We start from the raw sequence: 576,716 nt of genomic DNA on the forward strand, positions 1-576,716 counted from the left end.
CAATGCCCTGGCCAGTTTGGCTCAGCGGTTAGAGCGTCGGCCTGCGGTCCGGAGAGACCCGGGTTCGGTTCCCGCTAAGGGCACGTACCTCGGTTGCAGTTTGTCCCAGGCCCAGGTTGGATTGTGCGGGTGGCAGCCACTTGATGTGTCCCTTTCGCTTCGATGTTTCTCTCTCTCTCTCTCTCTCTCTCCCTCTCTCTCCCTCCCACTCTATGTGTACAAAAAATGGAAAAATATCCTCGGGTGAGGATAAAATAAATAAATAAATAAAAATAAATAAATAAATAAATAAAAAATAAAAAAATAAAAGATCTGGCAATGTTTGGGCTCCGGCAGAGGGAGGGCAGACAGGATTGGAACTGTGTGGGGACACTTGGGATTTGGAGGGTGCTCAGAGCTTTTGCTGAGTTGCGGCCACCCAGGATGGTGCTCATCTTACTCCTTCCCAGGGCTCTGGGGAGAGGCGGCAGCCCCTCCCTTTCTTACCTGTTCATTTTAAGATTAAGAGGAGTAGAGGTAATTTTGTTTTCTATAAAGCAAGAGTTGAGTAGGAGTTTAAATGAAACTGAGATAGACTCTTTGGTAATAGATTTATTTTTTTAAAGAGAAATTGATCACATATGAATGAATAGGATTAGCAGGCTAGTAAAGTCGGTGCTTAACTGCCTGGCAGTAGTAATTTAACTTGTAATCTCTCACTCCCAGTCAGGGTTGCTTAAGAATATCTATATATATTTAAAATATGGAACAATTCACAAATTTGCGTGTCATCATTGTGCAGGGGCCATGCTAATCTTCTCTGTATTGTTCCAATTTTAGTAAATGTGCTGCTGAAATGAGCCCCCGAACATATTTTATGTGAGACTATTACACAAATATTCAGTAAAACATCAGGAAAATTGTACATGAGTAGCAGTTTTCTGGACAGTCTGAAAAGATTTAAAAGAATCAAGGCATGTAAAACTGTAGAAACAGAATTTTTATAGCAAGAGATGCATATCAAAACAAAACAAGCGGAAACCCTGTCAGTGTTGGTTATTTATTGACTAAGAAGTGGTGCACACACACAAAAAAAGAAGAAAGTGTTTTTGTTTATTTATTTATTTATTTATTTATTTTATTTAATGAATTTATTTTTGTTATAGACATTTCTTCTTTTCCTCCCATTGACACCCTCCTTCTATTCTCTCCCCACCCTACAGCATTGTTGTCTATGTCCATTGGTTATGCTTATATGCATAAGTTCTTCAGTGTATCTCTTCCCTCTGCCCCGCCCCTCCTCTGAAGTTTGTCTGTCTGAACCCTACTTTTATATCTCTGGGTTTATTTTGTTAATTTGGGAATGAACTGACCTAACCTGAGGGAGGGATGAGGTGAGTGGAAGGAACCAAGTTCTGAAGAACTGCAAGAGATAGGAAGCTGTAGGAGTAGACATAAAAGGAAATACAAACATCCAGATAGATCTGCAAATCTGCTGTTTACGAGTCAGGCTATAAAATGAGAATTGGCACTTCGAATGAAGAACTGGAAGAACTACAAAATCTTAAATTGATGAAAATTCTGTTTTCAGCATTCTGGGTTTAACAAAAGAAAAAGCAGAACTGGGAGATTTTTTAAAAAGTGTTGGGAAGTTGTGGTAGCTGACCTCAAAATTCTCTGATAGTTCTAAAACTGATTCTACAGTATTAGTGCTTATAGAGCTACTTCTGTTGCATCAGTGAGAAAATATATCATGGAGACCAAGTAGTTCTATGGGATTTAACAATTTGTAAATAGTGGAGTGTAACAGTGGCTCTCAAAATATGTATCCACGCCTCAGCATAATGTTTTTGAGATGAATCAATATGTGTATTAGTAGTTTGGTCAACACCTTGAATTATTAAGTATTTGAATTGTAGAGATTCTAGTGGGGATGTAGTAGTATCTTGCTGTAGTTTTAATTTGCATTTCTCTGATGACTTATGGTTCTGAGCATCTTTCATTTCATTCTTGCTTTTTAAAAATTCGTAAAATACTAAACTCAAAGACCCTAGCCTGTACCTGTGGAGTTGTCCAATTGCCAGTCTTAGAACAACAGTAGCCCAGCCATTTCATATTGGTATAAATCTCTACAATTTCTGACACCTTAGGGTGGGTGTTGTACACACAGTACCAAATATGGTATTTTCAACAAACCTTGGCTGAATTACAGTCTAACTGCTTAAAGAAAACAGTTTTTTCAGAAGGTGTTATATCTGATTTAACTTGACTATTTCAATATGTTTAATTTTATTATGCAGTGAAGCTCCTTGGGGGAAAACAGTGTTTAAGATTATTTTTAAATACAATATTCAGAATAATGACATAGTCTTTGAAATTAGAAGACTAGAAAAAGACTCCTGTGTAAAGCAGTTTATTAAAAATACAGAACATGCTCTCTCCTGGACTTAGTTTCTTCATTTACAAAATAAGATAGTGAATCTGAGTCCTTTTTCAGGTCTAGTTAATGCTCACCATTTACTTATAATTTTTAAAATTTTATTTTAAATATTACCTGACATACAATATTATATTCATTTTCATGTATACAACATAGTTATTCAACATTTATGTACCTTACAAAGTTATCACCACAATGAAGTCTAGTTTCTGTCTGATCTGACACCATACATAATTATTACATATTATTGACTCTATTCTCTACGCTGTACCTTACATCCCCATGACTTATTCTATAACCGGCAGTGTGCACTTCCTTAGCTCCTTCACCTTCTTTACTCACAATTTTGAAGTGCCCCACGCCTATTAGGTACGTTTTTAAAATGTGATTAGATTACTTAGATTTAACAACACAGTTTTGGAGGGAAAATAATATTCTCGTTAGTACTGGTAGTGAGATATTTTCCTTTTTTTCTCAAATATAATTAAGTAAAATGAAGCTATTGATTTTCTAGCTGTGATAGTCAAATATGCATGAATTTCCCCCTTTATATTTTATTATGAAAAATTTTCAAACATATAGAAAATATAAAATATTACAATGTACACTCATATACCTACCACTTATATTCTACAATTAACATTTTAGAATACTTATTTTATATCATATCTCTCCATCTAGCTATTACTGGATCCATAATTTTTTTTACATATTTCAAAATAAATGATAGACACCAGTACACTTCCCATTAAAAGCTTATAAATTCTTTTTTAAGGGTGGAATCTGTGGGTATACATATGCACTGCTGCATAACCATGCCTGTTTTCTGGAAATAAGAGATACTAGTGTATTTCCTAGAATAAATGTCTCTAGATATCAGCCTTTAAGACACTGGTTCTCAACCAGGGGTGATTTTCCCTTCAGGGATCATTTGGCAATGACTGGAGACATTTTTGATTGTCATGACTGGGTTGTGTTATTGGATTTAGTGGGTGGAGGCTAGGGATGCTGCTAAACATCCTAGGATGCACAGAGTTGCCCCCCACGACTAGTCCCGCCAAAACTGTCAGTAGTGCTGAGGTTGAGGAACATGTTTTAGGAGATGGCAAACTTATCTCTAGAGTTATATAAGAACAAATTGGAGTATAAAGTTCTTTGCACTGTAATGGAGCCCAGTAAAACTAAGGGGAAACAAAGGTTTGAGGTAAGGTGGTGTTTTTCCATTTGCCCCTTGGATTTTACTTTTCATTTTATTTTTTAAAATAATATTTTATTTTTCAATTACAGTTAATGTACAGTATTATATTAGTTTGAGGTGTACAGCCTAGTGATCAGACATTTATATAATTTAGGAAATTATCACCCCAAAAAATCTAGTACCCACCTGGCACCTACATAGTTATTATAATATTATTGACTATATTCCCTATGCTGTACTTTACATTCCTGTGACTATTTTGTATCTACCAATCAGTACTTCTTCATCCCTTCATCTATTTCACCTGGTGCCCAAACATGCTCCCATCCTGTAACCATCAGAATATGTATATGTATCTCTGTATCTATGAATCTGTTTCTATTCTGCTTGTTCATTTATTTTGTTCCTTCTCTCTATACAAGATGGGTCAAGAAAAAGTGGGTTTAAGTAGCAGCAAGATATTGGGGTTAGAAAAAAAGGCCTCGAATAGCCACAGCAATCTTGAAAAGGAAGAACAAAGTTGGAGGGATCACATTACCAGATTTCAGGTTATACTACAAAGCCACTGTAATCAAAACAGCCTGGTACTGGCACAAGAACAGGCATATAGACCAGTGGAACAGAACAGAGAACCCAGAAATGGACCCAAGGCAATATGCTCAATTAATATTTGACAAAGGTGGCAAGAGCATACAGTAGAGTAAGGACAGCCTCTGTAATAAACGGTGCTGGGAAAATTGGACACCTACTTGCAGAAAAATGAAACTAGACCATCAACTTATACCCTACATGAGAATAAACTCAAAATGGATAAAAGACTTAAATGTAAATCATGAATCCGTAAAAATCCTAGAAGAAATTTTAGGCAACAAAATTTCAGACATCATACGCAGCAGAATTTTCACTGATACATCACCTAAGGCAAGAGATACAAAGGAGAAAATGAACACATGGGACTACATCAAACTCAAAAGCTTCTGCACAGCGAAAGATACAATCATCAAAATGGAAAGCCTACCCACTGTAAGGGAGAGCATAACTGCCAATGATATATCAGATAACGGGTTAATTTCCAATACATATAGAGTGCTCATACAACTCCACAAAAGGAAGACAAAGAATCCAATTAAAAAATGGGCAGAGAAACTAAATAGACACCTCTCCAAACAAGACATACAAATGGCTAAGAAACATATGAAGAAATGCTCATCATCACTAATCATCAGAGAGATGCATATTAAAACAACAATGAGGTATCACCTCACACCTGTCAGAATGGTAGCCATCAATAAATCATCAAACAGCATGTATTGGAGAGGGTGTGGGGAAAAGGGGACTCTAGTGCACTGCTGGTGGGAATGCAGACTGGTGCAGCCACTGTGGAAAACAATATGGTGTTACCTCAAAAAATTAAAAATTGAACTGCCATTTGACCCAGTGATCCCACTTCTAGGAATATACCCTACGAAGCCTAAAACACCAATCAGAAAGAATATATGTACCCCCATGTTTGTAGCAGCACTATTTACAATAGCTAAGATCTGGAAAAGCCCAAGTGTCCATCAGTAGACGAATGGATAAAAAAGCAGTGGTACATATACACAATGGAGTACTACGCAGCTGTAAGAAAGAAAGATCTCTTATTCTTTGAGACTACATGGAGGGACCTTGAAAGAATCATCCTAAGTGAAAGAAGCCAAACAGAGAAAGACAAGTTTTATATGATCTCACTTATTTGTGGAATATAATGAACATAACAGTCTGAGGAATGGGGTAGTCCCAGAGACGTGGAAGTGGGGTACAGACTGACAAGCCCCTAAAGAGGGGGGTGGTGGGGGATAGATAAACCATAGAACTTATATGCATATATGCATGAACAGTGGACATGGACAACAAACTGGGGAAAGGGCAGGGAGGGGGGGTGGGGGGGAATCATGGGGGAAAAAGGAGAAACATCTGTAACAAAAATTAATTAATAAAAAAAAGATATTGGGATTAGATATAAGGGAAAACAATTTTATTTTGAGGAGAGCATGGACTATTAAGGCAATTATGAATCTATCTTTCTTGTAGCTCTTGTGGATCACCAAATTCTCATCTTTCTTAGGCAATTTAGACAGGTTTATCTCACGTTAGGAAACTAAGGAAAGTCTCTGCTCAAGATTCCTTCCAGTTGAGAGGATATTCTGCATGGATTTACCTTGTTTAAAGCAAATCCAATATCCTAAATTTAATTGATCAAAAAACATTGATCAATTGGGGGACAGGGGAAAGAAACATCAAATACATATTTTCTCACAGTTCTGGAGGCTAGAAGTCTGAGATCAAGTGTCAGCAGATTTGGTTCCCTCTGAGATATTTCTTCTAGGCTTGAAGATGGCTGTCTGCTACCTGCTTGCCTTCTGTCCTGCTAACTGGTTTTATAAATAAAGCTTTATTGGAATACAGCCACACTACTCATTTGTTTACATATTATCTATGGCTGCCCTTGTGCAACAGTAGCAGAACTCAAGAGTTGCCACAGAGACCATATGGCCTGCACAGCATAGGACATTTGCTATTCTCGCTCTTTATAAATAAAGCTTTCTGACTCTTGGTTTATATTGTGATTACATTTATAAAAATTCAATTACACATATAGTGTTTGATATGAGATACAGTTTGGTTTTACTCAATTGCACAGTCCATGAAAAATTTAATTGGGGTACATTTATATGATGAAGATTAAATTTTCACCTTCACAAAAAGTCTAAATAAATAGTCCTCCTCTCACAACATCTGCCCTTTTCTAGTTACAGCAGCTAAATACAGTGCTGATTAAATAATCTACACAAAATATTTTATGTTGAATCAGATTATGTGGACATATAACAATGTTAGGATTCTGTGATTGGTTTCAGGAAGTGCTCAAGTGCCATTATTACAAAAATCAAGTAAATAATTTAGATTATGGCATTGCTGACATGGTAAACTGCTTTAAACCAGATGATTTGACAGTAGGCTGTACCTCCTATTGCTTCATTTTCTATTTTACTAATATACTGCCTTTAATTTTTGAAGTCACTTTGTCAGCTTTTTAATCTGCATTTCAATATGCTTCCTGCCATCCACCTGAGTGGAATATTCAAATTGCCTTTTCATTTTGTTTATTGCTGTATCCTCAGAGTTTAGAACAGTGCCTGGAACCTAGTAGGTGTTCCATAACTATCTGTTGAATAAATGAATTAGTAAAAGAGTAAGTAGTGCCTTCCTTTCCATTTCTTCAACCACAGAACCTGTGTGAATAATTGCATGTATGTGTTTGTGGTGGAAAGCCCCAAGAGAAAGGTCACATTTAATCCCACATTAATGGGACATGAGAAAACAGAGCCTACAGAAATTCACAAATTACCTGAGGCTGTTTATATTAATGGAAGGAATAATAGGATAGTGGTTTAAAGACCAGGTTTAAAGTCAATCTTTACCACTAACCATTTGGGCAAGTATTTAACCTCTCCTGGCTTCAGTTGTATCATCTATAAAATAAGAGGAGGTGTTAAAATAAATAATCACTGGGAAATTGTAGTACCACTCTATGGTTAGAAAATTATTTTTACATGTATTACCTCTGAATCCAGGCAGGCAGCCAGGGCAGGTAAATAGTTGTGAGAGAACACAAAACCTGTATTTGTGGTTGTTTTGTCCATTGTAATCCCTCACTGGACTCTAAAGAGGGTGGGTCCCAGAAATGGAGAGCCCTTAGATTGTTTAGCAGGGGATGGGAGAGAAGTTTGGACTTTTGAGAGGGTTAGTCTGCTTTATTTTTATTTATTTATTTATTTATTTTTTTAATCCTCACCCGAGGACATTTTTCCATTTTTTGTTCAGGTAGAGTGTGGGGGGAGAGAGAGGAACAGAGAGAGAGAGAGAAACATCGACGTGAAAGGGACACATCAAGTGGCTGCCACCCGCACAACCGACCAGGGCCGGGGACAAACTGCAACCGAGGTACATGCCCCTAGCGGGAACCGAACCCGGGTCTCTCAGGACCGCAGGCCAATGCTCTAATCGCTGAGCCAAACCAGCCAGGGCGGGTTAGTCTGCTTTATAAGAATCAGCCAAGAAACTAAATACAGGGCAAAAACCTAGAGCCGAATGTGGGAGAAGCAGAAGAAGGGAGGTGGCAGAGTCCTGTTGGGGGAGGTCAGGAAGAGGTGTTTTTGTGGTAATATGAGCAAGTGGGGCATGGAAGAGAGAACCAGAAAGAGGGATTGAACTTTCTCTGCTAGTCGTGATGTATTCCCTTCCTACATCTACCTCAGAAAATTCTAGTTGCTTCATAAAGTTTTGGTTCAACAAAATTATCTCAGGAGAACAGAAATCAATGTGGACCCCATGTGGAGGCTACCAGAAGGGAGAGGACAGTCAACATCTTGGCCACATGATGGGGAAAGAATAACTCATGCTCATTTGAGCAGGGCTCTGGACCAGAAAGGGTGCCCACCTTGGGCAGTCCCACCTATTCTTGTACTGACTTCTTAGGATATGGGGTTGTCCATTTCCCCCTGAACATCATGGAAAAGGTTGCTCTAGACTGAATGTTTGTGTCCTCCTAAAATTTATATGTTGAAATTTAATCCTCATGGTGATGATAATAGGACATGGGGCCTTTGGGAGGTGATTAGGTCATCAGAGCAGAGTCCATATAAATAGGATTAGTGCTTTTATAAAAGACTCCAGAGAGCTCCCTAGCCCCTTCCACCATGGGCATCTATGAATCAAGAACTGGGCTCTCATAAGACATAGAATCTGCCAGTGTCTTGATCTTGGACTTCCCAGTCTTCAGAACTGTAAAAAATAAATGTTTTGTCATTTATAAGCCACCCAGTTTATGGTATTCTGTGATAGCAGCCCAAACAGATGAAAACAGGGTCTTATTTATTTATTATTTCAACCTCTCAACACTTTATTATATGAGACACTCTACTGCCTTGATCTCAGTAATTGCTTTAAGCAGTAGAGCCTTCTTTGGCCTGATAAAATAGCCATAATATTAGGAGTCATTAGGGTTGGAATTGAAGAAATCTAGAGCCTTTGCCTAGCACTTTGACTTAGCAATTAAGTTTTTGATTTTTTACACTTAGGTAAATGGAAAAGCACTTTCAACTCACTTTTGGATAATTAGCACAAATAGTAAATGACTTTGAAAGTCACATTGTGGCATGGTTCAAATTGAACAAATAAGAATAAGTCAACATTTTCATATTCACACAAACCTTCTGCCACAAAGAATTTTCATTTAATTTAAAGTGATAAATCTGGGTAATTATATGATATGATTATTCATAAAACTGTTAATCAAACTCATATACTTTGTAGCATTTCACACATAACTCTGCAATTGAAATATTTTAGGAAAATATATTATTTGAATTTTAAAATAATCACTCCATTGTAATTATCAGCAAAAATGAAAAAAAAAAGTATCTTGGCTAGCTCTGTTTCATCAGTTGCTACAATGGAAGGTGTTAGATAATATCTAAGAAATGCAATTATAAATAATACAATGTGTACCTGCTTCTCATATGTGCTCCTTAATAAACATCTAAAGTAATTAAATAAATAGAAATTGGGGCTAGAATGAATACAAAATGCTTTAAAAGTAAATATTTGTCATGGACAAATAAAAGAGAAGAAAAATCCTTTCTTCATTTTTTTTTCTTTTGTTAAATTCACACATAAGTACTTCTTGAGGGTATCTAATGCTTTTATTAGCCAGTATCTTATTCAGACATTTGTCATCTGAAATAAGAAGGTATAAATGAAACCAAAATGAAGATAGAAAGTTCACAGGTAATCTAAAAAGCTAGATGTGCTCTAAATAGCAAAACACAATTTCTTATATGTTTGGAGGAATCCACAGATTGACTTTTAGGCACTAAATGTTGCTTATGCTCAGCCTCATTAAATGAGATTAATTCTCACGTGGACTAGGGGAAGGCACCTTTCAGAAGCTTATTCCTTTTTCAGTAGCTTAGAAACTTTCATTTGCCTCACTTGGATTATTCATATTCTCTTTCAACTCAGCAATTTTCAGCTCACTTTAGAAAGTCATTTCATCCTTGGGTGGAAGTGCATATCCAGATATATTGGGCTCAGAGGCCTTCTTTGAAGATCACAGTCAGTGAAAACATTTTTCTGTAGATGACAACAATTGAGAAAATTTGGTAACTCTTAGAGCTGCTGAAATAAGTAGTTCATTTTCAATTGGGGTGGTTTTTTTTCCTTTCAGATTAGCAGATGGGTTGGCTGTCAAGATTAAAGGAGTATATTGAATATTGAAAAAAAATGAATTTAATTAACTTCACTCTCCTGTTGATAGACATTTAGGTAGTCTGCAGTATAAAAAAATATGTTTTTTTTTCTAATTGATTTTAGAGTGAAAGGGAGAGGGAGAAAGAGACAGAACCATTGATAAACTGCCTCCTGCACGTCCCCTAATGGGGATTGAGTCCACAATCTATACAAGTGCCCAGACTGGGAATGGAACCTGGAATCTCTTGGTGCAGGGGTCGATGCTCAACCACTTAGCCACACTAGCCAGACAATGTGCAGTTTTTTAATGTTATAAACAATATTTTAATGATATTTGTGGGTGTTTCTCTGAAACTATGTATGAAATTTTCTGTAGAATATATTCCCATACATAGAATTGCTGGGACAAAGGGTATATACATCTTCAACTTTACTACATGTCATCATGTCAGGCATTTGTTCTCTAAAATGCCTGTACCAATATATACTCCCGTCAGCAGGACATGAGAATTTCTATTGTTTTGTATCTTCACCAAAACTTAATAGTATCTGAATTTTTATTTCATTTTTAATTTTTTCCCCAAATTTTTATTTCTTTATATTTTTTTACTTTTTTATTTATTTAATTAATTTATTTTTGTTACAGAAGTTTCTCCTTTTTCCCCCACTGATACCGACCTGCCCCACCCATCCTGCCCTGTCCCCAGCTTTGTTGTCCATGTCCATTTTTCATGCATACATGCATATAAGTTCTGTGGTTTATCTCTCTCCCACCACCCCCTCTTCTGGTGATTGTCAGTCTGTATACCACTTCCACGTCTCTGGAACTACCCCGTTCCTCAGACTGTTATGTTCATTATATTCCACAAATAAGTGAGATCATGTGATATTTATCTTTCTCTGCTTGGCTTGTTTTTCTAAGGATAATACTCTTCAGGTCCATCCATGTCCTCTCAAAGGATATGAGATCTTTCCTTCTTACCGCTGTAATATCTGTTCTGGTCTGTCCTTGGTCCATCCTCCAAGCTTAACTGTATGCCACCCTTATATTAATGTATACTCAGTGCTTGGAAAGCTCCAGGACTTCAAGGCCTATCTTTATATGACAGGCACTTCATAGAAACCTGTTACTATAGCCTTGCCTAAGGGCACTTATAAAAATAAAGCAAATTGGCCTGTTTATCTGTGACTTGGAACCCCTCATGACCTCTGCCCATAAAGAGATGAAGATTTGACCAACAAGGGTGTTTTGGGGGGTACACTTGTATAACCTATGGAAAAACAAAACTGGAATTCTGGCTATATTGAACATTAGATGTTCTGGGCCCAGATGACCTTCAAACCAGGATGGCACAGATTTACAGAATTCAACCATAAAAAGCTTAACTAAATAAAACAGGATCTGTGTCAAAAACAGACATGTCTTTCAAAAAAATCTTTGAGAAGTGCTCAGAGGACTAAAATGAATGTGATTTATCTAATTCTGCTTCACCATAAAAGCACTGAAATTATTTTTTATATGTATGGCATGCCATGAATAGTCTTATTCTATCCAATGCATTTTATGGTAATGGTGAAAACTGAGCCCAAAATAAGTGCCTTTAAAAATCCTATCATAATTGTCTCAAAATTGATGCATCTACATGTCTTTTCTCTAAAAATGATTCATTGTTATGTTCAGAGAAGAAATTGGCCTCCACAATGAGTACACATTTACTGCTCAATATATTTTCAGAGAGACAAAACTCAGTCTCCCAGTTTTGGCTTTAGTCCAGGTTTTTCTCCTGTTGACCAGGCTGTCTAAGAATTGGATGGACATCATGATCATCCCATGAATTTTTTTGTGGCCATAAGGAGCCCTTGGCCTATGAGACTGCATGAGGCACTATTACCAAATGCTAAGAGGTTTGGCAGATTTAAAATGTAGGTGTACAAACTTATCTGCCACAGTGCTGGAACTCAGAAACACGTATGTTCCCATATTCCAAACCCAGAACTCTCTCAGTCCCAATATCTGTCTCCTCATGAACTGTCTCATAACACAGCTGTGAAGCCAAGAACACCTGAACAGTTCCTTTCTAGGAGCACAGGCTATTCACCATGGTGGTCTCTGGGGATGAGGTCAGTACTTTTGGTCCTCCTTGGCTCCTATCACTAAAATCTCCTTTTGATCACCAAGGCCAGCTTCGGGGGAATAGAAGGTTTGTTTGCTGTGAGCTTAGGACTGTCCTGTGGAGGGAGGCTGTACACCTGGGAATAAGTTGTCATGAAGAAGTGAAACTCTGGATTGCTGTTCTTCTAGAGGAGAGCTGCTAGAAGCAATTCCACTTTGGGAGCTAGAGCCAGCAAGGGGGGACTTATAAGATAGCCCTGAAGTGTTGGAGGAAGGTTGTTTGCCATGTAGTTGAGGAAGTAGAGAATGAGTCTGGGCTCTTATGAGGACTGTGTTGGAGGCTAGAGTGCCTCCTAAAGAGGCTGGCATGGAAGAATGGATGCTGAGACTCAGAGGAAGAAGATTTTGGGTCTGGGAAGTTGTTGCCAAATATAAGTAAGTTGGGTGTGGGAGTTAAGTTTTGTGCTGTTCAATGCCTACACAAAAGACTGACTTGGGTCTGGGCTCTGATGTGCCACCATTAGACTGTTGTTCTGGAAAGCTTTGCTGAAGGAAGCCTGGCAGGAGAGCTCTTTTTTTTTTTCTTTCAGTATTTTTTTTATTTTATGAATTTTTATTTATTTTTTTGTTACAGATATTTTACCTTTTTACCCCATTGGCACCCCCCACCCCCCCCTCCACCCTGTCCCCGGCTTAGTTGTCCATGTCCATTGGTCATGCATACATGCATATAAGTTCTGTGGTTTACCTCTTCCCACCCCCCCACCCCGTATCCCCTCTTCTGAGGGATGTCAGTCTGTGCCCTACTTCCATGTGTCTGGGTCTACTGTATTCCTCAGACTGTTATGTTCATTATATTCCGTATATAAGTGAGATCATGTGCTATTTGTCTTTTTCTGCTTGGCTTCTTTCACTTAGGATAATACTTTCCAGGTCCCTCCATATCATCTTAAAGGATAAGAGATCTTTCTTTCTTACCGCTGCATAGTACTCCATTGTGTATATGTACCACAGCTTTTTGATCCATTCGTCTACTGGTGGACACTTGGGCTGTTTCCAGATATTAGCTATTGTAAATAGTGCTGCTACGAACATGGGGGTACATATATTCTTCCTGATTGGTGTTTCAGGCTTCTTAGGGTATATTCCCAGCAGTGGGATCACTGGGTCAAATGGAAGTTCAATTTTTAATTTTTTGAGGTAGCACCATATTGTTTTCCATAGCGGCTGCACCAGTCTGCATTCCCACCAGCAGTGTATTAGAGTCCCCTTTTCTCCACACCCTCGCCAACACTTGTTGTTTGATGATTTGTTGATGGCGGCCATTCTGACAGGTGTGAGGTGATACCTAATTGTTGTTTTAATTTGCATCTCTCTGATGATTAGTGATGTTGAGCATTTCTTCATATGTCTCTTGGCCATTTGTATGTCCTGTTTGGAGAGGTGTCTATTCAGCTCCTCTGCCCATTTTTTAATTGGGTTCTTTGTCTTCCTTTTGTGGAGTTGTATGAGCACTCTATATATATTGGAAATTAACCCCTTATCTGATACATCATTGGCAATGATGTTCTCCCATACAGTGGGTTCCCTTTCCATTTTGAAGATTGTTTCCTTTGCTGTGCAGAAGCTTTTTAGTTTGATGTAGTCCCATGTGTTCATTTTCTCCTTTATTTCTGTTGCCTTAGGTGATGTATCAGTGAAAATTCTGCTCCGTATGATGTCCGAAATTTTGTTGCCTACATTTTCTTCTAGAATTTTTATGGATTCACGGGTCACATTTAAGTCTTTTATCCATTTTGAGTTTATTTTTGTGTATGGTGTAAGTTGATGGTCTAGTTTCATTTTTTTGCATGTAGCTGTCCAATTTTCCCAACAGCATTTATTAAAGAGGCTGTCTTTACTCCACTGTATGCTCTTGCCACCTTTGTCAAATATTAATTGAGCGTATTGCCTTGGGTCCATTTCTGGGTTTTCAGTTCCGTTCCACTGGTCTATATGCCTGTTCTTGTGCCAGTACCAGGCTGTTTTGGTTACAGTCGCTTTGTAGTATAACCTCATATCTGGTATTGTGATCCCACCTACTTTATTCTTCTTTTTCAAGATTGCTGTGGCTATTCGGGGTCTTTTTTGGTTCCATATGAACTTTTGAAGTATTTGTTCTAGTTCTATGAAATATGTCGTTCGTATTTTGATGGGGATTGCATTGAATCTATAGATTGCTTTGGGTAGTATGGACATTTTAATTATGTTAATTCTTCCAATCCATGAACAGGGTATGTGCTTCCACTTTTTTATATCTTCCTCTATTTCTTTTTTCCATGACCTGTAGTTTTCTGCAAATAGGTCCTTTACTTCTTTGGTTAAGTTTATACCTAGGTATCTTAATTTTTTTGGCGCGATGGTAAATGGGATTGTTTTTTCAGTTTCTCTTTCTGTGAGTTCATCATTGATGTACAAGAATGCCATCGATTTCTTGATGTTAATTTTGTATCCTGCTACTTTGCCAAATTCATTTATTAAGTCTAATAGATTTTTGATGGAGTCTTTAGTGTTTTCTATGTACAATATCATGTCATCTGCAAATAATGACAGTTTCACTTCCTCCTTTCCAATTTGGGTCCCTTTTATTTTTTCTTCATGTCTGATTGCTGTGGCTAAGACTTCCAGTACAATATTAAATAAGAGTGGCGAAAGTGGACATCCCTGTCTTGTTCCTGTTCTTAATGGAAATGTTTTTAGTTTCTGTCCATTGAGTATGGTGTTGGCTGTAGGTCTTTCATATATGGCCTTTATTATGTCGAGATATGATCCCTCTATTCCTACATTGCTGAGCGTTTTTATCAGAAATGGATGCTTGATTTTGTTGAATGCTTTTTCAGCATCTATTGATATGATCATGTGGTTTTTATTCTTCATTTTGTTTATGTGGTGTATCACGTTTATTGATTTGAGAATATTGTACCAGCCTTGCATCCCTGGAATGAATCCCACTTGGTCATGATGAATAATTTTTTTGATGTATTTCTGGATCCGATTTGCTAATATGTTGTTCAGGATTTTGGCGTCTATGTTCATCAGGGATATTGGCCTGTAGTTTTCTTTCTTCGTAGTGTCTTTTTCTGGTTTTGGAATTAGAATTATGCTGGCCTCATAGAACGTGTTAGGAAGTCTTCCTTCTTCTTGAATTTTTTGAAATAGTTTGAGGAGAATGGGTGTTAGTTCTTTTTTGAATGTTCGGTAAAACTCCCCCGTGAAACCATCTGGGCCTGGGCTTTTGTTTGCTCGGAGAGTCTTGATTACCTCTTCAATTTCCTTAGTTGTTATTGGTCTGTTCAAGTTTTCTATCTCTTCAGGGAATAGTTTTGGGAGACTGTGTGTTTCTAGAAATTTGTCCATTTCGCTTAGATTGTCGAATTTGTTGCCATATAGTTGTTCATAGTAGTTGTTAACGATCTTTTGTATTTCCGTGGTGTTGGTTGTTACTTCTCCTCTTTCATTTCTGATTTTGTGTATTTGGGTTCTCTCTCTTTGTTTCTTGGTGAATCTAGCTAAGGGTCCATCAATCTTGTTTATCTTTTCGAAAAAACCAGCTCTTTGTTTCATTGACCTTTGAATTGTTTTTTTGGTCTCTATGTCATTTATTTCTGCTCTGATCTTTACTATTTCCTTCCTTCTACTTGCTCTGGGGTTTTCTTTTTGTTTGCTTTCTAATTCTTTAAATTGTGAGGTTAGACAGTCAATTAGAAATTTTTCTTGTTTTTTGAGGTAGGCCTGTAGTGCTATGCACTTCCCTCTCAGAACTGCTTTCGCTGCATCCCATAGATTTTGTGTTGTTGTGTGTTCATTTTCATTGGTTTCCAGGAAGTTTTTAATTTCTTCCTTGATCTCCTCGGTGACCCATTCATTGTTTAATAACATGCTGTTTAGCCTCCACGTGTTGAAATGTCTTTGCATGTTCTTTTTGCAATTGATTTCTAGTTTCATGCCATTGTGATCTGAGAAGATGCTTGATATGATTTCAATCTTCTTGAACTTGTAGAGATTTCGTTTGTGTCCTATCACGTGGTCTATCTTTGAGAATGTCCCATGTGCACTTGAGAAGAATGTGTATTCTGTAGTTTTGGGGTGTAATTCTCTGTAGATATCTATTAAATCCATTTGGTCTAGTGCTTCATTTAGAGTCTCTGTTTCCTTGCTAATTTTTTGCCTAGAGGATCTATCCAGTGCTGTCAATGGGGTGTTGAAGTCCCCTGCTATGATTGTATTGTTGTCGATTTCTCCTTGGAAGTCCTCCAGAAGATTTTTAATATATTTTGGTGCTCCTATATTGGGTGCATATATGTTTATCAAGGTTATATCTTCCAGTTGGATAGATCCTTTCAATATTATGTAGTGGCCATCTTTGTCTCTAGTTATGGTCTTCATTTTGAAATCTATTTTATCAGATATGAGAATTGCTACCCCAGGTTTTTTTTGCTTTCCATTTGCCTGGAAAATTTTTTTCCATCCCTTCACTTTCAACCTATGTGAGTCTTTTGTTGAGAGGTGGGTCTCTTGTAAACAACATATAGATGAGTCATGCTTTCTTATCCAATCAGCTACTCTGTGTCTCTTTATGGGAGCATTCAATCCATTTACGTTTAAGGTGATTATTGATATGTACTTATTTATTGCCATTTTTGTTTAGTGTGGTTCTATTTTTCTTCCAATTTCTACTGCTAATTACAGCAGTCCTTTTAACATTTCTTGCAGAGCTGGTTTGGTGCTAATGTATTCCCTTAGCCTTTTTTGTCTGGGAAGCTCTTTATTTGATCTTCTATTTTGAATGATAGCCTTGCTGGGTAGAGTAGTCTTGGATTCAGATTCTTGTTTTTCATGACTTTGATTACTTCATGCCACTCTCTTCTGGCCTGTATTGTTTCTTGTGAGAAGTCAGCTGAGAGCCTTATGGGGTTCCCTTTGTAGGTAACCTGTTGCTTATCTCTTGCTGCTTTTAGGATTCTCTCTTTGTTTTTAATTTGTGGGATTTTAATTACTATGTGTCTTGGTGTGGGCCTGTTTGGGTTCTTCTTACTTGGGACTCTCTGTGCTTCTTGAACTTGAATGCCTTCTTCCTTCACCAAATTAGGGAAGTTTTCTCTCACATTTTTTTGAATATATTCTCTATCCCTTGCTCCTTTTCTTCTTCTTCGGGGACTCCTATGATGCGAATATTATTACGTTTCCAGTTGTCCCATAGTTCTCTTAAGCTGTCTTCCTGTTTTTTTAATAGTTTTTTCCTTTTGTTTTTCTGATTGGTTGATTTTATCTACCCTGTTTTCTAATTCACTGATTCGGTCCTCAGCTTCCTCTACTCTGCTTTTTAAACCTTCCAATGTGTTTTTCATTTCTGATATGTCATTTTTTATCTCTTCTTGTTGGTTTTTAATTTCCATTTGGCTTATTTTCAGTGTCTCTATGTCCTTACTCATGCTGTTCAGCTTCCTCAAGATCATGGCTTTGAATTCTAGCTCTGTTAACATGCCTAATTGCTCCACATTGATCTCATCTTCGGTGGAGGTGTCTTGCTCTTTCATTTGGCTTCTGTTTCTGTGTTTCACCATTTTGGCTATCACTGTGGGCTTTGGAGCCTGTCAAGTTCTCCCTGTGGGTGTTGGCGTTCTGCTGTTTGTGGCTCCCTCTCCTGTGTTTAGATGAGCGAGAGAGGACCCACGTCGAACACCACTGTCACGTCTTACTTTCCTGGTTAAAGTTGCCAGCCCAGGAAACGTACTGTTATCCTCTAGCTTTTTGCCTGGAGGCTAGCAGTCTAGGTTAATTGATGAGTTTTGGGTTGTCAGTTGATTGAAAAACTCCCTCTGGTGCTCAGCCAAGGGGCTTTCAGGAGGGTGGGGCAGATGCTGTTTGTTAGTGAGCCTCAATTAGCACTTCAATGGCCCACAGGGTGGGGTTGGATCTCAGAGGGAGGGGCTGCTGCCTCTCCTCAGAGCCCTGGGAAGGAGCAATGTGGCCACTTTCCTGAGTGGCTGCACTCAGCCAAAGCTCTGAGCGCCCTCCAAATCCCGAGTGTCCCCACACAGTTCCAGTCCAGTCCGCCCTCCCTCCTCCGGAGCCCAAGGTGAGTGGCTGTGGCTGTTTCAGCCTCTGTCCCGGCTGTGCTGTGGAGCTGCCTGGGAGTGTAACCCGAGGGCGCTGCTCCCAGCTAAGGCCGCTGCGGAGCTGCCAACCGTGGGCTCCCAGCCCTGTCTCGTACCTTCGCAAGCCTACTGGGATCGAGTCAGTGTCCCTCGTTATATGGTCCTTGCAAGCTGCTTTTCTGCTGGTTTTTCCTGTCGATTTGTCTGTGTTATAGTTGTAATTCCAGTTTGGTTCTGGGAGACGGTCTGTGTAGCTCCGTTCACTCCGCTGCCATTTTTCGGTTCCAGGAGAGCTCCTTATAGCAAGAACTCTTAGGGATTTTTTTTTTCTCAGACTACTTCAGTGTCACTCTCCATTTGACCAGAAAATTTAGGGGATTATTACAGACAGCTACAGAGTGATGGTCCAGAGAGTTGGGTTTTGGAAAATTCCGTTTTTACTTTCATACATAAAAACCTGTGACTTTTGGGGATGTAAAGTACAGCATAGGGCATGTAGTCAATAATATTGTGCTAACTATGTATGATGTCAGGAAGGTACTGGAAATACTGGGGAGAACTCTATGTAAAATATAAGATTGTCTAACCACTATCCTGTACAGCTAAACCAATACAAAATAATATTGAAAGAAAACTGTAATTGAGAAAAAACAACCCTGTGACTTTTATGCAAAACAATTGGACTGCCAGTTTGGACTGATAGGATGAGAACCTTTGTACGAGACTCAGTCTGTGATTCCTTCACCTTGACTTTGAAGGAGCCATAACTTTCTTCTTGGTCACTATCCATGTCAGGGATCTATGGTGTGGTCTGCTCTGCTTACATAGACACCTAGTCTGCACTCAGCCTTTGGACCAGAGAGTTTGGACTTTAGTATCCAGAAAAGCTGTCATGCAGTCCTCTCCACACTGGCTCTTGTTTCTTTTCAGATCATAGCCGTCTGGTTTGGTCTTCACCATCTGACAGCACCTCTCTGATTTCAGCAGTCCATCGAAATTTCTTCTGGGCTTTGCTCCCCTATTCTTCTTCCTTAGCAGAACACATCTATTCTCTTGGCAACTTGTCTTTTCTCTCTTCCAGTAGCTCTGCAATCCTTGCTTGTATGTGAGTGGCATTCCTCCTGGTACATGGCCATCTGCTCTGGGAGTGCCTGGCGAATAGCTTATTTAAGTTTTTATAGAGGCTCCTTCAGGTATATCCCCACAACCAGCTCACAGAAATAAAGTTTTTGAGGAAATATGATGACCAGGGTATCCTTGCTGCAGTTCCATGATCCATGTCCACAGATCATAAAGTCCCCATCAGTGTCAGGAAAGAGGGGAAATCCCAACTCAAGATCTGTGAGACATCTTAGGTGACAGCAGAGAGGCTTGTAGTAAATGACATGAAAGAATGTGGAGACCTGGATTTTCCAAAAACTGTCATAAAAAGGAAGCACTCTCTGAACACTCAACAATGAGAAAACAAACAACCCAATTAAAAAGTGAGAAAAGTGTGACACACCACATAAATAAAATAAAAGATAAAAACCATATGATCATAACAGTTGACACTGAAAAAGCATTAGACAAAATCCAGCACCCATTTCTGATAAAAACAGTCAGCAATGTGAAAATAGAGGAATAATATCTCAAGATAATAAAGGCCATATATCAAATACCTACAACAAACATCATACTCAATTGGCAAATCTAAAGGCATTTCTCTTAAGAACAGGAACAAGACAAGGATGCCCAATTTTGCCACTCTTATTTAACATAGTACTGGAAGTCTTAGCCACAACAATTAGACAAGAAGAAAAAATAAAAGGGATCCAAATTGGAAAGGAGGAAGTGAAACTGTCATTACTTGCAGATGACATGATACTGTACATAGAAAACCCTTAACACTCCATCAAAAATCTACTAGATTTAATAAATGAATTAGGGAAAGTAGAAGGATACAAAATTAACACCAAGAAATCAACAGCATTCTTATACACCAATAATAAACTCACGGAAAGAGAAACTAAAAAAAATAAATCCCTTTTACCATTGCAGCAATAAACGAAGATACCTAGGAATAAACTTAACCAAAGAAGTACAGGACCTGTTCTCAGAAAACTATAGGACATTGGAAAAAGAAATAGAGGAAGATATAAAAAGTAGAAGCATATACCTTGTTCATGGATAAAAAGAATTAACATCATTAAAATGTTCATACTACCCAAAGCAATATCGAGATTCAGTGCAATCCCCATTAAAATGCCAACAGCATATTTCATAGAACTAGAACAAATACTCCAAAAGCTTATATAGAACAAAAAAAAGAGACCTCAAATAGGCACAATAATCTTGAAAAAGAAGAACAAAGTAGGAGGGATCATAATACCAGATATCAGGTTATACTACAATGCCATTGTAATCAAAACAGCTTGGTACTGGCACAAGAACAGGCATATAGATCAATGGAACAGAACAGAGAACCCAGAAATAGACCCAAGACACTATGCTCAATTAATATTTGACAAAGGTGGCAAGAGCATACAATGGAGTAAAGACAGGCTCTTTAATAAATGGTGTTGGGAAAATTGGACAGCTACATGAAAAAAAAAAAGCTAGACCACAAACTTATACCAAACACAAGAATAAACTCAAAGTGGATAATAGATTTAAATGTGAGTTGTGAATCCATAAAAATCCCAGAAGAATATGTAGGCAACAAATGTTCAGACATCATATGCAGCAGAATTTTCACCGATACAATGCCTAAGGCAAGAGAAACAAAGAAAAGAATAAACAAATGGGACTACATCAAACTAAAAAGCTTCTGCAGAGCAAAAGAAACAAGCATCAAAATGGAAAGGGAACCCACATATGGGAGAGAATAATTGCCAACAATACATCAGATAAGGGGTTAATTTCCAAACTATATAGAGTATTCATACAACTGAACAAAAGGCAGACAAATAATCTAATTACAAAATGGGCAAAGGACCTAAAGAGACACCTCTTGAAACAGGACATACAAATGGCCAAGAGTCATATGAAAAAATGCTCAACGTCACTAATCATCAGAGAGATGCAAATTAAGACAACAATGAGATATCACCTCACCCGTCAGAATGGCTGCCATCAACAAATCATCAAACAACAAGTGTTGGCGAGGGTGTGGAGAAAAGGGGACAGGGGACTCTAGTACACTGCTGGTGGGAATGTAGACTGGTGCAGCCTCTATGGAAAACACTACGGTGTTACCTCAAAAAGTTAAAAATTGAACTGTCATTTGATCCAATGATCCCACTTCTAGGAATATATCCTAAGAAGCCTGAAATACCAATCAGAAAGAATATATGTGCCCCTATGTTCATAGCAGCACTATTTACAATAGCTAAGATCTGGGAACAGCCCAAGTGTCCATCAATAGATGAGTGGATGAAAAAGCTGTGGTACATATACACAATGGAGTACTATGCAGCTGTAAGAAAGAAAGATCTCTTATCCTTTTAGATGACATGGAGGGACCTAGAGAGTATTATTCTAATGCGAAACAAGCCAATCAGTGAAAAAGAGGTATCACATAATCTCACTTATTTGTGGAATATAATGAACAAAATGTACTGATGAACAAAACAGGCCCAGAGACATAGAAGTAGGGTAGACTGACAAACCTTAGAAGAGGGGCTTGTGGGGAGATGGAGGAGATAAACCACAGAACTTATATGCATGTATACCTAACCATGGACATAGACCACAATGCTAAGGATGGGGTGGGGTGGGGAAGAATCAGAAGGAGAGTGTCAATGGGGGAACAAGAAGAAATATCTATAACAAAAATGAATTAATAAAAAAAAAGAGAAAAAAACATGGATGAGAAAGGACATTGATTGGTCACCTCATACATGCCAGTCAACTGGGGACTGGGCCCACAACCTGGGCATGTGCCCTGATTGCGAATCAAATCCATGATCTCGTGGTGCACGGGTCCATCCTCACACAATGAGCCACACTAGTGGGGCTCTTTGTAGTGTCTTTATCTGGTTTTATACTATTACTCATAAAATGAGTTGGGAAGTCTTCTTTCTTCTAGAATTTTTTTGGAATAGTGTGAGGAGAATGGGTGTTAGTTCTTTGAATGTTTAGTAAAACTCCCCCATGAAGCTGTCTGGACCTCGGCTTTTGTTTGTTGGGAGAGTCTTGATTACATCTTCAATTTCCTCAGTTGTTATTGATCTATTATAGTTTTTCTATATTTTCCTGGTTCAGTTTTGCAAGCCTGCGTGATTCTAGAAATTTGTCCCTTTCGCCTAGGTTGTACAATTTGTTGGCATATTATTGTTCATGGTGATTTTTAATGATCCTTTATATTTCTGTGGTGTCAGTTGTTACTTTTCCTCTTTTGTTTCTGATTTTGTTTATTTGGGTGCTCTCTTTTTGTTTCTTGGTGAGTCTGGCTAAGGATCCATCAAACTTGTTTATCTATTCAAAGAACAAGCTCTTTGTTTCATTGATATTTCGTATAGTTTTTTTTTTTTTTTCTATATCATTAATTTCTGCTCTGACCATTACTATTTCTTTTGTTTTACTTGCTCTGGGTTTTTTTCATTTGTTTGTTTACTTTCCAGTTCTTTAAGTTGTAGGGTTAGGAAGCCAATTACGAATTTTTCTTGTTTCTTGAGGTACACCTGTAATGTTATGAACTTCCATCTCAGGATTGCTCTTGCTGGTCGCATAGATTTTTGTGTCATTGTGTGTTTGTTTTCATTTATTTCCAGGAGGTTTTTAATTTCTTCTTTGAACTCCTTGGTAATGCAATTGTTGTTTAATAACATGCTATTTAGCTTCCATGTGTTTGAATGCTTTTACGTGTTTTTGTTGCAATTGATTTCTAGTTTCATGCCTTTTTTAAAATTAATCAATTACTTATTTTTGTTACAGATGTCTCTCCTTTTCCTCCCACTGATTCCCCCCTCCCTCTTGCTCCCAACTCTGTCCCCAGCTTTGTTGTCCATGTCCATTATTCATGTATACATGCATATAAGTCTGTGGTTTATCTTTCCCCCACCACCCCCTCTTCTGGGGACTACCAGTCTGTACCCACTTCCACGTCACTGAGACTACCCCATTCCTCAGACTGTTATGTTCATTATATGCCACAAATAAGTGAGATCATATGATACTTGTCTTTCTCTGTTTTGCTTGTTTTGCTTAGGATAATACTCTCCAGGTCCCTCCATGTCATCTCAAAACATAAGAGATCTTTCTTACAGCTGCATAGTATTCCATTGTGTATATGTACCACAACTTTTTTATCCATTCATCTACTGATGGATACTTGGGCTGTTTCCATATCTTAGCTATTGTAAATAGTACTGCTACGAACACGAGGGTATATATATTCTTTCTGATTGGTGTTTAAGGCTTCTTGGGGTATATTCCTAGAAGTGGGATTGCTGGCTCAAATGGAAGTTCAATTTTTAATTTTTAAGGTAACACCATGTGTGACTCATTCCAGGGATGCAAGTCTGGTACAATATTTGCAAATCAATAAATGTGATACACCACATAAACAAAATGAAAGATAAAAATCATATGATGATATCAATAGATGCCGAAAAAGCATTTGACAAAATCCAGCACCCATTTCTGATGAAAATGCTCAGTAATCTTGGAATAGAGGGATCATATCTCAACATAATAAAGGCCATATATGAAATATCTACAGCCAACATCATGCTCAATGGGCAAAAATTAAAAGCATTTCTCTTAAGAACAGGAACAAGACAAGGATGCCCACTTTTGCCACTCTTATTTAACATAATACTGGAAGTCTCAGGCACAGCAATCAGACAGGAAGAAAAAATAGAAGAGATCCAAATTGGAAAAAAGTGAATGAAACTGTCATTATTCGCAGATGACATGATACTATATGTAGAAAACCCCAAAGACTCCCTCAAAAATTTATTGAACTTAATAAATGAATTTGGCAAATTAGCCAGATACAAAATTAATATCAAGAAATCGATGGCATTCTTATACACCAATGATGAACTCACAGAAAGAGAAACTAAAAAAACAATCCCATTTACCATCACAGCAAAAAAATGAAGATACCTACGAATAATCTTAACCAAGGAAATAAAGGACCTATTCACAGAAAACTACAGGTCATTGAAAAAAAAAAAAAATAGAGGAAGATGTAAAAAAGTGGAAACACATACCTTGTTCACGGATTGGAACAATTAACATCATTAAAAGGTCCATATTACCCAAAGCAATTTATAGATTCAATGTAATCCCCATCAAAATACCAACGACATACTTCACATAACTAGAACAGATACTTCAAAAGTTTATGTGGAATCAAAAAAGACCTCGAATAGCCACAGCAATCTTGAAAATGAAGAACAAAGTTGGAGGGATTACATTACCAGATTTCAGGTTATACTACAAAGCCACTGTAATTTAAACAGCCTGGTACTTGCAGAACAGGTGTATAGACCAGTGGAACAGAACAAAAGAACCCAGAAATGGACCCAAGGCAATATGCTCAGTTAATATTTGACAAAGGGGCAAGAGCATAATGTGGAGTAAGGATAGCCTCTATAATAAATGGTGTTGGGAAAATTGGACAGCTACATGTCAAAAAATGAAACTAGACCATCAACTTACACCATATACAAGAATAAATCAGATAAGGTGTTTATTTCCAATATATAGAGAGTGCTCATAGAACTCAACAAAAAGAAGACAAAGAACCCAATTAAAAAATGGGCAGAGGAACTAAATAGACACCTCTCCAAACCGGACATATAAATGGCTAAGTGACATATGAAGAAATGCTCAACATCACTAACCATCAGAGAGATGCAAATTAAAAAACAATGAGCTGTCACCTCACACCTGTCAGAATGGCCTCCATCAACAAATCATCAAACAACAAGTGTTGGCGAGGGTGTGGAGAAAAGGGGACTCTATTACACTGCTGGTGGAAATGCAGACTGCTGCAGCCAGTATAGAAAACAACATGGTGTTACCTCTAGTTTCATGCCTTTGTGATGTGAGGAGATGCTTGATATGATTTCAATCTTCTTGAACCTGTAGACTTAGTTTATTTCCTAACATGTGCTCTATCCTTGAGAATGTCCCATGTGCACTTGAGAGGAATGTAAATTCTGTCACTTTGGGGTGTAATTCTCTGTAGATACTTACTAAATTCATTTAATCTAGTGTATTAGTTAGAGTCTCTGTCTTGTTAATTTTTTGTCTAGAAGATCGATCCAGTGATGTCAGCGGGGCATTGTCTCTAGTTATGACCTTCATTTTAAAATCTATTTTGTCAGATATGAATTTGCTCCCCCAGCTCTTTTTTCCTTTCCATTGGATTGGAAAAAAATATTTTATTACTTTATTTTTGTTACAGTTGTTTCTTTTTTTCCCTGCAGGCGCCCTCCTCCCTACCTCACCCCCCACCAAGCATTGTTGTCTATGTTCATTGGTTATTCATACATGCATATAAGTTCTATGGTTTATCTCATCCCTTCCCCCCACCCCTCTCTTCTGAGGTTTGCCAGTCTGAACCATACTCTTTTTATGTCTCTGGGTCTGTTTTGTTTATCAGCTTTTTCTTTCATTATATTCCACAAATAAGTGAGATCATGTGGTGTTTTTCTTTCTCTGATCGGCTTATTTTGCTTAGCCTAATATTTTCCAGGTCCCTCTATGTTGTCTCAAAGGATATGAGATCTTTTTTTCTTACAGCTGCATAATGTTCCATTGTGTATATGTACCAAATCTGGCAGATGTGAGGTGATACCTTATAGTCATTTTTATGTGCATCTCTCCAATGATTAGTGATGTTGAGAATTTTTTCATATGTCTCTTGGCCATTTGTATGTCTTGTTTGGAGAGGTGTCTATATACGTCCTCTGCCCATTTTTTAACGGGGTTCTTTGTCTTCTTTTTGTTGAGTTATGTGAGTACTCTATATATTTTGAAAAGTAACCCCTTATCTGATGTATTGTTGGCAATCATGCTTTCCCATATAGTTGGTTCCCTTTCCATTTTGATGGTTGTTTCTCTTGCCTTAGGTGTTGTATCAGTGAAAATTCTGCTGCGTGTGATTTCTAAAATTTTGTTGCCTACATTTTCCTAGGATTTTTATGGATTCATGGGTCACATATAAGTCTTTTACCCACTGTGAGTTTATTCTCATGTATGGTGTAAGTTGGTGGTCTAGGTTCATTTTTTTTTTGCATGTACGTTTCCAATTTTACTAACACCTTTTATTGAGGTCTATTTCATCAGATATGAGTATTGCTAACCCAACTTTTTTTTCTTTCTGTTTGCTTAGAAAATTTGTGTCCATCCCTTCATTTTCAACCTATGTGAGCCTATTGTTATGAGGTGAGTCTCTTGTAAATAACATATATATAAGTTATGCTTCTTATCCATTTAGCTACTCTGTGTCTTTTGATCAGAGTGTTTAATTTTTATATGTTTAAGGTTATTATTTATATGTACTTATTTATCACCATTTTTGTTTATTCTGGTTATGTTTTTCTTTCTATTTCTTCTGCTTATTACAGCAATCCTTTTAACATTTCTTTGAGTGCTGTGTTGGTGCTAATATATTCACTTAGACTTTTTTTTTTTTGTCTTGGAAGCTCTTTATTTCACCTTCTATTTTATTATTATTATTTTTAATCCTCACCCGAGGATATTTTTTTCATTTTTTGTTCAGATAGAGTGGGAGGGAGAGAGAAGAGACAGAGAGAGAAACATCAACATGAAAGGGACACATCGAGTGGTTGCCACCCACACAACCCAAACAGGGCTGGGGACAAATTGCAACCGAGGTACCTGCCCTTAGCAGGAACCGAACCCGGGTCTCTCTAGACTGCAGTCCAACGCTCTAACCGCTGAGCCAAACCGGCCAGGGTTCACCTTCTATTTTAAATGATAGTCTTGCTGGATAGAGCAGTCTTGGATTCAGATCCTTGTTTTTCATTACCTTGATTACTTCATGCCATTCCCTTTTGGCCTGTTGTGTTTCTGTTGAGAAATCAGCTGATAGCTTTATGGGTGTTCCTTTGTAAGTAATTTGTTGCTTTTCTTTTGCTGCCTTTAGGATTCTCTCTTTGTCTGTAATTTTTGATATTTTAACTATTATGTGTCTTGGTGTGGGTCTTTTTGGATTGTTCTTACTTGGGGTTCTCTGTGCTTCTTGAACTTGAATGCCTCTTTCCTTCACAAAATTAGGGATGTTTTCTGTCCCTGTTTCTTCAAATATATTCTCTAACCCTTGCTCATTTTTTCTTTTTCTTGCACTCCTATGATGCTGATGTTGTTACATTTTATATTGTCCTACATTTCTCTTAGGCTGTCTTCCTGTTTTTAAATTATTTTCCTTTTGGTTCTCTGATTGGGTGATTTTTTCTACTCTGTCTTCTAATTCACTGATCTCATCCTTGGCTTTCTCTACTCTGCTGGTTATTCCTTCCAATGTGTTCTTTATTTCTGCTATGTGATTCTTCTTTTCTAATTTCTTGATTTTCAATATTTCTATACCTTTACTCATGTTGTTGAGCCTCCTCATAATTATTTCCCTGAACTCTACCTCTAATATTTTGCTTAATTCTATCTCATTTATTTCTTCTCCTGTAGAATTCTCTCGTTCTTTCCTTTGGCATTTGTTTCTTTGTTTCACCATTTTGCCTGTCTCAGTGGGTTTTGGAGCCTACCAAGTTTTCCCTTTGGGTGTTGGTTTTCCACTGGTTTTGCCTCCTTCTACTTGGTTTGGATGAGTGTGAGAGTACCCACATTAAACATCATGTCAAGTCTTACTTTCATGGGTAGATTTGCAGGCCAATCAAAGGTTCAGTTATCTTCTAGTTTTTGCTTGAAGGCTATTAGTCTCAGTTACTTTATGTGCCTGAATTTTTAGGCCTCAGCTGAATAAAAAATCCCTCAGATGTAAGTGGATTTTCAGCTGGTGGGGGACTTCCTTAATGAGCCTTAATTTGCATTTCTCTGATCTGGCCTGGTGGCATGGAATTCCTCAGGGAGGGTTTGTTGCTTCCCCCAGAGCCCTGGGAGGGAGTACTTTGATTAATATGACTACTGTCCTATGAGGGAGTGATTCAGCACAAAACTCCAGGTGTCCTCCCCTCCAGCTCTCTCCTGAGCCAGGAGCCCTGGATTCTCGCCACACAGTTACAGTCCAGTCTGCCCTCCCTCTGCTGGAGCCCAAGGTGGGTGATCTGGGGCTTTTTAAAATCTCTGCTTTCTCAGTAGGAACCACTCACAGCTAATGCAGCCCTCAGCTGCTGTTTGTGGGCTCACAGCCTGCCTTCTTGTGCCTCTGCAGTTCCTACCAGACTTGATTTGGCATCCTCTTTCTGTCCTGGTTATACGAGTTCTCTCCACTCTCCAGCTGCTTTTCTGTTGTTTTCTCCAGATGATTTGTCTTTATTTTAGTTGTAATTCCATTTTGGGACTGGGAGACAGTCTGGGTAGCTTCCATTTAGTCTGCCACCATTTTTTCTCTCCAGCATGAGGTTTCTTCATGTGTACTAGAATTCTTGTTCATTTAGAGTGTCTTTTCCTTTTTTTTTTTGGTTTTCCTTTTCTTTGCTTTTATTTTCACTTCCAGTCTGACTTTGTTGAGCTGTTTGGCAGGTGCCTCCACTCAGCATCCCTTTAGCAGCGGGAAATTAAGAACAAGGAGCATGCATTACTTCTATTTCCTGGGGTTCTTACTCTACATACTATTAAAGAACCATTTTTCTTCAGTATGAAAAATGAAACCACCACATACACACTGAATTTGTGGTATCTCTTGGAATGTAATTCTGTACCCGCTCAGACTTCTCTCTTACTGGATTCCCAGCCAGGCCCTCTTAATAGACTGAGGGTCCAACCTCTGTGCACACAGATTGCAGTCAAATTTTTGTAAACTTCACCCCGGTAGTGGTTTGGTTCAGGAAAATAGCCCCTTATCTACTCTATATACTTCTTCTGTACAAACTGACTTATAATCTTTGCTTCCATTTACTTGAGAGACAGAGAACAACTCTCTGCAGTGAAAGAGACAAATAAAGCAGAAATTCAAAGAGAAGCAAAACCTAAAGATAAAGAGAGAGGAATTCATAATTCCCTATTTTCCTCAAGTCCTGTTCTCTGCCCTTCCTGAAGTTTGATTTTCTAACTCTTCCTCCAATTCCAGGACACACCTCACTACCTTTATAATCCTTCTTCTATATTGTTTTTACTGAAGCAAAAACATACTTGGTCCAGTGTGTTTATGATTCCTGTACCAAGCACCTCTGTACTCCCATTATGGAAATTCCCACTTCCAGAACTCCTGCTTTGGAGTAGCAATCTTGGCTCTCACTGTGCAGTGGGAAAGTTTGGCCATCTCTCAATATAAGGATATTTTGACTGGAAAACAAGGTTCATTCTTGAAAACAGAGCCACTCTATCTATTGCAAAAAACCAAGGGCTGGAGGGCTTACATGATGTGGGGAAACTGGGGGAGTGAGTGTCTGAAAGCTGTCACTAGAAAGTTGAAGAACCAGTCACTGATGCTTTCTCCTAGTATGAAGCACTGGATGGAGCAGGTGGTTTTCAGAATTTCTCCAGGAAATTACTACAATTCTCAAATGTTTAGAAATGACCCAACTGACTTTCTCTCTAGCAGCAAAATGGGAACTTGAAAAGTTTGTGAATCTATGGTATTTGGCCACAGGGACTACCAAGTTGGAAATTCTAGACAATTATGAGAGTATGGAGTTCACAGAGAGCTCTGAGAAAATAGAGTTTTCAGAGGAGACCTTAGAAGTGGGCAGTAACCATGCAAAACTGACAACTAACAGTTGAGTCCAAGGACCTTTGAAGATGAAAAAAAATTGTCATATATTGAGAACCAGGGAACTTTTCCCCAGGCAAAAATGACTGAACCAAATGATCTCTAATTTCCTTCCCAGTTTTAAGATATGTTAACTTTTTAACATGGTCAAGATAATGTCCCCTGTAGACTCATCAATAGCAAGGAAAACACTAAAGGTTGTGGAGCTGGACCACTCTTAGTAAAATGACATGAGCCTCTTTCACAGTGGCCTGTGATTAGGAAGGCCCTGCCCAGTGTTTCAGCACAGTAAATTTTTCTTATACCTTCGGCTCTCCTCAACAAATCAGCTCTCCCTCCATTCCTGAGCCATCCTCCATTGGTTTTGCCCCAAAATTTGTGTGCTGTTCCCTGTCATTGAGAATGTGCTCTCCTGTCCCAGCTTACCTGCTTAGTGCTGGTATAGTTAATCCTAGCTTGCCTGGAAGGGTGGAAGAATCACTTTTGCCTTCTCTGTCTTATATTTCTTTTTTAGGGAGGGGAGAGAGAGAGAGAGAGAGAGAGAGAGAGAGAAAGAGAGAGAGAGAGAACATTTATTTGTTGTTCTACTTATTTATGAATTCATTGGTTGACTCTTGTATGTGCTCTGACCATTGATCAAACCTGCAACTTTGGCATATCGGGATGATGCTCTAACTAACTGAGCTACCCAGCCAGGGCTACCTCTGTCTTCTTGAGCAACTTGCTTAACCAAATGAACAAGGACCTGGGATAAAGACCCATGTCTCCCTCCCACATAAAAAAATTATTCCACCATTTTCAAACTTTTTCAGTCAGCCTGTTTTATTCTCTTCCCTTCACTGAATATGTAAAAGCTTTTTTTGTACATTAATAGCTTGTGAAAGATTTACTTGCCTTAGCCACATGATTTTCAAATTGTGTTAATTATGTATTACTCACATACTCTGAGCTTTTGCTGCTGATATTGTTTTACCGAAGTGGGAAGAAGGTACTTGTAATGGTTACATAATCCTCAGACTTGCTGACAGGGAATTTCATAATATGCTTAAGTGTGTTGTGGGGAGGTCCTCATTGTTGATTCACTGTCCCAGTAAAATAAATCCTTCTGGTATTTTCTTTTTTTAGTTGGATGATAAAGATAGTGAGCATTTTTAAAATCTAGATGTTCAATTTTACTTCCATATACAAATATATTGTCTACTGAAGTAATATTGATGGTCTAAAATAGAGAAGTCAAAATTTCTATACTGAAATTAATGAGTTTTTGGTTCTTTTTGTCAAAGTAAACCACAGAGTATTATTTCAAACCCCTCAAATTTTAGTTTCAAAAAGGATGCACAGTTTAATACTCATAGACATGGTGAAATGAATTGCTCAGAAATGCTAGTTTTTTTTCAGTTTCCATAAATGGTATGATTATCAAGTAGACTGATACAGAATACCTGACAACTCTTCATTCTCATACACTGTAATTAATGTTGAAATTAGCTTTATATTTCAATTAAAAAAGAAATCAGTGAAACATGCTGTTAACACATGGCATGATTCTATGACAAACAGGAGTGATTCAAGGTCCAGAGCAGGTTCATGCAGAAACTAGCTTTGCATTTGATTAAATGGCAATATATGTTTATAAAACATTCTCCAAGTACTTGAGTAAACATTGTATTTGAGGCTGAAATGCATATACTATAACTTTGTCTTTTCAGCAGCATGGATTCAATTGTTTTTGTCAAATATATTTTTTGAGTCCCATCTGTACAATCAAAGCAATAATAAATTGAGACAGTTTAAAAATACATTCTTAAATTTGTTGACACTCTTCCTTGGTGGGTTCCATGGCCTCTCCACTTGAATCTGAGCAGACCATAGTGACTCATTTGTAATCAGTAGAATCAGTAAAGCAATATGCAACATTTTTTTTTATTAATTAATCAATTTATTTTTGTTACAGATGTTTCTCCATTTTCCTCCCACTGATTCCCCCCTCTCCCTCCCACTGATTCCCCCCTCTCCCTTTCTCCCTGCCCTGTCCCCAGCTTTGTTGTCCATGTCCATTGTTCATGCATTCATGCATATAAGTTCTGTGGTTTATCTCTCCCCCACTATCCCCTCTTCTGGCGATTGTCAGTCTGTACCACACTTCCATGTCTCTGGGACTACCCCATTCCTCAGACAGTTATGTTCATTATATTCCATAAATAAGTGAGATCATATGATACTTGTCTTTCTCTGGCTTGTTTCTCTTAGGATAATACTCTCCAGGTCTCTCCATGTCATCTCAAAGGATAAGAGATTTTTCTTTCTTACAGCTGCATAGTACTCCATTGTGTATATGTACCACAGCTTATTTATCCATTTGTCTGCTGATGGACACTGGGGCTGTTTCCAGATCTTAGCTATTGTAAATAGTGCTGCTATAAACATGGGTGTACATATATTCTTTCTGATTGGTGTTTCAGTCTTCTTAGGGTATATTCCTAGAAGTGGGATCACTGGGTCAAATGGAAGTTCAATTTTTAATTTTTTGAGGTAACGCTATAATGTTTTCCATAGTGGCTGCACCAGTCTGCATTCCTATCAGCAGTGTACTAGAGTCCCCTTTTCTCCACACCCTCGTCAACACTTGTTGTTTGATGATTTGTTGATGGCGGCCATTCTGACAGGTGTAAGGTGATACCTCATTGTTGTTTTAATTTGCATCTCTCTGATGATTAGTGATGTTGAGCATTTCTTCATATGTCACTTAGCCATTTGTATGTCCTGTTTGGAGAGGTGTCTATTTAGTTCCTCTGCCCATTTTTTAATTGGGTTCTTTGTCTTCCTTTTGTGGAGTTGTATGAGCACTCTATATATATTGGAAATTAACCCCTTATCTGATATATCATTGGCAATTATGCTCTCCCATACAGTGGGTAGCCTTTATGTTTTGATGATTGTATCTTTCACTGTGCAGAAGCTTTTGAGCTTGATGTAGTCCCATGTGTTCATTTTCTCCTTTGTTTCTGTTGCCTTAGGTGATGTATCAGTGAAAATTCTGCTGCATATGATGTCTGAGATTGTTTTGCCTACAGTTTCTTCTAGGATTTTTATGGATTCATGAGTCACATTTAAGTCTTTTATCCATTTTGAGTTTATCTTGTGTATGGTGTAAGTTTATGGTCTAGTTTCATTTTTTTGCATGTAGCTGTCCAATTTTCCCAACAGCATTTATTAAAGAGGCTGTCTTTAGTCTACTGTATGCTCTTGCCACCTTTGTCAAATATTAATTGAGCATATTGCCTTGGGTCCATTTCTGGGTTTTCTATTCTGTTCCCTTGATATATCTGACTGTTCTTGTGCCAGTACCAGGCTGTTTTGATTACAGTGGCTTTGTAGTATAACCTGAAATCTGGTAATGTGATCCCTCCAACTTTGTTCTTCTTTTTCAAGATTGCCGTGGCTATTCGAGGTCTTTTGTGGTTCCATATTAACTTTTGAAGTATTTGTTCTAGTTCCGTGAAGTATGCTGTTGGTATTTTGATGGGGATTGCATTGAATCTATAGATTTCTTTGGGTAATATGGACCTTTTAATGATGTTAATTCTTCCAATCCATGAACAAGGTATGTGCTTCCACTTTTTTATATCTTCCCCTATTTCTTTTTTCAATGACCTGTAGTTTTCTGTGAATAGGTCCTTTATTTCTTTGGTTAAGTTTATTCGTAGGTATCTTAATTTTCTTGCCGCGATGGTAAATTTGATAGTTTTTTTTTTTTAGTTTCTCTTTCTGTGAGTTCATCATTGGTGTATAAGAATGCCATCGATTTTTTGACATTAATTTTGTATCCTGCTACATTAATCTGCAACATTTTTGAGGCAAGTTCATAGAAGGCCATGTAACTTCTGCTTGGTTCTCTTGGGACACTTGCTGTGGGGGAAGCCAGGTGCCATGTAAGAAATCCAACCAGCTTGAGACCCTCATGCTGAACTCTCAGCCAATAGCCAATAGCTAAGCTGCCAGTCACTGAGGGAGCCATTTTAGATATCCAGCTCATCTGAGCCTTCAGATGATTCCAGTCATTGAGAAGGCCCAAATGAGAACTGCCCAGCTGAGCTCTTCTCCAAAATTTTGCAGTTAAGCAGTTTTAGAGCAAGTTCTGCATCATAGGAGATTCAAAATGCACATTGTAACATCAAAGGCTCTGGTAAGTCCTGTAGTATAAAAATCTATTTAGCCTAAATTTATTAGCCATAGAGCGATTTTATTTTGAAACATCTATTAGCAGCTCATTGATAAAGTTAGTACCCCAATTAATACATTTTTCAATTATAAAAATTTTCAATTATAGTTTGGGACTACAGCTTCATTCAGATTGAAAAAAAAGAATCTGTTGCAGTTGCAATAATTCATTGACTTCATCTTGATAAAGAAATCAAACTTCTATGGAAATGTATCAGTAATAGAGATAGTTGGAGGATCTAAAATATAATTTCAGAAAATAAGAAGCTATTGGTTACTTACACACAAACGCAGTAAATACATTAGCAATCAGCAGGAAGACAGTTACTCATGAACAGGAAAATAATTGGTTTTAAAATGTTCTTTTGGTTGTTAAAAGAGTGGCAGAAAGTCCTGGTTGAATCTAAGGACAAATCAACATATGTATCTGTCTGTCAGTCTATGTATCTACTTATCCATCTATCTTTATTAATTTCATTTGAATAGCTAATATATTCACAAGGCACATGTGATATACATTGAAAACTCAACCTATCACTCTGTTTTCCAACCACAGTGTTTCCAGTTTCTTATCAATCCTTCCAGGGTTAACTTAAGCATATTTAAACAAGTACAATCTATGTTCTTAAAGAGAATATATATAGTAGCGTACTATACATATTGTATTCTGCACTTGCTTTTTTCAGATAAAAATACATATTTACAGTTATTCCATATTCATACATGGAAGGTTTCTTTAATCTTATTTTTCCCACATCCACCTAATATTCCATTGCATAGATGTACCATTATGTAATTAACAATTAACCAGTAGCTTTTGGATGGACCTTTACTTATTATAAACAATGTTGTAATCAATAAACTTGGACATGCATTACTTTACATGTATGCAAATGTATCTGAGGACAAATTACTAAATATGGAATTACTGGGTCAACTGATGGCAGGCATTGTTGATGTCTGGCCTAGATCTCTTTTATAGGACTGACATACCCATTCCCTAGCTGCTGCAGATGTTGGCTACTAAAAGCTCACACCAGCTTTCTTTTCTGGGTAACTTCTGTTGACTGATAGTTGTTGCCTTGGCCACAGATGTCCTGGAAGTTACACATCCCTCTGAGGACAGCCCTTGGCCAATGATCGACAGATGTGTGAATAATAACAGCCCACTCTCCTTGTCTCTGGCAGGACAAACTCTGTGGTGCAATTTTCACTCAAAATTTTCTTCTGGGATCAAGGTGAGGCTAGACTGATTTGAAACCACATCTTGTTCTAGCTCCTTCTCCTGCCACCCTCCTTCCTTTACTCTCTTGCTGGTTTCTCCTGAGAACATTACCTTTATAAGTCATCTGCACAAGATTCCCTGTCTCAACCTCTGTTTCTAGGGAAGTTCATCTGAGACAAATGGTATGTGTACATGTAATTTTTATAGATTTCATAAATATTGCTCTATTGTTCTCCACAGAGTTTGTATCATTTTAGACTTGCTGTAGCAATGTAAGAAAGTATTAGAGAAAATTTTATCATCCTAATCGCTCACTAAATATAAATACAATAATAAATATATGCTGTATCTTATTCTGGTAATGATGTATTTGTTGCAGTGTACCCATAATTTTTTTTTATTTGTTTGTTTCCAGAGGAACAAGGACACCTGTCTGCTTAAAAAGTTATGTTTCCATCTCAACAGCCATGTGCTCACTGACTTCATGGCTCTTCCACTTGCTTTGGGTGCCAGGGAGTGCTAAAAAGTAGATGGTGAGAAGGCTATGGACAAAAGGAAGGGTTAGGAGTGGTTGGTCTATTTTAGGATATAAAAAGATATAAAGACTGGTGCCTCATTAAAAAAAATCTTGACAAAGTATGGAGTACGCAGATGGGAGGAAAATATTTTGCACCCATAGGAAAATCCTGCTTCTTAGTCCAAACTTGAACAAGTCCACTTTAGGTGGAATATGGTTTAAGTTATAGGATGATTTGCATGATCCATATGCAGCCTGCTTTCTGTGCTTTCAGGTCAGTCAACTTGAGATCCAATCCCAGCTTTGCTATTTTCTAACTCTGTGCCCTTATCTCTCTGAATCTTAGTATTATTTTCAATAAAATGGTAATAATAACACCTGTTTTGCAAAGTCATTATGAAGATTCAATGTGTTCGGTCCCTGGTAGAAGTTATATAAAGAATATTGAAGAGTTAGTAGGAATTATGATTATGATTATTATTATTATTGAGTGCTTTCATTAATCAGGATGAAAGATCTCAACACTGGGGAAATATGCTTAGTACAGAAGAAGATAACCTGGGAGAAGGGCTTTTGGTCCTTAAGTGCTAATAACTTCACTTTTCACCACTTCTTCATTATCCTATTCCAATTTTTTTACACTAAAAAGGCCCATACTTCTCTCCTACTGTTTTGATCTCTCAGTTTATTTAGGAGCTGGCATAGACAGCAATAAAAGAAAACCAGAGCACGTGGGTTGCAGGGTCTCTTCTGGTAAGTGTTTGGGAATCCAATGATTTGTAACCAAGACAAAGAACTGACTCTATATAGCAAGGGGTTTTAATGGTGAGAGGTTTTTCAATTCCCATAGAAGACAACATAAAAGGAAATGGAAAAGCGAGAACAGAAGGGATTATAATGGATTAAGCAAGGTCTTCCAAGACCCTTAGTGCTAAAAGATTCCATACTGTAAACACATTGCTTCTGGGTTTATTTGGGTGTAGTCCAGGTTTATGATTTAGCATTGTTTTATATTGTCTAAACCACCTAAAGGAATCTTCATCCATAATGCAAAATGCACACATTAAGAACAAAGCCAAGGATTTTTAACCCTTTTTTATGTTTAAAGTCATTTGGTGGTGGGGAAGAGGAGTTTCAAATTATTTTCTTTCATTATATTCCCCACTGTTGTTATGTTCATAAATGTTGATGTTGCATAATTAGTAGGGTTGTGAACAGGTTTATTTGCTCATTTGTTTTGGTGGAGGAAGGGGGACTTTTTTGAGAAAAAAGATTTGGAACATTTTTTAAAGAAAAGTTTATGCAAAATAATTTTCTCTGTTTTGGGAAAAAAAGGAAAAGCCAGATCTGTTTTGAGCCTTTCATGTTAAATAATAGTTTGAGAGTATGTCTTTACATCTTGTAAAATAATCACTGCACACATTATTTAACCCTTTTTCAGCATAAAGTACACTTGAGAGAACTCAGAGATGCAGATTGGGGTGCAGTGTGCTATTAGCCTTTTTTCTTCTGCAGTGGGAAATGCACACACAGAACATTCACCGGGATCCAGGCTGCCGTGTTTCACAACCCCAGGGGACACCCCTACATTATATCCTATGTGAATGATACCCACTAGAATAAAATAGTGTAAATGGTGAGCTCTAGAATTGTGCATCATATAGTAATGTTCACATTTTGCTTCTAAATGCCAGTTTTGGGCTGTTACCTCATCTAGCATCTCTAGGAAGCATTATCCACAGTCCAAACCACCATGACAACAACTTGAGGTCTATACTTTGAGAGCAGTAGCTAGCAACCAAATTCAGTTTAAGATGCTTTTTTTCCTCTGAGTACCTGATGGGCTGTGAAAGAATCACTAAGGCTGGTCCCTGTACTCATGATACAGCACAGGGAGTGAACCATCAAAGGCAGGAGATTTTGGTCCTGTGGTCTATGAGTTTGGTGACCATATTTTTTTAAACAAAAACCAGGACAAATGGTTTGGTAGAAGATTATGATTGATCTGTGAATATATTTAAATGGAATTTTACAATAGCTTTTAATGATTTACGTGATAAATCATTGTGTAGAAAAGAATGAAACGAAAATTGATGTTGTCCCAGGAATTTTAATGTATCTCACTACCTATCATATGAATAGCTACCATTTTTTGAATGCTTGTTATTGAAGCTTCAAATTAAGTGCTTTATAGCGATTCTCATTTTCTCCTCAGGACAACTCTAGGAGGTGAGCACTATTGATTCATTTTATAGAAGGGAGTAACTGAAGTTCTGAGATCAGAAGTAGCTTATCAAGATCATGTAGCTAGTAAGTGGTAGAGCTGATATTCCTATCCAGGATAGCAGAACCCATTTTCTTCAATGATATACACTATACTGTCTTTTCTATTTAATGAAACTTTTTACTCTTTTATTGGCAAGTTTTACCCTTTTGTTTGGGTCTGGAGTGTAGCAAAACACTGTAGTTCCAATAGGTCTTCTGTTGGTGGAGAATAAGATATTCTTTATCTCTTCAATTTAGTTCATGGCAACAAAAATTTATTATCTACTTAGTACTAGGCACTGGGTTAGTGGTTATGGAATATAAAGATTAATAAATATTAATATTCCATTATTCCTTCTCTCAAGATGTATTGATTATAGACAACAGGCAAGCACACAAACAACTATCAGCAAAGGCCAACTGAGAAGCTAATAATTATGGGAGTTTTGGGAAGATAGAAATTAAATTCCACTAAGGAGGCCTCCTATGAAATCGTCATTTAATGAAGGCACTGGATGATTGTAGGACTATCATGGTTACTATGGTTGTATAACAATTTACCTCCAAATTTAGTGGCATTAAACAATCATTTTAGTTTGCTAAAAATATTATGTTCAGGAATTTAAGAAGGTCTCAGCTGAGCTGTTTTTTTCTTGAGGTCTTTTTTTGTCATTTTGATCAGATGTTACTGGGGCTGCAATTACCTGAAAACGCAAATGCCTGGATATCCAAGATGGTGCACTCACAGAGATGGCAGTGATGCTGGCCTTCAGTGAGAACTCAGCTGGGAGCTCAACTGGATTGCTGACTAGAGTACTAACAACGGCCTCTATAGAATTTTGGTCTAAGGTAGAAGTTGTGTGTACTTTTCTGACCTAGCCTTGGAAGTCATGCAGCATCATTTTCGCCACATTCTACTGGTAAAGAGAGAATCACTATGAGCAGCCAGGGAAGGGGTACAAGCCCCACCTCTCAATGGGAGGAAGATCAAAGTTACACTATGGAAGAGAATGTATAGTCTGCCACAAGTGTATGACAGGTAGATGTGTGGGCAAAGGGCCTTCTAGCCACATAGAACAGCAGAAGCAGAAAAGAAGAGTGTTGAAAGCATGCTAAAGGAATGGCAAATTGTCTGCTTTGGCCGGGGTGAGGAGTATGATAAATTGGGGGAGATAAATTTTTTTTATCCTTGTCCAAGAATATATTTTAATTGATTTTAGAGAGAGACAAAAGGGTGGGGGGAGAGAGAGAGAGAGAGAGAGAGAGAGAATCATCGATATGTGAAACATCATAGACTGCTTCCCATACTTGCCCTTACTGGGGATCGAATCCGCAACATTTTTGGTGTATGGGATGATGCAACCAACTGAGCAACCGGGCCAGGGTGGCAAAGAAAATTTTTTAAAAAAATTATCTTTGTATTTATTTATTTATTTGTGTATTAATTTATTTAGTTTTGTTACAGATATTTCTCCTTTTCCCCCCATTGACACCCTCCTACCCTGTCCCCAGCTTTGTTGTCCATGTCCATTGATTATGTGTACATGCATATAAGTTCTGTGGTTTATCTCTCCCAACCCCACCCCCTCTTCTGGGGATGGTCAGTCTGTACCCTACTACCACGTCTCTGAGACTACCCTGTTCTTCAGACTATTATGTTCATTATATTCCACAAATAAGTGAGATCATGTGATATTTGTCTCTCTCTGCTTGGCTTGTTTCCCTTAGGATAATACTTTCCAAGCCCCTCCATGTTGTCTCAAAGGATAAAAGATCTTTTTCTCTATGTACCCCTATGTTCATAGCAGCACTATTTACAATAGCTAAGATCTGGAAACACCCAAGTGTCCATCAGCAGATGAGTGGATTAAAAAGCTGTGGTTCATGTACACAATGGAATACTATGCAGCTATAAGAAAGAAAGATCTCTTATCCTTTGAGATGGCATGGAAGGACCTGGAGAATATTATGCTAAGCGAAACAGGCCAAGCAGAGACAGACAAATACCACATGATCTCACTTATTTATGGAATATAATGAACTAAACAAACTGCTGAACAAAATTAACCCAGAGACATGGAGGTGGGGTTCAGACTGACAAGCCTCAGAGGAGGGGGGGGTGATTTGTGGGGGAAGAGATAACCACAGAACTTACATCCATGTATGCATGAAAAAATGAACATAGACAACAAAGCTGGAGATGAGGCGGGGGGTAGAGGGGAGGAGGGTGACAATGGGGGAAAAATGATAAATATCTGTGAAAAAAACAAATTGATAAATAAAAAATTTTTAAAAAGAGATCTTTTTTTAATACTCGGTTGTGTATATGTACCAAAGATTTTTTATCCATTCCTCTACTGATCGACATTTGGGCTGTTTCCAGATCTTAGCTATTGTAAATAGTGCTGCTATAAACATGGGGGTACATATATTCTTTCTGATCGGTTTGAGGCTTCTTAGGGTATATTCCTAGAAGTGGGATCACTGGGTCAAATGGCAGTTCAATGTTTAATTTTTTGAGGTAACACCATATTGTTTTTCATAGTGGCTGCACTAGTCTGCATTCCCAACAGCAGTGTACTAGAGTCCCCTTTTCTCCACACCCTCACCAACACTTGCTGTTTGATGATTTGTTGATGGTGGCCATTCTGACAGGTGTGAGGTGATAAATCATTGTTGTTTTAATTTGCATCTCTCTGATGATTAGTGATGTAGAGCATTTCTTCTTATGTCCCTTGGCCATTTGTATGTCCTGTTTAGAGAGGTGTCTATTTAGTTCCTCTGCCCATTTTTTGTTTTTGTTTTTCCATTTTATTTGTTGTTTTTTTTTCAGATTTTTTTTTATTAATTAATTTTTGTTACAAATGTTTCTCCTTTTCCCCCCACTGATTCCCCCCTCCACCTCCCTCCCTGCCCTTTCCCCAGATTTTTGTCCATGTCCACTGTTCATGCATACATGCATATAAGTTCTGTGGTTTATATCTCCCCCAACACCCTCCTCTTTAGGGGAGTGTCAGTCTGTACCCCGCATCAGTGTCTCTGGGACTACCCCATTCCTCAGACTGTTATGTTCATTATATTCCACAAATAAGTGAGATCATATGAAACTTGTCTTTCTCTGTTTAGCTTGTTTCACTTAGAATGATACTTTCCAGGTCCCTCCATGTAGTCTCAAAGGATAAGAGATATTTCTTTGTTACAGCTGCATAGTATTCCATTGTGTATGTGTACCACAGCTTTTTGATCCATTCGTCTACTGATGGACACTTGGGCTGTTTCCAGATCTTAGCGATTGTAAATAGTGCTGCTACGAACATGGGGTACATATATTCTTTCTGATTGGTGTTTTAGGCTTCTTAGGGTATATTCCTAGAAGTGGGATCACTGGGTCAAATGGAAGTTCAATTTTAAATTTTTTGAGGTAACACCATATTGTTTTCCATAGTGGCAGCACCAGTCTGCATTCCCACCAGCAGTGCACTAGAGTCCCCTTTTCTCCACATCCTTGACAACACTTGTTATTTGATGATTTGTTGATGGTGGCCATTATGACAGGTGTGAGGTGACACCTCATTGTTGTTTTAATTTGCATCTCTCTGATGATTAGTGTAGATGAGCATTTCTTCATATGTTTCTTAGCCATTCGTATGTTCTGTTTGGAGAGGTGTCTATTTAGTTCCTCTGCCCATTTTTTAATTGGATTCTTTGTATTCCTTTTGTGGAGTTGTATGAGCACTCTATATGTATTGGAAATTAACCCCGTATCTGATATATCATTGGCAATTATGCTCTCCCATACAGTGGGTAGCCTTTCCGTTTTGATGATTGTATCTTTTGCTGTGCAGAAGCTTTTGAGTTTGATGTAGTCCCATGTGTTCATTTTCTCCTTTGTTTCGGTTGCCTTAGGTGATGTGTCAGTAAAAATTCTGCTGCGTATGATGTCTTAAATTTTGTTGCCTACAGTTTCTTCTAAGATTTTTATGGATTCATGAGTTACATTAAAGTCTTTTATCCATTCTGAGTTTATTCTTGTGTAGGGTGTAAGTTGATGGTCTAGTTTCATTTTTCTGCAAGTAGCTGTCCAATTTTCCCAGCACCATTTATTAAAGAGGCTGTCTTCACTCCACTGTATGCTCTTGCCACCTTTGTCAAATATTAATTGAGCATATTGCCTTGAGTCCATTTCTGGGTTCTCTGTTCTGTTCCACTGGTCTATATACCTGTTCTTGTGCCAATACCAGGCTTTTTTGATTATAGTGGCTTTGTAGTATAACCTGAAATCTGGGATTGTGATCCCTCCAACTTTGTTCTTCCTTTTCAAGATTGCCTTGGCTATTCGAGACCTTTTTTGGTTCCATATGAACTTTTGAAGTACTTGTTCTAATTCTGTGACGTATGCTGTTGGTATTTTCATGGGGATTGCGTTGAATCTATAGATTGCTTTGGGTCATATGGACATTTTAATGATGTTAATTCTCCCAATCCATGAACAGGATATGTGCTTCCACTTTTTTACATCTTCCTCTATTTCGTTTTTCAATGACCTGTAGTTTTCTGCGAATAGGTCCTTTATTTCTTTGGTTAATTTTATTCCTAGGTATCTTAATTTTTTTTGCCGCAATGGTAAATGGGATTGTTTTCTTAATTTCTCTGTCTGTGAGTTCATAATTGGTGTATAAGAATGCCATCGATTTCTTGACGTTAATTTTGTATCCTGCTACTTTGCCAAATTCATTTATTAAGTGTAGTAAACTTTTGATGGAGTATTTGGGGTTTTCTATGTACAGTATCATGTCATCTGCAAATAATGATAATTTCACTTTCTCCTTTCCAATTTGGATCCCTTTTATTTTTTCTTTCTGTCTGATTGCTGTGGCTAAGACTTCCAGTACTATGTTAAATAGGAGTGGTGAAAGTGGGCATCCTTGCCTTGTTCCTGTTTTTAAGGGAAATGCTTTTAGTTTTTGCCCATTGAGTATGATGTTGGCTGTAGGTCTTTCATATATGGGCTTTATTATGTCTAGATATGATCCCTCTATTCCCACACTGCTGAGCGTTTTTATTAGAAATCGATGCTGGATTTTGTCGAAGGCTTTTTCAGCATCTATTGATATTATCATGTGGTTTTTATTCTTCATTTTATTTGTGTGGTGTATCACATTTATTGATTTGCGAATATTGTACCAGCCTTGCATCCCTGGGATGAATCCCACTTGGTCATGGTGGATAATTTTTTTGGTGTATTGCTGGATCCGATTTGCTAGTATGTTGTTCAGGATTTTGGCATCTATGTTCATCAGGGAAATTGGCCTGTAGTTTTTTTTTTCTTTGTTGTGTCTTTTTCTGGTTTTGGAATTAGAATTATGCTGGCTTCATAAAACGAGTTTGGAAGTCTTCCTTCTTCTTGAATTCTTTGAAATAGTTTGAGGAGAATGGGTATTAGTTCTTCTTTGAAAGTTCGGTAAAACCCCCCTGTGAAGCCATCCGGGCCTGGGCTTTTGTTTGCTGGAAGTGTCTTGATTACATCTTCAATTTCTTCTGTTGTTATTGGTCTGTTCAAGTTTTCTATCTCTTCCTGATCCAGTTTTGGGAGACTATGTGTTTCTATAAATTTGTCCATTTTGCTTAGATTGTCGAATTTGTTGCCATATAATTATTCATAGTAGTTGTTAACGATCTTTTGTATTTCTGTGGAGTCAGTTGTTATCTCTCCTCTTTCATTTCTGATTTTGTGTATTTGGGTTCTCTCTCTTTGTTTCTTGGTGAGGCTAGCTAAGGGTCCATCAATCTTGTTTATCTTTTCAAAAAACCAGCTATTTGTTTCATTGATCCTTTAAATTGTTCTTTTGGTCTCCTTGTCATTTATTTCTGCTCTGATCTTTATATTTCCTTCATTCTCCTTGTTCCGGGGTTTTCTTTTTGTTTGCTTTCTAGTTCTTTAAGTTGTGTATTTCGGTAGTCAATTAGAAATGTTTCTTGTTTCTTGAGGTGAGCCTGTAATGCTATAAACTTTCCTGTCAGAACTGCTTTCACTGTATCCCATAGATTTTGTGTTGTTGTGTGTTCATTTTCATTGGTTTCCAGGAATTTTTAACTTCTCCCTTGATCTGCATGGTAATCCATTCATTGTTCAATAACATGCTATGTAGCTTCCATGTGTTCCAATGTCTTTGCATGTCCTTTTTGCAATTGACTTCTACTTTCATGCCCTGGTAGTCTGAGCAGATGCTTGACATGATTTCAATCTTCTTGAACTTGTTTAGACTTAGTTGGTGCCCTAGCATGTGCTCTATCTTTGAGAATGTCTCATGTGCACTTGAGAAAAATGTGAATTCTGCAGTTTTAGGGTATAATTCTTTGTAGATATATATTAAATCAATTTGATATACTACTTCATATAGAGTCTCTGTTTTCTTGTTAATTTTTTGTCTAGATAATCTATGCAGTAATGTCAGTGGGGCGTTGAAGTCCCCTGATATGATTGTATTGCCGTCATTTTCTATTTTGAAGTCCTTCAGAAGATTATTAATATATTTTGTTGCTTCTATATTGGGTGCGTGTATATTTACCAAGGTTATATCTTCTTGTTCGATGGATCCTTTTAATATGATATACAGGCATTCGTTGTCTGCAGTTATGACCTTCATTTTGAAATCTACTTTATCAGATATGAGTATTGCTACCCCAGCTTTTTTCTCCTTTCTCTTTCCTTGGAAGATTTTTTTCCATCCCTTCACTTTCAACCTATGTGAGTCTTTTGTTGTGAGGTAATCTCTTGTAAACAACAAATAGATGAGTTATGCTTTCTTACCCAATCAGCTACTCTGTGTCTTTTTATGGGAGCATTGAATCCATTTACATTTAAGTTGATTATTGATATGTACTTTTTAATTGCCATTTTTATTTAGTGTGGTTATATTTTTCGTCCTATTTCTCGTGCTAATTATAGCAGTCCTTTTAACATTTCTTGCAGTGTTGGTTTGGTGCTAATATATTCCCTCAGTTTTTTTTTTAGTCTGAGAATCTCTTTATTTGACCTTCTATTTTGAATGATAGTCTTGCTGGGTAGAGTAGTCTTGGATTCAGATCCTTGTTTTTTATGACCTTGATTACCTCATGCCATTCCCTTCTGGGCTGTAGTGTTTCTGTTGAGCAGTCAGCTGAGAGCCTTATGGAGTTTACTTTGTAGGTAACCTGTTGCTTCTCTCTTGCTGCTTTTAGGATTCTCTCTTTGTCTTTAATTTTTGGCAGTTTGATTACTATGTGTCTTGGTGTGGGCCTGTTTGGGTTCTTCTTACTTGGGGCTCATTTGAACTTTAATACCTTCTTCCTTCACCAAATTAGGGAAGTTTTCGGTCACTATTTCTTCAAATATATTCTCTAACCCTTGCTCATTTTCTTCTTCATAGGGGACGCCTATGATGTAAATGTTATTACTTTTCCAGGTGTCCCACAGTTCTCTATAGCTGTTTTCCTGTTTTTAATCATTTTTTCCTTTTGGTTTTCTGATTGATTGATTTTTTCTATCCTATCTTTTAATTCACTGATCCGGTCCTCAGCTTCCTCTACTCTGCTATTTAGACTTTCCAATGTGTTTTTTATTTCTTATATGTCATTCTTCATTTCTTCTTGGTGGTTTTTAATTTCCATCTGGTTGATTTTCAACATTTTTATGTCTTTACTCATGATGCTCATGTCCTTACACATGCTGTTGAGCTTCCTAAAGATAATGGCTCTGAATTCTAGTTCTGTTAACTTGCTTAACTGCACCTCATTTATCTCATATTCGGTAGAGGTCTCTTGTTCTTTCATTTGGCTTTTGTTTCTGTGTTTCCCCAATTTGGCTATCTTTGTGGCTTTGGAGCCTACCAAATTTTCCCTGTGGGTGTTGGTGTTTTGCTGTTTGTGGCTCCCTCTCCTGGGTTTGGATGAGGCAGGACGGACCCACTTTAAACAGCACTGTCAAGTCTTAACTTTCTTGGTTAAAGTTGCTAGCCCAGGGAATAATAGTTATCCTCTAGCTTTTTTTGCCTGGAGGCTATCTTTAGTAGTTACCTGAAGAACCTTGTTTTCTGAGATTACTTAAAAACTCCCTCAGGTGCTCAGTGTAAGAAGATTTCCAGAGAGTGGGTCAGATGCTGGTTGTTAATGGGCCTCAATTAGCATTTCAATGGGCACGGGTGGGGTTTAATCTTGAGGGAGGGGCCGCTGCTTCTCCCCAGGATCCTGGAAGGAGTAAGATGACCACAGTCCTGCGTGGCTGCACTCAGCAAAAGCTCTGAGCACCCTCTAAATCTTGAGTGTCCCCACACGGTTCCAGTCCAGTCTGCACTCCCTCTGCCAGAGCCCAAGGTCAGTGGCTGCTGCCATTTTAGCCTCTGTTCGAGCTGTGCTCCATGGAGTCGCCTGGGACTTTAACCCCAGGGCCTTGCTTCCAGCTAAGGGCAGTCGAGGTTGTGGTAGCTCCCAGCCAAGGGCGTAGCACCCACTCTAGGTTCCAGGACTCAGCCAAGGGCGCAGCTTCCAGCTGAGGCCGCTGGTCCCAGCCAAAGGCCTAGCATCCAGCTGAGGTGGCCGCAGGTCCCAGGCAAGGCAGCTGCTGGTCCCATCCGAGGCCACAGCACCCAGCCGAGTGTGCAGCTTCCAACCAAGGCCACTGGTCCCAGCCGAGGGTGTAGCACCCAGTCGAGGTCGCAGGACTCAGCCAAGGTGGCCACTGGTCCCAGCCGAGGCCACTAGACCCAGTCAAGGTCGTAGCTTCCAGCCACGTCTGCTGGTCCCAGCCGAGAGCATAGCACCCAGCCAAGGTCGCAGGACCCAGCCAAGGCGGCTGCTGGTCCCAGCCGAGGCCACAGGACCCAGTCGAGGGCGCAGCTTTTAGCCGAGGCTGCTGACCCCAGCCATGGCCGCAGCAGGTCCCAGCCCAGGCCGCTGCAGACCGTGGGCTCCTGGGCCCCTCTCGCATCCTTGCAAGCCTACCAGGACTGAGTCAGTGTCCCTGGTTATGTGGTCCTCCAAGCTGCCTTTTGTTTGCCCCTTCCTTATGATTTGTCTTTATTTTTGCTGTAATTCTAGTTTGGTCCTGGGAGATGGTCTGTGTAGCTTCCATTCACTCCGCCGCCATTTTTTCTTTTCTTTTTTGGTTTTCTGATTTGTTGATTTATGTTTTTCTACCCTGTCTTCTAATTCCCTGATCTGGTCCTCAGCTTCCTCTACTCTGCTGGTTCGTCTTTCCAATGTGTTCTTAATTTCTGCTATGTCATTCCTTATTTCCAGTTTGTTGGTTTTCATTGTTTCTATATCTTTATTCATGGTGCTGATGTCCTTACTCATGCAGTTGAACTTCCTCAAGATCATGGCTCTGTATTCTAGTTCTGTTAACTTGCTTAACTGCACCTCATTTATCTCATCTTTGGTAGAGGTCTCTTGTTCTTTCATTTGGCTTTTGTTTCTGTGTTTCACCATTTTGGCTATTACAGTGGGCTTTGGAACCTGCCAAATTGTCCCTGTGGGTGTTGGTGTTCTGCTGTTTGTGGCTCCCTCTCCTGGGTTTCGATGAGTCTGGGTGGGCCCACATTAAACACCACTGTCAAATCTTACTTTCCTGGGTAGATTTGCAAGCCCAGGAAAGGTTCAGCTATCCTTTAGCTTTTTCCTGGTGGCTAGTAGTCTCAGTTACTCGGCGCCTTGGCATGTATCCCTGGTGTTCTGCATAAGAGGATTTCCAGAGGGTGGGGTAGATGCTGGTTGTTAATGAGCCTCAATTTGCATTTCTTTGCCTCACCTGGGAAAGGTTGAATCTCTGAGGGGAGGGCTGCTGTTTTTCTCCACAACTCTGGGAAGGAGCACACTGGCCGTCATCTTTTGTGACCACAACTCAGCAAAAACTCTGAGTGCCTTCCAAATCCCAAATCCCAGTTGTCCCCACAGAGTTCTAGCCCAGTCTGCCTTCCTTCTGTCGTCGCCCCCAAGTGAGTGGCTGTGGCTATTTTAGTGCTCTGTCTGGCTCTCTGTGCTGTGGAGTGGGCTTTGTCTTTATTCCCCAAAGGCACTGCCCACAGCTAAGACTGCTGCTGTCCATGGGCTCCCAGCCTGCCATCCTCTTGTGCCTCCACAGATCCTACCAGTTTCCCTGGATATATGGTCCTGTCCTGCTGCTTTTCTTCCCAAGGATTTGTCTTTATTTTAGTTGTAATTTCTGTTTGGTCCTGGCAGATCATCTGTGTAGCTTCTATTCACTCTGCCTCCATTTTCACATTCACTATGCCTATCTTGTGTGCAACTGGGTCGCACAGGCCTCTTTGTTGCCCCCATACTCTGCTGGTCCCACGGGTAACTGGATTGCACAGTCCCTCTGGGGACCTAGCTCTATGCCTATGTTATGGGCTGCTGGGTCACACAGGCCTTTCTGGTGCTTCAGCACCCCGCAGGTCCCATGGGCAACTAGATGGCACATTCCCAGTTTGGGTTGCACAGGTTTCTCTCATGCTTCAGCACCCCACGGTCCCCACAAGTAACTAGATTATGCATTCCCTGCTGGATTGCAGAATCTCTGGTGCTTCAGCACCCTGCAGGTCCCACATGTAACTGGATTGCACAGTCCCTGCTGGGTCTCACAGACCTCTCTGGTGCCCCTGCACACTTCAGTTTCCGGGGGTGTGCAGCTGAATTGCACCAGTTTCTCTGGGGTCTGGCTTCCCACTGCTCTTGTGAACTGCTGGACTGCACAGGCCTCATTGGAGCCCCAGGTCCAGCTGCTGGCAGCTGGGGAGTGCTGCTGCCCCATGGGGCTCAACTCCTGCTCAGCTCTTGTTGTAGTTTTTGGGGATGGGTCTCAACTCCTGGTCTGTGCTTCTGTTGCCTGGGGATGAATGTCTGCTCCCCAACCTCTGTTGCTGGGAGTATATCTCAGTTCTGATGGGGCTGCTACTATGGGGGATGGTGCTGGGCCCCCGGCTGTCCATGGCTATCATTACCGACACCTTGGGAGCTTCACTACTGTGCACTGGTCTGTGTTGACAGTGTCCACTGATCCGATGGTGCCAGGTGTACTGGTGGGTTCTGGTTGCTGGGCCTTAGACACTCTTACTGCCTCCTTCCAGGGAAGACCCAGGATCTTCTGAAATGGTGAGACCTCCCCACAGTGCAGGGAGAAGTTCCCTGAAGATTAGCTTACCATGGTAGTTGGCTGCTCCCATCCACAGCATAGGAACCTTCTGCTCCTTGTCTCTGCACTGCTCAAGTTTTGTCGTTCACCTTCACATTCACTCATACTCTCTCATACACTAGCTCACTCTGTCACACACTCTCCCTCCCTATGGTCCTGCCCACTGCCATCCAATACCTAGGAGGTTATTCTTAAAGGTCCATAGGATATGGCATCATGCATGGGTAACCTGCTGAAATGAAGCACAGCAATGTGTCTGTAGGGCCTCTTGGCTTACAGATGGACGGAGAGAGAGAGGGAAGCAAGAGAGGCCCATAGAATACATAACACATGGAGATGTACATTATATCATACTTATTGAAGAATGCTCCCCCTTATAAATTATGTACCTTTCAAAGGACTCATAAGATGCTGTTTATTTCATATTCAGCTCTGTGATCTTCTGTTCATACATATTGGATTAGATTGAGGTTAGACAAATCACTGTTTTCTTTGAAATGGGAGACTTCTGAAGCAATCTCTGAATGTAGTGCATGATAAATTTTACATTTTATATAGGTACTGTTTGCTTCTTTAAAGTCAACATAAATGATTAAATGGGAGTAACATATAATTCAAAGTAAACACATACTAAATCTTTAGATGAATGGTTTGACTGCTTGCCACCAGAAAACTCCCACTTCTCTTTTATTATTAGAAGCAGAGGCAAAACAGAATCAACACCATCAAGGGTATGTCCACTTGGAAAGGATGTTGTATTTCAGAGCAGTGTAAAGGTTACACTATTCATGACAATTGTATATTGTTTTCTCTAAAGTTCATGGAAAGATAATAGCCATTACTTTCTGCCTGTGTACCAGCTTTCCATCACTCACAGTCCTTCTAAAAGGGAAAAACACATCTTTTGTGCATGTTGCAAAGTGGCCCTTAGTGGGCTCTTGTTGGGAAGTTCTACTAGACTGAGTGTATTTAGTTGCATGATCCTACCATATTTTTTATAACAGCCTGAAAGAATTAAGACATCCTCAGTTTCATAAAGTGAAAAAATATTAATGAAAACCACTCACAGACTATCATTATTAGAGGTCAAATGTTATGTTTTGACCAGATGAAAACAAATAAATAGTTTCCAAATATGTTAGAGGCCATTGCATTGAATGAGTTAATTAAATCTTAAAATTAAATGCTGGTGGGATTTCTCACTTCTACGAAGATTAATACTCAAGCCCTGGCTGGTTTGGCTCAGTAGTTTGAGTGTTGACCCGCATATTGAAGGGTCATGGGTTTAATTCCTGGCTACAATCAGGTGGGGGAGGCAACCATTGATGTGTCTTTCTCACATCGATGTTTCTCTTTCTCTCTCTGGCAAACATCTCCTTGGGTGAGGATTAACAACAACAAAAAAGATTAATACTTAAGATTATCATGTTCCGTATGTATTGAAAATGAAACTAAAATCACCTTTTGTTATCCAATGTGTAATAAAAAGGTGAAGATTCAGGAAGCCCCAACTTGTAGTGACAAGAGATTCTGGAAAAGTCTTTGAGACTCATATTCTGTATCTCTAAAGTGATAATATTTATCCGCCCTGTTGCATAGTGTCAGTGGGAGCATCTAAGGACATATAAATGGAAAGAAACTTTGCAAAGTCCTAAGTGATGTTCAAATATCACAAACTAAGGGATTCCTTTATTCCATTATATAGGAAATGTATACTAAAAAAATACAGAGAAGTAAAAAAGAAAGCGGGGGACCAATAAGATTTAAGGAGTTATTAGATTAAAAGTGATTCCTCTTTGAGTTGTATGATTTAGTGGGTTGAATAGTGGCTCCCCCAAAATGTGTCTCAGTCCTAGCCCCCAGTACCTGTGACTATGATTTATTTGGAAAAAGGATCTTTCTAGATATAATTATGACTCTTGAAATGAGATCATCCTGGATTAACTGGGTGGGCCCTAAATCCAAAGATAAACACCCTTATTAGAAGAAGAGAAACACAAAGAAAAAAATGTAGGAAAAATCCATGCAATAATGAAGACAGAGATTGGAGGGATGCATCTACAAGCCAAGAATTGCTGGCAGCCCCCAGAAGCTGGAAGAAGCAAGGCAGAAGTCTTCCCTAGAACCTTCAGATGGAACATAGCCTTCCTGACACCTTGATTTCAGACTTCTGGCCTCCAGAACTGTGAAAGAATACATTTCTATTGTTGCAAGTCACCCAGTTTGTGATCATTTGTTATGGTAGCCCTAGGAAACTAATACAGACACTCACCATAAGAAAGCCCTAGAGAGGAAAAAGGAGAAACATCTGTAACAAAAATTAATTAATTAATTAATTAATTAAAGCCCTAGGAATTTCATCATACCAGAGAATAAGCAGAGTATTGAAAGACAAGAGTGGTATGTGGTTGGTAATCTGCAATGCACAGCTTTTCTAATGGAAATAAATATTTACTCTCTGCCTTTGATTTTAAAAGCAGAACAGACACTTTAAAGGGACCAAAAGAAAATGGCATTAAAAATAATAATAAAAGCGCCCTGGCTGGTTTGGCTCAGCGGTTAGAGCCTCGGCCTGCGGTCCTGAGAGACCCGGGTTCAGTTCCCGCTAAGGGCACGTACCTCGGTTGCAGTTCGTCCCCGGCCCTGGTCGGTCGTGCGGGTGGCAGCCACTCGATGTGTTCCTTTCACATCGATGTTTCTCTCTCTCTCTGTTCCTCTCTCTCCCTCCCACTCTACCTGAACAAAAAATGGAAAAATGTCCTCGGGTGAGGAAAAAATAAAAAATAAAATAATAATAATAATAATAAAAGCAAGTTAGGAGAAGGTTGGGAAGAAAAGTAATCAAAACAAATAATAAGATCGAGTCGAGTGGCCTTATCTTGTATTAAGGGGAGACTTTTGACATAGAATTTAGCAGGTGAGCATTTCTTCTTTAAAGTGGAGCATGAAAATAAAACAAGAAAGGAATTAGGAATGAAAGCAGTAAAGGAATAGAGAAATAGCACATAATTTATTCAAAATATACACCACCTTTGGTTCAGACTTTGTCTTTCTTGTTTGATGCTACATTTAGCTATATCTAAACATTTTAATAAAGATATAGATCCTTTTCAAGTAACAGAAAAAAATCATTGTTGTATTTGTGTGAGTCTGGGCAAGGGAAGTCCTGGGCTATTTGAGAAACCTTAATATGGTACCTAACACCTACAGCTCAACCAGTGGAAACTCAAATTATAATATCAATGTTTTATGTCATGGGACTGACCTCTACCCCAGAAGGATATTTAATAGAAGCCCTGCCCACCATATGCTGCCTTAATTTAGAGTCTGCCTGGTTCTTATTTAGTCAATCCCCACCCTCTTAGTTTCTTCTTTACTACTTGATATATATTTATGGTTATTTTGTTGTTAGTTGCTATCATAAATACCATTTGATTCTCATGATGATCTTGGGAGGTACCTATTGCCACCCATCCCCATTTTATACACAAGGAAAGCAAGGAACTGTGGTAGTGGAAGTATGGCATAGTGAGTGGAAATCAAACAGACTTGGATAAGGTTTCTGGCTCCATGTTCAGAAATAAGTTGTGTGAGTTTGGACAAATAAGTGACATAATCTTGCTAATCCTCAGTATTCTCACAAGTAAAATGGGATACCACTCCACATTTCTGTGTTCTAAGGGGCCCTTTATCTTTACTTCTTACTTTGTTTTTTAAAATTGAGATGTGTCTTATGATTGCTGTGTTTTGTAAAGTATTAGTTCACCCTAAAAAGCTGATGTTAAATTGATGATGTCTTACCTTTGATAACACTTGATAATTGAGGGGTATAGTAATGCATTCCCTCCAAGGTTCTTTTCTCTCTCTCCAAGGTTCTTATAAAGTTTAAGGGTTATGTATGTGAGTGCTTGGTATGAATTCAGAGCTCAAGAAATATTAATTTTTATTACTTTTCTGTAACTTGGTCATAGGTTATATTAGTAAGCGGCAAAGCCTAGATTGGTACCAAGTTTATAATTACAGTTACAAAACTTCTTGTTTACTAGGCAAAAATTTTAGCTCTAAATTTTGAGGGAACTAGCTCATTATATTAGCTGTGAATTGGTCCCCTATGTCATTTCCCAGACTCCTTGATTCTTTTTGTTTGTTTGTTTGTTTATACAACTTTATTGAAGAAAAATAAATCAATTTCTAGCAGAGCTATTAGTTGATCACTCACCCATTGACAACTTGCATCATTTATTCAGTGCTATATTAAACAGTGTATTGGAAGATAGATTAACTAATACCTCCAAGGCTCCTAAAAATTTAAATGAAAATTACAACATGTTTGAGACCCTAGTTTGGAATGCAAAGTGTGTTTAACTTCCAATTTACATTCTCTGTAGAACAAGAACAGGTCATTGCTTTATTGACATGCATAAAATGCATCACATTTTCTGTTCTGATGATGTTATAAATTCAATACTGATTCTCCAGCCACATCAGTTATGAGCATAAAATATATCATGTAACCTCAGATCTGTAATGGTGGGAGGCTTAAATAAGAATGGATGCTGCTTGAATAATGCTGTTTGCTTTGATGTGAAAACTGAGCATACATTTCCCCCTTCCCCACCACCAGATGATTTCTTCAGCATGTTAGAGCAGTGATGAATGGTTTTAGTCTCATAACCAAGTTAGAGTGAAGAAATAGGTCACATAATACACATGCTTTTTTTTTTTTTTTTTTTTTAATTCTAAATCTTGGGCAACTGTTCCCTTGTAACTACTTTACAGTTTCTAAAAGCAGTTATTGTCTAAAGCTAGAAGAACTTAAGTCTTCTCAGATGAGCATGTGAATAAATGGAGAGGAGTAAACAAACAAAAAAACAAACAATACAAGATAATTTCTGATAGAGGAGCAGCTGGATAAGAAAAATTTTTTAAAAAAGGAACAGTAACTTAAAGTTTATTCCAGCTATAATGTAGGTTATTCTGACTTTAAGGTAGCACCACATGGCATACTTCTGAGTCCATTCCTAAGATATTCTGTTGTACTTATCTCTGTTTGTTTTATAGATCTGTGCAATATCTGGCATTAAGGAGTCATCTGGGTTTGTATCACAGTGAACAAATGGATAAAATAACTTTATAAGTAGTTAAAGCAGGAGACCACTGTGATTTTATAATACTGAGACAAATGCTGCCACTACTTTTAATATTTGGATAATAAATTCTTATTGTAAATGTAACCGAAGGTGGTTTGAAGGGTAAGTCTGTAAGCAAATGAATTTCCACAAAGAATACACTGCCTTGATATAGGCTGTCATTAGATCCCATAATTGTGGCTTACCAGTGAAACACTGAAAAAAGAAAAACTGAATTCCAAAATGACGGTGGAGTGAATGGAAGCTACGCAGACTGTCTCCCAGGACCAAACTGGAATTACAACTAAAATACAGACAAATCGTCAGGAAAAAGCAACAGAAAAGCAGCTTGCAAGGATCATATAACCAGGGACACTGACTCAATCCTGGTAGGATTGAGGAGGCGCGAGAGGGGGGGCAGGAGCCCACAGACAGCAGTGGCCTTAGCTGTGAGCAGCACCCTCGGGTTAAACTCCCAAGCGGCTCCACAGCCAAGAAGCTGGGACAGACACTAAAATAGCCACAACCACTCACCTTGGGCTCCAGGAGAGGGTGGGTGGACTGGACTGGAACTGTGTGGGGACACTCGGGACTTGGCGGGCACTCAGAGCTTTTGTTGAGTCGCAGTCACACAAGACAGTGGCCATCTTACTCCTTCCCAGGACTCTGGGGAGAGGCAGAGGCCCCTTCCTTGGAGATTCAGCCCCACCCAGGTGTGCCATTGAAATGCAAATTGAGGCCCATTAACAACCAGCATCTGCCCCACCCTCAGGAAATCTCCTTATGCTGAGCACCTGAGGGAGTTTTCCATTAGACTGAGAATCCAAGGCTCTTCAAATAACCACTACTGATAGCCTCCAGGCAAAAAGCTAGAGGATCACTGAACCATTCCTGGGCTAGCAACTCTAACCAGGAAAGTAAGACTTGACAGTGGTGTTTAAAATGAATTAAAAAATAAAAGATGTCAATTGAGCCTGTGCTAGTGTGGCTCAGTTGGTTGAGCCATCATCCTATTAACCAAATGGCCTTCTATTTGATTCCCAGTGGGGCACATACCTAGGTTTTGGGTTCAATCCCCAGTCAGGGTGTGGGCAGGAGGCAACCAATCAATGTTTGTCTCTTACATTAAGGTTTCTCTCTCTCTCCCTCTCCCTTCTTTTTTTCTAAAATCAATTAAAAATTATAAAAAAATGATTACAATCGATCATCATTGGTATTGAAAGTTCTACCACATATTGTTTAGTAAATATAGAGTGGGGCAAAAGTAGGTTTACAGTTGTGAGTACACAAAAGTTTATTATTGTATTATTATTTATTAATTATTATATTTTTTCCATGTAAACAAATGTAAACCTACTTTTGCCTCATCCTGTATAATAAGTTATAGGACAATACAGAAGATATGATCCATTTTATATAAAATTGTACACGTAGATGTGAACACAGTGTAAATAGAAACATAATTTTCATGGAGGGGTGGAGAGCCTTTTTTCTACCAAGGGCCATTTGGAAATTTATAATATCATTTGCAGGCCATACAAAACTATCAACTTGAAAATTACCCTGCTATGTTGGTCAGGCTAATTAGGTGAGGCATGTGCTGTTAGCTGGTATCAATGGTCCTTGGGCAGGATGTTCCTCACCCCTGATTCCTCAACTATTTTCTGGTTATGTGAATCTTGTGTCATTTTCAGACCAAAAAATTGACTTTTTTTCCCTGAGGAAATTACTAAAAACTTTTTCTAAATGTCCTGGAGGAACTTAAGGAATCATCAAGATGCCTCATTTATAATTGTGTAACTTAGTCCTAGAGAGTGTTTTACTTGATGAGTATGCCCTACATTATTAACAACTTGAATTTTGTAAAATATTAGTTCTTACCTGGGTGGTGTGGCTCAGTAGACTGAACATAGTCCCATGAACTGAGATGTCCTGGTTCAATTCCAGTCAGTGCACATGCCCATGTTGCGGGCTTGATCCCCAGTAGGGGGTGTGCAGGAAGCAGCCAATCAATGTTTCTCTCTCACATCAATGTTTCTATCTCTCTCTAAAAAAAGCCAATAAAAATATATTAAAAAATATAAAAAAATACCTGGACAGGCTTTGAAAGATGGCAGCTGGCAGGACTGGAGGGAGGGTGAATGTGTGAGAGCATGTGGGTGGACGTGAAGGTAGATGACTGAACCCGAGCAGTGCAGAGCCATGGAGCAGAAAGTTCCTGTGCTGTAGACAGGAGCAGCCAGCTACTGTGGTAAGCCGGTAAGCAGCCCTTCAGGGCACTTCTCCCTGCCCAACAGTGAGGTCCCACCATTTTGGAATATCTCAAGTCTTCCCTGGGAGGAGGCAGTGGGAGTGGCTAGGGCCCAGCAACATGAGCCCACCAGCACACCTGGCACCATCATACCAGTGAACACTTTGTGTCAACACATACGGTGCACAGTAGTGAAGCTCCCAAGGTGCCAGTCACAGAAGCCACATACAAGCTGGAGCCCAGCACCATCCCCCATAGTAGCAACCCCATCAGAGTCCAGATATACCCCCAGCAACAGAGGCTGGGGAGCAGACATCCATCCCCAGGCAACAAAAGCACAGAGCAGTAGCTGAGACCCATCCCCAAAAACTACAACAAAAACTGAGCAGGAGTTGAGCCCCATGGGGCAGCAGCACTCCCCAGGTGCCAGCTGCAGGACCTGGGGGCTACACAGAGGCCTGTGCCATCCAGTAGCCCACATGATCAGTAGGAAGACAGAGCCATAGAGAGACTGGTGTGATCCAGCTGCCCGCCCAGGGGACCTACAGGGTGCAGGGGCACCAGAGAAGCTGGTGCAATCCAATAGAGACTGTGCCATTCAATTACCCACAGGACCTGCAGGATGCTGAAGCACAAGAAAGGCCTATGCAATCCACCTGCACACAAGATAGGCCTAGATGATGTGAAAAAGGAAGCGGAGTGAATAGAAGCTATGCAGATGATCTCCAAGGACCAAACAGGAATTACAACTAAAATAAAGACAAATCCTCAGAGAAAAAGCAACAGAAAAGCAGCAGGACAGGACCATATAACCAGGGACACTGGTAGGACCTACAGAGGCATGAAAGGGTGTTGGGCTGGGAGCCCATGGAAAGCAGCAGTCTTAGGGGTGAGTAGTGCCCTTGGGGAATAAAGACAAAGCTTTCTCCACAGTGCAGACAGCCAGGACAGAGCGCTAAAACAGCCACAGCCACAGCCACTCACCTGAAGGCTACTGCAGAGGGAATGCAGACTGGGCTTGAACTCTGTGGGGACACCCGGGATTTGGAGAGGACTCAGAGTTTTTGCTGAGTTGTAGCCACAAAGGACAGTGGCCAGTGTGCTCCTTCCCTGAGCTGTGGGGAGAAGCAGCAGCCCTCTCCGGGGAGAGTCAGCCTTTCCAAGGTGAAGCAAAGAAATGCAAATTGAGGCGCATTGAAAACCAGCATTTATCCCACCCTCTGGAAATCCTCTGATGCAGAACGCCAGGGCTGTATTCCAAGGGTAGTAACTGAGACTACTAGGCACCAGGAAAAAGCTAGAGGATAACTGAACCTTTCCTGGGCTTATGAATCTACCCAGGAAAGTAAGACTTGACAGTGGTGTTTAACGTGGGCCCACCCAGGCTCATCCAAACGCAGTAGAGGGAGCCACAAACAGCAGAACACCAACACCTACAGGGAATTTTTGGCAGGCTCCAAAACCGACTGAGATAGCCAAAATGGTGACACAAAGAAACAAATCCCAAATGAAAGAACAAGAGAACTTTTATCAAAGATGAGATAAATGCAATGCAGCTAAGCAAATTATGAGAGGTAGAGTTTAGAACCATGATTTTGAGGAAGCTCAACAGCAAGAGTAAGGACATCTGCACCATGAGTAAAGATATAGAAACATTAAAAACCAACCAAGGGGGAATGAAGAATGACATAGCAGAAATTAAAAATACATTGGAAGGACTAACCAGCAGAGTAGAGGAAGCTGAAAACCGGATCAGTAAATCAGAAGACAGGGTAGAAAAAAATCAACCAATCAGAAAAACAAAAGGAAAAAAACAATTAAAAAACAGGAAGACAGCTTAAGAGAACTGTGGGACAGCTGGAACCATACAGCATTCACATCATATGACTCCCTAAAGAGGAAGAAAATGGGCAAGGGTTAGAGAATATACTTGAAGAAATAGTGACAGAAAACTTTTCTAACTTGGTGAAGGAAGAAGGCATTCAAGTTCAGAAACCCAGAGAGCCCCAAGTAAGAGGAACCCAAACAGGCCCACACCAAGACACATAGTAATTAAAATGCCAAAAATTAAAGACAAAGAGAGAATCCTAAAGGCAGCGAGAGACAAGCAACAGGTTACCTACAAAGGAAATCCCATAAGGCTCTCAGCTGACTTACCAACAGAAACACCAGAGGCTAGAAAGGAGTGGCATGAAATAATCAAGGTCATGAAAAACAATAATCTCAATTCAAGACTACCATATCCAGCAAGGCTATCATTCCAAATAGAAGGTCAAATAAAGAGATTTTCAGACAAAAAAAAAAAAAAAAAAAGGCTAAGGGAATATAGAACACCAAATCAGCACTGCAAAATATGCTAAAAGGACTGATATAATTAGTAGAAAAAAAATAGGAGGAAAAGTATGACCACACTAAACAAAAATGACAATAAATAAGTACATATCAATTATCATCTAAAAAGGTGAATGGTTTGAATGCTCCCATAAAAAGACACAGAGTAGCTGACTAGATAAGAAAGCATGACTCACATATATGTTGTTTACAAAAAACCCACCTCACAACGAAAGAGTCACATAGGTTGAAAGTGAAGGGATGGAAAAAAATCTTTCAAGCAAATGGAAAGCATAAAAAAGCTGGGGTAGCAATATTCATATCTGATAAAGTAGATTTCAAAATTAAGGCCATAGCCCTGGCCGGTTTGGCTCAGCGGTTGGAGCATCGGCCTGCGGTTCAGAGAGACCCAGGTTCGGTTCCCGCTAAGGGCATGTACCTCAGTTGCGGTTTGTCCCCGGCCCTGATTGGGTCGTGCGGGTGGCAGCCACTCGATGTGTCCCTTTCACGTCGATGTTTCTCTCTTCCTTCCACTCTATCTGAACAACAACAAAAAATGTCCTCGGGTGAGGATAAAAAAAAAAATTAAGGCCATAAACAGAGACAATGATGGCCACTACATAATATTGAAAGGATCTATCAAACAGGAAGATATAACCTTGGTAAACATATATGCACACAATATAGGAGCACCAACATGTATTAAAAATCTTTTGGAGAACTTCAGAGCAGAAATCAAAAACAATACAATCATAGCATGGGACTTCAATACCCTGCTGACATCACTGGATAGATCTTCTAGACAAAAAACTTAACAAGGAAAAACAGACTCTAAATGAAGCGCTTGATCAAATGGATTTAATAGATATCTACAGAGAATTACACCTCATAACTACAGAATTCACATTCTTCTCAAGTGAACATGGGACATTCTCAAAGATAGACCACATATTAGGGCACAAACTAAGTCTCTACAAGTTCAAGAAGACTGAAATCATATCAAGCATCTTCTCAGATCACAATGGCATGCAACTAGAAATCAATTGTAACAAGAACAAGCAAGGACATTTGAAATGATGGAGGCTAAATAGCATGTTATTGAACAATGAATGGGTTACTATGGAGATCGAGGAAGAAATTAAAAACTTCCTGGAAACCAATGAAGATGAACACATAACACAAAATCTATGGTATGCAGCGTAAGCAATTCTGAGAGGGAAATTCATAGCGCTACAGGCCTACCTCAAGAAGCCAGTAAAATTTCTAATAGATTATCTAACATCACAACTTAAAGAACTAGAAAGCAAACAAAAAGAAAACCCCAGAGCAAGTAGAAGAAAAGAAATAGTAAAGATCAGAGCAGAAATAAATGACATAGAGACAAAAAAGAAAAAAAAAGCAATTTAAAAGATCAGTGAAACAAAAAGCAATCAATAAATGTGATACACCACATAAACAAAATGAAAGATAAAAATTATACGATCATATCAATAAACACTGAAAAAGCATTTGCCAAAATCAGGCACCCATTTCTGATAAAAACACTCAGCAATCTGGGAATAGAGGGATCATATCTCAACATAACAAAGTCCATATATGAAAGACCTACAGCCAACATCATACTCAATGGGCAAAAATCGAAAGCATTTCCCTTAAGAACAGGAAACAGACAAGGATGCCCACTTTCACTACTCTTATTTAACATACTGCTGGAAGTCTTAGCCATAGCAATCAGACACAAAAAAATAAATAAAAAAGATCCAAATGGGAAAAGAGGAAGTGAAACTTTCATTATTTGCAGATGACATGATATTATACATAGAAAACCCCAAAGACTCCATCAAAAATATACTACACTTAATAAATAAATTTTGCAAAGTAGTAGGATACAAAGTTAATGTCAAGAAATCGATGGCATTCTTATACACCAAGGATGAACTCACAGAAAGAGAAACAAAAAAAATAATCCCATTTATCATCACGGCAAAAAAATTAAGATACTGCCCTGGCCGGTTTGGCTCAGCGGATGGAGCGTCGGCCTGGGGTACAGAGAGACCTGGATTCAGTTCCTGCTAAGGGCATGTACCTCGGTTACAGTTTGTCCCCGGCCCTGGTTGGTCGTGCGTGTGGCAGCCACTCGATGTGTCCCTTCACGTTGATGTTTCTCTCTCTCTCTCTCTTCCTCTCTCTCCCTTCCACTCTATCTGAACGAAAAAATGGAAAAATGTCCTCAGGTGAGGATAAAGAAAAAAAAAAAATTAAGATACCTAGGAATTAACCAAAAAAATAAAGGACCTATTCACAGAAAACTACAGGTCATTGAATAAAGAAATAGTGGAAGATATAAAAAAGTGGAAGCACATACCTTGTTCATGGATTGGAAGGATTAACATCATTGAAATGTCCATACTACCCAAAGCAATCCATAGATTCAATGCAATCACCATCATAATACCAATGACATACTTCACAGACCTAAAACAAATACTTCAAACGTTCACGTGGAACCAAAAAAGACCTTGAATAGCAACTGCAATCTTGAAAAAGAAGAACAAAGTTGTAGGGATCACATTACCGGATTTCAGGTTATACTACAAAGCCACTATACTCAAAACAGCCTGGTACAGCCACAAGAACAGGCATATAGACCAGTGGAACAGAACAGAGAACCCAGAAATGGACCCAAGGCAATATGCTCAATTAATATTTGACAAAGGTGGCAAGAGCATAAAGTGGAGTAAAGATAGCCTTTTTAATAAATGGTGTTGGGAAATTGGAAAGCTACATGCAAAAAAATGAAACTAGATCATCAACTTACACCATACACAAGAATAAACTCAAAATTACTAAAAGACTTAAATGTGACTCATGAATCAATAAAAGTTCTGGAAGAAAATATAGGCCACAAAATTTGAGACATCATATGCAGCAAAATTTTACTGATGCATCGCCTAAGGCTACAGAAACAAAGGAGAAAATGAACACATGGGACTACATCAAATTCAAAACCTTCTGCACAGAAAAAGATACATTAAAATGGAAAGGCAACCCACTGCATGGGAGAGCATAACTGTCAATGATACATCAGATAAGGGGTATATTTTCAATATATATAGAGTGCTCATAGAACTCAACAAAAGGAAAACAAAGAACCCAATTAAAAAATGGGCATAGAAAATAGACACCTCTTCAAACACGACATACAAATGGCTAAGAAACATATGAAGAAATGTTCAACATCACTAATCATCAGAGAGATGCAAATTAAAACAACAATTAGGTATCACCTCACACCCGTTAGAATGTCCGTCATCTACAAATCATCAAACAAGAAATGTTGGCGAGGGTGTGGAGAAAAGTGGACTTTAGTACACTGCTGATGGGAATGCAGACTAGTGCAACCACTATGGAAAACTATATGGTGTTACCTCTTTATATTAAAAATTGAACTTCCATTTGACCCAGTGATCCCACTTCTAGGAATATACCCTAAAAAGCCTAAAACAGCAATCACAAAGAATATATGTACCCCCTGTTCATAGCAGCACTATTTACAATAGCTAAGATCTGGAAACAGCCCCAATGGCCATAAGTAGACAAATGGATAAAAAAGTTGTGGTACATATACACAATGGAGCTCTATGCAGCTGTAAGAAGAAAGAAATCTTTTCCCTCGAGACGACATGAAGGGACCTGGAAAGTTTATCCTAAGTTAAACAAGCCAAACAATGAAAGACAGGTATCAGATAATCTCACTTATTTGTGAAATATAATGATCATAACAATCTCAGGAATGGGGTAGTCCCAGAATTGTGGATGTGGGGTACAGACTTAACAATCCTTAGAAGAGAGGGTGGTGGAGAGAGATAAACCACAGAACTTATATGCATGTATGCATGAGCAATGGACATAGACAACAAAGCTGGGGACAGGACAAGGAGGGAGGGGGAGTGGGGTATCAGTGGAGGAAAATGGAGAAATATCTGTAAGCAAAATAAAAAGTTTAATAATAAAATAAATAGGAAAAAAATAAAATCAGTTTTTTAAGTGGCACAGTTAAACTATTGATTTTCAAGTTATACAGCATTATCCATAAAGAATGCTACTTTGGATTTGTATATTCAAACACTATCATTCTCAGATTCAATAAAAGAAAAACAGTCCAAGAAATGTAGGGACTGCTTGTTTTCTCTGAAAGTATCCCATGTCTGTGTCAAAGGCTTCAGGCAGACCTTCTCATCCTGTCATTGAGCCCTATTATTTCTTTGTCTCTTTTCAGGGCAAATTTTCTGTTACTACAATAAAGTGTTGATCAAACTATTTAACAGTAACAGCATATCAACCTCTAAGCTTGAGCTTCAAAGTAATGTAGCATTACCTTTCAGGAATTCATCTTATAGTTTCACACTTTCAGTAAAATAAGTATTCAGTGTAATTTAGAGCATCAAATCTTTTACAGGGTTCATCTATTTCATGGGCTTCTGAACTATTCATATGTTCAGGGAAGAAAAGATCAGGCAAATTCAAACCTAGAATTTAGATTGGAGAGTATAATTGTAGATAAGATTTTAATGACACATGCTAATTGCTAAGAGACCTGAGAGAACTTTGTAAAGATGCAACATCCAGAATAAATGGCTGGAACACAGCATCAAAAAGAATCAGCGTATCCTCTATCATATCCCCCCATCCTCTCCAGTAACTTTCACATGTTTTCCTTTTGTATCTCCCTAAAGATAGTGAACACATCACTGGTTTCTGGGTAATCATGAGTCTAAAGAAGACACCCATAGTAAAAAAAAAAATCAACACAATTGTTCCCACTATATACAACAAAGTGGCCTTCTCTCTTGGCCAGATGGTATCTGGATTCCCTGCCACTTTCATATCAGGGTATAGAGGAGGGTACTTGTGCCCTGTGGAGCCAGGAGATCAGCATCAAGTGAGGCTCAGTACTGAACACAAAGTTAGCTGGTACCTTGGGCACAGAAGAAGCCCATGGTCCCCAAGCATCTACACCTCACTTGCCCTCACCCTTTGCACTTCATGTCCTAGGTTGAGGACACTCCCTAGTCACTAGAGCCAGTTTTGCCTGCCTGGAATTAATGCCTCATCCTTAGTCCAGCAATTTAAAACCAATGACAGATAAGAGTCAATGATATATGAATGCATCAGCTTTAAGAGAGTAGATCTTGCCTTGGCTGGTGTGGCTCCATTGGTTAGAGCATTGTCCAAAGGGTCATTGCACCAAAGGGTCGTGGGTTTCATTTCCAGTCAGGAAATATACCCAGGTTGTGGGTTCATTCCCCAGTCAGGGCACATATGGGAGGCAATTATTGATGATGTCTCTCTCTCTCTCCTTTCTCTCTCTCTCTCTCTCCTCCCTTTTCTCTCTCTAGAATCAATGAAAAACATACCCTCAGGAGAGGATTAAAAAAAAGAGAGAGAGAGAGTAGATCTTAAAAGTTCTCATCACAATAAAATTTTTTAACTGTGAGGTGATGGATGTTAACTAGACTTATTGTGGTGATCATTTCACAATGTATACAAACATCAAATTACTATGTTGTACACCTAAAACCAATATAATGTTATGTGTTAATTACACCTAATTTTTTTTAATGTATCAGCTTCCTTGCCCCCAGGCAAGATAATTTATTTTTTCAAGTTCCCCTGCAGGACTGAACTCTAGTTGCCCACAGTGGTAACTTGCTCACTAATGGACCATTTATGGGTTGCCTTCCCTTCCTTGTCCCCTACCACTGGGATTACCTCATGAATGAACCACCTGCTTCCCAATCTTTGTCTCAGAATTGCTTCTTGGGAAACTCAAATGAAAACACAGATATTGAAGCCAAGTTCAAAGAGAAAAGCAACCAATATCCCCTGAAGCTCTGGAGTTAGGTAGGGATGGCTTCTAATTCTGAAGTCTGTACCTTAATTCTATAAGCCTGGCCAAGTTTTATACTATCTCAGGGTCTCAGTTTACTCACTTGTGATGTCCTTTCTCATAGGATTGTTGTAAGTATTAAACAAGAAAATAAGTGTAAAAAGTCCAGAATATAGATAAACTTGAAAGTGGATGAAATGTTATTGCTGCAAGCCTCCCAACTCTCTCCCCCAGGCCATGCAATAAAAAATAAAACTCTACTTTCTCTATTAAAGCAGCTTCCCAAAGAGAACTCTTCACACTCACATGCACAGTTCCAATTTCTCCAAAACAGAGTACATGGAAATGCCCCCTACTCCAGCCTGATTACTGTAAGGAATATGTTTTGACATTTATAAAATGAAATTTTACCAAGTTCTTCAAAGGTTAATGTATGCCCTAACACATCACCTGAAACCAAGCACACACATCTCTTGAGATTTTTCAACAGAAGCAGTCATTTACACCAGGGAAGCAGTAAAGCTCATGAAATAGAAGTGGTAACCTTGCGGGAATTAGGAGAGCACACATAATATTTCACCTCCCCCAAGGGACCCCAGCATACACTGTGATCTCATCTGGTCCCCAGCTTGTTTTTTTGGATCTGCAGCCACTGTGGAATCAGTTATCTATATTACTGTTCTAGTGTGTTTTAATAATGGAGTTACCACCATCTCCCTTAAAGGCTAAATAATAATGATTCTTTGAATTTGCACAGCACTTTTACTCCTCCAAGTGTGCCAATACATAGTATCTTATTTTATTTTGCATTCTAATAGTTCTCACATAAAACAATTGTTTCCCTTTTTCGATCAGAATGTTTGTAAACCATGCCATATTTCTCATGGTTATGTTCCTCAGGGATTTATAGACCAAATGAATCCTTTCTTTTTGTTGACACCTTTCAGTAACTGTAGACCAGACCACAGCTATGGCTCATTCACTTCCCTCCTTTAATACTTCTATCCATAAAATTCACTTCAAACCCATTTGTCAGTTAGGGGGTGGAGATGGAAGGGTAAAAGTGGCATACAGTATCATCAAATTCCATCAGCAATGTCTTCATATATACCTTACATATTTCTTCATCCTTCTTTTCTCCCATTTCTTCTAATAATTTTTGTGCCCTTTCTGTTTCACAAGAAAAATATTCTAGGTCAAATTGTTAGCAACATCATAGTAAAAAAGAAAGTTTCAACTCTCAGGCCTTCAGAGTCTCTTTAAGACAAAAACAATTTAGCCATCTGGGACCTTCTTTCTTTCTTTGCTTTCCTCCATCTCTGGTTAAAGAGATTTAAATCCTTCTGCAACATGTCCACAATATCAAATAACACAGCTAATATGGATGCAATTATTTCTCTCCCATATAGCTCATTCTGACATCTTAATCTGAAAAGTTTGACAGTTGAGGATATTTCCCTGTAACAGCACAAACACGCCTTTCTGATGCTCACCATCTCTGTTCTCGCTCAGAATTCAGACTCCACATTACTGTGACACAACAAATCTCCCTCTAGGCTGTGTCCTATATTCAGCTTCTGCCTCAATTAACAAAACATGGGGGACAAAGCAGCACTTATTTTTAAATTAAAAAGCCTCCTGACTTCCTCACTTATAGACTATCCTGAGTATACTGCCCTGATCAAAGTTCCTTTGAACACTCTTCTGCTCTGGCAGGCAAGGGAAATAGTGTTGCTTACAGAAAACGTTTGTGTAAAACAGAGCATCAGGAACATGTGAGGAGCAAAAATCTGCATTGAGAAGGCTCAAAAGTTTGTCTTCATTCCAGAGTCCACAGAAATACATTATTAGGAACAGAAGTTTGATAGTTCTAATTCCTTTTATCTTTCCTACTTTAATAGACTTTTTAAAAACTCATTTCTATGTTATTTATTCAATATTTTTTCTAATTCTTGACCATTTATTCTTCTCTTTTTTGTCTTTTTAAATTAGTTTCCCCTTGGAGAGTGGCATGAAGTGATCAAGGTAATAAAAAACAAGGATCTGAATCCAAGACTACTCTATCCAGCAAGGCTATCATTCAAAATAAAAGGTCAAATAAAGAGCTTTCCAGACAAAAACAGGCTAAGGGTATATATTAATACCAAACAAGCACTACAAGATATGCTAAAAGGACTGCTGTAATTAGAAGAAATAGGAGGAAACATATAACCACACTCAAAACCTGGCAATAAATAAGTACATATCAATTATCACTTTAAATGTGAATAGTTTGAATGCTCCCATAAGAAGATACAGAGTAGGGAGATAAAGATGGTGGCAAGTAGTACTGGAGGGAGGGTCAGTGAGTGAGAGAGTGAGTGAGTGTGTGCGAGAGTGTGAGTGGACATGAAGGTGGATGACCAAACCCAAGAACTGCAGAACCACAGAGCAGAAAGTTCCTGTGCTGTGGACAGGGGCAGCCAGCTACCACAGTAAGCTGCTCTTCAGGGTGCTCCTCACTGCACCATGGGGAGGTCCCACCATTTTGTAAGATCCCACATCTTCCCTGGGAGCAGGCAGTGGGAGCAGCTAGGGCCCAGCAACCTGAGCCCACCCGCACACCTGGCACCATCGGACCAGTGGACACTCTGTGTCAACACAGACTGGTGCACAGTAGTGGAGCTCCCAAGGTGCCAGTCATGGAAGCCGCAGACAGCCCAGAGCCCCGCACCTTCACCCATAGTAGTATCCCAATCAGAGTCGAGATATACACCCAGCAACAGAGGCTGGGGAGCAGACATCCATCCACAGGCAACAGAAGCACAGACCAGCAGGTGAGACCTATCCCCAAAAACTATAACAAAAGCTGAGAAGTAGTTGAGTGCCATGGGGTAGGAGCACTCCCCAGCCACCAGCTGCAGGACCTGGGGCTCCACTGAGGCCTGTGCCATCCAGTAACCCACAAGAGCAGGGGGAAAGCAGAGCCGCAGAGAGACTGGCGCAACACACCTGCTTGCCTACAGGAACTGCAAAGAGTCGGGGCACAAAAGAGGCCTGTGCTACCCAGCAGGGACTGTGTGATTTAGTTACCTGCGGGACCTGCAGGTTGTGGGGAAACCAGAAAAGCCGGTGCAACCCAGCTGTGCACAGTATAAGCATAGAGGATGTAAAAATGGATGCGAAGTGAATAGAAGCTATGCAGAGGATCTCCAAGGACCAAATAGAAATTACAACTAAAATAAAGACAAATCCTCGGAAAAAAGCAACAGAAAAGGAGCAGGACAGGACCATATAACCAGGGACACTGGTAGGATCTGCGGAGGCATGAGAGTGTGGTGGGCTGGGAGCCCATGTAAGCAGTGGCTTTGGGGAATAAAGACCAAGCCCTCTCCATAGCACAGAGAGCCAGGACAGAAAGTTAAATATCCACAGCCACTTACATGAGGGCTATGGAAGAGGCAGGGCAGACTGGGCTGGATCTCTGTGGAGACACTCAGGATTAGGAGGGCACTCAGAGTTTTTGCTCAGTTGCAGCCACAAAACACAGGGTCAAGTGGGATCCTTCTTCAAGCTGTGGAAAAAAGAAGCAGTACCCCTTTGGATATGCAGCCTTTCCCAGGTGGGGCAAAGAAATGCAAATTGAGGCTCATTAATAACCATCATCTATCCCACCCTATGGAAATCCTCTTCTGCAGAACAACAGGGCTACATTCCAAGGCACTGAGTAACTGAGACTACTAGCCACCAGGAAAAAGCTAGAAAATAAATGAACCTTTGCTGGGCTTACAAATCTACCTAGGAGACTAAGACTTGACAATGGTGTTTTACATGGGTGCACCCAGGCTCATCCAACCCAGTAGAGGGAGCCACAAACAGCAGAACACCAAGACCAACAATGAAAATTTGGCAGGCTCCAAAACCCACTGAGATAGACAAAATGGTGAAACAAAGAAACAAATCCCAAAGGAAAGAACAAGAGAACTCTATCAAAGATGAGATAAATAAAATGAAGTTAAGCAAATTATAAGAGGTAGAGTTCAGAGCCATGATCTGGAGGAAGCTCAATAGCATGAGTAAGGACATCAGGATGATGAGTAAAGATATAGAAACATTGAAAACCAACCAAGCAGAAATGAAGAATGACATAGCAGAAATAAAGAACACATTGGAAGGACTAACCAGCAGAGGAAGCTGAAGACAGGATCAGTTAATTAGACGACAGGGTAGAAAAAAATCAACCAAGTAGAAAACAAAAGGCAAACAAATAAAAAAAATTAAAAAACAGGAAGACAGCTTAAGAGAACTGTGGGACAACTGGAAACGTAGTAACATTCGCAACATAAAAGACCCCAAAGAGGAAGAAAATGGGCAAGGGTTAGAGAATATATTTGAAGAAATAGTGACAGAAAACTTTCCTAACTTGGTGAAGGAAGAAGGCAGTCAAGTTTAACAAGCAAAGAGAGCCCCAAGTAAGAAGAACCCAAACAGGCCCACACCAAGACACATAGTAATTAAAATGCCAAAAATTAAACATAAAAGAAGAATCCTAAAGGCAGCAAGAGATAAGCAACAGGTTACCTACAAAGAAACCCTTATAAGGCTCTCAGCAGACTTCTCAACAGTAACACTAAAGGCCAGAAGGGCATGGCATGAAGTAATCAAGGTCATGAAAAACAAGGATCTGAATCTAAGACTACTCTATTCAGCAAGGCTATCATTCAAAATACAAGGTCAAATAAAGAGCTTCCCAGACAAAAAAAGGCTAAGGGAATATATTAACATCAAACCAGCACTACAAGATATGCTAAAAGGACTGTTGTAATTAGTAGAAGAAATGGGAAGAAAAATAGAACCACACTAAACCAAAATGGCAATAAATAAGTACATATCAATTATCACCTTGAATATGAAAGGTTTGAATTCTCCAATAAAACGACACAAAGTAGGTGACTTGATATGAAAGCATGACTCACATATATCATATATGTTTTTTACAAGAAAACCACCTCACAACAAAAGACTCACATAGGTTGAAAGTGAAGGGATAAAAAAAAAAACTTTCAAGCAAGCAGAAAGCAAAATAAAGCTGGGGTAGCAACACTCATATTTGATAAAGTAGATTTCAAAATGAAGACCACAAGTAGAATCAAAGAAGGCCACTACATAATATAGAAATGATCTATCAAACAGGAAGATATATCATTGGTAAATATATATGCACCCAATATAGGAGCACCAACATGTATTAAAAATCATTGGGATGACTTCAAAGAATAAATAAACACTAATACAATCATAGCCAGGGACTTCAATAACCCGCTGACATCACTGGATAGATCATCTAGACAAAAATTAACAAGGAAACACAGATTAAATGAAGTGCTAGATTAAATGGTTTTAATAGATATCTACAGAGAATTACACCCCAAAACTGCAGAATTCACATTCTTTTGAAGTGCACATGAGATATTCTGAAAGATAGACCACATATTAGTACACAAACTAAGTCTCTACAAGATGAAGAAGATAGAAATCATATCAAGCATCTTCTAAGATCACAATGGCATGCAAATAGAAATCAATTGCAACTAGAATATACAAAGACATTTGAAAACATGGAGGCTAAACAGCATGTTAGTGAACAATGAATGGGTTACCATGGAGATCAAGTAAGAATTAAAAACCTCCTGGAAACCAATGAAAATGAACACACAACGACATAAAATCTATGGGATGCAGAAAAAGCAGCTCTGAGAGGGAAGTTCACAGCACTACAGATCTACGTCAAGAAGCAAGAAAAAATGTTAATTGACTATCTAACCTCACAACTTAAAAAACTAGAAAGCAAAGAAAAAAAAAAAAAACAGAACAAGTAGAAGAAAGGAAATAGTAAAGATCAGAGCAGAAATAAATGACATGGAGAACAAAAAAAAATATTCAAAGGATCAAGGAAACAAACAGCTGGTTCATTGAAAAGTTAAACAAGATTGATGAACCCTTAGCTAGACTCACCAAAAAACAAAGAGAGAGAAACCAAATACACAAAATTAGAAATGAAAGAGAAGAAATTATAACTGACTCCACAGAAATACAAAGGATCATTAACAAATATTATAAACAATTATACGGCAACAAATTCGACACTCTAAGCGAAATGGAGAAATTTAGAGAAAAATATAGTCTTCCAATCTGAACCAGGAAGGTATAGACTACTTGAACAAACCAATAACAACAAAAGAAATTGAAGATGTAATCAAGACTCTCCCAGCAAACAAAAGCCCAGGCCCTGATGGCTTCATAGGGAAATTTTACTGAACATTCAAATAAGAACTAATACCCATTATCCTCAAACTATTTCAAAAAGTTCAAGAAGAAAGACTTCCAAACTTGTTATATGAGGCCAGCATAATTCTAATTACAAAACCAGAAAACGACACTACATAGAATGAAAAGTACAGACCAATATCCCTGATGAACCTAGATGCCTAAATTCTGAACAAAACACTAGCAAATCAAATCCAGCAATACATCAAAAAATTATTCATTATGACCAAGTGGGATTCATCCCAAGGATGCAAGGCTGGCACAATATTCGCAAATCAGTAAATGTGATACACCACATAAAAAAATGAAAGATAAAAATCATATGATCATATCAACAGACACTGAAAAAGCATTCAATAAAATTCAGCACCCATTTGTGATAAAAACGCTCAGCAATCTGGGAATAGAGGGATTATATCTAGACATAATAAAGGCCATATATGAAAGACCTACAGCCAGCCAACATCATACTCAATGGGCAGAAACTAAAAGCATTTCCCTTAAGAAGAGGAACAAGACAAGGATGACCACTTTCACCACTTTTCTTTAACATAATACTGGAAGTCTTAGCCACAGCAGACAGAAAGAGAAAATAAAAGGGATCCAAATTGGAAAGGAGGAAGTAAAACTTTCATTATTTGCAGATGACATGACACTCTATATAGAAAACCTCAAAGACTCCATCAAAAACTTAATAGACTTAATAAATAAATTTTGCAAAGTAGCAGAATACAAAATTAACATCAAGAAATTAATGGCATTCTTATACACCAATGATGAATTCAGAGAAAGAGAAACTAAGAAAACAATCCCATTTACCATTCGCGGCCAAAAAAATTAAGATACTAGGCATAACTTAACCAAAGAAATGAAAAACCTATTTGCAGAAAACCACATGTCATTAAAAAATAGGAATACAGGAAGATATAAAAATGTGGAAGCACATACCTTGTTTATGGATTGCAAGACTTAACATCATTAAAATGTATCTACTACACAAAGCAATCAATAGATTCAATGCAATCCCCATCAAAATACCAACGACATACTTCAAAGAACTAGAACAAGTACTTCAAAATTTCACATGGAAACTAAAAAGACCTCGGATAGCCACAGTAATCTTGAAAAAGAAGAACAAAGTTAAAGGGATCACATTACCAGATTTCAGGTTGTACTACAAAGGCACTGTAATCAAAACAGCCTGGTACTGGTACACGAACACACAGATAGATCAATGGAATAGAATAGAGAACTCAGAAATGGACCTAAGAATATATGCTCAATTAATATTTGACAAAGGGGGCAAAAGCATACAGTAGAGTAAAGAGAGCTTCCTTAAAAAATGGTGTTGGGAAAATTGGACAGCTACATGCAAAAAAATGAAACTAGATCATTAACTTACACCATATACAAGAATAAACTCAGAATGGATAAAAGACTTAAATGGGACTCATGAATCCATAGGAATTCTAGAAGAAAATGTAGGCAACAAAATTTCAGACATCATATGCAGCAGAATTTTCACTGATACATCACCTAAGGCAACAGAAACAAAGAAAAAAATGAACACATGGGACTACATCAAACTCAAAAGCTTCTGCAAAGCAATAGAAACAACCACCAAAATGGAAAGGCAACCCACTCTATGGTAGAACATAATTAACAACGATACATCAGATAAGGGGTTAATTTCCAATATATATAGAGTGCTCATGCAACTCAACAAAAGAAAGACAAAGAACCCAATTAAAAAATGGGCAGAGAAACTAAATAGACACCACTCCAAACAGGACACACAAATGCCTAGGAAGAAATGCTCACCATCACTAATCATCACAGAGATGCAAATTAAAACAACAATTAGGTATCACCTCACACTTGCAGAATGACCGCCATCAACAAATCATCAGAGAACAAGTGTTGGCGAATGTGTGGATAAAATGGGCCTCTAATACACTGCTGGTGGGAATGCAGACTGGTGCAGCCATTATGGAAAATAATATGGTGTTACCTCAAAAAATTAATAATTGATCTTCCATTTGACCCAGTGTTCCCACTTCTAAGAATCTACCCTTAGGAGCCTGAAATACCAATCAGAAAGAATATATGTACCCAAATGTTTGTAGCAGCACTATTTACAATAACTAAGATGTGGACACAGCCCCAATGTCCATCAGTAGATTAATAAATAAAAAAGCTTTGGTAAATATACACAATAGAGTACTATGCACCTGTAAGAAAGAAAGATCTCTTATCCTTTGAGACGACATGGAGGGACCTTGAAGGCATTATCTTAAGCAAAACCAGCCAAACAGAGAAAAACAAGTACCATATAATCTTACTTATTTGTGTAATATAATGAGCATAACAGTCTGAGGTACATACTGACAATCCCCAGAAGAGGGGGTGGGGGAGAGAGATAAATCAGAGAACTTATATGTATGTATGCATGAACAAAGGACATGGACAACTAAGCTGTGGACAGGGCAGGGAGCGGGGAGGGGGAATCATTGGGGGTAAATAGTAACATCTGTAACAAAAATAAATTAATTAATTTAAATAAATAAATTAATTAATTATTTTCCCCTTGGATTACCTTTTGTAAAAGTCTCTTTAGTTTAAATTTTATCACTCCCCCATCTCCAGTCTTTTAACTATATACCCTGCTTTTTTGTATCTTTTCTTGAAAAAGAAAATAATCAATGACCCATCTGTAATTTATTGCCATTCCTCACCATGCGACTTTAAAATTACTTTAAAAACCATTTAGATTAGCATATTTTATTACAGAGCCAAATTGGGGAAAACCTAAATATTTATCAAGTGGTAAATAGATAAGCAAACTATTATATATCTATCCAATAAAATATTATGGGCAATTTTAAACAATAGCCTACTTATAAACACAACATCATGTGTCAATCTGAAATAATTGTTGAGCAAAATAAGAAGCCAGACATAAAGAATTATCCTGTAGTTAAAGTTAAAGAATGGACCATACAAATCTGTGGTGATAGAAATCAAAATACAGGGAAATAGTTTATAGAATGGAAGGAGGCTCAAGGGTACTATTAAAGGTGATGGAAGGATACTTTATCTTGATTAGTGTGTGTGTGTGTATTTGTCAAAATTTATCAAAATAAGCCTTCGATCTGTGAATTTTAGTCTATAAATTATATCTCCGTTTTAAATAAAAAGGAGATAATTATTAATTATGCTACTTACATAACATGATTCATGATATGACCATTTTAAATCATTTTTATAAATATTAATAATATGAAAAAATGGAATTCAAAAAATGGAGGCAGAGTGAATGGAAGCTACACAGATATTCTCCCAGGACCAAACTAAAATTACAATTAAAATAAAGACAAATCATCAGAAAAAAATAAAATAAATAAAAGCAGTTTGAGAGGATCATATAAGCAGGGACATTGAATCAAGCCTGGATGGTCAGCAGAGGCACAAGAAGGGGGATGGGAGCCCACAGGCAGCAGTGGTTTTAGCTGTGAGCAGCATCCTTGGGGTTAAAACCCCAAGCTGGCTCCACAGTGCAGAGGGCCGAGCACTAAATTAGCTACAGCCATTCATCTTGGGCTCTGGCAGAGGAATGGTGGACAGGACTGGAACTCTGAAGGAACATTCGGGATGTGGAGGGTGCTGAGATTTTGCTGAGTTGTGGCTACACAGGATGGTGGTTATCTTGTTCCTTCCCAGGGCTCTGGGGAGAAGCAGCAGCCCCTCCCTCAGAGATTCAAATCCATGCAGTAGGGCCAAAAAATGCAAATTTAGGCTCAATAACAACCAGCATCTGCCCCACCCTCAAAAAATCCTCTTATGCTGAACACCTGAGGGAGTTTTTTATTCTACTGAGAACCCAAGGCTCTTAAAATAAATGAGACTAATAACCTCCAGGCAAGAAACTAGAGGATAACTGAACCATTCCTGTGCTTGCAAATCTACTCAGGAAAGTAATACTTAACATTGGTATTGAACATGGGTCCTCCCATGCTAATCCATACCCACTGGCAGGAGCCACAAACAGAAGAACATGAACAACCACAGGCAGGCTCCAAAATCCACTGAGATAACCAAAATGGTGAAACAAAGAGACAAATCCCAAATGAAAGAACAAGAGAACTCTACCAAAGATGAAATACATGAAATACAGTTAAGCAAGTTATCAGAGGTAGAGTTAAGAGCCATGATGTTGAAGAAGCTCAACAGCATGAGTAAAAACATCAACACCATGAGTAACAATACAAAAACAGCCCTGGCTGGTTTGGCTCAGTGGTTAGAGCGTCGGTCTGCGGTCCAGAGGGGCCCAGGTTCGGTTCCTGCTAAGGGCATGTACCTCAGTTGCGGTTTGTCCCCAGCCCTGTTTGGGTCATGTGGGTGGCAGCCACTCGATGTGTCCCTTTCACGTCGATGTTTCTTTCTCTCTGTCTTCTTCTCTCTCCCTCCCACTCCATTTAAATAAAAAATGGAAAAATGTCCTTGAGTGAGGATAAAAACAAAACAAAACAATACAAAAACATTAAAAATCAACCAACTGTAAATGAAAAACCACCAAGAAGAAATGAAAAATGACATAGCAGAAATAAAGAACACATTGGAAGGACTATACAGCAGAGTAGAGGAAGCTGAGGACCAAATCAGTGAACTAGAAAATAGGGTAGAAAAAATCAACTAATCAGAAAACCAAAAGGAAAAAACAATTAAAAAACAGAAAGACAGCTTAAGAGAACTGTGGAACAACCGGAAATGTAATAATATTCGCATCATAGGAGTCTCCAAAGAAGAAGAAAATGAGCAAGGGTTAGAGAATATTTTTGAAGAAATAGTGACAGAAAACTTTCCTAATTTGGTGAAGTAAGAAGGCATTAAAGTGTAAAAAGCACAGAGAGCCACAAGTAAGAAAAACTAAAACCGGCCCACAACAAAACACATAGTAATTAAAATGCTAAAAATTAAAGACAAATAGAATCCTAAAGGCAACAAAAGATAACAGGTTACCTACAAAGGAACCCCCATAAGGCTCTCAGCTGACTTCTCATCAGAAACAATACAGGCCAGAAGGGAATGGCAAGATGTAATCAAGGTCACGAAAAACAAAGATTTGAATCCAAGACTACTCTATCCAGTAAAGCTATCACTCAAAATAGAAGATGAAATAGAAAGCTTCCCAGACCAAAAAAGAAAAAAAAAAAGGCTAAGGGAATATATTAGCACCAAACCAGCACTGTAAGTATTGTTAAAAAGACACAGAGTGTCTGATTGGATAAGAAAGCATGACTCACATATATGTTGTTTACAAGAGACCCACCTCACAACAAAAGACAAATAGGTTGAAAGTGAAGGGATGAAAAAAATCTTCCAAGCAAACAGAAAAACAAAGGAAGCTGGGGTAGCAATACTCATATCTGATAAATTAGATTTCATAATGAAGACCATAACTATAGACAAAGAAGGCTACTACATATTATTGAAAGACTCTATTTAACAGGAAGATATAACTTTGGTAAATATATATTCATCCAATATAGAAGCACCAAAATATATTTAAAATTTCCTGGAGTTACTTCAAAGGAGAAATCAACAGCAATACAATCATAGCAGGGGACTTCAACACCCTCCTCACATCACTGGATGGATCATCTAGACAAAAAATTAACAAAATAAAACAGACTCTAAACGAAGCAGTGGATCAAATGAACTCAATAGATATCTACAGAGAATTACACACCGATACTGAAAAATTGACATTCTTCTAAAGTGCACATGGGGCATTCTCACAGATAGACCACATGTTAAGACACAAATTAAGTCTCTACAAGTTCAAGAAGATTGAGATCATATCAAGCATCTTCTCAGATTACAATGGCATGAAACTAGAAATCAACTGCAACAAGAATATGCAAAGACATTTGAACACATTGAGGCTAAACAGCATGTTATTAAACAATGAATGGGTTACAATGGAGATCTAGGAAGAAGTTAAAAACTTCTGGGAAACCAATGAAAATGAACACAAAATAACACAAAATTAATGGGATGCAACAAAAGCAGTTCTGAGAGGGAAGTTCATAGCACTACAGGTCTATTTAAAAAAAAAAAACAAGAAAATTTTCTAATTGACTATCTAACCTCACAACATAAAAAACTAGAAAGCAAACAAAAAGAAAACCACAGAGCAAATAGAAGGAAAGAAATAGTAAAGATCAGATCAGAAATAAATGGCATAGAGACCAAAAACACAATTCAAAAGATCAATAAAACAAAGAGCTGGTTATTTGAAAAAATAAACAAGAATGATGGACCCTTAGCTAAACTCACCAAGAAACAAAGAGAGAGAACCCAAATACACAAAATCAGAAATGAAAGAGGACAAGTAACAACTGACACCACAGAAATACAAAGGATCATTAACAACTACTAAGAACAATGACACGGCAACAAATAAAACAATCTAAGCAAAATTAAAAAGATTTCTAGATACACATGGTCTCCCAAAACTAAACTGGGAAGAGATAGAAAACTAGAACAGACCAATAACAACTAAGGAAATTGAAGATGTAATCAAGACTCTCCCAGCAAACAAAAGCCCAGGCCCGGATGGCTTCATGGGGGAGTTTTACCGAACATTCAAAGAAGAACTGATACCCATTCTCCTCAAACTATTTCAAAAAATTCAAGAGGAAGGAAGACTTCCAAACTCGTTTTATGAAGCCAACATAATTCTAATTCCAAAACCAGTAAAAGACAACAAAAAGAAGGAAAACTACGGCCCAATATCCCTGATGAACATAGATGTCAAAATCCTGACCAAAATACTAGCAAATCAGATCCAGCAGTACATCAAAAAATTATTCACCATGACCAAGTGGGATTCTAACCAGGGATGCAAGGCTGGTACAATATTTGCAAATCAATAAATGGGATACACCACATAAACAAAATGAAAAATAAAAACCACATGATCATATCAATAAATGCTGAAAAAGCATTTGACAAAATCCAGCACCTATTTCTGATAAAAACACTCAGCAATGTGGGAATAGTGGAATCATAACTCGACATAATAAGGGCCATATATAAAAGACCTAAAGACCTGGCCAGTTTGGCTCAGCTGTTAGAGCATCAGGCTATGGTATAGAGAGACCTGGGTTCAGTTCTCTCCAGGGGCGTGTGCCTCAGTTGCAGTTTGTCCCTGGCCCTGGTTGGGTTGTGTGGGTGGCAGCCACTTGATGTGTCCCTTTCACATCGATGTTTTTCCCTCTCTCTCTTCTTCTCTCTCCCTCCCACTCTATCTGCAAAAATAAAAATTAAAAAAAATGTATTATAAAAAGACCTACAGCCAACATGATACTCAATGAGCAAAAACTAGAAGCATTTCCCTTAAGAACAGGAACAAGACAGAAATGCCCACTTACTGAAAGTCTTAACCACGACAATCATATATGAAGAAATAATAAAAGGATCCAAATTGAAAAGAAGGAACTGAAACTGTCATTATTCACAGATGACATGATATTATACATAGACAATCCTAAAGACTCCATCAAAAAACTCCTAGTCTTAATAAAAGAATTTGGCAAAGTAGCAAGATACAAAATTAACGTTAAGAAATCAATAGTATTCTTATACACCAATGATGAACTCACAGAAAGGAAACTAAAAAAAAAAAAAAAATCCCATTTATCATCGTGGCAAAAAAATTAGATACCTAGGAATACACTTAACCAAAAAAGTACAGGACCTCTTTGCAGAAAACTATAGGACATTGAAAAAAGAAATAGAGGAAGATATAAATAGGTGGAAGCATGTACCTTGTTGATGGATTGAAAGAATTAACATCATTAAAATGTCCATACTACTCAAAGCAATCTATAGATTCAATGCACTCCCAACCAAAATATCAATGACATACTTCACAGAACTAGAAAAAATACTTCAAAAGTTAATGTGAAACCAAAAAAGACCCGAAATAGCCACAGCAATCTTGATGAGAAGGACCAAGTAGGTGGAATCACAATACTGAATATCAGGTTATACTACAAATCTACTGTAATCAAAACAGCCTGGTACTTGCACAAGAACAGGCATATAGATCAGTGCAACAGAACAAAGAACCTGGAAATTGACTGAAGACAGTATGCTCAATTAATATTTGACAAAGATGGCAAGAGCATACAATGGATTAAAGATAGTCTCTTTAATAAATGGTGCTGGGCACATTGGAAAGCTACATGCAAAAAAACCAAAACAAAAAACAAACAAACAAAAAACACAACAACAAAAAAACTAGACCTTCAACTTACACCATACACAAGAATAAACTTAAAACAGAGAAAAGACTTATATCTGAGTTGTGAATACATAAAAATCCTAAAAAAAATGTTGCCAACAAAATTTTAGACATCATACGCAATAGAATTTTCACTGATACATCACCTAAGGCAACAGAAATAAAAGAGAAAATGAACACATGGTACTACATCAAACTAAAATGCTTCTGCACAGCAAAAGAAACAATCATCAAAATGGAAAGTCAACACACTACATGGAAGAGCATGATTGCCAGTGATCATCAGATAAGGGGTTAATTTCCAAAATATATAGAGTGCTCATACAACTCAACAAAAGGAAGACAAAGAACCCAATTAAAAAATGGGCAGAAGTGCTAAATAGACACCTCTCCAAAAAGGAAGTACATATAGCTAAGAGACATATGACAAAATGCTCAACATCACTAATCATCAGAGAGATGCAAATTAAAACAACAATGAGGTATCACCTCACACCTGTCAGGATGGCCGCCATCAACAAATCATCAAACAACAAGTATTGGCGAGGGTGTGGAGAAAAGGGGACTCTAGTGCACTGCTGGTGGGAATGCAGACTGGTGCAGCCACTATGGAAAACAATATGATGTTACCTCAAAAAATTAAAAATGGAACTTCCATTTTTCCCAGTGATCCCACTTCTAGGAATATACTCTAAGAAGCCTAAAACACCAATCAGAAAGAATATATGTACCCCCATGTTCGTATCAGCACTATTTACAATAGCTAAAATCTGGAAACAGCCCTAGTGTCCTTCAGCAGATGAATGGATAAAATGCTGTGGTACATATACACAATGGAGTACTATGCAGCTGTAAGAAAAAAAGATTTCTTATCCTTTGAGACGACATGGAGGGACCTGAAGAGTATTATCCTAAGCGAAACAAGCTGAGCAGAGAAAGACAAATATCACATGATCTCACTTATTCGTGGAATATAATGAACATAACAGTCTCAGGAACAGGGTAGACCCAGGGATGTGGAAATAGGTACAGACTGGCAATCCTCAGAAGGGGTTTGTGGGGGAGGGAAGAGATAAACCACAGAACTTAAGTGCATATATGCATAACCGATGGACAGGGACAAGAGAGCTGGGGATGGGATGGGGGGGATAGGGAGGAGGGTGTCAATGGGAAAAAAAGGAGAAACATCTGTAATAAAAATAAACTATTAAATAAAAATAGTACAAGAAACAGTAAATAATATGGGGAAATGCATAAATGTGAAAAAGGCAGGACACAAACCTATACATAAAAATGACCACATTTTTCATAGAAAGTGTTTCCCATATGAATGGAAGAAAATAGATAAGTTTTTTAAAAATAAAAAGGCAATCGCACTGTTCTTTCCATGTAAGAGATGTTCTCTTTCCTAATATTTGGTCCTGATAGTTACATAAAACGGGATTTTAAAGAAAAGATTAACATTTTTTCAGAAAACCATTAGCTGTACCTATTTGTCTGGTATAGTCATCCAAAAGCTTGTTCTGGTTGCACAGAAAGTGAATGAATCCTGGAAGCCTGTTTTGTTTTCCTCTAAAAGTCCCTCTGTTTGATTCAGCAGATCTCTCATTTGGTTTCTGTTTCTTTGTCCAAGTTATCAGAACCCTGTAATCCTGTTCTTTAATGGGCCAATGATCCACCATTTCTTTGCCTCTTAAACCAGATGGGTCAATCATGATACCCAAGCTATAGGCACAGGGTTTTCTATCCAAGTCATTAATCTAATTAATTTTAGAAAAAGTTACATAACTGTGGGAGTGCTGAGAGTCTATAGAATGCAACTGATAAGCTCACATTATTTTTATTTTTTTATTTATTATTAATTATTTATTTATTTTTGTTACAGATGTTTCTCCTTTTTTACCCCAATGGCACCCCCCTCCCCACCCCACACCTGCTCCGTCCCCGGCTTTGTTGTCCATGTCTATTGGTTATGTATATTTGCATATAAGTTCTGTGGTTTATCTCCCCCCCCCCACCCCATCTTCTGACAGATGTCAGTCTGTGCCCTACTTCCATGTTTGTGGGTCTACCATATTCCTCAGACTGTTATGTTTATTATATTCCGTATATAAGTGAGATCATGTGGTATTTGTCTTTTTCTGCTTGGCTTCTTTCACTTAGGATAATACTTTCCAGGTCCCTCCATGTCGTCTCAAAGGATAAGAGATCTTTCTTTCTTACAGCTGCATAGTACTCCATTGTGTACATGTGCCACTGTTTTTTTAACCATTCTTCTACTGCTGGACACTTGGGCTGTTTCCAAATCTTAGCTATTGTAAACAGTGCTGCTATGAACATGGGGGTACATATCTTCTCTCTGATTGGTGTTTCAGGCTTCTTAGGGTATATTCCTAGAAGTAGAAACACTGGGTAAAATGAAAATTCAATTTTTAATTTTTGAGATAACATCATATTGCTTTCCATAGTGGCTGCACCAGTCTGCATTCCCACCAGCAGTGCATTAGAGTCCCCTTTTCTCCACACCCTCGCCAACACTTGTTTGATGATTTGTTGATGGCGGCCATTCTGACAGGTGATACCTCATTGTTGTTGTAATTTGCATCTCTCTGATGATTAGTGATGTTCAGCATTTCTTCATATGTCTCTTGGCCATTTGTATGGCCTGTTTGGACAGGTGTCTATTCAGCTCCTCTGCCCATTTTTTAAATTGGTTCTTTGTCTTCCTTTTGTTGAGTTGTATGAGCACTCTATATATATATTGGAAATTAACCCCTGATCTGATATATCATTGGCAATGATGTTCTCCCATACAGTGGGTTGCCTTTCCATTTTGATGATTGTTTCGTTTGCTGTGCAGAAGGTTTTTAGTTTGATGTAGTCCCATGTGTTCATTTTTTTCTTTGTTTCTGTTGCCTTAGGTGATGTATCAGTGAAAATTCTGCTCCTTATGATGTCCAAAATTTTGTTGCCTACATTTTCTTCTAAAATTTTTATGGATTCACGGGTCACATTTAAGTCTTTTATCCATTTTGAGTTTATTTTTGTGTATGGTGTAAGTTTATGGTCTAATTTCATTTTTTTGCATGTAGCTGTCCAATTTTCCCAATACCGTTTATTAAAGAGGCTGTCTTTACTCCATTGTATGCTCTTGCCACCTTTGTCAAATATTAATTGAGCATATTGCCTTGGTCCATTTCTGGGTTTTCAGTTCTGTTCCACTGGTCTATACGCCTGTTCTTATGCCAGTATCAGGCTGTTTTGATTACAGTCACTTTGTAGTATAACCTGATATCTGGTATTGTGATCCCACCTACTTTGTCCTTCTTTTTCAAAATTGCTGTGGCTATTCGAGGACTTTATTGGTTCCATATAAACTTTTGAAGTATTTGTTCTAGTTATGTGAAATATGTCATTGGTATTTTGATGAGGATTGCATTGAATCTATAGATTGCTTCGGGTAGTATGGACATTTTATTGTTGTTAATTCTTTCAATCCATGAACAAGGTATGTACTTGCACTTTTTTATATCTTTCTCTATTTACTTTTTCAATGTCCTATAGTATTCTGCAAATAGGTCCTTTACTTCTTTGGTTAAGTTTATTCCTAGGTATCTTAATTTTTTTGCCACAGTGGTAAATGGAATTGTTTTTTTGGTTTCTCTTTCTGTGAGTTCATCATTGGTGTATAAGAATGCCGTTGATTTCTTGACGTTAATTTTGTATCCTGCTACTTTTGAAAATTCATTTATTAAATCTAGTCGATATTTGATGGAGTCTTTAGGGTTTTCTATGTATAATATCATGTCATCTGCAAATAATGATAGTTTCGCTTCCTCCTTTCCAATTTGGATCCCTTTTATTTTTTTCTCATGTCTGATTACTGTGGCTAAGACTTCCAGTACAATGTTAAATAAGAGTGGTGAAAGTGGACATCCCTGTCTTGTTCCTGTTCTTAATGGAAATGTTTTTAGTTTCTCTCCATTGAGTATGATGTTGGCTGTAGGTCTTTCATATATGGCCTTTATTATGTCGAGGTATGATCCCTCTATTCCCACATTGCTGAGCGTTTTTATCAGAAGTGGATGCTGGATTTTGTGGAATGCTTTTTCAGCATCTATTGATATGATCATGTGGTTTTTATTCTTCATTTTGTTTATGTGGTGTATCACATTTATTGATTTGCGCATATTGTACCAGTCTTGCATCCCTGGAATGAATCCCACTTGGTCATGCTGAATAATTTTTTTGATGTATTGCTAGATCGGATTTGCTATTTTTTTTTTTTCAGGATTTTGGCATCTATGTTCATCAGGGATATTGGCCTGTAGTTTTCTTTCATTGTAGTGTCTTTTTCTGGTTTTGGAATTAGAATTATGCTGGCCTCATAGAACGTGTTTGGAAGTCTTCCTTTTTCTTGAAATTTTGAAATAGTTTGTGGAGAATGGGTGTTTTTTCTTTTTTGAATGTTCGGTAAAACTCACTGTGAAGCCATCTGGGCCTGGGCTTTTGTTTGCTGGGAGAGTCTTGATTACCTCTTCAATTTCCTTAGTTGTTATTGGTCTGTTCACGTTTTCTATTTCTTCCTGGTCCAGTTTTGGGAGACTGTGTGTTTCTAGAAATTTGTCCCTTTTGCTTAGATTGTCCAATTTGTTGCCATATAGTTGTTCATAGTAGCTGTTAAAAATGTTTTTTTATTTCTGTGGTGTCCGTTGTTACTTCTCTTTCATTTCTGATATTGTGTATTTTGGTTCTCTTTCTTTGTTTCTTGGGGAGTCTAACTAAGGGTCCATCAATCTTGTTTATCTTTTCGAAAAACCAGCTCTTTATTTCATTGATCCTCTGAATTGTTTTTTTTTTTTTAATCTCTATGTCATTTATTTCTGCTCTGAACTTTACTATTTCTTTTCTTCTACTTCCTCTGGGGTTTCTTTTTGTTTGCCTTCGAATTCTTTACATTGTGAGGTTAGACAGTCAATTAGAAATTTTTCTTATTTCTTGAGGTAGGCCTGTAGTGCTATGAACTTCCCTCTCAGAAGTGCTTTTGCTGCATCCCACAGATTTTGTGTTGTTGTGTGTTCATTTTCATTGGTTTCCAAGAAAATTTTAATGGCTTCCTTGATCTCCTTGGTAACACATTCATTGTTTAATAACATACTATTTAGCTTCCATGTGTTGAAATGTCTTTGCATGTTCTTGTTGCAATTGATTTCTAGTTTCATGCCATTGTGATCTGAGAAGATGCTTGATATGATTTCACTCTTCTTGAACTTGTAGAGATTTAGTTTGTGTCCTATCATGTGGTCTATCTTTGAGAATGTCCCATGTTCACTTGAGAAGAATGTGTATTCTGTAGTTTTGGGGTGTAATTCTCTGTAGATATCTATTAAATCCATTTGTTCTAGTGCTTCATTTAGAGTCTCTGTTTCCTTGCTAATTTTTTGTCTAGAGGATCTATCCAGTGATGTCATCGGGGTGTTGAAGTCCCCTGCTCTGATTGTATTGCTCTCGATTTGTCCTTGGAAGTCCTCCAGAAGATTTTTAATATATTTTGGTGCTCCTATATTGGGTGCATATATGTTTATCAAGGTTATATCTTCCTGTTGGATAGATTCTTTCAATATTATGTAGTGGCCTTCTTTGTCTCTAGTTATGGCCTTCATTTTGAAATCTATTTTATCAGATATGAGTATTGCTACCCCAGCTTTTTTTTTGCTTTCCATTTGCTTGGAAATATTTTTTCCATCCCTTCACTTTCAACCTATGTGAGTCTTTTGTTGTGAGATAGGTCTCTCGTAAACAACATATAGATGAGTCATGATTTCTTATCCAATCAGCTACTCTGTGTCTTTATATGGGAGCATTCAATCCATTTACATTTAAGGTGATTATTGATATGTATTGATATTTATTGATATTTGATATTTATTTGATTATTGATATTGCCATTTTTGTTTAGTGTGGTTTTATTTTTCTTCACATTTCTCCTGCTAATTACAGCAGTCCTTTAACATTTCTTGCAGCACTGGTTTAGTGCTAATGTATTCCCTTAGCCTTTTTTTGTCTGGGAAGCTCTTTATTTGACCTTCTATTTTGAAGGATAGCCTTGCTGGGTAGAGTAGTCTTGGATTCATATCTTTGTTTTTCATGACCTTGATTACTTCATGTCATTCTCTTCTGGCCTGTAGTGTTTCTTGTGAGAAGTCAACTGAGAGCCTTATGGGGTTTCCTTTGTAGGTAACCTGTTGCTTACCTCTTTCTGCTTTTAGGATTCTCTCTTTTTCTTTAATTTTTGTCATTTTAATTACTGTGTGTCTTGGTGTGGGCCTGTTTGGGTTGTTCTTACTTGGGACTCTCTGTGCTTCTCGAACTTGAATGCCTTCTTCCTTCACCAAATTAGGGAAATTTTCTGTAACTATTTTTTTTAATATATCCTCTATCCCTTGCTTGTTTTCTTCTTCTTTGGGGACTCCTATGATGCGAATATTATTATGTTTCCAGTTGTCCCACAGTTCTCTTAATCTGTCTTCCTGTTTTTTAATTGTTTTTTTCTTTTGGTTTTCTGATTGGTTGATTTTTTTCTACCCTGTCTTCTAATTCACTCACCCGGTCCTCAGCTTCCTCTACTCTGCTTTTTAAACCTTCCTATGTGTTTTTCATGTCTGATATGTCATTTTTTATAATATCTTTATGGTTTTTAATTTCCAATTGGCTTATTTTCAGCATCTCTATGTCCTTACTCATGCTATTGAGCTTTCTCAAGATCATGGCTCTGAATTCTATCTCTGTTAACATGCCTAACTGCTCCACATTGATCTCCTCTTCGGTGGAGGTTTCTTGCTCTTTCCTTTGGCTTCTGTTTCTGTGTTTCACCATTTTGGTTATCACAGTGACCTTTGGAGCCTGTCAAGTTTTCCCTGTGGGTGTTGGTGTTCTGCTGTTTGTGGTTCCCTCTCCTGGGTTTAGATGAGCGAGGGAGGACCCATGTTAAACACCACTGTCAAGTCTTACTTTCCTGGTTAAATTTGCTAGCCCAGGAACGGTACTGTTATCCTCTAGCTTTTTGCCTGGAGGCTAGCAGCTGAAGTTACTTGATGGGTTTTGGATTGTCAGTTGATTGAAAAACTCCCTCAGGTGCTCAGCAGAAGGTGATTTCATGAGGGTGGGGTAGAAGCTGGTTTTTAATGAGCCTCAATTAGCACTTCAATTGCCCACAGTATGGTGTTGGATCTCTGAGGGAGGGGCTGCTGCCTCTCCCCAGGGCCCTGGGAAGGAGCAATATGGCCACAGTCCTGTTTGGCAGCAACTCAGCAAAAGCTCTGAATGCCCTCCAAATCCTGAGTGTCCCCACCCAGCTCCAGTCCAGTCTGCCCTCCCTCTGCCGGAGCCCAAGGTGAGTGGCTGTGGCTTTTTTAGCCTCTGTCCTGGCTCTGCCCTGTTGAGCCGCTTGGGAGTGTTACCCAAGGGTGTGGCTCCTAGCTAAGGCCGCTGCTGCTGTCTGTGTGCTCCCAGCCCCCATCTCGCGCCTTCGCAAGCCTACCAGGATCGAGTCAGCGTCCCTGGTTACATGGTTCTCGCAAGCTGCTTTTCTGTTGGTTTTTCCCGCCAATTTGTCTGTGTTATAATTGTAATTCCAGTTTGGTTCTGGGAGACAGTCTTTGTAGCTTTCGTTCACTCCGCCGCCATTTTGGAATCCAAGCTCACATTACTTTTAATAAGCATTGGGAATGAAAAGGCATTTAAAAAAATTTTTTTTTGCAAGATCAACTTGAGCTGAAGGTGCAAAACCTGTAGGAAATGCTAAAGGATTTATTTAGGTGATTCTTAGACTATTTCCCCCCCTAGAGATGACATTAAAAAGATGATCACTCTTGCCCGGCAAGTTTTGCTTAGTGGTTAAGCATCAACCCATGCACCAAGAGGCCACTGGTTCAATTCCTGGTCAGGTCACATGCCCAGGTTGTGGGTCCAATCCCTTGTGGGGGGCATGCAAGAGACAGCCAATTGATGTTCTCTCTCATTGATGTTTTCATCTCTCTCTCCCTCTCCCTTCCTCTCTCTCTCTAAAATCAATACAGAAAATTTTTTAAAGATGATTACTCTTGAAAAAGAGAGTAAGAGAATAGGAAGCTTATGGGATCTTCATAGATACCAATCAAAGGGAAAGTGAATTTAAAAAATAAAATCTTGGGCCCTGGCCAGTTTTGCTCAGCAGTTAGAGCATTGGCCTGCAAACCAAAGAGTCAAAGGTTCGATTCCATTCAAGGACGCATACCCTGTTTGTAGTTCAGTCCCTGGCCCTGGTCGGAGTCATGCACGAGGAAACTAATCAATATGTCTCTCTCATATCGAGGTCTCTCTCTCTCTCTCTCTCTCCCCCCCTCCCTTCTTCCCACTTTATCTGAAGATAAATGGAAAAATATCCTCAGGTGAGGATTAAGAAAATAAATTAAAAATAAATAAATAAAAACGGGACTGGCAACATTCTCCCATTCTGTCCTCATTTCCTTCATTCACTATTAATGGAACTTTAGGAGAGAATCGATCCTAATTTTTGTGAAGATCTAGGAAATTTTCTGCTTGATAGACTCTTTCAATTCTTTTTTTTTTTTTTTTGCAAAAGGCTGGTGTTGTCCCAGGGGTTAGGGTTGGGGGAGAGATGAATAGGCAGAGCACAGAGCATATTTGGGGTAGTGATACTATCCTGTATAATATTATAATGGTGGATACATATTACATGACTGTCCAAATCCATAGATTGTACAACACAAAGATGAACTTTAATGTAAACTATGGACTTTGGGTGGTAATGTTGTGTCAACAGAAGCCCATCAGTTACAAGAAATGTACCACTCTGGTGGGAGATGTCGCTAATGCAGAAGGCTATGTATGCGTGGAGGCATTGGGTATATGAGAAATCTATCTTTCTCTCAGTGTGGCTGTGAACCTAAAACTGCAGTATAAAAATAAAGTCTTGCCCTGGCCGGTTTGGCTCAGCGGTTAGAGTGTCGGCCTGCGGTACAGAAAGACCCGGGTTTGGTTCCCGCTAAGGGCATGTACCTCGGTTGCAGTTTGTCCCTGGCCCTGGTCGGTTGTGCGGGTGGCAGCCACTTGATGTGTTCCTTTCACATTGATGTTTCTCTCTCTCTCTCTGTTCCTCTCTCTCCCTCCCACTCTACCTGAACAAAAAATGGAAAAATGTCCTCGGGTGAGGATAAAAAAAAATAAATAAATAAAAAATAAAGTCTTTAATAAAAAGTAATTTAAGAAAGAAAAATAAGAATAAAAAGCTTCTTTTTGTGTGTGTGTGTGTGTGCATATTTTGCAGATAGAGCAGTAGGGAGAGAGGGAGGAAGAGAGAGGGAGAAACATCGATGTGAGAGACACATCGAGTGGCTGCCACCCATACAACCCCAACCAGGACTGGGGACAAACTGTAACTGAGGTACGTGCCCTTAGCGGGAACCGCACCTGGGACTCTTTGGTCCGTGGGCCAAGGCTCTAACCGCTGAGCCAAACCTGCCAGAGCTAAAAAGCTTCTTAAGTGTGATGTTGGAATGGACACTATTACTTGCCTCCAGAGTATCCATTTCCCTCTTTCCCCTTCCCAACAGAAACCAGTTTTATTCAAACGTTCTTTTTACTTCCACACAGTTCAAATAACTTGGAAGAAGCTGATTCCTTCCTCAGCTCCAGGAAGAGGTCTTAATTAGCCTCAGCTAATCAGGTAATCCTATCATTCTTGCCAACAATTGGTTCAGAATCCAGGCTTAAGGGCAATCACTGCATGGCATTCCCTAAGAAAGTAAAGCTTTGTGACCTTATTCCAGCCAGTCACACTGTAGGAAAGGACTTTTAGTCTATGATTGGGGGAGATGCTTCCTTGCTCTCCCACTGAACATGAGCAAGGAAGTTTATTGTCCTAGCTGCTATTGGTTTTGGCAGCCACCTTGCAACCAGGAAGGAAGTCAGACTGAGGACAAAGGAAACACATAAAGGAAGGCAAAGCCAAGAAAATTAAGAGAAAGAATGCAGAGCTCTGTATAAATGGTGCCTGGAGTTTGTATTACCTTTGGCCATGGTAATGGATTTCCTTACTTTTAAGCTATTTTAAGCCTTATTTCTGTCACCTGCCACTAGTAAAATCTTATTGATACAAGAGTTCTCTAACTGATAAATATAAATTGGTTTTTATGTCATCTTTTGCTCACCATATAGCCATAATTACTTTTGTCATACTCTTTGGTAAGCAAGTATTTTCAAAATAGCACAATTAATTATGTTAATGATATAATACTAAGATTCTAGTAAGACTAACCAAAACCTAAACTCAGGATTTGATAACATCTGCCAAACTGGTCACTCATTTATTTATTCATCCAACAAGGAGTTATTGAGATCCTAACATGCATCAAGCAGTAAATAATATGAAGTCCACTGCACCTTTATTCTGCCCCTTTAAATTACATTGGAGTGCAAAGAAAATAGAACAATCTGTGATTATGCATATATTCATTATAAACTACTACACAAATATTTGGCTCATAGCTATGAGTTAAATGGTATGACATTTTCATGAGAAAATTAATTACTTGAACATGTGTTGTATAAATTACATCAAATCATTTATTTGAATGTTGTAGATTGCATGTCAGTTTTTAAGCAAATAAAATGTATGAGAAATAAACATGAAATGCACACCCCATACATAATAAATGTCATGTTATGCCTAAGGGCCTCTTGTAAGTGAACAATTTTTTTCTGCATGAGTAGAGTGGTGTTGGAAAGATCACAAGACCACAGACCCAAAGAAAGGATTCATGTTGCAATATGTTCCATGCATTTAGGGGTTACACCTATTAAAAACTTGTCTATTCAAAGATTGTTTCATACAAATAGCTATGTGTAAAGAATGAATAGATTAATCATTTCAGATACCAAATTGACATCTAAAATAGTTTGGAATTCTATCTGCCTAGCAGTAAAAAATAAAGATTTATGGTGTGGTATGAGTACCTATATTCTAATGCTTTTTATAGTTTCAACAATTTTGAGGAAGAAAGATCTATATAAAGATTTATAAGTTAGAGACTATAATAAATGTGACTCGAGATAGACATATGATACTGCAATAAATGATGGTACAAAATAACTAAATAAAAAAAAAAGAAAGAAACTAATAAATTCAAATACATACCCAAACAACATGAATCCCATATTATTTGTTGAGAGCCAAGAATCAGTTCACAAATGAAAAGAAAATTTCCCAGAGAAACATATGGGTTTAATGCTGTATCCTCCAGAGGAAATATGCTTATTCAGTCAGGCACACAGCAGGACCTTCTCCACATTAATATAAGGTAAGAGTGACACCCATCCCATAAACTAACCATGTTATAGCAGGTTTTTATGATATACCCTTTGGTTTTAGGCCAAAAGGTTTGTCTTATAAAATATCTAAGCTAACATAATTAGAATGTCTTTTGTCAAATTTCCAATGCATAATATGGTATTCGTCCTTCAAGCCACAGAATTTTTATTTTTATTTTGTTTGTTTGTTTTAAAATTATTTTTATTAATTTGTTTTGTTACAGATGTTTCTTTATTCTCCATTGACACCCTCCTCCCCACCCTCCCTGCCCGCCCCATCCCCAGCTTTGTTGTTTATGTCCATTGGTTATGCATACATGCATATAAGTTCTGTGGTTTATCTCTTCCTCCCCAACACCCTCTCTTCTGGAGTTTGTCAGTCTGTACCCTACCTCTATGACTCTGGGTCAATTTTGTTCATAAGTTTGTTTAGTTCGTTATATTCCACAAATAAGTGAGATCATGTGATATTTGTCTTTCTCTGCTTAAGCCACAAAATTTTTAAATGGCTTAATTTATTTTTCATTTTTCTAGCTTCAGTACAAACATTTTCTATGCTAGAATTATTTACCTGAACACATTTTGTGTTGAGACTGTACATTTTTTGTAGGGCACTGAAGTGCATTCCTTTGTTCTGATTAAATCTTCTCTTTGTTTATGAATGAGTGTTATCACAATTGAAGGGAACAGAGTGAGTTCACCAAAAGCAGCATTCTTAAAGGCTGTGGGCATTTTACTTTAGGGGGCAATAACAAGAAATTTTCCATTCTAACTTGGGCACTGCCTATGATTTGGACTATTTTAAAGTATGTGGGTGGAGGTCACAGTATTGTGATTTGTGTGGGATGGAGAGGAAGTATGTATAAAGAAATGTTATCTGGTCAAACCAGTAACCTACACTTGTGATGGTTAATTTTATGTGTCAATTTGACTGAGCCACTGGGTGCCAAGATATTTGGTTAAACATTATTCTGGGTGTGTTTATGGATGAGATTTAATTTTAAATTGGTAGACTGGGTAAAGGAGAGTGCCCTCCCTGCCCTGGCCAGTTTGGTTCAGCAGTTAGAGTGTCGGCTTACAGTCCAGAGAGACCCAAGTTCAGTTCCTGCTAAGGGCACTTACCTCAGTTGCAGTTTGTCCCCGGCCCTGGTTGGTGCGGGAGACAGCCACTCAATGTGTCCCTTTCACATTGATGTTTCTCTCTCTCTCTCTCCCCCCCTCCCACTCTATCTGAACAAAAAATGGAAAAAATGTCCTCAGGTGAGGATAAAAAAAAAAAAAATTGCCCACCCCAATGTGGGTGAGCCTCACCCAATCCATTGAAAATATGAATAGAACAAAAAGATGAGTAAGACAGAATTTTATCTCTCTGCGTGACTGTCTTCAAGCTGGGATATCAGTCTTCTCTTGTCTTCAAATTCAGGCTCATACTGGAACTATACCATCAGATCTCCTTGTGCTCAGGCCTTGGGACTGAAGTAAAACTACACCACTGGTCTTCTGAGTCTCTATCTGGCCAAATATAGATCTTGGGACTTCTCAGCCTCTATAATCATTATATGGAATTGTGTCCCAATTCCATAAAATAGTTTATATAATGTATATTCTATTGGTTCTGTTTCTCTGGAGAATCCAGACTAACAAAAAATATACCTGCTTATTGAATCTTACACTTCGAGTGGAATATATTTTAGCACATTCATCTCTATATGAGAAAATATATTATTTTCTTGACTTTTTCTTCTTTAAAAGTTTTTTTCTTTATTGATTTTTCAGAGAGGAAGGGAGAGGAAGAGAGAGATAAAAACATCAATGAGAGAGAACATCAATTGTCCACCTCCTGCATGCCCCCAACTGGGAATCTGTCCCACAACCTGGGCATGTGCTTCAACCAAGAATTGAACTGGTGACCTCTTGGTGCATTGGTCGATACTTAACCACTGAGCACACCAGCCAGGCTTGATTCTTTCTTAGTTTTAAAATGAATAACTAGAAAAAGAGAAGATGGCTGCGGGCAGGACTGTTGGGAGGGTGAGTGTGTGAGAGAGTGTGAGTGGACGTGAAGGTGGAAGACCAAAACTGAGTAGGACAGAGACATGGAGGAGAAAGTTCCTGTGCTGTGGACAGAAGCATCTGGCTACTACAGTAAGCTGCTCTTCAGGGCATTTCTCCCTGTGCCATGGGGAGGTCCCACCATTTTGAAAGATCCCGGGTCTTCCCTGGGAGAAGGCAGTGGGAGCGGCTAGGGCCCAGCAAGACACATAGTAATTAAAATGTCAAAAATTAAAGAGAAAGAGAGAATCCTAAAGGCAGCAGAAAATAAGCAACAGGTTACCTGCAAATTAAACCCCATAATGCTCTCAGCTGACTTCCCCACAGAAACAGTATAGGCCAGAAGGGAGTGGCATGAAGTAATCAAGATCATGAAAAACAAGGATCTGAATCCAAGACTCTCTATCCAGCAAGGCAATCAATCAAAACAGAAGGTCAAATACAGACCTTTCCTACACACACACACACACACACACACACACACACACACACACAAAGGCTAAGGGAATATATTAACACCAAACCAGCACTGAAAGATATGCTAAAAGGACTGCTATAATTAGTAGAAGAAATAGGAAGAAATATGTAACCAGACTAAACAAAAATGGCAAAGAATGAGTACATATCAATTATCACCTTAAATATGAATGGTTTGAATGCTCTGATAAAAAGACACAGAGTTGCTGACTGGATAAGAAAGCATGACTCACAAATATGTTGTTTACAAGAGACCTTCCTCACAACAAAAGACTCACATAGATTGAAAGTTAAGGAATGGAAAAAAATCTTTCAAGAAAACAGAAAGCAAAAAAAAAAGCTGAAGTACCAATACTCATATCTGATAAAGTAGATTTCAAAAAAGGCCACTACATAATACTGAAAAGATCTATTCAACAGGAAGGTGTAACCTTGGTAAACATATATGCACCCAATATAGGAGCACCAACATATATTAAAAATCTCCTGGAGGACCTCAAAGGAGAAATCAACAGCAATACAATGATAGCATGGGACTTCAACACCCCGCTGACATCACTGGATAGATCATCTAGAAAATAATTGACAAGGAAACATAGACTCTAAATGAAGTACTAGATCAAATGGATTTCATAGATATCTACAGAGAATTACACCCCAAAAATGCAGAATTCACATTCTTCTCAAGTGCACATGGGACATTCTCAAAGACAAACCAAATGTTAGGGCACAAACTAAGTCTCTACAAGTTCAAGAAGATAGAAATCATATCAAGCATCTTCTCAGATCACACTGTCATGAAACTAGAAATCAATTACAACAAGAACATGCCAAGACATTTGAAAACATGGAGGCTAAATAGCACGTTATTGAACAATGAATGGGCTACCATGGAGATCAAAGAAGAAATTAATAACTTCCTGGAAACCAATGAAAATGAACATATGACACAAAATCTATGGGATGCAGTGAAAGCAGTTCTGAGAGGGAAGTTCATAGCACTACAGGCCTACCTCAAGAAGCAAGAAACGTTTCTAATAGACTATCTAGCCTCACAACTTAATGAACTAGAAAAGAAACAAAAGGAAAACCCCAGAGTAAGTAGAAGAAAGGAAATAGTAAAGATCAGAGCAGAAATAAATGACATAGAGACCAAACAAACAAACAAAACCAACCAAACAAAAAAACAATTCAAAGGACCAATGAAACAAAGAGCTGGTTCTTTGAAAAGATAAACAAGATTGATGGACCCTTAGCTAGACTCACCAAGAAAAAAAGAGAGAGAACCCAAATACACAAAATCAGAAATTAAAGGGGAGAAATAATAGCTGACACAACAGAAATACAAAGGGTTGTTAACAAATATTATGAACAATTATACAGCAACAAAGTTGAAAATCTAAGCAAAATGGCCAAATTTCTGGAAACACATAGTCTCCCAAAACTGGATTGGGAAGAGATAAAAACTTGAACACACCAAGAACAAAAGAAATTGAAGATGTACTCAAGACTCTCCCAGCAAACAAAAGCCCGGGCCTGGACAGCTTCACAGGGTAATTTTACCAAACAATCAAAGCACTAATACTCACTCTCCTCAAACTATTTCAAAAAATTCAAGAAGGAAGACTTCCAAACTTGTTTTATGAGGCCAGCATAATTCTAATTGCAAAACTAGAAAAAGACACTACAAAGAAAGAACACTACAGGCCAATATCCCTGATGAACATAAATGCCAAAATCCTTAACACAATACTAGCAAATCCAATCCACCAATACATCAAAATAATTATTCACCATGACCAAGTGAAATTCATCACAGGGATGCAAAGCTTGTACAATATTTGAAAATTAATAAATTTGATACGCGACATAAAAAAATGAAAGATAAAAATCATATGATTATATCAATAGACGCTGAGAAAGCATTTGACAAAATCCAGTGGGCACTTCTGATAAAAATGCTCAGCAATTTGGGAATAGAGGGATCATATCTCGACATAATACAGGCCTTATATGAAAGACCTACAGCCATCATCATATTTAATGGGCAAACACTAAAAGCATTTCCCTTAAGAACAGGAACAAGACAAGGATGCCCAATTTTGCCACTTTTTGTTAACATAGTACTGGAAGTCTTAGCAACAGCAATCAGACAGGAAGAAAAAAATGAAAGGGATCAAAATTCCAAAGGAAGAAGCAAAACTGTCATTATTTGCAGATGACATGATATTACACGTAGAAAACCCTAAAGACTGCATCAAAAATTATTAGACTTAATACATGAATTTGGCAAAGTAGCAGGATACAAAATTAACATCAAGAAATCGATGGAATTCTTATAAACCAATGATAAACTCACAGAAAGAGAAACTAAGAAAATAATCCCATTTACCATTGCGGCAAAATAATTAAGATACCTAGGAATAAACTTAACCAAAGAAATAAAGGACCTATTCCCAGAAAACTAAAGTTCATTAAAAAAAAGAAATAGAGGAAGATATAACAAAGTGGAAGCACATACCTTGTTCATGGATTGGAAGAAATAACATCATTAAAAAATCCATAAAAATCCTAGAGGAGACTGTGGGCCACAAAATCTCAGACATCATACGCAGCAGAATTTTTACTGACACATCACCTAAGGCAATAGAAACAAAGGAGAAAATGGACACATGGGACTACATCAAACTCAAAAGCTTCTGCACAGCGAAAGATACAATCATCAAAACAGAAAGGCTACCCACTGTATGGGAGAGCATAATTTCCAATGATATATCAGATAAGGGGTTAATTTCCAATACATATAGAGTGCTCATACAACTCCACAAAAGGAAGACAAAGAATCCAATTAAAAAATGGGCAGAGGAACTAAATAGACACCTCTCCAAACAGGACATACAAATGGCTAACAGACATATGAAGAAATGTTCATCATCACTAATCATCAGAGAGATGCAAATCAAAACAACAATGAGGTATCACCTCACACCTGTCAGAATGGCCGCCATCAACAAATCATCAAACAACAAGTGTTGGCGAGGGTGTGGAGAAAAGGGGACTCTAGTGCACTGTTGGTGGGAATGCAGACTGGTGCAGCCACTATGGAAAACAATATGGTGTCACCTCAAAAAATTAAAAATTGATCTCCCATTTGACCCAGTGATCCCACTTCTAGGAATATACCCTACGAAGCATAAAACACCAATCAGAAAGAATATATGTACCCCCATCTTTGTAGCAGCACTATTTACAATCGCTAAGATCTGGAAACAGCCCAAGTGCCCATCAGTAGACGAATGGATTAAAAAGCTGTGGTACATATACACAATGGAGTACTACGCAGCGGTAAGAAAGAAAGACCTCTTATCCTTTGAGACTACATGGAGGGACCTGGAAAGTATCATCCTAAGTGAAACAAGCCAAACAGAGAAAGACAAATTTCATATGATCTCACTGATTTGTGGAATATAATGAACATAACAGTTTGAGGACAATCCCCTAAGGAGTGGGGAGGTGAGAGAGGGATGAACCACAGAACTTATATGCATGTATGCATGAACAGTGGACATGGACAACAATCTGGGGAAGGGGCAGGGAGGTAAAGGGGAGGGGGGAAACAGTGGGGGAAAAAAGAATCATTTGTAACAAAAATCAATCAATAAAAAAAATAAAAAAAAAAATGGGCAGAGGAACTAAATAGACACCTCTCCAAACAGGACATACAAATGTCTAAGAGACATATGAAGAAATGCTCATCATCACTAATCATCAGAGAGATGCAAATTAAAACAACAATGAGGTATCACCTCACACCTGTCAGAATGGCCACCATCAACAAATCATCAAACAAGTGTTGGCGAGAGTGTGGAGAACAGGGGACTCTAGTACACTGTTGGTGGGAATGCAACTGGTACAGCCACTATCAAAAGCAATATGGTGTTACCTCAAAAAATTAAAAATTAAACTTCCATTTGACCCACTGATCCCACTTCTAGGAATATACCCTTGGAAGCCTGAAACCCCAATGAGAAAGAATATATGTACTCTCATGTTTGTAGCAGCACTATTTACAATAGCTAAAATCTGGAAACAGCACAAATGTCTATCAGTAGACAAATGGATAAAAAAGTTGTGGTACATATACACAATGGAGTACTATGCAGCTATAAGAAAAAAAGATTTCTTATCCTTTGAGACGACATCGAGGGACCTGGAAAGCATTTTTCTAAGTGAAACAAGCCAAACAGAGAAAGACAAGTATGATATGATCTCACTTATTTGTGGAACATAATGAACATAACCATCTGAGTAATGAGTAGTCCCAGAGATGTGGAAGTGGCATACAGTGTGACAATTTCCAGAAGAGGGGATGGTGGGGGAGAGATAAACCACAGAACTTATATGCATGTATGCATGAACAATGGACATGGACAACAAAGCTGAGGACAGGGCAGTTAAGGAGTGGGAGAGGCAGGGTGGAATTAGTAGGGGGAAAAGGAGAAACATCTGTAACAAAAATAAATAAATTAATTAAAAAATGAAATTAAAATTAAAAAAAAAGAAAAATGTCAAATGAGCAATTTGGAGGAAGTTAATGTCATGAAGTGACAAATTAATAATAAAATATGCCCTAACTCTTACTATTGTTCAATTACTGTGCTGACATTTTAAAAAATATTACAGCCTTTACGTAAGTGCCTTTATCTGGCTTATGAAATTACTTTGATAGTATCTTTCACTTTCTTTGTGTAAAATAGAACATTTATTTAACCCATGCCACATATATAGGTGATATTCAGCATTTGTTGCACTTAATAAGCAAAAGTCCTAGCAAGTCTATTATTAGCTTAAGATTCACAATTTACATAGGAATATAAAGTCTTCTTAATGAAGAGAAATAGCCTCTAAATGACATTCTTTATCTTGAAGATGTTGTAGTAAACCATACTATAAATTAAATTGGACATTCAACTTTTTAACCCTGTCCCTAGTCATGTCTTACCAAAGTAGTCATGGATATAAATATTCTAAAAGACTGAATCACTTTATCAAATAACATCTTAGAACATCTTACCAGGGCCTGGATGGCTACTTATCATAGCTAACATTTCAGCAACCACACAAAGGATCCAAAGTTTGGTGACTGAGGTCTTGAAAAAAAATAGGCAAGTCAATCAGCCCCCAAGCCCTCACTGATTGCCCACACAATGCACCCAAGATCTTACATAAGTGGGTACATTTTAAAGAGCAAAGACCAAATCCACCTCTACCTCTAGAATAAATAACAAATAAGTAAATTTAAAATTTGGTGTTTTGAGGTAATCCTTAAAGTGGTTCTTTATGTGCCACTAATCATTTCTGTTTTGAATGTGATTTTCAAATTTGCAGGTTCAGAAATTTAAATGTGTGAAATTATTCAAGGTTGAGCTCACTTGTTGGACTAACTCATAATAATCAAATTCACAGGAGGTACACTTACAAACCACACCATGAATTTATGTACTTACCGTACCCTACCAAATACCTCCCAGAGCACAGTGCACAGGGTAGTGTAAATGGATAAATTCATGGTTTGGTTTGTATGTGTATCCTCTTCCCAGAAAAGAAAGGCTAAATTAAGTCCAAATGATTGGCTGACAAACACTGAATTCAGAAAGAGGAAAGTCTATGGTTTAAATAATGGTTATTGATCTGTGGTACCATGATAACATCACTGCTAATGAAAATATCTGTCTGTCTGATTTTACACCTGGGTTGGTTCATCAGAAAAAACTTCTTCCTTGATAGTGCCAAGGGACCCTGAAAAACTATCCTCATCAACTCCTCTTTAAGGGTTTAGTTCCAATGTTGGCCTATGGGTATTAAGAATGTCCCCAATTACCAATTGGTCTTGATTTCTAATTATATTAGTGAAGATGAACTATTTTATCAAAAGTATTAGGACGTTAAAACTGAAACTAGATTAAGCAAAAAAGGTAAGTTATTTGTTCATCGAACCAAATACTGTGGCCAAAGGGACAAAATGTGGTGATTGTCCAGGCTTGGATTTGTCAACCACCCCCAGGATAAAACCTACCCCTAAAAAAATCACAAGGACTGAAGGAGGACAGAGTTTCTCCAGTGGAAAAGAATAAAGATTGGATGTTGGCAGGCAAATAATAATAATAATAATAATAATAATAATAATAATATCCACTACACTAACTTGGTGATTGCAATTTTTGGCCACACTTCCTTCCCCAAGCTCAGACTCACTTTTGATGGATAAGGAAGCATCAACAATTACTTCTGGAAGGAAAAGAAAAAAATCGCAAAGCAAAAGATGTTGGAATACACTAAAAGCTTCATTTCATTTTAATAATTTTAAGATTTACTTTTTTATTTGACGTTTAGCCTATTTTATACTTCAGTGATCCCAGAAGTCCAATCTGAAAAAGATAACATGACAACTTAATATAACAAACAGTAATTATAAAAGTCCTATGTGTATTGATTTAAGAATTACAATTTCAAATTTAAAATGTTTATAATTTCAACATGATTTGTGCCTGGTGAAGTTATTAGAAATTAGGAAGAACAAGCAGAGTCACAAGAATTAAGGAGTCGAGTAGTTCCATCAGAGCAGACTTCTTGAGGCTGTGTCACACGCATGATCCAGGTAGGGGCCAGGAGAAGGCTGGGCAGCAGCTTGAGGGAGTCCCGGGCCCCTCAGCACCTGTGTCTAGCAGAGCTGGTTTGAGAAGAAGAGACAATTCTTCCCTGCCACCAGGATAATGAAGAGTTTCAGCCAGAAGTTTTAGCACACACAGAGATAGTAAGGAACCAGGCACAAAACACAGAATATGGTGCTGAAATGGACAAATAAGGGATTTAGTGATTTGGCCTGTGACCCTATAGCACAATGTTCTACAGGTCCAGTTGGGATAAGTTTTTCTTTTTTCTTTACTTTTCATTTTTTATTTATTTATTTTATTTATTTATTTTTAAATTTTATTTTTGTTACAGATGTTTCTTTTTCATTAAACCCATTGACACCCTCCTCCCCATCCCCGCCCTCCCTGTCCACAGCTTTGTTGTCCATGTCCATTGGTTATGCGTACATGCACATAAGTTCTGTAGTTTGTCTCTTCCTTTCCCCCACCACCCCCACTTTTGAGGATTGTCAGTATGTACCCTACTTCTACGACTCTGGTTCTATCCTATTCCTCAGACTGTTAAGTTCATTATATTCCACTAATAAGTCAGACCATGAGGTATTTGTCTTTTTCTGCTTGGCTTTTTTCACTTAGAATAATACTTTCCAGGTCCCTCCATGATGTCTCAAAGGATAAGAGATCTTTCTTACTTACAGCTGCATAGTACTCCATTGTGTATATGTACCACAGCTTTTTTATCCATTCGTCTACTCGTGGACACTTGGGCTGTTTCCAAATCTTAGTTATTGTAAATAGTGCTGCTACAAACATGGGGTACATATATTCTTCCTGATTGGTGTTTCAGGCTTCTTAGGGTATATTCCTAGAAGTGGGACCACTACGTCAAATGAAAGTTCAATTTTTAATTTTTTGAGATAACACCATATTGTTTTCCATAGTGGCTGTACCAGTCTGCATTCCCATCAGCAGTGTACTAGAGTCCCCTTTTTTCCACACCCTCGCCAACACTTGTTGTTTGATGATTTGTTGATGGCGGCCATTCTGACAGGTGTGAGGTGATACCTCATTGTTGTTTTAATTTGCATCTCTCTGATGATTAGTGATATAGAGCATTACTTCCTATGTCTCTTGGACATTTGTATGTCCGTTTGGAGAGGTGTCTATTCAGCTCCTCTGCCCATTTTTTAAATTGGTTCTTTGTCTTCCTTTTGTTGAGTTGTATGAGTACTCTATATATTTTGGAAATTACGCCTTATCTGATGTATCATTGGCAATGATGTTCTCCCATACAGTGGGTTGCCTTTCCATTTTGATGGTTGTTTCTTTTGCTGTGCAGAAGCTTTTCAGTTTGATGTAGTCCCATGTGTTCATGTTTTCCTTTGTTTCTGTTGCCTTAGGTGATATATCAGTGAAAATTCTGCTGTGTATGTCTGAAATTTTGTTACCTACACTTTCTCCTAGAATTTTTATAGATTCATGGGTCACATTTAAGTCTTTTATTCATTTTGAGTTTATTTTTGTGTATGGTGTAAGTTGATGGTCTAGTTTCATTTTTTTTTTTTTTTTTTTGCATGTAGCTGTCCAATTTTCTCAACGCCATTTATTAAAGAGGTTGTCTTTACTGTATTGTATGCTCTTGCATTTTTTGTAAAATATAAATTGAGCGTAATGTCTTGGGTCCATTTCTGGGTTCTTTGTTCTGTTCCACTGGTTTATATGCCTGATCGTGTGCCAGTATCAGGCTGTTTTGATTACAGTCACTTTGTAGTATAACCTTATATCTGATATTGTGATCCCACCTACTTTGTCTTTCATTTTCAATATTGGTGTGGCTATTCAGGGTCTTTTTTGGTTCCATATAAACTTTTGAAGTATTTCTTCTAGTTCTGTGAAGTATGTCATTGGTATTTTGATGGGGCTTGCATTGAATCTATAGATAGCTTTTGGTAATATGGACATTTTAATGATATTAATTCTCCCAATCCATGAACAAGGTATGTGCTTCCACTTTTTTATTTTTCTTTATTTCTTTTTTTCAGTGTCTTATAGTTTTCTGCAAATAGGTCCTTTACGTCTTTGGTTAAATTTATTACTAGGTATCTTAATTTTTTGCCACAATGGTAAATAGGATTGTTTTTTCAGTTTCTCTTTCTGTGAGTTCATCATTGGTGTATAAGAATGCCATTGATTGCTTAACGTAAATTTTGTATTCTGCTTCTTTGCCAAATTCATTTATTAAGTCTAGCAGATATTTGATGGAGTCTTTAGGGTTTTCTATGTATAATATCATTTCATCGGCAAATAATGAAAGTTTCACTTTCTCTTTTCCAATATGGATTCCTTTTATTCTTTCTTCATGTCTGATTGCTGTGGCTTAGACTTTCAGTACTATGTTAAATAAGTGTGGCAAAAGTGGGCATCCCTGTCTTGTTCCTGTTCTTAAGGGAGATACTTTTAGTTTCTGCCCATTGAGTATGATGTTGGCTGTAGGCCTTTCATATATGGCCTTTATTATGTCGAGGTATGATCCCTCTATTCCCACATTGCTGAGCGTTTTTTATCAGAAATGGATGCTGGATTTTGTTGAATGCTATTTCAGCCTCTATTGATATGAGAATGTGATTTTTATTCTTCATTTTATTTATGTGGTGTATCACATTTATTGATTTGTGAATATTGTACCAAATTTGCATCCCTGGGATGAATCCCACTTGCTCATGGTGGATAATTTTTTTGATGTATTGCTGGATTCGCTTTGCTAGTATTTTTTTCAGGATTTTGGCATCTATGTTTATCAGGGATATTGACCTGTACTTTTCTTTCTTTGTAATGTCTTTTTCTGGTTTTGGAATTAAAATTATGCTGGCTTTATAAAACGAGTTTGGAAGTCTTCCTTCTTCTTAAATTTTTTGAAATAGTTTGAGGAGAATGGGTGTTAGTTCTTTTTTGAATGTTTGGTAAAACTCCCCCATGAAGCCATTCAGTCCTAGGCTTTTGTTTGCTGGGAGAGTCTTGGTTACCTCTTCAATTTCCTCAGTTGTTATTAATCTGTTCAAGTTTTCTATCTCTTCCCAGTCCAGTTTTGGGAGAGTATGTGTTTCTAGATATTTTTCCGTTTCGCTTAGATTGTCAAATTTGTTGCCATATAATTGTTCATAGTAATTGATAACAATCTTTTGTGTTTCTGTGGTGTCAGTTGTTACTTCTCCTCTTTCATTTCTGATTTTGTGTATTTGGGTTCTCTCTTTGTTTCTTGGTGAGTCTAGATAACGTCCATCAATCTTATTTATCTTTTCAAAAAACCAACTCTTTGTTTCATTGATCCTTTGAATTGTTTTTTTGGTCTCTATGTCATTTATTTCTGCTCTGATCTTTACTATTTCCTTTCTCTATTTGCTCTGGGGTTTTCTTTTTGTTTGGTTTGTAATTATTTAAGTTGTGAGGGTAGATAGTTTGTTAGAAATTTTTCTTGTTTTTTGAGGTCGGCCTGTAGTGCTATGAACTTCCTTCTCAGAGCTTCTTTCCCTGTATCCCATAGATTTTGTGTTGGTGTGTGTTCATTTTTTTTTTTTTTTTTGATTTCCAGAAAGTTTTTAATTTCTTCTTTGATCTAAGTAACCCATTCTTTATTCAATAACATACTATCTAGCCTCCATTTGTTCAAATATCTTTGCATATTTTTGTTTTAATTGATTTCTAGTTTCATGACAGTGTGATCTGAGAAGATGCTTGATATAATTTCAATCTTCTTGAACTTGTAGAGATTTAGTTTGTGTAGTATCATGTGGTCTATTTTTCAGAATGTCTCATGTGTACTTGAGAAGAATGTGAGTTCTGTAGTTTTGAGGTGTAATTCTCTGTAGATATCTGTTAAATCCATTTGATCTAGTGCTGCATTAAGAGTCTCTGTTTCCTTTCTAATTTTTTGTCTAGAGGATCTATCCAGTGCTGTCAGCAGGGTGTTGAAGTCCCCTGTTATGATTGTATTTCTATCAATTTCTCCTTTGAAGTCCTTCAGAAGATTTTGAATATATTTTGGTACTCCTATATTGGGCGCATATATGTTTATCAAGGTTATATCTTCCTGTTGGATAGATCCTTTCAATATTATGTAGTGGCCTTCTTTGTCTCTAGTTATGGCCTTCATTTTAAAATCTATTTTATCAGATATGAGTATTGCTACCCCAGCTTTTTTATCCTTTCCTTTGCTTGGAAGATTTTTTTCCATCCCTTCACTTTCAATCTATGTGAGTCTTTTGTTGTGAGGTGAGTCTCTTGTAAACCACATATAGATGACTCATACTTTCTTATCCAATCAGCTACTCTGTGTCTTTTTATGGGAGCATTCAATCCATTTACATTTAAGGTGATAATTTATATGTGCTTATTTATTGCCATTTTTGTTTAGTGGTGCTCTATTTTTCTTCTCATTTCTCCTGCTAACTACAGCAGTCCTTTTAATATTTCTTGCAGTGCTGATTTGGTGCTAATATATTCCCTTAGCCTATTTTTCTGTCTGGGAAGCTCTTTATTTGACCTTCTATTTTGAATGATAGCCTTGCTGATTAGAGTAGTCTTGTATTCAGATCCTTCATTTTCATGACCTTGAGTACTTCATGCCATTTTCTTCTGGCCTGTAGTGTTTCTTGTGAGAAATCAGCTGAGATCCTGCTGGGGTTTTCTTTGTAGGTAACCTTTTGCTTATCTCTTGCTGCTTTTAGGATTCTCTTTTGTCTTTAATTTTTGACATTTCGATTACTATGTGTCTTGGTGTGGGCCTTTTTGGGTTCTTTTTACTTGGGGCTCTCTGTGCTTCTTGAACTTGAATGCCTTCTTCCTTCACCAAATTAGGGAAGTTCTCTCTGTATTGTTTTTAATATATTCTCTAAACCTTGCTCATTTTCGTCTTCTTTGGGGACTCCTATGATGCGAATATTATTACATTTCCATTTGTCCCACATTTCTCTTAAGCTGTCTTCCTGGTTTTTAATCGTTTTTTTCTTTCGATTTTCTGATTGGTTGATTTTTTCTACCCTGTCTTCTAATACACTGATCTGGTCCTCAGCTTCTTCTGCTCTGCTTTTTAGACCTTCCGATGTGTTTTTCATTTTTGATATGCCATTCTTCATTTCTTCTTGGTGGTTTTTAATTTCCAAGTGGTTGATTTTCAACATTTTTATGTCTTTACTCATGGTGCTCATGTCCTTACACATGCTGTTGAGCTTCCTAAAGATCATGGCTCTGGATTCTAGTTCTGTTAACTTGCTTAACTGCACCTCATTTATCTCCTCTTCGGTGGAGGTCTATTTTTGTTTCATTTGGCTTTTGTTTCTGTGTTTACCATTTTGGCTATCACAGTGGGGTTTGGAGTCTGCCAAATTTTTGCTGTCGGTGTTGGTGTTTTGCTGTTTGTGGCTCTCTCTCCTCCATTTGGATGAGGCAGAGAGGACTCGCTTTAAACTTCACTGTCAAGTCTTAACTTTCCTGGTTAGAGTTGCTAGCCCAGGAAATGGTAGTTATCCTCTAGCTTTTTTTGCCCTGAGGCTATTAGTAGAGGTTCTTCACCTGAAGAACCTTGGTTTCTGAGTTGCCTGAAAAACTCCCTCATGTGCTCATTGTAAGAGGATTTCCAGAGGGTGGGGCAGATGCTTGTTGTTAATGGGCCTCAATTAGCATTTCAATGGCCACCGTGTTTGGTTGAATCTCTGAGGGAGGGGCCACTGCCTCTCCCCAGGGCCCTGGGAAGGAGTTAGATGACCACAGTCCTGCGTGGCTGCACTCAGCACAAGCTCTGAGCACCCTCCAAATCTTGAGTGTCTCCACACAGTTCCAGTCCAGTCTGCCTTCCTTCCGCAGAGCCCAAGCTGAGTGGCTGCTGCCAATGTAGCCTTGTTCAGGCTGTGCATTGTGAAGCCTCCTGGAACTTTAACCCAAGGTCGCTACTCCCAGGTAAGGGTGGCTGAGGCTGCGGCACCAGCCGAGGGCGTAGCACCCAGCAGAGGTGGTCGCAGGACTCAGCCAAGGCAGCTGCTGGTTCCAGGGGAGGCCACAGGACCCAGCCAAGGGCACAGCTTCAAATTGAGGCTGCTGGCCCCAGCCGAGTTGGCAGCAGCTTCCAGCCACAGCTGCTGGATCCAGCCAAGGGTGTAGCACTCAGCAGAGGTCACAGGACCCAGCCGAGGCGGCCGCTGGTCTCACTCAAAGCCACAGGACCCAGCCAAGTGTGCAGCTTCCAGCTGAGTCCTCTGGTCCCAGCCGAGTCTGCTGGTTCCAGCCCAGGCCACTGCAGACCGTGGGCTCCCGGCTCCCTCTTGCTTCCCCGCAATCCTACCACGATTGAGTCTGTGTCCCTAGTTATGTGGTCCTCCAAGCTGCCTTTCGGTTGCCCCTTCCTGACGATTTTCTATAGCAGTTCTTTGAACATTGCTGGCAGTGCTGGTTTGGTGCTAATATATTCCCTTAGCCATTTTTTTTTTTTCTGGTCTGGGAAGCTCTTTATTTCACCTTTTATTTTGAATGATAGCTTTCTTGGATAGAGTAGTCTTGGATTCAGATCCTTGTTTTTCATTACTTTGATTACTTCATGTAATTCCCTTTTGATCTGTAGTGTTTCTCTTGAGAAGTCAGCTGATAGCCTTATGGTGGTTTCTTTGTATGTAACCTGTTGCTTATCTCCTGGTACCTTTAGGATTCTCTCTTTGTCTTTAATTTTTGGCATTTTTATTATTATGTGTTTTGGTGTGGACCTGTTTGGGTTCTTCTTACTTGGGGCTCTCTGTGCTTCCTGAATTTGTATGCCTTTTTCCTTCACCAAGTTATGAAAGTTTTCTGCCACTATTTCTTCAAATATATTCTCTAACTCTTGCTTATATTCTTTTTCTTTTGAAACGCCTATGATGTGGATATTGTTACATTTCATGTTGTCCTACAGTTCTCTTAAGCTGTATTCCTGTTTTTTAATTGTTTTTTCTTTTTGGTTCCCTGATTGGTTGATTTTTTTCTACCCTGTCTTCTAATTCACAGATCGGATTCTCAGTTTCCTCTACTCTGCTGGTTATTCCTTCCAATGTATTCTTTATTTCTGCCAAGTCATTTTTTATTTCTTCTTGGTGGTTTTTCATTTCCAATTGGTTAATTTTTAATGTTTCAATATCTGTACTCATGTTGTTAAGCTTTCTCATTATCATTGCTTTGTACTCTATCTCTGATATCATACTTAATTGCATTTTATTTATTTTTTCTTTTGTAGTCTGCTATTGGTCTTTAATTTGGGATTTGTTTTGCCATTTTGGCTGTCTCAGTGGTATCTGGAACTTACGATATTTTCCCTGTGGATGTTTGTGTTCTGCGGATTGTGGTTCCCTCTACTGTGTTTGGATGAGTGTGCGAGGACCCATGTTAAACACTACTGTCAAGTCATACTTCTTGGGTAGATTTTCAGGCCAAACTTTCAGTTTTTCTCTATATTTTGCCTGCTAGCTATTAGTCTCAGTTATTTGATGAGCCTTGCATTGTAGCCCTCAACTGAATGAAAAAATCCCTCAGATGTTCAAGGTAAAAGGATTTCCATGTGGTGGAGCAGATTCTTGCTGGCTGTCTGTAGCTGTTAATGAGCCTCAACTGGCATTTCTCTGGCTTGGCTTGGTGGTATTATATTCCTGAGGAAGGGGCTGTTGCTTCTCCCTGAGACTTTGGGAAGGGGCTGAAAGAGAGAATCTTTAGGTCAGCAAGACAAAAACAACAGGATACCTACATAGAAGCTCTGATGAGGCTTTCAGCTGATTTCACAACAGAAATACTACAATCCAGAAGGGAATGACACGAAGTACTCAATGTAATGAAAAGCAAAGATTTGAAACCAAGACTACCTAGCAAGACTATCATTAAAAATAGAAAGTGAGATAAAGAGCTTTGAAGACAAAAAAAAGATAAAAGGAATTTATTACCACCAAACCAGCATTACAAAAAAATGTTAAAGGGGCTGATGTAATAATAATAAGAAATATATATAGAAAGAGACATTGGCATAAAGAATAAAAATGGAAATAAGTAAGTACCTATCAAGAATAACCTTAAATGTCCATGAATTAACTGTGCCAATCAAAAAACATAGGGAACCTAAAAGGATAAGAATGCATGACTCATATATATGCTGTCTACAAGAAACCCACCTCAGAATGAAAGAGTCACCCAGGATGAAAGTCAAGAGATGGAAAAAAATGTTCCATAAAAACTGAAAAAAAAAAAAAATCTGTAATGGCTATACTCATGTCTGACAATATAGGCTCTAAAATGAAGGCCATAACAAGAGACAAAGGAGGTCATTACATAATACTAAGAGGATCAATCCAACAAGAGGATATAACCCTGGTAAACATATATGCATCTAATAAGCTAGAGAAAAGACAAGGTTATTATGAAAATCACAAGAAAGAGAAAATGTTTACTGTATTTACAAAATTTATTGAAAAAAAATCTGCATGTAAGTGGGCCATGCACTTCAAACTCATGCTGTTCAAGGATCAACTGTATTTTGTTTTATAAAACTATGTATGTAACCATGAGGTTGGTTATTTATAATTGAATTTATTGGGGCGACAATGGTTAATAAACTTATATAGGTTTCAGGTAAACAATTCTATAACACATCATCTGTATATTGTATTGTATGTTCTTCTCCCTAAGTCAAGTCTTCTTCCATCAACATCTATCTCTCCTTTTTATTCCATTCTACCTCCCTCCACACCCCTTTCCCTTTGGCAATCACAATACTGTTGTCTTAGTCTATGAGTTTTTTATTTTGTTTTGTTTTGCTTAATCCATTCAACTTTTTGACTGGATATTTGCAGCACATCAAAGAGGAGGGTATGCTGGGAGAAAATCTGAGAATATTAAATAAAATAATTTCAACTAAGGTCATAAAGTCATCCAAATTTGTCATTTTAAGGTGTGATAGGGGTCCCAAAGACCACCCCCAGTTTTAATGATTTACTGGGATGTCTCACAGGGCTCAGCATTTTATTATACTCTATGGCTAAGATTTATCACAGTGAAAGAGCACAAAGCACAATCAACTAAGGTAAAAGGCATACAGGGTGAAGTTCAGGGGACACCGGGGGCAATGTTCCAAGAGTTGTCTCCAAGTGGAATCATAAAAGAGTGACAACACATGTGAAATGTTGCCAACTATGGAAGCTTGTTAGAGATTCAGCACCTGGAGTTTTTATTTGGGGCTGGTCACATAGGCATGTACTCAAATTCCAGAATTTCCAAGAAGGAAAGCAGATGTTCAGCATAAACCTAATGTTTGTACAAACTGTTTATGCTTAATGAATCACACTTATCAATTGTGGAAATGGTGGGAATACTGAAATTTAAGTTCCCAGACTCCAGCCAAGGGCCAAACTTGTAAGCAGGCCTTTCTATGGATAAGCAGATTATGTTAATTATTTTCTGAACTAAGAAAAATATTTTTCTCTTGAGTGTTTTTTTTTTCCTTCATGAGTTGTGTCATTATTCCGTGTGTGTGTGTGTGTGTGTTTAAAATAGTAATTGTACCTAAAACAGCCTGAATGTTTTAAGTTGCAAATGTTTGTCTCGAGTCTTTCCTTTATGGCTAATACATTTTGAAGTACTTATATAGATGAGTAATTACAAGAAAAGTGTTGTAGCCTACTGTAAATGTTTTATTTTTAAATCATTTTTTGGCCATTAAAAATTGCTTCATCTGCTCATAACATGAGTTTTCTATTGCAGGTACGCAGGGAGAGAACAAAAACAATACACCTTTGAGAAATATTTATTCTTCACTTCAATCACACTGTTTCTTTTAAGGTCCACAACTTATCTGTTGTATAAGAAACAGTCACTACATTTTCAGCACTGAGTTTGTTTATGGGTCTGAATTTTACTTCTTTTTCTTTGTTTACTGTAAGGTTGACATGTATATAACACATAATCCTATATAAAGCAAAGTCAAATCTTCCTAAGCAGAGAAATATTTGAAATCAGCGATAATCACATTTTATTTCAATAAGACTCTCACTTCCTGAGATTATTCTATATCCTCTATTGCCTAAATCTTACAGACCTCAATTACACTCAATTTTTACTCCTAGGAGATTATTTCAAATAATGATTTTCCTGCTCAGTTTCTTCTTCAAGTCCTTATCTCCCCAAAACTGATTTCAATGGATTCTGTATTTATTTTTTTTATTTATTGATGGAATAAATATTTATGTAATGCATATCACCTGCCATCTAGGTGTTAGGATACAAATAATAAAGAAAACAAGGTCACTGTCCTCAAGGAATTAAAAGTCTGATAGGAAAGTCAAGTTAAAAAATGCAAATATCTATAAAATATGAGATATATAGGGTATGGAGTAAGTAGCAGTGATACAGCTCAAGGAGGGTCAGAAAAGGTTTCAGATACATGAATTAAGTCTTTTTTGGGGGGTTTATGAAAGTTGTGGTATATTTTATTTATTTTTATTTTTAACTTACCTTTATTGTTGAATGTATTACAGATGTCTCCCATTTCCCCTACTGACCATTTCCTCCACAATCCTGCCACACTTCTGCCTTGCCCACATCATTGTCTATGTACATTGATTATGCATATATGCATGTAAGATCTCTTCCCTCCCCCCTCCCCCCTTCTCTTTGAAGTTCGTCAGTCTAACAACCAATTTGTACTACTTAATTCCTTCACTTTTTTCAATCATTTCCCCTCCCCCCTCCCATCTGGCAACCAACACATTGTTCTATCTATGAGTCTGTTTCTGTTCTGCTTGTTCATTTGGTTTGTGGATTTAATTGTTGATACATATGTATTTATGGCCATATTATTGTCCATAAATTTTTATTAGGTATTCTTTTTATTTTTTTTAATTTTTATTAATTTATTTTTGTTACAGATGTTTCTACATTTTTCCCCAAACACCCTCCTCCCCAACCCACCACTTCATACCAAGCTTTGTTGTCCATGTTCATGGGTCATACGTACATGCACATAAGTTCTGTGGTTTATCTCTTCCCTCCCCCCAACACATCCTCTTGAGGGTTGTCAGTCTGTACTTTACTTCCACATCTCCAGGTCTACACAATTCCTCACACTGTTAATTTAATTATATTCCACAAATAAGTGAGATCATGTGATATTTGTTTTTCTCTGCTTCCATTGTTTCAATGACGATAATACTTTACAGGTCCCTCCAAGTCATCTCAAAGGGTAAGAGATCTTACTTTCTTACTGCTGCATAGTACTCCATTGTGTATATGTACCACAGCTTTTTTATCCATTCATCTACTGATGGACACTTGGGCTGTTTTCAGATCTTACCTATTGTAAACACTGCTGCTATAAAAATGGGGGTATATATATTCTTTCTGATTGGTGTCTCAGGCTTCTTAAGGCATATTTCTAGAAGTGGGACCACTCGGTCAAAAGACAGTTCAATTTTTAATATATTGTAACACCATGTTGTAATCCATAGTGGATGCACGAGTTTGCATTCCCACCAGCAGTGTACTTGAGTCCCCATTTTCACCATACCCTCAACAACACTTGTTTGATAATTTTTTAAAATTTCATTTTATTATTATTTTTTATTTAATTAATTAATCTATTTTTGTTACAGATATTTCTAGTTTCCCCCTCACTGATTCCCCATGCCCCTCCCTCCCCAACCTGTCCCAAGCTTTGTTCTCCATGTCCATTGTTCAGGTATACATGCATATAAGTTCTGTGGTTTATTTCTACCTCCTATCACCTCTTCTGGGGATTGTCAGTCTGGACCCCACTTTTACATCTCTGGACTACTCCATTCCTCATACTGTATTGTTCATTATATTTCATAAATAAGTGAGACCATATGATACTTGTATTTCTCTGTTTGGCTTATTTCGCTTAGGATAATACTTTCCAGGACCCTCCATGTTGTCTCAAAGGATAAGATATCTTTATTTCTTACAGTTGCATAGTACTCCATTGTGTATATGTACCACAGCTTTTTTATCCATTTGTCTACTGATGGACACTTGGGCTGTTTCAAGATCTTAGCTATTGTAAATAGTGCTGCTATGAACATGGGAGTACATATATTCTTTCTGATTGGTGTTTCAGGCTTCTTAGGGTATATTCCTAGAAGTAGAAACACTGGGTAAAATGGAAATTCAATTTTTAATTTTATGAGGTAACATCATATTGTTTTCCATAGTGGCTGCACCAGTCTGCATTCCCAGCACCAGTGTCCTAGAGTCCCCGTTTCTCCACACCCTCGTCAACATGTGTTGTTTGATGATTTGTTGATGGCAGCCATTCTGACAGGTGTGAGGTGATACCTCATTGTTGTTTTAATTTGCATCTCTCTGATGATTAGTGATGTTGAGCATTTCTTCATATGTCTCTTAGACATTTGTATGTCCTGTTTGGAGAGGTGTCTATTTAGGTCCTCTGCCCATTTTTTAATTGGATTCTTTGTCTTCTTTTTGTGGAGTTGTATGAGCACTCTATATGTATTGGAAATTAACCCCATATCTGATATATCATTGGCAATTATGCTCTCCCATATAGAGGGTAGCCTTTCCATTTTGATGATTGTATCTTTTGCTGTGCAGAAGCTTTTGAGTTTGATGTAGTCCCATGTGTTCATTTTCTCCTTTGTTTTGATTGCCTTAGGTGATGTGTCAGTAAAAATTCTGCTGTGTATGATGTCTTAAATTTTGTTGCCTACTGTCTCTTCTAAGATTTTTATGGATTCATGAGTTACATTTATGTCTTTTATCCATTTTGAGTTTATTCTTGTGTAGGGTTTAAGTTTATGGTCTAGTTTCATTTTTCTGCAAGTAGCTGTCCAATTTTCCCAACACCGTTTATTAAAGAGGCTGTCCTTACTCCACTGTATGCTCTTGCCACCTTTGTCAAATATTAATTGAGCATATTGCCTTGGGTCCATTTCTGGGTTTTCAGTTTTGTTCCACTGGTCTATATGCCTGTTCTTGTGCCAGTACCAGGCTGTTTTGATTACAGTGGCTTTGTAGTATAACCTGAAATCTGGTATTGTGATTTCTCCAACTTTGTTCTTTCTTTTCAAGATTGCTGTGGCTATTTGAGGCCTTTTTTGGTTTCATATGAACTTTTGAAATAATTGTTCTAATTCAGTGAAGTATGCCGTTGGAATTTTGATGGGGATTTCGTTGAATCTATAAGTTTCTTTGGGTAATATGGACATTTTAATGATGTTAATTCTCCCAATCCATGGACAGGGTATCTGCTTCCACTTTTTTATATCTTCCTCTATTTCTTTTTTCAATGACCTGTAGTTTTCTGGGATTAGGTCTTTATTTCTTTGGTTAAGTTTATTCCTAGGTATCGTAATTTTTTTTGCCACAATGGTAAATGGGATTGTTTTCTTAGTTTCCCTTTCTGTGAGTTCATCATTGGTGTATAAGAATGCCATCGATTTCTTGACATTAATTTTGTATCCTGCTACTTAGCCAAATTCATTTATTAAGTCTAGTAAACTTTTGATGGAGTCTTTGGGTTTTTCTAGGTGTAGTATTATGTCATTGGCAAATAATGACAATTTCCCTACCTGCTTTCCAATTTGGATGCCTTTTATTTTTTATTCCTGTCTGATTGTTGTGGCTAAGACTTCCAGTACTATGTTAAATAGGAGTGGCGAAAGTGGGCATCCATGCCTTGTTCCCGTTCTTAAGGGAAATGCTTTTAGTTTTTGCCCATTGAGTATGATGTTGGCTGTAGGACTTTCATATATGGCCTTTATTATGTCTAGATATGATCCCTCTATTCCCACACTGCTGAGCGTTTTTATCAGAAATGGATGCTGTATTTTGTCGAAGGCTTTTTCAGCATCTATTGATATGATCATGTGGTTTTTATTCTTCATTTTATTTATGTCGTGTATCACATTTATTGACTTGCAAATATTGTACCAGCCTGGCATCCCTGGGATGAATCCCACTTGGTCATAGTGGATTATTTTTTTGGTGTATTATTGTATCTGATTTGCTAGTATTTTGTTCAGGATTTTGGCATCTATGTTCATCAGGGATATTGGCTTGTAGTTTTTTTTCTTTGTTGTGTCTTTTTCTGGTTTTGGAATTAGAATTATGCTGGCTTCATAAAACGAGTTTGGAAGTCTACCTTCTTCTTGAATTTTTTGAAATAGTTTGAGGAGAATGGGTATTAGTTCTTCTTTGAATGTTCGGTAAAACTCCCCTGTGATGACATCCGGGCCTGGGCTTTTGTTTGCTGGGAGAGTCTTGATTACATCTTCAATTTCTTCTGTTGTTTGTGGTCTGGTCAAGTTTTCTATCTCTTCCTGATCCAGTTTTGGGAAACTATGTGTTTCTAGAAATTTGTCCATTTTCCTTAGATTGTCAAATTTGTTGCTATACAATTGTTCATAGTAGTTATTAACGATATTTTGTATTTCTGTGGTGTCCATTGTTACTTCTCCTCTTTCATTTCTGATTTTTTGTATTTGGGTTCTCTCTGTTTGTTTCTTAATGATTCTATCTAAGGGTACATCAATCTTGTTTATCTTTTTGAAAATCCAGCTCTTTGTTTCCTTGATCCTTTAAATTGATTTTTTTGGACTCTGTGTCTTTTTTTTTTCTGCTCTGATCTTTACTATTTTCTTCCTTCTACTTGCTCTGGGGTTTTTCTTTTTTTGCTCTCTAGTTATTTAAGTTGTGAGGTTAGATAATTTTAAAATCATTTTTCTTGTTTCTTGACGTAGCCAGTAGTGCTATAAACTTCCCTCTCAGAACTTCTTTCGCTGCATCCCATAGATTTTGTGTTTTTGTGTCTTCATTTTCATTTGTTTCCAGGAAGTTTTCAATTTCTTTCTCTCTCTTTTTTATTTTATTTTTGTTCAGATAGAATGGGAGGAAGAGAGAGAAACATCGATGTGAGAGAGACACATCGAGTCGTTGCCTCCCACACAACCCAAAGAGGGCCAGGGGCAAACTGCAACTGAGGTACGTGCCCTTTGTGGGAACCGAACCTGGGTCACTCTGAACTGCAGGCCTACACTCTTACTGCTGCGCCAACCCCACCAAGGCTTTAATTTCTTTCGTGATCTCCTTGGTAACCCATTTATTTTTTAATAACATTCTATTTAGCTTCAATTTGTTCAAATGTCTTTGCATGTTCTTGTTCCAATTGATTTGTAGTTTTATGGCATTGTGATCTGAGAAGATGTTTGATATGATTTAAACATTCTTGAACTTGTAGAGACTTAGTTTGTTTCCTAACATGTGGTCTATCTTTGAGAATGTCCCATGTGCACTTGAGAAGAATGTGAATTCTGCAGTATTGGAGTGTAATTCCCTGTAGATATCTATTAAATCCATTTAGTCTAGGGCTTCATTTATTGTCTGTTTCCTTGCTAATTTTTTGTCTAGAGGATCTATCCAGTGATGTCGGCGGGGTTTGAGGTCCCCTGTTACGGCTGTATTGCTCTCGATTTATCTTTGGAAGTCCTCCAGAAGATTTTTAATATATTTTGTTGCTCCTATATTGGGTGCATATAGGTTTATCAAGATTGTATCTTCCTGTTGGATAGATCCTTTCAATATTATGTTGTGGCCTTCTTTGTCTCTATTTATGGCCTTCATTTTGAAATCCATTTTATGCAATTATGAGTATTGCTACCCTAGCTTTTCTTTTCTTTTCTTTTTCTTGGAAGATTTTTTTCCATCCCCTCACTTTCAACCTATGTGAGTCTTTTATTTTGAGGTGGGTCTATTGTAAACAACATATAGATGAGACATGCTTTGTTATCCAATCAGCCACTCTGTGTCTTTTCATTAGAGCATTCAATTCATTTACATTTAAGTTGATTCCTGATATGTACTAAATTATTACCATTCTCTTTAGTGTTGTTATATTTTACTTCCTATTTCTACTGCTAATTACAGCAGTCCTTCTAACATTTCTTGCAGTGCTGGTTTGGTGGTAATGTATTCCCTTTGCCTTTTTATGTCTGGGAAGATCTTCATTTGACCTTATATTTTGAATGATAGCCTTGCTGGGTAGAGTAGTCTTGGAGTCAGATCTTTGTTTTTCATGACCTTGATTACCTCATGCCATTTCCTTCTGGCCTGTAGTGTTTTTGTTGAGAAGTCAGCTGAGAGCCTTCAGCTGAGAGCTCTTGCTGCTTTTAGGATTCTCTCTGTCTTGAATTTTTGACTTTTTGATTACTATGTGTCTTCGTGTGGGCCTGTTTGCGTTCTTCTTACTTGGGGCTCTCTATGCTTCTTGAACTTCCATGCCTTCTTCCTTCACCAAATTAAGGAACTTTTCTGTCACTCTTTTTTCAAAAATATTCTCTAACCCTTGCTCATTTTCTTCCTCTTTGGGGATCCCTATGATGTGAATGTTGTTATGTTTCCAGTTATCCCAAAGTTCTCTTAAGCTGTTTTCCTGTTTTTTAATTATTTTTTTTTCTTTTGGTTTTCTGATTGGTTCATTTTTTATACCCTATATTTGAATTCACTGATCCGGTCCTCAGCTTCCTCTACTCTGCTATTTAGACTTTCCAATGTGTTCTTCATTTTTGGTATGTCATTCCTCATTTCTTCTTGGTGGTTTTTAATTTCCAACTGGTTGATATTCAACATTTCTATGTCTTTACTCATGGTGCTCATGTCCTTACACATTCTGTTCAGCTTCCTCAAAATCATGCCTCTAAATTCTAGTTCTGTTAACTTGGTTAACTGCACCTCATTTATCTCATCTTCAGTAGAGTTCTCATGTTCTTTCATTTGGCTTTTGTTTCTGTGTTTCACCATTTCAGCTATCACAGTGGGCTTTTGAGTCTGCCAAACTTTCCCTGTGGATGTTGGTATTCTGCTGTTTGTGGCTCCCTCTCCTGGGGTGTATGAGCGAGGGAGAACCCACGTTAAACACCACTGTCAAGTCTCACTTCCCTGTTTAGAGTTGCTAGCCCAAGAGTGGTACAGTTATTCTCTAGGTTTTTGCCTGGTGGCTATCAGTAGCAGTTACCTGAGTAGCCTTGGCTTCTGAGTTGAATGAAAAAGTCCCTCAGGTGCTCAAAGTAAGGTGATTTCCCAAGGGTGGGGCAGATGCTAATTGTTAATGGGCCTCAATTTGCATTTCAATATCCACCTGGTGGGGTTGAATCTTGGAGGGAGAAGCCACTGCCTCTCCCTAGGGCTCTGGGATAGAGTAAGAGGACCACTGTTCTATGTAGCAGCAACTCAGCAAAAGCTGTTAATGCCCTCCAAATCCCTGAGTGTCCCCACACAGTTCCAGTCCAGTCTACCCTCCCTCTGCTGGATCCCAAGGTGAGTGGCTGTGGCTATTTCAGCCTCTGTCCTGGCTCTGCTTTGTGGAGCCACTTGAGAATTTAACCCGAGGGCGCCACTCCAAGCTAAGTCCACTTCTCACAGCTCAGGCCACTGATGTCTGTGGGCTCCCAGTTAAGGCCATTGCCAGGGCCATTGCTCCCAGCTAAGTCTGCCGCCAGGGCCATGGCTCACAGCTAAAGCCGATGCTGACAGTGGGCTCCACGTCCCCCTGTCGCATCTACGCAAGCTTACCAAGATTGAGTCAGTGTCCCTGTTTATGTGGTTTTCCAGGCTGCTTTTCTGTTGCTTTTTCCTGACGATTTGTCATTATTTTCATTGTAATTCTAGTTTGGTCCCGGGAGATGGTCAGTGTAGCTTCCATTTGCTCCGCTGCCATTTTTTTTCCTCCCCTGAGAAAGTTTTTCAGTCAACTGACAACCCAAATCTCTTCAAGTAACCTCGATTGAGATCCTCCAGGCAAAAAGCAAGAGGATGCCAGTACCATTCCTGGGCTAGCAACTCTAACTATGTAAGTAAGACTTGACAGTGATGTTTCACATGGGTTCTCCCTCACTCATCCAAACCCAGGAGAGGGAGCCACAAGCAGCAGAACACCAACACCCACAGGGAAAACTTGGAAAGCTCCAAAATTCACTGTGATAGCCAAAATAGTGAAACAGAAAAACAAAACACAAATGAAAGAACAAGAGGCCTCTATCGAAGATGAGATAAATATGGTGCAGTTAAGCAAGTTAACAGAACTAGAATTCAGAGCCATGATCTTTAGGAAGCTCAACAACTTGTGTATGGACATGAGCACCATAAGTAAAAACATAGAAATGTTGAAAATGAACCAGTTGTATATTAAAAACCACCAAGAAGAAATGAAGAATGACATATCAAAATAAAGAACACATTGGAAGGTCTAAACAGCAGAGTAGAGGAAGCGGAGGACCAGATCAGTGTATTAGAAGACAGGGCAGAAAAAATAAACCAATGAGAAAATCAAAAGGAAAAAAAAACAAACAATTGAAAAACAGAAAGACAGCTTAAGAAAACTGTAGGACAACTGGAAACGTAATAACATTTGCATCATAGGAGTCCCCAAATAAGAAGAAAATGAGCAAGGGTTAGAGAATATTTTTGAAGAAATAGTGACAGAAAAGTTCCCTAATTTGGTGAAAGAAGAAGGCATTGAAGTTCAAGAAGCACAGAGAGCCCCAAGTAAGAAAAACCCAAACAGGCCCACACCAAGACACATAGTAATCAAAATGCCAAAAATTCAAGACAAAGAGAGAATCCTAAAAGCAGCAAGAGATAAGCAACAGGTTACCTACAAAGGAAACCCCAGAAGGCTCTCAGCTGACTTCTCAACAGAAACAATAAGGGCAGAAAAAATGGCATGAGGTAATCAAGGTCATGAGAAACAAGGATCTGACTCCAAGACTACTCTACCCAACAAGGCTGTCATTCAAAATAGAAGGTCAAATAAAGAGCTTCCCAGACAAAAGAAGGCTAAGGGAATATATTAGCAGAAAGCCAGCACTGCAAAAAATGTTAAAAGGACTGCTGTAATTAGCAGGAGAAATGTGACAAAAAATATAACCACACTAAACAAGAATGAGAATAAATAAATACATTCAATAATCACCTTAAATATAAATGGATTGAATGCTTCAGTCAAAAGACACAGGGTAGCTGATAGGATAATAAAGCATCACTCATATATATGTTGTTTATAAGAGAATCCTTACAACAAAAGTCTCACGTATGTTGAAAGTGAAGAAATGGAAAAAAAAAATCTTGCAAGCAAATGGAAAGCAAAAGAAATAAAATTCTGGGGTAGCAATATTCATATCTGATAAAATAGATTTCAAAATGAAGGCCATAACTAGAGACAAAGAACACCACTACATAATATTGAAAGGATCTATCCAACAGGAAGATATAACCTTGATAACCATATATGCACCCAATAGAGGAGTACCAAAATATAATAAAAATATTTTGGAAGACTTCAAAGGAGAGATTGATAGCAATACAATCATAGCAGGGGACTTCAACACCCCCACTGAAATCACTGGATACATCCTCTAGACAAAAAATTAGCTAGGAAACAGAGACTCTAAATGAAGCTCTAGACCAAGTAGATTTAATAGATATCTACAAAAAAATACACCCCAAAACTACAGAATTTGCATTCTTCTCAAGTACACATGGGACATTCTCAAAGTCAGACCGCATGTTAAGACACGAACTCAGTCTTTACAAGTTCAAGAAGATTAAAATTATATCAAGCATCTTTCAGATCACAATGCCATAAAACTAATAATCAATTGAAACAAGAACATGCAAAGGCATTTGAAGATGGAGTCTAAATAGCATGTTATTAAACAACAAATGGGTGACAGAGAAAATCAAGAAAGAAATTAAAACTTCCTAGAATCCAGTGAGAATGAACACACAACAATATAAACCCTATGAGATACTGGGAAAGCAGTTCTGCGAGCGAAGTTTATAGCACTACAGGCCTACCTCAAGAAGCAAGAAAATCTCTCACAGAATACCTAATCTCACAACTTAAAGAACTAGAAAGCAAACAAAAAGGAAACCCCAGAGGAAGTAGAAGGAAGGAATTAGAAAACATTAGAACATATATAAATGACATAAAGACCAAAAGAAACAAACAAACAAACAAAAAAACAATTGAAAGAATCAATGAATCAAAGCTAATTGTTCGAAAAGGTAAGCAAGATTGATGGACCCTAAGCTAGACTCACCAAAAAACAAACAGAGAGAACCCAAATACACAAAATCAGAAATGAAAAAGAAGTAACCACTGACTCCACAGAAATACAGAAGATCGTTAACAACTACTATGAACAAATTCGACAATCTAAGCGAAATGGACAAATTTCTAAATACACATAGTCTTTCAAAACTGGATAGAGAAGAGAGAGAAAACATAAACACACCAATTGCAACAAAAGATATTGAAGATGTAATCAAGACACTCACAGCAAACAAAATCCCAGGCCCAGATGGCTTCACAGGGGAGTTTTATTGAACATTCAAATAAGTACTAACACCCATTCTTCTCAAACTATTTCACAAAATTCAAGAAGAAGGAAAACTTCCAAACTCATTTTGTGAGGCCAGCATAATTCTAATTCCAAAACCAGAAAAAGACACTACAAAGGAAGAAAACTACAGACCACTATCCCTGATGAACATAGACGCCAAAATCCTGAACAAAATACTAGCAAATCGAATCCAGCAATACATCAAAAAAATTATTCACCATGACCAAGTGGGATTCATCCCAGGGATGCAAGGCTGGTACAATATTCGCAAATCAATCAATGTGATACACCACATAAACAAAATGAAGAATAAAAACCACATAATCATATCAATCGATGCGGAAAAAGCATTCGACAAAATCCAACATCCATTTCTGATAAAAAACAGTCAGCAATGTCGTTATAGAGGGATCATATTGCGACATAATAAAGGTCATATATGAAAGACCTACAGCCAATATCATACTCAATGGGCTAAAACTAAAATCATTTCCCTTAAGAACAAGAATAAGGCGAGGATGCCTACTTTCGCCACTCTTACTTAACATAGTACTGGAAGTCTTAGCCACAGCAAGCAGACAGGAAGAAAAAATAAAAGGGATACAAATTGGAAAGGAGGAAGTGAAACTGTCATTATTTGCAGATGACATGATACTATAAATAAAAAAACCCTCCATCAATAATCCACTAGACTTAATAAATGAATTTTGCAAAGTAGCAGGATAGAAAATTAACATCAAGAAATCGATGGCATTCTCATACACCAATGATAAACTCACAGAAATAGAAACTGAAAAAAACAATCACACTTACCATTGTAGCAAAAAAATTAACATACCTAAGAATAAACTTAAACAAAGAAGTAAAGTCCTATTTGCAGAAAACTACAGGACACTGGAAAAAGAAATAGAGGAACATATTAAAAAGTGGAAGCACATACCTTGTTCATGGATTGCAATAATTAACATCATTAAAATGTTCATACTACCCAAAGCAATTTACAGATTCAATGCAATCCCCATCAAATACCAACAACATACTTTGAAGAACTATAACAAATGCTTTAGAAGTTCATGTAGAACCAAAAAAGACCTAGACTAGCCACAGCTATCCTGAAAAAGAAGAACAAAGTTGGAAGGATCACATTACCAGATTTCAGGTTATACTACAAAGCCAATGTAATCAAAACAGCCTGGAACTGTCACAAGAACAGGCATATAGACCAGTGCAACAGAACAGAGAACCAAGAAATGGACCCAAGGCAATATGCTTAATTACTATTTGACAGAGGTGGCAAGAGCATACAGTGGAGTAAAGACAGCCTCTTTAATAAATAGTGTTTGGAAAATTGGACAGCTACATGCAAAAAAATAAAACTAGACAATGAACTTACACTATACACAAGAATAAACTCAAAATGAATAAAAGACTTAAATGTGACTCATGAATCCATAAAAAGTCTAGAAGACACTGTAGGCAACAAAATTTCAGACATCATACACAGCAGAATGTTTACTGATACATCACCTATGGCAACAGCAATAATGGAGAAAATGAACACATGGGACTATATCAAACTCAAAATCTTCTGCACAGCAAACGATACAATCATCAAATGGAAAGGCAACCCACTGTATTGGAGAGCATAATGGCCAATGATATATTAGATAAGGGATTACTTTTCAATATAGATAGAATGTGCATACAACTCAACAAAAGAAGACAAAGAACTGAATTTAAAAAATGGGCAGAGGTCTCATAAAACGAGTTTGGAAGTTTTCCTTCTACTTGAATTTTTTGAAATAGTTTGAGGAGAATGGGTGTTAGTTCTTTTTTGAATGTTCTGTAAAACTTCCCCAAGAAGCCATTCGGGCCTGGGCTTTTGTTTGCTGGGAGAGTGTTGATTACTTCTTCAATTTTCTTAGTTATTATTGGTGTGTTCAAGTTTTCTATCTCTTCCCAGTCCAGTTTTGGGAAACTATGTGTTTCTAAAAATTGTCCATTTTGCTTAGGTTGTTGAAATTGTTGCCATATAGTTGTTCATAGTAGCTATTATCAACCTTTTGTATTTCTGTGGTGTCATTTGTTACTTCTCTTTCATTTCTAACTTTGTGTATTTGGGCTCTCTCTCTTGGTAAGTCTAGCTAAGGGTCCATCAATCTTGTTTATCTTTTCAAAAAATCAACTGATTCATTGATCCTTTTTTTAAAAAAATTTTTATTTATATTTTTGTTACAGATATTTTACCTTTCTTACCCCATTGGCACCCCCTTCCCACCCCACCCCCGCCCCATCCCCAGCTAAGTTGTCCATGTCCATTGATCATGCATACATGCATATAAGTTCTGTGGTTTATCTCTTCCCACCCCCCCCACCCCCTCTTCTGAGGGATGTCAGTCTGTGCCCTACTTCCATGTTTCCGGGTCTACTGTATTCCTCAGACTGTTATGTTCATTATATTCTGTTTATAAGTGAGATCATGTGGTATTTGTCTTTTTCTGCTTGGCTTCTTTCACTTAGGATAATACTTTCCAGGTCCCTCCAGGTCATCTCAAAGTATAAGAGATCTTTCTTTCTTACCACTGCATAGTACTCCATTGTGTATATGTACCACAACTTTTTTATCCATTCATCTACTGATGGACACTTGGGCTGTTTCCAGATCTTAGCTATTGTAAATAGTGCTGCTATGAACATGGGGGTACATATATTCTTCCTGATTGGTGTTTCAGGCTTCTTAGGGTATATTCCTAGAAGTGGGATCACTGGGTCAAATGGAAGTTCAATTTTTAATTCTTTGAGGTAACACCATATTGTTTTCCACAGTGGCTGCACCAGTCTGCATTCTCACCAGCAGTGTACTAGAGTCCCCTTTTCTCCACACCCTCGCCAACACTTGTTGTTTGATGATTTGTTGATGGCGGCCATTCTGACAGGTGTGAGGTGATATCTCATTGTTGTTTTGATTTGCATCTCTCTGATGATTAGTGATGTTGAGCATTTCTTCATATGTCTCTTGGCCATTTGTATGTCCTGTTTGGAGAGGTGTCTATTCAGCTCCTCTGCCCATTTTTTAATTGGGTTCTTTGTCTTCCTTTTGTGGAGTTGTATGAGTACTCTATATATATTGGAAATTAACCCCTTATCTGATACATCATTGGCAATGATGTTCTCCCATACAGTGGATTGCCTTTCCATTTTGATGATTGTTTCTGTTGCTGTGAAAAAGATTTTTAGTTTGATGTAGTCCCATGTGTTCGTTTTCTCCTTTGTTTCTGTTGCCTTAGGTGATGTATCAGTGAAAATTCTGCTCCGTATGCTATCCGAAATTTTGTTGCCTACGTTTTCTTCTAGAATTTTTATGGATTCACGAGCCACATTTAAGTCTTTTATCCATTTCGAGTTTATTTTTTTATGGTGTAAGTTGATGGTCTAGTTTCATTTTTTTGCATGTAGCTGTGTAATTTTCCCAACACCATTTATTAAAGAGGCTGTCTTTACTCCACTGTATGCTCTTGCCACCTTTGTCAAATATTAATTGAGCGTATTGCTTTGGGTCCATTTCTGGGTTTTCAGTTCTGTTCCACTGGTCTATATGCCTGTTCTTGTGCCAGTACCAGGCTGTTTTGGTTACAGTCGCTTTGTAGTATTACTTGATATCTGGTATTGTGATCCCACCTACTTTGTTCTTCTGTTTCAAGATTGCTGTGGCTATTCGGGGTCTTTTTTGGTTCCATATGAACTTTTGAAGTATTTGTTCTAGTTCTATGAAATATGTCATTTGTGTTTTGATGGGGATTGCATTGAATCTATTGATTGCTTTGGGTAGTATGGACATTTTAATGATGTTAATTCTTCCAATCCATGAACAGGGTATGTGCTTCCACTTTTTTATATCTTCTTCTATTTCTTTTTTCAATGACCTGTACTTTTCTGCAAACAGGTCCTTTACTTCTTTGGTTAAGTTTATTCCTAGGTATCTTATTTTTTTTTGGCGTGATGGTAAATGAGATTGTTTTTTCAGTTTCTCTTTCTGTGAATTCATCATTGGTGTACAAGAATGCGTTGATTTCTTGACGTTAATTTTGTATCCTACTACTTTGCCAAATTCGTTTATTAAGTCTAGTAGAATTTTGATGGAGTCTTCAGGGTTTTCTATGTATAATATCATGTAATCTGCAAATAATGACAGTTTCACTTCCTCCTTTCCAATTTGGATCCCTTTTATTTTTTCTTCATGTCTGATTGCTGTGGATAAGACTTCCAGTACAATGTTAAATAAGAGTGGCGAAAGTGGACATCCCTGTCTTGTTCCTGTTCTTAATGAAAATGTTTATAGTTTCTGTCCATTGAGTATGATGTTGGCTGTAGGTCTTTCATATATGGCCTTTATTATGTCGAGATATGATCCCTCTATTCCAACATTGCTGAGCGTTTTTATCAGAAATGGATGCTGGATTTTGTCGAATGCTTTTTCAGCATCTATTGATATGATCATGTGGTTTTTATTCTTCATTTCATTTATGTGGTGTATCACATTTATTGATTTGCAAATATTGTACCAGCCTTGCATCCCTGGAATGAATCCCACTTGGTCATGGTGAATAATTTTTTAAATGTATTTCTGGATCCGATTTGCTAATATTTTGTTCAGGATTTTGGCATCTATGTTCATCAGGGATATTGGCCTGTAGTTTTCTTTCATTGTAGTGTCTTTTTCTGGTTTTGGAATTAGAATTATGCTGGCCTCATAGAACGTGTTTGGAAGTCTTCCTTCTTCTGAATTTTTTGAAATAGTTTGAGGAGAATGGGTGTTAGTTCTTTTTTGAATGTTCGGTAAAACTGCCCCGTGAAGCCATCTGGGCCTGGGCTTTTGTTTGCTGGGAGAGTCTTGATTACCTCTTCAATTTTCTTAGTTGTTATTGGTCTGTTCAAGTTTTCTATCTCTTCCTCGTCCAGTTTTGGGAGTCTGTGTGTTTCTAGATATTTGTCCATTTCGCTTAGATTGTCAAATTTGTTGCCATATAGTTGTTCATAGTAGTTGCTAACCATCTTTTGTATTTCCGTGGTGTCCATTGTTACTTCTCCTCTTTTATTTCTGATTTTGTGTATTTGGGTTCTCTCTCTTTGTTTCTTGGTGAGTCTAGCTAAGGGTCCATCAATCTTGTTTATCTTTTCGAAAAACCAGCTCTTTGTTTCATTGATCCTTTGAATTTTTTTTTTCGTCTCTATGTCATTTATTTGTGCTCTGATCTTTACTATTTCCTTCCTTCTACTTGCTCTGGGGTTTTCTTTTTGTTTGCTTTCTCGTTCTATAAGTAGTGAGGTTAAATTGTCTGTTAAAATTTTTTCTTGTTTTTTGAGGTAGGCCTGTAGTGCTATGAACTTCCCTCTCATAACTGCTTTTGCTGCATCACATAGATTTTGTGTTGTTGTGTGTTCATTTTCATTGGTTTCCAGGAAGTTTTAAATTTCTTCCTTGATCTCCTTGGTACCCAATTCATTGTTTAATAACATGCTATTTAGCCTCCATGTGTTTAAATGACTTTGCTTGTTTTGTTGCAATTGATTTTTAGTTTCATGCCATTGTGATGTGAGAAGATGCTTGATATGATTTCAGTCTTCTTGAACTTGTAGAGATTTAATTTGTGTACTATCATGTGGTCTATATTTGAGAATGTTCCATGTGCACTTGAGAAGAATGTGAATTCTGTTGTTTTGGGTTTTAATTCTCTGTAGATATCTATTATATCCATTTGATCTAGTGCTTCATTTAGAGTCTCTGTTTCCTTGCTAATTTTTTGTCTAGATTATCAATCCAGTGGTGTCAACGGGATGTTGAAGTCCTCTGCTATGATTGTATTGCTGTCGATGTCTGAGGAGCTGAATAGACACCTTTCCAAACAGGACATACAAATGGCCAAGAGACATATGAAGAAATGGTCAACATCACTAATCATCAGAGAGATGCAAATTAAAACAATGTTGAGGTATCACCTCACACCTGTCAGAATGGCTGCCATCAACAAATCATCAAACAACAAGTGTTGGCGAGGGTGTGGAGAAAAGGGGACTCTAGTGCACTGCTGGTGGGAATGCAGACTGGCACAGCCCCTATGGAAAACAATGTGGTGTTACCTCAAAAAATTAAAAATTGAACGTCCATTTGACCCAGTGATCCCCCTTCTAGGAATATACCCTAAGAAGCCTGGAACACCAATCAGAAAGAATATATGTACCCCTATGTTTGTAGCAGCACTATTTACAATAGCTAAGATCTGGAATCAGTCCAAATGTCCATCAGTAGATGAATGAATAAAAAAGCTGTGGTACATATACACCGTGGAGTACTATACAGCTGTAAAATAAAGTTTTCTTATCCTTTGAGACTACATGCAGGGACCTGGAAAGTATTATAGTAAGTGAAACAAGCCAAGCAGAGAAACACAAGTATCATATGGTCTCACTTATTTGTGGAATATAATGAACATAACAGTCTGAGGAATCAGGTAGTCCCAGAGACATGGAAGTTGGGTATAGACTGACAATCCCCAGAACATGGGGTGTTTGGGTAGAGATAAACCACAGAACCTATATGCATGTGAGCATAAAGAATGGACATGGACAACAAAGCTGGGGACGGTGGGGAGGGAGGGAAAGGGGCGAATCAGTGGGGGGAAAAGCAGAATCATCTTTAAGAAAAATACATAAATTAATTTTAAAAAAGGAAAGAAAATTGAAATTAAGAAATTATGTAGAAATATGTTTTCAAGTCTCTTTATTATAAACCTATGGATAAAATTTTGGGGTCATATTGTAACAATGTGTTCAACTTTTAGAGAAACTGCCAAAGCCTTTTCCAAAGCAGATGCAACGTTTTACAATTTCATCAGCAATGTGTATATATTCCAACAGTGTGTTCGCATGCTCAACAACATTTGTTATTGTTCATCTTATGTAGTATTAGCTATCAAGTGGGTAGGAAGTGGTATGACATTGTGGCTGTGTCGTACATTTCTCTAATGACTAATTTTTGGATAGAGTGTAATGACCATGCATTGGTGTGTAGAAGGGTATAAATTCATTCTTTTGTATATGGATATTCAGTTCTGTATGCACCATTTGTTGAAACGATTATTATTCTCCCCATTTTTAAATTATCTTGGCAGCCTTTTCAAAAATCCATTGACCATAAATTAAAGAGTTTATTTCTGAACTCAATTTTATTCCTTTGATCTGTATGTATATTCTTTTTTTTTTTTTTAATCCTCACCCGAGGATATTTTTCCATTTTTTGTACAGATAGAGTGTGAGGGAGAGAGAGGAAGGGAGAGAGAGGGAAACATCGATGTGAAGGGACACATCGAGTGGCTGCCACCCGCACGACCAACCAGGGCCGGGGACAAACTGCAACCGAAGTATGTGCCCTTAGCGGGAAGCGAACCCGGGTCTCTCCGGACCGCAGGCCGACGCTGTAACCGCTGAGCCAAACTGGCCAGGGCTGTATGTATATTCTTATACTAGTACCACACTGCTTTGGTTATTGTAGCTTTGTGGTAAATTTTTAATTGAGAACTCTGTGTCCTCCAATTTTGTTCTTCATTTTTATGATGGTTTAGCCTATTTTGAGTCCCTAACATTTCTATATGAGTTTTCAGATCAGCTTTACCATTTCTGCAAAAGATGCATTTAGAATTATAATAGTGATTGCATTGAATTTTAGATAAATTTGAAGAGTACTGCAATATTAACTATATTAAGTCTTCCAATCTATGAAATAAATATATTTACATTTATTTAGGTCTTTAGTTTCTTTCACTGATGTTATGTAGTTTTTAGTGTACAAGTCTTCCACTTCTTTTGTTAAATCTATTCCTAAGTATTTCATTCTTTTTGATGCTATTGTAAGTAAAATTGTTTTCTTAATTTCATTTTAAAATTGCTCATTGTTAATGTATAGAAATAAAATTGACTTCAGTCCTTTGATCATATGTCTTGTAACCTTACTAAACTTGTTTGTAATTTCTAATAGCTGTGTGTGTATGTATTCTTTAGAATTTTCTATACACAAAGTTACATCTTCTGTGAATAAAGATAATTTTACATTATATTTTTAGTCTGGATGTTATTTATTTATTTATTATCTTATTACCTTGGCTAAAACCTCCATAACAATGTTGAACATAAGTGGCTTTCTCTGATCTTAGGGGGAAAGCATTCAATATTTCACTGTCAGGTGTGATGTTCGCTGTGGTTTTTCAGGTATAGCTTTTATTAGTTTAAATAAGTTCCCTTCTACTCCTAGTAGGTTGGATGTTTTTTAAAAATCAATACAAGGTGCTAGATTTTGTCAAATGCTTTATCTGTGTCTATTGAGAATTTTGTATTTTATTTTATTAATATGGTATATTACATTGATTGATTTTTAGGTGTTAGGCCAACTTTGTATTCTTGAAATAAAGTCCACTTGATCATGGTGTATAATATTTTAAATATATTGCTATATTTTGTTTGCTAGCATTTTGTTGAGGATTTCTACATTTCTTTCATAACAAATATTGATAACTTTTTTTGTGTGTGTGATGCTTGTGTCTGGTTTTGTTGTCAGGGTGATACTGGCCTAATAGAATTAATTTGGAAGTGTTCCCTTCTCTTCTATTTTTTTGAAAGCATTTGTGAAGGATTGGTGCTAATTCTTTTAAATGCTTAGAATGAGAAATATGGATGAACCCATGTAAGCGCAAAATAATAGAGTGTCAACTTTCAGGCGCTTAGAGGAATGAGGCAGTGATATTTATGAAGACATTGGGACAAGTGAGACTTGAGAGGCAAGGCTTCAATGGAGGAGAATAGGAAGTTCCCACATAATTACTGTCAAGGGCACTCCCTCCTGCCACTGAAGGCTCTTGCATCCTGTAGAAAGGCTCTAGATTGCTGGATGACCTTATTGCTCAAAAGAAAATCTCTAACTGGGCAAATATTTCCTTGCTTATAGGCCAGTTTGAGCTTGTTCAGAAGTGTTAAGTCTGCTGACCTCCCCTGTGCTTTCTTCATCCATGGATGTGTGTAACACAGATTCTTTGAACTAAATAACAGTGCTTCCTAGTGCTGGTCCTGACATGCTCCAAAGTGTCTTCAGTTATTTCAGGGGCATCTAGTTTACTTTCGATTTATCTCAAAAAAAGCTACATGCCATTTTAGATGTTCCTTTGTGGTAGATGTGTCAGAGGAGGTGAAATGGGAAGACAGGTGTCATTGAAAGTAAAGCAAGCAGATAAATTGCAAGTTACAAAAGACTGAGAATCTCAGATCTGAATTGTTTAGAAGTGTTCATTGTCCTAGTCACTGATTTATACCTGTTTGGAAGGGGTCCTGCTACATCAGAGTAGATGCTCAATAAATATTTGTTAAATGAAAAACTATTGAATTAGCCTGGATGGTGTGGCTCAGTTGGTGGGAGCATTGTCCCATGCACCAAAGGGTGGAAGGTTTGATTCCAGGTCAGGGCACATGCCCAGGTTGCAGGTTTGATCATCAGTCTGGGTGTGTGTGTGTTTCTCTCTCTCTCCCTTTTTCTCCCTAAAATCAATAGAAAACATATTCTAGGATGAGTATTTAAGTAAAAAAAGAAAAACAATTGAATCAAAAATATAAAACTCTATGTGTGTATGGGAAAATAGACAGTGTGTGGGGAGTACCTACAGAAATACAAAGGTGGAGGTATCAGTGTACCCAAAGGAGGCAGCATGTGTGAACAGGCAGGGAAATTGATGGATATGTTGTGGCTGCTTTGGATCCTAGAATTTTTAGACAGCTCTAATTTAAAATATTCTGTTCTGGAAAGTATTACCCTAAGCAAAACAAGCAAAACAGAGAAAGACAAGTATCATATGATCTCACTTATTTGTGTAATTTAATGAACATAACAGTCTGAGGATTGGGGTAGTCCCAGAGACGTGAAAGTGGGGTACAGACTGACAATCCCCAGAGGAGGGGGTGGTGGGGGAGAGATAAACCACAGAACTTATATGCATGTATGCATAAAAAAAGGTCATGGACAACAGAGCTGGGGACAGGGTGGGGAGGGAGGGAGAGGGGAGAATCAATGGGGGAAAAAGGGGAAACATCTGTAACAAAAATGAATAAATTAAATAAATAAATAAAATATTCTTTTTCTTTTTTTTTAAGAAAGTCATTCTTATTAGAATTGCTTTTCTGTTTGGAAATTATCCTCACTGTGGTAGACAAAGCCTTGTGTGTGTGGAGTGTAGTTGTGACTGGGCAATAGTCAGTGTGTGAGCTATAGCATCTTAGAGAGGACACAGGAATAGAAATCAGAGGGTGGGAGGCCCAACTTCTATAACTTGACACATAGGTGGGATCACCAGAAACATTCATAAACACACAAGGGAACAATCTGCCATGAAGGGGAGTCAGCCCACAAAAGAAAGAGAAATGGCATGCTGTGAACATAAGAGTAGAATTGTTGGTTAAGGATTCAAACTAAGTATGTTTAAAATGATTAAAGAACTAAAATAAGAAAGAGAGATTACAAGAGCACAATCCTATTTAAAAGAAAGAACATACAGATTAAAAAAAAAAGACTTGTAGAAATGAAAAGTTTTCTTTTAGAAAATAAAATTTCAAGGTACTGTCTATAATGTTTAATTCTTTTTTTCATATTTTTTATTAATTTATTTTTGTTACAGATATTTTCCTTTTTTCCCTATTGACACCCTCCTCCCCATAACCCCAACCCCATACCCAGCTTAGTAGTCCATGTCCATCAGTTATGGGCAAATTCATATAAGTTCTGTGGTTTATCTCTTGCCTCCCCTCACTCCCTCCTCTGAGGATTATCAGACTGTACCCTACTTCCATGTCTCTGGATCTATCCTGTTTCTCAGACTGTTATGTTCATTGTAATCCACAAATAAGTGATATCATGTGATATTTGTGTTTCTCTGCTTGGCTTGTTTTGCTTAGGATAATACTCTCCAGGTCCATCCATGCCATCTCAAAGGATAAGAGATCTTTCCTTCTTACAGCTGCATAGTACTTCATTGTGTACATGTACCACTGGTTTTTTATCCATTCGTGTACGGATGGACACATGGGCTGTTTGCAGATCTTAGCTATTGTAAATAGTTCTGCTATGAACATGGGGGTACATATATTCTTTCTGATTGGTGTTTCAGGCTTCTTAGGGTATATTCCTAGAAGTGGGAATACTGGGTAAAATGGAAGTTCAATTTTTAATTTTTTGAGGTAACACCATAGTGTTTTCCATAGTGGCTGCACCAGTCTGCATTCCCACCAGGAGTGTACTAGAGTCCCCTTTTCTCCACACTTTGACTAACACTTGTTTGATGATTTGTTGATGGCGGCCATTCTGACAGGTGTGAGGTGATACCTCATAGTTGTTTTGATTTGCATCTCTCTGATGATTAGTGATGTTGAGTATTTCTTCATATATCTCTTGGTCATTTGTATGTCCTGTTTGAAGAGGTGTCTATTTAGCTCCTCTACCCATTTTTTAATTGGGTTCTTTGTCTTCCTTTTGTTGAGTTGTACAAGCACTCTATATATTTTAAAAATTAACCCCTTATCTGATATATTATTGGCAATTATGTTCTCCCATAGACTAAGTTCCATTTCCATTTTGATGGTTGTTTACTTTTTTTTTTTTTTTTTGCTGGTAAGAAGCTTTTTAGTTTGATGCAGTCCCATGTGTTCATTTTCTCCTTTGTTTCTGTTGCCTAATGTGATGTATCAGTGAAAATTCTGCTGCGTACAGTGTCTGAAATTTTGTTGCCTACATTTTTTTCTAGGATTTTTATGGATTTATGAGTCACATTTAAGTCTTTTATCCATTGTGAGTTTATTCTTGTGTGTGGTGTAAGTTGATGGTCTAGTTTCATTTTTTTTTTTTTTGCATGTAGCTGTCCAATTTTCCCAACACCATGTATTAAAGAAGCTGTCTTTACTATATTGTATGGTCTTGCCTCCTTTGTCAAATATTAATTGAGCATAATGTCTTAGGTCAATTTCTGGGTTTTCTGTTCTGTTCCACTGGTCTATATGCCTGTTCCTGTGCCAGTACCAGGCTGTTTTGATTATAGTAGCTTTGTGGTATAACCTGATATTCAATATGTTGATTCCACCCACTTTATCTTTCTTTTTCAAGATTGCTGAAGCTATTCGGGGTCTCTTTTGGTTCCATATGAACTTTTGAAATATTTGTTTTAGTTTTGTGAAATATGTTGTTGGAATTTTGATGGAGATTTCATTGAATCTATAGATTGTTTTGGCTAGTATGGACATTTGAATGATATTTATTCTTTCAATCCATGAACAAGGCATGTGCTTCCACTTTTTTATATCTTCCTCTCTTTATTTAATGTCCTGCAGTTTTCTGCAAATAGGTCCTTTACTTCTTTGTTTAAGTTTATTCCTAGGTATCTAAATTTTTTTTTACCACAATTGTAAATGGGATTGTTTTTTAGTTTCTTTTTCTGGAGTTCATCATTGATGTATAAGAATGCTGTCAATTTTTTATGTTAATTTTGTATCCTGCTACTTTGCCAAATTCATTTATTAAGTCTAATAGATTTTTCATGGAGTCTTTAGGGTTTACTTTGTATAATATCATGTCATCTGCAAATAATGACAGTTTCACTTACTTTTTAAAAAATTTGGATCCCTTTTATTTTTTGTTCATGTGATTGCTGTCGCTAAGACTTCCAGTACTATGTTAAAAAAGAGTGGTGAAAGTGGGCATCCCTGTCTTGTTCCTGTTCTTAAGGGAAATGCTTTTACTTTTTGCCCATTGAGTATGATGTTGGCTATAAGTCTTTCATGTATTGCCTTTATTATGTTGAGATATGATCCCTTTATTCCCACATTGCTGAGCATTTTTGTCAGAAATGGGTGCTGGATATTGTTGAATGCTTTTTTAGCATCTATTGACATGATCATATGGTTTTTATATTTTATTTAGTTTATGTGGCGTATCACATTTATTGATTTGCACATATTGTACCAGCGTTGCATCTCTGGGATGAATCCCCCTTAGTCATGGTCAATAATTTTTTTTATGTGTTGCTGACTCTGATTTACTAGTATTTTGTACAGGATTTAGTCATGTGTGTTTATCAGGAATATTTGCCTATAGTTTTCTTTCTGTGTAGTGTTTTTTTTTTGTTTTTTTTTTTTTTTTTTTTTGGTCTTTGAATTAGAATTATGCTGGCCTGATATAATAAGTTTGGAAGTCTTCTTTCTTCTTGCATTTTTTTCTAATAATTTGAGGAGAATGGGTGTTAGTTCTTCTTTGAACATTTGCTAAAACTCCACTGTGAAGCTATATGGGCCTGGACTTTTGTTTGGTGGGAGAGTCTTGATTACATCTTTAATTTTATTAGTTGTTATTGGTATGTACAAGTTTTGTATGTCTTCCCAGTTCAGTTTTGGGAGACTATGTGTTTCTAGAAATTTGTCCATTTTGCTTAGATTGTTGAATTTGTTGCCGTATAATTTTTCATAGTAGCTGTTAATGATCTTTTGTATTTCTGTTATGTCAGTTGTTACTTCCCTTTTTTCATTTCTGATTTTGTGTACTTGGGTTCTCTCTCTTTGTTTCTTGATAAGTCTAGCTAAGGGTCTATCAATCTTGTTTATCTTTTCGAAAAATCAGATATTTGTTTCACTGATACTTTGAATTTTATTTTTGTCTCTTTGTCATTTATTTATGCTGTGATCTTTACTATTGTTTTTCCTGTCAGGGTTTCTTTTTGTTTGCTTTCTAGTTTTTTAAGTTGTGGGTTAGATAGTCAATTATAAATTTTTCTTGTTTCTTGGGGTAGGCCTGTAGTGCTAAGCACTTTCCTTTCAGAACTGCTTTCACTGCATCCCATAAATTTTGTGTTATTGTTTGTTCATTTTCATTGGTTTCCAGAAAGTTTTTAATTTCTTCCTTGATCTCTTCAGTAACCCATTCATTGTTTAATAAGATGCTATTTAGCCTCCATGTGTTCAAATGTCTTGGCATGTTCTTGTTTGAATTAATTTTTCGTTTAATTCCATTGTGTTCTGAGAAGATGCTTGATATGATTTCAGTCAAGTTTCAATCTACAAGTTCACTTGAACTTGCAGAGACTTAGTTTGTGTCCTGACATGTAGTATATCTTTGAGAATGTACCATGTGCACTTGAGAAGAATGTGAATTCTATAGTTTTGAGTTGTAATTCTTTGTAGATATCTATTAAATCACTTAATCTAGTGCTTCATTTAGAGTCTCTGTTTTCTTGTTAATTTTTTGTCTAGAGTATCTCTCCAGTGATGTCAGCGGGGTGTTGAAGTCCCCTGCTATGACTGTATTGCTGTCAATTTCTTTTTTGAAGTCCTCCAGAAGATTTTTAATATACTTTGGTGCTGCTATATTGGGTGCATATATGTTTACCAAGGTTATATCTTCCTGTTGGATAGATCCTTTCAATATTATCTAGTTATGGCCATCATTTTGAAATCTAATTTATCAGATATGAGTATTACTACCCTAGCTGTTTTTTGTTATTGTTGCTTTTCCGTTTGCTTGGAATTTTTTTTTTTCATCCCTTCACTTTCAACCTATGTGAGTCTTTTGTTGTGAGGTGGATCTCTTGTCAACAACATATATGTGAGTCATGCTTTCTTATCCGATCAGTTCCTCTGTCTTTTTATTGAGGCATTGAATCCATTTACATTTAAGGTTATTATTGATATGTACTAATTTATTGCTATTTTTGTTTTATGTGGCTGTATTTCTTATTTCTTCTACTAAAAACAGGAGTACTTTTAACATTTCTTGCAGTGTTGGTTTGGTGCTAATATATTCCGGTAGCCTTTTTCTTTTTTTTTTTTTTTTTGGTCTGGAAAGCTCTTTATTTGATCTTCTATTTTGAATGATAGCCTTGCTGGGTAGAGTGGTCTTGGATTCAGATCCTTGTTTTTCATGGCATTGATCATCATGTCATTCCCTTCTGGCTTGTAATGTTTCTGTTGAGAAGTCAGCTGATAGCTTTATGAGGCTTTCTTTGTAGGTAACCTTTTCTGCTGCCTTTAGGATTCTCTCTTTGTCTTTAATTTTTGGCATTTTAATTACTATGTGTCTTGGTGTGGGCCTGTTTTAGTTTTTCTTACTTGGGGCTCTCTGTGCTTCTTGAACTTGAATGCCTTCTTCTTTCACCAAATTAGGGAAGTTTTCTGTCAGTATTTCTTCAAGTATATTCTCTAACCCTTGCTCATTTTCTTTTTTTTCGGGGACTCCTATGATGTAAATATTATTACATTTCCAGTTGCCTCACAGTTATCTTAAGCTGTCTTTCTAATTTATTTTTGGTTTGGTTTTCTGGTTAGTTGATTTATTCTACCCTGTCTTCTATTTCACTGATCCAGGTTACAGCTTCCTTTACTCTGCTGTTTAGTCTTTCTAATCTGTTTTTTGTTTTTGTTTTTTTATTTCTGCTATATCTTTTTTTATTTCTTCTTGGTAATATTTTTATTTCCAATTGTTTAATGTTCAATGTTTTTTGTATCTTTAGTCATGGTGTTGATGTCCTTACTCATACTGTTGAGCTTCCTCAAGATCATGGCTCTGAATTCTAGCTCTGTTAACTTGCTTAACTGCATTTCATTTATCTCATCTTTGGTAGAAGTCTCCTGTTCTTTCATTTGGGATTTGTTTCTTTGTTTCACCATTTTGGCTATCGCAGTGGGTTTTGTAGCCTGCCAAATTTTTCCTGTGGGTGTTGGTGTTCTGCTGTTTCTAGCTCCTTTTACTGGGTTTGAATGATCATGGGAGAACCCACGTTAAACTCTACTGTCAAGTCTTACTTTCTTATGTGGATTTGCAAGCTTAGGAAAGGTTCGGTTGTGCTCTAGCTTTTTGACTGGAGGCTATTATTCTCAGTTACTTGAGGAGCCTTGGGTTCTCAGTTGAATGAAAACTTCCTCAGGTATTCAGTGTAAGAGGATTTTCTGAGGGTGAGGCAGATGCTAGTTGTTATTGTGTCTTAATTTGCATTTCTTTGGCTCACCTGGGTGGAGTCGAATCTTTCAGGGAGGGGCTGCTGCTTCATCCCAGAGCTCTGGGAATGAACAAGTTGGCCACTGTTCTGTGTGTCCACAACTCATCAAAAACTCTGAGCACCCTCTTAATTCCAAGTGTCTCCACACAGTTCCATTCCAGTCTGCCCTTCCTATGCCAGAACCCAAGGTGAGTGGCTGTAGCTAAATAAGTGCACTGTCCCGGCTCTTAGTGCTGTGCAGCCAGCTTGGAATGGTAACATTGATGGTGCTGCTCACAGGTAAAACTGCTTCTGTCCTTGGGCTCTTAGCCCACTTCTTGTGCCTCTGTGGACCTACCAGGCTTGATTCAATGTCCCTGGTTATATGGTCCCTTCAAGCTGCTTTTCTCTCTTTTTTTCCTGACTATTTGTTTTTATTTTAGTTGTAATTCCAGTTGGGTTCTGGTAGATTGTCTGTGTAGCTTCCATTTACTTTGCAGCCATTTTGAAATCCTTGCCTACATTTTCTTCAAGGATTTTTGTGGATTCACAAGTCACACTTAAGTCTTCTTGTGTATGGTGTAAGTTGATGGTCTAGTTTCATTTTTTTGTATGTAGCTGTTTAGTTTTTCAAACACCATTTATTAAAGAGTCTGGCTTTACTCCATTGTATGTTCTTGCCACCACTGTCAAATATTAATTGAGCATAATGTCTTTGGTCAATTTCTGGGTTCTCTGTTCTGTTCCACTAATCTATATGCCAGTGCTTGTGCCAGTACCAGGCTGTTTTGATTACAGTAGCTTTGTAGTATAACCTGATATCCGGTATTGTGATCCCACCTACTTTGTTCTTGTTTTTCAAGATTGGTGTGGCTATTCAGGGAATGTTCAACTCTTTTAATATGTTACAGTTACATAAATAAACACTAGAACTTTCTAAATATAAAAAGAAATGTGTAGATTATAATTACAAAGAACACACATTCTGAAGAAAAATATCTGTCTTATAAATAAATGTGAAGAGGCTTAATTCATCTACTAAAAATAAATATTTTCAATACGGCTCCCAAAGCAAGACCCTACTATATGTGGTATACAGAAAATACATCTAAATCAAAATGACTCAGACATGCCAAAATTAGAGGCATGTGTAAATAAAAATGATCAGTGGGGACTGTGATTCTTCATATCATACAAATTTCAGGCCAAAAATAATTAAACGTGACAAAAAACTATGCTTTATTATGCTAAAGGTCAATTTCACAATGTAGGTATAACAGTTATGAAAAATCCATGAATCTAATAACTTATCTTTAAAACACAGAGTATACAGGTATAAGGAGATACAGATAGAAACACACTGTTTCCCTGGCCAGTTTGGCTCAGTGGTCAGAGCATCAGCCCTTGGACTTAAGGGTCTTGGATTTGATTCTGGTCAAGGGCATGTAACTGGGTTGCAGGCTTGATCCCTGGCCCTGGTTGGGGTCATGCAGGAGGCAAACAATTGATGTGTCACTCTCACATTGGCTTTTCTTTCTTTCTCCCTTTCTCCCTTTCTCCCTCCCCCCTCCCTCCCTCCCTCCCACTCTATCTAAAAAAAAAATCAATGAAAAAAAATCTTCAGGTGAGGATTAACAACAACAAAAGAAACACACTGCTAATAGGAGGTTTTAACATTCCATTTCCAGTGCAGAACAGATCAAGTGGCAGAAATATAAGTAAGGAAATGGAAGAAGTAAAAACATAATCAGTAAAGTAGATCTCATTAATCTATACTAAACTTAAAACCTAATAATAGATAATACACCTTCTTTTTCAACTGCACATGGAATACTCACAAAAATTTATCAAACACTAGGTCACAAAGAAAGTATAAATAATTTCTATTGGAACAATTGCATTATTGCAAATAATACTTTTTTTTTTTTTTTTATCAGAGTGCAATAAAACCAGAGTTTAAAAAATACCCCAAAAGCTCTTCCAATTAAAAATTTTAAAATCTTCTGTTTAACTCTTGAGTGAAAGGGGAAAATATGAGTCAAAATTATACAATATCTACTAAAACACAACCAAGTAATGAAAACACTACATATTAGAAACTATTGGATACATTTAAAGTAGAGAACAGTGGAAAACTCATAGGTTTAAACACTTTCATAATGACTGACTAACTTCACCTAGCATAATATTCTCAAAGTCCGTCCACGTTGTCATAAATGGCAATATTTTGTCTTTTGTTATGGCTGAGTAGTATTCCATTGTGTGTATGTACTACATCTTTTTCATCTAATCCTCTATCACAGGACACATTGGTTGTCTCCGTGTCTTGGGCACCATGAATAATGCTGCAATAAACACAGGGATGCATCTGTCTTTGCAAATACATGTTTTCGAGTTTTTCAGGTATATACCCAGGAAAGAAATCGCTGGGTCATATGGTAACTCTATTCTTAATTTTTTGAGGAATAGCCAGACCATTTTTCATAGTGGCTGTACCAGTCTTGTAATGGTTGCCAGAGAGAAGTGGGTGAAGGAGTGAGGGGTGAATGGGGCCTAATGTATGGTGATGGAAGAAGATTTGACTTTGGGTGGTGGGCACACAGTGCAATATACGGATCTTGTATCATAGAATCCTATACCTGAAACTTGTATGATCCTATTAACCAATGTCATCCAATAAATTCAATAAAAAGTAAGCACATCAGAATTTGAAAAGGTGGCAGTGGGCAGGACCTGAGTGAGGGTGAGTATGTGAGAGTGTGTGAAAGACAGTGTGAGTGAGTGTGAGTGTGGATGACTAACCTTGAGCAGTGCAGAAACACAAGGTAGAAGTGTCCTGCACTGTGGACGGAAAGCAGCCAGCCACCATGGTAAGTGGCAAATATTCCCCTGCATGGCTGGGAGGTCCCACCATTTTTGAAGATCCCAGGTCATCTCTGGGAGGAGGAAACAGGGAGCAGCAAGGGCTGAGCAACCTGAGTCCACCAGAATGCCTTCCACCATTGGTACAGTGGACTCAGCTGTGTCAACATGGTCAGCGCACAGTAGCCATGCTACTGAGGTGCCTGTTCCAGTAACTGAAACCAGCAAGGAACCAGAGCCCCAACCCAAACAACAGCAGCGCTCTCCCAGGCTTGAGGGACCGTGGTTCACCCAGGCTTGTGGCGGCTTGTGCACAGCACTGACAAAAGCTTGGGAGCCTGGCACCTCACCCCACAACTACATTGACTAGCGGGAGTAGAGCCCCACCCCTAACAAGCATTAACAGCCCAGATTGGCAGCTGAAACCCATCCCCAATGGCATCAGCAAAGGCTAATCAGGACTGGTGCCCCAGCCAAAGAGCAGGGCTAGGGCAGCTGAGACCTGCCTGTGACAACTGCAGCAGCAGAATTAGAGTAGAGTTCCTCCCCCCAGCAGCAACAAAGTCTCAAGTGCAGACATCCTTAGCCCCCAAAAGAAGTAAAAGATTGGGACCTGATAGCACTCCATGGCAACAGCAGCAGCAGTAACGGTGTGAACCAAGAGCTGACACTCTCCCCCAGCAGTGACTGATCAAGAGCTGAGCCCCACCAGGTGGCAGGATACCTCAACAGGACACCAGCGGGACTCATACACCACAGAAGCATACCAGAGGGACCCACAAACCCCAGAAGCACACCTGTAGAACCTATAAACATCAGTAGCATATCAGAAAGACCCATGAACACCAGTAGCATGCTAGTGGAACCCACACACCTCAATAGAATACTAGTGGAAACCCACGCACCCGAGCAATATCCAGCAGGACACACACACCCCAGCAGTGCACCAGATGGACCCAAGCACCCCAGGAAGCTGCAGCATATATTGGCAACTGAAACCCATCCCCAGCAGCATCAGCGGAAGCTGATCAAGAGCAATGCCCCAGCCCAAGCAGCAGCAAGTTTGGGGAGCTAAGACCTGCACGATAGACCAATACCAGCCACCAGGTGTCAGCCCTTCAGGACCCACAGCAGGTGAGAGTTTCCTTACACCAAAACAGGCTGGGAGGCACAGCAGCCTTAGCTGATACACACCCAACTGCCTACACACTTCAACGTTTGTCACCATGCTTAGAACTACCAGATTGTTAAAATGGTGAGACAAAGAAACAATACCCAAATGAAAAAAAAGAGGAATCACAGGAACTACAGGAACTAGAAGAAAGCAACTTGTCAGATAAAGAATTCAAAGCAATGATTATAAGGGTACTCAAACAATTTGGTGAGAACTACAAGCAACTTAATAAAAATTATGAAGAGCTCACAGGGAACTACTTCAGCTTAAAAAAAGAGGTAGAAGCTATGCATAAAAATCAATAGGAAATAAAGAATGACATAGCTGTTATGAAAAATAACTTAGAAGTGTTCAATAGTAGATTAGAAGAAGCTGAAGACCGAATCAATGACTTAGAAGACAAGGTAGAAAAAAAAAATACCCAAATAAAGCAGCAAATGGGAAAAAAAAATTAAAAAACAGGAGGAGAGTTTAAGGGAGCTATGGTACAATGCAAAATGTAAAAACATTCACATTATAGGTGTACCAGAAGGAGAAGAATCAGAAAAAGGAACAAAAAACCCGTTTGAAGAAATAATGACAGAAAACTTTCCTAAACTGGTAAAGGAAAAAGTCACACAAGTCCAGGAAACACAGAGAGTCCCAAGCAAGATGAACCCCAAAAGACCCTCAGCTAGACACATCATAATAAAAATGGCAAACATTTAAGACAAAGAATAAATCTTCAATAAAGCAAAATAGTGATAGAAAGTTACATACAAGGTAGGTCCCATTAGACTAACAACTGACTTCTCAATAGAAATACTGTAGGCCAGAAGGGAGTGGCATGAGTGTACAAAGTAATGCAAGGCAAGGGCCTGAATTCAAGACTACTCTATCCAGCAAGGCTATCATTCAAAATTGAAGAAGAAATAAAGAGCTTCACAGATAAAAAAACAAAAACAAAAACAAACAAACAAACAAAACAAAACAAAACAAAAGAAATTTGCCACCATTAAACCAGTACCGCAAGAAATGCTGACGGGACTGCTATAAGAAGAAGAAACTGAGAGCTAGAAAGAGGAACACAGGCATAAAACAAAAATGGTAAGCAATAACTATCTATTAATAATATCCTTAAATGCAAATGGCTTAAATGCTCCAATCAAAAGACATACATAAGGTAGCTGATTGGATAAGAAAACACGACTAATATATATGCTGTCTACCAGAGGATCCAAGCACACCAGACTCCCAAAGGATAAGAGACTCCCACAGGATAAAAGTGATGAAATGGAATAAAAATTTCCAAGGAAAATGGCAATGAAAAACAAGCTGGTGTAGCAGTATTCATACATGAGAAGATAGACTTCAAAACAAGGGACATAATAAGAGACAAAGAAGGTCAGTACATAATATTAAAAGGATCAATCTAACAAGAGGATATAAACCCTGATAAACATATAGGCACCAAATATGGGAGCACCAAAATATATTTAAAACTTCTGGAAGATTTCAAAGGAGAGATCAATAGGAATCCGAATATAGTGGGTGACTTTAACACCCCACTGACACCACTGGATAGATCTACACAAAAACTTAACAAAGACATAGAGTCCTTAAATGACAACCTAGATAAGTTGTATTTAATTGATATATACAGAATATTTACCCCAAAGATGCAGAATATAAATTCTTCTCAAGTGCACATGGGACATTCTCAAAGATAGACCATATGTTAGGACACAAAGTAAATCTCTACAAATTCAAAGAGATTGAAATCATATCAAGCATCTTCTCGGATCACAATGCCACAAAAGTAGAACTTAATTATAAAAAAAATTCAAACACTTGGAGGCTAAATAGCATATTATTAAACAATAAATGGGTTACCAACGAGATTAAGGAAGAAATTAAAAACTTCCTGGAAACCAAGGAAACAAACCCACAACAACACAAAATCTATGGGATGCAGCAAAAGCAGTTCTGAGAAGGACATTCATAACAGTACAGGCCTACCTCAAGAAAAAAGAAAAATCCTAATTGACTCTTTAACCCTACAACTTGAAGAACTAGAAAAAAAAAATAATAAAGAAAAATCCTGAGAAAGTAGAAGGAAATAAATAGTAAAGGTCAGAGAAGAATTACTGACATAGAGACTAAAAAATAAAATAAAATAAATAAATAAATAAATAAATAAATAAATAAATAAATAAATAAAACCGTTCAAAATATCAATGAAACAAAAAGCTGGTTCTTTGAAAAGATAAACGAGATCAATGGACCTTTAGCCAAGCTCACCAAGAAAGAAAAAGAGAGGACCCAAATAAACAAAATCAAAAATGAAAGAGAAGAAGTAACAACTGACATCACAGAAATACAAAGTATAATCAAAACAGACTATGAACAATTGTAAGCCAATAAATTGGACAATCTAGGTGAAATGGACAAATTTCTAGAAACACACAGTCTCCCAAAACTGAACCTTGAAGAGATGGAAAACTTGAACAGACCAATAACAACCAAGGAAATTGAAGATTTAATTAAGAAACTTCCAACAAACAAAAGCCCAGGCCCAGATGGCTTCACAGGGGAGTTTTACTGGACATTCAAAGAAGATCTAACACTCATTGTCTTCAAACTATTCCAAAAAATCCAAGAAGAGGAGAGACTTTCAAACTCATTTTATGAGGCCAGCATAATTCTAATTCCAAAGCTGGACAAAGACAATACAAAGAAAGAAAACTACAGGGCAATATCCCTGATGAACTGAGATGCCAAAATCCTTAACAAAATATTAGCAAATCGCATCTAGCAAGACATCAAAAAAATTATTCACCATGATGAAGTGTATCCAGGGATGCAAGACTGCTACCATATTTGCAAATCAATAAATGTGATACACCACATAAACAAAATGAAAGATAAAAATCATATGATCATATCATTAGATGCTGAAAATCATTTGACAAAATCCAGCACTTATTTATGATAAAAACACTCAGCAATGTGGGAATCAGGGATCATACCTCAACATAATAAAGGCCATATATGAAAAATCTACAGCCAACATCATACTTAATGGGCAAATATTAAAAACATTTTCCTTAAGAACGGGAACAAGACAGGGATGTCCACTTTCACCACTCTTATTTAACATACTACTGGAAGTCTTAGCCACAGAAATTAGACATGAAAAAAAATAAAGGGGATCCAAATTGGAAAGGAGGAAGTGAACCTGTCATTATTTGCAGATGACCTGATATTGTACATAGAAAAGCCTAAATACTCCATCAAAAATCTATTAGGCTTAATAAATAAATTTGGCAAAGTAGCAGGATACAAAATTAACATCAAGAAATTGACCTCATTCTTATACACCAATGATGAACTCACAGAAAGAGAAACTAAAAAAGCAATCCCATTACTATCGTGACAAAAAAATTAAGATACCTAGGAGTAAACTTAGCCAAAGAAGTAAAGGATCTCTTCACAAAAAACCACAGGTCATTTAAAAAAAAATTGAAGAAGATATAAAAAAAGAAAGTGTATACCATGTTCATGGGTTGAAAGAATTAACATCATTAAAATGACCATACTACCCAAAGCAATCTATATATTCAATGCAATTCCCATCAATCCACCAACAATATATTTCACAGAACTATAACAAATACTCCAAAAGTTTATATGGAACTACAAAAAGCTCCAAATAACCATAACTATCTTGGGAAAGAAGAACAATGTAGGAGGGATCACAATACCAGATATCAGGTTATATTACAAAACCACTGTAATCAAAACAGCCTGGTACTGGCACAAGTACAGGCACATAGATCAATGGAAAAGAACAGAGAACCCAGAAATGGGACCAAGGCAATATGCTCAATTAATACTTGACAAAGTTGGCCAGAGCATACTGTGGAGTCAAGACAGCCTCTTCAATAACTACTATTGAAAAAATTGGACAGCTACATGCAAAAATAATGAAACTAAACCACCAACTTACACCATACACAAGAATAAACTCAAAATGGATAAAAGACTTAAATGTGACTTGTGAATCCATTAAAATCCTCGAAGAAAATGAAGGAACAAATTTTCAGACATCATACGCAGCAGAATTTTCACTGCTACAACACCTTAGGCAAGAGAAACAAATAAACAAAAAAATGGACACATGGGACTACATCAAACAAAAAGGCTTCTGCACAACAAAAGAAATAACCATCAAAATGGAAAGGGAACCCACTATATGGGAGAACATAATTGCCAACGATACATCAGATAAAGGATTATTTTCCAAAATATGTAGAGTAATCACACAACTCAACAAAAGGAAGACAAAGAACCCAGTTAAAAATGAATAGAGGAACTAAAGAGACACCTCTCCAAGCAGCACATATAAATGGCCAAAAGACATAGAAAAAATGCTCAACATCACTAATCATCAGAGAGATGCAAATTAAAACAACTATGAGGTATCACCTCACACCTGTCAGAATGGCTGCCAAACAAGTACTGGCGAGGGTTTGGAGAAAAGGGGACCTAAGTACACTCCTGGTGGAATTGTAGACTGGTGCAGCCACTATAAAAAATAATATGGTGTTACTTCAAAAAATTAAAAATTGAACTGCTATTTGACCCAGTGATCCTACTTATAGGAATATACCCTAAGAAACCTGAAACACCAATCAGAAAGAATATATGTATCCCTATGTTCATAGCAGCACTATTTACAATAGGTAAAATCTGGAAACAGCCCAAATGTACTTCAGCAGATGAGTGGATAAAAAAGCAGTGGTATATATACCCAATAGATTATTATGCAGCTGTAAGAAAGAAAGATCTCTTATTCTTTGAGACAACATTGAGGGACCTGGAAAGTATTATTCTAAGTGAAGCAAGCCAAGCAGAGAGAGGCATATATCACATGATCTCGTGTATTTATGCAATATAATGTACTAAACAAACTGATATACAAAATTGACCCAGAATCATAGAAGTAGGGTACAGACTGACAATCCTCAGAAGAGATGGGAGAGGGAGAGATAAATCACAGAACTTACATGTATGCATGCATAAACGATGGACATAAAAAACAAATCTGGGGACAGGGTAGGGGGTGGGTTGAGGAGTAGGGTGTCAATGGGGGAAAATCTGAAACATCTGTAACCAAAATAAATCAATAAAAATCAATCAATCAATCAATCAATAATAAACATATCAGTAAAAATAAAAAATAAAAATGAATGAATTGTATCAACTTAAAAAGTGAGAGAAAGAACAAAGAATGAGCAAAAAACAAACAAAAAAAAAAAACACTGAAAGAAAAGCAGACAATAATTGGAGATTAGGAATAGAAAACAGTAGGCCCAAATAACAAATAAAATTTTTAGTTCTTTGAAAAAAGTAACAAAACATATAAGTCACTAGCAAAATTAATCAAACAAAAAGGAAGAGCCCTGGCCAGTGTGGCTCAGTTGGTTAATCATCTTCCCATGCACTAAAAAGTTGCAAATTTGATTCCAGGTCAGGGAACATGCCTGGGTTGTGGGCTCAATTCCTAGTAGGAGGTGTGAAGAGGCAGCCAGTTGATGTTTCTCTATCATATAGGTGTTTCTCCCTTTCCCTCTCCTTTCATCTCTTTCTAAAATAAATTAAAAATGTTTTTAAAAGGGAGAAACACAGCTACAAAATAAGAAAGACAAAAAGGAATAGACTAAGATGGAACAAAAAAGTTAAGGTGAAATACAAATTGGAACAGAATGAACCAGATTGTTTTTCAAATGAGTAACATAAGAAGCATAAGCACTCTAACCAAGGAGAGAGGATACAGACACAGTATTTTATTTAAATACATTAAGACTAAAGAAAAAAACAACAACAACGAAAACAAACACTGAACTCTCGTTAGTAGGTTTGTTTGTCACAAAGACATGTGTTAGATACTCTCATACTGCTTTTGGGTCTTTTAGTGTGAGCAAATAAGTAAATCTTTTGACAATAATTGGAATCAGGTTTCTCACTGTTTGAAAAGAGTGACATACAGATGTGGAAAGGGAAAGTGGAGCATGTACTCTATTGTGTTTATTGAAATTGGAGGTATAAGTATAAACTCATGGGTTTTAATATATCTATTTCTACATATATTTCTATAGACAAAAATAGAAAGATATCTATATATGCGTATTTATATCTTCCTATATCTCTATAGATATTTTGAATATGTCGTAGTGACAGAACACATAGAAATGATTGAAAAAATGACAAAAGGAGTCTGGCTGGTGTGGCTCAGTGATTGAGCCTCAACCCATGCACCAAGAGATCACTGGTTCTATTCCCAGTCCAGACACATACCCAGGCTGTGGGCCCAATCCCCAGTGGGGGGCATTCTGGAGGCGGCCATTTGATATTCTCTCTCACTGATGTTTCTATCACTCTCTCCCTCTCACTTCCTCTCTCTCTAAAATCAATAAAGAAAAAAGAATTTTTTAAAATTACAAAAGGAAAGAGGAGTCAACTTAGAGAGACCCCAACTTACCAATTGTGGGGTAATTTTAGCACCAAAACAAATAATAGTATTAACAGATTACAAATCACTGAATAAAACAAGAATCTGTAGACTATTCTGAATAAATAAATGAATAAATAAACAAAAGAAAGAGTTCTTTCTTGTAGCAGAATGACAACTAATATATGTTGAAGGAATGGAGTTAAGAAATCACTGTTTGGCAACAATCATGGTAATAAATGATTTGGGCAAAATCCTCAATTGACGCTAGTAGTTCAATGAGAAATTTGGTATTTACATAGTTTCAAAATATCTCTCCACAAAACTCTTAGTAATTGGAAAGAAAAAAAATAGTAACTTTATAGTGGGCAAACTTGACATACACCACTAACTTACCCAAGTGATTAAAATTAATCTCACCATTGATGGTTAAAATATACATTATGTAGTTGCTCCTTTGATAAATGAAAAGAACACAGCATTCCTATTGTGGCGTTCCTGCTGAAAGCCATAAATAAAGAGCCATTTGGATCAGATTCAGGGAGGAAGAGAGAGAGAGAGAAACATCTATGTGAGACAGACACATTGACTGGTTGCCAGCCACACAACCCCAACCAGGGATGGGGACAAACTGCAACCAAGGTATGTGCCCTTAGCAGGAACTGAACCTAGGTCTCTCTGGTCCATGGGCTGACACTCTAGCCACCGAGCCAAACTGGCCAGGACCAGATTCAGGTTTTTAAAATTAATATTTGTTTTTCACTAAAAAGAACATTTTGGGGATAATTGACAACATTTGAGTATTTTATTTATTTATTTATTTATTTATTTATTCCTCACCCGAGGACATTTTTCCATTTTTTGTTCAGATAGAGTGGGAGGGGGAGAGAAAGAGAGAAACATCGACGTGAAAGGGACACCTCGAGTGGCCGCCACCTGCATGACCCAATCAGGGCCAGGGACAAATTGCAACCAAGGTATGTGCCCTTAGTGGGAACCGAACCTGGGTCTCTCCAGACCGCAGGCCGATGCTCTAACTGCTGAGCCAAACTGGCCAGTATAGGATTTTTAATTTGCAAATTAAAAATTACAAAGTACAAATCATAATGGGAAAGAATTATCTGAGTAGAGTAAAATGATACATTCGTGTGCAATAAAGAACTCTATAAATGGAATTAAAATACAAACCACAAATGAATAGAAAATAATTGCTATGGCTAGCATTTTTGTCCATAACATATTACAAAAATTACAAGTGATCAAATAGAAAAAAATCAGCAAAGAATATCAATAATGAGTCACAGAAGAAGGTAACAAGCATATGAAAAGATGACCAACTGCCCTGGTTGGTTTGGCTCAGAGGTTAGAACGTGGGCCTGTGGACCAAAAAGTTGTGAGTTTGATTCTGACCAACGGCACGTACCTCAGTTGCGGTTCGTCTCCGGCACTGGTCGTGTTGGAGGCAACAGATTGATGTGTCTCTCTCACATCAATGTTTCTCTCTTTTTCTCTCTCTTCCTCCCTTTCTCCCTTCCTTCCTCCTACTCTATCTGAGAAGAAATGGAAAAATATCTTTAGGTGAGGATTTAAAAAGATGAAAATATGACTAACTGCACTAGGCATTAGAAACAAATTAAAAATAACAATGGTACCCCATTTCATATTTTTTAGATGATTGTTCAAAATTATACATTTTGATAATACCCATAGAAAAGGAGAAGGGGAAAGAGAACTTTCTTAATTGGTCAACCATTCTGAAGATTGTTTAGCAAGATCTAGTGAAGTTGAAGGGGTGGACAAATCGCCTTTAGGTATGCAGCCTGGATAATCTCCAAAGGAACAGGAGAGGGTTGCTCATTGCAGCATTGTTGGTAACTAGTAAAAAATTGGAAACAACCAGTGTTATTAAGAGATAACATCAGCATATGACAACAGGTGGATTGATAATTTGTGATATAGTCATGCAATGCATTTAAAATGAATGAAATATGCCCTGGCCGGTTTGGCTCAGCGGTTGGAGCGTGGTCCTGCAGACCAGAGGAGTCCTGGGTTTGGTTCACGCTAGGGGCATGTACAAAAAAAAAAAAAAAGAATTAAATATATCTTACATGTGTTAACATATAGAAATCTCAGAAATAAAATCTTAGGTGAAAAAAAAAACAGGTAGCAGAAAATTATAGTGTAAAGTTTTTAAACACAGAAAACAATAATATATGTTGTTTATGAATACAAAAGGACACAGTCCCTATCCTGGAGAAATTTGGGGGTATACAAAGAGAGGCAAGTAAACGCATGATTACAGTGTAGTACTATGAAAGCCACAATTTGAATGGGCACATAATACAGATGGAGGAGCGGAGAAGGTGAAGGAACACTTCCCAGAAATGACAAAGTCTTCCATGCCTCTCTCCCACAGTGAACCAAGTCCTGAAAGACAAGAAGGGGTTACCCAGGTGAAAGATAGGAAGGAAGGGTGTTGATAGCAGATAGTGACATTTGCAAAATCCTAAAGGGGAGAAATCTGCAGAGCCTGTTATAGAAACTACCAGTGATTTTCTCTGAACTGGAGTGGAGGAGGGGGGGCATTAAAACAGTTGGAGGGCATTGGAAGGCACCTTCTGCCAGAGGTTCTGATGGCGCTAAGGAATTTGCCTGCCTCCTGACAGTGGTGGGAAGGCTAGAAGAATATTGAAGCGGAAGAGTAACAGGTGCATCACCAATTATAGGAGATGGCTCTGGAGGCAAGATCAGTTTAAAAAACATCCTTTTAAGGAAAACCATGGAAGAAATAATGGAGCCTCAACTGGAACAGAGGAGGCAGTGAGTGAGAGATACCAGCCTGTCCAACCAGTAGGATTCAGGGAAGGATTAATTGTAGGTATAGAAGCTCCTGGCCTGTGCATCTTGGGTTTATGATGGAGAGACAGGGGCAACGTTTTGTGCCACCCGCCCCCGCCCAACCTGATTGGATCAGGAACAGACTGCCTTACCAATGTTTAGTTCAAATATAAAATGGACAGAGGAAGGACAGAGGAGGGTAGTTACTGCTAGATGGGTTTTCATAGGGAGGGAGGGATGAAGTATGTGTGGCTTTGAATTCTCTTGGAAAGTTTTAATTACAAAATAAGAGCTGATGGAAATGTAACATATACTGGGGTTACAGTTCTGTGAGCACACAGGTGTCATATTATTTTCTGCACTTCTTTGTTTATTCGAACTAAATTTAATAACCAAATGGCTAAAAATGTCCTGGCAAGATTCTGAGGAGCTGAAGTCCATGAAACGCTTGGAGGTCTATAAAGGGGTTAAACCAGAAAGGGTGGGGACGGGAACAGGAAGGTTGGAAGTCTTCGTGCCCAAAGCACAAGGAAAGAAAAGCCTCAGGAGACTGGCATCCGGCAGAGTGGGTAGGAGCGCGCGCGCGGGGAGGAGGTGCGTGCAAGCAAAGAGGTGCTCGCGGGAGCTTTCCGCATAGCCCCGCCCAAGAACCCCGGCTGCTGCAGCCCCACCCTTTTCCGTGACGCCAACTCCTGTCTCTAGGTAACATAGTAGCGGTGGTGGTGGCGGGTGTCAAACAAAGTGGTCGCAGGGCGGCCGGCCGCTACCTGCTGGCCTCTTTCCTCTTGGACCTTTGACCCTCAGACACTTAGAGCCATGGCCCTGCCGCTGCTGCCTGGCTACAGCTTCAACCGCAACGTGAGTAGTGAGGGCGCCCTAGGTCATACGTCCTGGCTCGGGTCTGGGGGCCTAGACTTGGCCACCTCCCCAAACCCTACTGCCCACTTCCTGACTTCCTGGTGCTACTTCATCTTCTGTGAATTGGGCTCAACTTGGACCAAACTTTGTAGGCTGGTGGAATCCTTACTCACTGCTTCCCCGTACCCCTGTCACTCCAACTGCATCTGGTGCTTTTGCTAAATTAGATACATAAGTAGAATCCTTAGAGGTGGGAGGATCCTTGAGGGTAGTAGATGGTAGTGATAATAACGGTCATGGTCATTTATGAGTGGTTAAGATATGCGAGGCTCTGTGCTTTAATCACCTTACATACATTTGATGTTCCCAACATCTCTTTATCTTAAGTACTATTTTTATTCCTATTTTACAGTTGAAGAAACTGAGGCACTGGCCTGAGTTACACAGTTTTAGTGGTGAAGCTGGGTTTCTTCCAGGCAACCTGTTCCCACAGCCCCGTGTGAAAGAAATAAATACAGTTTCTGTTATTAAATTGAAGAAACCTGACACTCTCAAAGCTGGTAGGGGGCAGATAGGTAAGGGTTCCTTTATAGAGAGATGCACCCAAACTTGGAATAGTTTTTTTCTTTCTTTAGAACTGAGAGGGGTTCATTTTTAAACCAGAGGAACGTATAAAACAACACAACACAACAACATAAAAATCTCTAAGCATGAAAGGACTTTTGCCAATAAATAGCATCTTATTTAAACAATAGCAGAAAAATGATTCAGGTTTTTGTTCACATTGTTTAACTACTCTTTACTTGGGATTTCCAGTTGTGTCTGTAGGAAGAAGGTAAGTAACATAAGCAGCAGGATGGGAGGAAACTAGATGGAGCCATTCAAGGTATTTGTCCAAACCCCTGGTAAATTTGGAAAGCAGGTGGTGGATTGAAGCATTGGATTTTATGGATTCTGAACAATGTCTGTATCTAAGTTGTGGGCCCTAATGTACAAGTTTCTCTGTAGCTTCAGCCCACTGCATTCCGACTCCTACAGGCAGGCTGACAAGTCTGGTTTGCTTCTTGAACACTGGTTTGTGCATTTCTTGGCTGATAGGTAAGAAGCTGGCCTTTCAACCTAGCATTGCCCTTTGGTAAGATTAAGCCCACAAAACAAATAAGAAAGACCCCTGAGAGGGAGCACATAAAAAAAGATTCCAGAAGTAAAGAAGCATGCTGTGTAAAGTAATTGTAATAAAAATTGAAAGTAGAGCCCACAGCTTTGGGCCCAGCAACAGTTTAGATTACCAATGCCTACCTCCTGTTCAAGTACCACAGCTCTCACATGCAGTGATTAAGAGTGGGAAGGAAAAACAGTGGTTGGATGAGATGTTTTAAAATCTCAAGGCTGTACCGAGTCTACTTTTTCTTTTTTCTTTGTAACTATTTTTTATTGTGAAGTACAATAGATAGAAAAATGCCCAATGAATGATCATAGAATGAGTATCATGAAATAAAAATATTACCAGCACTCCAGAAGCATCCTCTTTGACTAGAATTGCAAGATTCATCAAATAAAAACACATTTCCCAAATATTGCATGGGACTTACTTATACTAAAAGATTATCTGTTGTTTATCTGAAATTCAAATCTAACTGAGCATCTTGTATTTTATGTGGCAACTCTAGCATTTCCCGACCTTCCTTGCTCTCTATAAGTAACCACTATTTTGGATGCTATCACTATAGTTAGGTTTTGCTTGTTTTTGAACTTTGTGTCAATGGAAATGTCCAGTGTTTATTCTTTTAAGACTGATTTTTTTAGCTCAACATTATGTTTGTGAGATTTGTTCATGTGGTTGTCTGTAGATGTACTTTGTACATTTTTATTGCTCATAGTATTCCGTTGCATTAGTATGACATCATTTATATACACATTTAATCTTGACGGAGATTTGGTTTCTTTGGGGTTATTAACAATAATTTTCTGTGACTATTTTTTTTATGTCTCATGGTACAATTGCTAAATCATGTAGTATTCCTGTTTTTGGCTTTAGTAGACACTGTCAAAAAATTATACCAATTTAAATTCCCAACACCATTTTATTTTTCTATTGCTCTATATTCTTTCTAACACTTGATATTGTTAGTCTTTTAAATTTTAGGAATTTTGATCAGTGGGTGTAGTGCAACTTTGCATTTTTTATCTGGATCTACACACTTATTGGTCATTTATATATTCTATTTTGTGTAGTATTTGCTTGTCTTCTGTCTAATTTTCTACTGTGTTGCCTATCTTTTTCTTAGTGATTTGTAGGAGTTCTGTATAGATTTTGGATATGACTCATTTGTCAGCTATATTGTGTTGCAAATATCTTCTGATCTGTGCTTGGCCTTTTCACTTTCTTGATGGTAGTTTTTTGTTGTTGTTATTGTTTATAAGAGTGCTTGTTTATTTTATTTTAATTTTATGTTTTAATTAGTTTACACTCAATATTATTTTGTATTAGTTTCAGGTGTACAGCATAGTGGTCCAGTGGTTCTCAACCCGCCTAATGCTGCGACCCTTTAATACAGTTCTTCATGTTGTGGTGACCCCCAACCATAAAATGATTTTCATTGCTACTTCATGCTACTGTTATGTCTTATGCGACCCTTGTGAAAGGGTCAGTTAACCCCCCAAAGGGGTCGCGACCCACAGGTTGAGAACCGCTGGGTTAGACAATCATGTACTTTGAAAATTGTTCCCCCTGATATTTCCTGTACTCACCTGGCACCACACAAAGTTATAATATTATTGACTGTATTCCTATGCTGCAATTTATGTCCCCATGATTATTTTGTAACTACCAATCTGTACTTCTCAATCTCTTCACCTTTTTCACCCAGTTCCCTAACCCCTCTCCTCTCTGGCAACCATCAGTCTGTTCTCTGTGTCTATGAATGTGTTTCTATTTTGTTTGTTCATTTATTTTGTTTTTTAGATTCCACATATAAGTAAAATCATATGGTATTTATCTTTCTCTAATGACTTATTTCACTTAGCATATTATTCTCTAGGTCTATATTGATGGTGTTTTTAATGAATAATTTTCCTTTAGTGCTTTTTGTTTACTATAGAAATAGTTTCTTACACTAAGGTCATTATGATATTTTTCTGTTTTATTTCTGGAAATCTTGTTGTTTTTACCTTTCACATTTAGATCTATAATTTAAGTGGAATAAATGTGTATGCATGTGTATGAAAAGAGGTAGGAGTCACGTTTTATTTTTTTCTCATATGGCTATTTGCTTGACACAGGACCATTTGTTAAAGAACAAAATTCAACTGAGTAAATTTTAAAGATCTCATTGATTTTATTCAAGAATAAACCCAAGAATGGGGCAGCATCCAATATAGCACCTAGAAAGGAGCTCTGAAGAGCTGTACAAGGCAAGATATTTTTGTAGGAAGGAACCAGGAAGTTATACTAGGCAAAATGTGGATTGGTTATTGCAAGGTTACTTTCCTTATAGGGGACAGCATGGATTTATCAGTTAGATTACTGTAATGCTGATCAGGAAACTCATGATAGGCTGGTTCAAGATTCTATTTTGGGGAGAGCCAAAGCTGTAATTAAATTTCAGTTTGGCGACATGAGGTTTAGAATGAGTGACTCCATTTTGAGTCTGTTGTCTTGTTTTTAACACATTTTTGAAAGGCCACTCTTTCTCTACTTCTCTTCAGAGCTTCATTTATCATAAATTAAGTATCTAAATATATTTGGGTCTGCTTCTAGACTCCTGAGTGTATTTAAAAACTATTTTTTTTTTTTTTTACTTTATGCCTCAGATCATTAGGCGTGTGCATAGGAGACAGAGAGAGAGGGAGAAGAGAGGTAGAGGGAGAAGGAGGGAGAGGATGAACTAGGGAATGATAGTATACTTATTAGATAACTTGGATAGTCATTCAACAAATCAGCATTTATCTATTGAGTATCCTAGTATGTGCCCAAGTCAGGTGGCTGCACTTAAAAAATTGTTGCACTTGTCTTGGGACTAAATGTGATATGTGTTGCTACTAAATTAATATTATTTTAAAAAACTAGTACTTGGTTAAACGATTGAATGTTCTCTGGCATAGACATGTCAGAAAGTCAGTAAAGCCAAATCTGACCTTTTTATCATTCCTTTCCCTCCCCTGCCTCAATTATAGAGCCTTGCTTGCTGAATTAAATTATAAAGTGAAAAACCTTGGCCTCCTGGAGGTAGTATAATTACTGGCTGTTTGGGATTCAAATTATAATACAAGCTAACTTTTACTACTTTTTCTCAGAAATTAAAAAGGACTTTTTCCCTCCCTTATTAGCTACTGGTTTCTATCCACAGCTACCTGATGTGCAGCCTACACTCTATCTCTGAAGTACAAGAAGTATTATGCTTTTTAAAAGTATTGTGCATTTGTAACCCTGATGACATTAAATTTGATGTGAAGTAATTGAAAACCTTTGGGAACGATCACAACTATATTCCAGACACACAGTATCTTTTCCCAACAATTTACACGCTGGATTTGTATTGAGCTAAAATAATCTCAGGCATATTGTCAAAAACAATAGGATACTTAAGTTAAAGTCATTTCTAGTCGATGCTGACAATTTTTTCTCCAGTATTTTGGACAAATGGTTGCATAGCTGATCCTGAAATACTCTAATGAATAACAAGGAGAACACTTTCTGCTTTTTATGAAGTTACTTGACACCATCTTCAGAGGATTTGTGGTAACTAGTCCATTGTCGAATTTATAGTGAAGCAACTGTTTTCTTAAGAAGAAAAAAAATATTTGAATTTATAACAGTAAAATAAAGCAAATTTAGTATCTCTATTTCTCTTACAGAAAGGTGCAGGAAACACCTTGAAATTTATTATTTTATTTTTATATAAAATTATTTTTTATTATTATTACGTTATTTTTGTTATAGATGTTTCTCCTTTTTTACCCCATTGGCACCCTCCGCCCCATCACACCCGCCCCATCCCTGGCTTTGTTGTCCATGTCCATTGGTTATGCTTACATGCATATAAGTTCTGTGGTTTAGTTCTTCCCACTCCCAACACCCTCTCTTCTGAGGGTTGTTAGTCTGTACCCTACTTCCATGTTTCTGGGTCTACCGTATTCCTCAGACTGTTATATTTCATATATAAGTGAGATCATGTGGTATTTGTCTTTTTCTGCTTGGATTATTTCATTTAGGATAATACTTTCCAGGTCCCTCCATGTCATCTCAAAGGATAAGAAATCTTTCTTTCTTACAGCTGCATAGTACACCATTGTGTATATGTACCACTGCTTTTTTATCCATTCGTCTACTGATGGACACTTGGGCTGTTTCCAGATCTTAGCTATTGTAAATAGTGCTGCTATGAACATGGGGGTCCATATATTATTTCTGATTGGTGTTTCAGACTTCTTAGGGTATATTCCTAGAAGTGGGATCACTGGGTCAAATGGCAGTTCCATTTTTAATTTTTTGAGGTAACACCACATTGTATTCAATACTGGCTGCACCTGTCTGCATTCCCACCAGCAGTGTACTAGAGTCCCCTTTTCTTCACACCCTCGCCAACACTTGTTTGATGATTTGTTGATGGCAGCCATTCTGACAGGTGTGAGGTGATACCTCAACATTGTTTTAATTTGCATCTCTCTGATGATTAGTGATGTTGAGCATTTCTTCGTACGTCTCTTTGCCATTTGTATGTCCTGTTTGGAGAGGTGTCTATTCAGCTCCTCTGCCCATTTTTTGGGTTCTTTGTCTTCCTTTTGTTGAGTTGTAAGAGTACTCTATATATTTTGGAAATTAACCCTTTATCTGATGTATCATTGGCAATGATGTTCTCCCATACAGTGGGGTGCCTTTACATTTTGATGGTTGTTTCTTTTGCTGTGAAGAAGCTTTTTAATTTCATGTAGTCCCATGTGTTCATTTTCTCCTTTGTTTCTGTTGCCTTAGGGGATGTATCAGTGAAAATTCTGCTGCGTATGATGTCTGAAATTTTGATGCCTACATTTTCTTCTAGAATTTTTATGGATTCACAGGTCACATTTAAGTCTTTTATCCATTTTGAGTTTATTTTTGTGTATGGTGTTAGTTGATGGTCTAGTTTCATTTTTTTTTTTTTTTTTGCATGTAGCTGTCCAATTTTCCCAACACCATTTACTAAAGAGGCTGTCTTTACTCTACTGTATGCTCTTGCCACCTTTGTCAAATATTAATTGAGCATATTGCCTTGGGTCCATTTCTGGGTTCTCTGTTTTGTTCCACTGGTCTATATGCTTGTTCTTGTTCCAGTACGAGGCTGTTTTGATTACAGTTGCTTTGTAGTATAACCTGATATCTGGTATTGTGATCCCACCTACTTTGTCTTTCTTTTTCAAAATTGCTGTGGCTATTCGGGAACTTTTTTGATTCCATATGAACTTTTGAAGCATTTTTTCTAGTTCTGTGAAATATGTCGTTGGTATTTTCACGGGGATTGCATTGAATCTATAGATTGCTTTGGGTAGTATGGACATTTTAGTGATGTTAATTCTTCTCTTCCATGAACAAGGTATGTGCTTCTACTTTTTTATATATCTTCCTCTATTTCTTTTTTCAATTTCCTGTAGTTTTCTGCAAATAGGTCCTTTACTTCTTTGGTTAAGTTTATTCCTAGGTATCTTAATTTTTTGCCACAATGGTAAATGGGATTGTTTTTTCAGTTTCTCTCTCTGTGAGTTCATCATTGGTGTATAAGAATGCCGTCGATTTCTTGACATTAATTTTGTATCTTGCTACTTTGCCAAATGCATTTAAGTGTAGTAGATTTTTGATGGAGTCTTTAGGGTTTTCTATGTATAATATCATGTCTCTGCAAATAATGACAGTTTCACTTCCTCCTTTCCAATTTGGATCCCTTTTTTTTTTTTGCTTCATGTCTGATGACTGTGGCTAAGACTTCCAGTACTATGTTAAATAAGAGTGGTGAAAGTGGACATCCCTGTCTTGTTTCTGTTCTTAAGGGAAATGTTTTTAGTTTCTGCCCATTGGGTATGATGTTAGCTGTAAGTCTTTCATATATGGCTTTTATTATGTCGAGATATGATCCCTCTATTCCCAGATTGCTGAGCATTTTTATCACAAATTGATGCTGGATTTTGTCGAGTGCTTTTTCAGCATCTATTGATATGATCACGTGGTTTTCATTTTGTTTATGTGGTGTATCACATTTATTGATATGCAAATATTGTACCAGTCTTGCATCCCTGGAATGAATTCCACTTGGTCATAGTGAATAACTTTTTTGATGTATTTCTGGATCCGATTTGCTATTATTTTGTTCAGTATTTTGGGATCTATGTTCATCAAGGATATTGGCCTGTAGTTTTCTTTCTTTGTAGTGTCTTTTTTTCTGGTTTGGGAATTAGAATTTTGAATTAATTAGAATAAATTAGAATTAATTTATTTTTATTACAGGTATTTTACCTTTTCCCCTCCCTCCAGACACCCTTCTCCCTATTTCCCCACACCCCAGCTAAGCATTGTTGTCTATGTCCATTGGTTATGCTTACATGAATATAAGTTCTTTGGTTTATTTCATCCCTCCCTGCCAACCACTCTACTCTGAGGTCCGTCAGTCTGAACCATACACCTTCTATGTCTCTGAGTCTCTTTTCTCATCAGTTTTTTCTGTTCATTATATTCCACAAATAAGTGAGATCATGTGGTATTTATCTTTCTCTGATTGGCTTATTTCACTTAGCATAATACTCACCAGGTCCCTCCATGTTGTCTCAAAGGATGCCAGATCTTTCTTTCTTACAGCTGCATAATGTTCCATTGTGTATATGTACCACAGCGTTTTTATCCACTCATCTATTGATGGACACTTGGGCTGCTTCCAGATTTTAGCAAATGTACATAGTGCTCCTATGAACATCGGGGTACATATATTCTTTCCGATTGGTGTTTCAGGCTCCTATATTTCTAGGAGTGGGATCACTGGGTCAAGTGGCAGTTTAATTTTTAATTTTTTGAGGTAACACCATATTGTTTTCCATAGTGGCTGCATCAGTCTATATCCCTACCAGCAGTGTACTAGAGTCCCCTTTTCTCCAAACCCTCGCCAGCACTTGTTTAATGATTTGTTGATGGCAGCCTTTCTAGCATGTGTGAGATGATACTTCATAGTCATTTGTATTTGCATCTCTGATGATTAGTGACCTTGAGCATTTTTCATATGTCTCTTGTCCATTTGTATGTCCTCTTTGGAGAAGTGTCTATTTACGTCCTCTACCCATTTCGTAATTGGATTTTTTGTCTTCCTTTTGTTGAGTTGTAAGAGTACTCTATATATTTTGGAAATTAACCCCTTATCTGATGTCTCATTGGCAATTATGCTCTCCCATATATTGGGTTCCCTTTCCATTTTGATGCTTGTTTCTTCTGCTGTGTGGAAGCTTTTACATTTGATGTAGTCCTATGTATTAATTTTTTTCTTTGTTTCTCTTGCCTTAGGTGTTGTATCAGTGAAAATTCTGCTGCATGTGATGTCTCAAATTTTGTTGCATTCACTTTCTTCTAGGATTTTTATAGATTCATGAGTCATATTTAAGTCTTTTATCCCTTTTGAGTTTATTCTTGTGGATAGTGTAAGTTGGTGGTCTAGTTTCATTTTTTTGCATGTAGCTCTCCAATTTTTCGAACACCATTTATTAAAGAGCTGTAAGAAAGAAAGAGCTCTTATCCTTTGAGACAACATGGAGGGACCTGGAGAGTATTATCCTAAGCAAAACAAGCCAAGCAGAGAATGACAAATATCACATGATCTCACATATTTGTGGAATACAATGAACTAAACAAACTGACAAACAAAATGGACCCAGAGACATAGAAATAGGTATAGACTGACAAATCTCAGAAGGGGGGGGGTGAGATGGAAGAGATAAACCACAAAAATTATATGTGGGTATGCATAATGAATGGACATAGACAACAAAGCTGGGACTGTGTAGGGGGAGATGGGGAAGAGGGTGTCAATGGGGGAAAAAGTAGAAACATCTGTAACAAAAATAAATTAATAAAAATGATTTTTTAAAAAAGAGGTTATTTTTACTCCACTGTATTTTCTTGCCAACTTTGTCAAATATTAATTGAGCATAATGACTTGGGTCAATTTCTTTGTTCTCTGTTTTGTCCCATTGACCCATATGCCTGTTTTTGTGCCAGTTCCAAGCTGTTTTGATTACAATAGCATTGTAGTATAACCTGATATCTGGTATTGTGATCCATCCTACTTTGTTGTTTTTTTTTTTTTCAAGATTGCTGTGGCTATTCAGGGTCTTTCTTTGGTTCCATATGAACTTTTGAAGTATTTGTTTGTTTGTTTTTTTTCTCTGTGAAATATGTAGTTGGTATTCAGTAAAAAAAAAAAGAAGAAAAAGAAAGAAAATATGTAATTGGTATTTTTATGGGGATTGCATTGAATCTATAGATTGCTTGGGGTGGTATGGACATTTTAATGATGTTAATTCTTTCAATCCAGAAACAAGATATATGCTTTCAATTTTTAATATCTTCCTCTATTTCTCTTTTCAATGCCCTGTAGTTTTCTGTGAATAGCTCCTTTACTTCTTTGGTTAAGTTTATTCCTAGGCATCTTCTTTTTTTTTTTTTTTTTTACGACAATGGTAAATGGGATTGCTTTTTAAGTTTCTCTTTTTGTGAATTCATTATTGGTGTGTAAGAATGCCGTTGATTTCTTGATGTTAATTTTTTTCCCGCTACTTTGCCAAATTCATTTATTAAATCTAGTAAAGTTTTGAGGGAGTCTTTAGGGTTTTCTGTGTACAATATAATGTCATCTGCAAATAATGACAATTTCACTTTCTCCTTTCCAATTTGGATCCCTTTAATTTTTTCTTCTTGTCTAATTGCTGTGGCTGAAACTTTCAGTACTATGTTAAATAAGAATGCTGAGAGTGGGCATTTCTGTCTTGTTCCTGTTCTTAAAGAAAATGCTTTTAGTTTTTGCCCATTGAGTATGATATTGGCTGTAGGTTTTTCATATATGCCCTTTATTATGTCGAGATATGATCCCTCTAGTTTCACATTGCTGAACGTTTTTATCAGAAAGGGGTGCTGGATATTGTCGAATGCTTTTTCAGTGACTATTGGTATTATCATATGGTTTTTATGTTTCATTTTGTTTATGTGGTGTATCACATTTATTGATATGTGAATATTGTACCATCCTTGCATCCCTGGGATGAATCCCACTTGGTCACGGGGAGTAATTTTTTAATATATTGCTGGATACGATTTGCTAATATTTGTTCAGAATTTTGGCATCTATGTTCATCAGGGATATTGGCCTATAGTTTTCTATATTTGTAGTATCTTTATCTGGTTTTGGAATTAGAATTATGCTGGCCTCATAAAAGGAGTTTGGAAGTGTTCCTTGTTCTTGAATTTTTTGGAGTAGTTTGAGGAGAACGGATGTTTGTTCTTCTTTGAATGTTCAGTAGAACTCCCACATGAAGCTATCTAGGCCTGGGGTTTTGTTTGCTGGGAGATTCTTTTCTTTTTTCTTGTTTTAACTCATCTATATTATTGAATGTATTACAGATGTTCCTCCTTTCCCCCCCATTGCCCCCCACCTCCCGCTCCCATCTCCCTTCTGCCTTTCCCCACATTGTTATTTGTGCCCATTGTTTATGCATACATGCATATAAAGTCTTTGGTTTATTTCTTCCCACACCTCACCCACCTTCCCTTTGAGGTTTGTCAGTCTAACAACCAATTTGTACTTCTTAAACCCTTCACATTTTCCTCCAATTTCCCCAAACCCCCTCCCTTCTGGCAACCAAAAAATGTTCTCTGTATTTATAAGAATGTTTCTGTTCTGCTAGTTCATTTTGTTTATAGATTCAATTGTCGATAGATCTGTGTTTATTTCCATTTTGTATGTTCATATTTTTTGTCTTTTTCTTCAAAAAGACCCTTCAACATTTCATATAATAATGGTTTGGTGGTGATGAACTCCTTTAGCTTTTTCTTGTCTGGGAAACTCTTTATTTCTCCATCAATTATAAATTAAAGCTTTGAAGAATAGAGTAATCTTGGTTGTAGAGTAATTCTTGCTTTTTATCACTCTGAATATTTCTTGCCATTCCCTTCTGGCCTGCAAAGTTTCTTTTGATAAATCAGCTGACAGTTTTATGAGAACTCCCTTGTAGGCAACTAACTGCTTTTCTCTTGCTGCTTTTAAGATTCTCTCTTTGTGTTGAATCTTTTGCATTTTGATGATGATGTATCTTGGTGTGGGCCTCTTTGGGTACATCTTGTTTGGGACTAACTATGCTTCCTGCACTTGTATGTCTTTCCTTCACCAAGTTAGGGAAGTTTTCTGTCATTATTGTTTCAGATAGGTTTTTGATTTCTTGTTCTCTATCTTTTCCTTCTGGCACCCCCAAGATGCGAATGTTGGTATGCTTGAAGTTGTCTCAGAGGCTCCTTATACTATCCTCATTTTTTTGGATTCTTTTTCATTTTTTCTGTTCTGATTGGGTGTTTTTTGCTTCCTTATATTCCAAATCAATGGTTTGCTTCTTGGCTTTACCTACTCTACTATTGAATCTGTGTAAATTATTCTTTATTTCACTTAGTGCCTCTTTCATTTCTGACTGGTCCTTTCTTATGCTCTCGAGGCCCTCACTAAGTTCATTGAAGTTCTCACTAAGTTCATTGATCATCCTTATAAACAGTGTTTTGAACTCTGCATCTGTTAGATTGCTTATCTCCATTTCACTTAGTTCTTTCCCTGGGGTGTTCTTCTGTTCTTTCATTTGGGACCTGTTTCTTTGTCTCCTCATTTTGGCTGCCTCCCTCTGTTTGTTTCTATGTATTAGGTAGAGTTGCTATGTCTTCTGCACTTCCTAGCGTGGCCTGTTGTAGTAGGTGTCCTATAGTGTCCAGTAGCACAGCCTCCCTGATATCCCATCTGGGCCTTTGAGGTGCACCCTTCGTATGGAGTTTACACCCTTCTCTTGTAATTGAGTCTTGATTGCTTGCATGATCAACTGTGCAGGGGCCCACTACACAAAGCAAGACTTACTTCAGCAAGGCTCTGGTACCCACTGTGTCCATTCCTTGAGTGTGTCACTTGTGGAGGTGGTTGGATTCTGGTACTTCACAGTGTTCAGAAGCTGTCCACTGGGTGTGCTGGCTCTGGGGCAAGGTCAGCCACTGCCTGTGTTCTACCTGTGGCCACCAGGCATAAGCTACAAAGCAGTCTGCAGATGGTTGCTTCTTGTGCTGGGCTTGGAAAAGCCCAGGCAAAGCCAAGTTGTGAACAAATGTTGGCTGCTTCTAGTGCCAGGCCTGGGGCCACTTAATGAGAGGTGTGGGGCTCGCTGAGACCAGATGCTGCTTGTTTGATAGAATTTAGAATATATGTACCCCCATGTTTGTAGCAGCACTATTTACAATAGCTAAGATTTGGAAACAGCGCAAGTGTCCATCAGTAGATGAATGGATAAAAAAGCTGTGGTACATATACACAATGGAGTACTATGCACCTGTAAGAAAGAAAGATCTCTTATCCTTTGAGACTACATGGAGGGACCTGGAAAGTATCATCCTAAGTGAAACAAGCCAAACAGAGAAAGACAAGTTTCATATGATCTCACTTATTTATGGAATATAATGAACATAACAGTCTGAGGAAGGGGGTAGTCCCAGAGACGCAGAAGTGGGATACAGACTGACAATCCCCTAAATAGGGGTGGTGGTGGGGGAGAGATAAACCACAGAACTTATATGCATGTATGCATGAACAGTGGACATGGACAACAAACTGGGGAAAGGGCAGGGAGGAAGGGGTAGGGGGGAATCAGTGGGGGAAAAAGGAGAAACATCTGTAACAAAAATTAATTAATAAAAAAAAAAAGAAAAGTTACCTCAAGAAAAAAAAAAAAAAGAATTTAGAAAAATCTGAAACAGGATACAAGACAGACCAATCCTATGGTGAAGCAACTGGCAAAAGCTTGAGTGTGCCTCAAAACTGAATTGGGTACTGCCTCAATGAATCACCAATGCAGGGCAAGCAATGTGAGCCAGGTTGCTGGAGTCCCGGATATGGTGGACATCTGGCGCCCCAGGGAAGGGCTCACCAAAGGAATAAAGGCCACTGAGAGCATGTTCGTCCAGGAGAAAGTTGCCTCTCCAGCCTTCGCCCCAATGCCAAACAACTGAGTTCTTCCCCATATGTCTGTTGTGCCTTTCAAGCTGCCTCCCCCATGCTGGAGACTGGGGGGTGCAAGTCTGAGTAAGTTTGTGTGTGGGCCCCTTAATAGGAGCTGCCTGGGGCTCCAGAGGCCTCCGCCTCCCTTAGCCTCAGTTCCCCTGGTTTTACAGCCAGAAGTGATGGGGACTTTTTTCCTGGCACTGGAACCCTGAGCGGGGCACCTGGTGTAGGATGGGGACTCCTCACTCCTCAGTGAGGACCTTCACAGCAGAGGTGTCCTCCTGATTTTTATCTGCCACACATGGCTGTGGGACCAGCCCGTCCAACTTCACCCCTCCTACCAGTCTCAGTGTGGCTACTTCTTTAATTTTGTAGTTGTAGGACTTTCATTCAGCTTGATTTCAGGCGGTTGTGAATGATGATTGTTCTGTAGTTTAGTTGTACCTTTGATGTTGTTGTGGGAGGACGCCATACCGTGTTTACCTACATGCCGTCTTGACTGGAAGTCGAGATTCTTGATTACATCTTCAATTTCCTTAGTTGTTATTGGTCTGTTCAAGTTTTTTTATCTCTTCACGGTTCCACTTTGGGAGACTATGTGTTTCTATAAATTTGTCCATTCCGCCTAGATTGTCAGATATGTTCCCTATAATTGTCATAGTATTTGTTAACGACCCTTTGTATTCCTTTGGTGTCAGTTATTACTTCACCTCTTTCTTTTCTGATTTTGTGTATTTGAGTCTTCTCTTTGTTTCTTGGTGAGTCTAGCTAAGGGCACATCAGTCTTTATTATCTTTTAAAAGAACCTGCTCTTTGTTTCATTGAAGTTTTGAATTGTTCTTTTAGCGTCTGTGTCATTTATTTCTGCTCTGATCTTTAGTATTTATTCCTTTCTGTATACTCAGTCTGTTTTTTTTGTTTGTTTGTTTGTTTGTTTGCTTTCTACTTCTTTAAGTTGTGAGTTTAGATAGTCAATTAGAATTTTTTCTAATATTTCTTGTTTCTTTTTTCTTGTTGTTTATTTTTTATCATTTTGTTATTGTTATGGTTGTTTCTCATTTTTTCCCCATTGACACCCTCCCCATCCCCCCACCCTATTCAGGGCTTTGTTGTCCATGTCCATTGGTTATGCATACATGCACATGAAAGATGTACTGTGAGGCTTACATTCACTCCACTGCCATTTGGGAATCTTCTTGTTTCTTTTTTATTTATTTATTATTCATTAAATTTTATTTATTTATTTATTTTTGTTACAGATATTTCTCCTTTTTCCCCACTGACTTCCTCCTCCTCCTCCCTACCCGCCATGTCCCCAGCTTTGTTGTCCATGTCTATTCTTCATGCATACATGCATATAAGTTTTGTGGTTTATCTCTCACCCACCACACCCTCTTCTGGGGATTGTCTGTCTGTACCCCACTTCCACATCTCTGGGACTACCCCTTTCCTCAGACTGTTATGTTCATTATATTCCACAAATAAGTGAGATCATATGATACTAGTCTTTCTCTGTTTGGCTTGTTTCACTTAAGATGACACTTTCCAGGTCCCTCCATGTCATCTCAAAGGATAAGAGACCTTTCTTTCTTACAGCTGCATAGTACTCCATTGTGTATATGTAACACAGCATTTTTCTCCATTCGTCTACTGATGGACATTTGGGCTGTTTCCAGATCTTAGCTATTGTAAATAGCGCTGCTATGAACATGGGGGTACATATATTCTTTCTGATTGGTGTTTCAGGCTTCTTAAGGTATATTCCTAGAAGCAGGATCACTGGGTCAAATTAAAGTTTAATTTTTAATTTTTTGAGTAACACCATATTGTTTTCAATAGTGGCTGCACCAGTCTGAATTCCCACCAGCAGTGTACTAGAGTCCCCTTTTCTTCACACCCTCACCAACACTTGTTGTTTGATGATCTGTTGATGGCGGCCATTCTGACAGGTGTGAGGTGATACCTCATTGTTGTTTTAATTTGCATCTCTCTGATGATTACTGATCTTGAGCATTTCTTCATATGTCTCTTGGCCATTTGTATGTCCTGTTTGAAGAGGTGTCTATTTAGTTCCTCTGCCCATTTTTTAATTGGGTTCTTTGTCGTCCTTTTCTTGAGTTGTATGACTTTTCTATATATTTTGGAAATTAACCCCTTATCTGATGTATCATTGGCAGTTATGCTCTCCCATAGAGTGGGTTGCCTTTCCATTTTGGTGGTTATTTCTTTTGCTGTGCAGAAGCTTTTGAATTTGATATAGTCTGATGTGTTCATTTTCTCCTTTGTTTCTGTTGCCTTAGGGGCTGTATCAGTGAAAATTTTGCTGTGTATGATGTCCAAAATTCTGTTGCCTACATTTTCTTCTAGGATTTTTATGGATTCATGAGTCACATTTAAGTCTTTTATCCATTTTGAGTTTATTCTTGTGTAGGGTGTAAGTTGATGGTCTAGTTTCATTTTTTGCATGTAGCTGTCCAATTTTCCCAACACTATTTATTAAAGAGGCTGTTTTTACTCCACTGTATGCTCCTGCCACCTTTGTCAAATTTTCATTGAGCATATTGCCTTGGGTCCATTTCTTGGATCTCTGTTCTGTTCCACTGGTCTATATGCCTGTTCTGGTGCCAGTATCAGGCTGTTTTGATTACAGTGGCTTTGCAGTATGACCTGAAATGTGGTAATGTGATCCCTCCTACTTTGTTCTTCTTTTTCAAGATTGCTGTGGCTATTCAAGGTTGTTTTTGGTTCCATATAAACTTTTGAAGTATTTTTTCTAGTTCTGTGAAGTATGTCATTGATATTTTGATGGGGACTGCATTGGATATATAGATTGCTTTGCGTAGTATGGACATTTTAATGATGTTAATTCTTCCGATCCATAAACAAGGTATGTGCTTCCACTATTTTATATCTTCCTCTATTTCTTTTTTCAATGGCCTGAGTTTTCTGTGAATAGGTACTTTATTTCCTTGGTTAAGTTTATTTCTAGGTATCGTAATTTTATTTGCCACAATGGTAAATGGGATTTTTTTCTTAGTTTCTTTTTCTGTGAGTTAATAATTGGTGTATAATAATGCCATCGATTTCTTGACATTAATTTTCTATACTACTACTTAGCCAAATTCATTTATTAATTCTAGTAAACTTTTGATGGAGTCTTTAGGGTTTTCTACGTATAGTATCATTTCATGACAATTTTACTTCCTCCTTTCCAATTTGGATCCCTTATATTTTTTCCTCCTATCTGATTGCTGTGGCTAAGATTTCAAGTACTATGTTGAATAAGAGTGGATAAAGTGGGCATCCTTGTCTTGTTCCTGTTCTTAAGGGAAATGCTTTTAGTTTTTGCCCATTGAGTATGATTTTGGCTGTAGGTCTTTCATATATGGCCTTTGTTATGTCTAGATATGTTCCCTCTATTCCTGCATTGCTGAGCATTTATATCAGAAATGAAGGCTGGAATTTGTCGAAGGCTTTTTCAGCATCTATTGATATGATCATGTGGTTTTTATTCTTCATTTTCTTTATGTGGTGTATCACATTTATTGATTAGCGAATATTGTACTAGCCTTGCATCCCTGGGATTAATCCCACTTGGTCATGGTGAATAATTTTTTTTGATGTTTTGTTGGATCTAATTTGCTAGTATTTCTTTCAGTATTTTGGCATCTATGTTCATCACGGATATTGGCCTGTAGTTTTCTTTCTTTGTAATGTCTTTTTCTGGTTTTGGAATTAGAATTATTCTGGCCTCATATAATGAGTTTGGAAGTCTTCCTTCTTCTTGAATTTTTTGAAATGGTTTGAGGAGAATGGGTGTTAATTCTTTTTTGAATGTTCAGTAAAACTCCCCGATGAAGCCATCCGGGCCTGGGCTTTTGTTCATTGGGGGAGTCTTGATTACATCTTCAATTTCCTTAGTTGTTATTGGTCTGTTCAAGTTTTCTCTCTCTTCTGGTCCAGTTTTTGGAAACAATGTGTTTCTAGAAATTTTTCTATTTCACTTAGATTGTCGAATTTGTTGCCATATAATTGTTCATAGTAGTTGTCAAGGATCTTTTATATTTCTGTGGTGTCAGTTGTTACTTCTCCTCTTTCATTTCTGATTTTGTGTATTTGGGATCTCTCTGTTTGTTTGTTGGTGAGTCTAGCTAAGGGTCCATCAATCTTGTTTATTTTTTTGAAAAACCAGTTCTTCGTTTCATTGATCCTTTGAATTGTTTTTTTTGGACTCTATGTCATTTATTTCTGCTCTGATCTTTACTATTTCCTTTCTTCTACTTGATCTGGTGTTTTCTTTTTGTTTGCTTTCTAGTTCTTTAAGTTTTGAGGTTAGATAATCTATTAGAGATTTTTCTTGTTTCTTGAAGTAGGCCTGTAGTGCTATGAACTTCCCTCTCAGAACTGCTTTCACTGCCTCCCATAAATTTTGTGTTGTTGTGTGTTCATTTTCATTGGTTTCCGGGAACTTTTTAATTTCTTCCTTGATCTCCTTGTTAACCCATTTGTTCTTTAGTAACAGGCTATTTAACCTGTATGTATTTTAATAGTTTTGCATGTTTTAGTTGTAATTGATTTCTAGTTACAGGCTACTGTGATCTTAGAAGATGCTTAATATGATTTCAATCTTCTTGAACTTGTAGAGGCTTAGTTTGTGTCCCAACATGTGGTCTTTCTTTTAAAATATCACTTGTGCACTAGAGAAGAATATGAATTCTTCAGTTTTGGGGTGTTATTCTCTGTGTATATCTATTAACTCCATTCGATCTAGTGCATCATTTAGAGTCTCTGTTTCCTCGTTAATTTTTTGTCTAGAGGATCTATCCAGTGATCTCAGCAGCATGTCGGAGTCCCCTGTTATGATTGTACTGTTGATAATTTCTCCTTTGGAGTCCTCCATATATTTTTTCATGTATGTTGTTTCTTCTACATTGGGTGCATATTTCTTTACCAAAGTTATATCTTTCTGTTGGATAGATCCTTTCAATATTATGTAGTTGCCTTCTTTGTCTCCAGTTATGGCCTTCATTTTGAAGTCTATTTCATCAGATATGAGTATTGCTACCACAGCTTCTTTTTACTTTTTATTTGGTTGGAAGATGTTTTTCCATCCCTTGACTTTCAACCTATGTGAGTCTTTTGTTTTGAGACGGTTCTTGTAACCAACATCTATATGAGTCATGCTTTTTTATCCATTTGGCTACTGTGTCTGTAGATCAGAACATTTAATGCATTTAGATTTAGTTTATTATTGATGCATACTCATTTGTTGCCATTTTTGTTCATTATGGTTATGTTTCTCTTACTATTTCTTCTGCTTATTACAGTAGTCCTTTTAACATTTCTTGTAGTGCTGGTTTGATGTTAATATATTCCCTAGCTTGTTTTTGTCTGAAAAGCTCTTTATTTCACCTTGTATTTTGAATGATAACCTTGCTGAATAAAGTTGACTTGGATTCAGATTCTTGTTTTTCATAATCTTGATTACTTCATGCCATTCCCTTCTGTCCTGTAGTGTTTCCGTTGAGAATTCAGCTGTTAGCCTTTTGGGGTACCTTTGTAGGTAACCTGTTGCTTATCTTTTGTGCCTTTAGGATTCTCTCTTTGTCTTTAATTTTTTGCATTTTAATTATTGTGTTTGGTGTGGGCCTCTTCGGGTTCTTCTTACTTCTTGCTCTCTGTACTTCTTGAAGTGTTATGCCTTTTTCCCTCACCAAGCTAGGGAAGTTTTTTGTCATATGTTTTCAAATATATTCTCTAACCCTTGCTCATTTTTTTCTTTTTCTGGCTCTTGTATGATGGAGATGTTGTTATGTTTCATTTTGTCTCAGAGTTCTAAGCTGTCTTCCTGTTTTTTAATTGTTTTATTTTTGTTCTTTGATTGGGTGATATTTTTCTACCGTGTCTTCCAATTCACTGATCAGATTCTTGGCTTCCTATGCTCTCCTGGTTATTCCGTCCAATGTGTTCTGTATTTCTGCTATGTCATTCTTCATTTCTATTTGGTTGGTTTTCAGTGCTTCTACATCTTTACTTATGCTATAAAAGCATTATTCTTAAGAGTCAAAATATGGAAAAAAATCCAAAATGCCCATCAATAAAATGTGGTTTTCATACAATGGAATATTATTTAGCTTTAAAAGCTGATGAAATACTAATACATCCTACAACATAGATGAACCTCAAAATTATTATACTACATACCATACAAAAAAGACTACAGATTGCAGTCAAATATATAGAGACAGAATGTAGATTAATGTTTGCTTAGATAGATGCTGGGTAAGGGTAAAAATGGGAAGTGGTTGCTAATTTGTATGGCGTACCTTTTTGAAATGATGGAAGTGTTCTAAAATTAGATTTTGGTGATGACTACATAAGTTGGTAATTATAGTAAACTTTATTGAACTGTATATTTTAAATTGGTATACATTATAATATATAAATTATACCTCAATAATACTGCTAAAAATAAATAGCTGAAGATTGGAGTTGGTAGTGGGAAGTTTCTGAGTGGACAAACAAGAGGTATCTATGGTGTCAGTTTACAAGATGGTTTTGATTTAAATATTCTGTTACTTCTTCCCAGATGCTATTGAAATGTCCTTGAAATAACATCATTTCAGAGCAGACCACTTCTTGAAGCTGCCATTCATACCTTGGAAATGATCTTATATTCCATTGCTGTTCCTAAGTGTTAATTTGGGGTTCAGAAATTAGTCACTTTGCCTATTCAGGGAATCAAACACCTAACTTTGCTCACTTTTGTATTCTGTACTGAAATTTTTGCTGTGACACTTAGGATACTTTTGGCTATAAGTAATAAAATACATAACTAACAGTGGCTTTAGCCAAATTAGTTATCTCATGTTATATGAACTCTAGAGATGTAGCAATGTCAGGTTTAGGCAGTTGCTTATGAATGTCATTAGGGACTCAGACTCTTTTTATCTCTCCATTCTACTGTCTTCAGAACAGCCTTTTCTCTTTCTTAGACTAGTGTCCTTATGGTTACCTCCGTTCCAGATATCACAACTTCTCATAACCGTGTTCAAAATACGCAGGAAGGAAAGGGAGGGAAAGGGCTTTCATATCAGAAAACAAAGTATTTTCTAGTTCCCCAGTAAGTTTTCCTCTTCCACCTTATTGTATAACATTGAGTCACATGGCTATCATTTGCTACAAGGAATGTTGGTAACTTGATTTTTTTCCTATCTATTTTTGGAGCTGGGAAAGAGAAAAAGTAGTAAATAATGGATCTTGGGAGTCAGCAAACTGCCACATCAACCACAGACTCAATACCTGTGAGTCTAGATATTCTTAGCCTTAGCATCCCTTTCTTTAAGAACTTTTTGTGTCTTTTTAAAAAATTTATTTATTTATTTATTTTATTTTTTTGTTTGTGTCTTTTAATTATACAAGTGACACATGAGTACATCATAATGGAAAACAAGTCTACTACTTTAGTTAAACCAGCATGCTCACTATCTTTTAAATATATTTTGGACTTTTCCACTCAATTATTTGTTTACTTACCCCCCTTTCCTGATAGCATTATCTCCCTCTTTCCATACAGATCTTAGCCTTCCCTGGAAAAGGCTGTAATTCCCTCTCTGCATTAAAGCTTTCCCTGATCATTTCAGTAGGAGCCTTCTCTTGTTCTGCATTACCCCAAACACTCATATTGTCCAGACCACTCATGTTTTGCCTTATTGCCTGTGTTGTGTTTTGTGTTTTTTTTTTGTGTGTGATTGAGACATTCTTCAGCTGGGTGAGAAACTGTGATTGCTCTTTGGGTTGCCTTTTCTTACTCAGGGCAGGCCCTTAATAGGTGCCTGTCAGTTGTGCCTGTTTACCTGTAGCAGCCATGCCTAAAAACTAGAGGGTATAAGCATAGCTTAGGAGAATCATCTCTAGAATTAACTTCTTGTTTGTGCCTTCCACAGCTGCTGTGGTACAAAATACATATATATATATATATATATATATATATATATATATATATATATATATTTATTTATTTATTTTAGCAAGAGTGAATATAAAAGAGGAATAAAGTCATTTGCTTTTGTAGCTTAAACAGGTTATATGCCTCTCAGGATGGGTGGCTTATAATGAAATGGCCAGGACAGCACAAAGATGTACTATGCAAGTTGTAACTCAAAGCCTCTCTGGGGCCTATTGTGCCATGCAAAGGGACATTGCTCTTTTCCTTGTTGGCATACAGTTTGACTTTTTCTGGAGACATCCTGTTTTTTTGTGTGCTTTCATTAGACAGGAACCCTTAGGAGACCAGTCTCCCAACAACAGAATTCCAGATATGCACTAGGGCAAATGCAAAGGGATTTCTTGGACCATTTCCTGAGTTTGTCATGTTCCTACAGTTGTAGAAAGGGCAGAACAAACTGTGTGTGTGTGTGTGTGTGTGTGTGTCTGTGTGTGCGTCTGTGTGTAACTCTCCAAAGCAAAGGGAAGGGAGAAATGGGCATTTGTACTTCCTCATTAACCAGGCCTCTGGATACCCAAACTCAACCTGGCAACTCTGCTGTGACAAAGTAATCAGATTGGCCAGTTAAAGGCTAAACAAATTGTTTGCTTCTTAAGTGTGTTTGCCATCCTAAAGGAGGGAATGGTCACAACTGCCATAGTTTTGGGGATGGCAGGGTCAATCCACATGGCTTAATGGTTGGTTTAGATTGTGTTTTCCTCTTTACATGAGCTTGGTAATTGAAATGGAGATGTCTGTTTTATCATTTATAGGACTATTTCAACCTCATTTTTGTTGCAACTAGTTATTTATTGCTTATGTTTTCATGTTCATACTTAATACTTTATGAAAGGCACCTGAATGAAATCTCTCCTAGTTACCAAGGAAAGTGGACCCTGCCTTTCATTTTACTGGCAATTAAAATTTTTATTGAGATTATTGTAAATTCACATGTAGTAAGAGATAATACAGAGAGATCCTGTGTACCCTCTGCCCAGTTTCCAATTGATAACATTTTGCAAAACTGTAGTATAGCACAACCTATCTTATTCAGATTTCCCCAGTTTTACTTGTACTTGTGTGTGTATATTTAGTCTATACATTACATCACATGTTTTGGTTACTGCAACCATCATGACTAAAAATATAGAATGGTTCCAGTATCACAAGGATCCTTCCTGTTGCCCTTGTATAACCACATCCACCTTCTTCCCATCAACCCCTCTTACCTTGCCACAACATCCCTCACTTCTAGCAACCACTAATCTATTTTCCATGTTCAAAATTTTATTCCTTTGAAATGTTATATAAATAGAATCATAAAGTACGTACCTCTTGGGATTATTTTTCCCCCATTTGACATAATTCCCTGGAGATTTATTCAGGTAGTTGCATGTATCAATTTTTCATTTATTTTTATTGCTGAGTAATATTCCATGTATGTACACAGTTTCTTTACTGGAAGTAATGGTATACCTGACCAATAGAAGCTTAAACAAGCAAAGGTTTATTTATTTATTTTTTTACCCAGCGGGAAGTCTGAAGATAGGTGGCTGCTGGTATACATTTAAAGTCTCAACTTTGTCTGAGCTAGCATCATGCCCATGATTTCAAGGTAGCTGCTGTAGCTCCAGGCATCATGTATACATCTCAAGGCAAGAAGAGGACAACTAGGGGCAGCATCACCTGCATTTATCCCTTGGCTCAAGAGGACAAAAGCTTTTTTCAGAATCCCAGAACAGACTTCTGAAAAGAAGGCTGAGAAAACAAGTGGAGTTTTTAACATTTTCTGACTTAAAAATGGTGGCTGGCAATGGAGAAAGAATTTGGTGATGGATGTACTAATCAGTTACAATGAGCCAGTGACTTTAATTGACTCTTGAGGAAGTCTTTTTAGCATTCTTTTTATTGATTGGTTCTTTGAGTTGAATTATTTAGAGAAAAAATTCAGAGTCTTGTGAGGAAGGGGTTACATATCTCTCCAGATCTTGTTGATTTAAATTTTATTTTCCACTCTCCTGACTTAATAACATTATTAAATATAGAAAAATAATATTGTTGTTATAATGAGTTGGTGGCTAAGAATCAAGAGCACAACACTTTTCTAAGTTAGGTGTTCTAAGTTAAAATGTTCAAAGTTTTATTTGACATGACTTTATTTTTACATTTGGGGTTTCTTTTTGAGTGATTTAACTTTATTAATAAGTAATGATAACTTACATGTTCTTATGGTCCTGAACTCTAAGATTTCACTATACCTGAAGCAATTTTGTTGTTATTTTCTTTGGGAGGTTCTCAGTATTTGCTGAGTGACTTCTTTTCCTCTATAAAAGTACAGAGAAGAAGAAAAGAAAAAAGAAATTTCTAAAATAAATATGATATAAAAGGAGAAAAAACATAAACTATCTATGGAATATAAGTAAGCTAGTCCCAAACTTGATCAGGTTTAAGAATGATAGTTTTGAGTCCTGAAAGATGGAGGTGTAGGTAAACGCAGTATCGCATCCTCCCACAACCACGTCAAAATTACAACAAAACTACAACACAACCATCATTCAGAACTTCCTGAAATAAAGCTGAATGGAAGTCCTACTACTACAAAATTAAAGAAGCCGCCGCGTCGAGACTGGTAGAAGGGGCGGAGGCACAGAGACATGGATGGACTGGTCCCACACCACTTGTGTCTGATAAAAATCAGGAGGGACACCTCAGCTGGAAAGGTCCTCCCTGAGGAGTGAGGGGTCCCCGTCCCAAACCAGGTGCCCAGCTCAGGGTCCCAGTGCCAGGGAGAAAAGTTTCCATAACTTCTGGCTGTAAAACCAGCGGGAACTGAGGCAGAGGGAGGCTGTGGCTACAGAAGCCCCAGCAGTTCCTCTTAAAGAGCCTGTGCATAGACTTACTCAGACCCACTCCCTCTGAGTTTCGAAGGGAGGCAGCTTGAGGGACACCAGAGAACAGTGAAGAACTGAGCTGTTCGGCCTCCAGACGAAGGCTGGGGGGGCAGCTTTCTCCTGGACAGACGTGCTCGTGGAGGCCGTTTTTCCTTTGGTAAGCCCTTCCCTCACAGGGCAGGCAGACAGCTGCCATATCTGTACTCCAGCAACCTGGCTCACACTGTTGGCCTCACCCTGGTGATTCTGTTAGGCCCCACCCCACCCACCATTCGGGCCCACCCAAGCTGTTTCCAAAGGCTTTACCATAGGATTGGCCTGTCTTGGATCCTGCTTCAGAGTTTCCTAAAATCTCTCAAACAAGCAGCATCTGGTACTTGAGCCCACCAGTGCACATAGCACCATCGGGCCAGTGGACACCCTATGTCAACACAGACCAGTGCACAGTAGTAGAGCTGTCAAGGTGCCAGTTGCAGAAACTGAAATGGCCTGGAGTCAAGCACCATCCCCCGCAATAGCAGCCCGATAAGAGTCGAGATATACCCTCAGCAACAGAGGCTGGGGAGCAGACATCCATCCCCAGGTAACAGAAGCACAGAGCAGCAGCAGAGAACTACCCCCCCCCCCCCCATAAAACTACAGCAAAGGCTGAGGAGGAGCTGAGCCCTACTGGGCAGCAGCACTCCCCAGCCACCAGCGGTAGGATTGGGGGCTCCATAGGGCCCTGTGTGACCTAGCAGCCCACAAGAGCAGTACGGAGCCAGGGCTTGAGAGTAACCAGTCTCAACGAGCCCATACATCTCATTAAGTGGCCCAAGGCCTGGCACTAGAAGCGGCCAGCCTTGGTTCACAACTTGGATTTCCTGGACACCTCCAAACCCAGCACAAGGAACAGCCATTGGCATATCACTTTGTAGCTTGTGCCTGGTGGCCCTGGGTAGAACACCAGGCAGTGGCTGACCTTGCCCCAGAGCCAGCACACCTAGAGGACAGCTTTAGACCACATCGAAACACTACTACCCAACCACCTTCACAAGTGATACACTCAATGAGTGGACTCAGTGGGTACCAGAGTCCTGCTGAAGTTTTGCTCTGTGTGCTGGGCCCCTACACAGCTGATCCTCCAAGGTAGTCAGAGGCCAGTGGTCAGTGGATACAGCCAGTCCTTGCAGCTGATAAGCCTGAATAAACCCCTCCCACTGATGTGCCAACAACAATCAAGACTCAATTACAAGGGAAGGGTATACAGTCCACACTAGGGGTGCACCGCCAGGGCCCAGCTGGGGTGATCAGGGAGACTGTGCCACTGGATCCTACAGGACACCTACAACAGTAGGCTATGCTACAAAGCCTAGGAGGCATAGCAGCTCTGCCTAATACATAGAAACAATCACAGGGAAACAGCCAAAATAATAAGACAAAGAAACATGTTCCAAATGAAAGAAAAGAACAGAACTCCAGGAAAAGAACTAAACAAAATGGAGATAAGCAATCTAACAGATGCAGGGTTCAGAACACAGGTTATAAGGTTGCTCAGGGAACTTGGTGAGACCTTCAAGGAACTTAAGGAGACCTCTGAGGAACTTAGTGAGAACATAAACAACATAAAAAAGGGCCAGTCAGAAATTAAGGATACACTAACTGAAATAAAGAGTAATTTACAGGGAATCAATAGTAGAGTAGGTAAAGCCAAGAAGCAATCCATCAATTTGGAATATAAGGAAGCAGAAAACACCCAACTAGAACAGCAAAAAGAAAAAAAGCATCCAAAAAGATGAGGATAGTGTAAGGAGCCTCTGGGACAACTTCAAGCGTGCCAACATTCGCATCATAGGGGTGCCTGAAAGAGAAGAGAGAGAGCAGGAAATTGAAAAACTATTTGAAACAATAATGACAAAAAACTTCCCTAACTTGGTGAAGGAAACAGACATACAAGTTCAGGAAGCACAGAGAGTCCCAAGCAAGTTGAACCCAAAGAGGTCCACACCAAGACACATCATCATCAAAATGCCAAAGGTTAAAATCAAAGAGATAATCTTAAAAACAGCAAGAGAAAAGCAGTCTGTTACCTACAAAGGAGCTGCCATAAGACTGTCAGCTGATTTCTCAAAAGAAACTTTGCAGGCCAGAAAGGAGTGGCAAGAGGTATTCAAGGTGATGAAAAGCAATGACCTACAACCAAGATTACTCTATCCTGCAAAGCTATCATTTAGAATGGATGGACATATCAAGAGTTTCCCAGACAAGAAAGAGCTAAAGGAATTCATCACCACCAAACCAGTATTATATGAAATGTTGGAAAGGCACGGTGAGGGGACCGAAAAATGGCGGCGGAGTGAACGGAGCTACACAGACCGTCTCCCAGAACCAAACTGGAATTACAAATATAACACAGACAAATCGACAGGAAAAAGCAACAGAAAAGCAGCTTGCGAGGACCATACAACGAGGGACACCGACTCGATCCCGGTAGGCTTGCGAAGGCGCGAGACGGGGGCTGGGAGCCCACAGTCGGCAGCTCGGCAGCGGCCTCAGCTGGGAGCAGCGCCCTCGGGTTACACTCCCAGGCGGCCCCACAGCGCAGCCGGGACAGAGGCTGAAACAGCCACAGCCACTCACCTTGGGCTCCGGCGGAGGGAGGGCGGACTGGACTGGAACTGTGTCGGGACACTCGGGGTTTGGAGGGCGCTCAGAGCTTTGGCTGAGTGCAGCCACTCAGGACGGTGGCCACATTGCTCATTCCCAGGGCTCTGGGGAGAGGCAGCAGCCAATCCCTCGGAGATCCAACCCCACCCTGTGGGCCATTGAAGTGCTAATTGAGGCTCACTAACAACCAGCATCTGCCCCACCCTCCTGAAAGCCCCTTGGCTGAGCACCAGAGGGAGTTTTTCAATCAACTGACAACCCAAAACTCATCAATTAACCTAGACTGCTAGCCTCCAGGCAAAAAGCTAGAGGATAACAGTACCTTTCCTGGGCTGGCAACTTTAACCAGGAAAGTAAGACTTGACAGTGGTGTTCAACGCGGGTCCTCCCTCGCTCATCTAAACACAGGAGAGGGAGCCACAAACAGCAGAACACCAACATCCACAGGGAGAACTTGACAGGCTCCAAAGCCCACAGTGATAGCTAAAATGGTGAAACACAGAAACAGAAGCCAAATGAAAGAGCAAGACACCTCCACCGAAGATGAGATCAATGTGGAGCAATTAGGCATGTTAACAGAGCTAGAATTCAGAGCCATGATCTTGAGGAAGCTGAACAGCATGAGTAAGGACATAGAGACACTGAAAATAAGCCAAATGGAAATTAAAAACCAACAAGAAGAGATAAAAAATGACATATCCGAAATGAAAAACACATTGGAAGGTTTAAAAAGCAGAGTAGGGGAAGCTGAGGACCGGATCAGTGAATTAGAAGACAGGGTAGAAAAAATCAACCAATCAGAAAAACAAAAGGAAAAAACTATTAAAAAACAGGAAGACAGCTTAAGAGAACTATGGGACAACTGGAAACGTAATAATATTCGCTTCATAGGAGTCCCCGAAGAAGAAGAAAAGGAGCAAGGGATAGAGAATATATTCAAAAAAATAGTGAGAGAAAACTTCCCTAATTTGGTAAAGGAAGAAGGCATTCAAGTTCAAGAAGCACAGAGAGTCCCAAGTAAGAAGAACCCAAACAGGCCCACACCAAGACACATAGTAATTAAAATGCCACAAATTAAAGACAAAGAGAGAATCCTAAAAGCAGCAAGAGATAAGCAACAGGTTACCTACAAAGGGAACCCCATAAGGCTCTCAGCTGACTTCTCACAAGAAACACTACAGGCCAGAAGAGAATGGCATGAAGTAATCAAAGTCATGAAAAACAAGAATCTGAATCCAAGACTACTCTACCCAGCAAGGCTATCATTCAAAATAGAAGATCAAATAAAGAGCTTCCCAGACAAAAAAAAGCTAAGGGAATACATTACCACCAAACCAGCACTGCAAGAAATGTTAAAAGGACTGCTGTAATTAGCAGTAGAAATGGGAAGAAAAATAGAACCACACTAAACAAAAATGGCAATAAATAAGTACATATCAATAATCACCTTAAACGTAAATGGATTGAATGCTCCCATAAAGAGACACAGAGTAGCTGATTGGATAAGAAAGCATGACTCATCTATATGTTGTTTACAAGAGACCCACCTCTCAACAAAAGACTCACATCGGTTGAAAGTGAAGGGATGGAAAAAATTTTCCAAGCAAATGGAAAGCAAAAAAAAGCTGGGGTAGCAATTCTCATATCTGATAAAATAGATTTCAAAATGAAGACCATAACTAGAGACAAAGACAGCCACTACATAATATTGAAAGGATCTATCCAACAGGAAGATGTAACCTTGATAAACATATATGCACCCAATATAGGAGCACCAAAATATATTAAAAATCTTCTGGAGGACTTCCAAGGAGAAATCGACAACAATACAATCATAGCAGGGGACTTCAACACCCCGTTGACAGCACTGGATAGATCCTCTAGGCAAAAAATTAGCAAGGAAACAGAGACTCTAAATGAAGCACTAGACCAAATGGATTTAATAGATATCTACAGAGAATTACACCCCAAAACTACAGAATACACATTTTTCTCAAGTGCACATGGAACATTCTCAAAGATAGACCACATGATAGGACACAAACTAAATCTCTACAAGTTCAAGAAGATTGAAATCATATCAAGCATCTTCTCAGATCACAATGGCATGAAACTAGAAATCAATTGCAACAAGAACATGCAAAGACATTTCAACACATGGAGGCTAAATAGCATGTTATTAAACAATGAATGGGTCACTGAGGAGATCAAGGAAGAAATGAAAAACTTCCTGGAAACCAATGAAAATGAACACACAACAACACAAAATCTATGGGATGCAGCGAAAGCAGTTCTGAGAGGGAAGTTCATAGCACTACAGGCCTACCTCAAAAAACAAGAAAAATTTCTAATTGACTGTCTAACCTCACAGCTTAAAGAATTAGAAAGCAAACAAAAAGAAAACCCCAGAGCAAGTAGAAGGAAGGAAATAGTAAAGATCAGAGCAGAAATAAATGACATAGAGACCAAAAAAACAATTCAAAGGATCAATGAAACAAAGAGCTGGTTTTTCGAAAAGATAAACAAGATAGATGGACCCTTAGCTAGACTCACCAAGAAACAAAGAGAGAGAACGGAAATACACAAAATCAGAAATGAAAGAGGAGAAGTAATAACCAACACCACGGAAATACAAAAGATCGTTAACAACTACTATGAACAACTATATGGCAATAAATTCGACAATCTCAGCGAAATGGACAAATTTCTAGAAACACACAGTCTCCCAAAACTATTCCCGGAAGAGATAGAAAACTTGAACAGACCAATAACAACTAAAGAAATTGAAGAGGTAATCAAGACTCTCCCAGCAAACAAAAGCCCAGGCCCAGATGGTTTCACAGGGGAGTTTTACCGAACATTCAAAAAAGAACTAACACCCATTCTTCTCAAACTATTTCAAAAAATTCAAGAAGAAGGAAGACTTCCAACCACATTCTATGAGGCCAGCAGAATTCTAATTCCAAAACCAGAAAAAGACACTACGAAGAAAGAAAACTACAGGCCAATATCCCTGATGAACATAGACGCCAAAATCCTGAACAAAATACTAGCAAATCGGATCCAGAAATACATCAAAAAAATTATTCACCACGACCAAGTGGGATTCATTCCAGGGATGCAAGGCTGGTGCAATATTCGCAAATCAATAAACGTGATACACCACATAAACAAAATGAAGAATAAAAACCACATGATCATATCAATAGATGCTGAAAAAGCATTCGACAAAATCCAGCATCCATTTCTGATAAAAACGCTCAGCAATGTAGGAATAGAGGGATCATATCTCAACATAATAAAGGCCATATATGAAAGACCTACAGCCAACATCATACTCAATGGACAGAAACTAAAAACATTTCCATTAAGAACAGGAACAAGACAGGGATGTCCACTTTCGCCACTCTTATTTAACATTGTACTGGAAGTCTTAGCCACAGCAATCAGACATGAAGAAAAAATAAAAGGGATCCAAATTGGAAAGGAGGAAGTGAAACTGTCATTATTTGCAGATGACATGATATTGTACATAGAAAACCCTAAAGACTCCATCAAAAATCTATTAGACTTAATAAATGAATTTGGCAAAGTAGCAGGATACAAAATTAACGTCAAGAAATCGACGGCATTCTTGTACATCAATGATGAACTCACAGAAAGAGAAACTGAAAAAACAATCCCATTTACCATCGCTCCAAAAAAATTACGATACCTAGGAATAAACTTAACCAAAGAAGTAAAGGACCTATTTGCAGAAAACTACAGGTCATTGAAAAAAGAAATAGAGGAAGATATAAAGAAGTGGAAGCACATACCCTGTTCATAGATTGGAAGAATTAACATAATTAAAATGTCCATACTACCCAAAGCAATCTATAGATTCAATGCAATCCCCATCAAAATACCAACGACATATTTCATAGAACTAGAACAAATACTTCAAAAGTTCATATGGAACCAAAAAAGACCCCGAATAGCCACAGCAATCTTGAAAAAGAAGAACAAAGTTGGAGGGATCACAATACCAGATATCAGGTTATACTACAAAGCGACTGTAACCAAAACAGCCTGGTACTGGCACAAGAACAGGCATCTAGACCAGTGGAACAGAACTGAAAACCCAGAAATGGACTCAAGGCAATACGCTCAATTAATATTTGACAAAGGTGGCAAGAGCATACAGTGGAGTAAAGACAGCCTCTTTAATAAATGGTGTTGGGAAAATCGGACAGCTACATGCAAAACAATGAAACTAGACCATCAACTTACACCATACACAAAAATAAACTCAAAATGGATAAAAGACTTAAATGTGACCCGTGAATCCATAAAAATTCTAGAAGAAAATGTAGGCAACAAAATTTCGGACATCATACGGAGCAGAATTTTCACTGATACATCACCTAAGGCAACAGAAATAAAGGAGAAAATGAACACATGGGACTACATCAAACTCAAAAGCTTCTGCACAGCAAAAGAGACAATCATCAAAATGGAAAGGCAACCCACTGTATGGGAGAACATCATTGCCAATGATGTATCAGATAAGGGGTTAATTTCCAATATATACAGAGTGCTCATACAACTCCACAAAAGGAAGACAAAGAACCCAATTAAAAAATGGGCAGAGGAGCTGAATAGACACCTCTCCAAACAGGACATACAAATGGCCAAGAGACATATGAAGAAATGCTCAACATCACTAATCATCAGAGAGATGCAAATCAAAACAACAATGAGATATCACCTCACACCTGTCAGAATGGCCGCCATCAACAAATCATCAAATAACAACTGTTGGCGAGGGTGTGGAGAAAAGGGGACTCTGATACACTGCTGGTGGGAATGCAGACCGGTGCAGCCGCTATGGAAAACAATATGGTGCTACCTCAAAAAATTAAAAATTGAACTTCCATTTGACCCAGTGATCCCACTGCTGGGAATATACCCTAGGAAGCCTGAAACACCAATCAGGAAGAATATATGTACCCCCATGTTCATAGCAGCACTATTTACAATAGCTAAGATCTGGAAACAGCCCAAGTGTCCACCAGTAGACGAATGGATCAAAAAGCTGTGGTACATATACACAATGGAATACTATGCAGCGGTAAGAAAGAAAGATCTCTTATCCTTTGAGACAACATGGAGGGACCTGGAAAGTATTATCCTAAGTGAAAGAAGCCAAGCAGAGAAGGACAAATACCACATGATCTCACTTATATACGGAATATAATGAACATAACAGTCGGAGGAATACAGTAGACCCAGACACATGGAAGGTGGGCACAGACTGACATCCCTTAGAAGAGGGGATGGGGGGTGGGGGGTGTGGGAAGAGATAAACCACACAAGTTATATGCATGTATGCATGACCAATGGACATGGACAACTAAGCCGGGGACACGGTGGAGGGGGGGGATGGGGTGGGGGGTGCCAATGGGGTAAAAAGGTAAAATATCTGTAACAAAAAAATAAATAAATAAAAAAAATTTCAAAAAAAAAAAAAAAAAGAAATGTTGAAGGGTCTTCTTGAATGCAAAGAAGAACAAAATTATGAACAATAAAAAGGCAATTAATACATATCTATCAACAATTGAATTCACAAACAAAAGGAGAAAGCAGAACAGAAACAGATTCATACATACAGAGAACTTTTTGCTTGCCAGATGGGTGGAGGCTGGGAGGATGGGTGAAAAAGATGAATGAATTAAGAAGTACAAATTGGTTGTTACACTGATGAACTTCAATGGGAATGGGGGAGGGAGGGTGAGATGAGATAAATCAAAGAACTATGCATATATTCATAACCAATGGACACCAACAATAGTGTGGGGAAGGCAAGAGGGGGTGGGAATGGGGAGGAGGAGGTCAATGGGGAAAAAAGGAGAAACATTTGTAATATATTCAACAATAAAGATGAGTTTTAAAAAATTAATGATAGTTTTAGGCAATTCTATATCATTACCCTCAAAACGTACTTAGAAATGTATTATTAATATACATTGAAATATTAATTTATTATTATCTATTTTATTCTATTTTTATTTATTAATTTGTTTTTGTTACAGATGTTCCCCACTTTTACCCCACTGACACCCTCCTCCCCTTCACCTCCCCCATCCTCAACTTTGTTGTCTATGTTCATTGGTCATGCATACATGCATGCAAGTTCTGTGGTTTATCTCTTCCCCCCCAAATCCCCACTTTTCTGAGGCTTGTCAGTCTGTACCCCACCTCTATGTCTCTGGGATAATTTTGTTCAACAATCTGTTTAGTTCATTATATTTCATAAATAAGTGAGATCATGTGATATTTGTCTTTCTCTTCTTGGCTTGTTTCACTTAGCATAATACTCTACAGGTCCTTCCATGCCATCTCAATGGATAAGAGATCTTTCTTTCTTACAGCTTCATAGTATTCCATTGTGTACATGTACCACAGCTTTTTCTTCCACTCATCTGCTGATGGACACTTGGGTTATTTCCAAAAAGACATACAAATGGTTATTTCCAAAAGGACATACAAATGGCCAGGAGACATACGGAAGAAATACTCAACATCACTAATCATTAGAGAGATGCAAATTAAAACAACTATGAGGTATCACCTCACACCTGTCAGAATGACTGCCATTAACAAATCGTCAAGCAACAAGTGTTGGTGAGGTTATAAAGAAAAGGGAACTCTAGTACACTGCTGGGGTAATGCAGACTGGTGCAGCCACTGTGGAAAACACTATGGTGTTACCTCAAACAGTTAAAAATTGAACTTCAATTTGACCCAGTGATCCCACTTCTAAGAATATACCCTAAGAAGCCTGAAACACCAATCAGAAAGAATATATATACCCCTATGTTCATAGCATCACTATTGAAATATTAATTATTAACTGGCTCTCTTCTGTCCCCAAATTTCCAATTAACTTGCTTGTGGCTGTAAAAGGGTTTCTATAGCAGTTTCTAATATTTGCCCTGCTTTTAAGGCATTGAGTTTAGGTGCAATGATCTGATCTAATCCCTCCCTTCCAGGTCATGGTGGTGGTCATTGTTATTATTATGTTTGTCAAAAGTAAAAGTATTAATTCAATCCTGGTGACTTAAACAAGGGAAGATCTATTACTTTTCTCTAAGAGGGGACAATCAACGTGAGGCCTAATGCTTAAGGGCTCAGGCATTGAGTTTATACCCTGGATTTATCCCTTATACTAGTTGAGTGAGCTTGGGAAAATTACTTAAACTCTCTGTGCCTGAGTTTCTCCATGTATAAAATAGAGATAATGATAAAACACACTCAGATATTTGCTCTGAGAATTTAAAAAAATAATGCATCTGAAGTACTTAGAACTGTGCTACACATTTTAGCTATTATGGCTACAGGAATGATATTCACATATGAAAAGATAAATCTCTGGCTCATCGTGGCCCTAACGAGCTGTCATGTTTTTAGGAAGCACCTCACTCTTCCTGCTTTTGTCATATGGTTGTTAAGCATTTGAGTTTTGGAGTGCAGCCTAGAAAGAAACAAAGAGACTCTGTTGTGTTGGAGCTCTGAAAGAAAGGTAATAAATGGATAGACAACTCATGTTGATGACTATAGCCTGCTTCTCAGTTTGCGTTAGCTTTGTGGTTTTCTGTAGTGGCCCTGACAATTTATTGATTATACATTAATCAATCTAAGTGTGTGATAAAATTACCCAGTCTTGAGCAACACAGAAGGGGTGGTGGTATCAGCTATTAATTTGAAATGAAACGTCAAGGGAAGTCTGGATTTGGCTGCAGTTTTTCCAGTAGTGGTGTCATAAGTAGGATGGGACCCAAGTGCTTGAGATACTAAGGGACACTGTAGCTGAGGATAGTATGTTCCTGAGGTTATCATTTGCTAAGATATTTGCCTATTGTCTTTGGACTGAGACTGAGCACCACTTTATAGTCACTAGGGCAAAGGGAAAGTTGACATGTGATTCTAAAGAGATTATAATAGCAGATCTCAAGCTTGTGTGTGTGTCAGGAGGGACAAACATTTGAAACAGATGCCATATGGAATTTTACATTATTCTAAACAAATCCTCAAGCAATACAATTTTAAGGTATAGAATTTTGAATTGAAATTTCAAGTTAATGGAATTTTGCTTGGTATATTGATTAGAATGACAATAGAGATCGGCATTATTGAACTTTAAAGAATGTGTGTGTGTGTGTGTTTTGGTTTGAATGTATGAATTCATAACTCACAAGCCAAGAGTTTTGAAAATATTTTAGTAATAGTTCCTTTTGTGATAAATATATTATTTGAAAGAATTAGGCCTGGCTAAATTTTTTTAAGCAAAAGAATTGGAAATATTTAGCAAATATACAGCCTAATACTCATTGGATAGAAAAATTGCTCACCAGTTTAGCTGGAACTCAATTGAAATACCTTCTGAATTTTGTAAACTGTGATTTCTCTTCAGTTTCACAACACTGGTGAAGCATATGTTTCAAGCAAAAAGGCCCTGTGGTATGGTAATTTTAGTCATTGTCACTAAACAAAAATGTGCTGACAAGAGTTATACCTCATTTGCCCTTTGCTCCTTCCAGTCCCTTTTCTTTCTCATGCAGCTGTGGTGGTGACCAGGAATAAAAGGGATAGCCTTGCTGAGGGCACTTCAGGCTCAATCCACTGATTTAGTCTCCATAAGAAATTTTAGAAATGAGAAACTCAGCCTGTGTTGGTAGAACCATGCTTGGGAGCTGCAGCAATATGTAGGCTAAGGAACCAGGTGATGGAAGTACTTCATCCTCCTTATTGTTTCTCTTCTGCCTCCCCCCACCAACTTTCAAAGTGGAAGTGAGGCTAAAACAAAACTTTCAAGTCACCTTCCATCACTCTTTCTTTCTTAACACACCCAATACAGATGCTGGTTTCTTTGCCTGTGGTCCACTACAGAAGTGCTACTCAAAGTGTGATGTGCATTTGTAACATTGGGAGTCTTTAGAAACTTATAAAGCAATTTAACATTGCCATGACATATAAGAATATGACCAGTGAGCTTGTAAGTTTTTATGTCTGTTTTTATTTCAATTTATTATAATTAATTTTATTACATATTACAAAAGTTTCAGTCTGAAATGATTTGGGGAAACAATAGAATTTATCCTTCCTCAAAGATAGTTTGAGGGTCCCTGTTTTTTTTTATTAATTTATTTTTGTTACAGATGTTTCTCCTTTTTTTCCTCATTGACACCCTCCTCCCCATCCCCCCCACCCTGTCCCCAGCTTTGTTGTCCATGTCCATCAGTTATGTGTACATGCATATGAGTTCTGTGGTTTATCTCTTCCCTCCCTCCAACCCCCTCTTCTGAGCATTGTCAGTCTGTGCCCTACTTCCATGTCTCTGGGTCTATCCTGTTCCTCAGACTGTTATGTTCATTATATTCCACAAATAAGTGAGATCATGTGGTATTTGTCTTTCTCTGCTTGGCTTGTTTCGCTTAGGATAATACTCTCCAGGTCCCTTCATGTCATCTCGACAGATAAGAGAACTTTCTTTCTTGCAGCTGCATAGTACTCCATTGTGTATACCACTGCTTTTTTATCCATTCGTCTACTGATGGACACCTGGGCTGTTTCCAGATCTTAGCTATTGTAAATAGTGCTGCTATGAACATGGGGGTACATATATTCTTTCTGATTGGTGTTTGAGGCTTCTTAGGGCATATTCCTAGAAGTGGGATCACTCTTTTATAGGATGTTTCTTCCTTTCCATTTCCATTGTCTTTACCCTGGTGCAAACCTTTCCCACCTTGTGCTTGCTCAGCTGCACAAGCAGCTTGCCTGGTCTGCCTACCATTCACCTATCATTCTAATCTGTTATTTTTATTTATTTTATTGAATTCGTTGGAGTAACACTGGTTCACAAAACCATACATGTTTCAAGTGTATAACTCAACAAAACATTATCTGCACACTGCTTCATATGCCCATTGCCCCAAGCAAAGTCTCTTTCCATCCCCTTTTATCCCCCCTTTCCCATCTCCACCTTCCCCCACCCACTTTCCCTCTGGCCATCACCATACTGTTGTCTATGTCTATGTGTTTATATGCATAAATTTATATATGCTTTTTGCTTAATCACTTCACCTGTTTCATACAGCCTCCCAACCTCCCTCTCCTCTGACAGCTGTCAGTCTTAAACAAATGAACAATGTCAGGTGCAAAGAGGTGAATTAATTCTATTCCTCCATTTCTGGCACAATATCATCATTAATCTGTGCAAGATTTCTCTCATTTGATATATTTTTATTCCTCATCATTCCTGATCCCTAATCTCATTCCCCCTCCACTTTATGTAGGGTTGCATACAAAGTTTTTGATGTACATTATTGAATCTGTATGTGTCCTTGTAAAGTATGTAGCATTATATATATATATATATATATATATATATATATATATATATATACACACACACACACACATATATATAATATTGTGTGCAATAGATATCATTTTTTTTTCTTTTACCCAACAGTATTGTTATAAGGATCTGTCTGTGTTGCTATATGCTATGAAATAAATTGTGCCCCCTCACATTTATGTTGAAGCCCCAACTCCCAATGTGATGATATTTGGACATGGGGCCTTGTGAAGTAATTAGGTTTTAGATGAGGTCATGAGGGTGGGGCTCCCATGATGAGATTAGTGCTCTTATAAGAAGAGACACCAGAGAGCTCTCTCTCTCTCTCTGTGTCTCCCTATGTTTCTCTCTCTCTGCCATGTGGGGACACAGTGAGAAGTTGACAGTTTGTAAGCCAAGAAGAGAGCCCTCAGTGGGCAACCAAATTGATCATGCCTTGATTTTGGACATTCAAATATCCAGAACTGTGAGAAATAAAATTCTGTTGTTTGAGCCACTCAGTCTATGAAATTTTGTTATGGCAGCCAGAGTTAATACATATGGTTTATTGCTTTCTAAGCAGTGAGGTGAAGTTAACACTGACCATAAGGTACTCACCCATTAATCCATATTTTCGTATCCATTCAGTCAACATGGATGTCTAGATTGCCTCTAACTTCCCTAAAATACATTCTCATATATATCCATTTATTGGCTATCATGAGAATTTTTATGAAGTATATATTCAGGAATGAGATTCTTGAATCATAAGGAATACCATCTGTAATTTTGCCAAGTAGTACCACATTGCTACCTAGAATGACCATTAACTCACCTTTCAACAAAGTACTAGGTTCCTGTTTCCCCATATTCTCTCCAACCTTTGATATTATCCAGCTTTCTAATTCTTGAATATAGTCTGATGACTATAAAATGGTTTTCAGTCCATCTGTAACATTACCACCTCAGAAAGTCTTTTATTATATTTCATCCTTGCTCAAGGAGAGTTTTAGATGTATATGGTATTTAAATGTGAGGTCTTCCATAATATAGATCTTCTTACATATTCTCCTCTCTCTTATTCTCCTTCTCTACTTGAACTTGTCCTTTTTATTAGCCTTGCTCCTCTTGCCCCTCACACTAGGTGCTGTCAGCTCAGCTGCAGTGAATCACTCATAACCCTTTCTGGAACACCTTGCCTCTCCTCTCTGTCTAATTCATCCCATTCCTCCAGACCCAAGACAGTATCCAATTATCCAGAGCACTCCAACACTACTACTCCAGCCTGGCAGTATATAGCTCTGGGTGAATAAACTTACCAGAGTTTAGAGTCACATGAAGTTAGGTTCAGATGCAGGTTCCACTAGACCGTATAATTGTGAGTATGCCAGTCTACCTCTCTTTGCCTTGGTTTCCTCACTGGTAACATGTCAGTAGTAACACCTGTCAACTAGTTGTGTGATGGTGAAGTTAGATAATGTATATAAAGCCCTTAGTAAAGAGTCTAGGTCATAGTAAGTGGAGAAAATGGTAGTTATCCTGTTTTGTAGTTTTCCAGTTGTTTTATATATCTAAATCTGGCCTCATCAACAAGATTCTGGGTTTCTTCTTTAGAGCAAGGGCTGAGTATTATGCTTATTTTAACTAGTATATCTGGAACAAATCTAGGGATATAGTAAATGCTTAAGAAACATTTACTGGTTTGACCTGAGGTAAGTTTGTGATTACCCCAAATTACTTGCTTTAAAAGAGGGAACAAATATTGTTATACAATTCTGTTATTCCAACATTCATTTTAACCAACCCAACTTTTGCTTTGCTGTGGTGATTTGGGACTGAATTATGGTAACCTGAGTGTGTGTGTGTGTGTGTGTATGTCTGTATCTGTGTCTCTGTGTGTGGTTATGAATGTGATGGTGTATGGGGGACTGGTTGAAGTGGTGGCAATAAATCCTCTAAGGGACAGAGCCAGGCTTCAGCTCACCATACTAACTATTGCCTGTAGCTTTCCTCCCACAGCCTTGGAGCTAGGCTGTTTATCTGTTCAGGGCAGCCCTTGTGGCCTGGCTCCCCTGGGCAGGGCTGCTTAGGCTCTTCCCTATCCTTCTAGGCTGCCTTCACTACAAAAGTAAATGAGGTCTTTTCTTTTCAATATTGAGTAGTTTATTTTTTTTTTTATTTTTATTGAGGTGTAATTTATATATAATATTATGTTAGTTGCAGGTGTACAATGTAATGATTTGATATTTGTATATATTGAAAAATGATCACCACAGTAAGTCTAGTTAACATCTGTCACCATAGTTTCAATTTTTTTCATGTGATGAGAACTTTTAAGATGTACTCTCTTAGCAACTTTCAAATCTACAATACAGTATTGTTAACTATAGTCACCATGCTTATTTATATTATAACAGGAAGTTTGTACCTTTGACCTCCCTTTATTCATTTTGCCCACCACCTGCAACCCTTCACCTCTTGTAATCACCAATGTTTTCTGTGTATCTATGAGTTTTTTATTTTTCAGATTCCACATACAAATGAGATCATGTGATATTTGTCTTTGTCTGATATTTGTTATGGCTGAATAATATTCTATTATATATATTACGTTTTCTTTATTTAGTCATCTATTGGTAGACACTTAGGTTGTTTCCATGTCTTGACTATTGTAAATACCACTGCGATGTGACCATATGGGTGCATGTATTTTTCAAATTAGTGTTTTCATTTTAAGATAAATACCAGGAGTGGAATTACTGGATCATATGGTAATTTTGTGTTTATTTATTTATTTTTTTGAGGAATCTCCATACTATTTTCCATAGTGGATACACCAATTTACATTCCCATCAAAAGTGCATTTGGGTTCCTTTTCTCCACATCCTTGCCAATGCTTGTTATTTTTTTATAATAACTGGTGTGAGGTGATATCTCACTGTGGTTTTAATTTGCATTTCCCTGACAATTAGTGATACTGAGGATCTTTTCATATATCTGTTGGCCATTTGTATGTCTTCTTTGGAAAAAATTATACTCAGATCCTCTGCCCAATTTTAAATTGGATTTCTTTTTGCTATTAAGTTGTATGAATTCTTTATATATTTTACAGATTAGCCCCTTATCAGATGTATGATTTGCAAATACTTTCTCTCATTCAGTAGTTTGCCTTGAAACAAGAAAACACAAACAAAGAAACAACATCTTTTTGATTTTTTCTCTAAGACTTCCATGCCAGTGCATCATGCTTTGCAAGAGGCATTTGCACTGGCTGTATAAAATGCTGACAAAGTGTTCAAGTTTCAGCAGCAAATTCAGGATAATGGTTACCTCTGGAGATGGAGGCAAGGGCATGAACTCTGAGAGAGGGCTTAAACTGTACCTAAAATGTTATATTTTAATGCAGGGCTATGGGGTACATGGGTATTCATTTTGATATGCTACACTGTATTTATTGTATCATATGTTATATTGTAATAGATACTACATTATCTTGAATTTGCTATTTATCATTTCTATGCCTATATTATTCATAAACAGTACAGTATTTTTGAATATTTTCAGGCTTTATATATGTAGAATTATCAATTTTGTTTCTTTTTTTATTAATTTATTTATTTCTGTTACAGATGTTTCTACTTTTTCCCCCACTGATTGCCACTCTCCCGCCCTCCCTGTCCTGTCCCCAGTTTTGTTGTCCATGTCCATTGTTCATACACACATGCATATAAGTTCTGTGGTTTATCTCTCCCCCACCATCCACTCTTCTGGGGATTGTCAGTCTGTACCCCAATTCCATGTCTCTGGGACTACCCCATTCCTCAGACTGTTATGTTCATTATATTCCACAAATAAGTGAGATCATGTGATACTTGTCTTTCTCTGTTTGGCTTGTTTCACTTAGGATGATACTCTCCAGGTCCCTCCATGTAGTCTCAAAGGATAAGAGAACTTTCTTTCTTACAGCTGAATAGTACTCCATTGTGTATATGTACTACTGTTTTTTTATCCATTCGTCTACTGATAGACACTTGGGCTGTTTCCAGATCTTAGCTATTGTAAATAGTGCTGCTACAAACATGGGGGTACATATAGTCTTTCTGATTGGTGTTTCAGGCCCCTTAGGGTATATTTCTAGACGTGAGATCACTGGGTCAAATGGCAGTTCAATTTTTAATTTTTTGGGGAAACACCATATTGTTTTCCATAGTGGCTGCACCTCTGCATTACCCCAGCAGTGTACTAGAGTCCCCTTTTCTCCACACCCTCACCAACACTTGTTGTTTGATGATTTGTTGATGGCGACAATTCTGACAGGTGTGGGGTGATAGCTCATTGTGGTTTTATTTAGCATCTCCCTGAGGATTAGTAATGTTGAGCATTTCTTCATATTTCTCTTAGCCATTTGTATGTCCTGTTTGGAGGGGTGTCTGTTTAGTTCCTCTGCCCAGTTTTTAATTGGGTTCTTTGTCTTCCTTTTGTTGAATCGTATGACTACTCTATATATATTGGAAATTAATCCCTTATCTGATATATCATTGGCAATTATGCTATCCCATACAGTGGGTTGCCTTTCCATTTTGAGGATTGTATATTTTGCTGTGTAAAAGCTTTTGAGTTTGATGTAGCCCCATGTGTTCATTTTCTCTTTTGTTTCTGTTGCTTTAGGGGATATATCAGTGAAAATTCTGCTGCGTATGATATCTGGAATTTTGTTGCCTACAGTTTCTTCTAGGATTTTTATGGATTCATGAGTCACATTTAAGTCTTGTATCCATTTTCAGTTTATTCTTGTGTAGGGTCTAAGTTGATGGTCTAGTTTCAGTTTTTTGCATGTAGCTGTCCAATTTTCCCAGCACCATTTATTATAGAGGCTGTCTTACACCACTGTAAACTCCTGCCCCCTTTGTCAAATATTAATTGAGCATATTGCCTTGGGTTCATGTCTGGGTTCTCTGTTCTGTTCCACTGGTCCATATGCCTGTTCTAGTGCCACTACCAGGCTGTTTTGATTACAGTGGCTTTGTAGTATACCCTGAAATCTGGTAATGTGATCCCTCCAACATTGTTCTTCTTTTTCAAGATTGCTGTGGCAATTCGAGGTCTTTTTTGGCTCCATATGAACTTTTGAAGTATTTGTTCTAGTTCTGTGAAGTATGTCGTTGGTATTTTGATGGGAATTGCATTGAATCTATAGATTGCTTTGGGTAGTATGGACATTTTAATGATGTTAATTGTTCCATTTCTTGAACAAGGTATGTGCTTCCACTATTTTATATCTTCCTCTATTTCTTTTTTCAATGACCTGTAGTTTTCTGCGAATAGATCCTTTATTTCTTTTGTTAAGCTTATTCCTACGTATCTTAATTTTTTTTTGCCACAATGGTACATGGGATTGTTTTCTTAGTTTCTCTTTCTGTTAGTTCATCATTGGTGTATAAGAATGCTGTCAATTTCTTGACGTTAAGATTGTATCCCGCTACTTTGCCAAATTCATTTATTAAGTCTAGTAATCTTTTGATGGAGTATTTGGAGTTTTCTATTAATGTATCATGTTATCTGTAAATAATGACACTTTCACTTCCTCCTTTCCAATTTGGATCCCTTTTATTTTTTCTTCCTGTCTGATTGCTGTGACTAAGACTTCCAGTACTATGTTAAATAAGAGTTGGTGAAAGTAGGCATCTTTGTCTTGTTCCTGTTCTTAAGGGAAATGCTTTTAGTTTTTGCCCATTGAGTATGATTTTGGCTGTAGGTCTTTCATATATGGCCTTTATTATGTCAAGATATGATCCCTCTATTCCCACATTGCTGGGCATTTTTATCAGGAATGGATGCCGTATTTTGCCAAAGTCTTTTTCAGCATCTATTGATATGATCATGTGGTTTTTATTTTTCATTTTATGTGGTGTATCACATTTATTGATTTGCGAATATTGTACCAGCCTTGCATCCCTGGGATGAATCCCACTTGGTCATGGTGAATGATTTTTTTGATGTGTTGCTGGATCCGTTTTGCTAGTATTTTGTTCAGGATTTTGGCATCTATGTTCATCAGGAATATTGGCCTGTAGTTTTCTTTTTTGTAATGTTGTTTTCTGGCTTTGTAATTAGAATTATGCTGGCCTCATAAAACGAGTTTGGAAGTCTTCCATCTTCTTGAGTTTTTTGAAGGAATTTGAGGAGAATGGATGTTAATTCTTTATATGTTCAGTAAAACTCCCCTGTGAAGCCATCGGACCTGGGCTTTTGTTTGCTGGGAGAGTCTTGATTACATCTTCAATTTCTTCTGTTGTTATTGGTCTGTTCAAGTTTTCTATCTCTTCCTGGTCCAGTTTTGGGAGACAATGTGTTTCTGGAATTTTGTCCATTTTGCTTAGATTTTCAAATTGGTTGCCATATAATTTTTCATAGTAGATGTAAACAATCTTCTGTATTTCTGTGGTATCAGTTGTTACTTCTCCTCTTTCATTTCTGAGTTTGTGTATTTGGGTTTTCTCTCTTTGTTTCTTGGTGAGTCTAGCTAAGGGTCCATCAATCTTGTTTATCTTTTCAAAAAACCAACTCTGTTTCATTGATCCTTTTCAATTGTTTTTTTTTTTTTTTTTTTGGTTTCTATGTCATTTATTTCTGCTCTCATCTTTATTATTTCCTTCCTTCTACTTGCTCTGGGGTTTTCTTTTTGCTTGCTTTCTAGTTCCTTAAGTTGCGAGGTTAGATAGTCTATTAGAGATTTCTTTTTGCTTCTTAAGGTAGGCCTGTAGTGCTATGAACTTCCCTCACAGAACTGCTTTTGCTGTATCCCATAAGTTTTGTGTTGTTGTGTCTTCATTTTCACTGGATTCCAGGAAGTTTTTAATTTCTTCCTTGATCTCCTCGGTGACCCATTTGTTGTTTAATAACATGCAATTTAGCCTCCATGTGTTCAAATATCTTTGCATGTTCTTGTTGGAATTGAATTCTAGTTTCATGCCATTGTGATCTGAGATGCTGGATATGATTTCTATCTTCTTGAACTTGTAGAAACTTAATTTGTGTTCTAACACGTGGTCTATCTTTGAGAATGTCCCATGTGCACTTGAGAAGAATGTGAATTCTGTAGTTTTGGGGTATAATTCTCTGTAGATATCTATTAAATCCATTTGGTCTAGTCCTTTATTTAGAGTCTTTGTTTCCTTGTTAATTTTTGTCAAGAGGATCTCTCCAGTGATGTCAGCAGGGTGTTGAATTCCTCTGCTATGATTGTATTGCTATTGATTTCTCCATTGAAATCTTCCAGAAGATTTTTAATATATTTTGGTGCTCCTGTATTGAGTGCATATATGTTTATCAAAGTTATATCATCCTGTTGGATAGATCCTTTCAATATTATGTAGTGGCCTTCTTTGTCTCTAGTTATGGTCTTCATTTCGAAATCTATTTTATCAGATATGACTATTGCTACCCCTGCTTTTTTTCCTTTCCATTTGCTTGGAAGATTTTTTTCCATTTGTTCACTTTCAACCTATGTGTGTCTTTTGTTGTGAGGTGCGTCTCTTGGAAACAACATATAGATGAGTCATGCTTTCTTATCCAATCAGCTACTCTGGGTCTTTTTATGGGAGCATTCAATCCATTTACATTTAAGGTGATTATTGATATGTACTTATTTATTGCCATTTTTGTTTAGTGTGGTTATATTTTTCTTCCTATTTCTCCTGTTAATTACAGCCCTCCTTTTAACATTCTTGCAGTGCTGGTTTGGTGCTAATGTATTCCCTTAGCGTTTTTTTTGTTGTTGTTTCTGTTTTTGTTTTGGTCTGGGAAGCTCTTCATTTGACTTTCTATTTTGAATGAAAGCCTTGCTGGATAGAGTAGTCTTGGATTCAGATCCTTGTTTTGCATAACCTTGATTACCTCATGCCATTCCCTTCTGGACTGTAGTGTTTCTGTTGAGAAGTCAGCAGAGAGCCTTATGGTGTGTCCTTTGTAGGTAACCTGTTGCTTATCTCTTGCTGCTTTTAGGAATCTCTCTTTGTTTTTAATTTTTGGCATTTTGATTACTATTTGTCTTGGTGTGGGCCTGTTTGGGTTCTTCTTACTTGGGACTCTCTGTGCTTCTTGAACTTGAATGCCTTCTTCCATCACCAAATTAAGGAAGTTTTCTCTCACTATTTCTTCAAATATATTCTCTAACCCTTGCTAATTTTCTTCTTTTTCGAGGACTCCTATGATGTGAATGTTATTACGTTTCCTGTTGTCCCAGTTCTCTTAAGCTGTCTTCCTGTTTTGTAATTGTTTTTTTCTTTTGGTTTTCTGATTGGTTGATTTTTTTTTACCCTGTCTTCTAATTCACTGATCCGGTTCTCGTCTTCCTCGAGTCTGCTGTTTAGACCTTTCAATGTGTTCTTTCTTTCTGATGTCATTCTTTATTTCTTTTTTTTTTTTTTTTTTTTTTTTACCAGTTTTTTCCATTATGTATATTTTGTAGTAATTAATTTTTGTTACAGATGTTTGTCCTTTCCCCCCACTGACTCTCCCACCCCCTCCCTCCTTGCCCTGTCCCCAAAGAATTAAAAATTCAACTTCCATTGTTTATTTCTTGTTGGTGGTTTTTAATTTCCAACTGGTTGATTTTCAACATTTCTATGTCTTTACTCAGGATTCTCATGTCCTTACACATGCTGTTGAGCTTGCTCAAGATCATGGCTCTGAATTCTAGTTCTGATAACATGCTTAACTGCACCTCATTTATCTAATTTTTAGTAGATGTCTCTTGTTCTTTCATTTGGCTTTTGTTTCTGTGTTTTACCACTTTGGCTATCACAGTGGGCTTTGGAGTCTACCAAATTTTCCCTGTGTGTGTTGGTGTTCTGCTTTTTGTGGCTCCATCTCGTGTTTTTGTATGAGGCAGTGAGGACCCAAGTTAAACACCACTGTCAAGTCTTACCTTCCTGGTTAGAGTTGCTAGCCCTGGAATGGTACAGGAATACTCTGGCTTTTTGCCTGGAGGCTATCGGTAGCTGTTACTTGAAGAGCCTTGGCCTCTCAGTTGAGTGAAAATCTTCCTCAGGTGTTCAGCATAAGGGGATTTCCCGAGGGTGGAGCAGATGCTGGTTGTTTATGGGCTTCAATTTGCATTTCAATGGCCACCTTGTGGTGTTGAATCTCCAAGGGTGGGGCGGCAGCCTCTCTCCTGAGCCCTGGGAAGCTGTCAGATAACTACCTTTCTGGGTGGCTGCAAGTCAGCAAAAGCTCTGAGTGCCCTCCAAGTCCTGAGTGTCCCCACACAGTTCCAGTCCAATCTGCCCTCTGCTGGAGCCTAAGTTAAGTGGCTGAAACTATTTTAACCTCTGTTCCGGCTCTGGGCTGTGGAGCAGCTTGGGAGTTTAACCTGAGGGCACTGCTCACAGGTAAGGCTGCTGTAGTCGCTGGGTTCCCAGTCCCCATCTCGCACCTCTGCAAACCTACCAGGATCGAGTCAGGGTCTCTGGTTATATGGTCCTCGCAAACTGCTATTCTGTTGCTTTTTCCTGAGGATTTGTCTTTATTTTTGTTGTAATTCCATTTTGATCCTGGGAGATGGTCTGTGTAGCTTCCATTCACTCAGCCTCTATTTTGGAATCTCAGCATTATCAAATTTTATGTTCTCTTTTACTACCTGTTTTTTGTTTGTTTGTTTGTTTTTGCTGTAATTTAGACCTCTGTATTACTATTCCATGTCATAAAGAGAACACAATGGAGGCAACTTTTCTGCTATTGATGGACATTTTGATTCTTTCCTATTTTTCACTCATAAAAACACGGCTATAACAAGTCATCTGACATATAGCTCATTATGAACACTGCAAAATATATTTAGGGGTGGACTTGCTAGCTAGTGGGGCATATACATCTTTTACTTTGCTAAGTATTGTCATAACTCAGAGGGATTCTTCTTTACTTTTCTAGCAGCAGTGCATGTGAGTTGATGTTGGCTCACATCTTTTGGGTTTTTACATCTTTGCCCAGATCCCCAGAAAAGATGGGAGAGGAATGAGGAAGAGGGAGAGCAAGGTTCTACAATTAGGATGAGAATGTCAGCTCTGAGGAATTTCCTGTTACATTTATTTTAATATGCAAAAGTTTTCACTTTCTGTTTTAGTGAAAATAATATTAGACTTCTGTGGGAAAACTTACATTCTTACTCTGAAGTAGAGGAGGTAGCCCCCCCCACCCCATTTTCATTCTTTGCAAATAAGTAGAATATGCCAATTAGCAAGCTAATGTTCTAAATGTTCTCTTGTGGTAATACTTATTTTTAAATATTTTATTTATTCATTTATTTTTTAATTTATCTTTATTGTTGAATGTATTACAAATGTTCCTCACTTTTACCCTATTGACCCCCTCCTCCCCACTCCTTCCCCCCTCCTACCTTTCCCCACACTGTTGTCTGTGTCCATTTATTATGCATATATACATATAAGTTCTTTGGTTTATCTCTTCCCATCCCCAATCCCCTTCCCTTTGAGTTTTGTCAGTCTAACAATCAATTTGTACTTTTTTTTTTTTAATTCCTTCACCCATTGCCCCAACCCTCTGGCAACCAACAAAATGTTCTCTGTATCTATGAGAATGTTTCTGTTCTGCCTGTTCATTTTGTTTGTAGATTCAATTGTCGATAGATATGTATTCATTGTCATTTTGTTTGTTCATATTTTTTAACTTTTTCTTCAAGAAGACCCTTCAACATTTCATATAGTAATGGTTCGGTGGTGATGAACTCCTTTAGCTTTTCCTTGTCTGGGAAACTCTTTATCTGTCCATCGATTCTAAATGCCAGCTTTGCAAGACAGAGTAATCTTGGTTGTAGGTACTTGCTTTTCATCACTCTGAATATTTCTTACCACTCCCTTCTGGCCTGCAAAGTTTCTTTTGAGAAATCAGCTGTCAGTCTTATGGGAACTCCCCTGTAGGTAACTAACTGCTTTTCTCTTGCTGCTTTTAAGATTCTCTTTTTGTCTTGAACCTTTTGCATTTTGATGATTATGTGTCTTGGTGTGGGTCTCTTGGAGTTCATCTTGTTTGGGACTCTCTGTGCTTCCTGGACTTGTAAGTCTGTTTCCTTCACCAAGTTATGGAAGTTTTCTGTTGTTATTGTTTCAAATAGGTTTTTGATTTTTTGTTCTCTCTCTTCTCCTTATGGCAACCCCAAGATATGAATATTGGTACACTTGAAGTTGTCCCAGAGGCTCCTTACACTATCCTCATTTTGTTTGGATTCTTTTTTCTATTTGCTGTTCTGATTGGGTGTTTTTTACTTTCTTATATTCCAAATTGATGGTTTGCTTCTACTATTGAATCTGTGTAAATTATTCTTTATTTCAGCTAGTGCCTCCTTCATTTTTTACTGTGCATCCTTCATTTCTGACTGCTCCTTTTGTATGCTCTTGAGGTCCTCACTATGTTCATTGAGGTTCTCACTAAATTCATTGAGCATCCTTATAAGCAGTGTTTTGAACTCTGCATCTGTTAGGTTGCTAATTTTCATTTCAATTAGTTATTTTCCTGGAATTTTGTTTTGTTCCTTCATTTGGAACCTGTTTATATGTCTCCTTTTTTGGCTTCCTCCCTGTGTTTGTTTCTATGTATTACTTAACGAGAAGTATGGGACTAGCTGAAACCAGATGCTGCTTGATTGAAGGAATTTAGAAAACCTGAAGCAGGATCCAAGACAGGCCAATCCTATGGTAAAGCAAGTGGCAACAGCTTGGGTGGGCCTGAAAGTTGGTTGGGGAATGGCCTCAGGGAATCACCAGGTCAGGGCAAACAGTGTGAGCCAAGTTGCTGGAGTGCCAGATATGGTGGCTATCTGCTACCCCAGGGAAGGGCTCACCAAAGAAACAAAGGCCTCTGACAGCATGTCTGTCCAGGAGAAAGCCGCCTTTGTAGCCATGGCTCCCATGCCAAACAACTCAGTTCTTCCTCATATGTCTCTGGTGCCTTTCAAGCTGCCTTCCCCATGCTGGAGCCTGGGGGGTGTGAGTCCGAGTAAGTTAGTGTGTGGACCCTTTAATAGGAGCTGCCTGGGGCTCCAGAACACTCTGCCTCCCTCAGCCTCAGTTCCCCTGGTTTTATAGCCAGAAATGATGGGGACTTCTTTCCTGGAACTGGAACCCTGAGCTGGGTACCTGGTGTAGGATGGGAACCCCTCACTCCTCAGTGAGGACCTTCACAGCAGAGGTGTCCTCCTGATTTTTTTCTGCCACACATAGGTGTGGGACCAGCCCATCATGCCTCTGCCCCTCCTGTCAGTCTCAATGTAGCTGCTTCTTTAATTTCTTAGTTGTAGGACTTCCATTCAGCTTGATTTCAGTTGGTTTTGAATAATGGTTGTTCTGTAGTTTAGTTGTAACTTTGATGTGGTTGTGGGAGAATGTGAGACCGCGTTTACCTACCCACCATCTTGACCTGAAGTCACATCTATTTTTAAATATTTTAAATAGCATGGAGCAGTGGGTTTATTCTTATTGCTTTTTGATGTTTTTAATTTGGTAAAATAAATTGAATTTAAAATGTGATACAACTTTATGGAGAAAGATTGTACATAATTATTTGCCACTCTAATATGCATATTGTAATGAGAAAAAAATAAATGATAAGAAATGTGTTTACCTTCTAAAACAAATAAGAAAAATCTTAAAGAGTAAGTTTGACCATTTTATGTTGTCTCTTGTGTTCACAGGTAGGAAAGGATAAGTCCCACAGAATGCTGGTGGCTGAAGGCAAACCTGGAATAGGTGAACTGCCGCTTGCACAATCGACAAAGCCTAAATACAGTGCATTTCCTAAAGCAATGGGAAGTGCAGTACCATCTTGGGTAGCTTTTGATAAACAGGTAAGTTACATGACATTGAAAGAAATACAGTCTTAAAATGTTACATGTACTAAATATTAAGTAGATTTGAGAAAATAAGAGTCCTCAATGTAAATGCTAAGGCTAGTTTTTCTCAAAAGACACAGTCAAGACAAAAGTACCCTAAACAAAGAAAAGTTATCCCTGCTCTTGTTTCTGACCAGGCTCATTGGTTACAGAATGCCAAATGTTCACCTTTCTTGGCTAATGTTTATCAAACTTTCTATCTTTCTTTTTAAAAATACTTTTAATAGATTTTTTAGAGAGAAAGGAAGGGAGAAATAGAAACATAGATCTGAGAGAGATATATCAATCGACTACCTCTTGCATGCCTTCTACTGGGGACTAAGCCTGACACCCACGCATGTGCCCTGACAGGGAATTGAACTGGGACCTTTCAGCCCATGGGATGATGCTCAACCACTGAGCCACACTGGCCGGGCATACCTTTCTTTATTTTAATTAATTGTTTTCAAATTACAGTTTACATTCAATATTATTTTGTATTAGTTTTAGATATACAGCGTAGTGGTTAGACGATCATGTAATTTAATAAGTTTCCCCCCAATATGTCCAGTATCCACCTGGCACCATACATAGTTACTACAATATTATTGACTATATTCCCTATGCTGTACTTTATATCCCCACGACTATTTTCTAACTGCCAATCCGTACTTCTCAATCCCTTTACCTTTTTCTTTCAGTCCTCCAAACCCCTCCCCTCTGGCAAACATCAGTCTGTTCTCTGTATCTATGATTCTGTTTCTGTTTTGTTTGTTCATTTATATTGTTCTTTATTTTCCACATATAAATGAAATCACGCGATATTTTATCAAGCATTCTCTCATCTCCTCCTTAAGCTGTTCTTTTATAGATATGAAGAGTCTGATCAGGCTGTCACTTTTTCCTAGTGAGTTGACATTAACTTTGATTCTAGAATGTCCTCTAGATAGCAAGAGAACGATGACTTCTCTTCTGTTCTTACTAATTATGGTTCCCCACCCCAGAAAACCAAAGAGTCCCATGGCAAGAATTGTAGAAGTGAAGGAAAGAGGTGCCATTATTAGAGAAGTGTTTGAAGTTCTTGTGTATGTTTATACATATAACACACACATATATACTGGCATATTGACAGTTGACAAAGGCAGTCCATCTGAATATCTTAAAAAGGGACTAAGATCAAAAGGAAAAAAGAAAAACAAAGATGACCAGTTCTCATTGCTTTGTTTATCGACAACCCTGTACCACTGCCCCATGTTCTGTTCTCTAAAACAGAGTCTGTATTTGATTATTTAGGTCCTGTAATTAAAATATAATTCAGGATTAGATAAATAATTCAAACTTTAGTATGCTGTTTACCAGGTGGTTTTTAGCAGCTTTACCATAGATTGGTTGGCAATACTCTGATTCCACTTAAAATGTATTCAAATTTGGTAGAAATGACATACCCCATGTTAGCAGCATTAGGGTCCTTCACTTAAAGCACATATCTTTTTGAAGCTTAGTTCTGACTCTTATGGAGATCTAACAGACTGTAGGGAAGCTTCTTTCCTCGGAAACCATCTCAACTTTGAACATGGAATATTTCTCTCTCTCTTAAAAAAAAAAAAAAAAGATATTTTCAGTACCTGGCTCAGTGTTGGACCCAGAATTCAGAAACAATTTCTGCGATTATGTACTTTAGTGGATCATTCATGGTTTCCTGTTAATATCAACCTTACAGGTATTTGAGTATCATCATTCTAGAATATTTAATTTGTAAAGACCAAAGAAAAGATTTTACTTCATATGTCAAAAACAGTTGAAACTCATTCTCTACTGAATAAGTAATGTTGTAGACCACAAAATATTAAACCATTCTCTTGAATTTAAAATTCCTTTTATTTTATGTTTTTCTCAATATGTAATATGTATCTTTAAAGCCTATTTTGCAGTCCTTTAATTACTTATAAAATTATGTAGACTATTTTGTGAAGTTGGAATAATTTTAGCTTCCAAGTACTTGAGAAAATGAAGAGCTTGCTCATTTCAGGCCTAACTAAATGCAACATAGTTCTTTCAGTTATTTTGTTGGTCAACTTCAATCAAATATTCATCACGCTTTAAACAAGACACTAAAACTATAAAATATTTACATGCTCTCATGAGATTCTGAACTACAGAGTGGATCCTGGTTAATACACATAGCATATTATAAAACTCTTTCCAGATTCATGGTTCAGCAAAACAAGTCAACATCTGTTAATCATTTTTCTTAAAAATGAGACATTTTAAACTCATTGCCAGTTTTACCAATAGTTTTTAATCATAGCAATACATCTAGGGTTACATTTACAAATAGTACAAAGTAAAAATAAAGGCAGTTCCCTGGAAAGTGTGTCAAACTTAATATCTATAGTAGTAGATGCTCTTGGTGTCCATCCATATCCACATTAAGTATGGGGCATCCTCACAGAAAACTACAGGTCATTGAAAAAAGAAATAGAGGAAGATATAAAAAAGTGGAAGCATACACATTGTTCATGGATTGGAGGAATTAACATCATTAAAATGCCCATAGTACCCAAAGCAATCTATAGATTCAATGCAATCCCCATCAAAATAGCAACAATATACTTCACAAAAATAAAACAAATATTCCAAAAGTTTATATGGAAACAAAAAAGACCCCAAATAGCCACAGCAATCTTGAAAAAGAAGAACAAAGTTGGAGGACCACATTACCAGACATCAGATTATACTACAAAGCCACTGTAATCAAAACAGCCTGGTACTGGCACAAGAACAGGCAGATAGATCAATGGAACAAAATAGAGAACCCAGAAATTGACCCTAGACAATGTGCTCAATTAATATTTGACAAATGTGGCAAGAGCATGCATTGGAGTCAAGACAGCCTCTATAATAAATGGTTTTGGGAAAATTGGACAGCTACATGCAAAAAAATGAAGATAGACCGCCAACTTACACCATACACAAGAATAAGTTCAAAATGGATAAAAGACTTAAATGTAACTCACCATTCCATAAAAATCCTAGAAGAAAATACAGGCAACAAAATTTCAGAAATCATACGCAACAGAATTTCAGAAATCATAAGGCAACAGAAACAAAGGAGAAAATGAACACATAGGACTACATCAAACTAAAAAGCTTCTGCACAGTAAAAGAAACAACCATCAAAATGGAAAGGGTACCTACTGTAGGGGAGAGTATAATTGCCAATGATACAACAGATAAGGGGTTAATTTCCAAAATATATAGAGTATTCACATAACTCAATAAAAGGAAGACAAAGAACCCAATTAAAAAATGGGCAGAGAACCTAAAGAGACACCTCTCCAAACAGGACATACAAATGGCCAAGAGACATATGAAAAAATTCTCAACATCACTAATCATCAGAGAGTTGCAAATTAAAACAACAATGAGGTATCACTTCACACCTGTCAGAATGGCTGCAATCAACAAATCATCAAACAAGTGCTGGCCAGGGTGTGGAGAAAAGGGGACCCTAGTACACTGCTGGTGGGAATGCAGACTGGTGCAGCCACTATGGAAAACACTATGGTGTTACCTCAAAAAATTAAAAGTTGAACTGTCATTTGACCCAGTGATCCAACTTCTAGGAATATACCCTAAGAAGCCTGAAACACCAATCAGAAAGAATATACGTACCCCTATGTTCATAGCAGCACTATTTATAATAGCTAAGATCTGGAAACAGCCCAAGTGCCTATCAGCAGACGTGTGGATAAAAAAACAGTGGTATATATACACAATGGAGTACTATGCAGCTGTAAGATATAAAGATCTCTAATCCTTTGAGATGACATGGAGGGACCTGAAAAGTATTATCCTAAGCGAAACAAGCCAAGCAGAGAAAGACAAATATCACATGATCTCACTTATTTATGGAATATAATGAACTAAACAACTGATGAACAAAATAGACCCAGAGACATAGAAGTAGGGTAGAGAGTGACATTCCTCAGAAGGAGGGGGGGGGAGGGATAAACCACAGAACTTATATGTATGTATACATAACCAATGGGCACAGGTAATAAAACTGGGGATGGGGTAGGAGGGGATAGGGAGGAGGGAGTCAATGGGGGGAAAATGAGAAACATCTGTAACAAAAATAAATTAATAAAAAGAAATCTACAAGAAAAAAAATATAATGGGGCATCCATCCTCCCCAACTGAAACAAATGCTTTGGCAAACAGTTCACATTTGTAACCCCCACATGGAGTGTTGCTCTTTGCCAATGGGCATTGTTGCATCACCCAGCAAAGCCTGGGAGGTTATACTGGCCCCTTTACCACAGAGGGGGTAGCAAATGGTTGACTGATTTGTCATGGCTAAAGAACTGAGCTTCTTTAAGGTGGACACCTCTTTATTCTGATATAGGCTCCTAGTTCCCATGCATCCAGCCAAAGCAAAATTACACATCCTTCCTTGGCTAATTTCCTTTCCCTTGCCTGCTCCCCTCCTCACTCCCTTTCAGGTTTCTCCTATGAGTATGTCCATAACAAATCACATGTACCTAAATCCCTGTTTCATGTTGTTTCTGTGGAGTCTAGCCTAAGGAAACATTCTGGTTTTTATTCATAATTCTAAAAGTGACCATCAAAATGCTGTGTTCTGGTTGACCATCAAATTACAAGCAGAGAAGAATCCATTTGTAGTTACCAAAAGGAGCCAGTGTTTATTGTCCTATATGGACCCCATGGCAGACATTTCTATCTGTTTATCTTTTATTCTCTCCCTCCACCTTCATTCTCAAGGAGAGAACATCAGTTTTATTTAGGCTGGAGATGTGAGCACTTAAAAATGTTCACTGACCAAGACTCCTTGCAGCTAGGGCAGGCCATATGACTCACTTCTGGCCAGTGATACATGAGTTAAGTTTTATTGGATGTGGTTTTGGGAAAGTTAATTTTTAATTAGAAGAGTCAGGCTCATCTAGTAATTCTTCCTGCCCTTCGCACTACCTTTTGTTTTCCTGTCTGGAACTAGGACATAATTCCTCAGGGCATAGCAGCCATCTTGTGAGTGCTTCAGATATAAAGGGGACCTAGGGCCCTGCTGCTTTCATGGAGTCACCATTTTCAGGCCCAGGTTGTCTCTCTCTAGACTTCTTCTTATATGAGAAAAATCAGCCTCTATTTCAGATGTTCTCAATCCAAGAAGGCCTTTGGAAATGTGAGGAGGTGTTTTGGATTGTTACAATGACTGGGAGCAGCACTGGACTAGGTGAGGTGAGTGAGGCGCTTGCCCTGGATGCAAAATTTAAGGGACACCCAAAAACTTAGTAATCAAGCCAGATTATATTTTAATGAAATATATTAAAAATCAAAATTAATGCAAAAAAATTCATGATGAACAAAATGCCAACATTTTAGGATTAGTAACTGCCGTGCTTAGCTATATTAGAACCTGAGGCAAAAGAAAAAATCAGTAATACTGATTCTATATTTCTTTAACATTTGGCATCATTAATTTTTTTGCATTAATTTTGATGTTTTAAATCACCTTGCCCTAGGGCCAGCCCTGATTGGGAGATGCTGTTGCTATTGAGTAACTGGGGGTCAACCATGATTATCTTGCTACATGGGAAGGGCAACCACACACTGGAGAGAATGTTCTACCTAAAATGCCAACAGTGCTCCCATTGAGAAACACAGTCTACTTGCTTAAAACTCTTGGCATTGGGATGATTTATGTGAACAGCCAAACATAATTTGCCTGATAATACACCCACCTTTCAAAGACTAGTTATTTTATTGAATTCATTAAAATAAAAACACCTATTCATTCACACCAATTAGTTGCCATCATCCCTGCATCTCCATGAGGAATACGCAAACCTGGATTTGTTCTCATTCTACAAATGAGGAATCATTTACAAGAAGTGGGGCAGGGGCCAGGGATCCGAGGCTGCATGTTGAAGGCACTAGAACTGTCATGTAATGTTAACCTTAAAAATAAAATAGCCAGACTTTACCAGTAAAAAATAGCTTATTCAGAAATGGTAGAGCAATTGCAATTTGGGACATGCAAACTATGGCAAACCATAGGCAAGTCCAGAGAACAAAAGAGAGAAGTGTTACTTTATAGAGAAAAAGAAGGAAGTTGGGAGGGGAGGTTATGAGCAAAAGTCCACTGGAGGAGAGTTAGAGTTCAGGAGGGTGATGGCTTCTTATTGGTTGAGTTGTGGCATTTCTCATTGTCTGGGTTGTTGCTGGGCGAGGAGAAAATAGTTCTTTTTCCTGCTGGAGTAGTAAAGTAAGCCTCTTCCTGTTAGGGAGTACAAAGTATGCTTCTTTGGGCTGGAGTCTGCAGAGGGCAGTGGGTGGAAGTATGTGAGAGCTCTCCCTTCAGGGCATTCCAACTCTTATTATTTTAAATGAGGTTTTCTTTATTTTCACATAACCAACTAACTGATTGTGGCTTACTTAGTCTCTTAACCTCTCTGAGCCTCATTTTTCTTGACTACAATGTGAAGTGTGGCTAGCTGATCTCTAATGACATTTTACCACTAACAGTCTATGCCTAAGACTTTAGTCTTACTCTATGGCATTTAGTCTATGACTAAAAGCAAATTCAGCTTGTTCATCCTAGAACTGAGCCCAGACCCTGGATCTCCTGGCCTGGGGCTTTTTCTAATTACACCAGGCACCTATTGCTTCATTATTAATTTAAATTTGGCATTTAGTAGTTTATTATATGCTGTTGTTGCTGTATGTAATCTATCATTAGTTGCTGTTATAAAAAATCAGACTAGTTAGAAATTTCCAAATGACAATGTTTTTATGTGACTTTTATCTGGATGTTAAATACCATTTACATAGACTCTACAATTATGCTCTCATTTCTTTTCATTTGTCAGTGGCTCCTACTTAGCCTAATTTGTTTGCTATTTTGCAAATGACTCTATTAAAGTAAGTGGCAGGATAAAGGTTGATCCTATGGGGTATGCATGCATTTAAAAATGTTATTTTATTTTTTCCATCTATTGTGAACATAATAATTATAATAAAACTTACTGACCACAGAATTAGAATTTTAATGACTTTGCATTCATTGCCATCAGATTTGTGGTGAGCTGATTATTTATGTAGTATTGTTTGGCTCTCTTATGCTTTGAACAATATAAAAATAAAAATTTAAAATATAATTTCATCTCTTAGGTCACCTTAATTTTTAAAAATTGAACAAGTTGGTTTATTATTTATTGCAATGAGGGAAAACACACACCCTTAATAAACATGGGCTATCTAAGCAAGCAAGTATTAGAAAAGACTTACTATAGGATTTGGGCTTGTGTTAGGTAATTTGGGGGGCTTAAGGAAGTGGGATCTTGCTCTGCATTGGTTACTCTTAAGAAGCAGGGGTGCTTTTCTGATTTTGTATCAATAATCTTACTTATAATGGGAGTAAACTAGAGCGAGGCTACAGCTATTAGAAGAGAAACAGCTGTCACTCCTGTGGGCTAGGAGAGGGGGATGTTTGACATTTTGTGGCTTGGACAATGTTCATGTTCAGTCTGTGTTCAGACACAGTTATGGAATGGTCTTGTTTTTGTCTTAATCCATTGTGGTCACAGACTGGCCTTATCTGAGGTTGGTGGCCTCTGAAAATGTTCATATTCAAAAGGAGAATACCAAGGCTTTGTTGTGGTTTCCAGCCCAGCTTGTAACACCAAGGCCAGCTGATAGTGCCAGACTGGTTCCTGAATGTCAGGGGCTACTTTTCTCTTTCTCACATAATACCAGCCAAAATTTTAAATTTTCCTACAGGGGGATCAAGGAGCAATCAAGTACATTATAATTATATATGATTAGCAAAGAAAAATACATAAATACAGATTCCTGAAGTTTTGCCTAAAACCAATTAAGAATGTTATAAAATATAATCAGAGTATATAAAAATAAAATACAATAAAAAATTTAAAATAATTGGAAGGTATGTCAGATATACCTTTAAACCATACCCAAAATTTTAAATGAAAATTTTTTTATAGGTTTATGTACTTTTCAGATTATCTGAATCCTATTAGAATTATTTCATAAAAGACAATGAGATGTATAATTATAATACAATGTAATTACAATATATTAGTTTAAATCCCATGCTTTATATTACGACTACATAAATCTTTATTTGGTTCTGAAGAAGAAATCAAAGGACTTGTCTGAAATCAAACATGTCATGCCCCAAATTTCAAACTATGCATTCTACATTTATCACTAGGAGTAAAACACAAAATTACATTACTTAAATGTATATTGAAGTGTTAAAGTTTCCAATTTTATCATGCAGTATGTTTTTTTAATCTTTTGAAATTTAAAAGGCATTTAATAAAAAATCCCCAAATTTTAATAAATGTTTTTGAGATGAAAATAATGAGATTCACAAATGAGTCTCTTATTAAAGAAAATAGAGTTCTTCCTTCCCTCTTTTCTAAAACCTAGAGTTTAGTTATTAGACAAAATTTTAAGATGCTGCTCTCTGGCCTAAAAGTAGTCCAAAGTTACAATTGCCTTTTTGAGCTTAAACTTGAGTCGATACCACTACATATCTGTTAGAATGGACATAATTTTAAGAGACTAACAACTATTAAGTGTTGGCAAAGGATGTGAAGAAACTGGAACTTTCATACATTCCTGGTAGGAATGTAAAATAATACTGCTATTTTGGAAGACAGCTTGGTAGTTTCTTAAATAGTTAAACAAATAATATTTACCACAGGACTTAGTAATTTGTCTCCTACATATCATTCTAAGAGAAATTAAAATATATATTCACATAAAAACTTCATAACATCATTATTCTTAATAGCACAAAACAAGGAACAACCCAAGTGTCCATCAACTGATGAATAGATAAACGAAAAGTGGTATAGCCATGTAGTGGAAACTATTCAGCAATGAAAAGGAGCTATGATATATATTGCAACAAGAACAAACCTCAAAAACATGCTAAGTGAAAGAAAGCAGACAAAGAAGACTTCAGAATGTATTATTCAATCTATCTGAAATCCTAGAAAAGGAAAATACATCAGAGAAAGCAGATCAGTAGTTGCCTGGCGCTGGTGATGGGAGAGAGAACTTTTAGGGAGTGATGGAAATGTGCTAAACTGGATTGTGGTAATGGCTACACAACTGTATACATTTATGAAAAGTTGTTGAACTATATGTTATGTAAATTACAATTTAATCTATTAGTTTTCTAGGACTGCCACCATAAACTGGGTGCCTTAAGCCATAGAAATTTATTTGCTCACAGTTCTGGTGGTTGGAAGTCCAAAATCAAGGTGCTGGCAGGCTTGGTTTCTCATAAGGCCTCTCTCCTTGTTTTGCAGATGGCTGCCCTCTTGCTGCCTCTTCACATGGTTGTCCTCTGTGCACACTGATTATCTTTTGGACATAAAATCTTTGTTATGTGTAACATTTTAGTTCACAAATTAGAAACTAATAGTTGCTATTTGATTTGTGTTGACTTATAGTTTAGACTAATTAATATTTTGTTCCGAAATTTTAATCTGTAATGTTTATTTATTTACTTTCCCCTTCTAAATTCAGACCAGCTGCAAATTTATTGGCTTTCCTCAATTTTTTTATTTTCAGGATTCTGCCCTATAGTAATCCCATTCCTTTGATGGTGGGTGATAGTACAAATACTGATTATATAATCTGTGTTCTTTTAAAAAATGTATTTTTAAATAATTTCGATTTATAAGAAATCATAAAAATGGTATAAAACCATTCTTATGTACTCTTTTCCCAATGATAACATAGTATATAACCACAGTAAATTACCAAAGCCAGGAAATCTACATTGGTATAATACTAAACTTGCAGACCTTATTTGAATTTCACCAGTTTTTAGATCCACTCATTTCCTCCTTAATTCATAGCTGTATGAATTTTTTTTTTATCCTCACCAGAGGACATTTTCCCACTTTTGCTCAGATAGAGTGGGAGGGAGAGAGAGGAGGAGAGAGAGAGAAACATTGTTATGAGAGAGATACATTGGTCACTTGACTTTCGTATGCACCTTGACCGAGGATAGAACTCGCAACCTAGGTGTGTGCCCTGATTGGGAAACCCTCAACCTTCTGGTGTAACAGATGATGCTCCAATCAACTCAGCCACCCAGCCAGGGCTATAGTTCTATAAAATTTTATCACATGTATAGATTTGTGTGACAACCACCACAATCAGGATACAGAATAACTGTATTCCTTTAGAATTTTTATTGTTTGAATCTATTTTAATCAACTTTATTGATTTTAATATTTTTATTAAATTTTAATTTTTCAAATCAACTTTGAGGTGTAATTTATACATGATGAAATGTGCCCATTTTAAGCATACAGTTCCATGGGTTCTGATACATGTATACACCACCACCCCATATAGAATATAGAATCACACCATGTAGAATACCTCAACTACCCACCCCAGAAAGTTCCCTCATGCCCTCTTCCATTCAGCCCTCTGCATTGCTTTGACTTGGATCACCATAGATTAGCTTTGCCTGTTTCGAACTTCATATAAATTTAATCTTATAGTGTATCTTTTCTGGCGTCTAGCTCACTATTTGGGATTTAAGATTTGAGGCGCAGCTTTTATAACATGTATGTATATAAGCTAAGTGCAGTTAATTCATGTAATACTACACCACGACGTATTTCTGGGTATTTGTATAACTGTTTTTTACCCTCTGGATTCAAATCCCTTTATTTTTAAACATACAGGTTTTACTTTTTCAAATACATTGCTCTCCCAAACCTCTTCAGAGGTTTTTAAAATTTAGTACATTCTTTTACTTATTTTAATTATGCTCTTTCATTTAAATATCTATTTTGACTATAAAATTCATTGTGCTGTTTAGTGTGGTAAGAGTTCTTTTAATAAAGAAGATTCTCCAGGGACACGTCATTATCATAAAACCTTTTATCAGAAGTATAAATAATTGAGGGAGCATGGTTGTTTATTCTAAGAATCAGAAATGGGAGGGAGGTGACAGGGAGGGCATGAATACCATATTACTCAAAGGGAGGCAGAAATGCTTATCTGCATTCTTTTTCAAAGTTGTCCACCTCTTCCTCCCTGGTCTCTCACTCTCCTTGTTCCATTCCCCTTCCATTCTTTTGTTCTTTTCTATATTTCTTTTTCTGTTCTACTGGACTTTGTCTCTTCATTCTCATTTTCTTTACTTTCCCTACTTTGTCTTCCTCTGCTTCAGGCCTCTTAGGCCTCATACTCTCTTAGGAGAGTATAACCATCATCATCATCATTATCATTGTAATCAGGGTCTTTTCCCTTCCCTTTGCCCATAGTGTTGAACCCATAGTAAATGTCTCTCCAGATGGAGTGTTTAAATGAACTATGTGTACAGTGGTCAGGGTATCTCTTAGGAACATGGTCCTCTTGCAGCAACCCCCTAACAGAACAACAAGGGCTTTCAGTCAGACAGATGGGCCCAGAGTCTGGATTTACCAGGGATTACGTATTTCATCTTGGCTATATTTTCAACCTCTTTGGTTTCAATTACCTTATCTGTCAAGTAAGAATAACAAGCCCAACTTAGAGTTCTTTTGAGCATCAGATGGACAATGCATGTTAAGTGCCCAGCTCATAGTCAGTAGCCATGAAGAATGAACTCTCCTCCTTTTCCTAAGACTTGGCTTATTTTTTTTTTTTAACATGGGGTAGGAAGAGTAGTGTTCTTAGGGGAACTGAAGCATAAACTGGGACTATTCCAGTCATCACCTGTGCTGCATGATTACTGCATGTTTCTTTGGCACCAATTCTGGCTTATTCCAGAATAAGTTTGGAGATGCAGCCATTGAGAGCAGTGAGTTCTAAAAAGTAGCCATTAAATAATTGATTCATTGCTATTCCTGGTTGTTCCCATATTTCATTTATGCTGTGGGTATTAGGGTAGTTTAAAAAGTCTTCCATTATTTAAATCAGAGATTTTGTCATGTTTCTTTGGTTTTAGCAAATCGACTTGATGGTCTTTTAGGGGGAAAGGTGATAATTACCTTTATTGTTTTATTTTTTCTTTATTCGGAACTATAGCAGTCAGTAATAGACTACTACAGTTGTGTTTACATTCTAATGTAAAAGTACATTCTGCACTTTTTCTCAAAGACTCTACATCATCATCATCTAGGTTCTAGAAACTCCATGTAGGGCCCCCATTTTTGTTTTGTTTTATATTTTTTATTAAGTGTATTGGGGTGACTTTGGTTAATAAGATTATTCAGGTTTCAAATGTGTATTTCTATGATACATGATCTGTATATTGCTTTGTGTGCTTACCACCCAAAGTCAAATCATTGACTCTGTAAACACTGGATTTTTTTGCCTTAATTTCTTCTTTTTCCTTCAATTTTATTTTGTATTGGTTTCAGGCATACAGCTTAGTGGCCCTTTTTTGTTTAACTAAAATTTTATTTCTTTTGCAGTCTACTTTGTTATTTCTCTCCTTTTAAGCTTAAAATAGGAAGTCTGTTTTGATTTTTTTTAAATTCTACTTCTCTACCTCATTATTCTACTTCTTAATTTTTTTTTTTTAATCTAGTATTTCAGGGCATTTATTTTTGCATTTGCATTTGTGTTTCAAAAACTAAAACAATTTTAGATTCTGGTCCAGTTGGCTTTTATAGTTAGCTTTATTAATTGAAGCTTTGGTTCTCACTGATATGTAATGGGAATAATATTATTAATGTGTGTTCACAGCTTTTTCTTTTTCCCCACGTTCTACTTGCTGAATAAAATAACTTTCTTTGTTTATTCTACTTTTACCCCTCCTCCATCCTCTAAAGATTCTTCTGAAATTTTCAGTCAGATTCTCAGGCTTTGGAGGATTTAGGAAAGGGAGAAGGGCTAGAGAAAGATGGAGGGACAAGGATGAGGAGAGAGAAAGAGGGAGAGATACCATAGACTGAGCTGATGGTGAGGAAATGTGGGACTTGAGAGAATCAAAAGAGAGGGGAAGGCGTTTTTTGAAGAAGTGTACATGTGGAGCATAAATTGGATCACCTTTAGAGTTTCTTCAGAGGTCTAAATTGAGATGAACTTTTCAAATGGTATTGAATTGCTCGGCCTTTTCTTTGAATATACTACCATGCTGAGAATTCCCTCTACAGAGAATGCTATTACCACATTGGCTTATTATTTCAGTTACATCTAAATGTCAACTCACTAAATTATGTATTTTTTGTTTATGTTTAAACAAATAAGAGAACCACCATTAATATCTCTGTTACCAGTTGACCTAAGTTCTCTCTCATCTCCCTCTGAAATCTCCCTTTCATCAGTCTCCTTTCCAAGGTTATTGCTGCTATTCTAGTTCATATCTTTCACCTAGAGAGTAGCCTCTTCATCCCTTGCCCTCAATCTGATTCTCTTTTTTGACTACCCATTTATTACAGAGTTAACTTTTTAAAGTGTTTAGACTCTTTTGACATAATTTTGCATGGCCCAGGGACCACCTCTCTTTTGGCTCTTGAACCTTCTTAATCTTATCTCCTCTGCTCTCCCTTCCCCACTCAGCCATCAGCCACACAGAATGACTTGTAGGACCCTACGTACCATACACTACCATACTGTTGTAACTTTGCACATGCTGTTCCCTCTACAGAGAATGCTATTACCCACTGTGTGCATTTCTTCCTCCATCTCTCAGTCATGACGACCCATTTCAGAACCTCACCTCCCTTTTAATGCTCCAAGTGATTTGACACACCTTCCTCCTAATGAGCATTTTTAAACTTCTGTTAGAATAGCCCTTTTACTCTTCTCTGTGTCCTCCACTGAGCTGGAATATGGTGGGGATTTTGTGGCAGTTTAGGAAATAATGGTTAACTTACGGCCTCTGAAACTAGGCAGCTTGAGTTCTAATCCCAGCTGTCCCATTCTCTCACCTTGAGACCTTGTGGTAAGTTACCTAACCTCTGAAACCTTGACTTCTGTAAAACAAGGATCACAATATTACCTACTTTATAGATGTGTTATGAGGAGGTAAAAGCACTTAACACGTTGATTTTCCCACTATAGCTACTTAATTAGTGTTAGCCATTTTCATTAATCTTTGTATTCTCAGAGCCTTGCACAGAGCCTGACACATAGCAGGGTGCTCAGCAATGTACTGAGTGGATTTTTAAAAATATTACTGAGTCTTTCCAAATGGCTTTTAGCTTTATCTCCAATGCATTATAATTATTTGGAGGTACCATACCCTGTTTTACAATTATTTGTATGTAGACTAATCTCCCTTACTTGACGGTACAATCCTTGTAGACATAGAGATTGACTTATTGAGTGTTGTCCTCTCCACATAGAGCTTTGAACTTAACAGGTACTCTGTAACTGGGTTGGTCTGTATTACTTTGGTTTTGATAAAGGAGCCTTTTCATATCAAATATCCATTTTGTGATGTCAGCTGTTGATGCACTTGTGGAAAGTAAATAACATACTTTGAAACAAGTAGGATAATCTAACGTATTAGGTAGGCTAGTTTATTAGTAATTACTAGAATTATAGAATAGATTGTTTCTATTGGCGGCCATAAAAAACATCTTATATAAGCATCTTTTTTTTCTGACACTTTTAGGTGGAATCCAGCCTTTTAACATATATATCAAAACGATGGCATGAAGGAATGTTTTTGCCTTAGTTTTCACATTATTCTCTCTGAATATATGTATAATAATTGGTAAATTACACATATATATTTTTTACCAAATATTTTTCCTTTATATTTTAGGTTCTGTTTTTCTTTTGTATCATTAATGTTGAATATTTGAATATCCAGGGTTCTCTATTCAGTTTATGAAGGGCCATGATTAGCAATGTGATTTCTGTTGGATAGGGTAGCGCCCTTCTTCTAGTCCTAATTAATTTTCCAGGAAGTCTGATTTTAAGCAGTGGGTTTGAACCTCTCAGTAACAGCAAGTGTTTTTTTAATTGCATTGCTCAATAGATTCCATAAGGATGTAAAAAGACTATTTTAAGATGTGATTTTGACAGTATTTTTAAGCTTCCAGCTTTGCATCCTACACTGATTTATATATTATTCAGTATTTTTATACATTCATTTTCCCCCCAAAGCTCTGTTATATATACATCATTTTCTTAATCCTTTAAATAGTACTACACTGTCCTGTGGTTAGCAAGTGTTGATTTTCTAATTTTGGCTGAAAGGTTAATCAGCAAAGAGTTTAAGTGGTTTGTACCATTTATATGGTTAATTAGTGATAAAGCTACAAGAGGACTATTCTAGCATCCTAGCTATATCTTTTCCCCTTTTATGCATTATAAAATCAGGTCTTAAGCAGACAAGTAAAAATAAATTCACTGAATGCTTATGTTCTCCATATAGGTTCATTTCATCATAAATCATAGATTTAATCATGAAAATTTAAGCATAAATTATAAATAGATGTATAATGATATATATATTTTTGTAATACAAAAAATATTTGGAAGTCATCTTTCTATAATTTGTATTTTTGTCATTAATTTATCCAACTTACCTTATTGACCATCTCTTATGTTCAACAAGCTAAATGAGATTCAGATTTGTATAAATTGAATTTTCTTAAAATAAGATATGACTAAAGACAGTATTCACAAGAGCATAAATTTGTCAAAAAAGAGAAGTGAGCCCTGGCCAGTTTGGCTCAGCAGTTAGAGCATCGGCCCATGGACCAAAGAGTCACAGGTTTGATTTTGGTCAAGGGCATGTACTTCGGTTGCAGTTCGGTCCCTGGCCCTGGTAGGCGTCATGCAGGAGGCAACCAATCGATGTGCCTCTCTCACGTCGGTGTCTCTCTCCCCCCACCCCACTCTGTCTAAAAATAAAATGGAAAAATATCCTCGGGTGAGGATTAAAATAAAAAGAAAAAAGAGAAGTGAGAGAAAAAATGAGAATTTAGAGTGAGATTATAACTTGAGTATTGATATTTATATTAACTTCCCCACCTTCACAATCCCAATTAAAATGACTGCAACATTTTAAAATATGGAAAAACCATATTAGTTAGTGTTAGAGGCCAGAAGTTCCATTTTCATGCTTCAAAGTTTGAAGAATTCCCCTTATACAGTGTAGATGGAATCATATTGAAGAAACACACCAAAAACAATTTTCAATTTCACTTCTTAAGAAAGAGACAAGAATTGAGTTGGGGGTTAGGATAACCTGTAGAGGCTTCCAATTAGATTATTTTCATAGCTATTGATGGATTAAGAGTGTCACTAGGAAGCCCAGGATAAGTCATACTGAGGGAAAAACAGGCCCTGTGTTAAGGCATTTCTCTGATGTGACAGGCATGTGTATGAAAGACTGTCTATACACGTCCTGTTCTTGGAGTGGTGGTCAGGTCAATTTATAAAATGTTTATATGGAAAAAATTTGAAGTTTTTCCTCCATGGGATTAACTATGGCCCCAGCTTCCTCCATACTTCTCTTAACATGCTTGTATGTGAATTTCTATCAACCAGAATAGGCGGTGAAGGAAGGGAAAACTTACCTGTTCTGTTTTTGGGGAAACACCAGTTTAGACAGACTGCTTTTTTTTTTTTTTCAAGAATGAACAAAGAAATCCAACATAGTATTTAAGAATCAGGGGGAAAATATTTATTTCAAAAGTATGTTTTCTTCAGGAAAATGAATATTTTTTATAGGCTTGCTCTGTGATTTCTATTGACTGCAAAGAAGTAACAAAATGAAATAAGTAGTTAAAGCAGACTGTAAAGTGAAGGCTGGAAGGAGAAAATAGAATAAGAGAATATATTCAAAATATTGCTGAGGTTGCTTCTGCAGGAAGCAAGTGGAAGAAGGTGGCGCTAACCAGCTTTTTCCTACACCTACTCAGCTATCACAAGACCAGCTTGAGACTGAAGAAAATGCAAGATTCCAGAGATCATTACAGATCTCACTGGTTTCCACCTGAAGAGAACCTCCCCGACACAGGTACCAGAAAGGCTGGATACCTTGGTTATTAGAGGATTTTGGAGATGAAGATGCTTTCCCAGAGATCATGTGGCCTGTATCCACTGGATATGGGATGAAAAAAAAAAATGTCAAATGCACTGGCTATTCAGGTGGATGCTGAAGGAAAAATTAAATACTATGCAATTGCTCGACAAGGACATTAAAAAGACAAAGTCATTTACAGCAAGTACACTGACCTAGTTCCTAATGAAGTCATGCATGCAGATGATCCATACCTGCAAAGACATGATGAAGAAGCTATTAAAGAGATAACAGAAAAGGCAAGGATGGCCTTAGAAGGTGGCTGCAGCCATGCCTATTCGAACAGCTGATAAACTGGCTCCTGCTCAGTTTATCTGATACACACCATCTCAACAAGGAGTGCCTTTCAACTCTGGAGAAGAAAAGAGAGTTATTTGGATGGTGGAAATGCAGAAAGATACAATGGAACCTCCAAGGTTCAAGATTAATAAGAAAATTCCCCAGGAACCGCCTTCTCTTCCTGTACCTGTCATGCATTCTCCTATCTGAAAGACGACTGTGAAGGAACAAGGGTGGAAGATTCCTCCTTATATTTCAAACTGGAAAAATGTGAAGAGTTATATAATTCCATTAGATCAACATCTGGCTATTGATGGAAGAGGACTGCAGAGTTCACATAAATGAAAATTTTGCCAAACTACCTGAAGCTCTCTACATTGCTGATCAGAAGGCTTATGACTCTGTGGAAATGAATGCTCAAGTAGAGAGAAAGATGGTTCAAAAAGAAAAGGAGAAACATAAAGAGAAAGAGAAATGGCCCAGAAAGCCATGGAGAGAAGAGCTAAGATCAAAACCCATGTGGAAAAAGAGAATGGGGAGGCCAGTGAGAGGGATGAAATTTGGCATGATAGGCAAAAAGAGAGCATGACCAGAATCTTTCCAGGGAAACTCCTGATAAGAGGTCGAAACTGCAGAGAAATAAAAATCGAGATATCAGTGAGGTCATTGCCCTTGGTGTGCCCAATCCTCGAACTTCCAATGAAGTTCAATATGACCAAAGGCTGTTCAACCAATTCAAGAGTATGGACAGTGGTTTTGCAGATGGAGAAGATAAAATTTACAATGTTTATTATCAAGCCTGGAGATGTGGTAAAGATATGGCCCAGAATATTTGCAGGCCCAGTAAAAATCTGGACAAGGACATGTATGGTGATGACCTAGAAGCCAGAATAAAGACTGACAGATTTGTTCCCAGCAAGGAGTTTTCTGGTTCAGATTGTAGGCAAGGAGGTTGAAAAGGAATAGTTCAGTTTGAGGAAGGTCCTTTTGGTTAGAATAAGTTTTTAGAAGAAGCCAAACAGCATGGTGGCTCTAAATCACCCTCAGGTAGCAGCCATCCCAAGAAATATGAGCATGAAGGCAAGAAGAGGAGGAAGTAGATACACCTCTCCTCAAAGAGAATGGACTATTATCCATAACCCTAATGATGCAAGTCATATGGGGGAACACTTTATAAATGGGCCAGATAAAAACCAAATCTGGGTGTCAGACCTCAACACTACTTTTTACTATGGGAGAAATCGGGGAGTAGTGGTGGAAAATTCTGTTTAGTTCTTTTAAAGAGTGGGTTGTGTTTATGCTTCTCCCACCTTTTGGAATTTGTAAAATATACTTCCCCATACATGAAATTAAGACCACTTCCTTTTGTTTGATGTTAGTACTTTGAAATTAATATTTTGTTTAAGAATGACTGATTTTGTGTAAAGTTTCTACAACCACAATGAGTAGAGGATGTTCACATATTGGAACTGTCCTATCAAATGACGTTAACCCCTATTGTGTTCTGTTTTAATTTGGAGTGCAGAGAATAAATGCTTGCTTGGTTTGAAATGTTATTGGTTTCAAATAAAAACATTTAGGCAAATAAAACAAAAACAAAACAATATAAAATATTGCTGAATGAGACTTTAGGTCAAAAGGCAAAGGGAGCTCGGCAAGAAGGAAGAAATGTGAAAAAACTGGAAAAATGCATTATATGTAGTAAAGAAAAATATTGAAACTGGAGAAAATAAAATGAGTAATGGAAAAGGCAAACTTGAGATATTCTCCCAAAATGCAGAGGAAAAGGTCAGATATAAGAACAATGAGAGAGACTGGAGGGAAAACGGTGGCGTAATAAGTGAAACAACATACACCGCTTCCTGGTGTTAAGCCTGTTACAGCTAAAATTTAGAACAATTAACCTGAATTAACAACAGAAGGTTACCTGAACTGGAGTATTATATACAAGGATTGAAAAAAAAAAAAAACTACACAGAGACTGGTAAGAAGGGTGGACACACATAAAGGGCTGGTCGTGGCACCCAGGGGCAGCAGCTGTGAAGCCAGAGAAATAGTGCAGCTACAAAAGCCCACCCGGAGGAAAGTGGGGTCTCAGTCCCACACTGGGACCCTCCAACCCGGAACACCAGGGCCTGGAAGAAGAGCCTGCATAACATTTGGCAGCAAAAATAAGCTGGGACTTTGTCCAATGGGAAGAGGAGGGAGTCTGCTTGAATCCCAGACTAACACAGAGGGACTTCCTCTCCGGCACTCTCCCAGGGCTCTGGTAGGGGGAAGGAGAGTCTGGGCATATGGAAGCCATAGGGAGAACATCTGGGGGCCATAGTGCTAGAGATTGGGAAGGTAGGTTTCTGAGGTTCCAGTCCTGAGCCAATTTCCCACACCACCCTTAGACACCATCTCCTAGGGTCTAGCACTTCTATTTTTACAGCACCAGCTGGAGAAAGTGCACTAACACTGTCCTCCAAATACTGGCCACTCCACTCTGCCAAGCTCAAATCAAGCATAAAGGACTTTTGGGTGTACCCAAAAGGAACCTGAGGTGTATGTACTTTCTTTTTTTTTTTTTTTCTGGAGAAACTATAGACAGTCTCAGATGAACATTGAACTGAGTGGCTTGGGAACAGGAAACAATCCCCCCCCCCCACGATTTAGGCAGGCACCATCCCCAACAAAAGGCACCCTGGTCAGTGCCTCAGGCAGCAGGCAGCTATAGAGCTAGGGGGAGGCATGCACTTGCAAGCTTCCATTCAGGATCCCTGGTGGATGCCACTGATAAGCCAGAAAGCAAGTGGCTAACTACCAGGCAGAGGCTGGCTGAGGACCTACATCACCCCCAACAAGAGGCTGCCTGGATTTGCAGTCCCCAAATCTGAGAGCACCACCTTCAAAGCAAAGTCCCACAGGGGTAAGGAAGTGTAATTCAGAACAGAGACATTTGGAGCCACCCCCTTTAGAAGACTCCATCAGGGCCTCTGGCAGTGACTTGCAGAGACAGAAGGGGGTGACAAGCTCTCTCCCCTCCCAAGAGCCAGCAACACCCCAAGTGGACAGGGCAGCCTTGATCTATTCCTCCAAGCCCCACCTGCACTGTCTAGCAGGTGCAGCCTTACAGGGTAAAAGGGCCACAATTCAGAACTGGGAAATCTCGTGTGACACCCTTGGAGCAGTCTGTCAGGAGCTCTGGTAGGGCACTGCTGAGCTAGAAGGCTAGCACCTACAACACTTCTTGAGGGCCTACGGCCTGCACCACCCTCAACAAAGGTCTGCCTGGGTTAGCATTTCCCAAATCTACTGGTACTGACTCCAAAGCACAGTTCCACAGGGGAAGGAAGTGCAATTAAGAACAGAGGCATTGGCCTGGTTGGTCGTGTGGGTGGCAGCCACTCGATGTGTCCCTTTCACATCGATGTTTCCCTCTCTCTCTCTTCCTCTCTCTCCCTCCCACTCTGTCTGTACAAAAAATGGAAAAATGTCCTCGGATGAAGATTAAAAAAAAAAAAAAAAGAACAGAGGCATTGGGAGCCACCCAACTCAGAGGCCTTCATCAAGGCCTTTGGTAGTGAGTTGTAGAGATAGAAGATGGAGATAAGCTCTCACAGCTCCAAAGACCACATCATCCCAAGCAGACTGGGCAGCCTTAATATATTTCTTCAAATCTCACCTGCACCACCCAGCAGGTGCAGCCTTACAGGGTAAAGGGGTCACAATTCAGAACTGGGAAATCTGGTATGTCCCTAGATTTTAGGAGATCTGGCAGGACACCTCTGAACTAGAAGGCAAGCACAAACCAGAACTGGGAAATTTGGCATAACTCCTTCAGAAGCTTCCATCAGGGCTTCCAGCAGTGACCTGCAGAGATAGAAGTGGGTGAGAAACTCTCACACCTCCCAAGACCTGGTGCCACCCCAAGTGGATGGAGCAGCCTTGATCTATTCCTCCAAGCCCCACTTGCACCTGCTGGCAGGTGCAGCCTCACAGGGAAAAGGAGTCACAACTCAGAACTGGGGTATCAGGAGCATCCCCCTTGGAGCATCCCTTCAGGAGCTGTGGCATGAAGCTAGGAGAACAGCTACTTCCCTTCTCTAGGGCTAGGGACCCATGCCGCCACAATCAAAAGGTAGATTGGATTTGCCTTCCCAGATGCTGCTGGTCCCACCTTGCTAAACTCATAACCACTGGGGAAAGAGAGTGCAAATCAGAGCTTGGAACACTGGATATACTTTCCTGGGAGCACTCCACCAGGGCCTCTGGTAGAGCACTGCAGAGATAGAAGGAGGTGAACAGCTTTCTTTCCTCCTGAAAGGATCAGTGCCACCCAAAGTGGAGGGGGCAACCTTGTTCTCTTCCTCCAAGCCCCGCTGGCACATCCTTGCTGGTGCAGCCTCACCGGTAAAAGGGGGGCACAACTCAGAACTGGAGTATCTGGTGCAAACTCCCTGAAGCCTCCACTCAGGTCCCTGGTGGGGCACCACTGAGATAGAAGTAAAGTAGCTAGCTCCCCTCTCAAGGGCTGAGGGCCTGTGTCACCCCAATCAAAGGGCCGATTGGTTTTCAGTACTAATTCTTCCTGGCCCCATCCTGCTAAAGTCATTTCCACAGGGTGAAAGCCAATCCCACCCATGAACAGGCCAACAACAATAAGCTCCCAATTACAACAGGAGGGTCCATATAACCCACACAAAGGACATTCCTAAAGCATTCAGCTCAGGAGAAAAACTACAGGACATTGACAAAAGAAATAAAGGAAGATATAAAAAAAAACTAGAAGCATATACTATATTCCTGCATTGGAAGAATCAACAACATTAAAATGTTCCATACTACCCAAAGAAATCTATAAATTCAATGCAATCCCTATTAAAATACCAATGGCATATTTCACAGATCTAGGACAAACACTCCAAAAGTTTATGTGGAACCAAAAAAGCCCTGAATAGTCACAGCAATCTTGAAAAAAAAAAAGAAAAGAGTTGGAGGGATCACAATTCCAGATATCAGGTAATCAAAACAGCCTGAAACTGGCACATGAACAAGCATATAGATCAATGGAGAACCCTGAAATCAACCCAAGACATTATGCTCAATTAATACTTGACAAAGGTGGCAAGAGCATACAATGGAGTAAAGATAGCCTCTTCAATAAATGGTGTTGGGAAAACTGGACAGATACTTCCCTCCAAAAAATGTAACTAGACCACCAACTTACAGCATTCACAAAAATAAACTAAAAATGGATAAAAGACTTTAATGTCAGTTGTGAAACCATAAAAATCCTAGTAAAATATGTAGGCAGCAAAATCTAGACATCACACGCAGCAGAATATTCACTGATACATTGCCTAGGACCACAGAAATAAAGGAGAAAAATAATACATGGGACTATATAAAACTAAACAGTTTCTGCCCAGCAAAAGAAACCAGTATCAAAATGAAAAAGAAACCCACTGTATGGGAGAACATCTTTGCCAATGATACAATGGATAAAGGGTTAATTTCCAAAATATATAAAGTACTCATATGACTCAACAAAATGAAGGCAAACAATCCAATTAAAAATGGGCAGAGACACCCTGGACAGTTTTGCTCAGTGGTTAGAGTGTTGACCTGTGGACCAAAGAGTCATGGGTTCTATTCTGGTCAATAGCCCTACCTTGGTTGAAGTTTGCCCCTGACCCTGATCAGGGTCATGTGGGAGGCAACCAATTGATGTATCTCTCTCACATTGCTGTTTCTCTCTCGCCCTCTCTCTCCTCCCCACCCCCTACTCTATCTGAAGATAAAATGGAAAAATATCCTTGCGTGAGGATTACAAATTTTTTTTTAAATGGGCAGAGGACCTGAATAGACATTTCTCCAAAGAGTACATACAAATGGCTAGGAGATACATGAAAAAATGCTCGATGTCACTAATCATCAGAAAGATGCAAATTAAAATGGTTATGAGGTATCATTTCACACCTGCCAGAATGGCTACCATCAACAAATTAACAAATGTCAAGTGCTGACAAGGATTTGGAAGCAAGGGCACCTTAGTACCCTGCTAGTGGGAATGCAAACTGGTACAGCCACTATGGAAAATAGTATGGACTTTTCTCAAAACTTAAAAATGGAACTGCCATTTGATTCAATGTTCCTGCTTCTAGGAATATATATAAGAAGCCTGAAACACCAATCAGAAAGAATATATGCACCCCTATGTTCATAGCAGTGCTAGTTACAATAGCTAAGATTTGGAAATAGCCCAAGTGCCCATCGGTAATTGAGCAGATAAAACAGCCATGATACATTTACACAATGGAATACTATGCAGCTATAAGAAAGAAAGATCTCTTATCCTTTGAGATGACATGGAGGGACCTGGAAAGTATTATGCTAAGTGAAATAAGCCGGTCAGAGAAAGACAAGTATCACATGATCTCACTTATATATGGAATCTAATGAACAAAATTAACTGACGAACAAAATAGATCCAGAGACATGGAAGTAGGGAACAGATTGACAAACCTCAGAGGGAATGGGGGGCGGGGAGGCAGGAAGAGATGAACTAAAGAATTTATATGCATATATGCATAATCAATGGACACTGATGGTGAAGGCAAGGGAAACTGACGAACAAAATAGATTCATTGACATGGAAGTAGGGAACAGACTGACAAACCTCAGAGGGAATGGGGGATAGGGGGAGGCAGGAAGAGATAAACTAAATAATTTATATACATATATGTATAATCAATGGACATAGACAGTGAAGGCAAGGGAAAGGGAGTGGAGATGAGGGTGTCGATGGGGGAAAAAAAGAGGGACATATATAATATTTTCAACAATCATGATAAATGAAAAACAAAAGAGCAATGAGATACTGAAAGGTTGGACAGAGGATAGAGTTCTAACATACTGACAATTGTTCCTAAAGAATTAGAAACTAGATTAAAAGCAACTGAGTCAACTAACCATACTATAATAATGAAAAAAAAAACTAACTTTCTCAACTATAAAAATGTGGGTCTGCAGATGGAGTGTTTACTATGTACCAGAGGAAATAACAAAGGAAAGACCAATAATTAGACTTATACTGGCAATGTTATGTTAATTTCAAGGGTAAAACAAAGAAATTACCAAGCATCCTGTCAGAAAAAATTAGTTTAACCCCATACAAGGAGAAGATTCTTTGCAATATTAAATGCCAGAAGACAATGAAGCAGTATCTGTTACCTTTAGGGGAAAATATTTGTGACCCAGAAATTCTAAACGTAGCCAAGATGTCATTCATTAGTGAAAGCAACAGGAAGATGTTCTCAGATATATAACTTCTCACAAATATGCAATCCACATATTTTTCCTGAGAAAGTTGCTTGAAGATGTACTCCAGCCAATTTTAAAATAAATTAAACAGTTTAACCATGGAGAAGTTATGAAATAAAAGAAGCGCTGGCCAGTTTGGCTCAGCGGTTAGAGCGTCAGCCTGCGGTCCAGAGAGGCCCGGGTTCGGTTCCCACTAGGGGCATGTACCTCGGTTGTGGTTTGTCCCTGGCCCTGGTTGGGGTTGTGTGGTTGGCAACTACTCAGTGTTTCTCTCTCACATCAATGTTTCTCTCTGTCTCCCCCCTCCTCCCTCCCACTCTATCTGAAGATAAAATGCAAAAATGTCCTCGGGTAAGGATAAAAAAAAAGGATTAGTAGTGAACAATGGAACTAAACTTGTAGGTAACTGTAAAATAAACTTTATTTAAAGTTCAAAACGGAATATAGACACTATAAATGTTTATTGGAATATAAAAGAATAATAATAATAAAATGAATCCCAAATGCAAAATAGGGGTATACAAAGAAGTATATTACTTTTCTCTATTTAGGTATGTTTTAATATGTATTACCTTTTAGAATTAATACTTGAACTGACAATTTTTTAAAAAATTAAAAACAACAAATAAGAAAAAAAAGTTTATCTTTATACCATCTTTTTCTAGGACCTATAAATGTTCTTTCTTTAACTCTGCTTAATAAACATATACACTTTGTATTTTTAAATATATATATATATATATATTTTAAATGACTGTAAGTAAAACTATACCAGAACACGAACATTTGATATAGATTGGTGGTGGGGTTTTGTGGTATGTTAATCTTCAGTAAGTATGGGTGTGAAAGCATATGCATATTTAAAAAGTACATATATTTTGGTATAGTTATATAATGTCAATTACATTAGGAAAGATATTAACAAAATAATGGGTTCTAGATAGTAGAAATACTCTGCTCTTCTTTCTGTTTCTATTTCTGTATCTTTGTAATGCATATGCATTATTTTTACAGTGGGAAAATAAACGTCCTTAAAATAAAAATTCCTATAGATACAGCAGAATTATAATTACAGGCAAATTTATGACATTAAATGGTTTGTTCTTCTCCCCTCCCAATGAAAAATAAACTAAGCATTTAATTTAAGCCATTAGAAAAAGACAAAAAAATCAGACATCTGAAAACTGAAGGAAAGATTCATAAACTTAAAGGGAAAATTTTATAAACCAGTAAACAAAGTAGATTTGAACGAAAAGTCTAAGGGTTGATTCTTTATAACAAACAGAATTAAATTTCTAGCTTGTTTGCTCAGGAAAGCAAACAAAAATACACAAAATGATGTATTTAAATCACAAATTTAAAGACAGTAAAATGTACAGCTTATGCTAATTATGAAGTGAAGTAAACATTATAGTATATATTGATTACCAAAATGACTCAAAAACAGTGCTGGAATTGGCCAACAATATTAGAGAAACTGCCAAAGAGCTACTCCTATTGTTAAAGTGATTGTCTCTAAGTAGTAAGATTATGGATTATTTTTTCCCATTTTGTGCTCTTTAGTAGTCTCAAAAAAACCTATAATAAAGTAGGTACTAATTTTGAAGTCAGATATGAATAAAGACCAACTTAAAAAAATAGAATCCTCCATCTCCCATCTCCCAAGACAAATTGGATAGTTTTTTCCTCTTTAGCTTTAAAGGTAGAAATAGCTGCCTTTCTAAAATTTAAGTGAAACAAAATATTGACCTGCAGTGAAAGGACTGCCAAGGTTCAGAGAGCCCATTAGTGGGCCTGAGAGGCCCTGTGACTCCAGGCTGACTGATGGCCCAAGGACCACTAAAGGCAAATTGAATTTCTAGATCACCGGCTGCCTTCATAGTTCTCTGACACCTCCATAACAGGAGAGTAGACACACCAGGTACCATACAAAGTACTTTCTCCATGTAAAATGGAGATTTTATTTTTGGAAATGAAAATCATTTTAATTATGTATATATCTTCTTTCTCTTGTTGAATGTGTTCTTATAAATGCAACCATTTATTCACATCCATTTTTTAAATGCCCACTTGGTAATGTCAGTTTGCTAGTACTAGATAAATGACATTTTATTCTCCATGTAGTGAGAAACGTAAATTAAAGAGGATGTTAGAATATGATAAGTAGAAATACATACAAAATGTGATAAGGATACTGCAACAGCAAGAATATGACTGAGCCCTGGCCGGTTTGACTTAGTGGTTGGAGCATCGGCCTGCGGACCAGAGAGTCCCAGGTTCGGTTCCTGCTAGGGGCACATACTAAAAAAAAAAAAAAAAAAAAAAAAAAAGTATGACTGAGGTAGCATTTCCTAAGTTTAGGTTCCCAAAGAACTCGAGCTTATTGAATTGTACCTCAAATTAAACAAAGTAATCTACAAGTAACTTTGAGAAATAACCTCTTGGGTGTTTGTGGCTCACATTAACATATCAAAGGACATGCAAGATATTGAGATACAAAATCCGTGGAACTTTGTACAACTATTTCCCCAAAATGTGTATCTACAGAACCCTCTTTTCTGCAATCCTTTATAAAAAGTTCAGGGCTCCTATAGGTTGAGGGACACATTTTGAGCAATGTCTATTGAAAGTGTACATTAAGTGGAAAAAAACCTTCTTAATTCAGAACATTGGCTTAGTTTTTTAAGGTGTTTTTTTTTTTTTTTGTCCTGAAAAATAGAATCAAATTACACCTTTAATATTGCATCAACTTCTTTCGTTCTGTTAAAGGGAAGAAGCATTCTATCTAGAAATTCTTCTTCTCAAAAGACCAGATTCTAATCCAAGAGGAGAATCTATGATATACTCAGTGTTATTTACAGGGAATATGAACTGTCAAGCTCCTGGTAGGGCTTGACCTTATTTGTTTATTTTATTATGGATGACATCTAACAGCAGAATATAGGTAGCCTTTAATCATTGCCTTGTCTTTTGAATTAAAGAAGAGGGCTAGAAATATGATGGTTTATTTCTGTATTCTCTTCCTAATATCTGCCCCCTTCGTCCAAATATTGTCATTAACTCCCGGGGGTTAATGAAGTCTGATATTCATTAATGTGTTGATTCAAGAAGTCTTGCCCTGGCCAGTTTGGCTCAGTGGTTGGAGTGTCAGCCTGCGGTCCAGAGAGACCCAGGTTCGGTTCCTGCTCAGGGCACCTGCCTCGGTTGCAGTTTTCCCCCGGCCCTGGTTGGGTCATGCAGGTGGCAGCCACTCGATGTGTCCCTTTCATGTTGATATTTCTCTCTCTCTCTTTCCCTCCCACTCTATCTGAACAAAAAATGGAAAAATGTCCTCGGGTGAGGATAAAAAAAAAAAAAGAAGTCTTTACTGCCTGCCTGCTCTGTTCCCAGCACTATTCTTGCGTCAGGTATATATGTACAGTGTAAATGAGACTGACAAGCTTGTAAACTTACAAACTAGTGGAGAAAATAACCAATGAACACATAAATAAACATCACAATCTTAAACAGTATTAAGTGCTATGGTTAAATTAAAACAGTAAATCAAGGATTCTTTTCCTCCTAGGTGAAAGGAACACTATAGACTGGTGGCCAGGGAGGGATTCTCTGTGGAGACTTTTGAGCCTAGAACCAAATGGTGAGGAGTCAGTTGATTTTTCTGGATGCAAAGGAAACTAGAGCAGTCTGGAGTACTCTGGGCCTATTTTAGTGATTTAGTTTTCAAGCGTAAAAGAGATTTTCCATTTTAAAAATGGCATTTCTCATCCAATAATTGGACTTTTATATTTAGGTGTGTGCTTTGGCTGGCAAAGTTAACTTTCATAGCTCAAATATTTTCCTTAAAATGTTGGGTTTATTTTAATTTCTCACAAAGGACAACTGTTTGATAAGTGGACAGCTAAAGCCCTTCCCTGTTTTAGTCTTGTCAATGCTTTTGAAGTCCTTCTTGAGAACAGTATTTCTAAATGCTATATATTTGGGCCTTGTTAAGAATCAGAGCAATTTGAATGAATAGTTGCTATTATATACTGGTTACCAACAGAGATTTGGAATTATACAACTTTTGGGAGTTCAGTTCAGATTCAAAACTCATCTTAGTGGTGTTCTAAGATTCAACCGGTTTGGCCCCATCATTCTAAGCTCCTCCATAGCCCCCATAGTGCCTTATGACTATTAACTGACCAATTTTTATCTAAATCAATTTCCTTTTAGATGAAATGCTAGTGCTAGTTTATATTTAGAAATAAGAAATTGAAAGTTGAACAGTCACTGAATTTATGAATTTAACAACAAACCATATGGATTATAGAATTCCTATAAAAATAAATTTATGGAATAAACAGAACAAATCACCTAGTTCAATTTCAAAATTCAACATTCCTTGCTTGCTTTTTTTTCTTAAAGACAAGTAGGAGGGTGATTTTATTCACCAACTGCTCAAAAACCCAGGCTGCAGAAAATAGGAATTTGCATTAGCAAACTCGTGCCCAATGAAACTCTTTCTTTACTGATTATGCTGGCACAATCTGGCTGGGAGGAAAAATCCTGATAAAATCAAGGGAAGATCCCCTTACGCCTCCTCCCATCCCATTGCACCACACCCTACCAGCCAGAAGCAGAAGTCTTCTGAAGTTTTCAGGAAAACAACCTGTCCTGGGTTTTTTGTGTGTGTACCAATAGGCTCGCTGAACACATCATTGATCTTGGACACAGGCAAAGTTCAAACCAAGTCTATGTTGTCAATTTGTTAGTGTCCTTTTTTGGGTGAAGACTCCTGACTGTATCCTCTCTGCTTAAAGACTGTACAGGCGACTCGTGTTCTCACGCAAGGTGGCTAAGGTATGGTCGAGTAGTTGATCTTTGATTATGGCAATCTCTTGAATTGTATTCAGGGCCAGGCCTGGGTGAGAATACTGGCAAAGGCTTTTGGGAACCCCACGAGGAAGGAAGTAGGGAGCATCAGTTTCCACGACAATTCTCTCCAGTGGGATCCTTTTCAGAGCATCCCGGGCCTGCCAGGCGGAAGTGTAAGTCAGGACTGCTGTGAAGCCCACAGACATGTTGGGAAAGTACTCCAAAAGGGGCTCAATTACTGGATAACTACTAGTGAAGCAATGTCTATGGATCTTATAGTCAGAGGGCACAAATTTTTTCATGATGGCCAGCAGATCTTTGTCAGCTTCTCGGCAGTGGATCACCAAGGGCTTCTTTAGAGACACAGCCAGCTGCAGCTGTCTCTCAAATATCTTGTGCTGCTGTGGGATAGGTGTCTTGCACTTGTAAGAGTAATCCAAGCCTATTTCTCCAAAAGCTACAGCTTTGGGGTGCCTTAAGCCTTGCAAAATATTTCTTTCTTGACTCTCATTGTAGTAACATGCAAAATGGGGGTGACAGCCAAAAGCTCCCCAAACCAAATCCTCATTCAACAGCTTCTCCCATAGGCCATCCCTCATTGTACGAGGATCACAGAAATTAGAGATGCAGCCCTGAAATTCCTTAGGGAAGGAACGGCTATATATTTTTCTGAACTTGGTAAAGGTCCCATTGAACGACAACTTGGAATAGAGCATGTCCAAGTGACAATGGGTGTCAATGAAGCCCTCCTTTAGGCTTTGCTCCCAGTAGCTGCTTGGCAGAGAACTAGATGCATATCCTCCCCAAGGATGTAATGGTGTCTCCTCTTGAAATGTTCTTTTCTCCCTCACCATGGCTTTTGAACTTCTGGGGAAATGTAATGAACGAGAATTCTGGGAATGACCTTCCTCTGCTGCCTTCAGGTCTCTGGACCAGTTTTGAGAGTGCACTGTAGAGTTGGAGGAATAATTACTTAAGCTCCAGCTGCCCTTCCCTGCCTGGGATGTATTGTTGCTGCTGCTGCCCATGGAAGGATATTGAGAAGGCTTGGGACTGCTGGTCTGGTAGCTGGCATAGTCATGTGAAGGACCACTGTACATAGGAGGCTGGTACATGACATGGTCAGTGGTGAAGGTTGAAGACTTTGAAATTCTTAAGAGACTCAGTGAGTTTGGCTCCTCTTGAGAGAATCTGACTGCAGAAATCTCATCCACATTAGAGCAGTCCCTTACTGAAAGGGGTTGCTTAATCACCACACCCCTTTCTTTATGCTTTTGGATTTCTGAATGAGAGTCACCTTTGTCTAGAAATTTTAGGGCTGGTGAGCCTTTTTCAAAAATGACTGCTCTCGTGTCACCAAGTGGCTTCTCACTGGGTTTCTCCTGAGGATATATAAATACTTTTCTGTCACAGGAGTTGCTGACATTTATCACAATCTTTTCCTTTTCTAATCTGACCTCTGGGGCTGACATTTTCTTTTTCTGAAGAACAGAGATGGTGACAGCACTAGCCAGTCTTTCTCCAGGATTGGGATGCTCTCTAGTGCTCAGTTTTGTACTAACTGCAGCCTCTCCCTTTCCTTTTGGTATTGATTTTACCAAGGTATTCTGGATAGCTAACCCATAGGTCATTGAAGAGCCTTGGCCTTGCCGTCTACCCTTTCTTCTCTGGGTCTTGTTTGGTTTCTCACTGTTATCATTTTGACTCTCAGCTTTGGCTGTAAATTCAGAGTTCATAGAATTATGGGAACTGTTTTTGGAATTAACTTGAAAACTTAAGGCGTCCTCTAGAGAAGCCATTTCTTTCAGAAAGGGGATAGTGTATAGGAGATGGCCCAGCGGGGATTCCACAGACAAAAGGAACCTGAGGTGCTACAAATCAGGCAGTCTTTGGCAGCCACTCCACCCACACCTGGGCCTGAGAAATGGGGGGAGGAGGAGGAGGAAGTTCCCTGGCGGGAAAAGCCCCTGGAAAACCTCCGCTTGAAGGTCACAACGTCCTCCCCTAGGGTTTCAGACACTCCAGGCTGCTGGCCTCTCCCGAATGTGAAGCAGAGCTATGAGGTAGTCATTTGGAGAAGACCACATTAGTGGGCTCCCAGAGTCATTTGCGTTTGCTTGCGGACCCTACCTCTGTGCCGCTCCTGTGGTACTTGACTTTGCAATGTTCCGAAGGCTCACGAACAGGTCCCCTTTCTTTCACCTGCCCATAACAGTTCTCAGTGTTCCAGAGACGTCAAAGGCCTTGCACTGAGTTTATGACTCGAGGATGCAAGATTTACAGAAGGCTCGGTTTCGTGTCCAAGCCTACGGTGTGCTTCCGAGATGAGTAAGCACTTTCTCTTTTGTACAAAGCTCCTTCCGGTAATGTCAAAGCACTTCCGGGACATTAAGGCACTTGCACTTTCGGATGGGGATGGGGGTTGGGGTGGGGTTATAAAGCTCTTATATGTAGTTTAGAATAGAAGGCTCTTTTGAGATGTCAAAGCTCTTGAAAAGACTACAAGGTGCCTTAGAGACCACACACAGGGCACTCTTGAACTGGGCTTCCGGCTTGGAGGTTCAGGCCACCAATGTTGTGTAGGAGGGCAGGGCCAAATCCAGTTTAGGAACAGAGGGTTGAGGGCGCGGGGCACAGCTGGGGGGAGGGGGCCGCCCACCAGTCCGCTCCCCCGGAAACATTCCCCTCAACCAAGGGGGAGTGGTGGTGGTGGGGCAGTGGCTATGCGGGAGAGTAAGCAGTGTGAGGGGGGAGGGGAAAGAACATGGCGGAGATCGATGCCGCAGGGAACTCTTTCAACTTCACCTCAGGTCAGTCTACCCCTGAGGCTGCCGCCATTGCTTGTGTTTTGTTCCTTTCCCCACTGGGTTTTTTTTTTTTTCCCCCAAGAACATAGTTACACATTTTAAAACATAGTTTTACTATACATGCTTTCAAAACTGTAGTTTTTGTAGTATGCTACCATTTTCAGTCCTGTTTTTTTCCCACTCAACATTTCTACATATCCTATTTCTCTTATTGCTGCATAGTTTTCAAAAAACAATATTCTAGTGCTTTCATCATAGTCCAGTAGTACATAGATGTGCCATTATTCACCAAACATTTCCCTTTTTGTTAACTCTCAAGTGCCCTCACTCTAGTTTTTTCTCTAATAAAAGTAATAGAGATTTTAAAATGTCTCCTCATAGCACCACATTGTCCCAGAAGAATTATAATAATGTAACATCCCATCCATGATGAATAATCCTTCCATGTCTGTTTAATAGGAGAAACAAAAAAAAACAGTGACTCGGTTATTTTAATTTGCACTTACCTAATAATTTCTTAGGGTGAATACTTTATTTATTGGCACACTCCTGAATTTTAAATTTATTTTCATTTCTTTTTTAGGGTGTTTTGAAACATAATTAAAACATTATAAAAAATTAAACTTGTCATATTTTCTAAAATTTATTAGTATTTTTAATGAACAAAAAATCAACTGAGTAAATGTAAAGATTTAATTTGCTTTATTGCACAAGTCATGAATTGGACAGAGTCCCACATGCTAAATAGAGCAGTGCTCCGAGAAGTACAAAATAGAAGGTTTTTAACGGCAAAAACTGAGCAGGACAAGAAAGTTATCAAAAGGAAAGAAAGGATTGTTTCAGGCAACATGACCTTTTAGAGAGGGGTGGCAGGAGTCTAATTAGGTATATTACCTCACTTGTATTAGTCAGAAAATTCCAGACTGGTTTGAGGTCACTCCTGAGAGGAGTTGAAACTGCAGTTAAGTCTTGGTTTACTGTCTTAGGGGCAAGAGACTCTACCTTGGGCCTGTTTTTGTTGTTCTTGTTCTTCTTTTTCTTAACAGTATGTTGTTTGTTTTTTATTTATATGTTGGTTTATTGATGTTATAACTTGTTTTGTAGTCAAATCTTTTTTTTTTTTTTCTTTCACAATTTTCTTTTTCTCCCAAGACTAGAATAGTAATCTCTTTCAAGGTTTTGACATATTTGTAGTTGTTTTTTGGAGGGTAAAAGGGGCTGTTTTTTTTATATTTACTTTAATAAACCATTTGGTATTTATTTGGGTTATAATTTATTTTAGGTGAGGATATACATTGATGCTTTTCCAAGTTAGTGCTTTTTTCACTTATTGATATGTGACTTCTCTTTCATCAGGTATTAAATTCCTATATGTAATAGAATCTATTTCCAGACCTTCTATTCCACATACTAGTATTTCTTTTGTTACTCTGGTGTAGCACTATTTTATTAATTGAACCATTATAGTAAGTTATAAAATCTGGGAGAGTTGTCTTCTGTGTTATCCTTAATTTTCATAATTATCTTTAATAGGCTGACATGTTTATTTTATCACATGGACTTAGAATTGTTATTTTTTTTATTCCCTTCAACATAGCAATGAAATATCCATTTAAAATATGGTATTTTAGTCTCCTTATTCGAGATATACTTCACTTATTCTATCAGTCAAGCAAGTTCTCTGTCTTCTAGTACATATTTTTAGAGTTTTATCAGGGCCACAGAGTTTTCATTAAAACTAATTTTAAGTGTTTTATAATTTTTCATTCTATTGTGAATATACTTTTTCTTCCCACTGTATTTTTACCTTGTTATTGATAGTACATAAGAATATTTTTTATTCAGTTGTGGTTATGCTGAAATCTTTTATTTTTCTCTTAGTTTTTTGACCTTTGCCTATGCCATTATTTTATTTGCTTATAATGATACTTTTGTGTCTTTACTCCTAATATTTTTCCTTCATACCTTCTTACGTTGTGTATAACTACTAAAAACAATATTAAATAATGATGTTGGTTGAGGCATTTATTATTCTGTTTCTGATTTTAGTGAACACATAGTTTGATTAATTATAATGCTGGATATTTTGCCTATTGTTTTTAAGCAGATACTTTTTAATTTTGTAAAGGAATTACTCTTATGTTTTAAAATATATGTGGTAGGAAATGGTATGAGATTATATATTTACTCTTATTTTATTAATTTGTAAACATCTTTACATCTGTGAGGAAAATGCTGCTTTTTGTGTGTGTAGGTGGCTTAGAGCTGTTATGGACTGTTGAATTCTGTTTGCTTGTATTTTAGTTAGAATCTTTGCTTTATAAATTATAAGCAGTGGAAATGCTCTGGAGCAGTAGTTCTGAACCTTTGCTTGCACATTGTAATCAGATGGGAAACTTTAAAAATCAATGATGCCTGGGCCCACTCTGAGAAATTCTGATTTCATTCTGTTTGTCTGTGTGTGTGTGTGTGTGTGTATCTGTCCCAAGCATCAGTTTAAAAAGCTCTACAGGTGATTCTAGTGTGTAGCCAGAGTGAGAACTATTGCTTCACAGTTTACTTTTTTTTTAATGGCACTATCAGGCATGACAATACACCTTCATGGCTTTTTATCGTTTTTGGTATCCTGGGGGAGCGATATAATGTGGAAATTTTGTTTTTCTTGAAAGTTTGAAAGAATCCATTAGTGAATCATCTTGGGTGGAGCCTTTGTTGGGACAATTTTTTTTGGTAATCTTTTTACTTCTTATTTAGTTATTAGTTCATTCATGTGTTTTGATAGTTCACAATTCTTATAGAAATATCATCTCTTTAATTGTGGCTTTAATTTTTTTTCATAAAAGCTTGTATAATTTATCATAATAAGATAATTATATCTTATTATGTATTACATTTCTATCATGTAGTTTTATTTTTATTTATTTATTTATATTTCTTCTTGATCATCTTTGCTAGAATCTTACCTATTTTATGTATTTAAAAACTTGGATTTATTTATTGCAATTGTTTTTCTCCTTTCAAATTTATCTATTTGTACTTTTATCCTTTTTTCTTTCTACTTGTTTTCCTTATGACAAATTTTTGTACTTTCACAAATTTTTGTTCAATTCATTGCTGACTAGTTCAAAACTCTGACTGCATTTCAGAATTACTTGGAGGAGCTTTAAAAATTCTAATGCCACTCTAAACCACCCCAAGATTCTGATATAATTTATTTAGGCTTGACTCTGTTTTTTAAATTTTTTAAGTTCCTAATTCTAAGTCAAAACTGAGAATTGCTGAATTAGCACATTTAACTAAGTTTGTTCTCTTTAGGTTCTCTTATGTTATAATCTAAATCCAATAATTTTTGTTACAGATGTTTCTCCTTTTTTCCCCACTGATTCTCCCCTCCCCCTCCCTCCCCGCTCTGTCCCCAGCTTTGTTGTCCATGTCCATTGTTCATGCACACATGCATATAAGTTCTGTGGTTTATCTCTCCCCCACCACCCAAATAAATTAATTAAATTTAAAAAAATTTGTCAACTGTATCTATCTGAGGAAAAAAATGATAATAAATCCAATAATTTACCCAAGATTTACAGATTTGCCTGTATCTTATAGGTTAGTACATCTTCAAATTTTATTATTTAATACTTTTTGTATTTTTCAGTATATTCTCAGCGCAATAATTATGTAAACCAAAATGTAATTTTAGACTGTAATAAATAAAAGAAAGCATTTATTTTAAGAAAAAGAACTGTAGCCTGGGAGACACAGATTTAAGTAGCAAACTAGTTTGTGTTCTAATGAGACAAAGGGAGGTTCCCTTTTATAAAGAAAGTTGCTGTTTTTTATGGAGAAAGTTTCCCCCAGGTTCCCAATCTGGTCTGTTTTATGCAGGTTGGGACAAGTCTCATAGGTCGAAAGATAAAACCAGGAACTTCCTTGCAGTGGTTGACTCAGATGTCAGAAGGCGTAGGGGAATAGTACAGGAGGCTGAAATCTCATTCTGTGTCTTTTTCTGAAATGCAGAGTGCATCAGAGGTCTCTGTTAGCAGTGGCTACTGCCTGTATACATGGGAGAGACCCAGGAAAACTGAGTAACTCCAAGAAATAGTGCAAACCAACACCTTAAATATCATCTGTAGTTAAAGACATAAGATGTGGTGTGAAGAGGAAGGCCAGTTATAGGAGGTTATCAGGAAACACACAGTAAACAAGGGTATGGTTGTTATACAGATTTAAGTCTTTGTCTCTGCATTGGTAAGAGTTTCTAAAGATTTAGTGTCATCCTTTCTTCCTGGTACAAGTGGAGATTTCCCTTATAAATGTAAATGTCTCTTACAAAAGGATAACTTTTACTCCAGTGTCTGCAATTTCATAAAAATAACTAACCTAAAATAATCCTTATGCCAAATAGGCATATTTTAAGGTAACAGATTCTGTTCCCCTTCACTTTCATGGTGGAGTTCTGCAGCCCTGTATTCTCAAGGGATCAGAACATGAACTATCAGTATATCCCACTTATAGAAATTTGAAGTCCAGCCTAAAATATATTTTTTCTCTCTATTTTCATTTAGCATCCTTTATTTTCTCTTAATGCATCATTAGGTTGATACATATTTAATGATTATATACATGGCTGTATTGTAAACTGATCTATACAAGTTTGGTCATTCACAAATATATATCAGTAGCATTCAATACATAGAGGTAGGTGAGAGCTATGAATATTTTCTTTATACTTTCGTACCCAATTACAAAGAAAAAAAATGTTTTAGATTGAATATTACTGTAAGGGTGGAAAACTTTTTCCTTCTAGGTTCTTTGGCTGGTCTAGTAATTAAATTGACTTAAGACCGATTAGCAAGAGGAAAACAAAGTTTGTATATATAGGAATCCCATAAAAATATGAGATTTCCTGGCAGTCAGGTAATTGAGGCTTATATCCATCTTTAAAAATTTTTTTTTCTTTATTGATTTTAGAGAGAGAGGAAGGGAGGGGAGAGAGAGAGAAACACCGATGAGAGAGAACATCGATTGGCCACCTCCTGCATGTCCCCCAACTTGGGATTTAGCCCACAATCTTGGCATGTGCCCTGACTGGGAATCAAACTGGTGACCTCTTGTTGCATGGGTTGATGCTCAACCACTGAGCCACACCAGCTAGGCAAGGATTACATCCATCTTGAGCTAAGGTTAAGTAGGCAGGGCTCTGGGGCTTGCAAGGGGAGTAGGGACAGTTTACAGGAAGTTGGGAAGAGCAAATGTTAGGTAAACAAATGTTTGCCATGCCATGCATATAAGTCCTTCTGATATAAAAAAAGTTTTCTCTGATAATAATTCTTCCTGGTACAGGGCCCCTGTCCAAATTCTTTTAGGTAGTTAAGTGGGAGGTAAAAAGTTCTTTCTGAGTCTGTTGGGCCCCTATTGTCTTCAGCTTGAAATATCCCACCTGCCAAAGTGGCACGTTCTGGGGTGGGGGGGGCATATTCTGTTCTCCCTTACTACCTTTACTGAACACTCGATAAAACCCCAGTTCTGTTGTCCTTTTAGGTGTTCCAGCAACATCTTTTTACCTCCTACTTTTTCTTACTGAGATACAATTCATATAACATAAAATTCACTATTGTAACATGTTTAACCCAGTTTGGTGTCAAATATCTCATTTTTTAATTGAGATAAAATTTATATAACATAAATAAACCATTAGTCATTTTAAAGTGTGCAGTTTAGTGGTATCTAGTATATCCACAGTGTTGTACAACTATCACCTCTTTCTAGTTCCAAGACATTTTCATCACCCCAGAAGGAATCCCCGTATTTATTCAATAGCATCTTACCGGAATTGTTTGCTCAACATAAGTATGACAATATTCTAATTGTGAGTTTAGCTAACTTCTAAATGGAATCAGACCAGAAGAATTCCCCAAGGAAGCAGCTGAAATGGGATGATTTGGGAATGAAGCCAGAGGTGTCATTTTGAAAGGTGTAGATCTCTGGGCTTACTAGATTTGTAGAACCTGATCCAGTAAAGACAGTGCCTGGTCGATATTTGTAACTGATTGTTTCATTTTGAATACAATTATTTCACTAACTAAAACTCACTTCTCTAATCCTTTATGATAATTAACAAAGCGTCCTGTGTTGATCAGAGATAAACTACTGACACATTTGGTCAGCCCCTTCTGAAGTGTGAGCTTCTGGTAGAAATTTGCTAAACACTTCTAGAACATATTTCTATGTAGGATAACTGACCACCCCAAACAGAGTCACTCATATCTATCATATTGTCATGTTGAATTACCATGATGTTACATCATATGCACAATTAACAATTCACAACTTTCATTATAAAAATTGATAAAAACGGGAGCAAAAGGAATATTAAAATGGAGCTTTCAAGGAGCCTGTGCCCCAGGTCAAGCCTGAAATGGTAGCCTAAATCTACAATTCCCTTAGTTAAGGGAATTAACATGTCTTTCCTCAATTAACATGTCTTTCTCAGTACATGAGCATCTCACCATGTTGATAGTTACTCCAGTGGTTAAAGATACATTTTTCCCCCATACAGCATGGCACTAAGGAAACTATTTCAACTGATCTTAAACAAAAAGGCAGTCAGTCCTTTGCTTCAACATGGGAGAAAATTGGACTGTATTGTATTACTGAATGAGGCACAGTTTTCCAAAGTGGTTAAAGAATTTTCAAGGGTATTTTTTACTATCTCTGATTTTTACTAACTACTTTAGAATTTACCTCTCCTACCTGAGTGCCCTACCCACCCAAACACACACACAATGTGAGATGAGACTGGATCTGGCATTGAGCTGGGTGGGCTCTTTGAGGTTCCTGAAGAAGTGTAAGGTGCAGTCTCTGGTACACTGGAAGAATTTCAGATCTTCCTGTTTGAATTGCTGTCAAGGCAAGCAATCAGCAAGTCCAGAAGTCAGGATAATTTTATCTTAGAATCAAGGTAGTTTTGTGTTATTCTTAATGTGAAAAATGTCAAAACTTATATTTATCTTGTGATAAAGAATATTGTTTTGTCTATAACACATGCATATAGAAACCCACTGTGAAATTCCAAAGCAGATGCTAATTCAATTTATGGTAGAGCTGAATGATGGATTTATTGCTTGAATATTATTTCTTCAGTCTAACCAGATGGTGATGAAAATATAAAATAATCTTTATATACTTAAACCTGGATTGTATATTCATTCTCATAGCTGATGTGTAGAATGTCTTCTTGCAAAATCGTCTCAACTTTTTACTTTACAGTAACAAGATTATACATACAAGTAAGTAGCTTTATTGATTTTAAGTTTGCTGAATATTTTTTTCATTTCTTAGTTTCTAATTATGACTCCAACAGGTATTATCTTTTGATGCCTATGAAGAAGATGAAGTACATGATAAAAGGCAAGAAAAATATAGAATAAGACGCTATAAAATCTTCTTCTACCCTGAAGATGACACAATTCAAGTAAATGAACCAGAGGTGAAAAATAGCGGACTGCCTCAAGGTATCTATTTAAAGCAGAGTCACAGTTCTTTCATTTCTAAGTTCTGTCTTTATATACTGTCTTTCCCTAACTTTTTAAAAAGATACCATGGTACTGCTTAGGTGTCTAACTTGTTGGCAATAGTGAATATACACATGCCGTTAGCATATAGTTATTGATAGTGACTTACCGGATTTCTACCACCTACCTGAACATTGGCCATTTCTCTCACCCTTCAGTGACATGCGTGTATCCTTTCAGGTGCTGCTCTAGTGTGAGCAAACTCTCCCATGTATTGACCTGTTTTTTTTTTTGCTATGATCCCATTACTTCCTTCACAACACTCTCAAGGGAAGGGAGAAGACTGTTCTCTACTGCCACTTCCAGATTGGTATTCACTCTTTTCTTGAATTTACTGCCCACTTGCTTCAACCACCTACTCCTCAATCTCATACCTGTTAACTACAGACTTTGATGGTACTTCAACATAAGGTATTGTTCCTTCACCCTATGGATGTATGCTAGTCATCTTTATCCATACTCCACTTCAACAAGACAAGAGTTAACTCTGTGATGTGGTCACCAGAGAAGTTAATCTTTATTGGCATTATTAGAAGCATTGCAGAGATAAAGGGAGGTGACTGGTTTCTTCTGTTTGTGCTATAGTCCATCACATGGGATGATACTGAATTCTTTATGCCTTCAGGGGATAGCAAAGAATTGAAAATTGTCATGTGTAAGGGAAAATATTGAAATGGGAAATCTGTAAAGGGAAGACTCAGGTGTGCCTGATAAATGTCTTCAGAAATCTAAAGGGATATCATGTGGAAGAGGGGTGACCAAATTTTTTGTATCCTCAAGGACAAGTCCAAATAGATCAGAATTCAGGTCAGTTTTGAAGGGTGTATATCTCTGGGCTTACTAGATTTGTAAAACCTGATCCAATAAAGACAGTGCCTGGTCAGTATTTGTAACTGATTGTTTCATTTTGAATACAATTATTTCAATAACTAAAACTCACTTCTCTAATCCTTTGTGGTAATTAACAAAGCGTCCTGTGTTGATCAGAGATAAACTACTGACACATTTGGTCAGCCCCTTCTGAAGTGTGAGGAATAATGTTCTGGAAGAAAGCTTCCAGAAGTTGTAGTGGATGACTCTGGATGAGCATGGTCAGGGTTGGGTAGAGGAGAAGGGAGTCACATATTTGTTTGGTTACTGGTACAGATGGATGGCCCTGGGGACAGGTCAGGGGTTATTTTTTACTGACAGTTTAGTAGAGGTGTAAGAAGGGAGTCATATGTTTGGTGTTTGGTGTAGATTACCTTCCAAGGCCCCTTTGATCTCTGACAAGCCATGATTCTTGTGTAGATTATTGTCTCTTTCAGAGTATTGCCATCTTCAATATCTTAGGCTCTGAAATTGCCTTCTCTGACTATAGTCTCTACTTCATTTACTTTCCCTATTGTTTACTCCCACCATCTTTGTTCTTCATCCTCCTAGCAAAACATATGTTGAATGTGTTTATGTTTCTATATCCCCTGTGCTACTATCCTAACCCTGGCTACCCTTACTTCTTGGCTAGAGTAATGGGATAGCTGCCTAATAGATCTCTCTGATTCCATTTCTGCTCCTCCTACAGTCTGTTGTCTATGCAGCAGCCAGAGTGTAGTGTGGGATATTACCTTGATGCAGTGGTGGCCTACAAGAAGCATGCATGCAGGTTTTTTCAGAGACAACAGAACAGAAGTCTCATGGGCCAAATTAAAATGCATCAATCACATGATGCAATAAAATAATTTCAAATACATACCCAGAAGCAAGGGAAAAGAGATGAGGTAGGTTCACACACCTAGGACAGGGTAAAAGTGGGTGGAATGACTATGCTGCTTGAACATGGGTTAAGCAATAGTCTTGTCTGTGTTTTTCTGCCTCATCAGTCCTTCCTGCTAACAGTGTGGTTTGGAGACCAGAGTAGAAGTTCAATAAAGACGACACACAGAAAGGGCCTGGGGTAAGGGCATGCCCTCTATCAGAGAGATGCGGGGTCACGGGGCCTGGCCACAGCAGCAGCTCACCAAAAAGCCTGCTAAAGAGTAGAGGCTTTGTTTGTGTTTCTTGGGCAAAGGACACATGAGGCCAGAATGGATGTCACCAATAGATGAGTGGACGAATTACGACCTTATGAATATTGAGTACTCATGAATATTTACTACATCTTATAGATTAGTGTATCATGAGTATTTATTTATATATTTATTGTATGTGCGAATTACTTTATGTGTAATATCTATTACATATATTATTATTTTTAAATTAATTTCATTATTTTTCTTACAGATGTTTCTCCTTTTTCCCTCCACTGATTTTTCCCCCCGCTCCGTCCCCGCCCTGCCCCCAGCTTTGTTGTCCATGTCCATTGTTCATGCATACATGCATATATGTTCTGTGGTTTATCTCCCGCCCACCTCCCCTCTTCTGGGGATTGTCAGTTTGTACCCCACTTCCATGTCTCTGGGACTATCCCATTCCTCAGACTGTTATGTTCATAATATTCTACAAATAAGTGAGATCATATGATACTTGTCTTTCTCTGTTTGGCTTATTTGGCTTAGGATAAAACTTTCCAGGCCCTTCCATGTCATCATGAGGATAAGAGGTCTCTCTTTTTTATAGCTGCGTAGTACTTCATTGTGTATATGTACCACAGCTTTTTTATCCATTTGGCTACTGAGGGACATTTGGGCTATTTCCAGATCTTAACTATTATAAATAGTGCTACTATGAACATGGGGGTACATATATTCTTTCTGATTGGTGTTTCAGGTTTCTTAGGGTATATTCCTAAAAGTGGGATCATTGGGTCAAATGGAAGTTCAATTTTTAATTTTTTGAGGAAACACCATATTGTTTTCCAAAGTGGCTGCACCACTCTGCATTCCCACCAGCAGTGTATTAGAGTCCCCTTTTCTTGACCCTGGCCAACACTTGTTGTTTAAGGATATGTTGATGGCAGCCATTCTGACTGCCATTAGATACCTCATTGTTGTGAGGTGATACCTCATTGTTGTTTTAATTTTCATCTCTCTGATGATTAGTGATGTTGAGCATTTCCTCATATGTCTCTTAGCCATTTGTATGTCCTGTTTGGAGAGGTGTCTATTTAGTTCCTCTGCCCATTTTTTAATTGGGTTCTTTGTCTTCCTTTTATTGAGCTGTATGAACAATCTATATATTTTGGAAATTAACCCCTTATCTGATGTATCATTGGCAATTATGCTCTCCTATAGAGTGGGTTGCCTTTCTGTTTTGGTGGTTGTTTCTTTTGTTGTGCACAAGCTTTTGAGTTTGATGTAATCCCATGTATTCATTTTCTCCTTTGTTTCTGTTGCCTTAGGTGATGTATCAGTGAAAATTCTGCTGCGTATGATGTCTAAAATTTCTTGCCTACAGTTTTTTCTAGTTTCTTTATGGATTCATTGGTCACAATTATTTCATTTTTTTATGTTGAGTTTATTCTTGTATGTGGTGTAAGTTGATGGTCTAGTTTCATTTTTTTGCATGTAGCTGTCCGATTTTCCCAACACCATTTATTACAGTGCCTGTCTTTTCTCCACTGTATGCACTTGCCACCATTGTCAAATATTAATTGAGCATATTGTCTTGGGTCCATTTCTGGGTTCTGTATTCTGTTCCATTGATCTATCTGCTTGTTCTTGTGCCAGTACTAAGCTGTTTTCATTACAGGGGCTTTGTAGTATAACCTGAAATCTGGTAATGTGATTCCTCCAACTTTGTTCTTCTTTTTCAAGATTGTTGTGGCTATTTGGGGTCTTTTATGGTTTCATATGAACTTCTGAATTATTTGTTCTAGTACTTTGAAGTATGTCGTTGGTATTTTGATGGGTAATGCATTGAATCTATAGATTGCTTTGGGTACTATGGACATTTTAATGATGTTCATTCTTCCAGTCCATGAACAAGGTATGTGCTTCCACTTTTTTATATCTTCCTCTATTTCTTCTTTGAATGACCTGTAGTTTTCTGGAAATAGGTCCTTTCTTTCTTTGGTTAAGTTTATTACCAGGTATCTTAATTTTTTTTTGCTGTGATGGTAAATGGGATTGTTTTTTAGTTTCCCTTTCTGTGAGTTCATCATTGGTGTATATGAATGCCATCGATTTTTTGACGTTAATTTTGTATCCTGCTACTTTGCCAAATTCATTTATCAAGTCTAGTAAATTTTTTATGGAATCTTTGGGGTTTTCTACATATAATATCATGTCATCTTGGAATAATGACAGTTTCACTTTCTCCTTTCCAATTTGGATCCCTTTTATTTCTTCTTCCTGTCTGATTGCTGTGGCTAAGACTTCCAGTACTATGTTAACAAAGAGTGGCGAAATTGGGCATCCTTGTCTTGTTCTTGTTCTTAAGGGAAATGCATTTAATTTTTGCCCATTGAGTATGATGTTGGCTGTAGGTTTTTTATATATGGCCTTTATTATGTCAAAATATGATCCTTGTATTCTCAGATTTGTGAGCATGTGTATCAGAAATAGTTGCTGGATTTTGTCAAATACTTTTTCAGCATTTATTGATATGATCATATGAAATTTATCTTTCATTTTGTTTACGTGGTATATCACATGTATTGATTTGAGAAAAGTATACCAGCCTTGCATCCCCGGGATGAATCCCAGTTGGTCATGGTGAATAATTTTTTTGATGTATTGCTGGATTCGATTTGCTAGTATTTTGTTCAGGATTTTGGCATCTGTGTTCATCAGGGATATTGATCTGTAGTTTTCTTTCTTTGTAGTGTCTCTTTCTGGTTTTGGAATTAGAATTAGGCTAGCCTCATAAAATGAGTTTGGAAGTCTTCCTTCTTCTTGCATTTTTTGAAATAGTTTGAAGAGAATGGGTATTAATTCTTCTTCGAATGTTCAATAAAATTCCCCTGTGAAGCCGTCCAGGCCTGGGCTTTTGTTTGCTTGGAGAGTCTTGATTACATCTTCAATTTATTTTGTTGTTATTGGTCTGTTCAAGCATTCTATCTCTTTGTGGTTCAGTTTTAGGATACTATGAGTTTCTAGAAATTTGTCCATTTTGCTTAGATTATCCAATTTGTTGCTGTGTAATTGTTCATAATATTTGTTAACAATCCTTTGTTTTCCTGTGGTCTCAGTTATTATTTCTCTTGTTTCTGATTTTGTGCATTTGGGTTTTCTCTTTGTTTCTTGACGGGTCTAGCTAAGAGTCCAGAATTCTTGTTTATCTTTTCAACGAACCACCTTTGTTTCATTGATCCTTGGAATTGTGATTTTTTTTTTTTTTATCTCCATGTTGTTTATTTCTCCTCTGATCTTTACTATTTCCTTCCTTCTACTTGCTCTGGGGTTTTCTTTTTGTTTGCTTTCCAGTTGTTTAAATTGTGAGGTTAGATAGCCTACTAGAAATTTTTCTTGTTTCTTGAGGTAGGCCTGGAGTGCTATGAACTTCCCTCTCAGAACTGCTTTCGCTGCATACCATAGATTTTGTGTCATTGGTTCATTTTCAGTGGTTTCAAGAAAGTTATTAATTTCTTCCTTGATCTCTATGGTAACCCATTCATTGTTCAATAACATGCTATTTAGCCTCCATGTTTTTCAAATCTCTTTGCATGTTCTTGTTGCAATTGATTTTTAGTTTCATGCCATTGTGATCTGAGAAGACCCTTGATAAGATTTCAAACCTCTTGAATTTTTAGAGAGTTAGTTTGTGCCCTAACATGTGGTCTATGTTTGCGAATGTCCCATGTGCACTTGAGAAGAATGTGAATTCTGTAGTTTTGGGGTGTAATTCTCTGTAGATATCTATTAAATTCATTTGATCTAGTGCTTCATTTAGAGTCTGTGTTTCCTTGTTAATTTTTTTTGTCTAGATGATCTACCAGTGATGTCAGCAGGGTGTTGAAGGCCCCTGGTATGATTGTATTGCTGTTGATTTCTCCTTTGTTGTCCGCCAGAAGATTTTTAATATATGTTGGTGCTCCTATATTGAGTGCATGTGTGTTTACCAAGGTTACATCTTCTTGTTGGATAGGTCCTTTCAATATTATGTTGTGGCCTTCGTTGTCTCTAGTTATAGTCTTCATTTTGAAATCTACTGTATCAGATATGAGTACTGCTACCACAGCTTTTTTTTGCTTTACGTTTGGTTGAAAGATTTTTTTCCACCCTTCACTTTCAACCTATGTGAGTCCTTTGTCGTGAGGTGGGTCTTTTGTAAACAACATATATGTCAGTCATGCTTTCTGATTCAGTCAGCTACTCTGTGTCTTTTTTCAGAACATTCAATCCATTTACATTTAAGGTGATAATTTATATGTACTTATCTACTGATATTTTTGTTTAGTGTGGTTCTATTTTTCTTCCTATTTCTTCCACTAATTTACAGCAGTTCTTTTAGTATATTTTGCAGTGCTGGTTTGCTGTTAATATATTCCCTTAGCCTTTTTTTTGTCTGGCAAGCTCTTTATTTGACCTTCTATTTTGAATGATAGCCTGGCTGGATAGAGTAGTCTTGGATTTATATCCTTGTTTTTCATGACCTTGATTATTTCATGCCACTCCCCTCTGGCCTTTAGTGTTTTTGTGGAGAAGTCAGCTGAGAGCCTTATGGAGTTTCCTTTGTAGGTAACCTGTTGCTTATCTCTTGCTGCCTTTAGGATTCTCTCTTTGTCTTTAATTTTTGGCATTTTAATTACTATGTGTCTTGGTGTTGGTGTGTTTGGATTCTTCTTACTTGGGCCTCTCTGTGCTTCTCTAACTTGAATGCCTTCTTCCTTCACCAAGTAGGAAAGTTTTCTGGCACTATTTCTTCAAATATATTTTCTAACCCTTGCCCATATTCTTCTTCTTTGGGGACTCCTATGATGCGAATGTTATTACGTTTTCAGTTGTCCCACAGTTCTCTTAAGCTATCTTCCTGTTTTTTAATTGGTTTTTCCTTTTGGTGTTCTGATTGGTTGATATTTTCTACCCTGTCTTCTAATTCACTAATCCAGTCCTCAGCTTCCTCTACTCTGCTGGTTAGTCCTTCCAATGTGTTCTTAATTTCTGCTATTTCATTCTTCTTTTCCACTTGGTTGGTTTTCAATGTTTCTATATCTTTACTCATGGTGCTGATGTCCTTACTCATGCTGTTGAGCTTCCTCTGGGTCATGTCTCTGAACTCTACCTTTGATAACTTGCTTAACTGCATTTCATTTATCTCGTCTTTGATAGAATTCTCTTGTTCTTTCATTTGGTATTTGTTTCTTTGTTTCACCATTTTGGCTATTTCAGTGGGTTTTGGAGACTGCCAAAAATTCCCTGTATGTGTTGGTGTTCTGCTGTTTGTGGCTCCCTCTGCTGCATTTGGATGAGCTTGGATGGGCCCACATTAAACACCACTGTGAAGTCTTACTTTCCTTGGTCGATTTGCAAGCCCAAGAAAAGTTCAGTTATCCTCTAGCTTTTTCCTGGAGATTAGTATTCTCAGTTACTGAGTGCCTTGGAATGTTGCCCTGGATTGTGCATAAGAGGATTTCCAGAGGGTGGGATAGGTGCTGGTTGTTAATGAGCCTGAATTTGCATTTCTTTGCCTCTCCTGAGAAAGGCTAAATATCCAAGGAGGGGGGTGGAGGCTGCTGCTTTTCCCCACAGCTCTGGGAAGGAGCACCCTGGCCACCATCCTTTGTGGACGCAACTCAACAAAAACTCTGAGGGCCCTCCAAATCCCGGTTTTCCTCACAGAGTTCCAACCCAGTCTGCCCTCCCTCTATTGTAGCCTCCAGGTGAATGGCTGTGGCTATTTTTGTGCTTTGTCCTGGCTCTCTGGGCTGTGGGGTAGGCTTGGTCTTTATTCCCCAAGGGTGATGCTCCCAGGTAAGACTGCTGCTGCCTGTGGGCTCCCAGCCCTTCACCCTCTCATGCCTCTGCAGATCCTACCAGTGTCCTTGTTTATATGTCCCTGTCCTGTTGCTTTTCTATTGTTTTTGTTTGTTTGTTTTTGAGAATTTGTCCTTATTTTAGTTGTAATTCTTGTTTGGTCCTGGGAGCTCCTCTGTGTATCTTCTATTCACTCCACCTCCATTTTCACATCCTCTGTGCCTATCTTGTGTGCAGCTGGGTTGCACAGGCCTTCCTGGTGCCCTGGCACCCTGCAGTTCCTGGAGGTAACTGGATCACACTGTCCCTTTGGGGACCAGGCTCTATGCCTATGTTATGGGCTGCTGGGTAGCACAGGCCTCTGTGATGCTTCAGCACCCTGCAGGTCCAGCGGGTAACTAGATTGCGCAGTCCCTGCTGGGTTGCACAAGCCTCTCTGGTGCTTCAGCACCCCGCAGGTCCAGGGGGTAATTGGATGACACCGTCCCTGCTTGGTCACACAGGCCTCTCTGGTGCTTCAGCACCCCACAGGTCCTGTGGGTACCTAGATAGTACAGTCAGTGCTGGGTAGCACAGGCCTCTCTGTTGTTGCAGCACCCCGCAGGTTCTGAGGGCAACTGGATCGTACAGTCCCTGCTGGGTTGCACAGGCCTCTCTGGTGCCCCCACATCCTGCAGGTCCCACAAGAGGGCAGCTGGATCACACCAGTCTCTCTCGGGCTCTGGCTTCCCACTGCTCTTGTGGGCTACTGGACTGTACAGGCCTCTGTCGAGCACCAGGTTCCACTGCTGGCAGCTGGGGAGTGCTGCTGCCCGTGGAGCTCAACTCCTGCTCAGCTTTTGCTGTAGTTTTGGGGGATGGGTATCATCTGCTGGTCTGTGCTTCTGTTTCCTGGGGATGGTTGTGTGCTCCCCAGCCTCTGTTGCTGGGGGTATATCTCAACTCTGATTGGGCTGCTACTATGGGGGATGGCGCTGGGTTCCTGGCTGTCCATGGCTTTTGCGACTGGCCCCTTGGGAGCTCCACCACTGTGCACCAGTCTGTGTTGACACAATGTCCACTGGTCTTATTGTGCCAGGTGTGATGGTGGGCTCAGGTTGTTGGGCCCTAGCCACTCCCACTGCCTCCACCCAGGGAAGACCTAGTATCTTCCAAAATGGTGGGCCCATTCCTGGGTGTAGGGAGAAGTGCCCTGACAAGCCACTTACCTCAGTAGCCGGCTGCTCCCTGTCCACAGCACAGGAGCCTTCTGCTCCGTGTCTTTGCACTGCAGGAGGTTGGTCATTCACCTTCACGTCCACTCACACTCTCTCACACACTAGTTCACTCTCTCACACACTCACCCTCCCTCTGGTCCTGCCCGCCGCCATCTCCGAACCCTATTCCTAGAGCCTTTTGAAGAAAGCTGTGGAGTAGGCCCAAGCTGGCCATGCCCCATTGCTCCTTCCACTTGGCATAAGCTCAGTAGGGTGGGGTTACTAGGTCAGGAGGATGAGTGAGACAAGTGGGTACCCTACTGGGAGCACCTTGGTCAGGCACACAATACAGAGAATGTAGATCCTATTCCAGAGACATACCACTCAGTCTCTGCTTGAATCTCCAATTCTAGCTCCGGAAGGAGGAGTGCACCATCAGTTCAGGTCAGGTGCAACCAGCTGTCCTCACTGCATGAGCAAGCTCAGCAGGGTGGGGCCACTGGGACTTGGGAAAACAAATCAAGACAGTCCTCCATTGGTGGTGCTGGTGGAACCTGAGGGAGGGGAGCAAGTTCTATGCCTCCTTTTTAGATGCGTAGCTGTGCCCACTCCAGCCCTGGACCAGAGCCTCTGAGGGAGATGTGATCTGAAGGTCCCAGCTCTTTGTTCCCAGCAGCATTTGAAGGGTCTTTTTAGGATCCAAACTTTGTAGACATGATGACAAGTGGCAACTCCCATTGTACATTGATTCACCGAAAAATACCTGCCTCTAGACTTGGATGATGTACCCTAGGTCTACAGTGTTACTAAAATGAACTCAACATACTTAATTCTGGGAGGTGAATTCCTAAAAACTAAATTTAGTGGTATGAGCAAGATCTAAAGCAAGTCCCAACTGAGTGAAATGAAAACATATTAAACATAAAGGGTTCTATCATCATCTTGATCTAAACCACAGGGAAATGTTACAAAGTTAAAGCTTTCATAGTATAATCAGATAGCAGAGCCTTTAAAAACTGGAAGATGGATGTAAAATTTCAAGATAAGGAAGAGCTTAAAAGTAAGCATCTGGTACCTGGACATCTGCCCAACTTGGGGCATTTTAGAATATAAAAATATAAATATTTAAAGGGAAAATATAGTGCTTTCATTGTTTTTCCATTTTACAGCATTATTTTTATTTTATACCCTGATGCACTTGAGTGTTCTTCAGTGTGTGCCAAAGACATGGCATCCTGCCCATCTCTTTGATATTCCACAACAAATTTCTGCTGGTGGAATTTCTGTCTTTTGTTTTTGTTTTTGTTTTTGTTTTTTTTTGTTTTTTTTTTATCATGGAAGACTATAAACACACAAATCACCAATAAATAGAAATTTCAATTCCCAAAGGATACAGTTGAGAGATCCCACGAATATTTTATTGAAAGCTGTCTTGTGCAGCTATACATTTCAAATGGCTCACATTAGTTTTCTGATTAACATGGAATTGTGACTTTGGATTTCTTGTTACTAAAATTTTTTTATTTAGTGTTGGACCTGCCTCTTTTTCCAACCCATGGATGGTCAGCACTGTTTTCTGCTACCACAAAAAAATTCTGAAAACCATCTAGTGATAGAAGTATGGGAGCTAAGATAAGAAAGAATGTAGGGGTCTGGGATATGCAGGCTTCTAAGGGAGGAGCAGCTTCATCATCTTTTTTTTCCCTTTTTTGCTTTTCATGGTAGCTGGAAGTTCTTCTCCCTATTTCTATCCTGTTTTGCTTATAAAACTCCCTCCCCTCCTTCACTTAATTTGTGGCTTCACTACAGTGAGATATAGTTCTGTGCAAACTAAAAAGTAATGGTATTTACTTTGAGCTTGAAAACCCAGGATCAAGATCTTTTTCTGCCATTTGTTAGAGCATGACCTTAGGCATGTCACTTAACTACTCTGAGCTTTGGTTTTCTTATCTATAAACTGAATATTTATATTTCATGCATCATCTGCCTCATGGGATTATTGAAGATTGAGAAAATATATGTAGAGCATATATTAAGGCTATGATTATGATGATGATGATTTCAAAGTGCAGTGGGTGGCTAGTTCTTTTCACCTAGAAAAATATAGAATTCCTATTCAAAATCTTACTAAACAGAACAGAAATCATCACTAATTTGCTTATATGAATTGTTATAATGAAGTACAAATGCAAGATAGAAGGATATTCTGAAGAAGCTCCTGGCTACTGAATAAATCTTACATATTATAAAAAACTGTCACAATATAAGTATTTTTAAAGAGATACATAATGGTTCCAGAAAATACCTGAAATGCTCATGCATTTATAGATGTATAAGTAGGCAATTTGTTTTAAATGTCTAATCTTGAATCATTAAATAACTTCCATACTGTTTTCAGTGGCATAAATTAAAGGCTAATTGAATTATAATTTTCCCAGTAAAATTATATTATCTTGTATGTGGTACATTTATTAATTAATTAATTAATTTTTGTTACAGATATTTCTCCTTCCCCCCCCCACTGATACCCCACTTCCCATCCCTCTCCACACAGTCCCCAGCTTTGTTGTCCATGTCTATTGTTCATGTATACATGCATATAAGTTCTATGGTTTATCTCTCCACCCTGATCCCCCTTCTGGGAATAGTCAGTCTGTACAGACTGTACCCCACTAACACACCTCTGGGAATACCCCATTCCTCAGACTGTTATGTTCATTATATTCCACAAATAACTGAGATCATATGATACTTGTCTTTCTCTGCTTGGCTTGTTTCACTTAGAATAATACTCTCCAGGTCCCTCCACATTGTCTCAAAGGATAAGAGATCTTTCTTTATTGCAGCTGAATAGTACTCCATCGTGTATATGTACCACAGCTTTTTTATCCATTTGTCTACTGATGGACATTTGGGCTGTTTCCAGATCTTAGCTATTGTAAATAGTGTTGCTATGAACATGGGAGTACATACATTCTTCCAGATTGGTGTTTCAGGCTTCTTAGAGCATATTCCTAGAAGTGGGATCACTGGGTCACAGGGCAGTTCAACTTTTAATTTTTTGAGGTAACACCATATTGTTTCCCACAGTGGCTTAACCAGTGTTCATTCCCACCAGCAGTGTACTAGAGTCCCCTTTTCTTCACACCCTCGCCAACACTTGTTTGATGATTTTTTATGGCAGCCATTCTGACAGGTGTGAGGTAATAACTCCTTGTTGTTTTAATTTGCATCTCTCTGATGATTAGTGATATTGAGAATTTCTTCATATGTCTCTTAGACATTTGTATGTCCTGTTTGGAGAGGTGTCTATTTAATTCCTGTGCCCAGTTTTAAATTGGGTTCTTTGTCTTCCTTTAGTTGAGCTGTATGAGCACTCTATATATTTTGTAAATTAACCCCTTATCTGATGTATTGTTGGCAATTATGCTCTCCTATAGTGTGGGTTGCCTTTCCATTTTGGTGGTTGTTTCTTTTGTTGTGCAGAAGCTTTTGAGTTTAATGTAGTCCCATGTGTTCATTTTCTCCTTTGTTTCTGTTGCTTTGGTGATGTATCAGTGAAAATTCTGCTGTGTATGATGTCTAAAATTTTGTTGCCTACAGGTTGTTCTAGGATTTTTATGGATTCATGAGTCACTTTTAAATCTTTTTACCATTTTGAGTTTATTCTTGTGTATGGTGTAAGTTGATGGTCTAGTTTCATTTTTTTGCATGTAGCTGTCCAATTTTCCCAACAGCATTTATTAAAGAGGCTGTCTTTATCCAATGCATGCTCTTGCCAACTCTGTCAAATATTAATTCAGCATAGTGTCTTGGATCCCTTTCTGGGTTCTCTGTTCTTTTCCACTGGTCTATATGCCTGTTCTTGTGCCAGTACCAGGCTCTTTTGATTACAGTGGCTTTGTACTATAACCTGAAATCTGCTAATGTAATCCCTTCTACTTTGTTATTTTTTTTCAAGATTGCTGTGGCTATTTGAGGTCTTTTCAGGTTCCATATGAACTTTTGAAGTATTTGTTCTAGTTCTGTGAAGTATGTCATTGGTATTTTGATGGGATTTCATTGAATCTATAGATTGCTTTCAGTAATATGGACATTTTAATGAAGTTAAATCTTTTAATCCATGAACAAGGTATGTGCTTTCACTTTTTTATATCTTCCTTGTATATTTTTTCAATGACCTGTAGTTTTCTGTGAATAGGTCCTTAATTCCTTTGGTTAAATTTATTCCTAGGTATTTTAATTTTTTGCAATCATGGTAAATGGGATTGGTTTTTAGTTTCCTTTTCTGTGAGTTCATCATTGGTGTATAAGAATGCCAACAATTTCTTGGCGTTAATTTTGTATCATGCTACTTTGCTAAATTCATTTATTAAGTCTAGTAAACTTTTGATGGAGTCTTTGGGGTTTTCTACATCTAGTATCATGTCATCTGCAAATAATGACAGTTTCACTTCTTCCATTCCAATTTGGATCCCTTTTATTTTTATTTTTTCTTGTCTGATTGTTCTGCTAAGACTTCCAGTACTATGCTAACGAAGAGTGGCAAAAGTGGGCATCCTGGTCTTGTTCCTGTTCTTAAGGGAAATGGTTTTAGTTTCTGCCCATTGAGTAAGATGTTGGCTGTAGGTCTTTCATATATGGCCTTTATTATGTCAAGATATGATCCCTCTATTGTCACATGGCTGAGCGTTTTTACCAGAAATGCATGCTGGATTTTGTTGAAGGCTTTTTCGGCATCTACTGATACGGACATGTCACTTTTATTCTTCATTTTATTTATGTGGTGTATCACATTTATTGATTTTCGAATATTGTAGTAGCTTTGCATTCCTGGGATGAATCCCACTTGGTCATGGTGAATGATTTTTTTTTTTTTGTTGATGTATTGCCAGATCCGAATTGCTGGTATTTTGTTCAGGATTTTGGCGTCTATGTTCATCAGTGATATTGGTCTGTAGATTTCTTCCTTTGTAATGTTTTTTTACTGGTTTTGGAATTAGAATTATGTTGGCCTTATAAAACAAGTTTGGAAGTCTTTCTTCTTGAATTTTTTGAAATTGTTTGAGGAGAATGGGTGTTAGTTTTTTTTTTTTTTGAATGTTCGGTAAAACTCCCCTGTAAAGCCCCTGGGCTTGGGCTTTTGTTTGCTGGGAGAGTCTTGAATACATCTTCAAATTCCTTAGTTGTTATTGGTCTGTTCAAGTTTTCTATCTCTTCCAGGTCCAGTTTTGGGAGAATATGTGTTTCTAGAAATTTGTCCATTTCGCTTAGATTGTGGAATTTTTTGCCATATAATTGTTTATAATAGTTGTTAACGATCTTTTGTATTTCTGTGGTGTCAGTTGTTATTGTCCTCATTAATTTCTGATTTTGTGTATTTGGGTTCTCTCTCTTTGTTTCTTGGTGAGTCTAGCTAAGGGTCCATCAATCTTGTTTATCTTTTTGGAAAACCAGCTCTTTGTTTCATTGATTCTTTGAATTGTTGTTTTGGTTTCCATGTCATTTATTTATTTATTTATTTTGTTTCCATGTCTTTACTATTTCCATCCTTCTACTTGCTCTGGGGTTTTCTTTTTGTTTGCTTTCTAGTTATTTAAGTTGTGAGGTTAGACAGTCTATTGGAGATTTTTCTTGTTTCTTGAGGTAGGCCTGCAGTACTATACACTTCCCTCTCAGAACTGCTTTCACTGTATCACATAGAGTTTGTGTTCTTGTCTGTTCATTTTCATTGGTTTCCAGGAAGTTTATAATTGTTTCCTTATCTCCTCGGTAACTCATTTGTTGTTTAATAACATGCTATTTAGCCTCCATTGTTCAAATGTCTTTGTATGTTCTTGTTGCAATTGATTTCTAGTTCCATGCCATTTTGATCAGAGAAGATGCTTGATATGATTTCAATCTTCTTGAACTTGTAGAAACTTAATTTATGTCCTAACATGTGGTCTATCTTTGAGAATGTACCATGTGCCCTTGAGAAGAATGTGAATTCTGTAGTTTTGGGGTGTAATTTTCTGTAGATATCCATGAAATCCAGTTGGTCTAGTGCTTTCTTTAGAGTCTCTGTTTCCTTGCTAATTTTTTCTCGAGAGGATCTATCCAGTGGTGTCAGCGGGGTGTTGAAGTCCCCTTATATGATTATATTCCTATCATTTTCTCCTTGGAAGTCTTCCAGAAGATTTTTAATATATTTAGGTGCTCCTATAATGGGTGCATATATGTTTATCAAGGTTATATTTTCCTGTTGGAAAGATCCTTCCAATATTATGTAGTGGCCTTCTTTGTCTCTAGTTATGACCTTCATTTTGAAATCTATTTCAGCAGATATGCGTATTGCTACCCCAGTTTTTTTCTCCTTTCTCTTTGCTTGGAAGATTTTTTTTCATCCCTTCACTTTCAACTTATGTGAATCCTTTGTTTTGAGGTGGGTCTCTTGTAAACAACATATAGATGAGTCATGCTTTCTTAACCAATCAGCTACTCTGTGTCTTTTTGTGGGAGCATTCAATTCATTTACATTTAAGGTGATGATTGATATGTACTTATTTATTGCTATTTTTGTTTAGTGTGGTTATATTTTTCTTCCTATTTCTCCTGCTAATTACAGCAGTCCTTTTAACATTTCTTGAAGTGCTAGTTTGGTGCTAATATATTCCCTTTGCCTTTTTTGACATTCTATTTTGAATGATAGCCTTGCTGGATAGAGTAGTCTTGGATTCAGATCCTTGTTTTTCATGACCTTGATTACCTCATGCCATTCCCTTCTGGCCTGTAGTGTTTCTGTTGAGATGTCAGCTGAGAGCCTTATGGGGTTTCTTTTGTAGGTAACCTGTAGCTTCTCTCTTGCTGCTTTTAGGATTCTCTCTTTGTTTTTAATTTTTGCACTTTGATTACTATGTGTCTTGGTGTGGGGCCTGTTTGGGCCTTCTTACTTGGGGCTCTATGTGCTTCTTGGAGTTGAATGCCTTCTTCCTTCATCAAGTTAGGAAAGTGTTCTGTCACTATTTTTTCAAATATATTCTCTGACCACTGCTCATTTTCTTCTTCTTCGGGGACTCCTATGATGCGAATGTTATTATGTTTCCTGTTGTCTCACAGTTCTGTTAAGCTGTTTTCCTGTTTTTTCATTTTTTTTTTTCCTTTTGGTTTTCTGTTTGTTGATTTTTTTCTACCCTATCTTCTAATTCACTGATCCGTTTCTCAGCTCCTCTACTCTGCCATTTAGACTTTCCAATGTGTTTTTGTTTCTGATATGTCATTCTTCATTTCTTTTTGGTGGTTTTTAATTTCCAGCTGGTTGATTTTCAACATTTCTATGTCTCATGGTGCTCATGTCCTTACATATGCTGTTGAGCTTCCTCAAGATCATGGCTCTGAATTCTAGTTCTGTTAACTTGCTTAACTGCACCTCATTTATCTCATCTTTGGTAGAGGTCTATTGTTCTTTCATTTGGCTTTTGTTTCTGTTTTTCACCATTTTGGCTATCACAGTCGGCTTTGGAGCCTGCCAAATTTTCCCTGTGGGTCTTGGTATTCTGCTGTTTGTAGATCCCTGTCCTAGGTTTGGATGAGGCAGGGAGGACCCACGTTAAATGCCACTGTCAAGTCTTAACTTTCCTCGTTAGAGTTGCTAGCCCAGGGAATGGTAGTTAGCCCCTTGCTTTTTGCCTGGAGGCTATTAGTAGCCCGAAGAACCTTGGTTTCTGAGTTGAATGAAAAACTCCCTCAGGTGCTCAGTATAAGAAGATTTCCCAAGGTTGGGGCAGATGCTGGTTGTTAATGGGCCTCAATTTGCATTTCAATGGCCACCAGGTGGGGTTGAATCTCTGAGGGAGTGGCCATTGCCTCTCCCCAGGGCCCCAGGAAAGAGTAAGATGACCACAGTTCTGCGTGGCTGCAACTCAGCAAAAGGTCTGAGCACCCTCCAAATCCCGAGTGTCCCCACACTGTTCCAGTCCAGTCTGCCCTCCCTCTGCAGGAGCCCAAGGTGAGTGGCTGCTGCCAATTTAGCCTCTGTCCGAGCTCTGTGCTGTGGTGCCACTTGGGACTTTAACCTGAGGGTGCCGCTCCCAGCTAAGGCCATTGTTTCCGGCTGCGGCAGCTCCCAGCCGAGGGTGTAGCTCCTAGCCGAGGTCACAGGTCCCAGCCGCGGCAGCCACTGCATTCCCTAGCCGAGGCCTCTGCAACTCCCAACCCAGATCGCTGCAGACCGTGGGCTCCCGGCCCCCTCTCGTGTTTTTGTGAGCCTACCAGGATTGAGTCATTGTCCCTGTTTATGTTGTCCTCCAAGCTGCTTTTTGGTTGCCTTTTCCTGACGATTTGTCTTTATTTTTGTTGTAATTCCAGTTTGGTCCTGGGAGATGGTCTGTGTAGCTTTCATTCATTCCACCGCCATTTTCCTATTGTTATCTTTTTAATGTATTGCTAAATTCAATTTGCTAGTATTTTGTTGAAAATTTTTACAGCTGCATTCATCAGAGTAGTTGGCCTATAATTTTCTTTCTTTGTGGTATCTTTATCTGATTTTAGAATCAGGATGATGGCAGCTTTGTAAAATGAGATGGGGAATATTCCTTCCTCTTGAATTTTTTAGTAGTTGTTTGAGAAGGATAGGTGTTAGTTCTTCCTTGAATGTTTGGTAAAATTCACCTGTGAAGCAATCCAGTCCAGGACTTTCATTTGTCGGGAGATTTAGATTACTGCTTGAACTTCTTTGGTTATACTTAATGTGTTCAGATTTTCTGTTTCTTCTTGTTTCAGTCTTGGAAGATTGTATATTTCTAGAAATTAATTGCTCATAGTATTTTCTTATGATCCTTTGCATTTCTGTGGTTCTACTTGTTACTTCTCTTTCATTTTTTATTTTATTTATTTGGATCCTCTCATTCTTTTTCTTGAAGATTCTGGTTAAAGGTTTGTCATTCTTGTTTATTTTTTCAAAGAACTAGTTCTTGGTTTCATTGAGCTGTTATATTTTTAAGACTATTCTGTTTATTTCTGCTCTGATATTTGTTATTTTCTTTTTTTTTATTTTTTTTATTTTTATTTATTTTTATTTATTTTTTATTGATTAATTTTTGTTACAAATGATTCTCCTTTTTTCCCCCAGTGGTTCCCCCCTCCCCCTTCCCTCCCCGCCCCTTCCCCCGATTGTTGTCCATGTCCACTGTTCATGCCTATATGCATATAAATTCTGTTGTTCATCCCTCTCTCAGCTCCCCACTCCTTAGGGGATTGTCCTCAAACTGTTATGTTCATTATATTCCAGAAATCAGTGAGATCATATGAAATTTGTCTTTCTCTGCTTGGCTTGTTTCACTCAGGATGATACTTTCCAGGTCCCTCCATGTAGTCTCAAAGGACAAGAGATCTTTCTTTCTTACCGCTGCGTAGTACTCCATTGTGTATATGTACCACAGCTTTTTAATCCATTCGTCTACTGATGGGCACTTGGGCTGTTTCCAGATCTTAGCGATTGTAAATAGTGCTGCTACAAAGATGGGGGTACATATATTCTTTCTGATTGGTGTTTCAGGCTTCTTAGGGTATATTCCTAGAAGTGGGATCACTGGGTCAAATGGGAGTTCAATTTTTAATTTTTTGAAGTGACACCATATTGTTTTCCATAGTGGCTGCACCAGTCTGCATTCCCACCAACAGTGTACTAGAGTCCCCTTTTCTCCACACCCTCGCCAACACTTGTTGTTTGATGATTTGTTGATGGCGGCCATTCTGACCGGTGTGAGGTGATACCTCATTGTTGTTTTGATTTGCATCTCTCTGATGATTAGTGATGATGAACATTTCTTCATATGTCTCTTAGCCATTTGTATGTCCTGTTTGGAGAGGTGTCTATTTAGTTCCTCTGCCCATTTTTTAATTGGATTCTTTGTCTTCCTTTTGTGGAGTTGTGTGAGCACTCTATATGTATTGGAAATTAACCCCTTATCTGATATATCATTGGCAATTATGCTCTCCCATACAGTGGGTAGCCTTTCCGTTTTGATGATTGTATCTTTCGCTGTGCAGAAGCTTTTGAGTTTGATGTAGTCCCATGTGTTCATTTTCTCCTTTGTTTCTATTGCCTTAGGTGATGTGTCAGTAAAAATTCTGCTGCGTATGATGTCTGAGATTTTGTTGCCCACAGTCTCCTCTAGGATTTTTATGGATTCATGGGTTACATTTAAGTCTTTTATCCATTTTGAGTTTATTTTGGTGTAGGGTGTAAGTTGATGGTCTAGTTTCATTTTTCGGCAAGTAGCTGTCCAATTTTCCCAGCACCATTTATTAAAGAGGCTGTCCTTACTCCACTGTATGCTCTTGCCACCTTTGTCAAATATTAATTGAGCATATTGCCTAGGGTCCATTTCTGGGTTCTCTATTCTGTTCCACTGGTCTATATACCTGTTCTTGTGCCAGTACCAGGCTGTTTTGATTATGGTGGCTTTGTAGTATAACCTGAAATCTGGTATTGTGATCCCTCCAACTTTGTTCTTCCTTTTCAAGATTGCTGTGGCTATTCGAGGCCTTTTTTGGTTCCATATGAACTTTTGAAGTAATTGTTCTAATTCTTTGAAGTATGCCGTTGGTATTTTGATGGGGATTGCGTTGAATCTATAGATTGCTTTGGGTAATATGGACATTTTAATGATGTTAATTCTCCCAATCCATGAACAGGGTATGTTCTTCCACTTTTTTACATCTTGTTCTATTTCATTTTTCAAAGATCTGTAGTTTTCTGCGAATAGGTCCTTTATCTCTTTGGTTAAGTTTATTCCTACGTATCTTAATTTTTTTGCCGCAATGGTAAATGGGATTGTTTGCCTAGTTTCTCTTTCTGTGAGTTCATCATTGGTGTATAAGAATGCCATCGATTTCTTGACGTTAATTTTGTATCCTGCTACTTTGCCAAATTCATTTATTAAGTCTAGTAAGCTTTTGGTGGAGTCTTTGGGATTTTCTATGTACAGTATCATGTCATCTGCAAATAATGACACTTTCACTTCCTCCTTTCCAATTTGGATCCCTTTTATTTTTTCTTCCTGTCTGATTGCTGTGGCTAAGACTTCCAGTACTATGTTAAATAGGAGTGGCGAAAGTGGGCATCCTTGCCTTGTTCCTGTTCTTAAGGGAAATGCTTTTAGTTTTTGCCCATTGAGTATGATGTTGGCTGTAGGTCTTTCATATATGGCCTTTATTATGTCTAGGTATGATCCCTCAATTCCCACACTGGTGAGCGTTTTTATCAGAAATGGATGCTGGATTTTGTCAAAGGCTTTTTCAGCATCTATTGATATGATCATGTGGTTTTTATTCTTCAATTTATTTATGTGGTGTATCACATTTATGGATTTGCGAATATTGTACCAGCCTTGCATCCCTGGGATGAATCCCACCTGGTCATGGTGGATAATTTTTCTGGTGTATTGCTGGATTCGATTTGCTAGTATTTTGTTCAGGATTTTGGCATCTATGTTCATCAGGGATATTGGCCTGTAGTTTTCTTTCTTTGTTGTGTCTTTTCTGGTTTTGGAATTAGAGTTATGCTGGCTTCATAAAACGAGTTTGGCAGTCTTCCTTCTTCTTGAATTTTTTGAAATAGTTTGAGGAGAATGGGTATTAGTTCTTCTTTGAATGTTCGGTAAAACTCCCCTGTGAAGCCATCTGGGCCTGGGCTTTTGTTTGCTGGAAGAGTCTTGATTACATCTTCAATTTCCTCTGTTGTTATTGGTCTGTTCAAGTTTTCAATCTCTATCTGATCCAATTTTGGGAGGTTATGTGTTTCTAAAAATTTGTCCATTTCGCTTAGATTTTCGAATTTGTTGCCGTATAAATTTTCATAGTAGTTGTTAACGATCTTTTGTATTTCTGTAGGGTCAGTTGTTATCTCTCCTGTTTCATTTCTGATTTTATGTATTTGGGTTCTCTCTCTTTGTTTCTTGGTGAGTCTAGCTAAGGGTCCATCAATCTTGTTTATCTTTTCAAAAAACCAGCTCTTTGTTTTATTGATCCTCTGGATTGTTTTTTTGGTCTCTATGTCGTTTATTTCTGCTCTGATCCTTACTATTTCTTTTCTTCTGCTTGCTCTGGGGTTTTCTTTTTGTTTACTCTCTAGTTCTTTAAGTTGTGAGGTTAGGTAGTCTATTAGAGATTTTTCTTCTTTTTTGAGGTAGGCCTGTAGTGCTATAAACTTCCCTCTCAGAACTGCTTTTGCTGCATCCCATAGATTTTGTATTGTTGTGTCCTCATTTTCATTGGTTTCCAGGAAGTTTTTGATTTCTTCCTTGATTTCCTCGGTGACCCATTCATTGTTTAATAACATTCTATTTAGCTTCCATGTGTTAAAATGTCTTTGTATGTTCTTCTTGCAATTGATTTCTAATTTCATACCATTGTGGTCTGAGAAGATGCTTGTTATAATTTCAATCTTCTTGAACTTGTAGAGACTTAGTTTGTGCCCTAACATGTGGTCTATCTTTGAGAATGTTCCATGTGCACTTGAGAAGAATGTGAATTCTGTAGTTTTGGGGTGTAGTTCTCTGTAGATATCTATTAAATCCATTTGGTCTAGTGCTTCATTTAGAGTCTCTGTTTCCTTGCTAATTTTTTGTCTAGAGGATCTATCCAGTGATGTGAGCGGGGTGTTGAAGTCCCCTGTTATGATTGTATTGCTATCGATTTCTCCTTTGAAGTCCTCCAGAAGATTTTTAATATATTTTGGTGCTCCTATATTGGGTGCATATATGTTTATCAATGTTATATCTTCCTGTTGGATAGATCCTTTCAATATTATGTAGTGGGCTTCTTTGTCTCTAGTTATGGCCTTCAATCTGAAGTCTATTTTATCAGATATCAGTATTGCTACCCCAGCTTTTTTTTCTTTTCCATTTGCTTGAAAGATTTTTTTCCATCCCTTCACTTTCAATCTGTGTGAGTCTTTTGTTGTGAGGTGGGTTTCTTGTAAACAGCATATAGATGAGTCTTGCTTTCTCATCCAATCAGCTACTCTGTGTCTTTTTATGGGAGCATTCAGTCCATTTACATTTAAGGTGGTTATTGATATGTACTTATTTATTGCCATTTTTGTTTAGTGTGGTTCTATTTTTCTTCCCATTTCTCCTGGTAATTACAGCAGTCCTTTTAACATTTCTTGCAGTGCTGGTTTTGTGCTAATGTACTCCCTTAGCCTTATTTTGTCTGGGAAGCTCTTTATTTGACCTTCTATTTTGAACGATAGCCTTGCTGGGTAGAGTAGTCTTGGATTCAGATCCTTGTTTTTCATGACCTTGATTACTTCATGCCATTCCCTTCGAGCCTGTAATGTTTCTTGTGAGAAGTCAGCTGCGAGCCTTATGGGGGTTCCTTTGTAGGTAACCTGTTGCTTATCTCTTGCTGCTTTTAGGATTCTCTCTTTGTCTTGAATTTTTGGCAGTTTGATTACTATGTGTCTTGGTGTGGGCCTGTTTGGGTTCTTCTTACTTGGGGCTCTCTGAGCTTCTTGAACTTGAATGCCTTCTTCCTTCACCAAATTAGGGAAGTTTTCTGTCACTATTTCTTTGAATATATTCTCTAGCCCTCGCTTACTTTCTTCTTCTTCAGGGACTCCTATGATACGAATATTATTACGTTTCCAGTTGTCCCACAATTCTCTTAAGCTCTCTTCTTGTTTCTTAATCTTTTTTTCCTTTTGGTTTTCTGATTGGTTGATTTCTTCTAGCCTGTCTTCTAATTCACTGATCCGGTCCTCAGCTTCCCCTACTCTGCTTTTTAGACCTTCCAGTGTGTTTTTCATTTCTGATATGTCATTCTTCATTTCTTCCTGTTGGTTTTTCATTTCCAGATGGTTTATTTTCAACATTTCTATGTCTTTACTCATGTTGCTCATGTCCTTACACATGCTGTTGATCTTCCGCAACATCATGGCTCTAAATTCTAGTTCTGTTAACTTGCTTAACTGCACCTCATTTATTTCATCTTCTGTAGAGGTCTCTTGATCTTTCATTTGGCTTTTGTTTCTGTTTCTCACCATTTTGGTTATCACAGTGGGCTTTGGAGTCTGCCAAGTTTTCCCAGTGGGTGTTCGTGTTTTGCTGTTTGTGGCTCCCTCTCCTGGGTTTGGATGCACCAGGGAGGACCCACTTTAATCCCGCCAAGTCCCCTGTTCTCCGGGAGTCTGTGTGGTTCCAGCGGAGAGTTTAGCAGGCTATAGCGTTAGGAGGGCCCATGCAGGGTGGCAAGGGAGGTGGTGGGAATAATTTCCAGCCAAGTTCCCTGGTCCCGCCCAGTTCCCTGGGGGCCGTGAGTCCGTGGGGCTTCAGCGGCTGCAGAGTTTCCAGGGCCGTGCAGGGCGGGGAGGGAGGCGGTAGAATTAATTTTCCGCCACGTTTGCAGGTCCCACCGAGTTGCCTGGGGGCCAGGAGTCTGTGTGGCTTCAGCGGAGAGCTTAGCCTAGCCGGCTACAGGGTTTCCAGGCCGTGCACGGCGGGGGGGGGGGGGGAGGCGGTAGACTTAATTTTCCGCCGCGTTCCCCGGTCCCACCGAGTTGCCTGGGGGCCAGGAGTCTGTGCGGCTTCAGCGGCTACAGGGCCTTGCACGGCAGGAGGGGAGGCAGTAGAATTAATTTTCCGCCTAGTTCCCCGGTCCCTCCGAGTTCCCTGGTCCCGCCCAGTTCCTTGGGGGCCAGGGGTCTGTGAGGCTCCAGCGGAGAGCCTAGCCTAGCCGGCTGCAGTGTTTCCAAGGCCGTGCACCGCAGGGAGGGACGCGGTAGACTTAACTCTCCACCGCGTTCCCCGGTCCCACCGAGTTGCCTGGGGTCTGCGAGTCTGTGCGGCTTCAGCAGAGAGCCTAGCCTAGCCGCCTGCGAGTCTGTGCGGCTCCAGCGGAGAGCCTAGCCTAGCCTAGCCGGCTGCAGAGTTTCCAAGGCCGTGCACGGCAGGGAGGGAGGCGGTAGCGTTAACTCTCCACCGCGTTCCCCGGTCCCACCAATTTGCCTGGGGTCTGCGAGTCTGTGCGGCTTCCGCAGAGAGCCTAGCCTAGCCGGTTGCGAGTCTGTGCGGCTCCAGCGGAGAGCCTAGCCTAGCCTAGCCGGCTGCAGAGTTTCCAAGGCCGTGCACGGCAGGGAGGGACGCGGTAGCGTTAACTCTCCACCGCGTTCCCCGGTCCCACCGATTTGCCTGGGGTCTGCGAGTCTGTGCGGCTTCAGCAGAGAGCCTAGCCTAGCCGGCTGCGAGTCTGTGCGGCTCCAGCGGAGAGCCTAGCCTAGCCTAGCCGGCTGCAGAGTTTCCAAGGCCGTGCACGGCAGGGAGGGACGCGGTAGCGTTAACTCTCCACCGCGTTCCCCGGTCCCACCGATTTGCCTGCGGTCTGCGAGTCTGTGCGGCTTCAGCAGAGAGCCTAGCCTAGCCGGCTGCGAGTCTGTGCGGCTCCAGCGGAGAGCCTAGCCTAGCCTAGCCGGCTGCAGAGTTTCCAAGGCCGTGCACGGCAGGGAGGGACGCGGTAGCGTTAACTCTCCACCGCGTTCCCCGGTCCCACCGATTTGCCTGGGGTCTGCGAGTCTGTGCGGCTACAGCAGAGAGCCTAGCCTAGCCGGCTGCGAGTCTGTGCGGCTTCAGCAGAGAGCCTAGCCTAGCCGGCTGCGAGTCTGTGCGGCTTCAGCAGAGAGCCTAGCCTGGCCGGCTGCGAGTCTGTGCGGCTTCAGCAGAGAGCCTAGCCTAGCCGGCAACAGGGTTTCCAGGCCGTGCACGGTGGAAAGAAAGACTGTAGAGTTAACTTCCCCTCTAGTTCCCTGGCCCCTGCCCAGGCCGCTGCGGACCCTGGGCCCTTGGTCCCCTCTCCCGTCCTCGCAAGCCTACCAGGACTGAGTGGGTGTTTCTGGTTAAGTGGTCCTCCAAGGTGTCCTTCAGCTGCCCTTTCCTGACGGTTTGCCTTTGTTTTCCTTGTAAATCCAGTTTGGTCTTGGGAGACGGTCTGGGTCCCTCCATTCACTTCGCCGCCATTTTTCTAGAATAATCGATATTTGTTATTTTCTTTCTTCTACTCACTTTGAGCTTTCTCTGTTGTACTTTTCTAGGTCTTTTCTTTAGGTATAAGGTTAGATTATTTATTTGAGATTTTTCTTTCTTGGGTAAACCTGTATTGCTATGAATTTCCCTGTTAAGACTGATTTCTCTGTGTCCCACAGATTTTGGGTTGCTGTGTTTTCATTTCCATTTGTCTCAAGGTATCTTTTGAATTCTTCCTTGATTTCATTGTTACCTTATTCATTGTTTCGTAACATGTTTTTAGGCTCCCTGTGTTTGTGTACTTTTCAGGGTTTTTTTCTTGTAGTTGATATCTAGTTTCATACCACTGTGGTCAGAGAAGATGCTTGATATGATTTCAGGTTTTTAAAATTTGCTGAGTATTTTTTTATGGCCTAACATGTGGTCTATCCTGGAAAATTTTCCATGTGCACTTAAAAAGAGTGTATATTCTGTTGCTTTGGGGTAAAAATCTCTGAAAATATCAATTAAATCCTTCTGGCCTACTGTATAATTTAAGACCACTCTTTCCTTGTTAATTTTATGTCTGGAAGAGCTATCCATTATTGTCAATGTGGTGTTAAAGTCCCCTGTTAAGGTTATTAGTGTTGCTCTCTCTGTTATGTCCATCAAGATTTGCTTTATATATGTAGATGCTCCTATATTGGGTGCTAAATGTTTACAAGAGTTATATCCTCTTGTTGGATTGATTCCTCTATCTTTAAGTTAAGTCCTTATTTGTCTCTTATTATAGCTTTTGTGTTTTTTTGAAATATTTTTTCTTTATTGATTTTATAGAGGAAGGGGGAGAGAGAGAGAGAGAGAGAGAGAGAGAGAGAGAGAGAGAGAGAGAGAGATGAGAGAGAACATCGATTGGTCCATAACCCTGGCATGTACCCTGACTGGGAATTGAACTGGTGACCTCTTGGTGCTTGGGTCAACGTTCAACCAGTGAGCCACACTGGTCAGGCTGTAGCCTTTGTTTTAAAGTCTATTTTGTCTGATACAAGTATTGCTGTAAGAGTTGGAAAGTTTTGAATTTATGCAGGATTCCTCTAAAGTATTTGCTCTTATAACCTACTGCCTCAGGGAATACAGAATCTCTTCTCAGTATGCTTATAGTAAGTACCAGACCAAGAACTAACCACACAGTTAAAATAGTGTGGTTGGAGCTACTATAGACGGAAGCACAGGAAGCTATAGGGACACAGGTGGGTCTAATTCTCATGCAGCCTGTGGGTGGGGTTGGGGGCATCTTAAAAAATACTAAAAATGTGTCAAAGATTTAATATAAAGTACTAATATTGAATATTTTATAAAGCATATAAGAGGGGCCTCTTTTTTACAAAAAAGTGTCACCTTTTCTTAAATTATTCTGAAAGAATGAAAGAGAAGCATAATTAAATGAGACCTTTGCCATTTGAAAGGGAAAACCTGAATTTGGTTGTACATAAAACCAAACACATATTAGCATTATTTAATCCTAAAGGCAGAACATCCTATTTATAATACCAAAAGCTTAATCAAAGAAGCAAAGGAATCTTTTCCAGAAAAGTTTTTAGATGTCACCAAATCTGTCTGGTCATTAATCACACTGCTGATGTCACATCGACCTTAGTGACTTTTGTCTGAATGGTGGGGCACACACAGGTGCAGGCCCTCAAATGGCGAGGATGTGAACCCTAAGCCCAGTGTGGGAGGCCTATGTATCACCCTCCAACTCAGTTCAAGTGGATTTCTTCCAGTAACTGCTGTAGGTGATTAGTACTTATACTGTCAAAGTTGTCTTCTCTTCCTTCCTTCACATTGTCATATCAGAGACCTCCCACACCCTCCCCCTCTCACAGCTTAGAACACAAGACCTGAAGGGACACCCAGAAGCTGAGAAGGAAAAGGCATCATCATAAGCCATTGCCATGGTGCACTCTTAGTGACTCTTTTAGTGTGCTCACATTAAGTGTAAGTGGGTGAAAGTGACCATGCTTGTTCCGGGAAAAGGCATGGTGGCAGTGTCTGGTGCATTAGTTCACTCTGTTTACGGCCCCCTCTTTCCTCCCACCCTAGTCTTTATGGTTTATTAAAGTACTTCTCTACTACCACTTAGGCAATTCTAATAACATGTAAGACTTCAAATAACTCTGGACCTCAGAAGTCTCGGCTTCCTCTGGCTTCCTCAGAGTTTGAACATACTAATGCTGCCTCCAAGAATCAGCCCTTTGCCCAAATTACTGTTTTGGGAAAGCATTTGGGGCTGTCACTGAGATGTGCTGTGACCTCTTCTGCTGCACGATAAAACAATTGTATTTTATTTCATACCACAGGGACTTTTATCCGGCGTCATCGAATTCCTCTCCCACCTCCTGATTGTGATCAGTTTTATACTGTGTATCACTTCAATATCAACATAGACATTGTTTTTTATGGCCGGACTTTCAAGATTTATGACTGTGATGCATTCACAAAAAACTTTTTGAAGAAAATAGGAATCAAATTAAACCCTCCAGGAGAGTGTCCAGAAGATCCTTACACGAAGATGAGGAAAGAGGTAAGAAGTTGATACATTGTGAGTTCTTTTCTTCAGAATGAGAATTGCTCTAGAGACTTAATAGGAGGGTATTGGTACTTCTGATGCAGATGTGAAAGAACTTTTGGAGCTATAGTTGCTGTTGTTGTCCTCTTCTCTTTTAGGCTGAGGGAAGTCTGAGTGTGGATCTCAGTGCAGGAAAGTCTCACTTACTGCCCCTACCCACATTTCTCTCCATGGAGAGTCTCCCTTCCAGGCAGTAGGAGTCTTCAGTGAGCCACCCACATGGGGCAATTTCTAAGAGCCCGCAATTGCTTTTGTAGTTACTGACAGTGGGCCCACACTTACCTGGCTTGTCTTTTCCCAATTTAGTTCCCTAACTCTGGGAAAATCTTTGGTTCTTTTCCACTGATTTACTGAACCAAGCCTTGGGTACACCTTTTACCTTTCCCCTTCTTCCTTGGGACTCCCAGCTCCCTTTATGGCAGCATCAGATACAGAGATGTTCTGGAGGAGTGAGAAGGGCAATGATTCTGATGTACCCACATTATGAAAGGAAAGTCTGACCCCAATTAGTGTAGGAAGGAAGGAATAAGTGTTAGATGTATCATTGTTTTCTTTCTAAAGTTTTTTTAATGATCCCATGACCCAAATTTTATGTTTAATAAAATAATCTGAACACCCAAAAGGGCAAGTGTCATGTGGAAGTTTACATACCTAACCAGTCTTCTTACTGGGGTTTGAATTCAAGTTTTTTGCGTCTTACCTTGATTTTAATTATTGTCATTTGTTTTCCTTTTTATTGGAGTATGGTTATACACTGTAAAATTCACAGAAATTAAGTATACAGTTGGATGAGTCTTAAAAAATACATACACCCATATAATCCTCACTCAAATCAAGATATAGAACATTTCCTCACCCTGCCCTCCAGAAAGTACCCTCATGCCTTTTTCTCTAATCAGTCCTTTTCTCCACCCAGGGTTAACAACTGTTCTCATTTCTATCCCTACAGATTAGTTTAATCTCATTTTTATTGTTTCTAAAACTTGTAATTCACTTCCTTGCAGAAAGATAATATAAAATTTAGAATGAAATTCTTCTTTGATTTTTCTTTGATCTCTTGTCAAAATTTGCATGTAGGGTCATTCATCTGTTTCTGCTTTCTAGCCCCAGCAGAATTATTGTTTAATGTTGTAGGCATATAACCTTCCTAAAAAATATATATTATTGATCTTGGAGTATCCAAGGTGAAATCCTTGTGGCATTATACCTGTGTATCTTGGCATGCAAGGAAATTTATGGTTTGGGCTCATTTTTATTTTTTTCCAAATGCCCTAGATAAAATAATCTAGATAAATAGAAAGTCTTTAGAACTAGCAGAAAGAACCTAAAATAAATGGATCCAAATGAATTACTACCCTTTACATATGGCTGCATTTATTCACTAACACTTGGTATTATATGTTAGTGATTGTGAATGATTATGCATTATATGAAATGTGTAGAGTACTGTGAAATTTTATAGGTTTATAAAGAAAAAATTGTTTTGTGCCAGAAATCGAGACTAAATACCAAAAACATCCAAGAAATGTTTTAAGTAATTTCCTTTCAGATTGGGAGAATCATTTTAGCATTTGTTCCCTCAGGGAGAAAGCTCTTCAATAAATATAGAAATCTGTGGAAAATTAGGAGTTTAATAAGAAGCTTTTATATTGATTTTAATGCTTTTACTTCTCCAGTGCTTGCTGCATTGAAATGTAAAGTTAAAATTAAACAATTTAACTTAAACTGAAAAGAGCTCCAATGGTATGTAATCAATAGTACATTTCTTATAAGCCTTATGATGCTGAAGAAACATTTTTCAGTCAACAAAAGTAGAGGTCCCATAATTTTATTTAAGTATCAAGGATAAGACCAGAGAGCCTCTGAAAGACCATCATGTCTCTCTCCTTTCTTGGGGTAAGTCTGCACCTAGACTGCCCTAGACAGGTACAAAATTTCGAGAATTCACACATCATATTACGTAAGTTGATGTGGGATTACACCTCCCTTGCCAATGAACACTTTTATATAACAATCCTATTTGGACACATCAGATAGAATGAGAAATTTTGCTCCAAGACTGGGCTGGGAACATGAAAATAGAGAAAAGTTGCACCAAGAAGACTGCAGAGCTAGTGGTTTCTGGTTTGGGAGACAGAGCCCAGGCACTGGTTCTGTGCCGACTGGGAAGTTTTCTATTTGTTCTGCTTCTGTTTCCATGGCCTTTCAGATCCTCAATATCTAAAGCTTTTGAGCAAAATAAAACCATGAATATATTTCTTCCCTTTTACCCTCACGAAAATCTTTGAATGAGTAAGAAAGATATACAGATATGAATTTTATTGAAAAACACACCATGTTTTACTGAGATATAATTAACATAAGTGTATAGATTTTAAGCATACAGATCAACAAGTTTTGAAAAATGTATGCAATTTAGTAACTAACATAAAAATCAAGACATAGAATATTTTCATCACCCCAGAAATTTCCCTTTCCAGTCAATCTCCTACCAAGCAGCAATTGCTATTCTAATTTCTGTCACTCTACTTATTTTTGTCTTTTATTAAACAAGAATTTTAAGTCTTTGAGAAAAATCAGTTTTTAAACACATTATAGAAATATATTTTAGTGTATTGAAATAATGTTTAATATGAAAGCTTCCTCATACTTGATTATATTTTTAAGGTTAAAACTGGTTATAATTCATATATACATCTAAATATAAATGTATACATATATTGTTAGTTGAAATAAAAAAATATAATAGAATGGTCTATGGAAAAGATACCTTTATGTTCTTGGATTGCTTGCATCCCAGAAGTGCTTGTAACCAAACCACAACTATTATGAAACTTTTCTTCATTTTCAGACACTAGAATGCGTCCAGCCCTTACGTCCCTATGAGTCCTTCGACACTCTGAAACAATTCCTCGAGTATGATAGGAAGGTTTTGCGTTTCTTCTGCCTGTGGGATGACTCAGTCTCATTGTTTGGGGACCGCAGACAACTCATCTTGCATTATTTTTTGTCTGATGATACTATCGAAATCAAAGAATTGCTGCCCCACAACTCAGGCCGGGATCCTATGTCATATTTCCTCCAGAGGGGAAAACTGCCCAAGGTGAGCAGTGGACACAACTACTTTCTGAGTTTGCTTGTGAGCTAAAAGACTGTAGTCACTCACTGGAATGTCATGTGTTATGACAGTTATCATATATTAGTGCAAATGTTTAGAAAACTTTCATTTTGTGCTCTATATTAATATGCATCTTGGAAATGACAAATTGGAGTTGGAATATTCTGGGCACAAGGCAAATAAAGGGAAAATGTCAAATGCACAAGAAATTATCTATTCAATATTGAGTTCACAATCTGTATTATGAAGATAAATGACTCTTTAGTAAAAGAATTGCTTATGGTCTTGGATGGGATACTGGTTTCTGGCCTCTGTAGCCTACTAAGGAGATCCCATTGTATTGGTTTGTGTTGTGACACACACACAGGAGTAACTTCTTAGAGTAACTACCAGTCACCAGGTAGCCACTAGCTAGCAGCAGTGGCAGCTTTTGCATTTTATTTGCTATTGAAAGTTATCAGACTGATTTCTACACATATTTATGGGTATTTAAGAGCTAGCATAACTTGAATACAGCCAAAAATGATCCAAATATAGATGACCTGGATTAGAGTTGTGATTCTGCACTTAATAGCTATGTGACCTTGGGCAAGTCACTTAACCTCTCTGAGTGTATTTTATTATCTCTAAAATGTAGTTAACAAGGCTTCCACCTAGAGGTAACTATAAATAGAATGAGGTAACACAGTAAAAAAACACTATCTAAGGACCTATACATAAATACCTGTAAGGATACGGAAACATAAAGGCTTTTTCACAGTTCTATGTTACATTTCATTTCTTATTTAGATTAAATATTTTTTAACATTTCTTAGTGCTGCTGAAGAGGTGACTGTAACACTTATTTCTGACGCAAACAGACTGCTGGTTATGTGGTCTAGACAGGAGGCTCTCCAAGATTTTTTGAACCCATAGCCAGAAGCCCTGTAGTATTGCTGGGAGAGGTGGTGGTAGTGGTGGTGATAGGCAGAATTTGTCTGAGAGGGAGCTCTGGGGTATGGACAGCAGGTGACCAGCAGATACCTGGGAAGACTGCTTTGATAAATAGGCTGAATATAAAATAATGACACACCTAACATTTGCAGTGTGCCTGCACATCAATTACTTCATTTATTCATTCATTGAACGCATACTTATTGTCAACTGTATGTCAGCTCTGGGGTTGCAGTGATATATAAAATGGATTAAGTTCTACTTCATGGAGAGCTTGCTTACATTCTCTTGTGGGAAAGATACAGTAGCGGTAGGTGTTCCCCTGGCACTCTCAACATCTTTTGAGAAAGCAAAGAATAAGTACTGTTGTAGCTATATGAAACTAAAGATAAATATCTGGCCCCAAGTCCTTTAACTAGTAAGTGGCGAACATAAAGTTTATGTCCATATGTACTGTTTTTCTATGTTACGTAGCTTACTTATACCCCACACATAATAAATTCACATGTTTAACTTACATATTATGTCACATGTATCCGAGATGATTCAGATTTCTCATCTGTATATGACACACAGATAACTGTGAATTTGTAAGTTAATTAAGGTATTTCTTGCAGCTCACACAACTGCTTGGACTACCTCCAGCATGTGTAGAACTGAGGAGTTCCATGGTTCACTTCAATTTCTGTTAAAGGCTGACCACATTCTATTGTTCTTGCCATGTCACCACACTGCCTCTCTCAGCCAGCAAATGCATTCTGAGTTCAGGATCAGGCAGGATGCTAAGCAGAGTAAAGAAAAGAAGGCAAAGCATGGTTTGTAGTTGAATGAAGAGAAAAGATGACTGCTGATGAATCAATTAGAGAATCATAAAATGTGGTTTATTCCTGCGATAGGTGCTATGGAGCTTTGGATTGGGGACAGGCCAGTAGGATGGGAGAGGTCATGGGGAAAGATGGGGCTTTATCAGGGTTTTGATGGATAGGTGGAGTATAGTCCAGTCTGAAGGGGTTTAGAGGCCATCCACCACATCTTGCTTTGGTTTTGTCTTCCAGTATGGCCCACCTGGAGTCTATCAACCAGGCGAAGTAACAGATCGCGTAGTTCTCAATGTGTATAGTGGCTATAGAGTGAGCCGAGTGCATGGCTACCTGTTGGATAAATACAAGGTGAGGAATCTTACATTTTATTACTGTTTCCAATGTGATATCCCTGAACCTGAAATGTGGGTTGAGTTACATATTCTTCTCTTGTGAGATTGATTGTGAAGTGAATGAATATATAAATGCATACATTGCATTGTTGTTTATCAATAATAAACATACTTAAGTGCATATGTAAATATATGCCTTGCATTGCTATTGGGTAAGACTACATTGCTAAAAGAATGTTTTAAAATGTTAATATCAACTACTTGTCATTTGGTTTGATTTTTAAAATTTGGTTATAAATTACATAATTGAGGTTTTGTTTTTTTTTAATATATTTTTTCCTTTGGAAACAGTTAGATCTTTGGAGGGTCTGTGGTGCCAACATTGTGTTCCTTTGTTTTTATTAGATGGGAAAATTAGAACAAGAGTTTTACAAAGATAGTGACCTGTCCGTAGGAACCACCATCAATGTGTGGGGAAGGAAAGTACTCCTTTGTGACTGTGATGAGTTTACAAAGACTTATTATAAGACAAAATATGGAATTGGTAAGTGATACGTCTATAAATTAGAAAATAATATTGGAAACTTAGAGTCTTTGTTCCCTGGTTAAGATTTTACTTTTGAGTTTTAAATGCTAAACTCATAATAGCTATTATTTATTGAACATTTTATATCTACCAGGCATTTGATGTTTTCTTTTTTCCTTTTCTACAAGGGTAGGCTCATTATCCCCACTTTAGGGGCACAGAAACTGAGGCTTAAAATGGGCTAACTTGTCGAAGGTCATACAGCAAGTAAAGAGTGAGCCAAGATTTGAACTTGTCTGCCCAATGACCAGAGGCTTCCATTTCCCCTTATAGCCCTCTGCCTCACTACAATATGGGTAAATGTTTGCGTCAATCAAAACGGAAATCTAAATGCTTTTCTTTTCACTGCATTCTTGTTTACCACAATGGATATAATTATTTGAGTTCTCTGGGGAATTTTCTTCTGCCAGTTTGCTCTACCTTTCCTGGAGAGACTCAGCCAGATTTCTAGCTTCTCTTTTCCTAGATTTCAATTTCATTCAGGTTAGTTCAGTTCAAAATGAAAACCAGTGATTTATTAGACACCTATTAGGTGCAGGTTATTTTAGTAGACTTTGAAGCTATAGAGGTCAGTAAGGAGTTTCTAGGCTGGAAGGGGAGCAGAGACTTACAGCATGTTACATGTGTTATGAGAGTCATAAAAAAACAGGTGGAGGACCTGTTGTGAAGCCAGAAAATAAACCTTTCATTTGTTAAACCTGCCAGCTAGCTCTGCACCCTTTCTGGCCTTCTACTGTAGGCTCCAGGTACGTGCTGGGTGGTAGGCTAAGTACAGATGGTGGGAGTTGCTAACCTCACAGATTGAGGTTTGGAGCTGGGGTAGAGGATGCTTACTCCTCTGCTCTCTGAACCTTGGAGTAGTCATGTGAGCACACTTTCCCAAGGAATGAGGTGGAAGCCAGAATTGACCACAACTTCCTAAAAGACAAGGTCGTTCATCTCTAGAATGAGAAGGAAGCCCTCCTATGTGTCTTGGTGTCCCCCACTGTGTAGTATCCCTGGCCTCCTGGGAATCTTTACATTGTGAAAGAAGGCACACTGATTGAACTAAGAGGTTGGAAAAAATAAAAATAAATAAGGCTGTCAATTTCTCTCTTCAGTTTGTTAAGGGGATTTGTTCCCTTGCATCTACCTGCCAAATTAGTAAAAACTTGTGGGCCTTATGAGGCCATATTGGTAGCCTTATTTTATTTTCTAACATTGGTACTCTTTACTGGACACAGTTGGGCATGGTTTTTTTTTTTTTTTTTTTTTGAATGCTGTGGGCAAGAGATAGCCAGGAACCTGCAGGTTGTAGGTGCTGTTAAGACGCTGCTAGTAACCTTTAGATCACTGGGAGGAGAACTTGGTCTTTAATAAATGTAAATGCTTATTTAGAATCAACAGGTCTTCAGTACATACTTGAAAATTAAAAAAAAAATAAGTCACTGAAAACATTTTCTTATTTCCTACTGACTGATTACCTTAAAATAAAGGATGTGGTGAAGGTTCTAAGACATCATATGATCCCTTAAACATAAAGTCCAACATTTGGTTGATGTTTGTCTGTCAGCTTGATTTGGAGACTATAAAGATTGCATTTGGGAAAATGAATGTGGTGCTGGAGAGACATGGTTCATTATCTCTTAACAGGTTTGCAGGGAACTTTGAGAGTCCAAAGTTCACGGTGCACTCCAAATTGAGCTGTCCTTGGTTTTCAAATGCCCTATAGTCCTTTTCGGTTGAGCCCTAGTGCTTAATTTCTTTTTCACTTAATTCACTTTTATTCACTATATAAACTTACTATATTATGTAAAATGTAATTTGTGCCTTTACAGCTAATATAACATGAACATATGCATTTAAACAGAAAATTATGCAAATGAAAAATTATGATGCATTTTATAGTCATGCTGACTTTTTATATTTCTCATAACATATGTTAAAATATCCAATTTAGCAGACACTATTTATTACACAACATTTCTTGAGTAACAACAGCGTACTTAATGTAACTAATAACTAGAAATTATATCCACGAGGCAGGGTAGGTGGGGAATGAATAAATACTCTCTTGCAATCTTTATATTTGCTTTTTCTGACTTTTTGGTAAGGTTAAATTAATATACTTAATGTTACTTAGATAATTACTTTTGACATTTTAATTTTGTTTATAATTGATCTGTTTCTAAAATTCTAAGACTAACCAAATTCTATACATTATATTTTGGTATCCTTGATGCTCAAACCAAGACAAAGTCCCAATAATAATTATAGTTACATTTTCTTCCTTGTCAGTAATAGTGGTCAGTAGAATACCTGGTGTCTCCACTCTATAGTGCCACAGGGAGGTGCTGACAAGTGCCAATAACACAGCTAGGGACCTCCCTAAGAGGAAGCCAGAGGGATACATTTTTTTTTTTCCCCCCAGAGGGATATTTCTAATGCAGTGTGCAACCTTGATGCTTTAGACCTTTCTTTTAACTAATGGTATTACAACATATTTGGAGGGAGAAAAAAGTGTCAGACAGACTAAGAGAACAGCCCCAAGAAAACTGATTGAGTAAGCTTTCTATTTATGTGGAAACAGAGGGCTTGATAGAAATCCAAGAGATATCTGTACCCCTGTGTAAAATCCAATCTGACTCCTAAAAAGATGAGATTTTTAAAATGCATTTAAGGATTCTAAGGAGAAGGTGATTCCATAGAATTCTTCCACAAAACAGTCTAGTGTGATCTCTCTGCCCCCCCCCCCCACCTGCACTAGGTACCTTGGTCATCCCACTGACCCAGGCTTGCCTGTGGACTGTAACATGTCACTCCCTCATTATTTCATGTGGCTGAACACGTACTGGCAGATGGACATATGTCGGATTTTCTTGTAGCATGAAGGTTGGAAAAGGCTCCAGAGGCTCCAACAGGTGTTTCTTTCACTGAAGGGACGAAGGGACAGGGATTTGAATGTAAACTGTTTGTACTTAGAATTCCTTCATTTAATTATTATTTTTTCGTCATCAAGAGCACTTTCTTATTATCGATTCTTAATGACTGAGGCAACCAAACTAGTAACAGGACCATTCATTCCCATTGCCCTTCAACACTTAATAGGCTGTACTGATATTAAAGATGAACAAAAACGTAAAGCACCTTTGATTTTTGGAGTCATCTCTAGCCATCTCTGAACTCTTGGTGCTAGAAGCAGCAGGACATCCTAGATGAGAGCTTAATGATCATTTGAGCAAATTTGCCATCCATCCCAAGATAGGTGACGGGGGTGAAATTCTAGTCTCACCATATGGCCTCAATGGAGTTAACAAATTTACCTCTTTTTCCTCCCCTATGAAGTGAAGAGGATTAGATGATTTCTAAGGATTTTCTAGCTAAAAGTAGAAAATCATGTGATTCACTGGTCAGTTGCCTCCAAAATGAACATCCCATGAACATCATTTCACCTGGGCATTGGGTACAAGCAGAGATGGATTTACCGTGAAGTTAATTACTATGAAGTTTTGGGGTTTTTCCTTTGCAGGGGCCCCAGTCCAAAGCCTTGGGCCTAATTTGGTTTTAATAATTTGGAGTTCTTTGTCTTGAAGAGCTCCAAATTATATAAACTTCAGGTCTCACTAAAGCCGAGTCCATATCTGGGTTACTAGAACATACAAAATGAACTTTGAGGTAATTGAAGGCTTTTCCCAGCAATTGTTTCCAACTAAGATGGTGAATAGTAAATCACTGTGAATGAACATTAAGATTCCTTTAAATTAAAAAATATATCACATCACTGTAAATTTATTGGAATTTAGTTAATTATATATAAACATCCAATATATATGTTTTTACAAGTCACTTGGAATTAGAGGATTCAGACTATTTAAGAAACAGGTGTGTCTCAAGATCCAGTGGAGTGTCAGTTTAAGAAGATATTTGGGAAGACGCTTTGTATAAAAATGTATACTTTTTCATTCACCAAATATTATTTAACACCTGAAAAATGCAGGATGCTGGGATGATGGAAAACCAAAGACAAGAAACTTATTCAGGTACAAGTACAAAGCATTGTGAATGTAAGCTATTATCCAGAGAAATGATATATTGAGTCAGAATATCCAAAAACATGTATGTGGTGTTAGAACAGTCAGGCATGATGGAATGGAACAGTTCTCAAGTTTTATGCACTAGATGGCACTGTGGGTGTAGAGGAATACTCTAAATTGGTTCTTTTGTTACTTAAATGCGTTGCAAAAATTATGTAGTTGAGAAAACAACAGTGTGTTATGAAATCTGTAATTTCTGAAATCTGAAAGTATAGAATGCATTCTTAATTACTTTGCTATTTAATATGTGTCCAATTTTGGTTAGACTGCTCAGATTAATATGTAGAGTTGTATAGGTCCCTTGTTAGAAGAAAGTGATCATGTCCCAATTTTCTAGTAATCACACAGAGCACTCCCTTTCATTCCTATGGTCCTCTCAATGAAATGAAGGTAGCAGTCGGTGGTTTCATGTAACAGTTAGAAATGATAGGGTCTACTGCAATTCTGCCTGATTCCAAGATTTAAACTTTCCTCTTTAATTACCAAAACTTCTCTTTGCCACAAAGACAGCAATAGGAGAGGCTTATGAGTCACTTCTGTACAGGCAGTCGGATCGCCCCCTTTCACTTAGTCAGTGAGAAATACTTGATGCTGTCTTCTGTGAGAAGTTTCTGTTAGGATAGAACAGTAACTCTTTTGGGCATTACGCTTGAGGGGAGTTCACACAAAGGCTGTGATGAAGTCTAAGGAAATGTGAAATTGGAAGACATTTTCAAATTAGAATTAGAAATAGCCTCAAACCCTTAACCTTTTAATCAATCAGTATTTTTTTAAAAAGTGCTTCAATTTTAAGAGTTAGGTTGCCCTGTATGACAAATTGTTGCATATTTTCAATTACAGAGGTGTGCACTAAATCTGGATTCTTCCTCCTATTGGAACTTTAACAATGGAAAAGGAAATCATTGGTTATGTGAATTTCTTTCAGTCATGGATGGCAATACCTATGGATACTCAAGTTTGGGAAAGAAGTATAAATTAGATTCCAGGCACTATATTGTTTTGTTTTGTTTTAGGAAAGATCCTGGCATCTTTTTTGCCATTTTTGGTGGGACAAACACAAGTGACTTGAATCTATTAGGTCAATGTGTTATTTGCTGTAGAGAGCACAGTTGTGTCTCAGAGTTTGTACAGCCTCACAAATGAGTGCCTAAAAGCTCATAGGCTGTTACAGATAGCTAGCTCTCCTTCTCTCCTTTTTCACAGATGATAATAAAGAAAACCAATATTATTGATTACTTAACACTCCTTTAAAATTTTTTTTTTCTTTATTGATCTTAGAGAGAGATGAAGGGAGAGGGAGAGAGAGAAACATCGATGAGAGAAAACACCAACTGGCCGCCTCCTGCATGCCCCCCACTGGAGACTGGGCCCACAACCTGGGCATGTGCCCTGACTGGTAATCGAACCAGCGACCAGCGACCTCTTGGTGAATGGGTCAACGCTCAACCACTGAGCTACACTGGCCAGGCCTTAACACTTCTTTTGAGGGAGTGGGTGCTGGCTATTTTAAAAGTTTTATTTGGTTGGTTTGTTTTGGGCTTATTTTTTACTTTTTTGCTTCATTGCTTTTTAATTTAATTACAGTCTTTTTGTGGGCAGTAACAAGAGCAACCTGGAGTGGCGGTTGGTGACAAAAAGGTTGTTTTTTTGTTTGTTTGTTTTGGTTTAGTTTGTTGTGGGTTTTTTTGGGTGGTTGTTGTTGTTAATCCTCACTCAAGGATATTTTTCCATTGATTTTTATTTATTTATTTATTTTAATCCTCACCCGAGGACATTTTTCCATTTTTTGTACAGATAGAGTGGGAGGGAGAGAGAGGAAGAGAGAGAGAGAGAAACATCGATGCGAAAGGGACACATCGAGTGGCTGCCACCCGCACGACCAACCAGGGCCGGGGACAAACTGCAACCGAGGTACATGTCCTTAGCGGGAACCGAACCCGGGTCTCTCTGGACCGCAGGTGGATGCTCTAACCGCTGAGCCAAACTGGCCAGGGCTTTTTTTATTTATTTATTTTTTTAATCCTGCATTTATTTTTAGAGAGAGTTGAAGAGAGGGAGGAAGGAAGAGAGAGAAGGAGGGAAGGAGAGAGAGAGAGAGAGAGAGAAAGAAAGAGATGTGAAAGGAACACGTCGATTGGTAGCCTCCTGCATACACCCTCACTGGGGCCAAGAATGGAACCTGCACCCGAGATATATACCCTTCACTGGGTATTGAACCCTCGACCCTTGGGTGTGCAAGCCAGCGCTCTAACCACTAAGCCCTACCAGCCAGGGCTTGTTTTTTAACTAGACAGTGAAGGGCCATGGCTTGGAGTTGAGTTTGGGGAAAGGGAGAGGGTTTAAAGGATGTGCACAGGATGAGGGGATAGTAGATAGGAAAGTAAAGACAGACTAGTCAGGAGCCAGTTCTGTTTGGAAAGGAATTTTATTATTGAGTGTTGACTAAACATAAGAGAGAGCTAAACTACAGTTTAAAATATGGAATGGGTGGCATAAAGTTCTAAGTTTGAATTTTCATATCATTGGAAAAATCAGGATGAAAAATATATTCAGAAATAGGATATGATGACAAAAGATAAATATTTACTTATTCAACATAGTTTCTTTTGAACCAATGACGATTATTGAGTGAGTTCTGTGGTTTTAGTAAATATGATTGAAACCTACCCTCACAGGATTTTGCTGTTTTGTTTGAAAGAGTTTAAAATAGTCTACAAAGATATCCATGTTCATCCTGAAAACATAACAAACCTTTCAAAACAGCCATAATCAGAGCAAAAAAAATATTGATGTTTCATTTGCCTTTGTTTTGTTCTAGAGAACTTTACCTCAATTTCATGCAAGCCTCCATCTCCTCCAAAAATAGAAAGGAAATTTCCACCTTACACTGGCTTTGGTTCTGAAGAAGATTCTCTCCGCTCTTGCATAGGCCTTGTACCCATACCTCGTCCTAATCTGGAGGCCTTCAGGAAGTTCATGGAAATAGACAGGTACTTTAGGGAACCATTATTTTGGTCTGTTATTTCCCAAATGTGTTCAAGATTTATTGTACAGTCCCCATGATGACATAGATGACACTCAGCTCATCTAATCTTAAGTCCAGGGGCATGTTATAGCTTTTTAATGAAGTTCAGTAACATGCAAGTATTAACAGGCTCTTATTGAGTGGTTATTATATTTTTCCCAGTTTTACTGAGATATAATTGACATACAACATTGTATAACAATGATTTGATATATGAATATACTGAAAAATGATTACTAAAATAAAATTAGTTAACATTCAGTACCTCAAATAGTTATAATTTTTTCCTTGTGATGAAACCTTTAAGATTTACTCTCACAACTTTTAAATATACAATATAGTCAACTATAGTCACCATATTGTACATTAATTACATCACCAGAACTTATTTATCTTATAACTGGAAGTTTGTACCTTTTGATCACCTTCATCTAATTCATTCGTTTCTTACTCCCTGTCTCTGGCAACCACCAATCTGATATCTATTTCTATAAGTTTGGTTTTATTTGATTTCACATATAAGTGAGATCATACAGTATTTGTTTCTCTGTCTGACTTATTTTACTTAGCATGATGCCCTCAAGTTCCATCTTTGTTGTATCAAGTGGTAGGACTTCCTTTTTTTTTTTAATGGTTGAATAACATTCCAGTGTGTGTGTGTGTGTGTGTGTGTATATAACACATATATCAAATTTTCTTTATCCATTCATTTGTTAGTGGACACTTAGGTTGTTTCTATGTCTTGGCTATTGTAAACAATGATGCAGTGACTGTGGGGGTGCAGATAACTCTTTGGGAAAATGATTTCATTTCATTCAAATATATACCCAGAAGTGGAATTGCTGGATCATATGATAGTTCTATTTTTAATTTTAGCGTTTTCAATGGTGGCTGCACCAATTTACATTCCTACTAACAGTGTACAAGGGTTCCCTTTTCTCCAAAACCTTGCCATTGAGTAGTTATTTTAATAACTGTCATCGGGAAGCACCTAAAATCATAGAATCAGTGAGATGACAAAGATGCCTTTATGTATATATATTTCCTCATGGTGGTCCCTAGGAAATGATGTAGAGTAGACTTTTTCTTAAAGGGTCAGATAGTAAATGTTTTTGGCTTTGCAGGCCACATGGCCTCTGTCACACCCACTTAACTCTGCAGTTGTAGTGTGAAAACAGCCACAAACAGTCCATAAACAAATGTGTGACTATGTTTCAATAAAACTTTGTTTGTGGACACTGACATTTGAATTTCATGTAATTTTTACCTATTACAAAATATTATTCTTTTGATTTTTTTCAGCCACTTAAAAATGTAAAAATCATTTTTATCTCAGAGGCCATATAAAAACAGATGGTCAGCTGTTTTTGGCTCATAAGCTGTAGTTTTCCTGCCCCTGGCATAGAAGCTTCCATGATTTATGTGTTTTTCAGAATGTTATTTGGTAATTAATATGGTTGTTTTTTCAGTTACATACAATATCATATAAGTTTCAAGTATATAACATAGTGGTTACACATTTATATAACTTACCAAGTGATTACCCTGATAAGTTTAGTACCCATCTGACATCATACATAATTATTACAATATTATTGACTATATTCTCTATCCTGTACTTTACATTCCCCTGGTAGTTTTTATAACTGGCAATTTACACTTCTTAATCCTTTTGTCTTTTCACCCATTCCACCACAACCTCTCTCCCATCTGGCAACCATCAAAATGTTCTCTCTATCTATGAATTTGTTTCTGTGCAATGAATGTGGTTTTAATTTGAGAGGTTTAGCTGAGTTCAGTAGACATAGATTGCTCACACGGCTGAATCTAATTTCAAAAGATGAACTTTCAAAAGTATTCCTAATATATTTGAGGAAAAATCTGCCCCTGAATTATTATATGTATAAAATGTGGGCACTGCCCTTAGCTACTTTTCCCTTTTTTAAAGAGAGTAGGCTCTGGAGAAAGAAGCTGGGGGGTAGCCCTGGCCAGTTTTGCTCAGTGGTTAGAGCATTGTCCTGTGGACCAGAGAGTCCTGGGTTCGGTTTCTGCTAAGGGCACATACCTTGGTTCTGGTTTGTCCCTGGCCCCAGTTGGGGTCATGTGGGTGGCAACCAGTCGATATGTCTCTCTCCCATTGATGTTTCTCTCTCTCTCGTTCCCCCGCACCCTGCTCTATCTGAAGATAAATGCAAAAGAAAGGCCTCAGTGAGGATTAAAAAAAAAAAAGAAGAAGCTGTGGGGAAAGTGGTAGGAAAATGTTGCAGATATCAGAATAGGAGTTGGCCAAACATCGAAGTCCTGTGTAAGGGAAATAAAGGGTCAGGGGAACCTGTGGATAAAAATGATGAAGGAAAAATGTAGTTAGACCAGGAGAAGGAGAAGAGACAGAACCCTGAATTTGATAAAATTTATGGAGTCAGATGCTGTTGTAGAACATTGTTAAGTAGAGAAAACAGTAGTTTTGCTAAAACTGTAAAAATGGTGAAATATATTATTAAGAGCTATACAGAATGTCTAAAAGGCTGCCTTTGTCATTATATGATATCCTTTGTCTTTCAAGAAATAATCTTTTATTTTTGGGAACTTTAGAGTTTTGTTTTCAGTTTTAGAATCTATGATGCTCAAAATGTGGCACCCACACTTGTTAGAAATGCTAATTCTTGTGCTACACTCTGAACCTACTGAGGCAGAAACCCTGGGAGTGGTGCTGGTACTGTGTTTAACCAGCCCTCCAAGGTTTCTGATGTATACCAGGGTTTGAGAACTACTGATTTTGATTACATAAGAGGGACACCATCATCCTCTTTTATAGATAGCAGTGTTTACCGTGAGGTTGCAGGGTAGGGATTTTGATGAATACTTTTTGCTAACTTCTGTTTTTAAGAGCAGCTACCCGAAGGAGGCAGGCAGAAAGAATGTCCCTATTATAATAAAAGGAGAGAAAATTTTTTCTTATAAGTAAACAAGATGAAACATGATCCAGGGTGTTTCTTCTGGAATCCAGGGAAAAACATTTTCTTGTGGGTAGTTGCTTTAGTCTCTCCTTCTGTCTATACTGTATAAACTTGCCCACAGAGCACTGATTATAGACAGTATTTCATGTTCTTGTCATGTTGTTGTGGCTAGAGGATGATGGTACAAGTGCAAATGGCTCTAGTTTTGTTTCTTTCTGTCCACTATCCATTCTGTGCCAGGAATACACTGCCCTCAAGCTCCTCCTACACAGTGACCTTGTTTCCATAGTAACTGGCACATTCCGCTGGAGTCTTATACATGAGTTTGAATAACCCAAGGTTTTAAAATTGTGAGAACCTAAGGAAAATGATCTCACAAAGCATACAAAGACCAGTTTCTTAATGCAAATAAATAAACTGTGAATTAGACATAGAATTGTATATAACGTATATTGATTGTATGCCTTACTAGTAAAAATTTACAGGGTACTCGTTGTTGTATTAGGTTAATGGTGACCTGGTATGAGTTGTTGGAGGAAATAATTTCAAATTAAAGCATATGACTTTTTGATGGAATGAAGACCTTTGTTGTCCGGGTAAAAATTCACTGTGGTGGCCTCTGGGCAGATTGTGTAGTCTGACTTGGGATACCAGAGTAATGTCTTTCTTGCTATACCAGGCTGGTGGCCTCTGGACAGATTGTCTAATCTGACTTTTGATATCCAGAATAATGTCTTTCTTGCTATACCAGGATGAATTAGTTACTTTGTTCTCTGTGTGTCCACAATGCTCTGCTGACCATATCTCTAATAATAATAATACTATTACTACTAATAAAAAGTAATGTGTAGTTATGATGTACTAACTACTACAATATTTGATCTTATTTAATCCTCAAAACAGCCTCATAAAGTAGATAATATTATTATACCCATTCTTCACACAAGGAAACTGAGGCTCAGAGAAGCCATATAATTTGCCCAAGCTCACACAGATCATTTTCAGGTGAAGTAGGATTTAGATCCAGAAGAAGTATGAGTTCTGGAGTTCACCTGTACTTATTGAAGTGTGTGGCAATTACTTGATTATGTAATTATGATCTCCCCCTACCAAGGGTGGGGGACCTTTTTTCTGCCAAGGGCCATATGGATATTTATAACATCATTCGCAGGCCATACAAAATTATCAATTTAAAAAATAACCTGCTATATTTGGTCAGGTTGATTTGGTGAGGTGTGTGATATTAGCTGGTATTGATTTTGTGGGCCTTCTGCGGCCTGTAGGCTGGACGTTCCTTACCCCTGAAAGAACTCCTTGAGGGCAGGGACTGGCTTTCCTGCTTCCCTCATAGTTAGAAAAGTACTGACTACATACTAGGGGCTCAATATATATTTTTCTAATAAGATAAGGAATGGATACATAAGGGATTAAATAGAATAAACATTCACCCTTCTAGTTCTTAATGATGGGGAGAAGAGACAGTTGAATTTCCCATCATGAAGGTTATTATCCCAGACTTGTGCAATTCACAACTATATAGCATAAGATAGGGTTACCAAATCTGTTTGTTCCTTATAAATCCAATTATCTACCAGAAAAGATGGTTGACAAGGTATAGATTCCCACCTACCCCCTGTACTGTAGTACTGTATGAAGTCTATCTGAAGCCTGGGAACCTAGGAACTAAGAAAACAGCTATAGAGATATGGCTGTTTTGCCTGGGCTGCCCAGGGCTAGCCTTCCAGATTGCTACTTTTCATCTCACATGAGGCCTCAAACTGGGAATCTTGGTGCCATGCTTTTGCAGTCCTGCTTACTTGGACAATCTGAAAAAGAGGCAGAGAAAAGCACTTTCTGATTCTGTAAAATATAATTTATTTTTTGTTTTTGCTTTTCTGTTTTTTTGTTTGTTTGTTTGTTTTTTTAATATCACTGTGACCACAAGGAAAGAATGGATTTCAGCATAATAAAATTTGAAACCTCCCTGCTTAGAGTTATGACAGGGAAGTGACGAACTACATGGTTTATTTTACTCTATGCTCCTTGGAGTAATGATTTTGATTATCAAAGACCTCCCCAAGGGTTTAGGATTTGTTATGTATTCCACATTTCACTAGCTGATATACATAGACATGCTTCTGCTGACAGACCATAAATTAATTTCTTCAATGACAAGGCAATTAGCTTTGGGAACTTTGATTCTAGATTTTGATCCCATCCTCAGTCTATTAGAATATTCTATTGATGCATAGAATTCTAAGTGCAAATTTCAAACTATACAGATCTTATAATAATTTTCTACAAACATTTATTGAGTACATACAATGTAAAAAGTGTTATATTTGACAATGGTTAATAAGATGAAGTTAGAAAACAGACTTATAATGGCTACTTACAATATGGGTGACAAGTGAAATAATATTTAATATAGCATTTGAAAGTGAAAAGATAGCCCTGGCCGGTTTGGCTCAGCGGTTAGAGTGTCGGCCTGCGGTCCTGAGAGACCCGGGTTCGGTTCCCGCTAAGGGTGCGTACCTCGGTTGCAGTTTGTCCCCGGCCCTGGTCGGTTGTGCGGGTGGCAGCCACTCGATGTGTTCCTTTCACATCGATGTTTCTCTCTCTCTCTCTGTTCCTCTCTTTCCCTCCCACTCTACCTGAACAAAAAATGGAAAAATGTCCTCGGGTGAGGATTAAAAAAAAAAAAGAAAGTGAAAAGATAATTTTTCCCCTATAAAGCGATTTGGAAGGATGCTGGGGAACTGGGGTAATGACTCGGGAAGGAGAGGATGTAGGGCTAGAAGAAAGAAAAGAAACATGCATGAGAAAGTGGGAAGTGAAATGGGGAGATAGTGCCAGGTCCCCTGTGGAGTACACCTGCTGGCGTGCTCATGGCCTGGCAGTGAGGGCTAGGTGCTGTTCTTCTTGCTAATATGATTGTTGTAATTTGTTGACTAGCCTTGGGAGTAGGGAACAACTGTTGGCTTGAGTAGTGTGTTTATGGCATTTGTTTTGGGTACATTTTCCCAATGTGTTACCCTGGACATCTAAAGAATAAGTGATATTTTAATAAATTGAGAAATTCTTCTGCATATAGATTTAGAGCCTTAGTAAGAAGGTAGTTGAACTTTGTCAACTTCAGAGAGTTTATCCTACTATCTTAAAACCATAGCACATCTGGGGAGTGGGGTGTGCGTGCAATGAGTGAAGGAGTCAAAAGGTACAAATTCCCAGTTACAAAAAATGTAAGTCATGGGGATCTAATATACAGCACGTTGACTATAGTTAACAATACTGCGTTATATGTTAGAAAGTTGCTGAAAGAATAGATCTTTAAAGTCCTCATAATAAGAAAAAAATTGTAACTATGCATGGTCACAGATGTTAACTAGACTTATTGTGGTGATCATTGCACAATGTGTACCAATATCAAATTATTATGTTGTATACCTGAATTGAATATGTTATATGTCAATTATAACTCAATGAAAAAATCCATAGCACACCTTTTACAGTCTTTATATATATATATATATATATATATATATATATATATATATATAGTGTGTGTGTGTGTGTGTAAGATTATTTGTATAACACTATAACCTTCGTTTTTCTTCCATTTAGCTATGACAACATAAGCAATATACTCCGGTTCTTTGCAAAGCTGATTACAGACAAATGTGCCGACCAGGACAGGCTGTTTATTATTTCATATTTTCTCAGCAATAATACAATTTCAGTGTTTGAACCCATAGAGAAGAATTCAGGTAAGAGACATACTTCTCATAGCATTTTCCTCAGAACAATTAACTGTCTCTTCACTTTGAAAATTAGGGGGTATGATCTGATTTTATACACTAGATGATCTAAGATAGTGGCTTTCATTTTTTTAACCACTAATGCTCATTTTATAAATATCTCTAAATGGGAACCCAGACATATAAAATTATAAAGAAGGAACAGTTTGGGTTGGCTTGGGACTGGGGGACTTGGGATACCTCCTTTTGGCCACTATCCCCGCTTCCTCTGTGGCTTTTGAGACACCTCTGAGGAATCCAAGGGCTTCAAAATTATGAATTGGCTACCACAAATTCCAGTGACAGCCAGCAACACAAGAGGAAGTCTGTATTATTGATAGTACTGCTTACAAATTTTTTTTGCTTAACTATTAGACAAGAATCCCAGATTTAAAATATAATCTTTAGAGTCCATTTTCTTCTGGATTTTCTGTCTGTTCTGGCTGTTGCCAAGGTTCTAGCACCCAAGCCCATGGAAAGCCTCTACACACTGTGCTGATGCTGTGGCCATTATTGAGGAAAGCCATTGATTTTGACCAAATTATGGAGCTGCATGGCTCAGTTCTTTGTCCCAACATATTTAAAACTTTTATCTGTACTGAAGACACATGTTTGGGTAGAATAATCAGTGATGTACTGGTTAACAGGCACTGTGAAAAAATGTCAAAGGAGCTAATTTGTACCATTTGCCAATTTCCATGGTGTAAATACCCCAACTGTGGCCAATTTCAATTTCAAGCAATCACCAGTTTAACAACTGGCTTGCAAAGTCTCTGGAAGTTGAACAATCAGTCCTTATGAGCTGGTATGAGCCACTCAGCACACCAATGAATAATGAATAATTTGTATAACTAAGTCAGGCTCCACAGTGATTTGAATAATGGATAAAATCTTAAAATATGAAATAAAATATGGATGAATATAAATCATGCTCTTAAAGGTCAAAAAACAAACTCTATATATCTAGAATAGGAAAGATATGGCCAAGCCAACTGCAGCATTTGTAAAACAGAACGGGTGCTGATAGTTAACTACAAGCTTACTAGTAATAATAGCTATGATTGAGTACCCACTATTATCCTTATAAGAACTTTATGAGGTTAAGTTTTGTCCTTTAAGAGGCAAACCCCAAGATGGGATTAAATGTGCAAGAGATTTATTAGGGGAAATGCAGGTGAGGGAAAATGTAGAAGCAGCCAGAAGAGGTTGGGGAGCCATCAGACTGCAGTGCATGTCTGACTCTTGAGAAGGACAGAGGATAGGAAGAAAGGGAGCAGTCTTAGAATGCAGTGAAATTCTAAGAAAGTTTCATTCAGTAAGACTGACTGGGAGTCCTAGAGCCAAAGTCACTAGTTGTGCTTCTGTCTTGCAGAAATGGGCTTGCCTTGTATCTCTGCCTTGCTTAGTCATGTGTTGACAGTAGCTTGTTGGAAGCAAGAACTCAGCACAAACCTAGGAATAGAATTGAGAACATAGCAACTGGGGCTTTACATTAACTATGTTCCCACAGTAAGCGATCTGATAGGTACATTTATATACCTCCATAAGTTTTATTCCCATTTTATGATTGAGAATTCAGAGAGGTTCAATAACTCTTTTTTTTTTATCCTCATCCGAGGACATTTTTTTCATTTTTTGTACAGACAGAGTGGGAGGGAGAGAGAGGAAGAGAGAGAGAGGGAAACATCGATGTGAAAGGGACACATCGAGTGGCTGCCACCCGCACGACCAACCAGGGCCGGGGACAAACTGCAACCGAGGTACGTGCCCTTAGCGGGAACCGAACCCGGGTCTCTCCGGACCGCAGGCGGACGCTCTAACCGCTGAGCCAAACCGGCCAGGGCGAGGTTCAATAACTCTTAAAGATCATCAAACAAGCAACAAAGCCAGGATGGAGTCTAGCTCTATTTGGCTCCAAAGCCTGGTCTTTCTACCTCCCATGGTTTCTGAATATGGTAGGAGGAATATGATCAAGCTGATCCCAAAAGCTCATCTGGTCTCAGGTTTTATTCATAGATCTAAAGATTTCAGTTCACTATCAGTTAGGAGATACTAGAGTTTCATGTTCAACTCTGCTCGTTGCTATTTAAAAGGTCAAAAAATTAAATAATCCCCAGAAGAGAGCAGATGAAATAGATAGAATTCTGGAAAGCAAGAAATATGAGACATTGCTAAAGGAAGCAAAGATATTTTGCCTAAAGGAAAAAAAAAAAGAGTTAATCTGTATGTCAGAATACGTATCAGATCATCTGGGACGAATGACTAGAAATAAACTCAAGTGAGGAATTTTCTACCTGGTATTATTCAAACATGCATTAAAGAAGTGCCTTTCTGATGTCCCAGTTCTCAGTATGGTGCTGGCATATAGCAGGAATTTGCTAAGTGCTAATTTAAATGTTTGGATTGGGAAGGGAATAGAGAAAGTAACATGATCTCACTTATTTGTGGAATATAATGAACTAAACAAACTGATGAACAAAATTAACCCAGAGACATGGAGGTGGGGTACAGACTGACAAGCCTCAGAGGAGAGGAGGGTGGGAGGGGAGAGATAAACCACAGAACTTACATGCAGGAATGCATGACCAATGAACATGGACAACAAAGCTGGGGATGAGGTGGAGGGGAAGGGGAAGAGGGTGTCAGTGGGGGAAAAATGAGAAACATCTGTAACAAAAACAAATTAATAAATAAAAAAGAAAAGGCTGGGATGCCATACCACTTTTTTCTTTACGCACTTACCTAAGGAGCCTCATTTCTTCCCTCACTTCTCATTCTTTTCATTCTGAGAATAATAGGCACTATGAGTTCACAGCTAAGTCTGTGCAGTCTCTGTTTGAGCATGAAGTAACTCTAAAGGCAAGTTGTATGTTTCTTTTAATAATAAAGCCTACTTACTAACCTTTCTCTTTTTCTGTAGGGAATGCTGGTGGATTGTTCTTGAAAAGAATGCGTGTTAAGAGGCCTGGACAAGAAATCTTTAAAAGTGAACTATCAGAATATATCCAGCCCGAGGAGCTGTATATTGGAGCCAAAGTGAATGTGAATGGCTACCTGTTTATTTTGCTCAATGCTGATGAGTACACCTTAAAATTCATGGAGGAGAATTCAGATAGGGTAAATTACTTTGTATAATTCTTGACTTGTCTGTCAGTACTCTACAATCTGTGTTTTTCTTTCTCTAAGCCTTTTCTTCTCCATCTTGCCACCCGTTTTACATTGTGCATTCACACATGTGGGCATGAATAATGGATCAGCGTGACTTGGCTACAGGTCCTGTCACAGAGGCCAGGTCCCAGTCTACTCTGTTTACATGCTGGGTCCTTTGCTGCCCAGCATTACAAATGCCAGGCACAGGCAGGAGGCAGGCCCAGGGTTGAATCAAGTTTCCTGAGTTTTCTGCTGACACCAACAATGTTTTCAGAAAGAAATCCAGCAACTATAGGAAAGGAAGAAAATCTGGTGCCACACACTGTGTTGTTCCAGTTAATTGGCACAGGCCTACAGGGAAGGCCAAGACCTGAACAAACAGAGTCCCCTAAGGAATCCAATAGTTGCTGGGGTTGCAACTTCCCATAACAGGAGCCACCTGAGGCCTAAATAAGAATTCAAGGACAAATTGGTAACAGTGAACTCAAAGAGTTTTTCATTTAAAATAAGATGGCAGATGGATACTGTTACTAAATGTACTATTAGGCAGTGCTCTTCAGTAAAAATAACATGTTGATAAAATCTTGATTTTAAGCGTGGACTAGTTTGGTATGCAAAAACAAACATGTATATTTAAGAGTCATTTCCTAATACTGAACAACCTGTCTAGAAAAAATTATTTGAAAAGTCTGCCTGTAAGAATTAGTGTGCCAATTATAAATATACAGTATCAATTTTGTTTCATTTCTATATAAAATGCTCAGGGGCAGGTTGCTAAGATCAGTTTCTCAGTGTATATTACATCATCTATGTCAGTTTGGGTCCTCTGAGAAGCAGATGCCAAGGCATAATTAGATGGGTAAGAGATGTGTTGGAAGAAATACATATGAAGGATAAAGGTAGAGGAACAAGAGTAGGCAGGGAGAGCCGTCAGAGGTCTAAACCCTGAGAAAGGAAAGAGAAGGAAGGAGGATGGGTTAGGAAGAGCCTCAAACATAGCAGAGCTTTGAGAAAGTCTTGGCGAGGCCAGTGGGGAACCCAGAGCAAAGACTTCACATCAGAGAAGTCCAATGTCAGGTAGGATGGCCCAGCTCTGATGTCCCCATCCTGCTCAGTCAGTGGTGGGAACAGCCTGAGAGAGTGTGACCTCGGTAGGAACACTGTACCAATCTTGAAGGTACAGCACTTGAGGGCTATGACCTAACAATGCTCTTCTCTGCACAGTCTCTCTGACAGTAGACCCTGGGAAGCATGCTCCAGGGCTCTCACACCATCTCTCCATTTACAGGGTTAGGCATTCAGGTTATTATTAAACTATGAACCAGTTTCTCTTCATATGCACTGAATTCGGGTGAGAGGCCCAATAATAGGACAGTTCAACTTTTGGAGATCAGCGAGCTTGTCCGGGAATCTTGACTCCACATTTAATAGTTGAGGGACTGTAGAAATATAACCTTCCAGAGCTTCACTTTCTTTATCTTTGAAATGGAAGTAGCAACAGTGTCTCTTTTATAGACTTCCTATGAAGATTAGATGCCATAATGTGTGTAAAGTGCTTAACTCTATAAGTTACATAGCAAGCTCAGTCAATGTACAATTTATAATGGCTATTATAAATTAGGGCTCAATATTCAAACACAGGGTAAGCCTATACCATTATATAAAATATAATTGACCCTTGAACAACACAGGGGTTAGGGGCACTGATCCCCCACACAGTAAAATATAGACATATAACTTTTGACTCCCCCAAAACTCAATGACCAATAACCTAATATTGACTGGAAGCATTACGAATCAATGGCATAAGCAGTTGATAAACATATTTTGTATGTTATATGTATTATATAGTATATTCTTATAATAAAACGCTAGAGAAAAGAAAATATTAAGGAAATCATAAGGAAGAAAAAATACATTTACAGTATTTATTGAAAAAAATCCATGTGAAAGTAGACCCGTGTACTTCAAACCCATGTTGTTCAAGGGTCAACTGTATATATAGTATGTTTTTAAGTTTTATTTTTCAATTACAGTCGACATACAATAATGGATATATATAAGAAATAATGAAAAAATATATATATATATAAAGGGCTTTTCTCCTTTCAGAAAGATAATAAAAGCAGGGTGTAGGACACTACCTGGTATCAGCATCCCAAGTGAAAACGTCACTATTTTAAAACTGTCCTTAACAAGGACATTCTAAGTAGAGAAAGATTAATGCACTCTTTGTCAGTGTGAGAAGTCTTTTCAAAAGTGCTATAGATCTTATTATGGAAATAGATGAAAGAAAATGCAAAATGAGGAGAGAATTGGGGGGCTGCAATAAGTGCCAAACTCCCTGGAAGAGAGTGAGCTTTATGGTAAATTATCATCCATGTTATTTTCATATTTAGTCTTCTATTGTCTTTTTAGCTCTTAGCTGTGATTATTTACAACCTTATGCTTTATTGGATGGAATAAGGAGTGTTGTTACAGAGTCAAAAATCAAATCACAGAGTAGGAGACAGAAACTGGGGGATGCCTAGAGAATGAATGAAAGGGGATTTCAGTGTGTGTGTACCTTTAACACCCAGTCTTGCTCTGCTTAATACATGGCATGGTGGCCAGCAGTTTCAGAGGCCCACTCTAAAGATCTGGAGAAAATGAGGGTCCACTTATCCAATTTTGAATCCCCATTGTCTCTGTTAGGGTCTCCCAACATACTAGGCCAATGTCTAAGGGCTTAAGGTAGGAGGCTGAGATAGAAGGTGTAGTTTTCTGATTCCTTTGGCCTGCCATACCTTCAGTTCATTTCTCTCAGAAATGGGCTTATGCTGATGTCACTCCCTAACTCAGGGGTAGGGAAACTTTTTTCTGACAAGGGCCATTTTAATATTTATAACATCATTCACAGGCCATACAAAATTATCAACCTAAAAATTAGTCTGCTATTTTTTGTCATTTAATTAACTCACCCCTAATATGATGGCTAGAACTGCTTCCCTTTGGTGAAATGTGTGATGTTAGCTGGTACTGATGATTTTGCTACCCACAACTGCTTTTCCAGGTTTGCATCTGTCAGTCTGGAGTGCAGTTGACTCTTTGCAGTGGTAGGTTGTTTCAAACACAGATGCATATTTCAGTGCATGTCTCCTGAAAGTGGGAACTTCATCATTGTTTATGTAACATTTATAGAACTCAAGCAGTAGGAGGTCGTTGTACCCAGCTTTCAGCTCATCATCGCTTTGCAGCTCAGTGATTTCATGTTGTAGATTATCAGGCACATCAGCAGGTTCTACATTGAATGGTGTAGCAAAGATGTTCAATTCCATTTGTTTACCTTTCACATGCTCGAATCTTTCATTAAATGCCTCAATTAGTTTTGTACATTCAAACATATTTAAGTGTTGTATAAGGCTTTTAAGTCCTTCCAGAGTGGGGAAATGCACCATGTTATTCCTTTTGAGTTGCACTTTCCACAGGCTTAATGAGCTTTAAATGATTTCATGTTTGAAAGCAGGGAGCTGAAAAGTTGGTTGGGGCCCTGCAGCTTGATGTTCAGCTCTGAGATATACTTGGTAATGTCCACCATGAATGCTAAATCACACAACCACTTGCTATCATTGAGTTCCTTGACAGGTTTCCCTTCCTCTCCATTAACTGCTTGACTTCATCCTGAAGTTCTTAAAACCTCATGAGCATGTTCCTGCGACTCAGCTGCCGCACTCATAGTGATAAACAAGATCACTGTACTCAGAGTCAAGATCATTCAGTAACTCCCTAAACTGGTGGCTGTTAAACCCTTTGCTTTTGACAACATTTATGCATGATAGTACTGTTGACATCACATTGTTGAGCCGCCACGACTATGCACAGAGACTTTCTTGGTGTATGATGCTGTGGCATATAATTAAATCATTTGAATCAAGACTGAGATGATTCAGTTCTTTCTTGACAAATGTAGTTAACCCTTTTTGTGAGCCAACCATGGCTGGAGCTCCATCTGTAGTAAGGCCACTTAACTTTTCAAATGTTAACTCAAATTTTTTCATTGATAAAACAAGTCTCTCAGGTCCTCACCTCTTTTAGTGCCATGCATGGCTTCCAGTGACAGCAGTTCCTCTCACATGTCAATCTCTGCAGTTATCCCACAAACGAAAATGGCCAGTTGGATAGTGTTTGTTATGTTTGTTGTCTCGTCACAAGCGAGAGAGAAAAAATGGAAATCTGCAGAATCCTCCAGTGTGTTTTCAATGTCTTGTGCTAAGTCAGTAATCCAATCTGAGAAGGTTCTCTCAGACAAACTAACACTCTGAAACAATTTTACTTTGTTTGGTGCTAATAACTCCGCAGCAGCCACCAAGTACTCTTTCACAAACTCTCCCTCTACAAGAGGCCTCAGCTTCTTTTCAGTTAGTTCGTTTCCTACATAACTCATCTGAATAACACTGTCTCTGTCACAATGAGGCCTAGTGAAAGCAGCTTGTTGGGATTCCAGACTCTGCTGAAGAGCACTGATTTTATCCAGATGGATTTGGCCTTCCAGTTCATTGAGTTTATCATGTTTTGAGCTGTAATGACGCTCTAGATTGGCTTTTTTCATTACTGCTAATGCATTGCCATAAAGTAGGCACACACATTTGCCTTTGACTTCAACAACAACAACAAAATCATTTGTCCATTTCTCTTGGAAAGACTGACACTCTGCATCAACTTTTCTTTTCTTTGTAGACACCATTTGTAGGATGTCACACCACTTAGGTTTTAATAACTATCCAGTGTGTGTGTCATCAGTGATGTTATTATTTTGCTTTGATCACTGTTCTAATCCTGCATCTTGGATTTGGAACATATCCAACATTCATATCATTGACTCTTGAGGTCTTTTCTGTATACTGTAATTTACTTAATCTTCATCAGAGATTCAGTTTTTGAGAGGATTGTTGATCATGGATATGTGGATGAAGGTTCGATTGGAGTTATTGTCTGTGTCTACAAAGAAGTTGACAACATCATCATCTATCATCAGAGGCAAGGTCATCAGCGTCACAAGGAATCATCTCATCACATCTCGTGTTATCATCACCAGATTGATGTAGTTTCACCACAATGCATTAACACTTTTGCAATGTGTGCACTCCCAGCCTTCCTGGCACTGACTGTTCTCTGAGTCACTGCAAAACAGGCAGACGGGCCGCATGCAGCCAATGAGAAGCATACATGTCTGTCTCATCATGTACTTGTATGTGTTCTGTCTATCCTGTAATGGATGTTCCTTGCCTATCCCTCAAAATTTACATTATAATTACGATTCACTTAAATTTATGTTACTATGGAAAAAGCCCCTAGATTTATTGAAGTTTGAGTCCTGCCTGCAGTTGCCTTGGCAGGGCCAGACCAATTGATTTCTCAGGCCTTATATGGCCTGTGGGATGGACCCTCCCCACCTCTGCCTTAACTGAAGAGGTACAAATCTAGTCATGTCTTCTCTGTGTTGATCTTTATGGACAGACATGCCCAACTAACTTCAGGTTCACAGTGTGAAGTCTCTTTTCTGGCCATCAGAAAGATTGGGCTGCCTATATCTCAGGCATATTTAATTATCTATCCTTTGTTTTCTCCTTTCCAGTTTCCTTTTAGCAACCTTGAACTTGCACTACAAAAGCTGAAAGATGAAAAATCAAAATCCAGAGAGATCAAGCAGGTATTTAGGGCTGCTGACTGTAAGGTCACGAAGATGGTGGATTATAATACATTCAGGTAAGCCATATTCTGCTACCAATAATCTGTTTTTCCCTCAAGAATTTTCAAAGAGCAGAAAGAACAATTTCTTCCCTAGTGTTTCCTAATTAATGCTACATATTTTTTATTAGAAATTGATAATTCTTTACATTTATATTACTTTGTAGTCAAGTTTTGCTCATTTCTAGTAAATTCTTATGAATTTGCATATTAAAGAAGATTATAGGTGAGAACAGAGAGACAAAAGGATACAAAGTTCATTTGTCACATTGTCTTGTGAATCATGGTGTTGGAGGATCAGAGGAATGCCAGGAAGGATGCATTTAAGTGAGAAATGCAGAAAAAAAAAATGGAGCTAAGTGCATCTCTCTAAAATCTGGGCAGCAAAGGAGGGATATTTCCCTAGGAATGTGATCAAGTTGGAAAAGATAGTGAAAACTTTGTTGATTATCAGAGAAAAAGTTATATGTATGCATATCACTGTCTGTATGTATGCTCACACATATCTGTGTATTTTGAAAGACATAAAGAATAGGGAAATTGAGAGAAAACATGATAGTTATAGAAATATTGTAAGAAATCATGAACAGTAAAGATTTCTCTAAGGTACAGCTGAATTCTGAAGGGACTGTTTGGTGCCTGACCTAGGCAAATTTCCAAACAGTGGAAACACAGGGAAATTCAAATTCAGGGTCTAGTACAATTGAGACTTCTCTTACCCTGAAAACAAAGTGAATGGAGCGTTCAGGAGAATGTAAATTAAATCATGGATGGAGGACAAAAGGGACTTTCTCTTTAGGCTGAGAATTCTGGTTCCTAAAAATAATTGCGGCTGAAAGCTGTATAGGAAACTGGGCTTGATGCAGTCAAGATGTGGACTGAGAAGTGAGAAGTGAGCCCAGAAGAGGGTGGCAGAGAGGTCTTTCCAATTTTGTGCCTAAAGTCGCCTCTTGCATCAATACCTGGTGACCTGAGCCCCTCTTGAGGCTGAGGCCCAAAGTGTCCCAAAAGCTCATTTGTTGTTTTAACAAAGCATTTTTGTCTTTTTAAATGTTGGTTTGAGAGAAGCAGTCAGAGGACATATTTTTGTTGTTTAGAATTCCCAACTTTCTGAGATCAATAAGAATTTATAGTTCTGTTATTGTTCATAGTAGTACACATGTTCATGGCCTTTTGCAAAATAAATAGAGACAGAATAAAGAACAAAGACAATTGCTCAGGCCACGGACTAATGACAAACAGTGGAGGGGAAAAATTTCCATCAGAAATGAGGGAGTGGTTTTGTTTTATTATTTTGTGTCCTTTTACAAAAGCATCCATTCTCCCAACACTCTAGCAAAGTCTATTAGAATTACTTTAGTGAATTTATGGGGCTTTTGGGAAGGCACTTAAGCCAGGCAGGAGATCCAAGGAGCAAAAGTTGTTCCACAGATGGAAGCCTGACTCTAATTGAGGGTGGAATAAAGGACCACCTTACTGTGGTTGGAGGATGACCTCAAGGCATGCATGCTCAAAAAGAACCAGCTCATGGTCTTTAGATGAAAATCAAATCAGGTTGTGCCTGGCTTGAAAAACCCTTCAGTGGCTTGCCATTGTCCTTACAATAAGATCCTAACATTTTACTGCAGCTGGCAGAGCTTTGAGTGATGTGACTCTCTGTTTACATTTCTAGTGTCATCACTTCTTTTTCTCCAGCCATGTCCTCTGGCCTTGCTGGCTGTCACACACTTTCTCAAACATATCAAACTATTTTCTGATTCTAAGCCTATGTACACATAGTTCCCTCTGCTTGAAAGGTCCACACCACCATCCTTTTCATGAGAAATTCTAGGATTCAGATTAAATGTCACTTCCTCAGATGGACTTACTTTCTGACTATCCTACCTAAAGTAGATCACTCACTTATTCTTAGCCCCTTGTTTATATTTTTTATGACAATTGTATTAACTTTACTTAGATATCTGTACTTGGCGTGTGTATGCGTGTGTGTATCTTATACTATTAGAATATGAACTTTCTAAGGGGTAGGGATCTTTTTTTAAATTTGAATTAATTAATTTATTTTTGTTACAGATGTTTCTCCTTTTTCCCCCACTGATTCCCCCCACTCCCTCCCTCCCCACCTTCTCCCCAGCTTTGTTGTCCATGTCCATTGTACATGCATACATGCATATAAGTTCTGTGGTTTATCGCTCCTCCCTACCCCCTCTTCTGGGAATAGTCAGTCTATACCCCACTTCCATGTCTCCGGGGCTACCCCATTCCACAGACTGTTATGTTCATTATATTCCACAAATAAGTGAGATCATATGATACTTGTCTTTCTCTGTTTGGCTTGTTTCGCTTAGTATGACACTCTCCAGGTACCTCTATGTTGTCTCAAAGGATAACAGATCTTTTCTTACAGATGCCTAGTACTCCATTGTGTATATGTACCACAGCTTTTTTATCCATTCATCTACTGATGGACACTTGGGTTTTTTCCAGATCTTAGCTATTGTAAATAGTGCTGCTACAAACATGGGGGTACATATATTCTTTCTGATTGGTGTTTCAGGCTTCTTAGGGTATATTCCAAGAAGTGGGATCACTGGGTCAAATGGCAGTTCCATTTTTAATTATTTGAGGTAACACCACATTGTTTTCAATACTGGCTGCACCTGTCTGCATTCCCACCAGCAGTGTACTAGAGTCCCCCTTTCTCCACACCCGTGCCAACACTTGTTGTTTGATGATTTTTTTATGGCGGCCATTCTGACAGGTGTGAGGTGATACCTCATTGTTGATTTAATTTGCATCTCTCTGATGATTAGTGATGTTAAGCATTTCTTTATCTGTCTCTTAGCCATTTGTGTGTCCTGTTTGGAGAGGTGTCTATTTAGTTTCTCTGCCCATTTTTTAATCGGGTTCTTTGACTTCCTTTTGTAGAGTTGTATGAGTACTCTCTATATATTGGAAATTAACCCTTTATCTGATATATCATTGGCAATTATGCTCTCCCATACGGTGGGTAGCCTTTCCATTTTGATTATTGTATCTTTCGCTGTGCAGAAGCTTTTGAGTTTGATGTAGTCCCATGTGTTCATTTTCTCCTTTGTTTCTATTGCCTTAGGTGATGTATCAGTGAAAATTCTGCTGCGTATGATGTCTGAAATGTTGTTGCCTACAGTTTCTTCTAGGATTTGTATGGATTCATGAGTCACAATTAAGTCTTTTATCCATTTTGAGTTTTTCTTGTGTATGGTGTAAGTTGATGGTCTAGTTTCATTTTTTTTCATGTAGCTGTCCAATTTTCCCAAGACCATTTATTAAAGAGGCTGTCCTTACTCCACTGTATGCTCTTGCCAACGTTGTCAAATATTAGTTGAGCATATTGCCTCGGGTCCATTTCTGAGTTCTCTGTTCTGTTCCACTGGTCTATATGCCTGATCCTGTGCCAGTACCAGACTGTTTTGATTATGGTGGCTTTGTAGTATAACCTGAAATCTGGTAATGTGATCCCTCCTACTTTTTTCTTATTTCTCATGATTGCTGTGCCTATTCAAGGTCTTTTTGGGTTCCATATGAACTTTTGAAGTATTTTTTCTAGTTCTGTGAAGTATGTCGTTGGTGTTTTGATGGGGATTGCATTGAATCTACAGATTGCTTTGGGTTTATGGACATTTTAATGATGTGAATTCTTTCAGACCATAAACAAGGTATGTGCTTCCACTTTTTTATATCTTCCTCTATTTCTTTTTTCAGTGATCTGTAGTTTTCTGTGAATAGGTCCTTTATTTCTTTGTTTAAGTTTATTCCTAGGTATCTTAACTTTTTTGCCACAATGGTAAATGGAATTGTTTTCTTAATTTATCTTTCTGAGAGTTCATCATTGGTGTATAAGAATGCCATCGATTTCTTGACATTAATTTTATATCCTGCTACTTTGCCAAATTTATTTAAGTCTAGTAAATTTTTGATGGGTTCTTTGGGGTTTTCTACTTATAGTATCATGTCATCTGCAAATAATGACAGTTTCACTTTCTCATTTCCAATTTGGATCCCTTTTATTTTTTCTTCTTGTCTGATTGTTGTGGCTAAGACTTCCAGTACAATGTTAAATAAGAGTGGCAAAAGTGGTTATCCTTGTCTTGTTCTTGTTCTTAAGGGAAATGCTTTTAGTTTCTGCCCATTGAGTGTGACGTTTGCTGTAGGCCTTTCATATATTGCCTTTATTATGTCGAGATGTGATCCCTCTATTACCACACTGCTGAGCGTTTTTATCAGAAATGGATGCTGGATTTTGTTGCTGGATCCGATTTGCTAGTATTTTGTTCAGAATTTTGGCGTCTATGTTCATCAGGGATATTGGCCTGTAGTTTTCTTTCTTTGTAATGTCTTTTTCTGGTTTTGGAATTAGAATTATGCTGGCCTCATAAAATGAGTTTGGAAGTCTTCCTTCTTGAATTTTTTGAAATAGCTTGAGGAGAATGGGTGTTACTTCTTTTTTGAATGTTCAGTAAAACTCCCCCATGAAGCCATCTGGGCCAGGGCTTTTGTTTTCTGAGAAAGTCTTGATTACATCTTCAATTTCTTCTGTTGTTATTGGTCTGTTCAAGTTTTCTATCTCTTCCCAGTCCAGTTTTTGGAGACTATGTGCTTCTAGAAATTTGTCCATTTCACTTTGATTGTCAAATTCGTTGCCCTATAATTTTTCATAGTTATTTTTAATGATCTTCTCTATTTCTGTGGTATCAGTTGTTACTTCTCCTCTTTCATTTCTGATTTTCTGTATTTGGGTATTCTCTGTTTCTTGGTGAGTCTAGCTAAGGTCCATCAATCTTGTTTATCTTTTCGAAAAATCAGCTCTTTCTTTCATTGATTCTTTGGATTGTTTTTTTGGTCTCTATGTCATTTATTTCTGCTCTGGTCTTTACTATTTCCATCCTTCTACTTGCTCTAGGGTTTTCTTTTTGTTTGCTTTCTAGTTCTTTAACCTGTGAGGTTAGGTAGTCTATTAGAGATTTTTCTTGCTTCTCGAGGTAGGCCTGTAGTGCTATAAACTTCCCTCTCAGAACTGCTTTCACTGTATCCCATAGGTTTTGTGTTGTTGTGTCATCATTTTGATTGGATCCAGGAAGTTTTTAATTTCTTCCTTGATCTTCTCATTGACCCATTCATTGTTTAATAACATGCTATTTAGCTTCCATGTGTTCAGATGTCTGTCTATGTTCTTATTGTAATTGATTTCTAGTTTCATGCCATTGTGATCTGAGAAGATGCTTGATATGATTTCAGTCTTCTTCAACTTGTAGAGACTTCGTTTGTGTCCTAACATGTGGTCTATCTTTGAGAATGTCCCATGTGCACTTGAAAAGTATGTGAATTCTGTAGATTTGGGTTGTAATTCTTTGCAGATATCTATTAAATCCAATTGGTCTAGTGCTTCCTTTAGAGTCTCTGTTTCGTTGCTAATTTTTTTCTAGAGGATCTATCCAGTGATGTCAGCGGGTTGTTGAAGTGCCGTGGTATGATTGTATTGCTATTTATTTCTCCTTTATAGTCTTCCAGAAGATGTTAAATATATTTTGGTGCTCCTATATTGGGTGTATATATGTTTATCAAGGTTATATTTTCCTGTTGGATAGATCCTTTCAATACTATGTAGTGGCCTTCTTTGTCTCTAGTTATGGCCTTCATTTTGAAATCTATTTTATCAGATATGAGTATTGGTACCCCAGCTTGTTTTCCTTTCCATTTGCTTGGAAGATTTTTTCTTTCATCCTTTCTTTTTCAACCTTTGTGAGTCTTTTGTTTTGAGGTGGGTCTCTTGTAAATAACATATAGATGAGTCATGCTTTCTTATCCAATCAGCTACTCTGTGTCTTTTTATCAGAACATTCAATCCATTTAGATTATTGATAGGTACTTATTTATTGCCATTTTTGTTTAGTGTGGTTATATTTTTATTCCTATTTGTTCTACTAATTACAGCAGTCTTTTTAATGTTTCTTGCAGTGCTGATCTGGTTTTAATATATTCCCTTAGCCTTTTTTTGTTTGGGAAGCTCTTTATTTGCCCTCCTATTTTGAATGATAGCCTTGCTGAGTAAAGAAGTCTTGGATTCAGATGCTTGTTTTTCATGACCTTGATTACCTCATGCCATTCCCTTCTAGCCTGTATGGTTTCTGTTGAGAAGTCACTCGAGAGCCTTATGGAGTTTCCTTTGTTACCTGTTGCTTATCTCTTGCTGCCTGTAGTATTCTCTCTTTGTCTTTAATTTTTGGCATTTTGATTACTATGTGTCTTGGTGTGGGCCTGTTTGTGTTCTTCTTACTTGGGACTCTCTGTGCTTTTTGAACTTGAATGCTTTCTTCTTTCACCAAATTAGGGAAGTTTTCTGTCACTATTTCTTCAAATATATTCTCTAACCCTTGCTCATTTTCTTCTTCTTCGGGGCCTCCTTGGATGCGAATATTATTACATTTCCAGTTGTCCCACAGTTCTCTTAAGCTGTCTTCCTGTTTTTTTTTCCTTTTTGTTTTCTGATTTGTTGATTCATTCTACCCTGTCTTCTAATTCACTAATCTGGTCGTCAGCTTCCTCTACTCTGCTGGTTAGTTCTTCCAATGTGTTCTTTATTTCTGCTATGTCATTCTTCATTTCCACTTGGTTGGTTTTTAGTGTTTTTATATTTTTACTTATGGTGCTGATGTCCTCACTCATGTTGTTGAAGTTCCTCAAGATCATGACTCTGAACTCTACATCTGATCATTTGCTTAACTGCATTTCATTTATCTCATCTTCGATAGAGTTCCCTTGTTCTTTCATTTGGGATTTCTTTCTTTGTGTCACCATTTTGCTTATCTCCGTGAGTTTTGGAGCCTGCCAAATATTCCCTGTGGGTGTTGGTGTTCTGCTGTTTGTGGCTCCCTGTGCTGTGTTGGGTGAGCCTGAGTGGGCCCACATTAAACACCACTGTGAAGTCTTACTTTCCTGGGTAGATTTGTAGGCCCAGGAAAGGTTCAGTTACCCTCTAGCTTTTTCCTGGTGGCTAGTAGTCACAGTTACTCAGTTTCGTGGAATATAGCTCTGGTGTTCTGCTGAGAGGATTTCTAGAGGTTAGGATAGATGCTGGTCATTAATGAGCCTCAATTTGCATTTCTTTGCCTCACCTGGGAAAGGCTGAATCTCTGAGGGTGGGGGGGGCTGCTGCTTTTTCCCACAGCTTGGGGAAGGAGCACACTGGCCACCGTCCTTTGTGGCCACAACTCAGCAAAACTCTTTGTGCCCTCCAAATCTCGGGTGTCCCCACAGAGTTCCAGCCCAGTCTGCCCTACCTATGCCATAGCCCCCATGTGCGTGGCTGTGGCTATTTTAGTGCTCTGTCCTGGATCTCTGCACTGTGGAGCGGGCTTGGTCTTTATTCCCCAAGGGCACTGCTGCTCACAGCTAAGACTGCTCCTGTCTGTCGGCTCCCAGTCCTCCACCATCTTGTGTCTCCACTAATCCCATAAGTTTCCCTGGTTATATGGTCCTGTACTGCTGCTTTTCTCTTGCTTTTTTCTGAGGATTTGTCTTTATTTTAGTTGTAATTCCCGTTTGGTCCTGGGAGATCGTATGTGTACCTTCTATTCACTCCACCTTCATTTCACAACCTGGAACCATTTTTTTTTTTCATGGTTTGTGAGATTGGCCCATATTAGAGCTACTGAGAGCAGAGGGTTTATCTCAGAGCCTTGGATACCTGATGGGCAGATTTCAGCAGGGATCCAGACCGGGAGTAGGCTTGGCAGGGCCAAGCAATTGGGAACATGGGCAGGGTGAGGCTTCCAATTTTGGATCCTGGATTTTGAACCACAGGTAGTAGCAGCATCAGAGGGCCCCATGCCAGGGACTATGTGGCCAGCCCCTCTCTCTCTTCACTTCCCCAATTCTTGATCTGCTCATCAGAGATGACACCCATCCCATGTAGCCTGTGTGTATTTTGGTTTTCTGTGTGTTCACCTCTTCTTTCCACCTGGGTGGAGATCTCAGAGGGCAGGGTCCACACACCCTTGCCTTTTGTCTTTCCCAGATACCTTCAATATTGTGTCTCAGGCCTCTGTGAATGTAGTGAATTATCATACCATTCTTCCTCAGACCCCCATTATCAATGGGAGGGTCAGGAGGTTTTCTGTGAATATTTATGTAATAAATACCTAAGACTTAGAGCCTCGAGAAACTGTTCTCTTTTTTAAAACTAAAATTTATCCTGAAGGAGGTAGCATAACATAAAGATCTGATTTTGGACTTGCATACCTGAATCCAAATCTCAGCTTTGTCATTTGTCAGCTTGGTGGCCTTGAATAAGTTGCTCTACAATAATTTCACCTATAAAATGAGAATAATACCTACTACATATAGTTGTTATCATGAATACATTTAACAATATATGCAAAGTTCTTATTTTAGCAAACTATAGTGCATATTGGACACTAGAAAATTAAACCCCTTTATCAATAGTTGCAACTTGGTATTATTGAAAATAGCAATATGAATCTATGTTCTGTCTTTGGTTTTTCAATTAGTTATGTATTTACTCATGATGAGATCATTGAAAACATTCTGTAATAAATGAAGTTGGAAGAAACTCTTTAAACAACTTGGAGGCCATGAAGGTGGAAAATAAACATCATCATTGGTAGACCAAGGTTGGGAAATATTAATATAATCCACCCTATGACTGTCCTTTGCTTCAAGGAAGAGGATTGTAACTTTACTGCTTAGAACACTGTAATGATCTCATCCTGATTTATCTGGGACAATTATATCTTCTTTTTTGTGGTTTTGCTCTATCTTTATTTTGAACGACTCTGTGTACATTATTATTGGTGTTTTCATTGTAAGCTGTTTAATATCTTTTAAGGAAGCCACTAGTCTATAAATCTGTATGAACAAAAGCAAATGCGAAGACAAAAAATTCCAAAAGCACTCAAACTTCTATTCTCATCAAGAACCAAATAGACATTTTGACAGTCTTAATAGCATATCTTTGAGATTGAAACATCAGCATACATTTTTTTAAAAAGCATTTTGAACCCCCCTAAAAGCATTAAATATAAACAGTATGATGTCATAAAAAGAATGCTGGCCTGGGAATCAAAAAGTCCGAGATCTTAGATTTGATTCTGTCACTGCCTGATGGTGTTTGTATTGGTGAGAGCTTAGTTTTAAAAAGCAGAATCCTCTCTGGCTAGTTGAGCAGAAAAGACATTTAGTAAAAGGATCCTGGGTAGTTCACAGTATCTTTGGACAGTCTGGAGAAATAAGCTTGAGGCTAAATTCTTGGACCAGTGCCCAGAATGGGCTGTAGAAGTTGTCTGGTGAGAAAATGGCCTGTTACCACTGCACCACCCACGACTCATTGCTGCATTTTCACTGCTGCCAAGAGCTCAATTTTACTGTAGCCATGACTACCACTGCTTTTGGCAACCTTGTGTCCTTTGCCACCCCTGAAAGCTAGACCTCTCTGATACCAAATGTGGTCCATACCTAGTTGGATTTTGTCTGTTAATCCTTTCCAATTCAAAGTTTCATGTAAGTGTCTTTGATTGGTGGAGCCTGGGTCACCTGCATGTTTCCAACTGCACAGAAGGCTGGGAGACTGAGCTCTGACTTCCATGGGGTAATGGGGAACATAATGTGGGAATTTCCCCAAATGTGGAAGGATGATTTAAAAGGTACCCTTTTCTTTTGCCACTATAGAACATCTAAGGCAAGATGAGCTAAGCAGGGAACACAAAATTTTGATATTGGGGCTAAAATCCCTGTTTGTAACCAAACCAAACCAAACCAAACACTTGCTTAGTTAAGCACTTTGCAGATAGTGGTCTGATCCACCAAGCAGTTAAAATATAAAGCCCTCTCTTACACTCCATTCCTTTGGCAATCTCTGATACACCTTTCTGAGTTTAAATTGTCTTAAATGAAAGTATTTGATTAGATTCAATTCTTGGACTGAAAACTGGCAATTGTATTTTGTTTGCCTTTCTTTTACTGAAAAAATATAATAATGATTTTAATAAGCATAAAACAACTTTTCATGAAATTTCAAAAGAACTTCAAATCTGACAATCTGCTTTCTACATAACTACGCATCTTTTTTATTTATTTTTATTTTTTTACATTTTTAAAATTAATTAATTTTTGTTACAGATGTTTCTTTCCCCCCCAAGACACCCTCCTCCCTATCCCACTCCCTACCCCCAAGCATTTTTGTCTATGCCCATTGGTTACGCATATATGCATATATGTTCTTTGGTTTGCCTCATCCCTTCCCTCCACCCCCCTCTTCTGAAGTGAATGTTTGGCTTTTGTTTAATGTTTTTAATATTAGAAGTTTAAATGTAAAAATCTATAGATATGGCACCTCTATAAAAAAATTTTTCTTTACTGATTTTAGAGAGAGAGAAGGGAGAGGGAGAGAAAAATGGAAACATTAATGAGAGAGAACATTGATTGGCCGCCTCCTGCATGCCCCACACTGGAGATCTGGCCCACAACCTGGGCGTGCGCCATGACTGTGAATCAAACTGGTGACCTCTTGGTGCATGGGTCGACGCTTAACCACTGAGCCACACCAGCTGGGCATGGCACCTCTCGAAAAGTAAAAAGTGGGTCTACATTTCCCCATGGCAACAACCAGTTGGGAATGAGTGGCAGCTGCCCAAGTCAGACAGAACCTGTGCTCTGTATTTCTTCCCAATCTCTACAATTCCTCATTGTCTTATACCTTCTCCCAGTTATTTTACCTACATATCCTAGTAGGTACTTGACTAGGTAATCCTTGGATTAGATCATTATAAGGTTCCTTCCAGCCGTAAAATTACATTATTTTCTTACCTCTAGGTATAGTGGAAATAGGCATTTAGGAATTACTGATTAAAGAGCCCAAAATAGAACTGAAGACTACCTTTTAAATTAGAACCTGAATATGACTGTGTATCTAAAAATCCAAAAGACTTCATTTTCAAATGGTTAGAACTATTAAAAGTATTCAGAAAAGTAGCTAAATATAAGCAAACTACATAAAAAAACACTGATAACTGGCTAGGAAATGTTATGTAAGGGGGATACTATTCACTATAGCAACAAAAATCATGAAATATTTGGGAATAAATTGGACAACAAATGTGTAAGACTAAAATGAATATAATTTCAAAACGTTATTATACATATCTCTGAATGGGAAAGGCTTTTGTAAAAATTTTAATCTGTCCAAATTATTCTAGATTTGAAGCAGTTCCCTTCAGAATTACAATGTGAGTTTTTGTTGTTGCTGTTGTTAGATTTGGGTTGGTTTTGTGGGTTTAGGGTAAGGGAAATTGGCTCATTCATTTTATTTTATTTTTTAAATTAATTTATTTATTTTTGTTACAGATGTTTCTCCTTTTCCTCCCACTGATTCCCCCTCCCGTTCCCTCCCTCCCCGCCCTGTCCCCAGCTTTGTTGTCCATGTCCATTGTTCATGCATACATGCATATAAGTTCTGTGGTTTATCTCTCCCCCACCATCCCCTCTTCTGGGGCTCATTGATTTTAAAGCTCCTCAAGAAAAATAAGGGATTAAGAAATGTTTAAAAAGAAGAATATTGAAGTTTAGATACTAGAATTTATATAGTTTATAGATATTTGAAAGTATCAAAATGTACTAGTAGAGGAATAAACCAAAATATCAGTGGACTAGGATATACAGTCCATAAAAGATCCATTTTATTGACCTTATTGTAAGATATCTCTTTCTTTCTTTCTTTCTTTCTTTCTTTCTTTCTTTCTTTCTTTCTTTCTTTCTTTCTTTCTTTCTTTCTTTCTTCCTCTCTCTCTCTCTCTCTCTCTCTCTCTCTCTCTCCCTCCCTCTCCTCTCTCTCTCTCCACTTTTCAAGTCAGTGGAGAAAGAATGGATTATTAATAAAGGTTTTAGTGATAGTCTATTGGAAAACATTGAATACACTTTTATTTTGTGGTAGGGCATGGTTTCCAAAAACCATAAAGGAGAAGTTGACTGTACTGACTACAGGAAATTTTTAGATTTCTCTATAGCAAAATATACCATAAAAAACTGAAAGATAAGGGATAGACTGAGAGAAAATATTTACAACTAGTGTAAGAACCAGAGGATTAACATTCAGGATTTATGAAAAACTCCTATAAAATCAACAGACAAAAATTTATTAAGGACAGGAATAAGCAATTCTCAGAAGAAATACAAATAGCCTTTAAAGCAATTGAAAGAAGCCTAATAATGGTGCAAACTGAAATAACAATGAAATATAATCTACATGGAGTATTATATTGGCAATGTGTTTTTATTATTTTTTACTTTATTTATATACTTTTTATAGTTGTTAATCAGTAGTTTATTTGGCTATACAGACATCAGTGCCGAATAATAATTCCTATGTCTAGATCACAAACTGTAGGGGATGCTATTTAGTATTTTCTTTGTTTATCTTAAAATCCATATAAAAACATTGTTTATATCATCAGTACACCTCTTAAATGTTACAGCAGTTCAGTTTTTAAAATATTTATTTATTCATTCCTTTGTATGTTTATTTTTTTATATCTAGCATTTTATATTGGCAACGTTTTAATTAATATAAGTGACTGCAGGCGCATATGTGTGCTAACAGGTACTCTCACTTTTTATTGATTGGAATTTAAATTGGCTCAACATTTTGGAGGGCAAATGGCAGCATCATGTCTAATGTTTAAACCCCTTTACCTGTTAATTTAACTTTTAGAAAATTTTAATCAGAAAATATTTAACAAATGTAATAGACGTGTGTGTTTGTGCACACACATTATTTATTGCAACAAACTTTGTAATAGCAAAAATTTTGAAAAAAATCAAGTACCCAACAATAGGGGAATAGTTAGATCCATTTTGTTGCATTAATTTAAGATAGTGCTATTTAGTCATGAGAAAGAATGAGATAGACCAGATATGCATACCTGAAGGAAATGTTCAATGTATTAGATGGGATTGGCTAAGTAATGCTTCAGTTACAACTAATCCCCAAATATCTGGGAATTAAATCAACAAAGAATTATTTCTTGCTTACTCTCTGTATTCCTTGTTCTTGTGTCAAGGGGGGAGTTTTTTCATAGTTTCCACTCAGGGACTGAAGCTGACAGAACAGCCACTACCTTGAATGTACCAGATCACTCTGCCAGAGAAGGAAGAGAACTTTGGAGGGTTGAGCCCAACAAGTGCTTAACTGGGAAGAAATACTTATCACTTACTCTCTTAATCCATTGATGGGTACTAGTCACATTGCCTCATCCATATGGTCAGAGGAAAGAGGGAAGCCAGATATTGGTGAATAGCAGTAATGGCTACCATATACATGTCTTGCTGTTTTGTAGATAAAGCAAAATTCAGTAGTCTGTATAATATGATCCTATTTATGCCAAAAATCTAAGGATTATGTGTGCATGTATATTTATATAAATATTTCAAGGATTATGTATCCTTTGAAGAAATCCTAGCAGGCTACATGCCAAACTGTTAATAGAATATGTCTCGTTCTTTGATTTTTTAAACAATGAAGCAATTTTTTTAAAAAATAAAAAGATTAAAAACAAATAAAATCCAAACAAATAAAACCAAAAAGCCTGGGTAAAGAGCACTGGACATTTTTTAATTTATTGCTTCAGTTTCCAGAAAGAACTAATGGCAAATGCTGGCAGAATGTTCTGAGCAAAAGTCAAGAGTCTCAGAATCATAGAACAGTTGTTTTACTTGAAGCTCTACTCTAATTATTGATTAGAATCCAATAACTTCAGTATGCTTATTAAAATTCTTACCTTATGGAAAATAATATTTTGTCTTAATGTTACAAAATTCTAGGGCTTTAAAAATAAATTTGGGGATGGAATAGTTCTTATAATTTTCAATTTTTAATCAAATTAGCAACAAAGTCTTACCCATTCATTTTCTCCCAACATTCAGAAAATTTGAAAAGATTGAACAGTGACCACCCATAAACCCATCACTTAGATTGTATCATTAACATTTTACTATATAGTCATACCTCAGAGATATTGTGGGTTTGGTTCTCGATTACTACAATAAAGCCAAAATCACACAAATATTTTGGTTTCCCAATGCATGTAAGTTATGTTTACACTATACATAGTGTAATAGTATTACGTCTAAAAAGCAATGTGCTGTATACACCTTAATTAAAAATACTTTATTGCTAAAAGATGTTAACCTTCATCAGAACCTTCAGAGAGTCGTAATATGTTTTGCTGTTGAAGGGTCTTACCTTAATGTTGATGGCTGTTGATTGATCAGACTGGTGATTGATTGAGTTTGGGGTGGCTGTGGCAATTTATTAAAATGAGACAACAGTGAAGTTTTTTGCATCAGTTGATTCTTTCTTTCATGAACATTTTCTCTCAAACCTTGCCACTGCTTTATCAACTAAGTTTATGTAGTATTATACATTTTATGCTGTTTCACCTTGTACTTTTATATTGTGGAGATGGCTTCTTTCCTTAAACCTCATGAACTAACCTCTGCTAGCTTTAGACTTTTGTTGTGCAGCTTCCTCTCCTCTCCCAGCCTTCATAGAATTGAAGAGAGTTAGCCTTGCTCTGGATTAAGCTTTGGCTTAGGGAAATGTTATGGCTGATTTGATTTTCTTTCCAAACCATTAAAAAAACTTGATTCATATCATCAGTAAGGCTGTTAAGCTTTCTTATTCATGTGTTCACTGGAGTAGCACTTTTAATTTCCTTCAAGAACTTTTTCTTTGCATTCACAACTTGGCTAACTGGTTGGTGCATGAGGCCTAGCGTTCTGCCTATCTCAGCTTTCTACATGCCTTCCTCACTAAGCTTAATTGTTTTCTAGGTTTTGATTTAAAGTGAAGGAAATGAAACTCTTTTTTCACTTGAACACTTAGAGGCCATTGTAAGGTTATTAATTGTCCTAATACCAATATTGTTGTGTCTCAGGGAATAGGGAAGCCCAAGGAGAGATATATAATAGAGTCTGTTTTGTTGTAGTTTAATTTGTATTTTCTTGATAACTAATGATGTTGAGCACTTTTTAAAATGTGGTTATTGATGGACATAGGTTGTTTCCAGATTTTAGCTATTGCAAATAGTGCTGCTATGAACATAGGGGCACATAAATTCTTTCTGATTGGTGTTTCTGGTTTCTTACGGTATATTCCTAGAAGTAGGATCACTGGGTCAAATGGCAGTTCCATTTTTAACTTTTTGAGGTAACACCATATTGTTTTCCACAGTGTCTTCACCAGTCTGCATTCCCACCAGCAGTGTTCTAGACTCCCCTTTTCTCTACACCCTCACCAGCACTTGTTGTTTGATGATTTGTTGATGGCAGTCATTCTGACAGGTGTGAGGTAATACCTCATTGTTGTTTTAATTTGCATCTCTCTGATGATTAGTGATGCTGAGCATTTCTTCATATGTCTCTTGGCCATTTGTATGTCCTGTTTGGAGAGGTGTCTCTTTAGGTCCTCTGCCCATAGTTGGGTTCTTTGTCTTCCTTTTGTTGAGTTGTGTGAGCACTCTATATATTTTGGAAATTAACCCCTTATCTGATGCATCATTGGTGATTATTGTCTCCCATATAGTGGGCTCCCTTTCTGTTTTGATGGTTGTTTCTTTTGCATGGATTAAAAAGCTGTGGTACATGTACACAATGGAATACTATGCAGCTGTAAGTAAGAAAGATCTCTTATCCTTTGAGATGGCATGGAAGGACCTGGAGAGTATTATGCTAAGTGAAACAAGCCAAGCAGAGAAAGACAAATATCACATGATCTCACTTATTTGTGGAATATAATGAACTAAACAAAGTGATGAACAAAATTAACCCAGAGACATAGAGGTGGGATACAGACTGACAGGCCTCAGAGGAGGGGGTGTTGAGGGGGAGAGATTAACCACAGAACTTACATGCATGTATTCATGACCAATGAACATAGACAACAAAGCTGGGGATGGGGTGGGGGGAAGGGGAGGAAGGTGTCAATGGGGGGAAATGAGAAACATTTGTAACAAAAACAAATTAATAAATAAAAAATAAATTAAATGTGTTTATTGGCCATTTGTATATCTTTTTTGTGAAGTGTCTTTTCAAATATTTTGTCAATTTTTATTGGTTGTTTGTTGTTGTATTATTGAGTTTTAGGAGTTATTTGCATTTTCTGGATGCTAGTCATTTGTCAGATACATTTTGCAAATGTTTTTCTCCCAGTCTGTGGTTTTCCTATTCATTTTCTTAGTGCTGTCCTTTGATGAGTACTGTATCCATTTTAAATTTTGATGAAGTTCAAGTAGTCAATCTTTTGTTTTATGGTTATTTCTGTTATGGTCATTTCTGTAATCTGTTTAAGATGTTTTTAGTGTTTAATATGTTTTTGGCTACCTCAAAGTCCTTGATATTCTTCTACATTTTCCTCTAACAGCTTTACAATTTTACCTTTCACTTTAATAAAATATGTTTTTATTAATTCAGAGAGAGGAAGGGAGAGGGAGATAGAGAAACATCAATGAGAGAGAAACATCAATTGGTTGCCTCCTGCACGGCCCCTACTGGGGATGAAGCCTGCAACCCAGGCATCGTACCTAGTGCATGGGATGATATGACAGGGCTTAGCTTTCACTTTTAAGTCTATGATTCCTCTCAAATTAAATTTGTGAGATGTGTATGCTGTGAGATATGCATGGAGATTTATTTTACTTAAATTCTTAAAATGCTTATTTGAAATTCTTATGGGCCAGAATATTTTATATTAAAATAAAAAAAAGTAAAACCAATTCCAGAGATTTAAAATATAATTTTGAAATGGAAGAATTTTTAAAATTTTTGAATTCTTATTAAATAAGTGACAGTCTTGCCCATTCATTTCTTTTCTTATTCTGTGGCATAGTTTTGCTTATTAAAATGCTGATTTTGCCCAGCTAGTGTGGCTCAGTGGTTGAGCATCAACCCATGAACCAAGAGGTCACAAGTTTGATTCCTGGTCAGGGCACATACTCAGGTTGTGGGCCCAATCCTTAGTGGGGGGCATGCAGGAGGAAGCTAATCGATGTTCTTTCTCATTGATGTTTCTATATCTCTCTCCCTCTCCCTTCCTCTCTCTCTAAAAATAAAAAAAAAATTAAATGCTGATTTTAAAATATTTTCTCACATTTTACAGTTTTCAACAATTTCCTTATGTAATAAATTCTCACTTCATGAGAATTAAAATATCCTCACTAAATTGATATCACAGTTAACTGAGGAATGCTACATACCAATGATCTTGTTAACTGAAGGAAACTATACCACACACATATGGCAGACTGTATTTTTCAAAGATGGCGGCAACAGTATCTTCCATCCAATATGTTCATCTAAAATATAAACTTGACACTCTTTCCACTGAAAGGTGGGGTCTGTGTCATCTTCCCTTGAATCCTGAGTGCATTGTGATTCTATCGTAACCAATAGAATGTGACAGAAGTGAGACTATATGACTTCTGAGGTCAGGTCAGAAAAGGTGATGCAGCTTCTTCGTGGTTTGCTGTGATATATGCTTCTGGAGCCCTGAGCTACTATGTAAGAAGTCCTACCACCTTGAGTCTGCCAGGCTATGAGGAAGCCAAGACTGCATGAAGAAACCATGTGTAGATGATAAAATTCAGTTGATATCAGGAACTGAAATCTTGACTAATGGTTATTGCCATACACTGGACTTGTGAGCAAAGACACTTTTACATAATTCAAGACCCCATTTACAGAAACTTCTAAATTGAAACTTCAGCCATTCCTCTGTGCTCTGTCTGAATTCCTGACCCACAGAATCCATGAACATAATAAAATGGTTGCTTTAAGCTCTTAATTTTAAGGATAATTTTTAAAATAGCAATATTAACTGTAGCATCATGATCTAACACATTCCAGGGAATTAGAAGACTGAAAATATGCAGTCCTCAAACTATTTAATTTCTAATTATTTGAGAAACAATTTGATATCCTTCAGTGCCTCAGTGTCATGGATTCACAGTTCTTTAATTGCAGAGGTAGAGAAATCCTGTGCTACATCTTCGAAGTTGTTCTTATGAAAAGATCTCCACATCTAATTTGGAATGCAGAATATGCCCCCCCCCCCATTCTTTGTACTCATACCTTTTATCTGGAAGAATGGTAATAAACTCTTCTCCTTCCAACTGAACTGAGCCAGGTAAGGTGAGGCTTTTGTGAGTTTATATATGTTTTCCATCCAAAGAAGATGTGGCCTTATTTCCCAAGACTGCATTTGTTTTTTTAAATTCTATTTTATTTTAAAATTTACATACGAAATGATTCACTCTCTTTGGTATATAGATCTATAATTGTGACAGACTCCTAGAATTGTACGACCACTACCACAATAAAGATACAGAAGGGTTTTAGCACCTCTACCTCTCCACCAAAAATTGAAATATACTTTCTCTTGAGTAAATGCTTAAGAGTGGGATGTCTAGATAACATGGTAGGCATATGTATAACTTTTTGAGAAACTATCAAACTTTTTTTTTTAGAGCCTTTCTACATCCTTTATTAGACTTTTTCCTCAATATTTGATATTTTTTGTGCTTTTCTAAATGGCATCTTTTCTAGTAGTTGCACCAGAGTTTGCAGTATATGTTTACAATTAAGCCAAGTACAATTTTAAATAACACTATATTGCTAAATGGATAGTGGGGGGAACATTATAGTACCAAAACATTCCTAATTCCTTTCTCCTGTCTTTGTGTCATTACTGTCATTCAATTCACTTATACAGAGGCATATATGTGTATATGTACATAATCAAATACATTGTTGCTGTTATTATTTTGAACAAACTGTTATTAGATTACTTAAGAATAAGAAAATAAAAATTTTTATTTACCTTGACCTATTTCTTCTCCAATGCTCTTTTAAAAAATATAGATCTAGGTTTCTGATCTATGCCAGTTTCCTTCTTTCTGAAAAACTTTGAACATTTCTTATAAGGGGAGTCTATTGGCAACAAATTCCTTCAATGTTTGCCTGTCTGAGAAAATCTCCTTCACTTTTTTTTAAATTAATTTATTTTTGTTACAGATGTTTCTCATTTTTCCTTCACTGATTCACCCATCCCCCACCTTCCCTGCACTGTCCCCGGCTTTGTTGTCTATGTGCATTGTTCATGCATACATGCATATAAGTTCTGCAGTTTATCTCTCCCCCACCACCCCCTCTTCTGGGGATTGTCAGTCTGTACCCCACTTCCACGTCTCTAGAACTACCCCATTCCTCAGACTGCTTTGTTCATTATATTCCACAAATAAGTGAGATCGTGTGATACTTGTCTTTCTCTGTTTGGCTTGTTTCGCTTAGGATGACAGTTTCCAGGTCCCTCCATGTCATCTCAACGGATAAGAGACCTTTCTTTCATACAGCTGCATAGTACTCCATTGTGTATATGTACCACAGATTTTTATCCACTCATCTATTGATGGACACTTGGACTGTTTCCAGATCTTAGCTATTGCAAATAGTGCTGCTACAAACATGGGAGTACATATATTCTTTCTGATTGGTGTTTCAGGCTTCTTAGGGCATATTCCTAGAAGTGGGATCACTGGGTCAAATGGAAGTTTCACTTTTACTTTGTTGAGGTCACACCATATTGTTTTGTATAGTGGCTGCACCAGTCTGCATTCCCTCCAGCAGTATACTAGAAATAAAGGACCTATTTTCTCCACACCCGTGCCAACACTTGTTTGATGATTTTTTGATGGCGGCCATTCTGACAGGTGTGAGGTGATACCTCATTGTTGCTTTAATTTGCATCTCTCTGATGATTAGTGATGTTGAGGATTTCTTCATATGTCTCTTGGCCATTTGTATGTCCTGTTTGGAGAGGTGTCTATTTAGTTCCTCTACCTACTTTTTAATTGGGTTCTTTGTCTTCCTTTTGTTGTGCTGTATGAGCACTCTATATATTTTGGAAATTAACCCCTTATCTGATATATCATTGGCAATTATGTTCTCCCATACAATGGGTTGCCTTTCTATTTTGATGATTGTATCTCTTGCTGTGCAGAAGCTTTTAAGTTTGATGTAGTCCCATGTGTTCATTTTCTCCTTTGTTTCTGTTGCCTTAGGTGATGTATCAGTGAAAGTTCTGCTGTGTATGATGTCTGAAATTTTGTTGCCTACAGTTTTTTCTAGGATTTTTATGGATTCATGAGTCCCATTTAAGTCTTTTATCCATTTTGAGTTTATTCTTGTGTATGGTGTAAGTTGATGGTCTAGTTTCATTTTTTTGCGTGTAGCTATCCAATTTTCCCAAGACCATTTATTAAAGAGGCTGTCTTACTCCACTGTACGTTCTTACCCCCTTTGTCAAATATTAATTGCCTTGGGTCCATTTCTGAGTTCTCTGTTCTGTTCCACTGGTCTATATGCCTGTTCTGGTGCCAGTACCAGGCTCTTTTGATTACAGTGGCTTTGTAGTATAACCTGAAATCTGGTAATGTGATCCCTCCTACTTTGTTCCTATTTCTCAAGATTGCTGTGCCTACTCGAGGTCTTTTTGTGTTCCATATGAACTTTTGAATTATATTTTCTAGTTCTGTGAAGTATGACATTGGTATTTTGATGGGGATTGCATTGAATCTATAGATTGCTTTGGGTAGTAGGGGCATTTTAATGATATTTATTCTTCCAATCCATGAACAAGGTATGTGCTTCCACTTTTTTATATCTTCCTCCATTTCTTTTTTCAATGACCTGTGGTTTTCTGCAAAGAGGTCCTTTATTTCTTTGGTTCAGTTTATTCCTAGGTATCTTAAATTTTTTTTTTTTTTTTGCCTCAATGGTAAATAGGATTGTTTTTTCAGTTTCTCTTTCTGTATGTTCATCATTGATGTATAAGAATGCCAGTCATTTCTTGATGTTAATTTTGTATCCTGCTACTTTGCCAAATTTATTTATTAAGTCTAGTAAATTTTTGATGGAGTCTTTGGGGTTTTCTTCATATAGTATCATGTCATGTTCGAATAATGACAGTTTCACTTCCTCCTTTCCAATTTGGATCCCTTTTATTTTTCTCCCTGTCTGATTGCTGTGGCTAAGACTTCCAGTGCCATGTTAAATAAGAGTGGCAAAAGTGGTTATCCTTGTCTTGTTCCTATTCTTAAGGGAAATGCTTTAATTTTTTGCCCATTGAGTATGATGTTGGCTGTAGGTCTTTCATATATTGCCTTTATTATATTGAGATATGATCCCTCTATTCCCAGATTGCTGAGCGTTTTTATCAGAAAGAGATGCTGGATTTTGTCGAAGGCTTTTTCGACAGCTATGGATATGATCATGTGGTTTTTATTCTTTATTTTGTTTATGTGGTGTATCAAATTTATTGATTTGCAAATATTGTACCTGCCTTGCATCCCTGGGATGAATCCCACTTGGTCATGGTGAATTTTTTTTTTGATGTATTGCTGGATCCGATTTGCTAGTATTTTGTTCAGGATTTTGGCGTCTATGTTCATCAGGGATATTGGCCTGTAGTTTTCTTTCTTCGTACTGTCTTTTTCTGGATTTGGAATTAGAATTATGCTGGCCTCATAAAACGAGTTTGGATATCTTCCTTCTTCTTGAATTTTTTGAAATAGCTTGAGGAGAATGTGTGTTAATTCTTTTTTGAATGTTCGGTAAAACTCCCTCATGAAGCCATCTGGGCCTGGGCTTTTGTTTGCTGGGAGAGTCTTGATTACTTCTTCAATTTCTTTTGTTGTTATTGGCCTGTTCAAGTTTTTTCTCTCTTCCTTGTCCAATTTTGGGAAACTATGTGTTTCTAGGAATTTGTTCATTTCGCTTAAATTGTCGAATTGTTGCCATATAATTGTTCATAGTAGTTGTTAACTATCTTCTTTATTTCTGTGGTATCAGTTTTTACTTCTCATCTTTCATTTCTGATTGTCTGTATTTGGGTTCTTTTTCTTTGTTTCTTAGTGAGTCTAGCTAAGGGTCCATCAATCTTGGTTATCTTTTCATAAAACCAGCTCTTTGTTTTATTGATCCTTTGAATTGTTTTTTTTGGTCTCAATGTCATTTATTTCTGCTCTGATCTTTACTATTTCCTTCCTTCTACTTGCTCTGGGGTGTTCTTTTTGTTTGCTTTCTAGTTATGTAAGTTGTGAGGTTAGGTTGTCTATTAGAGATTTTTCTTGTTTCTTGAGGTTGGCCTGTAGTGCTATGAACTTCCTTCTCAGAATTGCTCTCGCTGTATCCCATAGGTTTTATGTTGTGTGTCATTTTCATTGGATTTCAGGAAGTTTTTTATTTCTTCATTGATCTCCTTGGTGACCTATTCATTGTTTAATAACATGCTATTTAGCCTCCATGTGTTCAAATGTCTTTGCATGTTCTTGTTGCAATTGATTTCTAGTTTCATGCCATGTGATCAGAGAAGAGGCTTGATATGACTTCAGTCTTCCTGAACTTGTAGAGACTTATTTTATTTCCCAACATGTGGTCTATCTTTGAGAATATCCCATGTGTACTTGAGAAGAATGTGAACTCTGTAGTTCTGGGGTGTAATTCTCTGTAGATATCTATTAAATCCATTTGGTCTACTGCTTCATTTAGAGTCTGTTTCATTGCTAATTTTTTGTCTAGAGAATCTATCCAGTAATGTCAGCGGGGTGTTGAATTCCCCTGCTATGATTGTATTGCCATCGATTTCTCCTTTGAAGTCTTCCAGAAGATTTTTGATATATTTTGGTGCTCCTGTATTGGGTGCATATATGTTTTTCAAGGTTATATCTTCCTGTTGGATAGATCCTTTCAATATATGTAGTGGACTTTTTTGTCTCTCGTTATGGTCTTTATTTTGAAATCTATTTTATTAAATATGAGTATTGCTACCCAAGGTTTTTTTTTTTCCCATTCTGTTTGCTTGGATGATTTTTTTCATCCCTTCACTTTCAATCTATATGAGTCTTTTCTAGTGAGGTGGGTCTCTTGTAAACAACATATAGATGAGTCATGCTTTCTTTTTTTTTTTTTTTTTTTTTTTATACTCACCCGAGGACATTTTTCCATTTTTTGTTCAGATAGAGCGGGAGGGAGAGAGAGGAAGAGAGAGAGAGAGAAACATCGATGCGAAGGGACACATCGAGTGGCTGCCACCCGCACGACCAACCAGGGCCAGGGACAAACTGCAACCGAGGTACGTGCCCTTAGCGGGAACCGAACCCGGGTCTCTCTGTACCACAGGCCGACGCTCCAACCGCTGAGCCAAACCGGCCAGGGCGAGTCATGCTTTCTTATCCAATCAGCTACTCTGTGTCTTTTTATCGGAGCATTCAATCCATTTGTATTTAAAGTGATTATTGATATGTACTTATTTATTGCCATTTTTGTTTAGTGTGGTTATATTTTTCTTCCTTATTTCTCCTGCTAATTATAGCAGTCCTTTTAACATATCTTGCAGTGCTGGTTTGGTGCTAATATATTCCCTTAGCCTTTTTTTCTCTTGGAAGCTTTTTATTTAACCTTCTATTTTGAATGATAGCCTTGCTGGGTATGTAGTCTTGGATTCAAATCCTTGTTTTTCATGACCTTGATTACCTCATGCAATTTCCTTATGGCCTATAGTGTTTCTGTTGAGAAGTCTGCTGAGAGCCTTATGGGGTTTCCTTTTTAGGTATCTTGTTGCTCATCTCTTGCTGCCTTTAGGACTCTCTTTGTCTTTAATTTTTGGGATTTTGATTACTATGTGTCTTGGTGGGAGCCTGTTTGGTTCTTCTTACTTGGGCTCTCTGTGCTTCTTGAAGTTGAATGCCTTCTCCCTTCACCAAATAGGGAAGTTTTCTGTCACTATTTCTTCAAATATATTCTCATACCCTTGCTCATGTTCTTGTTTTTCGGGGACTGCTTTGATGCGAATGTTATTACCTTTCCAGTTGTCGCACAGTTCTGTTAAGCTGTCTTCCTGTTTTGTAATTGTTTTTTTTCCTTTTGGTTTTCTTATTGGTTGATTTTTTCTACCCTATCTTCTAATTCACTGATCTGGTCCTCAGCTTCCTCTACTCTGCTATTTAGACCTTCCAATGTGTTCTTTATTTCTGATATGTCATTCTTCATTTCTTCGTGGTGGTTTTTAATTTCCATCTGTTTGATTTTCAACATTTCTATGTTTTTACTCATGGTGATCATGTCCTGTCACATGCTGTTGAGCTTCCTCAAGATCATGGCTCTGAATTCTAGTTCTGTTAACTTGCTTAACTGCATCTCATTTATCTCTTCTTTGGTAGAGGTCTCTTGTTCTTTCATTTGGCTTTTCTTTTAGTGTTTTACCATTTCTGCTAGCACAGTGGGCTTTGGGTCCTTCCAAATTTTCCATGTGGGTGTTGGTGTTCTGCTGTTTGTGGCTCCCTCTTCTGGGTTTTGATGAGGCAGGGAGGACCCATGTTAATCACCACTGTCAAGTCTTACTTTCTTGATTAGATTGCTAGCCCAGGGAATGTTCTAGCTTTTTGCCTGTAGGCTATCTTAAGCAGTTACCTGAAGAGCCTTGGCTTCTGAGTTAAATGAAAAACTTTCTCAAGTGCTCAGAGTAAGGGGATTTCCCAAGGGTGGGGCGGTTTCTGGTTGTTAATGGGCCTCAATTTGCATTTCCATGGCTACCTTGTAGGGTTGAATCTTAGAGGGAGTGGCTGCTGCCTCTTCCCAGAACCCTGGGTAGGAGTAACAGGACCACTGTCCTGTGTGGCCGCAACTCAGCAAAAGCTCTGAGCACCCTCCAAATCCCGAGTGTCCCCACACAGTTCCAGTCTAGTCTTCCCTCCCCCTGCTTGAGCCCAAGGTAAGTGGCTTTGGCTATTTTATAAGAATCTATAGACAACTGTCCCAACTCTGCGCTGTGGAGCCTCTTGGGACTTTAACCCAATGGTGCTGCTCACAGCTCAGACCACTGCTCAAAGCTAAGGCCGCTGCCCACCGTGGGCTCCCAGCCCCCCTCTTGCGTCTCCACAAGCCTACGGGGATTGAGTCATTGTCCCTGGTTTTTCGGTCCTCCAAGTTGCTTTTCTGTTGCTTTTTCCTGATTATTTGTCTTTATTTTCATTGTAATTCCAGTTTGGTCCTGGGAGATGGTCTATATATCTACCATTCACTCCGCTGCCATTTTGGAATCCCCCAATTATATCAGTTTTTATTTTTACCGAGAGTCTTTGAGAGTTCCAATTCCTCCACATGCTTACCACTCTTGTTATGGTCTGTTTAATTTTAGACATTCTAATAGATATTAGTAGTTTTTCAGTGTGGTTTTTCATGGTCTTATTTGCCATCTATAAATCTTTTTTGATTAACTTTCTGTTCAAGTCCTTTGTCCATTTTTTGAATTATTTTGTTATTTCTGAGTGTGAGAATTCTTTATGTATTCTGGATACCAATTCTTATCAGATAAATGATTGCCAAATATTTTCTGTTGGTGATTTTATTCTCTTAAGAGGGTTTTTTGAGGGCTTAGAGTTTAGATTCTGATTAAGTCCTATGTATTAGTTTTTGGTTTTGATCATGCTTTTGATATTGTATCTGAGAACTCTTTCACTAATTCAAGGTCACAAAGATTTTCTACTATATTTTCTTCTAGAGGCATTACAGTTTTAGGTTTTACATTCAAGTCTATGATCCACCTTGAATTGAAGTTTGGTTTGTTTACATGTAGATATGTAACTTTTTCAGCACTTTTTGTTGTAAAAAACTATGCTTTCTCCAATTAATTGTCTTCAAGTTGTTAAAAATCAGTTGTATATATATGAACAGGCCTATTTTGGACTCTACTCTGTTCCATGGGTCTATCTGTCTTGTCACTGATACCTCATTTTCTTGATTGCTGTATCTTTATAATAAGTCTTAAAATCAGGTAATGTTAGTCTTCCAGCTATGTTCTTTTCAGCGTTAAATTGGCTATAGTACTGGTATTTCCTTTCAAACTTTGGAATCAGCCTGGCAATTTCTATAACAAATCTTGTGGGGATTTTAGTGAGATTACATTGAATCTATAGACAAATTTGTCAGGAGTTTGAGTCTTCTGATATCTCTTCATTTATTTGGGAATTAATTTGTCTAAGAAATACTTTATAGTTTTCAGGGAGTAGATCTTACACACGTCTTATCAAGTTTATTTCTGAATTTTTCATATTTTTGATACCTTTTTAAATTATATTGTTTTAAATTTCTGTTTCCAATTCTATATTTCAAGTACGATATTTATATATTGATCTTATATCCTGCTACATTGTTAAACTCACCTACTTGTCCTAGTAACTTTCATTTTTATTCCATCAGATTTTCTACATTGACAGTCATGTCATCTGTGAATAAAGGCAGTTTTACTTTTTTTATTTCCAAATTGGATTTCTTTTCTTGCTTTATTTTACTGGTTAGAAGTGCTAATACAATGTTAAATAGTGGAGGTGAGAGATAAAATTGTTCTCTTGTTCTCTTATTTCTTAAATTAAGGGGAAGGCATTCAATCTTTCAACAATAAGTGTACTATTAGGTAAGAGTTTTTGATAGATGCCTTTCATCAGATTGAGGAAGTTCCTTTCTATTCCTAAATTAGGTGTAAGATTTTGTCAAGATTTTTTGCTGTATCTATTGAGATGATTTTATTGGTTTTCTCTTCTGGTTTATTAAAATGCTAATTTACATTGATTGATTTTAAAATGATAATCCTTGCATTTCTGAGATAAACCCCACTTGGTCATCATGTTATTTTCCCTTTTATATATTGTTGTATTTGATATGCTGAAATTTTGTTTAAAATTTTACATCTCTTTTCATAAAACCTCATATGAGTTGCCTGCCTATAATAGTTGCCAGATCACTTTACCTATTGGGATTTAATTTTATTATATGTGAAAAGAATAGACTGGATAGATTTATTCATTATTTTCTATTGTAAGGGAACCTGTTTTTTTCCATTATTCATATTTATTTTTCTATGATTTACATTTATCTTTATTTAATCTTTAAAATTATTTTGCATATATTTAATTATATATAAAAGTACAATAGCATAGGTATATTATTAAGTAATACATACATGTATGGGGATGACAGCTCAAACATTTTTTAATGGGGGGCTGCTTGATCAGAAACATTTGGAAAAGAGTCCTGGCCGATGTTCCGTTGGTTGGGCATCATCCCACGCACCAAAGGTTTGCCTGTTTGATTGCTGGTCAGGGTACATGTGCAGGTTGCAGGCCCAACCCCTGATCAGGGTGTGTATGGAAGGTAGCCTATCAACATTTCTCTCTCACATCTATGTCTGTCTCTCTCTGTCTCTCTCTCTCCCTCTCTCGCCCTCACCCTCGCCCTCTCCTCTCCTTTTTCTCTAAAATCAATAATTTTTTTTGTTTTAAAACTTTACTACATATAATTCTCCTGGAGCTAAGCTTTCTCATAAGCCTCAGTATTTCCCACTTGGGTCACTTTGCAATTAGTCTTTGAGGTTTTGTTGGACATTGGTATAAAACCTAATTTCTTCCTTAAAATAAGCCTTCAAGGCAAACTCATTAGTTAGCCCAAGGTCACAGAGCTAATTAGGGCAGAGCTACGATTCAGACATAAATCTGTTTGATTCCAAATATGATATTTTTTCTTTTCAACTTAAATTAAATTGTAATAATGAAAAAATTTAAAAAAAACCAAAAAACAAAATATACCAAATTAGTAAATGTTAACATTTTTCTACATTTTCTTTTTATCTTTTAAAATGATAAGTAAGAAGTGGATATATATGTAACCCCCTCTTTCCAACATGTCTTTCCCTTACCAGTGTCAAGATGTATATATAATCTCCACACTTAATTTTTTCCATATATATGTATCCATAAACAATTTATATTGTTTTGTGTACTTAAAAATGTTCACAATGATGCAGCGGGTGTGGCTCAGTGGTTGATCCTTGACCCATGCACCAAGAGGTCACTGGTTCAATTCCCAGCCAGGACACATGGCCAGGTTGTGGGCCCTATCCCCACTGCGGGGCATGCGGGAGGTGGCCAATCAATGTTCTCTCTCATCGATGTTTCTATCTCTCTCTCCCTTTCATTTCCTCTCTCTCTAAAATCAATAAAAGGAAAAAAAAGTTCACAATGGTACAAACACTATATATTCTTTTGCAACTTGCTGTTTTCAGTCAACATGTGATATTGAGATTTCCATGTCAGTACATATAGTTCTAGTCATTTATTCTCATTGTTTTCCAGTATTCCATTTTATTAATAAATACAGCTTATTAACTTTTTACTTATTATATTAGTTTCCTGCAGTCACTATAAAAAATTACCACAAAAGGCAGATTAAAACAAAGGAAATTTATTTTCTCACAGTTCTGGAGGCCAGATATCTCAAATCATTATTACTGACCTGAAATCAAGATGTTGGCAGGGTCATGATCCCTCTGGAGTTTCTATGGGAGAATATGATCCTTGCTTCTTCCAGTTTCTGGTGGCTACTGGCATTCCTCAGCTTGTGGCCACATTAATCTCTGCCTCTGTCTTCACATCATCATCTCCTCCTCTTTCTTTCTTTCTTTCTTTCTTTCTTTCTTTCTTTCTTTCTTTCTTTCTTTCTTTCTTTCTTTCTTTCTTTCTTTCTTTCTTTCTTTCTTTCTTTCTTCTTCTTCTTCTTCTTCTTCTTCTTCTTCTTCTTCTTCTCTCTCTCTCTCTCTCTCTCTCCCCCTCTCCCTCTCCCTCTCCCCCTCCCCCCTCCCCCTCCCCCTCCCCCCTCTCCCTCTCCCTCTCTGTCTCCCACCACCACCCAGTCACTTATAAGGATATATATACTTGTGATGGCAATTAGGGCCCACCTGGAATTTTCAGGATAATTAGGGGATCTCTCAAATTCAAGATTCATAAACTCACCACATCTGCAAAGACTCACTCTCTCTCTCTCTCTCTCTCTCTCTCTCTCTCTCTCTCTTTTTCAAATAGAGTAACATTTACAGGTTCCAGAGATTAAGAAATGTTATCTTTAGAGGTCATTTTTTAGTCTCCTATACTTATGAACAACCGTTTTGCTATTGCAGATGGCAGCAAGGGAACACACGTCTCTGTGAATATGTACTAGTTTCTCTAGAACACACGTCTCTGTGAATATGTACAAACAGAAGTAGAATTTCTGGGCTATAGGCTTTGACCATCTAAGGATTGTTAAATTATTCTTAAAAGTGGAAGCACCATTTTTTTTCTGTTGGGATTTAAGTTTTATTGCTTTGTTCTTGATATGTTTTGGATAGAAGTTCTCTGTTGGTTATATGCATTGCAGCAGATACATTCTCTTTCTGGGCTTCTCTTTGCACTTCCTGCATGGTATCTTTTGTCATATGGCAGTTTAGATTTTTAATTGTAAATGGACTTATCCACTTTTTAAACTTTATGATTTGTGATTTTTGCATTCTTTTTAAGAAATTATGAATGCCATTTGAATTGCCAGTTGTTCCAGCTCTATGCATGAAGTCTTTCCTTTTCTGAATGGTTTGTATTGACACATCTCATATATTTCATGGTCCCATCTCTACATGAATTGATTTCTAAGCTCTCTATTTTGTTAAATTTGTCTGCTTTTTACTCCATAAGTGATACCACCTGTTTTAATTTGTTACCATAACTTTCATGATAAGTGGTGATATAGAGCGGAGTTCTATTTTTTCTTCTTCTGATTGTTCCCAGATCTTTAATTTTTTTTTAATTGTTGAAAGAAATACATGTGTCCCTTTTTTCCCCTCATTGATCCCCTCCTTCCCGCTCCCACCTCCCTCCTACCTTCCCCAGCCTAGTGTCTCTGTTGATTGATGGTGCATATGTGCATATAAGTTCTTTGGTTTATCTCTTCCCAACCTTCCCACCCCCCATTCCTCTGAGGTTTGTCAATCTGTTTCCTACTTTCATGATTCTGGATCTCGGTTGGTTGACAGCTTATTTTGTTGATTATGTTCCACAAACAAGTGAGACCATGTGGCACTTGTCTTTGCTCATTTTTAATTGGATTGTTTTTCTTCCTTTTGTTGAGTTGTATGAGTACTCTACATATTTTAGATATTAACCCCTTATCAGATGTATCATTGGCAAATATATTCTCCCAGAGAGTGGGTTGATTCCCTTTTCATTTTGATGCTGGTTTCTTTTGCTGTGCAGAAGCTTTTTTACTTTGATGTAGTATTATTTATTGATTGTTTCCTTTGTTTCTCTTGCCCTAAGTGATATATCAGTGAAAATTCTGCTACATATGATGTCTAAGATTTTTCTACCTACATTTTCTTCTAGGATTTTTATGGTTTCACAGGCTACATTTAAGTATTCTATCTATTTTGAGTTTATTCTTGCATATGGTGTTAGTTGGTAGTTTCATTTTTTTGCATGTACCTGTCCAATTTTACCAACACCATTTATTGAAGAAACTTTCTTTTCTCCATTGTATGCTTTTACCTACTTTGTTGAGTAATAATTGCACATACGGTCTTGGGTCGGTTTCTGAGTTCTCTGTTCTGTTCCATTGATCTATATGTCTGTTCTTGTGCCAGTACCAGGCTTTTTAATACAACTTGATATGTGGTATTGTGATCTCCTTCACTTTGTTCTTCTTTTTCATGATTGCTGTGGCTATTCAGGGTCCTCTTTGGTTCCATAAAATCTTTTGGAGTATTTGTTCTAGATCTGTGAAATATGCCATTGGTACTTTAATAGGGATTGCACTGAATCTGTAGATTGCTTTGGGTAGTGTGGGCATTTTAATGATGTTGATTCTTTCAATCCATGAACATAGTATATGTTTCCACTTTTTTATATCTTCCTCTTTTTTTTTTCAATGTCCTATAGTTTTCTTCTTCTTCTTTTTCTATTAATTTATTTTTGTTATAGATATTTCTCCTTTTTTCCCTCAGGCACCCTCCTTCCTATCCCACCCCCCCACCAAGCATTGTTGTCTATGTCCATTGGTTACACATACATACATATAAGTTCTTTGGTTTATCTCATCATCCCCACCCCCAGACCCCCATCCTCTGGGGTTTGTCAGTCTGAATCATACTCTTTTCTATCTCTCCAGGTCTGTTTTATTCATCAGCTTTTTTTGTTCATTATATTCCACATATAAGTGAGATCATGTGGTATTTGTCTTTCTCTGATTGGCTTATTTTGCTTAGCATAGTACTCTGCATGTTCCTACATGTCATCTCAAAGGATACCAGATCTTTCTTTTTTACAGCTGCATATTGTTCCATTGTGTATATGTACCAAACTTTTTTATCCACTTATCTATGAATGGACACTTGTGCTGTTTCCAGATCTTAGCGATTGTAAATAGTGCTGCTGTGAACATAAGGGTACATATATTCTTTCTGATAGGTGTTTCAGGCTTCTTAAGATATATTACTAGATGTGGGATTACTGGGTCAAATGGCAGTTCAATTTTTATTTTTTTGAGGTAACACCATATTGTTTTCCATAGTGCCTGCACCACTCTGCATTCCCACCAGCAGTGTACTAGAGTCCACTTTTCTCCACACCCTCGCCAGCACTTGTTGTTTAATGATTTGTTGAGGCAGCCATTCTGACAGGTGTGAGGTGATACCACATTGTTGTTTTAATTTGCATCTCTCTGATGATTAGAGACATTGAGCATTTTTTCATACAACTCTTGGCCTTTTGTATGTCCTGTTTGGAGAAGTGTCTGTCTAGGTCCTCTGCCCATTTTTTAATTAGATTCTTTGTCTTCCTTTAGTTGAGTTGTATGAGTACTCTCTATATATTGGAAATTAACCCCTTATCTGATGTATCATTGGCAATTATACTCTCTCATATAGTGGGTTCCCTTTACATTTTGATGATTGTTTCTTTTGCTGTGAAAAGCTTTTGAGTTTGATGTAGTCTCATGTGTTCATTTTTTTCTTTGTTTCTTTTGCCTTAGGTGTTGTATCAGTGAAAATTCTGCTGTGTGTGATGTCTGAACTTTTGTTGCCTACATTTTCTTCTAGGATTTTTATGGATTCACGAGTCACATTTAAGTCTTTTATCCATTTTGAGTTTATTCTTGTGTATAGTGTAGGTTGGTGGTCTAGTTTCATTTCTTAGATGTACTTGTCCAATTTTTCCAACCCATTTATTGAAGAGACTGTCTTTACTCCATTGTAATCTCTTGCCTCCTTTGTCAAATATTAATTGAGCATAATGTCTAGGGTTGATTTCAGGGTTCTCTGTTCTGTTCTACTGATCTATATATCTGTTCTTGTGACAGTACCATGCTCTTTTGATTACCTGATATCTGGATTTGTAATCCCTCCAATTCTGTTCTTCTTTTTTATGACTGCTGTGGCTATTTGGGGCTTTTTGGTTTCATATAAACTTGTGGAGTGTTTGTTCTAGATCAGTGAAATATGCCATTGGTATTTTAATAGGAATTGCATTGAATTTATAGATTTCTTTGGGTAGTATGAACATTTTAATGATGTTGAGTCTTCCAAAGCAGGAATATGGTATATGCTTCTACATTTTTTATATCTTCCTCTATTTCTTTTCTCAATGTCCTATAGTTTTCTGAGAACAAGTCTTTTACCTCTTTAGTTAAGTTTATTCCTAGGTATCGTATTTTTGTTGTTATTGCAACGGTAAGGGATTGTCGTTTTAGTTTTCTTGTCTTAGTGTTCATTATTGGTATATAAGAATGCCATCGATTTCTGAATGTTAGTTTTGTATCCTGCTACTTTGCCAAATTAATTTATTAATTATATAGATATTTGATGGAGTCTTTAGGATTTTCTGTGTAAAATATGTCATCTGAGAATAATGACAGTTTCACTTTCTCCTTTCCAATTTGGATTCCTTTTATTTATTGTTATTGTCTAATTGCTATGGCCAAGACGTCCAGTAATATGTTAAAGAAGAGTGGTGTAAGTGGGCATCCCTGTCTTGTTTCTGTTCATAAGGGAAATACTTTTAGTTTTTTCCCATTGAGTATGATGTTGGCTGTAGGTTTTTCATATATGGCCTTTATTATGTCTAGATATGATCCCTATATTCCCACATTGCTGAACGTTTTTATCAGAATTGGGTGCTGGATTTTGTCCAATGCCTTTTCCACATCTATTGCTATGATTATATGATTTTTATCTTTCATTTTGTTTTTGTGATGTATCACTTTTATTTATTTGCAAATATTATACCATCCTTGCATCCCTGGAATGAATCCTACTTGGTTATGGTAAATACTTTTTAAAATATATTGCTGGATCTGAATTGCTAATATTTTGTTAAGGATTTAGGAATCTATGTTCATCAGGAATATTGTCCCGTACTTTTCTTTCTTTGTAGTATCTTTATCTGGTTTTGAAATTAAGGTTATGCTGGCCTCAAAGAAAGAGCTTGGAAGTTTTTCTTTCTCTTGAATTTTTTGGAATAGTTTGAGCAGAGTGGGTGTTAGTTATTCTTTGAATGTGCAGTAAAACTACCCTGTGATGCCATCCAAACCTGGGGTTTTGTTTGCTGGGAGTTTATTGATTACAGCTTCAATTTTCTTAGTTGTTATTGTTCTGTTCAAATTTTATGATTCTTTCTGGTTCAGTATTGGGAGACTGTGAATCTAGAAATGTGTACATTTCACCTAAGTTGTCCAGATTGTTGGCATATAATCGTTCATAGTATTTTCTAACAATCCTTTGTATTTCTGTGGTGTCAGTTGTTACTTCTCTTTCATTTCTGATTTTGTTTATTTGGGTCCTCTCTGTTGTTTCTTGGTGAGTCTGGCTAATGGTTTATCTTTTCAAAGAACCAGCTCTTTATTAAATTGATCTTTTGAATTGTTTTTTCTTTTTTCTTTTTTTTAATCTCCATGTCATTTGTTTCTACTCTGACCGTTACTATTTCTTTCCTTCTACTTCCTCTGGGTTTTTTGTTTGTTTGTTTGTTTACTTTCTATTTCTTGAAATTGTAGGGTTAGATAGTCTAATAGAAAACTTTTTTCTTTCTTCAAGTAGGTCTGTAATGCTCTGGACTTTCCTCTCAGGACTGCTTTCACTGCATTCCATAGATTTTTGTGCTGTTATATGTTTGTTTTCATTATTTCCAGGAAATTTTTTATTTCTTCCTTGATTTCCTTGGTAATCCATTCATTGTTTAATAACAAGCTATTTATCCTCCATATATTTCAATGTTTTTGCATGTTTTTATTATAATTAATTTCTAGTTTCATGCCATTGTGATCTGAGAAAATGCTTGATATAATTTAAACCTTCTTGAACTTGTAGAGACTTAATTTGTGTCCTAACATGTGATCTATCCACAAGAATGACCCCTGTGCACTTGAGAAGAATGTATATTATGCAGCTTTGAAGTAAAATGTTCTGTAAATGTCAATTAAATCCAGCTGATCTAGTGTGTGGTTTAGGTTCTCTGTTTTCTTATTAATTTTTTGTGTGGAAAATCTACCCAGTAGTGTCAGAGGTTTGTTAAAGTCCCCCACTATGATTGTATTGCTGTTAATCTGTTCCTTGAAGTCCATTTCTTAATATATTTAGGTGCTCCTATATTCAATGCATATATATTTACCAGAGTTATATCCTGTTGTTGGATCGATTCTTTTATTTTATTTTATTATTATTATTTTTTTATCCTCACCTGAGGACTTTTTGCATTATCTTCAGATAGAACGGAGGGAGAGGGGGGAAAAGAGAGAGAGAGAAACATCGATGTGAGAGAGACACACTGAGTGGTCGCCACCCACACAGCCCCAAGCAGGGCTGGGGACAAAGTGCAATGGAGGTATGCGCCCTTAGCTGGAACTGAACGCGGGTCCCTCGGGTCCGTGGGCCAACGCTCTAACGGCTTAACCAAACTGGCCAGGGCAGAATCAATCCTTTTAATATAATGTAGTGACCTTCTTTGTCTCTTACTATGGCCCTTGTTTTGATGTCTGTCTTGTTAGATATGAGTATTGCTACACCAGTTTTTTCTCTGTTTCCATTTTCCCGGAAATTTTTTTTCCATCCTTTCACTTTTGCATGTGTCTTTTGTTTTGAGGTAGACCTTTTGTAGACAGCAAATATATGGGTCATGTTTTCTTATCCAATCAGCTATCCTGTGTCTTTTGATTGGAGCATTTAAGCCATTTACATGTAAGGTTATTATTGAGATGTTCTTATTTGTTGAGACTTTTTATTTGTGTATGTGTCCCCCTCCCCCTTATTTCTTCTTCTTCTTAGAACAATCTCTTTAGTATTTCTTGCAGTGCTGGTTTGGTGTTAGTAAATTCCTTTAATTTTTTTTTTTGTCTGTGAAGCTCTTCATTTCACCTTCAATTTTTAATGATAGCCTTGCTGGATAGAGTAGTCTTGGATTCAGACCCTTGCCTTTCATTACTTTGTATACTTCATGCCACTCTCTTCTGGCCTGCAGTGTTTCTATTGAGAAATCAGCTGACAGTCTAATGTGGCTCCCTTGTAGGTAACTTTCTGTTTCTCTCTTGCTTCTTTTAAGATTCTTTCTTTGTCTTTAATGTTTGCCATTTTAATTATGATGTGTCTGGGTATGTCATTCTTAATTTCCACTTGATCTTTACTCATAGCTTCTACCTCGTTTTTTATGCTGGTATAGTTCTCACTGTTTCTTGTAGTTCTCCCTAAGTTGTTTGAACACCCTTAAAACCACTGCTTTGAATTCTTTATCTGACAGAGTGCTTGCCTGTATTTCATGTGATTTTCTGGTAATTCCTCTTTTTCTTTCATTTGGGGGTTGTTTCTTTGTCTCCCCATTTTATTAGTCTGGTAGTTAAAGGCAAGGTGAGGTGTGTTTGGCCATGTAGGCAGGTTGGTGTGTATTAGATAAGACTGCTATGGCTTCCAGTCTTGTTGTGGTGGCCTTTTTATGGGACTCAGTGGCATAGTCTCATTTATCTTCTGAGTTGGGTGCTCTAAGATAGATCCTTGTGTGGGTTATGTGGGCTCTCCTATTGAATTTGGGTCTTGATTGCTGTTGTCTGTTTGTGGGTAGGTTCAGTCCTCAGGGTTAACTAGGAGTCACAACCCAGGCCCTTGGATCTGCTCTTTATGGAGCTTGCTGGATCTTTCTCCATTGTAGTTGGATCTGGCCCCTTGAGTGGGGGTACCTGTCCTCTTGGGAAGATCTCTGGTGTAGACCAATGTGTATCACTGTCACTGCCTGCTCCTTGGCCTACTGGCTGAATCCCTGCAGGGTGAAGTCCCAGATTTCCCTATGAGCTGGGCTACCCTAGCCCAGAGGCTGGGTCACATTCAGTGTTAGCCACTTGTATGTATTTTTTCTGGACTCCTTTCCCTTCCCCCTGCGGCACTGTGCTCTACAGAGTATTAGGTCTAGTCAGGGTGGTTTACTCATATTTGTGTTGGGGGTGGTACCTGTAGCTTGCAAGAGAAGCAGATACTCTCTCCCTGTTCTTCCAATAACTCTGTTCTGCCTGGGTTGCTACTTCGCCATCTCCTCCTCTCTCCTCTCCATTGACATCCTTGTTCACAGTATTTCCAGTCAGCTATTTTTAGGTAGCTTTTCAAGTTCAATGCACTGTAGTTTAGACTCAGGTCTGGTCCTGTGTTTGGAGTAAGCTAATGGGACTTTCTTAGGCTTTGAGTGTATGACGTTGGCTTTCTTTAGTTCTTTATTTCTCTTTGTATTACATTTAGTGAGAGAGTATGGTTTGCATGGTACTGATTCTTGGATATTTATTGAGGCTTGCTATGTAACTCTGGGAATAAAACCTTATTTTCTAAAATGTATTTATTTTTCTCATACTATTGAAGTTTAACTAGGTAGATAAATAATTATATATTTTGGTTATTTTACCTTGACCCATTAAAGGTATTATTCTATTATGTTGGTCCCTCCATTGTAGTTGTTGGTAAGTCTTTTGTTAGTATAATTGTTCCTCTAGTTTGGGGGTTCTGCAGTTTCACTGCCATGTATCTTGGGACTGTATGTAACTGTTCAATTTGAGAATTCTTCTGAGACATTAAGTTTCAAATATCTTCTCTTGTCCTTTCTCTCTGTTTTCCTTCTCAAACTCTCAATCTGTTTTCTCTTCTTTTCAAACATCTCTCTCATCCCCATGTTTTTTAACCTTTCATTCATTATTTTTATGTAACTTTTCATTCTTTGCTGCTTTCTTTTAATTTTCCTTAACTTCATTATCCAGTTTATTGATTCGATGACTGTACTGTACCTTCCAATTCCTTAAATGGTATTTAGTTTAAAAAATATTCCTGTTCTGAGGGGGCTTAAGATGGCTGTGATGTAACAGCAGGCTGAATGCTCTTGCTCCCAGCTACAGAACAGATTTGCAGCTAAAATACTGAGCAGTCAGCTTGAAAAAAAAAAACAAGAAAAGTGTAGCTTATTGTACATATTTTGTTTAAGGAGTACTGAAGAAATAATGTAGAGACTGGTAAGAGAAAGGGAGTCACAGAAAGGGGGAGACCCCTGGAGCTGGTGCTTAGCAGGGAGGCCCAAGTGATAGTGGCTACAAAGCTGTCTCCCCTTGGGAGTGGGGACTTGCTCCACCACATAGGTGTCCTGGGCCCTGAACAACAGAGACTGGAAGTAGAGCCTGGACAGCATTAGGAAGAGGGATACATGGTAACTAGGTCTGCCTGGGAGGCTGGGTCCATACCTTCCCAGTGAAAGAGTATTCCTCAGTGGGAGAGGTTCACTCTAGGCTCTGACTTCTAGAGAGGCTGTGCTGCAGTGTGTGGCTCCAGAATGGAATGGTTCCTGAGGGCTGCACCCAACAGTGACTTAAAGGGACCTTCTACTTTCCTGAAAAACATTGTACAGAGCCCCAGATAGTGATTGGGCTGTGTGGCACAGGGAATGGGCAGAGGACTCTTCCAACTCCAGAGCAGAATTGTGACCCCTTCCCCCACTTTTGGAGCCTGTGGACTGCTCCATCCTGTGGTGCTGGCAGCAGGGCAGATTGGGGGTTGTTATTGGCCCAGACTGAGGAGAGTTGGGAGCAAGAGCAGAGCTTTGACTTTCAGCCTTGGCTTTACTAAGAGCAACTGGGCGGAGAGACTGAAGTCCTGCATGGGGCTGACTTTATAATACTTTTTACTTGAACCTGGTGCAGGGGCACTGGGTCCCCTCAAAGCAGGTTTTTTGTTTGTTTGTTTTTATTTTTGGATGGCATCCCAGGACATCCCCCAGGAAGACTTGTGTTGGGGAGACAGATGAGCAAGAGCTGGGTTTTGTGACTGCATTGTGGGGAGGCTGAGCTGGGCACCCTGTGAGTTCAGCCAGCCAGTCCCAGGAAGGAGGGGTGGGTAGAGCACATCTACTTCTGCAGGCTACGAACACCATCTCCATCAGGAAAGGATGTGGATCAGCTCTCTAAATCCCCAGATAGCCACAATTGGTGCAGTTTGTTGGGGGTAGGGAGAACAGCTCAGAGGAGGACATTCCAAGAGTAAGGCCCTCAGAGTCTATTTTCTGGGACCAGGAGGAAATGCTTAGCTCACCCCTCCTGTGGGTTGGGCAGGCAACTCATTCACTGAAGAATCTTTTGATCGATCACACTGAGCCCAGGGCAGTTGAAACTTCTGCAGAAAAAGCAGCAGGCTGTATCCAACTTGAACTTGTACCAGGCCACCTTAGGGGGAACTAGAGTTGGAGGATATGGTAGAGACTAAGGAGTTTGCCTTTGAGGCAGAGATTAATTTCCCCTCATTGAGAGCCTAATGGTGACATCTCTAAGTAAGGGGCACACTAGCTCTAGATACACTAGTGTGTGGCTCCACCCTAAAGGCACTTTTGGAAGACACTGGAGAAAGACCAGGCAACCTCAGCAAAAGGTAGTGTAGCTGATGGTATAAGTGGTCCTCAGAGAGCCTCAGACCAACCTTAGCTACATCAGGACACTGAGAGCAAAACTTGGACAGCTCCTGACATTGGCTGACACAGAAGTACCTCCTAAGAACCCTGAAATCAATATAAAAAAACAGTGAGCCTCAGACAACATAAGCTTCCCAGATGAATTTTACTTGGCTAGCATTTTTTGTTGTCGTTCTTTTCTCAATATTTTTTCATTTTCCTGCTTTATTGCTTTGGTAATATTATTATTATTAAGATTTTTGCTCTTATTTTCTCTTGTTTCTTTCATATCTCTTATTGGCCTCCTTCCATTTCTTACTCTATCTTTTTGGTTTGTTTGTTTGTTTTTTTTCCCCCTGTTTCTTTTCCATTCTTTCTTTGGATTTACCTTTCTCTCTCTTCTGTTTACCATTGCATAATGTTTTTTCTTTCTCTGTCTTCTTGTATTTTTTAACTGTTTCCCTTTTCTGACTGTCTACTTTTATTTTTTGATTTCCTTTCTTTCAGAATCATTCTTCCCCTTTTCTCTTATACTACCCTCTATTTTTTTATTTTACTATTATCAATAATGTCTTTTTCTCTCTTTCATTTTTGTTTATAATTCATGTTCTCTTTTCTCTTTCCCACTTCTCTTTAATGTTGGGGTTGTTTTCACTGTTGCTGTCTTTTGTATGTCCTTGTTTGTTTTGTTTTGCCCTGTCAGCACTTGTACAACAGCTCACATGCAGTGTTACTGGCTGAGCCTTATAGTTAACCAGCCTGAGAAGAGATCCCGTCCATGATCAGGAAAATAACAGTCAAGACCCAATTAAAACAGAAGAGCCCAAATAACCCACAAAAAGGTCATGTTTAGAGCATACAGCTCAATAGTACAAGGAAATAGCACCACTGGGTCCCACAGGGCATTTACTACAAAAGCCCATCCCATGAAAACTGGGAGTTATATCAAGTATATGTAATACATAGATGCAAACACAAAGAGGCAACTAAAATGTGGAGACAAAGAAACAACACCCAAACAAACAACAACAACAACAAAAACAAAAACAAAAAAAAGGAAGACTCACCAGTAAAAGACCTAAACAAGATGGAGGTAAGAAAGTTATCAAACATAGAGTTCAGAGTAAAGGTTATAAAGGTGCTCAAGAAACTTAATGGGAATGACAAGGAACTTACTGTAAACTGCCAGAAACTTAGTGGAAGCTACAGCAGAATGAAAAAAATATATATATATAGAAATTATGAAGTACCAGGCAGAAATGAAGATTACTATATCTGAGATCAAGAATACATTGGAAGAAATTAAAAGCAGACTCGATGAAGTAGAGGATTGAATAAGTGAATTAGAAAACAAGGTGGGAAAAAAAATCAGAGCAGCAAAAAGAAAAAAATACTTGAAAAGCATGAGGACAGTTTAAAGGATCTTTGGGACAATATGAAACAGAACAACACCTGCATCATAGGGGTACCATAGGGAGAAAAAAGTGAACAAGGGATAGAGAACTTGTTTGAATAAATGTTTAGAGAAAATTTCCCTAAGCTGGTGAAGGAAAAAGGCACACAAGTACCAATTAATATGAATCCAAAGAAACCCACTCTAAGACACATCATAATTAAAATGACAAAAGTTAAAGTCAAAGAGAGAATCTTAAGGGCAGCAAGAGAGATAGCTAGTGAACTACAAAGGAGCTCCCATAAGGCCGTAAGCTGATTTTTCAACAGAAACACTGCAGGCTGAAAGGGAATGTCATGAAGTATGAAGTATATAAAGTAATGAAAAGCAAGGCTCTGAAACCAAGACTACTCTATTCAGCAAGACTGTCATTCAAAATTGATGGTAAAATAAAGAACTCCCCAGACAAAAAAAAAGAAAAAGAAAGAAAAAGGCTCAAAATATGTATTGCCACCAAACCTGCAATGCAAGAAATGTTAAAGGGACTGCTGTAAGAAGAAGTAGAATTATAGAGAGCAGACCATAGACTTCAAGAATAAAAAATGGCAATAAATAAGTACCTATCAATAATAACCTTAAATGTAAATAAATTAAATGATCCAATCAAAAGACATAGGGTAGCTGATTGGATAAGAAAATATGACCCATATATATGCTGTCTACAAGAGACCCACCAAAGAACAAAAGATTCACACAGGATAAAAGTAAAGGGATGGAAAAAATGTTATGCAAATGAAAATGAAAAGAAATTAGGGTAGCAATACTCATATTTGACAAAATAGACTTTAAAATGAAGGCTACAACAGGACACAAAGAAGGTCATTACATAATACAGCAAGGACTGATCCAACAAGAGGATATAACCCTGGTAAACATGTATGCACCCAATATAGGATCACCACAATATATTCAAAAACTTCTGAAGGACTTTAAGGGAGAGATCAGCAGCAATACAGTCATAGTAGGGGACTTTAAGACCCCACTAGCATCATTCCATAAATCTGTGAGACAAAAAGTCAACAAGGAAACAATGACCTTAAGTGAAACACTAGATCAGATGGATTTAATTGATATTTACAAAGCATTTCACCCACAGAATATACATTCTTCTCATGTACACACAAGACCTATTAAAAGGTAGATCATGGTAGGACACAATCTAAATCTCCACAAGTTCAAGAAAATTGAAATCATATCAGGCATCTTCTCAGATCACAATGGCATGAAACTAGAAATCAATTACAAGATCCTCCCCCCCCCCAAAAAAAAAACCCATTCAAATACATGGAGGCTAAATAGCATAGTATTAAATACTAAGTAGGTTACCAATGAAATCAAGGAATAAATCAAAAACATTCTGGAAAGAAAAAAAAAAAAAACTGAACATACAACAACCCCAAATCTATAGGACACAGCAAAAACAGTTCTGAGAAGGAAGTTCATAGCATTACTGACCTACCTCAAGAAACAAGAGAAATCTCTAATAAAGTTTCTAACCCTACAATGAAAAGAATTGGAAAGAGAACAACAAGAAAAGCTCAGAGTCAGTAGAAGGGAGGAAATAGTAAAGATCAGAGGGGAAATGAATGGCATAGAGACTAAAGAAACAACTAAAAAGATCAATAAAACCAAGAGCTGGTTCTTTGAAAAGGTAAAAAAGATTGATGAAACTTCAGCCAGACTTATTAAGAAACAATGAGAGAGGACCCCAAAAAATAAAATCAGAAAGGAAAGAGGTGAAGTAACAACAGACACCACAGGAATATAAAGGATTGTAAGAAAGTACTATGAACAACTATATGTTAACAAATTGGACAACCTGGATGAAATATACAAATTCCTAGAAACATACAATCTTGCAAAACTCAATCAGGAAGACTCAGAAAACCTGAATAGACCAATAACAACTAATTAAATTGAAGCAGTAATAAACTCCAGCAAACAAAATCCTGGACCAGATGGCTTCACAGGGCGGGTTTACCGTATATTGAAAGAACTAACACTTATCCTCCTCAAACTATTCTAAAAAATTCAAGAAGAAGGAAGACTTCAAAGTTTTTTTTTTGTTGTTGTTGTGTTTTGTTTTGTTTTTGTTTTTGTTTTTGTTTTGTTTTTAATGAGGCCAGCATTATCCTAATTCCAAAACCAGGTAAAGGCACTACAAAGAAAGAAAATTATAGGCCAATATTCCTGGTGAACACAGATGCTAAAATCCTCAACAAATCATCAGCAAATAAGATCCAGCAATACATTGAAAAGATCATACACCATGATCAAATGTCATCTATTCTGGGAATGCAAGACTAGTACAATATTGGTAAATCAATAAGTGTGATACATCACATTAACAAAATGAAGGATAAAAATTACATGATCCTATTAATATATGGAGAAAAAGCATTCAACAAAATCTAGCACCCATTTTTGATAAAAACTCTCAGCAAAGTGTGAAGAGAGGGATCATAGCTCAAAATAATAAAGGCCATATATGACAAACCTATAGCCTAAATCATACTCAATGGGAGAAAACTTAAAGCATCTTCTTTAAGAGCAGGAACAAGAGAGATTTCTTTCACCACATTTATTCAACATATTACTGGAAGTTCTAGACATAGCAATCAAAAAAGAAGAAAAAATAAATGGCATCTAAATTGGGAAAGAGGAAGTGAAACTGTCATTACTTGCAGATGACATTATATTGTACATAGAATACCCTATAGAACCTACCAAAAAAATCTAGAGTTGATAAATGAATTTGGCCAAGTAGCAGGATAAAAAAATTAACAAGCAGAAATTGAGGGTATTTTTATACACTTTATAAGTATCTCTTTTGCAGAAAAAAAAGAGATACTTTTAAAGTTTTTCTTTCAGAGAGATCATTATGGGTGTATAAAAATACCATCAATTTCTGCTTGTTAATTTTGTATCCTGCTACTTGGCCAAATGGAATCCTATGCACCTGTAAGAAAGAAAGATATCTTATCCTTTGAGACTACATGGAGGGACCTGGAGAGTATTATCCTAAGTGAAACAACCCAAGCAGAGAAAGACAAATATCACATAATCTCACTTATTTGTGGAATGTAATGAGCATAACAGTCTGAGGAACGGGGTAGTCCCAGAGACGTGGAAGTGGGATACAGACTGACAATCCCCAGAAGGGTGGGGGGAGATAAACCATAGAACTTATATGCATGTATGCATGAACAATGGACATGGACAACAAAGCTGGGGACAGGGCGGGGAGGGTGTGGGAGGGGGGTATCAGTAGGAGAAAAAGGAGAAACATCTGTAACAAAAATTAATTAATTAATTAAAATAAATAAATTGATTGAAACATTACTAAAAATAAAATAAAAGTATCTCTTTTGCCATTGTAACAACAAAGAAAATTAAGAAACCTAGGAATAAACTTAGCCAAGGAGGTAAAAGACCTATACTTGGAAAACTACAGGATGTTGAAATAAGAGATAGAGGAAGATACAAACAAGTGAAAGAATATACCCTGTTCATGGATTGGAAGAATTAACATCATTAAAATATCCATACTACCCAAAGCAATTTATAGATTCAGTGCAATCCCTATTAAAATATAAATGGGATATTTCACAGATCTAGAACAAATATTCCAAAAATGTATGTGGAACCAAAGAAGATCCCAAATAGTTGAAGCGATCTTGGTGAAAGAAGAACAGAGTTGGAGGGATCACAATACCAGATATCAAGTTATACTGCAAAGCTACTATAATCAAAACAGCCTGGTACTGGCACAAGAACAGGCTTATAGATCAATGGAACACAACAGAGAGACCAGAAATCGACCCAAACTATTATGCTCAATTAATATTTGACAAAGGAAGCAAGAGCAAACAATGGAGTACAGATAGTCTCTTTAATAAATGGCGTTGGGAAAATTGGACAGACACCTGCAAAAAATGAAACTAGACCACCAACTTACATCATACACAAGAATAAACAAAATAGATAAAAGACTTCAATGTATGTTGTGAAACAACAAAAATCCTAGAAGAAATCATAGGCAGCAAAATTTCAAACATCTCACGTAGCAATATTTTCACCAATAAATTGCCTAGGGTAAGAGAAACAAAGGAAAAAATAAACAGATAGGACAATATAAAATTAAAAAGCTTCTGCACAGCAAAAGAAACCAGCATCAAAATGAAAAGGGAACCTATTGTATGGGAGAACATATTTGCCAATGATACATCTGATAAGGGGTTAATTTTCAAAATATATAAAGTACTCATATAATTCAACTAAAGGAAGACAAACAATCCAATTAAAAAGTGGGCAGAGGACCTGCATAGACTCTTCTCCAAAGAGGACATACAAATGGTCAAGAGACATATGGTAAAATGTTCAAAATCACTAATCATCAGAGAGATGCAAATTCAAATTAAAGGAAGTATCACCTCACACCTGCCAGAATGGCTACCATCAATAAATCAACATAACAAATGCTGGCAAGGATGTAGAGAAGAGAGAACCCTAGTACACTGCTGGTGGGAATACAGACTTGTAGAGCCACTGTAGCAAACAGTATGAAGTTCCCTCAAAAAATTACAAATGATACTACCATTTGACTCAGTGATCCCAGTGATAAATCCTAAGAATTTATCCTAAGAATCTTGAACTACCAACTAGAAAGAATATATGCACCCCTATGTTCATAGCAGCATTATTTGCAATAGCTAAGATATGGAAACAGCCCAAGTGCCCATCGGTAGATGAGTGTATAAAAAAGCTGTGGTACATTTACACAATGGACTACTATGCAGCTGTAAGAAAGAAAGATCTCTTACCCTTTTAGACAGTGTAGAGAGACTTGGAGAGTATTATGCTAAGTGAAATAAGCCAGTCAAAGAAAGACATCACATGATCTCACTTATATGTAGCATCTAATAAACAAAATAAACTGATGAATTAAAAAGAATCAGAAGCATGGAAACATGGAACAGACTGAGGAATCTCAGATGGAATGAGTGTGGGGTGATGGGAAAAGATTATCCAAGTAACTTATATGGATATATGCTTTGCTCATGGACACAGACAATAGGGTGGGGAAGGCCTGGTGCAGGGCGGAAAGTAGTTTGAGGATGGCAATAGGGGACAAAGGAGGGTGATATCTGTAGTACTTTCAAAATAAAGATAAAACATATATTTCTGTTATTTTCAATGGCATCTTGTTTTATATTTTCTCTATATTTTATCTCTTTTATAATTTAAAACACACTTTCATATTCCATTGCTGATTTCTTTCTTTTGTCCCAAATTAATTGAGTACAATCCTTCTGTTATATCTGCTGACTCTCATTCATAAAGGAGTATTTCATTTTGTGTTTTCTAAACTCATCTTAAACTGGACTTTCTTCCTCATTGCAGTGTTCTTTTGTTTCTTGGGTTGGCCTTTCAGACTCATTTTTTGTTTTGTTTTGTTTACATATTTTTCTTTTAAATTAATTGTAGACTTACAGAAAAGTTTCCAAAATTGTACAGAGAGTTTCCATATACCCTTCATCTGGCTTCTAATGTTAACATCTTGCTATAGTGAAATTATCAAAACCGAGAAATTAACATTAGGACAATAATGTAAACTAAACGCCATATTTGAATTTCATCAATTTTTCCACTAATGTCATTTTTCTGTTCCAGGATCCTCTCCAGGATTCCACATGACACATTTAGTTGTTTTTTCTTCTTAGTTGCTGTAACAGTTCCTCAGTCTTTCCTGACCTCGATATTTTTTTGAGTATTAATCAGTTATTTTGTAGAATGTCTCTCAATTTGACTTTGTTTGATGTTTTCTCCTGGTTGGAGATTATGCATGTTTGGCAAGAATAATGCAGAAATGATTTGTCTTTCTTTTTTTTTTTTGGTACATGCCCCTAGTGGGAACCAAACCCGGGACTCTGGTCCGGAGACCGACTCTCCAACTGCTGAGCCAAACCAGCCAGGGCTGATTTGTCTTTCTTAGTGCATCATATCAAAGGATTCATGATGTGAATTTGTCTTATTATTAGTGAGACTGACCTTTATCACTTGATTAACATTGTGTCTGTCACATTTCTCCATTGTAAAGTATCTTTCCTTTTGTAGTGACTAAATACCTTGAGAGAGACACTTCGAGACTATGCAAATCCTGCTTTTCTTCAACTGTTTACCCACTAATTTTGCTATCCAGCAATAGAACTTTCAGACTAGTTTTGATTTTGCCTCCCCAAGATGGCTTATAAACTGGACCTAATTTCATCTTAATTTTGTTGTTAATTTATTGCATTGGAGTTTCCATAGTAAGTGGGTAAAATAAATTTGTACTCCAAATTGTCTTTAGGGAGAATATTTACTTTGAGTTCCATCAGATAACTTATTATTGTTATTGTTATTATTATTTAAACTCAGAGACTCAGCAGAGAAAAGGTTCATTGTCATATCTCTTAACCAATGGGTAGAGTATATTAATCATTTCACTTCAATTGCAGCCTTTTACAGTTCTGGCTTTGTGCACAGGTTTCATGTGTAGGAGATCCAAATTGCTACCCAACTTGACCAGAGGCCTTGTCTGTTGTGCCTGAGTGAGCATTAAAGTCCAAGCTCTTACCTGTTATTATTATTTGGTTCCCACCTCTCCCAAGCCTACCCTATTAGCTTGTACATTTTCTTCCCTGGTTGTCAGATACCTCTTTATCTCTTTGCCTTGATACCTGGGACATTCTCTCTCTCTCTCTGTCTCTGTCTCTGTCTCTGTCTCTCTCAAGCCCAGCCAGGAGTTTGAGTTTTAATTGCTGCCTTGTCTACCATTTTGCCACACACAGTCTCTCTCCCATGCCATATGGATTCTCTAAAATTATACTGGAGAAAATACTGACTAGACACATTATTATTAAGGAATGACACATTATTATTAATACCTGTGCTAAAGTGGGTTTGGCCTTGCTCATATAGACTTAGTTAAAATCAGCTCCACTATTTAAAAATCGTAATAACTCTCAGGCTTTTCTCTTTCTATTTTTGAAGCTTGTCTATTCTTATAGCTTTGAATTTTATGGCATGCTAGAAAAAATTCTTGGCATTTTAGAGTAAATAAACCATATAATGTTGTGCCAAAACAGATAGCTTATTTCTTATTTTTCTAAAGAATGGAAAAAAGGGCAACTTTTTCCTGAGGTTTTAATATATGCATATATATTTATACTGTTTCTTTTATTTCTTTTTCCATGATTATATTCGTGTGGGAGTGGGTAAATCATTAACAGTGAAACTACTATTTCATCTCAAATACAGTGGTCTAATGGTATCTTTCTAAATGAAGTTTCTATGAATAAAAGCAGGGCAGCTATGTGGGCCATCTATCTAGTTGGGCACAAATGATCACGTTAGTACCACCCATGCTTTCTTCTTTCATTAGAGTCTAAATTTTGTTTGGAAAAAAAAAAAAAAAAGAAGTAACTAAATTCTAATTTTCAGTTCCTCATTGGGAGAATTATGATGTAAAATGAGAAAATACTACACAGCAGGAGGGGAATGACACTTAGGCCACCAAAGGGCAGGCCCTACCTGGCTGTTTTTTATTCAAGTAAATTTTGCAATCCCAAGTACTTGGTCTGGAAGGCATGCCTTATAGTGTAGAGTTTAACCATGTTTGTGTGTCATTCATTTATTCATTTGTTCAATAAATATGCATTAGGTACTTATTCTGTGTCAGATCCCACAATGGGTGGTGGAGATAAATTCTGAGATGAATGAGCTGCCTTGGAGAATGCCAGCCTCATCTCTGAACCTCCATCACCCATTGTGGAACGTGGCACTGCTGTTTCTTGGCTACGCAATCTGTATCATTCTCTTCCTACACCATTTTGGAAGGGGTCTCTTTTTTACTGTCCAGTTTTCTTCAACTCCTGAAGACATCGTCCAAATTACATTTCTTCTCTTAATAAGTTTCTGATCACTCAGTTTATAGTGTTGTCTCTTTGATCTCATTGATTTGATGGCTGGTGCCACTCACCACATCTTTTTATTCCCTTATGCATGTTAGTTGAAGAATAAATGAACACATGAACAAAGACAGTGCCCTTTTTTGGATTCAATTTTCACTCGTTTACTAGTTAGGATTCTATTGGAAAGGGATTCCTAGACTGATTTTGGCCTTTCTTGAAGGACAATTTATTCTACCACATACTAATAATTACAATAATAGCTAACACTTCTATGCTGCTTAGCACATAATAGGTACTGTACTAAATGCTATATATATATATATATATATATATATATATATATATATATATATACAAATGCTATATATATATATATATATATATATATATATATATATATTCAATCCTCATAGCAATCCTGAAAGGTGTTTTTATTCCCATTTTTCAGATGAGGAAGCTAAGGCACAGAGTGGTTAAGGAACCTACACAACATCACATATTAAGTTGTAGGGCTGGGATTTGTACCAGATGGTCTAGCAGTTTCATCATGAGTTAAGATTTAGCCCAGCCGGTGTGGCTCAGTGGTTGAGCAGTGATCCATGCACCAAGAGTCGCTGGTTCAATTCCCAGTCAGGGCACATACCAGGTGTGGGCCAAAACCCCAGTGGGGGGCATGCAGGAGGTGGCCAGTCAATGTTCTATCTCATTAATGTTTCTATCTCTCTATCCTTTCTCTAAAAATCAGTAAAGAAAAAAAAAAACTAAAAAGAAAGATTTAGAGTAAAACTAAGTTTGACTCCTCATTCTGTCTGTCTCATGCTTTAAGTTCTACATTTGCGAAATGAGAATAATTCAGGAGATTACTGGAGTGATTAAGTTAGTTAAGATGTGCTAAACATCCAGCCAGTAAATGCCCAATGACATTTGTTCCACTCACTTCTCCTCACCACTGGCCATGTGGAACTTACACTTTCTGGGTCTACAAAGCATGTGTGTGCTCCTGGATGACCAAGTAACTATGTCCACCAACCTGGACATCTTTGCTCTCAATGAAATCTTCTTCCTTGACTTTATCCTTTCTGGAAAGTTCTCTTCTGCAGTGGGGGCAGTTGGTGTAGAATTAAAAATCTTCCTGGGTGTATATACCCTTTCACTTTTTCTTCTCATTGTCATACATGGTTTTTACACTTATTTATATTCTGTGTTATTTCAGAAATGGATTTAAGCTGAGTTACTAAGATACAAATACTTCTATAACATAACATGGATAACCTGAGCATATCATTCTCATAGAGGTGGTAGAAGTGCAGTCAGAGAATGAGAAACATGGAAGGATTCTGGAGGCCTAGAGTTTGAACTAACACACTTTGACTTCCACATCATTGTATTGGCCAAAGCAGATCTTGTTGTTGACCCCATTGTCAAGATGCAGGGAAACAATCGTGCCCCTTTAGAAGATGGAACAAAGTCACATGGGAAAGGATACGGATACAGGGAGGGCTAAAGAATTGAGGGTAGCGATAAAACATCCCACAGAGGGGATGAAAATAACTGTGGGAAAAGCTCACTGCCCCATGAGGCACAGAGTCCCCTTTCTCCTTCCTCCACTCTGGTTATACCTGCTGCCACAATGCAGATTAATTTGGCCTGCAGAAAGCTTGGGCATGAAGTAGCTATGGTTGTGGCTAGTTACTGTTGTTGCAAATCAGCTTTAGGAAAATGAACCTGGGAGTGACCGTTGTGTGGCCTGAGAGGGACTATGCTCCAGCATCTGCCAGAGTGGCTCTCTCTCACCCAGAGTGGGGAACATGACTCCTGAAGTGTCAGGGAAGTTAGGTTTGTGGCTGACAACCAGCTTCCCATTTTGTTTTATCTTAATTGATTCTTGCTCATTTTTAATTTAGATGTTTGTAAATAGAAATGTCAAACTGTTAATAGATGAGCATATTTACTTTAATTTTTTTTATTTAGAGCTACTTATGCTTTATAGATGAGGATATCAACATACAGATTTTATATATTACTTTTGAAACTGCTATATTTATGCCTGATGTTCTGTAGTTACACACTAGGATTCATTATATATTTTAAGTACAGCAAGTTCTCAGACTGAAAATGATTTCTCACTGACATTGTAAAGTTTAAAAGTTCTAACCATTGTCAAAATATAGTCAGATTAATTGCCTAGGTTGTGTCTATGACTTCTGATTCAGATAAGTGATTTAATCCTCATCCCAGTGCTGCCCTCTCCCAAGCTCAGAATACTTCATAGATGACCAAAACAAACCCAAACGTAGACAACAACAATAAAATGTAAGAAATTTTCCTACTTTATATTCTGATAAGGAAGTGAATTATTGTATTCATTGATGGACTTACATTTCTTCCTTTTCTGATTTATTTCCTGGCATAGGAGACCAGTTACCTCAATGATAGACTGTCAAATTGAGCATAAGCCAAAGAGCCTACCCTGGGACCTCTATGAGATTAAGTGGTCATAGGGAAGGGCCATTGTATAAGTTGTGCAAACAGTGGTCTGCATAAATCTTGGGGACACTATGTATGAACAGATTCTTTTGGAGTCTCTGTCAGTGTATGGGGTATTGGGACAAAGCTCCCAACTTTTACTCTGCCACTTATCCTCTTTTTTCCCTACCAAACTTCACTCCAAATTGGCATCTTGGTCTCCAAATAAAAAATTTGTCTTCCTTTCTTATTTACTCCCTCTTTTCATATTGACTTGGGCATATTTATTGAGGATGGACATGGTTGGATCCCTTTTTTCCTAAACTTCCCCTCCCCCACATACACACATGCCCATCTGTGACAGCGCCTATGGAATTTAGCGAAGCACAGTCATATGACAGTGTCCAGACTGCTCTAGAGACTTCTTTCTAAGGTTGCACAGAAAAAAACTAAACAGTGCAGTGCAGGAGAATCCATGCAGGTTCCAAGAGTGATTTTATTGTATGAGGAATTGGTTTTTGTTTATTTGTTTTTAACAACTAGTTATGTTATGGTCACAACTACATGTATGCTGGTCTCAGCAAAGGCAGACTATTTTGAGAAGCAAACAGACCAAAATAGGGAAACAGTTGTATTAAAATGGATGAAACATATTTTCTGAATTAAAAATTAAACAGGAGCCATTTAGGACACTGGACACTACAGACAACTTGGTAGTAAACTAGAAAACTATCTTTAGAAATATCCCAAACAGAATAAAACAAGAAACGGATTAAAACAAGAAGAGAACAGAAATGGAGGTAGAAAGGGAACTGGACAAATGGAACCAATGTAATAATCAAAGATAATTGTTTAGAAAAATCCTTTTCAAAGCTTAAAAAAATATATCTGGAAATTGACAGAATTCACTTTGTTCCAAGAAAAATATATAAAAAGAGATCACTAGATATACCTTGATAAAAATTTAAAGGTCCCAGTTAAGGAAACAATCTTATAAGCATCAAAGAAAAGCATACACAAAACAAAGCTTAAGAACAACATCACCATCAGTAAAACCAATGATCTAAAAACCAAAAATATATGGCCTCAGGTAATGCAAGGAGACAATGGATTAAATATTTTCGAGGGTAAACAAATTGGGGACGATTTGGTTTTTGTAATGTGAACAGGAGAAATGTTTTTAAATCTTCAAGAAAATAAGAGGTAATATAGTTTCTTTTATAAATTACTCAAAGTAATATATTACTTTATTAAATTACTCCAAAAAAATGAAGAGAAATCAAAATGAACTCAAGGGAGCCATTTTGTATTTTTGAAAATTAGAACATCATTTAACACTAAAACAGTTTACACACACACATTCATAGAAATTCAAAGACGTCAAGAGGTGAATGATATTGTTAGAAAAATTAAAAAGGAAGATAACATTTTATGCCCCAAATAAAATAGCCAAGACTCAGAAAGAGAAAGTGAGGAATGTAAGGGTTGAATTCCTTACATTCCATCTTGAAAATAAAATTGTATGTCATCCTTATTTTTGAAAATTGGATAGATATAAGTTTAACATACTTTAGGGCAGCTTCAACTTAACCAAAATAGAATTCCAAATATTGAAGAACCTAATAATTCTTTCACAATGTGTATGTGTAGCAAATATAACGTTATACACTTTAAATATAATATATACAATTTGTCGATTATAATTGAACAAAGCTTGGGGAAAATTCTGGGGAATGGGAATAAAAATTGGGGTGGTGAGGAAATACATTGAATAACTTATAATTTTTGAATTCGTACCATGTTGCATTTGTTTTATAATTTTAAGACCCATTATTAAGAGAAAAAATAAAGACAAGTATAGTGTATAGTGTTCCTGTTTAGAAAAAAAAAAAAAAATGCAGAACCCAAAAGCAAACCTAGTATAGTCTTTATTGCAAAAGACAAGTAATAATAAAAGGTAACAGCAACAGGAAAACACAAAACAAGATGATGGGAAAAAAGTCCTAGGAGTAGTTTTGACCATAAATGTAAATTCTTCGATGGCCTCTAGAATCATTATGACACATTCTACCTGCTCAAGGCCAGCATGTGATCTCCGCTCTTTTACTTTCCCATTTAATTCTTGAGTTCCCATGGGCTATATTGTCAGGAATTCCTCTTGAGGAATAATCAATATGTTCCTCTTGAGACCTCTTTCTTTCCCCTCCCCTAAGTTGTCCAGGAACCTCATGGGTACTTACTTTGTCCACAGAGTGTCAGAACATTGTCAAACACCACCGTGTGGCTCTTTGCTGTCACAAGTCTGCTGTGGGAGACTGGTTCTGCTAGGTTGATGGATGCCACTGCAGTGACTTAATTAGGCAGAAGGTGGAGAAGTGGCTTTTGCTGCTGTTTTCAGTTGAGAGAGACATACATATGTCTATAAGCTGAGACCAAGACATAGGTGACCTTGATGACAGCCTGGACAATTGATGGATCAATAAGCAGTTAAGGATGAAGAAGCAGTTACGGGTGGGTCAAGGCTTAGTTATACCTTTTCTCATTCCCCACATGGACGTTTCAAACTTTCTTAATTTTAAGCTTCTAACCTTATAGCAGAAAACCTCATGTTCAGTTTAACAGAGAATATAGAGTTCCCATGATACAAACCTTGCCCAAGCCCCTGCATCCATAACTTTGCATTCTTTCTTTCTTACCTCAATAGAAAAGGCATTCCCCTGCTGTCCAAAGCTAGCTTCCATGATGGCCCTGTCTCCGAGGCACTCAACAAGAGACCTGGGGACCCATCCTTGGCCAAACACATTCAACCCTAGTTGATGCTTCTCAGCTCCATCCTATTCCCCAGCAGCCCTCACTCATGCCTACCCTTGTGTTGCTTCCTGAGTGCTCTGGCATCTAACTCTGTTAATACTGCCCCCTTGCTTGACATCCTCCAAGAGATCTTCATCTGTGGAAGAAAATCTGGATGCTCTAACATGGCCCACATGGGTGCCTTTCATTATTAGGCACACCTACCAGCTCTCTAACTTATTTCTTGCCTAACTTCCTTATCTTCTAGTCATTCTAAGAGGCTTGACCATCTGGGTTCAAGTCTGGTCTCTACCACTTATTAGCTGTGCCCCCTTGGGCAATTGATTGAAACTTTCTGGGCCTTGGTTCTTCGTCTCTCTCTCTCTTTTTTTTATTCCTCACCTGAGGATATTTTTTTTTTACTTATTATCAGAGTGGGAGGGAGAGAGAGAGACAGAGAGAAACATCGACATGATAGAGCCACATCGACTGGTTGCCTCCCACACAACCTGACCATGACCGGGACGAACCACAACTGAGGTACACGCCCTTGACCGAAATCGAACCCGCAACTCATTCATCCATGGGCCGACACTCTAACCTAACCACTGAGCTAAATCAGCCAGGGCTGGTTCTTCATCTTTAAATTGGGATAATCAAAGGTCCTACTTAAAATATTGCTGTAAGGATTAAATGAGTTCATGAGTTAGATCAATGTCTGGCATAAAATAAGCACTTGATAATTGTTAGCTCCTGTTATGAATACTTTGGATAGCTCCTCAGATGTAACATCCTCTTGCTCTCCTTGTATCTTTGAGGATATGGTTCTTTCTTAAATTTCTCTCAGCCTTTCCCTTACCTGCCCTACTTCTCTGAGTGGCAGATTGTTTTTTATCTTCAAGATTTGTTCCACTACCACCTCTGCTATGAGGCCTTCCTGGAATTTCCCTTACCTGCCCTACTTCTCTGAGTGGCAGATTGTTTTTTATCTTCAAGATTTGTTCCACTACCACCTCTGCTATGAGGCCTTCCTGGATTTTCCCTTATGTGCCAGATGGATGAGGGATACTTTCTCTGAGTTTCTGGACATATCCTTATTGCAGCCCCTATTCTACTTTGTTGACTTCACTTTCTTTTTGGGCTGGGATTAACTCCAGGGTGCAGACATTGAGGGTTGTGGTTTGAATCTAGTTTATTTCTCTCTCATTTTCCATCAGTGGACATGGTCTGACATGGAGTTGGCATTCAGTTAGTGTTTGTTGAATGAATAAATGGATACATAGCTGACACATGTAGACAAAACCCAAAGGAAGCAATATAATTTCTTATCAAGTAAGAGTTTTTCAGTTGTATTAGTAATCTAATCATTGTTTATTAAAGTGAGACATTATTTTTACCTGTCAAATTAGGACACACTTTAAAAAATGATAATCATAATATCCATTTCTGTGGGCTCTCACTCATTGCTGGTGGGAGAATAAAAGCAGTTTGATACCATACATCAAGGTCCTTTCAAATGTCTTTTTTTCCCCCCACCTAATTGTACTTCTGGGACACTACTCAAAGGAAATAACTTTATTTTACTTTATTTTCCTTATTTTTAAATATTTTATTTACTTATTTTTAATTTTTATTGAATTTATTGGGGGAGACAAGTGTTAATAAAATTATATAGGTTTCAGGTGTACAATTATATAATACATATCTGTTTTTGTATTGTGTGTTTACCACCCCTAGTGCAGTCTCCTTCATCACCATTTATCCCTCCTTTAACCTCTTGTTCCTCTCCAGACTCCCCCATTCCCTCTGGCAATCACCATACTGTTGTCTGTGTCTATGAGTTGTTTTGTTTGTTTTTTTCTCTTAATCCCTTCACCTTTTTCATTCAGCCCCCAACACCCCTCCCTGTGACAGCTCTCAGTCTGTTCTCTGTATCTATGAGTCTGTTTTTTTTTTCCCCAAAAAAATCCTTTCACCAGCCTTTATTCTATTTTTAAAAAATCTTTATTGTTGAATGTAGAATGTATTACAGATGATCCTCATTTTTCCCCCATTGACCCCCTCCTCCCCACTCCCTCCCCCCTCCTGCCTTTTCCCACACTATTGTCTGGGTATATTGGTTATGCATATAAGTTCTTTGGTTTATTTCTTCCCACCCCCAACCCCTTTCCCTTTGAGGTTTGTCAGTCTAGCAATGAATTTGTACTTCTTAATCCCTTCACCTTTTTCACCCATTCCCGCAACCCCCCTCCCATCTGGCAACCAACAAAATGTTCTCTGTATCTATGAGAATGTCTCTGTTCTGCCTGTTCATTTTGTTTGTAGATTCCGTTGTCGATAGATATGTATTCATTGCCATTTCATTTGTTCATATATTTTATCTTTTTCTTCAAAAAGACCCTTCATCATTTCATATAATAATAGTTTGGTGGTGATGAACTCCTTTAACTTTTTCTTGTCTGGGAAACTCTTTATATGGCCATTGATTCCGAATGGCAGCTTTGCAGGATAGAGTAATCTTGGTTGTAGGTTCTTGGTTTTCATCACTCTGAATATTTCTTGCCATTCCCTTCTGACCTGCAAAGTTTCTTTTGAGAAATCAGCTGACAGCCTTATGGGAACTCCCTTGTAGGTAACTAGCTGCCTTTCTCTTGCTGCTTTTAAGATTCTCTCTTTTTCTTGAACATTTTGCATTTTGATGATGATGTGTCTTGGTGAGGTCCTCTTGGGGTTCATCTTTTTGGGGACTCGCTGTGCTTCCTGGACTTGTATGTCTGTTTCCCTCACCAAGTTAGGGAAGTTTTCTGTCATTATTGTTTCAGATAGGTTTTCAATTTCTTGTTCTCTCTCTTCTCCTTCTGGCACCCCCAAGATGCGAATGTTGGCACGTTTGAAGTTGTCCCAGAGGCTCCTTACACTATCCTCATTTTTTTTTTCTGGACTCTTTTTTCTTTGTGCTGTTCTGATTGGGCGTTTTTTTGCTTCCTTATATTCCAAATCGATGGTTTGTTTCTTGGATTTACGTACTCTACTATTGAATCTGTGTAAATTATTCTTTATTTCAGTTAATGCCTCCTTCATTTCTGACTGTGCATCCATCATTTCTGACTGGTCCTTTTTTATGCTCTTGAGGCCCTCGCTAAGTTCACTGAGTATCCTTATAAGCAGTATTTTGAACTCAGCCTCTGTTAAGTTGCTTATCTTTATTTCGCTTAGTTCTTTTCTTGGGGTTTTGTTCTGTTCTTTCATTTGGGACCTGTTTCTTTGTCTCCTCATTTTGGCTGCCTTCCTGTGTTTGTTTCTGTGTATTACTTAACGAGCAGTATGGGGCTAACTGAGACCAGATGCTTCTTGTTTGAAAGGATTTAGGAAAAACCTGAAGCAGAATCCAAGACAGGCCAATCCTATGGTTAAGCAAGTGGCAACAATTTGGGTGGGCCTGAAAGTTGGGTGGGGCCAGCCTCAGGGAATCACCAGGGCGGGGCCAGCAGTGTGAGCTAGGTTGCTGGAGTCCCAGATATGGTGGCTGTCTGCCGCCCCAGGGAAGGGCTCACCAAAGGAACAAAGGCCTCTGACAGCACGTTTTTTCCCGGAGAAAGCCCCCTCTCCAGCCCTTGCTCCAGTGCCAAACAGCTCAGTTCTTCTCTGTATGTCTCTGGTACCCCTGAAGCTGCCTCCCCTTCAAGCTTAGAGGGAGTGAGTCCTATAAGTCCGTGCCCGGGCCCTTTAAGGAGCTGCCTGGGGCTCCAGCCGCTTCAGATTCCCTGACCCTCAGTTCCTGCTGGTTTTTCCAGCCAGAAGTTATGGGGACTTCTCTTCCTGGCACTGGAACCCTGAGCAGGGCACCTGATGTGGGACAGGGACCCCTCAGTTCTCAGGGAGGACCTTCCTAGCTGAGGTATCCTCCTGATTTTTATTTGCCACACATGGGTGTGGGACCAGCCCGTCGTGCCTCTGCCCCTCTTACCAGTCTGGTTGTGGCTGCTGCTTTAATTTCGTAGTTGTAGGACTTCCATTCTGCTTGATTTCAGGCGGTTTTGAATGATGGTTGTTCTGTAGTTTAGTTGTAACTTTGATGTGGTTGTGGAAGGACGTGATACCATGTTTACCTAGGCCGCCATCTTGACCGGAAGTTTGTTTTTGTTTTGTTTGTTAGTTTATTTTGTTCATTAGATTCCACATGCAAGTGAAATCATATTGTATTCATCTTTCTCTGACTGGCTTATTTTGCTTAACATAATACTCTCTAGGTCCATCTATTGTGTCACAAAACGATAGATTTCCTTCTTTTTTATGGCCAAGTATTATTCTATTGTGTAAATGTACCACAGCTTTTTTTCCCTTTATTGACATAGAGAGAGAGGAAGGGAGAGGGAGAGATAAAACCATCAATGAGAGAGAATATAGATTGACTGCCTTCTGCATGCCCTCCACTAGGGATTTGGCCCACCTGAGCATTTACCCTGACTGGGAATCGAGCCTGTGACCTCTTGGTGCATGGGTTGGTGCTCAACCACTGAGCCACACCAATTGGGCTACATATTTTTTTTTAACCCTCACCCAAGGATATGTTTTTATTGATTTTTTAGAGAGAGGGGAAGGTAGAGAGAAAAAGAGAGATAAACATCAATGTGAGAGAGAAACACCAATTGACTGCCTCCCGTAAATACCCCAACTGAGAATTGAACCTGCAACCAAGGTATGTGCCCTGACCAGTAATTGAACCTGTAACATTTTAGTGTACAAGATTATGCTCCAACCAACTGAGCAACCCTGCCAGGGCTACCACAGCTTTTTAAAAAAATCATCTGATGATGGGTACTTGGGCTGCTTCCATATCTTGGCTGTTGCAAGTAATGCTGCAATGAACATAAGGGTGCATATATTCTTTTGGATTAGTGTTTGGGGTTTCTTTGGATATATTCCCAGAAGTAGAATCAATGGGTCATAAGGCAGCTCTAATTTTAATTTTTTGAGGAAACTCCATGCTTCTTTCCACAGTGCTGCACCAACCTGCATACCCACCAACAGTGCATGAGAGTTTCCTTTTCTCCACATCCTAGCCAACACTTGTTTATTGATTAATTGATGATAGCCATTCTGACAGGTGTGAGATGATATCTCATTGTGGTTTTTATTTGTGTTTCTCCAGTAATTAGTGACGTTGAGCATCTTTTCACATATCTATTGTCCATCTGTTTGTCCTTTTTGGAGACCTAAGGACATAATTTTAAATACAGACAAATGGTTATGCATAAAGATATTCATTATGACATTATATAAAAATTTGAGAGAAGCCCATGAAATATCCAATAAGAGAAGTGTGGTTTAGTATTTTGGTTTCAGAAGAATATGTGATAAAATGAAATATATTAGTTTTATGAAAAAAAAAAGACTATAAAATATGTTTATAACTATTAAGAAAAAAGACAATTAAATACCCATGCATAGTAGAGACTGCAAATAAGTATACCAGAATGTTTACTTGGTTGTATTTGTTTGGTGGGAGTGTGTGTGATTATTCTTTTTTTTTTCTTTTATGCATTAATTTTGTATAATTAGAAATGTGTTTTTTTATAATGGAGTAAAGCCGATAAATTTTATACCTTAATACTTTCAACAATAAAGATAAAAAATAAAATTTGTGTTCAGAAAGAATTAAGAATCTGATTATATGTTTTGATATGAGTAAGTTTTGAATTAATAAATTGATTGTAAGCCCCCAGAGGGCACAGGCCTATTTAATGATCAGTAAATACCTGTGGGCTTATATGGGGTCGTTCTCCATGTAAGGCACACCACCACCCTCCTTTATAGCAGAGCTCAGCATGGCCTCTAAAACATCTGGCAACCAGTGAGAAAGAGTTAAAATCAGAAAACCAAACAAGTGAAGTTTTCTTGGAGACAAATAATCTTTGAACACAGGATGGTTGTTAATGAAAATGAAGGTGGTAGAAAATGAATAACTTTTCTTGTAACTGCAATTAATATTCATGCCTTTCTGCCCACATTGCAAGTTAAGCACCATTTTGCTGTTACCAAAAATCTTGACATGATTTAAAAAACAACACTGTTGTCTTAGCTTGTTTAAGTGCATAGTGTACCAAATTGTAGAAAAATTATACATGAGTGTTTTAAAGGGTTTCTGTATAAAGAATATTGTTAATAACATGCAACAATTTCTCTTAACTACATGAGAAAAAATCTCATTTTGTTTGGCTATAGTTAAATAGCCCCACAGTTGAATACACCAAGACATACCAGATTTCAAACTAAATAAAGCAAAATTAACATGTACATTCCACTACATGTCAAAACAGGAAAAGCCATAGTATTTGATGTGAAATGAAGATTAGAGCAGTAACAGAGAAATCTAGAAACTGCTTACATTTATTTGGAATAAGAAAACAGGTCAATGATTTTCAATGAATATTACTTCTCTTTGAAAAAATATATCAAAAAGTCAATTTACAAAGCAGTTGAATTTGGCAGTAATTATTTATATTATCAAAAGATTCTTTAGTTTCCAAAAGAGTTATTTCAGGGTTCAGTGTGTTTGCTTGTCATTAAGAATTTGACAGAAATTAGAGGATTTTAAGACTAAGGTCTTAGGTGCCATTGCCTACAAAAAATGACCAAAATGAACATAGAGTATTTTTATATTTAATAGAGAGTAAAAAGAGGCATCTCGTTTGATTTCTAAGAGGCTGCATTTGTGCAGCTTCTCAAATATTATCCCTTATATAAAGGAAGGCGCACCTGGAGTTTATTACTTTATCAGTTCAGACTTAATCCTGAATGTGACTATTTAAAACAAGTATATCATTTTCCTTTTACATTCTGCAGATAAATTCTATGATTTCAGTCATCAAAAATATTTCATAGTTTTTCAAAATAAACTTGCTTAAGAGAAGTAACTTCCAGTTTAATACAACTTGAAATTATCTCTATTGTAGAATGATGAGAATAATAAAAACTGCTATTATTTATTGAGTGTTTATAGTTCAGGTGCTATGCTAAATGCTTTTCATACCTTGCTAACTTAATCCTCATTTTTTATATGTTTAGCAAACTATTTATTATAGAGGGCTTACAATGTGCAGGGTCTATTTAAGGTGCTGGGGATTCAGCAGTGTACAAAATAGATCAATAGCCCTGCCCTTTGTGGAACTTAAGTTCTAGTTGGGGGGAGAATAAATGCAATATACAAAATAAGCAAGTAAGTGGTATACTAGATTGGAGAATGATGAATGCCACTGAGGAAAATAAATCAGAGAAGTGGGTTGGGAAAGACAGGCTTGTAGTGGGAGGGAGATCACACTTTAAAATAATAGTCAGAGAAGGTCTCAAAGAGAAGATGACACTTGAACAAATGAGGTGAACTACCAGATTATGTAAACGTCTTGGGAAAGAGCATTCCAGGTAGAGGGAACAGCAAGTGCAAACACCCTGCTGTTGGAGTATGCCTGGTTTGTATGAGGAAGAGCAAGGAGTACAGTACAGTGGGTACAGAGGGAAAGAGAGAGGACAAGGTCCAAGAGACAGCAGAAGAGAGGGTATATCATGTCGGGTCTGGTATGCCGTCATGAGACTTCGAGAAAGATGGCAAGCCCTCAGAGGATTTTGAATGGAGACATGACATGATTTTACTTGCAGTTTAACATGATTAAAATTCTATGAAGCAGGTGGTCTTGTCTATTATAACAGATGAGGAGCAAAGGTTCAAAGGTTAATTTACCAGAGTTCCCATTTATTAGCGAATTAGTGGTGCTGGAATTTTAATCCAGGACTGTGTAATTCAAAAGTTCACACTTTCCTCACTAGATCATACCACCTCCCAATTGCAAACAGGTTTGTGACACAGGCTGGAGTAGATGGTTTTCTTTTTAATATGTTTGTATTGATTACTTTAGAGAGAGGAAGGGAGACAGAGATAGAAACTTTGATGTGAGAGAGAAACATTGATCAGCTGCCTCCTGCATGCCCCCTACTGGGGATTGAGCCCACAACCCAGGCATGTGCCCTGCCGGGAAATTGAACCGGGACCTCTCAGTTCATGGGACGATGCTCAGTCCACGAGCCACACTGACTAAACTAGATGGTTTTCTTATAGTCTGCAGTGATCCCCCCCCCCTTTTTTTCTCTTTTCTCTGGAGTTCCTTGGCTTCTCTGGTGAGGCCCACATGTCATAGTACTCCAGAGAACACCATCTGTACCATAAATCTATAAATGTGCTCTCTAGAGGTGGAGAGTGTCCATCTTAACTGGTCATTTAAACTTTTCTCCAGTGAGGTTGAAGAGCTTTATAGATGGTTTTGAACTATGATTAGGTCAGTAGCAAGATATATTTGGTCAGATATTTGTATTGGTTCCACTTTGATGTATCTTTTCATTTCTCCTTCCTCAGACACGTATTCTACCAGCTACCTCTACCTTGTCTGCCATCTGGCAGCACACTACTCCAACAGTATGCCAGACTAGGATGTAAGTGATGGGAAGGCAGGGTTTTCTGCTCTGTATGGGCAGCTTAGGGTGACAAGTTAAGATAAATTCTAAGGTAGTGTAGAATGTGAGCAGGTATGCCTGGTTTCTGTTTAGAGGATGTGAAACACATTTTATTGGATTAATATAAAATTGAAAAAAATGATCAATGGTGCTACCAAATTATTTTCAAAATTGTGACTTGGTTTAATTTAGACTCAACCATATCTTCTTCTAAACCTTAGAGCCTACACTCTTGAGATTTTGTTTACATCAAAACTAAATGTTTTTGTTTAGTTGAAAGACATTGCTTAGAATTTAACAATTCAATATGTAAGAAAATACCCTGAGATTCAGGACATTAAAATGAAGTCATTAATTGACTGAATGACTTTAATGGAATTATGTCTCGTAAAACTGTTTGGCTCATTTCATGTTTCAGAATTCTGCATAGTTACCCCAATGTCCTAGAGCAGTTTGCCATTGTCTTTTGGAGTCTTATGACTTTAGTTACAAAAACAGAGAAACTCATGGCAGTGTCCCTTATTATATCAATTAAAATATATTGTGATGATTTGTATAAAATATTAGTGTCAGGAATGTAGTGCAATGTTGTGTAAAGACAAAGGTGACTTGCCATTTGTATCTTTATTAGCAATAGTGATCACAGAATAGCTGCTTTGTAAAATGCATTTTTGTTTCCTTTAGATGATTATGCAGGAAATACCAAGATCACACTTTACTCTCAGACCTTATTTTAGGTTCACTCTGAAGGTTTAGATGAAGAAGGGCTATGTTTAATAGAAGTTGGCTTTGTTTTTGTGACTGCTGCTAAGTAAAAATGGTGTATACAGAAAACAAGTTGGTGGATCTTCAATAGGTTAAACATAGAATTACTATGTGACCCAGCAATTCCCCTCCTGGGTATATATTTAGAACAGGTATTCAAACAAAAGTTGTACATGAATGTTCAGAGCAGCACTATACATAATAGCCAAAATGTGGAAACAACTCATATGTCCATTGATACATGAATGGATAAGCAAATGTGGTATGTTCATACAATGGAATATTATTCAGGCATAAAAAGTAATGAAGTCTGTCAGATACACATTACTTTCCATAGGAGTGCTCTACTAATTTTAGCTGAAACCAAATTCTGTAATCTCATCATACCTTTTCTCCTTGTTCCCTTGGTTGCTAACCTTCTAAGTAAACAAGATGGGGCATCTGTTAGTCCCCCAAAGAAAGTTTCCCATGGTAACCTAAGATTTGCTTGCAAAGGTTACCCTTCACATTTTTCTAAGCTGCTGCTGCTTCTGCTGCCAATATTGGAAAGTACACTATGACACTCAGATAATGTAACAGCCTCCATTTTGCAAAGTTTGTTGCCTTGGTTCCTCATATCAATAGTGTCGCCAATGGAAGAGTGCGCACCTTTTGAAAAGATTCCTATTTTGTGGTGAAGCCCATTAATGATTGACAGGGTGGGGTCAATCCTAAAGAACAGGCAGGTGGCAAACTCAGGTGAAGTGGTGGCGGCCTCTTGAGTCCTGCAAAACAGGCTTGTACTTTCTGGTTCGTATCACTGGTACAGGGCCCTACCTCTTTTGAGCCACAGCTGCCACACAAGGCAGTCTCTCCCAGGCCCCCTGTTATCCTCCATGGTTAAGGTCACCTTTAAGTCTGGGGGAGCTTGTTTGAAATTCTCACATAAAGCATGGAAAGCTGTGGAATACTGAAACTGTTTAAAACCCCAGCATGCAGAAACTCAGCAGATATAAATTTTAACTGCAGTAAGGCCAGGATAATTTCATTTTATTCAATGAAAAGAAAAATAAACTTTTATGACCTGGTGGTGCCAGAAAAGTTTAGTTGAAGGTGCATGGAAATTTTCTAGTTATTGCCACACATTCTTTTCCTTGGTCCTTGGGTGTGTGCCACTTCTTCACACCATTTTCTACCTTCAAAAGGATAAAGCTTTCAAGTGTTCTTTTTCTCTGATATTTGATTATTATGAAAATTTATAAAAAGCAGACTATCAATATCTATCTATCTATCTATCTATCTATCTATCTATCTATCTATCAGCAATCAGCAATAATGCTGTAGATGTTTTGGCATGTGTCCTTTCAGTCTTTTTTCCTATGAATATATATGTACCACTATCTTCAGTTTTACTGGGATCATACTACATTTATGATGGACATCTTTTATACCAGTAAATACCAATAAATAACACACTTTTCATAGTTGCATAGTATTTCCTTTTATGTACATGTCATTACTGATTATTCCATGACCAGTGTTCTAAATGAGCTGGAGAGTTTCCTGGGAGTGGTTACTTCATGGTCACTTAACCCTCAGTGAGAAATGGTTGGTGACTCAAAGCAGAGATCATGCATGGTAAAGGGGATAAAGGTCTGTAAAAAAAATAGCTCAAAACCCACTGCTTTTAGGAATCTTTCCCTGACTGAGCCCTGCTCCATCTGGTCACTTTATCTTCTTTGTCCCAACAGAAGGGGATAGAACAGTATGCAGGAGTATGGACTTTGGAGCCCGACTGCAAGTGTTCACATTCTACCTTTTGTGACATTGGGCATATTACTTAACATTTCTGTGCCTCAGTGCTCTCATCTGTAAAATGAAGATAATAATAGTACCTGCCTTCTACGCCAGATGAGGTGATTCATTCCAAAAGTACCTGGCAGCATAGGACCTGGCACATAGCTAGTATTCAATGAACGGCAAGATTTCTTACTATTACTCAGTTCTTCAAGTGGACCTCCCAGTTTGTGATTTTGAGATCTCATCTGTATGCTCGAGGAGTCCTATTTGAAAATTTTAGGTGCCAAAATGACTTTAAAGTATTTTCCACACAGTGAGCCCCCAGCCAATATTGCTGATTGATTGACGTACACTGGCTTGCTGCAGTTGTGGAGTCTTTTTGGTTGAATTTGTCCTTCATTTCTTATTTAAAAAATCAAAGCAAAACAAAAGGCAAATCCCAGAAATCCTAGGTGGATGTAAGTGAAATGCAGTTCCTTAAGATAGTTGAACATTGGGCTTTCCTACATTCTAAGGAAATTCTTGACTAGGAGAACTGAGAATTCTTAAATGATAGTGGTAATTACAAGAGATATATAAAAGAACTGAAAATCATTGTTCTGGAAGACTAGACTATAACAGAAGAGTACATAAAATCTTGTGTTTCTTTATTTATTTGCTATTCTTGGGAACTGAATTATTTCCAGTAAGTAAATTTTCTAGGTGATGGAAGTTTATCCATTTAATCACCATAACAGTTTGCATTTTAACTATTTTGATGTAATTCTTTCTAATGCATGCTGCATAGTTTATAGCTTTCATATAGAGAAAAAAACAATTCAGCCAATTTGTTAGGCTTTGAATCTGCATCATTAATATATGTTTTCATTTTCAGCTCTGCCAAATAATCTAATTTGCCTTCTAAAGACTCTGACAATTGTACCCTTACACAGCTCTTTTCACTTTTTTAAATATTTATTTCTTTATTTTTGTTACAGATATTTCTCCTTTTTCCCCCTTTGACAGCCTACTCCTGATCCCCCCCCCCAGCATTATTGTTTATGTCCATGTTTACGAATACATGCATAGAAGTTCTGTGGTTTATCTCTTCCTGCCCCATCCACCTCTTCTGAGGTTTATCACTTCCATGTCTCTGGGTCTATTTTGTTCCTCGGATTATTGTGTTCATTATATTATACAAATAAGTGAGATCATGTAGTATATTTTAATGATTTTTTGTATTTCTTTGGTAGCAGTTGTTACTTTTTCTTTTTTGTTTCTGATTTTGTTTATTTGGGTTCTAATTGTTTCTTGGTGAGTCTGTTTAAGGGTCCATCAATCTTGTTTATCTTTTCAATGAACCAGCTCTTTGTTTCATTGGCTTTTGAATTTTTTAGTTTCTATGTCATTTATTTCTGCTTTGACATTTACTATTTCTTTCCTTCTACTTGCTCTTGGTTTTTTCTTTTTGTTTCCTTTCTAGTTCTTTAAGTTGTAGAGTTAGAAAGTCAATTAAGAATTTTTCTTGTTTCTTGAGGTAGTCCTGTAGTGTTATGAACTTCCCTTTCAGAACTTCTTTTGGTGACTCCCATAGATTTTCTGTTGTTGTTTTTTTCATTTTCATTGGGTTCCAGAAAGTTTTTAATTTCTTTCTTTATCTCCTTAGTAACCCATTCATTGTTTAATAACATGCTATTTAGCCTTCATGTGTTTGAATATTTTGTTGTAATTGATTTCTAGTTTTATGCCATTGTGATCTGAGAAGATGCTTGATATAATCCCTTTTCAAGTTTTTTTCTTTTCTTTTTTCTTTTTCTCCCTGACAGGGTATGTCAGTTTTTACTTTTTACTACAAAAATGTGCTTAATTGCTTTCCCTATTTCCAAAACACCTTTTTTATTTGCTGATGTATATATTTTGTATCCTGGGAAACCAAAATCCCAAGTCTGTTGCTGTTTTGTGTAAAGCGCGATTAATAGGCATTTAATGAAATCATGTATTTAGTGATAGATTATTTGATATTTTAAAATCTTTAAAATTTAACTTCCTGGTTGCAGCCTATTATCTGGTAGAATTTTGACTCTTGGTAAAATGCCATTTTATTAAAACTATAGTGCTTATTGTTCTCTATTTAGCATTGGTATCTTCATGACGCTCATAAATTAAGTATAGAAATTCATTAAAGAAATATAATCACCTGTCCACTATGCAGTTGTTAAAAGTTTTGTTAAATAGGATCTGGTTATTTTTAATACAAGAGAAGGAAAATATTTTCAGATATCTTTTCATGAGTGTTTTTCCATCTTCTTTACAGAGACATACTGATGGGTATAACTGTAGGGAAACTCACAGAGCAAGAATTTATAACCATTGTACGTCACTATGGGGTGCCTGACGAACCGTGTGTAGATTTGAATCTCCTAATGGCAATGGCCCATGAACAGCTCAAGAAAAAATTTTTTGAGAATTTTGAAAGTCTCATTTCTTGCTGTATATATGAAGATCGAGAAAAGTAAGCTTTTATTGATTCTAATAAATAATTTAAGTTTCTATGAACCTGAGTATTAAAGAAATTTATATTTTATCAAAAAGGCAAATAGAAAATTGACATGTCTCATCATACTCTACTGTTTAGCAAAGCCACCTTAAATCATTTTTGGAGAGTATCTGGGTAAAAAATAATTCATAGTGATGGTGGGCATTGTTTGTTGATGTGTCTTCAAAAGAATGAGATGCTCCTTTGTATTTTCTTTTAATTGGTTTCTAAAAGTTTTCAACTAAAACATAGCAAATTAAGATGTTAGAAGGTTTCTTCTTTTTACATTATTTTAGTGATAACTAGGATTTGTAAACAGGACTTGTATAATATACAGAACAAGAAACTTGCAAGTAAATTCTAATTTCTTTAGAAGTTTTTTGAAATTATTTTTTCTTGAAAATAATGAAGCTCAGCATAATTTATTTCTAGTACATTTATTATGTTTGCATTAAGCTTTATTAAGTCATTGTTATAAACAACTGGACCCCCACCTTAATATGTTTTGGTGTTCATCTTTCCCACAGACCTGATATAGTGGGAGGAAGTACTCATCTGGAGTTAGAAAATCTTAGTTCCAACTCAAGCTTCTCATTTTGTTACTACACACCACTGCCGTCTCTCTTCCTAATGACCTCTTCCCTCAATCCCAAACCTGAAGTTTGCACCCAAGTAGCCAGCTCTATATCCTATATCTTTGAGGTGCTATAGTTTATCTTAACAATGAACATGATTTTTTCCCCAAATCCACAATATATCCTCACTGAGGTTTTATAAAAATGGTATTTTTCCTTGACTCTTTAAGTTTCTCTGAGCCTCCCAGAGGATATGTAGCCTGAGTTTTGCACCCTGGTTCTGCCTTCCACCTTAGTGGTACCCCTTCCCCATGGTGAAAAGTGTAGTCGTTCTTCACTAAAGAAATAGCTCTTGGGAATAATGGGGTGCTTGATTAGACGTTTATGAGACTTCTCCAGATCCGACAAGCTTTGATTCTAGACATAAGTTTTCTCTCATAATTTTATAACCTCATTGTAAAGAAAGAAGCCCACTTTCTTTTCCTGTTGGTCCTAACTTTGCCTGTTGCCTGGAAGAACATTGGCTGAGTGAGAACTTTAGACAAACATTTCTGTGCCCCTGCTGGGGAAAATTACTGTTGGGCTGCTCTGGAGAAAACATATAACAAAATTGAGGTGAATTGGGGCGTCCAGTTTGTAAGGTTTGGGTCCAAGGAAAAGACAAGAAAAATACCCTCAAATTATATAATACTTGTGTTGGAGGCTCTAGATGCCTGTCAAATTAAGAGATGTTTTCAAATATCAGAACCATTTTTGACTAGTGGTCAAGAATACAGATTGATTACTTAGAGCAACACTCGGCTGTAGCCTTCATAGGCTACTATCACCAACGAAGAATCTGAATTTTTATTGAAAGACCTTTGTAAGGACAGAATCAAGTAACTTCTGAAATGGAAAAACTTGATGAAATGAAATATGATTGTTATTCCTTACGGAATTCCAATAGCAATTTTCATACTTATTTCCAAGTGTACATTTTTAGAATTTTCTTTTAGAATTTTAGTATTTTCTTTCCTGTAGCATGAAACTGTTACTTAAGAAACCCAAAGTATATATAAGCTCATTTATTTTGTTTTAATCCAGGAAAAATGTATTACCCAGCAAAGACATCAAAAGGCTGTGCAAGTCTTCCAGGTTACCTTTGACTAATGATCTTCTAGAGTCCTTGGTGTCCGAGTAAGTGAGATCTGCATCCTTCTTGGGAATTGTCCTTCATGTTTTTGTTTAGGGGACTATGCCTGTTTTACATTTACCTTTAATTACCTTTGTTTTACCCTTGACTATTTGGTTATATTATTGATGACATACCTCCATTTAACTATTACAAAATAAAAATTTATAATTTTAAATATTAGGGAGCCTATTATGAATTATTATTTTATCTTTTTACCGTTAAGGCACATGTGTATATACACAGGTTGGTGTGGCATAATGAAAATGTACATTTTCTTTGGCTATGAGGGTATTAGATGTAAAATTCAGGGCATATTTTTGAAAGCATTAGTTCCTGATGGCTAAAGACATGCCATAAGAGGACATAGTGTTATTAGCACAGGGCTCTATCCTGCTAGAGCACCAGATGTAAAACATGGAGATTCTAAGGTCCTAAAAGGAAAGCATGGTGAACTGCTTTCTAAAACAAATAATTTCTCCTGTTGAACCTAACTTTTGACTTCCTGGCACCACCCTCTAACCACCCAGACTCTGGTCATCTTTTATGCTTCCTATGGCATGACTTCAGCCCCTCCTCTGATAGACTTATCTTGGTAACTCTGGCATTTTGGTCTTTTACTAAACATTGTTATTATTGCTTTGAATACATTATCTCATTTCCTTTGTGAGAACAATTTGGTGAGATAAGAACTGTTATACTCATATTACAAGAGGATGCTGAGGTTTAGAGAGATGAGGTATTTCGCCTAAAGTCCCATAGTCTAGAAGAAGAAGAACTGTGACTTAACTCCTGGACCTTTCAATTATTGTCTAAATAGCCAGTAGATTAGAATATATTGACAGTTCTACCTCCTTCCTGCTATATGAATCCTCACTCTCTTCTATCCATTCCCACTATCTTCAGTCCTGCTCTGACCCATATTTTGTCTTTACTTTTTCAGGGTCTCTACATTGTTCTTTCTTCCACTAGTCTCTAAATTTTATTTATTTATAATTTATCTTCATTGTTGAAAGTATTACAGATGTCACTCCTTTTTTACCCTATTGGTACCCTCCTCCCTGCCCCGCCCCCAACTTCACCACACTATTGTCTGTGTCCATGGGCTATGCATATATGCATATAAGTTCTTTGGTTCATCTCTTCCCTCCCTACCTCCCTCCTTTGAGGTTTGTCAGTCTGATCCCTACCTCCATGCCTCTGGATCTATTTTGTTCGCCAGTTTATTTTGTTCATTATATTCCACAAAAAAGTGAGATTATGTGATACTTCTTTTTCTCTGACTTGCGTATTTCACTTAGCATAATACTCTCCAGGTCCCTCTTGTTGTCTCAAAGGGTAAGATATATTTCTTTATTACAGCTGTATAATATTCCATTGTATAAATGTACCACAGCTTTTTTATTCACTCATCTACTGATGGACACTTGGGCTATTTCCAGATCTTAGCTATTGAAAATAGTGCTACTATGAACATGGGAGTAGATATGCTTTCTGATTGATGTTTCAGGCTTCTTAGGGAATAGTCCTAGAAGTGGGATCCCTGGGTCAAATGGCAGTTCAATTTTTAATTTTTTGTGGAAACACCATATTTTTTTCCATAGTGGCTGCACCAATCTGCGTTCCCACCAGCAGTGTGCAAGAGTCCCCTTTTCTCTACATCCTTGCCAGCACTTATTTGAGGATTTGTTGATGGTAGCTATTCTGGCAGGTGTGAGGTGATACTTCATAGCTGTTTTAATTTGCATCTCTCTGATGATTAGTGACATTGAGTATTTTTTCATATGTCTCTTGGCATTTAGTGTATGTTCTATTTGGAGAACTGTCTGTTCAGGTCTTCTGCCCATTTTTACTTGGGTTGTTTGTCTTCCTTTTGTTGAGTTGTATGAATATTTTATTTATTTTGAAAATTAACCCCTCATTCAATGTATCATTGGCAAATATATTCACCCATACAGTGGGTTCCATTTTCATTTTGATGCTGGTTTCTTTTGCTGTGCGGAAGTTTTTTAGTTTGATGTAGTTCCATTTTAAAATTTTTCCCTTTGTTTCTCCAGCCCTAGGCAATATATCAGTGAAAATTTTATTACATGTTCTATCGAAGACTTTGATGTCTACATTTTCTTCTGGAATTTCTATATTTTCATGAGTTATATTTTAGTCTTTTATCCATTTTGAGTTTATTCTTATGTATGGTGTACGCTGGTGGTCTAGTTTCATTTTTTAGATGCACTTGTCCATTTTTTCCAACACCATTTATTGAAGAGACTGTCTTTACTCCATTGTATGCTCTTACCTCCTTTGTCAAATATTAATTGAGCATGTCTTGAGTCGATTTAAGGGATCTCTGTTCTGTTCCATTTATCTATATGCCTGTTCTTGTGCAAGTACCAGGCTGTTTTGATTACCCAATACCCAGAATTGTTATCCCTCTAATTCTGTTCTTCTTTTTCAAGATTGCTGTGGCTATTCAGGGCTTTTTAAGTTCCAAATAAACTTTTGGAGTGTTTGTCCTAGATCTGTGAAATATGCCATTGGTATTTTAATAGGGATTGTACTGAATTTATAGATTTCTTTGGTAGTATGAACATTTTAATGATGTTGATTCTTCCAATGCAAGAATATGGTATATGCTTCTAACTTTTTTATATCTTCCTTTGTTGCTTTTGTCAGTGTCCTGTAGTTTTTTGAGAAGAGGTCTTGTACCTCCTTGGTTAAGTTTATTCCTAGGTATTTTTTGTTGTTGTTGCAGTGGTAAAGAGGACTGCTATTTTAGTTTCATTTTCAGAGTGTTCATTATTGTTGTATAAAAATCCCATGGTTTCTGGATGTTAACCTTGTATCCTGCTACTTCGCTTAATTCATTTATTAAATCTAGTAGTTTTTTGGTGGAGTCTTTAGGGTTTTCCATGTAAAATATCATGTCATCTGTATATAGTGAAAATTTTACTTCCTCCTTTCCAATTTGGATGCCTTTTATTTTTTCTTCTTGTCTGATCACTGTAGCTAAGACTCCCAGTACTATGTTGAATAAGAGTGGCAAAAACAGACACTCATGTCTTATTCCTACTCTTAAGGAAATACTTTTAGTTTGTTTTTGTTTTTGTTTTTTTCCATTGAGTATGATGTTGGTTGTAGGTTTGTCATATATGGCCTTTATTATGTTGAACTATGATTCCTTCATTCCCACTTTGCTGAAGTTTTTATCAAACATGGGTGCTGGAGCCCTGGCTGGTTTGGTTCAGCAGTTGGAGCACTGGCCTGCGGACCAGACAGTCCTGGGTTCGGTTCCCGCTAATGGCACGTACCAAAAAACAACAAAAAAAAACACAAACAAAAAAAATGGGTGAAAAGATGGCAACCAGCAGGACCTGAGGGAGAGTGAGTTTGTGAGCGAGTGTGTGAGAGAGTGTGAGTGGACATGAAGGTGGACTACCAAACCCGAGCAGTGCACAGCCATGGAGCAGAAAGTTCCTGTGCTGTGCACTGGAGCAGCCCGCTACCACTGTGGGTGGCTTGTCAGGGCATTTCTCCCTGCACTGCAAGGAAGTCCCACCATTTTGGGAGATACCAGGTCTTCCCTGGGAGGAGGCAGTGGGAGCAGCTAGGGCTCAGAACTTGAGCCCACCAGCACACCTGGCACCATGGGACCAGTGGACACTCTGTGTCAACACAAACTGGTGCACAGTAATGCAGCTCCAAGCTGCAGACAGCCTGGAGTCCAGCACCATCCCACATAGTAGCAGCCCAATCAGAGTCCAGATATACCCCCAGCAACAGAGGCTGGGGAGCAGACATCCATCCCCAGGGAACAGAAGCACAGACCAGCAGATGACACCCATCCCCTAACACTACAGCAAAACCTGAGCAGGAGTTGAACCCCACTGGGCAGCAACACTCCCCAGTCACCAGCTGCGGGACCTGGGGCTTCACAGAGGCATGTGCAGTTTAGTAGCCCACAAGAACAGTGGGAAGCCTGATCCTGGGAGAAACTGATATGATCCAGCTGCCCTCCCATGGGACCTGCAGTGTGCAGGGACACGAGAGAGGACTGTGTGACCCAGCAAGACTGTACAATCTAGTTACCCACAGGACCAGCAGGGTGCTGAAGCACCAGAGAGGCCTGTGTGACCTAGCAGGGACTGCGCTATCTACTTACCCACAGGACCTGTGAGGTGCTGAAGCACCAAAGAGGCCTCTGCTACCCAGCAGACCTTAACATAGGCATAGAGCCTGGTCCCTAAATGGACTGTGTGATCCAGTTACCTGTGGGACCTGCATGGTGTGGGTCACCAGAGAGACCTGTGTGACCCAGCTGCACATAAGATAGGCTTGGAGGATGTGAAACTGGAGGCGGAGTGAATAGAAGCTACACAGAAGATCTCCCAGGACCAAACAGAAATTACAACTAAAATAAAGACAAATCCTTGGAAAAAAGAAACAGAAAAGCAGCATGACAGGACCATATATCTGGGGTAACTGGTAGGATCTGCGAAGGTGCAAGAGAGTGGTGGGCTGTGAGCACACAGACAGCAGCAGTCTTAGCTGTGAGCAGTGCCCTTGGGTAATAAAGAACAAGCCTGCTCCACAGTGCAGAGAGCCAGGACAGAGCATTAAAATGGATACAGCCACTGACCTGGGGCTACAGCAGAGGGAGGGCAGAGTGGGCTGGAACTCTGTGGGCACACCCGTGATTTGGAGGGCACTCAGAGTTTTTGCTGAGTTGCGGCCACTAAGGACTGTGGCCAGTGTGCTCATTCCCTGAGCTGTGGGGAAAAGCAGCATCTCCCTCCTCAGAGATTCAGCCTTTCCCAGGTGAGGCAAAGAAATGCAAATTGAGGCTCATTAATAACCAGCATCTATTCCACCCTCTGAAAAAACTCCTATGCAGAACATCTGGGCTACATTCCAATGCCCTGAACAACTGAGACTCCTGGCCACGAGGAAAAAGCTAGAGGATAACGGCACCTTTCCTGAGCTTGCAAATGTATCCAGGAAAGTAAGACTTGACAGTGGTGTTTAACATGGACCCACCCAGGCTCATCCAAATGCAGTAGAGGGAGCTGCAAACAGCAGAACACCAACACCCACAGGGAAAATTTAGCAGGCTCCAAAACCCACTGAGATAGTCAAAATGGTGAAACAAAGAAACAAATCCCAAATGAAAGAACAAGAGAACTCTATCGAACATGAGGTAAATTAAAGGCAGCTAAACTAATTATCAGAGGTAGAGTTCAGAGCGATGATCTTGAGGAAGCTCAACAGCATGAGTAAGGACATCAGCACCATAAGTAAAAATACAGAAACATTGAAAACCAACCAAGTGGAAATGAAAAATCACATATCAGAAATCAAGAACACATTGGAAGAATTAACCATCAGTGTAGAAGCTGAGCATTGGATAAGTGAAATAGAAGACAGGGTAGAAAAAAATCAACCAATCAAAAAAACAAAAGGAAAAAAAAAAATTAAAAAAAGGAAGATAGCTTAAGAGAACTGTGGGACAACTGGAAACATAATAACATTTGCATCATAGAAGTCCCCAAAGAGGAAGAAAATGGGCAAGGGTTAGAGAATATACTTGAAGAAATAGTGATAGAAAACTTTCCTAACTTGGTGAAGGAAGAAGGCATTCGAGTTCAAGAATCACAGACAGCCCCAAGTAAGAAGAACCCAAACAGGCCCACACCAAATCATACAGTAATTAAAATACCAAAAATTAAAGACAAAGAGAATCCTAAAGGCAGCAAGAGATAAGCAACAGGTTACCTACAAAGGAACCCCCATCAGGCTCTCAGCTGACTTCTCAACAGAAACACTACAGGCCAGAAGGGAGTGGCATGAAATAATCAAGGTCATTAAAAACAAGGATCTGAATCCAAGACTACTCTATCCAGCAAGGCTATCTTTCAAAATTGAAGTGCAAATAAAGAGCATCCCAGACACACACACAAAAAAGGCTAAGGGAATATATTAACACTAAACCAGCACTGCAAGATATGCTAAAAAGGACTGCTATAGTTAGTAGAAGAAATAGGAAGAAAAATAGAACCACACTAAGCAAAAATGGCAATAAATAAGTACATATCAATAATCACCTTAAATGTGAATGGTCTGAATGGTCCGATAAAAAGACACAGATTTGCTGACTGGAGAAGAAAGCATGACTCACATATATGGTGTTTTCAAGAGACCCACCTCACAACCAAACAGTCACATAGGTTGAAAGTGAAGAGATGGAAAAAAATCATTCAAGCACATGGAAAGCAAAAAAATAAAATAAAATAAAATAAAAAACCCTGGGGTAGCAATACTCATATCTGATAAAATAGATTTCAAAATGAAGGCCATAACTACATACAAAGAAGGCCACTACATAATATTGAAAGGATCTATTCAAAAGGAAGATAGAACCTTGATAAACATATATGCACCAAATATAGGAGCACCAAAATATATTAAAAATCTTCTGGAGGCCTTCAAAGGAGAAATCAACAGCAATACAATCATAACAGGGGATTTCAATACCCCAATGACATCACTGGATACATCTTCTAGACAAAAACTTAACAAGGAAACACAGACACTCAATGAAGCACAAGATCAAATGGATTTAATACATATCTACAGAAATTATACCCCAAAACTTCAGAATTCACATTCTTCTCAGGTGCACATAGAACATTCTCAAACATAGACCACATGTTAGGGCATAAAATAAATCTCTACAAGTTCAAAAAGATGGAACTAATATTTGAAACTAATATCAAGCATCTTCTCAGATCACAATGGCATACAATTAGAAATCAATTGCAACAATAACATGCAAATACATTTGAAAACATGAAGGCTAAATAACATATTATTGAACAATGAATGGATTACCATGGAGATCAAGGAAGAAGTTAAAAACTATCAGGAAATCAATGAAAATGAACATAAAACAACACAAAATTTATGGGATGCAACAAAAACAGTTCTGAGAGAAAAGTTCATAGCACTACAGGTCTACCTCAAGAAACAAGAAAAATTTCTAATAGACTATCTAATCTCACAACATAAAGCATTAGAAAGTAAATAAAAAGAAAACCCCAGAGCAAGTAGAAGAAAGTAAATAGTAAAGATCATATCAAAAATAAATAATATGGAGACCAGAATACAATGATTCAAAGGATAAATGAAACAAAAAGCTGGTTCTTTGAAAAGATAAACAAGATTGATGGACCCTTAGTTAGACTGACCAAGAAACAGAGAGAAAACCCAAATACACACGATCAGAAATGAAAGAAGAGAAACAATAAATGACACCACAGAAATACAAAGGATCATTAACAGATATTATGAAGAACTATATGACAACAAACTCGACAATCTAAGCAAAATGGACAAATTTCTAGAGACACATAGTCTCCCAAAACGGAACTGAGAAGAGATAGAAAACTTGAACAGACCAATAACAACAAAAGAAATTGAAGATGCAATCAAGACTGTCCCAGCAAACAAAAGCCCAGGCCTGGACAGCTTCACGGGCAAATTTTACCAAACTTCTTTCAAAGAAGAACTAATACCCATTCTCCTCAAACTATTTCAAAAAATTCAAGAAGGAGGACTTCCAAACTTATTTTATGAGGCCAGCATAATTCTAATTCCAAAACCAGAAAAAGACACTTCAAAGAAAGAAAACTACAGACCAATAACTCTGATGAACATAGATGCAAAAATCCTGAACAAAACACTAGCATATCGAATCCAGCAATGCATCATAAAAATTATTCACCATTACCAAGTGGGATTCATCACAGGGATGCAAGGCTGGTACAATATTCACAAATCAAAAAATGTGATGCCCAACATAAACAAAATGAAAGATAAAAATCATATGATCATATCAATAGATGCTGAAAAAACATTCGACAAAATCTAGCACCCATTTCTGATAAAAACGCTCAGTATTCTGGGAATAGAGGGATCATATCTCGACATAATAAAAGCCATATATGAAGGACCTACAGCCAACATCATACTCAATGGGCAAAAACTAAACGCATTTCCCTTAAGAACAGGAACAAGACAAGGATGCCCACTTTTGCTACTCTTCGTTAACATAGTACTGGAAGTCTTAGCCACAGCAATAAGACAAGAAGAAAAAATAAAAGGGATCCAAATTAGAAAGGAGAAAGTGAAACTGTCATTATTTGCAGATGACATGATACTATACGTAGAAAACCCCAAAGACCCCATCAAAAATTTACTAGACTTGATAAATGAATTTGGCAAAGTAGCAGGATACAAAATTAACACCAAGAAATCAATTGCATTCTTATACACCAATGATGAACTCATAGAAGGAGAAATTAAGAAAACAATCCCATTTACCATCGCAGCAAAAAAATTAAGATACATAGGAATAAACTTAACCAAAGAAACAAAGGACCTATTTGCAGAAAACTACAGGTCATTGAAAAAAGAAATAGAGGAAGATACAAAACAGTGGAAGCACATACCCTGTTCATGGATTGAAAGAATTAACATCATTAAAATCTCCATAGTACCCAAAGCAATCTATAGATTGAATGCAATTCCCATCAAAATACCACCGAAATACTTCACAGAACTAGAACAAATACTTCAAAAGTTCATATGGAACCAAAAAAGACCTCCAATAGCCACAGCAATTTTGAAAAAGGACAAAGTAGGAGGAGATAACATTATCAGATTTCAGGTTATACCACAAAGCCACTGTAATCAAAACAGCCTGGTACTGGCACAAGAACAGGCACAAAGACCAGTGGAACAGAACAGAGAACCCAGAAATGGACCCACAGTAATATGCTCAATTAATATTTGAAAAATGTGGCAAGAGTATATAGTGGAATAAAGACAGCCTCTTTAATAAATGGTGTTGGGAAAATTGGACAGCTACATGCAAAAATATGAAACTTAGACCATTAACTTACACCATACACAAGAATAAACTCAAAATGGATAAAAGACTTAAATGTGACTCATGAATCCATAAAAGTCCTAGAAATAACTGTAGGCAACAAAATTGCAGACATCACGTGCAACACAATTTTAAGATACATCACCTAAGGCAACAGAAACTAAAGAGAAAATGAACACATGGGACTACATAAAACTCAAAAGCTTCTGCGCAGCAAAAAATACAATCATCAAAATGGAAAGGCTACCCACTATATGGGAGAGCATAATTGTCAAAGATATATCAGATAAGGGGTTAATTTTTAATATATTTAGAGTGCTCATACAGCTCAACAAAAGGAAGGCAAATAACCCAATTAAAAAATGGGCACTGGGCCCTGGCCGGTTTGGCTCAGCGGTTAGAGCGTCGGCCTGCGGTCCCGAGAGACCCGGGTTCGGTTCCCGCTAAGGGCATGTACCTCAGTTGCAGTTTGTCCCCGGCTCTGGTCGGTCGTGCGGGTGGCAGCCACTCGATGTGTCCCTTCACGTCGATGTTTCTCTCTCTCTCTGTTCCTCTCTCCCCCTCCTACTCTACCTGAACAAAAAAAAAAAAAGAAAGAAAAAATGGGCACAGGAACTAAATAAACACCTCTCCAAACAGGACATACAAATGGCTAAGAGACATATGAAGAAATGCTCAACATCACTAATCATCAGAGAGATGCAAATTAAAACAACAATGAGGTATCACCTCATACCTGTCAGAATGGCTGCCATCAACAGATCATCAAACAAGTGTTGGCAAGGGTATGGAGAAAAGGGGACTCTAGTACACTGCTTGTGAGAATGCAAACTGGTGCATCCACTATGGAAAACAATATGGTGTTACCTCAAAAAGTTAGAAATTGAACTGCCATTTGACCCAGTGATCCCACTTCTAGGAATATACCCTAAGAAGCCTGAAACACCAATCAGAAAGAATATATATACCCCATGTGCATAGCAGCACTATTTATAATAGCTAAGATGTGGAAACAGCCCAAATATCCATCAGTAGACAAATGGATAAAAAAGCTGTGGTCCCTATACACAATGGAGTACTATGCAACTTAAGAAATGATCTCTTATCCTTTGAGACGACATGGAGGGAACTGGAAAGTATTATCCTAAGTGAAACAAGCTAAACAGGGAAAGACAAGTATCATATGATCTCACTTATTTATGGAATATAATGAACATAACAGTCTGTGGAATGGGGTATTTCCAGAGCCGTGGAAGTGGGGTATAAGCTGACTATCTCTGAAGAGGGGGTGGTAAGGGAGAGATAAACCACAAGACTTATATGCATGGATGCATGAACAATGGACATGAACAACAAAGCTGGGGACAGGGCGGGGAGGGTGGGAGAGGGGGTATTCGTGGGGGAAAAAGCAGAAACATCTGTAACAAAAATAAATTAATTAATTAAAAAATAAAAAAAAGAAAGATAGATTTCTTAACCTTTGAGAGGACATGGAGAGACCTGGAAAGTGTTATCCTAAGCGAAACAAGCCAAACAGAGAAAGCCAACTATCATATGATCTCACTTATTTGTGGAACATAATGAACATAACAGTCTGAGGAATGGGGTAGTCTCAGAGACGTGGAAGTGGGGTACAGGCTGACAATCTTCAGAATAGGGGGTGTTGGGGGAGAGATAAACCACAGAACTTATATGCATGGATGCACGAACAATGGGCATGGACAGCAAAGCTGGGGACAGGGCGGGGGAGGAGGGGGAGGGGAATCAGTGATGGAAAATGGAGAAACATCTGTAACAAAAATAAATAAATAATTAAAAAATAAAATAAAGTAAAGAAAAATGGGTGCTGGATTTTGTTGAATGCTTTTTCAGCATGTATTGATATGATCATATGATTTTTATCTTTCATTTTGTTTAAGTGGTGTATCACGTTTTTTAATTTGCAAATATTATACCAGCCTTGCATCCCTGGGATAAATCCCACTTAATAATGATGAATAATTTTGTAAATATTTTGGTCGAATCAATTTGCTAATACTTTGTTTAGGATTATTCATCTATGTTCATTATGGATATTGGACTGTAATTTTTTTGTTGTTGGTGTCTTCTATAACTTTTTCCTTAGGATCATGCTGTCTTCATAAAAATAGTTTTTAAGTCTTCCTTTTTCTTGAATTTTTTGGAATAGTTTGAAGAGAGTAGGTGTTAGTTCTTCTTTGAATGTTTGGTAAAGCTGTCTGGACCAGGGCTTTTGTTTGCTGGGAGTTTATTGATTATTATTCCTTCTAAATTTTTTAGTTGTTATTGGTCTGTTAAGGTTTTCTGACTCTTCCTGGTTGAGTTTTGAAAGAGAGTATGATGCTAGGAATTTGTTTCTTTTGCCTAGTTTGTCCAATTTCTTCACTTATAATTGTTCATATTATTTTCTTACATTCCTTTGAATTTCTGTGGTGTCAGTTGTTACTTCACCTCTTTCATTTCTGATTTTAATTATTTTGGTCCTCTCTGTTGGTGAATCTGGCTAAAAGTTGATCAATGTTGTTTATCTTTTCAAAGAACCAATTCTTAGTTTCATTGATCTTTTGTATTATTTTCTTAGTCTCTGTGTCATTTATTTCCGTTCTGATCTTTATTATTTTATTTCTACTACTTACTCTGGATTTTTCTCTGTTTTTTTTTTTTTTTTTTTCCTCTTTCTAGTTCTTTTAGTTATAGGGTTAGGTAGTTTATTAGAATTTTTTTTCTGTTTCTTGAGGTAGGCCTGTAATGCTGTGAACTTCCCTCTTAGGTCTTCTGTGTCCAATAGATTTTGTTTTTTTCTTTGTTCATTTTTATTTGTTTCCAATAAGTTTTTTTTTGTTTTTGTTTTTTTAATTTCTTTCTTGATCTTCTTGGTAAGTCATTCATTGCCTGCATGTGTTTGAATATTTTTGTGTGTTTTTATTGTAGTTGGATTTTTGTTGTTGTTGTTGATTCTCACCTGGTGATATTATATTTTTCTATTGAGTTTTAGGTAGAGTCAAAGGGATTGAGGGGGAGAGAGAGAGACAGATAAACATTGATGTGAGAGAGGCACATTGATTGGTTGTTTTCCACACATCCCCAACTAGAGCTCGGGATTGAACCTGCAACCCAAGTATATGCTTTGATCAGGAATTGAACCCTCAACCCTTCAGTCCATGGTTCAATGCTCTAACTGCTGAGCCGAACCTGCCAGGGTTGTAGTTGATTTTCATTTTCATGCCATTGTGGTCAGAGAAGATGCTTAATATGATTTCAAGTTCAAGTCTCTCAAACTTGCAGAGACTTATTTTGCATCTTAATATATGGTCTATCTTTAAGGATCTCCCATGTCCACCCGAGAAGAATGTATTTTCTGTAGCATTGGGATAAAATGTTCTGTAAATATCAATTAAATCCATCTGATGTAGTGTGTCATTTAAGGTTGCTGTTACCATGTTTAATTTTTTTTCTGGAAGATCTATCTAGTGAAGTCAGTGGGGTGTTCAAGTTCCCTACTATGACTGTATTGCTATTGATCTCTTCCTTAATGTCCATCAAGATTTTTTTTTTTAATATACTTAGGTGCTCCTGTATAGGGTACATATACGTTAACAAGGGTCATATCGATCCATTCAGTATTATGTAACACTATTCTTTGTCTTTTGTTAGGGCCTTTATTTTAAAGTCTTTTTTGTCAGATATGGGTATTGCCACCCCAGGTTTTTTGTTTTTTTTTTCAATTTCATTGGTTGAAATTTTTTTCCATCCCTTCACTTTCAATCTAAATGAGTCTTTTGTTCTGAGGTGGGTCTCTTGTAGGCAGTATATATATGGGTCATGTTTTCTTATCCATTCCACTACCCTATGTCTTTTGATTGGAGCATTTATTCCATTTACATTTAAGGTTATCATTGACAGGTACTTATTTAATGCCATTTTCCACCTTTGTAACTATGTTCCTCTCTCTATATATTTCTTCTTCTTCTTAAAGCACTCATTTTAATATTTTCTGCAGTGCTGGTTTGGTGGTTATGTACTCCTTTAGCCTTTTGGTCTGGGAAGCTCTTTATTTCATCTTCTATTTTAAATGATAACCTTGCTGGTAGAGTAGTCTTGGGTTTAGGTCCTTGTTTTTCATTACTATGACTACTTCATGCCACTTTCTTCTGGCCTGAAGTGTTTCTGTTGAGAAGTCAGCTGACTAATGGGAATTCCCTTGTAGGTAACTTTCTTTCTCTCTCTTGCTGCCTTTAAGATTCTTCTTTTGCCTTTAATATTTGTCATTTTGATTATGATATGCCTCGGACTGAGTCTGTTTGGGTTTATCTTGATTGGAATGCTCTGTGCTTCCCGAACTTGTATGACCTTTTCCTTCACCTGGTTGGGGAAGTTTTCTGTCATTATTTCTTTAAACAGTTTCTCTGTTCCTTGCTCACTTTCTTTTTTTTCTGGTACCCCCATGATATGGATGTTGTTATGTTTCATGTTGCCCCAAAGTTCCCTTAAACTATCCTCCTGCTTTTTATTCCTTTTCCTTTCTGTTGCTCTAATTGGGTGCTTTTTTCTACCTTGTCTTCTAAATCACTGATTTGGTCTTCTGCCTCATTCAGTCTACTTTTGAATCCTTCCAGTGTGTTCTTAATGTCAGATACATTAGTCTTCATTTCTGCCTGATTCTTATTTATGTTTTCTATTTCTTGTTTCTTACTATTGTAATTTCCACTAAGTTTCTTGAAATTCTCACTAAGTTCTTTGAGCATCCTTATAACCATTACTTTGAACTCTATATCTGATGAATTGCTTGCCTCCATTTTATTTAGCTCTTTATCTGGAGTTTCCTCCTTTTCTTTCATTTGGGGTTTGTTTCTTTGTCTCACCATTTTATCAGTCCTGTGGTCTGGGGCCAGGTAGGATGGACCAGGTTGTGGGAGCAGGTTGTTGTGTCCAGGGGCATTTGGTTGTGGTGGGTCATGTGTGCTGGATCTTGGATCTGGTCCAGCCTTCTAGGATCACTAATGGCTCTCAGAAGCTGCAGTGGAGCCAGGTTCTTTGCTGCTGTGGGGCCGGTAGATGGCAGCTTTCTGCAGCAGGGGGGCCTGAGATGCTGGAAGCTTGTGGCTATAATGGGGCTGGTGGCTCTCTGCTATAGGCAGGTCCCATTGTGGGCGATGGGGCCATCTGTTCCTGGTGGGTCCCATGGGGGTGGCAGGGCCTTCTGTTGCTGGGGGGGGGTATAGGGTTGGGCAAGTTTATTTGTGTCCTCCGGGTACTGGGTCTGTGCCATTCCCTGCAGCCTCCTCCAAGGAAGATCCTATGGATCCTCCAAAATGATACACTTTCTGATCCCGAGTTGGGAGAAGCACCCAGCTGTGGAGTGCACTTCTGCTGCTGGCAGTTCCCTCTGCTCAGAGCACCACAATGACCCTCCCCGGGTTCCTCCACCACAGGCAGCTGCCCACACACACTCATACCTACACACACTCTCTCTCACACATGCTTACCCACTCACACTCTTACCCTCACTCCAGTCCTGCCCACTGCCACGTTAGAATCCTCCTAGTCTCTTAATTTTAAAATATATCTTTACATACAGCAGCTTAACTTAGAGCAGAAATATCATAATGTAACTCTTCTACTCACAAACTCTCTGTACCATCTCTTTGCTCTCAAAGGAAGACCAAACTTCTTAGCTTTGAACTCTTTGTCTCCGTCATGGAGCTTACTGTTGTCATTTGGAACATTGTTCTCAAGCAGGGTCTGAAGTAGGGAGTCCTCCTCTGAGACAAAATGAGAAACAGAAGGAAGAGATAAAACTAAATCCCATGTGGGAGAACTAAGATCCAAGGTATCAGGAGGGAAATCAAGAAGAGGGCCAGCACTGGCTGGTTGGAGCATCGTCCCAAACACTGAAAATTGCCAGATTTGATTTCTGTTCAGGGTACCTGCTCAAGTTGTGGGTTTGATCCCCCTTCGGGATGTGTACGGGAATCAACAGATTGATGTTTCTCTCACATCAGTGTTCCCACCCTCTCTCTCAAATCATTTAAAATGTGTGTGTGTGTGTGTGTGTGTATATATATATATACACACACATATATATATATATATATATATATATATATATATATATATATATCTTCAAGTGAGGATTTAAAAAAGAAAAAGAAGAGGGTCAATCCACTTGGATGTAGGTGTGCATTAGAGTGACTTAGGGTTATTTTCTGCATTATCAAATCTACTTGCTTTTACTTGCTAGCAGCAGGGTGAAGGATAACTAGGTGATTCTCGTGCAAAGGACCTGAGATTAAATAGGCAGACCTAGGAGTCAGGGTTCTTCACAGTTAATACATTCCCAATGTTCTCCTTTCCATTCCCAATAATCAAGTCAAATGGGCCAGTTAGCATTTCACCCATATATGTCCTACCTGCCTTCGCACTATTTTTTAATTTTTTTTTTTTTTTTTGCCTTCTCCTCTTACTATTTTTTCCATTAGAAAGTAACGTCCAATTTTTTCACTTACTGAAAGCTTGCTTTTCCTTTAAAACTCATTCTAAGCCCTGGCCAGTTTGGCTCAGCAGTTAAAGTGTTGGCCCATGGACCAATGATTTGTGGGTTCAATTACAGTTAAGGGCACGTACCTAGGTTGTGGTTTGGTCCCTGGTCCTGGTCAGGGTCATGTGGGAGGCAACAATTATTGTGTCTCTCTCACATCTCCTTCTCTCTCTCTCTCTCTCTCTCTCTCTCTCTCTCTCTCCCTCCCTCCCTCCCTCCCTCCCTCCCTCCCTCTCTATCTGAAGATAAATGGAAAAATATCCTTGGGTAAGGATTTAAATAAATAATAAATAAATAAAATAAAAAAACTAATTTCAAGTAGCACCACATCCATGAAGCCCTCTCAGATTTGCTTGGCTGGCAGTGATATATTCTCCTAAGGATTCTCATAACACTATTTATGTTTCTTTTTTTGCCTCTCACCTTGTAATGAAGATCTGTCACTTGATGTTTGATCTATTCAGATGTAGAGACCTACTTCCAACTTGCTATAAACAGACAATACATTGTTGCATCTTGAATTAACTGTTTGATCTTGTACAAGATTTTTGACCTGCATGAACCTTATATTCTTTACTTCTAGAATGAGATAACAAAACCTACTTCCCAGTAGTTCTGAGGATGAATTGAGATAATATACATAAAGTACCTAGCACTTCCCCTAGTTCTAAATATTCATTGGAACCGAGGAGAGTTTAAGTCAGAATCCATAAACCACACACTCTGACTTAGAAATGAACTGGAAGAAACCTGTGTCCTCCTACATAGAGGAAGACTTGTTTTTAACAGTTGGATCTGAATTCCTTTCACATTTTAAGCTGTTTTGTAGTCAGGAAGCTGTGAATATTTATTAGACTATCTCTTGATGGCCTCAAGGATGAGTTGTCCTGGAAAGGCCAGAGTGTGGAAGTTTGGCCTCTGGAGGACCTAGATGTTTCTTATCCAGTACTGGGGCCACCAAGTCATCATCCTCTCAGCTGACTGTTTTGTTTTTGCCTTTACAATTTGACATTAAAGGCAGAAAGACTATTCCACAACTCACTTCAAAGTCCTCCCAGTCTCAGAACACATCTGCCTCTGAGCCCAGCTTAGCTTCAGGGAGGTCATCCCTCTGAGCCACTAAGTCAACCATGTTCAGTCTAAGTTTGCCTCTAATTGTACAGTGACCCTTCTCAACACTCAGGAGAAACTTCAGTCTAATCAGATTAGAAAATGTCTCATTCCCATTTCCCTCTCCCTCCAATATGCCCTGCCATGATTTGGGTCACATGCTTGGTGTTTTGCATCATCTCCGCAGATTCCTTTCAAAGACTGTCCTAATTCCTAATGGGCCCATCAGCTCGCAGCTTACATTTATATTCTGCATTCTTATTGTTCCCCATAGACTCCACAGGATTTTCCAGAGCCTTGACCAGACTCTCTTTTTGCATAGCCCTCCTGTGGCACGCTAAACCAGAGCCCCTCTGACGTCTATAGTCTCCTGTGGGAGGAAGCCATGGAGTTTGTTGATTTGGTTTAATGCACACTGTGCCCAGGGGCAGTTTTACCTGCCTTGGGATAGAGCTGGGCAGCTGTTGAACAGCTGTATAGCCCTGAATTAATATCAGGAGGACAAAAACAATATATCTAATGGTTTGGATTCTTTCTTTCACTCAGTAATTGTTACCTATGTGTTTCTCCTGACCCTTTGTTTTGGTACTAAGATTTCCCCTCTACTATAGTTCCATTTTTCTTGTGATTTAGTAGGTATCTTTCTTACTAGCACAACTCAAGCTGGAATCAGGACTTCAAAATATTTCCACATCCAGATACCCCAGCCCCCATCAGTTTGTGCTGCAGTATGTGGTATGTGGTCACCTTACTTAACAAATGAAGTCATTTTATTAATGCACAGAGCTTCAGACTTAAATGTGTATGTAGTAGTACCTATTAACCATTAATAACAGGAATAACACTCAGTATTGACATAGTGCCAAGGGCCCTAGAATATTTTGTAAGTTCTTGAGCATATTAAAAGGAACATTTTAGTTGATGGCAGGTATGACTTATCATTTAATAAATGTAAGCACTGAGGTATAAGGAGGCTTTCTCAGTGAAAGAGCATGTTTTAGGCCAAGGTGAATCTCTAATGGAATTAGAATAGCAACTCCCTAAGCTACCCAAATCTTTGTTCCTATCTGAGCTCCTAGGGGTAGGGACTATGTCTCATTCATCTTAGCAGCCTCAGGAATGTGTCCTGTGCTAATATGTTGGGCAGGGGTGAAAAAAAAACACACAAAAAACAACAGGCTTTATTTCTACTAGATCTCATCTGAAGTACAATTACTGCCTCCTTTCCATGTGAACCTTGTAAATTGCGTTAACCCCTCTGAACCTTCATTTGCATATTATTATTTCCTCAGTACTAACAAGAAATTCTAGTTCTCAAACAATAACAGATAGAGAGTATTCTTAGGTCATTTGATCTTGTGTTCATTGTGGGATTGGGGAGTAAAGAAGCAGCCTCCGTCCCTAATTGCAACCTTCTGAATTGAGACTTGGAATGGTTGGAAATTCAAGTGCAACTCTTTCCCCAGCAGCTCTGCCCCAAGCTAGTCTTTTACAGCTGGCTTTGGGTTCCATGGAATGCCTTAGATTTGGCCTCCCAAGAGAGCTGCTGCCTCATCCAGAAATATCAGTTAAAATGGAAAAAGTTAACAAGGCTTTAAAATCATATTATACTCTACCCAGTCTCACCCCATGCCCCTGTTCCACAGGCATGGTTTGGGTGCAAGTGATTTCACCCAACAATACCTGGTAGTAAAGCTGAGGGTCAAGGGTTGAGCCATGTGGCAGGTATTGTTGCAGTGTTTCGTACACTGGAAAGTTTTCAAAGAGAAGGCCTCTTCTCTCTTCTCTCTTCTCTCTTCTCTCTTCTCTCTTCTCTCTTCTCTCTTCTCTCTCTCTCTCTCTCTCTCTCTCTCTCTCTCTCTCTCTCTCTCCTCTTTCTCCTTCTCTCCCTTTCTCTCTTCCCTTCCTCCCTTCCTCCTTCCCTCCCTCTCATGATTTCTACCTTTTAAAATATAAGGTGATTTGTAGTTTAAGAAATTTTAAAAAATTCAAAACCATGCACACCAACAGAACATTTATCATGTGTAGGGTCTGTACTTAGTAGCTGTGACTTGCCTCACTGAGGCTATCTGTGCCGGAATCACAATTGAAATTTAGAGGCCTGGCTATTTGAGACAACCAGAGCTACTCATTGGCAACTTGGGCAATGCCATTTTGCCAACTGTACATATTTGTGTCACTATATTGCAGTTACCCAGCACTCCATTTTTTTTCTCAAGTTTCTGGTTTTTAAGAATCTCACCAGGTGTTTCAGTGTGCAACTCTGGGTTTTCTGGGTAATGAACTGAAACCAAACACAATTAAGTGAGTCCAAATTGTGTCTTCGTTGCTCTCCCTCTCTTCCTGGTCATGCCACCAGCCCATTCCCCTAAGTTATGAGATGGCTTTTGCAGCAGAGGGAACCCATATTAGTCTTCAGCAAAATATAGCTGCTGCTGTGCCTTTTCCCTTCACAGATGGTGGAAATAAAGCAGATCCGCATTGTTTTTTGTGGCAAGGAGATGGATGGCTTCTGCAGTTTGCAAGCCATTCATCATTTTTGGGAGGGGGAGCTAGAGGAGCCATCAAATGACACATTAGACTCAATTCTAAGAAATCCCACCTAGCAAGGCATTGGGAAGCACACTTGAAGGTCATTATTTTTTAGAGAGGATCCAGAGAAATTGCCTTCCCTCCCTATTCTTCCACAAACATGTCCGTTAGTTTGTGTAGGGAAGGAAGTGGTGGTTTGCTCAAGTATCAAAGGGAAAAAAGAATTTACAGAGGTTTTAGGAAAACACTTTAGTACTGTGAGCTGGGAATTTAAAGTATGGAGGCTGACTTTTAACAAGCATAAAAACACTTAAAAACAAGAATTAGCATTGCCCTTTAGAGCAGTTACCCTGGAACTCTGTGCACTAATTTCAGCAATATTGTCATAAGAAGTTCTTTGAAATTGCCTTTGCAAAATAATTTTCTCTAGAGTGGCAAATCATTATCCTTTGACCATGAATGAGTCATAGCAAGAGCCAAATATCTGAAAAGGAGCAAAGTAAGGGACTCAGGTAGAGAATCAGGATGCTAACATTTCTCATCAAGAGCACAGCATGTATGTGATTCATAATTTGAAAGGATGAGTAGGATTTGGCAAATGATTGCCTGTAGTCACAAGACAAAGGGGACTCCATGCTGGGTGACTGGGGAGATAATACTCAGGGGTGAATGTAGACACTGCCTACTTGTTCTCACTCCTCTAATAGTCAAGCTTTTCTCTGAACTGCTTCCCCTCATCTCCTTCTCCTCCAACCTGGACTATTTTTAGAACTAGAGTTCCCCTTTGTATCCTAGTCTTTTCTCTCACACAAGCTCATCAAACAATAGCATATATTAGATATAGTTTATATTATAATTACAAGTAAGGGCATTAAAAACTCACTGTATTAGTGGTCCATGGGAGGAGGCTATGTGTAGAATTTTGGAGCAGGGAGGAAGACTGGGAGAATAATTATTCATCATGCTCTCTACTGTGGCACGCCTTCCTTTTCAAGTCTTACTTGTACGAGTTTACTACCTTGAAAAACATGTTTCAAGGTCGGTCTATCATCTGCTTTTTATACTTTTAAAATTATTATTTATATAAAACTGATGCATTTTCTTAGAAAAAAAGTCAAATCATTCTAAAATACTTATTCCAAAGGTAGCAGTTTCTAGCTGCATCCCTCCCCACCTCCCAGACCCCATTCACAAGAAGAAGCCACTTTCAATCCTTCTAGCTGTTTCTGCAGACATTTGAATAGCAGGCATATATTTCTATTTTTATATTTTTCCTTTTTTTTATTAATTAATTTTTGTTACAGATGTTTCTCCTTTTCCCCCCACTGATTCCCCCCTCCCCCTCCCTCCCTGCCCTTTCCCCAGATTGTTGTCCATGTCCACTGTTCATGCATACATGCATATAAGTTCTGTGGTTTATCTCTCCTCTACCACCCCCCTCTTTAGGGGATTATCAGTCTGCACCCCACTTCCACATCTCTGGGACTACTCCATTCCTCAGACTGTTATGTTCATTATATTCCACAAATAAGTGAGATCATATGAAACTTGTCTTTCTCTGTTTGGCTTGTTTCACTTAGGATGATACTTTCAAGGTCCCTCCATGTAGTCTCAAAGGATAAGAGATCTTTCTTTCCTACAGCTGTGTAGTACTCCATTGAGTATATGTACCACTGTTTTTTGATCCATTCGTCTACTGATGGACACTTGGGCTGTTTCCAGATCTTAGCGATTGTAAATAGTGCTGCTACAAACATGGGGGTACATATATTCTTTCTGATTGCTGTTTTAGGCTTCTTAGGGCATATTCCTAGAAGTGGGATCACTGGGTCAAATGGAAGTTCAATTTTTAATTTTTTGAGGTAACACCATATTGTTTTCCATAGTGGCTGCACCAGTCTGCATTACGACCAGCAGTGCACTAGAGTCCTCTTTTCTCCACACCCTCGCCAACACTTGTTGTTTGATGATTTGTTGATGGCGGCCATTCTGACAGGTGTGAGGTGATACCTCATTGTTGATTTAATATGCATCTCTCTGATGATTAGTGATGATGAGCATTTCTTCATATGTTTCTTAGCCATTTGTATGTCCTGTTTGGAGAAGTGTCTATTTAGTTCCTCTGCCCATTTTTTAATTGGATTCTTTGTCTTCCTTTTGTGGAGTTGTATGAGCACTCTATATGTATTGGAAATTAACCCCTTATCTGATATATCATTGGCAATTATGCTCTCCCATACAGTGGGTAGCCTTTCCATTTTGATGATTGTATCTTTCGCAGTGCAGAAGCTTTTGAGTGTGATGTAGTCCCATGTGTTCATTTTCTCCTTTGTTTCTATTGCCTTAGGTGATGTGTCAGTAAAAATTCTGCTGCGTATGATGTCTGAAATTTTGTTGCCTAGAGTCTCTTCTAGGATTTTTATGGATTCATGAGTTGCATTTAAATCTTTTATCCATTTTGAGTTTATTCTCGTGTAGGGTGTAAGTTGATGGTCAAGTTTCATTTTTCTGCAAGTATCTGTCCAATTTTCCCAGCACCATTTATTAAAGAGGCTGTCCCTACTCCACTGTATGCTATTGCCACCTTTGTCAAATATTAATTGAGCATATTGCCTTGGGTCCATTTCTGGGTTCTCTGTTCTGTTCCACTGGTCTATATAACTGTTCTTGTGCCAGTACCAGGCTGTTTTGATTATAGTGGCTTTGTAGTATAACCTGAAATCTGGTATTGTGATCCCTCCAACTTTGTTCTTCCTTTTCAAGATTGCTGTGGCTATTCGAGGCCTTTTTTGGTTCCATATGCACTTTTGAAGTAATTGTTCTAATTCTGTGAAGTATGCCATTGGTATTTTCATGGGGATTGCGTTGAATCTATATATTGCTTTGGGTAATATGGACATTTTAATGATGTTAATTCTCCCAATCCATGAACAGGGTATATGCTTCCACTTTTTTATATCTTCCTCTATTTCTTTTTTCAATGACCTGTAGTTTTCTGCGAATAGGTCCTTTATTTCTTTGGTTAAGTTTATTCCTAGGCATCTTAATTTTTTTGCCGCAATGGTAAATGGGATTGTTTTCTTAGTTTCTCTTTCTGTGAGTTCACCATTGGTGTATACGAATGCCATCAATTTCTTGATGTTAATTTTGTATCCTGCTACTTTGCCAAATTCATTTATTAAGTCTAGTAAATTTTTTATGGAGTCTTTGGGGTTTTCTATGTACAGTATCATGTCATCTGCAAATAATGACAATTTCACTTCCTCCTTTCCAATTTGGATACCTTTTATTTTTTCTTCCTGTCTGATTGCTGTGGCTAAGACTTCCAGTACTATGTTAAATAAGAGTGGCGAAAGTGGGCATCCTTGCCTTGTTCCTGTTCTTAAGGGAAATGCTTTTAGTTTTTACCCATTGAGTATGATGTTGGCTGTAGATCTTTCATATATGGCCTTTATTATGTCTAGATATGATCCCTCTATTCCCACACTGCTGAGCATTTTTATCAGAAATGGATGATGGATTTTGTTGAAGGCTTTTTCAGCATCTATTGATATTATCATGTGGTTTTTATTCTTCATTTTCTTTAGGTGGTGTATCACATTTATGGATTTGCGAATATTGTACCAGCCTTGCATCCCTGGGATGAATCCCACTTGGTCATGGTGGATAATTTTTTTGGTGTATTGCTGGAGCCGATTTGCTAGTATATGGTTCAGGATTTTGACATCTATGTTCATCAGGGATATTGGTCTGTAGTTTTCTTTCTTTGTTATGTCTTTTTCTGGTTTTGGAAATTGAATTATGCTGGCTTCATAAAACGAGTTTGGAAGTCTTCCTTCTTCATGAATTTTTTGAAATAGTTTGAGGAAAATGGGTATTAGTTCTTCTTTGAATGCTAGTTAAAACTCCCCCGCGAAGCCATCCTGTCCTGGGCTTTTGTTTGCTGGGAGAGTCTTGATTACATCTTCAATTTATTCTGTTGTTATTGGTCTGTTCAAGTTTTCTATCTCTTCCTGATCCAGTTTTGGGAGACTATGTGTTTCTAGAAATTTGTCCTTTTCGCTTAGATGGTCGAATTTCTTGCCATATAATTGTTCATAGTAGTTGTTAACAATCTTTTGTATTTCTGTGGTTTCAGTTGTTATCTCTCCTCTTTCATTTCTGATTTTGTGTATTCGGGTTCTCTCTCTTTGTTTCTTGGTGAGTCTAGCTAAGGATCCATCAATCTTGTTTATCTTTTCAAAGAACCATCTCTTTGTTTTATTGATCCTTTGAATTGGTTTTCTTTTTTTTTTTTTTTTTTTTTTTTTTGTCTCTATATCATTTATTTATGCTCTGATCCTTACATTTTCCTTCCTTCTCCTTGCTCGGGGGTTTTCTTTTTGTTTGCTCTCTAGTTCTTTAAGTTGTGAGGTTAGATATTCTGTTAGAGATTTTTCTTCTTTTTTTTGAGGTAGGCCTGTAGTAGTGCTATGAACTTCCCTCTCAGAACTGCTTTCGCTGCATCCCATAGATTTTGTGTTGTTGTGTCTTCATTTTCATTGGTTTCCAGGAAGTGTTTGATTCTTCCTTGATCTCCTCGGTGACCCATCCATTGTTTAATAACCTGCTATTTAGCTTCCATGTGTTCAAATGTCTTTGTATGTTCTTCTTGCAATTGATTTCTAGTTTCATGCAATTGTGATCTGAGAAGATGCTTGATATAATTTCAATCTTCTTGAACTTGTAGAGACTTAATTTGTGCCCTAACATGTAGTCTGTCTTTGAGAATGTACCATGTGCACTTGAGAAGAATGTGAATTCTGTAGTTTTGGGTTGTAGTTCTCTGTAGATATCTATTAAATCCACTTGGTCTAGTGCTTCCTTTAGAGTCTCTGTTTCCTTGCTAATTTTTTGTCTAGAGGATCTATCCAGTGATGTCAGCGGGGTGTTGAAAACCCCTGCTATGATTGTATTGCTATTGATTTCTCCTTTGAAGTCCTCTGGAAGTTTTTTAATATATTTTGGTGCTCCTATATTGGGTGCATATATGTTTATCAAGGTTATATCTTCCTGTTGGATAGATCCTTTCAATATTACATAGTGGCCTTCTTTGTCTCTAATTATGGCCTTCATTCTGAAATCTATTTTATCAAATATAAGTATTGCTACCCCATCTTTTTTTTCTTTTCCGTTTGCTTGAAAGATTTTTTTCCATCCCTTCACTTTCAATCTATGTGAGTCTTTTGTTATGAGGTAGGTCTCTTGTAAACAACATGTAGATGAGTCATGCTTTCTTATCCAATCAGCTACTCTGTGTCTTTTTTGGGAGCATTCAGTTCATTTACATTTAAGGTGATTATTGATATGTACTTATTTATTGCCATTTTTGTTTAGTGTGGTTCTATTTTCCTTCCCATTTCTCCTTGTAATTATAGCAGTCCTTTTAACATTTCTTGCAGTGCTGGTTTGGTGCTAATGTGTTCCCTTAGCCTTTTTTTGTCTGGGAAGCTCTTTATTTGACCTTCTATTTTGAATGATAGCCTTGCTGGGTAGAGTGGTCTTGGATTCAGATCCTTGTTTTTCATGACCTTGATTACTTCATGCCATTCCCTTCTAGCCTGTAGTGTTTATTGTGAAAAGTCAGCTGAGAGCCTTATGGGGTTTCCTTTGTAGGTAACCTCTTGCTTATCTCTTGCTGCTTTTAGGATTCTCTCTTTGTCTTTAATTTTTGGCAGTTTGATTACTATGTGTCTTGGTGTGGGCCTGTTTGGGTTCTTCTTACTTGGGGCTCTCTGTGCTTCTTGAACTTGAATGCCTTCTTCCTTCACCATATTAGGGAAGTTTTCTGTCACTATTTCTTTGAATATATTCTCTAACCCTTGCTTATTTTCTTCTTCTTCAGGGACTCCTATGATGCGAATATTATTCCGTTTCCAATTATCCCACAGTTCTTTTAAGCTGTCTTCCTGGTTTTTAATCGTTTTTCTTTTTGGTTTTCTGATTGGTTGATTTCTTCTAGCCTGTCTTCTAATTCACTGATCCGGTCCTCAGCTTCCCCTACTCTGCTTTTTAGACCTTCCGATGTGTCTTTCATTTCTGATATGTCGTTCTTCATTTCTTCCTGTTGGTTTTTAATTTTCAACTGTTTGATTTTCAACATTTCTATGTCTTTACTCATGTTGCTCATATTCTTACCCATGCTGTTGAGCTTCCGCAACATCATGGCTCTAAATTCTAGTTCTGTTAACTTGCTTAACTGCACCTCATTTATCTCATCTTCCGTAGAGGTCTCTTGTTCTTTCATTTCGCTTTTGTTTTTGTTTTTCACCATTTTGGCTGTCACAGTGAGCTTTGGAGTCTGTCAAATTTTCCCAGTGGGTGTTGGTGTTCTGCTGTTTGTGGCTCCCTCTCCTGGGTTTGGATGGGCCAGGGAGGACCCACTTTTAACATCACCGTCTAGTCTTAGCTTTTCTGGTTAGTGTTGCTAGCCTAGGGAATGGTAGTTATCCTCTAGCTTTTTTTTTGCCTGGAGGCTATTACTAGAGGTCACCTGCAGATCCTTGGTTTCTGAGTTGCCTGAAAAACTCCCTCAGGTGCTCAGTGTAAGAGGATTTCCTGAGAGTGAGGCAGCTGTTGGTTGTTAATGGGCCTCAATTAGCATTTCAATGGCCACCAGGTTGGGTTGAATCTCTGAGGGAGTGGCCTCCACCTCTCCCCAGGGCCCTGGGAAGGAGTAAAATGACCACAGTCCTGCCTGGCTGCACTCATCGAAAGCTCTTAGCACTCTCCAAAACCTGAGTGTCCCCACACAGTTCTAGTCCAGTCTGCCTTCCCTCTGCCGGAACCCAAGGTGAGTGTCTGCTGCCAATTTAGCCTCTGTCCGGACTCTGCGACATGGAGCCGCCTGGGACTTTTAACCCGAGGGCGCTGCTTCCAGCCAAGGGAGGCCCAGCTGGGGCTCCAGCCAAGGGCATTGCACTCAGCAGAAACCCCAGGACTGAGCCGCAGTAGTGGGACACTGCAGAGGTGGCAGTAGCGTCCGGCACAGTCCCCTGGCCCCCGTGAGTCCGTGCGGCACCAGCCCAGGGCTTAGCAGGCAACACAGTTCCCAGGACCCATGCAGGGTCGCAAGGGAGACGGTAGCAGTAACTTCCCGCCAAGTTCCCTGGTCCCTGCCCAGGCCGCTGTGGACCGTGGCCTCCGGCCCCCTCTTGCGTCCTCGCAAGCCTACCAGGATTGAGTCAGTGTTTCTGGTTATGTGTTCCTCCAAGGTGTCTTTTGGTTGCCCTTTCCTGACAATTTGCCTTTATTTTCGTTGTAAATCCAGTTTGGTCCTGGGAGATGGTCTGTGTCGCTCCATTCACTTCACAGCCATTTCGGTTCTCTATTTTTCCTCTTTAGATACTACTACTAACTTCCTGTTATGATGTTTGAGAATTTTACATAAGCTTTGTTAACATAATTGTTGTTCTTTCTGGATGCTCTTAGGATCATCTCTTTATTATTGGTGTCCTGGATGGGGCTTTAGAGAGTGTGTGTGTGTGTGTGTGTGTGTGTGTGTATGTGTGTAGATTCACTGTTTCCCAAGCTTCTGTCCTCTGGTTCTGAGAATTTGTCCATTAATTTTTAATAATTTTCTCCCCTCCATTTATATTTTTCTCTTGTGAGAAATTCAATTATTAAGATTTTGGCTATCCTGAATTTAGATCTTTTCTGTCCCCAATTTTTTCTTTGTCACTAAAATGTACTTACTAAGGAATTTCCTCAACTTTATATTCTACCCCTTCTGCATCTGTTGACTGCTATCATATTATTTATTCCATGAGCACATTTTTATTTTTTTATTAATTAATTTATTTATTTTTGTTACAGATGTTTCTCCTTTTCCCCCCACTGATCCCCATTCCCCCACACTATCGGCCCCATTCCCAGCTTTGTTGTCCATGTCCATTGTTCATGCACACATGTATATAAGTTCTGTGGTTTATCTCTCCCCCACCACCCTCTCTTTGGTGGATTGTCAATCTGTACCCCACTACCATGTCTCTGGGACTACCCCATTCCCCCATTCCTCAGAATGTTATGTTCATTATATTCCAGAAATAAGTGAGATCATATGATACTTGGCTTTCTCTGTTTGGCTTGTTTCACTTAGAATGATACTTTCTTGCTCCCTCCACATTGTCTCAAAGGATAAGAGATTGTTCATTTTTAAGCTGCATAGTACTCCATTTTGTATATGTACCACAGCTTTTTTTATTCCTTCATGTACTGATGGACATTTGGGCTGTTTCCAGATCTTAGCTATTGTAAATAGTGCTGCTATGAACATGGGGGTACCTATATTCTTTCTGACTGGTGTTTCAGGCTTCTTAGGGTATATTCCAAGAAGTGGGATCACTGGGTCAAATGGAAGTTCAATTTTTAATTTTTTGAGGTAACACCATATTGTTTTACATAGTGGCTGCACCAGTCTGCATTCCCACCAGCAGTGTACTAAGTCCCCTTTGTTCCACAGCCTCGCCAACACTTGTTGTTTGATGATTTCTTGATGGCAGCCCTTCTGACAGTTGTGAGGTGATACCTCATTGTTTTAATTTGCATCTCTCTGAAGATTAGTGATGTTGAGCATTTTTTCATATCTCTCTTAGCCATTTATATGTCCTGTTTGGAGCAGTGTCCATTTAGTTCCTCTGCCCATTTGTTAATTGGCTTATTTGCCTTCCTTTTGTTGAGTTCTATGAGCACTCTAAATATATTGGAAATTGACCCTTTATCTGATATATCATTGTCAGTTATACTCTCCCATACAGTGGGTTCCCTTTTTATTTTGATGATTGTATCTTTTGCTGTGCAGAAGCTTTTGAGTTTGATATAGTCCCATGGGTTCATTTTCTCCTTTGTTTCTGTTGCCTTAGGTGATGTATCAGTGAAAATTCTGCTGCGTATGATATCTGAAATTTTGTTGCCTGCAGTTTCATCTAGAATTTTTGTGGATTCATGTGTCTCGTATAAGTCTTTTATCCATTTTGAGTTTATTCTTGTGTATGGTGTAAGTTGATGGTCTAGTTTCATCTTTTTGCATGTAGCTGTCCAATTTTCCCAACACCATTTATTAAAGAGGCTGTCTTTACTCCACTGTATGCTCTTGCCACCTTTGTCAAATATTAATTGAGCATATTGCCTTGGGTCCATTTCTGGGTTCTCTGTTCTGTTCCACTGGTCTGTATGCTTGTTCTTGTTCCAGTACGAGGCTGTTTTGATTATAGTCGCTTTGTAGTATAACCTGATATCTGGTATTGTGTCCCACCTACTTTGTCCTTCTTTTTCAAAATTGCTGTGGCTATTCGGGGACTTTTTTGATTCCATATGAACTTTTGAAGCATTTGTATTAGTTCTGTGAAATATGTATTGGTATTTTCACGGGGATTGCATTGAATCTATAGATTGCTTTGGGTAGTATGGACATTTTAATGATGTTAATTAATTCAATCCATGAACAAGGTATGTGCTTCCACTTTTTTATATCTTCCTTTATTTCTTTTTTCAATGACCTGTAGTTTTCTGTGAATAGGTCCTTTATTTCTTTAGTTAAGTTTATTCCTAGTATCTTAATTTTTTGCTTCAATGGTAAATGGGATTGTTTTTTAGTTTCTCTTTCTCTAAGTTCATCATTGGTGTATAACAATGCCGTCGATTTTTTGATGTAAATTTTGTATCCTGCTACTTTGCCAAATTCATTTATTAAGTCTAGTAAATTTTTGATGGAGTCTTTTGGGTTTTCTACATATAGTATCATGTCATTTGCAAATAATGACAATTTCACTTCCTCCTTTCCAATTTGGGTCCCTTTTATTTTTTCCTCATGCCTGATTGCTGTGGCTAAGACTTCCGGTACTGTGTTAAATAAGAGTGGTGAAAGTGGGCATCGTTGTCTTGTTCCTGTTCCTAAGGGAAATGCTTTTAGTTTTTGCCCATTGAGTATGTAGGTGGCTGTAGGTCTTTCATATATGGTCTTTATTTTGTCAAGATATGATCCCTCTATTTTACCAGATTGCTGAGCATTTTTATCAAAAATGAATGCTGGATTTTGTCGAAGGCTTTTTCGGCATCTATTGATATGATCATGTGGTTTTTATTCTTCATTTTGTTTATGTGGTGTATCACATTTATTGATTAGCAAATATTGTACCAGCCTTGTGTCCCTGAGATGAATCCCACTTGGTCATGGTGAATAATTTTTTTGATGTGTTGCTGGATCGGATTTTCTAGTGTTTTGTTCAGGATTTTGGCGTGTATGTTCATCAGGGATATTGGCTTATAGTTTTCTTTCTTTGTAATGTTGTTTCCTGGTTTTGTAATTAGAATTATGCTGGCCTCATAAAACGAGTTTGGAAGTCTTCCTTCTTCTTGAATTTTTTGAAATAGTTTGAGGAGAATTGGTGTTAGTTCTTTTTTGAATGTTTGGTAAAACTCCCCCGTGAAGCCATCTGGGCCTGGGCTTTTGTTTGCTGGGAGAGTCTTGATTACATCTTCAATTTCCTCTGTTGTTACTAGTCTTTTCAATTTTTCTATCTCTTCCCAGTTCAGTTTTGGGAGACTATGTGTTTCTAGGAATTTGTCCATTTCTCTTAGATTGTCGAATTTGTTGCTATATAATTTTTCATAGTAGTTGTTAATGATCTTTATTCCTGTGGTATCGGTTGTTACTTCTCCTCTTTCATTTCTGATTTTGTGTATTTGGGTTCTCTCTCTTTGTTTTTTGGTGATTCTAGCTAGGCGTCCATCAATCTTGTTTATCTTTTCGAAAAACCAGCTCTTTTTTTCATTGATTCTTTCAATTGTTTTTTGTGGTCTCTATGTCATTTATTTCTGCTCTGATCTTTATTTTTTCCTTCCTTCTACTTGCTCTGGGATTTTCTTTTTGTTTGCTCTCTAGTTCTTTAAGTTGTGTGGTTATATAGGCTAACTGAAATTTTTCTTGCTTTTTGAGGTAGGCCTGTAGTGCTATGAACTTCCCTCTCAGAAGTACTTTTGCTGTACCCCATACATTTTGTGTTGTTGTATGTTCATTTTCATTGTATTCCAGGAAGTTTTCACTTTCTTTATCTCCTTGGTGACCCATTCGTTGTTTAAAAGCATGCTATTTAGCTTCCATGTGTTCAAATGTCTTGGCATGTTCTTCTTGCAATTGATTTCTAGTTTCATGCCATTGTGATCTGAGAAGATGCTTGATATGATGTCAATTCTTCTTGAACTTGTAGAGACTTAGTTTGTGCCCTAACATGTGGTCTATCTTTGAGAATGTCCCATGTGCACTTGAGAAGAATGTAAATGCTGTAGTTTTGGGGTATAGTCCTCTGTAGATATCTATTAAATCCATTCGGTCTAGTGCTTCATTTAGAGTCTCTATTTCCTTGCTAATTTATGATCTACAGGATCTATCCTGTGATGTCAGTGGGTTGTTGAAGACCCTACTGTGATTGTATTGCAATCAATTTCTCCCTTAAAGTCCTCTAGAAGATTTGTAATATATATTGGTGTTCCTATGTTTGGTGCATATATGTTTATCAAGGTTATATCTTCCTGTTGGATAGATCCTTTCAATATTATGTAGTGGCCTTCCTTTTCTCTAGTTATGGCCTTCATTTTGAAACCTACTTAATCAGATATGAGTATTGCTACCCCAGCTTTTTTTTTCATTTCCGTTTGTTTGGAAGATTTTTTTCCATCCCTTCACTTTCAACCTATGTGAGTCTTTTGTTGTGAGGTTGGTCTCTTGTAAACAACATAGAGATGAGTCATGCTTTCTTATCTAATCAGCCACTCTGTGTCTTTTTATGGGAGCATTTAATCCATTTACATTTAAGGCAATAATTGATATGTACTTATTTATTGCCATTTTTGTTTAGTGTGGTTATATATTTTTTCCTATTTCTCCTGCTAATTACAGCAGTCCTTTTAACATTTCTTACAGTGCTGGTTTGGTGCTAATGTATTCCCTTAGCCTTTTTATTTGTCTGAGAAGCTCTTTATTTGACCTTCTATTTTGAATGATAGCCTTGGTGGCTATCATTGGATTCAGTAGTCTCGGATTCAGATCCTTGTTTTTCATGTAGTAGAGTAGTCTTGGATTCAGATCCTTGTTTTTCATGACCATGATAACCTCATACCCTTCCCTTCTGGCTTGTAGTGTTTCTGTTGAGAAGTCAGCTGAGAGCCTTATGGGGGTTCCTTTGTAGGTAACCTGTTACCTATCTCTTGCTGCCTTTATGATTCTATGTCTTTATTTTTGGCATTTTAATTACTATGTGTCTTGGTGTGGGCCTTTTTGGTTTCTTCTTACTTGGGGCTCTCTGTGCTTCTTGAACTGGAATGCCTTATTCCTTCACCACATTAGGGAAGTTTTCTGTCACTATTTCTTCAAATATATTCTCTAAGCCTTGCTCATTTTCTTCTTCTTCCGGGACACCTATGATGTGAATATTATTACGTTTCCAGTTGTCCCACAATTCTCTTAAGTTGTCTTACTGTTTTTTAATTTTTTTTTCCTTTTTGTTTTCAATTGGTTGATTTTTTCTACCCTGTCTTCTATTTCACTGATCCGGTCATCCACTTCTTCTACTCTGGTGTTTAGACCTTCCAATGAGTTCTTTATTTCTGATATGTCATTCTTCATTTCTTCTTAGTGGTTTTTAATTTCCAACTGGTTGATTTTCAACATGTCTATGTCTTTACTCATGGTTCTCTTGTCCTTATACATGCTGTTGAGCTTCCTCAAGATCATGGCTCTGAATTCTAGTTCTCAGAACTTGCTTAACTGCACCTCATGTATCTCATCTTCGGTAGAGGTCTCTTGTTCTTTCATTTGGCTTTTGTTTCTGTTTTTCACCATTTTGGCTATCACAGTGGGCTTTGAATCCTGCCAAATTTTCCCTGTGGGTGTTGGTGTTCCGCTGTTTGTGGCTCCCTCTCCTGGGTGTGGATGAGGCAGGGAGGACCCATGTTAAACACCAGTGTCAAGTCTTATTTTCCTGGTTAGAGTTGCTAGCCCAAGAATAGTACAGTTATCCTCTAGCTTTTTGCCCATAGGCTATAGTAGCAGTTACTTGAAGAGCCATGGCTTCTCAATTAAGTGAAAAACTCCCTCTAGTATTCAGTTAAAAGGGATTTCCCGAGGGTGGGGCAGATGCTGGTTGTTAATGCGTCTCGATTTGCATTGCAATAGGCACTGGGTTGGGTTGAATCTCAGAGGGAGGGGCCACTGCCTCTCCCCAGAGTCCTGAGAAGGAGTAATCTGACCACTGTCCTGCGTGGCTGCAACTCAGCAAAACTTCTGAGCACCTTCCAAATCCTGAGTGTCCCCACACAGTTCCAGTTCAGTCCAGGGTATGTGGCTGTGGCTATTTTATCGTCTGTCTAGGTTTTGCGCTGTGGATCTGCTTGGGAGTTTAACCCGAGGGCGCTGCTTACAGCTAAGGCTCCTGAAGTCTGTGGGCTCCCACCCCCCTCTCGCACCTCCGCAAACCTTCCAGGATCAAGTCAGGGTCCCTTATGTGCTCCTTGCAAACTTCTTTTCTGTTGCTTTTTCCTGACGATTTGTCTTTATTTTTGTTGTAATTCCATTTTGGTCCTGGGAGATGGTCTGTGTAGCTTCCATTCACTCCACCGCCTATTTTCCTAATCCCCGTGAGCACATTTTTAGTCTGAATTTTATTTGTAGTCTTCTGTTCTTTTTACATGTATGCAATATATCTTTTTATCTCACATCTTTCCCTCTGCTACCTGAATTGTCTTTATTTCTCTCATTACCTTTCTTTTTCTGTTGTTGTTTTGGCTTCTGTGTTTAATGCTAGAAGCTTTTGGAGGTGGACCTTCTTGATTGGTAGGTTTCACTGCATGAGTTATCCCCTAGCCTTCATTTTCATTAGGTAATCACCAGTAACTGGAATCTAGGGATCATTCTGGGGCCATTTTCAGCAGTTCTCAACCTTTGGGTTATGGCCCCTTGGGGGGGGGTCAAACGACCCTTTCAAAGGGGTTATGTAAGACATAACAGTAACAAAATTACAGTTATGAAGTAGCAATGAAAATAATTTAATGGTTGGGAGTCACTGTAACATGAGGAACTGTATTAAAGGGTCATGGCATTAGGAAGGTTGAGAACCACTGATTTAGAGTATTGAAAGAATAATCCTCTCTTTTCCTACTGAGTGGGAGAAACAGATGGGGAAAAGGAGGATAATTTAAGTATGTCAACTGGTGTTCTGGAAATAGGAAAGGAGAAGGAAGGGGGCTGAAAGGCCCAAGTTCAATGTGTAATGCTTCCCTCTGCCCTCTATTATGTTTCATCTCCCCAAAACTGAAACTTCTTTAGTTTAATTTTTCTGGAGAACAAACCTCACTTTCCTACAGAGAAGAGTACCGTGCAGAAGATACTTGCTATTCTCCAGCTATTCTTGCTTTATTTAGGCTTTCAGACAGTCTTTGTTTTCAGTCCTACACCTTATCTCTGCCTTCATGGATGCCTGAAGTCTACAGTTGCTAAGCCTCTCAAGAGTTTTGTGGGCCACACTGACTAATCTCTAAGTGTCCCCTTCCTCTACCATTGACTTTTAGAGTTCAGCTTCCCTTCCTTAGCTCTGCCAAATCAGATACCAATCCTTGGTCTGCTTTTCATCTTGTAAAGGTTTTGAAATATCCTGTCCATTGCCTTTTTTCCATCTATCTTTGTCATTGTGTGATATTACCTATTTTCATTTCTTTAATGTTATTTTGGTGGGAAAGGAAGATAAATGTTTGTGACCTATCCATCATGATTTACTGCAACTCTACTCACTTCCCAAAAGAAAGAATTCTTCTAAGAAACATTGGCTAGTTTCATCCCTTTTAATTGAAATATTCTTTATTTTTTTCTCCCTTGCTGCTTTTGGGAGGATTTTCATATCCCCAAATATCCTTTGAAATGGGTAAGTGGTTAGATGTATTGAATCTGACATATTATAATTTGGGCAGGGAAAGTGGCTAGAGGTGACAGGTAAGCATGAATAAATATCATAGTTATGGTAACAAGGTCTAATAATAGGACCTTCCAGTGGTGACTTGTAGAAATTTTTCTGTAAGTTCCAATGCCATCATCCAGGGCAAATACAGATTCAGGCATGGTGTCTGAGTTAGGTAAGAAGAACTTCAGAAAAGCCTTTCTGAGGGAGCAAAATTTTACTGGAGACTTTCCAGAGAAAGCCACCAGAAGGTGCCAATGATTTACATTTCTGGGGACAATTCTGGTATGCTTAGAGGAAAAGAACACTAGCATACATGGAACATTGTGAACCAGGGAGAGAGTTTTCAGATAAGATCAGAGGGGTCAGCAGTTGCCAGATTACATAGGATTTTATAAGGAGTTCAGCTTGTGTTGTAAGTGGGTTGGGAAACCATTGGAGAGTTTCAAGCAAGGAAGTCATTGATGTGATCTATGTTTTAGAAAGATCATTCTAGTGGAAGATGATCTGGAGCAAGGTAAGAGTAGAAGCAGAAGGATCAAGATATGGAGCTATTACTGTAATCCAAGTGAGAGATGATGGTGGCTTGGAATTAGTGAAGAGTAGAGGGAATGGAGAAAAAGAGATTTGTGGTAGGCTATGGTGGTAGAACTCACAGGACTGGTTAGTGGATTGTACATGAGGGGAGAAGTTTGAGGCGATCCTACATCTGTATGGTAGTCTTTTGACTGGTTCCCAAATTACTGGGATATTACACTTCTGAAACTTCTAGGATTAAATAAGTGTCTCCTGTAATTGATGTAATAGGAATTTACTGACAATTAAATTCTGTATAGTAGGAACAGATAGAGAAGTTTATTGTATTAGTGTTCTCATCTAATCTTCCAGTGACTCCCACATTTCTATCTTCAACTTGAATCTCTTCCCTCAACTTCAGACTCATGTACCCAACTTCTCACTTCCCACCAAAATGTAACATATCTGAAAACAAATTCCTAATCTTTTCTCCCAATCTGTATCCCTTGCAGTCTTTTTCTGTCTCAGGTATGGCAGCTCTATTTTTTTTCAGTTCTTCAAGCAAAACCCTTAGAGTTGTCCTGAATCTATTTTCTCCCTCTCTCTTTTACAGTATGCGGAATCTCTCAGGAAAACCTATACTCAAAATATATTCAGAATTGACCACTGTTTACTGTCCTCCACTGCCACCAGCATCACTTAAGCTGCTATTATCTCTCATTTGGATTACTGCAAAAGAATGTAAACTATCCTTGCTACTTTGGCCTTGCTCCTACATTCTGTTTTCAATATATCATCCATAGTGATCTTTAGAAAATATAACTTAGATCTCATTATAGCTCTGTACAGTGTGCTCCAGTGGCTCTTAGTTTTCCTCAGTATGAAAGTCAAAGGCCCCTCAGTGATCTCATTCTCTGATCTTAGCTCCTACTCAAAGTATTAGGGAATACTATTCTTCAAAGGCTCCATGTTAAAGGAAAATTTCTTACAAAACATGTTTAATTGATTGAGTTTTAGTTCTTCTACACACACACACACACACACACACACACACACACACACACAAATAAAAGACATAATGGTCTTGTATTTTGGCTACAAATATTTTCATAAACAGACCATGTTCTTTCAAGTAGTTAAAATGACAAGTGAGCCAAAATTCACAGGCTAGATAGTGGTAGGGGACAGCATATTGGAGTTTTATCCTAGAATCTTCAGCCAAGGAAAATGTACACAAAAATATTACCAAATTCCCTTTCACCTCTTCTGACAATTCTGTTTATTGTACTTTGTTTATATTGATGAGTCTATGTGACATTTTGTAACATTTGATTTATTGCTGCTAATTTTTATTAGTTAACAAATATGGGCTATTATTTTCTTAATATTTTGAGGAAAAAGAGAAGTGTTTTGACTGATTATAAGTACATTGTTTTTCTTTTATCATCACTGAGTTTTCTTATAATTATGCTTTGTTCATCCTTTCATTAGTAACTTGTGTGCCTCACTTGCTGGTTGGAAGGGTGTGTTGATTTTGAGGTTCTGACAGAAAGGCAGAAGCCTGGGGCACGATGCATGGGACAATGCTTTAGTGACTATGTCTTTTCCTTCAAAAAATGATATTACATGAGCAGTATATATTTAGCCTTAAAACTGGTACAATGTGGTCAAATTTAGAATAAGTGATATTACACAAAGAAGTATTTTGTTTGTGTTTAAGTCATCATAGCAATTGTGTTAACCTTACTGAGTCTTAATGGCCCAAACTCTATTATGGTTAAAGACGAATTTATACTAATGTCCATAATTGGGAAATAGTAGTCAAATAAATTCACTAGTTTTGAACTATAGTTTTATGATGCAAGATAATCATTTTTTACAAGAAAATTGGCGTAATATTTTCTGATTGTAAATTTAAAATCATTCAGGTGATACAGGAAAGTCTAAAGAAAAAAAACAAAAATTATAATCTCTCTTCTCAGATAGCCATTCTTAATACTTCTGTGTATTGTTACTAGACTTTCCACTATGCCTTTTATATAAATATAAACCTAAAATGAGATCATACTCATGATATTTTATAACCTCATTTCTACTCAATAATATATCATGAACATATTTTCATATATGGACCTAAATAACCCTTTTTAATGTGTACATAATAAATGATAAAGACACCTATTATTTTTCCTAAAAATATACTAGACAAAATGTTTCTAGGCTTGCCTTAAAGATTTCCAAGGCTTGCAATTTAAGAAATATAAGCACATTTTACTGACATTGTATCACCTGTTTCAAACTAAAAAGACCTTGAGATATTCTTAACAAAATATAGCAATGATCTTAGTTACTGAATAAACTAATTTGTTTCTGTGGCAACCGCAACAAATATTTATTTAATACCTGCTAAGTGCCAGCATTGATCTAGGTACTGGGGATACTTTGGCGATTAGATGTGTGAGATATCTGTTTGCAAAGAGTTTATATTCTAAAGGGTTAGAAACAGATAATTTGCTAATAATGAATAAAGAAAATATCAGATATTGAAGCATCCTTGATATTATGTTTTCATGGTAGCATTTAAACTGACATTTTGGTTTTGAATTCTGCAGATTAAATCAAATCATATACTATAATTATATTTTTAGGTTTGAAGACAGTGAAAAACAAATCAATTATCAGTCATTTTTCTCTGCCCTGAACTGGAGAATAAATCGGATGCCTGAATTAATAGCAATATCACCCTTGAAAGAGGTAAAATTAATATGTATTTTAAAAACCAGCTGTGATACTTCCCCTGCATTTTTAATGTCCTTCATCTTAAAGTTATTTTTCCATGTAAAATATTAATATCAATGCTTTTTGAAAGAGCACTTATGTATTTCTGGGTATTTGTGTTAAAGGCTAATTTACTTTCCATGCTGAGCAAACATCTGTTCTATAAGAGCATGACTTTTTTTATGCAGCTGAATTTTTTTAACCTTAGTCACATCCAATTACATAGAAGATAGGATAATAGGTTATAGTTATAAATAGATATAAACGCTGTTATCAAGGGATTCTGGTAACATCATGAGCAACAAGAGCAAATCTCAAATGGTGAATATGTCAAGAATCCCCAGTGTATCTGTGGCTGTGCACACAGGTTTGCCTTTGGTCAAACAATGCAGTATGGGGATGCACATTTCACAGTGGAGCCAAATTTAAAATAAAAATTTAGTAGAAAAATGCTTGCTTAGGGAAAACAAAGTTCATGTGATTAGATGGTGCTCTCAACATTGTGGAATTATCTGAATTCTCTAAGATCTCTTTAGACCAATTGTGTTTAAGGAGTGGGTGGGTGGTGGTTTGTTTATATTTTAACATGCTCCAGAAATTGATTTGCTTGGGAAAGTCCCCTGATAAAGCAAATGTCTTCTGTTTTATACTCCCAGAAAGGAGGCATTTATTCCTCCCAATCTCTGCTGACCAGCTTATTCTGGCCTGAACTGGTCTAGTGCCCCTGGGGAGTTCCCTCAGGCATAAAGCTATTCTGGAGTGTCAGGCAGCCTTAGAACTTCCAGATGATTGGGAGACAGTGATGGCCTTTGGAGTCAAACAGAACTAGGGTTGAAATCTGGCTCAGTCACTTTGTTAACTTGTTCATTTATAAATTTTATTCTCAAACAAATCATGATTAAGTAATCACTTTCAGAGGGTTCTATGGTCTATTCTGGGGTCCAGAGAAAAAGGTCAGCAGCCCATTGTTGATGTGGGTGTCAATACACTCATGATTTGGAGTATGGCGTGATACAGCCCATATGGGATGTAATGGGATGAGGAGGAAGCTGCTTATAAATTAGACTGGGGTCGTGGGTGTGACAGGAAGTCTTCTCAGGGGAGGTAATCCTTGAAATTTCGATGATGAATACTGAGAGTTAGCAAGGTAGGAAAGTGGCATGGTATGGAAAAGGCATTCACAACAGAGGTTCTGGGACATGGGATAGCATGGTGCTTGTACAGAACCAGAAGGAATTGGTGTGACTGGAATAAAACCACAAAGGGAAGAGTAGAGAAGGATGAGGCTGGAGATACCTGCAAGGGTGAGTTTTGAATATTGTCCTGCAAGGTCTGGAAACTATGGAAAAATTCCAGTGAAGAAAGTGACATGATTAGGTATACTCTTTAAAGGGAGCTTGCTCTGGCTAGATGGTGTGTAGATTGGAGAGGGATCATGGAGATCCATTAGTAGGCTCCTGACATTCTATCATCACCATAATAACAGCAAACACTTAGAGTGTTTACTATATGCCAGGCATTGTTCTAAGACCTCAAAATCTATTAGCTCATTTAATCTTCATAACAACCCTATGAGGTAGGTACTTTTATCATTTACATTTTAGAGATAAGGAAGTTACAGAAATAGCAAGGGTCTGGTAGAGTCAGAAGTTTAACTCAGATCTGTTTTACTGCAAAGAATAAAAAAATATTTTTAATATAATTATTATTGATGATACTGGATTAATTAACTCAAATCCAAGATGACATCACAAAAAAGTTGATACTGTCATTTGGTAACCTTTTAATTCTTATCCATGTAAACATTTAATTTTTACATAGAAATGATAGATGGAGTTTATATTCTACCTTTTCATTTAATGTTATGGTGTTCTGTGTTGGATATCATTCATTTGTCTCATTAGGAATTTTCTCCAGCCCCCTCTACCCTTGCTCTGAATCCCAGGCTGCATCACTGGGGCTTGAGCCCTCTGGCCTCCAATTGGGTTGGCCAATAGAATATAACAGGAAAGTAGAGGGTGGGTAGAGAGAGAAATCATCTCCCTCCCTGCCAGTCACAATTGATAGACTGCCTCACCCTACCAATGTCCACAGCGCCTATCTGGAGGCTGTATCCTTATAGCTGCCCACTCCAGGTTCTGACACCCTGCTGCTACAGACCCTGAGGGACTGGAGGATCCCCTGTTAGTTTCCCTACACACTTCCAACAACTTTGTAGATATTCATTTTATTAAACTTGTCCTAATTTACAGTTTGCATATGTCCTCTATTTCCAATGGAATCCTGAATGATACACATACTTATTTTTGTTAGTTAGAAGCTGCTTTTGTTCTTTTTTTTCCACTTTCTACTTCTCTCCTTTTTCTTTTCACCCAATCCACCACCCAAATGTTTACCTGTATGGTGGGGGTTTCATCATCTATTGTACAATAATATAATCATACTGTATGCATTTATCTTCAGTGTGTGTTTTGTTTTTTTTTGTAACATGTTTCTCCTTTTTCCCCCATTGACACCCTCCCCTCCCTCCCTCCCCGCCTTGTCCCTAGCTTTGTTGTCTATGTCCATTGGTCACACATACATGCATATAAGCTCTGTGGTTCATCTCCCCCGCCCATTCTGGGGATTGTCAGTTTCTATCCTACTTCCACGTCTCTGGCACTACCCTGTTCTTCAGACGGTTATGTTCCACAAATGAGTGAGATCATATGATACTTGTCTTTCTCTGTTCGGCTTGTTTTGCTTGGGATAATAGTTTCCAGGTCCCTCCAAGTCATCTCAAAAGATAAGAGATCTTTCTTTCTTGCAGCTGCAGAGTACTCTATTGTGTATATGTACCACAGCTTTTTTATTCATTCATCTACTGATGAACATTTGGGCTGTTTCCAGATCTTAGCTAATGTAAATAGTGCTGCTGTGAACATGGGGTACATATATTCTTTCAGACTGGTGTTTCAGGCTTTTTAGGGTATATTCCTAGAAGTGGGATCACTGGGTCAAATGGAAGTTCAATTTTTAACTGTTTGAGGTAACACCATATTGTTTTCCATAGTGGCTGCATCAGCCTGCATTCCCACCACCAGTGTACTAGAGTCCCCTTTTCTTCACACCCTCGCCAGCACTAGTTGTTTGATGATTTGTTGATGGCGGCCATTCTGACAGCTGTGAGGTGATACCTCATTGTTGTTTTAATTTGCATCTCTCTGATTATTTGTGATGTTGAGCATTTCTTCATATGTCCCTTAGCTGTTTGTATGTTCTGTTTGGAGAGGTGTCTATTTAGTTCCTCTGCCCATTTTTCAATTTGGTTCTTTGTCTTCTTTTTGGTGAGCTGTATGAATACTCTATATATTTTGGAAATTAACCCCTTACCTGATGTATCATTGGAAGTTATGCTCTCCCATAGAGTGCATTGCCTTTCAATTTTGGTGGTTGTTTCTTTGTTATGCAGAAGCTTTTGAGTTTGATATGTAGTCCCATGTGTTCATTTTCTCCTTTGTTTCTGTTGCCTTAGGTGATGTATCAGTGAAAATTCTGCTGCGTATTATGTCTGCAATTTTGTTGCCTACATTTTCTTCTAGGATTTTTATGGATTCATGAGTCACATTTAAATATTTTATCCATTTTGAGTTTACTCTTGTGTACGGTGTAAGTTGATGGTCTGTTTCATTTTTTTGCATGTAGCTGTCCAATTTTCCCAACACCGTTTATTAAAGAGGCTGTCTTTACTACATTGTATGCTCTTGCCACCTTTGTCAAATATTAATTGAGCATAATATTTTGGGTCCACATCTGGATTCTCTATTCTGTTCCATTGATCTATCTGCCTGTTGTTGTGCCAGTACCAGGCTGTTTCGATTACAGTGACTTTGTAGTGTAGCCTGAGATATGGTAATGTGATCCCTCCAACTTTGTTCTTCTTTCTCAAGATTGCTTTGGGTATTCGGGGTCTTTTTTGGTTCTATATGAACTTTTGAAGTATTTGTTCTAGTTCTGTGAAGTATGTCGTTGGTATCTTGATGGGGATTGCATTGAATTTATAGATTGCTTTGGGAAGTATGGACATTTTAATAATGTTAATTCTTCCAATCCATGAATAAGGTATTTGCTTCCACTCTTTTATATCTTCCTCTATTTTTTTTCAATGACCTGTAATTTTCTGCGAATAGGTCCTTTATTTCTTTGGTTAAGTTTATTCCTAGGTATCTTAAATTTTTTGCTGTGATGGTAAATAGGAATGTTTCTTTTAGTTTCTCTTTCTGTTAGATCATCATTGGTGTATAAGAATGCTGTCGATTTCTTGACGTTAATTTTGTATCCTGCTACTTTGCCAAGTTCATTTAAAGTCTAGTAGATTGTTCATGGAGTCTTTGGGATTTTCTATGTATCATATTATGTGATCTGCGAATAATGACAGTTTCACTTCCTCCCTTCCAATTTGGATCTCTTTCATTTTTTCTTCCTGTCTGATTGCTGTGGCTAAGATTTCCAGTACTATTTTAAATAAGAGCATCAAAAGTGGGCATCCTTGTCTTGTTCCTGTCCTTAAGGGAAATACTTTTAGTTTTTGTCCATCGAGTATGATGTTGGCAATAGGTCCTTTATATATGGCTTTTATGATGTCGAGATATGATCCCTGTATTCTCAAATTGCAGAGCATTTTTATCAGAAATGGGTGTTGAATTTGTTGAATGGTCTTTCAGCTTCTATTAATATGATCATATGATTTTTATCTTTCATTTTGTTTATGTGGTGTATCACATTTATTGATTTGGGAATATTGTACCAGCCTTGCATCCCTGGGATGAATCCCTTTCTGTTTGCTTGGAAGATTTTTTTCCATCCTTCACTTTCAACCTATGTGAGTCTTTTGTTTTGAGGTGGGTCTCTTGTAAACAACATATATGTGAGTCATGCTTTCTTATCCAGTCAGCTAATCTGTGTCTTTTTATTGGAGCATTCTGGTCATTTACATTTAAGGAGATCATTGATATGTACTTATTTATTGCCGTCTTTGTTTAGTGTGGTTCTATTTTTCTTCCTATTTCTTCTGCTAATTACAGCAGTCCTTTTAGCTTATCTTGCAGTGCTGGTTTGGTACTAATATATTCCCTTAGCCTTTTTTTTTTTTTTTTTGTCTGGGAAGCTCTTTATTTGACCTTCTCTTTTGAAGGTTGTTAATAGCCTTGCTGGATATAGTAGTCTTGGATTTAGATCTTTGTTTTTCATGACCTTGATTACTTCATACCACTCCCTTCTGGCCTGTAGTGTTTCTGTCGAGAAATCAGGTGAGAGCCTTATGGGGTTTCCTTTGTAGGTATCCTGTTGCTTATTTCTTGCTGCCTGTTGGATTCTCTCTATGTCTTTATTTTTGGCATTTTAATTACTATGTGTCTTGGTGTGGGCCTATTTGGGTTTTTCTTACTTGGGTCTCTCTGTGCTTCTTGAACTTGAATGCCTTCTTCCTTCACCAATTTAGGAAAGTTTTCTGGCACTATTTCTTCATATATATTCTCTAATCCTTGCCCATTTTATTCCTCTTCGGGGACTCCTATGATGCAAATGTTATTACATTTCCGTTGTCGCACAGTTCTCTTAAGCAATCTTTCTGCTTTTTATTTCTTTTCCTTTTGGTTTTCTGATTGGTTGATTTTTTCTACCCTGTCTTCTAATTCACTGATTCGGTCCTCAGCTTCCTCTACTCTGCTGCTTAGTCCTTCCAATGTGTTCTTTATTTCTGCTATGTCATTCTTCATTTCCACTTGGTTAGTTTTCAATGTTTCTATATCTTACTCATGGTGCTGATGTCCTTACTCACGCTGTTGAGCTTCCTCAAGATCATGGCTCTAAACTCTACTTCTGATAATTTGCTTAACTGCTTTTCATTTGCCTCATCTTCGATAGAGTTCTCTTGTTCTTTTAATTGGGATTTGTGTCTTTGTTTCACCATTTTGTTTATCTCAGTGGGTTTTGCAGCCTGCCAAATTTTCCCTGTGGATGTTGGTCTTCTGCTGTTTGTGGCTTTCTCTCCTGGGTTTGGAAGAGCATGGGAGGACCCAAGTTAAACCACACTGTCAAGTCTTACTTTCTTGGGTAGATTTGCAAACCTGGGAAATGTTCAGTTTTCCTCTAGCTTTTTGTCTGGAGGATTGTAGTCTCAGTTACTCAGGGCCTTTCAATGTAGCCTTTGTTCTGCTTATGAGGATTTCCAGAGGGTAGGACAGATGCTGGTTGTTAATGAGCCTCAATTTGCATTTCTTTGCCTCACTGGAAAAGGCTGAATCTACGATGGAGGGGCTGCTGCTTTTTTCCACAACTCTTGGAAGGAGCAAACTGGCCACTAGTCCTTTGTGACCAAGACTCGGCAAAAACTCTGAGTGCCCTCCAAATCCCGGGTGTCCCCACAGAGTTCCCATCCAGTCTGCCCTCCCTCTGCTGGAGCTCCCAGTGAGTGGTTGTAGCCAAACCAGTGCTCTGTTCCGGCCCTCTGCACTGTGGAGCAAGTTTAGTATTTTATCCCCAAGGGCACTGCTCACAGCTAAGACCGCTGCTGTTCATGGGCTCCCAGCCTGCCACCCTCTCGTGCCTCCACAGATCCTACCAGTGTCCTTGGTTATATGGTCCTGTCCTGCTGCTTTTCTGTTGCTTTTTTTGAAGATTTGTCTTTATTTAGTTGTAATTCCCTTTTGGTCCGGGGAGATCATTTGTGTAGCTTCCATTCATTCTGCCGACATTTTCCTTCAGTGTGTTTTTCTTACTGAATAGCAAATCATGGGAGATTTCTCTAGCTTAATATATATAGACCTTAGTCACTCTTTAATAAGTGTAGTGTGGATATAGGATAATTTATTCATCCATTTCTATTTGATAGACATTCAAATCATTTTTACATTTCTGCCTCTGAAAAGATGTAGTGTCTTATTACTTTAATTTTGATTTTCCTGATGACTATTGAGTTTGAATAAAATTTAATTCTTTTGGTACTATAACTCACAGTAAGAAAGACATTTTTTTGTAGCAAATCAGCAGGCACATATACAGTGGAGCAAAAGTTTCATGAACCAATACTATTCTAACTAAATGTGGTGCGGTATGATCTTTTCTTTATCTCATGCTTTCCTTTATCTTTCCCTTTCTTTTCTTTTCTCTCCTCTCCTTCCTTTATTTCTCTCTTTTGAATTTAGTTTGTGACCCACTAAATTGATTTAAGGACCCATAAAATTATCTCTTTCCACACTGAAAGAGGAGTCACTGTGTGGGAAGCTCAGCGATCCATTCTCCTTTTAACCACTCCTCCCCCATTTTATCTCTTACCTACTCTGTCAACTAGGACAGTTAATGAGCCTTGGAGCTCAGGTACTTTAGGGAGGCAGTTGGAGCAGAAAGTCTGGAATGTGAAACTGAGTTCAAATTCTTAGCTCAATTATTGACTAACAGGGTAGACTGTGTGCAAATTACTCAACCTTTAAGGTTTCCCCTTCTCAAAATGGAGATAAAAATAGTACTTCCTTTAGGGTGGTTGTGATAATTGAGTATATACATGTGAGACATTTATCACAATATCTGTGCCAGAGTAAGGGCTTCAATGTTAGCTATTATAATTTTTTTGTAAAATGGAGGTTTGTTACTTCCTCAAGTCAGGGGGCTGGGTCTTAAGCATTCAGCTTCCAAGGCTAAGATCAGTGATTCTATCCTTAAAGGTTAAGAGAACAGTGACAGAACAAGAATGTTGCATCTGAAAAGGCCTGTGTTTCAACAGCAGGTTCTTCCAGTTGTTACTCATTTGTGATGAGAAGAACTTCACTCTTAGGATCTCTTACCAGTTCTGCTCACCGACCCAAAATGGTGGAATCTAAGGAAGACATCTGGAAGGGGACATTTCTTTTCAGCCAGTTAAAGAAAAACAAAAGAACATAGGTATAAAGTGGTACCTGATCACTTTAACCTATAATGAGGACTTAACTAGATTCCAGAGTCTTCAGCACTCTCATACTCCTGTGTTTGTTACTGTTTCATAAAGAGGATGTAAGATAGCTTGGGGATGTTATCAGTGAGTCTGTAAGCCCATGTGAAAACATTTAGTGTGAATAGGTTCAGCATAATATTGCATAGCTCATACAGTAGAATCAGTAGTTAAAAGTATAGTATCTCCTGAACCATGTAAGTGTGTTTCAATGTTAATATTTAATTTCCTGAAATGCTCTGGGTCAGAGCCTCTCACAGGTTGGATTCTCCAGGAAGTAATTGGAGTCTAACGTGCAGGAAGTTTATTAGGGAGTGTCCTCGGGATTAGTACCAAGGGAAGGGAAGGGAAGGGAAGGGAAGGGAAGGGAAGGGAAGGGAGGGGAAGGGAGGGGAGGGGAGGGGAGGGGAGGGGAGTGGGGGAGGGGAGGGGAGGGGAGGGGAGGGGAGGGAAGGGAAGGGAAGGGAAGGGAAGGGAAGGGAAGGGAAGGGAAGGGAAGGGCAGGGCAGGGCAGGGCAGGGCAGGGCAGGGCAGGGCACAGGAATGGGCAGAAGGACAAGTTGAGATGTAATGCAGGCCCAAAGACAGCCTTGACCAGCCCACAAGGAGCTCTGGAACTAGAATGACCTTTCAGAGTTGTCCTGAGTTAGTCTATAATGGCCTGGTCTTTGTCCCTATGAGTTGGTTTAGGAAGAGGTATGACCTTGGACAGTATAGTTCTTTGCAGCTGAGATAGCTCTGTAGCTGAGGCAGTCCCTGAAAGGGACTCCCAGCAGTCGGGCCATCAACTCCTTCCTCATGGGGATTCTGTATGGTGTATTATAGCTTGGCAATCAACCACTCTTGAAGCCCTTGTTGATTGCTCTTGGTATCACCTGGACTCTTGGCAGTGTGGCACAGTCTCCTTCCCACCTGTACTCCTCAATTTTCATCTAATATTGCACTGTGGCAGGGAACTCACAGGGGAGTAGTTACGTCACAAGAAGCTGTGGAGGAGTTGGAACAGATATATAGGTCCATGTATCCTATTTTGTCAGAAAAAAACTCTCACTTAGAGCTTTGGGTATTGCCAACATTTAGAGAGTCTGCCATAGCCAAAAAGTTACATGTAGGACTTTAGGACAAGACCCACAAGGCTGTGAAAGTCGCCCACCCCTGAGTGTTATGTGACAAGATTCAAGTTCTTTTGAGAACAAGGAATGGCAAGTTGAGGTCCTATGTGGAGGCTTGAAGTTGCCCAGCTGTATGCTTCCTTCAGTATATGAGTTAGTCAGGCTGGCTCTACTGAAGTTCCAGAGATGCCATGAATAGTTCTCTAGAAGTTACTGGCATCAGACACCACTTAGAACCTGGTTTTCTTTACTCCTGGGCTGAATGTTATCCTCAAGAGGATCTCATCCCTGAACTCAAGATCTTACTGAGAAATGAAATGGGAATTCTCAGTTGATGAAAGCTAGGTACTAGATTCAACACCAGTTCTGTTTGCATCAGTGTTAATGGATGGAATGAGTGGTAGGGATGGGGATTTGGGATACCTTCCCAGTGTAGCCTGATTAATTGAAGTGCATGAGGTAAGCAGGGAGGGGTCAAAAAAGAGGAACAGGATCCACAGTTGTCAGCCAACCAGAAGCTGTGTAGGAGGGTGGTCTGGTACACCAAACATGGGATTGGAGGGTCAGGGCATGAGGGAGTTTCAGGAGGTGTCTCTCCGAAACAGGGAGCACAGTGGTGGGAACTCCTGAAGTTAGTATTATTCAGCAATCAGAGGCTAGTCAGCAGGCTTGAACCAAGCCTTCAGCCCTGCTCAGCAGACAGAATAAGCCAAGTCAGTATACCAGTGAGGTCTATCAGGAAATACACATACAATACACTCAAAGGGATCAGGGATATGGACCTAATGAAGGGACTATTGACAGGGACTATTGACACAGGTGTCGGTAGGGTTAAAGGAACCAGTGAAGGCAGTGGAACACTCAGGGAATTAGCAAGAGTGGGAAGGCTTTACCATCCCTAAGTCTAGAGAAGCAGAGATGAGTGGGTAGCATTATTGGAACCCAGTGGGAAAGCTAGAGTATGGCATAAATTAGAGGAGTGTAGCCACAGACAAACCATGGCCAGGCAGGGAGGGAGTAGAGGAAGGGGAAGTGGAATCAATACCCTGATCTGTTACTAATTTCCATTTGCTGGACCCACCCAAAATCAACAGAGCAAGGAAACTCAGGAAATGATGCAATCTATAGGGGTTGGACTCTCAGTGCAGAGAGCTCAGTGAAAGAGGCAGGACAGAAAATGAATCTTGAAGGGAAAATAGAGAGTGACCCAGCACAGCCTATTACCAGAATAAAGACTTAGGTTCAGGTGAATAAACCCCTCAGCCAAAGTATATGGCCAGATCTAGACTAACAACTCCTGGCTTGGACTGCTGGATATCAAGACTGGTTAGGTGGTCTCAGCTAATAGGACGGGGGCCCAACAACAAATTATCAAAATTTACAAATAGGGTTGTGATTGTGGCTATGCCAGCTTTAATTGTCCTTTAGCCCTTTGGTGAAATTTTTCTTAAATGGGTGTGTGTAAGCTGTCACCCACCATGACTGTTGACTGACCTACAGCCTGGATTCTCAGGAGCTCCCTTGTCCAGGCCTCTGACTGGCCCACACAGCAGCCCATGATGAGCTATTGGGGCTAGAATTTAACTGTCACTCCATTATGTGACTATGGTCTTAGCATTTTTCCCTGGCCCTGTCACAGCCTGGAGACCCCATTTCCATTCTATAGTGCTTGCTTACAGATGGTAGCTATAAAACTGGAAAAATAGATCCCACTGTTAAGAATCAGTCTGGTTAATCTCAGACATCACATTTACAAAAATAACACTAAATCTGTCCTCATATAAACTTTATAAGTTGCACTGGATGTCTGGCGTCTTATCTTTGGATGTTTATGAGAAAAATTGGATGTGGCTTCATTTTTTGAGCACTGGAACTGAAGAAGCATTAGCAAATGGCCCTAAAGCTCTTGTGTCACATAGGATGATATATAACTTTGGCAGTTGGGAGTAGGGGACAGTTGGGTATATCTTGGGATGCATCTTTGGGCACCCCACTTGTTGAGGATCTCCTTTTGATATTTAGAGGGCAGAATAATCTGTGATATTTTATTATCCCAACAACCTTGTGAGAATGTGTCATTCCCAATGTATAGGTAAAAATCCGAGACTTAAAAGCATTCCTAAAGGTACAGATTATATAGTTAGGGGCTAGTGCCAACACTTTAATAAATGGTTATTTCTAATATTTGAGGTTGAATTTAACAGTTGAAATAAAAGATTATTGATCATTCTCATTAGATTTTTTAAATAACTGGTAAACATATACTGATTACCTAACACAAAGCAATAACCTAGTAGGAAACAATACTGCTGAAATCCACTTTGCTTTAAAGCGTTGAATGATGTCTACTTGAATTATATATATATGTCTGTCACTAAAGCTCAAAAAAATCAGTGTGTCCTTGAAAACTATACTTGCCCTGTAATGCAGTTTTAAGAAAAGGTTTCTTGCTTAGAAGTTACACCCGTGTTTTAGCTACACTCATACAGATGACAGCTTCATTGAAGCTTTGTCTGGGGCAGAGGGAAGCAATTGTGAAATACTGTCATTATAGTAAAGACAGAAATGTATAGGAATATAAGCAGATCTCCTGGCTTGATGTATGAGCTTTTCCTTATGTCATTAGAATGCTCTTGACTATCTTGACAAGTATTTGTGAACTATCTTTCCAAAATTAATTTTAATTTGATTTATTGAAAGTTAACTGTTTTTATTTGTCAACTTAATTTTATTATTTCCAAGGTCATGTCAACCTATTACAAGGGAGAAAATCCAATAAAACCACAATTTTAATTCCATACACACTAGTGGATTTTTCCACGAATTCATAGATATTTCCTATAGAAATGTTCTTTTTTGAGAGAGTGGAGGGGTGTAGCATGTTAGAGGGTGAAGTCACTAACATGACTCTATCAGCCTTACATTTGGGAGGAATAAAAATAACCTCGTTTCAGTGAAGCGTGGAATTTAATTGGCTCCTAATCATTTTCCCTCAAGCATCTGGTGGCCAGTACTACAGTAGAAAATCTTAAACTAGAAGGAGACATAATCCAATTAAATTCCCTTTAAAAATGTCATAGCAAATAAATTCAGGGCCCATGAGCTCACTCAAAGCTTTGCTATTCTTACTGGGAAGCTGCTATTTACTGGGTTTCCATCTAGTGCCATCTTTGCTGCCCATTTCAAGGGTGTGTGATTTTATAATTAGCAGCTATATTTTTTCACCATTGATGAACAAGTCATCAATTGCCAACTTGTTTGACATCTGAAGTAGCTCTAGTGACAGCCAGCTTGGAATATATCATGGGTCCCTCTTGCAAACAATGATTCTCAGCCATTTTAGAGTCATGATTTTGCATTTTGGTTGAATTTCACTAGGTACTTCATAGTTCTTCCTTCTTTCATAAAATACTATGTGGCACATATTCTTTATGATTCAGATTAAATTGAATTTTTTTCTGAAATTTGGGCACTGTCTTGAGTTATCTGAAAGTCACATTGGAAACTCTGGATCCACTCACAATTTGTCAGAAAGTTGCTTTGCTCCAAGCTGTGCTGTGACTTTCATAGACATTGTATTAGTTTTGATAAATGCAAAATTGTATAATGCCTTTGTTTCACTTCCTCTAGAAGCTAACTTGGAGACAAGGATCGGAGTATAAATAGTTTTGCGGGAGAGTGAAAAGAGCACTAGTAAGGGAGTGGAGAAGTGAGAAATGGAAGAGAAGGAGTTCATAGGGAATATTATTAAATCAGTAACAAATGTGGATGACTAGAGCTTAATGCCTTTAAGATAAACAGGGATGAAGTGGCCAACAGGTACCTCAGAATTATCACACCCAAAATGCAAGGGAGCTATGGTATTCATCCATCACTATTTCATCAGTCACTATTTTAGGGCTGCTCCTGCAGGGGGGGATGGGGAAAATTAATTTTCAGGCACTTGTGACATGTAATAGGGGCAGCCAAAGTGGGTCTCAGAGGCCAAAGAAAAGCACTCAGGTGAAGGAATGCAAGTGCTGGTGGCTGGAAGTGAGGCTGGTGTGAGCCAAGTGGAGAGGGTGAGGGGATCCAGAAGGGCACTGACAGAGCCTGATACACAAAAATATTTAAGATTCCAACATGCACCATCAAGGGGGCTGCTTTACAGAAACACAGGCAGGATGGTCCTTGTCTTGAACGGGTTGGGGATGGACTGCTGTGGATGAGCTCTTCTGTTTTAAAATTACTATGCAGTCATTTCTACTTAAAATTTACTTACACTGCTGGGAATACAATATATTCTGGAGTTTTCTTCACATTTTTAGTGTAGGATGAATAAAAGGTCAGTAAAGACAAAGAATATCTTAACTCACTGCCCCAATTGTCAAATGTACTATAATGTTTGGAACATTTGCAGATTTAGTAGAACAATTAGGAAGTGGTAGTATGGATATTTCTCATGTCACCAAAGATCTATTTATTTTGCAAAGAAATTGGCCATGTGATTCCTTTAGATGGGTCCAATTACGGACATAAATTATGAAGAGATATATTTTCCTTCTACTTTATTGATACCACTCCCCTTCAAGTTTCTTAAGTCTTATCTCCTGATTCTTACCCTCCTTTGGATGCCAATTTGATTTCCCTAAAATCGAGAAATGGCTATACTTCTGGTAACAATTCTTATGTGTGGATTTTTTTCCCCATAGCAAGCAATTCTCAACACCAACTAGGTGTCCTACAATTCAGCTCAACTCTGACAATATTTACCCAGAGATAGCCTCAGATCCCACAGGTTAATGGCTCAGCCCTACAAGGCTGCCTCCCCACTTCAGAACCATTTGCATATCCAGGTTGTCACCTGTGTATCTAACCAACTGGCTGTACGTTACAGGTTCCCATAACCCTCTTCTTGGGTTTGATTAATTTGCTAGAGTGGCTGATGGAACTCAGAGAAACATTTTACTTACTAGATTACTGGTTTGGAAGAGCCAGATGGAAGAGGAGGTACACAGGGCACGGTATTAGGAAAGGGCAAGGAGCTTCCATGACCTCTCCAGGCAAGCCACTCTCCCCAAATCTTCATGTGTTCACCAACCCGGAAGCTTGGAGGTTACTGCAATAATAGGACTTCAACCCATATTTTTTATTTTTTGAGATGACACAATTCAACCCATAACACTACATCTTTCTTTTATGACCACTTCAAACCAGTCACCTTCCAGGTATTGTATGTTCTACTGTAGCAAAATCTTTCATATGTGGCTGTCATCCATCCCAGTTTCAGCTGCCCTGGTTATGACACCATCATCTCTCCCCAGGATTATTACAGTAACCTCAAAAGTGATGTTTCTCCTTTATTTCATTCTTCATACATCCAAGTTATGTAATTAATTTCTAATAAGATATCTCTGGCTGAGACTCACCAATGACTTTCCTTAACCACAACATAAAATATAGACTAGAACAGAAGACTGCAAGTTTGTCCCTATCTTTTCCTTCCAACTACCTCTTTGTACTGTGTGTCTCAAACCACAATGGGCTATTTAATCTTTCTAAAAAATCGATTTTTAAGTCTCCAGGCTTTTACTCATGCTGTTCCCTATACTTGATACAGCATTCATTACTTTAATTCCCTGCTAAACTGTTCCTCATTCCTTAAGGCACAAGTGAAATATCACTTACTCAGATTGCTTCCACAATTCTATCACAGATTTATTGAACCGTTACTTGTGTTTCTGTGACACCTTGTTATTTGGTGTTTATATTTTTATTTAATTAATTTATTCATTTTTATTACACATGTTTCTCCTTTTTCCCCCTCTGATACCCCCTTCCCCGACCTTCCCCACACTATCCCCAGCTTTGTCGTCCATGTCCATTATTCATGCATACATGCATATAAGTTCTGTGGCTTATCTCTCCCCTACCACCCCCTCTTCTGAGGTTTGTCAGTCTGTACCCCACATCCACGTCTCTGGGACTACCCAGTTCCTCACACTGTTATGTTCATTATATTCCACAAATAAATGAGATCATATTTGTCTTTGGCTGCTTGGCTTATTTCGCTTAGGATGATACTCTCCAGGTCCCTCCATGTCGTTTCAAAGGATGAGAGATATTTCGTTCTTACAGTTGCATAGCACTCCATTGTGTATATGAACCGCAGTTTTTTTAATCCATTCGTCTACTGATGGACATATGGGCTTTTTCCAGATCTTAGGTATTGTAAATACTACTGCTACAAACATGGGGGTACATATATTCTTTCTGATTGGTGTTTCAGGCTTCTTAGGGTATATTCCTAGAAGTGGGATCACTGGGTCAAACGGAAATTCAATTTTTAATTTTTTGAGTTAACACCATATTGTTTTCCATAGTGGCTGCACCAGTCTGCATTCCCACAAGCAGTGCACTAGAGTCCCCTTTTCTCCACACCCTGGCCAACACTTGTTGTTTGATGATTTGTTGATGGTGGCCATTCTGACAGTTGTGAGGTGATACCTCATCGTTGTTTGAATTTGCATCTCTCTGATGATTAGTGATGTTGAGCAATTCTTTGTATGTCTCTTAGCCAATTGTATGTTATATTTGCAGAGGTGTCTATTTATTTCTTCTGCCCATTATTTATTTCTTTTTTTAAATTAACTAATTTATTTTTGTTACAGATGTTTCTTCTTTTTCCCATACAAATTTGCCCCTCCCCCCATCCTGTCCCCACCTTTGTTGTCCATGTCCATTGTTCATGCATACATGCATATGAGTTCTGTGGTTTATCTCGACCCCCCACCGCCCCCTCTTCTGAGGTTTGTCAGTCTGTACCCCACATCCACGTCTCTGGGACTACCCAGTTCCTCACACTGTTATGTTCATTATATTTCACAAATAAGTGAGATCATGTGATATTTGTCTTTCTCTGCCTGACTTGTTTTGCTTAGGATAATACTTTCCAGGTCCCTCCATGTCGTCTCAAAGGATAACAGACCTTTCTTTCTTACAGCTGCATAGTACTCCATTGTGTATATGTACCACAGATGTTTTACCCATTCGTCTACTGATGGACATTTGGGCTGTTTCCAGATCATAGCTATTATAAATAGTGCTGCTACAAAAATGGGGGTACATATATTCGTCCAGATTGGAATTTCAGGCTTCTTAGGGTATATTCCTGGAAGTGGGATCACTGGGTCAAATGGAAGTTCAATTTTTAATTTTTAAAGGTAACACCATAGTGTTTTCCATAGTGGCTGCACCGGTCTGCATTCCCACCAACAGTGTACTAGAGTCCCCTTTTTTCTACACCCTTGCCAATACTTGCTGTTTGATGATTTTTTGATGGCCACCATTCTGACAGGTGTGAGGTGATACCTCATTGTTGTTTTAATTTGCATCTCTCTGATGACTAGTGATGTTGAGCATTTCTTCATATGTTTCTGAGCCATGTGTACTTCCTGTTTGGAAAGGTATTTAGTACCTCTGCCCATTTTTTAATTGGGTTCTTTGTATTCCTTTTGTTTTTGTTGTATGAGCACTCTATATATTAGAAATTAATCCTTTATCTGATATATCATTGGCAATTATTCTCTCTCATACAGTGGGTTGTGTTTCCATTTTTATGATTGTATCTTTTGCCGTGCAGAAGCTTTTGAGTTTGATGTAGTCCCATGTGTTTATTTTCTCCTTTGTTTCTGTTGCCTTAGGTGATGTATCAGTGAAAATTCTGCTGCATATAATGTCTAAAATTTTGTTGCTTACAGTTTCTTCTAGGATTTTTATGGATTTGTGAGTCATATGTAAGTCTTTTATCCATTTTGAGTTTATTCTTGTGTAGGGCGTAAGTTGATGGTCTAGTTTTATTTTATTGCATGTAGCTGTCCACTTTTCTGAACACCATTTATTGAAGAGGCTGTCTTTACTCCACTGTATGCTCTTGTTACCTTTGTCAAATGTTAATTGAGCATATTGCCTTGGGTCCATCTCTGGGTTCTCTGTTCAGTTCCACTGTTCGGTCTATATGTCTGTTCTTGTGCCAGTACCAGGCTGTTTTGATTACGGTCGCTTTGTAACCTGAAATCTGGTAATGTGATCCTTCCAACTTTGTTCTTCTTTTTTAAGATTGCTGTGGCTGTTTGGGGTCTATTTTGGTTCTATATGAACTTTTGTAGTACTAGTTCTAGTTCTGTGAAGTATATCGCTGGTATTTTGATGGGGATTGCATTGAATCTTTAGATTGCTTTGGATAGTATAGACATTTTAATGATGTTAATTCTTCCAATCCATGAAAAAGGTATGTGTTTCCACTTTTTTATATCTTCCTCTATTTCTTTTTTCAATGACCTGTAATTTTCTGAGAATAGGTCCTTTATTTCTTTAGTTAAGTTTATTTCTAGTTATCTTAAATTTTTTGATGCAATGGTAAATGGGATTGTTTTTTAGTTTCTCTTCTGTGAGTTCATCATTGGTGTATAAGAATGCTATCGATTTCTTGACATTAATTTTGTATCCTGCCACTTTGCCAAATTCATTTATTAAGTCTAGTAAATTTTTGATGGAGTCTTTGGGGTTTTCTACATATAATATCATGTAATATGCGAATAATGACAGTTTCAATTCTTCCTTTCACATTTGGATGCCTTTTATTTTTTCATTCTGTCTGATTTCTGTGGCTAAGACTTCAAGTACTATGTTAAATAAAAGTGGCAAAAGTGGGCATCCTTGACTTGTTCTTGTTCTTAAGGGAAATGCTTTTCATTTTACCCATTTAATATGATGTTGGCTGTAGGTCTTTCATATATAGCCTTTATTATGTTGAGGTATGATCCCTCTAGTCCCAGATTTGTGAGCATTTTTATCAGAAAAGGGTGCTGGATTTTGTCAAATACTTTTTCAGCATCTATTGATATGATCATATGATTTTTAGCTTTCATTTTGTTTATGTGGTGTATCACATTTATTGATTTGTGAATATTGTAGCAGCCTTGCATCCATAGGATCAATCCCATTTGGTCATGGTGAATAATTTTTGTGATGTATTGCAGGATTCGATTTGTTAGTATTTTGTTCGGAATTTTGGCATCTATGTCCATCAGGGATATTGGTCTGTAGTTTTCTTTCTTTGTAGTGTCTTTTTCTGGTTTTGGAATTAGAGTTATGCTGGCCTTATATAAAAGTTTGGAAGTCTTCCTTCTTCTTGAATTTTTTGAAATAATTTGAGGAGAATGGGTATTAGTTCTTCTTTGAATGTTCGATAAAATTCCCCCATGAAGCTGTCCAGGCCTGGGCTTTTGTTTGCTGGGAGAGTCTTGAATACATCTTTAATTTCTTCTGTTGTTATTGGTCTCTTCAAGTTTTCTATGTATTTCCGGTTAAGTTTTGGGAGACTATGTGTTTCTAGAAATTAATCCATTTCGCTTAGATTGTCGAATTTTTTGTGGTATAATTGTTGATAATATTTGTTAACAATCCTTTGTATTTCTGTGGTGTCAGTTATTATTTCTCCTCTTTCATTTCTGATTTTGTGTATTTGGGTTTTCTCTCCTTGTTTCTTGATGAGTCTAGCTAAGGGTCTGTCAATCTTATTTATCTTTTCAAAGAACCAGCTTTTTGTTTCATTGATTCTTTGAATTGTTTTTTTTTTTTTTTATCTCCATGTAATTTATTTCTGCTCTGACCTTTACTATTGTCTTTCTTCTCCTTGCTCTGGGTTTTCTTTTTGTTTGCTCTAGTTCTTTAAGTTGTGAGGTTAGATATTCTGTTAGAAATGTTTCTTGCTTCTTGAGATAGGCCTGTAGTGCTATGAACTTCCCTCTCAGAACTGCTGTCACTGCATCCCATGGATTTTGTGTTGTTGTGTGTTCATCTTCAAGGAAGAAGTTTTAATTTCTTCCTTGATCTCCATGGTAACCATTCATTGTTCAGTAACATGCTATTTAACCTCCATGTTTTCAAATGTCTTTAAATGTTCTCGTTGCAGTTGATTTCTAGTTGCATGCCATTAGGATCTGAGAAGATGCTTGATATGATTTCAATGTTCTTGAACTTTCATGTCTTGTAGCATGTCTTAGTTTGTGTCCTAACATGTTGTCTATGTTTGAGAAAGTCCCATGTGCACTGGAGGAGAATGTGATTTCTGCACTTTTGGGGTGTAATTCTCTGTAGATACCTATTAAATACATTTGATCTAGCATTTCATTTAGAGTCTGTGTTTCCCTGTTAATTTTTTGTCTAGAAGATCTATGTCAGTGGGGTGTTGAAGTCCCCTACTATGATTGGATTGCTGTCAATTTCTCCTTTAAAGTCCTCCAGAAGGTTTTTAATATATGTTGGTGCTTCTATATTGGGTGCATATATGTTTACCAAGGTTATATCTTTCTGTTGGATAGATCCTTTCAATATTATGTAGTGGCCTTCTTTGTCTCTAGTTATGGTCTTTATTTTGAAATCTACTTTATCAGATATGAGTATTGTTACCCCAGCTTGTTTTTACTTTCCATTTGCTTGAAAGATTTTTTTCCATCCCTTCACTTTCAACCTATTTGAGTCTTTTGTTGTCATGTGAGTCTCTTGTTTACCACATATATGTGTGTCATGCTTTCTTATCCAGTCACCTACTCTGTGTCTTTTTATCGGAGCAGTCAAACCATTCACATTTAAGGTGATAATTGATATGTGCTTATTTATTGCCATTTTTGTTTAGTGTGGTTCTATTTTTCTTCTTATTTCTTGTACTAATTAGAGCAGGTCTTTTAGCATGTCTTGTAGTGCTGGTTTGGTGTTAATATATTCCCTTAGCCCTTTTTTGTCTGGAAATCTTTTTATTTGACCTTCTATTTTGAATGTTAGCCTTGCTGGATAGAGTAGTCTTGGATTCAGATCCTTGTTTTTCATGACCTTGATTGCTTCATGCCACTCGCTTCTGGCCTGTAGTTTTACTGTTGAGAAGTCAGGTGAGAACCTAATGGGGTTTCCTTTGTAGGTAACCTCTTGCTTATATCTTGCTGCCTTTAGGATTCTCTCTTTGTTTTTAATTTTTGGCATTTTAATTACTATGTGTCTTGGTGTAGGCCTGTTTGGTTTCTTCTTACATGGGGCTCTCTGTGCTTCTTGAACTTGAATGCCTTCTTCCTTTACCAATTTAGGAAAGTTTTCTGGTACAATTTCTTCAAATATATTCTCTAACCCTTGCCCATTTTCTTTCTCTTCGGGGACTCGTATAATGCGAATGTTATTACTTTTCCAGTTGTCCCACAGTTCTCTTAAGCTATCTTCCTGTTTTTTAATTGTTGTTTTGTTTGTTTGTTTGGTTGGTTGGTTGGTTTTTTGGTTTTATGATTGGTTGATTTTTTTTCTACCCTGTCTTCTAAATCACTTATCTGGTACTCAGCTTCCTCTACTCTGCTGGTTAGTCCTTTCAATGTATTCTTAATTTCTGTTATGTCATTCTTCATTTCCACTTGGTTGGTTTTCATTGTTTCTATATCTTTACTCATGGTGCTGATGTCCTTACTCATGCTGTTGAGCTTCCTGAGGATCATGGCTCTGAATTCTACCTCTGATAATTTGCCCAACTACATTGTATTTATCTCACCCTCGATAGAGTTCTCTTGTTCTTTCATTTGGGATTTGTGTCTTTGTTTCACCATTTTGGTTATCTCAATGGGTTTTGGAACCTGCCCATTTTTTTCTGTGGATGTTGTGTTCTGTTCCTTCCACTGGGTTTGGATGGGCCTGGGTGTCCATGTTAAACACCACTGTCAAGTCTTACTTTCCTGAGAAGATTTGCAAGCCCAGGAAAGGTTCAGTTATCCTAGCTTTTTCCTGGTGACTAGTAGTCTCAGTTACTCAGTGCCTTGGAATGTAGCCCTGGTGTTCTGCATAAGAGGATTTCCAGAGGGGGGATAGATGCTGGTTGTTAATGAGCCTGAATTTGCATTTCTTTGCCTCTCCTGGGAAAGGCAGAATCTCCGAGGGAGGCCTGCTGCTTTTTCCCACCCTTCTGAGAAGGAGCACACTGGCCATAGTTTTTTGTGGCTGCCACTCAGCAAAAACTCTGAGTGCCCTCCAAATCCCGGTTGTCCCCACAGTGTTCCAGCCTACTCTGCCTTCCCTCTGCTGTAGCCCCCAGATGAGTGGCTGTGGCTATTTTAGCACTCTGTCCTGGGTCTCTGCGCTGTGCAGTGCGCTTGGTCTTTATTCCCCAAAGACACTGCTCACAACTAAGACAGCTCTTGTCCGTGGGCTCGGAGCCCTCCACCCTCTTGCACGTCCGCAGATCCTTCCAGTGTCCCTGGTTATATGGTCCTGTCCTGCTGCTTTTCTGTTGCTTTTTTCTGAGGATTTGTCTTTATTTTATTTTTAATTCCTGGGAGATTGTCTGTGTAGCTTCTATTCACTCCGCCTCAATTTTCACATCCACTATGCCTATCTTGTGCGCAGCTGGGTCGCACAGGCCTCTTAGGTGCCCCCATACCCTGCAGGTCCCATGGGTAACTAGATCGCACAGTCCCTTTGGGGACTTGCCTCTATGCCTATGTTATGGGCTGCTGGGTCGTGCAGGCGTCTCTGGTGTATCAGTACCCCACATGTCTCAAGGGTAACTGGATCACACAGTTTTTGCTGGTTCGCGCAGTCCTCTCTGGTGCCCCACACCCTGCATGTCCCGTGGGCAGGCAGCTGTATTGCATCAGTCTCTCTTGGGCTCTGGCTTCCCCACTGCTCTTGTGAAGTGCTGGACTACACAGGCCTCTGTGGAGCCCCAGGTCCCACTGCTGGTGGCTGGGGAGTGCTGCTGCCCCATGGGGCTCATCTCCTGCTCAGCTTTTGCTGTATTTTTTGGCGATGGGTCTCAGCTCCTGATCTGTGCTTCTGTTGTCTAGAGATGGATGTCTGGTCCCCAGCCTCTGTCACTGGTGGTATATCTGGACTTGATTGGGCTGCTACTGTGGGGGATGGTGCTGGGTTCCCGGCTGTCTGTGGCTTCAGCCACAGCCACCTTAGCAGCTCCACTACTGTGCACTGGTCTGTGTTGACACAGTGTCCACTGGTTTGATGGTGCCAGCTGTGTTGCGGGCTCAGGTTGCCGAGCCCTGGCTGCTCCCATAGCCTCCTCCCAGTGAAGACCCGGGATCTTCCAAAATGGTGAGACCTCCCCACGGCACAAGGAGAAGCGCCTTGAAGAGCTGCTTATTGTGGTAGCCGGCTGGTCCTATCCACAGCACAGGAGCCCTCTGCTCTGAGTCTCTGCACTATTCGGGTTTGGTTGTCCACCTTCACGTCCAGTCACATTCTCTCACACACTAGGTTACTCTCTCACACACTCACCTTCCTCTGGTCCTGCCCGCTGCCATCTTCCCGGAATGGGAGCATTTTTTGATACCTTGTGATTTTGGATTCTAATTTAGCTTTAGCAACATATAGCACCTCTAATGTAAAACAATTAACCTTATAGACATGGACAACAAATCCAGGGATGGGGTGGGGGGGATGAGGAGGAGGGTGCCAATGGGGTAAAAAAGGAGAAACATCTGTAACAAAAATAAAATTAAAAAAGAAAAAATTAATAAATAAAATAAAATAAAAATATAAAAAAACAATTAACCTTGAAAATAGAAATATAAGGAGCCACAGTTATAGGGTTTTTCTCCTTTGTTGATATTGATATGAATTGACCATTGCAGCATAAATAAAAAGTATTCATGTGCATATCTGTGTGTATAGATTTATTTATACAAGATTTTTTGAAATCTCTTAGACACATTGTTTATTACTAATATAATTTTGTTGCAGCCTACCTCATCAAATTAGTTCTTAAAACTCTCTAGAGTGAAAGTATTTATTTTTTTGAAATTAGCATATATATATATACACACACATATGTATCATATATAAAAAGTAAATATGTGTATATATTCATACTACATATATCTGAAGTATATATAAAGTAGCTTTTTTAAATAAAGGACTCATTTTTAAAGCGAGTTCTTAATAAAGTGTAAGAGGAGCTATCTCTGCAATAATGCTACATAACAAGCAGACCCCTCCCCCAATTTCAGTGGTTTATAACAGCAGCTATTTATTTTTCTTCTTCATGGGCCTGTAGGTCAGCTGGGTTTGGCTCCAGCTTGGCTTGCTCCACCTGTGTCACTCTGACCAATAGCAGCCTCAAGGGTCATGTTCTTCTTATGGCTATGGTGGAGACACAGAAGGCCAAGCTAAATCATGCCAGCACATTAGGACCTCTGTTTTGTACATCTGCTAACATTACATAGGCCAAAGTCAGTCTGGTGGCCAAGCTCACATCAAAGGGAGAGGAAAATCAACTCCATGGAAGGTGTTGCAAAGTCACATCTCAGAGACAATTGGTGTATAATTGTAATACAAGGAGGGATGAGTAATTGAGTATAAGAATCCAGTGTAGCACAAAGTCCTCATAATCCAAAAGTGGACTACAGAAATGTGTGCTTTGAAAATAACTCTTTGCCAAGAGCTTATATAACAAGAAACAATTTAATGTGGCATTTACAAAACTGCACTTTGAAATATCATTTTAATGATATCCTTTTTTTTTTCTAGAGATGTGAAGATGTGTGGATTGGGATGCCATCACCTATTCCTTCAAAATACGTTAACTATTTTAAATTTCTAAAGGACGTGTATGGCTTAGACGTGGAGTAACTATGCCAATTTTGCTCAACTCCTTTTGATTTCCTGCTCTGATTTTGCCAAGTTTATTTCAGTGGATATAATGTCATAAAAACAAAAAAGAAACAAGGTTTACATTGAATTGAAGTCCATAGACCATAATCTGTTTTAGTCATTTTAGTTTTTCAGAACATCGTATTATATTGCTGATGTAGCAGCACTATTAAAAATGTCATTTAAAGAAACACTAAACATTTTATTATATGTATAATTTATTAATACAAAAGAATCTTATGGTAATTTGTAACCAATATTATTTGATTTATTACAACACAAAAAGAAAATGACTTTTGACAGCTATACATAGCAATATAAGATCAGATTATATCAAAGCAATACATTGTGATTCTATTAAACATTTTTTGAAATCTTTTTGACATTTGTTACCTATATAATTAAACTTTGTAGCAACCTATCTTATCAAAGTAATCCTTAAACCTCTAGAGTGAAGATATTTATTTTCTGAAATTAGCAAAGCTGTGAGAAGAAAGGACATCATCCTCCCTCTAACACACACTCTTGGGCATGTAAAAATTTGGGAGAGAAATTCAAACATATGTAGGATTTATATTTTAATGCCCTTTTTATACCTAAAGTTAGCTTGCTAATTTAGGAATATATGCATGTGTATATAATTTTAGTATTATAAAAATGTATTTTGTCTAAAATATTTAGGGATGTGAGTGCTGAAGAGTTTGAGAAATCTTTCTGGTTCATTCTTCACACATACATACCACCCACCCCAGAGGTTTAAATATTCTAAGACTACAGCATTTCTCTCCTGTATTTCCTTGTTCTATTTTTATTTTTCTTCTAGGCCTATACATTATGAGTCTCAGCAGAACTTTTGCCATGTAGTGTGTATTTGATTAACACTTATAATCATGGACTTCTGGGAATTCTTTGTGAGAAGTTTGTCACAATCTACCCCGGTCTTCAATATTGGATGGCATGTATCATAAATCCCATCACCTGGTATTCTCAGAGACAATGGAAGCCTATGGAAAAGGGACTTCAACCTTTACCTTTTAGGGACTACTCTGAGGAGAGGAAGAGGAACTGCTGATATTTTGGGGATTCTTCTATCTTATTATTCTTTCACTCCACATTTACAGTGTCTTGCCTAGAAATGAGCTGGCTTCACAAAAATCAGATATTGTCTACTTGATTTTTGTCCCAGGTTTTTTTGTTTGTTTGTTTTTGCTTTTTTTTTTTTTTTTTTTTTTTTTAAGACAACTGACAGTGCCAAGCCATTTTGTCACTTTAGATTTTTCATTACACAGAGAACAAGCTTTTAGGAGGATGACACTTTCCTGGAACATTTTAGGCTGACATATTAGTCATTTACCAATTCAACTCTTTAGTCAGTTGTCTTTCCCTCAAGATTTTAAATATGTAGATAATTTAGCCCTTGTACAGGCTTGCAATATAATTCATTTGAGAAGTTGGAGGAGACCAATAATATGCTCTTGAATTTGTAGGATGACTGCTACTTATTTGTTTGCATAGATGTATGTGACTGCCCTGGTTATTTGAAGTTCAAACCCACAATTAGCAATTACATGACCATTATAGGAATCATGCCGATAAACATGATACACTGCAGCCATATAGACACTTTAAATTATTTTTTTTTATAACTAAACCATATACTGAAGAAGATTCATAATTTAGAGATAATATTCCCATTAGTAAAGTTTATGATTCAATAAACAGCTCCCACTAGTTAATAAATGCCAAAGCTATCAAAACAAAGACCATTAATGTAATAGAAGTTCTGGACTTCCCTCCTTTCTGGTGGTCTCAAGGTACTAACGGCAAATGCTATCTTAGGAAAAACATTTATTCTCGTTATGTAAATATCAATGAATTATCTTATAATCCATCTGGAAATCTCTCAGCACCCCCCTTTGGTCCCAGGTGGTCCTGAAATGCTGATGAATTCTGCTTAGGTTTCAGGCAGTAGATAACTGGTTTTCAGCAAATAAACCCTGTGACTCAAATATATGGGAGATGGGGAAGACTACTGGAATTTCTGTCTTTTCTCTGTCCTCTAAAAAGAGAAATTCCAACTATTGCCATTATTCCAGAGTAGTAATTTAAAAAAATTTTACAACATTATCACATACTTATATTTTTATCTCCTAACATTTTACCATTTTGATGGAAAAGCAAGTGTTGCCTGTAGAGGTCTGGGTGAGTTGAAGGTTAATATAGGCAAATTTTTTGTACTAAGAATGAATTGTTTTTTCAGTATTCCTGGAACTGTGGAAATGATTGATAAAGTCATTTGAAAGCCCAAATCAAATAATCTTTTCATAAGAAACTTATGAAAAGATGTTGAAATTCACATTAAATAGTTTGCTGAGTCATTTTTGTGAAGTATGGATGTTGTCAGCAGATGACTGATTTCCAGTGTTTAATTGCCTCCCCCTTCAGCTTTTAACCTTTTTGAACTATTTGGACCTGTTTCAAAAGTAATGTGATGAGTCTGTGGCTTGAATTTAGTGCTTACTAAATTAGTTAAAATTTTAAACAGCAGAAAGGAGATGAAGAGCAGTGTAACTTTCAAGTATTAGAATAGATTAATCATTTTGCCTACTTTATTCTCTGTATTACCTTTGATGGAATTAATGTTAAGCACACCGTTCTTGGTCTTTGTTTTTTGTATGCTATACTATTTGAAGTTTGGTTATTTAGGGGTAGATGTAACTGAACATAAAAAGAGTTTGTCCCTCCCAGTGCACAGCAGAGCGAAACACTGAACACCGAGAATTGCAGTGGAGAAATAGGAGTCGTTTTATTCTTAGGCCACACAAGGAAAATAGGAAAGCTACTGCTCAAAAGCCACCAAATGGCTTACAATAACAGGGTTTTAAGGAGTTAGATGGAGCAGGTGTGTAGAAGTGTTGGTAGGGTTAGTTTTAATTGGAGGGCCAATTAAAGGGGCTTCAGCACCCGATCTTCTTGGACAACAGACACTTTGCTTCTGAAAGAGTTCCAGTGTCCAGTGTTCAATTTCTGGTCATGTCCCAATCCTTTGGTTTCCTAGAGAGGTGAAGAAATGGAGGACAGGGGTGGCACATGTGTAGTGCTCTCTCTGCAAATAACTCAAGGCTTGTATTAATCACCAATCCATTTTACTTTTTATTTATTTTTTTATCCTCACCCAAGGACATTTGTTTTTGCACTTTATCTGCAGATAGAGCAGGAGGGGGAAAGAGAGAAAGAGAAACATTGACGTGAGAGAGACGCATCGAGTGGTTGCCACCCACACGACCCCACCCGGGGCCAGGGACAAACTACAACCGAGGTACGTGCCCTTAGTGGGAACCAAATCCAGGACTGGTCAATGGGCCGATGCTATAACCACTGAGCAAAACCAGGCAGGGCTCACCAATCCACTTTAAAAGAGTAGTCAATTTGATTTGTGTGCTGTTTCATAGAGCTTCCACACTTTATGGACAGCTCAGTCATGTGTTTAAGATATTTAAATTGCCATTCCTTTTTTCAAATAGCAGGGAATTCTTGATGAAAAAAATAAAATCTCTCCAAATTAAAAAAAAAAACTCTTGTCTTTTCAAGTTGGATTTACTTATCTTAATTTGAGTGAGGACTGTTTCATAGCATTTTCCACTTGTTCTTCATTTCCCTGTCCCCTTCTTCCATACGTTAAAATTTTCCTATAAGTTCACCCATTGGAGTCTTCAGTAATAACTTAGTGAAATATTAGAGTTTCCCACAAAATATTTGTTTTTAGTAATGCAGAATCCATTGGACTGTCATGTTCCTGATTGTATGTATATTCTTTTTAGTTAACAAATCATCAAACAAGTGCTGGTGAGGGTGTAGAGAAAAGGGGACTCTAGTACATTGCTGGTGGGAATGCAGACTGGTACAGCCACTATGAAAAACATTATGGTGTTACCTCAAAAATTGAACTTCCGTTTGACCCAGTGATCACACTTCTAGGAATATACCCTAAGAAGCCTGAAACACCAATCAGAAAGAATATATGTACCCCCATGTTCATAGCAGCGCTATTTACAATAGCTAAGATTTGGAAACAGCACAAGTGTCCATCAGTAGACGAATGGATAAAAAAGCAGTGGTACATATACACAATGGAGTACTATGCAGCTGTAAGAAAGAAAGATCTCTTATCCTTTGAGACGACATGGAGGGACCTGGAAAGTATCATCCTAAGTGAAACAAGCCAAACAGAGAAAGACATATATCATATGATCTCACTTATTTGTGGAATATAATGAACATAACAGTCTGAGGAACAGGGTAGACCCAGAGATGTGGAAGTAGGGTACAGACTGACAACCCTCAGAAGAGGGGGTGGTGGGAGGTAAGAGATAAGCCACACAACTTACATGCAAGTACACATAACCGATGGACATGGACAACAAAGCTGGGGACGGGGTAGAGGTAAGGGACGGGGAGGAGGGTGTCAATGGAGAAACATCTATAACAAAAATAAATTAATAAAAAATATCACCTGATCACCCCCCCCCCCCAAAAAAAGAATATGGATTGCTAAAGGGATGTGTCTGTTTTAGAGAGAAATTAAAAGAAAGTAGTTTGTTCTAATAAGTTGGTTATTTATGAATAAAAAGAGACAAACTAGGAACAAAGGAAGTTGTAGAAGGTTACTGGAAAAGGAATATTAAGAAAGGCATTTTATAAGGCTAAGGGAGTACATTAGCACCAAACCAGCACTGCAAGAAATGTTAAAAGGACTGCTGTAATTACCAGGAGAAATGGGAAGAAAAATAGAACCACACTAAACAAAAATGGCAATAAATAAGTACATATCAATAACCACCTTAAATGTAAATGGACTGAATGCTCCCATAAAAAGACACAGAGTAGCTGATTGGATAAGAAAGCAAGACTCATCTATATGCTGTTTACAAGAAACCCACCTCACAACAAAAGACTCACACAGATTGAAAGTGAAGGGATGGAAAAAAATCTTTCAAGCAAATGGAAAAGAAAAAAAAGCTGGGGTAGCAATACTGATATCTGATAAAATAGACTTCAGATTGAAGGCCATAACTAGAGACAAAGAAGCCCACTACATAATATTGAAAGGATCTATCCAACAGGAAGATATAACCTTGATAAACATATATGCACCCAATATAGGAGCACCAAAATATATTAAAAATCTTCTGGAGGACTTCCAAGGAGAAATCGATAGCAATACAATCATAACAGGGGACTTCAACACCCCGCTCACATCACTGGATAGATCCTCTAGACAAAAAATTAGCAAGGAAACAGAGACTCTAAATGAAGCACTAGACCAAATGGATTTAATAGATATCTACAGAGAACTACACCCCAAAACTACAGAATTCACATTCTTCTCAAGTGCACATGGAACATTCTCAAAGATAGACCACATGTTAGGGCACAAACTAAGTCTCTACAAGTTCAAGAAGATTGAAATTATAACAAGCATCTTCTCAGACCACAATGGTATGAAACTAGAAATCAATTGCAAGAAGAACATACAAAGACATTTTAACACATGGAAGCTAAATAGAATGTTATTAAACAATGAATGGGTCACCGAGGAAATCAAGGAAGAAATCAAAAACTTCCTGGAAACCAATGAAAATGAGGACACAACAATACAAAATCTATGGGATGCAGCAAAAGCAGTTCTGAGAGGGAAGTTTATAGCACTACAGGCCTACCTCAAAAAAGAAGAAAAATCTCTAATAGACTACCTAACCTCACAACTTAAAGAACTAGAGAGTAAACAAAAAGAAAACCCCAGAGCAAGCAGAAGAAAAGAAATAGTAAGGATCAGAGCAGAAATAAACGACATAGAGACCAAAAAAACAATCCAGAGGATCAATAAAACAAAGAGCTGGTTTTTTGAAAAGATAAACAAGATTGATGGACCCTTAGCTAGACTCACCAAGAAACAAAGAGAGAACCCAAATACATAAAATCAGAAATGAAACAGGAGAGATAACAACTGACCCTACAGAAATACAAAAGATCGTTAACAACTACTATGAAAAATTATACGGCAACAAATTCGAAAATCTAAGCGAAATGGACAAATTCTTAGAAACACATAGCCTCCCAAAATTGGATCAGATAGAGATTGAAAACTTGAACAGACCAATAACAACAGAGGAAATTGAAGATGTAATCAAGACTCTTCCAGCAAACAAAAGCCCAGGCCCAGATGGCTTCACAGGGGAGTTTTACCGGACATTCAAAGAAGAACTAATACCCATTCTCCTCAAACTATTTCAAAAAATTCAAGAAGAAGGAAGACTGCCAAACTCGTTTTATGAAGCCAGCATAACTCTAATTCCAAAACCAGAAAAAGACACAACAAAGAAAGAAAACTACAGGCCAATATCCCTGATGAACATAGATGCCAAAATCCTGAACAAAATACTAGCAAATCGAATCCAGCAATACACCAGAAAAATTATCCACCATGACCAGGTGGGATTCATCCCAGGGATGCAAGGCTGGTACAATATTCGCAAATCCATAAATGTGATACACCACATAAATAAATTGAAGAATAAAAACCACATGATCATATCAATAGATGCTGAAAAAGCCTTTGACAAAATCCAGCATCCATTTCTGATAAAAACGCTCACCAGTGTGGGAATTGAGGGATCATACCTAGACATAATAAAGGCCATATATGAAAGACCTACAGCCAACATCATACTCAATGGGCAAAAACTAAAAGCATTTCCCTTAAGAACAGGAACAAGGCAAGGATGCCCACTTTCGCCACTCCTATTTAACATAGTACTGGAAGTCTTAGCCACAGCAATCAGACAGGAAGAAAAAATAAAAGGGATCCAAATTGGAAAGGAGGAAGTGAAAGTGTCATTATTTGCAGATGACATGATACTGTACATAGAAAATCCCAAAGACTCCACCAAAAGCTTACTAGACTTAATAAATGAATTTGGCAAAGTAGCAGGATACAAAATTAACGTCAAGAAATCGATGGCATTCTTATACACCAATGATGAACTCACAGAAAGAGAAACTAGGCAAACAATCCCATTTACCATTGCGGCAAAAAAATTAAGATACCTAGGAATAAACTTAACCAAAGATATAACGGACCTATTCGCAGAAAACTACAGATCTTTGAAAAATGAAATAGAACAAGATGTTAAAAAGTGGAAGAACATACCCTGTTCATGGATTGGGAGAATGAACATCATTAAAATGTCCATATTACCCAAAGCAATCTATAGATTCAACGCAATCCCCATCAAAATACCAACGGCATACTTCAAAGAATTAGAACAATTACTTCAGAAGTTCATATGGAACCAAAAAAGGCCTCGAATAGCCACAGCAATCTTGAAAAGGAAGAACAAAGTTGGAGGGATCACAATACCAGATTTCAGGTTATACTACAAAGCCACCATAATCAAAACAGCCTGGTACTGGCACAAGAACAGGTATATAGACCAGTGGAACAGAATAGAGAACCCAGAAATGGACCCTAGGCAATATGCTCAATTAATATTTGACAAAGGTGGCAAGAGCATACAGTGGAGTAAGGACAGCCTCTTTAATAAATGGTGCTGGGAAAATTGGACAGCTACTTGCAGAAAAATGAAACTAGACCATCAACTTACACCCTACACCAAAATAAACTCAAAATGGATAAAAGACTTAAATGTAACCCATGAATCCATAAAAATACTAGAGGAGATTGTGGGCAACAAAATCTCAGACATCATACGCAGCAGAATTTTTACTGACACATCACCTAAGGCAATAGAAACAAAGGAGAAAATGAACGCATGGGACTACATCAAACTCAAAAGCTTCTGCACAGCGAAAGATACAATCATCAAAACGGAAAGGCTACCCACTGTATGGGAGAGCATAATTGCCAATGATATATCAGATAAGGGGTTAATTTCCAATACATATAGAGTGCTCACACAACTCCACAAAAAGAAGACAAAGAATCCAATTAAAAAATGGGCAGAGGAACTAAATAGACACCTCTCCAAACAGGACATACAAATGGCTAAGAGACATATGAAGAAATGTTCATCATCACTAATCATCAGAGAGATGCAAATCAAAACAACAATGAGGTATCACCTCACACCAGTCAGAATGGCCGCCATCAACAAATCATCAAACAACAAGTGTTGGCGAGGGTGTGGAGAAAAGGGGACTTTAGTACACTGTTGGTGGGAATGCAGACTGGTGCAGCCACTATGGAAAACAATATGGTGTCACCTCAAAAAATTAAAAATTGAACTCCCATTTGACCCAGTGATCCCACTTCTAGGAATATACCCTAAGAAGCCTGAAACACCAATCAGAAAGAATATATGTACCCCCATCTTTGTAGCAGCACTATTTACAATCGCTAAGATCTGGAAACAGCCCAAGTGCCCATCAGTAGACGAATGGATTAAAAAGCTGTGGTACATATACACAATGGAGTACTACGCAGCGGTAAGAAAGAAAGATCTCTTGTCCTTTGAGACTACATGGAGGGACCTGGAAAGTATCATCCTGAGTGAAACAAGCCAAGCAGAGAAAGACAAATTTCATATGATCTCACTGATTTCTGGAATATAATGAACATAACAGTTTGAGGACAATCCCCTAAGGAGTGGGGAGCTGAGAGAGGGATGAACAACAGAATTTATATGCATATAGGCATGAACAGTGGACATGGACAACAATCGGGGGAAGGGGCGGGGAGGGAAGGGGGAGGGGGGAACCACTGGGGGAAAAAAGGAGAATCATTTGTAACAAAAATTAATCAATAAAAAAAAAAAAAAATGGGCAACAACAAAAAATAAAAAATAAAAAAAAAATAAAAAAAAAATAAAAAAAATAAAAAAGAGCAGGTTGATAAATAAAAAAAAAAAAAAAAAGAATTTTTAAAAATATATGTCAATAGCATATGCACATAAGAAGCAATTATAATAAGTAATAGTGTATGGAAATTACATTCATATATTAACTTAGCAAATATGACTGTATGACTGATCTCCTGCTCTTTCACATTGTGTAAGAATCCAGTGGTAAATACTACCTCTAAAAGTTTCTAACTTCATAGTTATAGATTTTGGAGTTATTACACAAATGAGCATAGTGTAAAAGGTATAATGGTGTAGATATTGCAAAAATGGTTCAAGAAAGAGACATAACTTTTTATAGCTAAGGTCTTGTGCCTTCTCCTCCTCAGCTGAACTCCTTACTAAAGCTTGATGCCATTACATTCTGAGAGCTGATTAAGAAGAATATATTCTTCAACCGAAACTTGGACATTTGTACTAACATTTTCATCCAGTAAAATTAGTTACTCAATGTAGATTTTGGTTCTGCAAGTTCTAAAATTCATATTTTAGGATTAATTGTACATGTAAAAATAAACATATATTGATTGCAAAAAAAAAAAAAAAAAAGAAAGGCATTTTATGCATAAACCCTAGAACCCAATTATGGGAATGTGCTTACCCAACAAAGACTACTAACTATATTAATTCAGATGGAAGCAGAAGTGGCTTTAAAAAATGGCCCTCTAGCCCTGGCCAGTTTGGCTCAGCGGTTAGCGTGTCGGCCTGCGGTCCAGAGAGACCCGGGTTCAGTTCCCGCTAAGGGCATGTGCCTTGGTTGCAGTTTGTCCCCGACCCTGGTCCAACCAGGGTCGTGCGGGTGGCAGCCACTCGATGTGTCTCTTTCACATTGATGTTTCTATCTCTCTCTTCCTCTCTCTCACTCCTGCTCTATCTGAACAAAAAATGAAAATATATCCTCGGGTGAGGATTAAACAAAAAAAAAAAGAAAAAGAAAAAGAAAGAAAAAAAAGGCCCTCTATACTGCTGCTAGGAACAGGAAATTTACTTATGAAACTCACTCTCCTCCTGGCCTCTGGAAATTATTAAATGGTAATTGTAATTTATATCATTATGTTCTTACAGCCTTGGCCCTGAATAAACCTTAAAGTTATAGTTCCCAATTGCACAACTAGCAGGAATCAGATTAATAATGAATGGCACTTAGGTGCTTCCCAATGGGGAGATGGACCATATTAAAATAAGAATAAAGTAACATCAAGAAATACACTAGCAAATGGGAACCCATCTCATGGTCAGGTTGTGAAAGCTGAAGAGGTGTATGGTGTGTCCTCAAACTATACATAAATATTATACCAAATGCAAAATACAGTAAAGTGAGACAGACAGTAATACTTGGATCATGATAGCTTGCAAGTTAGAAATGATCCAGAGTGTTATTTTTTTCCTCAGTAAAGGCCCACAAGACCTACTTTTCACTTTCGAGAAAAATTTGTCCTTGACTTTTATCCAAAGTCCAGTCTTGCCCCATCCCCAGTGGTCTGCTGTTCAGCAAGACAAATGCTGACACTAAGACTTCCTACCAATGATCCTTCCTAGCTCTGTGGGACCACATTATCCAAACAAAAGGTTGGCCATCAATGTATCCTTTGGATGGATTTATGACCAAAAGAGGAAACTGTGGATGAAAAGGTGCCAATTCTAAATATGACAAGCTCAGGGAAAGCCTGCATGGCGAGGCTTACAAACTCAGAAACCTAAAGTTATCACACAGGATGGTCTCAACATACAAATTTCTAACTAAAAGTGAGTCATGATGGGTAATCATGCCCTAGGCCTGTAGCTTCCTTGACAAAGACCAATCTTTACCTTAAATGAGCCTGTGCATTGATTTTTCATATGTAAAATAACATACCTTCAAAATATCAGAGTAATTGTCTTTTTCCACTACCCCACCAGACCACATCTCTTTGTGTTGTAAATATTAATTATTAAGTATCCTGTACCCAAAAATATAAAAGAACTATGCACATATCATAAAAATGTACACTTGAAAACTATATGATCTATTAAGCAATGTCACCCAATAAATTTTATTTTAAAAAAGTATCTGGAAAGAAAATAATACCAAAGATGGCAGCAGGCAAGGCTGGAGCGAGGGTGAGTGTGTGAGTGTGAGCGAGTGTGAGAGAGTGTGAGTGGATGTGAGTGTGGACAGTGCACACTTGAGCAGTGCAAAAACGTGGGGCAGAGGATTCCAGTGCTGTGGAGGAAGCAGCCCGCTACCGCGGTAAGTGGTTTGTCACGGCACTTCTCCCTGTGTGGGTGGGAGGCCCCATCATTTTGGAAGATCCTGGTCTTCTCTGAGAGGAGGCAGTGGGGAGCGGCTAGCACCAAGCAACTTGAGTCCACCAGAGCACTTTGCACGATTGGAACAGTGGACCCCACTGTGTCAATGTGGACCAGCACACAGTAGCAGCGCTACTGAGATGCCTGCTGCAGTAGCTGCAATGGTACCATCCCCCACAGCAGAAGCTTGATTGAAGCTCAGCACCTTCCCTCACAGCAGTAGTGAATGGATGTGAGTGAAGCCTCACCCCCAATAGCAGCTGAGGCTCTGAAGGCCAGACACACCCGCAGCAGCAGTAGAGCCAGCTTGAGAGCCCAGAACCTTCCCCCAGGGCAGCAGTGACTGGGAAGGAGTGGAGCCCCACCTCTAACAGCAGCAGAGGCTCAGCAGTGGACATCCATCCCCAGGTAGCAGTAGCACAAATTGGCAGCTGAGATCCATCCCTAGGGGCATCAGCAGAGGCTGATTAGGAACAGTGCCCCTGCCTAAGCAGCAGCAAAGCTCAGGCAGCTGAGACCTGCCCCTGAAAACTGCAGCAGTGGATTTGGAGTGGAGCCCCTCTCCCAGCAGCAGCAGCAAAGTCCCGGGAGCTGAACATCCTTAGCCCGCAACTGCAGCAATGGTAAAAGCACAAACCAAGACCTGACACTTGCTCCCAGCAGCGACTGATCAGGAGCTGAGCCCCACCAGGCAGTGTAACACCACAGAAGTGCAACAGCTTAACCCACACACCCCAGGGGACCCCAGTGCGACCCACACCCACCAGGAGCACAACAGAAGGACCCATGCACTCCAGTAGTGCACCAGCTGGACCACACACCCCAAGAGTACCTAACACAACACAACAGACTAATACTAGCCGCCAGTTGTGAATCTTCCAAGACCCACAGCAGGCACGAAACGCCACACACAAAAGCAGTCTTAGAGGCACAGCAGCATTATTTGATTCACACCAATCTGACTATACATTCCAACATCCCTCACTGGGTCTAGATCCACCAGACTGCTAAAATGGTGAGAAAAACAAAAAAAAAGAACAAAAAATAAACACCCAAAATGAAAGAAAAGGAGGAATCTCCAGAAAAGGAACTACATGAACTGGAAGAAAGCAATGTGTCAGATAAAGAATTCAAAGCAATGATTTTAAGGGTGCTCACACAATTTAGTGAAAACTACAAGCAAATTAATAAAAATTATGAAGAGCTCAGTGGGAACTACAGCAGCTTAAAAAAAAGAGGTAGTAGCTATGCATAAAAATCAAGAGGAAATAAAGAATGACATAGCTGTTATGAAAAATACTTTAGAAGAGTTCAATAGTAGATTAGAAGAATCTGAGGACCAAATCAGAAACTTAGAAGAAAAGGTAGAAAAAAACACCCATATAGAGCAACACATGGGGAAAAAAAATTAAAAAGCAGGAGGAGAGTTTAAGGGAGCTTTGGGACGGTACAAAATGTAACAACATTAGCATTATAGGGGTACTGGAAGGAGAAGAATCAGAGAAAGGAATAGAGAACCTGTTTGAAGAAATAATGACAGAAGCCTTCCCTAAACTGGTAAAGGAATAAGTCACACAAGTCCAGGAAACACAGAGAATCCCAAGCAAGATGAACCAAAACAAAACCCACACCCAGATACATCATAATAAAAATGGCAAACATTAAAGACAAAGAAAGAATCTTAAAGGAAGTGAGAGACAGAAAGTTACCTAAAAGGGAGATTCCACTAGACTGTCAGTTGATTTCTCAATAGAAACACTGCAGGCCAGAAAGGAGTGGCATGAAGTGTACAAAGTAATGAAAGGCAAAAGTTTAAATCCAAGACTACTCTATCCATCAAGGTAATCATTCAAAATTGAAGGAGAAATAAAGAGCTTCACTGACAAAAAAAATAGCCAAAGAAATTTACCACCACCAAACCAGCACTGCAAGAAATGCTAAAGGGACTATTAAAAGAAGGAAAAGAAACATAGAGAAAGATAGGAATGCAGGCATAAAATAAAATGGCAATAAGTATCTATCAATAATAACCTTAAATGTAAGCTTAAATACTCCAATCAAAAGACATAGGGTAGCTGATTGGATACGAGAATACAACCCATATATATGTTATCTACTAGAGACCCACCTCACAACAAAGACTCACACAGAAAGAAAGTGAAGAGATGGAAAAAAAATTTACAAGCAAATGTAAATGACAAAAAAATCTGGTGTAGCAATACTCATATCTGATAAAATAGACTTCAAAACGAGGGTCATAATAAGAGACAAAGAAGGTCACTACATAATATTAAAGGAATCAATCCAACAAGAGGATATAACTCTGGCAAACATATACATACCAAATATGGGATCACCAAAAGATATTTTAAAAATTCTGGAGGACTTCAAGAAAGAGATAAATAGGAATAGAGTCATAGTGTGTGACTTGAACACCCCACTGACACCACTGGATAGATCTTCTGCACAAAAAAATTAACAAGGACACAGAGTCCTTAAATGATCAACTAGATCAGTTGGACTCAATTGATATTTACAGAATATTTCACCTCAAAGCTGCAGAATATACATTCTTCTCAAGTGCACACGGGACATTCTCAAAGATAGACCACATATTAGAACACAAAGTAAGTGTCTACAAACTCAAGAAGATTCAGATCATATCAAGCATCTTCTCAGATCACAATGGAATGAAACTAGAAATCAATCACACACACAAAAAAAAAAACCACACAAAAACATTCAAACACATGGAAGCTAAATAGTATGTTATTAAACAACAAATGGGTTACCAAGGAGATTAATGAAGAAATTAAAAACTTTCTAGAAAGCAATGAAAACAAACACACAATAACACAAAATCTATGGAACACAGTGAAAGCAGTCCTGAGAGGGAACTTCATAGCACTACAGGGCTGCCTCAAGAAACAAGAATAATTCCTAATTGACATTCTAATCCTACAACTTAAAAAAACTAGAAAGTCCACAAAAATAGAAACCCAGAGCAAGTAGAAGGAAAAAATAGTAAAGGTCAGAGCAGAAATAAACAACATAGAGACTAAAAATCAATTCAAAAAATCAATGAAACAAAGAGCTGGTTCTTTCAATAGGTAAACAAGATTGATGGACCCTTAGCTAGACTCACCAAGAAACAAATAGAGAGGACTCAAATAAACAAAATCAGAAATGAAAGAGGAGAAGTAACAACTGACATCACAGAAATACAATGGCTCATTAAAACATACTATGAACAATTATACGCCAACAAATTGGACAATATAGGCAAAATGGAAAAATTTCTAGAAATACATAGTGCCCCAAAACTGAACCAGGAAGAGATAGATAACTTGAACAAGCCAATAACGACTAAGAAAATTGAAGATGTGATCAAGAAACTCCCAGCACACAAAAGCCCAGTCCCCCGGACAGCTTCATGAAGGAGTTTTACCAAACATTCAAGGAAGATCTAACCACCATTCTTCTCAAACTAGTTTATAAAATCTAAGAAAATAAAATCCTTCCAAACTTATTTTATGAGGCCAGCATAATTGTAATTCCAAAACCAGATAAAGATACTACAAAGAAAGAATACAGGCCAATATTCCTGATGAACATAGATGCCAAAATCCTGAACAAAATACTAGCAAATCAAATCCAGCAATACATCAAAAACATTATTCACCATGACCAAGTGGGATTCTTCCCAGGGATTCAAGGACGGTACAATATTTGCAAATCGATAAATGTGATACACCACATAAACAAAAGGAAAGATAAAACTCATACGATCTTATCAATAGATGCTGACTAAGCATTCAACAAAATCCAGCACCCATTTCTGATAAAAATGCTCAGCAATGTGGGAATAGAGGGATCATATCTCAAAATAATAAAGGCCATATATGAAAAACCTACAGCCAGCATCATACTCAATGGGCATAGATTAAAAGCATTTCCCTTAAGAACACGAACAAGGCAGGGATGCCCACTTTTGCCACTCTTATTTAAAATAGTACTGGAAGTCTTAGCCACAGCAAACAGACATGAAGAAAAAATAAAAGGGATCCAAATTGGAAAGGAGGTGTGAAACTCTCACTATTTGCAGATGACATGATACAGTACATAGAAAATCCTAAAGACTCCATTACAAATATACTAGATTTAATAAATGAATTTGGCAAGGTAGCAGGATGCAAAATTAACTTGAAGAAGTTGATGGCCTTCTTACACAAATAATGAACTCACAGAAAAAGAAACTAAAAAAAAAAAAAATTCATTTACCATTGTGGAAAAAAAGTTAAGATACCTAGGAATACACTTAACCAAAGAAGTCAAGGACCTCTTCGCAGAAAACTACAGGTCACTTAGAAAAAAATAGAGGAAGATATTAAAAAGTGGAAGCACATACCTTGTTCATGGATTGCAAGAATTAACATTAAAATGTCCATACTACCCAAAGCAACCTATAGATTCAATGCAGTCCCTATCAAAATACAAACGACATATTTCACAGAACTAGAACAAATACTCCAAAAGTTTATATGGAACAAAAAAAGACCCCGAATAGCCAAGGCACTCTTGAAAAAGAAGAACAAAGTAGGTGGGATCACAATACCACATATCAGGTTATACTATAAAGTCACTATAATCAAAACAGCCTTGTACTAGCACAGGAACAGGCATATAGATCAACAGAACAGAACAAAGAACCCAAAAATTGACCCAAGTCTTCATGATCAATTATAATTGGACAGTGGTGGGAAGAGCATACAGTGGAGTAAAGACAGCCTCTTCAATATATGGTGTTGTTAAAATTGGACAGCTACATGCAAAAAAAATAAAAATAGACCACCAACTTACACCCTACACAAGAATGAAATCGAAATGGATAAACTACTTAAATGTGAATTGAGAATCCATAAAAATCCTAGAAGAAAATGTAGGCAAGAAAATTTCAGACATCATATGCAGCAGAATTTTCACTGAAACCATGCCTAAGCAAAAGAATAAAAATAAATAAATAAACACATGGGACTACATCAAACTAAAAAGCTTCTGCATAGCAAAAGAAACAACCATCAAAATGGAAAGGGAATCCACTATATGGAAAAGCATAATTGCCAATGATGCATCAGATAAGTGGCTAATTTCCAAAGTATATGGAGTACTCATACAACTCAACAAAAGGAAGACAAAGAATCCAATTAAAAAATGGGCAGAGGACCTAAACAGACACTTTTCCAAACAGGACATACAAAGGGCCAAGAGACATATGAAAAAATGCTCAAAGTCACTAATCATCAGAGAGATGCAAATTCAAAACACAATGAGGTATCACCTCACACCTGCCAGAATGGCCGCCACCAACAAATCATCAAACAACAAGTGTTGGCGAGGGTGTAGAGAAAAGGAGACTCTAGTACACTGCTGGTGGGAATGCAGACTGGTGCAGCCACTATGGAAAACAATAGGGTGTTATGTTACCTCAAAAAGTTAAAAATTGAACTGCCATTTGACCCAGTGATCTCACTTATAGAAATATACCCTAAGAAGCCTGAAACACCAATCAAAAAGCATATATGTACCCCTATGTTCATAGCAGCACTATTTACAATAGCTAAGATCTGGAAATAGCCCAAGTGCCTATCAGTAGACGAATGGATAAAAATCTCTGGTACGTATACACAATGGAGTACTATGCAGCTGTCAGACAGAAAGATTTCTTATCCTTTGAGATGACATGGAGGGACCTGGAGAGTATTATCCTAAGCAAAACAAGCCAATCCGAAAAAGACAAATATCACATGATCTCACTTATTTGTGGACTATAATGAACAAAACAAGGTGATGAATAAAATAGACCGAGACAAAGAAGTACGGCACAGACTGACAAACCTCAGAAGAGGGAGTGGCACGGGAGGGAAGAGAGAAACCACAGAATTTATAGACATGTATAGGTAACCAGGGACATCGACAACAGCTGGGAACAGGGCGGGGGGGGGGATCGGGAGGAGGTTGTCAATGGGGGGAAAAAAGAGAATCATCTATAACAAAAATAAATTAATAAAAAAATTAAAAATGAGAAAAAATTTAAAATGTATCTGTCTCTACATTTTACTTTTTATCCAATCTCAGAGATTTCCCCACTTTGCTTTCTCTTCCTCTTTAACCTACCAACAATGTGTTTCATGTAATTCTTTTTGTCTCCTCCTTTGATTCTAATAAAATAAGCTGCAAAATGTCATTCTTTGGAGCATTTTCTTAATCCACTGAGATTTTGTTTCCTAGCATTTGTTATCATTTTGGCTCAAATAAACGCCTATAAAACTTTTAAAAAAATACAGATTTCTTCATTTTGAATATCCTTCAGAATTAGTCTTTTAGGGGTATAAAATTTTTTCTTCTATCCTGGCTGGCCTTATAATTTAATTGACATAAAACAGATTAACAAGAGAAAAAAAAACAACAAAAGTTTAACAATATGTATACCTCCTGTACACATGGGAGATGCCCAGGAAAACTGAGTAACTCCCCAAAATGGCCCACACCACCACCTTAAATATCATCTTTAGCTAAAGACTAAAGAAGATATTGGGGTGAAGAGTCATTTATGGTTGGCTACCAGGAAAAGCACAGTGCACAAGGGTAATATTGTTATTCAGGTTTAAGTTTTCCTTCTCCATTTAATATTTAATTTAATATTTAAGATTGAGGTTTAAGATTAAGATTTAAGATTTAAGCTTGCTTTTTCCACTGATAAGAGTTTCTAGAGATGTATAGTCATCCTCTTCCTGGGACAGAAAGGGAGACACACTTGAAAATGGAGATTTCCTCATATATAAGCATATATATCTCTTATAAAATGGTAACTCCTATTCAGAACCTCTGTGTCTGCACTTAAAAAAAATCAGCCTCAAATAATTCTTATGCCTAAGAGACATAATTTGGGGCCAAAAATTCTGCTTCCCTACAGTCTGTAAGTGACCTTTCAAACAGCTTCAAAATAATATTAAACATATACTCAAGTGATGAGTCTCTGCCCTAATATTTGCTTGAGCAAAGTTTTAATTTTATCAAGTTGAAGGTAGGTTAAGACCTTATTGAAAATGAGTTTTTTTCAACTTGACTGAGCATTTTCAGACACACAGTCTTTTCAGTTCTCAAGAGACTGTAGTGTATAGAAATGGAAAATGCACTGAGGCAAAATCAATGAAGCTATTTAACAAATAAATCTGGAACAATAATGGAGCAAACATCATTATTACAAAGGGTAGTGCTGATTGTGCAATTAATTTAAGAGAAATTTTAATCCACTTACCCTTTTCTACCAGGTTATATATTGGCTTAAATAATATTTAATTTTTTCATTCAGGGTCAATTAAGTTCCTTCAAACTAAGAGATCTAAAACTAGAATGTGTGTTTTTGCAATTGTTTCTGGTCCCCAGTAAAATTTCTTACAAGGAGACTTTACTGCCCATTATGTGTCTGGTGCATGACATGAGAACCCAAGGGTCAGAACTGCTGCTGAGAAGCAACTGGAAATGGCTGAAAAAATGTGGTAGATAAAAACTCCATGGTGGCTCTGCAAGTAGAAAATTATTGACTGACTGGAATCAGTAGCAGCCTTTACTTCTAAATACTCATTAGTTTAATCAGTGAGGCCTGATGTTATGCAAGTTCTAGAGGGAAAAGGGAACTGCCCCTCACCGTTGTCCATTTTGAACAGAACATGCACATTTAACTCAAAGTGGTGAATGGTTCAAGTACATCAAATATTCATAAATCTCCCAGTTTCCTGAGCACTGCTTTGTATCTGTGTAAAGCCAACAATAGGAGAAATGCTTTCTATGACCACACTATACTACTAAAATCCAGAAAGGCTGATGGCTTGGTGAAAAAGTGAAAATGCATTCTCATCTATCTATCTATCTATCTATCTATCTATCTATCTATCTATCTATCATCTATCTATCTATCATCTATCTATCTATCTATCATCTATCTATCATCTATCATCTATCTATCTATCTATCTATCTATCTATCTATCTATCTATCTATCTATTTATTTCATGCTGAACTTTTCAATATCACTACTCTTCACTGGTCTCTTGACTGAAATGCAAGAAAAATAATCATGCTACGACAATTAGGTTTTTATATTTTTAAATGAAGCACTCAGATTTTCAACACATCCCTTTGTATTATTTGCCAAACAACATTAATTTTTTGAAAAATAAATTTATTTGATTTTGTTACAGATTTTTCCCCCACTGATTCCCACTTTCCCCTACCTCCCCATCCATTCCCCAGCTTTGTTGTCCATGTCCATTGCTCATGCATACATGCATATAAGTTTTCAGTTTCTCTCTCCCACACAACCCCCTCTACTGAGGATTGTCAGTCTGGACCCAACATCCACGTGTCTGGGACTACCGCATTCCTCAGAATGTTCATTGTATTCCACAAATAAGTGAGATTATATGATACTAGTATTTCTTTCTTTGGCTTGTTTCGCTAAGGATAATACTTTCCAGGTCCCTCCATGTTGTCTCAAAGGATAAGAGATCTTTCTTACAGCTGCATAATACTCCATTGTGTATATGTACCACTGCTTTTTTATCCATTCGTATACTGATAGACATTTGGGCTGTTTCCAGATCTTAGCTATTGTAAATAGTGTTACCACAAACATGGGGGTACATATATTCTTTCTGATTAATGTTTCAGGCTTCTTTGGGTATATTTCTAGAAGTGGGATCATTGGGTCAAATGGAAGTTCAATTTTTAATTTTTTGAGGAAACACCATAGTGTTTTCCATAGTGGCTGCACCAGTCTGCATTACCACCAGCAGTGTTCTAGACTCCCCTTTTCTCCACACCCTTGCCAACACTTGTCCTTTGATGATCTGTTGATGGCGGCCATTCTGACAGGTGTGAGGTGCTACCTAATTGTTGTTTTAATTTGCATCTCTCTGATGATTAGTGATGTTGAGCATTTCTTCGTATGTCTCCTACCCATTTGTATGTCCTGTTTGGAGAGGCGTCTCTTCAGTTTCTCTGCCCATTTTTTAATTGGGTTCTTTGTCTTCCTTTTGTGGAGTTGTATGAGCACTCTATATGTATTGGAAATTAACCCCTTATCTGATATATCATTGGCAATTATTCTCTCTCATACAGTGGGTTGTCTTTCCATTTTGATGATTGTTTCTTTTGCTCTGCAGAAGCTTTTTACTTTGATGTAGTCCCATGTGTTCATTTTTTCCTTTATTTCTGTTGCCTTAGGTGATGTATCAGTGAAAATTCTGCTTCATATGATGTCCGAAATTTTATTGCCCACATTTTCTTCTAGAATTTTTATGGATTCACAGGTCACATTTAAGTCTTTTATCCATTTTGAGTTCATTTTTTGTGTATGGTGTACGTTGATGGTCTAGTTTCATTTTTTTGTATGTACCTGTCCAATTTTCCCAACACCATTTATTAAAGAGGCTGCCTTTACTCCACTGTATGCTCTTGCCACCTTTGTCAAATATTAATTGAGCATATTTCCTTAGGTCCATTTCTGGGTTTTCAGTTCTGTTCCACTGGTCTATATGCCTATTCTTGTGCCAGTACCAGGCTGTTTTGATTACAGTCCCTTTGTAGTATAACCTGATATCTGGTATTGTGATCCCACCTACTTTGTCCTTCTTTTTCAAAATTGCTGTGGCTATTCAGGGACTATTTTGGTTCCGTATGAACTTTTGAAGTATTTGTTCTAGTTCTGTGAAGTATGCCATTGGTATTTTGATGGGGATTGCATTGAATCTATAGATTGCTTTGGGTACTATAGACATTTTAATGATTTTAATTCTTCCAATCCATGAACAATGTATGTGCTTCCACTTTTTTATATCTTCCTCTATTTCTTTTTTCAATGACCTGTAGTTTTCTGCAAATAGGTTCTTTATTTCTTTGGTTAAGTTTATTCCTACGTATCTTAATTTTTTTGGCGCGATGGTAAGTGGGATTGTTTTTTTTAGTTTCTCTTTCTGTGAGTTCATCATTGGTGTATAAGAATGCCGTCAATTTCTTGATGTTAATTTTGTATCCTGCTACTTTGCCAAATTCATTTATTAAGTCTAGTTGATTTTTGATAGAGTCTTTGGGGTTTTCTACGTATAGTATCATGTCATCTGCAAATAATAAGAGTTTCCCTTCCTCCTTTCCAATTTGGATCCCTTTTATTTTCTCTTCCTGTCTGATTGCTGTGGCAAAGATTTCCAGAACTATGTTAAATAAGAGTGGTTAAAGTGGGCATCTTTTTCTTGTTCCTGTTCTTAAGTAAAATGCTTTTAATTTTTGCTCATTGAGTATGCTGTGGCTGTAGGTCTTTCATATATGGCCTTTTTTATGTTGAGATATGATCCCTCTATTCCCAGATTGCTGAATGTTTTTATCAGAAATGGAAGTTGATTTTGTTGTATGCTTTTTCAGCATCTACTGATATGATCACATGATTTTTATCTTTCATTTTGTTTATGTGGTGTATTACATTTATTGTTTTGTGAATATTGTTGCAGCCTTGCATCAGTGGGATAAATTCCACTTGGTCATGGTGAATAATGTTATTGATGTATTGCTGGATTCAATTTGCTAGTATTTTGTTCAGGATTTTGTCATCTATGTTCATCAGGCATATTTCTCTGTAGTTTTCTTTCTTTGTAGTGTCTTTTTCTGGTTTTGGAATTAGAATTATGCTGGCCTCATAAAATTAATTTGGATGTCTTCCTTCTTGAATTTTTTACATAGTTTGAGGAGAATGGGTATTCGTTTTTCTTTGAATGTTTGGTAAAATTCCCCTGTGAAGCCGACGGGGCTTGGGCTTTTGTTTGCTGGGAGAGTCTTGATTACATCTTCATTTTCTTTGTTGTTATTGGTTTCTTCATGTTTTCTATCTCTTTCCAGTTCAATTTTGGGAGACTTTGTGTTTCTAGAAATTTGTACATTTTGCTTAGATTGTTGAATTTGTTGCTGTATAATTGTTCATAATAATTGTTAACAATCCTTTGTATTTCTGTCATGTCAGTTATTATTTGTCCTCTTTCATTTCTGATTTTGTGTATTTGGGTTTTCTCTCTTTGTTTCTTGGTGAGTCTAACTAAAGGTCCATGAATCTTGTTCATTTTTTAAAAAAGTAGCTTATTATCTCATTGACCCTTTGAATTGATTATTTGGTCTCCATGTCATTTATTTTTCCTCTGATCTTTACTATTTCCTTCTTCCTACTTGCTCTGGGTTTTCTTTCTCTTTTTCTTTGTTTTTTTTTGTTTTGTTTTTTTGTGTTTTTTTTTGTTTTTTTTTTTCATTCTAGTTCTTTATTTTGTGAGGTTAGATATTCAATTAGAAAATTTTCTTTCTGCCTTGGCCAGTTTGACTCAGCGATTAGAGCTTCGGCCTGTGGTCCAGAGAGACCCGGGTTCAGTTCCCAGTAAGGGCATGTACCTCAGTTGCAGTTTGTCCCTGGCCCAGGTTTGTTCATGTGCATGGCAACCACTTCATATGTCCCTTTCACATCTATGTTACTCTCTCTCTCTTCCTCTCTCTCCCTCTCACTCTATCTAAACAAAAAACAAAAAAAGGTCATCAGGTGAGGATAAAAAAAATAAAGAAAAAATTTTTCTTGCTTCTTGAGGTAGGCCTGTAGTGCTATGAACTTTCCTCTCAGAACTGCTTTTGCTGCATCCCATAGATTTTGTGTTGTTGGGTGTTTATTTTTTGTTTTCCAGGAAGTTTTTAATTTCTTCCTTGATCTCCATGGTAACCCATTCATTGTTCAATAACATGTTGGCCTCCATGTTTTCAAATGTCTTTGCAGGTTCTTGTTGCAATCGATTTCTAGTTTCATGCGATTATGATCTAAGAAGATGATTGATATGATTTACATTTTCTTGAACTTACGGAGACTTGCTTTGTGCCCTAATATGTGGTGTATCTTTGAGAAAGTCCCATGTGCACATGAGAAGAATGTGAATTCTGCAGTTTTGGGGTGTAATTCTCTGTAGATATCTATTAAATTTATTTGATCTAGCGCTTCATTTGGAATCTGTATTTTCTTGTTAATTTTATTGTCTGGAGGATCTCTCCAGTGATGTCAGCGGGTTGTTGAAGTCCCCTGCTATGATTGTATTGCTGTTGATTTCTCCTTTGAAGTTCTCTAGAATATTTTTTTAATATATGTAGGTGCTCCTATATGGGTGCATATATGTTCACCAAGATTATAACTTGCTGTTAGATCCTTTCAATATTATGTTGTGGCCTTCTTTTTCTCTAGTTATGGCCTTCATTTTGAAATCTACTTTATCAGATATGAGTATTGCTACTCCAGCTTTTTTTTGCTATCCGCTGGCTTGAAAAATTTTTTTCCATCCCTTCACTTTCAACCTATGTGACTCTTTGGTTGTGAGGTGGGTCTCTTGTAAACAACATATATGTGAGTCATGCTTTCTTATCCAGTCAGCTACTCTGTCTTTTTATCAGAGCATTCAAACCATTCACATTTAAGGTGATGTACTTATTTATTGCCATTTTTGTTTAGTGTGGTTCTCTTTTTCTTCCTATTTATTCTACTAATTACAGCAGTTTTTTTTTTTTAACATTTCTTGAAGTGCTGGTTTGGTGTTAATATATTCCTTTAGCCTTTTTTTTTTTTTTTTTTTTTGTCTGGCAAGCTCTTTATTTGACCTTCTATTTTGAATGATTGCCTTACTGGATAGAGTAGTCTTGGATTCAGATGCTTGTTTTTCATGCCCTGATTACTTCATGCCACTCCCTTCTGGCCTGTAATTTTTCTGTTGAGAAGTCAGGTGACAGCCTTATGGGGTTTCCTTTGTAGGCAACCTGTTGCTTATCTCTTGCTGTCTTTAGGATTTTTTGTCTTTAATTTTTGGCATTCTCATTACTATATGTCTTGGTGTAGGCCTGTTTGGGTTCTTCTTACTTGGGGCTCTCTGTGCTTCCTGAACTTGAATGTCTGTTTCCTTCACCAAGTTAGGCAAGTTTTGTCATTATTTCTTCAAATATATTCTCCAACCCTTGCTCATTTTTTTTCCTCTTCGGGGACTCATACGATGCAAATGTTATACGTTTCCAGTTGTCCCACATTTTTATTAAGCTGTCCTCCTATTTTTAATTGTTTTTTCCTTTTGGTTTTCTGACTGATTGACTTTTTTCTACCCTGTCTTCTAATTCACTGATTCAGTCTTCAGCTTCCTCTACTCTGCTGGTAGTCCTTCCACTTTGTTCTTAATTTTTGCTATGTCATTCTTCATTTCCAGTTGGTTGGTTTTCAATGTTTCTATATCTTTATTCATGGTGCTGATGTCCTTACTCATGCTGTTGAGCTTCCTCACGATCATGGCTCTGAACTCTACCTCTGATAATGTGCTTAGCTGCATTTCATTTATCTCATCTACGATAGCGTTCTCTTGTTCTTTTATTTGGGATTTGTGTCTTTGTTTCATCATTTGGGCTATCTCAGTGGGTTTTGGAGCCTGCCAAATTTTCTCTGTGGGTGTTGGTGTTCTGTTGTTTGTGGCTTCCTCTTCTGTTTTTGGATGAGCCAGGTGGGCCCATGTTAAACACCGCTGTCTGGTTTTATTTTCCTGGGTCGATTTGCAAGCCCAGGAAATGTTCAGTTGTCCTCTAGCTTTTTCCTGGTGGTTAGTAGTCTCAATTACTGAGTGCCTTGGAATGTAGCTCTGGTGTTCTGCATATGTTGATTTCTAGAGGGTGAGATAGATGCTGGTTATTAATGAGCCTAAATTTGCATTTCTTTACCTCACCTGGGAAAGTCTGAATCTCTGAGGTGGGTAGTCTGCTGCTTTTACCCACAGCTCTGGGAAGGAGCACACTGGCCACCATCCTTTGTGACCACAACTCAGCAAAAACTCTGAGTGCCCTCCAAATCCTGGGTGTCTTCACATAGTCCCAGCCCAATCTGCCCTCCTTCTGCAGTAGCCCCCAGGTGAGTGGCTATAGCTATTATAGTGCTCTGTCTCAGCTTTCTGTGCTGTGGAACATGCTTGGTCTTTATTCCCCAAGGGCGCTGGTCACCGCTAAGACTTCTGTTGTTTGTGGGCTCCCAGCCCACCACCTTCTCCTGCCTCCACAGATCCTACCAGTGTCCCTGGTTATATGGTCCTGTCCTGCTGCTTACTGCTGCTTTTTTCCAAGGATTTGTTTTGATTTTAGTTATAATACCTGTTTTGTCCTGGGAGATCAACTTCATAGCTTCTATTCACTCCACCTCTTTTTTTCACACCTTCTATGCATATCTTATGTGCAGCTGGGTTTCACAGGTCTTTGTCGTGCTGCTGCACCCTGCAGGTCCCGTTAACTGGATCACCCACTCTCTTTGGGGACCTGGCTCTATGTCTATGTTATGGGCTGCTGGGTCTCATAGACCTCTCTGGTGCTTCAGCACCCAGCAAGTGCTGAGATTAACTGGATGGCCCAGTCCCTGCTGGGTAGCATAGGCCACTCTGGTGCTTTAGCACCCCAGAAGCATTTTGGGTAACTAGTTTGCGCAGTTCCTGCTGGGTCACACTGTCCTCTCTGGTGCTTCAGCACCCAGCAAGTGCTGAGATTAACTGGATGGCCCAGTCCCTGCTGGGTAGCACAGGCCACTCTGGTGCTTCAGCACCCCAAAGGCATTGTGGATAACTAGATGGCATAGTCCCTGCTGGGTCACCCTGGCCTCTCTGGTGCTTCAGCATCCCACAGGTCTTGTGGGTAACTGAATTGCACAGTTTCTGCTGGGTTGCACAGGCCTCTCTGGTGCCCCTGCACCCTGCAGTTTCTTCAGGTGGGCAGCTGAATAGCACCAGTCTCTCTAGGGCTCTGGCTTCCCACTGCACTTGTGGGCTACTGGACTGCACAGGCCTCTGTGGAGCCCCAGGTCCCACCGCTGGTGGCTGGTGAGTGCTGCTGCCCTGTGGGGTTCAACTCCTGCTCAGCTTTTGCTGTAATTTTTGGGGATGGGTCTCAGCTGCTAGTCTGTGCTTCTGTTGCCTGGGGATGGATGTCTGCTTCCCAGCCTCTGTTGCTGGGGGTATATCTGAGCTATTATCAGGCTGCTACTCTAGGGGATTGTGCTGAGCTCTGGGCTGTCTGTGTCTTCCTAGACCAGCACCTTGCGAGCTCCACTACTGTGCACTGGTCTGTGTTGACACAGAGTGTCCACTGGTCCCATGGTGCCAGTTGTGCTGGTGGGCTCATGTTGCTATATCTAAGCCACTCCCACTGCCTCCTCCTCGGGAAGACCCGGGATCTTCCAAAATGGTGGGACCTCCCCTGGGCGTATGGAGAAGCATCATGAAGAGCTACTTACCATGATAGCTGGCTGCTCCTGTCCACAGCACAGGAACTTTCTGCTCTGTGGCTCTGCACTGCTGGGGTTTGGTCATCCACCTTTACGTCCACTCACACTCTCTCACACACTCACTCACTCTTTCACACACTCACCCTCCCTCCAGTCCTGCCCACCACCATCTTCCGCATTCTCCTTTAGAAAGAGTTCCCCCAACCCTGGCTTATGTGGCTCAGTTGGTTGGAGCATTGTCCCATGCACCAGAGGGTTTTAGGTTCAATTCTCAGTCAGGACACATACCTAGGTTGTGGTTTCAATCCTCAGCCAGGGTGCACTAATATTTCTCTATTTTCCCTCCCTGTCTAAAATTGATAAAATTAAAAAATAAAAATAAAAACATAGTTCCACCAAAGTCATTTTTTGTTTCAGTTTTCCTACTTAGCCTATATAAGAACATTTGCCCAAAATAAGAACTTCATATAATTACTTTTGCCTGATTTTTTTCCCTTGCTACCACTGCACTTCATTATTGCTGAGGCCACTCATTAAATACAGAACAGGAGCCAAAAAGCCACTTCAAATTGCTTCATCTATCCCCAATTTAACTATGACTGGAGCATGGAGAGTGACAAAGTTAAGTGTCAAGAGATGACAATTTGCAGAGGAGAGTCAGGATAAGAATAAGGACCATCTCCTGTAGGTAACTAATGTTAAAGAGTTTACAATTTATTTTAAGGGCATAAGAAGTTACTGACAGATTTTAATCTAAAGAATGAAAAGAACATGTCTGTATTTAAAAATCTCTGGCTGTTTTTTTGTGTGTGAACTACAAGAGTGAATTTGGTGGTGAGGAGGCTGATTGGGAGACTGTTGTCAGAGACACAATGGGTGGTTTGAATTATTGAAATGTCAGTGAGGTTGTGAGGTTAGTGGGAAGTAGATTCATGACATATTCAGAATGTTGGTGATAAGAAAGAAGATGAAGAAGTAAAAATTAAGATTCGGTCATTTATTTTTATTTTTTTAAATTTATCTTTATTGTTGAGATTATTACAGGTGTCCTCCCCCTCTTTTCCCCCATTGACCCTCTCTACCCCACACCCTCTTTCCCACCCAGGCCTTCCCCACATTATTGTTTGTGTCCATGGGTTATACATATATGCATATACATTTTTTGGTTAATCTCTGGATTGGGACATTTTGACAACTGGGTAGATGCTACTGTCATTCATTGTGCTGGGATACATCAGAGAAAAATTAGGTTTGAGGAAGATCAAGAATTCTGCCTTGGGCATGCTGGATTAGGGTGCCTGTGGAAGAGATAAGTGGAAATGTTGATAAGGCAACTGGATTAACAGGTCTGAGTCACAGCCAAATGGCCAGGGCTGCATATACATATTTGAGAGTTATCAGAACATAGATGATAATTGTGAATTTAGATGACTGCCCAGAGGGAGCTTGTTGGCATATTACAAATTTTAAGAGCTTTTTATTGATATACAATGAACTGCACATATTAAAGTGTACAATTTGATAAGTACACACCTGTGAAACTGTAGAGGAGAAGAATTTTCCACTCCAATATATGCCTTTTTGGCATATTGATTATTTTAAGCTGGTTATTTTTTTTTTAATACCAGACATGACAGAAGCTCTGAAAACCAAGTAGAAGTTGCCTTTTTGTAAGGCGCATTTATATTTATAAATGGAATTTCCATTTTTAAGGGTATCTCCCTCTCTGTATCAGGAAGAGAAGGGTGACTCTCTCTGGAAACTCATCAGCAAAGTAGGCAGCTGACTTAAAACTGAGTAACAGTCTTACCCTTGTTCACTGTGCTTTTCCTAATCACTTCCCATAACTGACTCCTCACCTCACCATTTTCTTTAGTTTTTAATTTAAGATGGTATTTAAGGTAATGACTTGGGCCATTTGGGGGAGTTAGTTTTTCTGGCTCTCTCTTAAGTATACAGGAGGTATGTATGTTATTAAGCTTCTGTTGTTTTTCTGTTGTTAGTATGTCTTATATCAATTGGATTCTTAGACCAGCCAGAAGAACCAAGAAAGGTAGAGGAATTTTTTTTTCCTTCCCAGAAGTTGGAATAGTCATTAGAATTTAACTTTTCTGGCTTGACTTTACTCTTCCTGAGACTGCTATAGCTGAGAAATCTTGTGCCTTTTGACAAAAGCCAGCTGAAAGCAAGTGTCTTGCCACTTCAGTCTCTCTGATCTTTTCCTGTAGAGGTCAGTGGAAGAAAGAGTAGTGAAGTTTTTCTCTTTATAAATTTAAATTAACAGGACAAAATGTTTGTGGAACTAATTCCTTGGGCATAGCATAGATAAATGAGTACTCTCAGTTTTTATTGATCCATTTCTTCCCAGAAATGGTCACTGTTTATTCTTTGTTTTTGTTTGTTGTATAGTTTGTCTTGTTCTATGTATTGAGAGCATGACTTTGTGACCAGTGAGAATATTCTGTCAGTCTCCACCATCTGGAAGATGCACACTGGGTGAACGTTGGTGGCCAGGTGAATACACTGGGGTCAGAGACTTGAAGTCACAAGCAGCACTCTCTTTGTCCAGCCATTGCTGTTCTCAGGGGAAATCGTCATAAGGTGTTCCATTCCATAAGGAGCCTTTTGTGTCTCAACCTTCATTGTTTTGTTAGTGCTGAAAAAGTCCCATTCTATTAGTGCCCTCCCAATGTTACAGGTTAGCAGGTTTGTGAATGGAGGCATCTCACATTTTTGTGAGGAACTGAAGACACCATTTGCACTTTACCATTCTTGCTGCCTAAAGCAACAAAGGGCTTTCACTTTCTTACACTATCTTTGGGAGTAAACTTTCTGGATCTTACGAGGGCTGCATTTTTTTTGAACCCTCTTTGGGAACACCTCTTGCATCTATTGGTGGCAGCAAGAATGACAGCAGGTGTTAGACCAGTAGGGGCAGACTGGACCTTGGTTCAGCAACCTCGGTACCTGAGTTCTGGATAGGAAAAAATTCAGAGCCAAGACTCAAACTATAAGAGAATATTTATTAGGAAAATCACAGAGGTAGAAGAAGTAATTTTTAGAAAACACGGACTTAGGAAAAAAGCTATGGAGGTAAAGGAAGGGCCCTTGGATCTTAGAAGTAAGGGGGAAAAAGGTGATGCACCTGGGGTGATGGGGAGAGGGAGAAGGAAGGGAAAGGTGTGGGCATACTCCTGGGAGGGAGAGCATGCTGTGTCCACTGTCCTAAGGGTTTTAAGGGTGGAGATTTTAGGGGAGGTCCCAAAGGAATATCTCACTAGAATATTCAGCAGCTTTCCAGGTGTGTCTTTTCAGGGTTGGGGTCTCCACTGATTGATTGGTTGGCACTAGGGCAGGGGGGACATTATTGAATGCAGCTGGTGCTATGGTCTGCCTTGGGGTTGCACATCTGGTTTTGCAGCTTTTCTAGGCCTGGAGCTGAAATACAACTGAGGCCTAAATGTTATCTTTAGGGAGGAAAGATCAAGGAGTCCAATCTGCATGACCAGTAATAAACTAGCAGGGGGAAAGTCACCTTGGGGACAAGGTTCCACCCTACAATTGTCCTTTGCTAGGCACCCAGGGATTTTTGCCCTGGTGATCTTCTGTACCTGGTCTATCATCCTTGCTTTGCTCATGTCTAACTGCCTACCACACATCCACATATCAATGGACATTTTAGTTGTTTCTAGTTATTACCTATTACAAATAAAGCTGATATGTATAAGTTGTATGGATGTATGCTTTTATTTTTTTAGGTAAATATCTAGGAGTGGAAGGGCTGCATCCTTTGGCTAATGTATGTTTGACTTTTTAAGTAATGGCAAAGCTGCTTTCCAAAGGGATTGTACCATCTTCTTTCCCAGCAATGTATAAAGTCCCGGTTACTCCACATTTGGGATCTGACTTAACCACATGATCCCTTAAAAATGACTAGGTTCTTCCTGACAAAAGAAATTTGATGCATGAGAGGCATTCAAAATGAGGGAGATTCTCTCTTGCTCATTTTGATGATGAAGAGGACCACATGGAAAGGATCAAGATCAGCCTCTAGGATGAGAGTAGCCACTGTTTACAGCCAGTGGATAAAAATGGTGCCTTGGTCCTTACAACTGCAAGGATCTATATTCTGACAACAATGAGCTTGGAAGTAGATTCTTCCCCAGAGCCTCCAGAAAAAAACCCAAACAATCCAACATCCTGGCATAATCCTGTGAGACCCTGAGCAGAGGACCCAGACTTCTGACTTAAAGAACTATGAACTGGTAAAATGGGTATTATTTTAAGCAACTAAGTGTATGGTAATTTGTTACACAGCAATTGAACATTAACATAAGAAACTATTCTTGGCCTTGTGTGACCTTTGAAGATTTTTTTCCCCTATAATTTCTTTGGCTAATTCTTTTCCTGGCCTCAAGTGTTTCCCTCACGTGCATATATTGATCAGTATTCAGTAGAAGTTTCAAGTGGGACTTTTTGCAGATTTTTGAGTTCTAGCTTTGTGTATTTCTCCTTTCCAACACTCTGTTTTGAGAACTTCAGTCTCCTTGATCTCTCTGAACTCCAAGCTCTGTCTGTTCAACTCAAGGAGGCTGCTAGACTGTGCCTGAGATCCTTCTCCCTATATTTCTGAAATTGTCTCCCTGATGTAAACTGGGAACAATAAGGTTCACCTCATTTGTTTTCTATCTCTGAGATCACCACACTTTGTTGTTGATGTTCAATATCTTGAAAATTAGTTTCACATATTTTGTTTACTTGATTTTGTTGTTCTTCAAGACAAAAGTCGATGTAGCTGCTTTAGTAGTATTATATAGATATAAAAATTTTAGTTGGTAGTATTCTAATTTTATGTTTTAAAAATAAGCATCTTGCTGAACATTTTTCTTTTTGGTTCCATATGCATTATAATATGTGCTATTTTCACAGTGTTTACACAATGCTTTATATCTAGTAGGTACTCAATAAATGCATGACCTGACTTTTAATTTGATTTTTACAAATTCACCATTTATTTTCAGCAACCCTTCAGAAATACTATGGATACTATTACCTAATTTCACATTACTGGTCACTAGTATCATCACATAACTACACCAAAACTGGTTAATATAATGTATTGATATGTACATGTAAATGTACATATATGTTCTACTGTCCAAGCCTGGTTTTCCTTAAGAGCAAATCCTAAGATTAAAGCTTATGGAAAGGTAGTTTAATTAGAAATGTGGTTCAATAAAGCATATATACACAAGAAGTAATTGGAACAGAGAAGGAGGAGAAGAGGCAATTGAAGCACAAGGGTTGGTCACAACTGTAGAAGTTTGATGCTCAATCCAACTGGGATTTTCTATAAAATGTTAAGGAATAAGCCTTATTTATTTATGGGAAATAATTTCTTTATTATTTCCTGAGTATCCCATGTATATTAAACTTTCTCACACTTTCTGATTGTCCATGTATGCATGCAGAGTGGTTTTCTACTGAGAAAATCAGAGAGGATTCAGGGAAGGAAGTAAAACATGTATGTTACCAGCCAAGGAGAGACACTGTCCAATTACACCTGTGCAAAGCCAGTCAAAGTTTGAATGCAACTGGTCACACCAGCAGTGGCTAGAGAGGAGGGGCCAAGAGGATTTTGGAATGGTATGGCAAGCTTGTGCAAAATGCATAAAATTATGTAAGATATTTAATAATATACTCTTGTTACTAGTTTCTAGCAGTCTTTCAAATGGATAGCCATGCAAATTTGAGTAGCCTCAAGCTACAGAACAATAGAAACTCCAAGGAAGTGATAAGATGGAGCCACTGAAGATGAAGACAACCAAATTACTAATAATATTCTTGGCATAATACTTTTTTCAGCTTTATTGAGATTTAATCGACATATAAAATTGTTTAAGTTTAAAGTGTGCAATGTGTTAATTTCTTACATTTATATATTGCAAAATTATTACCACTGAAGCATTAGCTAACATCTTCATCATGTCACATAATTGCCATTTTATTTTTGAGTTAAAAACATTTAAGATCTACTCTCTTAGCAACTGTTAAATATATAATATGATATTGTTAACTATAATCACCACACTATACATTAGATCACAAGGACTTAAGTTCATCTTATAAGTATGAGTTTGTGCCCTTTGACCAACATTTCCCCACGTCCCTCACCACCTCCAGCCCCTGGTAACCACTGCTCAAATTTCTGTTTCTATGAATTTGGCTTTTTAATATTCCACATATAAATTATATCTTACAGATTTATTTTTATTCAACTTATTTCACTTAACATATTGCTCTCAAGTATTATCCATATTGTCATACATGTTAGGATTACTTTCTTCTCATGGCTTAATAATATTCCATTGTATATATATGTATACCTTTATTGTGTCAAGATATGATAACTCTATTCCCACATTGCTGAGCATTTTTATCAGAAATGGGTGCTGGATTTTTTTCGAATGCTTTTTCAGTGTCTATTGATATGATCATATGATTTCATTCTTTCCTTTTGTTTATGTGATGTATCACATTAATTGATTTGTGAATATTTTACCAGCCTTGCATCCCTGGGATGAATCCCACTTGGTCATGGTGAATAATTTTTTTGATGTATTGCTGGATTCGATTTGCTAGTATTTTGTTCAGGATTTTGGCATCTATGTTCAACAGGGATATGGGTCTGTAATTTGTTCTGTTTGTAGTGTCTTTTATGGTTTTGGGATTAAAATTAAGCTGGATTCATGAAATGAGTTTACAAGTCTTCCTTCTTCTTGAATTTTTTGAAATAGTATGAGGAGAATGAGTATTAGTTCTTCTTTGAATGTTCGGTAAAATTCCCCCATTAAGCAGTCCTGGCGTGGGCTTTTGCTTACTGGGAGAGTCTTTATTACATATTCAATTTCCTTTGTTGTTATTGGTCTGTTCAAGTTTTCTATCTCTTCCCAGTTCAGTTTTGGGAGATTATGTGTTTCTAGAAATTTGTCTATTTTGCTTAGATTGTCGAATTTGTTGCAGTATAATTGTTCATAATATTTGTTAACGATCCCTTGTAATTCTGTGGTGTCAGGTATTATTTCTCCTCTTTTATTTCTGATTTTGCGTATTTGAGTTCTCTCTCTGTTTCTTGATGAGTATAGCTAAGGGCCCATCAATCTTGTTTATCTTTTCAAAGGACCAGTTCTTTGTTTCATTGATCCTTTGAATTGTTTTTATGATCTCCATGTTATTTATTTCTGCTCTGATCTTTACTATTTTCTTCCTTCTACTTGCTCTGGGTTTTTCTTTCTGCTTGCTTTTTAGTTCTTTAAGTTGTGAGGTTAGATAGTCTATTAAAAATTTTCCTTGTTTCTGATTTTGTGTACTTGGGTTCTCTCTTTGTTTCTTGGTAAGTCTAGAAATACAAAAGATCATTAACAACTACAATGAACAGTTCTATGGCAACAAATTCAACAACCTAAGCAAAATGGACAAATATCTAGAAACACGTAGTCTCCCAAAACTACACCGGGAAGAGAAAGAAAACTTAGGAAATTGAAGATGTAATCAAGACTCTCCCAGCAAGCAAAGGCCCAGGCCTGGATAGCTTCAAGGGGGAGTTTTACTGAACATTCAAATAAGAACTAACATCCATTCTCCTCAAACTATTTTCAAAAATTCAAGAAAAAGGAATACTTCCAAACTCATTTTATAAAGCCAGCATAATTCTAATTCCAAAACCAGAAAAAGACATTATAATGAAAGAAAACTACAGGCCAATATCCCTGATAAACATAGACACCAAAATCCTGAACAAATACTATCAAATCAGATTCAGCAATACATAAAAAAGATTTTTCACCATGACCAAGTGGGATTCACCCCAGGGATGCAAGGTTGGTACAATATTTGCAAATCAATAAATGTGATACACCACATAAACAAAATGAAGAATAAAAACCACATAATCATATCAATAGATACTGAAAAAGCCTTTGACAAAATCCAGCATCCATTTCTGATAAAAATACTCAGCAATGTGGAAATAGAGGGATCATATCTCAACATAATAAAGACCATATATGAAAGACCTACAGCCAACGTCATACTCAATAGGCAATAAATAAAAGCATTTCCCTTACGAACAGGAATAAGACAAGATGCCCACTTTTGCCACTCTTATTTAACATAGTACTGGAAGTCTTAGCCACAGCAATCAGACAGGAAGAAAAAATAAAAGGGACCCAAATTGGAAATGAGAAAGTGAAACTGTCATTATTTGCAGATAACATGATACTGTACATAGAAAACCCCAAAGACTCCATCAAAAATCTACTAGACTTAATAAATGAATTTGGCAAAGTAGCAGGATACAAAATTAACGTCAAGAAATTGATGGCATTCTTATACACCAATGATGAACTAACAGAAAGAGAAACTAAGAAAACAATCCAATTTACCATTGCAGCAAAAAAATTAAGATACCTGGGAATAAACTTAACTAAAGAAATAAAGGACCTATTGACAGAAAACTGCAGGTCATTGAAAAAAGAAATAGAGGAAGATATAAAAATGTGGAAGCACATACCTTGTTCATAAATAGGAATAATTAACATAATTAAAATGTCCATATTACACAAAGCAATTTATAAATTCAATGCAGTCCCCATCAAAATACCAACGACATATTTCACAGAACTAGAACAAATACTTCAAAAGTTCATATGGAACCAAAAAAGACCTTGAATAGCCACAGCAATCTTGAAAAAGAAGAACAAAGTATGACAGATTACATTACAAGATTTTAGGTTATACTACAAATCCACTGTAATCAAAACAGCCTGGTAATGGCACATGAATAGGCATATAGACCCGTGGAACAAAAGTGAGAACCCAGAAATGGACCCAAGGCAATATGCTCAATTAATATTTGACAAAGATGGCAAGAACATACAGTGGAGTAAGACAGTCTCTTTAATAAATGGTCTTGGGAAAATTGGACAGCTACATGCAAAAAACTGAAACTAGACCATCACCTTACACCATACACAAGAATAAACTCAAAATGGATAAAAGACTTAAATGGAACTCATGAATCGATAAAAATCCTAGAAGAAAATGTAGGCAACAAAATTTCAGATATCATACGCAGCAGAATTTTCACTGAAACATCCCCTAAAGCAACAGAAACAAAGGAGAAAATGAACACATGGGACTACATCAAACTAAAAAGCTTCTGTACAGCAAATGATACAAAAATCAAAATGGAAAGGCAACCCACTGTATGGGAGAGCATAATTACCAATGATATATTGGATAAAGGGCTAAATTTCCAATATATATAGAGTGCTCATACAACTCAATGAAAGGAAGACAAAAAAACCCATTTAAAAATGGGGAGAGGAACTACATAGACACCTCTTGAAACAGGGCATACAAATGGCCCAGAGACATATGAAGAAATGCTCATTATCAGTAATCATCAGAGAGATGCAAATTAAAACAATAATGAGGTATCACCTCACACCGGCCAGAATGGCCGTCATCAACAAATTATCAAACAACAAGTGTTGGCTAGGGAGTGGAGAAAGGGGTTCTAGTACACTGCTGGTAGGAATGCCAACTGTTGTAGCCCCTATGGAAAACAATATGGTGTTACCTCTTAATATTAAAAATTTAACTGCCATTTGACCCATTGATCCCACTTCTAGGAATATACCCTAAGAAGCCTGAAACAGCAATCAGAAAGAATATATGTACCCCCACATTTGTAGCAGTACTATTTACAATAGCTAAGATCTGCAAATAGCCCAAATGTCCATCAGTAGATGAATGGATAAAAAAGCAGTGGTACATATACATAATGGAGTACTATGCAGCGGTAAGAAAGAAAGATCTCTTATCCTTTGAGACGACATGGAGGGACCTGGAAAGTGTTATCCTAAGTGAAACAAGCCAAACAGAGAAAGAGCTCACGTAGTTTTGTAATATAATGAACATAACAGTCTGAGGAATGAGGTAGTCCCAGAGACGTGAAAGTAGGATACTGGCTGACAATCTCCAGAAGAGAAGTTAGTGGGGGAGAGATAAACCACAGAACTTATATGCATGTATCCATGGACAATGAACATGGACAACAAAGCTGGGGACAGGGCAGAGAGGGATGGAGAGGGGGAAGTCAGTGGGGGAAAAAGAGAAAGAAACATCTGTAACAAAAATAAATTAATTAAATTAACAAAAAATGTTTTTTGACGTAGGCCTGTAATGCTATGAACATCACTCTCAGAAACTGCTTTCGTTGCATCCCATAGATTTTGTGTTCTTGTGTGTTCATTTTCATTGTTTTCCAGGAAGATTTTAATTTCTTTCTTGATCTCCATGGTAACTCATTCATTGTTCAATAACATGCTATTTAGCCTCCGTGTTTCAAATGTCTTTGCATGTTCTTTTTGCAATTGATTTCTAGTTGCATGCCACTGTGATCTGAGAAGATTCTTGATATGATTTCTAACTACTTGAACTTGTAGAGACTTAGTTTGTGCCCTAACATGTGGTCTATCTTTGAGAATGTCCCACGTGCAACTTGTTCTAGTGCTTCATTTAGAGTCTGTGTTTCCTTGTAAATTTTTTGTCTGGATGATCTATCTAGTGATGTCAGCAGGGTGTTGAATTAAATTACCCTTCTATGATTGTATTGCTGTTGATATCTCCTTTGAAGTCCTCTAGAAGATTTTAATGTATCTTGGTGCTCCTATATTGGGTACTTATATGTTTACCAAGGTTATATCTTCCTGTTGGATAGATCCTTTCAATATTATGTAGTGGCCTTCTTTTTCTCTAGTTATGGCCTTCATTTTGAAACCTATTTAATCAGATATGAGTATTGCTACCCCAGCTTTTTTTTTTCTTTCCATTTGCTTGAAAGATTTTTTTTTATCCCTTCACTTTCAACCTATGTGAGTCTTTTGTTGTGAGGTGGGTCTCTTGTTAACAACATATGTGTGAGTCATGCTTTCTTATACAGTCAGCTACTCAGTGTCTTTTTTTTTTTTCATTTTGTTGTGTCTTTTAATTGTAGAATTGTGTGAGGTACAAAATTCAGAAAAAGGCTTTTTTTTTTTTTTTTCCTTTGGCCAAATTCTCTTTATTATTATTTTTTTTTATTGATTAATTTTTGTTACAAATGATTCTCCTTTTTTTCCCCCACTGATTCCCCCCTGCCCCTTCCCCAGGTTGTTGTCCATGTCCACTGTTCATGCATACATGCATATAAGTTCTGTGGTTCATCCCTCTCTCACCTCCCCACTCCTTAGGGGATTGTCCTCAAACTGTTATGTTCATTATATTCCACAAATCAGTGAGATCATATGAAATTTGTCTTTCTCTGTTTGGCTTGTTTCACTTAGGATGATACTTTCCAGGTCCCTCCATGTAGTCTCAAAGGATAAGAGATCTTTCTTTCTTACCACTGCGTAGTACTCCATTGTGTATATGTACCACAGCTTTTTAATCCATTCGTCTACTGATGGGCACTTGGGCTGTTTCCAGATCTTAGCGATTGTAAATAGTGCTGCTACAAAGATGGGGGTGCATATATTCTTTCTGATTGGTGTTTTATGCTTCGTAGGGTATATTCCTAGAAGTGGGATCACTGGGTCAAATGGGAGATCAATTTTTAATTTTTTGAGGTGACACCATATTGTTTTCCATAGTGGCTGCACCAGTCTGCATTCCCACCAACAGTGCACTAGAGTCCCCTTTTCTCCACACCCTCGCCAACACTTGTTGTTTGATGATTTGTTGATGGCGGCCATTCTGACAGGTGTGAGGTGATACCTCATTGTTGTTTTGATTTGCATCTCTCTGATGATTAGTGACAATGAACATTTCTTCATATGTCTCTTAGCCATTTGTATGTCCTGTTTGGAGAGGTGTCTATTTAGTTCCTCTGCCCATTTTTAATTGGATTCTTTGTCTTCCTCTTGTGGAGTTGTATGAGCACTCTATATGTATTGGAAATTAACCCCTTATCTGATATATCATTGGCAATTATGCTCTCCCATACAGTGGGTAGCCTTTCCGTTTTGATGATTGTATCTTAATCAGAGCATTCAAACCATTCACATTTAAGGTGATAATTGATATGTGCTTATTTATTGCCATTTTTGTTTAGTGTGGTTCTATTTTTCTTCCTATTTCTTCTACTAATTACAGTAGGTCTTTTAGCATATCTTGCAGTGCTGGTTTGGTTTAAATATATTCCCTTAGCCTTTTTTTGTCTGGGAAGCTTTTTATTTGACTTTCTATTTTGAATGATAGCCTTGCTGGATGGAGTAGTCTTAGATTCAGATCCTTGTTTATCTTGACCTTGATTGCTTCATGCCACTCCCTTCTGGCCTGTAGTGTTTCTGTTGAGAAGTCAGCTGAGAGCCTTATGGAGTTTTCTTTGTAGGTAACCTGTTGCTTGTCTCTTACTGTCTTCAGAATTCTCTCTTTGTCTTTATTTTTTGGCATTTTATTTACTATGTATCTTGGTATGGGCCTGTTTGGGTTCTTCTTATTTGGGGCTATGTTATTCTTGAACTTGAATGCTTTCTTCCTTTACCAAATTAAGAAAGATTTCTGGCACTGTTTCTTCCAATGTATTCTCTAACCCTTGCCCATTTTCTTTCTCTTTGGGGATTCCTATGATCCAACTGTTTTTATCTTTTCATTGTCCCATAGTTCTCTTAAGCTGTCTTCCTGTTTCTTAATTTTTTTTTTCTTTTGGTTTTCTGATTGGTTAATTTTTCTACCCTGTCTTCTAATTCACTGATCCGGTCCTCAGCTTCCTTTACTCTGCTGGTTAGTCCTTCCAATGTGTTCTTAATTTCTGTTATGTCATTCTTCATTTCCAGTTGGTTGGTTTTCAATGTTTCTATATCTTTGCTCATGGTACTGATGTCCTTACTCATGCTGTTGAGCTTCCTCAAGATCATGGCTCTGAACTCTACCTATGATAACTTGCTTAACTGCATTTCATTTATCTCATCTGTGGTTGAGTTCTCTTGATCTTTCATTTGGGAGTTATTTCTTTGTTTCACCATTTTGGCTATCTTAGTGGTTTTTGGAGCTTGCCAAATTTTCCCTGTGGGTATTGGTGTTCTGTTGTTTGTGGCTCCCTCTGCTGGATTCGGATAGACTGGGCCGGCCCACATTAATCACCACTGTCAAGTCTTACTTTCCTGGGTAGATTTGCAAGCCCAGGAGAGGTTCAACTGTTCTCTAGTTTTTTTCTGGTGGGTAGTAGTCTCAGTTACTCAGTGCCTTGGAATGTAGCCTTGGTGTTCTGCATAGGAGGATTTCCAGAGGGTGGGATTGATGCTGGTTGTTAATGAGCCTTAATTTGCATTTCTTTGCTTCACCTGGGAAAGGCTGAGTCTCCGAGGGGGGGGGGGCTGTTGTTGTTTTTTTTTTACAGCTCTGGGAAGGAGCACACTGGGCATTGTCTTTTTTTGGCCGCAGCTCAGCAAAAACTCTGAGTGCCCTCCAAATTCCGGGTGTCCCCAAAGAGTTCCCACCCAGTCTGCCCTCCTTCTGCAGTAGACCCCAGGTGAGTGGCTGTGGCTATTTTAGTGCTCTGTTTGTGTTCTCCACCTTGTGGAGCAGGCTTGGGTTTTTTTCTCCAAGGGTGCTGCTCACAACTAAGAATGCTGATGTTCATGGGCTCCCAGCCCGCCACCCTCTCTTGCCTCTGCAGATCCTACCAGTGTCCCTGGTTATATGGTCCTGACCTGCTGCTTTTCTGTTGCTTTTTTCCAAGTATTTGTGTTTATTTTAGTTGTAATTTCCATTTGGTCCTCGGAGTTTGTCTGTGTAGATTCTATTCACTCTGCATCCATTTTCACATCGTCTATGCCTATGTTTTGTGCAGATGGGTTGCACAGGCCTCCCTGGTGCTCCCACATTATGCAAGTCCTGCACGTAACTGGATCACACAGTCCCTTTGGGGACCGGGCTTTATGCCTATGTAATGGGCTGCTGGGTTGCACAGGCTTCTCTGGTGCTTCAGCACCTTTCAGGTCCCACAGGTAACTGGATGGCACATTTCCTGCTTGGTCAAGTAGGCCTCTCTGGTGCCTCAACACCTGGCAGGTCCCGCGGGCAACTAGATTGCACAGTCCCGGCTGGGTCACACAGGTCTCTCTGTTGCTTCAGCACTCCACAGTTCCCCCGGGTAATAGGATTGCACAGTCCCCACTGGGTGGTACAGGCCTTTCTGGTGCTTCAGCACACCGCAGGACCCATGGGTAACTAGATTGCACAGTCCCTGCTGGGTCACACAGTCCTGTCTGGTGCCCCCGCACCATGCATGTCCCAAGGGCAGACAGCTGTATTGCACCAGTCTCTCTGGGGTTCAGGCTTTCCACTGCTCTTATGAGCTGCTGCACTGCACAGACCTCTGTGGAGCCTCAGGTCCTGCAGCTGGCAGCTGCGGAGTGCTGCTGCGCCATGGGGCTCAACTCTTACTCAGCTTTTGCTGTAGTTTTGGGGATGGATCTCGGGTGCTGGTCTGTGCTTCTGTTGCCTGAGGATGGATGTCTGCTCCCCAGTCTCTGTTGCTGAGGGTATATCTGGATTCTGATTGGGCTGCTACTATGGGGGATGGTGCTGGGCTCCCTACTGTCCAAGTCTTCCAAGACCGGCACTTTGGGAGCTCCACTAGTGTGCTGAGGTCTGTGTTGATACAGAGTGTCCACTGCTCTCATGGTGCACTGGTGGGCTCAGGTTGCTGGGCCCTAGCTACTTCCACTGCCTTCTCCCAGGGAAGACCTGGGACCTCCCTGTGGTGCAGGGAGAAGTGCCCTGAAGGGCTACATATAGTGATTCTCATCTGCTCCTGTACGCAGCTCAGGAACCTTTTGCTCTGCACCTCTGCACTGCATAAATTTTATCATCCACCTTCGCGTCCATTCACATGCTCTCACACACTAGCTCACTCTCTCACACACTCACCCTCCCTCTGGTCCTGCCCGCTGTCATCTTCTGCTTCACTTTGAGTCATGCTTTCTTATCCAGTCAGCTACTCTCTGTATTTTTATGGGAGCATTCAGACCATTTACACTTAAAGTGATTATTGATATGTACTTATTTATCACCATTTTTGTTTAGTATGGTTATACATCTTTTTCTATCTCTTCTACTAATTACAGCAGGTTTTTTTTTTTTTATTTCTTGTAGTGCTGGTTTGGTGCTAATGTATTCCCTTAGCCTTTTTTTTTTTTTTTTTTTTTTTTTTTTTTTTTGCCTAGAAAGCTCTTTATTTGACCTTCTATTTTGAATGATAGCCTTACTGGATAGAGTAGTCTTGGATTCAGATCCTTGTTTTTCATGATTTTGATTACTTCATGCCATTCCCTTCTGGTCTGTAGTGTTTCTGTTGAGAAGTTAGTTGATAGCCTTATGGGGGTTCCTTTGTAGGTATCCTGTTGCTTATCCCTTGCTGTGTTTAGGATTCTCTCGTTGTCTTTAATTTTTGGCATTTTAATTACTATGTGTGTTGGTGTGAGTCTGTTTGGGTTCTTCTTACTTGGGGCTCTCTATGCTTCTTAAATTTGAATGCTTCTTCCTTCATCAAATTAGGGAAGTTTTCTGTCACTATTCCTTCAAATATATCCTCTAACCCATGCTCATTTTATTCTTTTTCGGGGACTCCTATGATGCGAATATTATTACTTTTTTAGTTGTTCCACAGTTGTCTTAAGTTGTCTTCCTGTTTTTTAATTGTTTTCTGATTGGTTTATTTTTTTCTACCCTGTCTTCTAATTCACTGATCCGGTCCTCAGCTTCCTCTACTCTGCTGGTTAGTCCTTCCAATGTGTTCATTATTTCTGCTACGTCATTCTTTATTTCTTCTTGGTGGTTTTTAATTTCCAATTGGTTGATTTTCAATGTTTTCATATCATTACCCATGGTGTTGATGTCCTTACTCATGCTGTTGAGCTTCCTCAAGATCATGGTTCTGAACTCTCCATCTGATAATTTGCTTATTTGCATTTCATTTATCTCATTTTGGTAGAGGTCTCTTGTTCTTTTATTTGGGATTTGTTTCTTTATTTCACCATTTGGGTTATCTCAGTGGCTTTTGGAGCCTGCCAAATTTTCCCTGTGGTGGTTGTGTTCTGTTGTTTGTGGCTCCCTCTACTGGGTTTGAATGAGCATGGGAGGACCTGCTTAAACACCACTATCAAGTCTTACTTTCCTGGGTAGATTTGCAAGCCCAGGAATAGTTTAGTTATCCTCTACCTTTTTGCCTGGAGGATTTTATTCTCAGTTACTTGAAGAGCCTTGGGTTCTCAGTGGAATTAAAAACTTCCTCAGGTGTTCAGCAGTAGAGGATTTCCCAAGGGTGAGGCTGATGCTGGTTGTTATTGAGCTTCAATTAGCATTTATTTGGCCCAGCTGGGTGGAGTTGAATATTTGAGGGAGGGGCTGCTGCTTCTCCCCATAGCTCTGGGAAGGAGCAAGATGGCCACCATCCTGCACTCAGCAAAAACTTTGAGTGCCCTTCAAATCCCAGGTTTCCCCACAGAGTTCCAGTCTAGTCCTCCCTCTGTCTTCTAGAACCGAAAGTGAGTGGCTGTAGCTAATTTAGTGCCCTGTCCTGGCTACTGTGCTGTGGAGCCAGCTTGGGATTTTATTCTCGAGGGCACTGCTCACAGCTAAGACCTCTGCTATCTGTGGGCTCCCAGCCCCCCTCTTGTGTCTCTGCAGACCTACCAAGCTTGATTCAATGTCCCTAGTTATAGGGTCCTCTCAAGCTGGTTTTCTGTTGCTTTTTCTTGATGATTTGTCTTTATTTTAGTTGTAATTCCAGTTTTGTCCTGGGAAATCATCTGTGTAACTTCCATTCACACCACCACCATTTTAGAATCTCCTGTATGTATATCTGTATCTATTAAAAGGCACTTAGGTTGTTTCAATATCTTTACTGTTGTGAATAATGCTGCAGTGAATATCAAGTGTAGATATCTCTTCAAGATCCTGTTTTCCTTTTGGAGTCATGATTATTACTATTTGAAGCTTGGCTTCTGGCCAAAATGTAGTAATAGCCTCAGGGTTTACTTTCCTGCCTGAAACACCTTAAAACAAACAAACAAACAAACGAACAAACAAAAACCCAGCAAAGTATGAAGCAATGCTTTTCAGGACACTGGATTTTAGACAATGAAGAACAGTGATCCATAAGAGACAGGAAAGAAATATGGAAACTAAATTATTGCTGCAGATTAATACCTTGGGAGAGTTTTGGGCTTGTGGCACAGAAAGAGGGAAACCAAGTAGAATATGGTGTATTCCCTGACTAGAGGAGATGGGGCTGAGAATCCAAGAATACCAAGGGATCTAGAGTTCACAGAACATATTACTTTATAGGAGAGAACTGCATAGAGATAAAACTTCAAAGACCCCCAGAAGACCACTTGAATATTCAGCTGAATACTGAGCAATGCATATGTTTGAAAAAACTATGCAAGATTAGGGAGAGAATCACCTGAAAGGATTAGAGGGAAGAGTACCTAGTGTTCACACAAAACTGGTGATAGTGCCTATTCTCAACATCCTGACTACAAAGTCTCATACTTCATGAAGTATTGTGTTCAGAAGGTTCTTGCCTCAGTAAGGAGGAATAAGTAACTCTAGATTAAACATAGTTCTGATCTTACCTAACAAAATTAAAGAGCAGGACCTAAAAGAATCAAACTGTTTCTAGGTAATTTAGCTATGTCCCCTATCCAAAATTAAGAATATTTATAAAAACACATAAATATCCAGTACCCAAAAAAGGTAAAATTCACTAGGTCTTGCATCCAGTAAAAATTACCAGCCATTGCCCTGGCCAGCTAGCTCAGTTGGTTAGAGCATCATCCCATACACCAAGGTTATGTGTTCAATCCCCAGTCAGGTGACATACAACAATCAAGCAATAAATCCTTAAATAAGTGGAACAACTAATTGATGCCTCTCTCTCTCTCTCTCCCCTTTCTTGCCTCTCTCTGTCTAAAATCAATTTAAAAAAATTACCAGCCATGAAAAAAAGGAAACTTCAATTCAATATAAACTGAACCAGACTGAGACAGATGTTATAATTAAGCAGTTAATGACAATCAAACGGCTATTATGACTGCTTTTCTTTTTTTTTGTTTTTATTCTCACCCGAGGACATTTTTCCAATTTTTTGTACAGATAGAGTGGGAGGGAGAGAGAGAGAGAGAGAAACATCGATGTGAAAGGGACACATCGAGTGGCTGCCACCCGCACGACCAACCAGGGCCGGGACAAACTGCAACCGAGGTACATGCCCTTAGCGGGAACCGAACCCGGGTCTCTCGGGGCCAACGCTCTAACCGCTGAGCCAAACTGGCCAGGGCTATGACTGCTTTTCATATGGTCAAAACATTAAGGAAAGACATGGAAGATTTTAAAAAGGAGACTAAACTCAGACTTCTATTGATAAAAACTACAATGTGTGAGGTGAAATGAAAAATATAATGAGTGACATTAATGGCATATTAGATTTAGCCAAAAAAAAATTCTTGAATTTGAAGACACAGCAGTAGAAATTATCCAAAACAAAATACTGAGAGTAAAAACAATGCAATAAATATGAATGGGATATCAGTGAGCTGTGGAACAAGTTAAAGCACTCCAATATATAATTGTAGTAGCAGATGAAGAAGAGAAACAGGGTAATGATAGCCTTAAAATTTTAAAGTTTTATAAAAACTAGTAACATATAGTTGTAAGACTCTCAAAAAAAAAAAAAAGCAGAGCACAAGTAATATGGAAAAAACTACATCAAGGAACATCATAAGCAGCTCAAAATTAGATATAGAATAAAAATCTTAAAAGGAGCCACTTAAAAATGACATGTTACTCAAAGAGAAACAAAAATTTGAATTCTAGCATATTTTTTAATCAGAAAAATGCAAGCAAGAAGATGGTGGACCAATAGCTTTAAAGTACTGAAATAGTAAAACAAACAATGTAAAACTCTATACCCAGTGAAACTATAAAAAAATAAAGGCAGAACACAAATGTTCATAGCAACATTATTTATAATAGCTAAAAATGAGAAATAGCCCAAATATTCATCAATAGATGAATGTATAAACAATTTGTGGTATAAACATACAGTGCAGCACTATTCACCCCCCAAAAAAAGGAATGAATTCTGATACATGCTATAACATGAATGAACCTCAAAAACATTATGCTAAGTGAAAGAAGGCAGATACCAAAAGTCACATATTATGTTATTTTATTTATATGATATATCCAGAATAGGGAAATCTACATAAACTGAAAGCAGAGTGTACTTGAAGAGAGACATGGGGAGTGGTTGTTTAATGGATGCAAGATTTTCTTTTGAGGTGATGAAAATTTTTGGATGTAGGTAAAGGTAATGGTTATACAACATGGTGAATAAGATAAATGTGATTAAATTTTATACTTTGAAATGGCTAATTCAAGATGGCAGCAGAGGTAAACGCGGTACTCGCCTCCTCCCACAACTGCATCAAAATTACAACTAAACTACAGAACAACCATCATTCAGAACTGCCTGACATCAAGCTGAATGGAAGCCCTAAAACTACAAAATTAAAGAAGAAGCCACATCGAGAGTGTTACTAGGGACAGAGGCACAGAAGGGCTGGTCCCACACTCAGGTGTGGCAGATAAAAATCAGGAGGGACACCTTGGTGGGGAAGGTCCTCCCTGAGGACTGAGGGGTCCCTGTCCCACACCAGGCACCCAGCTCAGGGTGCCAGTGCCAGGAAGAAAAGTCCCCATAACCTCTAGCTGTAAAAACCAGCAGGAACAGGGCCTGAGAGAGGCTGAGGCTTCTGGAGCCCAGGCAATTTCTCTTAAAGGGCTCGCATAGGAACTTACTCGGACTTGCTCCCTCCAGGCTCCAGCATGGGGGAGGCAGCTTGAAAGGCACCAGAGACATACGGGGGAAAACTGAGTTGTTTGACATTAGGGTGAGAGCTGGAGGGGCAGCTTTCTGTGGGACACATGGGCTGGTGGAGGCCCTTGTTCTTTCAGTGAGCCCTTCCCCCATGGAGCTGGCAGACAAGTGCCTTATCTGGGACTCCAACAACCTGGCTCACACTGTTTTCCTCGCCCTGGTGATTCCCTGAGGCCCTGCCCCATCCCACCTTAGGGCCCACCCAAGCTGTTTCCAGTGGATTTACCATAAGAATGGTCTGTCTTGGTTCATGCTTTGGACTTTCCTAAAATCTCTCAAACAACCAGCATCTGGCATCAGCAAGTCTCATACCTCTAACTAAGTGGCCCTAGCCCTGGCACTAGCAGCAGCTGGCCTTGGTTTACAGCTTGGCCTTGCCTGGGCACCTCCAAGCCCACCACAAGAAGTAGCCATCAGCAAATCATTTTGTAGCTTGTGCCTGGTTTCCCCAGGTAGAACAGGTGGTGGCTGACCTTGGCCTGTGCCTCCCAGCAGACCCCAGAGCCAGCACACCCAGTGGATAGCCTTAGACCAAGTCGAAGCACCACAATCCAAGTACCTCCACAAGCAACACACTCAAGGGGTGGACTCAGTGAATACCAGAGACCTGCTGAAGTAAGACTTGCGCTGTGTAGTAGGCCCCTGCACAGGTGACCCCCCAAAGTGGTCAAAGGTCAGTGGTCAGTGGGCATAGCTAGTCCTTGTAGCTTATCAACCTGAGTAAATGCCTCCCGTTGATGTGCTAACAATCAAGACTCAGTTACAACTGAAGGATATACTGTCCACATGGGGGGTGCATATTAAGTGCCCAGCTGGGGTGATCAGGGAAGCTGTGCCACCAGAACCTAAAAGACACCTACTACAACTGGCCACCCTACTAAGCCTAAGGGATGTAGCAGCTCTATCTAATACATAGAAATCAACATAGGGAGGCAGCCAAAATGAAAAGACAAAGAAACATGTCCCAAATGAAAGAACAGAACAAAACTCCAGAGAAAAAAACTAAACAAAATGAAGATAAGCAATCTAACAGATGCAGAAATCAAAACGCTGGTAATAAGGATGCTCAAGGAACTTAGTGAGGACCTCAAGAGCATAATAAAGGTCCAGTCAGAAATGAAGGATGCACTAACTGAAATAAAAAAACAATTTACAGGGAATCAATAGTAGAGTAGGTAAATCCAAGAAGTAAACCATCAATTTTTAATATAAGGCAGGAGAAAAACACCCAATCAGAACAGCAAAAAAAAAAAAAAAAAAGAGAGAATAGTGTAAGGAGCCTCTGGGACAACTTCAAGCCTACCAACATCCATACCATGGGGGTGCCAGAAGGAGAAGAGAGAGAACAAGTAATTGAAAACCCTTTTTGAAAAAAAAATAACGACAGAAAACTTTCCTAATTTCATGAAAGAAACAGACATTCAAATTCATGAAGCACAGAGAGTTCCAAACAAAATAAACCCAAAGAGGCCCATACCAAGACACATCATAATCAAAATGCAAATGGTTAAAGACAAAGAGAGAATCTTAAAAGCAGCAAGAGAAAAGCAATTAGTTACCTACAAGGGAGCTCCCATAAGATTGTGAGCTGATTTCTCAAAAGAAATTTTGCAAGCCAGGAATGAGTGGCAAGAAATGTTCAAAGTGATGATAAGCAAGAATCTACAACCAAGAATTCTCTATCTTGCAAAGTTATCATTTCGAATCCATGGATATATAAAGATTTTCTCAGACAAAAAATAGCTAAAGGAGTTTATCACCACCAAACCAGTATTATATGAAATGTTGAAGGGTCTTCTTGAAGAAGAAGATAAAAAATATGAACAATAAAATGGCAATAAATACATATCTATCAACAATTTAATCTAAATACCAAATGAACAAGCAGACTTATAGATCCAGAAAACATTTTGTTGGTTGCCAGATGGGAGGGAGGTTGGGGGAAGGGGTGAAAAAGGTAAAGGGATTAACAAGTACAAATTGGGTGTTAGACTGAAGAACCTCAGAGGGAAGAGGGGTGTTGCAGGAAGAGATAAACCAAAGAACTTATATGCATATATGCATAACCAATGGACACAGACAATAGTATGGGGAAGGAAGAAGAGGGGTGGGAGTGGGGAATAGGGGTCAGTGGGGGAAAAGTATTACATCTATAATACTTTCAACAATAAAGATAAATGTTTTAAAAATAAAGGCTGTATCTATCAACACACACACACACACAATGGCAAATGTTACATTATGTGAATTTCTAGTCAATCAAAATATGTCAGTTGATCATGAAATGAAAAACTGAATATACTAAAGGTATGAATTTTCCCAAATTGATATACAGATTTAATGCATTTTCTATCAGAATTTTAGCAAGAATTTTTGGATATATAGAGAAGATTATTCTAAAATGTATATGGAAAAGGAAAGGAACTTGAGTAGCTATAGCAATTTTGAACAACATGAAAAAAATGGCAAGAGTCAATTTATCTGATTTAAAAAGTTATATAGCTACAACTATCAAGACTGTTTGTCATTGGTGGAAGGGTAAACACATAGATCAATGAAAGACAATAAAGAGTGCAGAAATAAACTCACACAGATGTGACGAACTGATTTTTAAGAAAGGTGCTAAAGCAAATCAATGGAAGAAGGATTGCCTTTCAACAAATAGTACTGAAGTAAAAGGCCAGAAAACAGTACTTTGATTTAAAGCTCACATTTAATACAAATGCTGCCCCAAAATGGATCATGGATGTAAATGTAAAATGTAAAATGTAAAACCATAAAACTTTTAGATGAAAACAGGAAAAAGTATTAAGGATTAGAAGTAAGTAAAGAGTTCTTCGACTTGACATCAAAAGTGTGAGACATAAAAGAAAATAAAAGGTAACTTGGACTCTATCAAATTTGAACATTTTCTCTGCAAAAGACCCTGTTAAGAACATACAAAGACAAACTACAAACCAAAATAAAACCTTTGCAAACCACATATCCAACAAAGAACTAGTATCTAGAATATACAAAAACATCTCAAAATTCAATAGTAAACAAAAAGATGTGGTACATTTACACAATGGAATACTATGCAGCTGTAAGAAAGAAAGATCTCTTATCCTTTGAGACCACATGGAGATACCTGGGGAGTATTATGCTGAGCAAAATAAGCCAGTCAGAAAAGGGCAAGTATCTCATTATCTCACTTATTTGTGGAACATGATGAACAAAATAAGCTGTGGACCAAAAGAGATCCAGAATCATGAAAGTAGAGAACAGACTGAAAAACCTCAGAGGGATGGGGGTGGGAAGGGTGGGAAGAGATAAACCAAAGAACTTATATGCGTATACGCACAACCAATCCACATGGACATTAGTCTGGAGAAGTCATGAGGGGGTGGGAGTGGGAAGGAAGGGGTCAATGAGGAATAAAGGGGGACATCTGTAATACTTTCAACAACAAAAAAGTGGACAAAGACACGAACAAAGATTTCACCAAAGAGAATAAACACATGAAAAATAATCACACAAAAATACACTCAACATCATTTAAACATTGGAGAAATGCAAACAAAGTTATAATGAAATATCACTACACATCTATCAGAGTGTTTAAAAAAGTAGTGACAACAACAAATACTGGCTAGATGTGGAGAAGCTGGATCACTCATATGTTGCTGGTAGAAATATAAAATGGTATAGCACTCTGTAAAACAGCTTGGCAGTTTCTTAAAAACTAAACATGTAACTACCATAAGACTCAGCAATTTCACTCCTGGGCATTTATTTCAGAAAAATGAAAACATATGTTTATACAAAAACATATATATATGGATATTTATAGCAGCTTTATTCATAATAGTCCCAAACTGGAACCAGTCCAGCTGTCCTTCAATGGGTTCATGGTTAAACTGCAATACCTCAATACTGTAAAATACTACTCAACAATAAAAATAAATTAACTATCAATGCAATGCAACAACTTGGGTAAGTCTACAGAGAATTATGCTGTGTGAAAAAGCTAATCCCCAAAAGGTTACATATTATTCCATTTATATAACATTCTTGAAATGAGAAAGAAATTATATAAGTATAGAACAGGTCAATGGCTGCCATTTGTTAAAGGGGTAGTTTGAATGAGGGTGGAAGAAGGACAAATGGTTGTGTCTACAAAAGGGCAACATGAGGAATCTTTGTAATGATGAAAATGTTCTGCACCTTAAGTTTATCAATATCAATATCCTGGTTGTGATACAGTACTGCAGTTTTTCCAGATGTTACCATTGGTGGAACTGGATAAAGGATATATGCAGTTTCTCTGTATTGTTTTTTACAACTGCATATTAATCTACTATTATATAAAAATAAAATTTTTGCATACAAATAGCAAATAAGCACATAGATGGATGTTTAGCATGAATAATTTAAGGAAATAAAAATTAAAACCATAACAAGTTATTTATACATATGTAAGAGAACATCTGAAATTGTGTCATGGCTATAGCCTCACAACTGTTAGAATGGCTATCATCAAGAAGGCAAAAGGCTAAAAGGTGCTGGCCAGGCTAAAAGAAAATCTTATACATTGTTGGTGGAAATATAAATGGATTCAACCATTATAAAAAATAGTATGAAGCTTCCTTATGAAATTAAAGATATATCTACCATTTGATCAAGCAATTCTACTTCTGGATATATAGGTGAAGGAAATGAAAACAGGATGTTAATGTGATACTGTATATGTATGCTCTCACATGTTTATTGCAGTATTATTTACAATAGCCAAGATATGGAAACAACCCAAATACCTATCAATGGATGAATGAATAAAAAAGAAGAATATCTGAATAATATTCCATTATATACAAAAATAATGAAATATTGCCACTTATGACAACATGGATGATTCTTGAGGGTATTATACTAAGTGAAATAAGTCAGACAAAAAAAGGACATAAACCATATGACTTCACTCGTACGTGGGATATAAAACAAAAAAGAAATGAACAAACAAAACAAATAAAAACAAACCCATAGACACAGACAACAGTTTGGTGGTTACGAGAGGGGAATGGGGTGGAGGGAGAGTAAAATAGGTAAAGGTGGTCAAATATGTGGTGATAGATGGAAATTAGACTTTTGGTGGTAAGCACACTAGTGTATACAGATATCAAATTATAATGTACATCTGAAACCTATATAATGTTATTAACCAATGTTACCTCAATTTTAAAAAGAGGTGGTGCATATACACAATGGGATATCATTCAGCCATGTGGATATCCTTCCATTCGTGACAACATGGGTGGAACTTGAGCATATTATGCTAAACAAAATAAGTCAGACAGTGAAAGACCAATACTGTATGATAACAGTTATATGTGGAATCTAAAAAAGTTAAACCTTAAAAAAAAAGTAAAATGCTGGTTACCAGGAGATGGGGATGGGAGGAGGATGAGTGATGGTGTTTAAGTGTGCAAACTTGTTATGAGTTGTAAATAAGCCATAGAGATCTAATGCACAATATAATGAATATAGACAATAATATTACACTATCATTTTGTAATGTGATAAATATCACTACATTGACAATGATATTACAATATATAAGTGTATTGAAGTAAAACAGTTAAAATTACATCATAGCAGGTGGTGAGGATGTGGAGTAACTGGAATACATTGCTGGTGGAAATGTAAAACAGTAGAACTACTTTGGAAAATAGTTTGGTAGTTTTTTAAATTTTTATTGAATTTATCAGGGTGACATTAGTTAATAAAATTATCTAGGTTTCAAATATACAGTTCTATAATACATCACTTTTATATTGTATTGTGTGTTCACCACTCCAAGTCAAATGGAAGTATGCTTTTAGATTTTCTGGACATGTGTTGAAATATAAACTGGAAAATTTAAGGATATTTAGATTATGTCCTATGACCATTCCACATGCCCTAGAAGGATTTGTTACATAAACATTTCCTAAGGGCTAAATCACATATAACCAAGTGTCATCTTTAACTAGGTCCCTTATCTTCCCAGTACTCTTTATATCACAGGTAGCTTATGTTCACTATGTATTCTCCATTGTTACTGAAAACACAGTCTGTCCCCTGTAAATACTCCCTGAGAACACCCATCCCAGGTCCCCATGGAAAGCAAACAAGAGCTAAGCATAGCAGACACACGAGGTCCAGGTGTGTAAAAATCTGCACAGACAGCACATCTGTGCATGTGTCTAAAATGAAACCAGATGTTTTTTAGGAAACATGACTGATGTCATGGCTGTAGTTTTCTTGTACTTGCTCCTTGCTTTTCTAAATGTGAGATGAGAGGAGATTTCTATTTAATATTTACATATCATCTTGTGTTCTTTTTAAAAATACTTTCAGATAGGTCTGATTATAGGATTTTCTATCAGGGAAGTAGGAAAGCCAAGTGCCTTGAAAACTGACAAAGAATAAGACTTAGAAAAAACTGCATGTCTGTAAAATCCTAATGGAAAAGAAGAAATACAAGGCACAAATATTAGGTTTACAATGCTTGTAAAAGATTGCAACACTAGTAGAGTGGACGAAACTAACACCTAGGTCTTCTAAAATCCTACCCTAAATACGAGTTCATGCTCAACCACTCCAATGCCGGTACCTGGCACTCTGAACACCTACTTGAACAATTAGAAGAAACAGCACTCGAGACACTCTTTGAGGCAAGTGCTTAGGATTGGGAAAGAATAAATTAAACAGGAAACAAAACATTGCATCCTCAGAACTCCCACCTGTGACTTTCACATTTCTGGAGAAAGTGAACTGATAGTTTGTAGGTAGAAAACCAAGCAACAAAAATCATCATATAACTCAGCAAAATAATAACTGAGGGCTGGGTTGTACAGCCCCTTAACTTTATAAGTACATTTTAGGGCCAACATTAGAGAAATTGAAGTACTATTATAACAATTTTAGCTCAAATAAATTACAGTGACCATCTACCTAGTTAAACAGCAAAAGGAAGCAAAATTGACATAAATAAAAGCTTTCCTAAAGTAAACAAGAGTATACTATCAGAACGTGAAAAAATCATTTGAAGGGACACTGTATGTTTTAATCAGGCTCAGACTGAAATAAAAGTAGTCAACTTAAACCCCAACCTGCAAAGCCATCCCTTCTATGGTTGTGATTTCATCTTTCCAGCATCCTGTGACATTCACTTAGACAGAGGTTGACTGTCCATGTAAACAGTACAACATATCGGTCCCTGCTGTGGACCTGAGGCCGATGAACAGGAATAGTCTGGGAGCAGCAGACAGACAAGGGACAGGTCAACTTAAGAAAGCAACAGCAGCCCTGGCCAGTTTTGCTCAGTGGTTAGAGCATCAACCTGCGGTCCAGAAAGACCCAGGTTTGGTTCCCACTAAAGGCACATATCTTGGATGCCATTTGTCCCCGGCCCTGGTTGGGTTGTGTGGGTGGCAGCCACTCAATGTGTCCCTTTCACGTCGATGTTTCTTTCTCTCTCTCTCTCTTCCTCTCTCCCCCCCACTCTATCTGAACAAAAAATAAAAAAAAAATGTCCTCAGGTGAGAATAAAAAAAATAAAAGAAAGAAAGCAACAGCAGCCTCTCGACACCTTGCTCAGGGCTTCCCATTGGGCGGCTCAGTGAGACTCTGGGCGGTGGAGCTGGTGAAAGTAGAAAGCCACAAAGACATATCCATCTTTGCACTGGAAAGAGTTTCTCCAACTGACTGGTCAACTGCTTTTCCTGTTTGGACAACATTATAGCTGGTTGTGACCATGACACTTCCATTTTTTTGCCACGTTCACTGTTTTGAACAGAATGTGAGAATTTTAGCTTCATGTCTGACAGTACAGTTTGGTAGTTTTTTAAAAAATTAAACATATGTGTTCATAGCCATTTTACTCCTAGGTATTAATATGAGAAAAATGAAAGCACTTGTCTATACAAGGGCTTGCACACATATGTCAGAGCAACTTTATTTATAATAGCCACAAACTGGAAACAAGAGGTAGAGGAGGAAGAGGAAGGAGAACAGATAAAGCATTAAAGAAAGTATGCCATCCCTGGCCAGTTTGGCTCAGTGGTAGAGTGTCAGCCTGTGAACCAATGAGTCACAGGTTTGATTCTGGTCAAGGGCATGTACCTCAGTTGTGGTTTGCCCCCATGTGGGAGGCAACCAGTCAATGTGCCCCTCTCACGTCGATGTTTCTCTCTCTCCCCCTTTCTCTCTCTCTCTCCCTTCCTCCCACTCTATCTAAAAATAAATAGAAAAATATCCTCAGGTGAGGATTAAAAAAAAAGTACACCAAAATATTAACAATTGGTGAATGTAAGTGAAGGGTATATGGGTATTATTGTATTATTCTTTTATTTTTTTCTGTAATTTTGAAAATTTTTAAAACAAAAAGTTGAGAAAATAAAATAAACTTGATTTAAGACTTTAAGATAAATCATTGCAAGTAATAAGTAGTGGAGAGGTTGTGGAGAAAAATGGAACCCTCATTTACTGCTGGTGGGAATGTAAACTGGTATAACCACTATGGAAAGCAGTCCGGTGATTCCTCAAAAAATTAGTAACAGAGTCACAGTATCACCCAGCAATCCTTCTCCAGGGTATCTACCCAAAAATCTTAGAAATATGTATTTGCAAAGATAGATGCACCCCTATGTTCATTGCAGCATTATTCATGGTTTCCCGAGGACATAGAGACAACCGAGGTGTCATTTAATAGAGGACTGGATAAAAAGATGTGGCACATATACACAATGGAATACTACTCAGCCATAAGAAAAGACGAAATACTGCCATTTGCAACAACATGGATGGACCTTGGGAATATTACACTAAGTGAAATAAATCATGCAGCAAAAGCTAAGAACCATATGATTTCACTAATATGTGGAATACAAAACTGAAACTCAGAGATACAAACAGCTGTGTGATGGTTGCCAGAAGAAAGGGAGTGGGGTGTGGGGGTAAAGGAGGCCTAATACATGGTGATGAAAGATGATTTGACTTTGGGTGGTGGGAACATAGTGCAATATACAGATCTTGTAACATATAAACCCATACCTGGAACCTATATGATTCTATTAACCAATGTCATGCCAATAAATTTAATAAAAAGATAACTTGTTACAAGTTTTAAATCAATATTTAGAAAAGATAAATATGCTGTCATATGTTGTCACTAGTAATATTGATAAAATTATAGAGAGCAAAGTGTTTTTTGTACCTTTAATAAACACATTTTAAATATAAACATTCAGTGAGAGAAGATATGCATTATCAGTATATTGATTAGGAAAACAGCTCTTCAAAAACATAGGCAATAAAATCAGACACTTGTCTTGGAGCAATATTTTTGCTAATATGTCTCCTAGGGCAAGGAAAATTTAAAAAAATAAACAAATTGGACTACATCAAACTAAAAAAACTTTTGTACAGCAAAAGAAACCATCAACAAAATGAAAAGGGAACCAACTGTATGGGAGAACATACGTGCCAATGATACAGCTGATAAGAGGTTAACTTTCAAAATATATAAAGAACTTAAAATACTCAACACCAGAAAGACAAACAATCCAATTAAAAAATGATCAAAGGACCTGAATAGACACTCTCCAAAGAGGACATAAAGATGGCCAAGAGACATGAAAAACGCTCAACGTCACTAATCATCAGAGTGATGCCAATTAAAACCACAATGAGGTAAAATGGCAGCAGAGTGAATGGAAGCTACACAGACCATCTCCCAGGGCCAAGCAGGAATTACAGCTAAAATAAAGACAAATCCTCAGAAAAAAACAACAGAAAAGTAGCAGAACAAAACCATATAACCAGGGATACCAGTAGGACCTGCAGAGGTACAAGAGGATTGCAGGCGGGGAGCCCACGGACAGCAGTAGTCTGAGCTGTGAGTAGCACCATTGGGGTTAAACTCCCAAGCCTGCTCCACAGTGCAGAGAGCCCAGACAGAATGCTAAAGTAGCCAGAGCTACTCACCTGGAGCTCCTGCAGAGGTAGGGCAGACTGGTCTGGAACTATGTGGGGACACCCAGGATTTGGAAGGCACTCAGAGTTTTTGCTGAGTTGCAGCCACAAAGGACAGTAGCCAGTTTTCTCCTTCCCAGAGCAGTGGGGAAAAGAAGCAGCCCTTCCCTCAGTGATTCAGCTTTTTCCAGGTGAAACAAAGAAATGCAAATTGAGGCCCATTAACAACCAGCATCTATCCTACCCTCTGGAAATCCTCTTAGGCAGAACACCAGGGCTATATTCCAAGGCCCTGAGAAACAGAGACTACTAGCCTCCAGGCAAATAGCTAGAGTGTAACTGAACCTTTCCTGGACATGCAAATCGACCCAGGAAAGTAAGACTTGACAGTGGTGTTTAATGTGGGCTGGCCCAGGCCCATCCAAATCCAGTAGAGAGAGCCACAAGAGCAGAACACAAACACCCACAGGGAAAATTTGGCAGGCTCCAAAGCCCACTGTGATAGCCAAAATGGTGAAACAAAGAAACAAATTCCAAATGAAACAACAAGAGAACTCTATCAAAGATGAGATAAATGAAATACAGTTAAGTAAGTTATGAGAGGAAGAATTCAGAGTCATGATCCTGAGAAAGCTCAAAAACATGATTAAGGACATCAGCACCATGAGTAAAGATATAGAAACGTTGAAAACCAATCAAGTGGAAATGAAGAAACACATAGCAGAAATAAAGAACACATTTGAAAGACTAACCAGCACAGTAGAGGAAGCTGACAACCGAATCAGTGAATTAGAAAACAGGGTAGAAAAAAATCAACATCAGAAAATAAAAAGGATAAAAGAATTGAAAAACAGGAAGATAGCTTAACAGAACTGTGGGACAAGTGGAAACGTAATAACATTTGTATCACAGAAGTCCCTGAAGAGGAAGAAAATGGGCAAGGGTTAGAGAATGTATTTGAAGAAATAATGACAGAAAACTTTCCTAACTGGGTAAAGGAAGAAGGCATTCAAGTTCAAAAAGCACAGAGCCCCAAGTAAGAAGAACCCAAACAGGCCCACATGAAGACACATTGTAATTAAAATGCCAAAAATTAAAGACAAAGAGAGAATCCTAAACACAGCAGGAAATAAGCAACAGATAACCTACAAAGGAGCCACCATAAGGCTGTCAGCTGACTTCTCAACAGAAATACTACAGGCCAGAAGTAAATGACATGAAGTAATCAAGGTCATGAAAAACAAGTATCTGAATCCAAAACTACTCTACCAAACAAGGCTGTCATTGAAAATTAAAGGTGAAATAAAGAGCTTCCCAGACAAAAAAAAAAAAGCTAAAGGAATATATTAGCACCAAACCAGCACTGCAAGATATGATAAAAGGACTGCTATAATTAGTATAAGAAATAGAAAGAAAAATATAACCACACTAAACAAAATTGGCAATATAAGTACATATCAATTATTACCTTAAATGTGAATGGTTTGGATGCCCGATAAAAAGAAACAGAGTAGCTGACTAAATAAGAAAGCATGGCTCACATATATGTTGTTTACAAGAGACCCACCTCACAAAAAAAGACTCACATAGGCTGAAAGTGAAGGGATGGAAAAAAAATCTTTCAAGCAAAAGGAAAGCGAAAAAAAAAAAAAAAAAAAGCTTGGGTAGCAATTCTCATATATGATAATATAGATTTCAAAATGAAGGCCATAACTAGAGACAAAGAAGGCCACTACATAATATTGACAGTATCTATCCAACAAGAAGATATAACCATGGTAAACATATATGCATCCAATATAGGAGCACCAACATATATTAAAAATCTTTTGGAGGACTTCAAAGGAGAAATCAACAGCAACAATCATAGCAGGGGACTTCAACACCCTACTAACATCACTGGATAAATCATCTAGACAAAAAATTAACAAGGAAACACAGACTCCAAATGAAGTGCTATATCAAATGGATTTACTAGATATCTACAGAGAATGATACACCAAAACTGCAGAATTTATATTCCTCTCAAGTGTACATGGGATATTCTCAAAGACAGACCATATGTTAGGGCACAAACTAAGTCTCTACAAGAACATTGAAATCATATCAAGCATCTTCTCAGATCACAATGGTATGAAACAAGAAATCAATTGCAACAAGAACATACAAAGACTTTTGAAACCATGGAGGCTAAATAGCATGTTATTGAACAATGAATAGGTTACCATGGAGATTAAAGAAGAAATTAAAAACTTCCTGGAAATCAATGAAAATGAACACACAAGAACATAAAATTATATGAGATGGAGTGAAAGCAGTTTTGAGAGGGAAGTTTATAGCACTACAAGCCTATATCAAGAAGCAAACAAAATTCCTTATAGACTATCTAGCCTCACAACTTAAAGAACTAGAAAGCAAACAAAAGGAAAACCCCAGTGCAAGTAGAAGGAAGGAAAGAGTAAAAATCAGAGCAGAAATAAATGCCATGGAGACCAAAAAAAAGCAATTCAAAGGATCAATGAAACAAAGCGCTGGTTCTTTGAAAAGAAACAAGATTAATGGACCCTTAGCTAGACTCACCAAGAAACAAGGAGAGAGAACCCAAATACACAATTTTAGAAATAAAAGAGGAGAAATAATAAATGCCACAGAAATACAAAGGATTGTTAACAATTTTATGAACAATTATACCGCAACAAATTTCACATTTTAAACAAAACTGATAAATTCCTAGAAACACAGTCTTCCAAAATTGAACCTGGAAGAGATAGGAATCTGGAACAGACCAATAACAACAAAATAAATTGAAGATGTAATCAAGACTCTCCCAGCAAACAAAAGCCAAAGCCCGGATGTCTTCATGGGGAATTTTACCTAACATTCAAAGAAGAACCAATACCCATTCTCCTCAAACTATTTCAAAAGATTCAAAATGAAGGTAGACTTCCAAACTCTTTTTATGAGGCCATCATAACTCTAATTCCAAAACCAGAAATAGACACTACAAAGGAAGAAAACTACAGGTCAATATCCCTGACGAACACAGATGCCAAAATCCTGAACAAAATATTAGCAAATCAAATCCAGCAATACATCAAAAAAATTAGTCACTGTGACCAAGTGGGATTCATCCCAGGAATGCAAGGCTAGTACAATATTTGCAAATCAATAAATGTGATACACCACATAAACAAAATGAAAGATAAAAAACATATGATCATATCAACAGACGCTGAAAAAGCATTCGACAAAATCCAGCACCCATTTCTGATAAAAACTCTCAGGAATCTGGGAATAGAGGGATCATATCTCAACATAATAAAGGCCATATATGAAAGACCTACAGCCAACACCATACTCAATGGGAAAAAACTAAAAGCATTTCCCTTAAGTACAGGAACAAGACAAAGATCCCCACTTTCACCACTCTTATTTAACATAGTACTGGAAGTCTTAGCCACAGCAATCAGAAAGGAAGAAAAAATAAAAGGGATCCAAATTGGAAAGGAGAAACTGAAACTGTCATTATTTGCAGATGACATGAATTAAATGTAGAAAATCCTAAAAATTCCATCAAAAATCTACTAGACTTAATAAATGAATTTTGCAAAGTAGCAGGATACAAAATTAATGTCAGGAAATCGATGGCATTCTTATACACCAATGATGAAATCACAGAATGAGAAACTAAAACGACAATCCCATTTACCATTGCAGCAACAATATTAAGATACCCAGGAATAAACTTATCCAAATAAAGTACATATTTACAGAAAACTACAGGATATTGAAAAAAAAAATTACAGGAATATATAAAAAAAGTGAAAGCACATACCTTGTTCATAAATAGGAAGAATTAACATTATTAAAATGTTCATACTAACAAAAGCAATCTATAGATTCAATGCAATCCCCATCAAAATATCAACGACATAATTCATAGAACTAGAACAAATATTTCAAAAGTTCATATAGAACCAAAAAAGACCCCGAATAGCCACAGCAATCTTGAAAAAAAAAAGAACAAAGTTGGAGGGATCACATTACCAGATTTCAGGTTATACCACAAAGCCACTGCAATCAAAACAGCCTGGTACTGGCACAAGAACAGGCAGATAGATCAATGGAACAGAATAGAGAACCCAGAATTAGACCCAAGACAATATGCTCAATTAATATTTGACAATGGTGACAAGAGCATACATTGAAATAAAAACAACTTCTTTAATAAATGGTGTTGGAAATATATGACAGCTACATGCAAAAAAAAATGAAACTACACCATCAACTTGCATCATATACAAGAATAAACTCAAGATGGATAAAAGACTTAAATGTGACTCTTGAATCGATAAAAATCCTAGAAGAAAATGTAGGCAACAATATTTCAGACATCATACGCAGCAGAATTTTCACTGATACATCCCCTAAGGCATCAGAAACAAAGGAGAAAATGAACACATGGGACTATATCAAACTCAAAAGTTTCTGCACAGCAAAAGATACAATCATCAAAACGGAAAGGCAACCCACTGTATGGGAAAGTATAATTACCAATGATATATCAGAGAAGGAGTTAATTTTCAATATATAGAGAGTGCTCATACAACTCAACGAAAGGAAGACAAGGAACCCAATTAAAAAATGGGCGGAGGAACTAAATAGACACCTCTGCAAACAGGACATACAAATGGCACAGAGACATATGAAGAAATGCTCATCATCAGTAATCATCAGAGAGATGCAAATTAAAAGAACAATGAGATATCACCTCACACCTGCCAGAATGGCCGCCATCAACAAATCATCAAACAACAAGTGTTGGCGAGGGTGTGGAGAAAGGGGTTTTAGTACACTGCTGGTGGGAATGCAGACTGCTGCAGCCACTGTGGAAAACAATATGGTGTTACCTCAAAAAATTAAAAATTCAAGTGCAATTTGACCCAGTGATCCCACTTTTAGGAATATACTCTAAGAAGCCTGAAACACTAATGAGAAAGAATATATGTACCCCTATGTTTGTAGCAGCACGATTTACAATAGCTAAGACTTTTAAACAGCCCAAATGTCCATCAGTAGATGAATGGATAAAAAAACTCTGGTACATATACACAATTGAGTACTATGCAGCTGTAAGAAAGAAAGATCTCTTATCCTTGAGATGACATGAAGGGACCTGGAAAGTATTATCCTCAGCAAAACAAGCCAAACAGAGAAAGACAAGTATCATATGATCTCACTTATTTGTGGAATATAATGAACATAATCATTTGAAGAACAGTAGTCCCAGTGACGTGGAAGTAGGGTGCAGACTGACAATCCCCAGAAGAGGGGGTATGGTGGAGCGATAACCACAGAACTTATATGCATGTATGGATGACCAATGGACATGGACAACAAAGCTGGGGATAGGGTGGTTATGGAGGGGAAGGAGGGTGTCAATGGGGGAAAAAGAAGAAACATTAGTAACAAAAATAAATAAATAAATTAATTAATGAATTAAAAATAAATTAATTAAAATCAATTTTTAAAAAAGAACACAATGAGATATCACCTCATATATATCACAATGGCTACCACCAATACATCAACAAACAAAAAGTGCTTGCAAGGATGGGGAGAAAGGGGAACCCTCATGTGTTGTTGGTGGGAATGCAGACAGGTGCAACCACTGTGGAAAACGTTATGGAGTTTCCTCAATAATTAAATATGAAATTGCCTTTTGAGCTAGTGATCCCACTTTTGGGAATATATCTTAAGAATCCCAAAACACCAATTGGAAAGAATACATGCACCCTTATGTTCATAATATTGTTATTTACAATAGCCAAGATCTGGAAACAGTTCAAGTGCCCATCATTAGAGGAGTGGTTAACAAATATGTGGTACATATACACAGTGGAATACTATGCAGCCTTAAAAATGAAGGATCTCCTACCCTTTGAGACAGCATGCAAGGACCTGGAGAGTATTATTCTAAGCAAATAAGCCAGTCTGAGAAAGACAAATATTACATGATCTCACTTATATGTGGAATCTAATGAACAAAATAAACCTGTGAACAAAATAGAATCAGAGGCATGGATACATGAAACAGACAGACAATTGTCAGAAGGGAGTGGGGAGGGGGGACTGGATGATAGAAGGGAAAGAGATTAACCAAAGAACACATATGTATAACCCAAGGACACAAAAAACAATATAGTGATGAGCAGAGGGAAGAGGGGGTGAGGGCTGAGGGAGGGGGGCAAAGCTGAGGAGAATGGGGACATCTGCAATAATGTAAGTAAAAATAAAAGAAAAAGAAAGAAAGAAAAATAGGTCTTGAGGAAATAATCAGAAATTTATATAGCCCACCTGAACATTAAGTATAAGTGGATTAACGTTCACTGTCAAAATTCAAACTATAAAAACTGAACATTCACTGACTAAGTGTACTCTGAATGGAGGAGAATTTCTAAGTACAAAAGAAATAAAAGGCAGCAGGAAACATCAATAGATTTGATAATGAAATTCACACTTTGGAACATCAAAGACTAAATTAGTAAATATTTTATTTTTAATTTATTTATTTTTGTTACAGATGTTTCTCATTTTTCTTCCGAAGTCACCCTTCTCCCTATCCTTCTCCGCACCCCCCCACCAAGCATTGTTGTCTCTGTCCATTGGATATGCATACATGCATATAAGTTAATATTTTAAACAGGTACAATAGAAGACAGCCCCTCTGATTTATTTTCAATATGTATAAAGTATGTCAGGCATGGCTGGTGTGGCTCATTGGTTGAGCATCGACCCATGCACCAAGAGGTTGCCAGTTTGATTCCTGATCAGGGCATATACCCAGGTTGTGGGCCCGATCCCCAGTAGGGGGCATGCAGCAGGCAGCCAATCGATGTTCTCTCTCATCAATGTTTCTATCTCTCTATCCTTCTTCTTTCCTCTTTCTAAAATCAATAAAGAAAAAATATTTTAGGAAAAAAGTATGTCAGACACATTAGATAATAAATATTCTAGAACTAATGGAAAATAAGAAAAGAACACAGTCACAAAACAGAGAAATAAAAATGGCTGACAAACCTTAAATTGTATTTAACTTTGATGTAATTAAAGAAATGTAAGCAAAATATTATAATAAGGTTCTATATTAAATCAATGTCATAAATTTTAAAAAATGGTAATTACCTTATTGCTGAGAAAAATGGGGAATCAGTACTTTCCCCATTGGTACAACCTTTCTGAAAAGTAATTGGGGCACATCTATTTATAGCCTTAAAATATCTATACTGTAGTAAGGCATCTTAAAGTAATAATCAAAGATGCAGACCAAGTTTTATAAACTAAGATAATCTTTGTAACATTGTGAAACATAATAAAATTATGGAAATAGCAGAATTGGCCCATAATTAAGGGTTGGTTAAATCCATTTCAATACATACAAAGAAACAAATTGATGTGGCCATTAAGAAGCATGATGAATCATTTTTAATAGCATGAAGAATTACTTAAGATATAAATACTAAAGGAAAAACAAGAACTCAAAATTCTATATCAAAAAGGCAAAGGAAGTAAGAAGTACAACTGGTAGTTACAAAATAGTCACAGGAATATTGAGTACAGCATAGGGAATATAGTTGATAATACTGTAATAACTATGTATGGTGTCAGGTGGGTATTAGAATTTTTGGGGGGATCACTTTGTAAATTATATGTGTCTAAGTACTATGTTGTACACCTCAAACTAATAGAAAATAATATTGAATGTCAACTGTAACTGACAAAATTTAAAAAATAATTTTTTTGTCTTTTAAACAATTTTTTTCTTTATTTTATTTTCTCATTATTTTTCATCACCATTTATCCCCCACCTATTTTTTTCTTTATTGATTTTTAGAGAGAGAAAAAGGAAGAGGGAGAGAGATAGAAACATCAATGAGAGGGAACATCGATTGGCCGCCTCCTGCATGCCCCCACTGGGGATTGGGCCCACAACCTGGGCATGTGCCCTGACCGGGTATCGAACCAGTGACCTCATGGTGTATGACTCGATGCTCAACCACTGAGACACACCAGCTGGGCTACCTCCACCTATTTTTAACTCTTTAAAAATATATGCTTAGAAAAGGGCCTGAAGGAAGTAATCTAAAATGTTTATAATAGTTATTACTGGGTAATAGAATTGAACTGATTTTCACTTTTCCTTTGCACTTTTATAAATTTATAATTTCTTCAGAATATATGTCTTATCTATATTCAGAACATTGACAGCATTATTCATAAGAATGAGATGTGGTCTCTGCTCTCAGTTGGAAAAGAAAAGAACTGTACTTAAATTTTGCTTGTTTCTGGGATCATCTTGTCCAACTTGTGCCATTCAGGATTTCTTCCTGAGGTACTTCTGCTGAGTGGTCCCTTATCTGCAGGAACACTTCCAGGGCCGGGGGAAGTAAAAGTGGACAGATACTTTGAGACAATCTATTTACTTATATAGATGATTCTGATAGTTTAGAAGTTCTCTATTGAGGTGAACTTGGAATTTTGTGAATGTAATATAGTTTCCCTAGCCCTGGCTGGGTAGCTCAATTGGTTAGGGCATCACCCCATACATACACCAAGGTTGTGGGTTCGATCCTGGGTCAGGGCACCTGCAGGAATCAACCAATGAATGCATAAATAAGTGGAACAAAAAAAACTGATGTTTCTCTCTCCCTCTCTTCCCCTTCTTCTCTCTAAAAATCAATAAAGAAAAAATAAAAAATATAAATAGCTTTCCCTCACTGCTCTCAGGTCAGGTAAGGGTGAATGTACTACTCCTCATCTCCAAATATGTGAGGCTAGCCACATAAGTCCCCACCTCAACTATTCTTCTTGCATTGCAGTTGTCAGACCCTTAAGATCATGGCCACCCTAACCATGCTACTCAAAATGTGGTCTGTGGACCAGCAACATGGTTATCACCTGGGAGCTTTTAGAAATTCAGAATCCTGAATGAAATCTGTATTTTAACAAAATCCTCAGGTAGTTTGTGTGTACATTAGAAATTAAGAAGCACTAGCCTTAAGAAGGACACGTTCTCATTTGTCAGCATTTCATTAAAATAGGTTCTCTACAGTCTGAATATTCCAATATTGTGGTATACAAAGCAATTGTTAGTACTTCTGATATATCTATTCATGACAAAAACAAATATTTATGGAGCAATTGCTTTATGAAGCCCCTTTCGTCTGGCACTGTAAAGGAGAAAACAAATGGAAAAACAAAATCACTGCAAAGCTCTAAGAATTTCAGGCCCCAGTGAAAGAGTTGTCTTAAAACATAAATGATAAAATGGCAAAATAATTATACAGACAATGATGGTTGAGAAGAGGAGATCAACTGAGAACAGAGTTGTTTAAGAGGAATGAGCTGTATCTGGGCTTGTAATGATTAAATACCCCTGGTAGGGGCCAAGGTGTGGCTGGCTCATTCCTGGATATGATCATGATGGATTTGTGATCTAAGACAAGGATTCTGAAACTTTAAGGAATATCAGTATCACCTGGAGAGCTTGTTAAGCCACAAAATGCTGAGCTCCTGAAATTGTCTGTTTCTCATCCAGTAGGTCTGGAGCAAGACTCAATAATTTGCATTTGCACCAAGTTCTAAGGTGATGCTAATGCTGCTGGTTTGGAGAATCACACCTTGAGAACCATTAATTTAGAGGAAATAGCACTGTGGAGCCAGTTTTAGTTCTACAACTTATTAATTTATGTTGGCAAGTAATTTTATTTCGGTTTCTTTTTGAGAAGTGAGGAATTGCAATACCCATCTTACAAGTGTTTGCAACAAGTAAATAAAATAAAGATCTATAAAACACCTTGGTATACTGCCAGGTACATTTCAGTTAAAGTAAGTTTAATTCAGTTTTCATTCTCTCTCCCAAAGTAATCCTTCTTGAAGATGTTAGCTGCAACATCTTCGAGAGTGAAGGAATAGTTGTTATTTTGGTGTGAAGGTCAGTTGGCAGTAGGCATAGGCCCATTTTGGAGAATTTGGGGTGAGCCTTCCATACCATTGGTACAAACTGGTTAGTGTCTTTTGTGTGGCTGTGTTGTCCATTTTTTATTTATTAAAATTTTTTTTTCTTTATTGATTTTTAGAGAGAGAGAGAAAAGGAGAGAGAGAGAGAGATAGAAATATTGATGAGAGAACATCGATTGGCTGCCTTTTGCATGCACCCCATTGGGGATTGGGCCCACAACCTGGGCATGTGCCCTGACCGAGAATTGAACCGGTGACCTCTCGATGCATGGGTCGATGTTTAAACACTGAGCCACACTGGCTGGACTGTGTTTTCCATTTTTTACTCTGATGAGAATTCATATTGCCTGGCAGTGAGTCAAAACAAAGATACCTGAAGGCTTAAAGAGATGAGTACTATTCCAGGTACACTGCCTAAAGGCATGATTTGAGAAATGGAAACTAAAACTCACATTCTACCAGTAAAAGATAAAAATCCATTTTAATTTATTAGAACTGAAAATTCTAAGGTAACTTTCTTAGACTTTATTTTTTTTGGCAGGGTTAGGATTTTAATTAATTAATTAATTAATTTTTTATCCTTAAATATTTTATTTTATTTTTGTTACAGATGTTTCTCATTTTTTCCCCATTGATACTCTCCTCCCCATACCCCGCACCCCGTCCTCGGCTTTGTTGTCCATGTCCATTGGTTATGCGTACATGCATATAAGTTCTGTGGTTTATCTCTTCCCTCCCCCCACAACCCCCTCTTCTGAGGGTTGTCAGTCTGTACCCTATTTCCACATATTAGACTTTATTTTTGAGAAATTCAAGCAAGCCTATATGTTTGGAATACTGTGAATATAGACCTTTCTCCTATCTCTGTCTAATAGGGATCCTCTAATTTCATCACCACTTACAAAATGATTTGGCAACTGAACCTATTCATTTTCATCACAAATTATTTGGGAAGTATTAGAATCTTTAAAACATCGAGGTGTTTTTTTCAGGTGTATTTATTCAGTTCAATTTTTGTGTTCACACCAACAGGACCCATTAAGAAAAATAGGACCTTCCTATGCAATAACCAGACTAAAATGGGAAATTGATGGGTTCTTCTTGTACCACCATTAGTTACTGACTCTTTATGGGAATTTGTTTATTAGATTATAAACAACAGCTAATTAATCATGTAGCAAACTTTTAAAGATTAATAAACAACACAGGTACATTTTGGTTGATGTGGAGGAAAGAAAGGGTAGTTCTGGATCAGGTGTCATTGCTCAGTTGAGTTTGGGACACTTAGGGGTACTCCTCAGGACAGTGGGCATCTGAGGGAAGGACATCAAGCAAAAAAATGAGAAAGGGAAGGGGACAAAGTTTTCTTACTCTGCAGTCTCGCTTGAGGTTTGTAAACTAGACTTTAGGCCTGTTCTTGTTTCCTTACCCTCTCAATAGCTGAACTTTAACAGAGAAAACATGTCACTTCCCAGATTATATGTCTTTATTGGCTCCACTGGTTGCCTTCTGGATCAAATTTAAATTGCTTATTTCAAGAGCAGCCAGCATCCCTTCACTTCAGGGGTACATTATATAAATAGCCATCATGGGCAATTAGTGTCTCTTATTTTCTTCTTTCTAAATAATGTGGTTGAGTGATGTTTAATATATTTTAGTTTTTCTCTCCCCAAATCATGTCAAGTAAATTATGTTTTCTTATGCTTTGCAAAGTTCATGCATATATCACTTCAACTGTGATTAAAAAGGATAAGGGGATAAAAAGAGGATATGAACCAGCCACTCACTAACATTTTATGAGCATAAGACAGTTTTGGTCAGAGGATTTTCTTAAGAAAAAAATTCTATTTTTGTTTTTTTAGAGAAAACATTTTATTTTTTATATAATGAATATAAATTTACTATATAACATTAAATGGAATTTTTTTGTTGTTTATTATTCTTGTATTTCTTGCCTTCCACCCACACACACCAATGTTGCACACATTTGTTGCTCTGAATCACTTTAAGATATCCATAAATTTGCACTCTTATAACCCCAATAGCAGAACAAGAAGTCTCCCAATCAAGAAAGAAAATACTCTCAACTTGTTGGGTTCCCAAGAAAATAATTTCTGAGGCTCAGTGCTTGAGACAAAGACTGACTAAGAAGAAGGGGTTTTCTAACAGCACTTGGGAAGGGCATCACTTCACCTAAATGCCAGGGTACAGTTGCAGAGATCATATCCCTTCTTTTCCAGCTTGCCCTATTTAAGACTTCCCATTTAGGCAAAAGGATAGGATGATCTAATTTCACTATTTTTTCTTACATTCTATTATATTTCATAATCACCACTGACCTAAAGAAAGCAAAGGGACTCAAAATTTCTCCCAAAAGATGACTTCAAATATTTGTGCCTGCAGACACTCCCTCAGATGCTTTGTCAAGCTATCCTGCGGTATATTTTCGTAGTGCTCATGACCCTCTTGGTGCTGCTGTTTTGACTCACTACATGCTCCTAGGCTCCTTAACTTCATTTGGTCACACAAATTTCTGTCTGGAGCCAAGGATCACCCAGGTTGTTGTCCACCCAAGCCTCAGTGAATCACTTCAGCTCAATCCAAAGTTTTGTCTTCCAGAGCACCAGAACTGGCATTAAGAGGATGGGTTGGGCTTGTGGAGTAGAAGCTGTTGGTTCCCCATCCAAGAACCCTGAGCACTCACTGTTCCCATATACTCTGACCTGATGACTTCTGAATTCAAGTATCTAGGGCTCTGCCTGAGGGCTTTCTCTGGCCTTGGGAGTGGGTTACACTTATACAGGGGCACACTGAAATGATAGGAAGTTAATAGGTTTAGAAGTAGCCCTCAACCACTGACTGACAGAAGTTGGTAAATAATACACAATGTCCCTCAGCTGTCAGGCAGTATAACTGTCCTCCAGAGGCCCCCAGTGAGTTTGAGCCCCAGTTGCCCACAGCAATAACTTCTCATTAACTCATTTTGTATTGGTTTTATGACTGTTTCTGTTTTACTGCCTCCTTTACAATTGCTTTCTGAAATTACCTTTCAAATCCTTGTCTCGGGGACTGCTTCTGAGGAAACCCAATTTGAGAGATAGAACATGGGATGTGTGAGGTTGTGGCAGTACAAAGCATCTGATATCATGTTGTGCAGGCCTTAAATGTCATGTTGAGGTGAAACTGTATTCTATGGTGACTGGGTGGTGAGTACTTGATTCGACTCCTATGTTTGAAGATCATTCCAGAAACAAAGCAGTATTTCTCAAAGCATGGTCCCTGAACTATGAACATAAGCATAACCTAGAAACTTTTTAATAATGCAAATTCTTGCATTTTAAAAATATAATATTGTAATCTCCACTGTATGAGTCAATCTGGGAGTGTGGCCCAGAAACCTTTTTTAATAAGTCCTCCAGGTAAACGTGATGCTTCTAAAGTTTGAGAACCACTGAGTTAGAGATAGAAGGGGAAGTTGGCAGCATGGGGACCAGTTATTGGCTATAGTGAGAAAACCCAGTTGCGAGACTGTAAAGGTATGAACTACCAGTTTTGATTCCTTTCTCCTCCTTTTTGCCTTGGACTATGTTCTGCATGCAGAATATGCTTAATAAATACTTTGGCTTGATGTTTTTTATCCCATTATGAAGCAAATGGAATGGTAATGAGAGAGATAGGTATAGAAAAAGGTGTGATCAGATGACTCAGTTCATATGACGTTGAGCTACCACTGACCACATGACATTTTGTGCAGTATCCATTTCTCAATTCAAGGGACAGTCTTCCCCTAAAGAAATTGGGGCATTGGTCAAATCTGATATCTTCTTCAGAAAATATCAGCAGCTACTCCTTCAGAAATCAAGATCCCATGGCATATGTGTAAGGAGCTTGAGAAGTATTATGAATCAGAATAAAATCCCTATAAATCAGGCAATAAAAGCTTTTAAATAGAAATTACAACCTGAGAAAGGGAACAATGTGTATGGATAAGAGGAGAAGGATAGAGCCTGGGAAGATGCATAGGAAGTCTGCTAAGTGGTCCAAAATCTCAAACTTGTTAGTTTGAGACCTAATCCATATATTATTATTATTATTATTATTATTATCTGCTTAAAAACATTTTATTTTCAGAGTCAGTTTGACCATTGTCTTTATAAGTCAAGAGTTTCAGAACCCCATAATTATGCCCTATAACCTTGTCCAATGGCATCTCAGACCCTCAGTGCCTGCTTATGGGGCTGTGGGAACTCAAATTCCCCCAACAGTACCCAGGGCTGAGGTGGGTGAGGGAGATATGGTTGGCAATGACCCATCTCTCTGGAGTACCAGCTCCCAGAACAGCAAGGCCTTTGACTGAGGCCTTCACTGAAACTGGATGACATTCTTAGGGCCAAAAGGAGCAATTGGAAAGGTAGTTTTATGGGTTGGCTTCCGAGCCAGAGTTGAAACTAGGCTGTAGCAAATCTGAAAGAAACCTGGCAGAGGAGGAAAAGGCCCTCCCTGTGCCAGGAACTGCATAAACCCACGACCAATCAAACAGAACCAGTGTGGTGAGGAAATATTTCTGACTGGCAAAGATGGTTCCACCATCTAGTAATTTACTGTAAGTGGTGATGACCAGGGTCCTGCTTGGTGGACTGTGGTCTGTTAAAGGAGAGCTTGGCTGGAATGATTGCTGTGTTATTTCTCTTTGACCTGGAAAAAAGTATGCCATTTTAAGAGGAACTAAAGGGGGAAAATATTTTGTGATTGCAAAATCTTAAAAGGGCATCCTATGCCTTTTTTAACCAGCCAGATCGAGTTACTGCTTAAGCTATGTTGCATAAAATTAATGAAAATAAGGATGTACATGGAAAAGAATTTACTAGGCATATGGATATTTTTTTTATAAACAAAGAGAAATAACTAGCTTGAAGAGCAAGCTATGGTTGGCTACACCAAGGGACTATTCAAATCAACCAGGGTTGCTTTGTAGATTAAATACAAAGCTGTTGTAAAATGAGTAAGTATAAAACCTTGTATCAGATAGAAAGACTAATGGAGCCAGTGTCGGCTGAGGGTTGAACAGAACAAATCTACAGGGCCAACTTAGCCTCTTTAAAGCTCCCATAGCAGAGAGGCTTCTGGTTGTATCCATTTCTCTCTACTAAGTCCTTGTCTTTTACAGCAATGTTTTTTCTGGTTGTCAAAACAACCAGATGTGGAATGATCAATCAGGATACTGAGTGACCTACTCAGTTCAGTCGTTCAAAACTAACATAGATTTTAACTATTTCACTCAGTTTCATGATTGACATGAACAAATATGGCATCAACTGGCTTTATCGCTTAGTTATCAACCTGAAGGTGGTCAAAAAACAAGGAAAGGGCCTTAGAGATTGGCTAGTCCAACTTCTTTTATTCTAGAAAGTAACACCCAAGTCACCTGGCTAGTATGTAGTAGAACCAGAATGAGAATCTCAGGCCAGAGTTTCCCACCTCTCTCTACCATATGGTCAAGCCACAGCACCAACTCTTATTCACAGAAATAAAACAAAGCTATTTTTTAAAAGTTATGCTTTTATTCCAACAGAAATGAATCCCCCAAAGACATTTTAATTAAGGTAGCATAAGAAAAATAGCAGTAATTACTATAAAAATGATGCAAGATAAATACTGTCATTCTTTGCAGCTTAATTTATTATGACTTTAAAAGGGTTGCAAGAGCTCCTCTTGCTTCTGTGAAACATAGTGCATTTTTGCAATTCCCTCCAGTTATAAATTAATATAGGCTATTAGGGATAAGGCTAATGATGGATGAAGACTATCTCATGGGGAATATGCAGCACCTGAGAAAATGAACAGCTGTTGTGTATGGGCCCCCAACCAGTCCTACAAATGACACAACTTGTCACAAACTAGCCCCCACAGAGGCATATTAATTTCTAATAAATAAACCCAGTTACTTTAAAAATTGCCTTTCTCTATAAGCACATTCTCATGTCACTCTACCCAAAAGAGTTCTGGTATAGGTATCGAGGAGCTGTACAGGCTCATCTTAAACCAACCTGGGTGAATGCTCTAGGCAGATACTTGGCTCTTCCCTCTTGGGAACTCTAAATTCACAAGTGAGATTATGCTAATGAGAACAAAAGCTAACATATTCACAGGCTGGTTAGCCATTATCAGCATATTCAAAAGTTTCCTTTCAGAAATATAAGAAAGCCTCAGAATCTTTTCAATTCTCACTGTAACAAAGTAAACTATGAGGAGCTTTAGGAAAAATAGGGATTAGATAAAACAATATATATGAAGTTTTTCCCCCTCATACAGTCATAAAAGTTTGCTGAAAGAGGCTTGAGGGAGTTTAGCAACTCACTGAGGGAAGCTTGAGATAAAATACAATCATCTAGTTAGAAATGTAGTCACTTTGAAATTGAAAAACCAAGGCCAAGTCTTAGACATACAATGGCCTTACAGACTCAGAAAAGCAAGGTGATTTATCTGATTTGTTTTCTATGGGCTGAATCAACCTCTAGGCAGGCCATACTTGAGTGAGCTAATGACTTGAAAGCCCCCATCCCCCACACATCACCCCATATCCAGGGTGGCTTCATTCTTCCTTAGTACTTTTGTTCAACAGACTTAAATGTCCAGTCCTGCCTTTCCTCACTCAGGAAAATAAATATACCCTCTCTTTGTGTGAATAATAATAAAAACCCACAATAAATTAACACAGAAGGATGAACATCGTTCTGGTGTTATGGATTTTTATTTATTGCAGTGACCTTGGGCTCCCAAACAACTTTGACTGCCTGTGCACATGTATGCATATATACCCCCCTACACACACACACACACACACACACACACACACAGCTAAAGAGAAGCACTTTGAGCTGAATGGGCCCATGGAGAACAGTGCTGTGTGGTCTAGGAAGCTGTAGGTATCACATCACAGCAGGTAATCATCTGTGCTGCCCCGAGTATCTGAGCGTGAAGGAAACTGCCTTTTGAAATACTTTCCATTGAATGGAAGGTTAGTTTGATTTTTCTCACTTGATTTCAGTAAGGGAACAATTGAACAGGTAATTGGATTGTGATAAATCACAGTAATGGACAATGTAACCAAGCTTGGTTCGATCCAGAGGCGAGGCAGCTATAGGACAGAAACAAAGCATACTATTGGTTTACTATAAATTAATGTTTTCTCAAGAGAAAAAGATGGTGGTGGGCAGGACTGGAGGGAAGGTGAGTATGTGAGAGAATTAACTAGTCTGATAGAGAGTATGAGTAGACGTGAAGGTGGATGGCCAAACTCGTGCAGTGCAGAGACACAGAGCAGAAGGTTCCTATGTTTTGGACTAGAGCAGCCTGCTACCACGGTAAACGGCTCTCCAAAGCACTTCTCCCTGTGCTGCTGGGAGGTCCCCTCATCTTGGAAGAATCTGAGTCTTCCCTGGGAGGAGGCAGTGGGATTGACAAGGGCCCAGCAACCTGAGCCTACCAGTGTACCTGGCACCATTGGACCAGTGGACACTGTGTCAACACAGACCAGTGCAGAGTAGTGGAGCTGCCAAGGTGCTGGCTGTGGAAGCCGCAAATGACCAGGAACCCAGCACCATCCCCTATAGTAGCAGCCCGCTCAGAATCAAGATATACCCCCAGAAACAGAGGCTGGGGAGCAGACATCTATCCCCAAACAACAGAAACACAGACCAGCAGCTGAGACCCATCCCCAAAAACTACAGCAAAGGCTGAGCAGGAGCTGAGCCCCATGGGGCAGCAGCACTAACCAGCTGCCAGCAGCAGGACCTAGGGCTCCACAGAGGCCTGTGTGACCCAGCAGCCCACAAGAGCAGTGAGAAGTTGGAGCTGGAGAGGGACTGGCGCAATCAGGTGCCCACCCACAGGACCTGCAGGGTGCAGAGACACCAGAGAGGCCTGTGCTACCCAGCATCCCACAAGATAGGTGTAGAGCCAGGTCTCCAAAGGGACTGTGTGAACCAGTTACCCACAGGATATGTGGCATACTGAGGCACAGAGAAGCCTGTGTGACCCAGATACCCACAAGATAGGTGTAGAGCCGGGACTCCAAAGGGACTGTATCATCCAGATGCCCACAGTATGGGCAGGGAGTGCAGCTTCAACAGGGCCTAAGCTATACAGCTATAGGTGGCATCAGCTATCAGCTGGGAACACAGCTCCAGAGAGGCCCATGTAATCCAGCAGCAGCACCTACCGGTACACACCAATACCAACCCCAAGTAGTCAATCCTCCAGGATCCACAGCAAACAAAAGGTGATATGCAACAAAAAAGTCTGAGAGGCACAGTAGCCTTATTTGATAGACAAAGAGCTGAATAAACATCCAAACATCCCTCAGTGGGTATAGAGCTACCACACAGCTAAAATGGGGAGACAAAGAAACAACACCCAAAGGGAAGAAAAAGAGGAATCACCAGAAAAGGAACTACAGAAAATGAAAGACAGCAACTTGTCAGCTCAAGAATTCAAAGCAATGATTTTAAGGGTGCTCAAACAATTTGGTGAGAACTACAAGCAATTTAATAATAATTGTGAAGAGCTCACTGGGAACTACTTCAGCTTAAAAAAAAAGAGGTAGAAGCTATGCATAAAGAGGTAGAAGCTATGCATAAAAATCAAGAGGAAATAAAGAATGGCATAGAAGTTATGAAAAATGCCTTAGAAGGGTGTAACGGTAGATTAGAAGAAGCTGAAGACCGAATCAGCAACTTAGAGGACAAGGTAGAGAAAACCACTGAAATAGAGCAGCAAACGGAAAAAAAAAAAAAAATTTAAAAGCTGGAGGAAAGTTTAAGGAAACTGTGGCACAATACAAAACATAACAACATTCACATTATACGGGTACTGGAAGGAGAGGAATCAGAGAAAGGAATAAAGAAACTGTTTGGACAAATAATGACAGAAAACTTCCCTAAACTGGTGAAGAAAAAAGTCAAACAAGTCCAGGAAACACAGAGAGTTCCAAGCAAGATGAACCACAGAAGACCCACAGCTAGACACATCATAATAAAAATGGCAAACATTAAAGACAAAGAAAGAATCTTAAAGGAATTTTTAGAGGAAAAAATGGCGGCGGAGTGAAAGGAAGCTACACAGACCGTCTCCCAGAACCAAACTGGAATTACAACTATAACACAGACAAATCGACAGGAAAAAGCAACAGAAAAGCAGCCTGGAGGACCATATAATCAGGGACACTGACTCTATCCCGGTAGGCTTGCGAAGGCCCGAGACGGGGGCTAGGAGCCCACGGTCAGCAGCTCCGCAGCGGCCTTAGCTGGGAGCGGCGCCCTCAGGTTACACTCCCAGGCGGCTCCACAGCACAGAGCCGGGACAGAGGCTGAAACAGCCACAACCACTCACCTTGGGCTCCGGCAGAGGGAGGGCAGACTGGACTGAAACTGTGTCAGGACACGCGGGATTTGGAGGGCGCTCAGAGCTTTTGCTGAGTGGAGCCACGCAGGAAGGTGGCCACATTGCTCTTTCCCAGGGCTCTGAGAGAGGCAGCAGCCCCTCCCTCGGAGATCCAACCCCACCCTGTGGGCCATTGAAGTGCTAATTGAGGCTCACTAACAACCAGCATCTGCCCCACCCTCGGGAAATCCCCTTGTGCTAAGCACCTGAGGGAGCTTATCAATCAACTGACAACCCCAAACTCATCAAGTAACCTAGACTGCTAGCCTCTAGGCAAAAAGCTAGAGGAAAACAATACCTTTCCTGGGCTGGCAACTTTAACCAGGAAAGTAAGACATGACAGTGGTGTTCAACGTGGGTCCTCCCTCGCTCATCTAAACACAGGAGAGGGAGCCACAAACAGCAGAACACCAACACCCACAGGGAGAACTTGACAGGCTCCAAAGCCCACAGTGATAGTCAAAATGGTGAAACACAGAAACAGAAGCCAAATGAAAGAGCAAGAGACCTCCACCGAAGATGAGATCAGTGTGGAGCAATTAGGCATGTTAAGAGAGCTAGAATTCAGAGCCATGATCTTGAGGAAGCTGAACAGCATGAGTAAGGACATAGAGACACTGAAAATAAGCCAATTAGAAATTAAAAACCATCAAGAAGAGATAAAAAATGACATATCAGAAATGAAAAACACATTGGAAGGTTTAAAAAGCAGAGCAGAGGAAGCTGAGGACCGGATCAGCGAATTAGAAGGCAGGGTAGAAAAAATCAACCAATCAGAAAAACAAAAGGAAAAAACTATTAAAAAACAGGAAGACAGCTTAAGAGAACTGTGGGACAACTGGAAATGTAATAATATTCGCATCATAGGAGTCCCCGAAGAAGAAGAAAATGAGCAAGGCATAGAGAATATATTCAAAAAAATAGTGAGAGAAAACTTCCCTAATTTGGTGAAGGAAGAAAGCATTCAAGTTCAAGAAGCACAGAGAGTCCCAAGTAAGAAGAACCCAAACAGGCCCACACCAAGACACATAGTAATTAAAATGCCAAAAATTAAAGACAAAGAGAGAATCCTAAAAGCAGCAAGAGATAAGCAACAGGTTACCTACAAAGGGAACCCCATAAGGCTCTCAGCTGACTTCTCACAAGAAACACTACAGGCCAGAAGAGAATGGCATGAAGTAATCAAAGTCATGAAAAACAAGAATCTGAATCCAAGACTACTCTACCCAGCAAGGCTATCATTCAAAATAGAAGATCAAATAAAGAGCTTCTCAGACAAAAATAGGCTAAGCAAATACATTAGCACCAAACCAGCACTGCAAGAAATGTTAAAAGGACTGCTATAATTAGCAGTAGAAATGGGAAGAAAAATAGAACCACACTAAACAAAAATGGCAATAAATATGTACATATCAATAATCACCTTAAATGTAAATGGATTAAATGCTCCCATAAAAAGACACAGAGTAGCTGATTGGATAAGAAAGCATGACTCATCTATATGTTGTTTACAAGAGACCCACCTCTCAACAAAAGACTCACATAGGTTGAAAGTGAAGAGATAGAAAAAAAGTTTTCCAAGCATTTGGAAAGGAAAAAAAAGCTGGGGTAGCAATTCTCATATCTGATAAAATAGATTTCAAAATGAAGACCATAACTAGAGACAAAGATGGCCACTGCATAATATTGAAAGGATCTATCCAACAGGAAGATATAACCTTGATAAACATATATGCACCCAATATAGGAGCACCAAAATATATTAAAAATCTTCTGGAAGACTTCCAAGGAGAAATCCACAACAATACAATCATAGCAGGGGACTTCAACACCCCATTGACAGCACTGGATAGATCCTCTAGGCAAAAAATTAGCAAGGAAACAGAAACTCAAAAGGAAGCACTAGACCAAATGGATTTAATAGATATCTACAGAGAATTACACCCCAAAACTTCAGAATACACATTCTTCTCAAGTGCACATGGGACATTCTCAAAGATAGACCACATGATAGGACACAAACGAAATCTCTACAAGTTCAAGAAGATTAAAATCATATCAAGCATCTTCTCAGATCACAATGGCATAAAACTAGAAATCAATTGCAACAAGAACAGGCAAAGACATTTCAACACATGGAGGCTAAATAGCATGTTATTAAACAATGAATGGGTCACCGAGGAGATCAAGGAAGAAATTAAAAACTTCCTGGAAACCAATGAAAATGAACACACAACAAGACAAAATCTATGGGATGCAGTAAAAGCAGTTCTGAGAGGGAAGTTCATAGCACTACAGGCCTACCTCAAAAAACAAGAACAATTTCTAATTGACTGTCTAACCTCACAACTGAAAGAATTAGAAAGCAAACAAAAAGAAAACCCCAGAGCAAGTAGAAGGAAGGAAATAGTAAAGATCAGAGCAGAAATAAATGACATAGAGACCAAAAAAACAATTCAAAGGATCAATGAAACAAAGAGCTGGTTTTTCGAAAAGATAAACAACATTGATGGACCCTTAGCTCGACTCACCAAGAAACAAAGAGAGAGAACCCAAGTACACAAAATCAGAAATGAAAGAGGAGAAGTAACAACCAACACCACTGAAATACAAAAGATCATTAACAACTACTATGAACAACTATATGGCAACAAATTCAACAATCTAAGCAAAATGGACAAATTTCTAGAAACACACAGTCTCCCAAAACTATTCCGGGAAGAGATAGAAAACTTCAACAGACCAATAACAACTAAGGAAATTGAAGAGGTAATCAAGACTCTCCCAGCAAACAAAAGCCCAGGCCAAGATGGCTTCACGGGGGAGTTTTACCAAACATTCAAAAAAGAACTAACACCCATTCTCCTCAAACTATTTCAAAAAATTCAAGAAGAAGGAAGACTTCCAAACACGTTCTATGAGGACAGCATAATTCTAATTCCAAAACCAGAAAAAGACACTACAAAGAAAGAAAACTACAGGCCAATATCCCTGATGAACATAGACGCCAAAATCCTAAACAAAATATTAGCAAATCGGATCCAGAAATACATCAAAAAATTATTCACCATAACCAAGTGGGATTCATTCCAGGGATGCAAGGCTGGTACAATTTTCGCAAATCAATAAACGTGATACACCACATCAACAAAATGAAAGATAAAAAACATATTATCATATCAACAGACGCTGAAAAAGCATTCGACAAAATACAGCATCCATTTCTGATAAAAATGCTCAGCAATGTAGGAGTAGAGGGATCATATCTCGACAAAATAAAGGCCATATATGAAAGACCTACAGCCAACATCATACTCAATGGACAGAAACTAAAAACATTTCCATTAAGAACAGGAACAAGACAGGGATGTCCACTTTCGCCACTCTTATTTAACATTGTACTGGAAGTCTTAGCCACAGCAATCAGACATGAAGAAAAAATAAAAGGGATCCAAATTGGAAAGGAGGAAGTGAAACTGTCATTATTTGCAGATGACATGATATTATACATAGAAAACCCTAGAGTCTCCATCAAAAATCTACTAGACTTAATAAATGAATTTGGCAAAGTAGCGGGATACAAAATTAACGTCAAGAAATCGACGGCATTGTTGTACACCAATGATGAACACACAGAAAGAGAAACTGAAAAAACAATCCCATTTACAATCGCGCCAAAATAATTATGATACCTAGGAATAAACTTAACCAAAGAAGAAAAGGACTTATTTGCAGAAAACTACAGGTCATTGAAAAAAGAAATAGAGGAAGATATAAAAAAGTGGAAGCACATACCCTGTTCATGGATTGGAAGAATTAACATCATTAAAATGTCCATACTACCCAAAGCAATCTATAGATTCAATGCAATCCCCATCAAAATACCAATGGCATACTTCACAGAAGTAGAACAAATACTTCAAAAGTTCATATGGAACCAAAAAAGACCCCGAATAGCCACAGCAATCTTGAAAAACAAGAACAAAGTAGGTTGGATCACAATACCAGATATCAGGTTATACTACAAAGCGACTGTAACCAAAACAGCCTGGTACTGGCACAAGAATAGGCATATAGACCAGTGGAACAGAACTGAAAACCCAGAAATGGACCCAAGGCAATACGCTCAATTAATATTGACAAAGGTGGCAAGAGCATACAGTGGAGTAAAGAGAGCCTCTTCAATAAATGGTGTTGGGAAAATTGGACAGCTACATGCAAAAAAATGAAACTAGACCATCAATTTACACCATACACAAAAATAAACGCAAAATGGATAAAAGACTTAAATGTGACCCGTGAATCCATAAAAATTTTAGAAGAAAATGTAGGCAACAAAATTTCAGACATCATACGGAGCAGAATTTTCACTGATACATCACCTAAGGCAACAGAAATAAAGGAGAAAATGAACACATGGGACTACATTAAACTAAAAAGCTTCTGCACAGCAAAAGAAACAATCATCAAAATGGAAAGGCAACCCACTGTATGGGAGAACATCATTGCCAATGATGTATCAGATAAGGGGTTAATTTCCAATATATATAGAGTGCTCCTACAACTCAACAAAAGGAAGACAAAGAACCCAATTAAAAAATGGGCAGAGGAGCTGAATAGACACCTCTCCAAACAGGACATACAAATGGCCAAGAGACATATGAAGAAATGCTCAACATCACTAATCATCAGAGAGATGCAAATTAAAACAGCAATGAGGTATCACCTCACACCTGTCAGAATGGCTGCCATCAACAAATCATCAACCAACAAGTGTTGGCGAGGGTGTGGAGAAAAGAGGACTCCACACTGCTGGTGGGAATGCAGACTGGTGCAGCCACTATGGAAAACAATATGGTGCTACCTCAAAAAATTAAAAATTGAACTTCCATTTGACCCAGTGATCCCACTGCTGGGAATATACCCTAAGAAGCCTGAAACACCAATCAGGAAGAATATATGTACCCCCATGTTCATAGCAGCACTATTTACAATAGCTAAGATCTGGTAACAGTCCAAGTGTCCACCAGTAGACGAATGGATAAAAAAGGTGTGGTACATATACACAATGGAGTACTATGCAGCGGTAAGAAAGAAAGATCTCTTATCCTTTGAGACGACATGGAGGGACCTGGAAAGTATTATCCTAAGTGAAAGAAGCCAAGCAGAAAAAGACAAATACCACATAATCTCACTTATATACGGAATATAATGAACATAACAGTCTGAGGAATACAGTAGACCCAGAAACATGGAAGTAGGGCACAGACTGACATCCCTCAGAAGAGGGGGTGGGGGGTGGGGGGTGGGAAGAGATAAACCACAGAACTTATATGCATGTATGCATGACCAATGGACATGGACAACTAAGCCGGGGATGGGGCGGAGGTGGGGTGGGGTGGGGGGTGCCAATGGGGTAAAAAGGTAAAATATCTGTAACAAAAATAAATAAAAAATTCATTTAAAAAAAAAGAATCTTAAAGGAATCAAGAGAGAGACAGAAAGTTACGTACAAGGGAGCTCTCACTAGACTGTGAGCTGATTTCTCAGTAGAAATGATGCAGGCCAGAAGGGAGAGGCATGAAGTGTACAAAGTAATACAAGGCAAGGGTCTGACTCCAAGAGTACTCTATCCAGCAAGGCTATCATTCAAAATTGAAGGAGAAATAAAGAGCTTCATGAATGAAAAAAAAACTATAGGAATTTACCACCACCAAATCAGAACTGCAAGAAATGCTGAAGGGACTGTTGGAAGAAGAAGAAGAAACAAAGAGAGAGAGAGAGAGAGAGAGAGAGAGAGAGAGAGAGAGAGAGAGATAGAGAGAGGAACACAGGCATAAAATTAAAATGGCAACTAATAACTATCTATCAATAATTACCTTAAATGTAAATGGCTTAAATGCTCCAATCAAAAGACATAGGGTAGCTGCTTGGATAAGAAAACATAATCCATATATGCTGTCTACAAGAGACCTACCTTATAACAAAAGGCTCACACAGAATAAAAGTGAAGGGATAGAAAAAAATTTTCCAAGAAAATAGAAATGAAAAAAAAAAAGCTGGTGTATCAATACTGATATCTGACAAGATAGACTGCAAAACAAGAGCCATAATAAGAGACAGAGAAGGTCATTACACAATATTAAAAAAAGAATATAACCCTGGTAAACATATACACACCAAATATGGGAGCACAAAAATATATTAAAAAACATCTGGAGTACTTCAAGGGAGACATCAATAGCAACACGATCATAATGGGTGACTTTAACACACCACTGACACCAGTGGATAGATCTTCTAGACAAAAAACAAGGACATAGAGTCCTTACAAGACAAATTAGGTCAGTTGAACTTAATTGATATTTACAGAACATTTCACCCCAAAGCTGCAGAATATACATTCTTCTCAAGTGCACATGGGTCATTCACAAAGATAGACCACATGTCAGGACACAAAGCAACTCTCTACAAATTCAAGAAGATTGAAATCATATCAAGCATCTTTTCAGACCACAGTGGCCTGAAACTAGAACTCAATTACAATAAAAACACACAAAAACATTCAAAGACATGGAGGCTAAATAGCATGTTATTAAACAATTAATGGGTTATTAATGAGATCAAGGAACAAATTAAAAACTTCCTGCAAACCAATGAAAACAAACACACAACAACAAAAAATCGATGGGACACAGTGAAAGTAGTCCTGAGAGGAAAGTTCATAGCACTACAGGCCTACCTCAAGAAACAAGAAAAATTTCTAATTGAATTTCTAACCCTACAACTTAAAGAACTAGAAAGTAAACAAGAAGAAAACCCAGACCTAGTAGGAGGAAGGAAATAGTAAAGGTCAGAACAGAAATAAATGACATAGAAACTAAGAAAAAAAAAATTCAAAAGATCAATGAAACAAAAAGTTGGCTCTTCAAGATCGATGGACCTTTAGCCAGACTCACCAAGAAACAAAAATAGGGAAAGCAAATAAACAAAATTAGAAATGAAAGAGAAGAAGTAACAACCGACACCACAAATACACAAAGGACCATCAAAACATACTGTGAACACTTATACACCAACAAATTGGACAATCTAGGCAAAATGGACAAATTTCTAGAAACACACAGCTTCCAAAAACTGAAACAGAAAGATATACACAACTTGAAGAGACCAATAACAACAGAGGAAATTGAACATGCAGTCAAGAAACTCCCAGCAAACAAAAGCCCAGGCCCAGAAGACTTCACGGGGGAGTTTTACCGAACATTCAAAGAAGATCTAATACCCATTCTTCTCAAACTACTCCAAAAACTTTAGAAAGATGGAACACTTCCAGACTCATTTTATGAGGCCAGCATAGTCCTAATTCCGAAACCAGATAAAGACACTAAAAAAAGAGAAAACTACAGGCCAATATCCCTGATAAACGCAGATGCCAAAATCCTTAACAAAATATTAGCAAATCGAATCCAGCAATAAATCAAAAAAGTTATTCATCATGGCCAAGTGGATTTTATCCCAAACATGCAAGGATGGCACAATATGCGGAAATCAGTAAATGTGATACACCACATAAACAAAAGGAACGATAAAAACCATATGATTATATCAATAAATGCTGAAAAGGCATTTGACAAAATTTAGCTTCCATTTTTGATTAAAAAAAACATTCAGCAACGTGGAAATAGAGGGATCATATCTCAAAATAATAAAGGCCATATATAAAAAAACCTAGAAACAACATCATACACAATGGGCAAAAACTAAAAGCATTTCCCTTAAGAACAAGAACAAGACAGGGATGCCCACTTTTGCCACTCTTATTTAACATAGCAATGAAAGTCTTAGCCACCGCAATTAGACATGAAGAAAAAATAAAGGGGATCCAAATTGGAATGGAGAAAGTGAAACTGTCATTATTTGCAGATGACATAATATTGTACATAGAAAACCATAAAGACTCAATAAAAAATCTACTAGACTTAATCAATTAATTTGGCAAAGGAGTAGGATACAAAATTAATGTCAAGAAATCAACAACATTCTTATAAACCCATGATGAAATCACAGATATAGAAACAAAGAAAACAATTCCATTTAACATCGCAGCAAAAAAAAAAAAAAAAAAAAAAATTAATATACATAGGAATAAACTTAACCAGAGAAGTAAAGGACCTCTTCACAGAAAACTACAGGTCATTGAACAAAAATAGAGGTAGATATAAAAAAGTGGAAGCATATACCTTGTTCATGGGTTGGAAGAATTAACAGCATTAAAATGTCCATACTACCCAAAGCAATCTATAGATTCAATGCAATCCTCATCAAAATACCAACGGCATACTTCACAGAATTAGAACAAGTACTTTAAAAGTTCACATAGAACCAAAAAAGACCTTAAATAGCCACAGCATTCTTGAAAAAGAAGAACAAAGTTGGAGGGATCACATTACCAGATTTTACTTTATACTGCAAAGCCACTGTAATCAAAACAGCCTGGTACTGGCACAAGAACAGGCATATAGACCAGTGGAACAAAACAGAGAACCCAGAAATGCACCAAGAAAATATGCTCAATTAATATTTGACAAAGGTGGCAAGAACATTCAATGGAGTCAAGACAGTCTCTTCAATAAATGGTGTTGGGAAAATTGGACAGCTACCTGCAGAAAAATGAAGCTAGAACACCAACTTAAACAATACACAAGAATAAACTCAACATGCATAAAAGACTTAAATATAACTCGTGAATTCATAAAAATCCGAGAAGAAAATGTAGGCAACAAAATCTTAGACATCATATGCAGCAGAATTTTCACTGATACATCACCTAAGGTAACAGAAACAAAGCAGAAAATAAACACATGGGACTACATCAAACACAAAAGCTGCTGCACAGTAAAAGAAACAACCATCAAAATGGAAAGGGATCTCACTATATGGGAGACCATAATCGCCAATGATGCATCAGATAAGGGGTTAATTCCCAATATATAGAGAGTGCACATACAACTCAACAAAAGGAAGACAAAGAACCCAATTAAAAAATGGGCAGACACCTAAAGAGACACTTCTCCAAAAAGGACATACAAATGGCCAAGAGACAGATGAAGAAATTCTCAACATCACTAATCATCAGAGAGATGCAAATTAAAACAACAATGAGGTATAACTTCACAACTGTCAGAATGGCCACCATCAACAAATCATCAAACAACAAGTGTTGGCGAGTGTGTGGAGAAAAGGGAACTCTAGTAGACTGCTGGTGGGAATGCAGACTGGTGCAGCCACTGTGGAAAATAATATTGTGTTACCTCAAAAAATTAAAAATTGAACTTCCATTTGACCCAGTGATCTCACTTCTAGGAATATAACCTAAGAAACCTGAAACACCAATAAGAAAGAATATATGTACCCCTATGTTCATAGCAGCACTATTTACAATAGCTAAGATCTGAAAACAACCCAAGTGTCTATCAGTAGATGAGTGGATAAAAAGCTGTGGTACATGTACACAATGGAATACTATGCAACTGTAAGAAAGAAAGATCTCTTATCCTTTGAGATGGCATAGAAGGACCTGGAGAGTATTATGCTAAGTGAAACAAGCCAAGCAGTAAAAGACAAATATTAAGAATCTGAAAATGGCAGCAGAGTGAATGGAAGCTAAACAGATCATCCCCCAGGACTAAACTGAAATTACAACGAAAATAAAGACAAATTGTTAGGAAAAGGCAACCGAAAAGCAGCTTGGAGGACCACATAACCAGGGACACTGACTTAATCCTGGTAGGCTTATGGAGATGCAGGAGGGGGATGGGAGCCCACAGTTGGCAGTGGCCTAGGCTGGGAGCTGTGCCCTTGGCTGGGAGCGGCAGTGGCCTCAGATGGAAGCTGCAGCCTCGGCTGGGATCTGCGGACTCAGCTGGGAGGGGCAGTGGACTCGGCCAAGAGGGACGGCCTTAGCTGGGAGTGGTGCCCACGGGTTAAATTCCTAAACAGCTCCACTGTGCAGAGCCGAGACAGAGGCTAAAACAGCAGCAGCCACTCACGTAGGGCTCCTGCAGAGGGAGGACAGACTGGACTGGAACAGTGTGGGGACACTCGGGATTTGGAGGGTGCTCAGAGCTTTTGCTGAGTGCAGCCATGCAGGACTGTGGTCATCTTACTCCTTCCCAGGGCCCTGGGGAGAGGTGGTGTCACCCCCTCGGAGATTGAACCCCACCCTGTGACCATTGAAATGCTAATTGAGGCCCAGGAACAACCAGCATCTGCCCCACTCTGCAGAAATCCTCTTATTCTGAGAACCTAAGGGAGTTTTTCATTCAACTCAGAAACCAGGGTTCTTTAGGTGACCACTAAAAATAGCCTCCAGGCAAAAAGATAGAGGATAACTGGACCATTCGCTGGGCTAGCAACCCTAACCAGGAAAGTAAGACTTGACAGTAGAGTCTAACATTGGTCCTCCCGGCCTCATGCAAACCCAGGAGAGGGAGCGGCAAACAGCAGAACACCAACATCCAAAGGGAAAATTTGGCAGGCTCCAAAGATCACTGTGAGAGCCAAAGTGGTGAAACACAGAAACAAAAGCCAAATAAAACAACAAGAGACCTCTACCTAAGTTGAGATAAACAAGGTGCAGTTAAGAAAGTTAACAGAACTAGAATTCAGAGCCATGATCTTGGGGAAGCTCAACAGCATGTGTAAGGACATGTGCACCATGAGTAAAGACATAGAATTGTTGAAAATCGACCAGGTAGAAATTAAAAACCGCCAAGAAGAAATGAAGAATGACATATCAGAAATAAAGAACACATTGGAAGGTTTAAATAGCAGAGTAGAGGAAGCTGAGGACTGGATCAGTGAATTAGAAGATAGGGTAAAAAAAATCAACCAATCAGAAAACCAAAACGAAAAAAACAATAAAAAAAAAAAAAAAGACAGGTTAAGACAACTGTGGAACAACTGGAAACGTAATAACATTCGCATCATAGGAGTCCCCGAAGAAGAAAATGAGCAAGGGTAAGAGAATATGTTTGAAGCAATAGGGACAGAAAAGTTCCCTAATCTGGTGAAGGAAGAAGGCATTCAAGTTCAAGAAGCACAGAGAGCCCCAAGTAAGAAGAATGCAAAAGGCCCACACCAATACATACAGTAATCAAAATACCAAAAATTAAAGACAAAGAGAGAATCCCAAAAGCAGCAAGAGAGAAGCAACAGGTTACCTACAAAGGAAACCCAATAAGGCTCTCAGCTGACTTCCCAAGAGAAATACTACAGGCCAGAAGGGAATGGCATGAGGTAATCAAGGTCATGAAAAACAAGAATCTGAATACACCACTACTCTACTCAGCAAGACTATCATTCAATAGAAGGTCAAATGAAGAGCTTCCCATACAAAAAAAAAAAAGGCTAAGGGAATACATTATCACCAAACCTGCACTGCAAGAAATATTAAAAGGACTGCTGTAATTAGCAGGAGAAATAGGAAGAAAAATAGAACCACACTAAACAAAAATGGCAATAAATAAATACATATCAATAATCACCTTAAATGTAAATGGATTGGATGCTCTGATAAAAAGACACTGAGTAGCTGATTGGATAAGAAAGCATGACTCATCTATATGTTGTTTGCAAGAGACCCACCTCAGAACAAAAGACTCACATAGGTTGAAAGTGAAGGGATGGAAAAAAATATTCCAAGCAAATGGAAAGGAAAGAAAAGCTATGGTAGCAATACTTATATCTGATAAATTAGATTTCAAAATGAAGACCATAACTAGAGACAAAGAACGCCACTACATAATATTGAAAGTATCTATTCAACAGGAAGATATAACCTTGATAAACATCTATGCACCCAATAGCGAAGCACCAAAATATATCTTCTGTATACACTTCAAAGGAGAAATCGATAGCAATACAATCATAGCGGGGAACTTCAATACCCTGCTGACATCACTGGATAGATCCTCCAGACAAAAAATTAGCAAGGAAACAGAGACTCTAAATGAAGCACTAGACCAAATGGATTTAACAGATATCTACAGAGAATTACACCCCAAAACTAGAGAATTCACATTCTTCTCAAGTCCACAAGGGACATTCTAAAAGATAGACCACATGTTAGGACACACACTAAGTCTCTACAAGTTCAAGAAGATTGAAATCATATCCTGCATCCTCTAAGATCACAATGGTATTAAACTAGAAATCAATTGCAACAAGAATATGCAAAGACATTTGAACACATGGAAGCTAAATAGCATTTTATTAAACAACGAATGTGTCAATGAGGAGATCAAGGAAGAAATTAAAAACTTCCTGCAATCCAATGAAAATAAACATACAACAGCACAAAACCTATGGGATACAGCAAAAGCAGTTTTGAGAGGGAAGTTCATAGCACTACAGATCTACCTCAAGAAGCAAGAAAAATCTCTAATAGACTACCTAACCTCACAACTTAATAAACTAGAAAGCAAACAAAAAGAAAACCTTATAGCAAGTAGAAGGAAAGAAATAGAACAGAGCAGAGCAGAAATAAATGACATAGAGTTCACAAAAACAATTCAAAGGATCAACAAAATAAAGAGCTGGTTTTTAGAAAAGATAAACAAGATTGATGGACCATTAGCTAGACTCACTAAGAAACAAAGACAGAGAACCCAAATACACAAAATCAGAAATGAAAGAGGAGAAGTATCAACTGACACCACAGAAATAAAATAGATCGTCAACAACTACAATGAACAATTACATGGCAACAAATTGCACAATCTAAGCGAAATGGACTACTTTCTAGAAACACATAGTCTCCCAAAACTGGACCAGGAAGAGAGAGAAAACTTGAACAGACCAATAACAGCAGAAGAAATGGAAGATGTAATCAAGACTCTCCCAGCCAACAAAAGCCCAGGACCAGATGGCTTCACGGCGGAGTTTTACCAAACATTCCAAAAAGAACTAACACCCATTCTCTTCAAACTATTTCAAAAAATGTAAGAAGAAGGAAGATTTCCAAATGCTTTCTATCAGACCAGCATAATTCTAATTCCAAAACCAGGAAAGGACATTACAAAGTAAGAAAACTACAGGCTAATATCCCTGATGAACATAGACGCCAAAATCCTGAACAAAATACTAGCAAATCGAATCCAGCAATACATCAAAAAAAAAATATCCACCATGACCAAGTGGGATTCATCCCAGGGATGCAAGGCTGGTAATATATTTGCAAATCAATAAACATGATACACCACATAAATAAAATGAAGAATAAAAAGCACATGATCATATCAATAGATGCCAAAAAAGCTTTCAACAAAATTCAGCATCCATTTCGGATAAAAATGCTCAGCAGTGTGGGAATAGAGGGATCATATCTAGACATAATAAAGGCCATATATGAAAAACGTACAGCCAACATCATACTCAATGGGCAGAAACTAAAAGCATTTCCCTCAAGAACAGGAACAAGACAGTGATGCCCAATTTCGCAACTCATATTTACATAGTACTGGAAGTCTTAGCCACAGCAATCAGACAGGAAGAAAAAATAAAAGGGATCCAATTTGGAAAGGAGGAAGTGAAATTGTCATTATTCGCAGATGACATGATACTATACATAGAAAACTGCAAAGACTCCATAAAAAATTTACTAGACTTAATAAATGAATTTGGCAAAGTAGTAATATACAAAATTAATGTCAAGAAATCAATGGCATTCTCATACACCAATGATGAACTCACAGAAAGAGAAACTAAGAAAACAATCCCATTTACTATTGCGACAAAAAAAATTAGATACCTAGAAATAAACTTAACCAAAGAAGTAAAAGACCTCTTCACAGAAAACTACAGGTCATTGAAAAAAGAAATAGAAGAAGATATAAAAAAGTGGAAGCACATACCTTGTTCATGGATTGGAAGAATTAACATCATTAAAATGTCCATACTACCCAAAGCAATCTATAGATTCAATGAAATCCCCATCAAAATACCAATGGCATACTTCACAGAAGTAGAACAAATACTTCAAAAGTTCATATGGAGCCAAAAAATACCTCGAATAGCCACAGCAATCTTGACAAAGAAGAGCAAAGTGGAGGGATCACATTACCAGATTTTAGGTTATACTACAAAGCCACTGTAATCAATACAGCCTCTACTGGCACAAGAACATGCATATGGACAAGTGGAAGAGAACAGAGAACCCAGAAATGGACCCAAGGAAATATGCTCAATTAATATTTGACAAAGGTGGCAAGAGCATACAGTGGAGTAGAGACAGTCTCTTTAATAAATGGTATTGGGAAAATTGGACAGCTACATACAAAAAAATAAAACTAGACCATCACCTTATACCCTACACAAGAATAAAGTCAAAATGGATAAAAGACTTACATGTGACTCATGAATCCATAAAAATACTAGAAGGAAATGTAGGCAACAAAATATCATGCGCAGCAGAATTTCACTGAAACATCACCTAAGGCAACAGAAACAAAGGAGAAAATGAACACATGGGACTACATCAAACTCAAAAGCTTCTGTACAGCAAAAGATACAATAATAAAAATAGAAAGGCTACCCACTGTATGGAGAGCATAATTTTCAATGATATATTAGATAAGGGGTTCATTTCCAACATATATAGAGTGCTCATACAACTCAACAAAAGGAAGACAAAGAACTCAATTAAAAAATGGGTAGAGGAACTAAATAGACACTTTTCCAAACAGAACATACAAATGGCCAAGAGACATATGAAGAAATGCTCAACATCACTAATCATGAGAGAGATGCAAATTATAACAACAATGCAGTATCACCTCACACCTGTCAGAATGGCCGCCATCAACAAATCATCAAACAACAAGTGTTGGCGAGGGTGTGGAGAAAAGGGGACGCTAGTACACTGCTGTTGGTAATGCAGACTGGTGCAGCCACTATGGAAAACAAAATGGTGTTACCTCAAAAAATTAACAATTGAACTTCCATTTGACCCAGTGATCCCACTTCAAGAAATATACTCTAAGAAGCCTGAAACACCAATCCGAAAGAATATATGTACCCCCATGTTTGTAGCAGCACTATTTACAATAGCTAAGATCTGGAAATAGCCCAAATGCCCATCAGTAGACGAATGGATAAAAATCTTTGGTACATATACACAGTGGAGTACTATGTAGCTGTAAGAAAGAAAGATCTCTTATTCTTTGAGAAGACATGGAGGGACCTGGAAAGTGTCATCCTAAGCGAAACAAGCCAAACAGAGAAAGACAAGTATCATATGATCTCACTTATTTTTGGAATATAATGAACATAACAGTCTGCGGAATGGGGCCGTCCCAGAGACGTGGAAGTGGGGTACAGACTGACTATTCCCTGAGGCGGTGGTGGAGGGAGAGATAAACCACAGAACTTATATGCATGTATGCATGTACAATAGACAGGGACAACAAAGCTGGGGAGAGGTAGGAAATGGAGGGGGAGGGGGGAATCAGTGCGGAAAAAAGGAGAAACATCTGTAACAGAAATTAATTAATAAAAAAATAAAATAAAATGTTCATATTACTTATAAAAAGGAAGAAAAAAGACAAAGATCAGATGATCTTACTTATTTGTGGGATAAGTTAATTTTGCTGAACAAAATTAACCCAGAGACACGCAGGTGGGGTACAGGCTGAATAGCCTCAGAGGAGGGGGGTTTTTTTTTTGGGAAGAGATAAACCACAGAACTTACGTGCATGTATGCATGAGCAATGAATATAGACAATAATGTTTGGGGTGGGTTGTGGGGAAGGAGAGGAGGATGTCAGTGGGGCAAAAATGAGAAACATCTGTAACAAAAACAAATTAATAAATAAAAAAAATTTTAAATTAATGTTTTCTCTTAAAAAAGGTCAATATGTCCCTAAAGGATTATCCCTCTTATTAAAGCAACTGTGAACAGATTTCAGAAAATGTGATTAGGATATAAGTAAACTAGCAAGCCACCATTTGTAACCTCAAGAAACACAGGATGGTGCCTGTCATGGGTAATTCAGCATGGAGTGTGGTTTTCTCTAAGTGAGAGGAATAATAGGTAAGAATGAATCAAGTTCATTGCAGTTGTTTATGCAGGAAGTTGGCTATTATAGAAACAATGGTTTAAATAGAAAACAATCTCGACTGATTGTTAGTTTCCTTATATTAATTGAGAGGTTAAAATATATGGACTTTTAGGGGAGAAAAAAATAATTTTCTCTCCACTCTTCTAGGTTCTTGGCTAAGACTCCCCCACCCCCAATCTTTGTTGGAAAACAGATTAACGAACAAAAACAATGGAAATTTAATAAAATGTATATCTCCTGCATACATGGGAAAGACCCAGGAAAACTAACTTAACTCTCTGAAATGTTCTAAACCACCATCTTAAATACTGTCTCTAGCTAAAGATAAAAAATATATTTTGTATTCTACATGAGTTAAATCATATTGTGTTTCGTGCTTTTCCATATGACTCATTTCACTTAGCATAATACTCTCAAAATCCACTGATGTCACAAAATGTCAGTATTTCATCTTTTCTTATGGATGAGTAGCATTCCACTGTATATATGTACCACATCTTCTTTATCCAATCATCACTCAATGGGCACTTAAATTTTTTCCATGTCTTGGCTATTTGTAAATAATACTGCGAAAGTAACAAACTAACACAGCAATCAATAACAAACTTATGGATACAGACAACAGAATGAGAGTTACCAAAGAGGAAAGAGAGTAGGGAGAAGTTAAAGTGGATAGAGGGGATCAGATATATGGTAGTGAAAGAAACCTCGATTTGGGGTGGGAGCATAGAGTACACAGATGTTTAATGATAATCTTGTACACCTGAAAATTATACAATATTATAAACCATTGTTACCCTAATAAATTTAATAAAAAAGATGTTGGCGGGAGAGCAGAGCCAAGTATGGGAGGTTATTAGGCAATAAACAGTAAGGAAGGATAAGGTTGTTATGCAGATTTAAGGCTGGGCCTTCTCCATTGATAAGAGGTTCTAGAGCAGCGTTTCTCAACCTGTGGGTCACGACTCCTTTGGGGATCGAACGACCCTTTCACAGGAGTTGCCTAAGACCATCAGAAAACGCATATTTCCAATGGCTATTCATAACAGTAGCAAAATTACAGTTATAAAGTAGCAACAAAAATAATTTTATGACTGGGGGTCACCACAACATAAGGAACTGTATTGAAGGGTTGCGGCATTAGGAAGGTTGAGAACTACTGTTCTAGAGATTTAGTCATCTTCCTCTTCCTAGTGCAGAGAGAGACACACACTTACAAATGGAAGTTTCCCTTATAAATGTAATTGTCCCTTACAAAAGAGTAAGTTGTACTTGGTTTTCAGAGCTTCTTCCATGTCTACTGTTTTCTTTTATAAAATAACCAACTCAAAATAATTCTTAGAACAAATACAAATATTTTGGGGTGGTAAATTTTGCTCCCATTCAGAATTCATAATGTACCCCCAAAACAATGACTACTGCAATCTCGTAGTTTTCTTCTCTGTATTCTAATGTCTTTTCCAGTACCAAGCACATAGGAGACTTTGATGAATATGTATTGAATGAATGGGTCCTTAAATTGTAAAAGAAGTCAGAGATAACCCACTTAGTACCCTGTTTACCAATTTTAGAGGAGAGGAAATCAAGGTGTGTGTTAGGGTGGGGGAGGTGTTTTATTGACTCAGTCAAAGCCACCCAAGGGGTGGATGCAAAACTAATACCAGAACCAGTTTATCTTATTGTCTATCCAATGTTCTTTCCACCACCTCATAATGTAACCACAGCACCAGCTTAAAATAGTTCTATCCTGTTTCTAAAAAGATACTGAGTTGCCTTTCAGAGATAACAGACCAAAACCACAAGTCAGCCCTGGCCAGTTTGGCTCAGCGTTAAGCATCGGCCTGCAGACCAGAGAGTCCTGGGATCGGTTCCCGCTAGGGGCACATACCACAAAAACAAAAACAAACAAACAAACAAAACACAAGTCATAGATAGAAGCATGCATGGAAGAGAGAACTTTGACCTCCATCTGCACCTGGAACAAATATCTTGTTTCCCTCATGGAAACAACGTTTCAGGATATGATGAGAATTTGAACAATGGAATAATTTCCAAAGTGGAAGATCCATTGTCCAGGAAGGTCTTGTGCTGAAGTCACTTACCATAAATGGCCAAAGTCCAAGGCCATCAGCTCTCCTGCATACCTGTTCCACCTAACACCTTAAAAACCCACCCTGAACCCTGGATTGGAAAAGCAGATTTGGGCTTTCTCCCCATCTCCGCATTTGGCAGTAAACTCTTTCCTTGTTGCATACTTGGTGCTTAAGTGATTGGTCTTACAGTGCATCAAGCCCATAATCTTGCGTTTGATTACACTAATGCCTTTACCACCGAGTTCTGTTATGCCTTTCAAACCTGCTTGCTTTGCTGAAATGAGTTAATTTTTTATTATTCTCCTACTTTATATCATCTGTTTCCTTGCCATCTCAAATTTTATAGTTCATAATTGTCATCATCAAAACAAGATTCAAGCTTTCCTTGGATGAAAGATGCATACTTATATACGAATATCTTCCATTTCAGACATTTTCTGTAAAATGCCCCAGACAGGCTAAGCATGCCTCATGACTTGCTACCTGCAAACCAAACACCACAGCTGTGTGTTTCTTTATGGCAGGTTATAATTCATACTCTGGGTTGGAACATACTTCTGATTCCAATCAAGAGTTTGTGGGACCTATAAACATGCTCAATAAATTAGGGAAGAGAAAGGGACACTGAGGCATAATTCCTACTCTTAAGAACATAGAGGTAGGGTATAGACTGACAAACCTCAGAAGAGGAGGTGTTGGGAGGGAAGAGATATACCACAGAACTTATATGCATGTACACATAACCAATGGACATAGACAACAAAGCTGGGAATGGGGTGGGGGGAGGGGGAGGAGGGTGTCAAAGGGGGAAAAAGGGGAAACATCTGTAACAAAAACAAATTAATAAAAATAATTTAAAAAAAGAAAGTTGTAAGTTTATTAAGACAAGACTAGCACTTGTGAAACAATGCTAAGCTGTTCATGGGAAAAAAGGAAAATGAACCACTGTCTATGGAACCAAAAGTTTTACATATATTATCTCATGTATTCCTCACAAAATTGCAGATGTGGTAGTTGTGTTTATCTCAATTTTAAAGATGAGGAAATGAAAGTTCTGAGAGTTAAAGTAGCATCCCTAAATTCACCCAACTAGTAAGTTCTAGAGATGGAATTCAAGTAGAAGCAGTCTCACTCTGGAGTCTAGGCAAGGTTTACCACAACACATTTCCTTTTGTAGCTTTGAAGCACAGGTCACATGAGTCAGGGGATGTAAGAGGAGTTGGAGGTCTCTGAGATTTAGAATAGTATATCCACAAAAGGTTTCAGGGAACAGGTGGGATCCAAGTTGGTTTCCAGTATGAATAAACAAAGGAGAGAATACCAAGTAAAGAAATAAAATGGGCAAAGGCAGGGATGAGGGGTACTCAGGAACTTCAAATGCTTTTTAGGTCATGGGCACTTGCCGATGTGTTCTACCTAGCATCCTGCTTAATTCCTTCCACAGCCACTAAAATTATGTAAAGGCAGATCCCCAGTCTTCATATTAACTCATTGCCAGCATTAGACCCAGTGGATTACTTTCTCCTTCTTGAAACACTGTTCTTTAGCATCCAGGACACTTGACTCTTTCAGTTTTCATGCTATCTCTGGTCTTTTCATTCTTCCTCCTTTCCCTAACCTTTAATTTTGGAGTGCCCCAGGCCTTAGTTCATGGACCTCTTCTATTTTTATCTAAACTCACTCCTTTGGTGACTTCATTTAACCTGAATAATTATTTCAGTATTATAACTTTCCAATCTAAATGGTTGAAATATAAATATCACACATGCAGTACACATCATAAAATCCCTGGAACTTCCAGGGCCAGCCAAGATAGAGTAAGCTCATTTTGTCTCTCTTCCACTGATTGCAACTTAAAATCTAAAAAATACACCAAACAGCTACCTAAGGAGTCTTGAAAGTAAACAATATCAGGTGGGTAAGGGGAGAGACAGTTAAAACTTGAAAAACCACCAGTACCAGTGAGATTACTGTTTTCTTTTTTTCCACTTATGTCTCCTGACTAGGTGGGGGGTGGCCTGGAAGCCTGAGTCACAAAATTTTGAAATGGGGGTGAGCGCCCAAAGTTCCAATAAAAATCCTACTGTTTCTGGCCAGGAAACTAGGGAAAGGGACCCCTGAGGGCCAACGACTACAAGGGAATCTTCTTTTTATATTATTTTCACTCCTGGTTTTGTCCTGAGGTCAGCCCCAGTTGTATATCTGCACTGATGTAGTGACAATGTCAATGGTAGTGCAGTGTTATGAACCTTGTGTCTCTAACTCGTGGAACGAGGAAAAGGGGTCTTTGTGTATATAGAGTGTAGAAGGAATCTGCATTAATTTTGTTCTTGCTGTTTCACCCTGAGGGTGGTTTCAGTGATGCAGAATGGTATGACAATGTGGGAGGTGTGTGTGTGTGCATGTGTGTGTGTGTGTAAAAATCTGAGAAAAATCTATTTTTCTGGACAAATTGTGAAAAGGAGACCTTAGGAGCCAGAGAATATGAAGAAAATCCCAGAGAGAAGAGATGGAAAAGAGAATCCCTCTAATTCTGTGAATGAACTGACAGAAGTACTGGGCCCATTCCCAAGCTGTGCTTGAGCAGCACAGATGCAAAAGAATGAGAATAAAATCTCTGGAAACTGAGCTATGATATAAATCATTCCCAAGTCTCAAACACATTCTTGAGTGTTACATATACTGCTAAAATACAAACAATAGCATTGAATTCCAAAATGATATTTGAACCACTGCCCACAAAAAGTAGGACAAAACTTGTGACCTTATCCTGTGTTGATTTTCTGCTAAAACAACAGCAAAATCTACTGATATTTCATTCTCAAGAAGATTTTAATAGAACCCAGTCTCATAACATAATAGTCAAGATATTCAGCATGAAATCTAAATTTATTCAACATGCAAAGAACCAGGAAAATCTGACCAATTCTCAAGAAAAAGGACAATAAACAGATGCCAACACCTCAATGATCCAGATGTTAATATTAGCAAAGACTTTAAAGCAGCTATCATAAACAGATTCTATGCAGTAAGGGTGAACATTCTTTAAATAAATGGAAAGTTAAAAACTCTCAAGAGAAAAATAAAAACTACAAAAATATTGAATTTAAGGACTGAAACATGTGACATCTCAAAAAAAAAAAAAAAAAAAAAAAACATTGGATGAGTTCAACAGCAGAGTGGAGATGATAAAGAAAAAAGTGAGTGTGCCCAGCAGAGTGGCTCAGTTGGTTGAGCATTGTCATGTGCACCAAAAGGTTGCTGGTTTGATTCCTGGTCAGGGAGCAGACCTGGATTATGGGTTCAATCCCCATTTGGGGCATGTACAGAGGACAGTCAATTGATGTCTCTTTCTCTCTCTATTTCTCTCTCTATTTCCCCCCCCCTCTCTCTCTCTCTCTCTCAGCTTGTCCTCAGAGAGGATTTAGAAAAAAAAAGTGAGTGAACTTGAGAATAGACAATTAGAAATGATCCAATTGGAAAACCAAGAGATAAAAGAATTAAAATAAAAAATAAAGTAGAGATTGTAAAAAAGAACAGAGCTTCAACAAGTGGTGTTAGGACAGTTGTCCACTCAATATGCAAAAAAGAAAAAAGAAAACATTTACCTTGACTATATCTCAAGCCTTATACAAAAAAATTAACTCAAAACTGTTCATAGATCTTAATGTAAAACATAAATCTACAAAACATTTAAAAGAAGATAAAGGAGAATATCTTTGTGACCTAATTAGGCAGAAAGTTCTTGGACAAAAAACAAAAATCATGATCTATAAAAGAAAAAATAAATAAATAAACTAGCCTTCATCAAAATTTCAAACTTTTGCTCTGCCAAAAACACTTTTAAGAGAATAGAAAGATAAACTAAAGGGGGCTCCACAGAGGCCTATGCAGTCCAGTAGCCCAAAAGAGCAGTGGGAAGCTGAAGCCCAAGAGAGACTGGTGCGATCCAGCTGCCCACAAGCAGAAACTGCAGGGTGCGGGGCACCAGAGAGGCCTGTGCAACTCAGCAGAGACTGTGTGATCCAGTTACCCATGGGACCGGCAGGGTGCTGAAGCACCAGAGAGGACTGTGCAACCCAGCAGTGACTGTGCCATCCCATTACCCCTGGGATTGGAGGGGGGGCTGAAGCACCAGAGAGGCCTGTGCCACCCAACAGCCCATAACATAGGCATAGAGTGCGGTCCCCAAAGAAACAGTACAATCCAGATACCCGCGAGACCTGCAGGGTGCACCAGAAAGGCCTATGCGACCCAGTTGTGCACAAGATAGGCATAGAGGATGTGAAAATGGAGGTGGAGTGAATAGAACCTATGCAGACGATCTCCCAGAACCACACGGGAATTACAACTAAAGTAAAGACAAATCCTCAGAAAAAAGCAACAGAAAAGCTGCAGGGCAGGACCATATAACCAGGGAGAATGGTAGAATCTGTAAAGGCGTGAGAGGGTGGTGAACTGGAAGTCCACGAACAGCAGAATTCTTAGCTGTGACCAGTGCCCTTGGGGAATAAAGACCAAGTCTGCTCCAGAGCTCAGAGAGCTGGGACAGAGCGCTAAAATAGCCATAGCCACTCACCTGAGAGCTACAGCAGAGGGAGGGCAATCTGGACTGGAACTCTGTGGGGACACCCAGGATTTGGAGGTCACTCAGAGTTTTTGCGGAGTTGCAGCCACAAAGGATGGTGGCCAGTGTGCTCCTTCCCCAAGCTGTGGGAAAGAGCAGCAGCCCCCTCCCTCAGAGATTCAGCCTTTCCCAAGTGAAGCAAAGAAATGCAAAATGAGGCTCATTATCAACCAGCATCTATCCCAGCCCCTGGAAATCCTCTTATTCAGAACACCAGGGCTACATTCCAAGGCACTGAGTAACTGAAACTACTAGCCACCAGGAAAAAGCTAGAGGACAACTGAACCTTTCCTGGGCTTGCAAATCTACCCAGGAAAGTAAGACTTGACAGTGGGGTTTAACGTGGGCCCACTCAGGCTAATCCAAACCCAGCAGAGGGAGCCACAAACAACAAAAAACCAACACCCACAGGAAAAATTGGGCAGGCTCCAATATCCACTGCGATAGCAAAATGGTGAAATAAACAAAAGAAAATCCCAAATGGAAGAACAAGAGAGCTCTATAGAATATGAAATAAATGAAATGCAGCTGAGCAAATTCACAGGTAGAGTTCAGAGCCACAATCTTGAGGAAGCTCAACAGCATGACTAAGGACATCAGCACCATGAGTAAAGATATAGAAACATTGAAGATCATCCAACTGGAAATTAAAAACCACTAAGAAAAAATGAAGAATGACATAGCAGAAATTAAGAACACATTGGAAGCAGACTAGAGGAAGCTGAAGACCGGACCAGTGAATTAGAAAACAGGGTAGAAAAAAAAATCAACCAATCAGAACACCAAAAGGAAAAAACAATTAAGAAACAGAAAAAATAGTTTAAGAGAACTGTGGGACAACTGGAAATGTAATAACATTCACATCATAGGAGTCCCCGAAGAGAAAGAAAATGGGCAAGGGTTAGAGAACATATTTGAAGAAATAGTGACAGAAAACTTTCCTAACTTGGTGAAAGAAGAAGGCATTCAAGTTCAAGAATCACAGAGAGCCTCAAGTAAGAAGAACCAAAACAGGCCCATACCAAGACATACAGTAATTAAAATGCCAAAAAATAAAGACAAAGAGAGAATCCTGAAGGCAGTAAGCGACAAGCAACAGGTTACCTGTAAGGGAAACCCCATAAGGCTCTCAGCTGACTTCTCAACAGAAACACTACAGGCCAGAAGGGAGTGTCATGAAGTAATCAAGGTCATGAAAAACAAGGATCTGAATCCAAGACTACTCTATCCCACAAGGCTATCATTCAAAATAGAAGATCAAATAAAGAGCTTTCCAGATAAAAAAAAAAAAAGGCAGAGGGAATATATTAACACCAAACCAGCACTGCAAGATATGCTAAACGGACTGCTGTAATTAGTAGAAAAAATAGGAAGAAAAATAGAACCACTCTAAACAAAAATGGCAATAAATAAGTACATATCAATTACCACCTTAAATGTGTATGTCAGTACCAGGCTGTTTTGATGACAGTGGCTTTGTAGTACAACCTGAATTCTGGTAATGTGATCCCTCCTACTTTGTTCTTCTTTTTCAAGATTGCTGTGGCTATTCGAGGTCTTTTTTGGTTTCATATGTACTTTTGAAGTATTTGTTCTAGTTCTCTGAAGTATGTCATTGATATTTTGATGGGGATTGCATTGAATTTATAGATTGCTTTGGGTAGTATGGACATTTTAATAATGTTAATTCTTCCAATCCATGAACAAGGTATTTGCTTCCACTCTTTTATATCTTCCTCTATTTTTTTTCAATGACCTGTAGTTTCTGTTTCTGTGAGTTCATCATTGGTGTATAAGAATGCCATTGATTTCCTGACATTAATTTTGTATCCTGCTACTTTGCCAAATTCATTTATTAAGTTTAGTAAATTTTTGATGGAGTCTTTGGGGTTTTCTATGTATAGTATCATGTCATCTGTGAATAATGACAGTTTCACTTCCTCCTTTCCAGTTTGGATCCCTTTTATTTTTTCTTCCTGTCTGATTGCTGTGGCTAAGAATTCCAGTACTATGTTAAATAAGAGTGGTGAACATGGGCATCCTTGCCTTGTTCCTGTTCTTAAGGGAAATGCTTTTAGTTTTTGCCCATTGAGTAGGATGTTGGCTGTAGGTCTTTCATTTGTGGCCTCTATTCCCAGATTGCTGGGCGTTTTTATCAGAAATGGGTGCTGGATTTTGTCAAATGCTTTTTCAGCATCTATTGATATGATCGTATGATTTTTATCTTTCATTTTGCTTATGTGGTGTATCACATTTATTGATTTGTGAATATTGTACCAGCATTGCATCCCTGGAATGAATCCCACTTGGTCATGGTAAATAATTTTTTTGATGTATTGTTGGATTCGATTTGCTAGTATTTTGTTCAGGATTTTGGCATTTATGTCCATCAGGGATATTAGTCTGTAGTTTTCTTTCTTTGTAGTGTCTTATTCTGGTTTTGGAATTAGAATTATGCTGGCCTCATGAAATAAGTTTGGAAGGCTTTCTTATTCTTGAATATTTTGAAATAATTTCAGGAGAATGGGTATTAGTTCTTTGAATCTTTGGTAAAATTCCCCTGTGAAGTTGTCCGGGCCTGGGCTTTTGTTTGCTGGGAGAGTCTTGATTGCATCTTCAATTTCATTCGTTGTTATTGGTCTGTTCAAGTTCTCTATCTCTTCCCAGTCCAATTTTGGGGGACTATGTGTTTTGCAAAATTTGTCCATTTTGCTTAGGTTGTCGAATTTGTTGTCGTATAATTGTTCATAATATTTGTTAACAATCCTTTGTATTTCTGTGGTGTCAGTTATGATTTCTCCTCTTTCATTTCTGATTTTGTGTTTTTGGGTTCACTTTCTTTGTTTCTTGGTGAGTCTAGCTAAGGGTCCATCAATCTTATTTTTCTTTTCAAAGAACCAGCTCTTTGTTTCATTGATGCTTTGATTTTGTTTGTTTTTTTTTTTTTTTTGGTCTCCATGTCATTTATTTCTGCTCTGATCTTTACTATTGTCTTTCTTTACTTACTCTGGGGTTTTCTTTTTGTTTGCTTTCTAGTTCTTTAAGTTGTGAGTTTATATAGTCTATTAGAAATTTTTCTCTCTCAGAACTACTTTTGCTGCATCCCATAGATTTTGTGTTGTTGTGTGCTCATTTTCATTGGTTTCCTTGAAGGTTTTAATTTCCTCCTTGATCTCTATGGTGACCCATTCATTGTCCAGTAACATGCTATTTAGCCTCCATGTGTTCAAATGTCTTTGCATGTTCTTGTTGCAATTGATTTCTAGTTGCATGCCTTTGTGATCTGAGAAGATGCTTGATATGATTTCAATCTTCTTGAACTTGTAGAGACTTAGTTTGTGACCTAACATGTGGTCTTTCTTTGAGAATGTCCCTTGTGCCCTTGAGAAGAATGTGAATTATCTAGTTTTGGGGTGTAATTCTCTATATATATCTATTAAATCCATTTGATCTAGCGCTTCATTTAGAGTCTGTGTTTCCTTGTTAATTTTTTGTTTGGAAGATCTTTCCAGTGATGTCAGCGGGGTATTGAAGTTTCTTGCTATGATTTTATTGCTGTCAATTTCTCCTTTGAAGTCTTCCAGAAGATGTTTAATATATGTTGGTGCTCCTATATTGGGTGCATGTATGTTTATCAAGGTTATATCTTACTGTTGGATAGATCCTTTCAATATCATGTAGTGGCCTTCTTTGTCTCTAGTTATGGCCTTCATTTTGAAATCTACTTTATAACCTATTAGTATTGCTACCCCAGATTTTCTTCCTTTTCCGTTTGATTGAAAGATTTTTTTTCTATTCCTTCTCTTTTAACCTATGTGAGTCTTTTGTTGTGAGGTGGGTCTCTTGTAAACAACATATATGTGAGTCATGCTTTCTTATCCAGTCAGCTACTCTGTATCTTTTTATCAGGGCATTCAAACCATTCACATTTAAGGTGCTATTTGATATGTACTTATTTATTGCCATTTTTGTTTAGTGTGGTTCTATTTTTCATCCTATTTCTTCTTCTAATTACAGCAGTCCTTTTAGCATATGTTGCAGTGCTGGTTCAGTTTTAATAAATTCCCTTAGCCTTTTTTTTTTTTATCTAGGAAGCTTTTTGTTGACCTTCTAGTTTGAATGTCAGCTTTGTTGAATACAGTAGTGTTGGATTCAGATCCTTGTTTTTCATGACGTTGATTACTTCATGCCATACCCTTCTGACAGGTAATATTTCTGTTGAGAAGTCTGCTGAGAGCCTTATGGTGGTTCCTTTGTAGGTAATCTGTTGCTTATCTCTTGTTGCCTTTAGGATCTCTCTTTGTCTTTAATTTTTGTCATTTTAATTACTATGTGACTTCGTGTGGGGCTGATTGGGTTCTTCTTACTTGGGGCTGTCTGTGCTTCTTGAACTTGAATGCCTTCTTCCTTCACAAGTTAGGAAACTTTTCTGACACTATTTCTTCAAATATATTCTCTAACCCTTGCCCATTTTCTTCCTTTTTGGGGACTCCTATGATGCGAATGTTATTATGTTTCCAGTTGTCCCACAGTTCTCTTAAGCTGTCTTCCTGTTTTTTAACTGTTTTTTTTTCCTATTGGTTTTTTGTTGGTTGATTTATTCTACCCTGTCTTCTAATTCATTGATCCAGTCCTCAGCTTCCTCTACTCTGCTTATTAGTTCTTCCAATGTGTTATTATTTTCTGCTATGTCATTCTTCATTTCCACTTGGTTGCTTTTCAATGTTTCTATATCTTTACTCATGGTGCTGATGTCCTTAGTCATGCTGTTGAGTTTCCTCAGTATCATGGTTCAGAACTGTACCTCTGATAATTTGCTTAGCTGCATTTCATGTATCTCATCTTCGAAAGAGTTCTCTTGTTCTTTCATTTGGGATTTGTTTCTTTGTTTCACCATTTTGGCTATCTCAGTGGGTTTTGGAGCCTGCCAAATTTTCCCTGTGGGTGTTGGTGTTCTGCTGTTTGTGGCTTCCTCTGCTGGGTTTGGATGAGCTTGGGTGGGCCCACATTAAACACCACTGTCAAGTTTTACTTTTATGGGTAGATTTGCAAGCCCAGGAAAGGTTCAGTTATCCTCTAGCTTTTTTTTCTGTTGGCTAGTAGTCTCAGTTACTCAGTGCCTTGGATTGTAGCCCTGGTGTTCTGCATAAGAGGATTTCCAGAGGGTGGAATATATGCTGGTTGTTAATGAGCCTCAGTTTGCATTTTTTTTTTGCCTCATCTGGGAAAGGCTGAATATCTGAGGGGGGGGGGGGCTGCTGCTTTTCCCCACAGCTCCAGGAACAAGTACACTGTCCACCATCTTTGTGACCGCAACTCAGCAAAAACTCTGAGTGCCCTCCAATTCTCGGTTGTCCCTACAGAGTTCCATCCCAGTCTGCTCTTCCTCTGCTGTAGCCCCCAGGTGAGTGGCTGTGGCTATTTTAGTGCTGCATCCTGGCTCTCTGTGCTGTGAAGCATGCTTGGTCTTCATTCCTCAAGGGTGTTGCTCACAGCTAAGACTACTGCTGTCCATGGGCTCCCAGCCCGCCACCCTTTTGCTTCTTTGCAGATCCTACTATTGCCCCTGGTTATATGGTCCTGTCCTGCTGCTTTCCTTTCACTTTTTTCTAAGAATTTTTCTTTATTTTATTTGTAATTCTTGTTTGGTCCTGGAAGATTGTCTGCGTAGCTTCTATTCACCCTGCCTCCATTTTCATATCCTCTAAGCCTTTCTTGTGTGCAGCTGGGTTGCACAGGCTTTTCTGGTGCCCCTGCACTCTGAATGTCTGGTGGGTAACTGGATTGCGTAGTCTCTTTGGGGACCCCGCTCTATGCCTATGTGATAGGCTGCTGGGTCACACAGTCTTCTCTGATGCTTCATTACCCCGCAGATCCTGTGGGTTATTGGATGACACTGTCCCTGCTGGGTTGCATAGACTTCTCTGGTGCCCCCGCACCCTGCAGTTCCCCTGGTTGGGCAGCTAGATCACACCAGTCTCTCTTGGGTTCTGGCTTCCCTCTGCTCTTGTGGGCTCCTGGACCACACAGGCCTCTGTGGAGCCCCATGTCCTGCCGCTGGTGGCTGGGGAGTGCTGCTCCACTTTGGAGCTCAACTCTTGCTCAGCTTTTGCTATAGTTTTTTGGATGGGTCTTAGCTGCTGGTCTGTGCTTCTGTTGCCTAGGGATGGATGTGTGCTTCATAGCCTCTGTTGCTGGGGTTATATCTGGACTCTGATTGGCCTGCTACTGTGGGGGATGGTGCTGGGCTCCGGGCTGTGTGTGGCTTCTGCGACCAATACCCTGGGAGCTCCACTACTGTGTACTGGTCTGTGTTGACACAGAGTGTCCACTGGTTCTATGGTGCCAGGTGTGCTGGTGGGCTCAGGTTGCTGGGCCCTAGAGACTTCCACTGCCTCTTCCCAGGGAAGACCCGGGATCTTCCAAAATGGTGGGACCTCTGCGCAGCACAGGAAGAAGTGCCCTGAAGAGCCGCTTACCACAGTAGCTGGCTGCTCCAGTCCACAGCACAGGAACTTTCTGCTCTGTGTCTCCTTACTGCTCAGGTTTCATCATCCACCTTCACATCCACTCATACTCTCTCACACACTAGCTCACACACTCACCCTCCCTCTGGTCTTGCCTGCCGCCATCCTTTCTTATTTATTATTTATTATTGCATTAAGTCTGCCTCTCCCATTAGAATTGGCAGGGTTTTTTGTTTATTTGTTTTATTTTGTTTTGATTTGTCTATTGTGTTCACCACTATATCCCCTAGAACAATGTCTGGTGCAGATGTGGTGTTAAGTGAGTAATTATCAACAATTTACGAATGCTTAAGCAGGAATAGAAAGTTCAAGTAATTTGCACAAGTGTGGCATGCAAAGCAAGGTTTTTTACATCAAAACTCATGTTGCTAATGTGATGACAAATCATCTGGACTAGGACAGTTCCCTGAGGTGGCGACATTCTCTAGGGACATCTATTGTCTTACCCTTAGACTACCTGGAATACATTAAACACATCCCTCATCTGAAAGTCTTTCCATGTTCTCAATTTCTTTTAATAACACTCCTTGTTAAAGAAATTTCCCCTTCTAACTAGCCTAAATCTTTCATGCTACAGTGGAGGTTTATTTCTTTTTCTGTCCTGAGTGGCAACCGAGAGCTGCTGCTATCCAACCCCCTTGCATTTGGAGATTATTATCAAGTCACCCTGTGGGCATTACTAGTCCAGACAAAACACTCCAGACAAGTTCCTTTAGCTTTTCCAGAAATCTTATTTTATTGTTTTCCTCTCTCTCCCTTATCCCCTTCCCTGCAATGGGTTTCTGATAAAATTCAGGATGAGATTTTTGGCTTGTAGCATGCACTGCCCTTAGGTGATGTTCCATAACTAATGAATGGAACAGAACAACATTTTTTAAAATGCATGTTTGGGCACAAATTCAATTAGTGCTGTTGGCACTTTGCTAACCTAACAAATAAATGCATTTTCCCTGGCAACCAAAGCTGGGTTCAAGCTCTTATTGCCTATTTTCTTGGAGTCCTATTTGCAAACTGTATTTTTATAATTGTCAAAGAATGCTCAAATGGAGAAGGAAAAAGGAGGTAATAGTCCCATTCAACTCACAGGCAGGGAGATTGAGGTGAGAAGGGACTGTGCCTGTTCATGATGGACAGGCAGCCTGAGACTTCCCATACTAGTTCACTTTGATTCATAGAGCTCCAGAGGCCAAAGGCATTCTATCATGCAAGCTACTATGGAAAGCAAGGCCAGAAAAAATCCCAACCGATGTTTGGATGAACACTGTTCTGAGCTCTGTCAGCCAGATTCTCAGCCTGTGAAGCTTTGTGGAAATGTGTGTAGAGCCTCATCTCAGGATAGTTGATGGAAATTTCTATAATAAGAAAAACTGAAGCCATATTCCCAACCAATATAATTCTGTGAATTCTCATAGAATTATGTAAATTAAGAATCTGGCCTATGTATACATGCACATATATAACTCATATTATTTTATGAGGTTAATCATAAAGATGATCATCATAAAAGTAGATATCACCATAAAAGGCTCTGCATTACATTGCTATTGTTTGGGAATAGGTCATAATCTTAGACCAGGTTTCTGTAGTGGAATAAATGGGAGATTACATGTGTGTGTGTGTGTGTGTGTGTGTGTGTGTGTGTAGTATATATACACATATATGGATATACTGGACTCCATACAACAATAAGGAAACTCCATACAATTTGAATCTACTGGGTGCAGTTGTGAATTTGTTTTGTTATTTTGTTTCTGTCTCTGCAGAAAGTTTTTGTTTGTCTGTTTGTTTGTTTGTTTTTTTCTTTTTTTTATCCTCACCCGAGGACATTTTTCCATATTTTGTTCAGATAGAGTGGGAGGGAGAGAGAGAGAGAGAAACATCAATGTGAAAGGGACACATCGAGTGGTTGCCACCCACACGACCCAACCAGGGCTGGAGACAAACTGCAACCAAGGTACGTGCCCTTAGAGGGAATCGAACCCAAGTCTCTCTGGACGGCAGGCCGATGCTCTAACCGCTGAGCCAAACCGGCCAGGGCAAAAGTTTTGTTTTTCTATATTTTTACTTGATTGATGTGACCCAATTTTGGGGACAGTTCTAATCAAACCTGGACAGATGAGCTTTTTAAATTGTTCAGAAACCACTTGAGAATTCACTCAGGAAGTTTCAAACATTAGAGCAATTTAGAGTTGGCTGTCTGTGCCTCCCCCAGTGCAGGTGGCTTTTATCTTTATTATGGATTGTTCAATGAAACACTTTGGTCATTTGAGTTTATTTTCAATGTAATATTTAAACCTGTAAAGAATAAATCCCATATGTGCAAGAGGGAATAAGAGCAGAAAAGGAGACATGGAAACTTTTACTTTCTCTCTCTAGACATTGGTTCAGGGCCAGTCTGGATCTGCATTGGTAGAACATGTGAGCCTTTCAATGAATGCCATTTCTTGTGCTGAGTAAAAAGGTTAGTGGTCTGGGTCTGGTGGGCCTATGTGGGTAGCTTCCTACATCACTGGCCTGAGCTAAATAAGTCAGCACTGACTCCATGGCATAAAGGCTTGAGGGGTTGGACTTGGTAGAGAGTTATCTCCCACATCCCTGGGTCAAGACTGATGTGAGACAATCTTGAACAGTCTTTGATAACTCTTCAGTACCTCTTTTTATCTGACTATATAGACTGTCCCTCCCCCACCCCACCCCACCCCACGGATGTGGATGGTGCCTTTCCTGTATGGTTTCAAGCTTTTTTCACATTTCAAAAGCATTTAATTTAGCAGATGCTACATTCTTCAGGCCTCATGTTGTGCTCTGATGTGAAAAACGGAGTTCAAGCCTTAAGAAACTTCCTGCTTGTTAAGGAGAAGGCAGGCTAAGGTCATGCCAAGCTCATGGCATGCATAGCTCATGAAGCCAAGCAGCAATGAGGTGTAGTGAGCTATGGCTTAGCAGTCAGGGAGTGACCCAGCAGAGATGGAATAGTCAGGAATTAAGATTTTGAAAGATGAGTAGGATTTTGTTAGGAAGAGGGAATGGGAGACAATGTTCTAGGCTGAGGAAACCTTATGTGCAAAAGCACAGAATAGTCAAATGTGTATATGGTTTTAGGAATCCCATCAGTGGCTCCCCTTAGCAATTATGCTACAAGGTAAACACCAGAGCATGCCTACAAAGCTCTTCACTTGGCTGGCCTCTCTTCCTGGAAGTTTTTTCTTTTGTGTTTCCCTTCCTGTTACATTTACCCACAACATCCTTAACTCCATGGAGCCAAGCCTTCTCACATTCCTGCTTGTTCCCATATGCTACCTTAATTACCCTTTTCCTATTCCTTTTTCTGGCCAACTCTCTTTTATCCTCCCAAGTTTTTCAGGATTCCCTCCCTGACTCCTCTCTTCCCCAGAGGTGACATTCCTCATGGTATTTTCATGGCCCTTTGTACACAGCTCCACAGTATTATAATTGCTGAGCCTCTTGTGGCAGAGGCTGGGTCTCTCAGCTCTGTATCCAATGCACTTCCTAGTGCTGGGAAGGAAAACCTTTTTCTCTACCTTATTAGGTTCAGTAATTGAGGTCCTGCAAATTAAACTGACAAGACAGATTAGCAAGAGAAAAAAAATTAAGTACTTATGCTTAGAGTTCACAAAGAACTGTGACTCAAGGAAGTAGTTAGAATTTTTATATACCATCTTCATAGGAGATGGGGATAGACAGGGGGCACTTCTAGGAGAACACACAACTTTTAGAAGAAAAAGAGCACTTAGGATAATAGATGGGAGATATGATAGTTTTATGATAATAACCGTTTAAGTGATTTCTTATCCAGATGCTCACTTGTGTCAATTTCTCCTCTTCAGTAATAAGAGTCAATCTTTCCTGGTTTTAAAACTCCTGGGTATGGTGTTTATGACAGTTGAATTATTTTGGGAGGCTTTGCTTTTAGGTAGTTAAGGGCAAGTTTAGAAAAAGTGTCTTCCTGCAGCTGTTGATTTTTAAATGTCTTCAACTCAAAATAATCCTTATACCAATGTACATATTCTAGACCCCCCTCATTAGCATATAGTAAATGCTCCAAAAACTTAGTGAACAGATAAAGTTTTCCAAACCTGCTCCTTTCCTATGTGTTTCTTCTCTCAGTAAAAGGCACCATCATTGATTGGCTAGTTTCCAGGCTGAACACCTAGGAGTCAGCCTTGATTTCTCTCTTGTACCATATCCAATCCATTAGGTGTTCTTTTCAGCTCTGCCACCAAGACATCGTGAGTCTACTTCCTCTTCCATCTCCACTAACATTCCCTCGTCTCAAGAACCTTTATCTTTTGCTTGGACAATTGCAAGTGCCTCTTAATGTGTCTCTCTGGACGCCCACACTTTACCCTGCACAATAAACCACTCATACAGAAGCCAGAGTGGCCTATTTAAAGAACAAATCTGCACATGTCTGTCTTAGCCCCAGATATCCCCAGAAAATTTCCTGCAGTAAAGGTCATATAGTGCTCTGATATAAGTATGTGAAATACCAAGAAGTTGGAGAAAGAGACAAAGATAATGAGGCAGGGAACAGTGGCAAGCCAGTGGCCAGTTACTGAGCTGGCCACTCTTTAGTATCAAGTGAAATTGATTGCTCGAGCTGATGGGCTGGCTTTCAAGAAGCTGTATAGGATCTGCATCTCAAGACAGTCTGTTCAAGGGGAGGAAGGGAATGGAATCTACCAAATCTCATCTCTTGTGGGTCAAAAGACATTGCCTCCCTATGATACATGTTTAGGCTTTGTACGTACCTCCTTGTCAATGGGGAAAACCCTGAGAGGATGTGAGTGGCACTTGGAGGAGGCATGAAGTGAAGTGATGTTGGATAGTGTCTACATGAAGTTAATCACAGAGCCCATACAGAGCTGATTACCACTGTAGCCAGGGCAAAAAAAAAAAAAAAAAAAAAAACTAGCCAAAGGCCCGGTTGACAGATGAGGCTAAGATTTTAAGTGATGTCTGAGAGTCCTCGTATATAATGTCACTCCTCTTTCTCAAACCCTTCAGTGGCTTCATACTGATTTCATCCAATATGTCTGAACTACAAAGCTTCTGCTTATTTCCCAACTTGTCCCCTCTACTTCAGCCACACTAACTTTCCTGCTGTTTCTTGAATATACCAACTTTGTTTTAACCCTAGGGGCTTCATACCTACTGGTCTTCCTCCATGCAAAACTGCCCTCTCTGCAAAAATCTCACATAGCTGCGATCTACTTGTCATGAAGGTCACACACAAGAAGTGCCTTCCTCACAGAGCCCTTCCTTGATGACCTAACCCACACCGATCACTTGGTTTTATTTTCCCCATAGCACATATCTTCATCTGTAACTACCCCAATCATGTCTTTGCTTGCATATGTCTTCCTCCCAAGATTAGAATGTAAATGCCATGAGGGCTTACAGCTGGCTGCTAGAAGGTTCTAAATACTGAGCTGAAGAGAAAAATGGAACTGTTATTATCTCACCTGAGGACCAAGCCTCCTGAGGTTCCCAGGGGATGATTGGTGGATCAGATATGGTCATTAGAGAAAAAAAAGAGCTAGAATAGATCTGCTGCCCAGTGCATGATGGCACCTTTATTTACATTAATAATAGTAATTTATGAATTTATCTCCCCTTCCTCCCCATTTAAAATTATTTGGAAATTTCCAATTGCCTCCAGAATAAATTCCTCATCCCTCAAAGTTTTGTAGGACTCTTCTTGATCTGAGCTCTGACAACCTAGTCACTGAGCACTTCTCCCTGTAATCTTCTGTAACAGCCCCCCCACCACCACCACCACCATCCTCAGGACTGCTGAAGATGGATGAGCTGGTCATATACAACACCATTTTAGAAGGTGCCATAGTCATCTTTGTGAGTGACAGCCTCTTGAGCTCAGAGGCAGAATCTGAACCAAGCAGCCCCACCTTACCCTCCTCAGCAATTCTCCAAAAGCACCCTGCTTCCTATTACCCCAGGGCCCTCATGTTTCCTGTTCACTCCACCTGGAAGGCAGAGCTCACAGAGCCTGCCTACCCAAATCTGACCATGCCCTCCAGTAAGCCTTTGACTCTCCCCTGTGCCCTCACAACATCCTGCAATATTCTTTTATATATATATGTGTGTGTGTGTATATATATATACATATATATACATATATGTATAATTTTATTTAATGAATTTATTTTTGATACAGATGTTTCTCCTTTTTGCCCCACTGGTTCCCCCCTCCCCCACCCTCCCCGCCCTGTCCCCAGCTTTGTTCTCCATGTCCATTGTTCATGCATACGTGCATATAAGATCTGTGGTTTATCCATTCCCCACCACCCCCTCTTTTGGGGATTGTCAGTCTCTACCACACTTCCACAACTCTGGAACTAACCCATTCCTCAGACTGTTATGTTCACTATATTCTAAAAATAATTAAGTCATATGATACTTGTCTTTCTCTGCTTGGCTTGTTTCTCTTAGGATTATATGCTCCAGGTCCTTCCATGTCGTCTCAAAGGATAAGAGATCTTCCTTTTTTTTTTTTGTTTTTTGTTATCCTCACCCGAGGACACTTTTTGATATTTTGTTCAGACAGAGTGGGACGGAGAGAGAGAGAGAGAGACATCGACGTGAAAGGAACACATCGAGTGGCTGCCACCCACACGACCCAACCAGGGTGGGGGGACAAACTGCAACTGAGGTACGTGCCCTTAGAGGGAACCAAACCCGGGTCTCTCCAGACAGCAGGCCGACGCTCCAACTGCTGAGCCAAACCGGCCAGGGCAAGAGATCTTTCTTTATGAGAGCTGCATAGTATTCCATTGTGTATAAGTACCACTGCTTTTTTTATTCATTCGTCTACTGATGGAAATTTGGACATTTTCCAGATCTTAGCTATTGTAAATAGTGCTGCTACAAACATGGGGGTACATATATTTTTTCTGATTGGTGTTTCAGGCTTCCTGGGGTATATTCCTAGAAGTGGAATCACTAGGTCAAATGGCACTTCAATTTTTAATTTTTTGAGGTAACACCATATTGTTTTTCATAGTGGCTGCACCAGTCTGCATTACCAACAGCAGTGTACTAGAGTTCCCATTTTCTCCACACCCTTCCCAACACTTGTTGTTTGATGATTTGTTGATGGCAGCCATTCTGACAGGTGTGAGGTGATAGCTCATTGTTGTTTTAATTTGCATGTCTCTGATGATTAGTGATGTTGAGCATTTCTTCATATGTCTCTTGGCCATTTGTATGTCCTGTTTGGAGAGGTGTCCTCTGCCCATTTTTTAATTGGGTTCTTTGTCTTCCTTTTGTGGAGTTGTATGAGTACTCTGTATATATTGGAAATTAACCCCTTATCTGATATATCATTGGCAATTATGCTCTTCCATACAGTGGGTTACCTTTCCATTTTGATGATTGTATCTTTTGCTGTGCAGAAGCTCTTGAGTTTGATGTCATCCCACGCGTTCATTTTCTTCTTTGTTTCTGTTGCCTTAGGTTATGTATAAGTGAAAATTCTGCTGCGTATGATGTCTGAAATTGTGTTGCCTACATTTTCTTCTAGAATTTTTATGGATTCATGAGTCACATTTAAGTCTTTTATCCATTTTGAGTTTATTCTTGTATAAGATGTATGTCGATGGTCTAGTTTCATTTTTTTTTTTTTGCATGTAGCTGTCCGATTTTCCCAACACCATTTATTAAAGAGGCTGTCTTTACTCCACTGTATGCTCTTGCCACCTTTGTCAAATATTAATTGAGCATATTGCCTTGGGTCCATTTCTGGGGTCTCTGTTTTGTTACACTGGTATATATGCCTGTTCTTGTGCCAGTACCAGGCTGTTTTGATTACAGTGGCTTTGTAGTATAACCTGAAATCTGGTATTGTGATCCCTCCAACTTTGTTCTTCTTTCTCAAGATTGCTGTGGCTACTCGAGGTCTTTTTTGGTTTCATATGAATTTTTGAAGTATTTGTTCTAGATCTCCAAAGTATGTTATTCAAATTTTGTTGGGGATTGCATTGAATCTATAGATTGCTTTGGGTAGTATGGACATTTTAATGATGTTAATTTTTCCAATTCAGGAACAGCGTATGTACTTCCACTTTTTTATATCTTCCTCTATTTCTTTTTTCAATAACCTGTAGTGTTCTGCAAATAGGTCATTTCTTTCATTGGTTAAGTTTATTCCTAGGTATCTTAATTTTTGCTGAAATGGTAAATGGGATTGTTTTCTTACTTTCTCTTTCTGTGAGTTCATTATTGGTGTATAAGAATGCCATCAATTTCTTGATGTTAATTTTGTATCCTGCTAATTTTCCACATTCATTTATTAAGTCAAGTAAATTTTTTGAAGGAGACTTTGGGGTTTTCAACATATAGTATCATGTAATCTGCGAATAATAACAGTTTCACTTCTTCCTTTCCAATTTGGATCTCTTTTGTTTTTTCTTCCTGTCTGATTGCTATGGCTAAGATTTCCAGAACTATGTTAAATAAGAGTGGCGAAAGTGGCCATCCTTGCCTTGTTCTTGTTCTTAAGGAAAATGCTTTTAGTTTTTGCCCATTGAGTATGATGTTGGCTGTAGGTTTTTCATATATGGCCTTTATTAGGTCGAGATATGATTCCTCTATTCCCACATTGCTGAGTGATTTTATCAGAAATGGATGCTGGATTTTGTGAAAGGCTTTTTCGGCATTTATTGATATGATCATGTGGTTTTTATTCTTCATTTTATTTATGTGGTGTATCACGTTTATTGATTTGCGAATATTGTACCAACCTTGCATCCCTGGGATGAATCCCACTTGGTCATGGTGAATAATTTTCTTGATGTATTGCTGGATCCGATTAGCTAGTATTTTGTTCAGGATTTTGGCATCTACATTCATCAGGGATATTGGTCTGTAGTTTTCTTTCTTTGTAGGGTTTTTCTGGTTTTGGAATCAGAATTATACTGGCCTCATAAAACAAATTTGGAAGTCTTCCTTCTTCTTGAATTTTTTGAAATAGTTTGAGGAGAATGGGTGTCACCCATTAAGCCATCGGGGCCTGGCCTTCTTTTTGCTGTGAGAGTCTTGATTAACTCTTTAATTTCCTTACTTGTTATTGGTCTGTTCCAGTTTTCTATCTCTTCCTGGTCCAGTTTGGGAGACTATGTGTTTCTAGAAATTTGTCCATTTCGCTAAGATTGTCAAATTTGTTGCAATATAATTGTTCATAGTAGTTGTTAACAATCTTTTGTAATTCTCTGGTGTCAGTTGTTATTTCTCCTCTTTCATTTCTGATTTTGTGTATTTGGGTTCTCTCTCTTTGTTTCTTGGTGAGTCTAGCTAAGGGTTCATCAATTTTGTTTATCTTTTCGAAAAACCAGCTCTTTGCTTCATTGATTCTTTGAATTGTATTTTTGGACTCTATGTTGTTTATGTCTGCTCTGATCTTTACTATTTATTTCCTTCTACTTGCTCTGGGGTTTTCTTTTTGTTTGCTCTCTAGTTCTTTATGTTGTAAGGTTAGATTGTCTATTAGAGATTTTTCTTGTTTTTTGATGTAGGCCTGCAGTGCTATGAACTTCCCTCTCAGAACTGCTTTTGCTGCATCCCACAGAATTTGTTTTTAATTTCTTCCTTGATCTCCTTGGTAACCCATTTGTTGTTTAATAACATGGTATTTAGTTTCCATGTGTTCAAATGCCTTTGCATGTTTTTATTGCAATTGATTTCTAGTGTCATGCCATTGTGATCTGAGAACATGTTTGATATGATTTCAGTCTTCTTAAACTTGTAGTTTGTGCCCTAACATGTGATTATCTTTGAGAATGTCCCATGTGCACTTGAGAAGAATGTGAATTCTGAGTTTTGGGGTGTAATTCTCTGTAGATATCTATTAAATCCATTTGTTCTCGTGTTTCATTTAGGGTCTCTGTTTCCTCGCTAATTTTTTGTCTAGAGGATCTATCCAGTGATGTCAACGTGGTGTTGAAGTCCCCTGCTATGATTGTATTGCCCTCAGTTTCTCCTTTGAAGTCCTCCAGAAGATTTGTAATATATTTTAGTGCTCTTATATTGGGTGCATATATGTTTATGAAGGTTATATATTCCTGTTGGATAGATCCTTTCAATAATATGTAGTGGCCTTCTTTGTCTCTAGTTATGGCCTTCATTTTGAAATCTATTTTATCAGATATGAGTATTGCTACCCCAGCTTTTTTTTTTTTTTTCCTTTCAGTTTGCTTGGAAGATTTTTTTCCATCCCTTCACTTTTAACCTATGTGAGTATTTCGTTGTGAGGTGGGTGTCTTGTAAACAACATATAGATGAGTCATGCTTTCTTATCCACTCAGCTACTCTGTGTCTTTTTATGGGAGCATTCAATCCATTTACATTTAAGGTGATGATTGAAATGTACTTATTTATTGCCATTTTTGTTTAGTGTGGTTATATTTTTCTTCCTATTTCTCCTGCTAATTATAGCAGTCCTTTTAACATTTCTTGCAGTGCTGGTTTGGTGCTAATGTATTCACTTAGCCTTTTTTTTGTTGTTGTCTGGGAAGCTCTTTATTTGATCTTCCATTTTGAATAATAGCCTTGCTGGGTAGAGTAGTCTTGGATTCAGATCCTTGTTTTTCATCACCTTGATTACTTCATGCCATTCCCTTCTGGCCTGTAGTGTTTCTGTTGAGATGTCAGCTGAGAGCCTTCTGGGGTTTCCTTTGTAGGTAACCTGTTGGTTCTCTCTTGCTGCTTTTGGGATTCTCTCTTTGTCTTTAATATTTGGCATTTTGATTGCTATGTGTCTTGGTGTGGGCCTGTTTGCATTCTTCTTACTTGGGGCTCTCTGTGCTTCTTGAACTGGAATGCCTTCTTCCTTCACCAAATTAGGAAAGTTTTGTGTCACTATTTCTTCCAATATATTTTCTAACCCTTGTTCATTTTCTTCTTCTTTGGGGACTCCTATGTTGTGAATGTTATTACATTTCCAGTTGTCGCACAGTACTCTTAAGCTGTTTTCCTGTTTTGTAATTGTTTTTTCTTTTTGGTTTTCTTATTGGTTGATTTTTTCTACCCTATCTTCTAATTCACTGATCCAGTCCTCAGCTTCCTCTACTCTGCTATTAGACTTTTCAACATATTTTTTATTTCTGATATGTCATTCTTCATTTCTTCTTGGTGATTTTTAATTTCCAACTGGTTGATTTTCAACATTTCTATGTCTTTACTCATGGTGCTCATGTCCTTACACATGCTATTGAGCTTCCTCAAGATCATGGCTCTGAATTCTAGTTCTGTTAACTTGCTTAACTGCTCCTCATTTATCTCATCTTTGGTAGAGTTCTCTTGTTCTTTCATTTGGCTTTTGTTTCTGTGTTTCACCATTTTGGCCATCACAGTGGGCTTTGGAGCCTACCAAATTTTCCCTGTGGATGTTGGTGTTCTGCTGTTTTTGGCTTCCTCTCCTGGGTTTGCATGAGGCAGAGAAGACCCACTTTAAACACCACCATCAAGTCTTACTTTCCTGGTTAGAGTTGCTAGTCCAGGGAATGGTCCAGTTATCCTCTATCTTTTTGCCTGGAGACTTTTAGTAGAGGTCACCTGAAGGACCTTGATTTCTGGGTTGAATGAAAAACTCCCTCAGGTGCTCAGTGTAAGAGGATTTCTGGAGTGTGGGGCAGATGCTGGTTGTTAATAAGCCTCAATTAGAATTTCAATGGCCACCGAGTGAGGTTGAATCTCCGTGGGTGGGGCCGCCACCTCTCCCCAGGTCCCTGAGAAGGAGTAAGAAGACCACAGTCCTGTGTGTCTGCACTCAGCAAGAGCTCTGAGCACCCTCCAAATCCCAAGTGTCCCCACACAGTTCCAGTCCAGTCGGCTCTCCCTTGCTGGAGCCCAAGGTGAGGGGCTGTGGCTATTTTAGCATCTGTCCTAGCTCTGCACTGTGGAGCCGCTTGGAAGTATTACCCTGAGGGCGCTGCTCACAGCTAAGACCACCACTGTCCATGGGTTCCCAGCCCCCTCTCGTGCCTCTGAAATCCTACCAGGATTGAGCTAGTGTCCCTGGTTATATGGTCCTTTATACTGATTTTCTGTTGCTTTTTCCTGAAGATCTGTCTTTATTTTCATTGTAATTCCATTTTGGTCCTGGGAGATGGTCTGTGTAGCTTCCATTTACTCTGCCACCAATTTAGAATCTCCCATCCTGCTGTATTCTGATTACAATATTCACCCCACTCTGCTTTTACTGGGTTGGTTGGTCTCTGTCCTCTTCTAGCATGGTAGATTGTATCAGAAATGTAGGCAACAGGTGGTAGATCTATATAATGGAATCTTATTCAGCCTTATAAAGGAAGGAGCTTCTAACACATGCTACAATATTAAGGACATTATGGTAAGTGAAATAAACTAGACAGAAAAAGACAGATACTATGATTCTACTTATATAATGTACCTAGAGTAGTCAAATTAATAGAAACAAAAAATAGATGGTTGTTCCCAGGGTCTGAGAGGAGGAGGAACAGGAATTAATGTTTACCTGGTACAGAATTTTAATTTTGCTAGATGAAAAGACTTGCGGAGATTGGTTGCACAATAATGTAAATATAGTCTATACCACTGAACTGTACAGTTAAAAATGATTAAGATATTAAATTTTATATTATGTGTATTTTAGCACAATTAAAAGGGATTTAATTATTAAAACAATGTATTGTATGTCCATATGTTCTTCCTACTCTGCCATCAAGTGTCGAAGTCTATTTCTATTCCTCTTGAAACTGGGAAGGCCACAGTGACTGCCTTGATAAAGAAAATGAAGGAAAAGTGCTACTGCATGGTTTTATGAGGCTGGGTGATTAAAAAAAACAAAACAAAACAAACAAACAAAAAAAACAGCTTCTGTCTGGCTTTATTGATAAGTAGGCTTTGGGATACTGGTGCGACCATATAAGAAGCCCAGCTACCTCGAGGCCACCATGCTACAGAAGCCACACGGAGAGACCACATAGAGATAAAGAGATGACTGAGGAGCAGCAGCCATCCCAGCCTACAGCTGTTTCAACCTCCTCAGCATCAACCTACAGATTTGTGTGTGAGTGGGCCTTTGATGGTTCCAGATCCTAACCTTTCAGGGGTCCCAGCTAATGGGAGAAAAGTAGATGTTGTTTCCTCTGAGCCCTACCCATGTTACATGTTTTTGAGCAAATTAATGTGTAAGGTGACTAATTTGTGCTGATTTTAGCACTGAAAGTCCTACATCCCAGGGATCCATTCAGTCCTTGGCAAACCAGGATGGTTGATGTTATGGGCTGAGTTGTATCTCCCAAAATTCATATGTTGAAATCCTAACCTCCAGGACCTCAAAATGTGACTGTGTTCAGAGTCAGAAACTCTAAAGAAGTGATTAATGTAAAGTGAGATTATAAGGGAAAGCCCTAATTCAATCTGATACTGTTCTATAAGAGGAGATTAGGGCACAGACAATGTACAGACTGAGGGGTGACCATGTAAAGACACGATAAGAAGGCAGTCTTCTGCAAGCCAAGGAGAAGTGCTCAGAAGAAACCGATGCTGCCAACACCTTGATCTCAGATTTCTTTCTAGTCTCCAGAATTTTGACAAAGTAAATTTGTGTTATTTATGCCACCTGGTCTTTGGTATTTGTTATGGCAGCACTAGTAAACTAATGCAATTGGTCACTGTTACAAAATAAATGTTTGTCCCACTCCACAATTCATAAGTTGAAGCCTTTATTTGTAATGAGATGATATTTGGAGGTGGGACATTTGGGAGGTAATTAGGGTTAGATGAAGTCATGAGGGTGGGACCCTTATGACGGGATTAGTCCCCTTTTAATAAGATGAAGAGGGAGAGATCTCTATTTTTAGGCACATACAAGGAAAAGTTATGTGAAGACACAGTGTAAGCCAGGAAGAGAGCCCTCACCAAGAACCAAATCTGCCAGCACTTTGATCTTGGATTCAGACCTCCAGAACTGTGAGAAATACATTTCTGTTTTTTTAAGCCAACCCCCCCCCCCACCCACCCTCCAGCCCCAGTCCCCAGTCTATGGTATTTGTTAAGGTAGCCAGAGCAAACTAAGAACTGGTTGTTTTATATTGAAGCTCTAAGTTAAGGGATGGCTTCTTATGTAGCAACCAATAGCCAAGCCAACCTTATGATGGACTTCTTGAGGATAGGGGTCATATCTTTCATTATTATATTCCCAGAACTTCACTTCATACGTACTCTTTTTTTTTTTTTTTTTCAAATATCAGAGTGACTGGCTCAACAACTGAATACATCCGGGCGAGGGCAGTAACTGTTTCAAACAAGCAGCACCTTAGGTGAATTATATAACTGAATTTTAGGATGTCTGAGTACATAAAAGTATGTGACAAAATGATTGCCTTTAGCAGGTTAACCTCATCCTTTTCCTCCTGGCAAGCACAGGCAATATGATTGCTTCTACCTCTGCAATTACTCAGTGGCCCAAATGTAGTTTCCAATCAGACTTATTGCTTATTTCATATCCCACCTGGCAGGGGCTATCGGAACTTATAAAAATCATCCTGGCTTACATCTGCTTCCCCAATCATCACTGGCTGGGATTTTGGACCATTATCTGCCTGTAATGATGTCTCTCTTCTCTTTTTTAAATAGTGTTCAGATTTATTGAATTTGAAAGTCTTGGATACTACTTGCTGAGAATGAACCTCCTGGGTTTACAATTCCTCACCCAGGTCTCAATTCAGAATCACCAACAGCTGCTCAGCATACACTATTTAGGCTGCAGGTGTACTCTCCTAGTAAAATAAACACCCAATTCATGTGTGTGCGATCCAGAATATTACACAGATGTTGGGATAAATACAATGGCATCATCTGTGGAAAAAAAATATTAGCTGCTGTGAGGGGCAGAGGCTCTTTACGGGGATAATGTGCAGTCTAGAGTGCAATGTGCTGGGTTGGTGAATGCCAAATGGCCACCTCAGTGGATCCTACCCTTGATCCGTAGCCTGACTCTGTCATTGCTGCAAGATTATTGGTATGGGCATAAACAATCTAGATTGAAAGAAAAACATCTCACAGCTCTCTGCCCAATTTGGAGTTGGACTCTGTGGTTTCAAAAGGTCGATGGTAAATAGAATTGTCTTGTTTCCAGCAGACAGGCTGTGGGACACTGAATCCCCTCACTTCTGGGCAGTCTGCTTCTGACCTATGCAGGACTACCTGAGTACAAGTTGAAAGTGGTAAAAGGAGGACTATGACAAGGACAAGAAAGGCTTTCTGGGACTTGTTTACCTTCTGACTCAGCAATGTCATGTCAAGAACCTCAATCTCCTAACTTGGGAGTGAGGGGACAGCAGCTAAGAAAGAGAAGATAATATTTAAGTTTGAAATATTTTAATGAAGTATAATAAACAAAGAGAAAAGTACATAAATTATAAATGTACAACTCTATGAATTTTTTCAAACTGAACACACTCCAATAACCAATAGTTGCATCACAAATCAAAGCATTACCTATAGCATCCCAGGAGCCCCCCGATGCTCCCCACTCACTATCTCCATCCCTGAGTGTGACTTCTATCCTAACACATATTAGTATCAATAAGTTTTGCCTGTTGGGGAGGATTTATATAAATCCAATCATTAAAAATATATCTTTATTTCTCTCAACATTATATCTATGAAATTTATCAATCTGTTGTATAGTTATAGACCATTCACTATCGTGACTGTATAGTATTCCTTTGTGTGAAGACATCATAATTTATTTATCCATCCTGCTGTTGATGGACATTTGGTATTTATTAGTTTTGACTGTTCAGCTGAGTGCTTGCATAAACATTTTAATACTTATATTTTGGTAAATAAACATTTCTGTTGGATGTAGAGCTAGGAGCAGACTAGTTGGATCAGAGGGTATAGGGCAGTAGGTTGTGGCTGTTCTAATTCATTCAGGAGACATTTGGTTGAAAAATTGAAAGCATGGATGCTCATTATTTTTGCTTGTTGCTATACCAGGGCTACAAAATTCCAAGAGGAAAAGAAAGAGGAGAAGGTATGGCCTTTTCCCCTTTGCTTTACTTCTACGCTTCCACTTGCACACACACCAAGGTATGCAAAAGTGTCTTTGCTCTTACAAGATGAGCTACAAAAGAGTGCCTTCTTCTTGAAGTATTTTGAGGGATTGTCACAAAGACCCTTTGTCTCCAAATATGTCCTGCATTGGCCTGATACCAATGTCTAAATTTCCTTGGTAAGACATGATAAATGAATGATGAACAGTTGTGAAAAAGGTAATGTTCCCAGAGACTATTATGCTAAGTGAAATAAGCCAGTCAGGGAAAGACAAGTACCACATAATCTCACTTATTTGTGGAACATAATGAACAAAATAAGTTGTCAACCAAAAGAGATCCAAAATCATGGGAGTAGGGAACAGATAAACCAAAGAACTAATATGCATAGATGCACAACCAATCAACATGGACACTATGCTGGGGAAGGCAGGAGTCGGGTGGGAGCAAGAAGGAGGCGGCCAATGGGGAAAAAAAGGGGGACATCTGTGATTCTTTCAACAATTAAAAAAACTAACTTGAAAGATCAAAGCAGTCCTATCTGAGGTCAGGTGCTGGGAGCATAGGCTGGCCACTGACACTGAGTCAATTAAACCAGGTGAATGTAGACTGAGGGTAATTACCCTCAGGTCAGCACAGCATTGGAGATCTAATCAGTGTGGGGGTCACTGTCATAGCTCAAATTTTTGGACAATCTGAGATTAACCTCAGTCCATATTGAAATATCTTAGAAAGTGTTTAAAAACCCTGAACTTCAGGCCATACCCAGACCAATCAAATCACACACTCTGGGGGCAAGACCCAGGCACCATTACCTTCTAAAGCTCCCTTGGTGGTTCCACTGTACAGCCAGGAGGTAATTTTTTTTCCCAGGGTAAACTTTGACTGCAAGAGGACATTTGGCAATGTTCAGAGTCTTTTTTTGATTGTCACAACTGAGGGTGAGTGCTACTGGCATTTAGATAGTAGAGGCTAGGAATGCTGCTAAATACCCTACAGTATTCAGGACTGTTCCCACAACAAAAAATTACCCAGTCCTAGATGGCAATCATGCCTAAGTTGAAAAATTCTGCTCTAGGCAAATTCTTCTGAAGAGTGGGACCCTGCATGATCTCTTTAAAAGTCCAAGGTTTTGTCCTAGCAGACTCTCTTGATCAGGATAACTGGATCAAAAATTGTAATTTTGAGCAAAGAAATTTCTCCTCTTTCCTGCCTTCTTGAGACTGAAGATGATATGTCCTTTACCTCTTCACCTCCCAAAAGAAGTAATCTGCATGAAAAGAATCATGGGAAATGAGATGGAAATGTTCAGTTCCCTGCCTGTCAATAGCCAACTCTGAGTCTTGAAATAAAAAATGGGTGACATGCCATTGTTCTCTTTTCTGAGTTGGAGCCAGGTTCCACAGCATGGAGAATCAAACATAATTCCCTTCAATCAAAGCCCCCTTTCATATTAAATTTGAAAAGTTAAAATTTTCCCCACCGTATCATAGGATTTATTTGCAACCTTTTGTTGTACTTTTGTGTGATTATATCCTAGATGGAGACAGAGTAAAGAAAGTATTCACACAGCATAATGAAATTCCTTGAAATGATCTGGATCCTCCTGGACAGTTTGACCCCTCTGCCCCCAAATTTTATACCACATACTCTCCGAATTACTCACGTAATTGAGATGCTGACTTATAATAATATTTGAATATGTCACATATTTATATTTCACACCAAAGAGAATCCTGCTTAAGAGCAAGGATTCTGCCTTTTACTTTTTAAATAATGCCCTCCCCTCTATATATCCATTGCATCCATGTATAGAAGAGTGCTACACATGTTTTAGGAGATCAGGAAATTATTGTGGAAGGAAAAAGGAAGAAATGAAGGAAGGGTGGAAAAAAGGACAAAAAGAAGGGAAAGAGTGAGGGAGGGAGGGAAGAAAAAAAGGAAGAAAGGAAAGGAGAAAGGACGAGAAGGAGGGGGACTTGATGTGGGCCCTGAAATATCTAAATCATGTAACTATAGTGATATAATGACATTTTACAAGGTGTCTGAACAATCAGGAAACACAAGATACATTTATTATCAAGCAATAGATTAACTACATTTTCAAATGTTTCTAGACTTTCTAGACACTTTGGAGTATATTTGTATATTTATTTATTTATTAGTGTTGAAAGTATTACAGATATCTCCCCTTCTTCTCCCATGGACCCCCTCCTCCCTGCTCCCAACCCCTCCTGCTTTCCCCAAACTAATGTCTGTGTTTATTGCTTGTGCATATATGATATAAGTTCTTTGGTTTATCTCTTCCCACTCTCCCATCTTTTCTCTGTGTTTCCAGACATTTCAGGCATTCTGAAATATAGTTATTGTCATATATTTAATATATAAAACTGTTTTCAGATTAACTATTGGAACCATTGCTTTAAATTTAGCAGCACTTTTCCTTAGATGATGTTTGTAGTTTGAAGAAAAATGTAGCAAGTATATTATTTGAAATAGAAGCAAACATCGTTTAAATATATGTTTACCCTGTATGTTTTTGCATGTTTGGATACTCTGTTAAAAAATATGAATTTTAAAAAATCCAGTCCATTTATTTGAGTAATCAGTGCTGCATTCAAAGTTTGGGTGGTGCTTGTTTTAAGACCATCTGCTGAAACAGAGCTGCCATGGACGCCTGCATTGGAGCTACCTGGGGAGACTTATTAAAAGAGCAGGTTTCTGGGCCCTACTCCAGATTGGCTAAAGCTGAGACTTACACTCTTCGGTTTAAACAAGCTTCCCTGATGGTTCTTGAAACCCAAGAGTCATTGTAGTAAAAGAAGCAGATTTTGAAGGTTACTAATGCTACTGCATGCCATGTGCAGATGCTTGGTGAGTAAAAAACTCAGCGAGTCCCTTTGTAAGTGAGGTCAACAAATAAAAACAGCCAAATGAAGAGAATTGCCATGGGCACTGGCAACAGCTGGATCAGACATCCTTCTGGGGTTATTTTATGAGAAGGGGAATTTTTAGTTTGGTTCCTGGAGGAATTGCCTTGTAATACTAATAATAACAACAACAATAACAACAACAACACTAATAAAATAGCTGGCAACCATGAGTGCTTACCAAATGTTAAATGATGTACTAAGCATATTACAAGTATGTATGTCTAATGTTCCCCATGACTCTAAAAGGTAGGTACCATTATTATATCCATTTTAAAGAGGAGGAAAATGAGGCACAGAAAGGCAATTAGCTCACCCAAAATTACACAGCCAGAAAAAAAGAGATGGGGCTTCATATTCAGACAAGCCAACCTCAAAACCCACAGGTGTGACTGCTGAAACTTAAACCAGACAATATTTGTTTTTCTGAGCTTCAGGAAGAGCAGAATTTGGAATTATAAACACAATAATGGAGAGACTTTACTTAGAGTAGTCCACTTATAAATGTGTGAAATAATTGAGCTCCTACTATATGCCAGGTACTGCCAGGCTATATGACAAGTACTATCTTAGGCCTTGGGTATATAGAAAGGAACAAAGCCATGTTTCTGTGACCTCAATGAGCTCATAGTCCTTAAGATGGATGGCATGAGTCACATCACCACATGAATCCATGTGAACTTGCACTACTTGTTTATGCTGCTCTGAGCAGGTGTGAGGCAGGGAGTCTGGCCTAGACAGGCAAGACCAGGAGTTTGGACAGGGGATGGTGGGGATGGCTTATCACTGCTCCCCAATGTCTGAGGTTTCAGATAGGATGGCTTGAAGGCTGAGGCTGAAGTTAGCTGGAGATTTTTTCACTCATCCAGGTGGAGCCTGGGCGGAGATGCCTTAGAAGCTGGGCTCAGCAAGGTCTGTTAACCGAAGACCCTACAAGTGGTCTCTGCGTGTGGCTCAGACTTGCAGAGAAAGGCAGCTGAATTCCAAGAGGAAACATTCTGAGAGTGACCATTTCATGAGAACTAAACAGAAGCTGCATGGCCTTTATTTTTGGACCCAGAGTCAGATATTACACAGTTCTACTTCTGCCTAATCAATTGATCCAAACAGTCATCAGCCTGTCCAAACTTAAGGGGAGGGGACATAGATGCCACTCCTTAATTAGTTGCATTCTATGAATATTCATAATTTAGAAGGGGAGTTTCTTAATCAAGGGTTGTGACTCTAACTCTGGACATTTCTTTGCTAGCATTGGTAAAGAGAAGATTTGGGTTGTTTTTTTTTTAGTGTCTTGTGTCATACTACTTCAGTTGTACAATGGATTTGACTGGTGGAGGCTGGGAAAACGTCTCAGGACTTGCACCACTTCCTCAAGTAAATCTGAACTCTGGAGGTAGGATCCAGCAATATGTATTTTGACAAGCCCTTCAGGTAATCTTTGTGAGCTACAGTTTGAGAAACACATTATGCTTTACAGCATAGAACTTCAGAAAGGCTGAGGAATTGAAGATTCTATGCCAAATGGTGAGATTACTGCATCCCTTTCTCTGTCCTACCATAAGAGTGCTGCCTGCCAGGTTTTTACTCCTCCCTCCTTCTTCCTACACTTTACTACCTTTTGCCTTAAGAGTAGAATATTAGAGGGCTCTTTATTGAGAAACTGAGTGATCCTAGATCAAAATTCTTTAGAATAGTGAGTCCAACCAATGAAAAAGCTTAATTTTTGCCAGGTTTCTCTACAATGAAGGTCACAAGTTCACAAGTGCTGCCTTCACCCATAGAACCTCCACTCAGCTTTGCACTACCTTTTCCTTAAATATGAGTGGACAGCCAATGATCAGCATATATGTGGAGAAAACTACCACACAAAAGACAGATTAAACATGTAAATTCATGGAATGAAGGGACCTAGAGAAACTTCATCAGACAGAAGAGAACTTCAACAATAATAATGACAATGAAAAAGTCCAATAATAATTAGGCTCCTAAATATATGAGAAGACACTGGATTCATGAAACAAGAACATGGCATAATAAAATAGAACAGATAGGATAAATAGAAGTCCTTGGAAATTAAAATAGGGTGCTTGTTTTAGTAGAGGGTTGCAAGATAAAGTTGAAAATAAATTTCCCAGAAAATACAACAAAAGAGATAAAAAATGAAACATGGGGGACAAAAACAAGAAAATCAAATGCAAGGCACATTTCACCAGCTTCTCCACTTACCCTCAAGGCATGTCTGGTATTCAGCAAACATCAAGTTGAGAACTACCTTTCATGAGTACCTATATGTGCCATACATCAAACTTGAACTGTATATCTGAATGATGTAGGACTTTAATACAATGATAAAATCACTCAGACAGACATCTCTGAGGGTGAGAGATCATGGTTCCTTGGAAGAGCACATTGAAAAGTCAATGGATGTCAAGATTCAGGTCCAAGGTGGGCTCCCAAAAGCAAGGTTAGCACCAAGGGAGGACTACACTGATCTGAGTAAGAAGATGTGAGTGAGTTTAAGTTTTGTTTTATTGCCCTCTCTGACCTTCCCACGAAGAAGAGGAAGAGAAAGACAGACATGGAGAGACAGAGATAGGAAGCAGGCCAAAAGAGGGCTAAGTCATATATTTGACAGCTGGAATTATATTTAACAAAAATGACTATGGAAGTTTGTAAGTGCAAAGTGGCAAATATTCTATTTTAAGTGTGAATTATTGTAAGGTAAATATTGCTCCCCAGACTATTAGCAATCAAATCTGCTAACTCACACATATGACCTTTTTAGATGTGTGTGAGTACACCAGAAAGAACAGGGATGACCTATAGTTCATACACACAGTAGGGAACCCAGAATAGGACTAATTCAGGAGAAGGAAGAACTTGTGGCTAGTCATGGTTGGGACAAATATTAATCACCTACATCCTTTTATCCCCAATCTCTCCTCAAGTCCCCAGAGAAACTGGGAGTGATTTAAGGTCCTTTGCACACACTGGATGCAGTTGAACAAATGTCACTTGAAACTCAAGGGTAGGGTTACCTTAGCTGACATCATTGTTACATAAACGCCATGCCATTTTAATTCATGACAAATCTGCAACTTAGTCATTATTTTTATGATTTTACAGAAGAGGAAACTTAGTTTAAAATGGAGGTTTGCTAACTTACCCCAGGTGCCCCAGTTTTAAGTTGCTGAGTTGGTATTCAGAGCCAGGCCTCACTGGTTCCAAAGCTTATGCTTCTCTCATTACACCTGGTCCCAGAGCAAGAAATGATGTGTCAAGTTCAAGTGCTTCAACCCTTTGCTGAAGGCACTTCCAAACTGCTGGGTTTTAATATAGCTGAAAAAATTCTAGCATGAGGTAACTTCTGGTCTAAGGATAGGTATTTATCCTTATATTTAATGATTGCTTGAGGCTTTTTTCTTCCTCCTCCTCCTCTTCATTCTCCTCCTCCTCATCCTTATCCTCCAATTCCAAAACTTATTATTTTCTCTCTGTAAGCAAGCAAGCACAAGATATAGACAGCCTCATTTATTTTAACTATGAAGAAAGAGCCCTGGGAAGTTAATCAGACTGCCAGGAATCTGGAATTTGCTGATGAATGGACATTTGGCCAAGCATAGTCAATTCACAACTAATTGAAAGCAGATAACAAGAGTAATGCATCCACCTTGAAAAACATCACATGCCTAATAAATAATTGGAAATGGCAATCTTTTGACATATGAACTGTGGGGATAAAGTCTTAAATAAATTCTGGACTAATTCCTGTCACATATATTATACTGTATTTAGCAGTTCTGCTATATGAGAAGATTAAAAGCTATAAATCTCTTTGCAGCACCATCTATGGCAGTGTTTTAAACTCAGAATAAATAGGAGTGGAGTTCTTAGAATGCCTCACAGAAAATTGACTTCCATGGTTATAATGGTGTGTATATGTGTGTGTATATGTGTGTTACAGGGGTGTTGTTATTTTTTTCTCTATCTGAGTTCAGAGTCAGAGAAACAGATATTTGAAGAGATCTAGGAATCATGCTGGTTAGCAGATTGCTGCCACACAGTACATCTTCTAGGAGTTTTTGGTATTTCCAGTGTGCTCCATGGAGCAAAAAGCATGGACATCACCCGGGAACTTGACAGAAATAAAGAATTTCAGCTCTCATTCCAGACCTGCTGAATCAGAATCTGCATTTTAACAGGATTCCCAGACAGTTTGTGTGCACATTAATCTTTGAGAAGTGTTGTTTTGGTGTTCAATCCAGGACAATTTTAGGTAGCAGAATTAATTCAATTCAACCAGGCTTGATTTCAACCCAGACTCTGGGATAAGCCTAATGCTCAGGCTATGTACTCATTAAGACCTTTATTTTCTTCCTGTTTTGCCCTAGGTACTGGACTCTGCCTCCAGTCTAGGCCCTGCCTTGACACTGATTTCCAGAAGTCAGGTCCTTAACCTGCCCCCTCACTCCCACTCCTCAGTTCAGTCTCTCTCTGGGTTTCCTGGGAATTTCCCTTGGACTAGGAATCCCTTACTAACCTGGCCCCTCCTTAGCCAACTGGAAACAGTGGCCCTGCCCAGGGCTATCTTAGGCCCTTGCACCATTGGGTCCTTGCCTGCTGCCAGCTTCCTCAGACAGTACCTATCTGCCTGCTCGGTAAGGCCAGGATGCTATGGTGATAGAGAATCCTACAAGTAGACTACTGAAGGAAGGAAGGATCAGAACATTTCTAACACCTGCCTCTGCTCTGAAATCCTCTTGGATTTCTGAATGATTCATAGTTATTAACATTTCTGAAGTCAGTTAACTTGAACAAATGTGTTTTAGCTATCATTTCTTGAATACCTACTGTGAACTTAAGTACTCTAACCAGAAGACACTTTTCTTATATTATCTCATTCATTCCTCACAACAGCCCAATGAGATAAGCATTTTGAAAATTGTATATACATATTATACAGTAAAATGCACAGATCTTAAGTGTACAGTTAGATACATTCTGACACATGTATACTCTTATGTAACCCACAACACAGTCAAAATACAGACCATTTTTTATCACCACAGAGAGTAACATTCTGCCCCTTCTTGGGCAATTCTCATTACCCCAGAGGCTACTACTATTCTGACTTCTATCCCCTAGAATCACTGTGACTATTCTAAAAATTCATATGAATGGAATTATATAGTGTGATACTCTCTTATGTCTGGATTTTTTCATTCCACATGAAGTCTGTGAGAGACATCCACAATGTTGTGTATCAGCAGCTCCTGATGATATATTTTAATCCCCATGTTACCTGTGAGTAAATGGAAGATTGGAGAGATTAGCTAACTTGCCCTGGTTATATGAGAAGGGCCAGAGCTGGTATTAGAATCCATCTCAGTCTGGTCTAGAGCTATCTCAAACTCCCCTTCAGATTGCATCATCCTGAATATTTTAGATTTTATTTTTCTAAATGAATTTTGTTCTATTGTTCTCTGCATTTGGAGATTCTTTTTCATTCTTACTGATGCTCGCTATGTCCTGGCTTTTGTGAATGAATTTGTTTTCACCTGGTTGAACTTGGGGTGTCTAGCATTAAATAGGATCTTTAGAGGGGTTTTATCCAGGCTTCCTTGGGAGGAAGTGTCCTGATGTGACCACCTGGGTAGAGCCTGGGCCAGAGCAAATATGGATACCTTCAGAAGTGAAAATTGCCTCCTTGAGGTGAGATTAGAAGATGTGATGTTTAGATTATATGTCAATTTGACTAGGCCATGAGATGCTCAGATATTTGGTTAAACATTATTTCTGAGTATATCTATAAGACTAACATTTTAATCAGTAGACTGAGGAAAACAGATGGCCCTCCGTAATGTGGGTGGGCATCATTCCATCCGTTGAAGGGCCTGAAAAAAATGAAAAAGGTGGAGGAAGGGAGGATTTGCCTCTTCTGCCCAACTAAGCTGAGACATCAGTCTTCTGCTTGCCTTCAAATTGGGATTTATATCATTTGCTGTCTGGTTCTCAGTGCTTCAGACCTGAATGTGAACTTACACCATCAGTTTTCCTGGGTCTCCACATATTAACTGTAGGTCTTGGGATTTCTCAGCCTCCATGATCTTGTGAGCCAATCCCACATAATATCTCTCTCTCTCTCTCTCTCTCTCTCTCCCTACCTTTATCTTCTGTTTCCTATTGATGTTGTTTCTCTGGAGAACTCTGATAATACAGGTGACATTTGAATGTACTATTAGTTTATTTTGCCAACATTTCCTGAGGAGATAAAGCCTTTATCTGACAGAAAATAATCAAAATTCCTTTGCTGTCTTACACAGTTTTCAAGCTAATCAAATGGGAAAAGAATGTAAATTTGATTTATAGACTGTAAAGTACTTTAGAAAACTAAGCCATTGTTACAGTTCTTCACTCTTGAGTTCTGGGTTGCTTCAAAGTGAAACTTAAGTCAAAAGAATAAATTGGAGCTAATCCTCCATTTGGAAAAACAAACAAACAAAAATGACTTCACTACAATGCTAGTGCTATACAATTGTCTTTCACTCTTGAGCTTTCCTTTTATCAATAGAAATATCTACACCTTTTGCTTTTAAATCCTACAAGACTTTTCCCTCAAGATATCCTAGCCAATTAGTTTTACTTTTTTAAATGGAGAAGATAGAAATGCAGAATATATTTAAATAATCATTAAATAATTAGTTATACAAAACAGTTACTTTCTCATATTATTCCAGGGACAGAAAAGAATAAAAAAATCAATTTGGGTTGAATAGAAGAAAAAACTTTTCTGATAGAGCTAACCATTTAATTAGAATAGATGAACACAAGGAACATGCTTGGCAATTCTTTTAAATTTACAATAGTTGAACATCTCTAATAAATTTATACCTGTACTTTTAAAAAAACATTATTATTAAATTACTTCTATTTTTCTTTTTGGCTATTGTAAAATTCCTAGTTGCTTTTACTTTCCTTCATAAATTTTTATAGTTAGACTGTTCAATCATCTCTATAGCTTTTCATGAAAAGTTTCTGAATTTTATTTAATTTTTTAACTTTTAAAATTTGTATTAAATTTACTGAAGTAACATTGGTTAATAAGATTATATAAGTATCAATTGTACAGTTTTATAATATATAATTGGTATATTGCATTGAGTTTTCTTTTTCTTTATTGCAAAGTTTAAAATATATTCAAGACAAAAGAGTTAATATGAAAGTTGTTTAATATGACAAATTTAAATTGCATATTTCAAAAAAGAGCAAAAATAGTTTAAAAGCCAACCTCAAATATACCAAAAATAACTAAACTAGAAAATGGGAAAAAACTTGATGCAATTGTATTGGTTATCTATTGCTGCTTAACAAATCACCTAGAAAATTAGTAGCTTCAAAGAAACATTTATTTTCATAGTTTTTGTGAGTCAAGAATCTAGGAGAAGCTTAGCTGGGTGGTTCTAGAACAGGACTTTCCATTTCAAGACTTGCTGAGGGCTGGAGGACCTTCTAAATTCACCATGTGTGGCTGTGGTCCACAGTCAGTATTTCCTAGCTGACTGTCCATTGAATCATCATGTGAATCTCTTCATGGACTGCTGAGTGTCCTCACCATAGGGTAGTTGGCTTACCTCACATTGAATAACCCGAGGGAGAGACACTTGGGCTGTTTCCAGACCTTAGCTATTGTAAATAGTCCTGCTATGAATATGGGGGTACATATACTCTTTCTGATTGGTGTTTTAGACTTTTCAGGATAAATTCTGAGAAGTGGGATTACTGAGTCAAATGGCAATTCCACTTTTAATTTTTTTTTAGGAAACATAATATTGTTTTCCATAGTGGCTGCATAGGTCTGCAGTCCCACCAGGAGCGTACTAAAGTCCCCTTTTCTCCACACCCTCAACAGTACTTGTTTGATGATTTGTTGATAGCAGACATTCCGGCAGGTACGAGGTGATAACACATAGTCATTTTAGTTTGGATCTCTATAATGATTAGTGGCATTGAGCATTTTTTTCATATGTCCATTGACCATTCATATGTTCTGTTTGGAAAAGTTTCTATTCAGGTCCTCCGCCCATTTTTAATTGGATTGTTTGTCTTCCTTTTGTTGAGATGCATGAGTACTCTATATAATTTGAAAATTAACCCCTTATCCGATGTATCATTGGCAACTATGTTCTCCCAAAGAGTGGGTTCCCTTTTCATTTTGATGCTTGTTTCTTTTGCTGTGCAGAAGCTCTTCAATTTGATGTAATCCAATTTATTAATTTTTTTGTTTTCTTTTTGAGTGTTCATTATTGGTATATAAGAATACCATCAATTTCTGAATGTTAATTTTGTATCCTGCTATTTTGCCAAATTTATTTGTTAAATAGAGTATTTTTTTTATAGAGTCTTTAGGGTTTTCTATGTACAATATCATGTCATCTGTGAATAATCATAGTTTCACTTCTTCCTTTCCAATTTGGGTGACTTATTTTTATTCTTCTTGTCTGATAGCTGTGGCTGAGACTTTCAGTACTATGTTGAATAAGAGTGGTGAAAGTGGGCATCTCTGTCTTGTTCCTGTTCTTAAGGGAAATGTTTTAATTTTTTGCCCATTGAGTATGATGTTGTCATATATGGCCTTTATTATGTTGAGACATGATCCCTCTATTCCCACTTTGTTGAGTGTTTTTATCAGAAATGGGTGCTGGATTTTGTCCAATGATTTTTCAGCATTTATTGATATAATCATATAATTTTTACTTTTCATTTTTGTTTATGTGGTGTACGTAGTTATTTATTTGTGAATATTGTACCAGCTTTGCACCCCTGGGATGAATACCACTTGGTCATGGTGAATATTTTTAAAAATATATTATTGGATCCAATTTGCTAATATTTTGTTGAGAATTTTGGTGTCTCTGTTCATCAGGGATATTGGCCTATAATTTTATTTCTTTGTAGTGTCTTTATCAGGTTTTGAAATTAAGATTATGCTGGCTTCATAGAAAGAGCTGGAAGTCGTTCTTCCTCTTGAATTTTTTGGAATATTTTGAGAAGAATGATTGTTAGTTCTTTGAATATTTGGTAAAACTCCCCTGTGAAGCATTTGGACCTGGGCTTTTGTTGGCTGGGAGTTTATTGATTATTGCTTCAATTTTATTCATTGTTATTGTTATGTTCAGGTTTTCTGACTCTTCAAGGTTGAATGTTGAAAGACTGTATGATTCTAGGAATTTGTCCATTTTGCCTAGGTTGTCCAATTTGTTCACGTATATGTGTTCATAGCATTTTCTAACAATTCTTTGTATTTCTGTGGTGTCAGTTGTTACTTCTTCTCTTTTGCTTCTGATTTTGTTTATTTGTGTCTTCCATCTTTGTTTTTGGTGAGTCTGGCTAACGTTTCATAAATCTTGTTTATCTTTTCAAAGAACCAACTCTTGGTTTTATTGATCTTTTATATTTCTTTTTTAAGTATCCATTTCATTTATTTCTGCTCTCTCCTTTATTATTTCTTTCCTTCTACTTACTCTAAATTATTTTTTGTTCACTTTCTAGATCTTTAAGTTGTAGAGTTAGATAGTTTATTAGGATTATTTGTTTGTTTCTTGAGGTAGGCCTGCAATTGTATGAGCTTCCCTCACAGGACTACTTTCATTGTATCCCATAGATTTTGTGTTGCGTGTGTTCATTTTCATTGATCTCTAGAAAATTAATTTTTTTATTTCTTCCTTGATCTCTTTGGTAACACATTCATTGTTTAATAACATGCTATTTAGCCTCCATGTGTTTGAATGTTTTTGAGTGTTTTTATTGTAATTAACTCTAGTTTTATGCCACTGTGATCTGAAAAGATGCTTGATATGATTTCAAACTTCTTGAACTTGTAGAGACTTAGTTTGTGTCCTAACATGTGGTCTATCTTTGAGAATGTGTTGTGCGCACTTGAGAAGAATGTATGTTCTGCAGTTTTGTGGTAAAATTCTCTATAAATATCAAATTCATCTGATCTAATGCGTCATTTAGAGTCTCTGTTTCCTTGTTAATTTTTAATCTAGAGGAACTATCCAGTGATGTTAGTGGGATGTTGAAGTTTCCTACTATGACTGTATTGCTGTCAATTTCTCCCTTGAAGCCCTCTAGAAGATTTTAAATATATTTCGGTGCTCTTATATTGGGTGCATGTATGTTTACCAAGGTTATGTCTTCTTGTTGGATTTATCGTTTTAATATTATGTAGTGACCTCCTATGTCTCTTGTTCTGGCCTTTATTTTGAAGTCTATTTTTTATCGGATATGAGTATTACTACCCCAGCTTTCCTTTTACATTTTCATTTGTTTGGACATTTTTGTTTTCATCCCTTCACTTTTGTCCAATGTGAGTTTTTGTTCTGAGGTGGATCTCTTGTAGACAGTTATATATGAGTCATGCTTTCTTATCCATGCAGCTACTCTGTGTCTTTTGATTGGAGCATTTAATCCATTTACATTTAAGGTTATTATTGATATGTACTTATTTATTGCCATTTTAATTTATTATGCCTATGTTTCCTTATATATATTTCTTCTGCTTATTACAGCAGTCCCTTTAACGTTTCTTGCAATGCTGGTTTGGTGGTGATATACTCCTTTAACATTTTCTTTTTTTTTTTTGGTCTGGAAAACACTTTATTTCACCTTCTATTTTAAATGATAGCCTAGCTGAATAGAGTTGTCTTGGGTTCAGATCCTTGTTTGTCATTACCTTAAATACTTCATGCCATTCCCTTCTGTCCTGTAGTGCTTCTGTTGAGAAATCGTCTGACAGCCTTATGGGGGTTCCTTTGTAGGTAACCTGTTGCTTATCTCTTACTGCTTTTAGGATTCTCTCTTTGTCTTTAATTTTTGGCATTTTAATTATTATGTGTCTTGGTGTGGGCCTATTTGTGTCTTCTTGCTTAAGACTTTCTGTGCTTTCTGAATTTGTATGACTCTTTCCATTACAAAGTTAGAGGAAGTTTTCTGCGACTGTTTCTTCAAACGGATTCTCTAACCCTTGCTCACTTTTTTCTTCTTCTGGTGGTGATGTTGTTACATTTCCTATTGTCCCATAGCTCTCTTAAACTTAAACTCCTGTGTTTTTTTTCTTTTCTCTGATAGTAATTTTTTTCTACCCTGTCTTCTAATTTGCTGATCTGATCCTTGGCTCCCTCTAGTCTGCTGATTATTTCTTCCAATCTATTATTTATTTCTGCTATGTCATTCTTGATTTCTGATTGTTCATTTTTTGTTGTTTCTATATAATTTATCATGCTGTTGAGCATACTTGCAATAATTACTCTGAATTCTATATCTGATAATCTACTTATCTCAGTTTCATTTAGCCCTTATGAAGAATTCTCTTATTCTTTCCTTTGGGGCTTCTTTCTTTTTATCACCATTTTGGCTGTCTCAGCAGGGTTTGGAGCCTGCCAAAATCTCTCTGTGAATATCAATTTTCTTCATATTGTGGCTTCCTCTGCTGGGTTTGGATGTTCATGGAAGGGACCATGCTGAACACCAATGTCTGGTCTTAGTCTCTTTTCTAGAGCCCCAGGCCAGGTAAAGATTCAAGTATCCCAGAGATCTGCCTATGCAGGCTGATTGTTAGTCTCAGTCACTCAAAGAGCCTCAGATTGTAGTCTTCAACAGGACATAAGCCCCCCCCCCCCACCGAGCAGACAAGGTGAGAGGATTTCTAGTGGGTGGAGCAATTGCTTCCTCCTGGGTTAAAGTTGCTTTGTTAGAAAAACTCTACCTGAGACAGATGGTTTCTACAGTGTTAGTTGATGACTCAGCACAGAGTCCTAGGCAGCTACCTTCACTGCTTTGTTCCTAGAGCCATGAAACCCAACATCTGTGAGCTGGGCCCAAGGCTCAAAGCACCCAGAGACCTGTCTCTGCCTACAGGTTGGCTGGAAGTATCTGACAGTTAATGAGTCTCAGGTTACAGTTCTGTGCTAGGCATTAACTCCTCCTGATAAGCAAGGTAAAATTCCAACAAGCAGGGCAGTTGCTTCCCCCACCCACCAGGCTATAGCTACTTTGATGAGAGAACTCTGACTGAGAATAATGGTTTCTGTAGTGTGGGTTAATGGCTCAGTAAAGGGGCCCAGGAAGCTGTCTTCACAGCTCAGACCCCAGAGCCATGAGATCCAACAACTGCAGGCCCAGACCAAGACTCTAAGCATCCAGAGACTTGTCTCTGCCTGCAGGCTGGTTGGTAGTCTCTGACAGTTAATGTTGTATTGTGTTTTCCTCACCCAAAGTCAAGTTTTTTCTGTCACCATATATTTAGCCCCGTTTACCTTCTTCTACTACCTCCATCTCCTTCCTGTCTGGTAGCACACTTTCTGAAATTTTAAATGGTATAAATCAGAAGAGCATGCTCTAGAGCAGGGTTCTCAACCTGTGGTTGTGAACCCTTTGGGGGTCGAACAACCCTTTTACAGGGGTCACCTAAGACAATAACAGTAGCAAAATTACAGTTATAAAGTAGCAACAAAAATAATTTTATGGTTGGGGGTCACCACAATATGAGGAACTGTATTAAAGGGTCACGGCATTAGGAAGGTTGAGAACCACTGCTCTAGAGTGAAAGGATTTACCCTGTATGCAATATTTCTGGGTATATTGTTTCTCTTGGACCTTGATTAAATGACAGCTACTTTGCTAATATGTTTAGGAGTTAAGTCTGCAGATATTTTTTTTTAATATATAGCTGTATTGTATTGAATCTTAATGATTGTCTTTACTGAACTCCTTCCTCTTGCTTTATAGCTGCTTCATAATTTTCACTAGGTACTATTGATACTCTAGTCACTGGCTTACAGGAAAGATTCTTCCCTGAAATTTCCCATTCCATTATGTATAAACATGTTGAGCAGACTTACTGTTCTGTGTCCCAGGCTACTGATAGAAAAAAATAAAATGTAATAAATCTGAGACTGACCTTCAGGGCCAGCAACTAAGTATGAAGTTTCATACTACTTTCTCATTAGTGGTAATGTATAGCAGTTAAGAGCACTGTGTTTATTTGTTGAGATTTGAGCAAGCTATGTGCTGGATCTTGATGGACAATTTAAATAAAGATACTCTATAAATGTAATGTCTTTTTGCTGTTTCCAGACTGTTACAAGCAGAGTGTTATAAAGGCTTGGACAGATAGTCTTAGGGTATAAAAGCAGGCTTTATTACTTATGTGCTGAGGGACTATGGAAAACCCACTTAATTTTTTTTTGAGTCTCAGTATTCTTATCAATAAAATAAATATAATAATAGTAATTTTACAAAGTTTCACTGGAAACCCACTTATTTTTTTTTTTTTAGTCTCAGTATTTTTATCAATAAAATAAATATAATAATAGTAATTTTACAAAGTTTCACTATCTATATCTATATCTATATCTATATCTATATCTATATATCTATCTATATCTATTATCTTCACCTGGGGACATTTTTGCATTTATCTTCAGATAGAGCAGGAAGGAGAGAGGGGGGAAGAGAGAAAGGGAAACATCCAGGGCTAGGGCCAAACTGCAACCGAGATATGTGCCCTTAACAGGAACCAAACCCAGGCCTCTCTGGTCTGTAGTCCGACACTAAGAGCTGAGCCAAACTGGTCAGGACTTTAAAATGCTTGGCATGTCCAAGGGACTGCTGTTTGGTGATTACTCCATTCATAATGACTCTTTAAGTTTGAACTTCAAGTTTGAGCCCTTCCCTAAAGCTTGTGGTTTAGAGCCACATGAAATTTTCCAGTGTGTTAATGAATCTGTTGTTGGAAACAAAATCAAAATCTCTTTAAAATCAAGATGAATTACACATATTGTCTAACAGTGATTTAAGATACAAAGCTATGGAAATTATTTCTTAAATCCAATTCTTCTTACAACTTAACAGTTTATTTTGTTCTAATTGTATTCCTACATTTTTCAAAAATCAGAAGTGATGTGTAGTTCTGTAATTTCTGAAGCCATTCCTCTTTTTTTTTTTTTTTTAATGTGGTATTTGCACAGGCACTTTTATTATTCCCACATATGCTTTTTTTTTTTTTTCAGTCCAGACTTATTTCCAGGTGGTGAGTCAGTCACTTTCCTATGTATCCTGGAGTGAGGCAACAGGTCTGGGTTATTCCCAACTAATTTTATGATTATATATATGAACTTGTCCACACAAAACACTATAACAAATTGCTATCATCCTCTCCATTTCAGGCATGACCTGTCCTTATTTATATTTCAGTAGTCTCTCATTCATGGACAGTTTGATCTACTCTTGTTCATTAGTAAAGATGTTAAATAAGGACTTATATGATGACAAAGCCCATCCCTTCACTGACAGCTCAGTTAGAAAGCCCTGGAGTGGTGAAAAGGAATACTGTATGTTATTACAATGAACTAGCCCCTTTTAGTGAATTATAGAAATTGTGGGTCCAGGGAATGCGAAACATGTCATATATTTTGTATTTAATGATGAATTTGTTCCAGAGCTTAAGGAAATGTTCATACAAAAAAGCTAAATTTGATTTAATCTGGCCTTTGAGGTTGTTTCAATAGATTCAAGCAGATTGAAAAATTATTTTGCAAAGGGTGTTGGAATAACACAAAGTGTCATGCTTATGTTCACCCTTCTTTGGTTTTCTAATTTCTGAGAGAATCATTTATCGGAGTTGTTGGGGCTACTTTCACATGAGTCCTTATTTAACATAATTACTAATGAGCTACAGTATCTGTTTGTAACCCCTAGGAAACTAATAGATCTAGGCATTGGCCATTAGTGGCTGGTAGCAGTATAAAGAGACAACAAGATATTATGCACTACCTGATGGAAGAAAACACCACCACTTTTGAAATAGTATTGTCAGAAAGAGAATATCTAAATCTGATCAAATCTCCAGATCCTACTACCAATTTACAGGAAATACAGACAGAAAAAAAATTAAATGACACCATGAAGATACAATCAACAAAATTCAGACAATAAGGAGATTCTAAAATGGCAGTGGAGTGAATGGAAGCTACACAGACCATCTCTCAAGACCAAGCTGGAATTACAACTAAAATAAAGAGAAATTGTTGGGGGAAAAAAACAAAAAGCAGAAAAGCAGCTGGAGAGGACCTGTATAACCAGGGACAGAAAGACAACACTAAACCGAGTCTGGTAGGAACTGTGGAGGCACAAGATGGCAGGCTGGAAGCCCATGGACAGCAGCTATTTTATTATTATTATTATTATTATTATTATTATTATTATTATTATTATGTGGTACATGCCCCTAGCAGGAACCAAACCCAGGACTCTCTGGTCCACAGGCTGACACTCAACTGCTGAGCCAAACTGGCCAGAGCAGACAGCAGCTATTTTAGCTGTGAGCAGCTCCCTTGGCGTTAAAATCCCAAGATGGTTTCATAGCACATAAGTTCAGGACAGAACACTAAATTAGCTACAGCCTCTCTTGTTGGGCTCTGACAGACTGGACTGGAACTGTGTGAAGAGACTCAGGAGCTTGGAGAGCTAGGAGGGTAATGGGAGTTTTGTCCTGAGTCACTCACTCACAGGACTGTAGCCATATTACTCAAAGAGCTCCTTCCCAGAGACCCAAGAAAAGCAATGACCCCTCTTTCAAGAATTTAACACCAATAGGCTAAGCAGAGAAATGTAAATTGAGGCTTATTAACAGTCAGCAAGCATCTGCTCAACCCACTGGAAATCCTCTCACCCTGAACACCTGAAGGATTTTTTTCATTGAGTTGAGGGCTACAACTTAAGGCTCATCAAGTAACTGAGACTAATAGCCTCTAGGCAAAAGGTTAGAGGATAACTGAACCTTTCCTGGGCTAGCAACTTTAACTAGGAAAGTAAGACTTGACAGTGGAGTTTAACATGGATCCTCCCACAAACATCCAAACCCAGTAGAGGGAGACAAAATCAGTAGAACACCAACATCCACAGGGAGAATTTGGCAGGCTCCAAAACCCACTGAGATAGCCCAAATGGTGAAACAGAGGAAAAAAAAAACCAAATGAAAGAACAAAAGAACTCTACCAAAGAAGACATAAATGAAATGCAGTTAAGCAGGTTATCAGAAGTAGAGTTCAGAGTGACGGTAATGAAGAAGCTCAACAGCATGAGTAAAGAGCTCAACCCCAGGAGTAAACATATAGAAACATTGAAAACCAACCAATTGGAAATGAAGAATGACATAGCAGAAATAAGAAACACATTGGAAGGACTAGCCAGCAGAGTAGCTCTAGCCAGTAGAGCTGAGGATCAGATCAGAGAATTAAAAGACAGGGGAGAAAAAAGTCAACCAATCAGAAAACCAAAAAAAAAAAAAAAGTAAAAACCAGGAAGACAGCTTAAGAGAACTGTGGGACAACTAGAAACATACAAATATTTGTATCATAGGAGTCCAGAAGAAGAAAATGAGCAAGGGTGACAGAAACTTCCATAACTTGGTGAAGAAAAATGGCATTATAGTTCAAAAAGCATATAGAACCCCAAGTAAGACAAACCCAAACAGGCATATAGTTCAAAAAGCATATAGAACCCCAAGTAAGACAAACCCAAACAGGCACACACCAAGACACATAATAATTAAAATCCCAAAAATTAAAGACAAAGAGAGAATCCTAAAGGTAACAAGAGATAAGCAACAGGTTAACTACAAAGGAACCCCCATAAGGCTATCAACTGACTCCTCAACAGAAACACTACAGGCCAGAAGAAAATGGCATAAAGTAATCAAGGTAATGAAAAACAAAGATCTAAATCCAACACAACTCTATCCAGTACAGTTGTCATTCAAAATAGAAGGTGAAATAAAGATCTTCCAAGACAAAGAAAGGCTAATAGAATATATTAGCACCAATCCAGCACTGCAAGAAATGTTAAAAGGACTGCTGTAATTAGTAGAAGAAATAGGAAGAAAAATATAACCACACTAAACAAAATTGGCAATAAATAAATACAAACCAATTATCACCTTAAATGTGAATGGTTTGAATGCTCCAATAAAAAGACACAGAGTAGCTGACTGGATAAGAAAGCATGACTCACATATATGTTGTTTACAAGAGACCTACCTCACAAGAAAAGACTCACATAGCTTGAAAGTGAAGGGATGAAAAAAATTTCTAATTGACTATCTAACCTCACAACTTAAGGAACTAGAAAGCAAAGAAAAAGAAAAACCCAGAGCAAGTTAAAGGAAAAAAATAATGAAGATCAGAGCAGAGATAAATGACACAGAGAATCAAAAAATACCTCAAAAGATTAATGAAACCAAGAGCTGGTTCATTGAAAAGATAAATAAAATTGATGGACCCTTAGCTAGACTCACCAAGAAATAAAGAAAGGACCCAAATAAATAAAATCAGAAACAAAAGAGAAGTAACAACAGACACCACAGAAATACAAAGGATCATTAACAAATACTATTAACAATTATACACCAAAAATTGGACAATCTAGGCAAAAAGGACAATTTTCTAGAAACACATAGTTTCCCAAAACTGAAGTGGGAAGAGATAAAAAACTTGAACAGCCTAATAACAACTAAGAAAATTGAAGATGTAATCAAGACTCTCTGAGCAAACAAAAGCCTGGGCCTGGACAGCTTTATGGGAGAGTTTTACCAAATATTCAAAGAACACCCATTCTCCTCAAATGATTCCAAAAAATCAAGAAGAAGGAAGACTTCCAAATGCTTTTTATGAGGCCAACATAATTCTAATCCCAAAACCAGATAAAGACACTACAAAGAAAGAAACCTACAAGTCAGTATCCCTGATGAACATAGATGCCAAAAACCTTAAGAAAATATTAGCAAATCAGATTCAGCAATGCATTAAAAAAATTATTCACCATGACCAAGTGGAATTTATGCCAGGAATGCAAGACTGGTACAATACTTGCAAGTCAATAAATGTGATACACCACATAAACAAAATGAAAGATAAATACCATATGATCATATCAGTATATGTTGATTCAGGGTCTTTTTGAAGAAAAAATATATGAACAAACAAAATGGCAATGAATACAGATCTATCAACAATGGAATCTACAAACAAAATGAACAGGCAGAACAGAAACATTCTCATAGATTCAGAGAATATTTTGTTGGTTGCCCAGTTGGGAGGGGGGTTGGGGGAGTGGGTGAAAAAGGTGAAGAGATTAAGAAGCACACATTCATTACTAGACTGACAAACCTCAAAGGGAAAGGGGTTGGGATGTGGGAAGAAATAAACCAAAGAACTTATATGCATAACCAATGGACACAGACAATAGTATGGGAAAAGGCGGGAGGGGGGGCGGGAGTGGGGAGGAGGCGGTCAATGGGGGGAAAATGTGTAACATCTGTAATACATTTTACATTCAACAATAAAGATATAAAAATAAAAAGAAAAGAAAATTCAGACAATGTGGAGTCTATAGGATAAACAATTCAGTATCTCACAAAGTGAAAGAATAAAAGAAGACATAGAGGCTGCACCTACAGAATTAAAGAATTTCAAGGGATAGATTATTCAATTACAGTGTGTTTACTTTATTTAGATACTAGTTCAAACCAAAAAATGGTTAAAAAAAGTATTTATGAGATAAATATAAATTTGAGCACTGACTGGGCATTTGATGATCTTAAGATTATTAATTTTTAAGTATGATAATAGTGTAGTTTTTATGTTTTCTTAAACAGTCATTTCTTAAAGAGTCATTATCATTTGGAGATGCATATTGAAATATTTACAGATAAGAGATATTATGTATATAATTTGTTGCAAATTAATATGGAAGAGGAGAAGTGAGTGGGGTATATAGGTGAAAGAAAAGTGGCAGTTGTTAATGTTAGCTAAAAGAGACTCATTATACTACATGAATATAGTTTATAAATAAATACATATGCATACATTATGAGTTTACTTAGAATTTCTTTATTGAGAGTGGTCTGAATGCCACCAGAAACAGACCTAAGACAAAAATCTTGGTTTAGGAATATCATCTGGTAGGTGATCCTTGAAGCAAGAAAGAAAAATCAGGGAGCATGAGTGAGGGAAGATGGAAATGCTAATACACTGTTGAGCTGATTAACTTTTTGCACAACTCAGCTTCGGTCTTACTAGGGACCTTCTGAAGAACAACCAAATATGCTTTTTCTTTGTTTTGTTTTGTTATTTCTTAATTCTCACTGAAGGATATTTTTTCATTTTTGTTCAGATAGAATTGGAGGAAGAGAGAGGGAGGGAGAGAGAGAGAGAGAGAGAGAGAGAGAGAAGCATTGACATGAGAGGGACACATTGACTGGTTGCCTCCCATATGACCTCAGTCAGGGCCAGGACCAACCTCAACTGGGGTACATATCCTTGACCTTATTCAAACCCGCGACTCATTGATCCATGGACCAACACTGTAACTGCTGAGTCAAACCTGCCAGGGCCCAAATATGCTTTTTAATTGGAATGGTTACTACAAAAGATAGAAACCTGGAAAATTTATCTGTGACTTCCATCTCCTATTGGTGAAGGGTCCCTTCCACCACACCCAGAGTTAATTCCCCACAAACACATATATTGCAGACTCTCCTATGTGGGCTAAGTTCCTGAGAACAGATAAAAGTGGCTGAGACTGCCCTGGCCAGTTTGGCTCGGCGGTTAGAGCGTCGGCCTGCGGTCTGGAGAGACCCGGGTTCGGTTCCCGCTAAGGGCACGTACTTTGGTTGCAGTTTGTCCCCAGCCCTGGTTGGTCGTGCGGGTGGCAGCCACTCGATGTGTCCCTTCACGTCGATGTTTCTCACTCTCTCTCCCTTCCTCTCTCTCCCTCCCACTCTGTCTGTACAAAAAATGGAAAAATATCCTCGGGTGAGGATAAAAAAAAAAAAAAAAAGTGGCTGAGACTGTCAATGTGTGTGGAAACTGTCCACCACAAGCAATGTAGTGTGATACACCAAAAGGATTTGCTACAAGGACTATGTTAAAACAGAAGTTTGGAGATCCTTAGTTTGTTAAAATGAAGGAAGGGCCCTGCTCGGTTTGGCTCAGCAGTTGGAGTATTGGCCTGCAGATCAGAGAGTCCTGGGTTCGGTTCCCGCTAGGGGCATATACCAAAAAAAAAAAAAAGAGAGAGAGAGAGAAAGAAAATGAAGGAAGAAACCTCTCTCTCCCCTGAAAGCACATGCACGTAAACATCAAGGAGTATATGATCACACTAAGTATTATTTCTTGTTTACACATATTTTTCTTTCCACTGTTCTGAGAGTGGCTTCAGGATGTTCTGACATCAAAATGAATTAGGTGAATATCCTGGATCCTTTACTTACTAGCTATGTAACTCTGAGAAAATTATTTCCTTTTTCTCAGCCTGTTTCCACTATCTGTACACTAGAGATAATAATGTCTACCTCAACATTTAAAGTAAGGATTAAAGTGAGATAATATGTACGTAAAGTACATGGCAAAAAGGCACCAAAAATAAATAAGATTTGGTTTTCTTTTCATTCTTTCCTTCTCTTATATCTGGCACAATAGTCATATCAGTTATGGGTTAAAAGTATAAATCTTAAAGCACAAAGACATAGGTTCAGAGCCAGGTTCTGCCAAGTACCAATTTCAGAACTTTGAGCAAGATTTTTCAAGTTTTGTTGAAATTCTTTCTAATGAAGTAATATACCTCTTTGTCTAAGCACACATAGATTATTGAACATAATTGAAATACAATGCCTATCATAGCACTTCATACTTAACAACATTATATAGCTATTTCTCCATTTTTTTTTCTCTTGAGATTTAGATTTTTTTTTTTTTTTTTTTTTTTTGGTGTTTTATTTTTTTTATTTTTTATTTTTTTTATTTTATGAATTTTTATTTATTTTTTTGTTACAGATATTTTACCTTTTTACCCCATTGGCACCCCCCACCCCACCCCCTCCACCCTGTCCCCGGCTTAGTTGTCCATGTCCATTGGTCATGCATACATGCATATAAGTTCTGTGGTTTATCTCTTCCCACCCCCCCACCCCCCATCCCCTCTTCTGAGGGATGTCAGTCTGTGCCCTACTTCCATGTGTCTGGGTCTACTGTATTCCTCAGACTGTTATGTTCATTATATTCCGTATATAAGTGAGATCATGTGGTATTTGTCTTTTTCTGCTTGGCTTCTTTCACTTAGGATAATACTTTCCAGGTCCCTCCATGTCGTCTCAAAGGATAAGAGATCTTTCTTTCTTACCGCTGCATAGTACTCCATTGTGTATATGTACCACAGCTTTTTGATCCATTCGTCTACTGGTGGACACTTGGGCTGTTTCCAGATCTTAGCTATTGTAAATAGTGCTGCTATGAACATGGGGGTACATATATTCTTCCTGATTGGTGTTTCAGGCTTCTTAGGGTATATTCCCAGCAGTGGGATCACTGGGTCAAATGGAAGTTCAATTTTTAATTTTTTGAGGTAGCACCATATTGTTTTCCATAGCGGCTGCACCAGTCTGCATTCCCACCAGCAGTGTATTAGAGTTCCATTTTCTCCACACCCTCGCCAACACTTGTTGTTTGATGATTTGTTGATGGCGGCCATTCTGACAGGTGTGAGGTGATACCTCATTGTTGTTTTAATTTGCATCTCTCGGATGATTAGTGATGTTGAGCATTTCTTCATATGTCTCTTGGCCATTTGTATGTCCTGTTTGGAGAGGTGTCTATTCAGCTCCTCTGCCCATTTTTTAATTGGGTTCTTTGTCTTCCTTTTGTGGAGTTGTGTGAGCTCTCTGTATATATTGGAAATTAACCCCTTATCTGATACATCATTGGCAATGATGTTCTCCCATACAGTGGGTTGCCTTTCCATTTTGATGATCATTTCTTTTGCTGTGCAGAAGCTTTTTAGTTTGATGTAGTCCCATGTGTTCATTTTCTCCTTTATTTCTGTTGCCTTAGGTGATGTATCAGTGAAAATTCTGCTCCGTATGATGTCCGAAATTTTGTTGCCTACATTTTCTTCTAGAATTTTTATGGATTCACGGGTCACATTTAAGTCTTTTATCCATTTTGAGTTTATTTTTGTGTATGGTGTAAGTTGATGGTCGAGTTTCATTTTTTTGCATGTAGCTGTCCAATTTTCCCAACACCATTTATTAAAGAGGCTGTCTTTACTCCACTGTATGCTCTTGCCACCTTTGTCAAATATTAATTGAGCGTATTGCCTTGGGTCCATTTCTGGGTTTTCAGTTCTGTTCCACTGGTCTATATGCCTGTTCTTGTGCCAGTACCAGGCTGTTTTGGTTACAGTCGCTTTGTAGTATAACCTGATATCTGGTAATGTGATCCCTCCAACTTTGTTCTTCTTTTTCAAGATTGCTGTGGCTATTCGGGGTCTTTTTTGGTTCCATATGAACTTTTGAAGTATTTGTTCTAGTTCTATGAAATATGTCGTTGGTATTTTGATGGGGATTGCATTGAATCTATAGATTGCTTTGGGTAGTATGGACATTTTAATTATGTTAATTCTTCCAATCCATTAACAGGGTATGTTCTTCCACTTTTTTATATCTTCCTCTATTTCTTTTTTCAATGACCTGTAGTTTTCTGCAAATAGGTCCTTTACTTCTTTGGTTAAGTTTATTCCTAGGTATCGTAATTTTTTTGGAGCGATGGTAAATGGGATTGTTTTTTCAGTTTCTCTTTCTGTGAGTTCATCATTGATGTACAAGAATGCCGTCGATTTCTTGACGTTAATTTTGTATCCTGCTACTTTGCCAAATTCATTTATTAAGTCTAATAGATTTTTGATGGAGTCTTTAGGGTTTTCTATGTACAATATCAGGTCATCTGCAAATAATGACAGTTTCACTTCCTCCTTTCCAATTTGGATCCCTTTTATTTTTTCTTCATGTCTGATTGCTGTGGCTAAGACTTCCAGTACAATGTTAAACAAGAGTGGCGAAAGTGGACATCCCTGTCTTGTTCCTGTTCTTAATGGAAATGTTTTTAGTTTCTGTCCATTGAGTATGATGTTGGCTGTAGGTCTTTCATATATGGCCTTTATTATGTCGAGATATGATCCCTCTATTCCTACATTGCTGAGCGTTTTTATCAGAAATGGATGCTGGATTTTGTCGAATGCTTTTTCAGCATCTATTGATATGATCATGTGGTTTTTATTCTTCATTTTGTTTATGTGGTGTATCACGTTTATTGATTTGCGAATATTGTACCAGCCTTGCATCCCTGGAATGAATCCCACTTGGTCATGGTGAATAATTTTTTTGATGTATTTCTGGATCCGATTTGCTAGTATTTTGTTCAGGATTTTCGCATCTATGTTCATCAGGGATATTGGCCTGTTGTTTTCTTTCTTCGTAGTGTCTTTTTCTGGTTTTGGAATTAGAATTATGCTGGCCTCATAGAACGTGTTTGGAAGTCTTCCTTCTTCTTGAATTTTTTGAAATAGTTTGAGGAGAATGGGTGTTAGTTCTTTTTTGAATGTTCGGTAAAACTCCCCCGTGAAACCATCTGGGCCTGGGCTTTTGTTTGCTGGGAGAGTCTTGATTACCTCTTCAATTTCCTTAGTTGTTATTGGTCTGTTCAAGTTTTCTATCTCTTCCGGGAATAGTTTTGGGAGACTGTGTGTTTCTAGAAATTTGTCCATTTCGCTGAGATTGTCGAATTTGTTGCAATATAGTTGTTCATAGTAGTTGTTAACAATCTTTTGTATTTCCGTGGTGTTGGTTGTTACTTCTCCTCTTTCATTTCTGATTTTGTGTATTTGGGTTCTCTCTCTTTGTTTCTTGGTGAGTCTAGCTAAGGGTCCATCAATCTTGTTTATCTTTTCGAAAAACCAGCTCTTTGTTTCATTGATCCTTTGAATTGTTTTTTTGGTCTCTATGTCATTTATTTCTGCTCTGATCTTTACTATTTCCTTCCTTCTACTTGCTCTGGGGTTTTCTTTTTGTTTGCTTTCTAATTCTTTAAGTTGTGAGGTTAGACAGTCAATTAGAAATTTTTCTTGTTTTTTGAGGTAGGCCTGTAGTGCTATGAACTTCCCTCTCAGAACTGCTTTCGCTGCATCCCATAGATTTTGTGTTGTTGTGTCTTCATTTTCATTGGTTTCCAGGAAGTTTTTGATTTCTTCCTTGATCTCCTCGGTGACCCATTCATTGTTTAATAACATGCTATTTAGCCTCCATGTGTTGAAATGTCTTTGCATGTTCTTGTTGCAGTTGATTTCTAGTTTCATGCCATTGTGATCTGAGAAGATGCTTGATATGATTTCAATCTTCTTGAACTTGTAGAGATTTAGTTTGTGTCCTATCATGTGGTCTATCTTTGAGAATGTCCCATGTGCACTTGAGAAGAATGTGTATTCTGTAGTTTTGGGGTGTAATTCTCTGTAGATATCTATTAAATCCATTTGGTCTAGTGCTTCATTTAGAGTCTCTGTTTCCTTGCTAATTTTTTGCCTAGAGGATCTATCCAGTGCTGTCAACGGGGTGTTGAAGTCCCCAGCTATGATTGTATTGTTGTCGATTTCTCCTTGGAAGTCCTCCAGAAGATTTTTAATATATTTTGGTGCTCCTATATTGGGTGCATATATGTTTATCAAGGTTATATCTTCCTGTTGGATAGATCCTTTCAATATTATGTAGTGGCCGTCTTTGTCTCTAGTTATGGTCTTCATTTTGAAATCTATTTTATCAGATATGAGAATTGCTACCCCAGCTTTTTTTTGCTTTCCATTTGCTTGGAAAATTTTTTTCCATCCCTTCACTTTCAACCTATGTGAGTCTTTTGTTGAGAGATGGGTCTCTTGTAAACAACATATAGATGAGTCATGCTTTCTTATCCAATCAGCTACTCTGTGTCTCTTTATGGGAGCATTCAGTCCATTTACGTTTAAGGTGATTATTGATATGTACTTATTTATTGCCATTTTTGTTTAGTGTGGTTCTATTTTTGTTCCCATTTCTACTGCTAATTACAGCAGTCCTTTTAACATTTCTTGCAGTGCTGGTTTGGTGCTAATGTATTCCCTTAGCTTTTTTTTTGTCTGGGAAGCTCTTTATTTGATCTTCTATTTTGAATGATAGCCTTGCTGGGTAGAGTAGTCTTGGATTCAGATTCTTGTTTTTCATGACTTTGATTACTTCATGCCATTCCCTTCTGGCCTGTAGTGTTTCTTGTGAGAAGTCAGCTGAGAGCCTTATGGGGTTCCCTTTGTAGGTAACCTGTTGCTTATCTCTTGCTGCTTTTAGGATTCTCTCTTTGTCTTTAATTTGTGGCATTTTAATTACTATGTGTCTTGGTGTGGGCCTGTTTGGGTT

At 38.1% G+C, this 576,716-nt stretch overlaps 2 protein-coding genes, 1 non-coding gene and 2 pseudogenes across 3 annotated transcripts; 2 read left to right on the forward strand and 3 right to left on the reverse strand.

Moving 5' to 3' along the window:
• Window positions 1-736: 736 nt before the first annotated feature.
• On the reverse strand, window positions 737-843 carry LOC118636728. Its single transcript, XR_004960715.1, has one exon. It is a non-coding gene; the product is annotated as a U6 spliceosomal RNA (small nuclear RNA).
• A 53,486-nt stretch (window positions 844-54,329) lies between these two features.
• LOC118635456 lies at window positions 54,330-54,744 on the reverse strand (annotated as a pseudogene).
• Window positions 54,745-200,753: 146,009 nt separating this feature from the next.
• Window positions 200,754-426,967, forward strand: EFHC2 (EF-hand domain containing 2). Its single transcript, XM_036271414.1, has 14 exons — window positions 200,754-200,882; window positions 240,571-240,721; window positions 268,150-268,373; window positions 271,270-271,521; window positions 273,525-273,638; window positions 274,028-274,166; window positions 281,100-281,271; window positions 287,888-288,030; window positions 290,981-291,177; window positions 296,825-296,955; window positions 363,850-364,047; window positions 365,730-365,822; window positions 403,108-403,213; window positions 426,866-426,967. Exons 1-14 carry the CDS (start codon window positions 200,754-200,756, stop codon window positions 426,965-426,967), a joined length of 2,151 nt encoding a protein of 716 aa, XP_036127307.1.
• Window positions 201,867-219,341, forward strand: LOC118636007 (annotated as a pseudogene).
• On the reverse strand, window positions 230,343-238,763 carry LOC118636008 (putative deoxyribonuclease TATDN2). The gene is given in 3 exon segments (XM_036271077.1): window positions 230,343-232,267; window positions 232,270-232,459; window positions 238,704-238,763. Coding segments are annotated over 3 exon segments (2,175 nt in total).
• Window positions 426,968-576,716: the final 149,749 nt, after the last annotated feature.

The sequence above is a fragment of the Molossus molossus genome, unplaced genomic scaffold (assembly GCF_014108415.1).
Source record: "Molossus molossus isolate mMolMol1 unplaced genomic scaffold, mMolMol1.p scaffold_m16_p_2, whole genome shotgun sequence".
In the NCBI taxonomy this organism is placed as follows: domain Eukaryota; kingdom Metazoa; phylum Chordata; class Mammalia; order Chiroptera; family Molossidae; genus Molossus; species Molossus molossus.

Excerpts from the sequence above, each read along its gene's own strand:
- EFHC2 (XM_036271414.1), top strand. The coding sequence starts at position 200,754 with ATGCTGGTGGCTGAAGGCAAACCTGGAATAGGTGAACTGCCGCTTGCA. Across the intron at positions 291,178-296,824 it reads TGGAGGAGAATTCAGATAGG|TTTCCTTTTAGCAACCTTGA; the intron begins GTAAATTACTTT and ends TCTCCTTTCCAG. Across the intron at positions 296,956-363,849 it reads GTGGATTATAATACATTCAG|AGACATACTGATGGGTATAA; the intron begins GTAAGCCATATT and ends TCTTCTTTACAG.